This window comes from Pristiophorus japonicus, chromosome 6 (genome assembly GCF_044704955.1).
Source record: "Pristiophorus japonicus isolate sPriJap1 chromosome 6, sPriJap1.hap1, whole genome shotgun sequence".
NCBI classification, from domain to species: domain Eukaryota; kingdom Metazoa; phylum Chordata; class Chondrichthyes; family Pristiophoridae; genus Pristiophorus; species Pristiophorus japonicus.
The window spans coordinates 122,765,565-123,341,613 of record NC_091982.1 but is presented as its reverse complement, the minus strand read 5'-3'; the positions used below and the strand labels follow the sequence as shown (position 1 = coordinate 123,341,613).

The 576,049-nt window shown below is 47.4% G+C and overlaps 1 protein-coding gene and 2 pseudogenes across 1 annotated transcript; all 3 read right to left on the bottom strand.

Moving 5' to 3' along the window:
* Positions 1 to 7,568: 7,568 nt before the first annotated feature.
* LOC139265234 (interferon-inducible GTPase 5-like) lies at positions 7,569 to 40,493 on the bottom strand (annotated as a pseudogene).
* Positions 40,494 to 90,408: 49,915 nt separating this feature from the next.
* On the bottom strand, positions 90,409 to 378,306 carry LOC139266163 (sodium- and chloride-dependent neutral and basic amino acid transporter B(0+)-like). The gene is made up of 15 exons (XM_070884004.1): positions 378,028 to 378,306; positions 375,803 to 375,865; positions 339,607 to 339,760; positions 326,633 to 326,764; positions 324,715 to 324,882; positions 312,883 to 313,021; positions 303,314 to 303,446; positions 300,626 to 300,766; positions 297,831 to 298,059; positions 288,123 to 288,248; positions 96,763 to 96,881; positions 94,319 to 94,418; positions 94,052 to 94,161; positions 93,774 to 93,944; positions 90,409 to 90,558 (listed from the first exon to the last, which is right to left on the bottom strand). Exons 1-15 carry the CDS (start codon positions 378,304 to 378,306, stop codon positions 90,409 to 90,411), a joined length of 2,214 nt encoding a protein of 737 aa, XP_070740105.1.
* Positions 378,307 to 484,689: 106,383 nt separating this feature from the next.
* LOC139266162 (sodium- and chloride-dependent neutral and basic amino acid transporter B(0+)-like) lies at positions 484,690 to 514,647 on the bottom strand (annotated as a pseudogene).
* Positions 514,648 to 576,049: the final 61,402 nt, after the last annotated feature.

Genomic DNA, 576,049 nt, shown 5'->3' with positions numbered 1-576,049 from the left:
ACCTGCCCTCCTGTATGGCTCAGAGACATGGACCATGTAAAGTAGACACCTCATGTCACTAGAAAGATATCATCAACGATGTCTCCACAAGATCTTACAAATCCTCTGGGAGGACAGACGCACCAACATCAGTGTCCTCGTCCAGGCCAACATCCCCAGCATTGAAGCACTGACCACACTTGATCAGCTCCGCCGGGCAGGCCACAGAGTTTGCATGCCAGACACGAGACTCCCAAAACATGTGCTCTACTCGGAGCTCCTGCATGGCAAACAAGACAAAGGTGGTCAGCAGAAACGTAACAAGGACACCTTCAAAACCTCCCTGATATAGTGCGACATCCCCACTGACATCTGAGAGTCCCTGGCCAAAGACCACCAGAAGTGGAGGAAGTGCATCTGGGAGGGCGCTGAGCACATCCAGTCTCATCGCCGAGAGCATGCAGAAATCAAGCACAGGCAGCGGAAAGAGTGTGCGGCAAACCAGACCCACCCACCCCTTCCCTCAACGACTATCTGTCCCACCTGTGACAGAGTCTGTGGCTCTCGTATTGGACTGTTCAGCCACCAAAGAACTCACTTCCGGAGTGGAAGCCCTCGATTCCGAGGGACTGCCTATGATGATGATAATGATGATGATGGGGCTGTGATCCGCTGAGAACAAATAGGGAACCATCTGACCACCAGATTGGGGTCTGTCAGTGATATTGAGGCTTTAGAAGAATCCTAAATTAGTTGGACTGTGGACTGTCCCACAAACCCAGTCCAAAAGATATTAACCAATTTACCGGCTTCAAAGACTGAGTCAGATACAGAGGTGTATCAACTAACACTGCTTTATTTAACATCTATACTAATACAGTTATTACCATCACCGGGTTAAGTACTGATGATTGCAATAAAGTAGTTCATTATTTAATATCAATCCAACAATCTAAACCACCACAGATGGAACAGTAATCAAATGCATCACATTTAGGGAGTTAGGAGTTAAATTAAAAAGTAGGACCTCAAAAGTAGTAATCTCAGGATTGCTACCAGTGCCACGTGCTAGTCAGAGTAGGAATCGCAGAATAGCTCAGATGAATACGTGGCTTGAGCAGTGGTGCAGAGGGGAGGGATTCAAATTCCTGGGACATTGGAACCGGTTCTGGGGGAGGTGGGACCTGTACAAACTGGACGGTCTGCACCTGGGCAGGACCGGAACTAATGTCCGAGGGGAAGTGTTTGCGAGTGCTGTTTGGGAGGAGTTAAACTAACATGGCAGGGGGATGGGAACCTATGCAGGGAGACAGAGGGAAATAAAATGGAGACAGAAGCAAAAGATAGAAAGGAGAATAGTAAAAGTGGAGGGCAGAGAAACCCAAGGCAAAAAACAAAAAGAGCCACTTTACAGCAGAATTCTAAAGGGTCAAAGTGTGTTAAAAAGACAAGCCTGAAGGCTCTGTCCCTCAATGCGAGGAGTATTCGGAATAAGGTGGACGAATTAACTGCGCAGATAGCAGTTAACGGCTGTGATGTGATTGGCATCATGGAGACATGGCTCCAGGGTGACCAAGGCTGGGAACTTAACATCCAGGGGCATTCAGCATTTAGGAAGGAGAGACAGAAAGGAAAAGGAGGCGGGGTGGCGTTGCTGGTCAAAGAAGAAATTAATGCAATTATAAGGAAGGATATTAGCTTGGATGATGTGGAATTGGTATGGGTAGAGCTACGGAATACCAAAGAGCAGAAAACATTAGTGGGAGTTGTGTACAGGCCACCAAACAGTAGTAGTGAGGTTAGGGACAGCATCAAACAAGAAATAAGGGATGTGTGCAATAAAGGTACAGCAGTAATCATGGGCGACTTTAATCTACATATTGATTGGGCTAACCTAACTGGTATCAATGTGGTGGAGGAGGATTTCCTGGAGTGTATTAGGGATGGATTTCTGGACCAATATGTCAAGGAACCAACCAGAGAGTTGGCCATCCTAGACTGGGTGATGTGTAATGAGAAGGGACTAATTAGCAATCTTGTTGTGCAAGGCCCCTTGGGGAAGAGTGACCATAATATGGTAGAATTCTTGATAAAGATGGAGAGTGACAAAGTTAATTCAGAAACTAGGGTCCTAAAATTAAGGAAAGGTAACTTTGAGGTGCGAATTGGATAGATTAGACTGGCAAATGATACTTAAAGGGTTGACGGTAGATAGGCAATGGCAAACCTTTAAAGATCATATGGATGAACTTCAACAATTGTACATCCCTGTCTGGAGTAAAAATAAAATGGGGAAGGTGGTTCAACCGTGGCTAACAAGGGAAATTAAGGATAGTGTTAAATCCAAGGAAGAGGCATGCAAATTTGCCAGAAAAAGTAGCAAACCGGAGGACTGGGAGAAATTTAGAATACAGCAGAGGAGGACAAAGGGTTTAATTAAGAGGGGGGAAATAGAGTACGAGAGGAAGCTTGCCAGAAACATAAAAAATGACGGGAATAGCTTCTGTAGGTATGTGAAGAGAAAAAGATTAGTGAAGACAAGCGTTGGTCCCTTGCAGTCGGATTCAGGTGAATTTATAATGGGGAACAAAGAAATGGCAGACCAATTGAACAAATACTTTGGTTCTGTCTTCACAAAGGAAGACACAAATAACCTTCCCGATGTACTAGGAGTCCGAAGGACTAGTGAGAAGGAGGAAATGAAGGATATCCTGATTAGGTGGGAAATTGTGTTAGGGAAATTGAAGGGGTTGAAGGCCGATAAATCCCCAGGGCCTGAAAATCTATATCCCAGAGTACTTAAGGAAGTGGCCCTAGAAATAGTGGATGCATTGGTGATAATTTTACAACAGTCTATCGACCCTGGATCAGTTCCTCTGGACTGGAGGGTAACACCACTTTTTAAAAAAGGAGGGAGAGAGAAAATGGGTAATTATAGACCAGTTAGCCTGACATCAGTGGTGGGAAAAATGTTGGAATCGATCATTTAGGATGAAATAGCAGCGCATTTGGAGAGCATTGATAGGATCAGTCCAAGTCAGCATGGATTTATGAAAGGGAAATCATGCTTGACAAAACTTCTGGAATTTTTTGAGAATGTAACTAGCAGAGTGGACAAGGGAGAACCAGTGGATGTGGTGTATTTGGACTTTCAAAAGGTTTTTGACAAGGTCCCACACGAGAGATTGGAGTGCAAAATCAAAGCACATGGTATTGGGGGTAATGTACTGACGTGGATAGAGAACTGGTTGGCAGACAGGAAACAGAGAGTCTGGATAAACGGGTCCTTTTCAGAATGGCAGGCAGTGACTAGTGGAGTGCCGCAGGGCTCAGTGCTGGGACCCCAGCTCTTTACAATATATAATAATGATTTAGATGATGGAATTGAGTGTAATATCTCCAAGTTTGCAGATGACACTAAACTTGTTGGCGGTGTGATCTGTGAGGAGGACACTAAGAGGCTGCAGGGTGACTTTGGACAGGTGAGGTGAGTGGGCAAATACATGGCAGATGCAGTACAATATGGAAAAATGTGAGGTTATCCACTTTGGGGACAAAAACACGAAGGCAGAATATTATCTGAATGGCGGAAGATTAGGAAAAGGGGAGAAGCAGCGAGACCTGGGTGTCATGGTTCATCAGTCATTAAAAGTTGGCATGCAGGTACAGCAGGCAGTGAAGAAGGCAAATGGTATGTTGGCCTTCATAGCTAGGGGATTTGAGTACAGGAGCAGGTAAGTCTTGCTGCAGTTGTACAGGGCCTTGGTGAGGCCCCACCTGGAATATTGTGTTCAGTTTTGGTCTCCTAATCTGAGGAAGGACGTTCTGGTTATTGAGGGAGTGCAGCGAAAGTTCACCAGACTGATTCCAGGGATGGCTGGGCTGTCATATGAGGAGAGTTTAGAAGGATGAGAGGGGATCTCATCGAAACATATAAGATTCTGACTGGACTAGACAGGCTAGATGCAGGAAGAATGTTCCCGATGTTGGGGAAGTCCAGAACCAGGGGACACAGTCTTCGGATAAGGGGCAGGCCATTTAGGACTGAGATGAGGCGAAACTTCTTCACTCAGAGAGTTGTTAACCTGTGGAATTCCCTGCTGCAGAGAGTTGTTGATGCCAGTTCATTGGATATATTCAAGAGGGAGTTAGCTATGGCCCTTACGTTTAAGGGAATCAAGGGGTATGGAGAGAAAGCAGGAAAGGGGTACTGAAGTAATGATCAGACATGGTCTTATTGAATGGTAGTGCAGGCTCGAAGGGCCGAATGGCCTACTCCTGCACCTATTTTCCATGTTTCTATGTTTCTATGACCCTCGGTGTCGCTGGCTTTAACTCAGTAACAGTGAAACACAATTACGTTCAATGGCCAAGATTGCTCCACCGTTGTTTCTTTAACATTCGTTTATGGGATGTGGGCATCGCTGGCAAGGCTGGCTTTTATTGCCCATCCCTAGTTTCCCTTGAGAAGGTGGTGATGGGCCGCCTTGTTGAACCGTTGCAGTCCGTGAGGTGAAGTTACTCCCACTGTGCTGTTAGGGAGGGAGTGAATTATTTTTGACCCAGTGACCATGAAGGAACGGTGATATATTTCCAACTCAGGATGCTGTGTGACTTGGAGAGGAATTTGGAGGTGGTGGTGTTCCCATGTGCCTGCTGCCCTTGTCCTATTAGGTGGTGGGGATTGTGGGTTTAGGAAGTCCTATTGAAGAAGCCTTGGTGAGTTGCTGCAGTGCATCGTGTCGATGGTACACGTAGCGCCGGTGGTGGAGGGACAAGATGTTTAATGCGGTGGATGCCGGGCCATTCAAGCAGCATGGCCTGGATGGTGTTGAGCTGTTTGAGTGTTGGTGCAGCTGCACTTGGTAAACTCCAAGGACAGGACATCACGTAGGGGAGGGGCGAGGCCATGGAGAGATTTGAAAACAAGTAGGAGAATTTTTAAATAGAGGCATTGATCAACCGGGAGTCAATGTAGGTCAGTGAGCACAGCTGTGATGGGTGAACGGGGCTTGGTGTGAGTTAGTATACAAGCAGCAGAGTTTTGGATGACCTCAGGTTAATGGAGGGTGGAGGGTTGGAGGCCAGCCAGGTGTGCATTTGAATAGCCAGGTCTAGAGGTAACAAGGGCCTGGGTGAGGGTTTCAGCAGCAGATGAGCTGAGGCAGGGATGGAGTTGGGCGATGTTACCGAGATGGAAGTAGTTGGTCTGAGTAATGGTGTAGATTTGTGGTTAGAAGCTCCTCGGGGTAAAATACAACACCAAGGTTGTGAACAGTGTGGTTGAGACTCAGGCAGGTGCCAGGGAAAGGGATGGAGTCGATGGCTGGGGAACACAATTTGTGATGGGGACAGAAGGCAATGCCTTTGGTCTTCCCAATATTTATTTGTAGGAAATTTCTGTTCATCCAGTACTGGATGTCGGACAAGCAGTGTGACAATTTGGAGACCGTGGTGGGATGGAGAGTGACTTGGGATGTTTTACTACATTAAAGGCTCTGTATAAAGTGATAGTTGTTAAGGCTCAGGGCATCTTGCCCACCCGACAAATGTAACACAGTGCAGGAAGTGGTTTAATGGCCTCATGGGATTGGCTGCAGTACGTGAAGTCACATGTACCCATGCACACCCTGAGAGAATGCTGGAAGCCTGACTCATCTCCATATCATCCCTGCCCTCACTATCGAGAGATCGATGTGACCATAATATTCACAAAGGAACCTGATGCTTAACACACACGCACTCCTTTCCCACCATTCCAGTATGTGTTATCCCAGAGCCTGATACACGGCTGGTGGGATTTGATTCAATAGAGAACAGATTGCTGCATAGCCTGTACCTGAAAGCATCCTCCCTGTGCAATGTCTGCACACTCCTGGCTGTAATTCAATCTTGTGTTAATCAGGGGCCTTCCTCACTTTGCAGAGGGAAAGTTCCCACAATCAGTGGGTCAAACACATGTTGTCAGAGAGGAAGTGCACCCATCCCCCCACACGCACGAGGAGGAAGCTCCTCAATTCCTCGGGAACACACCGGGGAGGCGGTGGGAGATGGGCACGTTGGAGGTGAGCTGCTGAGAACACATGGTAATAGAAGGGATTGGTCTCAGTCCAGTGAGCTGGTATAGTCTCCCAACATTCACCTCCATTGTAAGCTTTTCTGTTGTTGCTCAATGACTTCCTCAAAGTCACGTAAGAGTGGCCACCCTCCTAAACCCTTCCCTTTGCAACCCTCGCAGGTGATGCAGAGCCTGATGTCTGGTCTGATGAGCAGGCTGGCAGCTCCAGAGTGAAGAGCCACTCACCTGACTCACCAACTCTGTCCTGGTACCTTCCTCATTGAAGCAGCAGCCCCGATTAATCACTCGGGTCACATGTTGTAAGAGCTGGTGAGGCACCGAGCACCAGTGAGCAGGAGGGGCTGGGAGGGGAGGAGGGGCAGACAGCACTGCCTCAGCGGGCGGAGAAATGACTGCCTTGGGCTGAGGAGCCTGATTGCAGGGTCCCAGTGCCTAAGGGATCAATGATCCTGGAGTATTGAACACATGTGCTGCTGGGTCTGTTTCGGTGAATGTGCGAGGGTCTCACGCTCCAGGCTTGCAGCTTGGTCGCACTCTGGTGCTTTTATCCATGAAGCCAGTGAAGATGTGAGTGAGCCAAAGACTTTCCATTGTAAGATCCAACTGTGATGTGTGTCCAATGGGTGAACAGGGTCAGCCATGAACGAGCTGTATCGTGTGCAGACTTCACATGGTTCAGCAGGCAATGAGTAACAGGTTGTTCAGCAACACATTGTGGGATGGATACCTGGGCCATTATCCTGGCAATTGGTCCCATTGGGTAATCACCATGGAAACTGCCTTAAGGACATCTCCCAGTCTGTTCCCACATCTTGCAGGAAGTGCAAGCTGCATTGATCATGGCCGCCTCCTCCAGCCCTGCCTGTGGCCCTGCTGGGCCCTGGGGAATGGGATCTGGGAACTGGGCCCTGGGGAACCGGGCCCTGGGGATCGGGCCCTGGGGAACTGGGGATCCGGCCCTGGGGAACGGGCCCCATTATTCCTCGTCATCTCCCCTTTAAGGGCTCCAACAAGTGGTTCCCTTTCTCCCTCTGGTGATCACCCAGTGCCAGGCCCTGGTTAGCTGGGACCTCACCACCCTGATTAACCAGAGACTGAGTCCGGAAGACCCAGTGAGACCAGCACTCCTCCAACTGGTCACATCCTATTCCAGCTTTAGCCACCACTCACAGGGCCTGTTAGTGGTTCTGAAATGGACACTGACAGTGAGACGCTGCTTTTCCAATGTAAAAACACACAGGATATTACAGAGTGTGGGAGAAATTGAATAGGATCTGGGTTTGTATCCGGGGCGTGTTGTGAAGCTTAATTTGGTTCTCAAGGTAATTATAGCAATAAATTTAATTTAACCTGCACAACCACAGCCTGAGCAGCAGGAGTCAGTCCAGCACGGGTAGGATTACCCCCCAACACTGAGCTACCAGACAGACATCATGAACTGGACAGGACACAATTCAGTGTGATGCTAACTTTATTTCATTGGTTCTCCCATTCAAGGAAACTCCAATGGTCAAAATATTCACTGAAAACAGCAAGAAATTAACATTCAGAATTACAGTCACACATATTACATTATACTGCAATTGTCTCTATACTGTTAGATTATACAGCAATTGTCTCGATACGATTAGATTATGCTGCAATTGTCTCTATACTATTAGATTATACTGCAATTGTCTCTATACTATTCGATTATGCTGCAATTGTCTCTGTACTATTAGATTACACTGCAATTGTCTCTATACTATTGCAGAGTGTGATGTACATGGGGTGAATTTCCGAGGCTTTCTCTCATTTGTTCACCATAACTTCAGCGGAGGTTCTGTGAAAACTCCGGAAAATATCAACCATGTTGATGTGTGTTTCTGGAGTTTCCACTGGTCTTCGGGATATCCTGAGGATGTGGAATATGCCACATCCACACTACTTTCTGTTTTATTCTTGAACTTTTAATGATGTACAGGAGCGCGATGTGCTGATGTTTTAGTGCACTCCATTTAATCAGTCCCAAATGCAGCCTTCACCACTCTCTGCGCATTCTCCACAAGATCATTCAGTGCATCACTGAGCAACTTGTAGGTCATGCCAAATGATGATATTGCTCCAAAGATGGAACCAACGACTGGTAGGAAGTCGAAGCCGATCTCAATGGCTGAAATGATAACAAAGGGCGCAACCCATCAACATTCTTATCACAAATTCCTTATTTATTTCATCCACCAGAGGAGTTTTCACCACTGCTTTCAAATCTCCCACAGGTTTCCCTGCCACCTTAGCCAGTCTTTGAAGAGAGGCATCATCCAGACCCAGATATTTACGGAACTGTATTATTGCTGTAACCAGTATCCCAGTGTCAGAAGCAAAGGACAGGCCAGGAATGGGCACTGCTTCCACTACTCCTGAAAGTGTTGCCAACATCCAGACTCGTTTCTTTAGCTGTTGTCTTTTATTCTCTACAATCTCCAACGTTGTGTTTGGAAGTGACAGCAAGAAAACATCCTTCTTTATATCATCAAGGTTATTTGCGAGGGTTTTGTTTACTGCTGGGAAATCAAACTCATTCACCCTACGGCTTGATATCAGGAAAACAGTGTGTGATGGAAACCCGAACTGATTCAACTTGTCAACACAATAAGTTCTGATCTTTTCCATTTCTGTAGATTTTCCACCATCCGTTTGAAAACGACGGAGATCATCATCCATTTTAGATCGAGCAAAGTAAACATTCTTCCCCAGCCGCTTAATCTCTTCGCCGAGTTTTGCATCATGCTCTTTGACTCGACAGCCTAAGATAATGATGAAGAAATCGTATCTTTCAAAGTTCATTTCCCTCACGTATGTAGCCGCAGGAAAATTAAAAGTTCCAATTCCTGGTAGATCCCAGAAGCAAACATTAGGCACGCTGGGATGTGGGTATGGTGCTGGCTCCATTGTGGCTTCAGTGTTACCAACTTCAGCTGCTCCCTCATCATCGTCCTGAAGCCCTCTCATAGCATTGATGAAGCTGGATTTCCCTGCGCCTGCCTCTCGCGTCACGGCAATGCCAAGCTTTGCATTGTTGAGGTTTTCTACCTTCTTCTGTATCAGAGACACAGCCCCCTCCAGCCCGCCTGTTTCATACTCAGACTTGAGTTGATTGAGCGCTTCCTGACTGAAGAATGTAGACTTCGAAGACTGAGCCATCTGATCTCTGCAGAAAAGAATGAATATTTTACACTTTGTATAATTTCTCTAATCTGTGTGTATCTTTAGTCAGACATTGAAGGAAAACTACAATGGGAACATGTTGATTTAAAGCAGAAATCAGTGAGGCTGGAGCAATTCACTCACAGCTGCTGAAAGATGCACTGAGCTGTAAAAAAAGGACCTTGTCACCCTGTAACATCACTGATCCCTCTATCCCCATCTTTCATTCCTACTCTCCGTGCTCCTGGGGCATGTGCTATACAGGTACTCCTGGCATTGAATACCTTGTGTTCACTTTGCAGTTTGTTGTTTTAAAATAGAATGTGGACTGAATGTTTGTTATTCAGAAGATTCGAGTCAAACAGGACAGTGCAGGTATATAGTGCTGACTGTCAATCAGGTGATTATTACTAGCACTCTCATGTAGGGGCAAAGAGCACTGACGCGTTGGCATGTTGAAGGATGTTGCAGCCCAAACACCAACTGACCTGAAGACAAGAAGTAGAAAGAACCAAAATCAAAGGGTGACGTCACAGGAAAGAAGGGAAGTGATTGTTTGGTGAGTTTTTCTCTCTTTTCTGGGGCATTGGTTTGAATTACAAGCTGGGATTAAAAACAAAACTTGAAAACTTAATTAACTAAATACATTAGAGATGCCAGGACAGGCGATGTGTTTCTGTTGTTGCATCTGGGAGCTGGTTGCCTCCATTGAGGTCCACGTCGACCACATCTGCAGCAAGTGTCTGCAGCTCGAGGAACTTCGGCTCCGCGTTGATGAGCTGGAGTCCGAGCTGCAAACACTGTGATACATCAGGTGGGGGAGAGTTACCTGGACACTGTGTTCCAGGAGGCAGTCACACCCCTTAGATTAATTAGTTCGAATTCGATCCGTGGTCAGGGACAGGAGGGTGTGACTATGAGTGAGGAAGGTATGGGGACTCAGGAGGTAGTGATGGAGGAGCCTCGGCCCTTGCTCTTGTCCAACAGGTACGAGATTCTTGCTCCCTGTGTGGACGAGAGCAGGGACTGCAGGGAGGATGAGCAAACTGACCACAGCACCGTGGTACAGGGGGCCAATCAAGTTGGGGAAGAAAGAAAAACGTTACAATAATAGAGGACAGTATAATGAGGGGGATAGATATTGTTTTCTACAGCCAAGCGCGTGAGTCCCGAAGGCTGTGTTGCCTGCCCGGTGTCAGGGTTAAGAACATCTCCTCTGGGAAGGAGAGGAACTTGGAGTGGGAGGGGGAAGATCCAGTTGTCGTGGTCCACGTGGGTACCAACAAGATTGGAGGACAAAGAAAGAAGTTCTGCTGAGCAGCTTGGGGCCAAATTAAAAAGCAGAGCCACAAAGGTAATAATCTCTGGATTATTACCTGAGCCACGAGCAAATTTGCATAGGGTAAATATGATCAGAGAGTTGAACACGTGGCTAAAGATGGGTGTGGGAGAAATGGGTTTTAGTTCCTGGGGCACTGGCACCAGTACTGGGGTAAGAGGGAGCTGTTCCATTGGGCCAGACTCCACTTAGCCCATGCTGGGACTAGGGTCCTGGCAAATCAAATCACTCGGGCTGTAGAGAGGGCTTTAAACTAATTAGTTGGGTGGGGGGGGGGTTCAGCTGAACGAGAATTTAAGAAGTCAAAGAATAAAGAGAAGGCAATAGAGCACTGGGGGAAATGAAAACCAGAGCGTGACAGGAAGGGACAGAATGTATAAACATAAAGGTGAATCATCTTCATAGGCAGACCCTTGGAATCGAGGAAGACTTGCTTCCACTCCCAAAGTGAGTTCTTTGATGGCTGAACAGTCCAATACGAGAGCCACAGACCGTGTCACAGGTGGGACTGACATTCGTCGAGGGAGGGGATCATTAGGGCTGGTTTGCCGTGCGTTCCTTCCGCTGCCTGCACTTGGCCTCTTCATGCACTCAGCTCAACGGCCCCCCGGATCGACTTTCTCCAACTCGGGCGGTCTGCGGACAGGGTCTCCCTGGTGTCAGTGGTGATGTCGCACTTTATCAGGGAGGCTTTGAGGGTGTCCTTATAATGTTTCCGCTGTCCTCCTTTGCCTCGTTTACCATGAAGGAGCTCCGCATAAAGCATTTGCTGAGGGAGTCTCGTATCTGGCATGCGTACTATGTGGCCTGCCCAGCGAAGCTGATCGAGTGTGGTCAGTGCTTCAATACTGGGGATGTTAGCCTGGTCGAGGACACTGATGTTGGTGTACCCATCCTCTCGGGGGATTTCCAGGATCTTGCGGAGACATCGTTGGTGATATATCTCCAGCGACTTGAGGTGCCTTCTATACATCGTCTATATCTCAGATCTACACAGGAGGGCGGGTATTACTACAGCCGTGTAAACCATGAGTTTGGTGGTAGTTTAGAGGGCCTGTTCTTCAAACACTCTTTTCCTCAGACGGCCGAAGGCTGCGCTGGTACACTGGAGACGATGCTGAATCTCCGCATCAATGTCTGCCTTTGTTGATTTGTTGATAAGAGACTCCTGAGATATGGGAAATGATCCACATTGTCCAGGGCCACGCCGTGGATCTTGATGACTGGAGGGCAGTGCTGTGCGGTGGTGACAGGCTGGTGGGGGACTTTTGTGTTACGGATGTTAAGCGTAAGGCCCATGCTTTCATATGCCTCAGTGACTACATCTGGCGTGCCTTGATGACCCTGAGATGCTGAATCCCCATAGCGCTTGGTCTGCCCTCCAGGCCTCTATAACCAGTGCCTGTGAAGAAATCTTGGTCACTCAACCAGGAAACTCCAGGACTGGTTTGAGGAAAATGATCGGGAGATCGACGAACTAATAGATCGCAAGCACAAAGCATTTCTGAGCTTCAAGCAACAGCCCAACTCGGGAGCTGCAAAACAACATTACAGATGGCTCAAGGTTCAGGTCCAACAAAAAACTAGGGACCTAAAGAACAGGTGCTGGATGGAGAAAACACAGGAGATACAACAACTGGTTAAAGCCAAGATATGCGAGGATTCTTTGCTGCAGTCAAGGCCACCTACGGTCCAGACTCCCAAGGCCTCACCTCACTCCTGGCCAAGAATGGAGAAACACTCATCAAGGACACTGAGGCTGTCAGGGCCCGACGGAAGAAGCACTTTGAAGATCTCCTCAATCGAGACTCTGCCTTTGACTCGAGTGTTCTCGATTCCATCCTGCAGCATGTGACCTGTCACCACCTCAGTGAAACTCTAACATCGCCCGAGTTAGGCAAAGCCATAAAAGGTGAATCAAAAAGTGGGGTCAAAGCAGGAAAAAAGGGTAAAAAAACAAATGTTAACGCTCTTTATCCGAATGCACGCAGCATTCATAACAAAATAGATGAATTGACGGCACAAATAGGTATGATTTGACAGCCATTGCAAAAATGTGGTTGCAAGGCGACCAAGGCTGGGAACTAAATATTCAGGGGTATTTTACAATTTAGACTCTGACAGAAAGGAAAAGGAGTGGGATAGCTCTGTTATTAAAGGATGAGATCAGTGCATTTGTGAGAAATGATAATGGCTTAGAAAATCAAAATGTTGAATCAGTTTGGTTGGAAATAAGGAATAATAAGGGGAAAAAGTCATTGGTGGGCGTAGTCTATAGGCCCCCGAACAGTAGCTACACTGTTGGATGGAGTATAAATCAAGAAATAATGGAGTCTTGTAAAAAAGGAACGGCAATAATTATGGGAGATTTTAGCCTTCACATTAATTGGATGAAACAAGTTGGCCAGGGTAGCCTTGAGGAAGAGTTCATACAGTGTATCCGGGATAGTTTCCTTCAAACAATATGTTGCAGAAACAACCAGGGTGCAGGCTAGCTTAGATCTGGTACTGTGTAATGAGACAAGATTAATAAATGATCTTGTCGTAAAGGATCCTCTCGGAATAAGTGACCATAACATGGTTGAATGTCAAATTCAGTTGGAGGGTGAGAAATTTGGATCTCAAACCAGTGTCCTCAGCTTAAATAAAGGAGCCTACAAAGGTATGAGAGCAGAGTTGGCTAAAATGGACTGGGGAAATAAACTTAAGAATGGGATGGTTGATGAGCAGTGGCAGACATTTAAGGAGATATTTCATAACTCGCAACAAAAATATATCCCAATGAGAAGGAAAGGCTGTAAGAGAAGGGATAACCATGACTAATTTAGGAAATAAGGGATGGTATCAAATTGAAAACAAAGGCATACAATGTGGCCAAGACTAGTGGGAGGCCAGAGGATTAGGAAACTTTTAAAAGCCAGCAAAGAATGACAAAAAAATAATAAAGAGAGGGAAGATAGAGTATAAAAGTAAACTAGCATGAAATATAAAAACAGATAGTAAGAGTTTCTACAGATACCTAAAAAGGAAAAGAGTGGCTAAAGTAAATGTTGGTCCTCTGGAGGATGAGACTTGGGAATTAATAATGGGAAACAGGGAAATGGCAGAGACATTGAACAAATATTTTGTATTGGTTTTCACAGTAGAAGACACTAAAAACATCTCAATAGTTGGGAGAATGTTGGAATCAATTATTAAAGATGAAATAGCAGCGCATTTGGAAAGCAGTGACAGGATCGGTCCAAGTCAGCATGGATTTATGAAAGGAAATCATGTTTGACAAATCTTGTTGAATTTTTTGAGGATGTCACTAGTAGTGTGGACAAGGGAGAACCAGTGGATGTGGTGTATTTGGACTTTCAAAAGGCTTTTGATAAGGTCCCACACAAGAGATTGGTGTGCAAAATTAAAGCACATGGTATTGGGGGTAATGGACTGACATGGATAGAGAACTGGCTGGTAAAGAATCGGGATGAACAGGTCCTTTTCAGAATGGCAGGCAGTGACTAGTGGGGTGCCGTAGGGCTCAGTGTTGGGACCCCAGCTATTTACAATATACATTAATGATTTAGATGAAGGAATTGAGTGTAATATCTCCAAGTTTGTGGATGACACTCAGCTGGGTGGCAGTGTGAGCTGTGAGGAGAACGCTAAGAGGCTGCAGGGTGTCTTGGACAGGTTAGGTGAGTGGACAAGTGCATGGCAAATACAGTATAATGTGGATAAATGTGAGGTTATCTACTTTGGGGCAAAAACATGAAGGCAGAATATTATCTGAATGGCGGCAGATTAGTAAAAGAGGAGGTGCAACGAGACCTGGGTGTCATGGTACATCAGTCATTGAAAGTTGGCATGCAGGTACAGCAGGCAGTAAAGAAGGCAAATGGTATGTTGGCCTTCATAACTAGGGAATTTGATATAGGAGCAGGGAGGTCTTACTGCGGTTTTACAGGGCCTTGGTGAGGCCTCACCTGGAATATTGTGTTCAGTTTTGGTCTCTTAATCTGAGGAAGGACGTTCTTGCTATTGAGGGAGTGCAGCGAAGGTCCACCAGACTGATTCCCGGGAAGGCAGTACATATGAGGAAAGACTGGATCGACTGGGCCTTTATTCACTGGAGCTTAGAAGGATGAGAGGGGATCTCATATAAACATATAAAGTTCTGATGGGACTGGACAGGTTAGATGCAGGAAGAATGTTCCCGATGTTGGGGAAGTCCAGAACCAGGGGACACAGTCAAAGGATAAGGGGTAAGCCATTTAGGACTGAGATGAGGAGAAACTTTTTCACTCAGAGTTGTGAAACTGTGGAATTCCCTACCGCAGAGAGTTGTTGATGCCAGTTCATTGGATATATTCAAGAGGGAGTTAGATATAGCCCTTACGGCTAAAGGGATCAAGTGGTATGGAGAGAAAGCAGGAAAGGGGTACTGAGGTGAATGATCAGCCATGATCTTATTGAATGGTGGTGCAGGCTCGAAGGGCCGAATGGCCTACTCCTGCACCTATTTTCGATGTGTCTATGTAATATCAAGGGGCTCTAAGGAGGGAGGAACTTAATACAATCACTAAAGAAGTAGTACTCGGTAAAATAAAGGGATTAAAATCAGACAAGTCCCCTGGATCTGATGGTTTTAATCCTAGGGTCCTTAAAGAAGTGGCTGCAGAGATAATGGATGTATTGGTTGTAATCTGCCAAAATTCCCTGGATTCTGAGGAGATCCCAGTGGATTGGAAAACTGCAAATGTAAGCCCCAGTTTAAAAAAGGAGACAGACAAAAAGCAGGAAACTATAGCCCGGTTAGTCTAACATCTGTCGTTTGGAAAATGCTGGAGTCCATTATTAAGGAAGCAATAGTAGGACATTTGGAAAAGCATAATTCAATCAAGCAGAGTCAGCCAGTTTTATGAAAGGGAAATCATGTTTGACAAATTTGCTGGAGTTCTTGGAGGATGTAACGAACAAGGTGGATAAGGGGCAACCAGTGGATGTGGTGTATTTGATTTCCAGAAGGCATTTGATAAGGTGCCGTAGATAACGTAAAAGTTTATTGCACAAGATAAAAGTTGGGGGTTGGTGTAATATATTAGCATGGATTGAGTATTGGCTAACTAACAGAAAACAGAGATTCGGGATAAATGGGTCATTTTCCGTTTGGCAAACAGTAACTAGTGGGGTGCCACAGGGATCGGTGCTGGGGCCTTAACTATTTACAATCTATATTAATGATTTGGATGAAGGGACCGAGTGTAATGTAACCAAGTTTGCTAATGATACAAAGATGGATGGGAAAGCAAATTGTGAGGAGGATACAAAAAAATCTGCAAAGGGATATAGACAGGCTAAGTGAATGGGCAAAAATTTATCAGCTGGAGTATAATGTAGGAAAATGTGAGATTATCCAATTTGGCAGAAAAAATAGAGAATCAGATTATAATTTAAATGGAGAAAAATTGCAAAAGTGTTGCAGTACAGAGGGACCTGGGGGTCCTTGTGCATGAAACACAAAAAGTTAGTATGCAGGTGCAGCAAATAAACAGGAAGGGAAGTGAAATGTTGGCCTTTATTTTAAGGATGATAGAGTATAAAAGCAGAGAAGTCCTGCTATACTGTACAGGGTATTAGTGAGGCCACACCTAGAGTACTGTGTATAGTTTTGGTCTCCGTATTTAAAAAAGGATATACTTGCATTGGAGGCTGTTCAGAGAAGGTCGGAGAGAAGGAGTTAAGGCAGTGGTGACAAAGGTGGACTGCAGGGGCAGGAATTGCTGAACGGTTAATAGGCCCCACCTGAAGTTTACAGTGACTTCCATTAGTGGCAGTGCTCTGATAGGAGTGGGACTGAAAGAAAAGTGAATTTTAATCTTGTTTCCTTTTGCAGTGAAGTATATTCTTTCAAGTTTAGATGGAAGGTGGTCAATATATGAATTGATTTTTACAAAAACTATAAATAACACGCAATTCATGAGCTTGTCTCAATAATCAATGAACACCTGACACCCACTGTGTGTGGATCTTTGATCTGAGTGTGAACAATGAGAGGTGAAGGAGGGAGATACAGAAACCAGCAGGGTGGCAGCACTTTGAAACCAGAAGTAGTGGAGCAGAGGCTGCTCAGTGTAATGGGTGCAATGCCGAACTGTTCTTCAAGCCAAGTAAGGTGACTCACGGAATATGGGAAAGCATAGCGTGTTCATTATTTTATATTATTGCATGGGTGAAGCTGTACGGATCGAAATAAAAATATAATTACATCGATTCTATAACTGTTGCTTTGTCGATTGAGAAATAAAACAGCTTAATAATTCATACCCAGCCTCATCTCACCAGGCGTTTGCTGGCACCAAAAATTAACTATTACAAGTGTGAAGTCTCATTCCTTCAGAGTTTTAATTTTTGGAGAGATTTAAAAAATGTCAAATCATAAATTAAAAAAATAAATCCTTACATTTCCGATCTGTCTCTCTCTTTTAATCCAATCTTTCTCTATTTCTCTTACTGTGACATTGAAATCATGGCATTTAATTCACCCTCATTCTTAGTCCTTTCTCTGCTTATTTCCCAATCCCAAATCTCATTGGTTATGGAGATACAGCAACAACAATAACTTGCGTTTATATATCGCCTTTAGCTACATGAGGAGCTATTAGAACAAGTGACCAAAAGCTTGGTCAAAGAGGTAGGTTTGAAGGAGCATCTTACAGGAGGAGGAAGAGGTAGAGAGGCGGAGATGTTTAGGGAGGCAATTCCAGAGCCTAGGGACAAAGCAGCTGAAGGCACGGCCACCGATGGTGGGTGATTAAAGTGGGAACTGCACAAGAGACCAGAATTGGAGGAGTGCAGAAATTTCGGAGGGATGCAGGGCTGGAGGCGGTTATAGAGGTAGGGAGGTATGAGGCGATGGAGGGATTTGAAAACAAGAACTGGAATTTTCCCGATGCCAAGTGTGTAGGTTTTGGGATGGATTGACTGTAAAAATCCTGGAAATAGCGAGTGCGCCGTGAACCATTCCGCCCCATTGCTCATTTACCTCCCGCGGCTGTGAGGGCGCGACACGGACCCGATCGACAGAGGCGGCAACTTCTTTAAAATCATGAACTTCTTGTTGAGAGACCCTGGAGAGTGACTTTAACGGCAGCTTTAAGTTTTACTGCAGGAGCACAGGATTCACGGAGGTGGGGGGTCTCGCCTGTGAAGGGGAGGTGGAAGCTCAGTGGTCATTGGTGAGTTCATTCATTGACCGCTGGGAGAAGCCCATTAATACCCCAACATGACACCTCATTACTTGTCTCATGGAAAGGCTCTTGCTCACTCCATCTGGGCCACAGATTTGGGTGTCTGCAGCTTGCAGACCTCGGAAGTCTCTCTCACCACATTGCTACTCACTATCACTTCACTGAGGGATTGGCCCTTTGATCTCCACTTTACCTGCCATCTACTACATCAGCATGGGTGCTGTTATACTGTCTCACCTTGGTCCTCAGAATCCGACCAATACGATCCCCACCAGCCACAACACCAGCAGCAGCCACAACACCAGCCTTCTGCACAAGGATCTGATGCTCCACAGGGGAGTGGGGGAGTGGGGTTGGGTGGGGGGCAGCGGGGGGGAAGGAACCACAGGATTGCACTGTGCCACAGGCGATACCCCCAACACAGGATATACAGGCAGAGGATAAGCTTCCTGGACATGACTGAGTAGCAGGAGGCTCAGGCTATCATGCCAGGATGTTGCAGACATTTGTAACTTGCTGGAACAAGACCTGCTGCCCAGAGGTGGACACTCATTGCCAGTAACTGTCAAAGTCACCAGCGCCCTCAACTTCTTCTCCTCAGGCTCCTTCCAGGGATCTGCAGCAGACATTTGCAGGATCTTGCTGTTGGCCGTCCACAGCTGCATCACCCAGGTCACTGATACCCTGTTTCACAAGGCAGCCAGTTATATACACTGTGCCACTGATGGAGCCAGTGTTACTGAGCGCGCGCTCGGCTTTACAGCTCTGGCTGGATTCCTGCAGGTGCAGGGAGTCATCGACTGCACACATGGCCATCAGGGCACCCCATCATCACCCAGGAATATCTGTGAACCGCAAAGGCTTCCACTCCCTCAATGTGCAGCTTGTCTGCAACCATAAAACGATGATTATGCATGTGTGGATCAGATTCCCTGGCAGCTGACATGACACTTGCATGCTGGGCCAGTCCATCTTCCATTAGCTCTTCATACCTCCAAACACACTTACCAGCTGGCTGCTTGGAGACGTGGCACATGACACCCCTGGGGAGCATTATAATGACAGCCACATGTCCACCAGATGTGCCATAGAGCAAGCAATAGCCACGCTGAAGATGCGCTTCAGATGCCTCGACAGATCTGGAGGAGTCCTTCAGTGCACACCAGCCCAGCCAGGATCTCCAGAATCATCATCATCTGCTGGGCACTGCACAACATAGCGCAGCAGCGAGGATTGGAACTGCAGGAGGAGCATGGCACACAGCACGCAGCCTCTTAGGTTCCTCCTCCACGTCTTCCTTCTCCTCGTCCTAAGGTGCTGATGGCACCAGCAGCGACGCATATTGGTGCTTGAGAGGCCGGGGTTGGCCTCATCATGGCCAGATTTACTGAACTTGGTCCAATGCAGTCATATCGCTGTACTAAGTACCCCACCCCCCCATCCCCCCCCCGCCCCGCCCCTCCCACAACACCATAAAGCATCCCGATAATGACCAAGACATTCCTCTCAACCAAAGCCCCAGTGTTCAAGGTTTAGGAATGTCTCACCATTCATTCTAAGTGACAAGGCCACTTCCACAGTTTGAGGCAGAAGTGGACAATACCTGAAAGTGGTACACTGAAAAACATTTACGTGTATCTTCAAAATAACTGAAACTTAACAAACATATTTTTATAGAGTCATTCACGTACCCTTGTGATCTACCTTTGCAATATTTTTCTTTTCTGAGTGCTTCTACATGGTGCAACCCCTGTGGCTTCAGAAGAGGTAGAGGCAGGCTGCTCACTTTCCTACTGTGACGGGTTAGACCTCTTGGCAGACGTCCTCTGTGTTTGGAGCCTGAGTCGAGCCCGCCAATTACTGCTCCTCTTGCAACTGTGCAGAGGCAGACTTGGCCATCCGGATCGGAGGAAGCATGTGGGGCTCGGACTGAGCGGGGAGAAGTGGGAATGCTTTGAGAGAAGCCCCAATTTCCATGTCCTCTTTCACCATCATCCCTCTCATGGACCACCCGCACTTCCCTGCTAGCAAGGAGCTGGAGAGCACCTTGCTGCACAGCAGTGGGGCGATGAGGACCTAAGTCTACGTTTACATCTCTCCTGGAGAAGAGGTGTATAAGCTCCTGCCATCTGTTGTCCACAGCTACCATGTGCTCATGTGAGTGGTGCATTTGCTGCTCCATGCAGGTGGCCATCCTTTCCATGGAACAGCACATGGTCACCATCGCCTGTGAGATGCTGGTGCTCACGTTGGAGATGGACTCCTCCATTCTCTGAACATTTGCAGACATCACGGCTGAAAAATACAGCAGAGCCTCATGCATTTGTTGCTGCCCCTCCAAGATCACCCTCTTTCTCCCTATTTTCCTGGGCTCTTTTCTCCTGCAAGGATGGAGACGAGAAGTTTGAGTGCGAGTGATGGAATGAGTGTAAGGACCTGACGGGTTACATCTTTAGAGGGTGACTATGAGGGAGTGGGGTGCCAATGGCCTCCTTCTGGTGTTACTTGGTATGATTAGGTTAGGATGAGGATGAGTGGTGGTGATTCAGATGGGGAAGTGAGTATATACATAGAGAGAGGGGGATGGGTGGACTTGGAAGGTATGTGGTGTGAGGACTGAGGTGCAGGTGTAGGCTTGGGAAGGCAGAGTGATGGAGATGTGGTCACAGGCACATCAGGATAAGTCATAGAATCATAGAAATTTACATTATGCAAGGAGGCCATTCGGCCCATCGTGTCTTCGCCGGCCGACAGAGCTATCCAGCCTAATCCCACTTTCCAGCCCTTGGTCCGTAGCCCTGTAGGTTACAGCACTTCAAGTGCACATCCAGATAGTTTTTAAATATGGTGAGGGTTCCTGCCTCTACCACCCTTTCAGGCAGTGAGTTCCAGACAATCAATATCCTCAGTGAAGAAGTTTTGCCTTACATCCCCGCTAAACCTTTTACAAATTACTTTAAATCTATGCTCTCTGGTTGTTGACCACTCTGCTTCGGGAAATAGTATGTCCTATCCACTCTACCTCGGCCCGTCATAATTTTCTACACCTCAATTATATCTCCCCTCAACCTCCTCTACTCCATTTAAAAAAAACAAACCCAGCCTATCCAATCTTTCCTCATAGTGAATATTCTCCAGTGCAGGCCACACTCTCGTAAATCTCCTTTGTACACTCTCTAATGTAATCACATCTTTCCTGTAATGTGGTGACCAAAACTGAATGCTGTGGCCTAACCAGTGTTTTATACAGTTCAAGCATAACCTCCCTGCTCTTGTATTCTATGCCTGGGGTAATAAAGGCAAGTATTCTGTATGACTTCCTAACCAACTTATCTACCTGGTCTGCTATCTTCAGGGATCTGTGGACATGCACTCCAAGGTCCCTTTGTTCCTCTATACTTCTCAGTGTCCTACCATTTAATGTGTATTCCCTTGCCTTGTTAGCCCTCCCCAAAAGCATTACCTCACACTTCTCCGGATTGAATTCCATTTGCCACTGTTCTGCCCACCTGACCAGTTCATTGCTGCTCCTGAAATTCTGATCGGAGGCTTCCTTCGGACGAACGCCTCCACCCCAAAATTTTTCTGCAAATGTACCTGGTTGTCCCTGAGGTGCCTTCGATTCCGGTCGGAAGCCTTCTTTCCACACGCATCACGATGCAGTATTCTCATTGATACTGGGTACTCCGTTTCTCCGAGTTCCCATTACTATCAATGAAAAAACCCTCGAAAACACCCAAACACAACAGAATAAATTTTTAAAAATCTCACATATTTAAAATTAATTGAAATTAAAGTAAATTAAATGTTTTAGAGAAATAAATGATTTAATGTGTTTTTTTTGTATAGGGTTTAAAATAAACTTAGCTTAATGGACAGGGTTTTTAACATATGATTAAATTTAATATTTATACGTTTTATAACTCTTACACTGGTAAAAGCTATGCGCCTGCTGGGCAAGAGACGGGCAAATCTCACTTGCTGCGGGGATGTGGAAGATCTGTCAAGAGATATCTTGACAAATCGGAAAAGCCGTTTTTCAGCACATGAGCGTTGCGCGCCATAAACCGGCTTTTGCGAGGCCTAGCTGGGTCCGTGCACATCCCTTACGGGATTTTACAGCCATTATCTTCCTGCAGTCTACAGCTTTCTTATGCATTACCAACCACACAGTCTATTTTAATATCATCTGCAAACTTCTCAATCATACCCCCTACATTCAAGGCTAAATCATTGATATATACCACAAAAGGCAAGTGGCCAGTACTGAGCCCTGCGGAACCCCACTGGAAACAGCCTTCCAGTCACAAAAATACTCATCAAAAATTACCCTTTGCTTCCTGCCTCTGAGCCAAATTTGGATCCAACTTGCCATTTTGCCCTGGATCCCATTGGCTTTTACTTTTGTGACTAGTCTGCCAGAAAGGACCTTATCAAAGCCTTGCTAAAATCCATATACACTACATCAAATGCACTACCCTCATTACCCCTCCGTGTCACCTCCTCACAAAATTCAATCAAGTTAGTCAGACACGACCTTCCCTTAACAAATCCATGCTGACTGTCCTTGATTAATCCGTGTCTTTCGAAATGAAGATTTATCCTGCCTCTCAGAACTTTCCCCAATAATTTTTCCACCATGAGGTTAGGCTGACTGACCTGTAGTTACTCGCTCTGTCCCTTTATCCCTTTTTAAACAAAGGTAACACGTTAGCAACCTTTGCACTCACCTTTCCTGACTTCGTCAGATCATTGAATCTCTCCCTGCACTGGATCTAGATCCTCCTCACCACCTCCCTCCTGCTGACCTGTATATTTACGGCCAGGCCCTTTTGATCTCTTGGGTACATCTTTGTTGGCCAACAGCTGGGAAGCGGACATCTCTGCATGCTCTTATTGCCTTGACCAGAATATGCATCCAGACATCTGTAAAGCAGGGTTCCTGCCTTTTGGTATTCATATTTTTCCCTTTGCACATTAACTCCGTCCTTTCCAATGCTCTTTCCGCGCTCCTTTCCCAACTTTACCATGAGTTGTGGGCAGGTTGTTTTAAATGTGGGCGCTGGAAATGAGTCACTGATGATGTCATCAAACCCGCAACTTTTCATAGGTCCAGGAAAAGTGTATGGCTGGTTTAATGGGACCATTATGTTCCAGTCGCTCTGCAGAGCGGGCTGATCAAGACATCATGTTCTCGACCTGCTACACGGCACACACGCACCCGAACCGATTCAGCTGTAAAATTTCCGGCCCTGGATGGGAATTTTTTAATTGAGGTGTTGCCGGACCGCAAACCAATGTAGTCAGAGAGCACATGGGGAGGAGTTAAAGGAACTCGGAGTGAGTTTGGATAAGGGCAGCAGAGTTTTGGGTGAGTTCAAATTTATGGAAAGTGGAAAGTGGGAGCCAGGTCAGCAGTGCATTTCAATAGTCCAGTCTAGAGGTAACAAAAGCATGGATGAGGGTTTCAGCAGCAGATGAGCTGAGGCAGTGGCAGAGGCGGGCGATGTTATGGAGGGGGAAGTGGGTGGTCTTGGTGATGGACTGGATATGGGATTGGAACCTTATCTCAGGGTCAAGTAAGATGCAAAAGATGCAAATGTTCAGCCTCAGACTGTGGCCAGGGGGAGGGATGGAGTCAATGGTGAGGGAATGGGGTTTGTGGTGGGGACTGAAGACAATGAAGGGGAACTTGGGCAGTGTAGCACCCGCTTTGTTGGCGCGATGCGGCCTCCTAACGATCAAAAATGGCATCCGAGATACGCGCGCACACTGCTAACGGGAATTGTGGCAGACAAAAGCTTGGTAACGGGCTTTGCGCATGTGCACAACTAACAACCACCGACAACATGCAGAGTGAGCAGTTCATGACGTCAATCAGTGTGCAATACTGATGTGATGGTATGGTATTTGGCCAGTGCCAACATCAGTGTGTGTATGGGCCAGAAGGATTTTTGGACTTTTAAAATGGATCTGTACCCTTTTAAAATGGAGATGCACTTGGGCTGCATTTCAAAATGATGTTTGAACATATGGACTTTAAAAAGGACCGATAGCAGGAGCAGCCTGTCTTTTGGGTTGCCATGGTACCAGTCTCAACGATGACGTCATGAAAGGCAAAGGCCTTTTCATTTGGAATTTTGTGTGATTTGACCTTTTGTCCATGGGTCCGAGATGTCTGGATGGCCAATGAGGTTTGCAGGCAACATGTAACACCTCTGGACTCTTTCAATGAAGGAGCAGTCAAGAACTCAACAAACAGTTAGCACTTTGAGATCAGCTCATCGACAGAAATGGCCAACCATTGTGTTCATCGAGATGACCAATCCAGGACAGAGGTGTCACCAGGAAGACCAACTAGCATCTCTGCGACCACGGTAACCAGGAATCGCCCAGCCAGTTTTGTGTATTATACAGGGTATAAAGATGCTGAACTTTGGGGGATTCAGTGGCTTACTTTCCTCCCCCATCTGGAACAGGATTCCCCGCATGGCTACGTGTCCGTCAACTCTCCAGAAATGCCCGACGTGAGTACCTCGCCCTTATCGCCTGAACGTAACTCACTAGGTCACATCACATTCCTCTGTTAGGCACGGTTTTGTTTTTAGAGTCGAACGGACCCAGGACCGCGTGAATCAATGACAAGGACTGGTAATTATATCCAGCATACATCTCCGGAAATCTCCAAGACCATCAGCATGTTCAGCTGCTGAGGAACTACAAGTGTCCAAGACACAGGTAACGTGTGTATGTGTGAGGAGGCTTCCAAGTGTGAGTTCTGACCAAACCGGGAGAGAGGTTTCGTTCGAAGGGTTACCATTATCTAGGCTTGGATTCTGCGAAGGATGTTGGTTCGGTGTCACCGACAGGGTGGGTATTTAGTCGAAGGTTTCAAGCTAGTGACCACAGTCACCTGCTCTTTAAGCCATAAGCAAGAGGAGTAGGGGTTGTCGTTTTGTGAGTGTAATAAAAGGAATCGATCTTTGATCAACCTGAACCACTTCGTTTTGTCTGAGACAATTATAATCTATCCATAGTAACTCCTTGTGTCCGAACTTGGGGGTTGTGGAGCTTGTGGTTCACGATATCATTTGGAAGACCAACAGGGTAGCATCCGCTCACAGCCGGGTTACACAGTAATCCCACTGGGGACGCTGCACATCGGGCATAGGAGAAGACCTATCTGACCTTGGTCTGTCTGTGTGGGATCACCCGCTAATCGATGGGCTAGGCAGGAACTATTGGCAAAAACTTCTGCCATCCAAAGGGAAACAACCCGAACCGGGGAGTTTTAATGCACGGGTCGACTCAAGGGAGAGTCATAGAGACACAGGGCACACAAAACACCTGACAGAAATGATGACCGCGGCAGGACGTTCAAGGTTTAGAACAATAAATATGGACAGGGTTAAGTGCAAGAAACCCACAATGGAGAATAGTATATCCTCATATATATTTGGAAAAGTAAACCTTTCTGAGCACTGGGTGCTATAACTGTTACACTCTGACTGTCCATATGAGAAAGCGGTAGAGTGGACGGGTAGTAGTGTACTTAAGAAATCGATGGAAAAGGCGATTTGGTTAATATGTATGCAAAAACAAATAATGGAAATGTGGAAATGGCTGAGACCTTAAACAATTATTTTGCTTCAATCTTCACAAAAACTATGCCAAAAATTGCTGGTCACGGGAATGTGGGAAGGGAGGACCTTGAGACAATCGCTATCACTAGCGGGGTAGTGCTGGACAGGCTAATGGGACTCAAGGTAGGCAAGTCCCCTGGTCCTGATGAAATGCATCCCAGGGTATTAAAAGAGATGGCGGACTTTATAGCAGATGCATTCGTTATAATCTACTGGACTCTGTGGAGGAACCAGCGGATTGGAAAGCAGCTAATGTAACGCCTCTGTTTAAAAAAGGGGGCAGACAAAAGGCAGGTAACTATAGGCCGGTTAGTTTAACATATGTAGTGGGAAAAATGCTTGAAACTATCATGAAGGAAGAAATAGCGGGACATCCAGATAGGAATAGTGCAGACGCAGCATGGATTCAAGAAGGGGAAATCATGTTTAACTAATTTACTAGAATTCTTTGAGGATATAACGAGCATGGTGGATAGAGATGTACCGATGGATGTGGTGTATTTAGATTTCCAAAAGGCATTCGATAAGGTGCCACACAAAAGGTTACTGCAGAAGATAGAGGTACGCGGAGTCAGAGGAAATGTATTAGCATGGATAGAGAATTGGCTGGCTAACAGAAAGCAGAGAGTCAGGATAAATGGGTCCCTTTCGGGTTGGAAATCGGTGGTTAGTGGTGTGCCACAGGGATCGGTGCTGGGACCACAACTGTTTACAATATACATAGATGACCCGGAAGAGGGGACAGAGTGTAGTGTAACAAAAACAGTAAAAGGGAATATTATTTGAATGGTGAGAAATTACAACATGCTGAGATGCAGAGGGACCTGGGGGTCCTTGTGCATGAATCCCAAAAAGTTAGTTTGCAGGTACAGCAGGTAATCAGGAAGGCGAATGGAATGTTGGCCTTCATTGCGAGAGGGATGGAGTACAAAAGCAGGGAGGTCCTGTTGCAACTGTATAGGGTATTGGTAAGGCCGCACCTGAAGTACTGCGTGCAGTTTTGGTCACCTTACTTAAGGAATGATATACTGGCTTTGGAGGGGGTACAGAGACGATTCACTAGGCTGATTCCGGAGATGAGGGGGTTACCTTATGATGATAGATTGAGTAGACTGGGTCTTTACTCGTTGGAGTTCAGAAGGATGAGGGTGATCTTATAGAAACATTTAAGATAATGAAAGGGATAGACAAGATAGAGGCAGAGAGGTTGTTTCCACTGGTCGGGGAAGCTAGAACTAGGGGGCACAGCCTCAAAATACGGGGGAGCCAATTTAAAACCAAGTCTTCCAGAGGGTTGAGAATCTGTGGAATTCTCTGCCCAAGGAAGCAGTTGAGGCTAGCTCATTGAATGTATTCAAGTCACAGATAGATAGATTTTTAACCAATAGGGGTTACGGGGAGAGGGTGGGTAAGTGGAGCTGAGTCCACGGCCAGATCAGCCATGATCTTATTGAATGGCGGAGTAGGCTCGAGGGGCTAGATGGCCTACTTGTTCCTAATTCTTATGTTCTTATGTTCTTATGTTCTTATGCTCACGGAGCAAGTTGAGTGTTCAGAAAAGGAGAAACAAGAATCAGAAAGTAGGGCAGGAGAGAGAGAGGCCGTAGTGAACCAGCTGACAGAAAGGCAGGAGAGAAATGCACAGGAAGAAACGGCTAGAAACACAATGGAGTACCTACAATTTCAGGCCACAGAAAGTAGAAGCCAGTATCACGCTCAGCGAGAGGAAGGAAATAGGAACTCAGAGAGAGCTGACAAGGCTGAGGGTCAGTTAAAAGATATAAAGGTGGCAGACAGGGTAGCTCAAAATCCGGTATATGAAGAGGCCGATCACAGGCCCTGAAATGAAAAAATCAGGAGTTGACCCGAGCATTATCCGGGGACAGGGGAATGGCTTGCCTTATGACACATGAGGAAGTTGGGGTAAACTGGGATGAAGAGAGAAAGGAGCCCGATGATGGGACCCAGTATAGTGAGGGTCGGCCAGCTCCTGAAGCACCGGGACAGATCAATAACAGTGATGAGGAAGAATTGTCAGCATTGAGTCGTGATCTAGGCCCCAGTAACTCCACGGATGGTCCGCTGGATGTTAATAGATGCTGGGCGGATTTTTGGAGGGTAACCCGGTGCTGGAGGATGTGAACTTGAAGCAGATCCTCTTCAGTAACTGCAAAAGCAGTTTCAGAAATTTGAAAGCTGACAGTAAGGTGGTGCAGGAATATGTGAAACAAGGTGGCCAGAAGGACCCTGTGGGATCCAAAAGGGAGTACAAAGCATGGAAGGGAAGCATTGTGTTTACGGCAGTAAAACGTTTGTTAAAGAGACGAAAAAAATAGAAAAGCATTTCTCTCAATCTGAGGTGGTCAATCCGACACTTAAGCTTCTAACTTTCATGCCGAGAGAAATAAAACATAGAATTTGCTGCTATGGATGTTTGGGAAGTCATGAAATGTGTTGTGTGTGAAAGCCTGTCTGTGCAAAAACCTTTGATGTTTTCAGGGAGAATGTTTAAAGTTGTTTTTAAAAAGGTATGTGGATATTTATTTGTCTTTAAGTATGTCTGTAGAGTTTTTCTCAACTGGCACTGGTTAGTTTGAGATTGGTTTGAATTAATTGGAGTTATTGAGGTTAATTAACCTGTTAAAATCAAACTTCTATTATGCCATGGTGAAATTCTGGGGGTTGGTTCAAATTGTGTGAAAAACCTCTAGTTCTGGACATGAGGCAATCACAGAAATTTGGTATTTTAAAATAAAAATATCTGACTAATTTCAAGAATGTGTGACCAGGGGAGTAAAAGGGAGGGACTGCTATAATGCATGGAGCACAGAATCATTGTAATGTGTAAGCTATTGGTATGTGTGGGGTATAGAATATAATGCAACTTTTAAAATGCGGAAAAAAGGACGGTAATTCTCTGTACAAGACTCCAGAAAGCAACACCTTATGCAGAGTTGAATAAATATTTTGAGCATTTTTAACATTTTAAAGAAAATTTTAAGTTTCGAATTTGAGTGGATGCTTCCCTCCGTAACAAAAAAGGAATCAGAATTGATGAATTAACCCATTGGGCTGGCAGGAAAGTCGCAATGGATGTTCTTTTTCTTTCCTTTTAAGCAGGAATGCTGATTCCCGAGAGAGGTCCTTTAATATGGAACTGACATCGAGGTGTTGCCGAACTTGAACTTTGATGGGACAGTACTGTGTGAACTCCAGGTTTTCTTAAGTGAAGGAAGAAAGATGAACGTGTTCTCAGCGACAGTACTTGTGGGAATCTTCAGGTTGTGCAGCATGGAGAGAGAGGAATCCTTCCGCTCCGGGTGCACAGGGGGGAAAGGACGCACCGTGCTACCAGGAGGTAGGACTGGGCACACCGACGGGGTGGCAGCCTACTTCCACGAGGGAAGATGGCTGGGGTAGCTGGGGTCCAATTCCACGCGGTACTCCAGCAGCAAGGGTTTCACGTATGGCGAAGCTTCCAGACTGTGCCCTGAGCTGCAAGTCATGGCCACGTGGGTTAGGGTGACCGAGGGGAGGTGCGTATGCTTGTGGTGCGAGGGACACATACCCCTGGGATGGTGGTGGCTCAGGAAATTGATCCAAGATAAGGGCAATCGATCCGCGGACTGGAAACGATGTGTACCATCAGATTACGGGGACAAAGTTGAGCTTTGAAGTGTGCTGGCACAAATGGTGGAAAGAAGAGGAAGGAATTTACGTGTGTATGTGGGGATCTGAACGGGTCTGCCCGACGGACATGTCGGTCGCGTTTTCGCGATGGTGGCAACACTCCGGGACCAGGATCGGTTGGGGATGGTGTATGGACTCCTGTGTGATCCCACACACTCCAGATACTGTGAATTCCATGCAGTTGCTAGCATGTGAGGCAGAGCCCCTTCCTACAGCCGACCAGAACAGGAGATGGAGGTTAGATGCCCCACCACAAATCCTAGGCCAAGGAATGGGTTGGTGCTAGTCCCCACACCGGTAAGGTCTTATACCATGATGTACACTACTCGGTCGCCTCAGTGATTTTAAACTTGACCCAGGTACAAATGCAATGGTGGTGTCAGACAGAAACAGTGTGCTTGTATGAAGTACTGCTCAAGGAAATGTTTCGAAAGTTTTATGAATTGAGTTACGGTGGCGTGGATCGGGATGGTTTATACAATGTACATCGCAGGGGTTTGAGGAGGTATAAGAGTGGGCTGGTAAATGATACGGCAACGGCCTTCAGCACTGGCATGTCCTTTATTAACAGTATGGACGATGCTCAGTTGCAAATGCAGGTAAATACCTGAAGGAATCGACTGTGAAAGATACTGGGAGAATGTAACACCATAGAGGGGTTGGAGTTGCAGGAAGACCAGGCCATGACCATTCACCTGAAGAAGGTCATAGCAGAGCTGGAGGCTCATGCTCAGACTGCCAACAGCCTGATTTGTGAAGATTGAAATACCTCAGCTCAGGCAGCACGAAATGATGTGTGTGTGTTGTACAGCGCTTGGTTGCTGAATGAAGGACACAGTCATTTGGAGGACCTTCAGCAAGGTCGCGTTCCTTCATGGGTCAGCAACAGGCACCTCACTGTGCTCAGTCTGTGCAAGGGGTCGATGAGCCCATGCCAACTCCGACTGGTCTCAGAGGTGTACCCGGTCCCGGTTGATTGTGGCCGGTCCAATTTTACTGTGATAGGGATTGTGCTTAGGATGCCGGTGATGAGCGGTTTACCACAGCCACCTCCGGTATACCAGGTACAAAATATTGGGGTGATAAGGGATGGAGTACACGTGTAGCACCATGAGGCTCCGCCATTCGTTGTTAAATGGGGGTCCACGATAGCAGGCACAGACCTGAACGGGTGCCAACACCGGGGAGCACATGTTGGCCTTGGCTCTATATCATTTAATAACCTTGGCCAGAAAATATCTGTCAATCTCAGAGTTAACATTATTCATTGAGGTGGCACCTACTGCTTTATGTGGGAGAGAGTTCCACACTTCTACCACCCTTTGTGTGAGGAAGTGTTCCCTAACTTCTCTCCTGAACGGCCTGACTCTGATTTCAAGGTTGTTTCCCCTCGTCCTCGACTCCCCTACCAGGGGAAGAAAGTTTCTACCTACCCTATCAAATCCTAAAAACATCAAACAAATCACCCCTTAACCTTCTGTATTCTCGGGAATACAAGCCGAGTTGGTGTAATCTCTCCTCACAATGTAACCCTTGGAACCCTGGTAACATTCTGGTGAATCCTCACTGCACTCCTTCCAAGGCCAGTCAATCCTTTCTAAGGTGTGGTGCCCAGAACTGTGCTCCAGATGTGGTCTAACCAGGGCCATGTACAGCTGCAGCAAAACTTCCTCCCCTTTATATTCCAGCCCTCTGGTTATAAAGGCTAACATTCCATCAGACCTTCAGATTATTTTTGTACCGTACTATTGCATTTTAATGGTCTGTGCACTTGGACCTCTAACACTCTTTGGACTGGCATTGTTCCTCGCTTTTCACCCGTTATAAAATGCTCGGATCAATCTTTTTTTCTTTTTTTAGTCCAAAATGAATGACTTTACACCTAGCAGTGTTGAAATCCACCTGCCAAAATTTTGCCCACTCACTGAATCTGTCACTATCTCTGTGTAATGTTATGCTCCCATCTACATGACTTACTAGACCACCAACCTGTGTGTCATCGGCAAACTTGGATATGTGGCTTTCTTTTGTGTTATCCAAGTCATTAATAAATATAGTGAATATTTGAGGCCCCAGCACAGATCCTTGTGGAACACCACTAGTTCATTCCTTCCAATCTGAGTACATACCCATTATCTCTATTCTGTCTTCAACCACCTAACCAATCTCCTAACCAGATCAATAATCTGCCTTCAGTTCCATGAGCTTTAATTTTAGCGAACATTGGGCAAGATTTTCGGTTCTGGTCATTTCGGGCGGTAATGGTGGTGGGGCGTTAAAGTTTGTGCCCAGGAACAGTTTGCGTCTCAGTTAGCAAAATTCATCAGCTGGGTCCCAGTGTGGGGCGGAGCTCTAAGGGAGGCGTTACAGACCTCTGAGCATGCGAAAATCCCCAACTAACCAGCTGGCCTCGGAGTGCTCTGAGAGAGGTCTGGAGGGAACAAAAACCTGAAACATCCCACCAAAACCTTTCCCAATAAATAACGCACATTAACACACATACATTGCAAATATAAAACAATCACACTTACCTGAGGTGGACATTATTTACCTCACTGCAGTTGCTACAGCTCGGAAAGCCCGCTTTCACAGGTGGTCCCACTAGGGGGTGCTACAGAGCACCACGGATCGGGCGGCAGCCAAACATCAAGCTGGTGTCGGAATCAGGGACATTGCACACCGGCTCGCCTCTCCCGGGCGGTACTGCTCCGCGCCCCGTCGAAACCGTCTCCGAAAACCCCAGCGGGGCGCTGGAAGCTGGCTGCCTGCCCGGAAGTGCTCACTGCCGCCATTGTCGCTCCTCCGGGCCGCTAACAGGGTCGGCACAACACCGAAAATCCAGCCCAATCTTTTTTAAGGAACCTTATCGAATACCTTCAGGAAATAGATATAAACAACACAGATATTCCCCTTTAATTCTCCGCTTCACTCCCACTCTGACCTCTCTGTCCTCAACCTCCTACACTGTTCCAATGAAGCTCAACATAAAGTCGATGAGCAGCATCTCATCTTTTAATTAGACACTTTACAGTCTTCCGGACTCAACATTGAGTTGAACAATTTCAGATCATTAGCTCTTCCCTCATTTTCAGATCCCAGCTGTTGATGATTCAGTTATTCCCATCTATTGCAGCTTTACTCCTCTCATTACCAGCTCCTTTGGTCTTGCATCATCATCTCACTGTGTCATTTAATCTTTCCTGCCTTTCACCCTATCACAGACCTTCCCTTTTGTTCTTTCCTCCCCTCCTCCCCTTCACTGCCCCTGCACTTGCTTCAAACCTGTAACATCTTGAACCTTTTCCAGTTCTGACGAAGGGTCATTGGCCTGAATCGTTAACTCTGTTTCTCTCTCCACAGATGCTGCCTGACCCGCTGAGTATTTCCAGCACTTTCTGCTTTTATTTCAGATTTCCAGTATCCGCAGTATTTTGCATTTGTGTAGACATTCCCCTGTCTACTACTTTAGTTACTGGCTCAAAAATATCAATTAAGTTTGTTGGACATGACCAACCCTTTACATATCCACACTGACTCCCCCTTTACATATCCACACTGACTCCCCCTTTACATATCCACACTGACTCTCCCCATTTACATATCCACACTGACTCCCCCTTTACATATCCACACTGACTCCCCCTTTACATATCCACACTGACTCTCCCCATTTACATATCCACACTGACTCCCCCTTTACATATCCACACTGACTCCCCCTTTACATATCCACACTGACTCCCCCTTTACATATCCACACTGACTCTCCCCATTTACATATCCACACTGACTCTCCCCCTTTACATATCCACACTGACTGTCCCCCTTTACATATTCACACTGACTCCCCCTTTACATATCCACACTGACTCTCCCCCTTTACATATTCACACTGACTCCCCCTTTACATATCCACACTGACTCTCCCCCTTTACATATTCACACTGACTCCCCCTTTACATATCCACACTGACTCTCCCTTTACATATCCACACAGACTCTCTCCCTTTACATATCCACACTGACACTCCCCCTTTACATATCCACACTGACTCTCTCCCTTTACATATCCACACTGACTCTCCCCCTTTACATATCCACACTGACTCTCTCCCTTTACATATCCACACTGACTCTCTCCCTTTACATAACCACACTGACTCTCCCTTTACAGATCCACATTGACTCTCCCCCTTTACATATCCACACTGACTCCCCCCCTTTATATATTCACACTGACTCTCCCTCTTTACATATCTACACTGACTCTCCCTCTTTACATATCCACACTGACTCTCCCTCTTTACATATCCACACTGACTCCCCCTTTACATATCCACACTGACTCTCCGTTTACATATCCATACTGACTTCCCTTTATATATCCACAGTGACTCTCTCCCTTTACATATCCACACTGACTCCCCCTTTACATATCCACACTGACTCTCCCCCTTTACATATCCACACTGACTTCCCTTTACATATCCACACTGACTCTCCCTGAATCAGCTCAAATTTCTCCAAGTGCTCAGTCACGCTGGCCTTAATTATCGATTCCAATAGCTGCCCCACAACAAATGTTAGACTAACGGTCTATAATTTCCTGGTTTCTCACTCACATCTTTCTAAATGATGGAGCTACATTTGCAATTTTCCAATCTAAAGGAATAATTCCTGAATCGAGAGAACTTTGAACGTTTATGACTAAAGCATCTGTAAATTGTTCACCTCCCTCTTTTAAAACTCTGGGCTGGAAACCACCACGTCCTGGGGATTGGTCAGTTTTCAGTGCCATTATTGTTTCTAATACTGTTTTCTTGCTTCTGTTAACTTTAGTGAGTTCCAGTCCGTGATTCATTATTAGTTTCCCTGGAATGTCAGGTATATTATCCTCTTCTTGTACTGTGAAGTCTGACACAAAGTCGTTGTTCAACAAGTCTGCCATTTCCTTATCTTCATTTGTAATATTACCCACATTGTCTCTAAAGGCCCACACTACCCCTGACTACCTTTTTCCATCTAATATAATTATTAAAACTATGTGTTAATCTTAATATCCCTGGCAAGTTTCTTTCTGCATTCCTTTTTGCAGCTCTGATTATCTTTTATAATCTTCCTTTGCTGTTCTTTATCTCTCTCCCACACCCCTGGATCGACCCTATTCTCTGCACTTGTTTATGCTCTTTCATTTAATTTTATATTATCTCTCACCACTTTGTTGAGCACGGCTGTTTTATTTGATCAGTAGAGCTCTTGCCCCTTCGGGATATTTACTGGTTCTGGATGAAGCTGAATTCTTTCCTGAACACCTCATCTGTAGTTTTACCTGATTACAGTTTGACCAGTTTGCTGTGGTCAGTCTCTGTCCCATCGTGTTAAAGTTAGCCGAACCAAAGTCGAGAGTCGTGTTATGTTTCCCCTTTCAATCTAACATTGAATGCGACCATATTACAATCACTGTTGGGTAACAATTTGGCGAAAACATCGACAGCATCAGCATAAACTTTTGGAGTTTAAGTTTTGGACATTGCTTTTCCATATTTTTGGTTACTGCAGAAGAGCAGACAGCATGACTTGAGACAGGCCCAAAAATGTTCCACAGGAATACACATCAGGTGGGCAGGGATGGGTCGATGGCTGAAAGCAGGAATGCGTTGCAGGAAGGAACCTAATGGGGCCTTTTGTCATGTACTGGGAACCCATCAGTGAGACATCAAGTAAACTGGCCGGTGTTCAAACCATCAAAATGACTGAGAGCCCCGGAGCGCGGGGACCTCAGGACAAAAGAAACTATTTGGTCACCCAGACGCGTTGGAGCCTTATCCTCAGGAAGTGCCCAGTAACAAAGGCACAGGCCGAAGATGTGATTCATTGCTTTTCGTTCGACTGCCTCAGGTAAAAGAATGGATTTTGGCGCGAGAATTCAGAAGCATTTTTGCAGGTATAAGAGACGGTCTCTCCTCTTATATGCTTGCTTGCTTCATTCAACGCAGTCAAACACTGAGTACTCCGTCTAGTACAGAGAGAAGAAACACCATCTACGAGCAAAGAGAGCCTCGCTCATCGGGAGAAGCACCGAGTAAGCCAGAGGGGTAACTGGTGAACATTTATCCCAACTCACACATCCTTAAGACCACCGCATAGTGTGAAGGGGTGTCGTGTGTCCCAACCAAGCATGAGGGATTTAGTGGGGAGGTTTCTGCATGGATCATAGACGTACATACAGTCTGTTGGACAGATTCAGTGGTGCCCTATTGAGCCAAGCAGGAGTGTTTAAGTCACGGGTACTTCGAGATAGGGGCCTGTTCAGACGGGCCCGTGTTGTGTGTTGTACTGAGTTTGTTTGTTTTATGCCACCAAGGTGTGTTTTACTGGGTGAAGGTGTGTGCTTTAACCTGAATAAAAGCATTGTGATGGTTGAGACCGAACGATCTGTCTATAACTGTGTATTTCTGTTCACTACTATAATTCCGGTGTCTAGAAATGTTGTAAGCGGGGTGATTCGAAATCACCAAGGGCAAAACCACTTACAGAATCTGGCGACCATGAAGGGACACCGGTATTTGAGTGAACAGACAATTATGGAAGATTTCAAGGTCAAGAGATCAGCAATGGGGGATAGGATTTCCTCGTATGTATTTGGAAAAGTTAATGTAACACAGCAATGGGAGTTAGACCTGTTGTGGGCTGAGAGTCCTGAGGACAAAGCTGCTGAGTGGACGGGGAGTAAGGAGCACAAAATGGTAAAAGAAAAGGCCATTTGTCTCCTGTGTTTACAGAAGCAAGTCCAGCCGCTCAGGGAGCAGGTTAGTAAGCTTAAGGCAGAGCTCCGAGAGTCAGAGGAGCAGTCAGCCGCAAGGGCCACACTGGGGAATAGATTGGAGTTACGCGAGGAGAGGCAGGAAAGGCATACTCAGGAGGAACCCTCCCGTAACACCGGAGAGTACCTGCAGTGCCAGGTCACCGAGGCGAAGCTCAACTAGCAGGCGGAACCCGTCGAGGCGAAGGGACCGACCGCGGAACAATTTGAGGCTCTGGTGGCCTCCCTTCGGACAGTTTTTGTGCCGGAGCAGGGAAGGGTAGACGCTGCTGTGAGCAGGGAAATCCCGACTGCTCCGGTAAAACTGTGACAGGATCGGTCCAAGTCAGCATGGATTTATGAAAGGGGAATCATGCTTGACAAATCTTCTACATTTGAATGTAATATCTCCAAGCTTGCAGATGACACTAAGATGGGTGGCAGTGCGAGGTGTGAGGAGGATGCTAGGAGGCTGCAGGGGGACTTGGACAGGTTAGGTGAGTGGGCAAATGCATGGCAGATGCATATAATGTGGTTAAATGTGAGGTTATCCACTTTGGTGGCAAAAACAGGAAGGCAGAATATTATCTGAATGGTGACAGATTAGTAAAAGGGGAGGTGCAACAAGACCTGGGTGTCATGGTACATCAGTCACTGAAGGTAGTCATGCAGGTACAGCAGGCAGTAAAGAAGGCAAATTTCATGCTGGCCTTCATAGCGAGAGGATTTGAGCAGGGAGGTCTTACTGCAGTTGTACAGGGCCTTGGTGAGACCACACCTTGAATACTGTGTGCAGTTTTGGTCTCCTAATCTGAGGAAGGACATTCTTGCTCTTGAGGAAATGCAGCGAAGGTTCACCAGACTGATTCCCGGGATGGCAGGACTGACACATGAGGAAAGACTGGATTGACTAGGCTTATATTCACTGGAATTTAGAAGAATGAGAGGGGATTTCATAGAAACATATAAAATTCTGACGGGATTGGACAGGTTAGATGCAGGAAGAATGTTCCTGATGTTGGGAAAGTCCAGAACCAGGGGTCACAGTCTAAGGATAAGGGGTAAGCCATTTAGGACCGAGATGAGGAGAAACGTCTTCACCCAGAGAATTATGAATTCTCTACCACAGAAAGTTGTTGAGGCCAGTTCGTTAGATATATTCAAAAGGGAGTTAGATGTGGCCCTTACGGGTAAAGGGATCAAGGGGTATGGAGAGAAAGCAGAATGGGGAACTAAAGTTGCACGATCAGCCATGATCATATTGAATGGTGGTGCAGGCTCGAGGGGCCGAATGGCCTACTCCTGCACCTATTTTTTATGTTTCTATGTTTGCTATCTGATCATTGACACCTTGCTGTGGGAGCTTGCTGTGCACAACTTGGCTGCTGTGTTTCCCAAGTTACATCAGTAACGACACTTCAAAAGTACTTCATTATCTGTAAATCACTTTGGGATGTCCTGAAGTGGTGAAAGGCTGTGTAGAAATGCAAGCGGGTTTGTTTGATTTTCTTTCCATGCTGAAAGCAGGAATGCTGCTGCTGGAGATGTGTATCATTGGGGCTGTGAATGAAGGAAATCACCAGCAGGGGGCAGGCAAAACACAAAACCCTCCCAATGCACAACGTTCAGTTAATCAACGCAACAACACCATCAGAATGTACGTCTCCTCATAGAATTCCTTGTGTGTCAGTGGTGGAGTTCATCAACAAACAGCTTGCAAGGCTTCAAGTGTTGGTTTTATTGCTGAACGGTTAATACCTGAAGTATACAGTCACTTCCATTGGTGGCAGTGCTCTGATAGGAATGGGACTGAAAGAAAAGTGAATTTTAATCTTGTTTCCTTTTACATTGAAGTATATTCTTTTCAGTTTAGATGGAAGGTGGTCAATATATGAATTGATTTTTACAAAAACTATGAACAACACACAATGCATTAGCTTGTCTCAATAATCAATGAACACCTGACACCCACTGTGTGTGGATCTTTGATCTGAGTGTGAACAATGAGAGGTGAAGGAGGGAGATACAGAAACCAGCAGGGTGGCAGCACTTTGAAACCAGAAGTAGTGGAGCAGAGGCTGCTCAGTGTGATGGGTGCAATGCCGAACTGTTCTTTAAGCCAAGCAAGGTGACTCACGGAATATGGGAAAGCATAGCATGTTCATTATTTTATATTATTGCATGGAAAGGAGCTGTACGGATCGAAATAAAAATATAATTACATCGATTCTATAGCTGTTGCTCTATAGATTGAGAAATAAAGCAGCTTAATAATTCATACCCAGCCTCATCTCACCAGGCGTTTGCTGGCACCAAATAGTAACTATTACGCTGCAGGGCCAAAGAAGGGAATAGAATTCTGGTAGTTAAACTTATCAATGGACAAATCTGCCGCCAACACGTGGATCAAACAAAAAGGAGGTTCGGCAATCCCACAGAAGAAGCAGAGGAAGAACACGATATAGAGTTCACTCCACCACAGGTGACCGAACACCGGAACCAAGCGGAGGAGAGCCCAGTCACTGTGGGCAGTCCGGACAGGCCTGAGGCACCACAAACAGCAGACACTCAGGCCAGCGCCCAACAACCGGAGCCCCAACTCAGGCGCTCTGCAAGGGAGCGTAAACCACCAGAGAGACCTTTGGTCCCAATAAGATTTTGGGGGGGCAGGTGATGTCATGTATTCAACTGTCATTGTAACCCATGTATAAACTGACCTAAGTTGTACACCGTGAGAACATTGACCACTAGGTGGTGAACTTGTGGGAGACACTTCTAACCTGGACTTTCAGGTATAAAAGGGGAAGCTCCACCCACCTTCATCACTTCAGTGCTGGCTAATAAAGGTTACTGGTCACAGAGTGACCTTCTCTCAAGTATGGGCCTCGTGTGCATTTATACTGTATAGTAAGGACATATCAGTTCCCATGGCAACATCCAGCTGTATTGTGAACAAACCACTGTTTTTGTCTGTGTTGCCCCATCAGGCACATTATTCCAAGTCCCTTACACTCTGGGATAGATCATGACTGTTCAACAGTGTAAAATGTGTGATAGTGAGTCTCTCGCTCTGGGGTAGATGGTGAATGTACAATAGTGTAAAACAGGAGATAGTGAGTCTCACACTCTGGGGTAGATCGTGACTCTGTACAATCATGTAAAACGGCAGATAGTGAGTCAACAGCCTGTTTTACATCTCTCCAGATTTTTATTTTCATTGAGGTCAATCGGAAAAGATGTAAAACGGGTGATAGACAATCGACAGCTTCCTGATTTCACTCCTGAACGGCCTGGCGCTAATTATAAGATTGTAAGCCCTTATTCTGTATTCCCCACCAGGGGAAATAGTTTCTCTGTATCTACCCTATCAAGCTCCTTTATCATATTAAACACAATGAGATCGCCTCTCAGCGTTCCAAACCCAAGGGAATACAAACCACACTGATGCAACCCGTCCTCACAATTTAAACCTTTAACTCTGATATGTTCAGGTGAATCTGTGTCCAAACTGAATGCAGTACTCGGGATATCTGTGTCCAAACTGAATGCAGTACTCTGGTTGGGGTCTGACTAAGGCTCTGCATGGCTCCCTCTCTTTAGACTTCCAACCCCCTTGAGACAAAGCCAAATATCCATCAGCCTTTTTGATGGTTTTTTGTACTTGTGCATTAACTTTTAGAGTCTGTGTATTTGAGCACCAGCACAGCTCCTAGTCTCTCACCATCATGGCACTATTCTAGAAACATAGAAACATAGAAAATAGATGCAGGAGTAGGCCATTCGGCCCTTCGAGCCTGCACCGCCATTCAATAAGTTCATGGCTGAACATGCCATTTTGTCTTTCTCACATAACAAGTGGATGGTCTCACACTTGCCCACTGCATCTGCCACAGTTTTGCCCACTCTCTGTCTGTCTATGCCATTTGCAGTTCCGTGCTCCCAGACAAGGAAAATGTTGAACTGGAGTCTCATGAGTTAATTCAAACCTAAATGTAACAAAATTACATGAATATATCTGTTGGTTGTTATATTTCTTGTCCTTACCTGCAGTGGTTCCCTGTGGAGAGTCTATCAGTGAAGTGAATGCTGCTACTGACACAACACCTCGATCCAGTGACGATGCTGCTTCAGTGTTGGACCTGCATTGGGGGAAACAGTCACACTATTTCATTGTCTGCTATCATTCCCCTTTTAATGGATCACATTTCTACAGCCTGTCTAATTGACTCAAGCATAGAGCTCGCTCACTTGCTGTCAGGAAGAGTCTCAACAGACAGGTGAGCATTCACCTAAAATCTAACTATCAGTAACGCACATTTATTTCCTCATTCCATTCTACCATGAGAATAGCTATCGTGGCTTATTGTGCTGGGAGTATCCAGTATATTTGCAGCTGCAATGCTTATCTATCATATGAGAAGGAGCACAATCACTTTAAGGAGCTTAATAATCCTTACTGTTATGTTTTGAATAAAGAGTCAGACGAGATACAGCAAGCTCAAAGTAAGGTGTGACCGTAGTCCTTTATTACAGATCTCAGAGTGCCTCTCCAGCCTGTGAGGCCTCCTTATAGACAGGTGCTCCCAAGGGATTGTGCTCCCTTGGGACTCCAGGGGATAAGCCCTCTGGTGGTTAGACATGGTATTTACAGGTTTACATACATAACACTTACATTACTAGAAAAGTATTGAAACTTATTCTTCAATATCTTCTCAGCTTCTGTATTAGGTGTGGCTGAGTGGCAGCACTCCCCTCTCTGTCAGAAGGTTGTGGGTCCAAGACCCTCTCCAGAGACTTGAGCACAGGGTCTAGACCGACACTCCAGTGCATTGCTGAGGGAGTGTTGCACAATTGGAGGTGCCATCTGTTGATGAGACGTTGAACCGATGCACTGTCTGCCCTCTCAGCGGGATGTCAAAGATCCCACGGCAGTGAGGTCGCGCACTATTGCAGCCAGTTAAAAGGAACTGAAATTGGGGCAGAATTCTACATCTGCTCCACTCGTACCACATGCAACGTGAGTTTATTTTGCAAAAGGCTGATTTATCCCTGGTGACCCCATGAACATTGGTGACCCCGTGAACCTTAGTGATCCCCTGTACCTTGGTACCCCATACACACTCTGTGTCCGATCCCAGACTATTACATCCTGTACCCCACACCCGCTCTGGGTCCCATCCCAGACTATTACATCCTGTACCCCATACACACTCTGTGTATCCCATCCCAGACTATTACATCCTGTACCCGACAATCTGTGTACCCCATCCCAGACTATTACATCCTGTACCCCACACTCACTCTGTGTATCCCATCCCAGACTATTACATCCTGTACCCGACACCCGCTCTGTATCCCATCCCAGACTACGATATCCTGTACCCCACACTTTGTGGTCCCATCCCAGACTATTACATCCTGCACCCCACACTCGCTCTGTATCCCATCTCAGTGCCCCTGGACTGCACTCACTGGGCCCTGGGCTTCAGGATGGTGAAGACACCAGTTATTAAAGGAATTGAACAGCACACAGACAATGAACACACCAGGACCTGTAGCTGCTACTACCAGCGAGACAGGGGTGAAGATTAGGGTAACCATACCTCACCATTTTCTGGGGACAGTCACCGGATGAGGTGCTCTTTCTCCGGGCAATCAATGTCCCCACAAGAGTTTCCGGTTCACGAAACTCGTTCCCAAATAGACTACAGCTATATTCCGTGGAATATATGCATATCATACTGTTAGCATAATCACAGTTTCAGGTCAATGGACTGAACAGTGTTATTGTATTATTGACAAACTGTCTGAACACGCTTCAATAGTGTGATGTTACATCTACAGAAATTAAATGCACATTTGATTTGCATTTGTAGTGTAATGGTCTTTGCTGCTGGAAAATATTGTGTTGCTATGCTGCACAACCTACATTTTCCATCCTGGTTACTTTGCTGTGGTCCCAGCCTGTGTGCCCCCGGATTCAGTTTAGAAAATATAGTCATCCTAGTGAAGGGAGAAGTATGTACAAGTGTGTTGTTCTTTCACTGCCTGCAATCTCTGTTTCTCTTCAGGTTCTGGGTGTGTTTCAAACACAAACTCCTGAAATTAGGGTGTTTTCGTGAGGGCTCGGCAGCGCCAAGTGGTTTCTGTGAAAATGAAACTCGCCGAACAGAAATGAGATTTCAGGAGATACCAAAGACTGAGCCTGTTATTGGAATGTGTGGGGGGTGGAACAAGCAAGGCAGTGGGTAGAAATTACTCTCACTGGAGGTGACATTAGAGTCAATACACAGACAGCAACAGAGTAGCTCACTGCAAACACTTCACACAACCTTCACCAGGGGCCCAGCTTCAGAAACTTTTACTGAGAACAGAACAGGTTCAGCAGTGACTGGAAATGGAGTTTCGTTTATATCTGTTGTTGTTTATCACCAAGGCAACAGGTTGTTCAGTGAAAATACTGCGGATGCTGGAAATCTGATATAAAACAGAAAATGCTGGAATTACTCAGCAGGTCAGCAGGTCAGGCAGTATCTGTGGAGACAACATACAGCGAGCCCTGAGCAGCCCCAGTGAGATAACACAGAGCGGGCCCTGAGCAGCCCCAGTGAGATAACACAGAGCGGGCCCTGAGCAGCCCCAGTGAGATAACACAGAGCGGGCCCTGAGCAGCCCCAGTGAGATAACACAGAGCGGGCCCTGAGCAGCCCAGTGGGACAACAAATAAATGTTGCCTTGCAGTTGCCGAAGGGACCCCGTGCCGGCCGCTTCTGTCCCGGGCCGAATGGCCGCCGACCGGAAGGACTCCAAACCGGACCCGGGCCATCCCAGCTGAAAGGACTCCACACCTGCCCACGCCTGTCCCTGTGGTCGCACACCAGGTGTTCATTGTGCTGGCAGATTGGGGGAACGTGGAACCGGCCGAGGGGACTCCAGGCCGGCGCCGTTCAACCCAACCTCTTAAACTCCTGACCAACTTTTAATTAATTTTTAAACTTTTAATCAACCTTTAAACTTTTTAAACAATTTGAGATAACTTTTAAAACTTACATTTTAGACTTTTAATCGAAATACTTTAAACATCTATTATTGATCTACATCTTAGACTTTTTAACAACCTTAAGAAACTTTTTAAACAAATTGGGAATTTTTATCAACGTTTAAGTTTTAAAATAACTGTGGAAGTGACCTTCCTAATGCCTGCCCCCCAACCTAGCCTTGGGCCAGCTACCATCACTGGTGCTACCCGGCGCCGAGCTTGTGGCCAACACTTCGCCGTAGGCAATTAAACTTATCGAGCTGTGCCTGATCTCCAGTTGTCTTGGACCCCCTTGTCACTGGACCAAGACCTTGCTCAGCTAAGCCCGTGTGGTTGCCGGTGTGTAGCAGCCATCCCACGTTAAAAGGACTCACGCACAGGCATCTTCCACTTCGTCAATATGATTTCAGGACCCGGAACCTCATGGACAATCCCAACAGTAACAGGCTGGAACGCCGCACCGCCATAGTTGCCCGGGAACTCAGACGTTTTGACATTGACATCACCGCCCTAAACGAGACCCGGCGGGCAGGGGAAGGCCAGTTGAAGGAACTTCTGGAAGGGAAACCAGAGGCAGAACGCCGCCTTCATGGAATCGACTTTGCTGTCAAGAATGAGCTGGTCGACCGCCTCAAAGACCCCCCCCTGTGGGGTTAACGGACACCTCATGACTCTCCGTATCACCCTATCTCGGAATTAATGTGCCACAGACATCAGTGCGTACACCCCTACATCGATCCAACGGATGAGGCTAAAGAGGGATTTTATTCCAACCTCGAGACATCCTTGTCCCGCGTCCCCATGGGCGACAAATTGATCCTCCTGGGTGATTTTAATGCCATGGTTGGCAAAGATACTCTGGGGAGGTGTGATTGGCAGAGAAGGGGTCGGGAAAGCCAACTCCAGCAGTACCCTACTCCTGGCAAAATGTCTAGAACATGAACTCTCATCACCAACACCCTGTTCTGCCAGAAGGACAAATACAAGGCATCGTGGCAACACCCTCGCTCCAAATACTGGCACCTGTTCGACTATGTCATCGTCCGAGCCAGGGATCGCAAGGATGTGCGCATCACCCACGCCATGACAGGAGCTGACGACTGCTGGACAGACCACCGCCTAATCCAATCCATCATCAATATTAACATAGCCCCAAAGCAGAGGGGACAACAGAAGCAGTGCCACAAAAAAGTCAATGCCGGGGCACTTAAAGACCCAACTAAGAGAGCCCTATACAGCCAGCGCCTCAGCCAATCTGGCTTGCCTTGATGACCTTGAGATGCTGAATGCCCATAGCGCTTGGTCTGCCCTCCAGGTCTCTATAACCAGTGCCTGTGATGAGACACTTGATCACTCAAGCACAAAACATCAGGACTGGTTTGATGAAAATGATCAGGAGATCGAAGAACTAATAGATCGCAAGCGCAAAGCATTTCTGAGCCTCAAGCAACAGCCCAACTCGGGAGCAGCAAAATAACATTCCAGACGGCTCAAGGCTCAGGTCCAACAAAAAACCCTGGACCTAAAGAACAGGCGGTGGATGGAGAAAGCACAGGAGATACAACAACTGGCCAACAGCCACGATATGCGAGGATTCTTCGCTGCACGCAAGGCCACCTACGGTCCAAACTCCCAAGGCCCCACCCCACTCCTGGCCAAGAATGGGGAAACACTCATTAAGGACACCGAGGCTGTCAGGGCCCAATGGAAGGATAACTTTGAAGATCTCCTCAATCGAGACTCTGCCTTTGACTCGAGTGTTCTCGACTCCTTCCCACAGCATGCGACCCACCACCCACTCAGTGAAACTCCAATGTTGCACGAGGTTGGCAAAGCCATAAAGCAGCTTAAAAACAACAAGACGACGGGTGCGGATGGAATCCCTGCTGAGGTGCTAAAATATGGCGGAGAGGCGCTGTTGGCGTGGATACATGACCTCATCTCTCATCTGGAGGGAGGAGATCTCAGAGATGCAGTGACTGTGACCATTTTTTAAAAGGGGACAAGTCCGACTGCAGCAACTACAGGGGAATCTCCCTGCTTTCAGCCACTGGGAAAGTTGTCGCTCGAGTTCTCCTCAATCGTCTGTTCACTGTGGCCGAGAAGCTCCTCCCAGAGTCACAGTGCGGATTTCGTCCCCTACAGGGCACAACAGACATGATCTTTGCAGCGCACCAGTTGCAGAAAAAATGCAGGGAGCAGCGCCAGCCCTTATACATGGCCTTTTTCGATCTTACAAAAGCCTTTGACACTGTCAACCGTGAGGGTCTATGGAGCGTCCTCCTCCGTTTCAGATGCCACCAAAAGTTTGTCAACATCCTTTGCCTGCTTCACGATGACATGCAGGCTGTCATCCTTACCAACAGATCCATTACAGACCCAATCCACATCCGGACTGGGGTCAAACAGGGCTGCGTTATCACTCCAACCCTGTTCTTAATCTTCCTCGCTGCCATGCTCCATCTCACAATCAACAAGCTCCTCGCTGGAGTGGAACTAAACTACAGAACCAGTGGGAAGCTGTTTAACCTACGCCACCTCCAGGCCAGGTCCAAGATCACCCCAACCTCTGTCGCGAGCTGCAGTACACAGACGACATCTGCGTCTGTGCACATTTAGAGGCTGAACTCCAGGATATAGTCAAGGTATTCACTGAGGCAAATGAAAGCCTGGGCCTTACGCTTAACATCCGTAAGACAAAGATCCTCCACCAGCCTGTCACCGCCGCACAGCACTGCCCTCCAATCATCAAGACCCACGGCGCGGCCCTGGACAACGTGGACCATTTCCCATATCTCGGGAGCCTCTTATCAACAAAGGCGGACATTGATGTGGAGATTCAGCATCGCCTCCAGTGCGCCAGTGCAGCCTTCAGCCATCTGAGAAAAAGAATGTTTGAAGACCAGGCCCTCAAATCTACCACCAAACTCATGGTCTACAGGGCTTTAGTAATACCCGCTCTCCTGTATGGATCTGAGGCATGGACGATGTATAGAAGGGACCTCAAGTCGCTGGAGATATATCACCAACGATGTCTCTGCAAGATCTTGCAAATTCCCTGGGAGGACAGGCACACCAACATCAGTGTCCTCGACCAGGCTAACATCCCCAGCATTGAAGCACTGACCACACGCGATCAGCTTCGCTGGGCAGGCCACATAGTACGCATGCCAGATACGAGACTCCCTAAGCAAATGCTTTATGCGAAGCTCCTTCATGGTAAACAAGCCAAAGGAGGACAGCGGAAACGTTATAAGGACACCCTCAAAGCCTCCCTGGTAAAGTGCGACATCACCACTGACACCTGGGAGACCCTGGCCGCAGACTGCCCGAGATGGAGAAAGTCCATCCGGGAGGGCGTTGAGCTCTTTGAGTCTCAACGCAAAGAGCATGAGGAGGCCAAGCGCAGGCAGCGGAAGGAGCACCCGGCAAACCAGCCCTACCGACCTCTTCTCTCGACAAATGTCTGTCCCACCTGTAACAGGGTCTGTGGCTCTCATATCGGACTGTTTAGTCATCAAAAAACTCACTTTGGGAGTGGAAGCAAGTCCTCCTCGATTCGGAGGGACTGCCTATGATGATGATCTGTGGAGAGAGAAGAAACAAGAGTTAATGCTTCAGGTCGATGTCCATTCGTCATAACAGGAAACAGTTAGAGACAGATACAGGTTTTAAGAAAGTACAGTTGCAGGGAAAGGGGGAGGGGAGGAAAGAACAAAAGGGACAATCTGGAATAGGGGGAAGGCAGGAGGGATTCAATGAAACAAGGGATGATGGTGCGAAGGAAAAGGGGATGGTCCTGGGACAATAAAAAGCTCAAGCGATGGGTCGTGTTGAGCTGAAAATGACAAAAGCATAATCATTACCAGCAATAGCTGTCTGAAACAATGGCAGCAGTGCGTATGATCTGAAATGGTTAAATTCACTGTCCGGAAGGCTGTGTAGTGGCGACTGGAAAGGTGAGGTGCTGTTTCTCGAGTTTAAGTTGAGCTTCATTGTAACGGTGTTGAAAGCTGAGGACAAGGAGACGAGAGTGGGAGTGGGCGGAGAATTAAAATGATAGCAGAACACAAGCTCAGGGTCACACGTGGTGTCATACCTCACAAAAAGCCCCAGGTCATCGCTGCAGGACTTCCTCAGGGCAGTGTCCTAGGACCAACCATCTTCAGCTGCTTCATCAATGCTCTTCCCTCCATCATATGGTCAGACATGGGGATTTCGCTTATGATTGCAGTGTTCAGTGCCATTCACAATTCCTCAGATAATGAAGCAGTCCATGACCGTATGCAGCGAGACGTGGACAGTATTCAATCTTGGGCTGATAAGTGGTTCAATGTGGACTGTAGAGGAGCATGCCAGCAGCAGCACCAGGTGTACCTAAAAATGAGGTGCCAACCTGGGGAAGCAGCGACACAAGATGCATGCTAAACAGCAGAAGCAGCATGCTATAGACAGGGCTAAGCGATCCCACAATCAACGGATCAGATCAAAGCTTTGCAGTCCTGCCACATCCAGTTGTGAATGGTGGTGGACCATTTAACAACTAACGGGAGGAAGAGGCTCCATGAATATCCCCTACCTCAATGATGGCGGAGCCCAGCGCGTGAGTGCAAAAGTCAAGGCTGAAGCGTTTACAACCATCTTCAGCCAGAAGTGCCGAGTGGATGATCCATATCGGTCTCTTCCTGAGGTCCCCACCATCACAGAAGCCAGTCTTCAGCCAATTCGATTTACTCCATGTGATATCAAGAAATGGGTGAGCGCACTGGATACAGCAAGGACTATGGGTCCCGACAACATCTCGGCTGTCACGCTGAAGACTTGTGCTCCAGAACTAGCCATACCTCTAGTCAAGCTGTTCCAGTACAGCTACAACACTAGCATCTACCCGACAATGTGGAAAATTGCCCAGGTATGTCCTGTCCACAAAAATCAGGACAAATCCAATCTGGCCAATTTCCACCCCATCAGTCTACTCTCAAACTTCAGCAAAGATATGAAAGATGTTGTCGATAGTGCGATCAAGCAGCACTTGCTCACCAATAACCTGCTCACCGATGCCCAGTTTGGGTTCCACCAAGACCACATGGTTCCAGACCTCATTACAACCTTGGTCCAAACATGGACAAAAGAGCTGAATTTCAGAGGTGAGGTGAGAGTGACTTTCCTTGACATCAAGACAGCATTTGACCGAGTGTGGCATCAAGGAGCCCTAGTAAAACTGAAGTCAGTGGGAATAAGGGGGGAAGCTCTCCACTGGCTGGAGCCATACTTAGCACGTAGAAAGATGGTTGTGGTGGTTGGAAGTCAATCATCACAGTCCCAGGACATCGCTGCAGCAGTTCCTCAGAACAGTGTCCTAGGCCCAACCATCTTCAGCTGCTTCATCAATGACCTTCCTTCCATCAGAAAGTCAGCAGTGGGGATGTTCGCTAATGATTGCACCGTGTTCAGTGCCATTCGCAACTCCTCAGATAATGAAACAGTCCATGCCCGCTTGCAGTGAGACCTGGACGACATTCAGGCTTGGGCTGATAAGACAGGTGTATTCCTGTCCAGAAAAGTGGGTGGCTCAGTCTTGGGCCCATTCTGACTTGGTGCCCTTTCAGTTGGGACTCGTCCTTCCCATATTCAACACATATTGCAGGGCGATATGATAGAAATGTTTAAAATGGTGAAAGATGGGTTGGGTAGATGGAAGCAGGCTGCTTCCAGGGGTTGAAGGGTCAAGGCGAGGAGCCAGAGATACAAGAATAAATGTAAGATATTTGGAACATTGACCAAGAGAAACATCTTTACACAGAGCATTGTGAGGCTGTGGAATCACTCCCAGGGTTAGTGGTTGAGGCACTAAGCGGTCGAAATTCGATTGTTACCGCCAGCTAAATTACCGCCGCACCTGGGAGAGGTGGCATCTGGGCACAAAGGGCTGAGCGTTGCTTGGAAATTTGGTTCTGGGTTTTCGAGGGCGCAAAGTTTTGCCACCCCGTCGACTATCACCATGGAAATCCTGACGTCAGTACGCGTGCAACGTCTCGATGGCGCCGGTCTCCCCAAATTCCCTTTTGGCGCCTCACTTACCGGCTGGCAGGGAACACACCACAAACAGTCGAGGTAACCATTCTGGGGCGGTATTTAAGGGGAGTTGCAGCCGGGGCACAGAGGTCACGGTCAGTCCTGCATTTTCCCCTCGCAGAGTGCGTAGGTGTTGGCGTGCTGCGACTACCCAGCTTCACAACTAGTATTTCGCAAACATTGGCAGGTTTTCAGATCTAATCCATTGGCGACTGAATGGGGGCAGTAATGGCACACCACCTCGTCCTGCATCGAAGACTTCAAAGGTGCTGGCTACAGAGATGGGTTATGACCAATGTGGGTCAATGCCAGAGGAGAGGACCCAGACATTGGGGCAGGAGGCCGTACATAAGCAGGGTTTACCGTGCACATTACTGTTACCTTGGTATGTCTGAGGAGCAGTGCATAAGCAGGCTACGGTTCCACAAGGGGATGATCACCGAACTCTGCCACCTCCTACAGACATACCTCGAAGCTGACATCGGCACCAGGACCTCGCCGTCAGTGCCAGTGAAAGTGACCGTAGCCCTCAAACAAGGTCAGTATCTCAGCCCACGATCACGCAATTCTTTCGTAAACAAGTACAATTATTTACATGAGTTCAGAATCAAACAAGGTTAGCACCTGTGGCCACTATCACACAATTCTTTCATGGGTCATCCAAGTGCAATTATTTACATGAGTTCATAATCGAACAAGATCAGCATCTGTGGCCACTATCACACAGTTCTTCAGTGGGTCTTTCTCAGTGATTTTCCACCCCTTCCCTTCTCCCCCTCCCATGCTTCTGCTCCTCCTCAATGGGGTCTCAGTGCCTGCAGCAAGGCTGGTAGAAGATTGCTCTTGTAGTGCCGCTGCCACACCTGATGGCCTAGCAAGACATAACTGACCAGCTCGAGCTCTGGCAGACTGCATCACCTCAGCATGGGCGGCAGTAGTCTGTGATGGATGGGTTGCAGAGAGTGGCAGGTACATGGGCGGAATGATGTTATCCAACAGGCCCGACAAGCTGCTACTTCCCCCGGGGCAGAGGTTCAGAACCTGGAGCAATCTGGGTGAACACAGATAGCTGCCTTGCTTCCGCAACGTTAGATCCCCGCTGGACTGATGGGGCCCCAGACATGATGGCAGCGGTCAGTGCGTGTGTGCCATCATGTTCATTCGACATCAGGGCAGACTGCGACTGCAGAACACCACAGAGCTGCTTGATGACACCATGTACTGACGACATGACAGTCTGCAGGCCTACCATAGCGTCAGCCTGGTGCATAATGGCTACTGCCACGTCAGCCATAGCCCCATGTCTGGGACCCCATGGTCACTTGTGGCATCCAACATCCATTGGTATCTACCAAGGAGGGGCTCCACGGGCTGCTGAGAGACATGTGCAATTGTTGAGGCGGATTCCTCCACCCTCACAGCTCGTGAATCGAAACTCTCGGGCACCCTTGCCAGTGCACCCAGCAGATCGTGGTGCATCCGCAATGATTGTCTTATGACAACCTCCAATTCAGGCTCCTGATCAGAGTGCTGCTGAGCATCATTCGGGCGCACACTCACCCTCCGGGGAGCTGTCCTTCGGGCTTCTCCTCCCTCATGTTGTTGCTGCAGGCCACTGTGTCCCGGAGCATCATCCACCTCCATCTCCCCGACCACACCTCCACCAAAAAGCTGCTGGCCCGCTCTGTGATGACGTTGGATCATCGGTCACGTCCAGAGAGGTGTCCTCTGCCTCCTCGTGCTCTCCACCACCACCCACAGTCGAAGGCTGACGTGCAGGCTCCTGGCCATCTGGGTCATCATCTGAAAGCACAAAGCCAGAGGTTACCTGCAGGGGAGGGGGCCAGCACTGGGAAAGCTGTTCGAAAATGTCAGTCGTGGAAAGTGGTGAAGGATTGTGGTGTCAGGCTGAGTGGCCTGCTGGATGCTGCAAAGAAACTCAACAATGCGTTACAGTCCCGAGGGGGCTCGGTCTCACTCACTGCCACCACACCCACTTGTGCACCCATCAGGGCCGAGACGTGTTCCTCCAACGCAGTTACTGGTTCATGATCAGGGTCCCCTCCTCTGGTCTGCAGCAAGTCCCGCCGCCTCTCCAGGGCATCAAGCAGTGCAGCGAGGGCAACGTTGGAGAAGCGGTGAGTGCGCTAGCGAGCTGCTACTGCATCTGCCATCGTCACCCTGTGAGTGAGTGCATAGGAAGCGAATAATCGCACAAGGCGTGCCGCGCCCAATCACCACCTGAGTTGAGTCCAGTATGTCTGTGCACAGTTACAAATGGTGATTGCTGCCTGGATGTTGCCGCCGCACTTGCTGCCACTCACTCCCACCCCCAGACCTCACCAGAGTAGCTTGCAACGCCTGATTTAGCGCTGCAATCCCCTCTTCAGGCGGAAAAACTGAATTTCGCAGTTGGTGGTGGGAACTACCACCTGCTGGAGCCAGGATAAAATCTCCTTTCAGACAGTGTCACTGCCTCCAAAATGGTGGGAACGAATTTTGATCCCTGAGCTCTGTTGTGACAATTGACCCTTGTGCTTTTATCCAAGGCAGGCCTCAGCCCAGTCATTTGTTTCAAATGTTGCTGCAATGATTTGAGTGGTGCAGGTATCAGGGATCAGCAACAACAACAATGTTTATTTATATAGCGCCTTAAATGTAGTGAAACGTCCCAAGGTGCTTCACGGAGTATTATGAGATAAAAATTTGATCATTGTCTATCTTGGACCGCACAAAGTAGAACTCCTTGCCCTGTTCTTGAATCCTTTTGGCAAGCTTTGCATCGTTCTCTCTGAATCGTGACTGGGACACAACGATGAAAAAGTCACAGGACTAGAACCTCCACTTTTTTTGCATGCTTAATGCCCACCTAACGCCCATTTTACTGCGGAACTGACGTATAACGCCCAGATATTGCCCATTTTGGTGCAAAATGGAAACTGATGGCCTGTTTGAGGAAACTCATCACCGAGTGTTACTTCCTCATGTGCTTAATGCCGGGAAAAAATATTACCGCCTGCTCACTTTTTTCGGGCGGAATCATTAGAATGGGTGAATTCACAGCGTTTCTTTCCGCATGGATTTAACGGCGAAATTCATTATTGACGCCCACCAACTTTTTTTTGTCGTAAAGAACACATTTGGCAAAACTAACGCACAGTAGATCGCCCACCGTCACTTTCCCCACCTCGCACACATATCGCCCATAATATCGCTTGCCCGAAAAAATGGCCACATAAAGTGGAACTGTTCTGAACGAACGCAGCAGTGAGGCTGACATTTTTTAAAATCCCATTCTTATGTGAGGAGCTGAAATCTAAACGATTTGTCTGAAAGAGCGTTGATGTGAGTGACAATGCTGACACACTGCTGTGTGTGTGCAGCTCAGTCATCAATGGTGCCCATCACTTTGCTCCAGTTAAAGTTTACGTTGATTGATGTTAAGTTGTATTTAACTCTTTTATGTTAAGGAATCAACAGCGTGTAACAGTGTAGCTATCTGAGACAATGCGCAACAAGGTTATGTTCAACAACAAAAATTTTATCCCAACATTGGTCTGAAATCATAAGTATCACAGGCAAAAACACCCAACCCCCGCCTACATCCCACTTTTTCCACCATTGACATAAATCACATGTTCAACATGTCCAGTAACACAGAATACAAAGGCAAAGCAGGAGCATGGTCCCCAGCCCCCATACATTGCAACAAATTGCATACACCAAGATGGAGATATAACACAGCCATCACCTGTGGACATGTGTAAAGTCCTGTCCCCTCAGTACAGATTCACACGAGGCATGTAGTGAAGTCAAGGTCACTCTGGACCTACACCTTTATTTCACAGCTCTGGAATGCTGCACTTGCCTGCGACCTGTCCTTATATACCTGTCTCTTGCAAGTGCACCCCTGGTGGTAAGGTATGCTGGTGGTTACAGGTCATATCTTATTACAGTCGTGTATAGCATGTGAGGATACAGTTATATATAATAATGTAAGATACATGACATCACCCTTCCCCAAGGTCTTATTGTCTTTATAGGTTCAGTCTCTCAGGTGGTCTACACTCTCGCGTGGAGCGTCTGAGTTGTGGTTCAGTTGTTTGCCTTGGTGCCTGTTTTTCTTTGGGTGTGGTTGCTGGTATCTCGCCTGGGCTGTCTGTTTCGATTGGTGTGATTGTTGTTGACTCGCCTGGGCTGTCTGTTGGGATTGCTCTTTCCTCAGGTTGTTCCCTCTTTCTGTCCACCAGGTGTGGTGCGAGTTCCACATTGTGGTCTGCCTCTGGTTCCGCAGTGTTGTTGGTAAATCTGCTTTTGACTTGGTCTACATGCCTCCAGCAGGTTTTGCCATTGTTCATTTGTACTACCAGTAGCCTGTTTCCTTCCTTGCCCGTTACTGTCCCTGCAAGCCATTTGGGACCCCTGCCATAGTTTAGTAAAAACACTTTGTCCCCTATCTCATTCCATCTCCCCCTCGAATTTCTATCATGATACTCAGTCAGCTTACGGCGCTTTGGCTCAATGATTTTGTGCATGTCTGGGAGGATTAATGAGAGCCTTATTTTTAAAGTCCTTTTCATCAACAGTTGCGCCGGGGGTGGCGGGGGGGGGGGGATCCCAGTCAGTGAGTGCGGACGATATCTGTATGCCAGCAGCAGTCGCGACAGGTGTCCCTGCAGCATGGGACCTTGGATTTTAAGCATGCCTTGTTTAATGATTTGCACTGCTCTCTCCGCCTGGCCGTTGGAGGCCAGCTTGAATGGTGCCGTCTTGACGTGATTTATGCCGTGGTCAATTATAAAGTCTTGGAATTCTGCGCTGGTGAAGCACGGACCATTGTCACTGACCAATATGTCAGGGATTCCGTGCGTTGTAAACATGGTTGCGAGGCTCTCCACAATGGTGGAGGTTGTGCTCGAGTTTAAAATGGTGCATTCGATCCACTTTGAAAATGCATCTAGAACTACGAGGAACATTTTGCCCATGAATGTGCCCACATAGTCTACGTGCACCCGCGACCAAGGTTTGGTAGGCCAGGGCCAGGGGCTGAGTGGAGCCTCCCTGGGGGCATTACTGAGTTGTGCACAAATGGTGCACCTTCGGACGCAGAGCTCCAAGTCCGCGTCAATACCAGGCCACCAGACGTGGGATCTGGCTATGGCCTTCATGAGAACGATCCCCGGGTGCTCGCGGTGGAACACCTGGACAAATGCCTCTCTGCCTCGCAGAGGCATGACTACTCGGCTGCCCCACATCAGGCAGTCTGCTTGTAGTGATAGCTCATGCATGCGCCTGTGAAAGGGTTTTAATTCCTCGGGGCAGGCATCGTGAGCCTCTGCCCAGTCACCGGTTAGGATACATCTTTTTACTAAGGATAACGTGGGGTCGCTGGCCGTCCCAGCTCTGATTTGGCGAGCCGTCATGGGCGAACCTGTGGACTCAAAGGCATTGATTGCCATGACTATCTCACAGTCCTGTTTGTCAGACCCTTCTGTGGTCGCCAGGGGCAGCCGCTGAGCGCGTCGGCACAGTTGTCTGTGCCTGGCCTGTGCTTTATGGTATCGTCATAGGGCTCCAGCATGAGTGCCCACCGTTGAATTTGCGCCGAGGTGTTGGCGTTTATTGCCTTGCTCTCGGATAGGAGGGACGTGAGGGGCTTGTGGTCGGTTTCTAACGCGAACTTGGCCCCGAAAAGGTATTGGTGCATCTTTTTGACACCGTACACGCACGCACTCCTTCTCTACCATTCTGTACCGCGATCCGCCCGCAAAAGTGAGTTGGAGGCATAAGCTATGGGTTGTAATTTGCTCGCTCTATTGACATGTTGCAAAACACACCCGACCCCATACGCTGATGCATCGCATGTGAGAAATAGCTTTTTACCTGGGTCAAAGAAAGTCAAAACACTGTTGGAACACAGAAGGTTGCGTGCCTTATTGAAGGCGCGTTCCTGGGCGTCCCCCAAAACCAATCGCACCCCTTCCTGACTAGCATGTGGAGAGGCTCCAGCAGCGTGCTTAAGTTTTGCATAAAGTTCCCAAAGTAATTGAGTAGCCCGAGAAAGGCACGCAGTTCTGAGACATTCCGGGGCCTGGGTGCCAGGCGAATTGCTTATGTTTTGGACTCTGTTGGTCGGATTCCATCAGCGGCAATCCTTCTGCCCAAAAATTCAACCTCGGGTGCGAGAAACAGGCACTTGGATTTCTTGACTCGTAGGCCTACCCGATCCAACCGCTTTAGTACTTCCTCCAAATTACGGAGATGGGAGTCGGTGTCCCTGCCCGTGATAAGTATGTCGTCTTGAAATACAATTGTCCCCGGGATGGACTTGAGCAGACTCTCCATGTTGCGCTGGAAAGGCCAGCTGCCGACCTGATGTCGAATGGGCATCTATTGTACATGAAAAGGCCTCGATGTGTGTTGATGGTGGTGAGTAGCTTGGATTCCTCGGTCAATTCTTGCGTCATATACGCAGATGTGAGGTCTAATTTTGAGAAAAGTTTACCTCCAGCCAATGTGGCAAATAAGTCCTCCGCTCTGGGCAGCGGGTACTGGTCCTGTAGGGAGACTCTGTTTATGGTAGATTTGTACTCCCCACAGATTCGTACGGATCCATCAGGCTTCATGACTGGAACGATGGGACTTGCCCAGTCGCTAAATTCCACAGGTGATATAATGCCTTCCCGCAGAAGCCTGTCTAGTTCGTGTTCAATCTTTTCCCTCATCACATAGGGTACAGCTCTGGCCTTGTGATAGACCGGTCTAGCATCCTGTGTGATGTAGATTTTGACTTTGGCCCCTTTGAAAGTGCCCACACCTGGCTGAAAGAGATGTTCAAATCACTTTATAACTGTTGAGCAGGAGGTCCGTTCCTCTGGCGACATGGCATGAATATCATCCCGTTTCCAGTTTAGTTTTGCCAGCCAGCTTCTCCCCAGCAGTGCTGGGGGTTCTCCGGGGACAATCCACAGGGGAAGTCGGTTCATTATCCCTTTGTGTGTGACAGAGAGCATGGCGCTGCCAAGGACTGGTACGATTTCTTTGGTATAGGTCCTTAGTGTGGTGAGTTTTGGTCTGTCTCTTTTATGCGGCCACAGTTGTTCAATTTGTTGAGCGCCCATGAGTGATTGACTCGCTTCCGTATCCAGCTCCATGTTGACAGATATCCCATTGAGTAGGACCCTCATCATTATAGGAGGCGTCCTGTTGTAGGAGCAGCGGCCATTGATCGTGTTAACCCGCTGTACACCGGTGTCCCGGGTACTGTCCCCACCATCTTCTGTTCCGCTTTCCGACCCATCCGATTCGCATACCAGCTGAGCTGCCGTTTTTTTGCACATGTGGGCCAAATGCCCTGTATATTCACAATTTCTGCAAACAGCCTGCTGAAATCGACATCCCCTTGACGAGTGCCCACCCCCACACCTCCAGCACAGACCTGTTCCATTGTTCAATGTGTTCCCAAAGAATGAGCTGCGTCTGGCTGATCTCTCTTGAGCTTCTCTCAGTTTGTAGTTGATTGCTCGCATTGTGGGTTGATGAGGTGTGAACGGCCGTTCCTGTGGCCCTTGATGTCTTCTGCCTGCTGTCGAGAGACTGTTCTCCCAGTTTTGTCTGTGTGTGGGGGTAGCAGCTTGATGGCTTCTGCCTGCTGTCGAGAGCCTGTTCTCCCGGTTTTGTCTGTGTGTGGGGGTAGCAGCTTGATTAGTGCTGTGAACTTCTTCCGATATTTCGTTAGTTGTCGTACCTGCATTGTAAATCAACCTCGTTTCTTCTTCCCCTACCAAGAATGTCTGTGCAACCAGTGCTGCTGCCTCTAAGGTCAGATTCTTGATCTCTATGAGCTTTCGGAATATGCCTGCATGGCCTATTCCTTCAATGAAAAAGTCTCTCAGCATTTCTCTCCTCAGTTCATCGGAGAACTCACATAAACTAGCCAACCTCCGAAGTTCTGCCACAAAGTCGGATATGCTCTGGCCCACACAGCATCTGTAGTTGTAGAACCTGTGTCTGGCCATGTGTAGGCTGCTCACTGGCTTCAGGTGGTCTCATTACCAGTGTGCTCAATTCTTCAAACGACTTGCTTGCTGGTTTCTCGGGTGCCAACAGATCCTTCATTAAAGCGTATGGTTTTGGAGCAACAGCTGGTCAAGAGATGGGCTCTTCTCTTATGTGCCTTATCATCGCCTAACCAGTCTTTGGTTACAAAGCTTTGCTGGAGCCTTTCTATGAAGTCCTCATTCTATAAAGTTCTATAAAATATTCAGCCATGAACTCATTGAATGGTAGTGCAGGCTCGAAGGGCCGAATGGCCTACTCCTGCACCTATTTTCTATGTTTCCTCCCAATTGTCTCCTGCATTGTACTTTTCATCTGATCCGTTGTTCGCCATTCTGTGGATTCCGTAACTTGTCGCCACTCTAAAGTCCTGTCCCCTCAGTACAGATTCAACGAGGCATGTAGTGAAGTCAAAGTCACTCTGGACCTGCATCTTTATTTCACAGCTCTGGACTGCTGCACTTGCCTGAGACCTGTCCTTATATACCTGTCTCTTGCAAGTGTACCCCTGGTGGTAAGGTATGCTGGTGGTTACAGGTCATATCTTATTACTGTCATGTATAGCATGTTAGGATACAGTTATATATAATAATGTAAGATACATGACAACATGCATCTCACTTTCCTTTACCCCTCCACTTCTTCTCCACACCTCTACCCCTTCCCCATCTCGCTCCATGGTGCCTGGCCAAGGAGCTCCTCAGACGGTACCTTATTGTGGCGGGGATGAAGGCAGATGCAATGGTGCACGGGTACAGGAGTGGGGGATGCCGAGGGGGCAACATTCTCTGATGCAGAAGCAGGATCTTGGTCCTTGCTCTCATCTGTCGTTTGCAGTGGTGATGCGGAACCTAGGGGAGGAGTGCCGTGCTCTGGGACTACTGGGAGGCCTCTGGCAGCAGTGTTCCTGGCTATCGCATCCAGGGCCTCTGCCATCCGCGGAATGTACTCGGTCATAGTGGCCAGCTGTCGAGATATGACCCCCAATGCTTCGATGAGCTGGTCACCAATGTCTACAGTCCTCATGGACAATTGTACCAACTCTCCACTCTCACGTGGCGCTCGTGGACCAGACCTGCCACGTCCACGAGACCTCCGCGGGGTCTGCGCTGTCCTGCAGACAAATGGGGTGTCCTGTGGCGAGATGCTTGGGGCAGATACCTCCAGAGTGGAGGCGGGAATGATCAGAGGACCACTAGATGGCCTTGGGGTGGAATGGCTTCTGGAGCGTGGCGATGCAGGTTCCTCAAAGTCCACGCTCTCATCCGTGGAGAACAGATCCAGCGGATTGACGGGCGAGAATCGGAGCTCCTCAGCACCAGATGTAGGATCGTCCGCTGACTCCTGTCCCACACCCCCACCTTCTGTGGTCTTGCCTGGGGCCATGCTGCTGGCTGAGCTGTAAAACACAAATGAGGTTATTAGAGGAGAAGGGGGAGCGAGGGTCACAAGGTGAGTCCAGCGTTACACACAGCATATGCACGACAAAAGCACCACCACTTTCAAAATCATCACAGGCACCACATTTCATGACCATCAACACATTTGCATTACAATGATTTTCATTAGGCCATTATTTCTATGACAATTTTAGAAATCATCTATCATATATGATTGTTCGGAGACGCGTGGGTGTGGCATCTATTGACTTTACATTACACAATGGTGTAAGCTTTACTCACGTGGCATCACTTCAGGGTCTGCAGATGTGTCCGTGGCTGTCCGGGGGTGCTTCCATACGAGTGCGAGCACACGCACCTCCATGTCAGTAATGTCGCTGGGGACTGGTGGCCCCCCACCCGTTCGCCTCTGCACAGACCTCATCGTCGATAGCTTCTTCTGTAAAAGGTGACAGGACGACATGGCATGAGATCATTGCGTGATATCATTGCTAGGTACTGTCACAGACACTGATACAACACATAACTGACAGATGTAATCAACATTATTATAAAAATTATCTTTCTTTACCTAAAGACGTACACCGTAACCGCAGGCTTTGAGTAAAACATTCCCGGTGAAAGTGAAAGACCTCACATCTGATGATAGTCACTCATGACTGTTACAAATCAAATTATCTAAATACATAAGGACATGTAAATCAATGTAATACTTACTCTTGTGGTTCCCACAAGGTCGTTCCATCGTTTGCGGCATTGGTTGCCCTCACGCACCTCATTGGTCGCCGATGAGACCACCTCTGCTATCTCGGTCCATATCCTCTGGTAGGCCTTTGGGGTGGGCTTGCCACGCCATCCCTCTGTCCAATCACCCCAGCGTAACTCGACTTCCTGCAGGAGGGAGGCATTTGCCTCGTCTGAGAACCTCCTGGCTCTTTTGCACCCTACAATGTGCTCCTCTCCCAGCTCACTGCTCTCTCCAGCGTCAGTCTCCACAGTATGCTGTGATGCCTCCTCCTGTCTCTCCATTATAGGCCAAATTCAGTCAAATATGTGGCTGGTTACAGCTACTATTTGTTTGCTTACTTGCTGTGAAGCTCTAAAGTCTCCCTCCTTCCTCCCAAAGCAGCCACACCACACCCAGACACGCCTTCAGTCCCTCTGAATTCCCTCTCTCTCTGTCTCCTGTTCTGCACATGTCATGATGATCCGTGACATCTAGAATTGCGGGAATCGAGCATGGCCATGCCATTGCTAAGGATGGCCACACTTTACGGCAGAAGGTCAAAAAATTTTAATGCTACCCGAAGGGTGCAAAATTCATGGGAGAACCCCCCAGTGTTTGGACTCATTGGAAAGAAAATTTAATTTGGAACTATCTACCAGAAAGTTTGAAATCCTAAAGTGCACATGTAAGAAACTACGAACTTTAATCAAATTTGGGATTTTACAAGACAAATTTAGTCTGTGTGGGTAGGGCTAAAGAACTAAAGGATAACTATCCTGCAAAGAAGCCAGTTTGAATATTGAAGCTGGTGTATTGAAACTAAAGTAAATTGTCTGGAGAATTGTGGATACTCGAAAACCCCTCTCCATAGGAGACATTAACATAGTAACAGTTGACCCAGATATAGCTAACCATCATCCTGACCTGGAAAACCATTCCAGCACATACATAATAACAATGGTACACCCAGCCCGCATGGACAAGCCAAGCACAGACAGACATTGCAAATACCAAGCTAATATTTCCATCAAAAAACAGATTTAAAAATATCGACAAATCTGAGACAGATTAACTTTTAATGGGCCCGCCAAAATATGACAAAGAAATATCGGGCCCACCAAAATTAAACAAAGCATTTTGGACTGATTTGGCACGAAGATTAGAACAGCTCCAAACATATAACTGGGCCCTGCTTTAACAAAGAGTATGCTATGCAGATGCTACTGCCTCAGAAGACACTGCTAGGGATGCTTAGCAGAAGGTATGCACAGAACAGCATAGCATCATAGAGGATCAAGAAGGGAGAGAGACCACCGCAGCAGTTGTAACTAACTTCACCAGCCTCGACGTCCTGAAATTGAAAAGGAAGGAAGAACATCACCAACGCAGCAGCAACCGACCATAGCCAAAACCACCGCGATCGACCAACTTCAAAACCAAACTCCACAAGGAAGAAACCGAAGAATCGAAAGTTTCCACTCTACAACCTCGGCCTGACTAGGTTGTAGAGTGGAAACATTACCTAAAGAGATTTTGAAGCTATTTCTAACGAAATAAAGTGGATACTTACCCCATATATCCAAACCGCGTCCGACCGCATCAGCGGACACCACCCAACTGAAGACTATGCAGTGCAAAGTCCTCTATGACGTTCGGGGTATGGCAAGCAGAACCTACAGAATCCAGCGAACCCCGAAATCATGAACCACCGCCAACTAACAGTAAAGGATTGGTAAGCACAGTCCCTATTTGCCCTGGAGTCTAATCTAGTCATGTTAGGTGTTGGGATGGGAGATGTATGATTCACTGTAACCCCTTTGAATGTGTGATGTACTGTTCTTTATTTGAGTGATTATAAGTTTGACATTGTATTTTCTTGCCTTTAATAAAATCAAAGTTCTTTTGCACCAAACCAGTTGTCCCTTGCACTTTTTCACATCCCCAAATAAATCCAGAGTCCAGAACCCAGAGATTGGGAGCGATTCGAACTGCTCAGAAGGTCAGAGTTGCACAAATGTTGCATGTGAGTTCAAGAATGTTTGAGAAGCTTCAGGTCTTTAGGAGGGTGCCATCTGGCCCCATGTTACTGTATGTGGCAAAGTTTAACAGAAAGGTACATTGAGTAAGTAGTTGGACAAGGCTGGTATGACACATGTTGGACCTTTCATTTTTACTGCTCTATCTTGCTCCCATGTTAAACTCTGCTGGTTAAAGTTAGTCCACCCAAAATAAAGAGCGTTCAGTACTTGTTAAAGGCCAGTGGTGGTAAAACCCAACTCTGCCTGGGATAAGCACACAGGCTGGAATCACTGCTCACAGGCATGTCTGAGAGGAGATTGTGTGAATGCAGCAAAAGATTCAGGTTGTAGCAGAACACTGACAGAAGCAGCAGTGATTTTAGGGGAGACTCTATGGACCGCCCTTCATCCATGGACACAACACACTGCCTGCTCACATGCACTGAAATGGAAGAATTAATTGTTCACAGACCCACAACTCTTAATACGGATAGAATGGGGAGTGAAGTTAAAAGTTGTATCAGATGAATGGAATGAAACATTGATGTACTGAACTGACAGGCGATGGAGATAAGCAGGACTATCCGCCTGTTACATGGGTCACATTCATTTCTTGCAGCAGTGCAGGCAACTTCTTTATTCTCAAATATTATTGAAACAATTTATAATATCAGTAAAAGTCAGCAGTTACAGTGCAGCTTTGTATAACAATGATAGAGTAAGAACCATACCAAGCTCTCCATTCAGAGAATCTCACAGCACAGCAGCAGGCCACTCGGCCCATCGTTCCTATGACGGATCTTTGAAAGAGCGATCCAATTAGACTCACTCTCCTCTCCCCATAGCCCGGCAATTTTCTTATTTCAAGTGTTTATCCAGTTCCCTTTTGAAAATGAATATTGAATCTGCTTCCACCGCCCTTTCAGGCAATGCATTCCAGATCATAACAACTCACTGCATTAAAACATTTCTTCTCATCTCCCCTCGGGTTCTTTTGTCGATTATCTTAAATCTGTGTCTTCTGGTTACTGACGCTCCTCCCTGTGGAAACTGTTGCTCCCGATCTATTCGATCAAAACCCTTCAGAATTTGAACACCTCTATTAAATTTCCCCTTAAGTATCTCTAAGGAGAATAATCCCAGTCTCTAGTCTTTCCACATAACCAAAGTCCCTCATTCCTGGTACCATTCTATTCAATCTCCTGAGCACCCTCTAAATTCCAAGTTACCATTCTGATAGCTGCTCTACGGTGCCCTCTATTGTGTCAGAGACTGCACTGCACTGCCTGGAGCTGCCAATGGCTGTGTTCGACAATGAGGCTACTGACTGTTTGGCCTCATTGCATCAGTGCTTTGCTTTTGTGCATGGCTGCTGCAAACATAACATGCATCATGGCTGGAGGACGTAGCCTTGGTCTCTGAAGAGCCACCATTCCAGGCTACCTTTACCTATCCGATGTCAGCCACGACTCAGTAGCGTACCCTCCTCCGTGTCATGGGGCAGAAATTTGGAGAAATTGTGTTGTTTGTGCCTCCCGCGGGTGCTAATGGGGCGAAAATGACTTTTTTCCCGGGTGCGGCACGACTAATAACTCCTGCTAAATCCTGCGGGGGTTTAGTGGCGGCAGTGATCTGTAGTGCCTCGCTCCTTCTTCATGACAACTTCATCACCGTGCACAGCGACCAATTTTTGCCTGGAGCAGAAATTCGGCTTTGCCCCCTGAAGCTGCGTGGGGCGATGCCAGCGACAGGTTCAGGGGATGTGAACGGGATGGCCGGCCGCTCGCGGGGCACTGGTTAAAGTGGAGGTGGCGTGCACGTAACTTAAAAAATAATCAGCCAACTTACCTGTCGCGACCCATTGCCTCCTTGATCGCGGGGCCTGTGCTGCAATCTGGCAGCCTGGCACTCCACTTGGGTCGCTGATGGCATGGTACCCCGCTCCCCGATGGTCCAGGTAGGGTCCCACAGAGTCTGCAGCTTGGGCCTCCCCTTTAAGAGCCCCTTCTACACGGCAGCAATACACGGCCCAGTGCATAGCGCTGTGCCCCGCCCCCTCTGCTTCCGTCCCCTTCGTGCCACAGAGAGGAAATGAAGCGTGATTTTTTGCGCTCCACTTCCTCTCGGGGGGGCGGTAAGCCCGATTTTATGAGGAGGCGGGACTTCCGCGACTGGCACAGGAAGTTCCGCCTCGTGGATATTACCGCCCCCCCCCCCCCCAGATGGGCGCTACGCAATTTCACGGCGATATTCTCTCTCTCACCCTGGCCGTTCCCCCTGTTACATCCCTCACCTTCACTCCCTTAAGTCCAAGGGACGCAGACTTGAATGGATATCGTGGACAACTGGTTTAGCCATTCACCGCCAGATCTGGCTGGACCACATAATGTACTCTCAGATCCTGCTCTCATCACTATTCATCAATCATTCTGGAATGAAAGGATAAACCCTGCTTCTATTCTCTATTGCTAACCAACTTCTTAAACTCCTCTCTTCCTCCCTCATCTCCAACAACAAGTGTGAGGACTTCAGTGTCTCTGAGATTGAGATCATCTGTTCAGCTGCTTCTGCCACTTCCGTTCCTTCCCCTAGCCCACCGGGCCAAACTTCCTCGAAGGATCCCCCCGCCCCGGCCAATGCCCTAGCCCTAACCTCACAACTTTCTCCAGTTTCTCTCCGATCTCTCCTCATGTCCTCTCTGAGCTCATCCTGTCCATGAGACCCACTTCCTGCTCCCTCGACCCTATTCCCACCAAACTGCTGAGCACCCAATTTCCTTTTCTGCCTCCCATGTTAGCTGAGATTGTGAATGGTTCTCCTTAGGTACTATCTCCTCTCCCTCAAATCTGCTGTCATTAACCCCTCTCCTCAAAAACACAATCTTTGACCCCTCCATTCTTGAAAACTACTACCCCATCCCCTACTTCCCTTTCCATCTAAAGTCCTTAAACATGTTGCCTCCCAAATCCATGCCCATCTTTCCCTCAATTCCATGCTTGAATCCTTCCAATCAGGTGTCGGCGCCTGCCACAGTACTGAATCGGCTCTCATCAAAGTCACAAATGACATCCTTTGTGACAGTGACAAAGGCAAACTATCCCTCCTTGCTCTTCTTGGCTAGGGCACAGGCGTGGATCCTGCAGGGTGACTTGGACAGGTTAGGTGAGTGGGCAAATGCATAGCAGATGCAGTATAATGTGGATAAATGTGAGGTTATCCAATTTGGTGGCAAAAACAGGAAGGCTGATTATTATCTGAATCGTGACAGATTAGTAAAAGGGGAGGTGCAACGAGACCTGGGTGTCATGGTACATCAGTCATTGAAAGTATTCATGTAGGTACAGCAGGCAGTAAAGAAAGCAAATGGCATGTTGGCCTTCATAGCGAGAGGATTTGAGTATAGGAGCAGGCAGGATTAACTGCAGTTGCACAGGGCCTTGGTGAGACCACACCTTGAGTATTGTGTGCAGTTTTGGTCTCCTAATCTGAGGAAGGGCATTCTTGCTATTGAGGGAGTGCAGCGAAGGTTCACCAGACTGATTCCCGGGATGGCAGGACTCATATATGAAGAAAGATTTTTCGACTAGGCTTATATTCACTGGAATTTAGAAGAATGACAGAGGATCTCATAGAAATGTATAAGATTCTAATGGGGTTGAACAGGTTAGATGCAGGAAGAATGCTCCCGATGTTAGGGAAGTCCAGAACCAGGGGTCACAGTCTAAGGATAAGGGGTAAGCCATCTAGGACCAAGATTGTTGTGTCCTTACACACTACTGTAAATCAACACGAGGCACATTCTGCAGACAAGGTCATTCTGTGACCCTACACTTTTATTCACAGGACCAAGAAGTGATGACCCGATGTGGGACCTCCCTTTATATACCTGAATGACCAGGTGAGGAGTGTCTTCCAAAAGTTCACCCCCTGTGGTCAGTGTGTGCATTTCTTAGGTGTATACAGTGTACAGTGTTGTTACATGAAGGTTACAGTTACATGAAGGTTACATACATGACATCACCTCCCCCCCCCCCCACCCCCAACATCTTTGGGTCAAAGATGAAGTCTTTCAGGCGGTCGACGCTCTCTCGTGGAGCGCCGCAGTTCGGGCTCTGGTTGTTGAGCCTTGGCATGCGTCTTTGTCACCTGTGGTGATTCCGGCTCGTCCGGGCTGGCCGCAGGGACTGTGCATGCTGCTGAAGGTTCTTGTTGCTCGTTCACTGGCAGTGGTGTGGGCAACATCTCATGATGTTCCTCAGGTTCCTCAGTGTCCATGCTGAACCTTTTTTTTTACTTGGTCCAGATGCCTGCGGCATATCTGTCCATTGTTAAGTCTCACCATTATGACCCTATTCCCCTCTTTACCAATTACAGTACCCTCAAGCCACTTGGGCCTCAAAGTGTGATTAAGAACAAATACAGGGTCATCGATTTCTATATATCTCCCCTTGGAGTTACGGTCATGGCACTCATTTTGGGACTGGTGCTTGCCCTCAACAATGTCTGACAGGACTGGATGAATGAGGGACAGCCGAGTTTTAAGTGTATGTTTCATGAGTAGTTCCGCTGGCGGGACCCGCGTGAGCGAATGCGGTCGGTACCTGTAGGCCAGCAGGAGGCGCGATAGGCGGCATTGAAGGAAGGGTCCTTGAATCCGGAGCATGCCTTGTTTTATGATTTGGACCGCACATTCTGCCTGGCCATTGGAAGCCGGCTTGAACGGTGCTGTCCTGACATGTTTGATGCCATTACCGACATGAACTCCCGAAATTCATAACTAGTGAAACACGGGCCGTTGTCGCTAACTAGGATGTCCGGCAAGCTGTGGGTCGCAAAGACTGCATGCAGACTCTCCACTGTGGTGGATGTCGTGCACGAATTCAATACGATGCACTTGATCCATTTCGAGTACGCATCAACAACAATGAGGAACATTTTCCCCATGAACGGGCCCGCGTAGTCTACGTGAATACGTGACCATGGCTTGATGGGCCAGGGCCATGGGCTGAGTGGGGCCTCCCTGGGGGCATTGCCCAGCTTGGCACACGTCGTGCACCTGCGAACATAGTGTTCCAGGTCTCATCAATTCCCGGCTACCATACATGTGACTGGACAATGGCCTTCATTAGCACGATGCCTGGGTGCTCGTTGTGGAGTTCCCTGATGAATGCTTCCCTTCCCTTCTGGGGCATGACTACCCGGCTGCCCCATAGTAGGCAGTCGGCTTGGATGGAGAGTTCATCCATCCATCTGTGAAACGGTCTGACCTGTTCAGGGCATGCTCCGTGTCCGGGCGCCCAATCCCCAGTCAGGACACATTTCTTAATCAAGGATAGGAGGGGATCTCTGTTGGTCCAAATTTTGCTCTGGCGGCTGTGATGGGGGAGCCTGCGCTGTCAAAGGCTTCAACGGCCATGACCATCTCAGCGCTTTGCTCCGCTGCCCTCTCACTGGTGGTCAGTGGAAGCCTGCTGAGCGCGTCAGCGTAATTTTCGGTGGCTGGCCAGTGCTATATGGTGTAGTCATACGCAGCCAGCGTGAGAGCCCATTGCTGTATGCGAGCTGACGCATTGGCATTGACAGCTTTGCTATCAGACAACAGGGATGTTAACGGCTTGTGGTCCGTTTCTAACTAGAACCTTCTGCCAAAAAGGTAGTGGTGCATCTTTTTCACCCCATAGACACACGCGAGTGCTTCCTTTTCAACCATCCATATCCCCTTTCTGCTTGGGAGAGCGACCTGGATGCATAAGCCACAGGTTGGAGTTGGTCCTCAACATTACTCTGCTGCAACACGCACCCAACTCCATAGGATGATGCATCACATGTCAAAACCAATTTCTTACAGGGGTTGTGCAGGGTCAACAGATTGTTAGAACAAAGCAGGTTCCACGCCCGATTGAAAGCCCGTTCCTGACAGTCCCCCCAAAACCAATCGCAACCCTTACGCAGGAGCACGTGTAGCGAACAATGTGCTTAAGTTCGGCAGAAAGTTCCCGAAATAGTTCAACAGTCCCAGAAATGAACGCAACTCTGATCCCGTCTGCGGCAACCTTCCTGCCCAAAAACTCAACCTCTGGGGCCAAAAACACACACTTGGACTTCTTTAGTCTCAGGCCTACCCAGTCCAGTCGGCGTAGCAACTACTCCAGGTTGTGGAGTGTTCCTCGGTGTCTCGACCGAGGATGTCGTCCTGAAATACGATTGTTCCAGGGATGGATTTGAGCAGGCTTGCCATGTTCCTTTGAAAGATAGCAGCTGCTGAACGAATGCCAAATGGACACCTGTTGTAGACAAACAGCCCCTTGTGCATGGTGATGGTGGTCAGTAGCTTGGATTCTTCGGCCAGTTCCTGGGTCATGTAGGCCGAAGTGAGGTCCAACTTGGTGAACAGCTTGCCGCCTGCCAGCGTGGCAAAAAGATCCTCCGTTCTCGGAAGCGGGTATTGTTCTTGTAGTGACACTTGGTTGACAGTGGCCTTGTAGTCGTCACTGATCCTGACCGAGCCATCCATTTTTAGAACAGGAACGATGGGGCTTGCCCAGTCGCTGAATTCAACGGGCGAAATTATGCCCTCTCTTAGCAACCTGTCCAACTCAGTCTCAATTTTCTCCTGCATCACATACGGTACAGCTCTGGCTTTATGGTGCACTGATGTGGCATCCGGGGTGATGCGTATCACTACTTTGGTACCTTTGAAAGTCCCGACACCAGGTTGAAATAGTGACTCAAACTTTTGTAGGACCTGTGAGCATGAACTTTGCTCCACAGATGAAATGGCGTGCACAGCCCCCCATTTCCAGTTCATCTCGGCTAGCCAGCTCGTCCCCAGAAGTGTGGGACCATTTCCCCGGACAATCCAGAGTGGCAGCTGGTTCTCTGATCCATTATGTGTGACCACCAACATTGCACTACCTAGCACTGGCTTGTCAGCCGCTGCCGTTCCCAGCCAATCCTTCATGACAAAGCTCAGCTGTAGCCTCTCAACGCAATCCTCACCAACACAGTACCGTTCCTCTCGTCGCCAAATGTTGTGTCCTTACACACTACTGTAAATCAACATGAGGCACATTCTGCAGACAAGATCACTCTGTGACCCTACACTTTTATTCACAGGACCAAGAAGTGATGACCCTGCGTGGGACCTCCCTTTATGTACCTGGATGACCAGGTGAGGAGTGTCTCCCACAAGTTCACCCCCTGTGGTCAAGGTGTGCATTTCTTAGGTGTATAGAGTGTACAGTGTTGTTACATGAAGGTTACAGTTACATGAAGGTTACATACAAGACAGAGATGAAGAGAAACTTTTTCACCCAGAGAACCTGTGGAATTCTCTACCACAGAAAGTTGCTGAGTCCAGTTCATTGCATATATTCAAAACGGAGTTAGATGTGGCCCTTACAGCTAAAGCGATCAGCGGGTATGGAGAGAAAGCAGGAATGGGGTACTGAAGTTGCATGATCAGCCATAATCTTATTGAATGGTGGTGCAGGCTCAAAGGGTTGAATGGCAACTCCTACGCCTATTTTCTATGTTTCAATGTTGACTTGTCTGCGGCCTATTACATGGTTGAACACTCCTTCCTCCTCCAATGCCTCTCCACCCTTGTCCAGCGGGTGGGACTGCACTCGCCTGGTTCCATTCTTATCTATCTAATTGTAGCCAAAGAATCACCTGCAATGGCTTCTCTTCCCTCCCCGCATCGTTACCTCTGGTGTCCCCCAAGGATGTATCCTTGGCCCTCTCCTATTTTGCACGATGCCTCCTGACAACATTATTCGAAAACACAGCATCAGTTTCCACAGATATGCTGACGACACCCAACACTACCTCACTACCACTTCACTCGACCCCACCATGGTTTCTAAATTGTCAGACTGCTTGTCCGACATCCAGTTCTGGATTAGCAAAAATTTTCTCCAATTATTGGGAAGACCGAAGCCATTGTTTTCAGTCCCCACCACAAACTCCGTCCCCTAGCCACTGACTCCATCCCTCTCCCTAACATTTGTCTGAGGCTGAACCAGACTGTTCGCAACCTTGGTGTCATATTTGACCCTGAAATGAATTTCCGACCACATATTCATGGCGTAACTAGGACCGCCTATTTCCACCTCCGTAATATCACCTGCCTCCATCCTTGCCTCAGCTCATCTAATGCTGAAGCTCTCAGCCATGCCTTTGTTACCTGTAGACTTGACTATTCCAATGCTCTCCTGGCTGGCCTTCCACATTCTACCCTAAGTAAACTTGAGTTCATCCAAAACTCGGCTGCCTGTGTCCTAACTCACACCAAGTCCCGTTCACCCATCACCTTTGTGCTCACTGGCCTACATTGACTTCCGGTTAAGCAAAGCCTTGATTTCAAAATTCTCATCTTATTTTCAAATCCCTCCATGGCCTCGCCCCTCCCTATCTCTGTAATCTCCTCCTGCTCCACAAACCACACCACCTCCCCGCCCCCCCCCAACCCCCGAGATGTCTGCGCTCCGCTAATTCTGTCATCTTGTGCATCCCTCATCATAATCGCTCAACCAATAGTGACTATGCCTTCTGTTGCCTAGGCCCAAGCTCTGGAACTCCCTCCCTAAATTTCTCTACTTCACTACCTCACTTTCCCCCTGTAAGATGCTCCTTAAAACCTCTTTGACCAAGCTTTTGGTCATCTGCCCTAATTTCTCCCTATGTGGCTCAATGTCGAATGTTTTGCCTTATAACACTCCTGTGAAGCACCTTGGAACGTTTTACAATGTTAAATGTGCTATATAAATGCAAGTTGTCGTTGTCAGTTGACGGCTGCTGAAAAATCTTCTGCCCATTGGCAACTGATTTTTTAAAGTGGTCCTCAGCAGGCTATCAGCTCCTCATTGACATCGTGAAGGGGCCCGATGCCTGTTTTAGGCTTCCGCCCAGGATCTGTAAAGAATAAGTCCAGAAGTGGTAACAACGCCTGCACACATTGGTACAGGTCATCCACTGGTAAGTTGGTGAGAATGCCCAACCGGGGAAAACTGACACTGAGACAGAACTTTGCCAAAGTGATCCACCCTGCACTGAAAGAATAGATTTCCAACAATATCCTGCTGATTGAAAATGGATACAATGTCAACCTGATACACCGGGTGCTAACAAAGCTGAGTTTAATTTCTTTAACCAGGCTCTGTATTAATAACATCAGATGGGGAAGGGACAGTCACTCCCACACCCTCACTGCACAATGCTAAACAAATGGAAAAATAACAGGACCAACACACAAGGGGGCCAATTTTCCACATTGCCGATTTTTGGCGCAGTTGTAGAGGTACATCTGATTTTTTAGTGGCCGACTTTCGCCAGTGTAACTTTTCATTTTGGAGTGGCGCAGATTGTCCTTAAGCTCTGTGGGCGTAGCTTAAGGTCTGCGGCGAAAAACTGAGTGTTGTGTTCATATCTATTTGTTTGTAACAGCTCACAGGATGGGCATTAGGACCCTGCAGGAGCTATTCACAGTTGCTGTACTCATGCTGGTTCATGCCAGTTTGAGGACTCCATTTTGGGTTGTATAAAAGCACAGTTAAGTTACATTTCTCCTGGTTCAGTTTGTCAGTTATTTACGTGTACACAACATAATTTGGCAACGAGGATGACTCAAACGAACCTCCCTACCCGCTCCACCGCCCCCCACTCCCCCCCCCTCCGCCTTTCCTCCCCACACCCGGGAATCCTTCAATCCCATGACCGAGATGGATTAAAAGCTTTTCTACGTACATCACGGCGAGTGGGTTAGATGGCGGCAACATAACACCAGCTCGCAATACTTATCCACTGCCTCGGCACTGAAGGCCAACGCATCTTTGGCCAAATCAAAGATACAGAGTCCTACGACAAAACAGTAAGCACCCTAGAGAACTATTTTGGGCCAAAGAAAAGTATTGTGATGGAGAGATAGCAATTTCATCAAAGGGGGCAAAGGAACAGTGAACCAATCAAACAGTACATCATTTCATTAACTAAATTGGCCGCTACGTGTAACTTTGGAACACTCACAGGGGAAATGATCAGGGATTAAATTATTGAGAAAACAACAATCCCCCGCATTCGGGAACGCTGGCTAATGGAGGATGATAATTTGATATTGGAAAAAGCAACTAATTTGGCCATCCAAGTCAAATCAGCGCTTTCTGATTCAAAAGCGATCAGATCCCCTGCTCCCCCCATGCAGAAGACTGCAGCTACAGCCCATGTGCAAGGTGTTCGTCCAAAGCGGAAATCACAGCAGGGACCCAGGGCTAGTAATAAGCCACCAACTACAGATCGCGGGCTTAACATCCACTGCTTTAACTATGGGGACAAATTGCACCCAGCAAAGAATCCTAACTACCCTGCAAGTGGGAAGAAATGCTCTGCATGTGGTAAAATGAACCATTTTGCTAGTGTCTGTCACTCATCGCAAAATATGCGATATGTGGACAACCCCGATAGTGATGAACCCAGTATGGTTTACACTGTTAGTGACATTTCGCACATCGGTTCGGGAAAATTCAATGACTGAGGTAAACATTGATGGCATGCCGTGCTGCATCCTCATTGATCTTGGAGCCAAAGTTTCCATATTGAGCGAGGCCGTGTACAAAACCCACTTCACACACTGTCAACTGCAGCCTGCAACTTCCATTCTACATGCGTACTCCAACTCCTAAATTGACGTACTTGGGGTCATATCGGTCCCGATATACTACAAGGACATAACATTGGAGAACTTTTCTTTTCATGTCATGAAGGGACGAAGCCTCATGGGTGCTGACCTTTTTGACAAGCTTGGGTTCAAAGTTTGTGACCCAATGGGCACACCTGTGTACACGGTGGACTTTGACAAATGGTATCTCTCAATCTTCACAGGATTTGGAGTGACAACAAAATTCTGTCATCGTCCCCGCGTTGATCCTTCCGTCAAACTGGTTACGCAGTGACTTCGCCGTCTCCCATTCGTGGTTTGTGACCAAGTATCCACAGAATTAATGTGACTCGAATCTCAGGGAATTATTGACAGCATCGACTCCTCACCCTGGATCTCGAACTTAGTCATTGCTTGGCCTAAAAATGGGGAGATCTGCCTATACATTGACCTGAAAGAGGTCAACAAGGCCATCATCCCCGACAAGTACCCCCTTCCTACCATCGACGAACTGTCTTCAGAATTCCACGGCTCAATAGTTATTACAAAAGTCGACAAGCGCCACAGTTACCTGCAAATACCCCTAGCTGAGGACAGCAAACCGCTCACAGCATTCACGATGCATGATAGTCCGTATCAGTATCGACGCATGCCCTACGGACTATCTTCTGCACCAAGTGCATTTTAGAAAATTGTCACTACTATGTTAGCAGGCATAGAGGGAGCCCTCAATCTGCTTGATGATATCGTCGTCCATGGTTGGACAATGGAAGAATATGACTAGCGACTTCAAGCAGTTATGGCTAGACTTGCTCCACATAACATTACACTTAATGTCGATAAGTGTACATTCACTGATGGAGAAATAAATTTTCTGGGCTACAGAGTCACAGACAACATTGACACGATCCAGAGAATGCAACAGGCTACCAGCATCAAAGCACTTTCATCATTCCTCGGCACATGCAACTTCTATCAGAAGTTTGTCCCGCACTACGCGCACATTGCCGAAACACTTTGCAAGTTGATGCGCAAGGATGTCCCTTCGGAATGGACAGATTCCAGGCTCAGGCATTGATAACACTTAAGGAGTAAATCACATCCCTTCCAATCCTCGCACACTTTGATCCGAATGCCACTATGAATGTCACCACGGATGCATCAGGCACCTCCATGGGTGCTGTACTTTCACAATAGATTGACGGCCTGGAACGCCCAGTCGCCTTCACCTCTCACATGCACTCGTTCGCAGAATGTAAATAATCTACAGGGGAACGCGAAGCACTCGCTTGCATCTATGCATGTGAGCGCTGGCACATCTACCTCTATGGCAGGAAATTTACCCTCCGTACGGATCACCAAGCGCTAACTACACTACTTGCTACAACGGGATTTGGGCACAGACCACTACGAATCAGCCGATGGTCAGATCACCATCAGTATAATTTTGATGTACAGTACATCGCTGGCAGTCGGAACCATGTAGCTGACATGCTCAGTCGCTCGACACCTGTTTCGGACTCTGGTGCTGACTTGTTCACAGATGATGACACATATGTCACTTCAATCATCATTCAGTCCATCAGAAACCTTGTCTCCTGCGACAAACTCAAAACCGAATCACAGAGTGATGCTACGCTCCAGCACATGTGCCACTTACTCCAGACTGAGTGGCCTAAGCAAATTCCAGAAAAGCTGTAAACCTTCCACAGACTTCACGATGAATTTTCCATTTGGAACAATGGCTATCCAGCTCATCGTGACAGAGCAGTAATTCCCAAATCACTTCAATAGTGCGTTCTCTCATTGGCACATGATGGACACCCTGGCATTGTCCGCATGAAGCAGAGATGTCACGATTCAGTATGGTGGTCTGGGATTGACACTCGCATCGAGGAGTTTGTCTCACACTGCGAAGCATGCAGTCTGATCGAAAAGGCCACAAACATCCGAGCAGTGCCAATGAAGCCCATTCCATGGCCACAAAGACCATGGCAACAACTTCAGTCAGATATCTTCGGTCCAGTTGAAGCAGCTCCACAGCACCAGTGTTTCCTTGTTGTAGTACATGACCTGCATTCCAAATGGCCAGAAATTGCGACAAGTTCAGTGACCTCATCAATGATCATCACTATTCTGCAGTGTATGTTCACAAAGTGGGGCCTCCCAGAGGCCATAATCACTGATAATGGACCACAGTTTGTGTCCGACCAGTTCACAGGTTTCCTCACTCGTCATGCTATCGAGCATCGCCTTACTGCTCGGTACAATCCAGATAGCAATGGAGGTGTTGAGCGATTTAACTGTGTCATCAAAGAAGGTTTGAAAACCAGCCTCACAGCAGGCCAAACATTTAATGAAGTGGTTCAAACCATTCTCCACATACACCGTTCGACAAAGCACTCACTAACGGGGAAGACACCCACTGAGCTTATGATTGGGTGGAATCTTTGCTGGTTACTGGACATTCTCTAACCCCCAGTCAAACCTAGAGTGAAGATAACCAGACTCGCATCCCAGATTTCGGAACGCCAACGAAAAACGAAGTCGTACACTGACACAAAATGACGTGTTCAAAAGCCCCAACTGAAGAACGGAGATTGGGTCAGAGTTAAGCGCCCAAACCGTAGGCATAAGCTCACGTCTTCACTATTACCTCCAAAGCAGATCGGGTGAAAGTTCAGCCCTCACATCTATGAGCTCAATGATGCAACTCGATCGAACGCTCATAGACTGATCCCAACTCACAGGCCAACAGACCAGCAGGATGGAACAGAGGCACCGTTCTGTTTCCCAACCAAACACCTCAATCAAATACCGTAACCTCCACGCCGGTCTCAGTGTATCAGAACAGGGCCTGGCTATCGCAAGGACCTTGACTGTTCACAGACTGTGTTTTTAGAACGGGCGGAAATATGTTGGCCTGGAAATTCCCCATGGGAAGTGCCCGACCGGAATTTCAGCCCCGTTGTGTTCATACTCTATTTGTTTGTTGCAGCTCACAGGACAGGCATTAGGACCCTGCGGGAGCTATTCATAGTTGCTGTACTCATGCTGGTTCACGCTGGTTTGGGGACACCATTTAGGGTTGTATAAAAGCACAGTTAAGTTAAGTTACTTTACTCCTGGCTCAGTTTGTCAGTTATTTGCGCGTACATTACGCTGAGGTTGCCAGGGTAATGAGGGACACACTGAAGGGCTGAGGCTGCAAAGTGAAACATACAAGCTGCAGCAAGACACGGAGATTGGGTCAGAGTTAAGCGCCCAAACCGTAGAATAAAAGTCATTCCACACACAATCGCACATTAGGTTACGCTTTTTTGTAGAGCCCCGGTGCCAGTGCTATCCCAGGCCGAATGGCCCCCCGTTCCCGGTGCCGGTGCCACCGCCATCCCGGGCTGAATGACCCCCCCACCCCGTGCCGTGTCTTCAGCTCTGCTAAAACAATGGCGTCTTCTCTGCGCCAATTTTATTAAGTGCAGGTAAGATTTTTCAGAAGGGTGCACTGCGCCGTTTTTGAAAAAATCCTTGTTGGCCAAACTCGCTTAATTGGCCAGAAATGGTGCTGCTGGGAACCGGCACCCCCAGTGACATCAAAAAATCAGGAACTAAATCCGCAAGTAGTTTAGGATGCTGCAGAAACTTTGGCGAAACTTGCAGATTTTAATCTGCCCCCAAAAAAACGGTGTAGGCCAAAAAAACTGCGCAGAATGGTGGCGAAAATTCAGCCCCTTGTCCTCCTTTATCACTTCATCCTGTGAAATTTCTGATTGCATAGAGTTATAACCAGCCCTACATGTGGAAACATAGCAAACCATTAAAAGACAACATGCCTGTGTTACACATACAAGGCCACGGAAATCAATTAATACACAAACACCTGTTGTCGGATAAAGGCACTTTGATTGTTTGAACTTAGGGAACAGATCCAGCAGGGTTGTTATAGTTGATTCTGATTAAATTAAATGTTAAAGGAGCCCACAAAGTAATTAATAATTTACATAGTCCCACAGAAACCCACCACTGGAGAGACCAAAGTTGTGCAGACCAGACGAGCAGATGAGGACAAAAATGATCAGAGAGAACCAACATGGATGTGTGAAAGGCAGGTCATACCTGACTGACCTCATTAAATTTTGGGGGGAGGTGACTAAAGTAGTCACAGGGAAATGGCTATGGATATTACTTATATGGGCTTTCAGACAGCATTTGATAAAGTCCCTCATTAGAGACTGTTAGCTAAAGGTGAAGCTCATGGAATTGAAGGCAAACTTGACCTGGTTGGGAAATTGGCTGAGCGGCAGGAGACAGAGAGTGGGGATAATGGGAAGGTACTCTAATTAGCAGGATGTGAGTAGTGGTGTCCCACAGGGATCTGTGTTTAGGCCTCGACTATTCACCATATTCATTCTGACTTAGATGACGGGATAGAAAGCCACACATCTATGTTTGCCACACAGATAGGTGGCATTGTAAGCTGTGTAGATGGAAGCATGAAATTACAAAGAGATATTACGGTATTAAATGAATGGGCAAAATTGTGGCAAATGGATTTCAATGTAGGCAAATGAGAGGTCAAAAGGACAGAGTAGCCACTAAATGGTGAAAAGCTAGAAACAGCAAGGTCCAAAGAGACTTGGGGATCCATGTACATATATCATTAAAACGTCAGGGACAGGTACAGAAAATAATGAAAAAGGCTAATGGAATGCTGGCCTTTATGTCTAGAGGACTAGAATACAAGGGGGTAGAAGTTATGCTGCAGTTATACAAAGCCCTGGTTAGACCACACCTGGAGCACTGTGAGCAGTTTTGGGCACCACACCTTAGGGAGGATATATTGGCCTTGGAGGAAGTGTAATGTAGAATTACCAGAATGATACCTGGACTCCAAGGGTTAAATTATGAGGGGAAATTACACAAACTAGGGTTGTATTCCCTGGAACTTAGAAGGGGCTAAATGGGCTACTCCTGTTTCTACGTTCCTATGGCCGGGTCCTTTGTTGATGGGTCAGTTCTCAGAAACTTTGGAGAAACATGGTCAGGCTGTCAGTCCTTTACAAGATTAGAAGCGGAACATCACCACAATGGTAGGATACTGAGAAGTATAGAGGAACAGAGAGATATTGGTGTGCACATGCACAGATCTCTAAAGGTAGCACGACAGGTAGATAAGATGGTTAAGAAGGCATACGGGATACTTTCCTTTATTAGCTGAGGTATAGAATATAAGAGCAGGGAGGTTATGCTTGAACTGTATAAAACACTAGCTAGGCCACAGCTGGAGTACTGTCTGCAGTTCTGGTCACCATATTACAGGAAATATGTGATTACACCAGAGAGTGTATAAAGGAGATTTACGTGGATGTTGCCTGGTCTGGAGAATTTTAGCTATGAGGACAGATTGGATAGGCTGGATTTTTTTCTTTGGAACAGAGGAGGCTGAGGGGAAACTTTATTGAGGTGTATAAACTTATGAGGGGCCTGGATAGAGTGGATAGGAAGGACCTATATCCCTTAGCAGAGGGGTCAATAACCAGGGGGCACAGATTTAAAGTAATTGGTAGAAGGTTTAGAGGGGATTTGAGGGGAAATTTCTTCACCCAGAGGGTGGTGGGGGTCTGGAACTCACTGCCTGAAAGGGTGGTAGAGGCAGAAGCCCTCACCACATTTAAAAAGTACTTGCATGTGCACCTGAAGTGCCGTAGCCTGCAGGGCTATGGACCAAGAGCTGGAAAGTGGGATAAGGCTGGATAGCTCACCTTTGGCTGGCACGGACACGATGGGCCAAAATGGCCTCCTTCTGTGCCATAAATTACTATAATTCTATGAAGCTTCTTTGGGTACTGGAGCCAGGTCATGGGGGCGACACTGCTGCCAGTGAGTGCCTCGGTGATCTGGTCTCACATCCTTCTTTCTGGAGGGCCTCCTGACCCCTGTGGGTAGAGGACCTAGTTTGCAGTGTTGACCCCCTGCACAAAGCTGGAGTGCTGCGTGCGAGATCCTGGGTGTCCCTTCCCTGGCTTGCTGAGCCACTTATGTTAAAGCACTTTTACCATGTTTTTTTACCCTTAGAAGCAAGTTCAGCTTTAAAAGCTCGAGACTGCCATTTTGGAATTATTTTTAACATTTTTTTTTCAGAAAGCAGTTGAGCTCTAAGGGCTTCCTATTTTTAAATGATTTTAATGTTTTTCATTTTAGAAAGTAGTTCCCCTTTAAGGGCTTGAGACTGCTTTCTAAAATGGCAGGCGAGCTTTAAGACAACGCTAATACAAAAGCAAAATACTGCAAATACTGGAATCTGAAATTATGGTCCTGGAGATAGGCAATTGATAAACATTCCCTATAAGCCCACTGACTCCCACAGCTACCTGTACTACACTTCCTTCCACCCCACTTCCTGTAAGGACTCCATTCTATTCTCCCAGTTTCTCTGTCTCCATCGCATCTGCTTTGACGACGCCACCTTCCACACGAGTGCTTATGACATGTCTTCCTTTCTCCTCAACCGTGGATTCCCTTCTAACGTGGTTAACATGGCCCTCGACCGTGTCCGTTCTATTTCCCACACCTCTGCTCTCACCCCGTCCCTTGCCCAGGTATCATGGCGTCATCGCAGAGCCTCGAACCCAAAATTGACTTCTGGTCCCCTGCAGCAGCGCAGAGCGAAAACATCGGCAGCTACAGGAGGCGTGGATCGGGAGGCCGGCCGTTACCGGGGCGATGATTAAAGGCGAGGTGGCCGAGTTAATAAAAAAAAAACCTAGCTTTCTTGTTCCAGTTCTTTTGGCGGGTAGCTGCCCGCAATCGATCAGCTGGCAATCTGTTTGAGTGCCGGCTGGGTTGACTGTGTAGGATCGCCGCTGCCTTGGTAATCCAGGTTGGTACTTTCTATATTGCTGAGCCTGCAGTGATGGCCCTTCCCTTTACGGGAGGGAAGAAGCCCTTGAATGTGGCAGCGATGTCCGCCCCACTTGCTGTCGATTGCGCTACATGTCCACTTCCTTCTTGGAGCGCAAACACCCGAATTTTATAAAAGTTTGAAATCGTTAGCTCCTGGCGCTAACTTTTCAAACTTTTAAAAATTAGCGCCCCAAACGGGGCGATAGTGAATTTCTCCCCAAGCTCTCAGGACATGATACTGAAATGTCAGGGGCTCTAATAGAGACTGTGCCTCAGTTTTCATAGAATCATAGAATCATAGAAATTTACAGCACAGAAGGAGGCCATTTCGGCCCATCGTGTCTGCGCCGGCCAACAAGAGGCTATCCAGCCTAAGCCCACTTTTCAGCTCTTGGTCTGTAGCCCTGCAGGTTACGGCACTTCAAGTGCACATGCAAATACTTTTTAAATGTGGTGAGGGTTTCTGCCTCTACCACCCTTTCAGGCAATGAGTTCCAGACCCCCACAACCCTCTGCATGAAGAAATTTCCCCTCAAATCACCTTTGACCAATTACTTTAAATTTATGCCCCCTGGTTGTTGACCCCGCTGCTAAGGGAAATAGGCCCTTTCTATCCACTAGATCTAGTCCCCTCATAATTTTATACAGCTCAGTGAGATCTCCCCTCAGCCTGCTCTGTTCCAAGGAAAACAACCCCAGCCTATCCAATCTGTCCTCATAGCTAAAATTCTCCACTCCCGGCAACATCCTCGCAATTTTCCTCTGTACCCTTTCCAATGCAACCACGTGACCAGAACTGCATGCAATACTCCAGCTGTGACCTAACCAGTGTTTTATACAGTTCAAGCATAACCCCTGTGCTCTTGGAATCTAAGCCTTGGCTAATAAATGCAAGCATTCCATTTGCCTTCTTAACCTTATCTACCTGGCCTGCTACCTTCAGGGATCTGTGGACATGCACTCCAAAGTCCCTTTGTTCCTCTACACTTCTCAATGTCCTACACTTTAATGTATATTCACTTTCCTTGTTAGGCCTCCCCAAATGCATTACCTCACACTTCTCTGGATTAAATTCCATTTGCCACTGTTCTGTCCACCTGACCAGTTGCTTGATATCTTCCTGCAGTCCACAGCTTTCTTCTTCATTATCAACCACACAGCTGATTTTAATATCATCTGCAAACATCTTAATCATACTCCCAACATTCAAGTCTAGTTCATTGATGTATATCACAAAAAGCAAGGGATCCAGTACTGAGCCCTGTGGAACCCCACTAGAAACATCCTTCCAGTCACAAAAACACCCATCAACTATTACCCTTTGCTTCCTGCCTCTGAGCCAATTTTGGATCCAACTTGCCACTTTGCCCTGGATCCCATGAGCTTTTACTTTCATGACCAGTCTGCCATGTGGGACCTTATCAAAAGCTTTGCTAAAATCTATATACACTACATCATACGCTTTGCCTTCATTGACTCTCCTGGTTATCTTCTTGAAAAATTCAATTAAGTTAGTCAGACTCGACTGTCCCTTAACAAATCCATGCTGACTGTCCTTGATTAATCCGTGTCTTTCCAAGTGAAGATTTGTCCTGTCCTTCAGCAATTTTTCCAATAATTTTCCCACCACTGAGGTTAGGCTGACTGGCCTGTAATTACTTGGTTTATCCCTTTCTCCCTTCCTAAACAAAGATACCACATTAGCAGTCCTCCAGTCCTCGGGCACCACACGTGAAGACAGAAAGGGTTTGAAAATGATGGTCAAAGCCTCTACTATTTCCTCTTTTGCTTCACTTAACAGTTTCATCCGGCCCTGGGTAATTAACCACTTTCAAAGCTGCTAAACCCCTTAATACCTCCTCTCTCACTATGTTTATTTTAGCTCATCTTTCACCCTACTCCTCAATAGCAGTATCTGTACGCCCCTCTCTTTTGTAAAAACAGATGCAAAGTATTCATTAAGTACCATACCCACATGTTCCGCCTCCAAGCACAGGTTACTCTCCTTGTCTCTAATAGGCCCTATCCTTTCTTTAGTTGTCCTCTTTCTCTGGTTCTCCTTGATTTTACTTGCCAAGAATGTTACATGCTCTCTCTTTGCTTTCCTAATATCATTTTTAATTTCACCTTAGACTTTCTATACTCCTCTGGAGATTCTGCGGTATTTAGCCATCAGTTTTCACGAACGAGGCCAACAAAGAGGAAGGCCTGAATTTTGTTTGCCTGGGTGGATCGGGTGCAGGTTGCAGAAGAGATCTCCCCAGGAGACCAAATGAGCCAGGAGTGTGTTCGGAGTGTGAGGAGAGTGTTCTTGGAGCACTCCAGGATGTTCTGGGCGTAAAGCAGGAGTGTTCTGGGAGCAAGCCAGATGTGTTCTGGGAGTGCGACAGGTGGATTATGGGAGTGTTTTGGAAGTGCACCGAGTGAGTTATATTTTATAAAAATAGGTTTAATCTGCAAGATTTGTCTTTTTCTTTCCACTAAACAGTCAAGACTTATCTTAATAAAACAGGTTTTATCCTGTAAGATATTGTCTTGACCCTACACTTTACAGGGTTCGAACTTGTGAGACAGAACAACACAGACACAGGGTGTTTCTTCACCACCCCAATCCAGGAGTTATCTTTAATTTGAATAATCAAAAGAAATACAAGCAATGTACAATAGCACAATCAGCCTGCACCAACCTATCACATCATGGTACCTTACAACAGTTAAAATTGCCTATTCCCTAAGTGATTAATACAAAGCAAAGACATAAAAACATAGAAACATAGAAAATAGGTGCAGGAGTAGGCCATTCGGCCCTTCGAGCCTGCACCACCATTCAATAAGATTATGGCTGATCATTCCCTCAGTACCCCTTTCCTGCTTTCTCTCCATACCCCTTGATCCCTTCAGCCATAAAGGCCATATCTAACTCCCATTTGAATATATCCAATGAACTGGCATCAACAACTCTCTGCGGCAGGGAATTCCACAGGTTAACAACTCTCTGAGTCAAAAAGTTTCTCCTCATCTCAGTCCTAAATGGCCTACCTCTTATCCTAAGACTGTGTCCCCTGGTTCTGGACTTCCCCAGCATCGGGAACATTCTCCCGCATCTAACCTGTCCAGTCCCGTCAGAATCTTATACGTTTCTATGAGATCCCCTCTCATCCTTCTAAACTCCAGTCTATAAAGGCCCAGTTGATCCAGTCTCTCCTCATATGTCAGTCCAGCCATCCCGGGAATCAGTCTGGTGAACCTTCGCTGCACTCCCTCAATAGCAAGTTCGTCCTTCCTCAGATTAGGAGAACAAAACTGAACACAATATTCCAGGTGAGGTCTCACCAAGCCCCTGTGCAACTGTAGTAAGACATCCCTGCTCCTATACACAAATCCCCTAGCTATGAAGGCCAACATACCATTTGCCTTCTTCACCGCCTGCTGTACCTGCATGCCAACTTTCAATGACTCATGAACAATGAGACCCAGATCTCGTTGCACCTCCCCTTTTCCCAATCTGCTGCCATTTAGATAATATTCTGCCTTCGTGTTTTTGCCCCCAAAGTGGATAACCTCACATTTATGCACATTATACAGCATCTGCCATGCATTTGCCCACTCACCTAACCTGTCCAAGTCACCCTGCAGCCTCTTAGCATCCTCCTCACAGCTCACACCGCCAGCCAGTTTAGTGTCATCTGCAAACTTGGAGATATTACACTCAATTCCTTCATCTAAATCATTAATGTATATTTTAAAGAGCTGGGGTCCCAGCACCGATCCCTGCAGCACCCCACTAGTCACTGCCTGCCATTCTGAAAAGGACTCATTTATCCTGACTCTCTGCTTTCTGAATGCCAACCAGTTCTCTATCCACATCAGTACATTACCCCCAATACCATGTGCTTTGATATTGCACACCAATCTCTTGTGTGGGACCTTGTCAAAAGCCTTTTGAATGTGCAAATATACCACATCCACTGGTTCTCCCATGTCCACTCTGCTAGTTACATCCTCAAAAAATTCCAGAAGATTCGTCAAGCATGATTTCCCTATCATAAATCCATGCTGACTTGGACAGATCCCGTCACTGCTTTCCAAATGCGCTGCTATTTTATCCTTAATGATTGATTCCAACATTTTCCGCACTACTGATGTCAGGCTGACTGGTCTATAATTACCCGTTTTCTCTCTCCCTCCTTTTTTAAAATGTGGTGTTACATTAGCTACCCTCAAGTCCATAGGAACTGATCCAGAGTCGATAGACTGTTGGAAAATGAACACCCTTGCATCCACTATTTCTACGGCCACTTCCTTAAGTACTCCAGGATGCAGACTATCTGGCCCTGGGGATTTAGCGGCCTTCAATTTCCCTAACACAATTTCCCGCCTAATAAGGATGTCCTTCAGTTCCTTCTTCTCAGGAGATCCTCTGTCCCCTAGCACATCCAGAAGATTATTTGTGTTTTCCTTCATGAAGACAGAACCAAAGTATTTGTTCAATTGGTCTGCCATTTCTTTATTCCCCATTATAAATTCACCTGAATCCGACTGCAAGAGACCTACCTTTGTCTTCACTAATCTTTTTCTCTTCACATATCTATAGAAGCTTTTGCAGTCAGTTTTTATGTTCCCGGCAAACTTCCTCTCATACTCTATTTTCCCCCTCCTAATTAAACCCTTAGTCCTCCTCTGCTGAATTCTAAATTTCTCCCAGTCCTCAGGTTTGCTGCTTTTTCTGGTCAATTTATTTGCCTCTTCCTTGGATTTAACACTATCCGTAATTTCCCTTGTTAGCCATGGTTGAGTCACCTTCCCCGTTTTACTTTTACTCCAGACAGGGATGTACAATTGTTGAAGTTCATCCATGTGATCTTTAAAGTTTTCCATTGCCTATCCACCGTCAACCCTTTAAGTATCACTCGCCAATCTATTCTAGCCACTTCACGTCTCATACCGTCGAAGTTACCTTTCCTTAAGTTCAGGACCCTAGTTTCTGAATTAACTGTGTCATTCTCCATCTTAATAAAGAATTCTATCATATTATGGTCACTCTTCCCCAAGGGGCCTCGCACAACAAGATTGCTAATTAGTCCCTTCTCATTACACATCACCCATTCTAGGATGGCCAGCTCTCTAGTTGGTTCCTCGACATATTGATCTAGAAAATCATCCCTAAAACACTCCAGGAAATCCTCCTCCACCGCTTTGCTACCAGTTTAGTTAGCCAAGTCGATATGTCGATTAAAGTTGCCCATGATAACTGCTTTACCTTTATTGCACACATTCCTTATTTCTTGTTTGATGCTGTCCCCAACCTCACTACTACTGTTTGGTGGTCTGTACACAACTCCCACTAGTGTTTTCTGCTCTTTGATATTCCGCTGCTCCACCCATACCGATTCCACATCATCCAGGCTCATGTCCCTCCTTACTATTGCATTAATTTCTTCTTTAACCAGCAACACCACCCCGCCTCCTTTCCTTTCTGTCTATCCTTCCTAAATGTTGAATACCCCTGGATGTTGAGTTCCCAGCCTTGGTCACCCTGGAGCCATGTCTCCGTGATGCCAATTACATCATATCTATTAACTGCTATCTGCGCAGTTAATTTGTCCACCTTATTCCAAACACTCGTCGCATTGAGGCACAGAGCCTTCAGGCTTGTCTTTTTAACACACTTTGCCCCTTTAGAATTTTGCTGTAAAGTGGCCCTTTTTGTTTTTTGCCTTGGGTTTCTCTGGCCTCCACTTTCTCCTTTCTATCTTTTGCTTCTGCCTCCATTTTATTTCCCTCTGTCTCACTGCATAGGTTCCCATCCCCCTGCCAAATTAGTTTAACTCCTCCCCAACAGCACTAGCAAACACTCCCCCTAGGACATTGGTTCCGGTCCTGCCCAGGTGCAGACCGTCCGGATTGTATTGGTCCCACCTCCCCCAGAACTGGTTCCAATGCCCCAGGAATTTGAATCCCTCCCTTCTGCACCACTGCTCAAGCCACGTATTCATCTGAGCTATCCTGCGATTCCTACTCTGACTAGCACGTGGCACTGGTAGTAATCCCGAGATTACTACTTTTGAGGTCCTACTTTTTAATTTAGCTCCTAGCTCCCTAAATTCATCTCGTTTTTTTACCTATATCGTTGGTACCTATATGCACCACGACAACTGGCTGTTCACTCTCCCTTTTCAGAATGTCCTGCACCCGCTCTGAGACATCCTTGGCCCTTGCACCAGGGAGGCAACATACCATCCTGGAGTCTCGGATGCGACCGCAGAAACGCCTATCTATTCCCCTTACAATCGAATCCCCAATAGCTCTCCCATTCTTTTTCCTACCCTCCTGTGCAGCAGAACCAGCCACAATGCCTTCACCTTGGCTGCTGATACCCTCCCCTGATGAGTCATTCCCCTCAACTGTACCCAAAGGTTTAATTACAGCCATGGTCAGCGATCAGAAATGAATTCTTGACTGCTGCAGCCTATCTCAGTGTTCCAGCCATTTTATACTGTTTTTCTGGATGCCTGACCACCATCTATGCAATATACTTCTAGCATGAAACAAAGGACACTCTCTGACAATGAATAGGTCTTTAATTCTCTTATCTTCTGGACAGTACATGAATCCTTCCCATGAATAGGTCTTCTCATTTCTTATCACCATTCAAGTACGTCTCTTACTGCCTGTAAACATGTATCTTCACAGCTGTGAGATGTTAAAACTCATGAGAAAGTCTTTTGACTTCGCATAGAATTAAAAAAATGGTCAAGCCATGGTTCAGCCATCTTGGAGCAGTTTACAAGCACAAGTATAAGATACAAAGGTTGAAGTAAGGGCAATGTGTGAGGAGGACATAACGAGGCTGCAGGAGGACATAGACAGGCCAAGTGAGTGGGCAAGAATTTGGCAGATGGAGTATAATATTGGAAAGTGTGAGGTCATGCACTTTGGCAGAAAAAAAATCAAAGAGCAAGTTATTATTCAAATGGATAAAGATTGCAAAGTGCTGCAGTACAGTGGGACCTGGGGATACATGTGCACGAAACACAAAAGGATGGTATGCAGGTACAGCAAGTGATCAGGAAGGCTAATGGAATCTTGACCTTTGTTTCAAAGGGGATGGAGTAAAAAGCAAGGAAGTCTTGTTACAGCTGTACAGTGTATTGGTGGGGCCACACCTGGAATACTGCGTGCAGTTTTGGTTTCCATATTTACGAAAGGATATACTTGCTGTGGAAGCAGTTCAGAGAAGATTCACTCGGTTGATCCCAGGAATGAGTGGTTTGACTTATGAGGAAAGGTTGAGTAGGTTGGGCCTCTACTCATTGGAATTCAGAAGATTGAGAGTTGATCTTATAGAAATGTATAAGATTATGAGGGGGCTTGACAAGATGGATGCAGAGAGGAAATGAGGAGAAATTTCTTCTCTCAGAGGGTTGTGAATCTGTGGAATTCACTGCCTCAGAGAGCTGTGGAAGCTGGAACATTAAATAAATTTAAGACAGAAATAGACAGTTTCTTAAACGATAATGGGATAATGGGTTATGGGGAGCAGGCGGGGAAGTGGAGCTGAGTCCATGTTCCGATCAGCCATGATATTATTGAATGGCGGAGCAGGCTCGAGGGTCCTTATGGCCTACTCCTGCTCCTATTTCTTATGTTCTTATGTTCTTATTAGCAGAAAAATGAGACAAAAGAAATGTTGTAGTCTTACAGATTCACCCTTAATTGACTGGACTCGAACTCATTGATTCTCAGTCACTTTTGTTCAGTTTGTAACCCTTACTTTCGTCGATATTTCCTGTATCATTTTGAGCCACTCCTGCTGTTGGTGGTTCCTGTGAGGGATAGTATTGTATTACCCAATCATGCCCATGAAAATAACCCCAAGTCTCTTGTTCCGAGTAGCAAACACAGGAGTACTTCAGGGAGATCATTTAGAAGGATACAATGAACACCTGAAGTATGTGACCTGGCTGGATGGGACACCATGGGTAGTCCCAGGCCTAACTGGGTGTGCTCAAGCTCAGGACACATTCATTTCCCCTACAATGTGCTAGAACATGCAGCCCCTGCATGAGGGTTTAATTCGGATGGGATAGCATGGAACTGCACCGTGAAGGTAATTGCGGGACAGCATTTTCCCGTATGATCTGCATATAGAGAGAAAGGTGAATATTGTGTCACCACCATACACCAGGAATAGCAGTACGGTACCAACCTGACTTGGCCCATCGTGACGGGAACTTTTTGCTTCACCCCAGTCCAAACTGTGAGACTTGAGGCGTGGGTTTTATTAAGCATTTATTCACACAGACCAGTAGATATTACTGTAGAAGATGACTTAAAGGAGCAAGTACGTGGTGCAATTTGGATATGACATCCCACCTCTACCAGAACACTAGGTAGAGTTAATAAAATGTGTTAAGTAGTCTCAAGACCATTATTATAACTTGGCCCAGAAGAACCATGAATTACGTAAAGAAGTATCTAAGATTGGGGACAATTCGGCTTGGTGGGACATTGATATGAATATTGAAATTCCTCCTTGGATACGATTGTCTCAGATGTGTTGGTCATTGTGAAGCTAGTGATTGTGGCGTCTCTTCTGATAACCTGCTGTGTTAACAGGAGATGCAGGCAGTGTGAGTAGCTCAAGCTGTCAGAGAAGACACTGAAGAAAGAAGATGACTGAAAGCTGTAAGTGTCTGTGGCCCAAAGATTCGAGTCCGGACACTTAAGGTTGGATTTGTAAGAATACACCATTTTCTGCTTTTAAGATGGCCGAACCTACAGATTGATTCAACCCTTATAATCTATATACTTTGCAGGCCAAGAGACCTTATTGTTGAACTTTAAGAAATGCAGACAAGTGAAGTAACTGCCCACAGATTGATAAGACTGTAAGAGAACAATGCCTGCCTCAGTTACTGTCCCACGGATTGATAAGAGAACCAACCTAGTTCACAGAAGTTTCTTTGGACTGGAACATAGTCTGGATAAATTGGAACACGCATGCAGTAGGCCGATAGCCAATTTTCTAAATATAATTACAGTGCGAAGTTTCTTGTCTGCTGCTACAGTCAAGGGATTGGTAACCTGGTCAGTTACTAAGGGAACCAGGGAGTTAATTTACGATCACTGACCACGGCTGTAATTAACTCTGTGTGAGTGTCTTTGCTTTGTATTAATCACTTAGGGAATAGGCAATTTTAACTGTTATAAGGTACCATAATGGGATAGGTTGGTGCAAGCTGATTGTGCATTTAATGCTATTGTAAATTGCTTGTATTTCTTTTGATTATTCTAAGTAAAGATAACCCCTGGATTGAGGTGATGAAGAAACATCCTGTGTCTGTGTTGTTCTCACAAGTTCGAACTTTATAATGTGTAGGGTCAATATAAGATCTTACAGGATAAAACCGGTTTTATTAAGATAAATCTTGACTCTGTTTAGTGGAAAGAAAAAGACAACATCTTACAGGATAAAACCTGTTCTTATAAAAGATAAGTCTTACAGAATACACCAGATGTGTTCTGAGAGTTTGCCTGGAGTGTGCCAGGTGTATTCTGGGAGTGCACCAAGTGTGTTCTGGGAGTGCACCAGGTGTGTTCTGGGAGTGCACCAGGTGTGTTCTGGGACTGCACCATGTGTATTCTGGGAGTGCACCAGGTGTGCAGTGTTAGCACTGTGACTATTCTGCGCATGCATCCTCTGGACTCCGCCCCCGATGCCTCTCGTACATAGGAAGATTCCTCGGACCCAAACCGAAACCAGAAGTGGAGCCCCCGACGAGTCCGCATGGAGTCCACTGATGAAACATTGCTTCCAGCCTTTGCATTATTGCAGCCTTCTGTGGGAGAGAAAACATCAGAGGTAGTGGGAGAAAGAGAGAAGCGGCGGGTTGCCGGTGGCCGGGCTAGGGGGTGGGGGGGGAGAGGGGGAGAGGCGGCGGGCAGGGGCTAGAGATGGCGGGCAGGGGGAGAGGCAGGGGGCAGAGGGAGAGCCAGTGAGCAGGGGGCGAGGCAGTGCGCAAGGGGAGAGAGGGAGAGGCGGCAGGCAGGGGGAGAGACGGTGGGCAGGGGGAGAAGCAGTGGGCAGGGGGAGAGAGAGAGAGGCGGCAGGCAGGGGGAGAGGCGGCAGGCAGGGGGAGAGACGGTGGGCAGGGGGAGAGGGAGAAGCAGCGGGCAGGGGGAGAGAGAGAGAGGCAACAGGCAGGGGGAAAGGCGGCAGCCGGCCAACCAGTGGGAGGGGGGAGAGAGAGAGACGGGGGAGGGGGAGGCGTTTGAGAGAGAGAAATGGGGGGAGAGAAAAAGAGAGATGGGGAAGTGGGAGAGGGGAATCGGAGGGGAGAGAGGGAACTCAGGGAAGAAGTATCATGTTCTTCCAAACTCCTTTGCACCCACACCCGATTTCTTGGAAAGCTTGGTTTGTGTTTTACAAGGGACATCATTGGAGTGGTTGAAATCTGTACGTCATGACATTATCACTATTCATTTCATACCCAATAAACCTGACATTGACCCACACACAATGCCCCATCTATGGCGGTGGGGTGCTAAGGATAAGGTCAGGGACTTTGACTGGAGGAGGCCTGCACTTGAGTTGGGGTCAGGGATTTGGGAGGCTTGTGCTGTGTTTGTGGAGCTCTATCCTCTCTGTAACTCTTTCTGTGACTGCTTGCAGGGGAGTTTCGATGTCAGACTGGCTCGAATTACACTTTGCAAAGTCACTCAGAACTTGATCTGGGCAGTTCCAATTACACATTCCAGAGACACTTCTGGGTGTGGCTTATCCTCCAAGTGGGACCAATCAGCAATTAGGTCATGTGATTATGGAGAGCCAATCAGCCAGAAACACAGTGCAATTAACTCGATCCTACTGTTAGTGCACCAGGCCTGCAATTGCAGGCCCAACTTCCTCATTCTGGAAAGATTTCTCTGAAATATCAATGGAACACCCAAGAATGAATATGCTAAACCAAGAATGATAGTTACTAAACAATATTGCAAGTCGGATAAAACATAATGGATAAATGCACCCTTTATTGCAAGAATTATATGTGTTCAACTTAAAAGTTTTATATTGTTTTTAGAAATGATGCAGTTTTATCAAAAAAACCTGCCCTTTCATGGCCATACAAGCTTGCCGGCAAGGCCACGGATCATTTTATTTGCTTTGTGTGAAAAGTTTAATGTGTAAAACGTCCATAGCTCAGCCTTTCACCAAGCAAAGAATAGTCAAAGTCCTGAATTAAGGCTCTCGAAGGGGTCATCTACAACAACAGTTTCCTCACTCGTTATTTGAGACTGAATGACAGAATGTCCATTGCTAATGAAGTCCTAACAATTCAAATCACTTCAACGACACTTTGATAGAGAGTGACTTTTGCCATTATTGTGTAAGATCACTGTTAACCTCCATAACGTGATCAACAATGTGATTATTTTCAGCAGAAAAAGATTGTCATCTTCACTTTGAACAATTCTACAGAATGAAGAATATTTGTAATCAGCATTTTGCCTTCATAAATTTCCAGCTTCCAAAATGATTATTTACAAATGAATTACAAGTTAAACAGAAACTTCTTGCTTAAAGCTTTGATATTATTTCATGAATATCAGGAAGTTGCACGTTGCTAAATCTCTGCTTAGAGTTGAGCTGGTTTTTGTATCTTTCCCCTCTGTGCTGCTTCAAGTATGGTCCCCAGTCTGGTGCTGATGTGCAAGCTGCAGTCATTCTCTGTGAAAAGAAAGGTGAGAGGTTTAATAGTTTGATTTGGTGTTTCTGGAGTAGATGGAATGACTATCTTTCATTTCGTGCCTCGAAGGATGGGGTCCACTGCCTCCTGGTTTGGGGCACTGAAAGGACTTGGCATTGTTGCTGTGATTGGGAATTCATAATAAATGGTAGATACCGAGATGTGTAGCGGGACAGAGGGACCTTGGAGTCCATGTCCACAGATCCCTGAAGGTAGCATGCCAGGAACAGCACCAGGTGTACCAAAAAATGAGGTGCCAACCTGGGGAAGCTGCAACACAAGACTACATGCATGCTAAACAGTGGACGCGGCATGGTGTAGACAGGGCTAAGTGATCCCAAAATCAACGGATCAGATCAAAGCTCTACAGTCTTGTCACATCCAGTCGTGAATGGTGGCGGACAATTAAACAACTAACAGGAGGAGGAGGCGCGATGAATATCCCCATTATCAATGATGGCGGAACCCAGCATGCAATTGCAAAAGACAAGGCTGAAACGTTTACAACCATCTTCAGCCAGAAGTGCCGAGTGGATGATCCATATCGGCCTTCTCCTGAGGTGCCCACCATCACAGAAGCCAGTCTTCAGCCAATTCGATTCACTCCAAATGATATCAAAAAGCAGCTGAGCGCACTGGATACAGCAAAGGCTATGGGCCCCGGCAACATCCTAGCTGTCGTGCTGAAGACGTGTGCTCCAGAACAAACTGCGTTCCAGTACAGCTACACCACTGGCATCTATCCGACGATGTGGAAAACTGCCCAGGTATGTCCTGTCCACAAAAAGCAGGATAAATCCAATCCGGCCAATTACCGCCCCATCAGTCTACTCTCAATCATCAGCAAAGTGATGGAAGGTGTCATCGACAGGGCTATCAAGCGGCACTTGCTCACCACTAACTTGCTTACTGATGCCCAGTTCGGGTTCCGCCAGGACCACTCGGCTCCAGAACTCATTACAGCCTTAGTCCCAACATGGACAAAAGAGCTGAGTTCCAGAGGTGAGGTGAGAGTGACTGCCCTCGACATCAAGGCAGCATTTGACCGAGTGTGGCATCAAGGAGCCCGAGTAAAACTGAAGTCAGTGGGAATCAGGGAAAACTCTCCACTGGCTGGAGTCATACCCTGCACAAAGGAAGATGGTTGTAGTGGTTGGAGGTCAATCATCACAGCCCCAGGACATTGCTGCAGGAGTTCCTCAGGGCAGTGTCCTAGGCCCAACCATCTTCATCTGCTTCATCGATGACCTTCCCTCCATCATAAGGTCAGAAGTGGGGATGTTCACTGATGATTGCACAGTGTTCAGTTCCATTCGAACTCCTCAGAAAACGAAGCAGTCCATGCCCGCATGCAGCAAGACCTGGACGAAATTCAGACTTGGGCTGATAAGTGGCAAGTGACATTCACGCCATACAAGTGCCAGGCAATGACCATGTCCAACGAGAGTCTAACCACCTCCCCTTGATATTCAATGTCATTACCATCACCGAATCCACCACCATCAACATCCTGGGGGTCATCATTTACCATTGCCGTCTCTCTGCAAGAGTACTTCAGCTAGTCCCACGCCCCCTCCCTTTCCCTGTAGCCCTTCAATTTATTTTCCCTTCGGTATTTTTTCCAATTCCCTTTCTGAAAGGCGTGATTGAATCTGCCTCCACCACCCTCTCAGGCAGTGAATTCCCGATCCTGGCCACTCGATGCTTAAAAAAGCTTTTTCCTCACGTCACCTTTGGTTCTTCTGCCAATCACCTTACATCTGTGTCCTCTGGTTCTCGGTCCTTCCACCAATGGGGACAGTTTCTCTCGATCTACTCTATCCAGACCCCTCATGATTTGGTGGCCGCACGCCTGTTTGAGGTCCCTTTGAGAAATTGATTAGCGACCAATCACAGCATGCGCCTTGTATCCAAACGAGGTGGGAGGACCCCATGGTCCTTCTGCCAGCCTCATTAGGCGCATGTAGTGTGCACTGCAATGGGATCACAACCTGATTTGGGCACAATCCTATTTCGCAATCATGGGCTGCATTTTCGGTTCTGTTCATTTCGGGGCGGTAATGGCGGCAGGGCGGTAAAGTTTGCGCCTGAGAACAGTTTGCGCCTCAGTCAGAAAAATTGGTCAGCTGGGCCTTGAATGTGGGGCGGAGCACTAAGGGAGGTGTTGCACACCTCTCTCAGGGCCCGAGGCCGGCTGAGCATGGGAAAATCCTGAGCTAAACAACCGGCCTTGGAGCGCCCTGAGAGAGGCCAGGGGACAAAAAAAACCTGAAAAAAACCCAGAAACATTCCCTATAAATAACTCACCGGATTTGCCTCTTCTGGGCGGTAATGCTCCCCCCACCTTCCCGCACCGCAAACCAGCACCGAATGTCCTGGCAAGACTCTGGAAGCAGTTCGCCTGCCTGGAAGAGCTTACTGCCGCCATTGCCGCCCCTCTGGGTCGAAAACAGAGGTGGCAATAAGCAGGAAATCGTGCCCATGCTCTATCTCTGTGGGGACTTCAGTGGGGACTCACAGCAAAAAACAATAATGACTGAACATAAGAACATAAGAATTAGGAACAGGAGTAGGCCATCTAGCCCCTCGAGCCTGCTCCGCCATTCAAAAAGATCATGGCTGATCTGGCCGTGGACTCAGCTCTACTTACATGAGACATACTCTAACATAAATGTAGTGTACGGTTGGATGCACTTTAAAGATGAGGTAAAAGCAGATTGTTAGAGCAGAAAACAGGACACAGAACAAATGTTCTCCAGCTCCCTTTAAGATATAGAATAGAATCATAGAAATTTACAGCACGGAACGAGGCCATTTCAGCCCATCGTGTCCGCACCGGCCGACCAAGAGCTATCCAGCCTAATCCCACTTTCCAGCTCTTGGTCCGCAGCTCTGTAGGTTACGGCACTTCAGGTGCACATCCAAGTACTTTTTAAATGTGGTGAGGCTTTTTGCCTCTAACTCTCTTTCAGGCAGTGAGTTCCAGACCCCCACCACTCTCTGGGCGAAGATATTTCTCCTCAAATCCCCTCTAAACCTCCTCCCAATGACTTTAAATATCTGAGCTATGAATGCCTGATATTGACACTGGTTCCAAAATTGGAAAGTTTTCTGCTACCCTGTACTGATATCACTTACCTTCAAGAGCTCAAAGTTCATTAAAATAAAATTAAAAGAAATGAAGTTGTTTCCTTACCTGCCACAAGGTGGTGCCCTCAGCTTGGGAAATTCTCACAATGGCGACAATGGGGATCCACATAATACAGAAGGTTATCATACACCAGCCAAGGGCTGTTGCCCAGACAGGGTACTCAACAGGTCCATATGTTGGTGGGACAAATGTTGCTAAGGACCAGATTAAGATCACCTGAATGAAATGATTGCACAAAACAAGAACAGGAACACAATGAGATAGATTATCCGCAGCTTGATTATTTTCAGTTTAAATCACTAAAAGATGTAACATCTCCTTACTGCCAGCAAGCACGGAGAGATAAAAAACCAACACGCTCTCCACCACAGCCAGAAGAGCCAATGCCTTTCCCCAATCATCATCTCGATGTCCTTGATAAATCGGTTTACACCTGTGAACAACAAGGCCGCAGGGAGACACAATCAGTTGGTTTGTCCTGCATTTAGGGCGGCTTGTTTGTTGCAGAAATTCATCTAGTTTCTTTTGAAGAAATATGGAGGTCAGTACTTCTTTCATTACACATTTCATTATGTTTATGTTGTGCTTACCATAGATGCAGCTGATTCCGATGAACTCCAGACTACCAGCTACGAGGAGACCCCAACCGGCACAGAAATGATCAATTAAATTCACCCAGTAAATCCCAGCCTGGGAAGGTAATGGAAGAGTAATCTAGACTATTTAAAATACTGTACATTACCATAACATCCAAAATGAATACATTTACTTCATTACAAATCAGTCAATAGTAATGTGACTGCACTGTCAAATCCGCTGCCATTATCTCCTGTCTCCATAACTTCATTACAGTTACTCCCTGGCCAAAGACCGCCCTAAGTGGAGGAAGAGCATTGAGGGCGCTGAGCACCTCGAGTCTCGTCGTCGAGAGCATGCAGAAATCAAACGCAGGCAGCAGAAGGAGCATGCGGCAAACCAGGCTCCCTGCCCACCCTTTCCCTCAACCACTGTCTGTCCCACCTGTAACAGAGACTGTAATTCGCATATTGGACTGTTCAGTCACCTGAGAACTCACTTTTAGAGTGGAAGCAAGTCTTCCTCAATTTCGAGGTACTGCCTATGATGATGAATTATAGCTCCAGAAAGCCACAAGCATTTTGCTGTGGTAATGTATTTACTTCATGAGTTCTTTGCTTAAGAATTCATAGCTATTGCTATTAAGAACTAGTTGGTTTATTTGCAAAAGGTTTAACAATCACACTACACATTACCGGTTCATCCACCAGGCTCACAACCACCTGCCCCATCGTGGATCCCCCGAACCCAACTGGCTGGGGTTTTATTGAGTCTTGTGAACATCATGTGACTGGCTAAGCCACTCCCAATTCAACAGCTCTACAATTATTTTAAGTTGAACCTATAAATCAAGTGCCCTCTTATTAAAAGGCACTAGAGCCCATAAATCCAAATTAACAGGAATTTTATCAAATTAAATTAAAATTTGGTTGCCGGGGGTAATGATGCACTCCAGTCCCTCCAGCGCCCACCTCTCGCGGAAGGCCGCGAGCATACCGGTGGACACCGTGTGCTCCATCTCCAGGGACATCCTGACTCAGATGTAACCACGGAAGAGAGTCAGGCAGTCAGGCTGAACGATCCCCTCGACCGCCCACTGCCTGGACCGGTTAATGGCCCCCTTGGCCATGAAAAACCTGAGAGTATACTCACAGGTGCATGCATTACATCTGTAAACCTCTCTTGAAATACAAGAATGTAGCAATGAGTAAAAGCCCTGCAGCATGTAGAACTCAACTTCATACTATAGGTTTATGGAAATGCCTTCACAGCACTGCTTGTGGGTCAGGAGCAGCAGGATTCCTTCCTCCCAGCCCCCCCAGCTCCCCCTACATCAGACCCCGCCCCCATGGGTTGGGGAACAGACCCCTGGGAGTGGACCATCCTCGGAATGGACACCCCCCCCTCCCCTTGGCCTGCTCTGGAGTGTTCCTCACCCGACTGGGAGCCAAGCCTGTTAATCAAGCTTACTTCTAGATGGGGAGCCTGCCAGGGCCAAAAGATGCACGCAGACTTCCTGGTATGCCGTCCAAAACTTCGCCATCCGCCCCTCGCCACCTTCGTAACCCTCCACTGATAATATCCAGGCCATTAACTCTGTTTCTCTCGCCACAGAAATTGCCTGACCTGCTGAATATTTCCTGCAATTTCTGTTTCTATTTCAGGTATCCAGCTTCCACAGTATTTTGCTTTTGGGGATGAAAGGAAGAGATTAGCAGAAGTTATTTTTTGTAGTCGGGTATTCGGAAACGGTGGAAGCAGAATCTAGAATAGATTTTGGGAGGAAAATAAAATTAAAAAGGTCTAGGGAAAAGGACGCGTGATGGGACTGAGTTTCTGGCTCTTCCAGAGAGCTGTACAGGCTTTGCCCAGTTGACTCCTTCTACTCTGTGAATTCCCTCATTCTGTCTCTAGTAATCGGGCGCTGAACTTCCAAATTACATCATCATCATAGGCAGTCCTTCAAAATCGAGGAAGACTTGCTTCCACTCTAAAAATGAGTTCTCAGGTGATTGAACAGTCCAATTCAGGAATTACAGTCCCTGTCACAGGTGGGACAGAGAGTGGTTGAAGGAAAGGGTGGCTGGTTTGCCGCACGCTCCTTCCGCTGCCTGCGTTTGCTTTCTGCATGCTCTCGGTGACGAATCCTTGGTGAGGCACTAAAGTATGGCGGAGTGGCACTATTGGCACGAATGCATGACCTCATCTCTTTCATCTGAATGGAGGAGAGAATGCTGGGAGATCTCAGAGATGCAGTAATCTTGACCATCTTTAAAAAAGGGGACAAGTCCGACTGCGGCAACCACAGAGGAATCTCCCTGTTATCGGCCATTGGGAAAGTCATTGCTAGAGTCCTCCCAAATTACAATCCATGTTTCAACTGCCCTGCAAACTTACCTGTCTCATTTTAACCGGTCATACATGTAGTAATCTAGCAATGGAGTAAAGGACTGCCTACCTGTGTTACACAAACCAGGCCGAAGAGATACAAGAGAAAACACATGACACCTGTCAGATAAAATCGTTTTGATCGCAGAAATGCAGGGAACTCGTCCTGCAGGCTTGTCATAATTGTTTCTGGTGGAAAAATAAATGTATTAAATGTCATCAGCATCTGACCAGTTTGGACAGAACCAGAGAAACCTCACCTCTTGCTCCAGGCAGACTAGGGGATTGGTTACGCTAACCAAGAGTCCACTCTCCCCAGAAAAACGTGAAAATAATTTGTATTTCTGTAGCACCTTTCACACAACCTCAGGATGCCCCAAAGTGCTTCAGAGCAAACGAAATGTAGTCACGGTTGCAATGTCGGAAACGTGGCAGCCAATATGCGCACAGCAAGGCCACACAAACAGCAGGATAGTGACCAGGTAATCTGTGATGTTAGTTGAGTGATAAATATTGGCAAGGACACTGGGGAGAACTCCCTCTTTGTGTCATGGGATCTCTTATGTCCACTGTTGTGTATGCAATAACTCAATAGACTGAGTACTGTAAACTCCGAACAGGTACAAACCTGGCTCTACTTTATTAGGGCCCAAAGTGATTACATTACAAGATGGCTGGCCTTTTATACACGTGCGCACAGCCCAATGACCTCCGACAGTGGCGCTACCTGGTGGCTAGTAAACCCAAGCATACATACATGACATCCACCCAAGAGGGCAGATAATGTCTCGGTTTAACATCTCATCAGAAAGACAGCACTACTAACAGTGCAGCACTCCCTCAATCCTGCACTGGGAGTGTCAGCCTAGATTTTTGAGCTCAAAACTCTGGAGTGGAACTTGAACCCACAATCTTCTGACTCAGAAGCCAGAGCTACCCACTGAGCCACAGCCAACGTCACAGCGTGCCTGGCCATGATCTGAGTGCTGTTTGTGGGACCTTGCTTTGGGAAGTCCTGAGTTTGTGAAATGTGCTGTATCAATGCAATTTCTTGTTTCTTTCTTTCTGTGGAGAGTGCACTCTTGGTTAGAGTAACAAATATTTATCCCTCAACTAACATCGCAGCAGTGGTGGGATGTGGCCAGGCTGTCAGTCTTTTACAGCATTATAATGAAAGCATCATTGGACAGCAATTTGTACTTAAACCAGATCCTAATGTGATTGGCACCTTGTCATGGTGGCAATTTGCAATGGTTAGGTCGTGGTGACACCTCTGCTGGTTCGGAAGCTCTTGCCCTTACAGAGTTTTCTCCTGGAACTCATCACTTTTCATGCGGAGCTTCACATTGAACCATCACATGCTGAAGCAGGTTACTGGAAGCTGCTTTAAACTACAGGAAATCTGTGATACTCCACAACAAATCTCCCCAGCTCTTTTAGTGTTCCCAGTATTTCCTGAGACAATGGCTGGAATTTTGCGGGGGTCAGCGAACGGGATTTGTGGCGGGTCACGAGGGAAGGTGTTTTTTTTCCACAGTGGGTCGTGACCCTGCTGAGAACCCGCCATCACGCGCCTTTCCCAATGTCGGGTCTGTCAGCGCTGAACAGACCAAACGGGCAGCGATCGGCGACCTAATTAAACTAATTAACATCTAGTTGACAGATGTTTAACAGCCTTTTTTCACTTACCTTTTGTCTTAACTTCAAGACCACAGGATCCCCACTGGGTGCAGACCACGGCTGTCAAGCTGAGGTGGGAGTTCAGTGGCCATTGCTCCAGCTGATTACTTGACAGCTTCAAATGTACTGTAAAAGCTCCCATCTGACTGATAGTCACTTTCCTCGGCCACACTCTGTTTCTCAGTCCATTTGCAGCACATATTCTGCAGGCTTTCCACTTTCCACTCGCTAGCCACTCTCCCCTCAATGGAAGAACTCTCTAACCATTGACAGATAGCTTCTCTCATCCCCACTTTACCTGCCATCTATTCCATCAACATAGGTGCCCTTTTTACTCTTTCATCTTGGTCCTCAGAATCCTACCACAATCATCCCCAACACCAGCAGCACCAGACACACCAGCAGCACCAACAACAACACCAACCTTCTCCGCCATCACCTGATGCTGCATAGTATACAGGGCATCAGCACCCGACCACATTGCTGCCCAGGACGCCCAGGGATGGCTTCACCATGGCTAGATTTACTTCACTTGATGCTGTACACCCAAATGGCTGCCACATGATGTGCCAGGTTGGCACCACCCCACGCCAACACCATAAAGCAACCCTACAATGCCCAAGCCATTCCTTTCACACTCATCACCATTGCGGGGGATACTTTTATGTCTCACCATTCACTGCAACTCACTAAGCCACTTCCAAAGGTGCACAAAAATCTGTCCAAGAATACAAAGTGTTGAAAATAAAGGTTTCAATGTTTGACATTATATTAACAGAAAGTTTACATGAATATTGGTGAAAACACCCAAGTACCTACCCTTGCGTGTGGTTAGCTGGCATAATTACACTCGGATGAAGGTGAGTGTGAAGGGTGGCTGGTGAGATGGGAAAGTGATAATGTAGATAGAGAGAGGGCTGGGTGGAGGTGCAAGGTAAGTTGGTGTGAGTAAGGATGTGCAGGAGTTGGGTAGGGAAGGCAGAGTGATGGGGATATGATGAGAGGCACAGCAGGATGAGGTTGAGTGTGGCTTTGTACTAACATTTCCTGATCTACTGAGATCATTGAAAGGTTTGCGGCACTGCAGCCAGGTCCTCCTGAACACTGCTTGTGACCTCTTCTGCAATGTGTAATCAGGCTGTGTTGGCATCCTGTGGAGGAGTCTTCCACCAATTGGAAGGGAAGAGGACCTTTCTGCGGGCTGTGACTCCCTCCATAAGCATCTGGAGGGATTCATGGGAGAGCCTGTGTGCAGCCCTCTGCCTCTGCGCAGTCATTGTCAGTAATTATAGCACCTCCATACTGCAGAACACCAACAGCACAAATGTCAAAATTAAAGTGATCATAGTCCCTTAAGAAAACCAGCTGATGACGTGTCATCAAATGACGTCACCAGATCCACTTCCTCTACTTGGCCGGGAAACACGCTGAGCAGGCTTAACAAGCCCAATCAACATAAATTCATTTTAGACAGCAGGATAGAACAGGAAGCGGGACCGCAACCTGCCACCGACATTGCCCGACATGGACCAGCTGAAGTGAGCCAAATCTGGGCCGACGGTTCCTGCTGTAGTTGTCTCCAGATGGACCCCATTGTTGCACATGTGACATGATTGTATCTTTTTCACAATAAAAATAGATTAGCATTGCTGGTTAAAGAGCAGATTAATGCAATAGTTAGGAAGGACATTAGCTTGGATGATGTGGAATCTATATGGGTAGAGCTGCAGAACAACAAAGGGCAAAAAACGTTAGTGGGAGTTGTGTACAGACCTTTAAACAATAGTAGTGATGTTGGGGAGGGCATCAAATAGGAAATTAAGGGTGCATGCAATAAAGGTGCAGCAGTTATCATGGATGACTTTAATATGCATATAGATTGGGCTAACCAAACTGGAAGCAATACGGTAGAGGAGGATTTCCTGGAGTACATAAGGGATGGTTTTCTAGACCAATATGTCGAGGAACCAACTAAGGGGGAGGCCATCTTGGACTGGGTGTTGTGTAATGAGAGAGGATTAATTAGCAATCTCGTTGTGCGAGGCCCCTTGGGAAACAGTGACCATAATATGGTGGAATTCTATATTAGGATGGAGAATGAAACAGTTAATTCAGAGACAATGGTCCAGAACTTAAAGAAGGGTAACTTTGAAGGTATGAGGCGTGAATTGGCTAGGATAGATTGGCGAATGATACTGAAGGGGTTGACTGTGGATGGGCAATGGCAGACATTTAGAGACCGCATGGATGAACAACAACAATTATACATTCCTGTCTGGCGTAAAAATAAAAAAGGGAAGGTGGCTCAACAGTAGCTATCAAGGGAAATCAGGGATAGTATTAAAGCCAAGGAAGTAGCATACAAATTGGCCAGAAATAGCAGCGAACCTGGGGACTGGGAGAAATTTAGAACTCAGCAGAGGAGGACAAAGAGTTTGATTAGGGCAGGGAAAATAGAGTACGAGAGGAAGCTTGCAGGGAACATTAAGACGGACTGCAAAAGTTTCTATAGATATGTAAAGAGAAAAAGGTTCGTGAAGACAAATGTAGGTCCACTGCAGTCAGAATCAGGGAAAGTCATATCGGGGAACAAAGAAATGGCTATTCACTAAGGAGGACACAAACAACCTTCCGGATATAACAGGGGTCCAGAGGGTCTCGTAAGTAGGAGGAACTAATGGAAATCCTTATTAGTCGGGAAATTGTGTTGGGGAAATTGATGGGATTGAAGGCCGATACATCCCCAGGGCCGAATGGACTGCATCCCAGAGTACGTAAGGAGGTGGCCTTGGAAATAGCGGATGCATTGACAGTCATTTTCCAACATTCCATAGACTCTGGATCAGTTCCTATGGAGTGGAGGGTAGCCAATGTAACACCACTTTTTAAAAAAGGAGGGAGAGAGAAAACAGGGAATTATAGACTGGTCAGCCTGACCCACCAGTAGTGGGTAAAATGATGGAATCAATTATTAAGGATGTCATAGCAGCGCATTTGGAAAGAGGTGACATGATAGGTCCAAGTCAGCATGGATTTGTGAAACGGAAATCATGCTTGACAAATCTCCTGGAATTTTTTGAGGATGTTTCCAATAGAGTGGACAAGGGAGAACCAGTTGATGTGGTGTATTTGGATTTTCAGAAGGCTTTGGACAAGGTTCCACACAAGAGATTAATGTGCAAAGTTAAAGCACATGGGATTGGGGGTAGTGTGCTGACATGGATTGAGAACTGGTTGGCAGACAGGAAGCAAAGAGTAGGAGTAAATGGATACTTTTCAGAATGGCAGGCTGTGACTAGTGGGGTACCGCAAGGTTCTGTGCTGGGGTCCCAGCTGTTTACATTGTACATTAATGATTTAGACGAGGGAATTAAATGTAGTATCTCCAAATTTGCGGATGACACTAAGTTGGGTGGCAGTGTGAGCTGCGAGGAGGATGTTATGAAACTGCAGAGTGACTTGGATAGGTTAGGTGAGTGGGCAAATGCATGGCAGATGAAGTATAATGTGGATAAATGTGAGGTTATCCACTTTGGTGGTAAAAACAGAGAGACAGACTATTATCTGAATGGTGACAGATTAGGAAAAGGGGAGGTGCAACGAGACCTGGGTGTCATGGTACATCAGTCATTGAAGGTTGGCATGCAGGTACAGCAGGCGGTTAAGAAAGCAAATGGCATGTTGGTCTTCATAGCGAGGGGATTTGAGTACAGGGGCAGGGAGGTGTTACTACAGTTGTACAGGGCCTTGGTGAGGCCACACCTGGAGTATTGTGTCCAGTTTTGGTCTCCTAACTTGAGGAAGGACATTCTTGCTATTGAGGGAGTGCAGCGAAGGTTCACCAGACTGATTCCCCGGATGGCAGGACTGACATATCAAGAAAGACTGGATCAACTGGGCTTGTATTCACTGGAGTTCAGAAGAATGAGAGGAGATCTCATAGAAATGTTTAAAATTCTGACGGGTTTACACAGGTTAGATGCAGGAAGAATGTTCCCAATGTTGTGGAAGTCCAGAACCAGGGGTCACAGTCTAAGGATAAGGGGTAAGCCATTTAGGACCGAGATGAGGAGAAACTTCTTCACCCAGAGAGTGGTGAACCTGTGGAATTCTCTACCACAGGAAGTTGTTGAGGCCAATTCACTAAACATATTCAAAAAGGAGTTAGATGTGGTCCTTACTGGGGGGATCAAGGGGTATGGCAAGAAGGCAGGAATGGGGTACTGAAGTTGCATGTTCAGCCATGAACTCATTGAATGGCGGTGGAGGCTCGAAGGGCTGAATGGCCTGCTCCTGCACCTATTGTCTATCTATGTCTATACAAATATCTCCAGTCTATTACTGTGGTTGATGTTAGTATACAGACAATTAACGAATTCCAAAGCTTAGGGCATTAGGAGGCCAGAATTAGAGGAGTGCAGACATCTTGGGGATTGTGGATTGGAGGAGATTAGAGACATAGGGAGGGACGAGGCCATGGAAGGATTTGAAAGCAAGGATGAAAATTTCAAAATTAAGTCATTACAATATCGGGAGTCACTGTAGGTCAGCAAAACACATGGGTGATGAATGAACGGGAATTGGTGCGAGTTAGGACACGGGCAGCAGAGTTTTGGATTCTCTCATGATACAGAGGGTAGAATGTGTGAGGCTGGCCAGGAGTGCATTGGAATAGTCAACTCTCGCGGTAACAAAAGCATGGATGAGGGTTTCAGCAGCGGATGTGTTGAGTTAAAAGATAGAGTGGGGTGATGTTCTGGAGGTGGAAATAGGCGGTCTAAGTGATGACGCAGATATGTGGTCAGAAACTTATCCTGGGATCAAACACAACACAAGTCTGGTTCAGCCTCATTCAGTTGCCAGAGAGAGGGAACGCAATTTGTGGCGGGGACCGAAGATACTGGCTTTGGGCTTCCAAATATCATAAAAAGCTTATGTCCAATTCGAACACCATCAAGCACTCAGAACCACCAACAACACCGTGATCATTAGAATCTGAGTGCCATTGATTGGGTCAGTACCAGTGATGTACCGTAACATTGAGACAGAAACACTTGCATTTATACAGTGCATTTTCCAACTACAGGACTAAGCGTTTACAGCTAATGAAGTACTTTTGAAGTGTAGTCACTGTTGTAATGCAGGAAACGCAGCAGCCGATTTGCACACCGCAAGCTCCCTCATTGAGGCACACTGCCATTGAGGCAATGTACCATTGGGGCAATGTACCATTGGGGCAATGTGCAATTGGGGCACAGTATCATTGGGGCACAATACTATTGGGGCACTGTCCCATTGGGGCATTGTACCATTGGGGCACTGTACCATTGGAACACTGTACCATTGGGACACTCTACCATTGGGGCACAATAACATTGGGGCACTGTATCATTGGGGCATCATATCATTGGAGCAATATACCATTGGGGCACTGTACCATTGGGGCACAATATCATTGGGGCAATATACCATTGGGGCACTGTACCAATGAAGCACTGTACCATTGGGACACTGTATCATTGGGGCACAATTACATTGGGGCACTGTATCATTGGGGCATCATACCATTGGGGCAATGTACCATTGGAGCACTGTATCATTGGGGTATCATACCACTGGGGCACTGTATCATTGGGGCACTGTACCATTGGGGTACTGTATCATTGGGGCAATGTACCATTTGGGCACTGTATCATTTGGGCACTGTATCATTGGGGCATAATAACATTGGGGCACTGTACCATTGAAGCACAATAACATTGGGGCACTGTATCATTGGGCCACAATAACATTGGGGCACTGGATCATTGGGGCATCATACGATTGAAGCAATGTACCATTGGAGCACTGTACCATTGGGGCATCATACCACTGGGACAATGTACCATTGGGGCACTGCACCATTGGGGCAGTATATCATTGGGACACTGTACCATTTGGCCACTGTACCATTTGGGCATGGTACCATTTGGTCATTATACCACTGGGGCATTGTACCATTGGGATACTGTACCATTGGGGCATTGTACCATTGGGATACTGTACCATTGGGGCATTGTACCATTTGGGCACTGTACCATTGGGTCATTATACCATTGAGGCACTGTACCATTGGGATACTGTACCATTGGGGCATTGTACCATTGGGATACTGTACCATTGGGACACTGTACTATTGGGGCCCTGTTCCTTTAGAGCACTGTACCATTGGGTCATAATACCATTGGGGCACTGTATCATTGGGGCATTGTACTATTGGAGCACTGTACCATTGGGGCATTGTACCATTGGGGCACTGTACTATTGGGACACTGTACCATTGGGGCACGGTACCATTAGGGCATTGTACCATTGGGGAATAATACCATTGGGGCATGGTATCATTGTGGCACTATAGCATTAGGACACTGTACCAGTGGGGCACTGTAACATTGCGGCACAATACCAGTGGGGCACTGTACCATTGTGGCACTGTAGCATTAGGACACTGTACCATTGGGGCACCGTACCATTGGGATGCTGTACCATTGGGGCACCGTACCATTGGGGTACTGTACCACTGGGGCATTGTACCATTGGGGCACTGTACCATTGGGATGCTGTACCATTGGAGCACTGCACCATTGGTAGACTATACCATTGGGGAATTGCACCATTGGGGCACTGTACCATTGGGATACTGTACTATTGTACCATTGGGGCATTGTACCATTGGGGCACTGTACTATTGGGACACTGTACCATTGGGGTTGGTACCATTAGGGCATTGTACCCTTGGGGAATAATACCATTGGGGCACTGTATCATTGGGGCATCATACCATTGGGGCACAATACCAGTGGGGCACTGTAACATTGTGGCACTATAGCATTAGGACACTGTACCATTGGGGCACTGTACCATTGCGGCACAATACCAGTGGGGCACTGTACCATTGTGGCACTGTAGCATTAGGACACTGTACCATTGGGGCACCGTACCATTGGGGTACTGTACGACTGGGGCATTGTACCATTGGGGCACTGTACCATTGGGGCACAGTACTATTGGGGCACTGTATCATTAGAGCACTAATCCATTGGGTCATAATACCATTGGGGCACTGTAGCATTGGGGAATAATACCATTGGGGCATGGTATCATTGTGGCACTATAGCATTAGGACACTGTACCAGTGGGGCACTGTAACATTGCGGCACAATACCAGTGGGGCACTGTACCATTGTGGCACTATAGCATTAGGACACTGTACCATTGGGGCACTGTACCATTGCGGCACAATACCAGTGGGGCACTGTACCATTGTGGCACTGTAGCATTAGGACACTGTAGCATTGGGGCACCGTACCATTGGGATACTGTACCATTGGGGCACTGTACCATTGTGGCACTGTACCATTGGGATACTGTACCATTGGGGCACTGTACCATTGTGGCACTGTACCATTGGGATGCTGTACCATTGGGGCACCGTACCAGTGGGGTACTGTACCACTGGGGCATTGTACCATTGGGGCACTGTACCATTGGGATGCTGTACCATTGGAGCACTGCACCATTGGTAGACTATACCATTGGGGAATTGCACCATTGGGGCACTGTACCATTGGGGCACTGTACCATTGGGATACTGTACTATTGTACCATTGGGGCATTGTACCATTGGGGCACTGTACCATTGGGGCATTGTACCATTGGGGCACTGTACCATTGGGGCATTGTTCCATTGGGGCATTGTACCATTGGGGCATTGTAACTTTGGGGCATTGTACCATTGGGGCATTGTATCATTGCAGCACAGTACCATTGCGGCATTGTACCATTGGGGCACTGTACCATTGGGACATTGCACCATTGGGGCACTGTACCATTGGGCACAGTACCATTGGGGCACTGCATCATTGGTGTACTGTACCATTGGGGCATAATATTATTGGGGCACTGTACCACTGGGGCACAATACCATTGGGGCACAATACCATTGGGGAACAATACCATTGGAGCAATATACCATTGGGGCACTGTACCATTGGGGCACAATATCATTGGGGCAATATACCATTGCGGCATTGTACCATTGGAGCAATATACCATTGGAGCACTGTACCATCGGGACACTGTACCATTGGGGCATAATACCATTGGGACACTCTAACATTGGGACAATGTACCATTGGAGCACTGTATCATTGTGGTATCATACCACTGAGGCACTGTCTCATTAGGGCACTGTACCATTTGGGCACTGTACCATTTGGGCACTGTATCATTCGGGCATAATACCATTGGGGCACTGTACCATTGGGGCACAATACCACTGGGCACAATACCATTGGGGCATAATACCATTGTAGCATTGTACCATTGGGGTATTGTACCATTGGGGAACAATATTATTGGGGCAATATACCATTGGGGCATTGTACCATTGGGGCATAATACCATTGGGGCATAATACCATTGGGGCATAATAACATTGGGGCACTGTATCATTGGGGCATCATACCATTGGGGCAATGTACCATTGGGACATAATAACATTGGGGCACTGTGCCATTGGACACAATAGCATTGGAGCATTATACCATTGGGGCACTGTACCATTACGGCACAATACCATTGGGAATAATACCATTGGCGTAATGTACTATTGGGGTACAATACCATTGGGGCACTGTACCATTGGGGCACAATACCATTGGGGTACTGTACCATTGGGGCACAATACCATTGGGGCACTGTACCATTGGGGCACAATACCATTGGGGCACAATGCCATTGGGGGACTGTACTATTGGGGCACTGTACCATTGGGGCACTGTACCATTGGGCACAGTACCATTGGTGCATTGTACCATTGGGGCACAATACCATTGGGGCACAATACCATTGGAGGACTGTATTATTGGGGCATTGTATTATTGGGGCACTGTACCATTTGGGCATAATACCATTGGGACATAATAACATTGGGGCACTGTATCATTGGGGCACTGTATCATTTGGGCACTGTATCATTGGGGCATAATAGCATTGGGGCACAGTGCCATTGGGGCACAATATCATTGGGCACAATACCATTGGGGCACTGTACCATTGGGGCACTGTACTATTGGGGCAGTATATCATTTGGGCACTGTACCACTTGGGCACTGTATCATTTGGGCACTGTATCATTGGGGCATAATAGCATTGGGGCACAGTACCATTGGGGCACCGTACCATTGGGGTACTGTACCACTGGGGCATTGTACCATTGGGGCAGTGTACCATTGGGATGCTGTACCATTGGAGCACTGCACCATTGGTAGACTATACCATTGGGGAATTGCACCATTGGGGCACTGTACCATTGGGATACTGTACTATTGTACCATTGGGGCATTGTACCATTGGGGCACTGTACTATTGGGACACTGTACCATTGGGGTTGGTACCATTAGGGCATTGTACCATTGGGGAATAATACCATTGGGGCACTGTATCATTGGGGCATCATACCATTGGGGCACAATACCAGTGGGGCACTGTAACATTGTGGCACTATAGCATTAGGACACTGTACCATTGGGGCACTGTACCATTGCGGCACAATACCAGTGGGGCACTGTACCATTGTGGCACTGTAGCATTAGGACACTGTACCATTGGGGCACCGTACCATTGGGATACTGTACCATTGGGGCACTGTACCATTGTGGCACTGTACCATTGGGATGCTGTACCATTGGGGCACCGTACCAGTGGGGTACTGTACCACTGGGGCATTGTACCATTGGGGCACTGTACCATTGGGATGCTGTACCATTGGAGCACTGCACCATTGGTAGACTATACCATTGGGGAATTGCACCATTGGGGCACTGTACCATTGGGGCACTGTACCATTGGGATACTGTACTATTGTACCATTGGGGCATTGTACCATTGGGGCACTGTACCATTGGGGCATTGTACCATTGGGGCACTGTACCATTGGGGCATTGTTCCATTGGGGCATTGTACCATTGGGGCATTGTAACTTTGGGGCATTGTACCATTGGGGCATTGTATCATTGCAGCACAGTACCATTGCGGCATTGTACCATTGGGGCACTGTACCATTGGGACATTGCACCATTGGGGCACTGTACCATTGGGCACAGTACCATTGGGGCACTGCATCATTGGTGTACCGTACCATTGGGGCATAATATTATTGGGGCACTGTACCACTGGGGCACAATACCATTGGGGCACAATACCATTGGGGAACAATACCATTGGAGCAATATACCATTGGGGCACTGTACCATTGGGGCACAATATCATTGGGGCAATATACCATTGCGGCATTGTACCATTGGAGCAATATACCATTGGAGCACTGTACCATCGGGACACTGTACCATTGGGGCATAATACCATTGGGACACTCTAACATTGGGACAATGTACCATTGGAGCACTGTATCATTGTGGTATCATACCACTGAGGCACTGTCTCATTAGGGCACTGTACCATTTGGGCACTGTACCATTTGGGCACTGTATCATTCGGGCATAATACCATTGGGGCACTGTACCATTGGGGCACAATACCACTGGGCACAATACCATTGGGGCATAATACCATTGTAGCATTGTACCATTGGGGTATTGTACCATTGGGGAACAATATTATTGGGGCAATATACCATTGGGGCATTGTACCATTGGGGCATAATACCATTGGGGCATAATACCATTGGGGCATAATAACATTGGGGCACTGTATCATTGGGGCATCATACCATTGGGGCAATGTACCATTGGGACATAATAACATTGGGGCACTGTGCCATTGGACACAATAGCATTGGAGCATTATACCATTGGGGCACTGTACCATTACGGCACAATACCATTGGGACATAATACCATTGGCGTAATGTACTATTGGGGTACAATACCATTGGGGCACTGTACCATTGGGGCACAATACCATTGGGGTACTGTACCATTGGGGCACAATACCATTGGGGCACAATGCCATTGGGGGACTGTACTATTGGGGCACTGTACCATTGGGGCACTGTACCATTGGGCACAGTACCATTGGTGCATTGTACCATTGGGGCACAATACCATTGGGGCACAATACCATTGGAGGACTGTATTATTGGGGCATTGTATTATTGGGGCACTGTACCATTTGGGCATAATACCATTGGGACATAATAACATTGGGGCACTGTATCATTGGGGCACTGTATCATTTGGGCACTGTATCATTGGGGCATAATAGCATTGGGGCACAGTGCCATTGGGGCACAATATCATTGGGCACAATACCATTGGGGCACTGTACCATTGGGGCACTGTACTATTGGGGCAGTATATCATTTGGGCACTGTACCACTTGGGCACTGTATCATTTGGGCACTGTATCATTGGGGCATAATAGCATTAGGGCACAGTACCATTGGGGCACAATATCGTTGGGCACAGTACCATTGGAGCACTGTACCATTGGGGCACTGTACTATCAGGGCATTGTACCATTGAGTCATATTATTATTGGCGCATCATACAATTGCGGCACTGTACTATTGGGGCACTGTACCATTGTGGCACGGTACCATTGGGGCACTGTACCATTGGGGCATAATACTTTTGGCGCATCATACCATTGGGGCACTGGACCATTGGGGCACTGGGCCATTGAGGCACTGTACTATTGGGGCACTGTACCATGGGGTCATAATACCATTGGTGCATCATACCAATGGGGCACTGTACCATTGGGCCACTGTACCATTGGGCCACTGTACTATTGGGGCACTGTGCTATCAGGGCATTGTACCATTGGGTCATAATACTATTGGCGCATCATACCATTGCGGCACTGTACTATTGGGGCACTGTACCATTATGGCACGGTACCATTGGGGCACTGTACCATTGGGGCACTGTATCATTGGATCATAATACCATTGTAGCACTGTACCATTGGGGCATAATACCATTAGGGCATAATAACATTGGGGCACTGTATCATTGGGGCATCATACCATTGGGGCAATGTACCATTGGGACATAATAACATTGGGGCACTGTGCCATTGGACACAATAGCATTGGAACATTATACCATTGGGGCACTGTACCATTAAGGCACAATACCATTGGGACATAATACCATTGGCGTAATGTACTATTGGGGTACAATACCATTGGGGTACTGTACCATTGGGGCACAATACCATTGGGGCACAATACCATTGGGGGACTGTACTATTGGGGCACTGTACCATTGGGGCACAATACCATTGGGGGACTGTACTATTGGGGCACTGTATTATTGGGGCACTGTACCATTTGGGCATAATGCCATTGGGGCATAATAACATTGGGGCACTGTATCATTGGGGCATCATACCATTGGGGCAATGTACCATTGGGGCACTGTATCATTGGGGCATCATACCATTGAGGCAATGTACCATTGGGGCACTGTATCATTGGGGCACTGTCCTATCAGGGCATTGTACCATTGATTCATATTACTATTGGCGCATCATACCATTGCGGCACTGTACTATTGGGGCACTGTAACATTGTGGCATGGTACCATTGGAGCACTGTACCATTGGGGCACTGAACCATTGCATCATAATACCATTGTAGCACTGTACCATTGGGGCATAATACTTTTGGCACATCATACCATTGGGGCACTGGACCATTGGGGCACTGGACCATTGAGGCACTGTACTATTGGGGCACTGTACCATGGGGTCATAATACCATTGGTGCATAATACCATTGGGGCACTGTACCATTGGGCCACTGTACCATTGGGCCACTGTACTATTGGGGCACTGTCCTATCAGGGCATTGTACCATTGATTCATATTACTATTGGCGCATCATACCATTGCGGCACTGTACTATTGGGGCACTGTAACATTGTGGCATGGTACCATTGGAGCACTGTACCATTGGGGCACTGTACCATTGCATCATACTACCATTGTAGCACTGTACCATTGGGGCATAATACTTTTGGCACATCATACCATTGGGGCACTGGACCATTGGGGCACTGGACCATTGAGGCACTGTACTATTGGTGCACTGTACCATGGGGTCATAATACCATTGGTGCATAATACCATTGGGGCACTGTACCATTGGGCCACTGTACCATTGGGCCACTGTACTATTGGGGCACTGTGCTATCAGGGCATTGTACCATTGGGTCATAATACTATTGGCGCATCATACCATTGTGGCACTGTACTAATGGGGCACTGTACCATTGTGGCATGGTACCATTGGGGCACTGTACCATTGGGGCACAATACCATTGGGGTATTGTACCATTGGGGCACAATACCATTGGGGCACAATACCATTGGGGGACTGTACTATTGGGGCACTGTATTATTGGGGCACTGTACCATTTGGGCATAATGCCATTGGGGCATAATAACATTGGGGCACTGTATCATTGGGGCATCATACCATTGGGGCAATGTACCATTGGGGCACTGTATCATTGGGGCACTGTATCATTGGGGCATCGTACCATTGGGGCAATGTACCATTGGGGCACTGTATCATTGGGGCACTGTACCATTTGGGCACTGTACCATTTGGGCACTGTATCATTGGGGCATAATAGCAATGGGGCACAGTACCATTGGGGCACAATATCATTGGGCACAATAACATTGGGGCACTGTACCATTGGGGCATTGTACCATTGGGGCACTGTACTATTGGGGCAATATATCATTTGGGCACTGTACTATTGGGGCACTGTATCATTGGGGCACTGTACCATTGGGTCACTGTATCATTTGGGCACTGTACCAATGGGTCATTATACCATTGGGCACTATACCATTGGGATACTGTACCATTTGGGCATTGTACCATTGGAGCACTCTACCTTTGGGATACTGTACCATTGGGGCACAGTACTATTGGGGCACTGTACCATTAGAGCACTGTATCATTGGGTCATAATACCATTGGGGCACTGTAGCATTGGGTCATAATACCATTGGGGCACTGTACCATTGGGGCATTGTACCATTGGGGCACTGTACTATTGGGGCACTGTACCATTGGGGCATTGTACCATTGGGGCACTGTGCTATTGGGGCACTGTACCATTGGGGCTCCGTACTATTGGGTCATAATACCATTGGGGCATCATACCATTGGGGTGCTGTACCATTGGGGTACTATACCATTGGGTCATAACACCATTGCGACACTGTACCATTGGGGCATTCTACTATCAGGGCATTGTACCATTGGGTCATAATAATTTTGGCGCATCATACCATTGGGGCACTGGACCATTGGGGCACTGGACCATTGAGGCACTGTACTATTGGGGCACTGTACCATGGGGTCATAATACCATTGGTGCATCATACCATTGGGGCATTGTACCATTGGGCCACTGTACCATTGGGGCACTGTGCTATCAGGGCATTGTACCATTGGGTCATAATACTATTGGCTCATCATACCATTGCAGCACTGTACTATTGGGGCACTGTACCATTGTGGCACGGTACCATTGGGGCACTGTACCATTGGATCATAATACCATTGTAGCACTGTACCATTGGGGCATAATACCATTAGGGCATAATAACATTGGGGCACTGTATCATTGGGGCATCATACCATTGGGGCAATGTACCATTGGGGCATAATACCATTGGGGCATCATACCATTGGGACAATGTACCATTGGGACATAATAACATTGGGGCACTGTGCCATTGGACACAATAGAATTGGAGCATTATACCATTGGGGCACTGTACCATTACGGCACAATACCATTGGGACATAATACCATTGGGGCACAATACCATTGGGGGACTGTACTATTGGGGCACTGTACCATTGGGGCACTGTACCATTGGGCACAGTACCATTGGGGCATTGTACCATTTGGGCACAATACCATTGGGGCACAATACCATTGGGGGACTGTACTATTTGGGCACTGTATTATTGGGGCACTGTACCATTTGGGCATAATACCATTGGGGCATAATAACATTGGGGCACTGTATCATTTGGGCACTGTACCATTTGGGCACTGTACCTTGTGGGCACTGTATCATTGGGGCATAATAGCATTGGGGCACAGTACCATTGGGGCACAATATCATTGGGCACAATAACATTGGGGCACTGTACCATTGGGGCACTGTACCATTGCGGCACTGTATCTTTGGGGCATTATACCATTGGGGCACTGTACCATTGGGGCATTATACCATTGGGGCATTATACCATTGGGGCACTGTATCATTTGGAAACTGTACCAATGGGTCATTATACAATTGGGGCACTATACCATTGGGATACTGTACTATTGGGGCATTGTACCATTGGGGCACTCTACCTTTGTGATACTGTACCATTGGGGCACAGTACTATTGGGGCACTGTACCATTAGAGCACTGTATTATTGGATCATAATACCATTGGGGCACTGTACCATTGGGTCATAATACCATTGGGGCACTGTATCATTGGGACATTGTACCATTGGGGCACTGTACCATTGGGGTATTGTACAATTGGGGATATGTACTATTGGGGCACTGTACCATTGGGGCACAGACCATTGGGGCATTGTACCATTGGGGCACTGTACCATTAGGACATAATACCATTGGGGAATCATACTATTGGGGTACTGTACCATTGGGGCACAATAACATTGGAGCACTGTATTATTGGGGCATCATACCATTGTGGCAATGTACCATTGGGGCATAATACCATTGTGGCACAGTACCATTGAGGCACAATATCATTGGGGCACTGTATCATTGGGGTACTGTAACATTTGGGTGCTGTACCATTGGGGCTTAATACCATTGGGTCACTGTACCATTGGGATACTGTACAATTGGGGCACTGTACTATTGGGGCACTGTACCATTGGGCACTGTGCTATTTGGGCACTGTACCAGTGGGGCTCCTTACTATTGGGTCATAATACCATTGGGGCATCATACCATTGGGGTGCTGTACCATTGGAGCACTGTACCATTGGGTCATAATACCATTGGGACACTGTACCATTGGGGCACTGTACTATCAGGGTATTGTACCATTGGGTCATAATACTATTGGCACATCATACCATTGGGGCACTGTACCATTGGGGCACTGGACCATTGAGGCACTGTACTATTGGGGCACTGTACCATTGGGTCGTAATACCATTGGCGCATCATACCATTGGGGCACTGTACCATTGGGCCACTGTACTATTGGGGCACTGTACTATCAGGGCATTGTATCATCGGGTCATAATACTATTGGCGCATCATACCATTGCGGCACTGTACTATTGGGGCACTGTACCATTGTGGCACGGTACCAATGGGGCACTGTACCATTGGGGCACTGTACCATTGGATCATAATACCATTGTAGCACTGTACCATTGGGGCATAATAACATTGGGGCACTGTATCATTGGGGCATCATACCATTGGGGCAATGTACCATTGGGACATAAAAACATTGGGGCACTGTGCCATTGGACACAATAGCATTGGAGAATTATACCATTGGGGCACTGTACCATTACGGCACAATACCATTGGGACATAATAGCATTGGCGTAATGTACTATTGGGGTACAATACCATTGGGGCACTGTACCATTGGGGCACAATACCATTGGGGTACTGTACCATTGGGGCACAATACCATTGGGGCACAATACCATTGGGGGACTGTACTATTGGGGCACTTTACCATTGGGGCACAATACCATTGTGGGACTGTACTATTGGGGCACTGTATTATTGGGGCACTGTACCATTTGGGCATAATGCCATTGGGGCATAATAACATTGGGGCACTGTATCATTGGGGCATCATACCATTGGGGCAATGTACCATTGGGGCAATGTATCATTGGGGCACTGTATCATTGGGGCACTGTACCATTTGGGCACTGTATCATTGGGGCATAATAGCATTGGGGCACAGTACCATTGGGGCACAATATCATTGGGCACAATAACATTGGGGCACTGTACCATTGGGGCACTGTACCATTGGGGTACTGTACTATTGGGGCAGTATATCATTTGGGCACTGTACTATTGGGGCACTGTATCATTGGGGCACTGTACTATTGGGGCATAATACCATTGTGGCACAGGAACATTGAGGCACAATACCATTGGGGCACTGTACCATTGGGGCACTGTATCATTGGGGCATTATACGATTGGGGCACTGTATCATTGGGGCACTGTACCATTGGGGCATTATACCATTGGGGCACTGTATAATTTGGGCACTGTACCAATGGGTCATGATACCATTGGGGCACTATACCATTAGGACACTGTACCATTGGGGCATTGTACCATTGGAGCACTCTACCTTTGGGATACTGTACCATTGGGGCACAGTACTATTGGGGCACTGTACCATTAGAGCACTGTATCATTGGGTCATAATACCATTGGGGCACTGTAGCATTGGGTCATAATACCATTGGGGCACTGTATCATTGGGGCACAAGACCATTGGGGGACTGTACTATTGGGGCACTGTATTATTAGGGCACTGTACCATTTGGGCATAATGCCATTGGGGCATAATAACATTGGGGCACTGTATCATTGGGGCATCATACCATTGGGGCAATGTACCATTGGGGCACTGTATCATTGGGGCACTGTACCATTTGGGCACTGTACCATTGGGGCACAGTACCATTGGGGCACAATATCATTGGGCACAATAACATTGGGGCACTGTACCATTGGGGCACTGTACCATTGGGGCACTGTACTATTGGGGCAGTATATCCTTTGGGCACTGTACTATTGGGGCACTGTATCACTGGGGCACTGTGCCATTGGGGCATAATACCATTGTGGCACAGTACCATTGAGGCACAATACCATTGGGGCACTGTACCATTGGGGCACTGTATCATTGGGGTACTGTACCATTGGGGCATTATACCATTGGGGCACTGTATCATTTGGGCACTGTACCAATGGGTCATTATACCATTGGGGCACTATACCATTGGGGCACTGTACCATTGGGGCATTGTACCATTGGAGCACTCTACCTTTGGGATACTGTACCATTGGGGCACAGTACTATTGGGGCACTGTACGATTAGAGCACTGTATCATTGGGTCATAATACCATTGGGGCACTGTAGCATTGGGTCATAATACCATTGGGGCACTGTATCATTGGGGCACTGTACCATTGGGGCACTGTACCATTGGGGCATTGTACCATTGGGGCACTGTAATATTGGGGCACTGTACCATTGGGGCATTTTACCATTTGGGGCACTGTGCTATTGGGGCACTGTACCATTGGGGCACTATACCATTGGGACACTGTACCATTGGGGCATTGTACCATTGGAGCACTCTACCTTTGGGATACTGTACCATTGGGGCACAGTACTATTGGGGCACTGTACCATTAGAGCACTGTATCATTGGGTCATAATACCATTGGGGCACTGTAGCATTGGGTCATAATACCATTGGGGCATTGTATCATTGGGGCACAATACCATTGGGGGACTGTACTATTGGGGCACTGTATTATTGGGGCACTGTACCATTTGGGCATAATGCCATTGGGGCATAATAACATTGGGGCACTGTATCATTGGGGCATCATACCATTGGGGCAATGTACCATTGGGGCACTGTATCATTGGGGCCCTGTACCATTTGGGCACTGTACCATTGGGGCATAATAGCATTGGGGCACAGTACCATTGGGGCACAATATCATTGGGCACAATAACATTGGGGCACTCTACCTTTGGGATACTGTACCATTGGGGCACAGTACTATTGGGGCACTGTACCATTAGAGCACTGTATCATTGGGTCATAATACCATTGGGGCACTGTAGCATTGGGTCATAATACCATTGGGGCACTGTATCATTGGGGCATTGTACCATTGGGGCACTGTACCATTGGGGCACTGTTCCATTGGGGCATTGTACCATTGGGGCACTGTACTATTGGGGCACTGTACCATTGGGGCATTTTACCATTGGGGCACTGTGCTATTGGGGCACTGTACCATTGGGGCTCCGTACTATTGGGTCATAATACCATTGGGGCATCATACCATTGGGGTGCTGTACCATTGGGGCACTATACCATTGGGTCATAATACCATTGGGACACTGTACCATTGGGGCACTGTACTATCAGGGCATTGTACCATTGGGTCATAATACTTTTGGCGCATCATACCATTGGGGCACTGGACCCTTGGGGCACTGGACCATTGAGGCACTGTACTATTGAGGCACTGTACCATGGGGTCATAATACCATTGGTGCATCATACCATTGGGGCACTGTACCATTGGGCCACTGTACCATTGGGCCACTGTACTATTGGGGCACTGTGCTATCAGGGCATTGTACCATTGGGTCATAATACTATTGGCGCATCATACAATTGCGGCACTGTACTATTGGGGAACTGTACCATTGTGGCACGGTACCATTGGGGCACTGTACCATTGGGGCACTGTACCATTGGATCATAATACCATTGAAGTACTGTACTATTGGGGCATTATACCATTGGGGAACAATATTATTGGGGCAATATACCATTGGGGCATTGTACCTTTGGGGCACAATACCATTGGGGCATAATACCATTGGGGCATAATAACATTGGGGCACTGTATGATTGGGGCATCATACCATTGGGGCAATGTACCATTGGGACATAATAACATTGGGGCACTGTGCCATTGGACACAATAGCATTGGAGCATTATACCATTGGGGCACTGTACCATTACGGCACAATACCATTGGGACATAATACCATTGGCGTAATGTACTATTGATGTACAATACCATTGGGGCACAGTACCATTGGGGCACAATACCATTGGGGCGGTGTACCATTGGGGCACTGTATCATTGGGGCGCTGTACCATTGGGGCATTATACCATTGGGGCACTGTATCATTAGGGCACTGTACCATTGGAGCACTGTATCATTTGGGCACTCTACCAATGGGTTATTTTACCATTGGGGCACTGTACCATTGGGATACTGTACCATTGGGGCACTCTACCTTTTGGATACTGTACCATTGGGGCACAGTACTATTGGGGCACTGTATCATTAGAGCACTAATCCATTGGGTCATAATACCATTGGGGCACTGTAGCATTGGGTCATAATACCATTGGGGCACTGTATCATTGGGGCATTGTACCATTGGGGCACTGTACCATTGGGGCATTGTACCATTGAGGCACAATACCATTGGGGCACTGTACCATTGGGGCACTGTATCATTGGGGCACTGTACCATTGGGACATTATACGATTGGGGCACTGAATCATTGGAGCACTGTGTATTGTGGCATTATACCATTGGGGCACTGTGTCATTTGGGCACTGTACCAATGGGTCATTGTACCATTGGGGCACTCTACCTTTGGGATACTGTACCATTGGGGCACAGTACTTTTTGGGCACTGTACCATTAGAGCACTGTATCATTGGGTCATAATATCATTGGGGCACTGTACCATTGGGTCATAATACCATTGGGGCACTGTATCATTGGGGCATTGTACTATTGGGGCACTGTACTATTGGGGCACTGTACCATTGGGGTATTGTACAATTGGGGAACTGTACTATTGGGGCACTGTACCATTGGGGCACAGACCATTGGGGCATTGTACCATTGGGGCACTGTACCATTGGCACATAATACCATTGGGCCATTGGGGTACTGTTCCATTGGGGCACAGTAACATTGGAGCACTATATCATTGCAGCATCATACCATTGTGGCATAGTACCATTGTGGCACAGTACCATTGAGGCACAATACCATTGGGGCACTGTACCATTGGGGCAATGTACCATTGGGGCACTGTATCATTGGGGCACTGTACCATTGGGGCATTATACCATTGGGGCACTGTATCATTAGGGCACTGTACCATTGGGGCACTGTATCATTTGGTCACTCTACCAATGGATCATTATACCATTGGTGCACTGTACCATTGGGATACTGTACCATTGGGGCATTCTACCATTGGGGCACTCTACCTTTGGGATACTGTACTATTGGGGCACAGTACTATTGGGGCACTGTACCATTAGAGCACTATACCATTGGGTCATAATACCATTGGGGCACTGTACCATTGGCACATAATACCATTGGGCCATTGGGGTACTGTTCCATTGGGGCACAGTAACATTGGAGCACTATATCATTGCAGCATCATACCATTGTGGCATAGTACCATTGTGGCACAGTACCATTGAGGCACAATACCATTGGGGCACTGTACCATTGGGGCAATGTACTATTGGGGCACTGTATCATTGGGGCACTGTACCATTGGGGCATTATACCATTGGGGCATTATACCATTGGGGCACTGTACCATTGGGGCACTGTACCATTGGGATACTGTACCATTGGGGCATTCTACCATTGGGGCACTCTACCTTTGGGATACTGTACTATTGGGGCACAGTACTATTGGGGCACTGTACCATTAGAGCACTATACCATTGGGTCATAATACCATTGGGGCACTGTACCATTGGCTCATAATACCATTATGGCACTGTATCATTGGGGCATTGTACCATTGGGGCACTGTACCATTGGGGTATTGTACAACTGGGGCACTGTACTATTGGGGCACTGTACCATTGGGGCACAGACCATTCGGGCATTGTACCATTGGGGCACTGTACCATTAGGACATAATACCATTGGGGCACTGTATCATTGGGGTACTGTATCATTGGGGCACAATAACATTGGAGCACTGTATCATTGGGGCATCATACCATTGGGGCAGTATATCATTTGGGTACTGTACCATTGGGGCACTGTAACATTTGGTAGCTGTAGAATTGGGGCATAATACCATTGGGTCACTGTACCATTGGGATACTGTACCATTGCGGCATTGTACCATTAGAGCACTGTCTCATTGGGTCATAATACCATTGGGGCACTGTAGCATTGGGTCATAATACCATTGGGGCACTGTATCATTGGGGCATTGTACCATTGGGGCACTGTACCATTGTGGCACTGTACCATTGGTGCTCCGTACTATTGGGTCATAATACCATTGGGGCATCATACCATTAGGGTGCTGTACCATTGGGGCACTGTACCATTGGGTCATAATACCATTGGAACACTGTACCATTGGGGCACTGTACTATCAGGGCATTGTACCATTGGGTCATAATACTATTGGCGCATCATACCATTGGAGCACTGTACCATTGGGGCACTGGACCATTGAGGCACTGTACTATTGGGGCACTGTACCATTAGAGCACTGTATCATTGGGTCATAATACCATTGGGGCACTGTAGCATTGGGTCATAATACCATTGGGGCACTGTATCATTGGGGCACAATACCATTGGGGGACTGTACTATTTGGGCACTGTGTTATTGGGGCACTGTACCATTTGGGCATAATGCCATTGGGGCATAATAACATTGGGGCACTGTATCATTGGGGCATCATACCATTGGGGCAATGTACCATTGGGGCACTGTATCATTGGGGCACTGTATCATTTGGGCACTGTACCATTGGGGCATAATAGCATTGGGGCACAGTACCATTGGGGCACAATATCATTGGGCACAATAACATTGGGGCACTGTACCATTGGGGCACTGTACCATTGGGGCACTGTACTATTGGGGCAGTATATCCTTTGGGCACTGTACTATTGGGGCACTGTATCATTGGGGCACTGTACCATTGGGGCATAATACCATTGTGGCACAGTACCATTGAGGCACAATACCATTGGGGCACTGTACCATTGGGACACTGTATCATTGGGGCACTGTACCATTGGGGCATAATACCATTGGGGCACTGTATCATTTGGGCACTGTACCAATGGGTCATTATACCATTGGGGCACTATACCATTGCGACACTGTACCATTGGGGCATTGTACCATTGGAGCACTCTACCTTTGGGATACTGTACCATTGGGGCACAGTACTATTGGGGCACTGTATCATTAGAGCACTGTATCATTGGGTCATAATACCATTGGGGCACTGTAGCATTGGATCATAATACCATTGGGGCACTGTATCATTGGGGCACTGTACCATTGGGGCACTGTACCATTGGGGCATTGTACCATTGGGGCACTGTACTATTGGGGCACTGTACCATTGGGGCATTTTACCATTGGGGCACTGTGCTATTGGGGCACTGTACCATTGGGGCTCCGTACTATTGGGTCATAATACCATTGGGGCATCATACCATTGGGGTGCTGTACCATTGGGGCACTATACCATTGGGTCATAATACCATTGGGACACTGTACCATTGGGGCACTGTACTATCAGGGCATTGTACCATTGGGTCATAATACTTTTGGCGCATCATACCATTGGGGCACTGGACCCTTGGGGCACTGGACCATTGAGGCACTGTACTATTGAGGCACTGTACCATGGGGTCATAATACCATTGGTGCATCATACCATTGGGGCACTGTACCATTGGGCCACTGTACCATTGGGCCACTGTACTATTGGGGCACTGTGCTATCAGGGCATTGTACCATTGGGTCATAATACTATTGGCGCATCATACCATTGCGGCACTGTACTATTGGGGCACTGTACCATTGTGGCACGGTACCATTGGGGCACTGTACCATTGGGGCACTGTACCATTGGATCATAATACCATTGAAGTACCGTACCATTGGGGCATTGTACCATTGGGGAACAATATTATTGGGGCAATATACCATTGGGGCATTGTACCATTGGGGCACAATACCATTGGGGCACAATAACATTGGGGCAGTGTGCCATTGGACACAATAGCATTTGAGCATTATACCATTGGGGCACTGTACCATTACGGCACAATACCATTGGGACATAATACCATTGGGATACTGTACCATTGAGGCACTCTACCTTTGGGATACTGTACCATTGGGGCACAGTACTATTCGGGCACTGTATCATTAGAGCACTAATCCATTGGGTCATAATACCATTGGGGCACTGTATCATTGAGGCATTGTACCATTGGGGCACTGTACCATTGGGGCATTGTACCATTGAGGCACAATACCATTGGGGCACTGTACCATTGGGGCACTGTATCATTGGGGCACTGTACCATTGGGACATTATACGATTGGGGCACTGAATCATTGGGGCACTGTGTATTGTGGCATTATACCATTGGGGCACTGTGTCATTTGGGCACTGTACCAATGGGTCATGATACCATTGGGGCACTATACCATTGGGATACTGTACCATTGGGGCATTGTACCATTGGGGCACTCTACCTTTGGGATACTGTACCATTGGGGCACAGTACTATTTGGGCACTGTACCATTAGAGCACTGTATCATTGGGTCATAATACCATTGGGGCACTGTACCATTGGGTCATAATACCATTGGGGCACTGTATCATTGGAGCATTGTACTATTGGGGCACTGTACCATTGGGGTATTGTACAATTGGGGAACTGTACTATTGGGTCACTGTACCATTGGGGCACAGACCATTGGGGCATTGTACCATTGGGGCACTGTACCATTAGGACATAATACCATTGGGCCATTGGGGTACTGCTCCATTGGGGCACAGTAACATTGGAGCACTATATCATTGCGGCATCATACCATTGTGGCATAATACCATTGTGGCACAGTACCATTGAGGCACAATACCATTGGGGCACTGTACCATTTGGTCACTCTACCAATGGGTCACTATACCATTGGGGCACTGTACCATTGGGATACTGTACCATTGGGGCATTGTACCATTGGGGCATTGTGCTATTGGGGCACTGTACCATTGGTGCTCCGTACTATTGGGTCATAATACCATTGGGGCATCATACCATTAGGGTGCTGTACCATTGGGGCACTGTACCATTGGGTCATAATACCATTGGAACACTGTACCATTGGGGCACTGTACTATCAGGGCATTGTACCATTGGGTCATAATACTATTGGCGCATCATACCATTGGAGCACTGTACCATTGGGGCACTGGACCATTGAGGCACTGTACTATTGGGGCACTGGACCATTGGGTCGTAATACCATTGGTGCATCATACCATTGGGGCACTGTACTATTGGGGCACTGTACCATTGTGGCACGGTATCATTGGGGCACTGTACCATTGGGGCACTGTACCATTGGGCCACTGTACTATCAGGGCATTTTACCATTGGGTCATAATACTATTGGTGCATCATACCATTGGGACACTGTACTATTGGGGCACTGTACCATTGTGGCACGGTACCATTGGGGCACTGTACCATTGGGGCACTGTACCATTGGATCATAATACCATTGTAGTACTGTACCATTGGGGCATTGTAACATTGGGGAACAATATTATTGGGGCAATATACCATTGGGGCATTGTACCATTGTGGCACAATACCATTGGGGCATAATACCATTGGGGCATCATACCATTGGGGCAATGTACCATTGGGACATAATAACATTGGGGCACTGTGCTATTGGACACAATAGAATTGGAGCATTATACCATTGGGGCACTGTACCATTACGGCACAATACCATTGGGACATAATACCATTGGCGTAATGTACTTTTGGGGTACAATACCATTGGGGCACTGTACCATTGGGGCACAATAACATTGGGGCACAATACCATTGGGGGACTGTACTATTAGGGCACTGTACCATTGGAGCACTGTACCATTGGGCACAGTACCATTGGGGCATTGTACCATTAGGGCACAATACCATTGGGGCACAATACCATTGGGGGACTGTACTATTGGGGCACTGTATTATTGGGGCACTGTACCATTTGGGCATAATACCATTGGGGCATAATACCATTGGGGCACTGTATCATTGGGGCACTGTACCATTTGGGCACTGTACCATGTGGGCACTATATCATTGGGGCATAATAGCATTGGGGCACAGTACCATTGGGGCACAATATCATTGGGCACAATAACATTGGGGCACTGTACCATTGGGGCACTGTACTATTGGGGCAGTATATCATTTGGGCACTGTACCATTGGGGCACTGTATCATTGGGGCACTGTACCATTTGGGCGCTGTACCATTTGGGCACTCTACCATTGGGGCATAATACCATTGTGGCACAGTACCATTGAGGCACAATACCATTGGGGCACTGTACCATTGGGGCACTGTACCATTGGGGCACTGTATCATTGGGGCACTGTACCATTGGGGCATTATACAATTGGGGCACTGTAGCATTGGGGCATTATACCATTGGGGCATTATACCATTGGGGCACTGTATCATTTGGACACTGTACCAATGGGTCATTATACAATTGGGGCACTATACCATTGGGATACTGTACTATTGGGGCATTGTACCATTGGGGCACTCTACCTTTGGGATACTGTACCATTGGGGCACAGTACTATTGGGGCACTGTACCATTAGAGCACTGTATCATTGGATCATAATACCATTGGGGCACTGTACCATTGGGTCATAATACCATTGGGGCACTGTACCATTGGGTCATAATACCATTGGGGCACTGTATCATTGGGACATTGTACCATTGGGGCACTGTACCATTGGGGTATTGTACAATTGGGGATATGTACTATTGGGGCACTGTACCATTGGGGCACAGACCATTGGGGCATTGTACCATTGGGGCACTGTACCATTAGGACATAATACCATTGGGGAAACATACTATTGGGGTACTGTACCATTGGGGCACAATAACATTGGAGCACTGTATCATTGGGGCATCATACCATTGTGGCAATGTACCATTGGGGCATAATACCATTGTGGCACAGTACCATTGAGGCACAATACCATTGGGGCACTGTACCATTGGGGCACTGTAACATTTGGGTGCTGTACCATTGGGGCTTAATACCATTGGGTCACTGTACCATTGGGATACTGTACCATTGGGGCATTGTACCATTGGGGCACTGTACCATTGGGATACTGTACCATTGGGGTATTGTACCATTAGAGCACTGTACCATTGGGTCATAATACCATTTGGGTACTGTATCATTGGGGCATTGTACCATTGGGGCACTGTACCATTGGGGCACTGTACCATTGGGGCACTGTACCATTGGGCACTGTGCTATTGGGGCACTGTACCATTGGGGCTCCGTACTATTGGGTCATAATACCATTGGGGCATCATACCATTGGGGTGCTGTACCATTGGGGCACTGAACCATTGGGTCATAATACCATTGGGACACTGTACCATTGGGGCACTGTACTATCAGGGTATTGTACCATTGGGTCATAATACTATTGGCACATCATACCATTGGGGCACTGTACCATTGGGGCACTGGACCATTGAGGCACTGTACTATTGGGGCACTGTACCATTGGGTCGTAATACCATTGGCGCATCATACCATTGGGGCACTGTACCATTGGGCCACTGTACTATCAGGGCATTGTATCATTGGGTCATAATACTATTGGTGCATCATACCATTGCAGCACTGTACTGTTGGGGCACTGTACCATTGTGGCACGGTACCATTGGGGCATTGTACCATTGGGGCACTGTACCATTGGATCATAATACCATTGTAGCACTGTACCATTGGGGCATTGTACCATTGGGGAACAATATTATTTGGGCAATATACCATTGCGGCATTGTACCATTGGGGCACAATACCATTGGGGCATAATACCATTGGGGCATAATAACATTGGGGCACTGTATCATTGGGGCATCATACCATTGGGGCAATGTACCATTGGGACATAATAACATTGGGGCACTGTGCCATTGGACACAATAGCATTGGAGCATTATACCATTGGGGCACTGTACCATTACGGCACAATACCATTGGGACATAATACCATTGGTGTAATGTACTATTGGGGTACAATACCATTGGGGCACTGTACCATTGGGGCAAATACCATTGGGGTCCTGTACCATTGGGGCACAATACCATTGGGGCACAATAACATTGGGGCACTGTACCATTGGGGCACAATACCATTGGGGGACTGTACTATTGGGGCACTGTATTATTGGGGCACTGTACCATTTGGGCATAATGCCATTGGGGCATAATAACATTGGGGCACTGTATCATTGGGGCATCATACCATTGGGGCAATGTACCATTGGGGCACTGTATCATTGGGGCACTGTACCATTTGGGCACTGTATCATTGGGGCATAATAGCATTGGGGCACAGTACAATTGGGGCACAATATCATTGGGCACAATAACATTGGGGCACTGTACCATTGGGGCACTGTACCATTGGGGCACTGTACTATTGGGGCAGTATATCATTTGGGCACTGTACTATTGGGGCACTGTATCATTGGGGCACGGTACCATTGGGGCATAATACCATTGTGGCACAGTACCATTGAGGCACAATACCATTGGGGCACTGTACCATTGGGGCACTGTATCATTGGGGCATTATACGATTGGGGCACTGTATCATTGGGGCACTGTACCATTGGGGCATTATACCATTGGGGCACTGTATCATTTGGGCACTGTACCAATGGGTCATGATACCATTGGGGCACTATACCATTGGGACACTGTACCATTGGGGCATTGTACCATTGGAGCACTCTACCTTTGGGATACTGTACCATTGGGGCATAGTACTATTGGGGCACTGTACCATTAGAGCACTGTATCATTGGGTCATAATACCATTGGGGCACTGTAGCATTGGGTCATAATACCATTGGGGCACTGTATCATTGGGGCACAATGCCATTGGGGGACTGTACTATTGGGGCACTGTATTACTGGGGCATTGTACCATTTGGGCATAATCCCATTGGGGCATAATAACATTGGGGCACTGTATCATTGGGGCATCATACCATTGGGGCAATGTACCATTGGGGCACTGTATCATTGGGGCACTGTACCATTTGGGCACTGTACCATTGGGGCATAATAGCATTGGGGCACAGTACCATTGGGGCACAATATCATTGGGCACAATAACATTGGGGCACTGTACCATTGGGGCACTGTACTATTGGGGCAGTATATCCTTTGGGCACTGTACTATTGGGGCACTGTATCATTGGGGCACTGTACCATTGGGGCATAATACCATTGTGGCACAGTACCATTGAGGCACAATACCATTGGGGCACTGTACCATTGGGGCACTGTATCATTGGGGTATTATACGATTGGGGCACTGTATCATTGGGGCACTGTACCATTGGGGCATTATACCATTGGGGCACTGTATCATTTGGGCACTGTACCAATGGGTCATGATACCATTGGGGCACTATACCATTGGGACACTATACCATTGGGGCATTGTACCATTGGAGCACTCTACCTTTGGGATACTGTACCATTGGGGCACAGTACTATTGGGGCACTGTACCATTAGAGCACTGTATCATTGGGTCATAATACCATTGGGGCACTGTAGCATTGGGTCATAATACCATTGGGGCACTGTATCATTGGGGCACAATGCCATTGGGGGACTGTACTATTGGGGCACTGTATTACTGGGGCATTGTACCATTTGGGCATAATCCCATTGGGACATAATAACATTGGGGCACTGTATCATTGGGGCATCATACCATTGGGGCAATGTACCATTGGGGCACTGTATCATTGGGGCACTGTACCATTTGGGCACTGTACCATTGGGGCATAATAGCATTGGGGCACAGTACCATTGGGGCACAATATCATTGGGCACAATAACATTGGGGCACTGTACCATTGGGGCACTGTACTATTGGGGCAGTATATCCTTTGGGCACTGTACTATTGGGGCACTGTATCATTGGGGCACTGTACCATTGGGGCATAATACCATTGTGGCACAGTACCATTGAGGCACAATACCATTGGGGCACTGTACCATTGGGGCACTGTATCATTGGGGTATTATACGATTGGGGCACTGTATCATTGGGGCACTGTACCATTGGGGCATTATACCATTGGGGCACTGTATCATTTGGGCACTGTACCAATGGGTCATGATACCATTGGGGCACTATACCATTGGGACACTATACCATTGGGGCATTGTACCATTGGAGCACTCTACCTTTGGGATACTGTACCATTGGGGTACAGTACTATTGGGGCACTGTACCATTAGAGCACTGTATCATTGGGTCATAATACCATTGGGGCACTGTAGCATTGGGTCATAATACCATTGGGGCACTGTATCATTGGGCCACTGTACCATTGGGGCACTGTACCATTGGGGCATTGTACCATTGGGGCACTGTACTATTGGCGCACTGTACCATTGGGGCATTTTACCATTAGGGCACTGTGCTATTGGGGCACTGTACCATTGGGGCTCCGTACTATTGGGTCATAATACCATTGGAGCATCATACCATTGGGGTGCTGTACCATTGGGGCACTATACCATTGGGTCATAATACCATTGGGACACTGTACCATTGGGGCACTTTACGATCAGGGAATTGTACCATTGGGTCATAATACTTTTGGCGCATCATACCATTGGGGCACTGTACCCTTGGGGCACTGGACCATTGAGGCACTGTACTATTGAGGCACTGTACCATGGGGTCATAATACCATTGGGGCATAATACCATTGTGGCACAGTACCATTGAGGCACAATACCATTGGGGCACTGTACCATTGGGGCACTGTATCATTGGGGCATTATACGATTGGGGCACTGTATCATTGGGGCACTGTACCATTGGGGCATTATACCATTGGGGCACTGTATCATTTGGGCACTGTACCAATGGGTCATGATACCATTGGGGCACTGTACCATTGGGACACTGTACCATTGGGGCACTGTGCTATCAGGGCATTGTACCATTGGGGAACAATATTATTGGGGCAATATACCATTGGGGCATTGTACCATTGGGGCACAATACCATTGGGGCATAATACCATTGGGGCATAATAACATTGGGGCACTGTATGATTGGTGCATCATACCATTGGGGCAATGTACCATTGGGACATAATAACATTGGGGCACTGTGCCATTGGACACAATAGCATTGGAGCATTATACCATTGTGGCACTGTACCATTACGGCACAATACCATTGGGACATAATACCATTGGCGTAATGTACTATTGGGGTACAATACCATTGGGGCACAGTACCATTGGGGCACAATACCATTGGGGCGCTGTACCATTGGGGCACTGTATCATTGGGGCACTGTACCATTGGGGCATTATACCATTGGGGCACTGTATCATTAGGGCACTGTACCATTGGAGCACTGTATCATTTGGGCACTCTACCAATGGGTTATTTTACCATTGGGGCACTGTACCATTGGGATACTGTACCATTGGGGCACTCTACTTTTGGGATACTGTACCATTGGGGCACAGTACTATTGGGGCACTGTATCATTAGAGCACTAATCCATTGGGTCATAATACCATTGGGGCACTGTAGCATTGGGTCATAATACCATTGGGGAACTGTATCATTGGGGCATTGTACCATTGGGGCACTGTACCATTGGGGCATTGTACCATTGAGGCACAATACCATTGGGGCACTGTACCATTGGGGCACTGTATCATTGGGGCACTGTACTATTGGGGCAGTATATCATATGGGCACTGTCCCATTTGGGCGCTGTACCATTTGGGCACTCTACCATTGGGGCATAATACCATTGTGGCACAGTACCATTGAGGCACAATACCATTGGGGCACTGTACCATTGGGGCACTGTACAATTGGGGCACTGTACCATTGGGGCATTATACCATTGGGGCACTGTACCATTGGGGCATTATACCATTGGGGCATTATACCATTGGGGCACTGTATCATTTGGACACTGTACAAATGGGTCATTATACAATTGGGTCACTGTACCATTGGGATACTGTACCATTGGGGCATTGTACCATTGGGGCACTGTACCATTGGGATACTGTACCATTGGGGTATTGTACCATTACAGCACTGTACCATTGGGTCATAATACCATTTGGGTACTGTATCATTGGGGCATTGTACCATTGGGGCACTGTACCATTGGGGCATTGTACAATTGGGGCACTGTACCATTGGGCACTGTGCTATTGGGGCACTGTACCACTGGGGCTCCGTACTATTGGGTCATAATACCATTGGGGCATCAAACCATTGGGGTGCTGTACCATTGGGGCACTGTACCATTGGATCATAATACCATTGGGACACTGTACCATTGGGGCACTGTACTATCAGGGTATTGTACCATTGGGTCATAATACTATTGGCACATCATACCATTGGGGCACTGTACCATTGGGGCACTGGACCATTGAGGCACTGTACTATTGGGGCACTGTACTATTGGGTCGTAATACCATTGGCGCATCATACCATTGGGGCACTGTACCATTGGGCCACTGTACTATTGGGGCACTGTACTATCAGGGCATTGTATCATTGGGTCATAATACTATTGGCGCATCATACCATTGCGGCACTGTACTATTGGGGCACTGTACCATTGTGGCACGGTACCATTGGGGCACTGTACCATTGGGGCACTGTACCATTGGATCATAATACCATTGTAGCACTGTACCATTGGGGCATTGTACCATTGTGGAACAATATTATTTGGGCAATATACCATTGCGGCATTGTACCATTGGGGCATAATACCATTGGGGCATTGTACCATTGTGGCACAATACCATTGGGGCATAATACCATTGGGGCATCATACCATTGGGGCAATGTACCATTGGGACATAATAACATTGGGGCACTGTATCATTGGGGCATCATACCATTGGGGCAATGTACCATTGGGGCACTGTATCATTGGGGCACTGTACCATTTGGGCACTGTATCATTGGGGCATAATAGCATTGGGGCACAGTACCATTGGGGCACAATATCATTGGGCACAATAACATTGGGGCACTGTACCATTGGGGCACTGTACCATTGGGGCACTGTACTATTGGGGCAGTATATCATTTGGGCACTGTACTATTGGGGCACTGTATCATTGGGGCACGGTACCATTGGGGCATAATACCATTGTGGCACAGTACCATTGAGGCACAATACCATTGGGGCACTGTACCATTGGGGCACTGTATCATTGGGGCATTATACGATTGGGGCACTGTATCATTGGGGCACTGTACCATTGGGGTATTATACCATTGGGGCACTGTTTCATTTGGGCACTGTACCAATGGGTCATGATACCATTGGGGCACTATACCATTGGGACACTGTACCATTGGGGCATTGTACCATTGGAGCACTCTACCTTTGGGATAATGTACCATTGGGGCACAGTACTATTGGGGCACTGTACCATTAGAGCACTGTATCATTGGGTCATAATACCATTGGGGCACTGTAGCATTGGGTCATAATACCATTGGGGCACTGTATCATTGGGGCACAATACCATTGGGGGACTGTACTATTGGGGCACTGTATTATTGGGGCACTGTACCATTGGGGCTCCGTACTATTGGGTCATAATACCATTGGGGCATCATACCATTGGGGTGCTGTACCATTGGGGCACTGTACCATTGGGTCATAATACCATTGGGACACTGTACCATTGGGGCACTGTACTATCAGGGTATTGTACCATTGGGTCATAATACTATTGGCACATCATACCATTGGGGCACTGTACCATTGGGGCACTGGACCATTGAGGCACTGTACTATTGGGGCACTGTACCATTGGGTCGTAATACCATTGGCGCATCATACCATTGGGGCACTGTACCATTGGGCCACTGTACTATCAGGGCATTGTATCATTGGGTCATAATACTATTGGTGCATCATACCATTGCGGCACTGTACTGTTGGGGCACTGTACCATTGTGGCACGGTACCATTGGGGCATTGTACCATTGGGGCACTGTACCATTGGATCATAATACCATTGTAGCACTGTACCATTGGGGCATTGTACCATTGGGGAACAATATTATTTGGGCAATATACCATTGCGGCATTGTACCATTGGGGCACAATACCATTGGGGCATAATACCATTGGGGCATAATAACATTGGGGCACTGTATCATTGGGGCATCATACCATTGGGGCAATGTACCATTGGGACATAATAACATTGGGGCACTGTGCCATTGGACACAATAGCATTGGAGCATTATACCATTGGGGCACTGTACCATTACGGCACAATACCATTGGGACATAATACCATTGGTGTAATGTACTATTGGGGTACAATACCATTGGGGCACTGTACCATTGGGGCAAATACCATTGGGGTACTGTACCATTGGGGCACAATACCATTGGGGCACAATAACATTGGGGGACTGTACTATTGGGGCACTGTACCATTGGGGCACAATACCATTGGGGGACTGTACTATTGGGGCACTGTATTATTGGGGCACTGTACCATTTGGGCATAATGCCATTGGGGCATAATAACATTGGGGCACTGTATCATTGGGGCATCATACCATTGGGGCAATGTACCATTGGGGCACTGTATCATTGGGGCACTGTACCATTTGGGCACTGTATCATTGGGGCATAATAGCATTGGGGCACAGTACAATTGGGGCACAATATCATTGGGCACAATAACATTGGGGCACTGTACCATTGGGGCACTGTACCATTGGGGCACTGTACTATTGGGGCAGTATATCATTTGGGCACTGTACTATTGGGGCACTGTATCATTGGGGCACGGTACCATTGGGGCATAATACCATTGTGGCACAGTACCATTGAGGCACAATACCATTGGGGCACTGTACCATTGGGGCACTGTATCATTGGGGCATTATACGATTGGGGCACTGTATCATTGGGGCACTGTACCATTGGGGCATTATACCATTGGGGCACTGTATCATTTGGGCACTGTACCAATAGGTCATGATACCATTGGGGCACTATACCATTGGGACACTGTACCATTGGGGCATTGTACCATTGGAGCACTCTACCTTTGGGATACTGTACCATAGGGGCATAGTACTATTGGGGCACTGTACCATTAGAGCACTGTATCATTGGGTCATAATACCATTGGGGCACTGTAGCATTGGGTCATAATAACATTGGGGCACTGTATCATTGGGGCACAATGCCATTGGGGGACTGTACTATTGGGGCACTGTATTACTGGGGCATTGTACCATTTGGGCATAATCCCATTGGGGCATAATAACATTGGGGCACTGTATCATTGGGGCATCATACCATTGGGGCAATGTACCATTGGGGCACTGTATCATTGGGGCACTGTACCATTTGGGCACTGTACCATTGGGGCATAATAGCATTGGGGCACATTACCATTGGGGCACAATATCATTGGGCACAATAACATTGGGGCACTGTACCATTGGGGCACTGTACTATTGGGGCAGTATATCCTTTGGGCACTGTACTATTGGGGCACTGTATCATTGGGGCACTGTACCATTGGGGCATAATACCATTGTGGCACAGTACCATTGAGGCACAATACCATTGGGGCACTGTACCATTGGGGCACTGTATCATTGGGGTATTATACGATTGGGGCACTGTATCATTGGGGCACTGTACCATTGGGGCATTATACCATTGGGGCACTGTATCATTTGGGCACTGTACCAATGGGTCATGATACCATTGGGGCACTATACCATTGGGACACTATACCATTGGGGCATTGTACCATTGGAGCACTCTACCTTTGGGATACTGTACTATTGGGGCACTGTACCATTAGAGCACTGTATCATTGGGTCATAATACCATTGGGGCACTGTAGCATTGGGTCATAATACCATTGGGGCACTGTATCATTGGGCCACTGTACCATTGGGGCACTGTACCATTGGGGCATTGTACCATTGGGGCACTGTACTATTGGCGCACTGTACCATTGGGGCATTTTACCATTGGGGCACTGTGCTATTGGGGCACTGTACCATTGGGGCTCCGTACTATTGGGTCATAATACCATTGGGGCATCATACCATTGGGGTGCTGTACCATTGGGGCACTATACCATTGGGTCATCATACCATTGGGACACTGTACCATTGGGGCACTTTACTATCAGGGAATTGTACCATTGGGTCATAATACTTTTGGCTCATCATACCATTGGGGCACTGTACCCTTGGGGCACTGGACCATTGAGGCACTGTACTATTGAGGCACTGTACCATGGGGTCATAATACCATTGGGGCATAATACCATTGTGGCACAGTACCATTGAGGCACAATACCATTGGGGCACTGTACCATTGGGGCACTGTATCATTGGGGCATTATACGATTGGGGCACTGTATCATTGGGGCACTGTACCATTGGGGCATTATACCATTGGGGCACTGTATCATTTGGGCACTGTACCAATGGGTCATGATACCATTGGGGCACTATACCATTGGGACACTTTACCTTTGGGGCACTGTGCTATCAGGGCATTGTACCATTGGGGAACAATATTATTGGGGCAATATACCATTGGGGCATTGTACCATTGGGGCACAATACCATTGGGGCATAATACCATTGGGGCATAATAACATTGGGGCACTGTATGATTGGGGCATCATACCATTGGGGCAATGTACCATTGGGACATAATAACATTGGGGCACTGTGCCATTGGACACAATAGCATTGGAGCATTATACCATTGTGGCACTGTACCATTACGGCACAATACCATTGGGACATAATACCATTGGCGTAATGTACTATTGGGGTACAATACCATTGGGGCACAGTACCATTGGGGCACAATACCATTGGGGCGCTGTACCATTGGGGCACTGTATCATTGGGGCACTGTACCATTGGGGCATTATACCATTGGGGCACTGTATCATTAGGGCACTGTACCATTGGAGCACTGTATCATTTGGGCACTCTACCAATGGGTTATTTTACCATTGGGGCACTGTACCATTGGGATACTGTACCATTGGGGCACTCTACTTTTGGGATACTGTACCATTGGGGCACAGTACTATTGGGGCACTGTATCATTAGAGCACTAATCCATTGGGTCATAATACCATTGGGGCACTGTAGCATTGGGTCATAATACCATTGGGGCACTGTACCATTGGGGCATTGTACCATTGAGGCACAATACCATTGGGGCACTGTACCATTGGGGCACTGTATCATTGGGGCACTGTACTATTGGGGCAGTATATCATATGGGCACTGTCCCATTTGGGCGCTGTACCATTTGGGCACTCTACCATTGGGGCATAATACCATTGTGGCACAGTACCATTGAGGCACAATACCATTAGGGCACTGTACCATTGGGGCACTGTACAATTGGGGCACTGTACCATTGGGGCATTATACCATTGGGGCACTGTACCATTGGGGCATTATACCATTGGGGCATTATACCATTGGGGCACTGTATCATTTGGACACTGTACAAATGGGTCATTATACAATTGGGTCACTGTACCATTGGGATACTGTACCATTGGGGCATTGTACCATTGGGGCACTGTACCATTGGGATACTGTACCATTGGGGTATTGTACCATTACAGCACTGTACCATTGGGTCATAATACCATTTGGGTACTGTATCATTGGGGCATTGTACCATTGGGGCACTGTACCATTGGGGCATTGTACAATTGGGGCACTGTACCATTGGGCACTGTGCTATTGGGGCACTGTACCATTGGGGCTCCGTACTATTGGGTCATAATACCATTGGGGCATCAAACCATTGGGGTGCTGTACCATTGGGGCACTGTACCATTGGATCATAATACCATTGGGACACTGTACCATTGGGGCACTGTACTATCAGGGTATTGTACCATTGGGTCATAATACTATTGGCACATCATACCATTGTGGCACTGTACCATTGGGGCACTGGACCATTGAGGCACTGTACTATTGGGGCACTGTACCATTGGGTCGTAATACCATTGGCGCATCATACCATTGGGGCACTGTACCATTGGGCCACTGTACTATTGGGGCACTGTACTATCAGGGCATTGTATCATTGGGTCATAATACTATTGGCGCATCATACCATTGCGGCACTGTACTATTGGGGCACTGTACCATTGTGGCACGGTACCATTGGGGCACTGTACCATTGGGGCACTGTACCATTGGATCATAATACCATTGTAGCACTGTACCATTGGGGCATTGTACCATTGGGGAACAATATTATTTGGGCAATATACCATTGCGGCATTGTACCATTGGGGCATAATACCATTGGGGCATTGTACCATTGTGGCACAATACCATTGGGGCATAATACCATTGGGGCATCATACCATTGGGGCAATGTACCATTGGGACATAATAACATTGGGGCACTGTGCCATTGGACACAATAGCATTGGAGCATTATACCATTGGGGCACTGTACCATTACGGCACAATACCATTGGGACAGAATACCATTGGTGTAATGTACTATTGGGGTACAATACCATTGGGGCACTGTACCATTGGGGCACAATACCATTGGGGTACTGTACCATTGGGGCACAATACCATTGGGGCACAATACCATTGGGGGACTGTACTATTGGGGCACTGTATCATTGGGGCACAATACCATTGGGGGACTGTACTATTGGGGCACTGTATTATTGGGGCACTGTACCATTGGGTCATAATACCATTGGAACACTGTACCATTGGGGCACTGTACTATCAGGGCATTGTACCATTGGGTCATAATACTATTGGCGCATCATACCATTGGAGCACTGTACCATTGGGGCACTGGACCATTGAGGCACTGTACTATTGGGGCACTGTACCATTGGGGCACTGTATCATTGGGGCACAATACCATTGGGGGACTGTACTATTGGGGCACTGTGTTATTGGGGCACTGTACCATTTGGGCATAATGCTATTGGGGCATAATAACATTGGGGCACTGTATCATTGGGGCATCATACCATTGGGGCAATGTACCATTGGGGCACTGTATCATTGGGGCACTGTACCATTTGGGCACTGTACCATTGGGGCACTGTACTATTGGGGCACTGTACTATTGGGGCAGTATATCCTTTGGGCACTGTACTATTGGGGCACTATATCATTGGGGCACTGTACCATTGGGGCATAATACCATTGTGGCACAGTACCATTGAGGCACAATACCATTGGGGCACTGTACCATTGGGGCACTGTATCATTGGGGTATTATACGATTGGGGCACTGTATCATTGGGACACTGTACCATTGGGGCATTATACCATTGGGGCACTGTATCATTTGGGCACTGTACCAATGGGTCATTATACCATTGGGGCACTATACCATTGGGACACTGTACCATTGGGGCATTGTACCATTGGAGCACTCTACCTTTGGGATACTGTACCATTGGGGCACAGTACTATTGGGGCACTGTACCATTAGAGCACTGTATCATTGGGTCATAATACCATTGGGGCACTGTAGCATTGGGTCATAATACCATTGGGGCACTGTATCATTGGGGCACTGTATCATTGGGGCACTGTACCATTGGGGCATTGTACCATTGGGGCACTGTACTATTGGGGCACTGTACAATTGGGGCATTTTACCATTGGGGCACTGTGCTATTGGGGCACTGTACCATTGGGGCTCCATACTACTGGGTCATAATACCATTGGGGCATCATACCATTGGGGTGCTGTACCATTGGGGCACTATACGATTGTGTGATAATAGCATTGGGACACTGTACCATTGGGGCACTGTACTATCAGGGCATTGTACCATTGGGTCATAATACTTTTGGCGCATCATACCATTGGGGCACTGGACCCTTGGGGCACTGGACCATTGAGGCACTGTACTATTGAGGCACTGTACCATGGGGTCATAATACCATTGGTGCATCATACCATTGGGGCACTGTACCATTGGGCCACTGTACCATTGGGCCACTGTATTATTGGGGCACTGTGCTATCAGGGCATTGTACCATTGGGTCATAATACTATTGGCGCATCATACCATTGCGGCACTGTACCATTGGGGCACTGTACCATTGGGGCACTGTACCATTGGGGCACTGTACCATTGGATCATAATACCATTGAAGTACTGTACCATTGGGGCATTGTACCATTGGGGAACAATATTATTGGGGCAATATACCATTGGGGCATTGTACCATTGGGGCACAATACCATTGGGGCATAATACCATTGGGGCATAATATCATTGGGGCACTGTATGATTGGGGCATCATACCATTGGGGCAATGTACCATTGGGACATAATAACATTGGGGCACTGTGCCATTGGACACAATAGCATTGGAGCATTATACCATTGGGGCACTGTACCATTACGGCACAATACCATTGGGACATAATACCATTGGCGTAATGTACTATTGGGGTACAATACCATTGGGGCACAGTACCATTGGGGCACAATACCATTGGGGCGCTGTACCATTGGGGCATTATACCATTGGGGCACTGTATCATTAGGGCACTGTACCATTGGGATACTGTACCATTGGGGCACAGTACTATTGGGGCACTGTATCATTAAAGCACTAATCCATTGGGTCATAATACCATTGGGGCACTGTAGCATTGGGTCATAATACCATTGGGGCACTGTATCATTGGGGCATTGTACCATTGGGGCACTGTACCATTGGGGCATTGTACCATTGAGGCACAATACCATTGGGGCACTGTACCATTGGGGCACTGTATCATTGGGGCACTGTACCATTGGGACATTATACGATTGGGGCACTGAATCATTGGGGCACTGTGTATTGTGGCATTATACCATTGGGGCACTGTGTCATTTGGGCACTGTACCAATGGGTCATTATACCATTGGGGCACTATACCATTGGGATACTGTATCATTGGGGCATTGTACCATTGGGGCACTCTACCTTTGGGATACTGTACCATTGGGGCACAGTACTATTTGGGCACTGTACCATTAGAGCACTGTATCATTGGGTCATAATACCATTGGGGCACTGTAGCATTGGGTCATAATACCATTGGGGCACTGTATCATTGGGGCATTGTACTATTGGGGCACTGTACCATTGGGGTATTGTACAATTGGGGAACTGTACTATTGGGGCACTGTAGCATTGGGGAACAGACCATTGGGGCATTGTACCATTGGGGCACTGTACCATTAGGACATAATACCATTGGGCCATTGGGGTACTGTTCCATTGGGGCACAGTAACATTGGAGCACTATATCATTGCGGCATCATACCATTGTGGCATAATACCATTGTGGCACAGTACCATTGGGGCATTATACCATTGGGGCACTGTATCATTAGGGCAATGTACCATTGGGGCACTGTATCATTTGGTCACTCTACCAATGGGTCATTATACCATTGGGGCACTGTACCATTGGGATACTGTACCATTGGGGCATTCTACCATTGGGGCACTCTACCTTTGGGATACTGTACTATTGGGGCGCAGTACTATTGGGGCACTGTACCATTAGAGCACTATACCATTGGGTCATAATACCATTGGGGCACTGTACCATTGGCTCATAATACCATTATGGCACTGTATCATTGGGGCATTGTACCATTGGGGCACTGTACCATTGGGGTATTGAACAATTGGGGCACTGTACTATTGGGGCACTGTACCATTGGGGCACAGACCATTCGGGCATTGTACCATTGGGGCACTGTACCATTAGGACATAATACCATTGGGGCACTGTATCATTGGGGTACTGTATCATTGGGGCACAATAACATTGGAGCACTGTATCATTGGGGCATCATACCATTGGGGCAGTATATCATTTGGGTACTGTACCATTGGGGCACTGTAACATTTGGTAGCTGTAGAATTGGGGCATAATACCATTGGGTCACTGTACCATTGGGATACTGTACCATTGGGGCATTGTACCATTGGGGCACTGTACCATTGGGATACTGTACAATTGGGTTATTGTACCATTAGAGCACTGTAGCATTGGGTCATAATACAATTGGGGCACTGTATCATTGGGGCATTGTACCATTGGGGCACTGTACCATGGGGGCATTGTACCATTGGGGCACTGTGCTATTGGGGCACTGTACCATTGGTGCTCCGTACTATTGGGTCATAATACCATTGGGGCATCATACCATTAGGGTGCTGTACCATTGGGGCACTGTACCATTGGGTCATAATACCATTGGAACACTGTACCATTGGGGCACTGTAATATCAGGGCATTGTACCATTGGGTCATAATACTATTGGCGCATCATACCATTGGAGCACTGTACCATTGGGGCACTGGACCATTGAGGCACTGTACTATTGGGGCACTGGACCATTGGGTCGTAATACCATTGGTGCATCATCCCATTGGTGCACTGTACTATTGGGGCACTGTACCATTGTGGCACGGTATCATTGGGGCACTGTACCATTGGGGCACTGTACCATTGGGCCACTGTACTATCAGGGCATTGTACCATTGGGTCATAATACTATTGGTGCATCATACCATTTGGGCACTGTACTATTGGGGCACTGTACCATTGTGGCACGGTACCATTGGGGCACTGTACCATTGGGGCACTGTACCACTGGATCATAATACCATTGTAGCACTGTACCATTGGGGCATTGTAACATTGGGGAACAATATTATTGGGGCAATATACCATTGGGGCATTGTACCATTGTGGCACAATACCATTGGGGCATAATACCATTGGGGCATCATACCATTGGGGCAATGTACCATTGGGACATAATAACATTGGGGCACTGTGCCATTGGACACAATAGCATTGGAGCATTATACCATTGGGGCACTGTACCATTATGGCACAATACCATTGGGACATAATACCATTGGCGTAATGTACTTTTGGGGTACAATACCATTGGGGCACTGTACCATTGGGGCACAATACAATTGGGGTACTGTACCATTGGGGCACAATAACATTGGGGCACAATACCATTGGGGGACTGTACTATTGGGGCACTGTACCATTGGGGCACTGTACCATTGGGCACAGTACCATTGGGGCATTGTACCATTGGGGCACAATACCATTGGGACACAATACCATTGGGGGACTGTACTATTGGGGCACTGTATTATTGGGGCACTGTACCATTTGGGCATAATACCATTGGGGCATAATAACATTGGGGCACTGTATCATTGGGGCAATGTACCATTTGGGCACTGTACCATGTGGGCACTGTATCATTGGGGCATAATAGCATTGGGGCACAGTACCATTGGGGCACAATATCATTGGGCACAATAACATTGGGGCACTGTACCATTGGGGCACTGTAACTTTGGGGCACTGTACTATTGGGGCAGTATATTATTTGGGCACTGTACCATTGGGGCACTGTATCATTGGGGCACTGTACCATTTGGGCGCTGTACCATTTGGGCACTCTACCATTGGGGCATAATACCATTGTGGCACAGTACCATTGAGGCACAATACCATTGGGGCACTGTACCATTGGGGCACTGTACCATTGGGGCACTGTACCATTGGGGCATTATATCATTGGGGCACTGTACCATTGGGGCATTATACCATTGGGGTATTATACCATTGGGGCACTGTATCATTTGGGCACTGTACCAATGGGTCATTATACAATTGGGGCACTATACCATTGGGATACTGTACTATTGGGGCATTGTACCATTGGGGCACTGTACCATTAGAGCACTGTATCATTGGATCATAATACCATTGGGGCACTGTACCATTGGGTCATAATACCATTGGGGCACTGTATCATTGGGACATTGTACCATTGGGGCACTGTACCATTGGGGTATTGTACAATTGGGAAACTGTACTATTGGGGCACTGTAGCATTGGGGCACAGACCATTGGGGCATTGTACCATTGGGGCACTGTACCATGAGGACATAATACCATTGGGCCATTGGGGTACTGTTCCATTGGGGCACAGTAACATTGGAGCACTATATCATTGCGGCATCATACCATTGTGGCATAATACCATTGTGGCACAGTACCATTGAGGCACAATACCATTGGGGCACTGTACCATTGGGGCAATGTACCATTGGGGCACTGTATCATTGGGGCACTGTACCATTGGGGCATTATACCATTGGGGCACTGTATCATTAGGGCAATGTACCATTGGGGCACTGTATCATTTGGTCACTCTACCAATGGGTCATTATACCATTAGGGCACTGTACCATTGGGATACTGTACCATTGGGGCATTCTACCATTGGGGCACTCTACCTTTGGGATACTGTACTATTGGGGCACAGTACTATTGGGGCACTGTACCATTAGAGCACTATACCATTGGGTCATAATACCATTGGGGCACTGTACCATTGGCTCATAATACCATTATGGCACTGTATCATTGGGGCATTGTACCATTGGGGCACTCTACCTTTGGGATACTGTACTATTGGGGCACAGTACTATTGGGGCACTGTACCATTAGAGCACTATACCATTGGATCATAATACCATTGGGGCACTGTACCATTGGCTCATAATACCATTATGGCACTGTATCATTGGGGCATTGTACCATTGGGGCACTGTACCATTGGGGTATTGTACAATTGGGACACTGTACTATTGGGGCACTGTACCATTGGGGCACAGACCATTCGGGCATTGTACCATTGGGGCACTGTACCATTAGGACATAATACCATTGGGGCACTGTATCATTGGGGTACTGTATCATTGGGGCACAATAACATTGGAGCACTGTATCATTGGGACATCATACCATTGGGGCAGTATATCATTTGGGTACTGTACCATTGGGGCACTGTAACATTTGGTAGCTGTAGAATTGGGGCATAATACCATTGGGTCACTGTACCATTGGGATACTGTACCATTGGGGCATTGTACCATTGGGGCACTGTACCATTGGGATACTGTACAATTGGGGTATTGTACCATTGGAGCACTGTCTCATTGGGTGATAATACCATTGGGGCACTGTAGCATTGGGTCATAATACCATTGGGGCACTGTATCATTGGGGCATTGTACCATTGGGGCACTGTACCATGGGGGCATTGTACCATTGGGGCACTGTGCTATTGGGGCACTGTACCATTGGTGCTCCGTACTATTGGGTCATAATACCATTGGGGCATCATACCATTAGGGTGCTGTACCATTGGGGCACTGTACCATTGGGTCATAATACCATTGGAACACTGTACCATTGGGGCACTGTAATATCAGGGCATTGTACCATTGGGTCATAATACTATTGGCGCATCATACCATTGGAGCACTGTACCATTGGGGCACTGGACCATTGAGGCACTGTACTATTGGGGCACTGGACCATTGGGTCGTAATACCATTGGTGCATCATACCATTGGTGCACTGTACTATTGGGGCACTGTACCATTGTGGCACGGTATCATTGGGGCACTGTACCATTGGGGCACTGTACCATTGGGCCACTGTACTATCAGGGCATTGTACCATTGGGTCATAATACTATTGGTGCATCATACCATTTGGGCACTGTACTATTGGGGCACTGTACCATTGTGGCACGGTACCATTGGGGCACTGTACCATTGGGGCACTGTACCATTGGATCATAATACCATTGTAGCACTGTACCATTGGGGCATTGTAACATTGGGGAACAATATTATTGGGGCAATATACCATTGGGGCATTGTACCATTGTGGCACAATACCATTGGGGCATAATACCATTGGGGCATCATACCATTGGGGCAATGTACCATTGGGACATAATAACATTGGGGCACTGTGCCATTGGACACAATAGCATTGGAGCATTATACCATTGGGGCACTGTACCATTACGGCACAATATCATTGGGACATAATACCATTGGCGTAATGTACTTTTGGGGTACAATACCATTGGGGCACTGTACCATTGGGGCACAATACAATTGGGGTACTGTACCATTGGGGCACAATAACATTGGGGCACAATACCATTGGGGGACTGTACTATTGGGGCACTGTACCATTGGGGCACTGTACCATTGGGCACAGTACCATTGGGGCATTGTACCATTGGGGCACAATACCATTGGGGCATAATAACATTGGGGCACTGTATCATTGGGGCACTGTACCATTTGGGCACTGTACCATGTGGGCACTGTATCATTGGGGCATAATAGCATTGGGGCACAGTACCATTGGGGCACAATATCATTGGGCACAATAACATTGGGGCACTGTACCATTGGGGCACTGTACCATTGGGGCACTGTACCATTGGGGCACTGTACTATTGGGGCAGTATATTATTTGGGCACTGTACCATTGGGGCACTGTATCATTGGGGCACTGTACCATTTGGGCGCTGTACCATTTGGGCACTCTACCATTGGGGCATAATACCATTGTGGCACAGTACCATTGAGGCACAATACCATTGGGGCACTGTACCATTGGGGCACTGTACCATTGGGGCACTGTATCATTGGGGCACTGTACCATTAGGGCATTATATCATTGGGGCACTGTACCATTGGGGCATTATACCATTGGGGTATTATACCATTGGGGCACTGTATCATTTGGGCACTGTACCAATGGGTCATTATACAATTGGGGCACTATACCATTGGGATACTGTACTATTGGGGCATTGTACCATTGGGGCACTGTACCATTAGAGCACTGTATCATTGGATCATAATACCATTGGGGCACTGTACCATTGGGTCATAATACCATTGGGGCACTGTATCATTGGGACATTGTACCATTGGGGCACTGTACCATTGGGGCATTGTACAATTGGGGTATTGTACAATTGGGGATATGTACTATTGGGGCACTGTACCATTGGGGCACAGACCATTGGGGCATTGTACCATTGGGGCACTGTACCATTAGGACATAATACCATTGGGGAAACATACTATTGGGGTACTGTACCATTGGGGCACAATAACATTGGAGCACTGTATCATTGGGGCATCATACCATTGTGGCAATGTACCATTGGGGCATAATACCATTGTGGCACAGTACCATTGAGGCACAATACCATTGGGGCACTGTACCATTGGGGCACTGTAACATTTGGGTGCTGTACCATTGGGGCTTAATACCATTGGGTCACTGTACCATTGGGATACTGTACCATTGGGGCATTGTACCATTGGGGCACTGTACCATTGGGATACTGTACCATTGGGGTATTGTACCATTAGAGCACTGTAACATTGGGTCATAATACCATTTGGGTACTGTATCATTGGGGCATTGTACCATTGGGGCACTGTACCATTGGGGCATTGTACAATTGGGGCACTGTAGTATTGGGGCACTGTAGTATTGGGGCACTGTACCATTGGGGCACTGTACCATTGGGCACTGTGCTATTGGGGCACTGTACCATTGGGGCTCCGTACTATTGGGTCATAATACCATTGGGGCATCATACCATTGGGGTGCTGTACCATTGGGGCACTGTACCATTGGGTCATAATACCATTGGGACACTGTACCATTGGGGCACTGTACTATCAGGGCATTGTATCATTGGGTCATAATACTATTGGCGCATCATACCATTGCGGCACTGTACTATTGGGGCACTGTACCATTGTGGCACGGTACCATTGGGGCACTGTACCATTGGGGCACTGTACCATTGGATCATAATACCATTGTAGCACTGTACCATTGGGGCATTGTACCATTGGGGAACAATATTATTTGGGCAATATACCATTGCGGCATTGTACCATTGGGGCACAATACCATTGGGGCATAATACCATTGGGGCACTGTACCATTACGGCACACTACCATTGGGACAGAATACCATTGGCGTAATGTACTATTGGGGTACAATACCATTGGGGCACAGTACCATTGGGGCACAATACCATTGGGGTACTGTACCATTGGGGCACAATACCATTGGGCCACTGTACTTTTGGGGCACTGTACTATCAGGGCATTGTACCATTGGGTCATAATACTGTTGGCGCATCATACCATTGCGGCACTGTACATTTGGGGCACTGTACCATTGTGGCATGGTACAATTGGGGCACTGTACCATTGGGGCAGTGTACCATTGGATCATAATACCATTGGGGCACAGTACCATTGGGTCATAATACCATTGGGACACAGTACCATTGGGGCACTGTCCCATTGGGGCACTGTACTATTGGGGCACTGTACCATTGGGTCATAATACCATTGGGGCACTGTACCATTGGGCCACTGTACTATTGGGGCACTGCACGATTAGGGCACAATACCATTAGGGCACTGTACTATTGGGGCACTGTACCATTGGGTCATAATGCCATTAGGGCACTGTACTATGGGGGCACTGTAACTTTGGGGCACTGTACCATTGGGGCACAATAATATTGGGGCATAATACCATTGGGCGACTGTACCATTGGGGCACTGTACCATTGGGGCATAATAATATTGGGGCACTGTAACATTGGGGCACAATACCATTGGGACACTGTACCATTGGAGCATAATACCATTGGGGCACAATAACATTGGGGCACTGTATCATTGGGGCATCATACCATTGGGGCACAATACCATTGGGGCACTGTACCATTGGGGCACAATACCATTGGGGAACAATATTATTGGGGCACGGTCCCATGGGGCATTGTACCATTGGGGCACTGTACTATTAGGGCACTGTACCATTGGGACACTGTACTATTGGGGCGCTGTACCATTGGGGCACTGTACCATTGAGGCACTGTACCATTGGGGCTCTGTAATATTGGGGCACTGCACCATTGGAACACTGTACCATTGGGGCACTGTACTATTGGGGCACTGTACCACTGGGGCTCTGTACCATTGGGCCATAATACCATTGGGGCACTGTACCATTGGAGCACAATACCATTGGGACATCATATCATTGGGGCACTGTAGCATTGGGGCACAATACCATTGGGACATCATACCATTGGGGCACTGCATCATTGGGGCATTGTACCATCTGGGCATTGTACCATTGGGGCACTGTACTATTGGGCACTGTACCATTGGGGCACTGTACCATTAGGTCATAATACCATTGAGGCATCATACCATTGGGGCACTGTACTATTCAGGCACTGTACCATTGGGGCTCTGTACTATTGTGGCACTGCACCATTGGAACACTGTGCCATTGGGGCACTGTACTATTGGGGCACTGTACCACTGGGGCTCTGTATCAATGGGTCATAATACCATTGGGGCATTGTACCATTGGGGCTCTGTACTATTGGGGCACTGTACCATTGGGGCTTTGTACTATTTGGGCACTGCACCATTGGAACACTGTGCCATTGGGGCACTGTACTATTGGGGCACTGTACAACTGGGGCTCTGTACCATTGGGTCATAATACCATTGGGGCACTGTACCATTGGGGCATTGTACCATTGGGGCACAATACCATTGGGACATCATAACATTGGGGCACTGTACCATTGGATCATAATACCATTGGGGCACAGTACCATTAGGTCATAATACCATTGAGGCATCATACCATTGGGGCACTGTATTATTGGGGCACTGTACCATTGGGGCTCTGTACCATCTGGGCACTGTACCATTGGGGCACTATACTATTGGGCACTGTACCATTGGTGCAATGTACCATTGGGGCACTGTACCATTAGGTCATAATACCATTGAGGCATCATACCATTGGGGCACTGTACCATTGGGGCTCTGTACTATTGGGGCACTGCACCATTGGAACACTGTACCATTGGGGCACTGTACTATTGGGGCACTGTACCACTGGGGCTCTATACCATTGGGCCATAATACCATTGGGGCACTGTACCATTGGGGCTCTGTACTATTGGGGCACTGCACCATTGGAACACTGTACTATTGGGGCACTGTACCACTGGGGCTCTATACCATTGGGCCATAATACCATTGGGGCACTGTACCATTGGGGCACAATACCATTGGGACATCATATCATTGGTGCACTGTACCATTGTCGCACAATACCATTGGGACATCATACCATTGGGGCACTGCATCATTGGGGCATTGTACCATCTGGGCACAGTACCATTGGGGCACTGTACTATTGGGCACTGTACCATTGGGGCACAGTACCATTGGGGCACTGTACCATTAGGTCATAATACCATTGAGGCATTATACCATTGGGGCACTGTACTATTGGGGCACTGTACCATTGGGTCATAATACCATTGGGGCATTGTACCATTGGGGCACTGTACCATTGGGTCATAATAGCTTTGGGGCACTGTACCATTAGGGCACTGTACCATTGTGGCACTGTACTATTGGGGCACTGCACCATTGGAGCATAATACCATTGGGGCACTGTATCATTGGGGCACAATACTATTAGGGCACTGCACCATTGGGACATAATACCATTGGGGCACTGTACCATTGGGACACTGTACTATTGGGGCGCTGTACCATTGGGGCATTGTACCATTGGGGCACAATACCATTGGGACACAATACCATTGGGGGACTGTACTATTGGGGCACTGTATTATTGGGGCACTGTACCATTTGTGCATAATACCATTGGGGCATAATAACATTGGGGCACTGTATCATTGGGGCACTGTACCATTTGGGCACTGTACCGTGTGGGCACTGTATCATTGGGGCATAATAGCATTGGGGCACAGTACCATTGGGGCACAATATCATTGGGCACAATAACATTGGGGCACTGTACCATTGGGGCACTGTACCATTGGGGCACTGTACTATTGGGGCAGTATATTATTTGGGCACTGTACCATTGGGGCACTGTATCATTGGGGCACTGTACCATTTGGGCGCTGTACCATTTGGGCACTCTACCATTGGGGCATAATACCATTGTGGCACAGTACCATTGAGGCACAATACCATTGGGGCACTGTACCATTGGGGCACTGTACCATTGGGGCACTGTATCATTGGGGCACTGTACCATTGGGGCATTATATCATTGGGGCACTGTACCATTGGGGCATTATACCATTGGGGTATTATACAATTGGGGCACTGTATCATTTGGGCACTGTACCAATGGGTCATTATACAATTGGGGCACTATACCATTGGGATACTGTACTATTGGGGCATTGTACCATTGGGGCACTGTACCATTAGAGCACTGTATCATTGGATCATAATACCATTGGGGCACTGTACCATTGGGTCATAATACCATTGGGGCACTGTATCATTGGGACATTGTACCATTGGGGCACTGTACCATTGGGGTATTGTACAATTGGGGATATGTACTATTGGGGCACTGTACCATTAGGTCATAATACCATTGGGGCATTGTACCATTGGGGCATTGTACCATTGGGGCACTGTACCATTAGGACATAATACCATTGGGGAAACATACTATTGGGGTACTGTACCATTGGGGCACAATAACATTGGAGCACTGTATCATTGGGGCATCATACCATTGTGGCAATGTACCATTGGGGCATAATACCATTGTGGCACAGTACCATTGAGGCACAATACCATTGGGGCACTGTACCATTGGGGCACTGTAACATTTGGGTGCTGTACCATTGGGGCTTAATACCATTGGGTCACTGTACCATTGGGATACTGTACCATTGGGGCATTGTACCATTGGGGCACTGTACCATTGGGATACTGTACCATTGGGGTATTGTACCATTAGAGCACTGTACCATTGGGTCATAATACCATTTGGGTACTGTATCATTGGGGCATTGTACCATTGGGGCACTGTACCATTGGGGCATTGTACAATTGGGGCACTGTACTATTGGGGCACTGTACCATTGGGGCACTGTACCATTGGGCACTGTGCTATTGGGGCACTGTACCATTGGGGCTCCGTACTATTGGGTCATAATACCATTGGGGCATCATACCATTGGGGTGCTGTACCATTGGGGCACTGTACCATTGGGTCATAATACCATTGGGACACTGTACCATTGGGGCACTGTACTATCAGGGTATTGTACCATTGGGTCATAATACTATTGGCACATCATACCATTGGGGCACTGTACCATTGGGGCACTGTACTATTGGGGCACTGTACTATCAGGGCATTGTATCATTGGGTCATAATACTATTGGCGCATCATACCATTGCGGCACTGTACTATTGGGGCACTGTACCATTGTGGCACGGTACCATTGGGGCACTGTACCATTGGGGCACTGTACCATTGGATCATAATACCATTGTAGCACTGTACCATTGGGGCATTGTACCATTGGGGAACAATATTATTTGGGCAATATACCATCGCGGCATTGTACCATTGGGGCACAATACCATTGGGGCATAACACCATTGGGGCATAATAACATTGGGGCACTGTATGATTGGGGCATCATACCATTGGGGCAATGTACCATTGGGACATAATAACATTGGGGTACTGTGCCATTGGACACAATAGCATTGGAGCATTATACCATTGGGGCACTGTACCATTACGGCACAATACCATTGGGACAGAATACCATTGGCGTAATGTACTATTGGGGTACAATACCATTGGGGCACAGTACCATTGGGGCACAATACCATTGGGGTACTGTACCATTGGGGCACAATACCATTGGGCCACTGTACTATTGGGGCACTGTACTATCAGGGCATTGTACCATTGGGTCATAATACTGTTGGCGCATCATACCATTGCGGCACTGTACATTTGGGGCACTGTACCATTGTGGCATGGTACAATTGGGGCACTGTACCATTGGGGCACTGTACCATTGGATCATAATACCATTGGGGCACAGTACCATTGGGTCATAATACCATTGGGACACAGTACCATTGGGGCACTGTCCCATTGGGGCACTGTACACTTGGGGCACTGTACCATTGGGTCATAATACCATTGGGGCACTGTACCATTGGGCCACTGTACTATTGGGGCACTGCACGATTAGGGCACAATACCATTAGGGCACTGTACTATTGGGGCACTGTACCATTGGGTCATAATGCCATTAGGGCACTGTACTATGGGGGCACTGTAACTTTGGGGCACAATAATATTGGGGCATAATACCATTGGGCGACTGTACCATTGGGGCACTGTACCATAGGAGCATAATAATATTGGGGCACTGTAACATTGGGGCACAATACCATTGGGACACTGTACCATTGGAGCATAATACCATTGGGGCAAAATAACATTGGGGCACTGTATCATTGGGGCATCATACCATTGGGGCACAATACCATTGGGGCACTGTACCATGAGGGAAAAATACCACTGGGGCACAATACCATTGGGGCACTGTATCATTGGGGCATCATACCATTGGGGCATAATACCATTGGGGCACTGTACCATTGGGGCACAATACCATTGGGGAACAATATTATTGGGGCACGGTCCCATGGGGCATTGTACCATTGGGGCACTGTACTATTAGGGCACTGTACCATTGGGACACTGTACTATTGGGGCGCTGTACCATTGGGGCACTGTACCATTGAGGCACTGTACCATTGGGGCTCTGTAATATTGGGGCACTGCACCATTGGAACACTGTACCATTGGGGCACTGTACTATTGGGGCACTGTACCACTGGGGCTCTGTACCATTGGGCCATAATACCATTGGGGCACTGTACCATTGGGGCACAATACCATTGGGACATCATATCATTGGGGCACTGTAGCATTGGGGCACAATACCATTGGGACATCATACCATTGGGGCACTGCATCATTGGGGCATTGTACCATCTGGGCATTGTACCATTGGGGCACTGTACTATTGGGCACTGTACCATTGGGGCACTGTACCATTAGGTCATAATACCATTGAGGCATCATAACATTGGGGCACTGTACTATTCAGGCACTGTACCATTGGGGCTCTGTACTATTGTGGCACTGCACCATTGGAACACTGTGCCATTGGGGCACTGTACTATTGGGGCACTGTACCACTGGGGCTCTGTATCAATGGGTCATAATACCATTGGGGCATTGTACCATTGGGGCTCTGTACTATTGGGGCACTGTACCATTGGGGCTCTGTACTATTTGGGCACTGCACCATTGGAACACTGTGCCATTGGGGCACTGTACTATTGGGGCACTGTACCACTGGGGCTCTGTACCATTGGGTCATAATACCATTGGGGCACTGTACCATTGGGGCATTGTACCATTGGGGCACAATACCATTGGGACATCATAACATTGGGGCACTGTACCATTGGATCATAATACCATTGGGGCACAGTACCATTGGGTCATAATACCATTGGGACACAGTACCATTGGGGCACTGTCCCATTGGGGCACTGTACTATTGGGGCACTGTACCATTGGGTCATAATACCATTGGGGCACTGTACCATTGGGCCACTGTACTATTGGGGCACTGCACGATTACGGCACAATACCATTAGGGCACTGTACTATTGGGGCACTGTACCATTGGGTCACAATGCCATTAGGGCACTGTACTATGGGGGCACTGTAACTTTGGGGCACTGTACCATTGGGGCACAATAATATTGGGGCATAATACCATTGGGCGACTGTACCATTGGGGCACTGTACCATTGGGGCATAATAATATTGGGGCACTGTAACATTGGGGCACAATACCATTGGGACACTGTACCATTGGAGCATAATACCATTGGGGCACAATAACATTGGGGCACTGTATCATTGGGGCATCATACCATTGGGGCACAATACCATTGGGGCACTGTACCATTGGAGCATAATACCATTGGGGCACAATAACATTGGGGCACTGTATCATTGGGGCATCATACCATTGGGGCACAATACCATTGGGGCACTGTACCATTAGGGAAAAATACCACTGGGGCACAATACCATTGGGGCACTGTATCATTGGGGCATCATACCAATGGGGCATAATACAATTGGGGCACTGTACCATTGGGGCACAATAACATTGGGGAACAATATTATTGGGGCACGGTCCCATGGGGCATTGTACCATTGGGGCACTGTACTATTAGGGCACTGTACCATTGGGACACTGTACTATTGGGGCGCTGTACCATTGGGGCACTGTACCATTGAGGCACTGTACCATTGGGGCTCTGTAATATTGGGGCACTGCACCATTGGAACACTGTACCATTGGGGCACTGTACTATTGGGGCACTGTACCACTGGGGCACAATACCATTGGGACATCATACCATTGGGGCACTGTACCATTGGGGCACAATACCATTGGGACATCATACCATTGGGGCACTGCATCATTGGGGCATTGTACCATCTGGGCATTGTACCATTGGGGCACTGTACTATTGGGCACTGTACCATTGGGGCACTGTACCATTAGGTCATAATACCATTGAGGCATCATACCATTGGGGCACTGTACTATTCAGGCACTGTACCATTGGGGCTCTGTACTATTGTGGCACTGCACCATTGGAACACTGTGCCATTGGGGCACTGTACTATTGGGGCACTGTACCACTGTGGCTCTGTATCAATGGGTCATAATACCATTGGGGCATTGTACCATTGGGGCTCTGTACTATTGGGGCACTGTACCATTGGGGCTCTGTACTATTTGGGCACTGCACCATTGGAACACTGTGCCATTGGGGCACTGTACTATTGGGGCACTGTACCACTGGGGCTCTGTCCCATTGGGTCATAATACCATTGGGGCACTGTACCATTGGGGCATTGTACCATTGGGGCACAATACCATTGGGACATCATAACATTGGGGCACTGTACCATTGGATCATAATACCATTGGGGCACAGTACCATGAGGTCATAATACCATTGAGGCATCATACCATTGGGGCACTGTACTATTGGGGCACTGTACCATTGGGGCTCTGTACCATCTGGGCACTGTACCATTGGGGCACTATACTATTGGGCACTGTACCATTGGTGCAATGTACCATTGGGGCACTGTACCATTAGGTCATAATACCATTGAGGCATCATACCATTGGGGCACTGTACCATTGGGGCTCTGTACTATTGGGGCACTGCACCATTGGAACACTGTACCATTGGGGCACTGTATTATTGGGGCACTGTACCACTGGGGCTCTGTACCATTGGGCCATAATACCATTGGGGCACTGTACCATTGGGGCACAGTACCATTGGGACATCATATCATTGGTGCACTGTGCCATTGTCGCACAATACCATTGGGACATCATACCATTGGGGCACTGCATCATTGGGGCATTGTACCATCTGGGCACAGTACCATTGGGGCACTGTACTATTGGGCACTGTACCATTGGGGCACAGTACCATTGGGTCATAATACCATTGGGGCATTGTACCATTGGGGCACTGTACCATTGGGTCATAATACCTTTGGGGCACTGTACCATTAGGGCACTGTACCATTGTGGCACTGTACTATTGGGGCACTGCACCATTGGAGCATAATACCATTGGGGCACTGTATCATTGGGGCACAATACTATTAGGGCACTGCACCATTGGGACATAGTACCATTGGGGCACTGTACCATTGGGACACTGTACTATTGGGGCGCTGTACCATTGGGGCACTGTACCATTGGGGCACTGTACCATTGGGGCTCTGTACCATTGGGGGACTGTACTATTGGGGCACTGTATTATTGGGGCACTGTACCATTTGGGCATAATACCATTGGGGCATAATAACATTGGGGCACTGTATTATTGGGGCACTGTACCATTTGGGCACTGTACCATGTGGGCACTGTATCATTGGGGCATAATAGCATTGGGGCACAGTACCATTGGGGCACAATATCATTGGGCACAATAACATTGGGGCACTGTACCATTGGGGCACTGTACCTTTGGGGCACTGTACTATTGGGGCAGTATATTATTTGGGCACTGTACCATTGGGGCACTGTATCATTTGGGCGCTGTACCATTTGGGCACTCTACCATTGGGGCATAATACAATTGTGGCACAGTACCATTGAGGCACAATACCATTGGGGCACTGTACCATTGAGGCACTGTACCATTGGGGCACTGTATCATTGGGGCACTGTACCATTGGGGCATTATATCATTGGGGCACTGTACCATTGGGGCATTATACCATTGGGGTATTATACCATTGGGGCACTGTATCATTTGGGCACTGTACCAATGGGTCATTATACAATTGGGGCACTATACCATTGGGATACTGTACTATTGGGGCATTGTACCATTGGGGCACTGTACCATTAGAGCACTGTATCATTGGATCATAATACCATTGGGGCACTGTACCATTGGGTCATAATGCCATTGGGGCACTGTATCATTGGGACATTGTACCATTGGGGCACTGTACCATTGGGGTATTGTACAATTGGGGATATGTACTATTGGGGCACTGTACCATTGGGGCACAGACCATTGGGGCATTGTACCATTGGGGCACTGTACCATTAGGACATAATACCATTGGGGAAACATACTATTGGGGTACTGTACCATTGGGGCACAATAACATTGGAGCACTGTATCATTGGGGCATCATACCATTGTGGCAATGTACCATTGGGGCATAATACCATTGTGGCACAGTACCATTGAGGCACAATACCATTGGGGCACTGTACCATTGGGGCACTGTAACATTTGGGTGCTGTACCATTGGGGCTTAATACCATTGGGTCACTGTACCATTGGGATACTGTACCATTGGGGCATTGTACCATTGGGGCACTGTACCATTGGGATACTGTACCATTGGGGTATTGTACCATTAGAGCACTGTACCATTGGGTCATAATACCATTTGGGTACTGTATCATTGGGGCATTGTACCATTGGGGCACTGTACCATTGGGGCATTGTACAATTGGGGCACTGTACTATTGGGGCACTGTACCATTGGGGCACTGTACCATTGGGCACTGTGCTATTGGGGCACTGTACCATTGGGGCTCCGTACTATTGGGTCATAATACCATTGGGGCATCATACCATTGGGGTGCTGTACCATTGGGGCACTGTACCATTGGGTCATAATACCATTGGGACACTGTACCATTGGGGCACTGTACTATCAGGGTATTGTACCATTGGGTCATAATACTATTGGCACATCATACCATTGGGGCACTGTACCATTGGGGCACTGTACTATTGGGGCACTGTACTATCAGGGCATTGTATCATTGGGTCATAATACTATTGGCGCATCATACCATTGCGGCACTGTACTATTGGGGCACTGTACCATTGTGGCACGGTACCATTTGGGCACTGTACCATTGGGGCACTGTACCATTGGATCATAATACCATTGTAGCACTGTACCATTGGGGCATTGTACCATTGGGGAACAATATTATTTGGGCAATATACCATTGCGGCATTGTACCATTGGGGCACAATACCATTGGGGCATAATACCATTGGGGCATAATAACATTGGGGCACTGTATGATTGGGGCATCATACCATTGGGGCAATATACCATTGGGACATAATAACATTGGGGCACTGTGCCATTGGACACAATAGCATTGGAGCATTATACCATTGGGGCACTGTACCATTACGGCACAATACCATTGGGACATAATACCATTGGCGTAATGTACTATTGGGGTACAATACCATTGGGGCACAGTACCATTGGGGCACAATACCATTGGGGCACTGTACTATCAGGGCATTGTACCATTGGGTCATAATACTTTTGGCGCATCATACCATTGGGGCACTGGACCCTTGGGGCACTGGACCATTGAGGCACTGTACTATTGAGGCACTGTACCATGGGGTCATAATACCATTGGTGCATCATACCATTGGGGCACTGTACCATTGGGCCACTGTACCATTGGGCCACTGTACTATTGGGGCACTGTGCTATCAGGGCATTGTACCATTGGGTCATAATACTATTGGCGCATCATACCATTGCGGCACTGTACTATTGGGGCACTGTACCATTGTGGCACGGTACCATTGGGGCACTGTACCATTGGGGCACTGTACCATTGGATCATAATACCATTGAAGTACCGTACCATTGGGGCATTGTACCATTGGGGAACAATATTATTGGGGCAATATACCATTGGGGCATTGTACCATTGGGGCACAATACCATTGGGGCACAATAACATTGGGGCAGTGTGCCATTGGACACAATAGCATTTGAGCATTATACCATTGGGGCACTGTACCATTACGGCACAATACCATTGGGACATAATACCATTGGGATACTGTACCATTGAGGCACTCTACCTTTGGGATACTGTACCATTGGGGCACAGTACTATTCGGGCACTGTATCATTAGAGCACTAATCCATTGGGTCATAATACCATTGGGGCACTGTATCATTGAGGCATTGTACCATTGGGGCACTGTACCATTGGGGCATTGTACCATTGAGGCACAATACCATTGGGGCACTGTACCATTGGGGCACTGTATCATTGGGGCACTGTACCATTGGGACATTATACGATTGGGGCACTGAATCATTGGGGCACTGTGTATTGTGGCATTATACCATTGGGGCACTGTGTCATTTGGGCACTGTACCAATGGGTCATGATACCATTGGGGCACTATACCATTGGGATACTGTACCATTGGGGCATTGTACCATTGGGGCACTCTACCTTTGGGATACTGTACCATTGGGGCACAGTACTATTTGGGCACTGTACCATTAGAGCACTGTATCATTGGGTCATAATACCATTGGGGCACTGTACCATTGGGTCATAATACCATTGGGGCACTGTATCATTGGAGCATTGTACTATTGGGGCACTGTACCATTGGGGTATTGTACAATTGGGGAACTGTACTATTGGGTCACTGTACCATTGGGGCACAGACCATTGGGGCATTGTACCATTGGGGCACTGTACCATTAGGACATAATACCATTGGGCCATTGGGGTACTGCTCCATTGGGGCACAGTAACATTGGAGCACTATATCATTGCGGCATCATACCATTGTGGCATAATACCATTGTGGCACAGTACCATTGAGGCACAATACCATTGGGGCACTGTACCATTTGGTCACTCTACCAATGGGTCACTATACCATTGGGGCACTGTACCATTGGGATACTGTACCATTGGGGCATTGTACCATTGGGGCATTGTGCTATTGGGGCACTGTACCATTGGTGCTCCGTACTATTGGGTCATAATACCATTGGGGCATCATACCATTAGGGTGCTGTACCATTGGGGCACTGTACCATTGGGTCATAATACCATTGGAACACTGTACCATTGGGGCACTGTACTATCAGGGCATTGTACCATTGGGTCATAATACTATTGGCGCATCATACCATTGGAGCACTGTACCATTGGGGCACTGGACCATTGAGGCACTGTACTATTGGGGCACTGGACCATTGGGTCGTAATACCATTGGTGCATCATACCATTGGGGCACTGTACTATTGGGGCACTGTACCATTGTGGCACGGTATCATTGGGGCACTGTACCATTGGGGCACTGTACCATTGGGCCACTGTACTATCAGGGCATTTTACCATTGGGTCATAATACTATTGGTGCATCATACCATTGGGACACTGTACTATTGGGGCACTGTACCATTGTGGCACGGTACCATTGGGGCACTGTACCATTGGGGCACTGTACCATTGGATCATAATACCATTGTAGTACTGTACCATTGGGGCATTGTAACATTGGGGAACAATATTATTGGGGCAATATACCATTGGGGCATTGTACCATTGTGGCACAATACCATTGGGGCATAATACCATTGGGGCATCATACCATTGGGGCAATGTACCATTGGGACATAATAACATTGGGGCACTGTGCTATTGGACACAATAGAATTGGAGCATTATACCATTGGGGCACTGTACCATTACGGCACAATACCATTGGGACATAATACCATTGGCGTAATGTACTTTTGGGGTACAATACCATTGGGGCACTGTACCATTGGGGCACAATAACATTGGGGCACAATACCATTGGGGGACTGTACTATTAGGGCACTGTACCATTGGAGCACTGTACCATTGGGCACAGTACCATTGGGGCATTGTACCATTAGGGCACAATACCATTGGGGCACAATACCATTGGGGGACTGTACTATTGGGGCACTGTATTATTGGGGCACTGTACCATTTGGGCATAATACCATTGGGGCATAATACCATTGGGGCACTGTATCATTGGGGCACTGTACCATTTGGGCACTGTACCATGTGGGCACTATATCATTGGGGCATAATAGCATTGGGGCACAGTACCATTGGGGCACAATATCATTGGGCACAATAACATTGGGGCACTGTACCATTGGGGCACTGTACTATTGGGGCAGTATATCATTTGGGCACTGTACCATTGGGGCACTGTATCATTGGGGCACTGTACCATTTGGGCGCTGTACCATTTGGGCACTCTACCATTGGGGCATAATACCATTGTGGCACAGTACCATTGAGGCACAATACCATTGGGGCACTGTACCATTGGGGCACTGTACCATTGGGGCACTGTATCATTGGGGCACTGTACCATTGGGGCATTATACAATTGGGGCACTGTAGCATTGGGGCATTATACCATTGGGGCATTATACCATTGGGGCACTGTATCATTTGGACACTGTACCAATGGGTCATTATACAATTGGGGCACTATACCATTGGGATACTGTACTATTGGGGCATTGTACCATTGGGGCACTCTACCTTTGGGATACTGTACCATTGGGGCACAGTACTATTGGGGCACTGTACCATTAGAGCACTGTATCATTGGATCATAATACCATTGGGGCACTGTACCATTGGGTCATAATACCATTGGGGCACTGTACCATTGGGTCATAATACCATTGGGGCACTGTATCATTGGGACATTGTACCATTGGGGCACTGTACCATTGGGGTATTGTACAATTGGGGATATGTACTATTGGGGCACTGTACCATTGGGGCACAGACCATTGGGGCATTGTACCATTGGGGCACTGTACCATTAGGACATAATACCATTGGGGAAACATACTATTGGGGTACTGTACCATTGGGGCACAATAACATTGGAGCACTGTATCATTGGGGCATCATACCATTGTGGCAATGTACCATTGGGGCATAATACCATTGTGGCACAGTACCATTGAGGCACAATACCATTGGGGCACTGTACCATTGGGGCACTGTAACATTTGGGTGCTGTACCATTGGGGCTTAATACCATTGGGTCACTGTACCATTGGGATACTGTACCATTGGGGCATTGTACCATTGGGGCACTGTACCATTGGGATACTGTACCATTGGGGTATTGTACCATTAGAGCACTGTACCATTGGGTCATAATACCATTTGGGTACTGTATCATTGGGGCATTGTACCATTGGGGCACTGTACCATTGGGGCACTGTACCATTGGGGCACTGTACCATTGGGCACTGTGCTATTGGGGCACTGTACCATTGGGGCTCCGTACTATTGGGTCATAATACCATTGGGGCATCATACCATTGGGGTGCTGTACCATTGGGGCACTGAACCATTGGGTCATAATACCATTGGGACACTGTACCATTGGGGCACTGTACTATCAGGGTATTGTACCATTGGGTCATAATACTATTGGCACATCATACCATTGGGGCACTGTACCATTGGGGCACTGGACCATTGAGGCACTGTACTATTGGGGCACTGTACCATTGGGTCGTAATACCATTGGCGCATCATACCATTGGGGCACTGTACCATTGGGCCACTGTACTATCAGGGCATTGTATCATTGGGTCATAATACTATTGGTGCATCATACCATTGCAGCACTGTACTGTTGGGGCACTGTACCATTGTGGCACGGTACCATTGGGGCATTGTACCATTGGGGCACTGTACCATTGGATCATAATACCATTGTAGCACTGTACCATTGGGGCATTGTACCATTGGGGAACAATATTATTTGGGCAATATACCATTGCGGCATTGTACCATTGGGGCAATGTACCATTGGGACATAATAACATTGGGGCACTGTGCCATTGGACACAATAGCATTGGAGCATTATACCATTGGGGCACTGTACCATTACGGCACAATACCATTGGGACATAATACCATTGGTGTAATGTACTATTGGGGTACAATACCATTGGGGCACTGTACCATTGGGGCAAATACCATTGGGGTCCTGTACCATTGGGGCACAATACCATTGGGGCACAATAACATTGGGGCACTGTACCATTGGGGCACAATACCATTGGGGGACTGTACTATTGGGGCACTGTATTATTGGGGCACTGTACCATTTGGGCATAATGCCATTGGGGCATAATAACATTGGGGCACTGTATCATTGGGGCATCATACCATTGGGGCAATGTACCATTGGGGCACTGTATCATTGGGGCACTGTACCATTTGGGCACTGTATCATTGGGGCATAATAGCATTGGGGCACAGTACAATTGGGGCACAATATCATTGGGCACAATAACATTGGGGCACTGTACCATTGGGGCACTGTACCATTGGGGCACTGTACTATTGGGGCAGTATATCATTTGGGCACTGTACTATTGGGGCACTGTATCATTGGGGCACGGTACCATTGGGGCATAATACCATTGTGGCACAGTACCATTGAGGCACAATACCATTGGGGCACTGTACCATTGGGGCACTGTATCATTGGGGCATTATACGATTGGGGCACTGTATCATTGGGGCACTGTACCATTGGGGCATTATACCATTGGGGCACTGTATCATTTGGGCACTGTACCAATGGGTCATGATACCATTGGGGCACTATACCATTGGGACACTGTACCATTGGGGCATTGTACCATTGGAGCACTCTACCTTTGGGATACTGTACCATTGGGGCATAGTACTATTGGGGCACTGTACCATTAGAGCACTGTATCATTGGGTCATAATACCATTGGGGCACTGTAGCATTGGGTCATAATACCATTGGGGCACTGTATCATTGGGGCACAATGCCATTGGGGGACTGTACTATTGGGGCACTGTATTACTGGGGCATTGTACCATTTGGGCATAATCCCATTGGGGCATAATAACATTGGGGCACTGTATCATTGGGGCATCATACCATTGGGGCAATGTACCATTGGGGCACTGTATCATTGGGGCACTGTACCATTTGGGCACTGTACCATTGGGGCATAATAGCATTGGGGCACAGTACCATTGGGGCACAATATCATTGGGCACAATAACATTGGGGCACTGTACCATTGGGGCACTGTACTATTGGGGCAGTATATCCTTTGGGCACTGTACTATTGGGGCACTGTATCATTGGGGCACTGTACCATTGGGGCATAATACCATTGTGGCACAGTACCATTGAGGCACAATACCATTGGGGCACTGTACCATTGGGGCACTGTATCATTGGGGTATTATACGATTGGGGCACTGTATCATTGGGGCACTGTACCATTGGGGCATTATACCATTGGGGCACTGTATCATTTGGGCACTGTACCAATGGGTCATGATACCATTGGGGCACTATACCATTGGGACACTATACCATTGGGGCATTGTACCATTGGAGCACTCTACCTTTGGGATACTGTACCATTGGGGCACAGTACTATTGGGGCACTGTACCATTAGAGCACTGTATCATTGGGTCATAATACCATTGGGGCACTGTAGCATTGGGTCATAATACCATTGGGGCACTGTATCATTGGGGCACAATGCCATTGGGGGACTGTACTATTGGGGCACTGTATTACTGGGGCATTGTACCATTTGGGCATAATCCCATTGGGACATAATAACATTGGGGCACTGTATCATTGGGGCATCATACCATTGGGGCAATGTACCATTGGGGCACTGTATCATTGGGGCACTGTACCATTTGGGCACTGTACCATTGGGGCATAATAGCATTGGGGCACAGTACCATTGGGGCACAATATCATTGGGCACAATAACATTGGGGCACTGTACCATTGGGGCACTGTACTATTGGGGCAGTATATCCTTTGGGCACTGTACTATTGGGGCACTGTATCATTGGGGCACTGTACCATTGGGGCATAATACCATTGTGGCACAGTACCATTGAGGCACAATACCATTGGGGCACTGTACCATTGGGGCACTGTATCATTGGGGTATTATACGATTGGGGCACTGTATCATTGGGGCACTGTACCATTGGGGCATTATACCATTGGGGCACTGTATCATTTGGGCACTGTACCAATGGGTCATGATACCATTGGGGCACTATACCATTGGGACACTATACCATTGGGGCATTGTACCATTGGAGCACTCTACCTTTGGGATACTGTACCATTGGGGTACAGTACTATTGGGGCACTGTACCATTAGAGCACTGTATCATTGGGTCATAATACCATTGGGGCACTGTAGCATTGGGTCATAATACCATTGGGGCACTGTATCATTGGGCCACTGTACCATTGGGGCACTGTACCATTGGGGCATTGTACCATTGGGGCACTGTACTATTGGCGCACTGTACCATTGGGGCATTTTACCATTAGGGCACTGTGCTATTGGGGCACTGTACCATTGGGGCTCCGTACTATTGGGTCATAATACCATTGGAGCATCATACCATTGGGGTGCTGTACCATTGGGGCACTATACCATTGGGTCATAATACCATTGGGACACTGTACCATTGGGGCACTTTACGATCAGGGAATTGTACCATTGGGTCATAATACTTTTGGCGCATCATACCATTGGGGCACTGTACCCTTGGGGCACTGGACCATTGAGGCACTGTACTATTGAGGCACTGTACCATGGGGACATAATACCATTGGGGCATAATACCATTGTGGCACAGTACCATTGAGGCACAATACCATTGGGGCACTGTACCATTGGGGCACTGTATCATTGGGGCATTATACGATTGGGGCACTGTATCATTGGGGCACTGTACCATTGGGGCATTATACCATTGGGGCACTGTATCATTTGGGCACTGTACCAATGGGTCATGATACCATTGGGGCACTGTACCATTGGGACACTGTACCATTGGGGCACTGTGCTATCAGGGCATTGTACCATTGGGGAACAATATTATTGGGGCAATATACCATTGGGGCATTGTACCATTGGGGCACAATACCATTGGGGCATAATACCATTGGGGCATAATAACATTGGGGCACTGTATGATTGGTGCATCATACCATTGGGGCAATGTACCATTGGGACATAATAACATTGGGGCACTGTGCCATTGGACACAATAGCATTGGAGCATTATACCATTGTGGCACTGTACCATTACGGCACAATACCATTGGGACATAATACCATTGGCGTAATGTACTATTGGGGTACAATACCATTGGGGCACAGTACCATTGGGGCACAATACCATTGGGGCGCTGTACCATTGGGGCACTGTATCATTGGGGCACTGTACCATTGGGGCATTATACCATTGGGGCACTGTATCATTAGGGCACTGTACCATTGGAGCACTGTATCATTTGGGCACTCTACCAATGGGTTATTTTACCATTGGGGCACTGTACCATTGGGATACTGTACCATTGGGGCACTCTACTTTTGGGATACTGTACCATTGGGGCACAGTACTATTGGGGCACTGTATCATTAGAGCACTAATCCATTGGGTCATAATACCATTGGGGCACTGTAGCATTGGGTCATAATACCATTGGGGAACTGTATCATTGGGGCATTGTACCATTGGGGCACTGTACCATTGGGGCATTGTACCATTGAGGCACAATACCATTGGGGCACTGTACCATTGGGGCACTGTATCATTGGGGCACTGTACTATTGGGGCAGTATATCATATGGGCACTGTCCCATTTGGGCGCTGTACCATTTGGGCACTCTACCATTGGGGCATAATACCATTGTGGCACAGTACCATTGAGGCACAATACCATTGGGGCACTGTACCATTGGGGCACTGTACAATTGGGGCACTGTACCATTGGGGCATTATACCATTGGGGCACTGTACCATTGGGGCATTATACCATTGGGGCATTATACCATTGGGGCACTGTATCATTTGGACACTGTACAAATGGGTCATTATACAATTGGGTCACTGTACCATTGGGATACTGTACCATTGGGGCATTGTACCATTGGGGCACTGTACCATTGGGATACTGTACCATTGGGGTATTGTACCATTACAGCACTGTACCATTGGGTCATAATACCATTTGGGTACTGTATCATTGGGGCATTGTACCATTGGGGCACTGTACCATTGGGGCATTGTACAATTGGGGCACTGTACCATTGGGCACTGTGCTATTGGGGCACTGTACCATTGGGGCTCCGTACTATTGGGTCATAATACCATTGGGGCATCAAACCATTGGGGTGCTGTACCATTGGGGCACTGTACCATTGGATCATAATACCATTGGGACACTGTACCATTGGGGCACTGTACTATCAGGGTATTGTACCATTGGGTCATAATACTATTGGCACATCATACCATTGGGGCACTGTACCATTGGGGCACTGGACCATTGAGGCACTGTACTATTGGGGCACTGTACTATTGGGTCGTAATACCATTGGCGCATCATACCATTGGGGCACTGTACCATTGGGCCACTGTACTATTGGGGCACTGTACTATCAGGGCATTGTATCATTGGGTCATAATACTATTGGCGCATCATACCATTGCGGCACTGTACTATTGGGGCACTGTACCATTGTGGCACGGTACCATTGGGGCACTGTACCATTGGGGCACTGTACCATTGGATCATAATACCATTGTAGCACTGTACCATTGGGGCATTGTACCATTGTGGAACAATATTATTTGGGCAATATACCATTGCGGCATTGTACCATTGGGGCATAATACCATTGGGGCATTGTACCATTGTGGCACAATACCATTGGGGCATAATACCATTGGGGCATCATACCATTGGGGCAATGTACCATTGGGACATAATAACATTGGGGCACTGTATCATTGGGGCATCATACCATTGGGGCAATGTACCATTGGGGCACTGTATCATTGGGGCACTGTACCATTTGGGCACTGTATCATTGGGGCATAATAGCATTGGGGCACAGTACCATTGGGGCACAATATCATTGGGCACAATAACATTGGGGCACTGTACCATTGGGGCACTGTACCATTGGGGCACTGTACTATTGGGGCAGTATATCATTTGGGCACTGTACTATTGGGGCACTGTATCATTGGGGCACGGTACCATTGGGGCATAATACCATTGTGGCACAGTACCATTGAGGCACAATACCATTGGGGCACTGTACCATTGGGGCACTGTATCATTGGGGCATTATACGATTGGGGCACTGTATCATTGGGGCACTGTACCATTGGGGTATTATACCATTGGGGCACTGTTTCATTTGGGCACTGTACCAATGGGTCATGATACCATTGGGGCACTATACCATTGGGACACTGTACCATTGGGGCATTGTACCATTGGAGCACTCTACCTTTGGGATAATGTACCATTGGGGCACAGTACTATTGGGGCACTGTACCATTAGAGCACTGTATCATTGGGTCATAATACCATTGGGGCACTGTAGCATTGGGTCATAATACCATTGGGGCACTGTATCATTGGGGCACAATACCATTGGGGGACTGTACTATTGGGGCACTGTATTATTGGGGCACTGTACCATTGGGGCTCCGTACTATTGGGTCATAATACCATTGGGGCATCATACCATTGGGGTGCTGTACCATTGGGGCACTGTACCATTGGGTCATAATACCATTGGGACACTGTACCATTGGGGCACTGTACTATCAGGGTATTGTACCATTGGGTCATAATACTATTGGCACATCATACCATTGGGGCACTGTACCATTGGGGCACTGGACCATTGAGGCACTGTACTATTGGGGCACTGTACCATTGGGTCGTAATACCATTGGCGCATCATACCATTGGGGCACTGTACCATTGGGCCACTGTACTATCAGGGCATTGTATCATTGGGTCATAATACTATTGGTGCATCATACCATTGCGGCACTGTACTGTTGGGGCACTGTACCATTGTGGCACGGTACCATTGGGGCATTGTACCATTGGGGCACTGTACCATTGGATCATAATACCATTGTAGCACTGTACCATTGGGGCATTGTACCATTGGGGAACAATATTATTTGGGCAATATACCATTGCGGCATTGTACCATTGGGGCACAATACCATTGGGGCATAATACCATTGGGGCATAATAACATTGGGGCACTGTATCATTGGGGCATCATACCATTGGGGCAATGTACCATTGGGACATAATAACATTGGGGCACTGTGCCATTGGACACAATAGCATTGGAGCATTATACCATTGGGGCACTGTACCATTACGGCACAATACCATTGGGACATAATACCATTGGTGTAATGTACTATTGGGGTACAATACCATTGGGGCACTGTACCATTGGGGCAAATACCATTGGGGTACTGTACCATTGGGGCACAATACCATTGGGGCACAATAACATTGGGGGACTGTACTATTGGGGCACTGTACCATTGGGGCACAATACCATTGGGGGACTGTACTATTGGGGCACTGTATTATTGGGGCACTGTACCATTTGGGCATAATGCCATTGGGGCATAATAACATTGGGGCACTGTATCATTGGGGCATCATACCATTGGGGCAATGTACCATTGGGGCACTGTATCATTGGGGCACTGTACCATTTGGGCACTGTATCATTGGGGCATAATAGCATTGGGGCACAGTACAATTGGGGCACAATATCATTGGGCACAATAACATTGGGGCACTGTACCATTGGGGCACTGTACCATTGGGGCACTGTACTATTGGGGCAGTATATCATTTGGGCACTGTACTATTGGGGCACTGTATCATTGGGGCACGGTACCATTGGGGCATAATACCATTGTGGCACAGTACCATTGAGGCACAATACCATTGGGGCACTGTACCATTGGGGCACTGTATCATTGGGGCATTATACGATTGGGGCACTGTATCATTAGGGCACTGTACCATTGGGGCATTATACCATTGGGGCACTGTATCATTTGGGCACTGTACCAATAGGTCATGATACCATTGGGGCACTATACCATTGGGACACTGTACCATTGGGGCATTGTACCATTGGAGCACTCTACCTTTGGGATACTGTACCATAGGGGCATAGTACTATTGGGGCACTGTACCATTAGAGCACTGTATCATTGGGTCATAATACCATTGGGGCACTGTAGCATTGGGTCATAATAACATTGGGGCACTGTATCATTGGGGCACAATGCCATTGGGGGACTGTACTATTGGGGCACTGTATTACTGGGGCATTGTACCATTTGGGCATAATCCCATTGGGGCATAATAACATTGGGGCACTGTATCATTGGGGCATCATACCATTGGGGCAATGTACCATTGGGGCACTGTATCATTGGGGCACTGTACCATTTGGGCACTGTACCATTGGGGCATAATAGCATTGGGGCACAGTACCATTGGGGCACAATATCATTGGGCACAATAACATTGGGGCACTGTACCATTGGGGCACTGTACTATTGGGGCAGTATATCCTTTGGGCACTGTACTATTGGGGCACTGTATCATTGGGGCACTGTACCATTGGGGCATAATACCATTGTGGCACAGTACCATTGAGGCACAATACCATTGGGGCACTGTACCATTGGGGCACTGTATCATTGGGGTATTATACGATTGGGGCACTGTATCATTGGGGCACTGTACCATTGGGGCATTATACCATTGGGGCACTGTATCATTTGGGCACTGTACCAATGGGTCATGATACCATTGGGGCACTATACCATTGGGACACTATACCATTGGGGCATTGTACCATTGGAGCACTCTACCTTTGGGATACTGTACTATTGGGGCACTGTACCATTAGAGCACTGTATCATTGGGTCATAATACCATTGGGGCACTGTAGCATTGGGTCATAATACCATTGGGGCACTGTATCATTGGGCCACTGTACCATTGGGGCACTGTACCATTGGGGCATTGTACCATTGGGGCACTGTACTATTGGCGCACTGTACCATTGGGGCATTTTACCATTGGGGCACTGTGCTATTGGGGCACTGTACCATTGGGGCTCCGTACTATTGGGTCATAATACCATTGGGGCATCATACCATTGGGGTGCTGTACCATTGGGGCACTATACCATTGGGTCATCATACCATTGGGACACTGTACCATTGGGGCACTTTACTATCAGGGAATTGTACCATTGGGTCATAATACTTTTGGCTCATCATACCATTGGGGCACTGTACCCTTGGGGCACTGGACCATTGAGGCACTGTACTATTGAGGCACTGTACCATGGGGTCATAATACCATTGGGGCATAATACCATTGTGGCACAGTACCATTGAGGCACAATACCATTGGGGCACTGTACCATTGGGGCACTGTATCATTGGGGCATTATACGATTGGGGCACTGTATCATTGGGGCACTGTACCATTGGGGCATTATACCATTGGGGCACTGTATCATTTGGGCACTGTACCAATGGGTCATGATACCATTGGGGCACTATACCATTGGGACACTTTACCTTTGGGGCACTGTGCTATCAGGGCATTGTACCATTGGGGAACAATATTATTGGGGCAATATACCATTGGGGCATTGTACCATTGGGGCACAATACCATTGGGGCATAATACCATTGGGGCATAATAACATTGGGGCACTGTATGATTGGGGCATCATACCATTGGGGCAATGTACCATTGGGACATAATAACATTGGGGCACTGTGCCATTGGACACAATAGCATTGGAGCATTATACCATTGTGGCACTGTACCATTACGGCACAATACCATTGGGACATAATACCATTGGCGTAATGTACTATTGGGGTACAATACCATTGGGGCACAGTACCATTGGGGCACAATACCATTGGGGCGCTGTACCATTGGGGCACTGTATCATTGGGGCACTGTACCATTGGGGCATTATACCATTGGGGCACTGTATCATTAGGGCACTGTACCATTGGAGCACTGTATCATTTGGGCACTCTACCAATGGGTTATTTTACCATTGGGGCACTGTACCATTGGGATACTGTACCATTGGGGCACTCTACTTTTGGGATACTGTACCATTGGGGCACAGTACTATTGGGGCACTGTATCATTAGAGCACTAATCCATTGGGTCATAATACCATTGGGGCACTGTAGCATTGGGTCATAATACCATTGGGGCACTGTACCATTGGGGCATTGTACCATTGAGGCACAATACCATTGGGGCACTGTACCATTGGGGCACTGTATCATTGGGGCACTGTACTATTGGGGCAGTATATCATATGGGCACTGTCCCATTTGGGCGCTGTACCATTTGGGCACTCTACCATTGGGGCATAATACCATTGTGGCACAGTACCATTGAGGCACAATACCATTAGGGCACTGTACCATTGGGGCACTGTACAATTGGGGCACTGTACCATTGGGGCATTATACCATTGGGGCACTGTACCATTGGGGCATTATACCATTGGGGCATTATACCATTGGGGCACTGTATCATTTGGACACTGTACAAATGGGTCATTATACAATTGGGTCACTGTACCATTGGGATACTGTACCATTGGGGCATTGTACCATTGGGGCACTGTACCATTGGGATACTGTACCATTGGGGTATTGTACCATTACAGCACTGTACCATTGGGTCATAATACCATTTGGGTACTGTATCATTGGGGCATTGTACCATTGGGGCACTGTACCATTGGGGCATTGTACAATTGGGGCACTGTACCATTGGGCACTGTGCTATTGGGGCACTGTACCATTGGGGCTCCGTACTATTGGGTCATAATACCATTGGGGCATCAAACCATTGGGGTGCTGTACCATTGGGGCACTGTACCATTGGATCATAATACCATTGGGACACTGTACCATTGGGGCACTGTACTATCAGGGTATTGTACCATTGGGTCATAATACTATTGGCACATCATACCATTGTGGCACTGTACCATTGGGGCACTGGACCATTGAGGCACTGTACTATTGGGGCACTGTACCATTGGGTCGTAATACCATTGGCGCATCATACCATTGGGGCACTGTACCATTGGGCCACTGTACTATTGGGGCACTGTACTATCAGGGCATTGTATCATTGGGTCATAATACGATTGGCGCATCATACCATTGCGGCACTGTACTATTGGGGCACTGTACCATTGTGGCACGGTACCATTGGGGCACTGTACCATTGGGGCACTGTACCATTGGATCATAATACCATTGTAGCACTGTACCATTGGGGCATTGTACCATTGGGGAACAATATTATTTGGGCAATATACCATTGCGGCATTGTACCATTGGGGCATAATACCATTGGGGCATTGTACCATTGTGGCACAATACCATTGGGGCATAATACCATTGGGGCATCATACCATTGGGGCAATGTACCATTGGGACATAATAACATTGGGGCACTGTGCCATTGGACACAATAGCATTGGAGCATTATACCATTGGGGCACTGTACCATTACGGCACAATACCATTGGGACAGAATACCATTGGTGTAATGTACTATTGGGGTACAATACCATTGGGGCACTGTACCATTGGGGCACAATACCATTGGGGTACTGTACCATTGGGGCACAATACCATTGGGGCACAATACCATTGGGGGACTGTACTATTGGGGCACTGTATCATTGGGGCACAATACCATTGGGGGACTGTACTATTGGGGCACTGTATTATTGGGGCACTGTACCATTGGGTCATAATACCATTGGAACACTGTACCATTGGGGCACTGTACTATCAGGGCATTGTACCATTGGGTCATAATACTATTGGCGCATCATACCATTGGAGCACTGTACCATTGGGGCACTGGACCATTGAGGCACTGTACTATTGGGGCACTGTACCATTGGGGCACTGTATCATTGGGGCACAATACCATTGGGGGACTGTACTATTGGGGCACTGTGTTATTGGGGCACTGTACCATTTGGGCATAATGCTATTGGGGCATAATAACATTGGGGCACTGTATCATTGGGGCATCATACCATTGGGGCAATGTACCATTGGGGCACTGTATCATTGGGGCACTGTACCATTTGGGCACTGTACCATTGGGGCACTGTACTATTGGGGCACTGTACTATTGGGGCAGTATATCCTTTGGGCACTGTACTATTGGGGCACTATATCATTGGGGCACTGTACCATTGGGGCATAATACCATTGTGGCACAGTACCATTGAGGCACAATACCATTGGGGCACTGTACCATTGGGGCACTGTATCATTGGGGTATTATACGATTGGGGCACTGTATCATTGGGACACTGTACCATTGGGGCATTATACCATTGGGGCACTGTATCATTTGGGCACTGTACCAATGGGTCATTATACCATTGGGGCACTATACCATTGGGACACTGTACCATTGGGGCATTGTACCATTGGAGCACTCTACCTTTGGGATACTGTACCATTGGGGCACAGTACTATTGGGGCACTGTACCATTAGAGCACTGTATCATTGGGTCATAATACCATTGGGGCACTGTAGCATTGGGTCATAATACCATTGGGGCACTGTATCATTGGGGCACTGTATCATTGGGGCACTGTACCATTGGGGCATTGTACCATTGGGGCACTGTACTATTGGGGCACTGTACAATTGGGGCATTTTACCATTGGGGCACTGTGCTATTGGGGCACTGTACCATTGGGGCTCCATACTACTGGGTCATAATACCATTGGGGCATCATACCATTGGGGTGCTGTACCATTGGGGCACTATACGATTGTGTGATAATAGCATTGGGACACTGTACCATTGGGGCACTGTACTATCAGGGCATTGTACCATTGGGTCATAATACTTTTGGCGCATCATACCATTGGGGCACTGGACCCTTGGGGCACTGGACCATTGAGGCACTGTACTATTGAGGCACTGTACCATGGGGTCATAATACCATTGGTGCATCATACCATTGGGGCACTGTACCATTGGGCCACTGTACCATTGGGCCACTGTATTATTGGGGCACTGTGCTATCAGGGCATTGTACCATTGGGTCATAATACTATTGGCGCATCATACCATTGCGGCACTGTACCATTGGGGCACTGTACCATTGGGGCACTGTACCATTGGGGCACTGTACCATTGGATCATGATACCATTGAAGTACTGTACCATTGGGGCATTGTACCATTGGGGAACAATATTATTGGGGCAATATACCATTGGGGCATTGTACCATTGGGGCACAATACCATTGGGGCATAATACCATTGGGGCATAATATCATTGGGGCACTGTATGATTGGGGCATCATACCATTGGGGCAATGTACCATTGGGACATAATAACATTGGGGCACTGTGCCATTGGACACAATAGCATTGGAGCATTATACCATTGGGGCACTGTACCATTACGGCACAATACCATTGGGACATAATACCATTGGCGTAATGTACTATTGGGGTACAATACCATTGGGGCACAGTACCATTGGGGCACAATACCATTGGGGCGCTGTACCATTGGGGCATTATACCATTGGGGCACTGTATCATTAGGGCACTGTACCATTGGGATACTGTACCATTGGGGCACAGTACTATTGGGGCACTGTATCATTAAAGCACTAATCCATTGGGTCATAATACCATTGGGGCACTGTAGCATTGGGTCATAATACCATTGGGGCACTGTATCATTGGGGCATTGTACCATTGGGGCACTGTACCATTGGGGCATTGTACCATTGAGGCACAATACCATTGGGGCACTGTACCATTGGGGCACTGTATCATTGGGGCACTGTACCATTGGGACATTATACGATTGGGGCACTGAATCATTGGGGCACTGTGTATTGTGGCATTATACCATTGGGGCACTGTGTCATTTGGGCACTGTACCAATGGGTCATTATACCATTGGGGCACTATACCATTGGGATACTGTATCATTGGGGCATTGTACCATTGGGGCACTCTACCTTTGGGATACTGTACCATTGGGGCACAGTACTATTTGGGCACTGTACCATTAGAGCACTGTATCATTGGGTCATAATACCATTGGGGCACTGTAGCATTGGGTCATAATACCATTGGGGCACTGTATCATTGGGGCATTGTACTATTGGGGCACTGTACCATTGGGGTATTGTACAATTGGGGAACTGTACTATTGGGGCACTGTAGCATTGGGGAACAGACCATTGGGGCATTGTACCATTGGGGCACTGTACCATTAGGACATAATACCATTGGGCCATTGGGGTACTGTTCCATTGGGGCACAGTAACATTGGAGCACTATATCATTGCGGCATCATACCATTGTGGCATAATACCATTGTGGCACAGTACCATTGGGGCATTATACCATTGGGGCACTGTATCATTAGGGCAATGTACCATTGGGGCACTGTATCATTTGGTCACTCTACCAATGGGTCATTATACCATTGGGGCACTGTACCATTGGGATACTGTACCATTGGGGCATTCTACCATTGGGGCACTCTACCTTTGGGATACTGTACTATTGGGGCGCAGTACTATTGGGGCACTGTACCATTAGAGCACTATACCATTGGGTCATAATACCATTGGGGCACTGTACCATTGGCTCATAATACCATTATGGCACTGTATCATTGGGGCATTGTACCATTGGGGCACTGTACCATTGGGGTATTGAACAATTGGGGCACTGTACTATTGGGGCACTGTACCATTGGGGCACAGACCATTCGGGCATTGTACCATTGGGGCACTGTACCATTAGGACATAATACCATTGGGGCACTGTATCATTGGGGTACTGTATCATTGGGGCACAATAACATTGGAGCACTGTATCATTGGGGCATCATACCATTGGGGCAGTATATCATTTGGGTACTGTACCATTGGGGCACTGTAACATTTGGTAGCTGTAGAATTGGGGCATAATACCATTGGGTCACTGTACCATTGGGATACTGTACCATTGGGGCATTGTACCATTGGGGCACTGTACCATTGGGATACTGTACAATTGGGTTATTGTACCATTAGAGCACTGTAGCATTGGGTCATAATACAATTGGGGCACTGTATCATTGGGGCATTGTACCATTGGGGCACTGTACCATTGGGGCATTGTACCATTGGGGCACTGTGCTATTGGGGCACTGTACCATTGGTGCTCCGTACTATTGGGTCATAATACCATTGGGGCATCATACCATTAGGGTGCTGTACCATTGGGGCACTGTACCATTGGGTCATAATACCATTGGAACACTGTACCATTGGGGCACTGTAATATCAGGGCATTGTACCATTGGGTCATAATACTATTGGCGCATCATACCATTGGAGCACTGTACCATTGGGGCACTGGACCATTGAGGCACTGTACTATTGGGGCACTGGACCATTGGGTCGTAATACCATTGGTGCATCATCCCATTGGTGCACTGTACTATTGGGGCACTGTACCATTGTGGCACGGTATCATTGGGGCACTGTACCATTGGGGCACTGTACCATTGGGCCACTGTACTATCAGGGCATTGTACCATTGGGTCATAATACTATTGGTGCATCATACCATTTGGGCACTGTACTATTGGGGCACTGTACCATTGTGGCACGGTACCATTGGGGCACTGTACCATTGGGGCACTGTACCACTGGATCATAATACCATTGTAGCACTGTACCATTGGGGCATTGTAACATTGGGGAACAATATTATTGGGGCAATATACCATTGGGGCATTGTACCATTGTGGCACAATACCATTGGGGCATAATACCATTGGGGCATCATACCATTGGGGCAATGTACCATTGGGACATAATAACATTGGGGCACTGTGCCATTGGACACAATAGCATTGGAGCATTATACCATTGGGGCACTGTACCATTATGGCACAATACCATTGGGACATAATACCATTGGCGTAATGTACTTTTGGGGTACAATACCATTGGGGCACTGTACCATTGGGGCACAATACAATTGGGGTACTGTACCATTGGGGCACAATAACATTGGGGCACAATACCATTGGGGGACTGTACTATTGGGGCACTGTACCATTGGGGCACTGTACCATTGGGCACAGTACCATTGGGGCATTGTACCATTGGGGCACAATACCATTGGGACACAATACCATTGGGGGACTGTACTATTGGGGCACTGTATTATTGGGGCACTGTACCATTTGGGCATAATACCATTGGGGCATAATAACATTGGGGCACTGTATCATTGGGGCAATGTACCATTTGGGCACTGTACCATGTGGGCACTGTATCATTGGGGCATAATAGCATTGGGGCACAGTACCATTGGGGCACAATATCATTGGGCACAATAACATTGGGGCACTGTACCATTGGGGCACTGTAACTTTGGGGCACTGTACTATTGGGGCAGTATATTATTTGGGCACTGTACCATTGGGGCACTGTATCATTGGGGCACTGTACCATTTGGGCGCTGTACCATTTGGGCACTCTACCATTGGGGCATAATACCATTGTGGCACAGTACCATTGAGGCACAATACCATTGGGGCACTGTACCATTGGGGCACTGTACCATTGGGGCACTGTACCATTGGGGCATTATATCATTGGGGCACTGTACCATTGGGGCATTATACCATTGGGGTATTATACCATTGGGGCACTGTATCATTTGGGCACTGTACCAATGGGTCATTATACAATTGGGGCACTATACCATTGGGATACTGTACTATTGGGGCATTGTACCATTGGGGCACTGTACCATTAGAGCACTGTATCATTGGATCATAATACCATTGGGGCACTGTACCATTGGGTCATAATACCATTGGGGCACTGTATCATTGGGACATTGTACCATTGGGGCACTGTACCATTGGGGTATTGTACAATTGGGGAACTGTACTATTGGGGCACTGTAGCATTGGGGCACAGACCATTGGGGCATTGTACCATTGGGGCACTGTACCATGAGGACATAATACCATTGGGCCATTGGGGTACTGTTCCATTGGGGCACAGTAACATTGGAGCACTATATCATTGCGGCATCATACCATTGTGGCATAATACCATTGTGGCACAGTACCATTGAGGCACAATACCATTGGGGCACTGTACCATTGGGGCAATGTACCATTGGGGCACTGTATCATTGGGGCACTGTACCATTGGGGCATTATACCATTGGGGCACTGTATCATTAGGGCAATGTACCATTGGGGCACTGTATCATTTGGTCACTCTACCAATGGGTCATTATACCATTAGGGCACTGTACCATTGGGATACTGTACCATTGGGGCATTCTACCATTGGGGCACTCTACCTTTGGGATACTGTACTATTGGGGCACAGTACTATTGGGGCACTGTACCATTAGAGCACTATACCATTGGGTCATAATACCATTGGGGCACTGTACCATTGGCTCATAATACCATTATGGCACTGTATCATTGGGGCATTGTACCATTGGGGCACTCTACCTTTGGGATACTGTACTATTGGGGCACAGTACTATTGGGGCACTGTACCATTAGAGCACTATACCATTGGATCATAATACCATTGGGGCACTGTACCATTGGCTCATAATACCATTATGGCACTGTATCATTGGGGCATTGTACCATTGGGGCACTGTACCATTGGGGTATTGTACAATTGGGACACTGTACTATTGGGGCACTGTACCATTGGGGCACAGACCATTCGGGCATTGTACCATTGGGGCACTGTACCATTAGGACATAATACCATTGGGGCACTGTATCATTGGGGTACTGTATCATTGGGGCACAATAACATTGGAGCACTGTATCATTGGGACATCATACCATTGGGGCAGTATATCATTTGGGTACTGTACCATTGGGGCACTGTAACATTTGGTAGCTGTAGAATTGGGGCATAATACCATTGGGTCACTGTACCATTGGGATACTGTACCATTGGGGCATTGTACCATTGGGGCACTGTACCATTGGGATACTGTACAATTGGGGTATTGTACCATTGGAGCACTGTCTCATTGGGTGATAATACCATTGGGGCACTGTAGCATTGGGTCATAATACCATTGGGGCACTGTATCATTGGGGCATTGTACCATTGGGGCACTGTACCATGGGGGCATTGTACCATTGGGGCACTGTGCTATTGGGGCACTGTACCATTGGTGCTCCGTACTATTGGGTCATAATACCATTGGGGCATCATACCATTAGGGTGCTGTACCATTGGGGCACTGTACCATTGGGTCATAATACCATTGGAACACTGTACCATTGGGGCACTGTAATATCAGGGCATTGTACCATTGGGTCATAATACTATTGGCGCATCATACCATTGGAGCACTGTACCATTGGGGCACTGGACCATTGAGGCACTGTACTATTGGGGCACTGGACCATTGGGTCGTAATACCATTGGTGCATCATACCATTGGTGCACTGTACTATTGGGGCACTGTACCATTGTGGCACGGTATCATTGGGGCACTGTACCATTGGGGCACTGTACCATTGGGCCACTGTACTATCAGGGCATTGTACCATTGGGTCATAATACTATTGGTGCATCATACCATTTGGGCACTGTACTATTGGGGCACTGTACCATTGTGGCACGGTACCATTGGGGCACTGTACCATTGGGGCACTGTACCATTGGATCATAATACCATTGTAGCACTGTACCATTGGGGCATTGTAACATTGGGGAACAATATTATTGGGGCAATATACCATTGGGGCATTGTACCATTGTGGCACAATACCATTGGGGCATAATACCATTGGGGCATCATACCATTGGGGCAATGTACCATTGGGACATAATAACATTGGGGCACTGTGCCATTGGACACAATAGCATTGGAGCATTATACCATTGGGGCACTGTACCATTACGGCACAATATCATTGGGACATAATACCATTGGCGTAATGTACTTTTGGGGTACAATACCATTGGGGCACTGTACCATTGGGGCACAATACAATTGGGGTACTGTACCATTGGGGCACAATAACATTGGGGCACAATACCATTGGGGGACTGTACTATTGGGGCACTGTACCATTGGGGCACTGTACCATTGGGCACAGTACCATTGGGGCATTGTACCATTGGGGCACAATACCATTGGGGCATAATAACATTGGGGCACTGTATCATTGGGGCACTGTACCATTTGGGCACTGTACCATGTGGGCACTGTATCATTGGGGCATAATAGCATTGGGGCACAGTACCATTGGGGCACAATATCATTGGGCACAATAACATTGGGGCACTGTACCATTGGGGCACTGTACCATTGGGGCACTGTACCATTGGGGCACTGTACTATTGGGGCAGTATATTATTTGGGCACTGTACCATTGGGGCACTGTATCATTGGGGCACTGTACCATTTGGGCGCTGTACCATTTGGGCACTCTACCATTGGGGCATAATACCATTGTGGCACAGTACCATTGAGGCACAATACCATTGGGGCACTGTACCATTGGGGCACTGTACCATTGGGGCACTGTATCATTGGGGCACTGTACCATTAGGGCATTATATCATTGGGGCACTGTACCATTGGGGCATTATACCATTGGGGTATTATACCATTGGGGCACTGTATCATTTGGGCACTGTACCAATGGGTCATTATACAATTGGGGCACTATACCATTGGGATACTGTACTATTGGGGCATTGTACCATTGGGGCACTGTACCATTAGAGCACTGTATCATTGGATCATAATACCATTGGGGCACTGTACCATTGGGTCATAATACCATTGGGGCACTGTATCATTGGGACATTGTACCATTGGGGCACTGTACCATTGGGGCATTGTACAATTGGGGTATTGTACAATTGGGGATATGTACTATTGGGGCACTGTACCATTGGGGCACAGACCATTGGGGCATTGTACCATTGGGGCACTGTACCATTAGGACATAATACCATTGGGGAAACATACTATTGGGGTACTGTACCATTGGGGCACAATAACATTGGAGCACTGTATCATTGGGGCATCATACCATTGTGGCAATGTACCATTGGGGCATAATACCATTGTGGCACAGTACCATTGAGGCACAATACCATTGGGGCACTGTACCATTGGGGCACTGTAACATTTGGGTGCTGTACCATTGGGGCTTAATACCATTGGGTCACTGTACCATTGGGATACTGTACCATTGGGGCATTGTACCATTGGGGCACTGTACCATTGGGATACTGTACCATTGGGGTATTGTACCATTAGAGCACTGTACCATTGGGTCATAATACCATTTGGGTACTGTATCATTGGGGCATTGTACCATTGGGGCACTGTACCATTGGGGCATTGTACAATTGGGGCACTGTAGTATTGGGGCACTGTAGTATTGGGGCACTGTACCATTGGGGCACTGTACCATTGGGCACTGTGCTATTGGGGCACTGTACCATTGGGGCTCCGTACTATTGGGTCATAATACCATTGGGGCATCATACCATTGGGGTGCTGTACCATTGGGGCACTGTACCATTGGGTCATAATACCATTGGGACACTGTACCATTGGGGCACTGTACTATCAGGGCATTGTATCATTGGGTCATAATACTATTGGCGCATCATACCATTGCGGCACTGTACTATTGGGGCACTGTACCATTGTGGCACGGTACCATTGGGGCACTGTACCATTGGGGCACTGTACCATTGGATCATAATACCATTGTAGCACTGTACCATTGGGGCATTGTACCATTGGGGAACAATATTATTTGGGCAATATACCATTGCGGCATTGTACCATTGGGGCACAATACCATTGGGGCATAATACCATTGGGGCACTGTACCATTACGGCACACTACCATTGGGACAGAATACCATTGGCGTAATGTACTATTGGGGTACAATACCATTGGGGCACAGTACCATTGGGGCACAATACCATTGGGGTACTGTACCATTGGGGCACAATACCATTGGGCCACTGTACTTTTGGGGCACTGTACTATCAGGGCATTGTACCATTGGGTCATAATACTGTTGGCGCATCATACCATTGCGGCACTGTACATTTGGGGCACTGTACCATTGTGGCATGGTACAATTGGGGCACTGTACCATTGGGGCAGTGTACCATTGGATCATAATACCATTGGGGCACAGTACCATTGGGTCATAATACCATTGGGACACAGTACCATTGGGGCACTGTCCCATTGGGGCACTGTACTATTGGGGCACTGTACCATTGGGTCATAATACCATTGGGGCACTGTACCATTGGGCCACTGTACTATTGGGGCACTGCACGATTAGGGCACAATACCATTAGGGCACTGTACTATTGGGGCACTGTACCATTGGGTCATAATGCCATTAGGGCACTGTACTATGGGGGCACTGTAACTTTGGGGCACTGTACCATTGGGGCACAATAATATTGGGGCATAATACCATTGGGCGACTGTACCATTGGGGCACTGTACCATTGGGGCATAATAATATTGGGGCACTGTAACATTGGGGCACAATACCATTGGGACACTGTACCATTGGAGCATAATACCATTGGGGCACAATAACATTGGGGCACTGTATCATTGGGGCATCATACCATTGGGGCACAATACCATTGGGGCACTGTACCATTGGGGCACAATACCATTGGGGAACAATATTATTGGGGCACGGTCCCATGGGGCATTGTACCATTGGGGCACTGTACTATTAGGGCACTGTACCATTGGGACACTGTACTATTGGGGCGCTGTACCATTGGGGCACTGTACCATTGAGGCACTGTACCATTGGGGCTCTGTAATATTGGGGCACTGCACCATTGGAACACTGTACCATTGGGGCACTGTACTATTGGGGCACTGTACCACTGGGGCTCTGTACCATTGGGCCATAATACCATTGGGGCACTGTACCATTGGAGCACAATACCATTGGGACATCATATCATTGGGGCACTGTAGCATTGGGGCACAATACCATTGGGACATCATACCATTGGGGCACTGCATCATTGGGGCATTGTACCATCTGGGCATTGTACCATTGGGGCACTGTACTATTGGGCACTGTACCATTGGGGCACTGTACCATTAGGTCATAATACCATTGAGGCATCATACCATTGGGGCACTGTACTATTCAGGCACTGTACCATTGGGGCTCTGTACTATTGTGGCACTGCACCATTGGAACACTGTGCCATTGGGGCACTGTACTATTGGGGCACTGTACCACTGGGGCTCTGTATCAATGGGTCATAATACCATTGGGGCATTGTACCATTGGGGCTCTGTACTATTGGGGCACTGTACCATTGGGGCTTTGTACTATTTGGGCACTGCACCATTGGAACACTGTGCCATTGGGGCACTGTACTATTGGGGCACTGTACAACTGGGGCTCTGTACCATTGGGTCATAATACCATTGGGGCACTGTACCATTGGGGCATTGTACCATTGGGGCACAATACCATTGGGACATCATAACATTGGGGCACTGTACCATTGGATCATAATACCATTGGGGCACAGTACCATTAGGTCATAATACCATTGAGGCATCATACCATTGGGGCACTGTATTATTGGGGCACTGTACCATTGGGGCTCTGTACCATCTGGGCACTGTACCATTGGGGCACTATACTATTGGGCACTGTACCATTGGTGCAATGTACCATTGGGGCACTGTACCATTAGGTCATAATACCATTGAGGCATCATACCATTGGGGCACTGTACCATTGGGGCTCTGTACTATTGGGGCACTGCACCATTGGAACACTGTACCATTGGGGCACTGTACTATTTGGGCACTGTACCACTGGGGCTCTATACCATTGGGCCATAATACCATTGGGGCACTGTACCATTGGGGCTCTGTACTATTGGGGCACTGCACCATTGGAACACTGTACTATTGGGGCACTGTACCACTGGGGCTCTATACCATTGGGCCATAATACCATTGGGGCACTGTACCATTGGGGCACAATACCATTGGGACATCATATCATTGGTGCACTGTACCATTGTCGCACAATACCATTGGGACATCATACCATTGGGGCACTGCATCATTGGGGCATTGTACCATCTGGGCACAGTACCATTGGGGCACTGTACTATTGGGCACTGTACCATTGGGGCACAGTACCATTGGGGCACTGTACCATTAGGTCATAATACCATTGAGGCATTATACCATTGGGGCACTGTACTATTGGGGCACTGTACCATTGGGTCATAATACCATTGGGGCATTGTACCATTGGGGCACTGTACCATTGGGTCATAATAGCTTTGGGGCACTGTACCATTAGGGCACTGTACCATTGTGGCACTGTACTATTGGGGCACTGCACCATTGGAGCATAATACCATTGGGGCACTGTATCATTGGGGCACAATACTATTAGGGCACTGCACCATTGGGACATAATACCATTGGGGCACTGTACCATTGGGACACTGTACTATTGGGGCGCTGTACCATTGGGGCATTGTACCATTGGGGCACAATACCATTGGGACACAATACCATTGGGGGACTGTACTATTGGGGCACTGTATTATTGGGGCACTGTACCATTTGTGCATAATACCATTGGGGCATAATAACATTGGGGCACTGTATCATTGGGGCACTGTACCATTTGGGCACTGTACCGTGTGGGCACTGTATCATTGGGGCATAATAGCATTGGGGCACAGTACCATTGGGGCACAATATCATTGGGCACAATAACATTGGGGCACTGTACCATTGGGGCACTGTACCATTGGGGCACTGTACTATTGGGGCAGTATATTATTTGGGCACTGTACCATTGGGGCACTGTATCATTGGGGCACTGTACCATTTGGGCGCTGTACCATTTGGGCACTCTACCATTGGGGCATAATACCATTGTGGCACAGTACCATTGAGGCACAATACCATTGGGGCACTGTACCATTGGGGCACTGTACCATTGGGGCACTGTATCATTGGGGCACTGTACCATTGGGGCATTATATCATTGGGGCACTGTACCATTGGGGCATTATACCATTGGGGTATTATACAATTGGGGCACTGTATCATTTGGGCACTGTACCAATGGGTCATTATACAATTGGGGCACTATACCATTGGGATACTGTACTATTGGGGCATTGTACCATTGGGGCACTGTACCATTAGAGCACTGTATCATTGGATCATAATACCATTGGGGCACTGTACCATTGGGTCATAATACCATTGGGGCACTGTATCATTGGGACATTGTACCATTGGGGCACTGTACCATTGGGGTATTGTACAATTGGGGATATGTACTATTGGGGCACTGTACCATTAGGTCATAATACCATTGGGGCATTGTACCATTGGGGCATTGTACCATTGGGGCACTGTACCATTAGGACATAATACCATTGGGGAAACATACTATTGGGGTACTGTACCATTGGGGCACAATAACATTGGAGCACTGTATCATTGGGGCATCATACCATTGTGGCAATGTACCATTGGGGCATAATACCATTGTGGCACAGTACCATTGAGGCACAATACCATTGGGGCACTGTACCATTGGGGCACTGTAACATTTGGGTGCTGTACCATTGGGGCTTAATACCATTGGGTCACTGTACCATTGGGATACTGTACCATTGGGGCATTGTACCATTGGGGCACTGTACCATTGGGATACTGTACCATTGGGGTATTGTACCATTAGAGCACTGTACCATTGGGTCATAATACCATTTGGGTACTGTATCATTGGGGCATTGTACCATTGGGGCACTGTACCATTGGGGCATTGTACAATTGGGGCACTGTACTATTGGGGCACTGTACCATTGGGGCACTGTACCATTGGGCACTGTGCTATTGGGGCACTGTACCATTGGGGCTCCGTACTATTGGGTCATAATACCATTGGGGCATCATACCATTGGGGTGCTGTACCATTGGGGCACTGTACCATTGGGTCATAATACCATTGGGACACTGTACCATTGGGGCACTGTACTATCAGGGTATTGTACCATTGGGTCATAATACTATTGGCACATCATACCATTGGGGCACTGTACCATTGGGGCACTGTACTATTGGGGCACTGTACTATCAGGGCATTGTATCATTGGGTCATAATACTATTGGCGCATCATACCATTGCGGCACTGTACTATTGGGGCACTGTACCATTGTGGCACGGTACCATTGGGGCACTGTACCATTGGGGCACTGTACCATTGGATCATAATACCATTGTAGCACTGTACCATTGGGGCATTGTACCATTGGGGAACAATATTATTTGGGCAATATACCATCGCGGCATTGTACCATTGGGGCACAATACCATTGGGGCATAACACCATTGGGGCATAATAACATTGGGGCACTGTATGATTGGGGCATCATACCATTGGGGCAATGTACCATTGGGACATAATAACATTGGGGTACTGTGCCATTGGACACAATAGCATTGGAGCATTATACCATTGGGGCACTGTACCATTACGGCACAATACCATTGGGACAGAATACCATTGGCGTAATGTACTATTGGGGTACAATACCATTGGGGCACAGTACCATTGGGGCACAATACCATTGGGGTACTGTACCATTGGGGCACAATACCATTGGGCCACTGTACTATTGGGGCACTGTACTATCAGGGCATTGTACCATTGGGTCATAATACTGTTGGCGCATCATACCATTGCGGCACTGTACATTTGGGGCACTGTACCATTGTGGCATGGTACAATTGGGGCACTGTACCATTGGGGCACTGTACCATTGGATCATAATACCATTGGGGCACAGTACCATTGGGTCATAATACCATTGGGACACAGTACCATTGGGGCACTGTCCCATTGGGGCACTGTACACTTGGGGCACTGTACCATTGGGTCATAATACCATTGGGGCACTGTACCATTGGGCCACTGTACTATTGGGGCACTGCACGATTAGGGCACAATACCATTAGGGCACTGTACTATTGGGGCACTGTACCATTGGGTCATAATGCCATTAGGGCACTGTACTATGGGGGCACTGTAACTTTGGGGCACAATAATATTGGGGCATAATACCATTGGGCGACTGTACCATTGGGGCACTGTACCATAGGAGCATAATAATATTGGGGCACTGTAACATTGGGGCACAATACCATTGGGACACTGTACCATTGGAGCATAATACCATTGGGGCAAAATAACATTGGGGCACTGTATCATTGGGGCATCATACCATTGGGGCACAATACCATTGGGGCACTGTACCATTAGGGAAAAATACCACTGGGGCACAATACCATTGGGGCACTGTATCATTGGGGCATCATACCATTGGGGCATAATACCATTGGGGCACTGTACCATTGGGGCACAATACCATTGGGGAACAATATTATTGGGGCACGGTCCCATGGGGCATTGTACCATTGGGGCACTGTACTATTAGGGCACTGTACCATTGGGACACTGTACTATTGGGGCGCTGTACCATTGGGGCACTGTACCATTGAGGCACTGTACCATTGGGGCTCTGTAATATTGGGGCACTGCACCATTGGAACACTGTACCATTGGGGCACTGTACTATTGGGGCACTGTACCACTGGGGCTCTGTACCATTGGGCCATAATACCATTGGGGCACTGTACCATTGGGGCACAATACCATTGGGACATCATATCATTGGGGCACTGTAGCATTGGGGCACAATACCATTGGGACATCATACCATTGGGGCACTGCATCATTGGGGCATTGTACCATCTGGGCATTGTACCATTGGGGCACTGTACTATTGGGCACTGTACCATTGGGGCACTGTACCATTAGGTCATAATACCATTGAGGCATCATAACATTGGGGCTCTGTACTATTGTGGCACTGCACCATTGGAACACTGTGCCATTGGGGCACTGTACTATTGGGGCACTGTACCACTGGGGCTCTGTATCAATGGGTCATAATACCATTGGGGCATTGTACCATTGGGGCTCTGTACTATTGGGGCACTGTACCATTGGGGCTCTGTACTATTTGGGCACTGCACCATTGGAACACTGTGCCATTGGGGCACTGTACTATTGGGGCACTGTACCACTGGGGCTCTGTACCATTGGGTCATAATACCATTGGGGCACTGTACCATTGGGGCATTGTACCATTGGGGCACAATACCATTGGGACATCATAACATTGGGGCACTGTACCATTGGATCATAATACCATTGGGGCACAGTACCATTGGGTCATAATACCATTGGGACACAGTACCATTGGGGCACTGTCCCATTGGGGCACTGTACTATTGGGGCACTGTACCATTGGGTCATAATACCATTGGGGCACTGTACCATTGGGCCACTGTACTATTGGGGCACTGCACGATTACGGCACAATACCATTAGGGCACTGTACTATTGGGGCACTGTACCATTGGGTCACAATGCCATTAGGGCACTGTACTATGGGGGCACTGTAACTTTGGGGCACTGTACCATTGGGGCACAATAATATTGGGGCATAATACCATTGGGCGACTGTACCATTGGGGCACTGTACCATTGGGGCATAATAATATTGGGGCACTGTAACATTGGGGCACAATACCATTGGGACACTGTACCATTGGAGCATAATACCATTGGGGCACAATAACATTGGGGCACTGTATCATTGGGGCATCATACCATTGGGGCACAATACCATTGGGGCACTGTACCATTGGAGCATAATACCATTGGGGCACAATAACATTGGGGCACTGTATCATTGGGGCATCATACCATTGGGGCACAATACCATTGGGGCACTGTACCATTAGGGAAAAATAACACTGGGGCACAATACCATTGGGGCACTGTATCATTGGGGCATCATACCAATGGGGCATAATACCATTGGGGCACTGTACCATTGGGGCACAATAACATTGGGGAACAATATTATTGGGGCACGGTCCCATGGGGCATTGTACCATTGGGGCACTGTACTATTAGGGCACTGTACCATTGGGACACTGTACTATTGGGGCGCTGTACCATTGGGGCACTGTACCATTGAGGCACTGTACCATTGGGGCTCTGTAATATTGGGGCACTGCACCATTGGAACACTGTACCATTGGGGCACTGTACTATTGGGGCACTGTACCACTGGGGCACAATACCATTGGGACATCATACCATTGGGGCACTGTACCATTGGGGCACAATACCATTGGGACATCATACCATTGGGGCACTGCATCATTGGGGCATTGTACCATCTGGGCATTGTACCATTGGGGCACTGTACTATTGGGCACTGTACCATTGGGGCACTGTACCATTAGGTCATAATACCATTGAGGCATTATACCATTGGGGCACTGTACTATTCAGGCACTGTACCATTGGGGCTCTGTACTATTGTGGCACTGCACCATTGGAACACTGTGCCATTGGGGCACTGTACTATTGGGGCACTGTACCACTGTGGCTCTGTATCAATGGGTCATAATACCATTGGGGCATTGTACCATTGGGGCTCTGTACTATTGGGGCACTGTACCATTGGGGCTCTGTACTATTTGGGCACTGCACCATTGGAACACTGTGCCATTGGGGCACTGTACTATTGGGGCACTGTACCACTGGGGCTCTGTCCCATTGGGTCATAATACCATTGGGGCACTGTACCATTGGGGCATTGTACCATTGGGGCACAATACCATTGGGACATCATAACATTGGGGCACTGTACCATTGGATCATAATACCATTGGGGCACAGTACCATGAGGTCATAATACCATTGAGGCATCATACCATTGGGGCACTGTACTATTGGGGCACTGTATCATTGGGGCTCTGTACCATCTGGGCACTGTACCATTGGGGCACTATACTATTGGGCACTGTACCATTGGTGCAATGTACCATTGGGGCACTGTACCATTAGGTCATAATACCATTGAGGCATCATACCATTGGGGCACTGTACCATTGGGGCTCTGTACTATTGGGGCACTGCACCATTGGAACACTGTACCATTGGGGCACTGTATTATTGGGGCACTGTACCACTGGGGCTCTGTACCATTGGGCCATAATACCATTGGGGCACTGTACCATTGGGGCACAGTACCATTGGGACATCATATCATTGGTGCACTGTGCCATTGTCGCACAATACCATTGGGACATCATACCATTGGGGCACTGCATCATTGGGGCATTGTACCATCTGGGCACAGTACCATTGGGGCACTGTACTATTGGGCACTGTACCATTGGGGCACAGTACCATTGGGTCATAATACCATTGGGGCATTGTACCATTGGGGCACTGTACCATTGGGTCATAATACCTTTGGGGCACTGTACCATTAGGGCACTGTACCATTGTGGCACTGTACTATTGGGGCACTGCACCATTGGAGCATAATACCATTGGGGCACTGTATCATTGGGGCACAATACTATTAGGGCACTGCACCATTGGGACATAGTACCATTGGGGCACTGTACCATTGGGACACTGTACTATTGGGGCGCTGTACCATTGGGGCACTGTACCATTGGGGCACTGTACCATTGGGGCTCTGTACCATTGGGGGACTGTACTATTGGGGCACTGTATTATTGGGGCACTGTACCATTTGGGCATAATACCATTGGGGCATAATAACATTGGGGCACTGTATTATTGGGGCACTGTACCATTTGGGCACTGTACCATGTGGGCACTGTATCATTGGGGCATAATAGCATTGGGGCACAGTACCATTGGGGCACAATATCATTGGGCACAATAACATTGGGGCACTGTACCATTGGGGCACTGTACCTTTGGGGCACTGTACTATTGGGGCAGTATATTATTTGGGCACTGTACCATTGGGGCACTGTATCATTTGGGCGCTGTACCATTTGGGCACTCTACCATTGGGGCATAATACAATTGTGGCACAGTACCATTGAGGCACAATACCATTGGGGCACTGTACCATTGAGGCACTGTACCATTGGGGCACTGTATCATTGGGGCACTGTACCATTGGGGCATTATATCATTGGGGCACTGTACCATTGGGGCATTATACCATTGGGGTATTATACCATTGGGGCACTGTATCATTTGGGCACTGTACCAATGGGTCATTATACAATTGGGGCACTATACCATTGGGATACTGTACTATTGGGGCATTGTACCATTGGGGCACTGTACCATTAGAGCACTGTATCATTGGATCATAATACCATTGGGGCACTGTACCATTGGGTCATAATGCCATTGGGGCACTGTATCATTGGGACATTGTACCATTGGGGCACTGTACCATTGGGGTATTGTACAATTGGGGATATGTACTATTGGGGCACTGTACCATTGGGGCACAGACCATTGGGGCATTGTACCATTGGGGCACTGTACCATTAGGACATAATACCATTGGGGAAACATACTATTGGGGTACTGTACCATTGGGGCACAATAACATTGGAGCACTGTATCATTGGGGCATCATACCATTGTGGCAATGTACCATTGGGGCATAATACCATTGTGGCACAGTACCATTGAGGCACAATACCATTGGGGCACTGTACCATTGGGGCACTGTAACATTTGGGTGCTGTACCATTGGGGCTTAATACCATTGGGTCACTGTACCATTGGGATACTGTACCATTGGGGCATTGTACCATTGGGGCACTGTACCATTGGGATACTGTACCATTGGGGTATTGTACCATTAGAGCACTGTACCATTGGGTCATAATACCATTTGGGTACTGTATCATTGGGGCATTGTACCATTGGGGCACTGTACCATTGGGGCATTGTACAATTGGGGCACTGTACTATTGGGGCACTGTACCATTGGGGCACTGTACCATTGGGCACTGTGCTATTGGGGCACTGTACCATTGGGGCTCCGTACTATTGGGTCATAATACCATTGGGGCATCATACCATTGGGGTGCTGTACCATTGGGGCACTGTACCATTGGGTCATAATACCATTGGGACACTGTACCATTGGGGCACTGTACTATCAGGGTATTGTACCATTGGGTCATAATACTATTGGCACATCATACCATTGGGGCACTGTACCATTGGGGCACTGTACTATTGGGGCACTGTACTATCAGGGCATTGTATCATTGGGTCATAATACTATTGGCGCATCATACCATTGCGGCACTGTACTATTGGGGCACTGTACCATTGTGGCACGGTACCATTTGGGCACTGTACCATTGGGGCACTGTACCATTGGATCATAATACCATTGTAGCACTGTACCATTGGGGCATTGTACCATTGGGGAACAATATTATTTGGGCAATATACCATTGCGGCATTGTACCATTGGGGCACAATACCATTGGGGCATAATACCATTGGGGCATAATAACATTGGGGCACTGTATGATTGGGGCATCATACCATTGGGGCAATATACCATTGGGACATAATAACATTGGGGCACTGTGCCATTGGACACAATAGCATTGGAGCATTATACCATTGGGGCACTGTACCATTACGGCACAATACCATTGGGACATAATACCATTGGCGTAATGTACTATTGGGGTACAATACCATTGGGGCACAGTACCATTGGGGCACAATACCATTGGGGTACTGTACCATTGGGGCACAATACCATTGGGCCACTGTACTATTGGGGCACTGTACTATCAGGGCATTGTACCATTGGGTCATAATACTGTTGGCGCATCATACCATTGCGGCACTGTACATTTGGGGCACTGTACCATTGTGGCATGGTACAATTGGGGCACTGTACCATTGGGGCACTGTACCATTGGATCATAATACCATTGGGGCACAGTACCATTGGGTCATAATACCATTGGGACACAGTACCATTGGGGCACTGTCCCATTGGGGCACTGTACTATTGGGGCACTGTACCATTGGGTCATAATACCATTGGGGCACTGTACCATTGGGCCACTGTACTATTGGGGCACTGCACGATTAGGGCACAATACCATTAGGGCACTGTACTATTGGGGCACTGTACCATTGGGTCATAATGCCATTAGGGCACTGTACTATGGGGGCACTGTAACTTTGGGGCACTGTACCATTGGGGCACAATAATATTGGGGCATAATACCATTGGGCGACTGTACCATTGGGGCACTGTACCATTGGGGCATAATAATATTGGGGCACTGTAACATTGGGGCACAATACCATTGGGACACTGTACCATTGGAGCATAATACCTTTGGGGCACAATAACATTGGGGCACTGTATCATTGGGGCATCATATCATTGGGGCACAATACCATTGGGGCACTGTACCATTAGGGAAAAATACCACTGGGGCACAATACCATTGGGGCATCATACCATTGGGGCATAATACCATTGGGGCACTGTACCATTGGGGCACAATACCATTGGGGAACAATATTATTGGGGCACGGTCCCATGGGGCATTGTACCATTGGGGCACTGTACTATTAGGGCACTGTACCATTGGGACACTGTACTATTGGGGCGCTGTACCATTGGGGCACTGTACCATTGAGGCACTGTACCATTGGGGCTCTGTAATATTGGGGCACTGCACCATTGGAACACTGTACCATTGGGGCACTGTACTATTGGGGCACTGTACCACTGGGGCTCTGTACCATTGGGCCATAATACCATTGGGGCACTGTACCATTGGGGCACAATACCATTGGGACATCATATCATTGGGGCACTGTAGCATTGGGGCACAATACCATTGGGACATCATACCATTGGGGCACTGCATCATTGGGGCATTGTACCATCTGGGCATTGTACCATTGGGGCACTGTACTATTGGGCACTGTACCATTGGGGCACTGTACCATTAGGTCATAATACCATTGAGGCATCATACCATTGGGGCACTGTACTATTCAGGCACTGTACCATTGGGGCTCTGTACTATTGTGGCACTGCACCATTGGAACACTGTGCCATTGGGGCACTGTACTATTGGGGCACTGTACCACTGGGGCTCTGTATCAATGGGTCATAATACCATTGGGGCATTGTACCATTGGGGCTCTGTACTATTGGGGCACTGTACCATTGGGGCTCTGTACTATTTGGGCACTGCACCATTGGAACACTGTGCCATTGGGGCACTGTACTATTGGGGCACTGTACAACTGGGGCTCTGTACCATTGGGTCATAATACCATTGGGGCACTGTACCATTGGGGCATTGTACCATTGGGGCACAATACCATTGGGACATCATAACATTGGGGCACTGTACCATTGGATCATAATACCATTGGGGCACAGTACCATTAGGTCATAATACCATTGAGGCATCATACCATTGGGGCACTGTATTATTGGGGCACTGTACCATTGGGGCTCTGTACCATCTGGGCACTGTACCATTGGGGCACTATACTATTGGGCACTGTACCATTGGTGCAATGTACCATTGGGGCACTGTACCATTAGGTCATAATACCATTGAGGCATCATACCATTGGGGCACTGTACCATTGGGGCTCTGTACTATTGGGGCACTGCACCATTGGAACACTGTACCATTGGGGCACTGTACTATTGGGGCACTGTACCACTGGGGCTCTATACCATTGGGCCATAATACCATTGGGGCACTGTACCATTGGGGCACAATACCATTGGGACATCATATCATTGGTGCACTGTACCATTGTCGCACAATACCATTGGGACATCATACCATTGGGGCACTGCATCATTGGGGCATTGTACCATCTGGGCACAGTACCATTGGGGCACTGTACTATTGGGCACTGTACCATTGGGGCACAGTACCATTGGGGCACTGTACCATTAGGTCATAATACCATTGAGGCATTATACCATTGGGGCACTGTACTATTGGGGCACTGTACCATTGGGTCATAATACCATTGGGGCATTGTACCATTGGGGCACTGTACCATTGGGTCATAATACCTTTGGGGCACTGTACCATTAGGGCACTGTATCATTGTGGCACTGTACTATTGGGGCACTGCACCATTGGAGCATAATACCATTGGGGCACTGTATCATTGGGGCACAATACGATTAGGGCACTGCACCATTGGGACATAATACCATTGGGGCACTGTACCATTGGGACACTGTACTATTGGGGCGCTGTACCATTGGGGCATTGTACCATTGGGGCACAATACCATTGGGACACAATACCATTGGGGGACTGTACTATTGGGGCACTGTATTATTGGGGCACTGTACCATTTGGGCATAATACCATTGGGGCATAATAACATTGGGGCACTGTATCATTGGCACTGTACCATTTGGGCACTGTACCGTGTGGGCACTGTATCATTGGGGCATAATAGCATTGGGGCACAGTACCATTGGGGCACAATATCATTGGGCACAATAACATTGGGGCACTGTACCATTGGGGCACTGTACCATTGGGGCACTGTACTATTGGGGCAGTATATTATTTGGGCACTGTACCATTGGGGCACTGTGTCATTGGGGCACTGTACCATTTGGGCGCTGTACCATTTGGGCACTCTACCATTGGGGCATAATACCATTGTGGCACAGTACCATTGAGGCACAATACCATTGGGGCACTGTACCATTGGGGCACTGTACCATTGGGGCACTGTATCATTGGGGCACTGTACCATTGGGGCATTATATCATTGGGGCACTGTACCATTGGGGCATTATACCATTGGGGTATTATACCATTGGGGCACTGTATCATTTGGGCACTGTACCAATGGGTCATTATACAATCGGGGCACTATACCATTGGGATACTGTACTATTGGGGCATTGTACCATTGGGGCACTGTACCATTAGAGCACTGTATCATTGGATCATAATACCATTGGGGCACTGTACCATTGGGTCATAATACCATTGGGGCACTGTATCATTGGGACATTGTACCATTGGGGCACTGTACCATTGGGGTATTGTACAATTGGGGATATGTACTATTGGGGCACTGTACCATTAGGTCATAATACCATTGGGGCATTGTACCATTGGGGCACTGTACCATTAGTACATAATACCATTGGGGAAACATACTATTGGGGTACTGTACCATTGGGGCACAATAACATTGGAGCACTGTATCATTGGGGCATCATACCATTGTGGCAATGTACCATTGGGGCATAATACCATTGTGGCACAGTACCATTGAGGCACAATACCATTGGGGCACTGTACCATTGGGGCACTGTAACATTTGGGTGCTGTACCATTGGGGCTTAATACCATTGGGTCACTGTACCATTGGGATACTGTACCATTGGGGCATTGTACCATTGGGGCACTGTACCATTGGGATACTGTACCATTGGGGTATTGTACCATTAGAGCACTGTACCATTGGGTCATAATACCATTTGGGTACTGTATCATTGGGGCATTGTACCATTGGGGCACTGTACCATTGGGGCATTGTACAATTGGGGCACTGTACTATTGGGGCACTGTACCATTGGGGCACTGTACCATTGGGCACTGTGCTATTGGGGCACTGTACCATTGGGGCTCCGTACTATTGGGTCATAATACCATTGGGGCATCATACCATTGGGGTGCTGTACCATTGGGGCACTGTACCATTGGGTCATAATACCATTGGGACACTGTACCATTGGGGCACTGTACTATCAGGGTATTGTACCATTGGGTCATAATACTATTGGCACATCATACCATTGGGTCACTGTACCATTGGGGCACTGTACTATTGGGGCACTGTACTATCAGGGCATTGTATCATTGGGTCATAATACTATTGGCGCATCATACCATTGCGGCACTGTACTATTGGGGCACTGTACCATTGTGGCACGGTACCATTGGGGCACTGTACCATTGGGGCACTGTACCATTGGATCATAATACCATTGTAGCACTGTACCATTGGGGCATTGTACCATTGGGGAACAATATTATTTGGGCAATATACCATTGCGGCATTGTACCATTGGGAACAATACCATTGGGGCATAATACCATTGGGGCATAATAACATTGGGGCACTGTATGATTGGGGCATCATACCATTGGGGCAATGTACCATTGGGACATAATAACATTGGGGCACTGTGCCATTGGACACAATAGCATTGGAGCATTATACCATTGGGGCACTGTACCATTACGGCACACTACCATTGGGACAGAATACCATTGGCGTAATGTACTATTGGGGTACAATACCATTGGGGCACAGTACCATTGGGGCACAATACCATTGGGGTACTGTACCATTGGGGCACAATACCATTGGGCCACTGTACTTTTGGGGCACTGTACTATCAGGGCATTGTACCATTGGGTCATAATACTGTTGGCGCATCATACCATTGCGGCACTGTACATTTGGGGCACTGTACCATTGTGGCATGGTACAATTGGGGCACTGTACCATTGGGGCACTGTACCATTGGATCATAATACCATTGGGGCACAGTACCATTGGGTCATAATACCATTGGGACACAGAACCTTTAAGGCACTGTCCCATTGGGGCACTGTACTATTGGGGCACTGTACCATTGGGTCATAATACCATTGGGGCACTGTACCATTGGGCCACTGTACTATTGGGGCACTGCACGATTAGGGCACAATACCATTAGGGCACTGTACTATTGGGGCACTGTACCATTGGGTCATAATGCCATTAGGGCACTGTACTATGGGGGCACTGTAGCTTTGGGGCACTGTACCATTGGGGCACAATAATATTGGGGCATAATACCATTGGGCGACTGTACCATTGGGGCACTGTACCATTGGGGCATAATAATATTGGGGCACTGTAACATTGGGGCACAATACCATTGGGACACTGTACCATTGGAGCATAATACCATTGGGGCACAATAACATTGGGGCACTGTATCATTGGGGCATCATACCATTGGGGCACAATACCATTGGGGCACTGTACCATTAGGGAAAAATACCACTGGGGCACAATACCATTGGGGCACTGTATCATTGGGGCATCATACCATTGGGGCATAATACCATTGGGGCACTGTACCATTGGGGCACAATACCATTGGGGAACAATATTATTGGGGCACGGTCCCATGGGGCATTGTACCATTGGGGCACTGTACTATTAGGGCACTGTACCATTGGGACACTGTACTATTGGGGCGCTGTACCATTGGGGCACTGTACCATTGAGGCACTGTACCATTGGGGCTCTGTAATATTGGGGCACTGCACCATTGGAACACTGTACCATTGGGGCACTGTACTATTGGGGCACTGTACCACTGGGGCTCTGTACCATTGGGCCATAATACCATTGGGGCACTGTACCATTGGGGCACAATACCATTGGGACATCATATCATTGGGGCACTGTAGCATTGGGGCACAATACCATTGGGACATCATACCATTGGGGCACTGCATCATTGGGGCATTGTACCATCTGGGCATTGTACCATTGGGGCACTGTACTATTGGGCACTGTACCATTGGGGCACTGTACCATTAGGTCATAATACCATTGAGGCATCATACCATTGGGGCACTGTACTATTCAGGCACTGTACCATTGGGGCTCTGTACTATTGTGGCACTGCACCATTGGAACACTGTGCCATTGGGGCACTGTACTATTGGGGCACTGTGCCACTGGGGCTCTGTATCAATGGGTCATAATACCATTGGGGCATTGTACCATTGGGGCTCTGTACTATTGGGGCACTGTACCATTGGGGCTCTGTACTATTTGGGCACTGCACCATTGGAACACTGTGCCATTGGGGCACTGTACTATTGGGGCACTGTACCACTGGGGCTCTGTACCATTGGGTCATATTACCATTGGGGCACTGTACCATTGGGGCATTGTACCATTGGGGCGCAATACCATTGGGACATCATAACATTGGGGCACTGTACCATTGGATCATAATACCATTGGTGCACAGTACCATTAGGTCATAATACCATTGAGGCATCATACCATTGGGGCACTGTACTATTGGGGCACTGTACCATTGGGGCTCTGTACCATCTGGGCACTGTACCATTGGGGCACTATACTATTGGGCACTGTACCATTGGTGCAATGTACCATTGGGGCACTGTACCATTAGGTCATAATACCATTGAGGCATCATACCATTGGGGCACTGTACCATTGGGGCTCTATACTATTGGGGTACTGCACCATTGGAACACTGTACCATTGGGGCACTGTACTATTGGGGCACTGTACCACTGGGGCTCTGTACCATTGGGCCATAATACCATTGTGGCACTGTACCATTGGGGCACAATACCATTGGGACATCATATCATTGGTGCACTGTACCATTGTCGCACAATACCATTGGGACATCATACCATTGGGGCACTGCATCATTGGGGCATTGTACCATCTGGGCACAGTACCATTGGGGCACTGTACTATTGGGCACTGTACCATTGGGGCACAGTACCATTGGGGCACTGTACCATTAGGTCATAATACCATTGAGGCATTATACCATTGGGGCACTGTACTATTGGGGCACTGTACCATTGGGTCATAATACCATTGGGGCATTGTACCATTGGGGCACTGTACCATTGGGTCATAATACCTTTGGGGCACGGTACCATTAGGGCACTGTACCATTGTGGCACTGTACTATTGGGGCACTGCACCATTGGAGCATAATACCATTGGGGCACTGTATCATTGGGGCACAATACTATTAGGGCACTGCACCATTGGGACATAATACCATTGGGGCACTGTACCATTGGGACACTGTACCATTGGGGCACTGTACCATTGGGGCTCTGTACTATTGGGGCACTGCACCATTGGGGCTCTGTACTATTGGGGCACTGCACCATTGAAACACTGTGCCATTGGGGCACTGTACTATTGGGGCACTGTACCACTGGGGCTCTGTACCAATGGGTCATAATACCATTGGGGCACTGTACCATAGGGGCATTGTACCATTGGGGCTCTGTACTATTGGGGCACTGTACCATTGGGGCTCTGTACTATTTGGGCACTGCACCATTGGAACACTGTGCCATTGGGGCACTGTACTCTTGGGGCACTGTACCACTGGGGCTCTGTACCATTGGGTCATAATACCATTGGAGCACTGTACCATTGGGGCATTGTACCATTGGGGCACAATACCATTGGGACATCATATCATTGGGGCACTGTACCATTGGGGCACAATACCATTGTGACATCATACCATTGGGGCACTGCATCATTGGGGCAATTTACCATCTGGGTACTGTACCATTGGGGCACTGTACTATTGGGGCGCTGTACCATTGGGGCACTGTACCATTGGGGCACTGGACCATTGAGACACTGTACTATTGGGGCACTGTACCATTGGGTCGTAATACCATTGGCGCATCATACCATTGGGGCACTCTACCATTGGGCCACTGTACTATTGGGGCACTGTACTATCAGGGCATTGTATCATTGGGTCATAATACTATTGGCGCATCATACCATTGCGGCACTGTACTATTGGGGCACTGTACCATTGTGGCACGGTACCATTGGGGCACTGTACCATTGGATCATAATACCATTGTAGCACTGTACCATTGGGGCATTGTACCATTGGGCAACAATATTATTTGGGCAATATACCATTGGGGCATTGTACCATTGGGGCACAATACCATTGGGGCATAATACCATTGGGGCATAATAACATTGGGGCACTGTATGATCGGGGCATCATAACATTGGGGCAATCTACCATTGGGACATAATAACATTGGGGCACTGTGCCATTGGACACAATAGCATTAGAGCATTATACCATTGGGGCACTGTACCATTACGGCACAATACCATTGGGACATAATACCATTGGCGTAATGTACTATTGAGGTACAATACCATTGGGGCACAGTACCATTGGGGCACTGTACCATTGGGGTACTGTACCATTGGGGCACAATACCATTGGGCCACTGTACTATTGGGGCACTGTACTATCAGGGCATTGTACCATTGGGTCATAATACAGTTGGCACATCATACCATTGCGGCACTGTACTTTTGGGGCACTGTACCATTGTGGCACGGTACAATTGGGGAACTGTACCATTGGGGCACTGTACCATTGGATCATAATACCATTGGGGCACAGTACCATTGGGTCATAATACCATTGGGACACAGTACCATTGGGGCACTGTCCCATTGGGGCACTGTACTATTGGGGCACTGTACCATTGGGTCATAATACCATTGGGGCACTGTACCATTGGGCCACTGTACTATTGGGGCAGTGTACCATTGGGTCATAATACCATTAGGGCACTGTACTATGGGGGCACTGTAACTTTGGGGCACTGTACCATTGGGGCACAATAATATTGGGGCATAATACCATTGGGCGACTGTACCATTGGGGCACTGTACCATTGGGGCACTGTACCATTGGATCATAATACCATTGTAGCACTGTACCATTGGGGCATTGTACCATTGGGGAACAATATTATTTGGGCAATATACCATTGCGGCATTGTACCATTGGGGCACAATACCATTGGGGCATAATACCATTGGGGCATAATAACATTGGGGCACTGTATGATTGGGGCATCATACCATTGGGGCAATGTACCATTGGGACATAATAACATTGGGGCACTGTGCCATTGGACACAATAGCATTGGAGCATTATACCATTGGGGCACTGTACCATTACGGCACAATACCATTGGGACAGAATACCATTGGCGTAATGTACTATTGGGGTACAATACCATTGGGGCACAGTACCATTGGGGCACAATACCATTGGGGTACTGTACCATTGGGGCACAATACCATTGGGCCACTGTACTATTGGGGCACTGTACTATCAGGGCATTGTACCATTGGGTCATAATACTGTTGGCGCATCATACCATTGCGGCACTGTACATTTGGGGCACTTTACCATTGTGGCATGGTACAATTGGGGCACTGTACCATTGGGGCACTGTACCATTGGATCATAATACCATTGGGGCACAGTACCATTGGGTCATAATACCATTGGGACACAGTACCATTGGGGCACTGTCCCATTGGGGCACTGTACTATTGGGGCACTGTACCATTGGGTCATAATACCATTGGGGCACTGTACCATTGGGCCACTGTACTATTGGGGCACTGCACGATTAGGGCACAATACCATTAGGGCACTGTACTATTGGGGCACTGTACCATTGGGTCATAATGCCATTAGGGCACTGTACTATGGGGGCACTGTAACTTTGGGGCACTGTACCATTGGGGCACAATAATATTGGGGCATAATACCATTGGGCGACTGTACCATTGGGGCATAATAATATTGGGGCACTGTAACATTGGGGCACAATACCATTGGGACACTGTACCATTGGAGCATAATACCATTGGGGCACAATAACATTGGGGCACTGTATCATTGGGGCATCATACCATTGGGGCACAATACCATTGGGGCACTGTATCATTGGGGCATCATACCATTGGGGCATAATACCATTGGGGCACTGTACCATTGGGGCACAATACCATTGGGGAACAATATTATTGGGGCACGGTCCCATGGGGCATTGTACCATTGGGGCACTGTACTATTAGGGCACTGTACCATTGGGACACTGTACTATTGGGGCGCTGTACCATTGGGGCACTGTACCATTGAGGCACTGTACCATTGGGGCTCTGTAATATTGAGGCACTGCACCATTGGAACACTGTACCATTGGGGCACTGTACTATTGGGGCACTGTACAACTGGGGCTCTGTACCATTGGGCCATAGTACCATTGGGGCACTGTACCATTGGGGCACAATACCATTGGGACATCATATCATTGGGGCACTGTAGCATTGGGGCACAATACCATTGGGACATCATACCATTGGGGCACTGCATCATTGGGGCATTGTACCATCTGGGCATTGTACCATTGGGGCACTGTACTATTGGGCACTGTACCATTGGGGCACTGTACCATTAGGTCATAATACCATTGAGGCATCATACCATTGGGGCACTGTACTATTCAGGCACTGTACCATTGGGGCTCTGTACTATTGTGGCACTGCACCATTGGAACACTGTGCCATTGGGGCACTGTACTATTGGGGCACTGTACCACTGGGGCTCTGTATCAATGGGTCATAATACCATTGGGGCATTGTACCATTGGGGCTCTGTACTATTGGGGCACTGTACCATTGGGGCTCTGTAATATTTGGGCACTGCACCATTGGAACACTGTGCCATTGGGGCACTGTACTATTGGGGCACTGTACCACTGGGGCTCTGTACCATTGGGTCATAATACCATTGGGGCACTGTACCATTGGGGCATTGTACCATTGGGGCACAATACAATTGGGAAATCATAACATTGGGGCACTGTACCATTGGATCATAATACCATTGGGGCACAGTACCATTAGGTCATAATACCATTGAGGCATCATACCATTGGGGCACTGTACTATTGGGGCACTGTACCATTGGGGCTCTGTACCATCTGGGCACTGTACCATTGGGGCACTATACTATTGGGCACTGTACCATTGGTGCAATGTACCATTGGGGCACTGTACCATTAGGTCATAATACCATTGAGGCATCATACCATTGGGGCACTGTACTATTGGGGCACTGTACCATTGGGGCTCTGTACTATTGGGGCACTGCACCATTGGAACACTGTACCATTGGGGCACTGTACTATTGGGGCACTGTACCACTGGGGCTCTGTACCATTGGGGCATAATACCATTGGGGCACTGTACCATTGGGGCACAATACCATTGGGACATCATATCATTGGTGCACTGTACCATTGTCGCACAATACCATTGGGACATCATACCATTGGGGCACTGCATCATTGGGGCATTGTACCATCTGGGCACAGTACCATTGGGGCACTGTACTATTGGGCACTGTACCATTGGGGCACAGTACCATTGGGGCACTGTACCATTAGGTCATAATACCATTGAGGCATTATACCATTGGGGCACTGTACTATTGGGGCACTGTACGATTGGGTCATAATACCATTGGGGCATTGTACCATTGGGGCACTGTACCATTGGGTCATAATACCTTTGGGGCACTGTACCATTAGGGCACTGTACCATTGTGGCACTGTACTATTGGGGCACTGCACCATTGGAGCATAATACCATTGGGGCACTGTATCATTGGGGCACAATACTAATAGGGCACTGCACCATTGGGACATAATACCATTGGGGCACTGTACCATTGGGACACTGTACTATTGGGGCGCTGTACCATTGGGGCACTGTACCATTGGGGCACTGTACCATTGGGGCTCTGTACTATTGGGGCACTGCACCATTGGGGCTCTGTACTATTGGGGCACTGCACCATTGAAACACTGTGCCATTGGGGCACTGTACTATTGGGGCACTGTACCACTGGGGCTCTGTACCAATGGGTCATAATACCATTGGGGCACTGTACCATAGGGGCATTGTACCATTGGGGCTCTGTACTATTGGGGCACTGTACCATTGGGGCTCTGTACTATTTGGGCACTGCACCATTGGAACACTGTGCCATTGGGGCACTTTACTCTTGGGGCACTGTACCACTGGGGCTCTGTACCATTGGGTCATAATACCATTGGAGCACTGTACCATTGGGGCATTGTACCATTGGGGCACAATACCATTGGGACATCATATCATTGGGGCACTGTACCATTGGGGCACAATACCATTGTGACATCATACCATTGGGGCACTGCATCATTGGGGCAATTTACCATCTGGGTACTGTACCATTGGGGCACTGTACTATTGGGGCGCTGTACCATTGGGGCACTGTAGCATTGGGGCACTGGACCATTGAGACACTGTACTATTGGGGCACTGTACCATTGGGTCGTAATACCATTGGCGCATCATACCATTGGGGCACTGTACCATTGGGCCACTGTACTATTGGGGCACTGTACTATCAGGGCATTGTATCATTGGGTCATAATACTATTGGCGCATCATACCATTGCAGCACTGTACTATTGGGGCACTGTACCATTGTGGCACGGTACCATTGGGGCACTGTACCATTGGATCATAATACCATTGTAGCACTGTACCATTGGGGCATTGTACCATTGGGGAACAATATTATTTGGGCAATATACCATTGGGGCATTGTACCATTGGGGCACAATATCATTGGGGCATAATACCATTGGGGCATAATAACATTGGGGCACTGTATGATCGGGGCATCATACCATTGGGGCAATCTACCATTGGGACATAATAACATTGGGGCACTGTGCCATTGGACACAATAGCATTAGAGCATTATACCATTGGGGCACTGTACCATTACGACACAATACCATTGGGACATAATACCATTGGCGTAATGTAGTATTGAGGTACAATACCATTGGGGCACAGTACCATTGGGGCACAATACCATTGGGGTACTGTACCATTGGGGCACAATACCATTGGGCCACTGTACTATTGGGGCACTGTACTATCAGGGCATTGTACCATTGGGTCATAATACAGTTGGCACATCATACCATTGCGGCACTGTACTTTTGGGGCACTGGACCATTGTGGCACGGTACAATTGGGGAACTGTACCATTGGGGCACTGTACCATTGGATCATAATACCATTGGGGCACAGTACCATTGGGTCATAATACCATTGGGACACAGTACCATTGGGGCACTGTCCCATTGGGGCACTGTACTATTGGGGCACTGTACCATTGGGTCATAATACCATTGGGGCACTGTACCATTGGGCCACTGTACTATTGGGGCAGTGTACCATTGGGTCATAATACCATTAGGGCACTGTACTATGGGGGCACTGTAACTTTGGGGCACTGTACCATTGGGGCACAATAATATTGGGGCATAATACCATTGGGCGACTGTACCATTGGGGCACTGTACCATTGGGGCCAAATACTATTGGGGCACTGTAACATTGGGGCATAATACCATTGGGACACTGTACCATTGGAGCATAATACCATTGGGGCACAATAACATTGGGGCACTGTATCATTGGGGCATCATACCATTGGGGCACAATACCATTGGGGCACTGTATCATTAGGGCAAAATACCATTGGGGCACAATACCATTGGGGCACAGTATAATTGGGGCATCATACCATTGGGGCATAATACCATTGGCGCACTGTACCATTGGGGCACAATACCATTGGGGAACAATATTATTGGGGCACGGTACCATTGGGGCATTGTACCATTGGGACACTGTACTATTGGGGCGCTGAACCATTGGGGCACTGTACCATTGGGGCACTGTACCATTGGGGCTCTGTACTATTGGGGCACTGCACCATTGGAACACTGTACCATTGGGGCACTGTACCATTGGGGCACTGTACCACTGGGGCTCTGTACCATTGGGCCATAATATCATTGGGGCACTGTACCATTGGGGCACAATACCATTGGGACATCATATCATTGGGGCACTGTACCATTGGGGCACAATACCATTGGGACATCATACCATTGGGGCACTGCATTTGGGGCATTGTACTATTGGGCACTGTACCATTGGGGCACTGTACCATTGGGACACTGTACTATTGGGCACTGTACCATTGGGGCACTGTACCATTGGGGCACTGTACCATTAGGTCATAATACCATTGAGGCATCATACCATTGGGGCACTGTACTATTGGGGCACTATACCATTGGGCCATAATACCATTGGGGCATTGTACCATTGGGGCACTGTACCATTGGGTCATAATACCATTGGGGCACTGTACCATTAGGGCACTGTACCATTGTGGCACTGTACTATTGGGGCACTGCACCATTGGAGCATAATACCATTGGGGCACTGTATCATTGGGGCACAATACTATTAGGGCACTGTACCATTGGGACACTGTACCATTGGAGCATAATACCATTGGGGCACAATAACATTGGGGCACTGTATCATTGGGGCATCATACCATTGGGGCACAATACCATTGGGGCACTGTATCATTAGGGCAAAATACCATTGGGGCACAATACCATTGGGGCACAGTATAATTGGGGCATCATACCATTGGGGCATAATACCATTGGCGCACTGTACCATTGGGGCACAATACCATTGGGGAACAATATTATTGGGGCACGGTACCATTGGGGCATTGTACCATTGGGGCACTGTACTATTAGGGCACTGTACCATTGGGACACTGTACTATTGGGGCGCTGAACCATTGGGGCACTGTACCATTGGGGCACTGTACCATTGGGGCTCTGTACTATTGGGGCACTGCACCATTGGAACACTGTACCATTGGGGCACTGTACTATTGGGGCACTGTACCACTGGGGCTCTGTACCATTGGGCCATAATACCATTGGGGCACTGTACCATTGGGGCACAATACCATTGGGACATCATATCATTGGGGCACTGTACCATTGGGGCACAATACCATTGGGACATCATACCATTGGGGCACTGCATTTGGGGCATTGTACTATTGGGCACTGTACCATTGGGGCACTGTACCATTGGGACACTGTACTATTGGGCACTGTACCATTGGGGCACTGTACCATTGGGGCACTGTACCATTTGGTCATAATACCATTGAGGCATCATACCATTGGGGCACTGTACTATTGGGGCACTATACCATTGGGCCATAATACCATTGGGGCATTGTACCATTGGGGCACTGTACCATTGGGTCATAATACCATTGGGGCACTGTACTATTGGGGCACTGCACCATTGGAGCATAATACCATTGGGGCACTGTATCATTGGGGCACAATACTATTAGGGCACTGTACCATTGGGACATAATACCATTGGGGCACTGTACCATTGGGACATAATAACATTGGGGCACTGTACCATTGGGACACTGTACTATTGGGGCGCTGTACCATTGGGGCACTGTACCATTGGGGCACTGTACCATTGGGGCTCTGTACTATTGGGGCACTACACCATTGGGGCTCTGTACTATTGGGGCACTGCACCATTGGAACACTGTGCCATTGGGGCACTGTACTATTGGGGCACTGTACCACTGGCGCTCTGTACCAATGGGTCATAATACCATTGGGGCACTGTACCATTGGGGCATTGTACCATTGGGGCTCTGTACTATTGGGGCACTGCACCATTGGAGCATAATACCATTGGGGCACTGTATCATTGGGGCACAATACTATTAGGGCACTGTACCATTGGGACATAATACCATTGGGGCACTGTACCATTGGGACATAATAACATTGGGGCACTGTACCATTGGGACACTGTACTATTGGGGCGCTGTACCATTGGGGCACTGTACCATTGGGGCACTGTACCATTGGGGCTCTGTACTATTGGGGCACTACACCATTGGGGCTCTGTACTATTGGGGCACTGCACCATTGGAACACTGTGCCATTGGGGCACTGTACTATTGGGGCACTGTACCACTGGCGCTCTGTACCAATGGGTCATAATGCCATTGGGGCACTGTACCATTGGGGCATTGTACCATTGGGGCTCTGTACTATTGGGGCACTGTACCATTGGGGCTCTGTACTATTTGGGCACTGCACCATTGGAACACTGTGCCATTGGGGCACTGTACTATTGGGGCACTGTACCACTGGGGCTCTGTACCAATGGGTCATAATACCATTGGGGCACTGTACCATAGGGGCATTGTACCATTGGGGCTCTGTACTATTGGGGCACTGTACCATTGGGGCTCTGTACTATTTGGGCACTGCACCATTGGAACACTGTGCCATTGGGGCACTGTACTCTTGGGGCACTGTACCACTGGGGCTCTGTACCATTGGGTCATAATACCATTGGAGCACTGTACCATTGGGGCATTGTACCATTGGGGCACAATACCATTGGGACATCATATCATTGGGGCACTGTACCATTGGGGCACAATACCATTGTGACATCATACCATTGGGGCACTGCATCATTGGGGCAATTTACCATCTGGGTACTGTACCATTGGGGCACTGTACTATTGGGGCGCTGTACCATTGGGGCACTGTAGCATTGGGGCACTGGACCATTGAGACACTGTACTATTGGGGCACTGTACCATTGGGTCGTAATACCATTGGCGCATCATACCATTGGGGCACTGTACCATTGGGCCACTGTACTATTGGGGCACTGTACTATCAGGGCATTGTATCATTGGGTCATAATACTATTGGCGCATCATACCATTGCGGCACTGTACTATTGGGGCACTGTACCATTGTGGCACGGTACCATTGGGGCACTGTACCATTGGATCATAATACCATTGTAGCACTGTACCATTGGGGCATTGTACCATTGGGGAACAATATTATTTGGGCAATATACCATTGGGGCATTGTACCATTGGGGCACAATATCATTGGGGCATAATACCATTGGGGCATAATAACATTGGGGCACTGTATGATCGGGGCATCATACCATTGGGGCAATCTACCATTGGGACATAATAACATTGGGGCACTGTGCCATTGGACACAATAGCATTAGAGCATTATACCATTGGGGCACTGTACCATTACGACACAATACCATTGGGACATAATACCATTGGCGTAATGTAGTATTGAGGTACAATACCATTGGGGCACAGTACCATTGGGGCACAATACCATTGGGGTACTGTACCATTGGGGCACAATACCATTGGGCCACTGTACTATTGGGGCACTGTACTATCAGGGCATTGTACCATTGGGTCATAATACAGTTGGCACATCATACCATTGCGGCACTGTACTTTTGGGGCACTGTACCATTGTGGCACGGTACAATTGGGGAACTGTACCATTGGGGCACTGTACCATTGGATCATAATACCATTGGGGCACAGTACCATTGGGTCATAATACCATTGGGACACAGTACCATTGGGGCACTGTCCCATTGGGGCACTGTACTATTGGGGCACTGTACCATTGGGTCATAATACCATTGGGGCACTGTACCATTGGGCCACTGTACTATTGGGGCAGTGTACCATTGGGTCATAATACCATTAGGGCACTGTACTATGGGGGCACTGTAACTTTGGGGCACTGTACCATTGGGGCACAATAATATTGGGGCATAATACCATTGGGCGACTGTACCATTGGGGCACTGTACCATTGGGGCCAAATACTATTGGGGCACTGTAACATTGGGGCATAATACCATTGGGACACTGTACCATTGGAGCATAATACCATTGGGGCACAATAACATTGGGGCACTGTATCATTGGGGCATCATACCATTGGGGCACAATACCATTGGGGCACTGTATCATTAGGGCAAAATACCATTGGGGCACAATACCATTGGGGCACAGTATAATTGGGGCATCATACCATTGGGGCATAATACCATTGGCGCACTGTACCATTGGGGCACAATACCATTGGGGAACAATATTATTGGGGCACGGTACCATTGGGGCATTGTACCATTGGGACACTGTACTATTGGGGCGCTGAACCATTGGGGCACTGTACCATTGGGGCACTGTACCATTGGGGCTCTGTACTATTGGGGCACTGCACCATTGGAACACTGTACCATTGGGGCACTGTACCATTGGGGCACTGTACCACTGGGGCTCTGTACCATTGGGCCATAATATCATTGGGGCACTGTACCATTGGGGCACAATACCATTGGGACATCATATCATTGGGGCACTGTACCATTGGGGCACAATACCATTGGGACATCATACCATTGGGGCACTGCATTTGGGGCATTGTACTATTGGGCACTGTACCATTGGGGCACTGTACCATTGGGACACTGTACTATTGGGCACTGTACCATTGGGGCACTGTACCATTGGGGCACTGTACCATTAGGTCATAATACCATTGAGGCATCATACCATTGGGGCACTGTACTATTGGGGCACTATACCATTGGGCCATAATACCATTGGGGCATTGTACCATTGGGGCACTGTACCATTGGGTCATAATACCATTGGGGCACTGTACCATTAGGGCACTGTACCATTGTGGCACTGTACTATTGGGGCACTGCACCATTGGAGCATAATACCATTGGGGCACTGTATCATTGGGGCACAATACTATTAGGGCACTGTACCATTGGGACACTGTACCATTGGAGCATAATACCATTGGGGCACAATAACATTGGGGCACTGTATCATTGGGGCATCATACCATTGGGGCACAATACCATTGGGGCACTGTATCATTAGGGCAAAATACCATTGGGGCACAATACCATTGGGGCACAGTATAATTGGGGCATCATACCATTGGGGCATAATACCATTGGCGCACTGTACCATTGGGGCACAATACCATTGGGGAACAATATTATTGGGGCACGGTACCATTGGGGCATTGTACCATTGGGGCACTGTACTATTAGGGCACTGTACCATTGGGACACTGTACTATTGGGGCGCTGAACCATTGGGGCACTGTACCATTGGGGCACTGTACCATTGGGGCTCTGTACTATTGGGGCACTGCACCATTGGAACACTGTACCATTGGGGCACTGTACTATTGGGGCACTGTACCACTGGGGCTCTGTACCATTGGGCCATAATACCATTGGGGCACTGTACCATTGGGGCACAATACCATTGGGACATCATATCATTGGGGCACTGTACCATTGGGGCACAATACCATTGGGACATCATACCATTGGGGCACTGCATTTGGGGCATTGTACTATTGGGCACTGTACCATTGGGGCACTGTACCATTGGGACACTGTACTATTGGGCACTGTACCATTGGGGCACTGTACCATTGGGGCACTGTACCATTTGGTCATAATACCATTGAGGCATCATACCATTGGGGCACTGTACTATTGGGGCACTATACCATTGGGCCATAATACCATTGGGGCATTGTACCATTGGGGCACTGTACCATTGGGTCATAATACCATTGGGGCACTGTACTATTGGGGCACTGCACCATTGGAGCATAATACCATTGGGGCACTGTATCATTGGGGCACAATACTATTAGGGCACTGTACCATTGGGACATAATACCATTGGGGCACTGTACCATTGGGACATAATAACATTGGGGCACTGTACCATTGGGACACTGTACTATTGGGGCGCTGTACCATTGGGGCACTGTACCATTGGGGCACTGTACCATTGGGGCTCTGTACTATTGGGGCACTACACCATTGGGGCTCTGTACTATTGGGGCACTGCACCATTGGAACACTGTGCCATTGGGGCACTGTACTATTGGGGCACTGTACCACTGGCGCTCTGTACCAATGGGTCATAATACCATTGGGGCACTGTACCATTGGGGCATTGTACCATTGGGGCTCTGTACTATTGGGGCACTGCACCATTGGAGCATAATACCATTGGGGCACTGTATCATTGGGGCACAATACTATTAGGGCACTGTACCATTGGGACATAATACCATTGGGGCACTGTACCATTGGGACATAATAACATTGGGGCACTGTACCATTGGGACACTGTACTATTGGGGCGCTGTACCATTGGGGCACTGTACCATTGGGGCACTGTACCATTGGGGCTCTGTACTATTGGGGCACTACACCATTGGGGCTCTGTACTATTGGGGCACTGCACCATTGGAACACTGTGCCATTGGGGCACTGTACTATTGGGGCACTGTACCACTGGCGCTCTGTACCAATGGGTCATAATACCATTGGGGCACTGTACCATTGGGGCATTGTACCATTGGGGCTCTGTACTATTGGGGCACTGTACCATTGGGGCTCTGTACTATTTGGGCACTGCACCATTGGAACACTGTGCCATTGGGGCACTGTACTATTGGGGCACTGTACCACTGGGGCTCTGTACCATTGGATCACAATACCATTGGGGCACTGTACCATTGGGGCACAATACCATTGGGACATCATATCATTGGGGCACTGTACCATTGGGGCACAATACCATTGGGACATCATACCATTGGGGCACTGCATTTGGGGCATTGTACTATTGGGCACTGTACCATTGGGGCACTGTACCATTGGGACACTATACTATTGGGCACTGTACCATTGGGGCACTGTACCATTGGGGCACTGTACCATTAGGTCATAATACCATTGAGGCATCATACCATTGGGGCACTGTACTATTGGGGCACTGTACCATTGGGGCACTATACCATTGGGGCATTGTACCATTGGGGCACTGTACCATTGGGTCATAATACCATTGGGGCACTGTACCATTAGGGCACTGTACCATTGTGGCACTGTACTATTGGGGCACTGCACCATTGGAGCATAATACCATTGGGGCACTGTATCATTGGGGCACAATACTATTAGGGCACTGTACCATTGGGACATAATACCATTGGGGCACTGTACCATTGGGACATAATAACATTGGGGCACTGTACCATTGGGACACTGTACTATTGGGGCGCTGTACCATTGGGGCACTGTACCATTGGGGCACTGTACCATTGGGGCTCTGTACTATTGGGGCACTACACCATTGGGGCTCTGTACTATTGGGGCACTGCACCATTGGAACACTGTGCCATTGGGGCACTGTACTATTGGGGCACTGTACCACTGGGGCTCTGTACCAATGGGTCATAATACCATTGGGGCACTGTACCATTGGGGCATTGTACCATTGGGGCTCTGTACTATTGGGGCACTGTACCATTGGGGCTCTGTACTATTTGGGCACTGCACCATTGGAACACTGTGCCATTGGGGCACTGCACCATTGGAACACTGTGCCATTGGGGCACTGTACTATTGGGGCACTGTACCACTGGGGCTCTGTACCATTGGGTCACAATACCATTGGGGCACTGTACCATTGGGATATCATATCATTGGGGCACTGTACCATTGGATCATAATACCATTGGGGCACAGTACCATTGGGTCATAATACCATTGGGACACAGTACCATTGGGGCACTGTGCCATTGGGGCACTGTACTATTGGGGCACTGTACCATTGGGTCATAATACCATTGGGGCACTGTACCATTGGGCCACTGTACTATTGGGGCACTGCACCTTTAGGGCACAATACCATTAGGGCACTGTACTATTGGGGCAATGTACCATTGGGTCATAATACCATTAGGGCACTGTACTATGGGGGCACTGTAACTTTGGGGCACTGTACCATTGGGGCACAATAATATTGGGACATAATACCATTGGGCGACTGTACCATTGGGGCACTGTACCATTGGGGCATAATACTATTCGGGCAGTGTAACATTGGGGCATAATACCATTGGGACACTGTACCATTGGAGCATAATACCATTGGGGCACAATACCATTGGGGCACTGTACCATTAGGGCAAAATACCATTGGGGCACTGTAGCATTGGGGCACAATACCATTGGGGAACAATATTATTGGGGCACGGTACCATTGGGGCATTGTATCATTGGGGCACTGTACTATTAGGGCACTGTACCATTGGGACACTGTACTATTGAAGCGCTGTACCATTGGGGCACTGTACCATTGGGTCATAATACCATTAGGGCACTGTACTATGGGGGCACTCTACCTTTGGGATACTGTACCATTGGGGCACAGTACGATTGGGGCACTGTACCATGAGAGCACTGTATCATTGGATCATAATACCATTGGGGCACTGTACCATTGGGTCATAATACCATTGGGGCACTGTATCATTGGGACATTTTACCATTGGGGCACTGTACCATTGGGGTATTGTACAATTGGGGATATGTACTATTGGGGCACTGTACCATTGGGGCACAGACCATTGGGGCATTGTACCATTGGGGCACTGTACCATTAGGACATAATACCATTGGGGAATCATACTATTGGGGTGCTGTACCATTGGGGCACAATAACATTGGAGCACTGTATCATTGGGGCATCATACCATTGTGGCAATGTACCATTGGGGCATAATACCATTGTGGCACAGTACCATTGAGGCACAATACCATTGGGGCACTGTACCATTGGGGCACTGTAACATTTGGGTGCTGTACCATTGGGGCTTAATACTATTGGGTCACTGTACCATTGGCATACTGTACCATTGGGGCATTGTACCATTGGGGCACTGTACCATTGGGATACTGTACCATTGGGGTATTGTACCATTAGAGCACTGTACCATTGGGTCATAATACCATTTGGGCACTGTATCATTAGGGCATTGTACCATTGGGGCACTGTACCATTGGGGCACTGTACCATTGGGGCACTGTACCATTGGGGCACTGTGCTATTGGGGCACTGTACTATTGGGGCTCCGTACTATTGGGTCATAATACCATTGGGGCATCATACCATTGGGGTGCTGTACCATTGGGGCACTGTACCATTGCGTCATAATACCATTGGGACACTGTACCATTGGGGCACTGTACTATCAGGGTATTGTACCATTGGGTCATAATACTATTGGCACATCATACCATTGGGGCACTGTACCATTGGGGCACTGGACCATTGAGGCACTGTACTATTGGGGCACTGTACCATTGGGTCGTAATACCATTGGCGCATCATACCATTGCGGCACTGTACCATTGGGCCACTGTACTATTGGGGCACTGTACTATCAGGGCATTGTCTCATTGGGTCATAATACTATTGGCGCATCATACCATTGTGGCACTGTACTATTGGGGCACTGTACCATTGTGGCACGGTACCATTGTAGCACTGTACCATTGGGGCACTGTACCATTGGGGAACAATATTATTTGGGCAATATACCATTGGGGCATTGTACCATTGGGGCACAATACAATTGGGGCATAATACCATTGGGGTATAATAACATTGGGGCACTGTATGATCGGGGCATCATACCATTGGGGCAATGTACCATTGGGACATAATAACATTGGGGCACTGTGCCATTGGACACAATAGCATTGGAGCATTATACCATTGGGGCACTGTACCATTACGGCACAATACCATTGGGACATCATACCATTGGTGTAATGTAATATTGGGGTACAATTCCATTGGGGCACAGTACCATTGGGGCACAATACTATTGGGGTACTGTACCATTGGGGCACAATACCATTGGGCCACTGTACTATTGGGGCACTGTACTATCAGGGCATTGTACCATTGGGTCATAATACTGTTGGCGCATCATACCATTGCGGCACTGTACTTTTGGGGCACTGTACCATTGTGGCACGGTACAATTGGGGCACTGTAACATTGGGGCACTGTACCATTGGATCATAATACCATTGGGGCACAGTACCATTGGGTCATAATACCATTGGGACACAGTACCATTGGGGCACTGTCCCATTGGGGCACTGTACTATTGGGGCACTGTACCATTGGGTCATAATACATTGGGGCACTGTACCATTGGGCCACTGTACTATTGGGGCACTGCACCATTAGGGCACAATACCATTAGGGCACTGTACTATTGGGGCACTGTACCATTGGGTCATAATACCATTAGGGCACTGTACTATGGGGGCACTGTAACTTTGGGGAACTGTACCATTGGGGCACAATAATATTGCGGCATAATACCATTGGGCGACTGTACAATTGGGGCATTGTACCATTGGGGCATAATACTATTGGGGCACTGTAATATTGGGGCATAATACCATTGGGACACTGTACCATTGGAGCATAATACCATTGGGGCACAATAATATTGGGGCACTGTATCATTGGGGCATCATACCATTGGGGCACAATACCATTGGGGTACTGTACCATTAGGGCAAAATACCATTGGGGCACAATACCATTGGGGCACTGTATCATTGGGGCATCATACCATTGGGGCATAATACCATTGGGGCACTGTACCATTGGGGCACAATACCATTGGGGAACAATATTATTGGGGCACGGTACCATTGGGGCATTGTACAATTGGGGCACTATACTATTAGGGCACTGTACCATTGGGACACTGTACTATTGGGGCGCTGTACCATTGGGGCACTGTACCATTGGGGTACTGTACCATTGGGGCTCTGTACTATTGGGGCAATGCACCATTGGAACACTGTACCATTGGGGCACTGTACTATTGGGGCACTGTACCACTGGGGCTCTGTACCATTGGGGCACAATATCTTTGGGACATCATATCATTGGGGCACTATACCATTGGGGCACAATACCATTGGGACATCATACCATTGGGGCATTGCATCATTGGGGCATTGTACCATCTGGGTACTGTACCATTGGGGCACTGTACTATTGGGGTGCTGTACCATTGGGGCACTGTACCATTGTGGCACGGTACCATTGGGGCACTGTACCATTGGGGCACTGTACCATTGGGGCACTGTATCATTGGATCATAATACCATTGTAGCACTGTACCATTGGTGCATTGCACCATTGGGGAACAATATTACTTGGGCAATATACCATTGGGGCATTATACCATTGGGGCACAATACCATTGGGGCATAATACCATTGAGGCATAATAACATTGGGGCACTGTATGATTGGGGCATCATACCATTGGGGCAATGTACCATTGGGACATAATAACATTGGGGCACTGTGCCATTGGACACAATAGCATTGGAGAATTATACCATTGGGGCACTGGACCATTACGGCACAATACCAGTGGGACATAATACCATTGGCGTAATGTACTATTGGGGTACAATACCATTGGGGCACAGTACCATTGGGGCATAATACCATTGGGGTACTGTACCATTGGGGCACAATACCATTGGGCCACTGTACTACTGGGGCACTGTACTATCAGGGCATTGTACCATTGGGTCATAATGCTATTGGCGCATCATACCATTGGAGCACTGTACCATTGTGGCACTGGACCATTGAGGCACTGTACTATTGGGGCACTGTACCATTGGGTCGTAATACCATTGGCGCATCATACCATTGGGGCACTGTACTATTGGGGCACTGTACCATTGTGGCACGGTATCATTGGGGCACTGTACTATTGGGACACTGTACCATTGGGGCACTGTACCATTGGGCCACTGTACTATCAGGGCATTGTCCCATTGGGTCATAATACTACTGGCGCATCATACCATTGCGGCACTGTACTATTGGGGCACTGTACCATTGTGGCATGGTACCATTGGGGCACTGTACCATTGGGGCACTGTACCATTGGATCATAATACCATTGTAGCACTGTACCATTGGGGCATTGTAACATTGGGGAACAATATTATTGGGGCAATATACCAGAGGGGCATTGTACCATTGTGGCACAATACCATTGGGGCATAATACCATTGAGGCATAATAACATTGGGGCACTGTATGATTGGGGCATCATACCATTGGGGCAATGTACCATTGGGACATAATAACATTGGGCACTGTGCCATTGGACACAATAGCATTGGAGAATTATACCATTGGGGCACTGTACCATTACGGCACAACACCAGTGGGACATAATACCATTGGCGTAATGTACTTTTGGGGTACAATACCATTGGGGCACTGTACCATTGGGGCACAATACAATTGGGGTACTGTACCATTGGGGCACAATAACATTGGGGCACAATACCATTGGGGGACTGTACTATTGGGGCACTGTACCATTGGGGCACTGTAACATTGGGCACAGTACCATTGGGGCATTGTACCATTGGGGCACAAGACCATTGGGGCACAATATCATTGGGGGATTGTATTATTGGGGCACTGTATTATTGGGGCACTGTACCATTTGGGCCTAATACCATTGGGGCATAATAACATTGGGGCACTGTATCATTGGGGCACTGTACCATTTGGGCACTGTACCATGTGGGCACTGTATCATTGGGGCATAATAGCATTGGGGCACAGTACCATTGGGGCACAATATCATTGGGCACAATAACATTGGGGCACTGTACCATTGGGGCACTGTACTATTGGGGCAGTATATCATTTGGGCACTGTACCATTGGGGCACTGTATCATTGGGGCACTGTACCATTTGGGCGCTGTACCATTTGGGCACTGTACCATTGGGGCATAATACCATTGTGGCACAGTACCATTGAGGCACAATACCATTGGGGCACTGTACCATTGGGGCACTGTACCATTGGGGCACTGTACCATTGGGGCATTATACCATTGGGGCACTGTACCATTGGGGCATTATACCATTGGGGCACTGTATCATTTGGACACTGTACCAATGGGTCATTATACCATTGGGGCACTATACCATTGGGATACTGTACCATTGGGGCATTGTACCATTGGGGCACTGTACCATTGGGATACTGTACCATTGGGGTATTGTACCATTAGAGCACTGTACCATTGGGTCATAATACCATTTGGGTACTGTATCATTGGGGCATTGTACCATTGGGGCACTGTACCATTGGGGCACTGTACCATTGGGGCACTGTACCATTGGGCCACTGTACTATCAGGGCATTGTCCCATTGGGTCATAATACTACTGGCGCATCATACCATTGCGGCACTGTACTATTGGGGCACTGTACCATTGTGGCATGGTACCATTGGGGCACTGTACCATTGGGGCACTGTACCATTGGATCATAATACCATTGTAGCACTGTACCATTGGGGCATTGTAACATTGGGGAACAATATTATTGGGGCAATATACCAGAGGGGCATTGTACCATTGTGGCACAATACCATTGGGGCATAATACCATTGAGGCATAATAACATTGGGGCACTGTATGATTGGGGCATCATACCATTGGGGCAATGTACCATTGGGACATAATAACATTGGGCACTGTGCCATTGGACACAATAGCATTGGAGAATTATACCATTGGGGCACTGTACCATTACGGCACAACACCAGTGGGACATAATACCATTGGCGTAATGTACTTTTGGGGTACAATACCATTGGGGCACTGTACCATTGGGGCACAATACAATTGGGGTACTGTACCATTGGGGCACAATAACATTGGGGCACAATACCATTGGGGGACTGTACTATTGGGGCACTGTACCATTGGGGCACTGTAACATTGGGCACAGTACCATTGGGGCATTGTACCATTGGGGCACAAGACCATTGGGGCACAATATCATTGGGGGATTGTATTATTGGGGCACTGTATTATTGGGGCACTGTACCATTTGGGCCTAATACCATTGGGGCATAATAACATTGGGGCACTGTATCATTGGGGCACTGTACCATTTGGGCACTGTACCATGTGGGCACTGTATCATTGGGGCATAATAGCATTGGGGCACAGTACCATTGGGGCACAATATCATTGGGCACAATAACATTGGGGCACTGTACCATTGGGGCACTGTACTATTGGGGCAGTATATCATTTGGGCACTGTACCATTGGGGCACTGTATCATTGGGGCACTGTACCATTTGGGCGCTGTACCATTGGGGCATAATACCATTGTGGCACAGTACCATTGAGGCACAATACCATTGGGGCACTGTACCATTGGGGCACTGTACCATTGGGGCACTGTACCATTGGGGCATTATACCATTGGGGCACTGTACCATTGGGGCATTATACCATTGGGGCACTGTATCATTTGGACACTGTACCAATGGGTCATTATACCATTGGGGCACTATACCATTGGGATACTGTACCATTGGGGCATTGTACCATTGGGGCACTCTACCTTTGGGATACTGTACCATTGGGGCACAGTACTATTGCGGCAATGTACCATTAGAGCACTGTATCATTGGATCATAATACCATTGGGGCACTGCACCATTGGGTCATAATACCATTGGGGCACTGTATCATTGGGACATTTTACCATTGGGGCACTGTACCATTGGGGTATTGTACAATTGGGGATATGTACTATTGGGGCACTGTACCATTGGGGCACAGACCATTGGGGCATTGTACCATTGGGGCACTGTACCATTAGGACATAATACCATTGGGGAATCATACTATTGGGGTGCTGTACTATTGGGGCACAATAACATTGGAGCACTGTATCATTGGGGCATCATACCATTGTGGCAATGTACCATTGGGGCATAATACCATTGTGGCACAGTACCATTGAGGCACAATACCATTGGGGCACTGTACCATTGGGGCACTGTAACATTTGGGTGCTGTACCATTGGGGCTTAATACCATTGGGTCACTGTACCATTGGCATACTGTACCATTGGGGCATTGTACCATTGGGGCACTGTACCATTGGGATACTGTACCATTGGGGTATTGTACCATTAGAGCACTGTACCATTGGGGCATTGTACCATTGGATCATAATACCATTGTAGCACTGTACCATTGGGGCATTGTACCATTGGGGAACAATATTATTTGGGCAATATACCATTGGGGCATTGTACCATTGGGGCACAATACCATTGGGGCATAATACCATTGGGGCATAATAACATTGCGGCACTGTATGATCGGGGCATCATACCATTGGGGCAATGTACCATTGGGACATAATAACATTGGGGCACTGTGCCATTGGACACAATAGCATTGGAGCATTATACCATTGGGGCACTGTACCATTGGGGCACTGTACCATTGGGGAACAATATTATTTGGGCAATATACCATTGGGGCATTGTACCATTGGGGCACAATACCATTGGGGCATAATACCATTGGGGTATAATAACATTGGGGCACTGTATGATCGGGGCATCATACCATTGGGGCAATGTACCATTGGGACATAATAACATTGGGGCACTGTGCCATTGGACACAATAGCATTGGAGCATTATACCATTGGGGCACTGTACCATTACGGCACAATACCATTGGGACATCATACCATTGGTGTAATGTAATATTGGGGTACAATTCCATTGGGGCACAGTACCATTGGGGCACAATACTATTGGGGTACTGTACCATTGGGGCACAATACCATTGGGCCACTGTACTATTGGGGCACTGTACTATCAGGGCATTGTACCATTGGGTCATAATACTGTTGGCGCATCATACCATTGCGGCACTGTACTTTTGGGGCACTGTACCATTGTGGCACGGTACAATTGGGGCACTGTAACATTGGGGCACTGTACCATTGGATCATAATACCATTGGGGCACAGTACCATTGAGTCATAATACCATTGGGACACAGTACCATTGGGGCACTGTCCCATTGGGGCACTGTACTATTGTGGCACTGTACCATTGGGTCATAATACATTGGGGCACTGTACCATTGGGCCACTGTACCATTGGGGCACTGCACCATTAGGGCACAATACCATTAGGGCACTGTACTATTGGGGCACTGTACCATTGGGTCATAATACCATTAGGGCACTGTACTATGGGGGCACTGTAACTTTGGGGAACTGTACCATTGGGGCACAATAATATTGGGGCATAATACCATTGGGCGACTGTACCATTGGGGCATTGTACCATTGGGGCATAATACTATTGGGGCACTGTAATATTGGGGCATAATACCATTGGGACACTGTACCATTGGAGCATAATACCATTGGGGCACAATAATATTGGGGCACTGTATCATTGGGGCATCATACCATTGGGGCACAATACCATTGGGGCACTGTACCATTAGGGCAAAATACCATTGGGGCACAATACCATTGGGGCACTGTATCATTGGGGCATCATACCATTGGGGCATAATACCATTGGGGCACTGTACCATTGGGGCACAATACCATTGGGGAACAATATTATTGGGGCACGGTACCATTGGGGCATTGTACAATTGGGGCACTATACTATTAGGGCACTGTACCATTGGGACACTGTACTATTGGGGCGCTGTACCATTGGGGCACTGTACCATTGGGGTACTGTACCATTGGGGCTCTGTACTATTGGGGCAATGCACCATTGGAACACTGTACCATTGGGGCACTGTACTATTGGGGCACTGTACCACTGGGGCTCTGTACCATTGGGGCACAATATCTTTGGGACATCATATCATTGGGGCACTATAACATTGGGGCACAATACCATTGGGACATCATACCATTGGGGCATTGCATCATTGGGGCATTGTACCACCTGGGTACTGTACCATTGGGGCACTGTACTATTGGGGTGCTGTACCATTGGGGCACTGTACCATTGGGGCACTGGACCATTGAGGCACGGTACCATTGGGGCACTGTACCATTGGGGCACTGTATCATTGGATCATAATACCATTGTAGCACTGTACCATTGGTGCATTGCACCATTGGGGAACAATATTATTTGGGCAATATACCATTGGGGCATTATACCATTGGGGCACAATACCATTGGGGCATAATACCATTGAGGCATAATAACATTGGGGAACTGTATGATTGGGGCATCATACCATTGGGGCAATGTACCATTGGGACATAATAACATTGGGGCACTGTGCCATTGGACACAATAGCATTGGAGAATTATACCATTGGGGCACTGTACCATTACGGCACAATACCAGTGGGACATAATACCATTGGCGTAATGTACTATTGGGGTACAATACCATTGAGGCACAGTACCATTGGGGCACAATACCATTGGGGTACTGTACCATTGGGGCACAATACCATTGGGCCGCTGTACTACTGGGGCACTGTAGTATCAGGGCATTGTACCATTGGGTCATAATGCTATTGGCGTATCATACCATTGGAGCACTGTACCATTGTGGCACTGGACCATTGAGGCACTGTACTATTGGGGCACTGTACCATTGGGTCGTAATACCATTGGCGCATCATACCATTGGGGCACTGTACTATTGGGGCACTGTACCATTGTGGCACGGTATCATTGGGGCACTGTACCATTGGGGCACTGTACCATTGGGGCACTGTACCATTGGGCCACTGTACTATCAGGGCATTGTCCCATTTGGTCATAATACTACTGGCGCATCATACCATTGTGGCACTGTACTATTGGGGCACTGTACCATTGTGGCATGGTACCATTGGGGCACTGTACCATTGGGGCACTGTACCATTGGATCATAATACCATTGTAGCACTGTACCATTGGGGCATTGTAACATTGGGGAACAATATTATTGGGGCAATATACCAGAGGGGCATTGTACCATTGTGGCACAATACCATTGGGGCATAATACCATTGAGGCATAATAACATTGGGGCACTGTATGATTGGGGCATCATACCATTGGGGCAATGTACCATTGGGACATAATAACATTGGGGCACTGTGCCATTGGACACAATAGCATTGGAGAATTATACCATTGGGGCACTGTACCATTACGGCACAATACCAGTGGGACATAATACCATTGGCGTAATGTACTTTTGGGGTACAATACCATTGGGGCACTGTACCATTGGGGCACAATACAATTGGGGTACTGTACCATTGGGGCACAATAACATTGGGGCACAATACCATTGGGGGACTGTACCATTGGGGCACTGTAACATTGGGCACAGTACCATTGGGGCATTGTACCATTGGGGCACAAGACCATTGGGGCACAATATCATTGGGGGATTGTATTATTGGGGCACTGTATTATTGGGGCACTGTACCATTTGGGCCTAATACCATTGGGGCATAATAACATTGGGGCACTGTATCATTGGGGCACTGTACCATTTGGGCACTGTACCATGTGGGCACTGTATCATTGGGGCATAATAGCATTGGGGCACAGTACCAATGGGGCACAATATCATTGGGCACAATAACATTGGGGCACTGTACCATTGGGGCACTGTACTATTGTGGCAGTATATCATTTGGGCACTGTACCATTGGGGCACAATACCATTGGGGGACTGTACTATTGGGGCACAGTACCATTGGGGCATTGTACCATTGGGGCAACAATACCATTGGGGCACAATACCATTGGGGGACTGTACTATTGGGGCACTATATTATTGGGGCACTGTACAATTTGGGCATAATACCATTGGGGCATAATAACATTGGGGCACTGTATCATTGGGGCACTGTACCATTTGTGCATAATACCATTGGGGCACTGTACCATTGGGGCACTGTACCATTGGGGCACTGTACCATTGGGGCATTATACCATTGGGGCACTGAATCATTTGGGCACTGTACCAATGGGTCATTATACCATTGGGGCACTATACCATTGGGATACTGTACCATTGGGGCATTGTACCATTGGGGCACTCTACCTTTGGGATACTGTACCATTGGGGCACAGTACTATTGGGGCAATGTACCATTAGAGCACTGTATCATTGGATCATAATACCATTGGGGCACTGTACCATTGGGTCATAATACCATTGGGGCACTGTATCATTGGGACATTTTACCATTGGGGCACTGTACCATTGGGGTATTGTACAATTGGGGATATGTACTATTGGGGCACTGTACCATTGGGGCACAGACCATTGGGGCATTGTACCATTGGGGCACTGTACCATTAGGACATAATACCATTGGGGAATCATACTATTGGGGTGCTGTACTATTGGGGCACAATAACATTGGAGCACTGTATCATTGGGGCATCATACCATTGTGGCAATGTACCATTGGGGCATAATACCATTGTGGCACAGTACCATTGAGGCACAATACCATTGGGGCACTGTACCATTGGGGCACTGTAACATTTGGGTGCTGTACCATTGGGGCTTAATACCATTGGGTCACTGTACCATTGGCATACTGTACCATTGGGGCATTGTACCATTGGGGCACTGTACCATTGGGATACTGTACCATTGGGGTATTGTACCATTAGAGCACTGTACCATTGGGTCATAATACCATTTGGGCACTGTATCATTGGGGCATTGTACCATTGGGGCACTGTACCATTGGGGCATTGTACCATTGGGGCACTGTTCTATTGGGGCACTGTACCATTGGGGCACTGTACCATTGGGGCACTGTGCTATTGGGGCACTGTACTATTGGGGCTCCGTACTATTGGGTCATAATACCATTGGGGCATCATACCATTGGGGTGCTGTACCATTGGGGCACTGTACCATTGTGTCATAATACCATTGGGACACTGTACCATTGGGGCACTGTACTATCAGGGTATTGTACCATTGGGTCATAATACCATTGGGGCACTGTACCATTGGGGCACTGGACCATTGAGGCACTGTACTATTGGGGCACTGTACCATTGGGTCGTAATAACATTGGCGCATCATACCATTGGGGCACTGTACCATTGGGCCACTGTACTATTGGGGCACTGTACTATCAGGGCATTGTCTCATTGGGTCATAATACTATTGGCGCATCATACCATTGTGGCACTGTACTATTGGGGCACTGTACCATTGTGGCACGGTACCATTGGGGCACTGTACCATTGGGGCACTGTACCATTGGATCATAATACCATTGTAGCACTGTACCATTGGGGCATTGTACCATTGGGGAACAATATTATTTGGGCAATATACCATTGGGGCATTGTACCATTGGGGCACAATACCATTGGGGCATAATACCATTGGGGCATAATAACATTGGGGCACTGTATGATCGGGGCATCATACCATTGGGGCAATGTACCATTGGGACATAATAACATTGGGGCACTGTGCCATTGGACACAATAGCATTGGAGCATTATACCATTGGGGCACTGTACCATTACGGCACAATACCATTGGGACATAATACCATTGGTGTAATGTACTATTGGGGTACAATACCATTGGGGCACAGTACCATTGGGGCACAATACCATTGGGCCACTGTACTATTGGGGCACTGTACTATCAGGGCATTGTACCATTGGGTCATAATACTGTTGGCGCACCATACCATTGCGGCACTGTACTTTTGGGGCACTGTACCATTGTGGCACAGTACAATTGTGGCACTGTACCATTGGGGCACTGTACCATTGGATCATAATACCATTGGGGCACAGTACCATTGGGTCATAATACCATTGGGACACAGTACCATTGGGACACAGTCCCATTGGGGCACTGTCCCATTGGGCCACTCTACTATTGGGGCACTGCACCATTAGAGCATAATACCATTAGGGCACTGTACTATTGGGGCACTGTACCATTGGGTCATAATACCATTAGGGCACTGTACTATGGGGGCACTGTAACTTTGGGGCACTGTACCATTGGGGCACAATAATATTGGGGCATAATACCATTGGGCGACTGTACCATTGGGGCATTGTACCATTGGGGCATAATACTATTGGGGCACTGTAATATTAGGGCATAATACCATTGGGACACTGTACCATTGGGGCATCATACCATTGGGGCACAATACCATTGGGGCACTGTACCATTCGGGCAAAATACCATTGGGGCACAATACCATTGGGGCACTGTATCATTGGGGCATCATACCATTGGGGCATAATACCATTGGGGCACTGTACCATTGGGGCACAATACCATTGGGGAACAATATTATTGGGGCACGGTACCATTGGGGCATTGTACAATTGGGGCACTATACTATTAGGGCACTGTACCATTGGGACACTGTACTATTGGGGCGCTGTACCATTGGGGCACTGTACCATTGGGGTACTGTACCATTGGGGCTCTGTACTATTGGGGCACTGCACCATTGGAACACTGTACCATTGGGGCACTGTACTATTGGGGCACTGTACCACTGGGGCTCTGTACCATTGGGCCATAATACCATTGGGGCATTGTACCATTGGGGCACAATACCATTGGCACATCATATCATTGGGGCACTGTAGCATTGGGGCACAATACCATTGGGACATCATACCATTGGGGCACTGCATCATTGGGGCATTGCACCACCTGGGCACTGTATCATTGGGGCACTGCACTATTGGGCACTGTACCATTGGGGCACTGTACCATTAGGTCATAATAGCATTGAGGCATCATACCATTGGGGCACTGTACTATTGGGGCACTGTACCATTGGGTCAGAATACCATTAGGGCACTGTACTATGGGGGCACTGTAACTTTGGGGCACTGTACCATTGGGGCACAATAATATTGGGGCATAATACCATTGGGCGACTGTACCATTGGGGCATTGTACCATTGGGGCATAATACTATTGGGGCACTGGAACATTGGGGCATAATACCATTGGGACAATGTACCATTGGAACATAATACCATTGGGGCACAATAATATTGGGGCACTGTATCATTGGGGCATCATACCATTGGGGCACAATACCATTGGGGCACTGTACCATGAGGGCAAAATACCATTGGGGCACAATACCATTGGGGCACTGTATCATTTGGGCATCATACCATTGGGGAATAATACCATTGGGGCACTGTACCATTGGGGCACAATACCATTGGGGAACAATATTATTGGGGCACGGTACCATTGGGGCATTGTACAATTGGGGCACTGTACCATTGGGGTACTGTACCATTGGGGCTCTGTACTATTGGGGCACTGCACCATTGGAACACTGTATCATTGGGGCACTGTACTATTGGGGCACTGTACCACTGGGGCTCTGTACCATTGGGCGATAATACCATTGGGGCATTGTACCATTGGGGCACAATACCATTGGGACATCATATCATTGGGGCACTGTAGCATTGGGGCACAATACCATTGGGACATCATACCATTGGGGCACTGCATCATTGGGGCATTGCACCATCTGGGCACTGTACCATTGGGGCACTGTACTATTGGGCACTGTACCATTGGGGCACTGTACCATTGGGGCACTATACCATTAGGTCATAATACCATTGAGGCATCATACCATTGGGGCACTGTACCATTGGGTCATAATATCATTGGGGCACAGTACCATTAGGGCACTGTACCATTGTGGCACTGTACTATTGGGGCACTGCACCATTGGAGCATAATACCATTGGGGCACTGTATCATTGGGGCACAATACTATTAGGGCACTGTACCATTTGGACATAATACCATTGGGGCACTGTACCATTGGGACACTGTAGTATTGGGGTGCTGTACCATTGGGGCACTGTACAATTGGGGCACTGTATCATTGGGGCTCTGTACTATTGGGGCACTGCACCATTGGGGCTCTGTACTATTGGGGCACTGCACCATTGGAACACTGTGCCATTGGGGCACTGTACTATTGGGGCACTGTACCACTGGGGCTCTGTACCAATGGGTCATAATACCATTGGGGCACTGTACCATTGGGGCATTGTACCATTGGGGCTCTGTACTATTGGGGCACTGTACCATTGGGTCTCTGTACTATTTGGGCAGTGCACCATTGGAACACTGTGCCATTGGGGCACTGTACTATTGAAGCACTGTACAACTGGGGCTCTGTACCATTGGGTCATAATAACATTGGGGCACTGTACCATTGGGGCATTGTACCATTGGGGCACAATACCATTGGGACATCATATCATTGGGGCACTGTACCATTGGGGCAAAATACCATTGGGACATCATACCATTGAGGCACTGCATCATTGGGGCATTGTACCATCTGGGTACTGTACCATTGGGGCACTGTACTATTGGGGCGCTGTACCATTGGGGCACTGTACCATTGGGGCACTGGACCATTGAGGCACTGTACTATTGGGGCACTGTACCATTGGGTCGTAATACCATTGGCGCATCATACCATTGGGCCACTGTACTATTGGGGCACTGTACTATCAGCGCATTGCATCATTGGGTCATAATACTATTGGCGCATCATACCATTGCGGCACTGTACTATTGGGGCACTGTACCATTGTGGCACGGTACCATTGGGGCACTGTACCATTGGGGCACTGTACCATTGGATCATAATACCATTGTAGCACTGTACCATTGGGGCATTGTACCATTGGGGTACAATATTATTTGGGCAGTATACCATTGGGGCATTGTACCATTGGGGCACAGTACCATTGGGGCATAATACCATTGGGGCACTGTACCATTGGGGCACAATACCATTGGGGCACAATACCATTGGGGCACTGTATCATTGGGGCATCATACCATTGGGGCATAATACCATTGGGGCACTGTACCATTGGGGCACAATACCATTGGGGAACAATATTATTGGGGCACGGTACCATTGGGGCATTGTACAATTGGGGCACTGTACTATTAGGGCACTGTACCATTGGGACACTGTACTAATGGGGCGCTGTACCATTGGGGCACTGTACCATTGGGGTACTGTACCATTGGGGCTCTGTACTATTGGGGCACTGCACCATTGGAACACTGTACCATTGGGGCACTGTACTATTGGGGCACTGTACCACTGGGGCTCTGTACCATTGGGCCATAATACCATTGGGGCATTGTACCATTGGGGCACAATACCATTGGCACATCATATCATTGGGGCACTGTAGCATTGGGGCACAATACCATTGGGACATCATACCATTGGGGCACTGCATCATTGGGGCATTGCACCACCTGGGCACTGTATCATTGGGGCACTGCACTATTGGGCACTGTACCATTGGGGCACTGTACCATTAGGTCATAATAGCATTGAGGCATCATACCATTGGGGCACTGTACTATTGGGGCACTGTACCATTGGGTCAGAATACCATTAGGGCACTGTACTATGGGGGCACTGTAACTTTGGGGCACTGTACCATTGGGGCACAATAATATTGGGGCATAATACCATTGGGCGACTGTACCATTGGGGCATTGTACCATTGGGGCATAATACTATTGGGGCACTGGAACATTGGGGCATAATACCATTGGGACAATGTACCATTGGAACATAATACCATTGGGGCACAATAATATTGGGGCACTGTATCATTGGGGCATCATACCATTGGGGCACAATACCATTGGGGCACTGTACCATGAGGGCAAAATACCATTGGGGCACAATACCATTGGGGCACTGTATCATTTGGGCATCATACCATTGGGGAATAATACCATTGGGGCACTGTACCATTGGGGCACAATACCATTGGGGAACAATATTATTGGGGCACGGTACCATTGGGGCATTGTACAATTGGGGCACTGTACCATTGGGGTACTGTACCATTGGGGCTCTGTACTATTGGGGCACTGCACCATTGGAACACTGTATCATTGGGGCACTGTACTATTGGGGCACTGTACCACTGGGGCTCTGTACCATTGGGCGATAATACCATTGGGGCATTGTACCATTGGGGCACAATACCATTGGGACATCATATCATTGGGGCACTGTAGCATTGGGGCACAATACCATTGGGACATCATACCATTGGGGCACTGCATCATTGGGGCATTGCACCATCTGGGCACTGTACCATTGGGGCACTGTACTATTGGGCACTGTACCATTGGGGCACTGTACCATTGGGGCACTATACCATTAGGTCATAATACCATTGAGGCATCATACCATTGGGGCACTGTACCATTGGGTCATAATACCATTGGGGCACAGTACCATTAGGGCACTGTACCATTGTGGCACTGTACTATTGGGGCACTGCACCATTGGAGCATAATACCATTGGGGCACTGTATCATTGGGGCACAATACTATTAGGGCACTGTACCATTTGGACATAATACCATTGGGGCACTGTACCATTGGGACACTGTAGTATTGGGGTGCTGTACCATTGGGGCACTGTACAATTGGGGCACTGTATCATTGGGGCTCTGTACTATTGGGGCACTGCACCATTGGGGCTCTGTACTATTGGGGCACTGCACCATTGGAACACTGTGCCATTGGGGCACTGTACTATTGGGGCACTGTACCACTGGGGCTCTGTACCAATGGGTCATAATACCATTGGGGCACTGTACCATTGGGGCATTGTACCATTGGGGCTCTGTACTATTGGGGCACTGTACCATTGGGTCTCTGTACTATTTGGGCAGTGCACCATTGGAACACTGTGCCATTGGGGCACTGTACTATTGAAGCACTGTACAACTGGGGCTCTGTACCATTGGGTCATAATAACATTGGGGCACTGTACCATTGGGGCATTGTACCATTGGGGCACAATACCATTGGGACATCATATCATTGGGGCATTGTACCATTGGGGCAAAATACCATTGGGACATCATACCATTGAGGCACTGCATCATTGGGGCATTGTACCATCTGGGTACTGTACCATTGGGGCACTGTACTATTGGGGCGCTGTACCATTGGGGCACTGTACCATTGGGGCACTGGACCATTGAGGCACTGTACTATTGGGGCACTGTACCATTGGGTCGTAATACCATTGGCGCATCATACCATTGGGCCACTGTACTATTGGGGCACTGTACTATCAGCGCATTGCATCATTGCGTCATAATACTATTGGCGCATCATACCATTGCGGCACTGTACTATTGGGGCACTGTACCATTGTGGCACGGTACCATTGGGGCACTGTACCATTGGGGCACTGTACCATTGGATCATAATACCATTGTAGCACTGTACCATTGGGGCATTGTACCATTGGGGTACAATATTATTTGGGCAGTATACCATTGGGGCATTGTACCATTGGGGCACAGTACCATTGGGGCATAATACCATTGGGGCACTGTACCATTGGGGCACAATACCATTGGGGCACAATACCATTGGGGCACTGTATCATTGGGGCATCATACCATTGGGGCATAATACCATTGGGGCACTGTACCATTGGGGCACAATACCATTGGGGAACAATATTATTGGGGCACGGTACCATTGGGGCATTGTACAATTGGGGCACTGTACTATTAGGGCACTGTACCATTGGGACACTGTACTAATGGGGCGCTGTACCATTGGGGCACTGTACCATTGGGGTACTGTACCATTGGGGCTCTGTACTATTGGGGCACTGCACCATTGGAACACTGTACCATTGGGGCACTGTACTATTGGGGCACTGTACCACTGGGGCTCTGTACCATTGGGCCATAATACCATTGGGGCATTGTACCATTGGGGCACAATACCATTGGGGTATAATAACATTGGGGCACTGTATGATCGGGGCATCATACCATTGGGGCAATGTACCATTGGGACATAATAACATTGGGGCACTGTGCCATTGGACACAATAGCATTGGAGCATTATATCATTGGGGCACTGTACCATTACGGCACAATACCATTGGGACATCATACCATTGGTGTAATGTAATATTGGGGTACAATTCCATTGGGGCACAGTACCATTGGGGCACAATACTATTGGGGTACTGTACCATTGGGGCACAATACCATTGGGCCACTGTACTATTGGGGCACTGTACTATCAGGGCATTGTACCATTGGGTCATAATACTGTTGGCGCATCATACCATTGCGGCACTGTACTTTTGGGGCACTGTACCATTGTGGCACGGTACAATTGGGGCACTGTAACATTGGGGCACTGTACCATTGGATCATAATACCATTGGGGCACAGTACCATTGGGTCATAATACCATTGGGACACAGTACCATTGGGGCACTGTCCCATTGGGGCACTGTACTATTGGGGCACTGTACCATTGGGTCATAATACATTGGGGCACTGTACCATTGGGCCACTGTACTATTGGGGCACTGCACCATTAGGGCACAATACCATTAGGGCACTGTACTATTGGGGCACTGTACCATTGGGTCATAATACCATTAGGGCACTGTACTATGGGGGCACTGTAACTTTGGGGAACTGTACCATTGGGGCACAATAATATTGCGGCATAATACCATTGGGCGACTGTACAATTGGGGCATTGTACCATTGGGGCATAATACTATTGGGGCACTGTAATATTGGGGCATAATACCATTGGGACACTGTACCATTGGAGCATAATAACATTGGGGCACAATAATATTGGGGCACTGTATCATTGGGGCATCATACCATTGGGGCACAATACCATTGGGGCACTGTACCATTAGGGCAAAATACCATTGGGGCACAATACCATTGGGGCACTGTATCATTGGGGCATCATACCATTGGGGCATAATACCATTGGGGCACTGTACCATTGGGGCACAATACCATTGGGGAACAATATTATTGGGGCACGGTACCATTGGGGCATTGTACAATTGGGGCACTATACTATTAGGGCACTGTACCATTGGGACACTGTACTATTGGGGCGCTGTACCATTGGGGCACTGTACCATTGGGGTACTGTACCATTGGGGCTCTGTACTATTGGGGCAATGCACCATTGGAACACTGTACCATTGGGGCACTGTACTATTGGGGCACTGTACCACTGGGGCTCTGTACCATTGGGGCACAATATCTTTGGGACATCATATCATTGGGGCACTATACCATTGGGGCACAATACCATTGGGACATCATACCATTGGGGCATTGCATCATTGGGGCATTGTACCATCTGGGTACTGTACCATTGGGGCACTGTACTATTGGGGTGCTGTACCATTGGGGCACTGTACCATTGGGGCACTGGACCATTGAGGCACTGTACTATTGGGGCACTGTACCATTGGGTCATAATACCATTGGCGCATCATACCATTGTAGCACTGTACCATTGTGGCACGGTACCATTGGGGCACTGTACCATTGGGGCACTGTATCATTGGATCATAATACCATTGTAGCACTGTACCATTGGTGCATTGCACCATTGGGGAACAATATTATTTGGGCAATATACCATTGGGGCATTATACCATTGGGGCACAATACCATTGGGGCATAATACCATTGAGGCATAATAACATTGGGGCACTGTATGATTGGGGCATCATACCATTGGGGCAATGTACCATTGGGACATAATAACATTGGGGCACTGTGCCATTGGACACAATAGCATTGGAGAATTATACCATTGGGGCACTGGACCATTACGGCACAATACCAGTGGGACATAATACCATTGGCGTAATGTACTATTGGGGTACAATACCATTGGGGCACAGTACCATTGGGGCACAATACCATTGGGGTACTGTACCATTGGGGCACAATACCATTGGGCCACTGTACTACTGGGGCACTGTACTATCAGGGCATTGTACCATTGGGTCATAATGCTATTGGCGCATCATACCATTGGAGCACTGTACCATTGTGGCACTGGACCATTGAGGCACTGTACTATTGGGGCACTGTACCATTGGGTCGTAATACCATTGGTGCATCATACCATTGGGGCACTGTACTATTGGGGCACTGTACCATTGTGGCACGGTATCATTGGGGCACTGTACCATTGGGGCACTGTACCATTGGGGCACTGTACCATTGGGCCACTGTACTATCAGGGCATTGTCCCATTGGGTCATAATACTACTGGCGCATCATACCATTGCGGCACTGTACTATTGGGGCACTGTACCATTGTGGCATGGTACCATTGGGGCACTGTACCATTGGGGCACTGTACCATTGGATCATAATACCATTGTAGCACTGTACCATTGGGGCATTGTAACATTGGGGAACAATATTATTGGGGCAATATACCAGAGGGGCATTGTACCATTGTGGCACAATACCATTGGGGCATAATACCATTGAGGTATAATAACATTGGGGCACTGTATGATTGGGGCATCATACCATTGGGGCAATGTACCATTGGGACATAATAACATTGGGCAATGTGCCATTGGACACAATAGCATTGGAGAATTATACCATTGGGGCACTGTACCATTACGGCACAATACCAGTGGGACATAATACCATTGGCGTAATGTACTTTTGGGGTACAATACCATTGGGGCACTGTACCATTGGGGCACAATACAATTGGGGTACTGTACCATTGGGGCACAATAACATTGGGGCACAATACCATTGGGGGACTGTACTATTGGGGCACTGTACCATTGGGGCACTGTAACATTGGGCACAGTACCATTGGGGCATTGTACCATTGGGGCACAAGACCATTGGGGCACAATATCATTGGGGGATTGTATTATTGGGGCACTGTATTATTGGGGCACTGTACCATTTGGGCCTAATACCATTGGGGCATAATAACATTGGGGCACTGTATCATTGGGGCACTGTACCATTTGGGCACTGTACCATGTGGGCACTGTATCATTGGGGCATAATAGCATTGGGGCACAGTACCATTGGGGCACAATATCATTGGGCACAATAACATTGGGGCACTGTACCATTGGGGCACTGTACTATTGGGGCAGTATATCATTTGGGCACTGTACCATTGGGGCACTGTATCATTGGGGCACTGTACCATTTGGGCGCTGTACCATTTGGGCACTGTACCATTGGGGCATAATACCATTGTGGCACAGTACCATTGAGGCACAATACCATTGGGGCACTGTACCATTGGGGCACTGTACCATTGGGGCACTGTACCATTGGGGCATTATACCATTGGGGCACTGTACCATTGGGGCATTATACCATTGGGGCACTGTATCATTTGGACACTGTACCAATGGGTCATTATACCATTGGGGCACTATACCATTGGGATACTGTACCATTGGGGCATTGTACCATTGGGGCACTCTACCTTTGGGATACTGTACCATTGGGGCACAGTACTATTGCGGAAATGTACCATTAGAGCACTGTATCATTGGATCATAATACCATTGGGGCACTGCACCATTGGGTCATAATACCATTGGGGCACTGTATCATTGGGACATTTTACCATTGGGGCACTGTACCATTGGGGTATTGTACAATTGGGGATATGTACTATTGGGGCACTGTACCATTGGGGCACAGACCATTGGGGCATTGTACCATTGGGGCACTGTACCATTAGGACATAATACCATTGGGGAATCATACTATTGGGGTGCTGTACTATTGGGGCACAATAACATTGGAGCACTGTATCATTGGGGCATCATACCATTGTGGCAATGTACCATTGGGGCATAATACCATTGTGGCACAGTACCATTGAGGCACAATACCATTGGGGCACTGTACCATTGGGGCACTGTAACATTTGGGTGCTGTACCATTGGGGCTTAATACCATTGGGTCACTGTACCATTGGCATACTGTACCATTGGGGCATTGTACCATTGGGGCACTGTATCATTGGGATACTGTACCATTGGGGTATTGTACCATTAGAGCACTGTACCATTGGGTCATAATACCATTTGGGCACTGTATCATTGGGGCATTGTACCATTGAGGCACTGTACCATTGGGGCATTGTACCATTGGATCATAATACCATTGTAGCACTGTACCATTGGGGCATTGTACCATTGGGGAACAATATTATTTGGGCAATATACCATTGGGGCATTGTACCATTGGGGCACAATACCATTGGGGCATAATACCATTGGGGCATAATAACATTGCGGCACTGTATGATCGGGGCATCATACCATTGGGGCAATGTACCATTGGGACATAATAACATTGGGGCACTGTGCCATTGGACACAATAGCATTGGAGCATTATACCATTGGGGCACTGTACCATTGGGGCACTGTACCATTGGGGAACAATATTATTTGGGCAATATACCATTGGGGCATTGTACCATTGGGGCACAATACCATTGGGGCATAATACCATTGGGGTATAATAACATTGGGGCACTGTATGATCGGGGCATCATACCATTGGGGCAATGTACCATTGGGACATAATAACATTGGGGCACTGTGCCATTGGACACAATAGCATTGGAGCATTATACCATTGGGGCACTGTACCATTACGGCACAATACCATTGGGACATCATACCATTGGTGTAATGTAATATTGGGGTACAATTCCATTGGGGCACAGTACCATTGGGGCACAATACTATTGGGGTACTGTACCATTGGGGCACAATACCATTGGGCCACTGTACTATTGGGGCACTGTACTATCAGGGCATTGTACCATTGGGTCATAATACTGTTGGCGCATCATACCATTGCGGCACTGTACTTTTGGGGCACTGTACCATTGTGGCACGGTACAATTGGGGCACTGTAACATTGGGGCACTGTACCATTGGATCATAATACCATTGGGGCACAGTACCATTGGGTCATAATACCATTGGGACACAGTACCATTGGGGCACTGTCCCATTGGGGCACTGTACTATTGTGGCACTGTACCATTGGGTCATAATACATTGGGGCACTGTACCATTGGGCCACTGTACCATTGGGGCACTGCACCATTAGGGCACAATACCATTAGGGCACTGTACTATTGGGGCACTGTACCATTGGGTCATAATACCATTAGGGCACTGTACTATGGGGGCACTGTAACTTTGGGGAACTGTACCATTGGGGCACAATAATATTGCGGCATAATGCCATTGGGCGACTGTACCATTGGGGCATTGTACCATTGGGGCATAATACTATTGGGGCACTGTAATATTGGGGCATAATACCATTGGGACACTGTACCATTGGAGCATAATACCATTGGGGCACAATAATATTGGGGCACTGTATCATTGGGGCATCATACCATTGGGGCACAATACCATTGGGGCACTGTACCATTAGGGCAAAATACCATTGGGGCACAATACCATTGGGGCACGGTACCATTGGGGCATTGTACAATTGGGGCACTATACTATTAGGGCACTGTACCATTGGGACACTGTACTATTGGGGCGCTGTACCATTGGGGCACTGTACCATTGGGTTACTGTACCATTGGGGCTCTGTACTATTGGGGCAATGCACCATTGGAACACTGTACCATTGGGGCACTGTACTATTGGGGCACTGTACCACTGGGGCTCTGTACCATTGGGGCACAATATCTTTGGGACATCATATCATTGGGGCACTATACCATTGGGGCACAATACCATTGGGACATCATACCATTGGGGCATTGCATCATTGGGGCATTGTACCACCTGGGTACTGTACCATTGGGGCACTGTACTATTGGGGTGCTGTACCATTGGGGCACTGTACCATTGGGGCACTGGACCATTGAGGCACGGTACCATTGGGGCACTGTACCATTGGGGCACTGTATCATTGGATCATAATACCATTGTAGCACTGTACCATTGGTGCATTGCACCATTGGGGAACAATATTATTTGGGCAATATACCATTGGGGCATTATACCATTGGGGCACAATACCATTGGGGCATAATACCATTGAGGCATAATAACATTGGGGAACTGTATGATTGGGGCATCATACCATTGGGGCAATGTACCATTGGGACATAATAACATTGGGGCACTGTGCCATTGGACACAATAGCATTGGAGAATTATACCATTGGGGCACTGGACCATTACGGCACAATACCAGTGGGACATAATACCATTGGCGTAATGTACTATTGGGGTACAATACCATTGAGGCACAGTACCATTGGGGCACAATACCATTGGGGTACTGTACCATTGGGGCACGATACCATTGGGCCGCTGTACTACTGGGGCACTGTAGTATCAGGGCATTGTACCATTGGGTCATAATGCTATTGGCGTATCATACCATTGGAGCACTGTACCATTGTGGCACTGGACCATTGAGGCACTGTACTATTGGGGCACTGTACCATTGGGTCGTAATACCATTGGCGCATCATACCATTGGGGCACTGTACTATTGGGGCACTGTACCATTGTGGCACGGTATCATTGGGGCACTGTACCATTGGGGCACTGTACCATTGGGGCACTGTACCATTGGGCCACTGTACTATCAGGGCATTGTCCCATTTGGTCATAATACTACTGGCGCATCATACCATTGTGGCACTGTACTATTGGGGCACTGTACCATTGTGGCATGGTACCATTGGGGCACTGTACCATTGGGGCACTGTACCATTGGATCATAATACCATTGTAGCACTGTACCATTGGGGCATTGTAACATTGGGGAACAATATTATTGGGGCAATATACCAGAGGGGCATTGTACCATTGTGGCACAATACCATTGGGGCATAATACCATTGAGGCATAATAACATTGGGGCACTGTATGATTGGGGCATCATACCATTGGGGCAATGTACCATTGGGACATAATAACATTGGGGCACTGTGCCATTGGACACAATAGCATTGGAGAATTATACCATTGGGGCACTGTACCATTACGGCACAATACCAGTGGGACATAATACCATTGGCGTAATGTACTTTTGGGGTACAATACCATTGGGGCACTGTACCATTGGGGCACAATACAATTGGGGTACTGTACCATTGGGGCACAATAACATTGGGGCACAATACCATTGGGGGACTGTACCATTGGGGCACTGTAACATTGGGCACAGTACCATTGGGGCATTGTACCATTGGGGCACAAGACCATTGGGGCACAATATCATTGGGGGATTGTATTATTGGGGCAATGTATTATTGGGGCACTGTACCATTTGGGCCTAATACCATTGGGGCATAATAACATTGGGGCACTGTATCATTGGGGCACTGTACCATTTGGGCACTGTACCATGTGGGCACTGTATCTTTGGGGCATAATAGCATTGGGGCACAGTACCAATGGGGCACAATATCATTGGGCACAATAACATTGGGGCACTGTACCATTGGGGCACTGTACTATTGTGGCAGTATATCATTTGGGCACTGTACCATTGGGGCACTGTATCATTGGAGCACTGTACCATTTGGGCGCTGTACCATTTGGGCAGTGTACCATTGGGGCATAATACCATTGTGGCACAGTACCATTGAGGCACAATACCATTGGGGCACTGTACCATTGGGGCACTGTACCATTGGGGCATTATACCATTGGGGCACTGAATCATTTGGGCACTGTACCAATGGGTCATTATACCATTGGGGCACTATTCCATTGGGATACTGTACCATTGGGGCATTGTACCATTGGGGCACTCTACCTTTGGGATACTGTACCATTGGGGCACAGTACTATTGGGGCAATGTACCATGAGAGCACTGTATCATTGGATCATAATACCATTGGGGCACTGTACCATTGGGTCATAATACCATTGGGGCACTGTATCATTGGGACATTTTACCATTGGGGCACTGTACCATTGGGGTATTGTACAATTGGGGATATGTACTATTGGGGCACTGTACCATTGGGGCACAGACCATTGGGGCATTGTACCATTGGGGCACTGTACCATTAGGACATAATACCATTGGGGAATCATACTATTGGGGTGCTGTACTATTGGGGCACAATAACATTGGAGCACTGTATCATTGGGGCATCATACCATTGTGGCAATGTACCATTGGGGCATAATACCATTGTGGCACAGTACCATTGAGGCACAATACCATTGGGGCACTGTACCATTGGGGCACTGTAACATTTGGGTGCTGTACCATTGGGGCTTAATACCATTGGGTCACTGTACCATTGGCATACTGTACCATTGGGGCATTGTACCATTGGGGCACTGTACCATTGGGATACTGTACCATTGGGGTATTGTACCATTAGAGCACTGTACCATTGGGTCATAATACCATTTGGGCACTGTATCATTGGGGCATTGTACCATTGGGGCACTGTACCATTGGGGCATTGTACCATTGGGGCACTGTTCTATTGGGGCACTGTACCATTGGGGCACTGTACCATTGGGGCACTGTGCTATTGGGGCACTGTACTATTGGGGCTCCGTACTATTGGGTCATAATACCATTGGGGCATCATACCATTGGGGTGCTGTACCATTGGGGCACTGTACCATTGTGTCATAATACCATTGGGACACTGTACCATTGGGGCACTGTACTATCAGGGTATTGTACCATTGGGTCATAATACCATTGGGGCACTGTACCATTGGGGCACTGGACCATTGAGGCACTGTACTATTGGGGCACTGTACCATTGGGTCGTAATAACATTGGCGCATCATACCATTGGGGCACTGTACCATTGGGCCACTGTACTATTGGGGCACTGTACTATCAGGGCATTGTCTCATTGGGTCATAATACTATTGGCGCATCATACCATTGTGGCACTGTACTATTGGTGCACTGTACCATTGTGGCACGGTACCATTGGGGCACTGTACCATTGGGGCACTGTACCATTGGATCATAATACCATTGTAGCACTGTACCATTGGGGCATTGTACCATTGGGGAACAATATTATTTGGGCAATATACCATTGGGGCATTGTACCATTGGGGCACAATACCATTGGGGCATAATACCATTGGGGCATAATAACATTGGGGCACTGTATGATCGGGGCATCATACCATTGGGGCAATGTACCATTGGGACATAATAACATTGGGGCACTGTGCCATTGGACACAATAGCATTGGAGCATTATACCATTGGGGCACTGTACCATTACGGCACAATACCATTGGGACATAATACCATTGGTGTAATGTACTATTGGGGTACAATACCATTGGGGCACAGTACCATTGGGGCACAATACCATTGGGCCACTGTACTATTGGGGCACTGTACTATCAGGGCATTGTACCATTGGGTCATAATACTGTTGGCGCACCATACCATTGCGGCACTGTACTTTTGGGGCACTGTACCATTGTGGCACGGTACAATTGTGGCACTGTACCATTGGGGCACTGTACCATTGGATCATAATACCATTGGGGCACAGTACCATTGGGTCATAATACCATTGGGACACAGTACCATTGGGACACAGTACCATTGGGGCACTGTCCCATTGGGCCACTCTACTATTGGGGCACTGCACCATTGGGGCATAATACCATTAGGGCACTGTACTATTGGGGCACTGTACCATTGGGTCATAATACCATTAGGGCACTGTACTATGGGGGCACTGTAACTTTGGGGCACTGTACCATTGGGGCACAATAATATTGGGGCATAATACCATTGGGCGACTGTACCATTGGGGCATTGTACCATTGGGGCATAATACTATTGGGGCACTGTAATATTAGGGCATAATACCATTGGGACACTGTACCATTGGAGCATAATACCATTGGGGCACAATAATATTGGGGCACTCTATCATTGGGGCATCATACCATTGGGGCACAATACCATTGGGGCACTGTACCATTCGGGCAAAATACCATTGGGGCACAATACCATTGGGGCACTGTATCATTGGGGCATCATACCATTGGGGCATAATACCATTGGGGCACTGTACCATTGGGGCACAATACCATTGGGGAACAATATTATTGGGGCACGGTACCATTGGGGCATTGTACAATTGGGGCACTATACTATTAGGGCACTGTACCATTGGGACACTGTACTATTGGGGCGCTGTACCATTGGGGCACTGTACCATTGGGGTACTGTACCATTGGGGCTCTGTACTATTGGGGCACTGCACCATTGGAACACTGTACCATTGGGGCACTGTACTATTGGGCCACTGTACCACTGGGGCTCTGTACCATTGGGCCATAATACCATTGGGGCATTGTACCATTGGGGCACAATACCATTGGCACATCATATCATTGGGGCACTGTAGCATTGGGGCACAATACCATTGGGACATCATACCATTGGGGCACTGCATCATTGGGGCATTGCACCACCTGGGTACTGTATCATTGGGGCACTGCACTATTGGGCACTGTACCATTGGGGCACTGTACCATTAGGTCATAATAGCATTGAGGCATCATACCATTGGGGCACTGTACTATTGGGGCACTGTACCATTGGGTCAGAATACCATTAGGGCACTGTACTATGGGGGCACTGTAACTTTGGGGCACTGTACCATTGGGGCACAATAATATTGGGGCATAATACCATTGGGCGACTGTACCATTGGGGCATTGTACAATTGGGGCATAATACTATTGGGGCACTGGAACATTGGGGCATAATACCATTGGGGCACAATACCATTGGGGCACTGTACCATGAGGGCAAAATACCATTGGGGCACAATACCATTGGGGCACTGTATCATTTGGGCATCATACCATTGGGGAATAATACCATTGGGGCACTGTACCATTGGGGCACAATAATATTGGGGCACTGTATCATTGGGGCATCATACCATTGGGGCACAATACCATTGGGGCACTGTACCATGAGGGCAAAATACCATTGGGGCACAATACCATTGGGGCACTGTATCATTTGGGCATCATACCATTGGGGAATAATACCATTGGGGCACTGTACCATTGGGGCACAATACCATTGGGGAACAATATTATTGGGGCACGGTACCATTGGGGCATTGTACAATTGGGGCACTGTACCATTGGGGTACTGTACCATTGGGGCTCTGTACTATTGGGGCACTGCACCATTGGAACACTGTATCATTGGGGCACTGTACTATTGGGGCACTGTACCACTGGGGCTCTGTACCATTGGGCGATAATACCATTGGGGCATTGTACCATTGGGGCACAATACCATTGGGACATCATATCATTGGGGCACTGTAGCATTGGGGCACAATACCATTGGGACATCATACCATTGGGGCACTGCATCATTGGGGCATTGCACCATCTGGGCACTGTACCATTGGGGCACTGTACTATTGGGCACTGTACCATTGGGGCACTGTACCATTGGGGCACTATACCATTAGGTCATAATACCATTGAGGCATCATACCATTGGGGCACTGTACCATTGGGTCATAATACCATTGGGGCACAGTACCATTAGGGCACTGTACCATTGTGGCACTGTACTATTGGGGCACTGCACCATTGGAGCATAATACCATTGGGGCACTGTATCATTGGGGCACAATACTATTAGGGCACTGTACCATTTGGACATAATACCATTGGGGCACTGTACCATTGGGACACTGTAGTATTGGGGTGCTGTACCATTGGGGCACTGTACAATTGGGGCACTGTATCATTGGGGCTCTGTACTATTGGGGCACTGCACCATTGGGGCTCTGTACTATTGGGGCACTGCACCATTGGAACACTGTGCCATTGGGGCACTGTACTATTGGGGCACTGTACCACTGGGGCTCTGTACCAATGGGTCATAATACCATTGGGGCACTGTACCATTGGGGCATTGTACCATTGGGGCTCTGTACTATTGGGGCACTGTACCATTGGGTCTCTGTACTATTTGGGCAGTGCACCATTGGAACACTGTGCCATTGGGGCACTGTACTATTGAAGCACTGTACCACTGGGGCTCTGTACCATTGGGTCATAATAACATTGGGGCACTGTACCATTGGGGCATTGTACCATTGGGGCACAATACCATTGGGACATCATATCATTGGGGCACTGTACCATTGGGGCAAAATACCATTGGGACATCATACCATTGAGGCACTGCATCATTGGGGCATTGTACCATCTGGGTACTGTACCATTGGGGCACTGTACTATTGGGGCGCTGTACCATTGGGGCACTGTACCATTGGGGCACTGGACCATTGAGGCACTGTACTATTGGGGCACTGTACCATTGGGTCGTAATACCATTGGCGCATCATACCATTGGGCCACTGTACTATTGGGGCACTGTACTATCAGCGCATTGCATCATTGGGTCATAATACTATTGGCGCATCATACCATTGCGGCACTGTACTATTGGGGCACTGTACCATTGTGGCACGGTACCATTGGGGCACTGTACCATTGGGGCACTGTACCATTGGATCATAATACCATTGTAGCACTGTACCATTGGGGCATTGTACCATTGGGGTACAATATTATTTGGGCAGTATACCATTGGGGCATTGTACCATTGGGGCACAGTTCCATTGGGGCATAATACCATTGGGGCACTGTACCATTGGGGCACAATACCATTGGGGCACAATACCATTGGGGCACTGTATCATTGGGGCATCATACCATTGGGGCATAATACCATTGGGGCACTGTACCATTGGGGCACAATACCATTGGGGAACAATATTATTGGGGCACGGTACCATTGGGGCATTGTACAATTGGGGCACTGTACTATTAGGGCACTGTACCATTGGGACACTGTACTAATGGGGCGCTGTACCATTGGGGCTCTGTACTATTGGGGCACTGCACCATTGGAACACTGTACCATTGGGGCACTGTACTATTGGGGCACTGTACCACTGGGGCTCTGTACCATTGGGCCATAATACCATTGGGGCATTGTACCATTGGGGCACAATACCATTGGGACATCATATCATTGGGGCACTGTAGCATTGGGGCACAATACCATTGGGACATCATACCATTGGGGCACTGCATCATTGGGGCGTTGCACCATCTGGGCACTGTACCATTGGGGCACTGTACTATTGGGCACTGTACCATTGGGGCACTGTACCATTGGGGCACTGTACCATTAGGTCATAATACCATTGAGGCATCATACCATTGGGGCACTGTACTATTGGGGCACTGTACCATTGGGTCATAATACCATTGGGGCATTGTACCATTGGGGCACTGTACCATTGGGTCATAATACCATTGGGGCACAGTACCATTAGGGCACTGTACCATTGTGGCACTGTACTATTGGGGCACTGCACCATTGGAGCATAATACCATTGGGGCACTGTATCATTGGGGCACAATACTATTAGGGCACTGTAACATTGGGACATAATACCATTGGGGCACTGTACCATTGGGACACTGTACTATTGGGGCGCTGTACCATTGGGGCACTGTACAATTGGGGCACTGTATCATTGGGGCTCTGTACTATTGGGGCACTGCACCATTAGGGCTCTGTACTATTGGGGCACTGCACCATTGGAACACTGTGCCATTGGGGCACTGTACTATTGGGGCACTGTACCACTGGGGCTCTGTACCAATGGGTCATAATACCATTGGGGCACTGTACCATTGGGGCATTGTACCATTGGGGCACAATACCATTGGGACATCATATCATTGGGGCACTGTACCATTGGGGCACAATACCATTGGGACATCATACCATTGACGCACTGCATCATTGGGGCATTGTACCATCTGGGTACTGTACCATTGGGGCACTGTACTATTGGGGCGCTGTACCATTGGGGCACTGTACCATTGGGGCACTGGACCATTGAGGCACTGTACCATTGGTTCGTAATACCATTGGCGCATCATACCATTGGGGCACTGTACCATTGGGCCACTGTACTATTGGGGCACTGTACTATCAGGGCACTGTACTATTGGGTCATAATACTATTGGCGCATCATACCATTGAGGCACTGTACTATTGGGGCACTGTACCATTGTGGCACGGTACCATTGGGGCACTGTACCATTGGGGCACAGTACCATTGGATCATAATACCATTGTAGCACTGTACCATTGGGGCATTGTACCATTGGGGTACAATATTATTTGGGCAATATACCATTGGGGCATTGTACCATTGGGGCACAGTACCATTGGGGCATAATACCATTGGGGCATAATAATATTGGGGCACTGTATGATTGGGGCATCATACCATTGGGGCAATGTACCATTGGGACATAATAACATTGGGGCACTGTGCCATTGGACACAATAGCATTGGAGAATTATACCATTGGGGCACTGGACCATTACGGCACAATACCAGTGGGACATAATACCATTGGCGTAATGTACTATTGGGGTACAATACCATTGAGGCACAGTACCATTGGGGACAATACCATTGGGGTACTGTACCATTGGGGCACAATACCATTGGGCCGCTGTACTACTGGGGCACTGTACTATCAGGGCATTGTACCATTGGGTCATAATGCTATTGGCGTATCATACCATTGGAGCACTGTACCATTGTGGCACTGGACCATTGAGGCACTGTACTATTGGGGCACTGTACCATTGGGTCGTAATGCCATTGGCGCATCATACCATTGGGGCACTGTACTATTGGGGCACTGTACCATTGTGGCACGGTATCATTGGGGCACTGTACCATTGGGGCACTGTACCATTGGGGCACTGTACCATTGGGCCACTGTACTATCAGGGCATTGTCCCATTGGGTCATAATACTACTGGCGCATCATACCATTGTGGCACTGTACTATTGGGGCACTGTACCATTGTGGCATGGTACCATTGGGGCACTGTACCATTGGGGCACTGTACCATTGGATCATAATACCATTGTAGCACTGTACCATTGGGGCATTGTAACATTGGGGAACAATATTATTGGGGCAATATACCAGAGGGGCATTGTACCATTGTGGCACAATACCATTGGGGCATAATACCATTGAGGCATAATAACATTGGGGCACTGTATGATTGGGGCATCATACCATTGGGGCAATGTACCATTGGGACATAATAACATTGGGGCACTGTGCCATTGGACACAATAGCATTGGAGAATTATACCATTGGGGCACTGTACCATTACGGCACAATACCAGTGGGACATAATACCATTGGCGTAATGTACTTTTGGGGTACAATACCATTGGGGCACTGTACCATTGGGGCACAATACAATTGGGGTACTGTACCATTGGGGCACAATAACATTGGGGCACAATACCATTGGGGGACTGTACCATTGGGGCACTGTAACATTGGGCACAGTACCATTGGGGCATTGTACCATTGGGGCACAAGACCATTGGGGCACAATATCATTGGGGGATTGTATTATTGGGGCACTGTATTATTGGGGCACTGTACCATTTGGGCCTAATACCATTGGGGCATAATAACATTGGGGCACTGTATCATTGGGGCACTGTACCATTTGGGCACTGTACCATGTGGGCACTGTATCATTGGGGCATAATAGCATTGGGGCACAGTACCAATGGGGCACAATATCATTGGGCACAATAACATTGGGGCACTGTACCATTGGGGCACTGTACTATTGTGGCAGTATATCATTTGGGCACTGTACCATTGGGGCACTGTATCATTGGAGCACTGTACCATTTGGGCGCTGTACCATTTGGGCACTGTACCATTGGGGCATAATACCATTGTGGCACAGTACCATTGAGGCACAATACCATTGGGGCACTGTACCATTGGGGCACTGTACCATTGGGGCACTGTACCATTGGGGCATTATACCATTGGGGCACTGAATCATTTGGGCACTGTACCAATGGGTCATTATACCATTGGGGCACTATTCCATTGGGATACTGTACCATTGGGGCATTGTACCATTGGGGCACTCTACCTTTGGGATACTGTACCATTGGGGCACAGTACTATTGGGGCAATGTACCATTAGAGCACTGTATCATTGGATCATAATACCATTGGGGCACTGTACCATTGGGTCATAATACCATTGGGGCACTGTATCATTGGGACATTTTACCATTGGGGCACTGTACCATTGGGGTATTGTACAATTGGGGATATGTACTATTGGGGCACTGTACCATTGGGGCACAGACCATTGGGGCATTGTACCATTGGGGCACTGTACCATTAGGACATAATACCATTGGGGAATCATACTATTGGGGTGCTGTACTATTGGGGCACAATAACATTGGAGCACTGTATCATTGGGGCATCATACCATTGTGGCAATGTACCATTGGGGCATAATACCATTGTGGCACAGTACCATTGAGGCACAATACCATTGGGGCACTGTACCATTGGGGCACTGTAACATTTGGGTGCTGTACCATTGGGGCTTAATACCATTGGGTCACTGTACCATTGGCATACTGTACCATTGGGGCATTGTACCATTGGGGCACTGTACCATTGGGATACTGTACCATTGGGGTATTGTACCATTAGAGCACTGTACCATTGGGTCATAATACCATTTGGGCACTGTATCATTGGGGCATTGTACCATTGGGGCACTGTACCATTGGGGCATTGTACCATTGGGGCACTGTTCTATTGGGGCACTGTACTATTGGGTCATAATACCATTGGGGCATCATACCATTGGGGTGCTGTACCATTGGGGCACTGTACCATTGTGTCATAATACCATTGGGACACTGTACCATTGGGGCACTGTACTATCAGGGTATTGTACCATTGGGTCATAATACCATTGGGGCACTGTACCATTGGGGCACTGGACCATTGAGGCACTGTACTATTGGGGCACTGTACCATTGGGTCGTAATAACATTGGCGCATCATACCATTGGGGCACTGTACCATTGGGCCACTGTACTATTGGGGCACTGTACTATCAGGGCATTGTCTCATTGGGTCATAATACTATTGGCGCATCATACCATTGTGGCACTGTACTATTGGTGCACTGTACCATTGTGGCACGGTACCATTGGGGCACTGTACCATTGGGGCACTGTACCATTGGATCATAATACCATTGTAGCACTGTACCATTGGGGCATTGTACCATTGGGGAACAATATTATTTGGGCAATATACCATTGGGGCATTGTACCATTGGGGCACAATACCATTGGGGCATAATACCATTGGGGCATAATAACATTGGGGCACTGTATGATCGGGGCATCATACCATTGGGGCAATGTACCATTGGGACATAATAACATTGGGGCACTGTGCCATTGGACACAATAGCATTGGAGCATTATACCATTGGGGCACTGTACCATTACGGCACAATACCATTGGGACATAATACCATTGGTGTAATGTACTATTGGGGTACAATACCATTGGGGCACAGTACCATTGGGGCACAATACCATTGGGCCACTGTACTATTGGGGCACTGTACTATCAGGGCATTGTACCATTGGGTCATAATACTGTTGGCGCACCATACCATTGCGGCACTGTACTTTTGGGGCACTGTACCATTGTGGCACGGTACAATTGTGGCACTGTACCATTGGGGCACTGTACCATTGGATCATAATACCATTGGGGCACAGTACCATTGGGTCATAATACCATTGGGACACAGTACCATTGGGACACAGTACCATTGGGGCACTGTCCCATTGGGCCACTCTACTATTGGGGCACTGCACCATTAGGGCATAATACCATTAGGGCACTGTACTATTGGGGCACTGTACCATTGGGTCATAATACCATTAGGGCACTGTACTATGGGGGCACTGTAACTTTGGGGCACTGTACCATTGGGGCACAATAATATTGGGGCATAATACCATTGGGCGACTGTACCATTGGGGCATTGTACCATTGGGGCATAATACTATTGGGGCACTGTAATATTAGGGCATAATACCATTGGGACACTGTACCATTGGAGCATAATACCATTGGGGCACAATAATATTGGGGCACTCTATCATTGGGGCATCATACCATTGGGGCACAATACCATTGGGGCACTGTACCATTCGGGCAAAATACCATTGGGGCACAATACCATTGGGGCACTGTATCATTGGGGCATCATACCATTGGGGCATAATACCATTGGGGCACTGTACCATTGGGGCACAATACCATTGGGGAACAATATTATTGGGGCACGGTACCATTGGGGCATTGTACAATTGGGGCACTATACTATTAGGGCACTGTACCATTGGGACACTGTACTATTGGGGCGCTGTACCATTGGGGCACTGTACCATTGGGGTACTGTACCATTGGGGCTCTGTACTATTGGGGCACTGCACCATTGGAACACTGTACCATTGGGGCACTGTACTATTGGGGCACTGTACCACTGGGGCTCTGTACCATTGGGCCATAATACCATTGGGGCATTGTACCATTGGGGCACAATACCATTGGCACATCATATCATTGGGGCACTGTAGCATTGGGGCACAATACCATTGGGACATCATACCATTGGGGCACTGCATCATTGGGGCATTGCACCACCTGGGCACTGTATCATTGGGGCACTGCACTATTGGGCACTGTACCATTGGGGCACTGTACCATTAGGTCATAATAGCATTGAGGCATCATACCATTGGGGCACTGTACTATTGGGGCACTGTACCATTGGGTCAGAATACCATTAGGGCACTGTACTATGGGGGCACTGTAACTTTGGGGCACTGTACCATTGGGACACAATAATATTGGGGCATAATACCATTGGGCGACTGTACCATTGGGGCATTGTACCATTGGGGCATAATACTATTGGGGCACTGGAACATTGGGGCATAATACCATTGGGACAATGTACCATTGGAACATAATACCATTGGGGCACAATAATATTGGGGCACTGTATCATTGGGGCATCATACCATTGGGGCACAATACCATTGGGGCACTGTACCATGAGGGCAAAATACCATTGGGGCACAATACCATTGGGGTACTGTATCATTTGGGCATCATACCATTGGGGAATAATACCATTGGGGCACTGTACCATTGGGGCACAATACCATTGGGGAACAATATTATTGGGGCACGGTACCATTGGGGCATTGTACAATTGGGGCACTGTACCATTGGGGTACTGTACCATTGGGGCTCTGTACTATTGGGGCACTGCACCATTGGAACACTGTATCATTGGGGCACTGTACTATTGGGGCACTGTACCACTGGGGCTCTGTACCATTGGGCCATAATACCATTGGGGCATTGTACCATTGGGGCACAATACCATTGGGACATCATATCATTGGGGCACTGTAGCATTGGGGCACAATACCATTGGGACATCATACCATTGGGGCACTGCATCATTGGGGCATTGCACCATCTGGGCACTGTACCATTGGGGCACTGTACTATTGGGCACTGTACCATTGGGGCACTGTACCATTGGGGCACTATACCATTAGGTCATAATACCATTGAGGCATCATACCATTGGGGCACTGTACCATTGGGTCATAATACCATTGGGGCACAGTACCATTAGGGCACTGTACCATTGTGGCACTGTACTATTGGGGCACTGCACCATTGGAGCATAATACCATTGGGGCACTGTATCATTGGGGCACAATACTATTAGGGCACTGTACCATTTGGACATAATACCATTGGGGCACTGTACCATTGGGACACTGTAGTATTGGGGTGCTGTACCATTGGGGCACTGTACAATTGGGGCACTGTATCATTGGGGCTCTGTACTATTGGGGCACTGCACCATTGGGGCTCTGTACTATTGGGGCACTGCACCATTGGAACACTGTGCCATTGGGGCACTGTACTATTGGGGCACTGTACCACTGGGGCTCTGTACCAATGGGTCATAATACCATTGGGGCACTGTACCATTGGGGCATTGTACCATTGGGGCTCTGTACTATTGGGGCACTGTACCATTGGGTCTCTGTACTATTTGGGCAGTGCACCATTGGAACACTGTGCCATTGGGGCACTGTACTATTGAAGCACTGTACCACTGGGGCTCTGTACCATTGGGTCATAATAACATTGGGGCACTGTACCATTGGGGCATTGTACCATTGGGGCACAATACCATTGGGACATCATATCATTGGGGCACTGTACCATTGGGGCAAAATACCATTGGGACATCATACCATTGAGGCACTGCATCATTGGGGCATTGTACCATCTGGGTACTGTACCATTGGGGCACTGTACTATTGGGGCGCTGTACCATTGGGGCACTGTACCATTGGGGCACTGGACCATTGAGGCACTGTACTATTGGGGCACTGTACCATTGGGTCGTAATACCATTGGCGCATCATACCATTGGGCCACTGTACTATTGGGGCACTGTACTATCAGCGCATTGCATCATTGGGTCATAATACTATTGGCGCATCATACCATTGCGGCACTGTACTATTGGGGCACTGTACCATTGTGGCACGGTACCATTGGGGCACTGTACCATTGGGGCACTGTACCATTGGATCATAATACCATTGTAGCACTGTACCATTGGGGCATTGTACCATTGGGGTACAATATTATTTGGGCAGTATACCATTGGGGCATTGTACCATTGGGGCACAGTACCATTGGGGCATAATACCATTGGGGCACTGTACCATTGGGGCACAATACCATTGGGGCACAATACCATTGGGGCACTGTATCATTGGGGCATCATACCATTGGTGCATAATACCATTGGGGCACTGTACCATTGGGGCACAATACCATTGGGGAACAATATTATTGGGGCACGGTACCATTGGGGCATTGTACAATTGGGGCACTGTACTATTAGGGCACTGTACCATTGGGACACTGTACTAATGGGGCGCTGTACCATTGGGGCACTGTACCATTGGGGTACTGTACCATTGGGGCTCTGTACTATTGGGGCACTGCACCATTGGAACACTGTACCATTGGGGCACTGTACTATTGGGGCACTGTACCACTGGGGCTCTGTACCATTGGGCCATAATACCATTGGGGCATTGTACCATTGGGGCACAATACCATTGGGACATCATATCATTGGGGCACTGTAGCATTGGGGCACAATACCATTGGGACATCATACCATTGGGGCACTGCATCATTGGGGCATTGCACCATCTGGGCACTGTACCATTGGGGCACTGTACTATTGGGCACTGTACCATTGGGGCACTGTACCATTGGGGCACTGTACCATTAGGTCATAATACCATTGAGGCATCATACCATTGGGGCACTGTACTATTGGGGCACTGTACCATTGGGTCATAATACCATTGGGGCATTGTACCATTGGGGCACTGTACCATTGGGTCATAATACCATTGGGGCACAGTACCATTAGGGCACTGTACCATTGTGGCACTGTACTATTGGGGCACTGCACCATTGGAGCATAATACCATTGGGGCACTGTATCATTGGGGCACAATACTATTAGGGCACTGTAACATTGGGACATAATACCATTGGGGCACTGTACCATTGGGACACTGTACTATTGGGGCGCTGTACCATTGGGGCACTGTACAATTGGGGCACTGTATCATTGGGGCTCTGTACTATTGGGGCACTGCACCATTAGGGCTCTGTACTATTGGGGCACTGCACCATTGGAACACTGTGCCATTGGGGCACTGTACTATTGGGGCACTGTACCACTGGGGCTCTGTACCAATGGGTCATAATACCATTGGGGCACTGTACCATTGGGGCATTGTACCATTGGGGCACAATACCATTGGGACATCATATCATTGGGGCACTGTACCATTGGGGCACAATACCATTGGGACATCATACCATTGAGGCACTGCATCATTGGGGCATTGTACCATCTGGGTACTGTACCATTGGGGCACTGTACTATTGGGGCGCTGTACCATTGGGGCACTGTACCATTGGGGCACTGGACCATTGAGGCACTGTACCATTGGTTCGTAATACCATTGGCGCATCATACCATTGGGGCACTGTACCATTGGGCCACTGTACTATTGGGGCACTGTACTATCAGGGCACTGTACTATTGGGTCATAATACTATTGGCGCATCATACCATTGAGGCACTGTACTATTGGGGCACTGTACCATTGTGGCACGGTACCATTGGGGCACTGTACCATTGGGGCACAGTACCATTGGATCATAATACCATTGTAGCACTGTACCATTGGGGCATTGTACCATTGGGGTACAATATTATTTGGGCAATATACCATTGGGGCATTGTACCATTGGGGCACAGTACCATTGGGGCATAATACCATTGGGGCATAATAATATTGGGGCACTGTATGATTGGGGCATCATACCATTGGGGCAATGTACCATTGGGACATAATAACATTGGGGCACTGTGCCATTGGACACAATAGCATTGGAGAATTATACCATTGGGGCACTGGACCATTACGGCACAATACCAGTGGGACATAATACCATTGGCGTAATGTACTATTGGGGTACAATACCATTGAGGCACAGTACCATTGGGGACAATACCATTGGGGTACTGTACCATTGGGGCACAATACCATTGGGCCGCTGTACTACTGGGGCACTGTACTATCAGGGCATTGTACCATTGGGTCATAATGCTATTGGCGTATCATACCATTGGAGCACTGTACCATTGTGGCACTGGACCATTGAGGCACTGTACTATTGGGGCACTGTACCATTGGGTCGTAATACCATTGGCGCATCATACCATTGGGGCACTGTACTATTGGGGCACTGTACCATTGTGGCACGGTATCATTGGGGCACTGTACCATTGGGGCACTGTACCATTGGGGCACTGTACCATTGGGCCACTGTACTATCAGGGCATTGTCCCATTGGGTCATAATACTACTGGCGCATCATACCATTGTGGCACTGTACTATTGGGGCACTGTACCATTGTGGCATGGTACCATTGGGGCACTGTACCATTGGGGCACTGTACCATTGGATCATAATACCATTGTAGCACTGTACCATTGGGGCATTGTAACATTGGGGAACAATATTATTGGGGCAATATACCAGAGGGGCATTGTACCATTGTGGCACAATACCATTGGGGCATAATACCATTGAGGCATAATAACATTGGGGCACTGTATGATTGGGGCATCATACCATTGGGGCAATGTACCATTGGGACATAATAACATTGGGGCACTGTGCCATTGGACACAATAGCATTGGAGAATTATACCATTGGGGCACTGTACCATTACGGCACAATACCAGTGGGACATAATACCATTGGCGTAATGTACTTTTGGGGTACAATACCATTGGGGCACTGTACCATTGGGGCACAATACAATTGGGGTACTGTACCATTGGGGCACAATAACATTGGGGCACAATACCATTGGGGGACTGTACCATTGGGGCACTGTAACATTGGGCACAGTACCATTGGGGCATTGTACCATTGGGGCACAAGACCATTGGGGCACAATATCATTGGGGGATTGTATTATTGGGGCACTGTATTATTGGGGCACTGTACCATTTGGGCCTAATACCATTGGGGCATAATAACATTGGGGCACTGTATCATTGGGGCACTGTACCATTTGGGCACTGTACCATGTGGGCACTGTATCATTGGGGCATAATAGCATTGGGGCACAGTACCAATGGGGCACAATATCATTGGGCACAATAACATTGGGGCACTGTACCATTGGGGCACTGTACTATTGTGGCAGTATATCATTTGGGCACTGTACCATTGGGGCACTGTATCATTGGAGCACTGTACCATTTGGGCGCTGTACCATTTGGGCACTGTACCATTGGGGCATAATACCATTGTGGCACAGTACCATTGAGACACAATACCATTGGGGCACTGTACCATTGGGGCACTGTACCATTGGGGCACTGTACCATTGGGGCATTATACCATTGGGGCACTGAATCATTTGGGCACTGTACCAATGGGTCATTATACCATTGGGGCACTATTCCATTGGGATACTGTACCATTGGGGCATTGTACCATTGGGGCACTCTACCTTTGGGATACTGTACCATTGGGGCACAGTACTATTGGGGCAATGTACCATTAGAGCACTGTATCATTGGATCATAATACCATTGGGGCACTGTACCATTGGGTCATAATACCATTGGGGCACTGTATCATTGGGACATTTTACCATTGGGGCACTGTACCATTGGGGTATTGTACAATTGGGGATATGTACTATTGGGGCACTGTACCATTGGGGCACAGACCATTGGGGCATTGTACCATTGGGGCACTGTACCATTAGGACATAATACCATTGGGGAATCATACTATTGGGGTGCTGTACTATTGGGGCACAATAACATTGGAGCACTGTATCATTGGGGCATCATACCATTGTGGCAATGTACCATTGGGGCATAATACCATTGTGGCACAGTACCATTGAGGCACAATACCATTGGGGCACTGTACCATTGGGGCACTGTAACATTTGGGTGCTGTACCATTGGGGCTTAATACCATTGGGTCACTGTACCATTGGCATACTGTACCATTGGGGCATTGTACCATTGGGGCACTGTACCATTGGGATACTGTACCATTGGGGTATTGTACCATTAGAGCACTGTACCATTGGGTCATAATACCATTTGGGCACTGTATCATTGGGGCATTGTACCATTGGGGCACTGTACCATTGGGGCATTGTACCATTGGGGCACTGTTCTATTGGGGCACTGTACTATTGGGTCATAATACCATTGGGGCATCATACCATTGGGGTGCTGTACCATTGGGGCACTGTACCATTGTGTCATAATACCATTGGGACACTGTACCATTGGGGCACTGTACTATCAGGGTATTGTACCATTGGGTCATAATACCATTGGGGCACTGTACCATTGGGGCACTGGACCATTGAGGCACTGTACTATTGGGGCACTGTACCATTGGGTCGTAATAACATTGGCGCATCATACCATTGGGGCACTGTACCATTGGGCCACTGTACTATTGGGGCACTGTACTATCAGGGCATTGTCTCATTGGGTCATAATACTATTGGCGCATCATACCATTGTGGCACTGTACTATTGGTGCACTGTACCATTGTGGCACGGTACCATTGGGGCACTGTACCATTGGGGCACTGTACCATTGGATCATAATACCATTGTAGCACTGTACCATTGGGGCATTGTACCATTGGGGAACAATATTATTTGGGCAATATACCATTGGGGCATTGTACCATTGGGGCACAATACCATTGGGGCATAATACCATTGGGGCATAATAACATTGGGGCACTGTATGATCGGGGCATCATACCATTGGGGCAATGTACCATTGGGACATAATAACATTGGGGCACTGTGCCATTGGACACAATAGCATTGGAGCATTATACCATTGGGGCACTGTACCATTACGGCACAATACCATTGGGACATAATACCATTGGTGTAATGTACTATTGGGGTACAATACCATTGGGGCACAGTACCATTGGGGCACAATACCATTGGGCCACTGTACTATTGGGGCACTGTACTATCAGGGCATTGTACCATTGGGTCATAATACTGTTGGCGCACCATACCATTGCGGCACTGTACTTTTGGGGCACTGTACCATTGTGGCACGGTACAATTGTGGCACTGTACCATTGGGGCACTGTACCATTGGATCATAATACCATTGGGGCACAGTACCATTGGGTCATAATACCATTGGGACACAGTACCATTGGGACACAGTACCATTGGGGCACTGTCCCATTGGGCCACTCTACTATTGGGGCACTGCACCATTAGGGCATAATACCATTAGGGCACTGTACTATTGGGGCACTGTACCATTGGGTCATAATACCATTAGGGCACTGTACTATGGGGGCACTGTAACTTTGGGGCACTGTACCATTGGGGCACAATAATATTGGGGCATAATACCATTGGGCGACTGTACCATTGGGGCATTGTACCATTGGGGCATAATACTATTGGGGCACTGTAATATTAGGGCATAATACCATTGGGACACTGTACCATTGGAGCATAATACCATTGGGGCACAATAATATTGGGGCACTCTATCATTGGGGCATCATACCATTGGGGCACAATACCATTGGGGCACTGTACCATTCGGGCAAAATACCATTGGGGCACAATACCATTGGGGCACTGTATCATTGGGGCATCATACCATTGGGGCATAATACCATTGGGGCACTGTACCATTGGGGCACAATACCATTGGGGAACAATATTATTGGGGCACGGTACCATTGGGGCATTGTACAATTGGGGCACTATACTATTAGGGCACTGTACCATTGGGACACTGTACTATTGGGGCGCTGTACCATTGGGGCACTGTACCATTGGGGTACTGTACCATTGGGGCTCTGTACTATTGGGGCACTGCACCATTGGAACACTGTACCATTGGGGCACTGTACTATTGGGGCACTGTACCACTGGGGCTCTGTACCATTGGGCCATAATACCATTGGGGCATTGTACCATTGGGGCACAATACCATTGGCACATCATATCATTGGGGCACTGTAGCATTGGGGCACAATACCATTGGGACATCATACCATTGGGGCACTGCATCATTGGGGCATTGCACCACCTGGGCACTGTATCATTGGGGCACTGCACTATTGGGCACTGTACCATTGGGGCACTGTACCATTAGGTCATAATAGCATTGAGGCATCATACCATTGGGGCACTGTACTATTGGGGCACTGTACCATTGGGTCAGAATACCATTAGGGCACTGTACTATGGGGGCACTGTAACTTTGGGGCACTGTACCATTGGGACACAATAATATTGGGGCATAATACCATTGGGCGACTGTACCATTGGGGCATTGTACCATTGGGGCATAATACTATTGGGGCACTGGAACATTGGGGCATAATACCATTGGGACAATGTACCATTGGAACATAATACCATTGGGGCACAATAATATTGGGGCACTGTATCATTGGGGCATCATACCATTGGGGCACAATACCATTGGGGCACTGTACCATGAGGGCAAAATACCATTGGGGCACAATACCATTGGGGTACTGTATCATTTGGGCATCATACCATTGGGGAATAATACCATTGGGGCACTGTACCATTGGGGCACAATACCATTGGGGAACAATATTATTGGGGCACGGTACCATTGGGGCATTGTACAATTGGGGCACTGTACCATTGGGGTACTGTACCATTGGGGCTCTGTACTATTGGGGCACTGCACCATTGGAACACTGTATCATTGGGGCACTGTACTATTGGGGCACTGTACCACTGGGGCTCTGTACCATTGGGCCATAATACCATTGGGGCATTGTACCATTGGGGCACAATACCATTGGGACATCATATCATTGGGGCACTGTAGCATTGGGGCACAATACCATTGGGACATCATACCATTGGGGCACTGCATCATTGGGGCATTGCACCATCTGGGCACTGTACCATTGGGGCACTGTACTATTGGGCACTGTACCATTGGGGCACTGTACCATTGGGGCACTATACCATTAGGTCATAATACCATTGAGGCATCATACCATTGGGGCACTGTACCATTGGGTCATAATACCATTGGGGCACAGTACCATTAGGGCACTGTACCATTGTGGCACTGTACTATTGGGGCACTGCACCATTGGAGCATAATACCATTGGGGCACTGTATCATTGGGGCACAATACTATTAGGGCACTGTACCATTTGGACATAATACCATTGGGGCACTGTACCATTGGGACACTGTAGTATTGGGGTGCTGTACCATTGGGGCACTGTACAATTGGGGCACTGTATCATTGGGGCTCTGTACTATTGGGGCACTGCACCATTGGGGCTCTGTACTATTGGGGCACTGCACCATTGGAACACTGTGCCATTGGGGCACTGTACTATTGGGGCACTGTACCACTGGGGCTCTGTACCAATGGGTCATAATACCATTGGGGCACTGTACCATTGGGGCATTGTACCATTGGGGCTCTGTACTATTGGGGCACTGTACCATTGGGTCTCTGTACTATTTGGGCAGTGCACCATTGGAACACTGTGCCATTGGGGCACTGTACTATTGAAGCACTGTACCACTGGGGCTCTGTACCATTGGGTCATAATAACATTGGGGCACTGTACCATTGGGGCATTGTACCATTGGGGCACAATACCATTGGGACATCATATCATTGGGGCACTGTACCATTGGGGCAAAATACCATTGGGACATCATACCATTGAGGCACTGCATCATTGGGGCATTGTACCATCTGGGTACTGTACCATTGGGGCACTGTACTATTGGGGCGCTGTACCATTGGGGCACTGTACCATTGGGGCACTGGACCATTGAGGCACTGTACTATTGGGGCACTGTACCATTGGGTCGTAATACCATTGGCGCATCATACCATTGGGCCACTGTACTATTGGGGCACTGTACTATCAGCGCATTGCATCATTGGGTCATAATACTATTGGCGCATCATACCATTGCGGCACTGTACTATTGGGGCACTGTACCATTGTGGCACGGTACCATTGGGGCACTGTACCATTGGGGCACTGTACCATTGGATCATAATACCATTGTAGCACTGTACCATTGGGGCATTGTACCATTGGGGTACAATATTATTTGGGCAGTATACCATTGGGGCATTGTACCATTGGGGCACAGTACCATTGGGGCATAATACCATTGGGGCACTGTACCATTGGGGCACAATACCATTGGGGCACAATACCATTGGGGCACTGTATCATTGGGGCATCATACCATTGGTGCATAATACCATTGGGGCACTGTACCATTGGGGCACAATACCATTGGGGAACAATATTATTGGGGCACGGTACCATTGGGGCATTGTACAATTGGGGCACTGTACTATTAGGGCACTGTACCATTGGGACACTGTACTAATGGGGCGCTGTACCATTGGGGCACTGTACCATTGGGGTACTGTACCATTGGGGCTCTGTACTATTGGGGCACTGCACCATTGGAACACTGTACCATTGGGGCACTGTACTATTGGGGCACTGTACCACTGGGGCTCTGTACCATTGGGCCATAATACCATTGGGGCATTGTACCATTGGGGTACAATACCATTGGGACATCATATCATTGGGGCACTGTAGCATTGGGGCACAATACCATTGGGACATCATACCATTGGGGCACTGCATCATTGGGGCATTGCACCATCTGGGCACTGTACCATTGGGGCACTGTACTATTGGGCACTGTACCATTGGGGCACTGTACCATTGGGGCACTGTACCATTAGGTCATAATACCATTGAGGCATCATACCATTGGGGCACTGTACTATTGGGGCACTGTACCATTGGGTCATAATACCATTGGGGCATTGTACCATTGGGGCACTGTACCATTGGGTCATAATACCATTGGGGCACAGTACCATTAGGGCACTGTACCATTGTGGCACTGTACTATTGGGGCACTGCACCATTGGAGCATAATACCATTGGGGCACTGTATCATTGGGGCACAATACTATTAGGGCACTGTAACATTGGGACATAATACCATTGGGGCACTGTACCATTGGGACACTGTACTATTGGGGCGCTGTACCATTGGGGCACTGTACAATTGGGGCACTGTATCATTGGGGCTCTGTACTATTGGGGCACTGCACCATTAGGGCTCTGTACTATTGGGGCACTGCACCATTGGAACACTGTGCCATTGGGGCACTGTACTATTGGGGCACTGTACCACTGGGGCTCTGTACCAATGGGTCATAATACCATTGGCGCACTGTACCATTGGGGCATTGTACCATTGGGGCACAATACCATTGGGACATCATATCATTGGGGCACTGTACCATTGGGGCACAATACCATTGGGACAATGTACCATTGGAACATAATACCATTGGGGCACAATAATATTGGGGCACTGTATCATTGGGGCATCATACCATTGGGGCACAATACCATTGGGGCACTGTACCATGAGGGCAAAATACCATTGGGGCACAATACCATTGGGGTACTGTATCATTTGGGCATCATACCATTGGGGAATAATACCATTGGGGCACTGTACCATTGGGGCACAATACCATTGGGGAACAATATTATTGGGGCACGGTACCATTGGGGCATTGTACAATTGGGGCACTGTACCATTGGGGTACTGTACCATTGGGGCTCTGTACTATTGGGGCACTGCACCATTGGAACACTGTATCATTGGGGCACTGTACTATTGGGGCACTGTACCACTGGGGCTCTGTACCATTGGGCCATAATACCATTGGGGCATTGTACCATTGGGGCACAATACCATTGGGACATCATATCATTGGGGCACTGTAGCATTGGGGCACAATACCATTGGGACATCATACCATTGGGGCACTGCATCATTGGGGCATTGCACCATCTGGGCACTGTACCATTGGGGCACTGTACTATTGGGCACTGTACCATTGGGGCACTGTACCATTGGGGCACTATACCATTAGGTCATAATACCATTGAGGCATCATACCATTGGGGCACTGTACCATTGGGTCATAATACCATTGGGGCACAGTACCATTAGGGCACTGTACCATTGTGGCACTGTACTATTGGGGCACTGCACCATTGGAGCATAATACCATTGGGGCACTGTATCATTGGGGCACAATACTATTAGGGCACTGTACCATTTGGACATAATACCATTGGGGCACTGTACCATTGGGACACTGTAGTATTGGGGTGCTGTACCATTGGGGCACTGTACAATTGGGGCACTGTATCATTGGGGCTCTGTACTATTGGGGCACTGCACCATTGGGGCTCTGTACTATTGGGGCACTGCACCATTGGAACACTGTGCCATTGGGGCACTGTACTATTGGGGCACTGTACCACTGGGGCTCTGTACCAATGGGTCATAATACCATTGGGGCACTGTACCATTGGGGCATTGTACCATTGGGGCTCTGTACTATTGGGGCACTGTACCATTGGGTCTCTGTACTATTTGGGCAGTGCACCATTGGAACACTGTGCCATTGGGGCACTGTACTATTGAAGCACTGTACCACTGGGGCTCTGTACCATTGGGTCATAATAACATTGGGGCACTGTACCATTGGGGCATTGTACCATTGGGGCACAATACCATTGGGACATCATATCATTGGGGCACTGTACCATTGGGGCAAAATACCATTGGGACATCATACCATTGAGGCACTGCATCATTGGGGCATTGTACCATCTGGGTACTGTACCATTGGGGCACTGTACTATTGGGGCGCTGTACCATTGGGGCACTGTACCATTGGGGCACTGGACCATTGAGGCACTGTACTATTGGGGCACTGTACCATTGGGTCGTAATACCATTGGCGCATCATACCATTGGGCCACTGTACTATTGGGGCACTGTACTATCAGCGCATTGCATCATTGGGTCATAATACTATTGGCGCATCATACCATTGCGGCACTGTACTATTGGGGCACTGTACCATTGTGGCACGGTACCATTGGGGCACTGTACCATTGGGGCACTGTACCATTGGATCATAATACCATTGTAGCACTGTACCATTGGGGCATTGTACCATTGGGGTACAATATTATTTGGGCAGTATACCATTGGGGCATTGTACCATTGGGGCACAGTACCATTGGGGCATAATACCATTGGGGCACTGTACCATTGGGGCACAATACCATTGGGGCACAATACCATTGGGGCACTGTATCATTGGGGCATCATACCATTGGTGCATAATACCATTGGGGCACTGTACCATTGGGGCACAATACCATTGGGGAACAATATTATTGGGGCACGGTACCATTGGGGCATTGTACAATTGGGGCACTGTACTATTAGGGCACTGTACCATTGGGACACTGTACTAATGGGGCGCTGTACCATTGGGGCACTGTACCATTGGGGTACTGTACCATTGGGGCTCTGTACTATTGGGGCACTGCACCATTGGAACACTGTACCATTGGGGCACTGTACTATTGGGGCACTGTACCACTGGGGCTCTGTACCATTGGGCCATAATACCATTGGGGCATTGTACCATTGGGGTACAATACCATTGGGACATCATATCATTGGGGCACTGTAGCATTGGGGCACAATACCATTGGGACATCATACCATTGGGGCACTGCATCATTGGGGCATTGCACCATCTGGGCACTGTACCATTGGGGCACTGTACTATTGGGCACTGTACCATTGGGGCACTGTACCATTGGGGCACTGTACCATTAGGTCATAATACCATTGAGGCATCATACCATTGGGGCACTGTACTATTGGGGCACTGTACCATTGGGTCATAATACCATTGGGGCATTGTACCATTGGGGCACTGTACCATTGGGTCATAATACCATTGGGGCACAGTACCATTAGGGCACTGTACCATTGTGGCACTGTACTATTGGGGCACTGCACCATTGGAGCATAATACCATTGGGGCACTGTATCATTGGGGCACAATACTATTAGGGCACTGTAACATTGGGACATAATACCATTGGGGCACTGTACCATTGGGACACTGTACTATTGGGGCGCTGTACCATTGGGGCACTGTACAATTGGGGCACTGTATCATTGGGGCTCTGTACTATTGGGGCACTGCACCATTAGGGCTCTGTACTATTGGGGCACTGCACCATTGGAACACTGTGCCATTGGGGCACTGTACTATTGGGGCACTGTACCACTGGGGCTCTGTACCAATGGGTCATAATACCATTGGCGCACTGTACCATTGGGGCATTGTACCATTGGGGCACAATACCATTGGGACATCATATCATTGGGGCACTGTACCATTGGGGCACAATACCATTGGGACATCATACCATTGAGGCACTGCATCATTGGGGCATTGTACCATCTGGGTACTGTACCATTGGGGCACTGTACTATTGGGGCGCTGTACCATTGGGGCACTGTACCATTGGGGCACTGGACCATTGAGGCACTGTACCATTGGTTCGTAATACCATTGGCGCATCATACCATTGGGGCACTGTACCATTGGGCCACTGTACTATTGGGGCACTGTACTATCAGGGCACTGTACTATTGGGTCATAATACTATTGGCGCATCATACCATTGAGGCACTGTACTATTGGGGCACTGTACCATTGTGGCACGGTACCATTGGGGCACTGTACCATTGGGGCACAGTACCATTGGATCATAATACCATTGTAGCACTGTACCATTGGGGCATTGTACCATTGGGGTACAATATTATTTGGGCAATATACCATTGGGGCATTGTACCATTGGGGCACAGTACCATTGGGGCATAATACCATTGGGGCATAATAATATTGGGGCACTGTATGATTGGGGCATCATACCATTGGGGCAATGTACCATTGGGACATAATAACATTGGGGCACTGTGCCATTGGACACAATAGCATTGGAGCATTATACCATTGGGGCACTGTACCATTACGGCACAATACCATTGGGACATAATACCATTGGCGTAATGTACTATTGGGGTACAATACCATTGAGGCACAGTACCATTAGGGCACTGTACCATTGTGGCACTGTACTATTGGGGCACTGCACCATTGGAGCATAATACCATTGGGGCACTGTATCATTGGGGCACAATACTATTAGGGCACTGTACCATTTGGACATAATACCATTGGGGCACTGTACCATTGGGACACTGTAGTATTGGGGTGCTGTACCATTGGGGCACTGTACAATTGGGGCACTGTATCATTGGGGCTCTGTACTATTGGGGCACTGCACCATTGGGGCTCTGTACTATTGGGGCACTGCACCATTGGAACACTGTGCCATTGGGGCACTGTACTATTGGGGCACTGTACCACTGGGGCTCTGTACCAATGGGTCATAATACCATTGGGGCACTGTACCATTGGGGCATTGTACCATTGGGGCTCTGTACTATTGGGGCACTGTACCATTGGGTCTCTGTACTATTTGGGCAGTGCACCATTGGAACACTGTGCCATTGGGGCACTGTACTATTGAAGCACTGTACCACTGGGGCTCTGTACCATTGGGTCATAATAACATTGGGGCACTGTACCATTGGGGCATTGTACCATTGGGGCACAATACCATTGGGACATCATATCATTGGGGCACTGTACCATTGGGGCAAAATACCATTGGGACATCATACCATTGAGGCACTGCATCATTGGGGCATTGTACCATCTGGGTACTGTACCATTGGGGCACTGTACTATTGGGGCGCTGTACCATTGGGGCACTGTACCATTGGGGCACTGGACCATTGAGGCACTGTACTATTGGGGCACTGTACCATTGGGTCGTAATACCATTGGCGCATCATACCATTGGGCCACTGTACTATTGGTGCACTGTACTATCAGCGCATTGCATCATTGGGTCATAATACTATTGGCGCATCATACCATTGCGGCACTGTACTATTGGGGCACTGTACCATTGTGGCACGGTACCATTGGGGCACTGTACCATTGGGGCACTGTACCATTGGATCATAATACCATTGTAGCACTGTACCATTGGGGCATTGTACCATTGGGGTACAATATTATTTGGGCAGTATACCATTGGGGCATTGTACCATTGGGGCACAGTACCATTGGGGCATAATACCATTGGGGCACTGTACCATTGGGGCACAATACCATTGGGGCACAATACCATTGGGGCACTGTATCATTGGGGCATCATACCATTGGTGCATAATACCATTGGGGCACTGTACCATTGGGGCACAATACCATTGGGGAACAATATTATTGGGGCACGGTACCATTGGGGCATTGTACAATTGGGGCACTGTACTATTAGGGCACTGTACCATTGGGACACTGTACTAATGGGGCGCTGTACCATTGGGGCACTGTACCATTGGGGTACTGTACCATTGGGGCTCTGTACTATTGGGGCACTGCACCATTGGAACACTGTACCATTGGGGCACTGTACTATTGGGGCACTGTACCACTGGGGCTCTGTACCATTGGGCCATAATACCATTGGGGCATTGTACCATTGGGGTACAATACCATTGGGACATCATATCATTGGGGCACTGTAGCATTGGGGCACAATACCATTGGGACATCATACCATTGGGGCACTGCATCATTGGGGCATTGCACCATCTGGGCACTGTACCATTGGGGCACTGTACTATTGGGCACTGTACCATTGGGGCACTGTACCATTGGGGCACTGTACCATTAGGTCATAATACCATTGAGGCATCATACCATTGGGGCACTGTACTATTGGGGCACTGTACCATTGGGTCATAATACCATTGGGGCATTGTACCATTGGGGCACTGTACCATTGGGTCATAATACCATTGGGGCACAGTACCATTAGGGCACTGTACCATTGTGGCACTGTACTATTGGGGCACTGCACCATTGGAGCATAATACCATTGGGGCACTGTATCATTGGGGCACAATACTATTAGGGCACTGTAACATTGGGACATAATACCATTGGGGCACTGTACCATTGGGACACTGTACTATTGGGGCGCTGTACCATTGGGGCACTGTACAATTGGGGCACTGTATCATTGGGGCTCTGTACTATTGGGGCACTGCACCATTAGGGCTCTGTACTATTGGGGCACTGCACCATTGGAACACTGTGCCATTGGGGCACTGTACTATTGGGGCACTGTACCACTGGGGCTCTGTACCAATGGGTCATAATACCATTGGGGCACTGTACCATTGGGGCATTGTACCATTGGGGCACAATACCATTGGGACATCATATCATTGGGGCACTGTACCATTGGGGCACAATACCATTGGGACATCATACCATTGAGGCACTGCATCATTGGGGCATTGTACCATCTGGGTACTGTACCATTGGGGCACTGTACTATTGGGGCGCTGTACCATTGGGGCACTGTACCATTGGGGCACTGGACCATTGAGGCACTGTACCATTGGTTCGTAATACCATTGGCGCATCATACCATTGGGGCACTGTACCATTGGGCCACTGTACTATTGGGGCACTGTACTATCAGGGCACTGTACTATTGGGTCATAATACTATTGGCGCATCATACCATTGAGGCACTGTACTATTGGGGCACTGTACCATTGTGGCACGGTACCATTGGGGCACTGTACCATTGGGGCACAGTACCATTGGATCATAATACCATTGTAGCACTGTACCATTGGGGCATTGTACCATTGGGGTACAATATTATTTGGGCAATATACCATTGGGGCATTGTACCATTGGGGCACAGTACCATTGGGGCATAATACCATTGGGGCATAATAATATTGGGGCACTGTATGATTGGGGCATCATACCATTGGGGCAATGTACCATTGGGACATAATAACATTGGGGCACTGTGCCATTGGACACAATAGCATTGGAGCATTATACCATTGGGGCACTGTACCATTACGGCACAATACCATTGGGACATAATACCATTGGCGTAATGTACTATTGGGGTACAATACCATTGGGGCACAGTACCATTGGGGCACAATACCATTGGGGTACTGTACCATTGGGGCACAATACCATTGGGCCACTGTACTATTGGGGCACTGTACTATCAGGGCATTGTACCATTGGGTCATAATACTGTTGGCGCATCATACCATTGCGGCACTGTACTTTTGGGGCACTGTACCATTGTGGCACGGTACAATTGGGGCACTGTACCATTGGGGCACTGTACCATTGGATCATAATACCATTGGGGCACAGTACCATTGGGTCATAATACCATTGGGACACAGTACCATTGGGGCACTGTCCCATTGGGGCACTGTACTATTGGGGCACTGCACCATTAGGGCACAATATCATTAGGGCACTGTACTATTGGGGCACTGTACCATTGGGTCATAATACCATTAGGGCACTGTACTATGGGAGCACTGTAACTTTGGGGCACTGTACCATTGGGGCACAATAATATTGGGGCACTGTATCATTGGGGCATCATACCATTGGGGCACAATACCATTGGGGCACTGTACCATTCGGGCAAAATACCATTGGGGCACAGTACCATTGGGGCACTGTATCATTGGGGCATCATACCATTGGGGCATAATACCATTGGGGCACTGTACCATTGGGACACAATACCATTGGGGAACAATATTATTGGGGCACGGTACCATTGGGGCATTGTACAATTGGGGCACTGTACTAATAGGGCACTGTACCATTGGGACACTGTACTATTGTGGCGCTGTACCATTGGGGCATTGTACCATTGAGGCACATTACCATTGGGACATCATATCATTGGGGCACTGTAGCATTGGGGCACAATACCATTGGGACATCATACCATTGGGGCACTGCATCATAGGGGCATTGCACCATATGGGCACTGTACCATTGGGGCACTGTACTATTGGGCACTGTACCATTGGGGCACTGTACTATTGGGGCACTGTACCATTGGGTCATAATACCATTGGGGCATTGTACCATTGGGGCACTGTACCATTGGGTCATAATACCATTGGGGCACAGTACCATTAGGGCACTGTACCATTGTGGCACTGTACTATTGGGGCACTGCACCATTGGAGCATAATACCATTGGGGCACTGTATCAGTGGGGCACAATACTATTCGGGCACTGTACCATTGGGACATAATACCATTGGGGCACTGTACCATTGGGACACTGTACTATTGGGGCGCTGTACCATTGGGGCACTGTACAATTGGGGCACTGTATCATTGGGGCTCTGTACTATTGGGGCACTGCACCATTGGGGCTCTGTACTATTGGGGCACTGCACCATTGGAACACTGTGCCATTGGGGCACTGTACTATTAGGGCACTGTACCACTGGGGCTCTGTACCAATGGGTCATAATAGCATTGGGGCACTGTACCATTGGGGCATTGTACCATTGGGGCTCTGTACTATTGGGGCACTGTACCATTGGGGCTCTGTACTATTTGGGCACTGCACCATTGGAACACTGTGCCATTGGGGCACTGTACGACTGAAGCACTGTACCACTGGGGCTCTGTACCATTGGGTCATAATACCATTGGGGCACTGTACCATTGGGGCATTGTACCATTGGGGCACAATACCATTGGGACATCATATCATTGGGGCACTGTACCATTGGGGCACAATACCATTGGGACATCATACCATTGAGGCACTGCATCATTGGGGCATTGTACCATCTGGGTACTGTACCATTGGGGCACTGTACTATTGGGGCGCTGTACCATTGGGGCACTGTACCATTGGGGCACTGGACCATTGAGGCACTGTACTATTGGGGCACTGTACCATTGGGTCGTAATACCATTGGCGCATCATACCATTGGGGCACTGTACCATTGGGCCACTGTACTCTTGGGGCAATGTACTATCAGGGCATTGTATCATTGGGTCATAATACTATTGGCGCATCATACCATTGTGGCACTGTACTATTGGGGCACTGTAACATTGTGGCACGGTACCATTGGGGCACTGTACCATTGGGGCACTGTACCATTGGATCATAATACCATTGCAGCACTGTACCATTTGGGCATTGTAACATTGGGGTACAATATTATTTGGGCAATATACCATTGGGGCATTGTACCATTGGGGCACAGTACCATTGGGGCATAATAATATTGTGGCACTGTATGATTGGGGCATCATACCATTGGGGCAATGTACCATTGGGACATAATAACATTGGGGCACTGTGCCATTGGACACAATAGCATTGGAGCATTATACCATTGGGGCACTGTACCATTACGGCACAATACCATTGGGATATAATACCATTGGCGTAATGTACTATTGGGGTACAATACCATTGGGGCACAGTACCATTGGGGCACAATACCATTGGGGTACTGTACCATTGGGGCACAATACCATTGGGCCACTGTACTATTGGGGCACTGTACTATCAGGGCATTGTACCATTGGGTCATAATACTGTTGGCGCATCATACCATTGCGGCACTGTACTTTTGGGGCACTGTACCATTGTGGCACGGTACAATTGGGGCACTGTACCATTGGGGCACTGTACCATTGGATCATAATATCATTGGGGCACAGTACCATTGGGTCATAATACCATTGGGACACAGTACCATTGGGGCACTGTCCCATTGGGGCACTGTACTATTGGGGCACTGTACCATTGGGTCATAATACCATTGGGGCACTGTACCATTGGGCCACTGTACTATTGGGGCACTGCACCATTAGGGCACAATACCATTAGGGCACTGTACTATTGGGGCACTGTACCATTGGGTCATAATACCATTAGGGCACTGTACTATGGGGGCACTGTAACTTTGGGGCACTGTACCATTGGGGCACAATAATATTGGGGCATAATACCATTGGGCGACTGTACCATTGGGGCATTGTACCATTGGGGCATAATACTATTGGGGCACTGTAACATTGGGGCATAATACCATTGGGACACTGTACCATTGGAGCATAATACCATTGGGGCACAATAATATTGGGGCACTGTATCATTGGGGCATCATACCATTGGGGCACAATACTATTGGGGCACTGTACCATTGGGGCACAATACCATTGGGGAACAATATTATTGTGGCACGGTACCATTGGGGCATTGTACAATTGGGGCACTGTACTATTAGGGCACTGTACCATTGGGACACTGTACTATTGGGGCGCTGTACCATTGGGGCACTGTACCATTGGGGTACTGTACCATTGGGGCTCTGTACTATTGGGGCACTGCACCATTGGAACACTGTACCATTGGGGCACTGTACTATTGGGGCACTGTACCACTGGGGCTCTGTACCATTGGGCCATAATACCATTGGGGCATTGTACCATTGGGGCACAATACCATTGGGACATCATATCATTGGGGCACTGTAGCATTGGGGCACAATACAATTGGGACATCATACCATTGGGGCACTGCATCATTGGGGCATTGCACCATCTGGGCACTGTACCATTGGCACTGTACTATTGGGCACTGTACCATTGGGGCACTGTACCATTGGGGCACTGTACCATTAGGTCATAATACCATTGAGGCATCATACCATTGGGGCACTGTACTATTGGGGCACTGTACCATTGGGTCATAATACCATTGGGGCATTGTACCATTGGGGCACTGTACCATTGGGTCATAATACCATTGGGGCACAGTACCATTAGGGCACTGTACCATTGTGGCACTGTACTATTGGGGCACTGCACCATTGGAGCATATTACCATTGGGGCACTGTATCATTGGGGCACAATACTATTAGGGCGCTGTACCATTGGGACATAATACCATTGGGGCACTGTACCATTGGGACACTGTACTATTGGGGCGCTGTACAGTTGGGGCACTGTACAATTGGGGCACTGTATCATTGGGGCTCTGTACTATTGGGGCACTGTACCATTGGGACACTGTACTATTGGGGCGCTGTACCATTGGGGCACTGTACCATTGGGGCATTGTACCATTGGGGCTCTGTACTATTGGGGCACTGTACCGTTGGGGCTCTGTACTATTTGGGCAGTGCACCATTGGAACACTGTGCCATTGGGGCACTGTACTATTGAAGCACTGTACCACTGGGGCTCTGTACCATTGGGTCATAATACCATTGGGGCACTGTACCATTGGGGCATTGTACCATTGGGGCACAATACCATTGGGACATCATATCATTGGGGCACTGTACCATTGGGGTACAATACCATTGGGACATCATACCATTGAGGCACTGCATCATTGGGGCATTGTACCATCTGGGTACTGTACCATTGGGGCACTGTACTATTGGGGCGCTGTACCATTGGGGCACTGTACCATTGGGGCACTGGACCATTGAGGCACTGTACTATTGGGGCACTGTACCATTGGGTCGTAATACAATTGGCGCATCATACCATTGGGGCACTGTACCATTGGGCCACTGTACTATTGGGGCACTGTACTATCAGGGCATTGTATCATTGGGTCATAATAATATTGGCGCATCATACCATTGCGGCACTGTACTATTGGGGCACTATACCATTGTGGCACGGTACCATTGGGGCACTGTACCATTGGGGCACTGTACCATTGGATCATAATACCATTGTAGCACTGTACCATTGGGGCATTGTACCATTGGGGTACAATATTATTTGGGCAATATACCATTGGGGCATTGTACCATTGGGGCACAGTACCATTGGGGCATAATACCATTGGGGGATAATAATATTGGGGCACTGTATGATTGGGGCATCATACCATTGGGGCAATGTACCATTGGGACATAATAACATTGGGGCACTGTGCCATTGGATCATAATACCATTGCAGCACTGTACCATTTGGGCATTGTAACATTGGGGTACAATATTATTTGGGCAATATACCATTGGGGCATTGTACCATTGGGGCACAGTACCATTGGGGCATAATAATATTGTGGCACTGTATGATTGGGGCATCATACCATTGGGGCAATGTACCATTGGGACATAATAACATTGGGGCACTGTGCCATTGGACACAATAGCATTGGAGCATTATACCATTGGGGCACTGTACCATTACGGCACAATACCATTGGGATATAATACCATTGGCGTAATGTACTATTGGGGTACAATACCATTGGGGCACAGTACCATTGGGGCACAATACCATTGGGGTACTGTACCATTGGGGCACAATACCATTGGGCCACTGTACTATTGGGGCACTGTACTATCAGGGCATTGTACCATTGGGTCATAATACTGTTGGCGCATCATACCATTGCGGCACTGTACTTTTGGGGCACTGTACCATTGTGGCACGGTACAATTGGGGCACTGTACCATTGGGGCACTGTACCATTGGATCATAATATCATTGGGGCACAGTACCATTGGGTCATAATACCATTGGGACACAGTACCATTGGGGCACTGTCCCATTGGGGCACTGTACTATTGGGGCACTGTACCATTGGGTCATAATACCATTGGGGCACTGTACCATTGGGCCACTGTACTATTGGGGCACTGCACCATTAGGGCACAATACCATTAGGGCACTGTACTATTGGGGCACTGTACCATTGGGTCATAATACCATTAGGGCACTGTACTATGGGGGCACTGTAACTTTGGGGCACTGTACCATTGGGGCACAATAATATTGGGGCATAATACCATTGGGCGACTGTACCATTGGGGCATTGTACCATTGGGGCATAATACTATTGGGGCACTGTAACATTGGGGCATAATACCATTGGGACACTGTACCATTGGAGCATAATACCATTGGGGCACAATAATATTGGGGCACTGTATCATTGGGGCATCATACCATTGGGGCACAATACTATTGGGGCACTGTACCATTGGGGCACAATACCATTGGGGAACAATATTATTGTGGCACGGTACCATTGGGGCATTGTACAATTGGGGCACTGTACTATTAGGGCACTGTACCATTGGGACACTGTACTATTGGGGCGCTGTACCATTGGGGCACTGTACCATTGGGGTACTGTACCATTGGGGCTCTGTACTATTGGGTCACTGCACCATTGGAACACTGTACCATTAGGGCACTGTACTATTGGGGCACTGTACCACTGGGGCTCTGTACCATTGGGCCATAATACCATTGGGGCATTGTACCATTGGGGCACAATACCATTGGGACATCATATCATTGGGGCACTGTAGCATTGGGGCACAATACCATTGGGACATCATACCATTGGGGCACTGCATCATTGGGGCATTGCACCATCTGGGCACTGTACCATTGGCACTGTACTATTGGGCACTGTACCATTGGGGCACTGTACCATTGGGGCACTGTACCATTAGGTCATAATACCATTGAGGCATCATACCATTGGGGCACTGTACTATTGGGGCACTGTACCATTGGGTCATAATACCATTGGGGCATTGTACCATTGGGGCACTGTACCATTGGGTCATAATACCATTGGGGCACAGTACCATTAGGGCACTGTACCATTGTGGCACTGTACTATTGGGGCACTGCACCATTGGAGCATATTACCATTGGGGCACTGTATCATTGGGGCACAATACTATTAGGGCGCTGTACCATTGGGACATAATACCATTGGGGCACTGTACCATTGGGACACTGTACTATTGGGGCGCTGTACCATTGGGGCACTGTACAATTGGGGCACTGTATCATTGGGGCTCTGTACTATTGGGGCACTGTACCATTGGGACACTGTACTATTGGGGCGCTGTACCATTGGGGCACTGTACCATTGGGGCATTGTACCATTGGGGCTCTGTACTATTGGGGCACTGTACCGTTGGGGCTCTGTACTATTTGGGCAGTGCACCATTGGAACACTGTGCCATTGGGGCACTGTACTATTGAAGCACTGTACCACTGGGGCTCTGTACCATTGGGTCATAATACCATTGGGGCACTGTACCATTGGGGCATTGTACCATTGGGGCACAATACCATTGGGACATCATATCATTGGAGCACTGTACCATTGGGGCACAATACCATTGGGACATCATACCATTGAGGCACTGCATCATTGGGGCATTATACCATCTGGGTACTGTACCATTGGGGCACTGTACTATTGGGGCGCTGTACCATTGGGGCACTGTACCATTGGGGCACTGGACCATTGAGGCACTGTACTATTGGGGCACTGTACCATTGGGTCGTAATACAATTGGCGCATCATACCATTGGGGCACTGTACCATTGGGCCACTGTACTATTGGGGCACTGTACTATCAGGGCATTGTATCATTGGGTCATAATACTATTGGCGCATCATACCATTGCGGCACTGTACTATTGGGGCACTATACCATTGTGGCATGGTACCATTGGGGCACTGTACCATTGGGGCACTGTACCATTGGATCATAATACCATTGTAGCACTGTACCATTGGGGCATTGTACCATTGGGGTACAATATTATTTGGGCAATATACCATTGGGGCATTGTACCATTGGGGCACAGTACCATTGGTGCATAATACCATTGGGGCATAATAATATTGGGGCACTGTATGATTCGGGCATCATACCATTGGGGCAATGTACCATTGGGACATAATAACATTGGGGCACTGTGCCATTGGACACAATAGCATTGGAGCATTATACCATTGGGGCACTGTACCATTACGGCACAATACCATTGGGATATAATACCATTGGCGTAATGTACTATTGGGGTACAATACCATTGGGGCACAGTACCATTGGGGCACAATACCATTGGGGTACTGTACCATTGGGGCACAATACCATTGGGCCACTGTACTATTGGGGCACTGTACTATCAGGGCATTGTACCATTGTGTCATAATACTGTTGGCGCATCATACCATTGCGGCACTGTACTTTTGGGGCACTGTACCATTGTGGCGCGGTACAATTGGGGCACTCTACCATTGGGGCACTGTACCATTGGATCATAATATCATTGGGGCACAGTACCATTGGGTCATAATACCATTGGGACACAGTACCATTGGGGCACTGTCCCATTGGGGCACTGTACTATTGGGGCACTGTACCATTGGGTCATAATACCATTGGGGCACTGTACTATGGGGGCACTGTAACTTTGGGGCACTGTACCATTGGGGCACAATAATATTGGGGCATAATACCATTGGGCGACTGTACCATTGGGGCATTGTACAATTGGGGCATAATACTATTGGGGCACTGTAACATTGGGGCATAATACCATTGGGACACTGTACCATTGGAGCATAATACCATTGGGGCACAATAATATTGGGGCACTGTATCATTGGGGCATCATACCATTGGGGCACAATACCATTGGGGCACTGTACCATTGGGGCATTGTACAATTGGGGCATAATACTATTGGGGCACTGTAACATTGGGGCATAATACCATTGGGACACTGTACCATTGGAGCATAATACCATTGGGGCACAATAATATTGGGGCACTGTATCATTGGGGCATCATACCATTGGGGCACAATACCATTGGGGCACTGTACCATTAGGGCAAAATACCATTGGGGCACAATACCATTGGGGCACTGTATCATTGGGGCATCATACCATTGGGGCATAATACCATTGGGGCACAATACCATTGGGGAACAATATTATTGGGGCACGGTACCATTGGGGCATTGTACAATTGGGGCACTGTACTATTAGGGCACTGTACCATTGGGCCACTGTACTATTGGGGCACTGAACCATTAGGGTACAATACCATTAGGGCACTGTACTATTGGGGCACTGTACCATTGGGTCATAATACCATTAGGGCACTGTACTATGGGAGCACTATAACTTTGGGGCACTGTACCATTGGGGCACAATAATATTGGGTCATAATACCATTGGGCCCAGTACCATTAGGGCACTGTACCATTGTGGCACTGTACTATTGGGGCACTGCACCATTGGAGCATAATACCATTGGGGCAATGTACCATTGGGACACTGTACTATTGGGGCGCTGTACCATTGGGGCACTGTACAATTGGGGCACTGTATCATTGGGGCTCTGTACTATTGGGGCACTGCACCATTGGGGCTCTGTACTATTGGGGCACTGCACCATTGGAACACTGTGCCATTGGGGCACTGTACTATTGGGGCAGTGTACCACTGGGGCTCTGTACCAATGGGTCATAATACCATTGGGGCACTGTACCATTGGGTCACTGTACCATTGGGGCTCTGTACTATTTGGGCAGTGCACCATTGGAACACTGTGCCATTGGGGCACTGTACTATTGAAGCACTGTACCACTGGGGCTCTGTACCATTGGGTCATAATACCATTGGGGCACTGTACCATTGGGGCATTGTACCATTGGGGCACAATACCATTGGGACATCATATCTTTGGGGCACTGTACCATTGGGGCACAATACCATTGGGACATGATACCATTGAGGCACTGCATCATTGGGGCATTGTACCATCTGGGTACTGTACCATTGGGGCACTGTACTATTGGGGCGCTGTACCATTGGGGCACTGTACCATTGGGGCACTGGACCATTGAGGCACTGTACTATTGGGGCACTGTACCATTGGGACACTGTACTATTGGGGCGCTGTACCTTTGGGGCACTGTACCATTGGGGCATTGTACCATTGGGGCTCTGTACTATTGGGGCACTGTACCGTTGGGGCTCTGTACTATTTGGGCAGTGCACCATTGGAACACTGTGCCATTGGGGCACTGTACTATTGAAGCACTGTACCACTGGGGCTCTGTACCATTGGGTCATAATACCATTGGGGCACTGTACCATTGGGGCATTGTACCATTGGGGCACAATACCATTGGGACATCATATCATTGGGGCACTGTACCATTGGGGCACCATACCATTGGGACATCATACCATTGAGGCACTGCATCATTGGGGCATTGTACCATCTGGGTACTGTACCATTGGGGCACTGTACTATTGGGGCGCTGTACCATTGGGGCACTGTACCATTGGGGCACTGGACCATTGAGGCACTGTACTATTGGGGCACTGTACCATTGGGTCGTAATACAATTGGCGCATCATACCATTGGGGCACTGTACCATTGGGCCACTGTACTATTGGGGCACTGTACTATCAGGGCATTGTATCATTGGGTCATAATACTATTGGCGCATCATACCATTGCGGCACTGTACTATTGGGGCACTATACCATTGTGGCACGGTACCATTGGGGCACTGTACCATTGGATCATAATACCATTGTAGCACTGTACCATTGGGGCATTGTACCATTGGGGTACAATATTATTTGGGCAATATACCATTGGGGCATTGTACCATTGGGGCACAGTACCTTTGGGGCATAATAACATTGGGGCATAATAATATTGGGGCACTGTATGATTGGGGCATCATACCATTGGGGCAATGTACCATTGGGACATAATAACATTGGGGCACTGTGCCATTGGACACAATAGCATTGGAGCATTATACCATTGGGGCACTGTACCATTACGGCACAATACCATTGGGACATAATACCATTGGCGTAATGTACTATTGGGGTACAATACCATTGGGGCACAGTACCATTGGGGCACAATACCATTGGGGTACTGTACCATTGGGGCACAATACCATTGGGCCACTGTACTATTGGGGCACTGTACTATCAGGGCATTGTACCATTGGGTCATACTACTGTTGGCGCATCATACCATTGCGGCACTGTACTTTTGGGGCACTGTCCATTGTGGCATGGTACAATTGGGGCACTGTACCATTGGGGCACTGTACCATTGGATCATAATATCATTGGGGCACAGTACCATTGGGTCATAATACCATTGGGACACAGTACCATTGGGGCACTGTCCCATTGGGGCACTGTACTATTGGGGCACTGTACCATTGGGTCATAATACCATTGGGGCACTGTACCATTGGGCCACTGTACTATTGGGGCACTGCACCATTAGGGCACAATACCATTAGGGCACTGTACTATTGGGGCACTGTACCATTGGGTCATAATACCATTAGGGCACTGTACTATGGGGGCACTGTAACTTTGGGGCACTGTACCATTGGGGCACAATAATATTGGGGCATAATACCATTGGGCGACTGTACCATTGGGGCATTGTACCATTGGGGCATAATACTATTGGGGCACTGTAACATTGGGGCATAATACCATTGGGACACTGTACCATTGGAGCATAATACCATTGGGGCACAATAATATTGGGGCACTGTATCATTGGGGCATCATACCATTGGGGCACAATACCATTGGGGCACTGTACAATTAGGGCAAAATACCATTGGGGCACAATACCATTGGGGCACTGTATCATTGGGGCATTGTACCATTGGGGCACTGTACTATTAGGGCACTGTACCATTGTGACACTGTACTATTGGGGCGCTGTACCATTGGGGCACTGTACCATTGGAACACTGTACCATTGGGGCACTGTACTATTGGGGCACTGTACCACTGGGGCTCTGTACCATTGGGCCATAATACCATTGGGGCACTGTACTATTGGGGCACAATACCATTGGGACATCATACCATTGGGGCACTGTACTATTGGGCCACTGTACCATTGGGCCATAATACCATTGCGGCATTGTACCATTGGGGCACTGTACCATTGGGTCATAATACCATTGGGGCACTGTACCATTAGGGCACTGTACCATTGTGGCACTGTACTATTGGGGCACTGCACCATTGGAGCATAATACCATTGGGGGACTGTATCATTGGGGCACAATACTATTAGGGCACTGTACCATTGGGACATAATACCATTGGGGCACTGTACCATTGGGACATAATACCATTGGGGCACTGTACCATTGGGACACTGTACTATTGGGGCGCTGTACCATTGGGGCACTGTACCATTGGGGCACTGTACCATTGGGGCTCTGTACTATTGGGGCTGCACCATTGGGGCTCTGTACTATTGGGGCACTGCACCATTGGAACACTGTGCCATTGGGGCACTGTACTATTGGGGCACTGTACCACTGGGGCTCTGTACCAATGGGTCATAATACCATTGGGGCACTGTACCATTAGGGCACTGTACCATTGTGGCACTGTACTATTGGGGCACTGCACCATTGGAGCATAATACCATTGGGGCACTGTATCATTGGGGCACAATACTATTAGGGCACTGTACCATTGGGACATAATACCATTGGGGCACTGTACAATTGGGACATAATACCATTGGGGCACTGTACCATTGGGACACTATAATATTGGGGCGCTGTACCATTGGGGCACTGTACCATTGGGGCACTGTACCATTGGGGCTCTGTACCATTGGGGCTGCACCATTGGGGCTCTGTACTATTGGGGCACTGCACCATTGTAGCACTGTACCATTGGGGCATTGTACCATTGGGGTACAATAATATTTGGGCAATATACCATTGGGGCATTGTACCATTGGGGCACAGTACCATTGGGGCATAATACCATTGGGGCATAATAATATTGGGGCACTGTATGATTGGGGCATCATACCATTGGGGCAATGTACCATTGGGACATAATAACATTGGGGCACTGTGCCATTGGACACAATAGCATTGGAGCATTATACCATTGGGGCACTGTACCATTACGGCACAATACCATTGGGACATAATACCATTGGCGTAATGTACTATTGGGGTACAATACCATTGGGGCACAGTACCATTGGGGCACAATACCATTGGGGTACTGTACCATTGGGGCACAATACCATTGGGCCACTGTACTATTGGGGCACTGTACTATCAGGGCATTGTACCATTGGGTCATAATACTGTTGGCGCATCATACCATTGCGGCACTGTACTTTTGGGGCACTGTACCATTGTGGCACGGTACAATTGGGGCACTGTACCATTGGGGCACTGTACCATTGGATCATAATATCATTGGGGCACAGTACCATTGGGTCATAATACCATTGAGACACAGTACCATTGGGGCACTGTCCCATTGGGGCACTGTCCCATTGGGGCACTGTGTCATTGGGTCATAATACCATTGGGGCACTGTACCATTGGGCCACTGTACTATTGGGGCACTGCACCATTAGGGCAAAATACCATTAGGGCACTGTACTATTGGGGCACTGTACCATTGGGTCATAATACCATAAGGGCACTGTACTATGGGGGCACTGTAACTTTGGGGCACTGTACCATTGGGGCACAATAATATTGGGGCATAATACCATTGGGCGACTGTACCATTGGGGCATTGTACCATTGGGGCATAATACTATTGGGGCACTGTAACATTGGGGCATAATACCATTGGGACACTGTACCATTGGAGCATAATACCATTGGGGCACAATAATATTGGGGCACTGTATCATTGGGGCATCATACCATTGGGACACAATACCATTGGGGCACTGTACCATTAGGGCAAAATACCATTGGGGCACAATACCATTGGGGCACTGTATCATTGGGGCATCATACCATTGGGGCATAATACCATTGGGGCACTGTACCATTGGGGCACAATACCATTGGGGAACAATATTATTGGGGCACGGTACCATTGGGGCATTGTACAATTGGGGCACTGTACTATTAGGGCACTGTACCATTGGGCCACTGTACTATTTGGGCACTGCACCATTAGGGCACAATACCATTAGGGCACTGTACTATTGGGGCACTGTACCATTGGGTCATAATACCATTAGGGCACTGTACTATGGGGGCACTGTAACTTTGGGGCACTGTACCATTGGGGCACAATAATATTGGGGCATAATACCATTGGGCGACTGTACCATTGGGGCACTGTACCATTGGGGCAAAATACTATTGGTGCACTGTAACATTGGGGCATAATACCATTGGTACACTGTACCATTGGAGCATAATACCATTGGGGCACAATAACATTGGGGAACAATATTATTGGGGCACTGGATCATTGGGGCATCATACCATTGGGGCATAATACCATTGGGGCACTGTACCATTGGGGCACAATACCATTGGGGAACAATATTATTGGGGCACGGTACCATTGGGACATTGTACGATTGGGGCACTGTACTATTAGGGCACTGTACCATTGGGACACTGTACCATTGGAACACTGTACCATTGGGGCACTGTACTATTGGGGCACTGTACCACTGGGGCTCTGTAGCATTGGGCCATAATACCATTGGGGCACTGTACCATTGTGGCACAATACCATTGGGACATCATATCATTGGGGCACTGTACCATTAGGTCATAATACCATTGAGGCATCATACCATTGGGGCACTGTACTATTGGGGCACTGTACCATTGGGCCTTAATACCATTGCGGCATTGCACCATTGGGGCACTGTACCATTGGGTCATAATGTCATTGGGGCACTGTACCATTAGGGCACTGTACCATTGTGGCACTGTACTATTGGGGCACTGCACCATTGGAGCATAATACCATTGGGGGACTGTATCATTGGGGCACAATACTATTAGGGCACTGTACCATTGGGACATAATACCATTGGGGCACTGTACCATTGGGACATAATACCATTGGGGCACTGTACCATTGGGACACTGTACTATTGGGGCGCTGTACCATTGGGGCACTGTACCATTGGGGCACTGTACCATTGGGGCTCTGTACTATTGGGGCTGCACCATTGGGGCTCTGTACTATTGGGGCACTGCACCATTGGAACACTGTGCCATTGGGGCACTGTACTATTGGGGCACTGTTCCACTGGGGCTCTGCACCAATGGGTCATAATACCATTGGGGCACTGTACCATTAGGGCACTGTACCATTGTGGCACTGTACTATTGGGGCACTGCACCATTGGAGCATAATACCATTGGGGCACTGTATCATTGGGGCACAATACTATTAGGGCACTGTACCATTGGGACATAATACCATTGGGGCACTGTACCATTGGGACATAATACCATTGGGGCACTGTACCATTGGGGCACTGTACCATTGGGGCTCTGTACTATTGGGGCTGCACCATTGGGGCTCTGTACTATTGGGGCACTGCACCATTGGAACACTGTGCCATTGGGGCACTGTACTATTGGGGCACTGTACCACTGGGGCTCTGTACCAATGGGTCATAATACCATTGGGGCACTGTACCATTGGGGCATTGTACCATTGGGGCTCTGTACTATTGGGGCACTGTACCATTGGGGCTCTGTACTATTTGGGCACTGCACCATTGGAACACTGTGCCATTGGGGCACTGTACTATTGGGGCACTGTACCACTGGGGCTCTGTACCATTGGGGCACAGTACCATTGGGTCATAATACCATTGGGGCACTGTACTATTGGGGCACTGTACCATTGGGTCATAATACCATTGGGGCACTGTACCATTGGGCCACTGTACTATTGGGGCACTGCACCATTAGGGCACAATACCATAAGGGCACTGTACTATTGGGGCACTGTACCATTGGGTCATAATACCATTAGGGCACTGTACTATGGGGGCACTGTAACTTTGGGGCACTGTACCATTGGGGCACAATAATATTGGGGCATAATACCATTGGGCGACTGTACCATTGGGGCACTGTACCATTGGGGCATAATACTATTGGGGCACTGTAACATTGGGGCATAATACCATTGGGACACTGTACCATTGGAGCACAATACCATTGGGACATCATACCATTGGGGCATTGCATCATTGGGGCATTGTACCATCTGGGTACTGTACCATTGGGGCACTGTACTATTGGGCACTGTACCATTGGGGCACTGTACCATTGGGGCACTGTACCATTAGGTCATAATAACATTGAGGCATCATACCATTGGGGCACTGTACTATTGGGGCACCGTACCATTGTGTCATAATACCATTGGGGCATTGTACCATTGGGGCACTGTACCATTGGGTCATAATACCATTGGGGCACTGTACCATTAGGGCACTGTACCATTGTGGCACTGTACTATTGGGGCACTGCACCATTGGAGCATAATACCATTGGGGCACTGTATCATTGGGGCACAATACTATTAGGGCACTGTACCATTGGGACATAATATCATTGGGGCACTGTACTATTGGGACATAATACCATTGGGGCACTGTACTATTGGGGCATAATATCATTGGGGCACTGTACCATTAGGACATAATACCATTGGGGCACTGTACTATTGGGACATAATACCATTGGGGCCCTGTACCATTGGGACATAATACCATTGGGGCACTTTACCATTGAGGCACAATACCATTGGGGCATAATACCATTGGGGCACTGTACCATTGGGGCACAATACCATTGGAGCATAATACCATTGGGGCATAATACCATTGGGGCACTGCACCATTGGGGCACAATACCATTGGGGCATAATACCATTGGAGCGTAATACCATTGGGGCACTGTACCATTGGGGCATAATACCATTGGGGCACAATACCATTGGGGCATAATACCATTGGAGTATAATACCATTGGAGTACTGCACCATTGGGGCACAATACCATTGGGGCATAATACCATTGGAGCATAATACCATTGGGGCACTGTACCATTGGGGCATAATACCATTGGGGCACTGTACCATTGGGGCATAATACCATTGGGGCACAATACCATTGGGGTACTGTACCATTGGGGCACTGTATCATTGGGGCACAATTCTATTGGGGCACTGTAACATTGGGGCACTGTATCATTGGGGCACAATACCATTGTGGCAATGTACCATTGAGATACTGTACCATTGGGGCATTGTACCATTGGGATACTGACCATTGGGGCACTGTACCATTGGGACATAATACCATTGGGGCACTTTACCATTGAGGCACAATACCATTGGGGCATAATACCATTGGGGCATAATACCATTGGAGCATAATACCATTGGGGCACTGTACCATTGGGGCATAATACCATTGGGGCACTGCACCATTGGGGCACAATACCATTGGGGCATAATACCATTGGAGCATAATACCATTGGGGCACTGTACCATTGGGGCATAATACCATTGGGGCACAATACCATTGGGGCATAATACCATTGGAGCATAATACCATTGGGGCACTGTACCATTGGGGCATAATACCATTGGGGCACAATACCATTGGGGTACTGTGCCATTGGGGCACTGTATCATTGGGGCACAATTCTATTGGGGCACTGTACCCATTGGGACATAATACCATTGGGGCACTTTACCATTGAGGCACAATACCATTGGGGCATAATACCATTGGGGCACTGTACCATTGGGGCACAATACCATTGGAGCATAATACCATTGGGGCATAATACCATTGGGGCACTGCACCATTGGGGCACAATACCATTGGGGCATAATACCATTGGAGCATAATACCATTGGGCTACTGCACCATTGGGGCTCAATACCATTGGGGCATAATACCATTGGAGCATAATACCATTGGGGCACTGTACCATTGGGGCATAATACCATTGGGGCACAATACCATTGGGGTACTGTACCATTGGGGCACTGTATCATTGGGGCACAATTCTATTGGGGCACTGTAACATTGGGGCACTGTATCATTGGGGCACAATACCATTGAAGCAATGTACCATTGGGATACTGTACCATTGGGGCATTGTACCATTGGGGCATTGTACCATTGGGATACTGTACCATTGGGGCATTGTACCATTGGGGCATTGTACCATTGGGATACTGTACCTTTGGGGAATTGTACCACTGGGGCACTGTACCATTGGGGCATTGCACCATTGGGATACTGTACCATTGGGGCACTATACCATTGAGGGACAATTATACTGAGGCATAATACCAGTTTGACACAATACCTAATCTTAAAATTAGAGCCAGGCCATTCAGGTGTGAAATCAGGAAGCACTTTATCACACATCGAGTAGGAGAAATCCGAAATTCTCTCCCTCAAAAGGCTGAGGATACGTTGGGACAATTGGAGCTTTCAAGATTGAGGATGGTCGATTTTTGATGGGTAAGGGTATTAAGGGATACGGAGCAAAGGCAGGTAAATGGAGTTGATGTACAGATCAACAATGGTCTAATTGAATGGCTAAAGGGGCTGATGGCCTCCTCTTCTCTGTATGTTTCTAATCAAAATTATATTACAAAACACAACAGATTGACATCCTTTTATAAGTGTAAAACAATTTGTTAAATTAAGTGATGTTGTTCTTACCTACAGCTGCAAACTGACTGTCGAGTCCCAGGGTGACCAGCATAAAGAAAAATAAAATGGACCATACCGGTGCCCATGGCAACTGTGCAAGTGCCTCTGGGTAGGCAATGAAAACCAAACCGAAACCTAAACAGTGGATACAATTGAAATGGTGCAATTAATGGTGCTTAAAAGGAAAATACTGCAAACTGCTGCTATTTATTTAAATATGATATATAAATCTCGCAAATCTTGGATAGTGTTGTTAATCATTGTAACGTTCAGAGACCTGGAGCTAGTTTTCCTGTCCCCCGCATCCCCCCACCTGTTCCCTGGGGCTTGACTGAAGCATGGCACCCAAAGCTTGCTGGGATTTCCTGTTCCGAGCAATTAACGTGACTTGGGGGTACCTCGGCGTGCAGACCTACCCCTCCTTTGTCCAGGGACCAACGTTAACACGAGGGGGAGGGTCAGATAAACCTCCAGGCTTCTTGGACTGCTGCCGTGGCCCTGCCCACATTATAACAATGTCAATGCTTTTATTTATTCAGATCGGAAGGGTGGCCACAGTGCAGTGAGTCCGCCTGATTGTTTTATCAGGTGTGATCACTCGTATTCCTCAATGGGCAGGTAGTTAAGTGCCGCAGCAAATCACAAAATACACAAACACCTTATATACTCACAGCACAAGGCAGTTGGCTCAGGAATGTGACACCGAATTTCTTACACTTATAATAAATGGTCAGACTGAGTACTGTGTGTAATGAGCAAGTGTGACCTTAGCTCCTTTATTAAGGTTCCAGAATGCAGGTACTTCGTGGGTGGCCTGCTTATACACTGTGCTCTTAAGAGATGCTGGGATCCCTTGGGACTCCAACAGGTCGGCCCTCTGGTGGTCAGGTGTGATGCAGGTTACAAGGGGTTAAATACATAACATCACTCCCCTGTGAAGTCAACAGTACACTTATTACAAGGTGAGATGATCTGGGGCTTTGCGCTCCCTTGTCGATCGTCTCGGTACAAATGCGAGTGTGGGTGGGTTGGTCAGTTCTTCACTGGGCTGTTGGGCAGCTGGCCTTGCTGGGCTGCTGGTGATGATGAGTTCGGTTTCGTGGTCAATTGTGATGTCAGTTGCCACTTGTGTGTGTGTTGGAAGGTCAAAGTTGGTGGTGTCCTCTTCAGGTTGTTCATAGCTGTTGGTGAACCGCAATTTGATTTGGTCCAAATGTTTTCTGTGCGTTTGTCCATTGGTCAGTTTGACCTGAAATACCCTACTCCCCTCTTTGGCTGTGACCGTGCCAGTGAGCCATTTGGGACCAAGTCCATAATTGAGCACAAACACAGGAACATTGATCTCAAAATCGCATGACAACTTTGCGCGGTCATGGTACAGTAGTGGAAAAAATGTTGGAATCAATCGTTAAGGATGAAATAGCAGCGCATTTGGAAAGCAATGACAGGATCGGTCCAAGTCAGCATGAATTTATGAAAGGGAAATCATGCTTGAGGAATCTTCTGGAATTTTTTGAGGATGTAACTAGCAGAGTGGACAAGGGAAAACTAGTGGATGTGGTTTATTTGGACATTCAAAAGGCTTTTTACAAGGTCCCACACAAGAGATTGGTGTGCAAAATCAAAGTGCATGGTATAGGGGTTAATGTACTGACGTGGATAGAGAACTGGTTGGCAGATAGGAAGCGGAGAGTCGGGATAAATGGGTCCTTTTCAGAATGGCAAGCAGTGACAGGGCTCAGTGCTGGGACCCCAGCTCTTTACAATATACATTCACGATTTGGATGAGGGAATTGAGCGTAATATCTCCAGGTTTGCAGATGACACTAAACTGGGTGGCGGTGTGAGCTATGAGGAGGACGCTAAGAGGCTGCAGGGTGACTTGGACAGGTTAGGTGAGTGGGCAAATGCATGGCAGATGCAGTATAATGTGGATAAATGTGAGGTTATCCATTTTGGGGGCAAAAACACGATGGCAGAATATTATCTGAATGGTGGAAGATTAGGAAAAGGGGAGGTGCAATGAGACCTGGGTGTCATTGTTCATCAGTCATTGAAAGTTGGCATGCAGGTACAGCAGGCGGTGAAGAAGGCAAATGGTATGTGGCCTTCATAGCTAGGGGATTTGAGTATAGGAGCAGGGAGATCTTACTGCAGTTGTACAGGACCTGGAATATTGTGTTCAGTTTTGGTCTCCTAATCTGAGGAAGGACGTTCTTACTATTGAGGGAGTGCAACGAAGATTCACCAGACTGATTCCAGGGATGGCTGGACTGTCATATGAGGAGAGATTGGATCAACTGTGCCATTATTCACTGGAGTTTAGGAGGATGAAGGGGATCTCATAGAAATGTATAAGATTCTGACGGGACTGGACAGGTTAGATGCGGGAAGAATGTTCCCGATTTTGGGGAAGTCCAGAACCAGGGGACATAGTCTTTGGGTAAGAGTTAGGCCATTTAGGACTGAGATGAGGAGAAATTTCTTCACTCAGAGAGTTGTTAACCTGTGGAATTCCCTGCCGCAGAGAGTTGTTGATGCCAGTTCATTGGATATATTCAAGAGGGAATTAGATATGGCCCTTACCGCTAAGGGGATCAAGGGGTATGGAGAAAAAGCAGGAAAGGGGTACTGAGGGAATTTTTAGCCATGATCTTGTTGAATGGCAATGCAGGCTCGAAGGGCCGAATGGCCTACTCCTGCACCTATTTTCTATGTTTCTATGTTACACACTTTGTTGATGCCGCTTGTCCTCCATGTGATCAGTAGATCAGGGTGGACCAGAGAGAGCCTTGTTTTGACCGCCCTTTTCATGACCAGCTCAGCTGGTGGAATCCCGATGAGTGAGTGGGGTCTGGTGTGGTAGCTGAGCAGTACTCGGGACAACCGGGTCAGCAGGGAGCCTTCTGACACGTGTTTCAAGCTTTGCTTGATGGTCTGAACTGCCCGTTCTGCCTGGCCGTTGGATGCGGGTTTGAACGGGGCAGATGTGACATGTTTGATCCCGTTGCGGGTCATGAATTCTTTGAATTCATCACTGGTGAAGCACGGCCCATTGTCGCTGACTAGGACATCGGGCAAACATAGCTCGTAGACTTTCAATGGTGGCCGTGGATGTGCCTACAGACATTATTGCACATTCAATCCACATTGAGGAAGCGTCCACGACAATCAAAAACATTTTGCCTAGGAATGGGTCCACATTGTCTACATGGACTTAGGGGTGCCTCTCTGGGTGCATTGCTCAACTGAGAGCAAGTGTTGCACTGGCGCACACATGACTCTAAATCTGAGTCGATGCCAGGCCACCACACGTAGGATCTGGCTATGGCTGTCATCATTACGATGCCTGGGTGGGTGTTGTGCAGTTCGCAAATAAATGTGTCTCTGTCTTTCTTGGGCAAGACTCTGCGATTATCCCACAAAAGATAGTCTGCCTGCTGGGACAGCTCATCTTTGCGTCTGTGGAACGGCTTAATCGCTTCCTGCATCTCCACTGGGACACTGGATCAGCTCCCATGAGGAAACAGTTTGTTACCAAGGACAGTAAAGGATCCTGGTTGGTCGAGGTCCTGATCTGGCGAGCCGTAACGGGGGATTTCTCATTCTCAAATGCCTCCATGACCATGAGCAAGTCCGCTGGCTGTGCCATTTCCACCCCGGTGGTGGGCAATGGTAGCCGACTGAGAGCATCTGCGCAGTTCTCTGTGCCCGGTCTGTGGCGGATTACATAGTTGCCGACAGCGTGAGTGTCCATCTTTGGATGCGGGCAGAGGCATTGGTATTAATCCATTTGCTCTCCGAGAATAGCGATATGAGCAGCTTGTGGTCAGTTTCAAGCTCGAACTTGAGGCCAAATAAGTACTGATGCATTTTTTTTACCCGATAAACACACGCCAGAGACTCTTTTTTGAACCATGCTGTAGGCCCTTTTGGCTTTGGACAACTCCTGGATGCATACGGAACTGGTTGCAAAATTCCTGATTCATTAGCCTGTTGTAATGACCCCGTATGATGACGCATCGCAAGCTAACACCAAACGTTTACATGGGTTATACAGGACAAGCAGTTTGTTAGAACACAATAAGTTTCTGTCTTTCTTAAAAGTAGCCTCTTGTGAATTCCCCCATATCCCTTGCGTAGTAGCGCATGTAGGGGTTCTAGCAGGGTGCTTAACCCAGGTAGAAAATTACCGAAGTAGTTAAGGAGTCGCAGGAATGACCGCAGCTCCAGCACGTTCTGTGGTCGCGGCGCGTTCTTGATGGCCTCCGTCTTGGCATAGAAACATAGAATAGAAACATAGAAAATAGGTGCAGGAGTAGGCCATTCAGCCCTTCGAGCCTGCACCGCCATTCAATGAGTTCATGGCTGAACATGCAACTTCAGTACCCCATTCCTGCTTTCTCGCCATACCCCTTGAACCCCCTAGTAGTAAGGACTACATCTAACTCCTTTTTGAATATATTTAGTGAATTGGCCTCAACAACTTTCTGTGGTAGAGAATTCCACAAAGGTTCACCACTCTCTGGGTGAAGAAGTTTCTCCTCATCTCGGTCCTAAATGGCTTACCCCTTATCCTTAGACTGTGACCCCTGGTTCTGGACTTCCCAACATTGGGAACATTCTTCCTGCATCTAACCTGTCTAAACCCATCAAAATTTTAAACGTTTCTATGAGGTCTCCTCTCATTCTTCTGAACTCCAGTAAATACAAGCCCAGTTGATCCAGTCTTTCTTGATAGGTCAGTCCCGCCATCCTGGGAATCAGTCTGGTGAACCTTCGCAGCACTCCCTCAATAGCAAGAATGTCCTTCCTCAGGTTAGGAGACCAAAACTGTACACAATACTCCAGGTGTGGCCTCACCAAGGCCCTGTACAACTGTAGCAACACCTCCCTGCCCCTGTACTCAAATCCCCTCGCTATGAAGGCCAACATGTCATTTGCTTTCTTAACCGCCTGCTGTACCTGCATGCCAACCTTCAATGACTGATGTACCATGACACCCAGGTCTCGTTGCACCTCCCCTTTTCCTAATCTGTCACCATTCAGATAATAGTCTGTCTCTCTGTTTTTACCACCAAAGTGAATAACCTCACATTTATCCACATTATACTTCATCTGCCATGTATTTGCCCACTCACCTAACCTACCCAAGTCGCTCTGCAGCCTCATAGCATCCTCCTCACAGCTCACACTGCCACCCGACTTAGTGTCATCCGCAAATTTGGAGATACTACATTTAATCCCCTCGTCCAAATCATTAATGTACAATGTAAACAGCTGGGGCCCCAGCACAGAACCTTGCGGTACCCCACTAGTCACAGCCTGCCATTCTGAAAAGTACCCATTTACTTGTCCTCTTTGCTTCCTGTCTGACAACCAGTTCTCAATCCATGTCAGCACACTACCCCCAATCCCATGTGCTTTAACTTTGCACATTAATCTCTTGTGTGGGACCTTGTCCAAAGCCTTCTGAAAGTCCAAATATACCACATCAACTGGTTCTCCCTTGTCCACTCTCCTGGAAACATCCTCAAAAAATTCCAGAAGATTTGTCAAGCATGATTTCCCTTTCACAAATCCATGCTGACTTGGACCTATCATGTCACCTCTTTCCAAATGCGCTGCTATGACATCTTTAATAATTGATTCCATCATTTTACCCACTACCGATGTCAGGCTGACCGGTCTATAATTCCCTGTTTTTTCTCTCCCTCCTTTTTTAAAAAGTGGGGTTACATTGGCTACCCGCCACTCGATAGGAACTGATCCAGAGTCAATGGAATGTTGGAAAATGATTGTCAATGCATCCGCTATTTCCAAGGCCAACTCCTTAAGTACTCTGGGATGCAGTCCATCAGGACCTGGGGATGTATCGGCCTTCAATCCCATCAATTTCCCCAACACAATTTCCCGACTAATAACGATTTCCCTCAGTTCCTCCCTCTTACTAGACCATCTGACCCCTTTTATATCCGAAAGGTTGTTAGTGTCCTCCTTAGTGAATACCGAACCAAAGTACTTATTCAATTGGTCCGCCATTTCTTTGTTCCCCGTTATGACTTCCCCTGATTCTGACTGTAGGGGACCTATGTTTGTCTTTACTAACCTTTTTCTTTTTACATATCTATAGAAACTTTTGCAATCCGTCTTAATGTTCCCTGCAAGCTTCTTCTCGTACTCCATTTTCCCTGCCCTAATCAAACCCTTTGTCCTCCTCTGCTGAGTTCTAAATTTCTCCCAGTCTCCGGGTTCGCTGCTATTTCTGGCCAATTTGTATGCCACTTCCTTGGCTTTAATATTATCCCTGATTTCCCTTGATAGCCACGGTTGAGCCACCTTCCCTTTTTTATTTTTACGCCAGACAGGAATGTACAATTGTTGTAGTTCATCCATGAGGTCTCTAAATGTCTGCCATTGCCCATCCACAGTCAACCCCTTAAGTATCATTCGCCAATCTATCCTAGCCAATTCATGCCTCATACCTTCAAAGTTACCCTTCTTTAAGTTCTGGACCATGGTCTCTGAATTAACTGTTTCATTCTCCATTCTAATGCAGAATTTCACCATATTATGGTCACTCTTCCCCAAGGGGCCTCGCAAATGAGATTGTTAATTAATCCTCTCTCGTTACACAACACCCAGTCTAAAATGGCCTCCTCCCTAGTTGGTTCCTCAACATATTGGTCTCGAAAACCATCCCTTATGCACTTCAGGAAATCCTCCTCCACCGTATTGCTTCCAGTTTGGTTAGCCCAATCTATGTGCATATTAAAGTCACCCATTATAACTGCTGCATCCTGATTGCATGCACCCCTAATTTCCTGTTTGATGCCCTCCCCAACATCACTACTACTGTTTGGAGGTCTGTACACAACTCCCACTAATATTTTTTGCCCTTTGGTGTTCTGCAGCTCTACCCATATAGATTCTACATCACCCAAGCTAATGTCCTTCCTAACTATTGCATTAATCTCCTCTTTAACCAGCAATGCTACCCCACCTCCTTTTCCTTTTATTCTATCCTTCCTGAATGGTGGGTCTGATGCCATCTGCTACGATTTTCCTTCCTAAGAATTCGACGTCCTGTGGCAGGAAAACACACTTCGAGCGTTTCAACCTGAGTTCCATGCGATCCAACTGACTAAGAACCTCCTCCAGATTCTTCAATGCTCCATGGTGTCCTGACCTGTAACCAATATGTTTTCCTGGAAGACCACTGTGCAAGGAACTGACTTTAGCAGGCTCTCCATGTTCCGCTAGAAGATCGCTGCGGCCGACTGAATCCCGAACGGGCACCGGTTGTAGATAAACAGACCTTTGTGCATGTTGATACAGGTGAGGCCTTTCGAAGATTCCTCCAGCTCCTGCGTCATATAGACCGAGGTCAGGTCCAGCTTGGTGAATGTCTTCCCTCCAGCCAGGGTCGCGAATAGGTCATCTTTCTTGGGTAGCGAGTACTGGTCCTGCAGCGAAAAATGGTTAATCGTTACTTTATAGTCCCCGCAAATTCTAACTGTACTGTCCTCCTTGAGTACCGGAACAATCGGACTGGCCCGTTGAATTCCACCGGCACGATGCTGCCTTCATGTTGCAGCCTGTCCAGCTCGATCTCCACTTTTTCACCCATTATGTACGGCACTGCCCGAGCCTTGTGGTGGATGGGTCGCGTACCGGGAACCAAATGGATCTGCACTTTCGCCCCCCAAAAGCTTCCAATGCCTGGCTCGATTAGCAAAGGGAACTTGCTTAGAACCTGGGCACATGAAGTGTCGTCGACAGACGAAAGCACTCGGATGTCGTCCCAGTTCCAGTGGATTTCCCCCAGCCAGCTTCTGCAAACAACGTGGGGCCATCCCCTGGTACAATCCACAGCGGGAGTTCGTGTACTGCTCCATCATAGGAGACTTTGATTTCAGCACTGCCAATTACCAGGATTAGTTCCTTTGTGTAAGTCCTCAGTTTGGTGTGAATGGGGCTGAGCTTGGGCCTGTATGCCTTCTTTCCCCACAGCCTGTCGAAGGCCGTTTTACTCATTATGGACTGACTTGCACCCGTGTCCAGCTCCATAGACACTGGAATACCATTCAGTTCAACTTTCAACATTATTGGTGGGCATTTCGTCGTGAATGTGTACACCTCTGCCTCCTCTGTATGAGTTTCCAATTCCGTCTGATCCACTGTGGACCGATCTTCCTCTGCAACGTGGTGGTTTGCAGGGTTTGCAGCTCGCCTGCACATTCGTTGGAGGCGTCCCATTGTTCTGCAGCCATTGCAAGCATAGTGTTTAAAGCGGCATTGACGGGGCCAATGATCACCTCCGCAGCGCCAACAGGGTGTTAACTGCCTCGCATTAACAGATGATGGCGGACTCTGGGTCAATTGAGGTCGGGCCACAGCAGCCAACGTGTACATTCTGCCCTGTACATTTCTGCTCAAAACCGATGTTACTTTATGCACAGTACTGGCCGAAACTTCTTTGTTCTGCGAAATCTGCTTGGTGTTGTTGCTGGTGGACATAAATGCCTGGGCTATCGTTATGGCTTTACTCAGATTCGGAGTTTCTACATTCAACAGTTTGCGAAGGATTGTCTCATGCCTAATCCCAGTAGAAAAAAGTCTCTGAGCATTTTTACTAGGAATCCCTCAATATCACAATGTCCTGCAAGGTGCCTTAGTTTGGCGACGTAGTTCGCCACTTCCTGGCCCTCCGATCATTGACACGTGTAGAACCGATATCTCGCGATCAAATCGCTTTCCTTAGGATTTAGGTGCTCCAAGACCAGCGTACACAATTCTTCATAGGATTTCTCTGTTGGCTTTGCTGGGGCCAGGAGATTCTTCATGAGCCACAGGTCTTTGCCCCAAAGATAGTTAGGAGGATTGGCCTTCGTTTGGTCGCGTTCTTGTCTCCTTCCAACTCGTTGGCCACAAAGTCTCTCCATGAAGACCTCCCAATCGTCCCCCTCTGAGAACTTCTCCAGGATGCCGACTGTTCTTTGCATTTTCGCGCAGTTGTTCGTTACCTCGTCGCCAATTGTTGCACTTATAATAAATGGTCAGACTGAGTACTGTGTGTAATGAGCAAGTATGACTTTAGCTCCTTTATTAAAGTTCCAGAGTGCAGGTACCTTGTGGGTGGCCAGCTTATATACTGTGCTCCCAAGAGATGCTGGGATCCTTTGGGACTCCAACAGGTAGGCCCTCTGGTGGTCAGGTGTGATGCAGGTTACAAGGGCTTAAATACATAACAAAATTGATGAACGCTATGTCATAACCAGGGCCACTGGTTTATGGTGACCGAATACGTCAATGCCGTGCGTTCTGTTCCCTCGACCCAAAGCTCTGGAACTCCGTGCCTAAACCTCTCCGCCTCTCTACCTCTCTTTTCTCCTTCAAGACGCTTCTTAAAACCTACCTTTTTGACAAAACTTTTGGTCACCTGCCCTAATTTCTCCTTTTGTGTCTCGGTGTCAATTTTTTTGTCTCATAACACTCCTGTGAAGCGCCTTGGGATGTTTCACTGTGTTAAGGACGCTATATAAATACAGGTTGTTGCTGTTGTTAATTGCATGGGATTCTGGGATTATTACTGGAGTTTCAGGGATTACAATTATGTGATTTCATCCAATTTTCCATGAAGACTGCAAACATTGGCCAGAACAGTCACAGCACTATAGTTTGGAAACAGTTGACCAGAATTTGACCTGCAGTTACCTGACTGTGCGACCTCTGAAACTGGCTTGTCTTGTATATGTGCCATGTGTCCGAGGATGGAGAAGATGGCAAATCCAGCAAACACACTCGTTGCACAATTAACAACGCAGACAATGATGGTATCTGTGTAGCAGTTGTTGTGGAATTTGTTGTAGGATGACAGTGTTATTAAGCCTCCAAAAGACACTGCAACAGAATAGAGAACTTGTGTTGCAGCATCTTTCCAGACCTGGTAAATAGAAGGTAGAATTAGTCAACACCGGGAGATTTTACTTGAAATCATTCAACAGATAAAATAACATTAACCAGTAGGAACAAGGGGTGGGTTCGTCCCACAGTTCAATGGTGAGCTGACTGAATGAAGCTCCCTCTGGTCAATAATGTCGCCCTTAAATAGTCGGGCCATTGTTCTGCCTCCCTGTCTATTACTTGCTGCCCAATTACCTCCAGGAGCTTCAATGCTTTCCACCATCAGCCATGATTTCTAAAGTTCACCGTCACTCAATGGGCTCCATTCTTTTATTGAAAGCAGCAACAATTAAAGAGGGACATTGTTTTAGGTCATTGGTCAGGTATTAAGTTTAATTGCACACGTTGAAATCAACAGTATGGAAGTTAGCCTGTTGCTACAACCGATGGGTAATCCATTCCGGCCAGGCATCAACGTTGAAACTCCCGCCAAAAGCTTTGCAACAAATGATAAAGGGTCATATCTGAAGGGCAGTAGAAAGCCACTAACAAAAGGCCAGATCGCAATGGCAATAGCTACCTCTCCACATTCTGATAGCCAACGTACGTACCATCATGCTGAAACCAACTGACCTCCACGTACGTTGAGTGGACACACATCTGACTATTGATTGACAGATTACGACAAAGATGAAACTTAGGGGTTGAAATTTGTTTTTTTACGCTGTCCATTACTGCCGGCGGGAGACGGCAAACGGGCGGAAAAGGCCCACCGTCGGTGGTAAGCGCCATCCACACCCCCGGAGACATTCAGTTGGGTCTTTGGTCGAGGCGCCAAGTGTAAGGCCATGCTCTCATATGCCTCGGTGAAGGTGTTGATGATGGCTTGGGGGTCGGCCTCCAAGTGTGCGCAGATGCAAGCGTCGTCTGAGACTGTAGTTCAATGACAGAGGATGGGACGACCTTGGACTTGGTCTGGAGGCGGTGGAGGTTGAACAGATTCCCGTTTGTCTGTAATTTAACTACACTCCAGCGGGGAGCTTGCTGAGGGTGAGATCGACTATTGCAGCAATGAAAATCGAGAAGATGGTTGGTGCGATGGCACAGCCCTGCTTGACCCCAGTCCGGACGTGGATTGGGTCTGTGATGGATCCGTTGGTCAGGATCACGGCTTGCATATCATCGTGGGCTCTACCAACCTGTCCCCGCCACACAGCACTGCCCTCCCCCAACCGGTCTTGGACAACGTGGACCATTTTCCATACCTTGGGAGCCTACTATCAGCAAGAGTAGACATCGACGACAAGGTCTAACACCACCTCAGTGTGCCAGTGCAGCCTTCAGTCGCTTGAGGAAGCGAGTTTTTGAAGACCAGGACCTCAAATCCGACACCAAGCTCATGGTCTACAGAGCAGTGGTGATACCCGGCCTCTTATATGGCTCAGAGACACGGTCTATATACAGCAGGCACCTCAAAATGCTGGAGAAGTGCCACCAGCGCTAACTCCGCAAAATCCTGCAAATCCATTGGCAGGATAGGTGCACCAACGTCAGTGTACTCGCTCAGGCCAACATCCCCAGCATTGAAGCACTGACCAGGCTCGATCCGTTAAGCAGGCCACATTGTCCGTATGCCTGACACGAGACCCCCAAAACAAACGCTCTACTCGGAGATTCGACACGGCAAGCGAGCCTCAGGTGGGCAGAGGAAATGCTTCAAGGCCACCCTCAAAGCCTCTTTGACAAAGTACAACATCCCCACCGACACCCGGGAATTCCTGGTCCAAGACCGCCCAAAGTAGAGGATGAGCATCCGGGAAGGCGCCAAGCACCTCGAGTCTCATCGCCGGGAGCACGTGGAAACCAAGCATAGAACGCACAACAACCCAGGCTCCCCACTCACCCGTCCCTCCAACCACCATCTGCCCCACCTGTGACAGAGACAAAGTCCCGCATTGGGCTCCTCAGTCACCTGAGAATTTATTTTTAGTGTGGAAGCAAGTCATCCTCGACCCCGAGGGACTGCCTATGATGATGATGAGAGGCGCCAAGAGACAATGTGCGCCCTCTAACGCCATCCAGCATGCAACGCCCCCTTCTGGCCGTTCCCGTGATATTTGGTCTCTAGGGCAGCCTTCCTGTCAGGCGTTCGTACAGCCAGCAAACAGTGGTGCGTACATTGCGGGTGGCATCGCCCAGAGAGCAAGATAAGTTTTTTCCTTTATTTATTTCTGCAATTATTCCTTTAGTTGCAACAGTGGGGAAGTGTGTGTGTGTGGGTCAGAGAAGTTTTGTCTTTTTTCTCTTTCTGTTTTCCCAGGTCGCATGCCGGCAGCCTCCCGCCGTGAGATTGAGTGGGCCCCCTGAGCTCCCGGCCCTGTTGGTGCTTGAGGATGAGTGTGCAATGCCACCTTTTGGCGCTGCTCTCTCACCATGGGCATTAAAACTGAACTTGGCAGTTTGAGGCTGCACCGAACGCCTGGAGCTAAAACTAGACCTCAGGCCGGGACACCGCCTCAAAAACAGCCCGACCCGATTGCAACCCCTTCAAGTAAAACAATTCAACTGAGAAATGTAGTTGAAATTGATTATCCGGCTGTGTTTACCTCAGCATCAGCCAGTTTTGAGAAGTCTGACTGGCTTCCGATGTAGAATGCAATTCCTTTATAGGCTCCGTCCAGGGTAACTCCTCGGATCAGAAGTATAGTGAGAACCACATAGGGGAACGTCGCAGTGAAATAAACCACCTGACCATGGAGAGTAGATTGTTAGATCTTCCTGTATTGCTGGTATAACATTTACAGTATTGAATCCAATTGATTAGAAAATGGATAGGATTGTAATCAAAGCAGCAGACTATAGGGGAATGATAGCTACACACAGGGTGTATTTAATACAAAGCAGCATATTGTAATTGAATCTAAATATTATTCAAACTGATTTGCAGCTCATATTCAGGGAACATGGGAATGTAGAGGCCTGAAGAAGACCATGGTAGCCCATTTGACCAGTGTCAAGGTCTAAGATATCTTGCGATTCCCTCTCATACTCCCCTCTTAAGGTACTTGTCCAACTCTCTCTTGAATTTGCTGATACATTCAGCCCTCGCTGCTCCCCTCAGCATTTTCACTCCATACACTCACCACCCTCTTTGTAAAGTAGTTACAATGAAAATATCTTTTCACCCGTCCACTTCTCAGGTTAAGGCTTACGGTTAACCCTCTTACTGTAGACCATAGGAGTATATAAAACATAAGGGGAGGGGGTGAAGTACAACCTTGCACGGGCAGAAAGAATGGTCGTGGATCAGCCACCCCTCGCTCTATGTCCTTTCCCTGGTGTGAATGAAGAGCAAGGTGGGGTGTATAATGTGTAGCCAAGCCTTTTCTGCCTGCTGTGTGCCAGTGCTAAAGCTGAATTTCACTCCCATTGACATTTATCTCGTCTACGCCATTGAGGACCTTGCTTCAAGATCATACCGAGCTTTCTGTTCTCCATTGTAAATATCCCCAGCTTCTGGAGCCTTCCTCGTCGGTCAGGCGCCTAATCCCAGCTCATAATTTAATTGCCTTTGCTGCATCCTGGCTTTACAAACCCCAGTGCTCCAAATGGGGCGGTGTCAATGCTCTATATAAGCACAGAATCATGACCTGAGACTTGTGCTCTATACAGCCCAAGAATCTGTGTGTGCTTTCTCCTGCTGTCACCCACTGTGCTGATGGCTTCAGTCATCTATCCACCTGTACTCCCAGATCCTCCCCTGGGCCGCGCCTTGTGCAATGATACCGTCATCATCATCATCATCGGCAGTCCCCCGCATCGAGGATGACGTGTTTCCACGCCGAAAAGGGATGAGTTCACATGTGTTTCAATGAAGGATCTAATATTCCTGATCCCGAGCTACATCTTGAAGGGTGGAAGATACCTGTGCGTGGATTTTTTTACACCAGCCACCACACGGGCTTGACAGAGCTAGGTCTTGGTCCAGTGGCAAGGCTTAACCAGGACGACTGGAGACCTGCTCTGTTGCACGGACCTAGCGCGCACACATATCGCAGTGTGGGCTGGCCCGTGATGCCCCTGGGCCCTCACCTCTTCTGGGCCCCAAACTCGCGCCTCTCCTGGGCCCCAATCACATCCCTCTACGAACTCTTGCTGCTCCTTCGCCCCGACCTTGCCACTCCTGCTGCACCTGCCTGCACTGCAGTCAGCCGTTGCTCTCCTGTAGCAGTTGATGGTCTTGCAGGCCGGACCATGCCGATTTCAGGACCGGGCCTCTCCAACAGGTAACATTTAGCTTACGTTGTCACTGCTTATTGTCCTTTTGCAATCTCATGATTTTAGATATGTTCATATTAATTGACTTCTGTCCAGCTCCAATCTGTCAGGTACTTGTGTATCTGATCAGATTGTTCTGTGATCTTTGTGGCTGCTCCCAGTTAGGCATCATTTGCAAATGTGGAGGTTTCGCTCCTGACCCGATTACGCACATTATGAACAGCAACAGCCCCAGTACTAACCCTCGAGAACCCCACTCCTTGCCAATCCAGCTTCTTCTCTTTTTTCTACATTTGTCTCAATACCGCCCCTTGTTGCTTTGCACCATCATCCCTTTTGTCAGTTAATCGCTCCTGCCTTCCACCTGATCACAGAGCTCCCCCTTTCGTTCTTCCCTTGCCCACCCCTTTCCCTGGCTCTGTACTTGCTTAAAAGCAGTTCATCTCCAACATCTGCCAGTTGTGATGAAAGGTCATCGAGCTGCAAGATCAACCGTTTCCACAGTTGCTGCCTGACCTGCTGAGCATTGTCGCAATGTTCTGTTTTTATTTCAGATTTCCAGCGCCTGCATATTTTGCTTTTGTTCAATTCTTTCTTGTTGTTGAACTAAGAGACGTGAGCAAAACCTGGCAAACAGCAAGTTCCGGGCTGATTTCAGGAGCATTTCTTTGTGCAGGTTAGCAGCAGGCATGGTCTCCTGGGTCAGGTGGTGGAGGCTTATGATATCAGATAGATGCTGTGACTGTGGATGGCTGGATGGGCTGAATGGCCTCAATCACCTTGACATTAGGGTATCTATGATCCGTTTGGGTGAACTGCAGCTGTTCTTTCCCTTATGAGCGAGATCGTTAACTATCACCCGGGCCCGTGGTCCTCATGGATTATGGATCTCCAACATTCCTGAGCAAACACTATTAACATCACTTGTACGATAAACTAACTCACTTAAAAACTAGTTTTAAATTATAGGTAGGAATCTGCATTTTCTTACCAGTGTTCAGAACCAATCATGTTACCTTTCCTGAAGATTTGATTCCTTTAGATAGCGCTGTCCCAATGATCAGCCAGGCCAGAAGCAGACAGAGGGCTAAATACCAGACTATCTCCCCAGTCTCATCCATTGAACTTGTACGGCGCAAAGCCACTTTACTAAATCAAATGACAACAGGAAACATCTTAAGTAAGGACAATAATCATTAACCACTGTTACTGGTACATGAAATACATATAGACATGGTGGGTGATACAGTGATCTTAGGGTGATACAGGGACCTTGGTGGGCGATACAGGGACCTTTGCGGGTGATGCAGTGACCTTTGCGGGTGATGCAGTGACCTTTGCGGGTGATGCAGTGACCTTTGCAGGTGATACAGTGAGCTTGGAAGTATTTAGTCCTGATGCTCCAGCATCATGGTGTGAGGCAGGCTTGACGTTCCCTGCTCATCATTTTTGTATGTTTGCACAAAATCTACACTGTCAGATGTGCTGTCTTTCAGATGAGACGTTAAACCGAGGCCCCGTCTGCCTTCTCAAGTGGACGTAAAAGATCCCATGGCACTATTTCGAAGAAGAGCAGGGGAGCTATCCCCGGTTGTCCTGGCCAATATTTATCCCTCAATCAACACAACAAAAAAACAGATTAACTGGGCATTATCACATTGCTGTTTGTGGGAGCTTGCTGTATGCAATTGGCTGTCGTGTTTCCTACATTACAACAGTGACTACACTCCAAAAGTACTTCGTTGGTGTTATATATGTAACCTGTAAATACCTTGTTTAACCACCAGAGGGCTCATCCCCTGGAGTCCCAATGGATCCCATAATCCCTTGGGAGCACCTGTATTTAAGGAGACCTCACAGGCTCAAGAGGCACTCTGGAGATCTGTAATAAAAGACTATGGTCACACTTTACTTTGAGCTCACAGTATCTGGTCAGACTCTTTATTCATACACTATAATTGGCTGTAAAGTGCTTTGAGATGTCCGGTTGTCGTGAAAGGCGCTATTATGAGGCTCGGTGCCAAAATTTGTTTGATTACGCTCCTGTGAAGTGCCTTGGGACATTTTACTATGTTAAAGGCGCTATATAAATAGAAGTTATTGTACAACTCCTCATATAATGAAGCAGTCCATGCCTGCATGCAGCAAGATGTGGACGACATTCAGGCTGGGGCTTATAAGTGGCAAGCAACATTTGCGCCACACAAGTGCCAGGCAATGATTACCTTCAACAACGAGAGTCTAACCACCGCCCCTTGACATTCAACGACATTACTGTTATGTATGTAAACATTACTAATGTGTAAGACTTGTCACCAGGGAGCGCACCTGTGGGAGACCCAAGGGTCACCTGCACACCCTGGGCAAGCAGGTATAAAAGGCAGTCTACCACGCTGCCTCCTCACTCTGGAGTTACAATAAAGAGACCAAGGTCACAACAGTTTGAGATTAAGATATACAGCCTTGTAGAGTTATTCTAAACATAACAATTGGTGACGAGTAACAGATCACGAACTTTCACGCAGCTGTGGCTGCCGTTGGTATTCTTGGGAGATTTGTTGAGGGTGATGATTGGGAAGCCTTCGTTGAGCGTCTTGACCAATACTTTGTGGCCAACGAGCTGGAAAAGGAAGAAACCGCAATCAAGCGCAGGGCAATTCTTCTCACCGATGGCAGATCCACGATATGTGACCTCATCATATGTGGCTAGCACCGAAGAAACCAACAGACAAAACATATGAAGAGTTGTGCAGGCTGGTTCGGGAACACCTCAAGCCGAAGGAGAGGATCTTGATGGCCAGGTATCACTTTTATATGCACCATCGCTCCGAGGGCCAGGATGTGGCGAGCTATGTCGCCGACCGAAGACGCCTTGTGGGACCGTGCGTATTTGCTGGATTTTTGGGGAAAGTGTTGTGGGACTTTTTCGTGCTTGGAATTGGCCATGAGGTCATTCTTCGCAAACTGCTGTCTGCCGAATCCTTAGATCTGAGTAAGGCCATCCCGATAGTCCAGGCTTTTATGTCCACGAACGATAACACTAAACAGATATCATTGGAGCATCGGAACTCACCGGTAAGTACTGTGCATAAAATAATGCCTTCAGCAGCCAGAACTGTACATGGCAGGGCCTACACGCCCGCAGAGATCAGAACTAGGATGACTCAGAGTCCACCGTGGGGCGTGAATGCGAATCCATTAGCACCATGTTGGCACTGCGGGGATAATCATTGAGCCAATCAGAGTCGATTCAAGCACTACGTGTGCAAGGGCTGTGGAACAATTGGGCAACTCCAGCGAATGTGCAGGCGTGTTGCGACTCACCCATGGCAGAGTCGGCAGAAGATGACCGATCCAGCGTGGATCATGCTGAACGAGTAAGAGAGGCAACTCAACCCAAGGCTGAAGAGGAAGTGTCTGGGGTACACACCTTCACCACCAAAAGCCCTCCGATAACGTTAAATGTCAAATTAAATGGCATTCCAGTTTCCATGGAATTGGACACGAGGGTGAGTCACTCAATTATGAGCCAGAAGGCTTTTGAGAAACTGTGGGGCAAAAAGGCACAAAGGCCAAAACTAAGTCCGATCCACACAAAGCTGCGCACTTACTGCTCATACCAGTCATTGGCAGTGCGGCAGTGAAGATATCGTACGATGGAGCTGTACATGATTTACCACTATGGATTGTACCAGGCGATGGCCTAATGCTGTTTGGCAGAAGCTGGCTAGGAAAGATCCGATGGAACTGGGATGACATCAAAGCATTGTCTTCGGAGGATGACACCTCGTGCGCCCAAGGGCTAAACAAATTCCCGTCGTTATTCGAGTCAGGCATCGGCAACTTCACAGGTACCAAAGTGCAGATCCATTTAGACCCTGATGCATGACCCGTTCATCACAAGGCCCGAGCAGTTCCATACATAATGAGAGCGAAAGTCGAGATCGAACTGGACAGACTTCAACGAGAGGGGATCATATCGCCAGTTGAGTTCAACGAGTGGGCCAGTCCATTTGTTCCGGTGTTGAAGAGCGATAGGACGGTCAGAATCTGCAGGGACTGCAAGGTAACGATCAACCGAGTCTCGTTACAGGACCAGCACCTACTACCCAAAGCAGATTACCTGTTTGCAACGCTAGCAGGGGGGAAGTCATTCACCAAGCTGGATCTAACCTCTGCTTACATGACAAAGGAGCTGGCTGAACCTTCGAAAAAATTGATATGCATCAACACGCACAGAGGACTGTTCATCTATCACAGATACCCCTTTGGGATTTGTTTGGCGGTGGCCATCTTCCAGAGGATCATGGAGAATCTGCTGAAATCGGTTCCACGCACCATGGTGTTCCAAGACGACACCTTGATCACTAGCTGCAACACCACCGAACCTGGAAGAGGTTCTCAAGCGACTGGACAGAGTGGGACTCAGGTTGAAATGCTCCAAGTGTGTTTTCCTGGTGCCAGAGGTCGAATTTCTGGGGTGAAAGATTGCGGCGGACGGCATCTGACCCACGGACTTCAAGCCGGAGGACATCAAGAATGCACCCAGATCACAGAATGTGACGGAGCTGCGTTCATTCCTGGGACTCCTCAACTACTTTGGTAGCTTTCTACCATGGTTGAGCACTTTTCTGGAACCATTGCATTTATTGCTACGCAAGGGTGACGACTGGGATTGGGGTAAAGCTCAAGAGACAGCCTTTAACAAGGCCAGAAACCTGCTATGTTCCAACAAGTTACTTGTATTTTTGACCCGTGTGTGTTACAGCAAGCCAATGGGTCAGGCAAACTGCAATCGGTTGCATATGCGTCCAGAAGCTTATCTAAGGTTGAAAGAATCTACAGTATGTTTGAAAAAGCATTAGCATGTGTATACGGGGTTAAGAAAATGCACCAATAACTATTTGGGCTCCGGTTCGAGCTCGAAACCAACCACAAGCCACTCATTTTGTTGTTCTCAGAAAGCAAAGGTATTAACACCAATGCTTCATCCCGTATCCAAAGATGGGCACTAATGCTATCTGGGTATGATTATGTAATCCGCCACAGACCAGGCACGGAGAACTATGCGGATACCCCCAGTTGGCTACCATTGCCCACTACCGGGGTGGAAATGGCTCAACCCACAGACTTGCTCCTTGTAATGGATGCTTTTGAGAGCAAGTGGTCACCCGTCACGGCTTGCTAGATCAGGACCTGGACTAGCCAGGACCAGGTGCTATCATTAGCAAAAAGCTGTGTCCTCAATGAGAGTTGCTTGGCGGTCCCAGGGGAAATACAAGACGAAATTAAGCCGTTCCACCGATGCAAGGACAAAATGTCCATCCACTCAGACTGCCTCCTATGGGGGAATCATGTAATTTTGCCAAAAAAGGCAGGGAAACATTTATACGCGACCTTCACAGTACCCACTCAGGCATAATCACAATGAAGGCTATCGCCAGGTTGCATGTTTGGTGTCCCGGCATGGACTCGGAATTGGAGTCATGCGTACACCAATGCAACACTTGCTCACAGTTGAGCAATGCACCAAGGGAGTCTGTGATCATGGCCCTCCAAAGCGTGGTCAAGGGTCCATGTAGATTTTGCTGGCCCCTTTCTAAGAAAGATGTTCCTAGTAGCAGTGAACGCTTATCCTAAATGGATTGAATGTACAATAATGTCATCATGTAAGTCCACTGCCACCATTGAAAACCTCCGGGCCATGTTCACCACCCATGGTTTGCCCGACATCCTTGTTAGTGACAATGGACCATGCTTCACCAGCTCGGAATTCAACGAGTTCGTGACCCGCAATGGCATCAAGCATGTCAGATCTGCGCCGTTTAAGCCCGCATCCAATGGTCAAGTGGAATGGGCAGTCCAAACCATCAAGCATAGCCTAAAACTCGTGACGGATGGTTCCCTGCAGACCTGGCTATCTTGGATTCTGCTCAGCTACCGCACGCGACCCCACTCACTTACTGGGGTTCCCCCTGCAGAATTGTTAATGAAGAGAGCACTCAAAACCAGGCTCTCCTAAGTCCACCCGGATCTCAATGATCATATAGAAACCCGGCGTCACCGGCATAACATGTACCACGATCACACGGCTGTATCATGCGACATTGAAGTTAATGACCCTGTGTTTGTTCTTAATTATGGTCATGGTCCCAAATGGGTTGCTGGCACTGCGTTAGCCAAGGGGGGGAATAGAGTGTTTGTTGTCAAACTTTTGAACGGACAAACATGCGGAAAGCACTTGGATCAGACCAAACTGCGGTTCACTGACAACCAAGAACAGTTTGAAGAGGACATTACCATCATTGATCCACCCAAACACACCCAACCAGCAATCAACCTCGCGGTCAACCATGAGGATGTACCCACCATGCCTGCAGTCCGATCAGACCAGCCACACCGCAGTGCAGCAATGATCCGACCGACTCACCCATGCCAGGACTTCAACTCAGGCAATCAACCCGGGAACGCAGAGCCCCGGATCGCCTCAACTTGTAAATAACTTGTACATAAGACTTTGGGAGGGAATGATGTTATGTATGTAAACATTACCAATGTGTAAGACTTGCCACCAGGAGGCGCACCTGTGGAAGGCCCAAGGGTCACCTGCACACCCCGGGCAAGCAGATATAAAAGGCAGTCTACCATGCTGCCTCCTCACTCTGGAGTTACAATAAAGAGACCAAGGTCACAACAGTTTGAGCTTAAGTCTTGTGAGTTATTTTAAACATAACAATTGCTATTATCGAATCCCCCACCATCAACATCCTAGGGGTCACCATTGACCAGAAACTTAACTGGACCAGCCACATAAATATTGTGGCAACAAGAGCAAGTCAGAGGCTGGGTATTCTGTGGTGAGTGTCTCACCTCCTGACTCCCCAAAGCCTTTCCACCATCTACAGGGCTCAAGTCAGGAGTCTGATGGAACACTCTCCACTTGCCTGGATGAGTGCAGCTCCCACAATACTCAAGAAGCTCAACATCATCCAGGACAAAGCAGCCCGCTTGATTGGCACCCCATCCACCACCTTAAACATTCACTTCCTCCACCACCGGCGCACCGTGGCTGCAGTGTGTACCATCTACAAGATGCACTGCAGCAACTCGCCAAGGCTTCTTTGGCAGCACCTTCCAAACCCCCGACCTCTACCACCTAGAAGGACAAGGGCAGCAGGCGCATGGGAAAACCACCACCTCCACGTTCCCCTCCAAGTCACACACAATCCTGACTTGGAAATATATCGGCCGTTCCTTCATCGTCACTAGGTCAACATCCTGGAACTCCCTCCCTAACAGCACTGTGGGAGCACCTTCACCACACGGACTGCAGCGGTTCAAGAAGGCAGCTCACCACCATCTTCTCAAAGGCAATTAAGGATAGGCAATAAATGCTGGCCTTGTCATCGATGTCCACATTGCGAGAATACATTTTTAAAAAGGGATCGCCGGCAGTTATAGCAGGCGTGTCTGTGTGAATATGATTTGACCACTATACGCGATGGTCAGTATAACGCTATAGATTTTATTTCAGGTTTTTGCAGATTTTAATATACAATATATATGGAATAGCAGCCTAAATTAAATGAATTAGTTAAAATCTGAGGGGTAATATTCTGTTTAGATGGTGAACGGCAGATTCAGGTCACCCTCGCAGCCTGAAGCAGCAGAGAGCACCTCCCCTTCAGAATATGTTTCTTTGAAACCAAGATTTAAAGATGCAACTGAGAATTCAGCTTAATCGTGACCTCCCCTCCCACAACACCCCACATCCCAAGTGATTGTGTATTTCTAAGATCTCACTTAATATCAAAGTGTAAAATATGAGCATCAATGCAGAAAACTGACTCCTCTGATGCGCCCCTTTTCAAATTGGGATCTCCTATGACATCAAGTTTCTGTGTTGGTTCCTTTGTTGTTGCTTGACAAATGGGAAAGAGTAGTGTGATATCTTTACAGAGATCAGGAACAGCGCACTCGATAAGATGGCTCCTCAACACAAACTGTCATCATGTGACCTTGCCACATGACCTTTTATTGTTCATATATCAGTAGTTGCATTATATCAATAGTCCACTAGGTAGTCAGTCATAGGCAGTCCCTCGAAACGAGGATGACTTGCTTCCATGCCAAAAAAGGATGAATTCACAGGTGTTTAAATGAAGGACCTACATGCTCTAGGGTGGAAGATGCCTGTGCGTGGATTTTTTTAACATGTGGTGACCATTACACATCAGCCACCACATGGGCTTGACAGAGCGAGGTCTTGGTCCAGTGGCAAGGGTTAACCAAGACGACTGGAGACCTGCTCTGCTGCACGGACCTAGGGCGCACACGTATCGCAGTGTGGGCTGGCCCGTGCTGCCCCTGGCCCCTGGCCCCGAACTCACCCCTCTCCTGGGCCCCGATCACATCCAACCACAATCTCTCACCGCTCCTGCTGTATCAGCCCACGCTCCAATCACCGACCTAGACCTTGCTGACGTCACTCTTCGCTGCCGTCGCTGTGCATGCTGCTCCCTGTAGTATGCCTCCACGTTGCTCCCTGAGGCCTCCTCCCCTGCTCCCCGAGGCCTCCCCCCTGCTCCCCGAGGCCTCCCCCCTGCTCCCTGAGGCCTCCCCGTTGCTCCCCGAGGCCTCCCCCCTGCTCCCCGAGGCCTCCCCCCTGCTCCCCGAGGCCTCCCCCCTGCTCCCTGAGGCCTCTACATTGCTCCCTGAGGCCCTGCTCCCTGAGGCCTCCCCCTTGCCCCTCCCCCGAGGCCTCCCCCCTGCCCCCCAAGGCCCCCACACTGCTCCCCGAGGCCTTACCCCAGCTCCCCGAAGCCTCCCCCCTGCTCCCCGAGGCCTCCCCCCTGCTCCCCGGGGCCTCCACGCTGCTCGCCAAGGCCTCCCCCCTGCTCCCCAAACCTCCCCCCTGCTCCCCGAGGCCTCTCCCCTGCTCCCCGAAGCCTCCCCCTGCTCCCCGAAGCCTCCCCCTGCTCCCCGAGGCCTCCCCCCTGCTCCCCGGGGCCTCCACGCTGCTTCCGAGCCAGCCGCTTGCCGCTCCTTTTATGGCCCCGGCCTGCCGCTGGTGTTCTCACGCCGGTTGGGGCCACTAGGTGGAGCTCTATAACAGGTAGCATGGTGGTTATGTTACTGAACTAGTAATCCAGAGGCCTGGACTAACGCGTTCAAACGCCCAGCACGGCAGCTGGGGAATTTAAATTACATTTAATAAATCTGGAATAAAAAACTAGTGCCAGAAACTACCAGATTGTCGTAAAAACCCATTTGATTCACTAATATCCTTTAGGGAAGGAAATATGCCGTCCTTACCCGGTCTGTCCTACATGTGACTCCAGACCCACAGCAATGCGGTTGACTCTTAACTGCCCCTGAAATGGTTCAGCGAGACACTCGGTTGTATTCAAGGTGAGTCACCACTACCTTGGGCAATAAATGCTGGCCTTGCCGTGAATTAATAAAAAAGAATGAAAAAGCACATTACTTCAGTTGCCGTACACTATTGAAATGAGAGCAGTGACACTGTCTTTCTGAATGAAAGAAAGAAAGACTTGCATTTATATAGCATCTTTCACAACCACCCATGTCTCAAAGCGCTTTACAGCCAATAAAGTACTTTTGGAGTGTAGTCACTGTTGTAATGTGAGAAATGCAGCCAATTTGCACACAGCAAGCTCCCACAAACAGCAATGTGATAATGACCAGATAATCTGCTTTTGTTATGTTGATTGAGGGATAAATATTGGTCAGGACACCAGGGATAACCCCCCTGTTCTTCTTCAAAATAGAGCCATGGGATCTTTTCCACCCACCTGAGAGAGCAGACAGGTCCTCGGTTTAATGTCTCATCCAAAAGATGGCACTTCTGGCAGTGCGGCACTCCCTCAGCACTGCACTGGAGTGTCAGCCTGGATTTATGTGCTCAAGTCCCTGGAGTGGGACTTGAACCCACAACCTTCTGACTCAGAGGTTAGGAGAGCACGTCCCTGGGATTGCACTTTGTAATGTGTACTCCACTCATACAATATCACAGTAAGCACAGCTGTTTTTGCGCAAAATAAACAGAACCCTTAAGAAGCTACAAACAAGGAAATTTCTGGCTGACAATGTTTCCGAAAGAATTTTTCATGATTTGGTGTGGATAGATGTTACAGCACCACCTGGTGGCTAAATTGTGTGTTTACAGGTCATGAGTTTATGCAGCTAGCTCAGATATCATTCTCTGATGGTGAATTTAGCAAGCATGCCTATACATATATGTATATATGTTTATGCCAAGTAATCAAAATGTTACCCATTTTTCAAAATTAGACAAGAATGTGACACACAAAAATAAAATGTTTTATAAACCTTTATTAAAGCGAACCTGCAGTGTTAGAAACCAGGGCGCTGTTAACCAATGGAAGGGCCCCTGTTGTGATGTTACTTTGTCTCAGACGTATGATATGAATAATCCCTCTATCTAAATCAAACAGCTTTTCACTCATTAAACAGGACATTCACTCAACGGACCTTCCCAACAGGAAGCTACTGGTACAGCTGTGCAGGGTATAGGTGCAGCTATCTGTAGCAATTTACTTACTCCCAGTATTGCTCACTTGGACCCTGGTAAGGAACGTAGATTTCTGATCCATTCGTGCAAGTTTCATTGTTTGCCTGCAGCCATGTTGTGTTAACTATTTCAAAATATCCACCATCCAGAGTGAGATTGCAGAGTGGATCTGGAAAATGTGGAAAATGTTTTAGAAGCAAGTTTCATTGGTCACGTCGAGTTACAATAAAAACCAGGATACGAGTATAACTTTCAGCTGAGGAATATTTAGTGAATGAATGTGATGAGAATGGTGAAGCTGAGCACCATAGGGACTGTACTGTGCCTCTCCCCAGTTACCAGTAATTGGACCCATTTCCACAGGGACTGTACACTGTGCCTCTCCCCAGTTACCAGTAATTGGAGCCATTTCCACAGGGACTGTACACTCTGCCTCTCCCCAGTTACCAGTAATTGGAGCCATTTCCACAGGGACTGCACACTCTGCCTCTCCCCAGTTACCAGTAATCGGACCCATTTCCACAGGGACTGTACACTCTGCCTCTCCCCAGTTACCAGTAATCGGACCCATTTCCACAGAGACTGTACACTCTGCCTCTCCCCAGTTACCAGTAATCGGACCCATTTCCACAGGGACTGTACACTCTGCCTCTCCCCAGTTACCAGTAATCGGACCCATTTCCACAGGGACTGTACACTCTGCCTCTCCCCAGTTACCAGTAATCGGACCCATTTCCACAGGGACTGTACACTCTGCCTCTCCCCAGTTACCAGTAATCGGAGCCATTTCCACAGGGACTGTACACTCTGCATCTCCCCAGTTACCAGCAATCGGAGCCGGTGTGCAACGCCCCTGGTTCCGACAGCAGCTTGATGTTTAGTAGCGCCCCCCGGTGGGACCGTCTGTGAAAGCGGGCTTTCCAAGCTGTAGCGACTGCAGTAAGGTAAATAATGTCCACCTCAGGTAAGTGTGATTGTTTTATAGTTGCGATTTATGTTGTGCTGGCGTAGGCCATGCATTGTTTTTTCTTCCTCCAGGCCTGTGTGAAGGTGTTCCGAGGTCGACTGTTTAGCTCGGGATTGTCTCTTGCTCAGCCGGCCTAGCACCCAAACAGAACGTGCCTCGCCTCCCTTAGCGCCCCGCTCCAAACTCTGGGTCCAGCTGATTAATTTGGCTGCGGCAAACGCAAACCATTTGCCAGTGCAAAATGTACTGCTCGGCCCGGGACACCGTCCCAACTGAGGCGCGACCAAATTTCGCCGGCGCCCCGCGCCCCACATCCCTTACCCAGAAAGTAAACCTAACCTCGAAGATCAAACAGCTTCCATCCACCTGCCAGTGAACAGAAATATCAAACAACATCGAGTTATCCACACCGCCCCCCCAAACCCCACACCTTACCAAATAGGATAGCAACAAATACCCTGCCCTCCCCCTCCCAGTAGGGCAAAAAGTCCAGCACTGGAACACCAGCACAATCCTGTCTCAAACCCTCACTGAGTGCCAGCTCATGAGCAGGAAGTCCTTTAGAATAACGCAAACCCACAGGCAACGCTCCCAAACCCAAGGAGCACCATCACCATCTGCCAAACACCACTCTCCGCCCCAACACCTCCCCCGCCCAACACCCTCATCACCCTCCGTCCCAATACCCTCCGCCCAACACCCTCCACCCAACACCCTCAACACCCTCTGCCCAACACCCTCTGCCCAACACCCTCCCCGCCCAACACCCTCCGCCCAACACCCTCCACCCAACACCATCCGCCCAACACCCTCACCACCCTCCGTCCCAACACCCTCCACCCAACACCCTCACCACACTCCACCCCAACACCCTCCGCCCAACACCCTCTGCCCAACACCCTCCACCCAACACCCTCACCACACTCCACCCCAACACCCTCCACCCAACACCCTCACCACACTCCACCCCAACACCCTCCGCCCAACACCCTCTGCCCAACACCCTCCACCCAACACCCTCACCACACTCCACCCCAACACCCTCTGCCCAACACCCTCCCCGCCCAACACCCTCCACCCAACACCCTCCACCCAACACCCTCTGCCCAACACCCTCCACCCAACACCCTCACCACACTCCACCCCAACACCCTCTGCCCAACACCCTCCCCGCCCAACACCCTCCACCCAACACCCTCCGCCCAACACCCTCACCACACTCCACCCCAACACCCTCCACCCAACACCCTCAACACCCTCTGCCCAACACCCTCCCCGCCCAACACACTCCACCCAACACCATCCGCCCAACACCCTCACCACACACCACCCCAACACCCTCCGCCTAACACCCTCCACCCAACACCCTCAACACCCTCTGCCCAACACCCTCCCCGCCCAACACCCTCCACCCAACACCATCCGCCCAACACCCTCACCACCCTCTGCCCAACACCCTCTGCCCACCACCCTCCCCTCTGCCCAACACCCTCCCCGCCCACCACCCTCTACATACCACCCTCTGCCCCAACACCCTCCGCCCAACGCCCTCCGCACCAACGCCCTCCGCACCAACGCCCTCTGCCCAACGACCTCCACCCTAAACTCTCACCACCCTCCGCCCAACACCCTCCGCCCAACACCCTCCGCCCCAACACCCTCCACCCCAACACCCTCCACCCCAACACCCTCCGCCCCAACACCCTCCGCCTCAACACCATCCGCCTCAACACCATCCGCCCCAGCACCCTCTGTCCAAACTCCCCCCGCAAAACACTCTCACCAACCTCCGCCCAACACCCTCCGCCCAACACCCTCCGCCACAACACCCTCCGCCCAACACCCTCCGCCACAACACACTCCGCCCCAACGCACTCCGCCCCAACGCCCTCCGCCCCAACACCATCCGCCTCAACACCATCCGCCCCAGCACCCTCCGCCCCAGCATCCTCCGCCCAACACCCTCTGTCCAACACTCCCCCCGCAAACACTCTCACCACTCTCCGCCCAACACCCACCGCCCAGCACCCCCACCACCCCTCTACCCCAATACCCTCCGCCCTAACACCTCCACCACACTCCACCCTAACACCCCCACCACCCTCCGCCCAACACCCTCCGCCCAACACCCCCACCACCCATCTACCCCAATACCCTCCGCCCTAACACCTCCACCACACTCCGCCCTAACACCCCCAACACCCCCACCACCCTCCGCCTCAACACCGTCAACACCCTCCGCCCAACACCCACCGCCCAACACCCACCGCCCAACATCCTCCGCCCCAACACTCTCCGCCCAACAACCCCCCGCCCAAACACCCCCACCACCCTCCGCCTCAACACCGTCAACACCCTCCGCCCAACACCCTCCGCCCAAACACCCCCACCACCCTCCGCCTCAACACTGTCAACACCCTCCGCCCAACACCCTCCGCCCAACATCCTCCGCCCCAACACTCTCCGCCCAACAACCCCCCGCCCAAACACCCCCACCACCCTCCGCCTCAACACCGTCAACACCCTCCGCCCAACACCCTCCGCCCAACATCCTCCGCCCCAACACTCTCCGCCCAACACCCTCCGCACACCACCCTCCGCCCAACTCCCTCCACCACAACACCCTCCAACCAACACTTTCCGCCCACTACCCTCCGCCCCAGCACCCTCCGCCTCCCAACACTCTCCGCCCCAACACTCTCCGTCCTACACCCTCCGTCCAACTCCCTCCACCACAACACTCTCCGCCCACCACCCTCCGCCCCAGCACCCTCCGCCTCCCAACACCCTCCGCCCCAACACCCTCCGCCCCAACACCCTCCGCCCCAACACCCTCCGCCCCAACACCCTCCGCCCAACACCCTCCTCCCAACACCCTCCTCCCAACACCCTCCGCCCCAACACCCTCCGCCCCAACACCCTCCGCCCCAACACCCTCCGCCCCAACACCCTCCGCCCCAACACTCTCCGTCCAACACCCCCATCAGTCACCACCAGAAGTCCCATGTAATGAAGTGTCGGGGTAATTCGTATAACAGAACAGGTGAAAAGACTGCTGGAGAAGGACAGTAACCCGTCAAAAGTCATGGTCATGATAAGAACCAAGGACACAGGAAGAGTCGGGTGAAAGTCTTGCAGACAGAGCCAGAAGAGTTCAACTCCAGGTTAAAATGCGACACCTCCCAGCGAGTGATGTCAGGATTACTCCCCGTGCCATGGGTTGGGGAGGAACTGATCAGATAAACCAATGTCTGGCTGTTCTAGAGCAGGGCTTGAAGTTGTTCAGATGGCCAGGACTTCATCTAAACCAGACTGGCAACAATGTCTACATGGACAGGGTGGTGTTATAATTGCCTGTATGACCTTTCAGTAATTAGCTTTATTAGACTAAAGTTAATATTGAGTTGTTGTAACCTATAGTTTTATTCTCCTCTTAGAAATTAAGCTTACAAAGCACAATGGGCATAACTGTAGCGTGTCAGTTCCCAGTGGGTAAGGATGTTTAAGGGAAAATGGACAGTTCCAAATAAGGGAGTTGTGCATTTGAGAAAGGCATGGAATTGTGGGAAGCCAGCCTAAAGACCTGGAGCACTGTGCATGGCAGGACCAGGCCCCCACAATGCTCCAGAAACTCACTGCTGCAGAAACTAAATTAACCGTGCTGCCTGGAGGCTTACATGGGGAGAGGTTTGTTGAGTTTGGATGTGGAGAATGATTACTGAAGGAGAAGCGAAGAACAGCAGATTGTCCGGACTAGCCACTCCACCCAGAGGGAAAACGGGAAACTTAATTCTGCTTCTGTGAATTATTGCTTAAACACTGTAATGTATTAAATCTCGCTGGTGCTTAGAACAAAGGAATGCTGCTAACCAAGTTTTGTGTCACCTCTGAAATTCTTACAGTGGGTTTAGAAGCTATGGAAGGGAAGGGTAGAGCAGCTATAGAAAAGCAGATGTAGCAGCTTTAGGAACAGGAGGGTACAGTGGCTATAGAAAGGCAGTTGCAGCCATTTTAGATATTTCCACTCATAGGGGAAACTAAAACTAGGTGGCGTAGTCTTAGAATAAGGGGCCGCCCATTTAAAATTGAGGAGGAATTTCTTCCCTGAGGGTTGTAAATCTGTGGAACTCTCTGCCCCAGAAAGCTGTGGAGGCTGGGTCATTGAATATATTTAAGGCGGCGATAGACAGATTTTTGAGTGATAAGGGAATAAAGAGTTATGGGGAGTGGGCAGAGAAGTGGAGCTGAGCCCATGATCAGATCAGCCATGATTTTATTAAATGGTGGAGCAGACTCGAGGGGCCAAATGGCCTACTCCTATTTCTTATGTTCTCAGGAACAGGAGGGTACAGCGGCTATTACAAAGGCTTTAGGATGGGCTGTTGAAGTTTCAGAATGGGGATCATGCTGAACAACATGGATAGAAATGTGTAATGATAAGGAGGTAAATTATGAATTGGTAACTGCTCGACACAAGGTGAGCAGGTGGATGAGGGGTTGCCGGGGCAGACCAGGGCTGGAGTTCACCACGATGTGCAGATTAGGGGGCATTTCAACATCTCACAGGTTGAGGGGACAGATCAACAACAACCTGAAGGGAAGAGTGAGAAAACAAATGTTTATCACAGAACACTCTGGGTAATTCCTGCCGAGCGTTCCCGAGTCTCACGTGGAATTCAGCTCCAGGGGTTGGTGCTGATCTTTACTCACAAAATGGACCTGTGCTAGTTTGTTTGATATTAATGGCCCAGATTTTCCTGGGGTCTTGTGGCATTGGAAAAATGAATCTTTAGCATCGAAAAACTTCAACGGCGCGTAGGATTGAGGAAATCATGGAGTGAGCGATTTACACGATGAATTATGTTTCCCCATATATATGAATCACCAATGTGTTCTCGGGTCAGGATGTGAAGCGCTAATGGGATTTCTGATCGAGCACAGAGACGAAAGGTAAAGTGCCCATGGGCTACACTGCTTCTGACTGCAGGTCACCGATCTCGCTTTTGCAGGAAAGTCTGGGCCATTATCCGGCCATAAACTGATGTTCTGGATGTCTGCACTCTTCCCCTGGCACCTCTCACAGTCTTGTTTAGTTATCAGCGCCAAATTCAGAACCGGTTTTCCTTGCCTTATGTTTGCCTGCAGCCAGATCACTTTTAACACCAGGCAGAAAAGCAGTAAATTTATTTCCACCTAACGTAAAACACTGTCACTCACCTCTGCCATATCTCTGGCTGTCTCTTGCAGAGAAATTCCTCATGTTCATTTTAGCAAAACAGTTGGCTTAGATGTAACGGTCAAAATGCTGTTTTATACACACATGAGCTTTTTTGCTGAAGGTAGATTTATTTTAGGGAATAGCCTTGGGATCCAGTCTATGAGTAATTTGAGTCCTGATGTGGTGAGTGTAACAGGCTTGGGAGGAACAGGGGGCTTTGGACCCATGGTTCCCAAAGCTTTCCCCCACTGAGGTTTCCTTACCTCATGTCTGGGTCTGTTGTCGACTCATTGATAGAGACTGATTGATCGACATTCCTTTATCGTTGTATCATCTGGCTCCCAGGATGGTAGCAGGTGAACTACATGATATTATCCTCGAGCAATTTCTAAGTGCCTATGTTATTGACAGGAGCAATTTCAGCTAAAACCCTTGAATGTTGGTAAGGTGTTATAACGTTATTACTGCTGCATTGTTCGCATGACAGACACGAGACTCCCAAAGCTAGCGCTCTACTCGGAACTCCTTCACGGCAAGCGAGCCAAAGGTGGGCAGAGGAAACATTACAAGGACACCTTCAAAGCCTCCTTGATAAAGTGCAACATCCCCACCTGGAAGTCCCTGGCCAAAGACTGCCCTAAGTGGAGGAAGTGCATCCGGGAGGGCGCTGAGCACCTCGAGTCTCGTCGCCGAGCGCATGCAGAAATCAAGCGCAGGCAGCGGAAGGAGCCACCGATGTCTCAGAGGCTACTGCCTTTGTAGCCAACCTTTAAGCAGCCTGAGCTGGAGGATTTATTTGGGTGTGTAGGACTGGGCACGACCCACGCACTCTCTCGCTGCATGAGGAATGTTCCCATTGTGTTGAGTGATGTATATATGGTTGACAGGGAGCTTACTGTGTGACACAGTAAGCGACCAGGACCTCCAGTGCTGTCTCCAGGACTGAAATTGGAAAAAGAAAGACTTGTATTTATATAGTGCCTTTCACAACCATGGGACGTCTCAAAGCACTTTACAGCCAATGAAGTACTTTTGGAGTGTAGTCACTGTTGTAATGTGGGAAACACAGCAGCCAATTTGTGCACAGCAAGCTCCCACACACAGCAAGGTGATCATGACCAGATAATTTGTTTTTATTATGTTGACTGAGGGATAAATATTGGCCAGTATACTGCGGATAACTCCCCTGCTCTTCTCCAAAATATGCCATGGGATCTTTTATGCCCACCTGAGAGAGCAGACGGGGCCTCAGTTTAACGTATCATCCAAAAGACGGCACCTCCAACAGTGCAGCACTCCCTCAGCACTGCACTGGAGTGTCAGCCTAGATTTTTGTGCTCAAGTCCCTGGAGTGGGAATTGAACCCACAACCTTCTGACCCAGAGGCAAGAGTGCTACCCACCCTCAATCAACATAACAAAAAATAGATTATCCGATTCCTTCTTCTCGATGAAACTGAGATTTACTTGTACGTCTTTCAAGTTATTATACTGTATTCACTGCTCACGATGTGGTCTCCTCTGCATTGGGGAGACCAAGCGTAGATTGGGTGAGCGCTTTGCGAAACACCTCCATTCAGTCCATAAGTGTGGCCCTGAGCTTCCGGTCGCCTGTCACTTTAATTCTCCGCTCCATTCCCACTCTGACCTCTCTGTCCTCGGTCTCCTACACTGTTCCAATGAAGCTCATCGCAAGCTCGAGGTACAGCACCTCATCTTTCCTTTAGGCACTTTACAGCCATCTGAACTCAACATTGAGTTAAACAATTTCAGAGAATAACCTCTGTCCAAATTATATTTCCTTTCCTCCTTTTTTTCTAAAATTCCCTCTTTTTTTTCTCTTTCCCAGGGCAGCCGGTGATGATTTTGCCATTCACACCCCATCTAGACTCATCTTTTGTTTCTTAACTTGTGCCGTTACCACCTTATTTTTGCCCATCATCCCTTTTGTCCTGTAAACTTTCCCTTTTGTTCCTTCCTCCCCTCCCCCTTCCCCTGCCCCAGCACTTGCTTAAGAATTTCTTACATCTCAGTTCTGACGAAGGGTCATTGACCCGAAACATTAACTCTGTTTCTCTCTCCACAGATGTTGCCTGACCCGCTGAGTATTTCCAGCAATCTCTGTTTTTATTTCAGATTCCAGCATCCGCAGTATTTTGCTTTTGTGTTATCACATTGCTGTTTGTGGGAGCTTGCTGTGCGCAAGTTGCCTGCCGTGTTTCCCACATTACAACAGTGACTTTGAGACACCCGGTGATGGCGAAGGCGCGATATAAATCTGATTCTTTCTTTCTTTGTTAAAAAAAAGATTTGCTGTGGCCTGTCTAATTAGCACTTCCGTCCCATTCCCCTCCTCCGGTTTTTATTATTGAAACTTTTGCTTTCATTTATGTTAATATTTTTCTTTCTATAAGCTAACATTGTAAGGCTTTACCACATGTCATGCTGCTGTTGCGTTGGGTTAAGTGCCATGCCGATATCACCGGCACCCAATGTCCGTATTACAGACAGATGGCAATGGGTGCATAATACCTGTCCTAGATTCCCCAAGGCTTGGGAGAGCCATTTTATTTTAACAGGTTTGCTTGCCGACTGCGCTGAGAAAATTTGACAGGTTTATTTTGGTGCTGTCAGCGTTAAATCAGATCAGTCAGGGTTAGTGACTCCAGCAAGGGTCTCGGGCGATACTGTGCTCGAGCAGCTCAAGGGAAGCTGCCTGCTCATACTATTGTCAGTGTTCTCTCATTTATTGAGAAATCCTCGACTGCCTATAGTTATCACAGCACAGAAGGAGGCCATTTGGCCCATTGTGTCTGTGCCGGCTCTTTGAAAAAGCTCTCCAATTAGTCCCACTCCCCTGTTCTTTTTCCATCACCCTGCAAAATGTTCCTTTTCAAGTATAGATCCAATTTCCTTTTAGTTCTGCTTCAACCACCCTTTCAAATAGTGCATTCCTGATCATAGCAACTCTCTGCCTAAAAACATTTCTCCTCATCTTCCCTCTGGTTCATTGCCTATTTCCACCTCCGTAACATCGACCGTCTCCGCCCCTACCTCAGCTCAGCCGCCGCTGAAACCCTCATCCATGCCTTTGTTACCACTAGACTTGACTATTCCAACGCACTCCTGCTGGCCTCCCACATTCCACCCTATGTAAACCTGAGGTAATCCAAAACTCGGCTGCCAGTGTCCTAACTCGCACCAAGTCCCAATCACCCATCACCACTGTGCTCGCTGACCGACATTGGCTTCTGGTTAAGCAACGCCTCAATTTCAAAATTCTCCTCCTTGTTTACAAATCCCTCCATGGCCTCACCCCTCCCTATCTCTATAATCTCCTCCAGCCTCACAACCTCCAGAGATATCTACGCTCCTCTAATTCTGCCTCCTTGAGCATTCCTGATTATAATCGCACCACCATTGGTGGCCGTGCCTTCTGTTGCCTGGGTCCCAAGCTCTGGAACTCCCTGCCTAAACATCTCCACCTCTCTTTCCTGCTTCAAGATGCTCCTTAAAACCTACCTCTTTGACCAAGCTTTAGAAACATAGAAACATAGAAAATAGGTGCAGGAGTAAGCCATTCGGCCCTTCGAGCCTGCACCGCCATTCAATGAGTTCATGGCTGAACATGCAACTTCAGAACCCCATTCCTGCTTTCTCACCATACCCCGAGTAGTAAGGACTACATCTTACTCTTTTTGAATATATTTAGTGAATTGGCCTCAACATCTTTCTGCGGTAGAGAATTTCACAGGTTCACCACTTTCTGGGTGAAGAAGATTTGTCTAGCATGATTTCCCTTTCACAAATACATGCTGACTTGGACCTATCATATCACCTCTTTCCAAATGCACTGCTATGACATCCTTAATAATTGATTCCATCATTTTACCCACTACTGATGCCAGGCTGACCGATCTATAATTCCCTGTTTTCGCTCTCCCTCCTTTTTTTAAAAAGTGGGGTTACATTGGCTACCTTCCACTCCATAGGAACTGATCCAGAGTCTATGGAATGTTGGAAAATGACTGTCAATGCATCCGCTATTTCCAAGGCCACCTCCTTAAGTACTCTGGGATGCAGACCATCAGGCCCTGGGGATTTATCGGCCTTCAATCCCATCAATTTCCTCAACACAATTTCCCGCCTAATAAGGATTTCCCTCAGTTCCTTCTTACTCGACCCTTTGACCCCTTTTATATCCGGAACGTTGTTTGTGTCCTCCTTAGTGAATACCAAACCAAAGTACTTGTTCAATTAGTCTGCTGTTTCTTTGTTCCCAGTTATAACTTCCCTTGATTCTGACTGCAGGGGACCTACATTTGTCTTTACTAATCTTTTTCTTTTTACATATCTATAGAAGCTTTCTCAATCCATTTTAATGTTCCCTGCAAGCTTCCTCTCGTACTCTATTTTCCCTGCCCTAATCAAACCCTTTGTCCTCCTCTGCTGAGTTCTAAATTTCTCCCAGTCCCCAGGTTCGCTGCTATTTCTGACCAATTTGTATGCCACTTCCTTGGCTTTAATACTATCCCTGATTTCCCTTGATAGCCATGGTTTCTTCTTATGTGGCTGGGTGTCAAATGTATTTGTTTTGTGTTATAATGCTCCTTTGAAGCACCTTGGGACATTTTACTACATTAAAGGTGCTATATAAATACTAAGTGGAGAAAGAGCATCCGGGAGGGTGCTGAGCACCTCGAGTCTCGTTGCCAAGAGCATGCAGAAATCAAGCGCAGGCAGCAGAAGGAGCATCCGACAAACCAGACTCCCCACCCACCCTTTCCTCCAACCACTGTCTGTCCCACCTGTGACACAGACTGTAATTCCTGTATTGGCCACCTGAGAACTCACTTTTAGAGTGGAAGCAAGTCTTTCTCGATTTCGAGGGACTGCTAATGATAATACAAGTTGTTGTTGTGTCTTCTGGTTAGCGACCCTCTGTCCGTGGAAACTTTTGTTACTCAAACAAAACCCTTCATAATTTTGAACATCTCTGTAAAATTTCCCCTTTACCTTCTCTATTTGAAGGAAAACAATCTCAGCTTCTCCAGTCTCTCCACATAACCTAAGTCCCTCATCCCTGCTACCATTCTAGTAAATCTCCTCTGGCCCCGCTCCAAGGCCTTGACATCCTTCCTACTGTGTGAAGCCCAGAATTGGCCACACTACTCCAGCTGAGGTCTAATCAGTGATTTATAATGGTTTATTATACCTTCCTTGCTTTGGTACTCCATACCGCTTTTATAAAGCCCAAGATTCCGTAAGCTTTTTTAAAATCAGCTTTATCAATTTATCCTGCCACCTTCAAAGCACTGTGCATGTGAATTTTTAAAAAAAATTTAAAAATTCATTAAGGGATGTGGGCGTCGCTGACAAGACCAGCATTTATTGCCCATCCCTAATTGCCCTTGAGAAGGTGGTGGTGAGCCGCCTTCTTGAACCGCTGCAGTCCGTGTGGTGAAGGTACTCCCACGGTGCTGTTAAGTAGGGAATTCCAGGACTGACTCAGCAATGATGAAGGTACAGCCGATATATTTAATGGTCCTAATACCGACCTCCCTGGGATACACCACTGTATACCTCTCTCCATTCTGATAGACAATCGTTCACCACTACTCTCTGCTTTCTGTCTCGAAGTCAGAAAAGAGAAGTTCACAACAGAAAAGGCACACTACCTCTGAGAGTCCTGCTGCATGTTTCATCTGCTCCCCACCAACTGAAGCAGTCTGCCCAAGGCAGGGGGGATTGGAAGGAGGCAAAGAAATAGAACAGGCTGTAGCCGATGATGCAGTTGTAGTAAATAGTTACGAACGTTGCCACAAGGACCATGGTGATCCCCACACCTTCAAATGGATCAAGAAAGAGAAGCTTAAGTTAGAATATTCCAGCTATTTAATGCACCAGAGGGATGAGCTTCAATGGGCCTAGTCGCACTTTCTTACCTCTGGCTTTTATTATCTTCTTAACTGCTTCGCGGGATCACACCTATGGGTGCCGGCAGCCTCTTTACCCTCACCCAAGTGGGTATTGCTTAAGCGTGAGGCCAAATAGCAAGTGCCAGCCAGATAATCAGCCGTGAGCAGGCAGGCAGCTTCTCCTGCTCCAGCTGACATTGTGGTTCGGAGCTTCCTGGTCACATGATCAGAAGATAGGCTGGAATTGGGAAAGCCCATCAACCATTGGATCTCATTCTTCCAACTCCCACCATCTTTCCATTGCCACCTCTAACGTCCAGATTCTCCGGGACCCACAGAAATAAACACTCAAAATCTCTCCTGGGCCATTTTTTGACCAACCTCCAGCGGTAGCAGTCCCGTTAAGGACTGCTGATTAGGCCGCCCTGCGGCCTGGTAAAACTGTGTGGGGTGTGCTGGTTACATTCTCTGTCTAGTTGTACTTGAATTTTACAATCAAGATCACAACTTGCCTATTTAAGCCTCCGTCTGCCCACCTGAATATGGCATCAGGTAGGCCTTGGGCAGCAAAGGGGCAGTTGACGTGCCCTCTGCTTTTCAATTGTTGCCTACCTGCTTTTCAGCCACAAACTGGATGCCTGTGAGTTGATTTTTTCCCCCCATAATATTAATTAAACAAATGATCTCGTTTTGGAACCAAACAATCATTAATAACTGAAAGACAGATAGAGTTCTCCAGGTATTGGGTCTAATCCCTGATTAAATTTGGAATGAGGAAATAAAACAGATCACACACTGTGTCTGTCTCCTCACTGTCTCAGCCTGTCTTTGTAAAGTGTACAACAGATCAGATTGCAAACAGTAAATCAGCAAGGCTGGCTGAAACCTCCATTAACCAGTACATTCATGACCCAGAATTTGCTGGAGTGGGGCACCTGGTGCCATACGACGTTAGTTAGACATTCTCCTGCACCTTTCAGCTTGAAAAATTTTGGGCTGAAATTGCTGGAAGTGCAAGCTGATAACAGGACAGCTGGAACCTTAGTGAACAACGGGACCAACAGTGTATCTCCTTAACCAATGAGAATGAAGGACAGAGAAAGAAACAGAAAACGACGGAGGAGGTAATGTGGTGAAATAGAGCCAAATTATGTACAGAAAGAGAAATAGAGAGTGAAAGAAAGATTGGATTAGATAGAGAAAAAAAAGCGACAGAAAAAAAATTATAATTTAAAATTGTAAAAATCTCTAAGAACAATTTACTATCTGCAGGAATGAGACTCCACACTTTAAATTGTTCCCTTTCTGGGCCAGAGAGGTTGAGAGGCATGGCAGGAATGGAAATCTCCTCATTAAAAAAAGTACTTACCATCCTTAACTTTCTGCGGCGAGTTTAATGGGCAATTAATGTGCAAATGAAGCAATTTCATGAAACAGGCGGGGAGGTTGAAGGCGAGCTGTCCTTTTCGCACAGTTAATGGTGGAGCGGCACAAATCGTCCAGGCAATTCATAATTCACGGGCGTCTCTCCCTCGCCACAAGTTGCTGAACGATTTCCACATTAAAAGCAGGGTGCACATCAAACTCGCCGTTATTTTGCCAGCAACTTCTGGGCCGAAATGAATTAAACACGATTACTCATTTAAACTGTTGCGGAGCTTGCTGAATAATCACTAACCTTGTAGCATTGGCACGGCTTTCCACACTGCAACAGGTCCGAGGCTGGCAAACTGCCCAAAGGAGCATTCCAGGAAAAACAGGGGCATCCCGGCAAATATCAACATGACCAGGTAGGGAATAAGAAATGCACCTGGAAAATATAGGGAAGGAAATGAAAAGAGATTGTGTGGATGTTCGAGCGACCAGCATTTTTGTGTACATTTGGCGTGGAAACTATAAAGTCTATTTCTATACTAACAGTCTGTCGTTGCGTTTTGGATCCCATGATGTGGTCTATTGCTCTCTCGTGTCCCCTGCACCCCGCAGCATCCAAGATAGACAGCCCCTTACAATTCAGGTGTTCTTGATTTTGAACGAAAAGAGTTGCTATAAATTTTGCGGCACTGATCCAATTGCATTATAATCACACCCCGATACCATGTACTGGCAAGTCAAAGTGCACAAAGAACAATAGCCATGGCCAAGTGATTGAAGAGCGAGTAGTTACACAGTTGTTTGGAAGGGGAGTGGAGTGAGCGCTGCCAAGCAGGAGCCCTTCACATAGATTTCACACTAAGGTCGTGCCCACTCCGTGACCTCGTGTCGAATGATATGTTGCAGCGTCAAAAGGGAACCAAGCAGTACAAGTTTAAAAGAAAAAAAATTGAATGCAGGGAGACCTGAAAGGAAAACAGAAAATGTAAACAGAAGTTCCCAAACGTTAACTGAAAATTAAAACCGTTGCTAGATCGGGTCCTTTCTTCCTCTGGATCTAACAGAGAAAAGATTGATTTACTGCAGGGTCAAACCTCCCTGGGTTTAAGTCATTCGTACCTTGACAAAGCCTCCATTATTACACTTGGAATTGCTTCACTTGGGATTTGGTGCAATGCCCACAGCGAACAAAGGCTTTTGGTTTGACACAAAATGTAATGTGCACTTGAAGTACCTTGAACTGCAAGGCTACAGACTAAGAGCTGGCAAATGGGATTAGGCTGGATAGCTCTTTGTCAACCGACGCAGACACAATGGGCCAAATGGCCTCCTTCTGTGCCGAAAACTTCTATGATTCTATGAAAGGGGATGACTTGGAAGTGTCATGACAGCATTGATGGAAATGAGTTTTGTGACCTGCATCATAGGTTCACAGGCCACTAGCAGACATAACAGTGAAGTAAGAGCGGGGGGCAAAATAGGTGTGCAGAGGATATAAGAAGCACATGGTTGGTTTTACCAAAACAGAGTCAGCTAACTGATCACGGTGGAGGGTCAATGCATGAGAAATCTCAGGCTCACAACGGAGATTGTGACTGAGGTGTTCTCCCTGGCCCACACAGCCCCACATGGCAGTCAACCAGCTGGAACATGCAATGGATAGCAAAGAAAGTCATCATTGACCTCAATGTTTATGCTTTCAGGGATTATTTCAAATTCAAGTCTGCCGTAGATACCTTCTCAGGTTCAGTGATGTCAGTCTCTCCCGAATATAGTCTGGACATCTTACTTTTGTGGGAATTGACTCACTGCAGCCAATATCTACAGCTATGATGTTGGCGTGCAACAATATTGTCTTCTTGTTGACTTAACGTGAAGGGTGCAAAATTCATGGGAACCCCCCCCGCAGTGTTTGACTTATTGGAAAGGAAATTTAATTTGGAACTATCTACCAGAAAGTTTGAAATTCTAAAGTATACATGGAAGAAACTACAAACTTTAATCAAATTTGGGATTTTACGAGACAAATTCAGTCTGTGTGAGCAGGGCTAGAGAACTAAAGGATGGCTATCCTATAAAGAAACCAGTTTGAGTATTAGAAGATTGACATACCCGAGACAAGTTAACATTTTAATGAGCCCGCCTAAATATGACAAAGAAATACCAAGCCCGCCAAAAATTAAACAAAGAATCCGGGCTGATTTGGTGTGAAGATTAGGACAGCTCAAACAGTATAACTGAGCTCTGCTTTAACAGAGCTCAGTTATACTGCTATGCAGTTGCTACTGCCTCAGAAGACACTGCTAGGGGCGCTTAGCATCAAGAAGGGAGAGAGACCACCATAGCAGTTGTAACTAACTTCTCCAGCCTTGACGTCCTGAAATCGGAAAAGGAAGGAAGAACATCACCATCGCGGCAGCAACCGACCACAGCTAACGTAGTATCATCAAAACCACTGCGATCGACCAACTTCGAAACAAAACTCCACAAGGAAGAAACCAAAGAATCGAAAGTTTCCATTCTGCAATCTAAGTCCTGACTACCAACAGGTGAAAACATTACCTAAAGAGACTTTAAAACTATTAGCGGACACCACCCAACTGAAGATTGCACAGTAAGAAGTCTTCTCCGACATTCGGGGTATGGCAAGCAGAACCTACAGAATCTAGCAAACCCTGAAATCGTGAACCACTGCTAGCTAACCGCAAAGGATTGGTGAGCATAGTCCCTGTTTGTCCTGGACTTTAACCTAGTCAGTGTTAGGTATTAGGAGGTGGGAGGTGTATTATTCACTGTAACCCCTTTGAATGTGTGATGTACTGTTCTTTATTTGAGTGATTATAAGTGTGACATTGTATTTTCTTGTCTTTAATAAAATCAAAGTTCTTTTGCACCAAACCAGTTGTCTCTTGCACTTTATCACATCCCCCAAATAAATCCAGAGTCTAGAACCCAGGGAGTGGGAGCGATTCGAACCGCTCCGAAGGTCAGTGGTAAACCTGACCCCGGAGACCACCTCTTACAAAATGGTGACCGCGGCAGGACTCTGGTATAAGGGATGTGGTGCAGAGAGTGCTGGTTTGGGAGAAAGAACCAAGATGGAAGAAAGGATTTCCTCCTATGTGTATAAGAAAGTGAATGTCACTATAGAGTGGGTGCTTGGTCTATTGCGTGCTGAGTGTCCGGGAGATGCTGCAGCCCAGTGGACATCAAGCAAGGACCATAAAGACTCAGTAGAAAAGGCAATTTGGCTGGTCTGTCGACAGTGACAGGTCCGACTCCTAGACAAAACCGTTGAGTCACTACAGGCAGAATTATGGGAATGTGCAGAGACATCACAGGAAAGGGCTATGGCAGAAGAAAGGCTATGGGGAGAACAGGGAATGGCCCAACTAATGGAAAGGTTTAAGAACAGTCAGGACTATATATTTGTCAGGTTACCGAGGCAAAAAATAATGAAAAGATACTGCGGGAGGAAAGCACTCGCCTCACCCGACAAGTAAAAGAGCTGGAGGAGAAATTAAGAGACGTACAGGCAGCTTATAAAGTAGCTAGCACTAACGGGTTTGAGTCAGGAGACCACGGTCCCTGCCAGCAACAAATCAAGAGTTTAACCCTCGCTCTGTCCAAGGCAAAAGGCATGGTATGCCTAATAAGCCCGGGTACGGCCCAGGTAAACCTGGAAGAGAAGGAGGAAACTGTTCAACCACCACCTGTGGCGCCGGTGACTATACCGGTTCAGCAACAGGAGGGGCGAACGAGTTGCAGGGCAGACAGGGGTAGCAGACCACCACTACCGGTGGCGCCGAGGTTCAGCTCGGCTTGGCAGCAGGGAGGAGGGTTAGGCAAGCCAGAACAAGAAGGGCCAGAGCCGGGGCCGATGTGCCTGGTCCGACAACAGAAGTTCGGCCCGCTCACCGATGCTGGGGATCAGGGGCCCCTGGAAAGTCAGTTTGTGGTTCCCCACACTACCCAACAGCTTAGGGCTATGATAAGTCACCTGGGAAAGCTCACTTCAAAGGGAGACCCCTGGGTTCACTTTATGGAAGTGGAACAAGCAGGGGATATTAACGGGTGTGATGATGCCGAGATAGCAAAGATGCTCCTCCTCTCACTGGACGGCAAGCTGTACCAGTCCCTCACTGCCGAGAGCAAAAGGGGGCAGAGAACATGTGCCGCCGTCCCGGAAGACATTCTAGAAGCCATGGGCTGTAATGACGGGAGTCCCTTCTCCAGAGTGGAGAAGACAGTGCAGCTCACAGGGGAAACCCCACAGGCTTTCGCAGACAGACTGTGGCCTGTGCACCAGGGCGCCGATGGTGGGGACTCAACCGGGGTTACCTAACCCGGGACGAGAGAGCCCATTGGCTCCGAAGCCTGGTGGCAAACAGTTTGCCACAAATAAGAACAAAGGCTGAGGCCTGGTTTGACCTGAGAGATCCCCAGCCACCAAACAGTGGGTGGTTAGGCAACTGACACTAGCCTACTGGAACAGCAGGGGTATGGAAGAGAACCCACCCAAGGAGAGGGCACATGAATTAAGGCCCCACCAAGCCAAGAGGGAATGACGCCACGAGGGGGGCAACCCCTCCAATACAAAACGTACCTGCTTCGGGTGCAGAAAGAGTGGGCACTGGAGAAAGGATTGCAGGAACTCTTGGAGGGATAACATAGCTAAGAAACCCCCAGCACCTGCCCAAAAGGCCGGACCCAGACCCGGAGCACAGAGTTCTCCCTCTTCCTTTGAGGAGTTATTGGCCGCGCACCGGTCCAAATTGGGTGGCCCAGGGAAGGTAGCTACGGCCATCGGGAGGGAAACCCCATCCACCCCGCCAAATCCCGACCCATGACTAGAACCGGTACTGCCTGTGTACCTGTGTCCCCTAGAATACGATGCACATAAGGGACCGTGTGTTAAGATGGAGGTGGAGAATGTGACAGGGACCTATCTGCTAAATACTGGAGCTTCAAGCACCATGGTATACACAGATAACCCAGTCGCCTCACCTCTATCTAACGGGGTCCAGTACAGTCTCTAGTGGGTTTCACAGGGAACGAACAGGCTGGGTTATTCTCCAAGCCGCCACCATTGGAAACAGGGAACCGTGGTAAAGGCAGGGATCACCAGCCAGCAGTCCCCGACTGTGGAAGTCCCACAGGGGACGTGGCAGACCCACAGACTGCACCTAGAGGGGCGGTGGACTGTGTTACTTGAGGATCTATCCCCCCAGTCATTTGGGACTCGGATGTACCCCCAGTAGCCAGAGCCCTAAGAAGGACTCCCCGCACGCCACGGTCTAAGATACCATGGTCACCAGCGCCACAATTTAAGTGGTTCAGCCCAGGGGAGGGACCAGCCGCGAAAGGCTACCTAAAATCAGGGACCAACCTGCGAGCAGGGACCCCCAGCCGGTAGCCTCTGGCGACGAGGGACCCCCAGAAGAGATCGTGGTGGACCAGTCACCAATTGGGAGACCCCAGCCCGCAGCCCTCGACCAGGTAGAACCCCCAGGGGATGAAATGAACCAGGCAGCCACCCCCAAAGGAGCGGTGCGCTGCAGCAAGGAGGGAACGTTCTCCCAATAGTGTGGGACTCAGACCCACCTCCGGTCCGGACACTCCAGGTCCGGCGGTACAGGCCGACCTACTACCGGCCCCGCTGGAAACCCAGAGGCCAAAGAAGAAAGGAGAAGGACAGGAATTAACCTGGCCACCCGGAGACCGGTGGCAGATATACATATATAGCACGATATGAATTTAAGTATGTTTAGTAAGGATCTAGCGTAGTGTAGGATTATCTGTGTAATGATAGTGACATAATTAGTGGGGTAAGAGAGGCACAGGCCGGGTAACATCTGGGAGTCGGAAAAATCTACCGGTATAGCTGTCAAAGGAAGCACCAGTACGATAAGAGTAAAACGGCTGTGAGATAAAAGTTAAAGGCAGACATCAGTTCCATAAGGAACGGAATAAGACAGCTGGCCGAGTAAAGACTGTATTGTGTGTCTGAGAAGAAATGAGCCCAAATTGGAACTCGGTCATCTTTGTCAAGCCAGAGAGCTTTTCTCAGGGCTGGACAATCTGTTTTATGTGCCTCTACAGGAAGGACAACAACATGAGAAGGGTCCTGTTGTTGCTCGCCCTGATAAGGATGAGCAGTGGTGGCCGAGGAGACGTGGAAGAATCCCTCATTTATTGGTGCTCAGGAGATGGAACACCGATCGTAACCGCCGAGGCTGGCACACCGGGTGTGGAAGAGCTCGCCGTTTACGCCCACGAGGGAAGGTGGCTAGGGTGGCTGGGGTCTAACCCCACCCGCCACTCCAGCCAGGAAGAGTTTACCTATGGGAATGCTTCCGTTCCATGCCCCAGGATACGGGTCGTTGCTGCGTTTGTCAGTGTTACGGAGGGAAAACGGGTATTTTTGACTTGTAATGGAAAGATTCCCCTGGGTAGATGGTAGTGGTTCAGGAAGCTGAGCAAGGACGCGGGAGACCAGGAATCTGACTGGGAAAGACTCGGTAATGACACGTACCATACCATCACGGAGACACTGTGAGGAGTGAAGGTGTGTTGGAACAATGGTGGGAGTCTGAACAGGGAATTTACGTATGCATGTGGGGGTCAGAGGAGATCTATCCCGCAGGCATATCAATCGCCTTCGCCAGGCAATGGCAAGATGAAGGGGACGGGATGGGGTGGGATTCTAGCCTACATGGGTGCACGGTCCCACACTCCCCCCTCCCAATTAACACCATTGAACTTAAAGCACACATTAAGAAATCCCTGCCCACGACCCCGCCAATACGCACAGTAATAGAAAGGTGTCCTACCACCACCAAGGGACCTAGGAACGGATTAGTATTGGTACTGACCAAAAAGGTGTTATACCAGGGGGTACACTATGCGGTAGCTTCAGTTATTTTAAACCTTACCGAGGTGCACTTACCTGCATGGTGCCCGAAGGAAACAGAGCAGCTATACCAGGCCCTACTCAGGGAAATGTTTAAGAAATTTTAGGAGTTAGACTTTGGTAATGTAGACAAAATAGATTTATACACCCTAAATGCTAGGGATACCATGGGCACGGGGAGCCCTAGAAGGGGAACCTTGAACGACATTTTTACTGCATATAATACAGGGTCCTCTCTAATAAATAGGCTAGATAATATAGAACTGCAAACACAGATAAATGGTTTAAAGAACCAACTGACAAAGATCCTGAAACAGGAAAACACAGCAGTAGGCTCAGAGCTACACGAGGACCAGGCTATGACGGTCCATTTAAAAGAGATAGGGGCTGAACTGGAAAAACATGCACAGACGGGAGGATCGAAATGCTTCCGACCAGGCGGCACAGAACGAGGTGAGCGTGCTGTATGGGGCCTGGTTGTTAGGCGAGGGCCGCAACAACCTGGAGGATTAAAACAAGGTTTAGTCCCCTCCTGGGTCAGTAACAGGCACCGCGCAGCTCTCCACCCATATAGTAATTCACTAAGCCCATGCCAGCTCTGCCTAGCCTCTGAAGCCTACCCTGTTCCAGTAGACTGTGGGAAATCTAACCACACCATCATGGGGATAGTACGAAGGATGCTGGTCATGGGTGGGACAGCCCGACCCGCACCGGTATACAGGGTGGAGAACATTGGAGTCATTCAAGGAGGTGCACACGTTCGTTTCGCAGCGGTCCCACCCTATGTCATAAAGTGGGAGCACGCTATGACGGGTACTGACCTCTCCGGGTGCCGGAGCCGGGGTGCACACATAATACTGTGTCCCCAGCACTTGAATGCCTATTCTAAATCACAGCCTGGGTTTAAAGCTGCTGGTGCACAGCATATCAACTGTACCATGGAGGTAATGGCACAAGACCATGTTCCTCCACAGGTAGCACACATCGAGGGTGGGACATATTGTGTCACCACCAGTGTGCCCCACTACCAACATGGACACTTCTGGTGTCCTGTGAGTGACAGCAGTTTTTGCTTTAAACCTGAGGCATCAGTTCAAGTGGCCCAGGAACAGATTGTCCTCATCCCTGAACCCTCCACTGTTCACCTCACTGCGAAAGAAAACATCACAAACCTGCAGAACTATGTTACACATTTTGGCTATGCAATTCCCCCTCTACCCAAACATCTTACTGCTCTGCTAGCAGCTGTAGTAATCTCACAAAAACATTTCGATACTCTAGAACAGAAAACCATTTAGATAGGGAGAAAGATTCTAGAGATCGCAATTCCGCCTTGGTGGGACATTTTCAGAAAAATAGAAGTTCCAGCCGGGATCAAAATAGCTTCCCATATTTTGGTTGTCTGTCAACTCGCGATTATTCTTTATTTGTTGTGTCTCACTTGCTGAGTGAAATGCAGAGGCTGTCAGGTCAGGCACAAAAGGGTGCTGCGAGCTCCCTGGCCAAACTTGGGAATCGCGCAGGGAGGGGTGACACCATGTTACCATGTTTGATTTGTTTTAAGTTTACCTGCTGTAAAACGCCAAAATTGGGTGTTGTAAGAATGTTACTTAAAAATGCGTTTGACTATGTACCTTTTATTTTACTCAAAAATGACTGCATTTGCCTGTAAACTGCATTGCTTTTCAAAGGGGAATGCACGTTAAAGTTTTAGCTAGGTAAATACAGGGAAGGTTGACTCTCGGGAAATCAGTAATTTTGCTCGCCTAGCATGACACTCAAGTATGTAGAGTGTCACAGGGAGGACTGAAGGGTGCAACACTTTTGGGAACCCCCCCACTCCCACTCCTCCCGCCCAAGTGTTTGGACTCATTGGAAAGGAAATTTAATTTGGAACTATCTATCAGAAAGTTTGAAATCCTGAAGTACACATGCAAGAAACTACGAACTTTAATCGAATTTGGGATTTTACAAGACAAATTCCATCTGTGTGGGCAGGGCTAGAGAACTAAAGGATGGCTATCTTACAAAGAAACCAGTTTTGAGTATTGAAGCTGTCTGGGTATTGAAAATAAAGTAAATTTCTGGAGACTTATGGATACTCGAAAGCCCTTCTCAACAGAAGACATTAACATAGCAACAATTAATCCAGAGATAGCTAACCATCAGCCTGAATCTGGAAAGCCATTTCAGCATATGCATAACAAAGAAAGGCCCATCCAGCCCGCATGAAAAAACCCCAAGCACAAACAGACATTGCAAATACCAAGCTAATATTTTCATCAAGAAACAGATTTAGAAGATCAACATACCCGAGACAAGTTAACATTTTAATCAGCCCGCCTAAATATGACAAAGAATTATCGGGCCCACGAAAACGAAACAAAGAATTCTGGGCTGATTTGACAGCTCCAACAGTACAACTGGGCCCTGCTTTAACAAAGGGTATGTTATGCAGTTGCTACTGCCTCAGAAGACACTGCTAGGGATGCTTAGCATCAAGAAGGGAGAGAGACCACCGCAGCAGTTGTAACTAACTTCTCCAGCCTCGATGTCCTAATATCAGAAAAGGAAGGAAGAACATCACCATCGCGGCGGCAACTGACCACAGCCAACGTGATACCACCAAAACCACCGCGATCGACCAACTTCGAAACAAAACTCCACAAGGAAGAAACTGAAGAATCGAAAGTTTCCACTCTACAACCTCGGCCTGACTACCAACAGGTGAAAACATTACCTAAAGAGACTTTAAAACTATTTCTAACAAAAGAAAACGGGCACTTACCCATAAGTCCAAAACGCGCCCGACCGCATCGGCGGACACCACCCAGCTGAAGATTGCGCAGTAAGAAGTCTTCTCCGACGTTCGGGATATGGCAAGCAGAACCTACAGAATCTAGCGAACCCCGAAATCGCAAACTACCGCTAACTGACCATAAAGGATTGGTAAGCATCGACCCTGTTTGCCCTGGAGTCTAATCTAGTCAGTGTTAGATATTGGGAGGTGGGAGGTGTATTATTCACTGTAACCCCTTTAAATGTGTGATGTACTGTTCTTTATTAGAGTAATTATAAGTTTGACATTGCATTTTCTTGTCTGTAATAAAATCAAAGTTCTTTTGCACCAAACCAGTTGTCTCTTGCACTTTATCACATCCCCCAAATAAATCCAGAGTCTAGAACCCAAGGGAGTGGGAGCGATTCGAACTGCTCAGAAGGTCAGAGGTGAACCTGACCCCCGAGACCACAACTTACAACGATAAGTTCATATCTTTTAGCTATGTACTTCCATTTTTCTAAAGATAGACTGCAAACACTTGGTGAGGTGAGGCTTGATACAAACTGTTATTTTACTTTATTGCACAGTGAGTGAACATACAGAGCAATAGTTATGATTAGATTCACATAGGTCATTCAGGACAACTTGCCTTTGCATAATTATACAAAATGGAGAGCATGGCTCACTTCCCCACATCAGTGGGTAAACCTATTTGATTTAAATGAGATGCCTTCTAGTTGTTCCTCCAGTATTTCTGGCTTGACGAATCTCCCGAAAACTCTGTTTAAAGCCCTGATTGCCCTTGAACCCTTCCTGTTTCAAAAAGCCTCTCTCTTTTTAAGTTTACTCAGTTCAAAGGACTTTGCAGCACAATGGGTGTGAGCATTCTTCAATTATCTATACAAGTGAATTATTTGCGTACAGTTTGCTCTCTGGGCTAGAAATTCACCAACCTTGCACCTGTTTTCTCGGCGATATTGCGCCGTTTTTGGCAGAAAAAGGTGATGTGATAGTTTCGGCGAAGTCTTGTGCTGGTGGATTGGAAATATCTCTGGAAAGCAGACCGCTGGCGGGCAAGATTGGAAATACCACTATTGCTGCAGTTTAGACTTTTGGTGCACTCGTATTCTGGGCGAAAAGACCGCCCGGGAAAAACCTGTGTTGCAGCCCCAAAACAGCAGTACATATGAAGACTTGGAAAAAAGGTAAGTTAAAGTTTTTATTTTTAAATTTTTTTGCAGCGATTATTTAGTTAAGTTTTAGTAAATGTTTTGTGATTTTTTTTTTACTTTTTTTTTGATTTTTGCAATTATTTTTGTGTTTGCCGCCCTCCCTAGGCCTAACTCGCAGCGGTACTCGGCCTCGGACTAAAGTTGGTGAGGATCACGATTTCCGCCGCGATTCCTCATGCAATGCCGATTTTAACCGCTGGGCACATTCTTTCATGAAACTTAGCCCTTTAAAAAATGGCAGTATGATGAGCGGTATTTTTGGTGATAAATGCCAGTACAAATACCGCTGTGACCAAAAATCTAATTTCTAGCTCTCTGGATGGGTTTTCTGGACCTTTGCGCTCCATTTTTCACCCTGGAGTGGCGACAATGGCGGCGGTGAGGTCTTCTGGGCAACCTCCAGCACCCTGCGGGGGTTTTCGGGACCGGTTTTGCGGCAGCGTGGTGCAGCACCGCCCAGGAGAACTGCGCCGGTGTGCAACGCCCCTGACTCCCACCCGACCCTTACGCCCCGCAGCGCACCCAGCAGCGACTGCCTGGGAAATCGGGCGGTCCAACCTATACTGACTGCAGAAAGGTAAGTAATGCCAGTCCTAAGCTAAGTGTGATTGTTTAGTCTTTAAAATGTTTTTGTGATTTATGTTGTGGTGGCGTGGGCAGTGTATTGGGAATGATTTTGTGAGAGTTTTTTCAAGGCTATTTCCCCCCCGCTCCCCCAGGCATCTCTGGGAGCGCTCCCGGCCCAACTCTTTAGCTCAGGAGTTTCCCACGTTAACACTCCACAAGAGGTGTACAACGCCTCCTTTAGCGCTGTGCCCCACACTCAGAGCACAGCTGCTCAATGTTACTGATTGAAGCGCAAACTGTTCCCGGGCGTCAACATTATGGCCCCACCGCCATTACCTCCCCGAAATCAGCAAAGCCGAAAATCCGGCCCTTGAGCACACAATCTCGGCTGACACTCCAATGCAGTACTGAGGGAGTGCACTGGAGTGTCAGAGGTCAGAGTGCCGTCTTTCAGATGAGATGTTAAACTGAAGCCCTGTCTAACCCCTCAGGTGAATGTAAAAGATTCCATGGCACCACTCGAAGAAGAGCAGAGGAAATCTTCTGCATTCCTTGCCAATATTTATCCCTCAGCCAACGCCACTAAAAGGGATTATCTTGGTTTTTATCCCATTGCTGTTTTGGGGAACTTGCTGTGCACAAATTGAATGCTGCATTTCCCTACAACAGTAACTACACGTCAAAAAATGGTGATTGGCTGCGTAGTGCTCGGAGATGTCTTGCGGTCGTGAAAGGCACTGTTTACATTCAAGTTCATTCTTTAAATTGAGATGGTTTTAAGTTAAGAAGGGAACGTGACTTTCAACACCAACTTGCATTTATATAGCACCTTTAACATAGTAAAATGTCCCAAGGTGCTTCACAGGAGAGTTAACAAACAAAATTTGACAATAAGTATGAGAATTGTACATAAAATGTTCTATTCAGTGAACATTTCTTTGAATACAATTGAAAGTTCTATAGTAAACTTACATGTGGCCAATCTGATTATGAAGGGATGGGACAGAACAGGAGCTAAAGGGAGAAGGTTTCCAGCAATTCTCCTCATTCTACAGAATGTGGAAATTTTAAAATGTAGAATGAGTAGGAATTCACGCTCACTGGTGCCAAGCAGCTTAGTTTCACAGTGAAGCTGTGGTTACAATGTAAAGACAACCTGAATCGAGCATTCAAACTGACATCAGAAGCTTTGTGAGAATCCCAGGAGGTGGCATTTCACTCCATTTCACTCTGGAGTCAGTTTTAATCTTGATTTACATTCCAAAGTTAGTGTCGCTATGAAGCACTTTCTGCGAACTCCTGCAATGTAAATCCAAGCTTGCGTGTAACCACAAACATCAAAAGGTTGGTCAAGACTACACCAAAGATATTTCCAACTTGTGAAATGTATGTCTAATTGATATTAAATGCTGTCTGCCTCTTCAGCTTCACACATTATTCAATAATGTTTGTAATGCTTAATCTTTCAAAGAATAAATAATAAATCAGCAAATACCACATCAATTCAACGGGATGGGTGCATTGATTTTTTTAAATCAGTGAAATTCTTTTTGCTTCCCAGATAATCAGTCTCATCCACTGTTACTCTGCTAAAGTCAGGAATAGAATCCATGAGCTCCGAGCACTTTACTGCTGCACAATTAATCATTGCTTACATGAACATTTTTTAACACTGTGTAGCTACTCCAGGGTCCCCTTACATTCTGGCGCCTCTATACTCATCATTCAATTGTTCCCGATATTTCTGCTTTCTCTGCCCTGTATTTTGGATTTGATGACAGTACCTCCACCATTTCTGTAAGCCAGGTAAGGGAATCGCCAAACATTGCCCAGACCCACAGCATAACCGATCAATGAGAGCAAGTAGTCAATCTTCGAGGGCCAGTTGCCTCGCTCCACATTCTCGTCACTTTCACCCACATGTTCATTGGTGGCAGCCTGGGGGAAAGACAGGAAAGACAGCAGAGTCAGCATGGTTTTATGAAGGGGAAATCATGTTTGCCAAATTTGCTGGAGTTCTTTGAGGATGTAACAAGCAGGGTGGATAAGGGGGAACCAGTGGATGTGGTGTATTTGGATTTCCAGAAGGCATTCGATAAGGTGCCACATAAAAGGTTACTGCACAAGTTAAAAGTTCACGGGGTTGGGGGTAATATATTATCATGGATAGAGGATTAGCTAACTAACAGATAACAGAGGGCTGGAATTTCCAATGGCTTACCACCCAGTTTCTGGGCAATACTGGCCATTGTGCATGGTAACCAGGTGAGCAAAAATGTCCTTACCTGAGTTACGCCAATGGTTTTGAGGTACCGCTGGGGTGCGGACCGCCGGCGTGCACCATCCTGAGATCGCCCTGATGCAATATTCGGCTGAGCGGGGACCCTTAGGTGAGTATAACAAAAACGCCCTCGAGGATCAGCGGAGTTAGGCGGTAGGTGAGTAGCTCTTGTGGAAATGTATTTTTATCGAAGCTGATACCATACGGTATTTGTGTGCCTTTTGATTAAAATGGAGTCCTGGCCCTTCCAGAACTTTCTGCATTTTAGCAGCCAGCTTATTATGAACAGCTAAACCTGCTGTTAGATGGCTGATGGTTATCAGACAGCTAGGAGTCAAGTCATGCTGAGACAAGTAACCCCCCATGGTGCTCTCCTATTGTCTACACTACAGGAGTTCCATGTCACCCCACCCTTATCTTCTAGCCATTATCTCTTTCCTTTACCTCATCCATTTGAAGCAAACAGGTAAACTGACCAGGAAATTGGATAATCCTGATACAATACAAGACAGGTGATAGCCCATTACCTATGACTCATGGAGTAATGGCCGTTTGGCTTTCTGATAACCCTGACAAAAGGAAATATCTTGACACCATTGCAGGACCAGGATATAGTAATTAACTCTTTATCTGTATTCACTGACTGTGAGACAGAGCAATACACAGGGAGAGGCCAGAACTTGGGTTTTACTGTATAAATATCTTGTGAAGCTGTACCATTGCGGAGGTTTCATTTAGCCCTTGACTGAGTGAAACCTACCCCTTGCGAGCAAGTAAATTAAAAGGGAAACTTCCATCGGAGCTGTAAGTGTCGGAGTCATTCTTTTCTGAGGTCGAGATTTCGACAGTTATTGGAGGTTCCACCGAGATGCATACTCTCTGTTCTGTGAGTAAAACGGATACAGGCATAGTGCCTCTCCAGTGAAAGGCTTCGGTGGCCAAACAAGGTGAGCCTTTGCTCACAAGAGGTTTCTTCACTGTTGAATCGCAGATGTAATCTGTTGTCCACAGCTGAGGTACTGCATCTACAAGACTCGGCATTTAAAAGTTAAAGGTATTTTTTTTATAACCATTTCTTTCTCAGCTCGCCAGCAGAAGAGAACAGGTTCTGGAAAAAAATCTCGAGACAGCCCGGGGAAGGTTTCAGTAGGTAAGGAAGCGCTAGTCGATCGAAAAGGGTTCCAGGTTCTTATATGATAAGATTTTTATTGTTTTTAATTCGGAAGGGGTTCTTATGTGATAAGACTATTAAAAGAAAAGAAAAAAAAGAAAGCGCTAATAATCGATCGAAGGTTCTTATGTGATAAGATTTTTATTGTTTTTAATTCGGAAGGGGTTCTTATGTGATAAGACTATTAAAAAAAAAAGAGCGCAATCGATCAAAGAGTTTGGGTACGGAACCTTAAGTTTTATCAGCTGTTATTAGGATAAGTTAAGGACTCGGTCTGTAGTGGCGTACAACGCAGACTGAGAATTTGTTTAGAGGTTATGATTTGTGTACTCACGGGAATATTGTTTGTTGTCCTTGTATTACTGTTGTGTGCAATACCTTTGTGAGTCATTGCCATTAGAGAAACGGGAAGAGTCACTAGGGAAAATTATGATTCAGGAAAAAAAAACACAAGGATTGATTAAGAAAAGAAACAGTAACTGATTGATCAACTACGATTGGTTCGTGCCAACATATCTCACACACCCAGACTGAGCCCGAATTAAGAGCCTTTTCAGGCCACGTAACGGCCAGGAGAAGTGGGCGTAGAGAACTCGGTTGGCCGAAAGGATTGTGAGATCAGAAACTGTGGTAAAATCTTAAATCATCCAGAATGGGGGCTGGAGCAAGTAAACCACCACCAAAAGGGACCCCAGCCCATTTTATGCTCCAGAATTGTGGTCAGTCTTCAATTGACCACCTAAGAGAATGGGTAAAATGGACTAAGGGTGAAAACAGGCCATTTCCACCCGATGGTTCATTCAATTTAGAGAGAATAACCTGTCTAGAAGAATGCCTTATAGACAGAGACCCAGGTAGAAGAGGGAAAAAAAAAGTGAATTGGTCAGTGTTTGGAGATTGGAAAAGGGAAGCTGAGGAACGACACGAGAAGAGCCTAAGAGTTAGCAAGCAGTGTACTAGAGGGAGAAAGCAGGGGGATGAACGGGTAGAGCAGGTGAATCGCCCTCGACATAACAAACACCCATCCGTTATGGTTGCTAAAGAGACAAAGGCACACTCACCTAGGGCTCCGGAGGGTTGGGATAAGGATGAGGATGAGGACTGGGATGAGGATTGGACTCCCTACAGCCATCGACCACCGCCGTATGTTCCATCCCCGGGGGGTGCTCCAGGCCAAGGAGGAGATGATCCTCGGGCCGGAGTACAGGGAAACGGGGTAACACCCGCTCCCAACAATACAGGTGAGGCTGCAGGAAATATAAGTCAGTCACAAGGGAATCAATACCGTGACGGCCCTGCAGGGGGCACACGAAGTCATACCCGTGGACCAGAGCCCAGTGCCCTGGAGCCATCATCATCAGTATACCCAGTAAGACTTTTTCCCAGTCCACTCTCGGGGGGGGGGGGGGGGGCTCCGGTCCCTATTTATCGACCATGGTCACCAAGTGAATTAAGAATAATTGTGGAAGGATTGGCAGACCCCAAAACCAATATTGAAAAGGCCATAGACCAGTTAAAAGTAATCATCTTGTGCCACGAACCCAGTATATTAGATGGTCAAATCTTACTGAAAGCATGGTTAAAGGACACAAAATTTGCCGAACTTGAGATAAAATTCAAAGATTTTAAAACCCATCGAGAGGCTCCGGATGCAGATCCCAGCACGAAGCCAGGAGAGGGGTTCTGGGGAAGATGTTGGGAAGCCTTACATTCGGTGTTCCCGAGGAAAACGAATTGGTCCAAAATTATGGAAACTACACAAAGAAAGGAGGAGGATGTTGAGGATTATGTAGAAAGAGTGCGAGAGATCATGAACCAATGTTCAGGCATGAAAATGGAGGAGGTAGAGGCTCCTATGATCAGCGCCGTGGTAAACGGGCTACGGCCCGAACTCAGAGATCCCTTTAAACTAGTTTGTCTCGGATGGCGACAGGAATCGCTATCCAAGGTTGTATCTATGTTAAAGGACATACAAGAGCGAAATAGAGAATCTAAAAGCAAGGTCACCATGTTTGTAGGACAAGCAGCTCCAATGACACCCACCCCGGTGACACCGTCCTACGCCCCACCCCAGGGTAGAGGAAGAGGGCGAGCCAGAGGAGGATATTACAGGGGAAGAGGGAGAGGAGGTGCAGGGCAGGAACAATATTATACCTGTCACAATTGTGGACAGATTGGACACTGGGCTAGAACTTGCCGGGCAAAACAGCAACAACCAAATCATGATTGGACTCAACAGGCAGGTAATAGAGCACACCCTCCCCCTTCATAACCCAACCAGTATGCGACCCAAGTCCAGGTACATGCTAGACCTCAGACTAATTTCTCTGTGCAAGATCCATTTGGATCACAGAATCAAAAGCAATTCGGCCAACCACCAAATTGCTCGTATAATGATCAATGACGCCCAATCCCAGACCCGAGTGCTGCGAACAAACAGCTTCCTGTCGTTTCGTTAAATGCCATAGGAGAACCTGAAGTAAAAATACGAATACAAGGAAAGGATGTCCCATTCCTAGTGGATACTGGTGCCACCTATTCGGTCCTTTCAAGGGAGGATACGAGGGGAATTCCCACTTCCACTAATCAAACCTCAGTGATTGGACTATCTGGACACGCACAGCAAATGTTTTTCTCCAACCCTATCAATGTACAAATAGAGGATTACGAAGATAGTCATTCATTCCTACTGTCTAAAGAGGTTCCAGTGAATCTGTGTGGACGTGACCTGTTATGTAAAATGTGGCGCATATCCACTACTTCAACCCACAACTCCCATATTGTATGCCTGGGAAAATTTGGACCCCACACTAAGCAAAACCCTATCCTATTTGGTTGGTTCATATTGGTGTGTAACAAGGTTAATCACAGACTACCTCAAATCTCAAACCTTGGGCAAGTGGTACGAAACATTACACTGCACAGCATATTGTGACAAAACGGGATCAGACGCGACAGCACAAATCTTTTATCAACCATTCCTGCACCAGAAACATCAATTGATGATCGGAAAAATCTTTATCGGACCCGAAGGGATAGCGGCAGGGGTTGAATTATCCTCCCACAGTCAGAGCTTGTTTAGGGTTAAAGGGAGCGTTCCACACTGCACCCTTGCGGTTGCAGGCACACATAAACCCCAGGATTTAGGACAGATGGTTAAAAGAATGCAAGGATCCCCAGTACAAGAGGAATGGCACACACGTAATGGAACGTTGGGGCAACATGAAAAGGGGGGAGGCTATTCTGTCAAGTTGAATGGGAAAGTATACTTCGATGCTGTCTTAGAAGAAAGGATGCTCTCAGCCACTAGCTTCCCAGTACGACAAAGCACAGCAGAGCTTCTTGCTAAAGTTCCAGAACAACTATGGTCTACACACGCTAATGAAGTAGGGAGGATGCTTACCGCACAACCCTATAAGGTAGCAATCAATTCAACCGCCCCGCTCCCCAAGAAGCCCCAATACCCCTTGTCCCCAGCCGCAGAACAAGGTATTGAGCCAGTCATTAAGTCCCTGCTGGCCCAGGGAGTAATCGTTCCAACTAGAAGTCCATGTAACACACCGATCTTTCCGGTGCAGAAGCCCAATAGTGACAAATGGAGATTTGTCCAAGACCTACGAGCCGTGAATCATTCGGTATTCCCAACTTATCCAGTGGTACCCAACCCGGCAATTATACTTGCCAGTATTCCGGCATCATCAACGTATTACACAGTAGTTGATCTGTGTTCAGCATTTTTCTCAATACCTATTCACCCAGAGTCTCAATTCCTGTTTGCCTTCACGTATAAAGGACGCCAATATACGTGGACAAGACTCCCGCAGGGATTTACCGAGAGCCCTACCATATTCTCACAGTGCCTAAAGAGGGATCTGGAAGATGTAATTTTACCAGCAGGTTCTACACTTGTGCAGTATGTTGACGACTTATTGCTCGCCTCACCCTCCAAATTGGCCTGCGAAACGGACTCCCTTGTGTTATTAAAAGCTCTGGCCTCGAAAGGACACAAGGTGTCAAAGGCAAAGTTACAATTTGTCTCAGAAAAGGTTCGGTATCTAGGGCACGAATTGGTCAGGGATACGAGACAATTGACACAAGACCGAGTAAAAGCAATCTGCTCTGCCCCACTACCAGTAACCAAGAGAGAAGTGAAACACCTCCTCAGCATGACAGGATACTGCCGGCAATGGGTTATGAGTTATTCCGAGATTGTTAGACCACTGTTAGACATGTCCATGCCCGCACTACCAGAGAAGTTGATTTGGAATGAGGTATCCCGGAATGCTTTTCAGAACCTTAAACAGTCCCTCACTTCAGCACCCGCCTTGGGATTACCAGATTACACTAAGCTATTCAACTTATTTGTGCATCACAAGTCGGGTTTTGCACAATCTGTTTTGACTCAGTTACATGGGGACAGGCAGCGACCGGTAGCGTATTTCAGTACCCAACTAGACCCAGTGGCACGCGGACTACCAGGATGTCTTCCTTCGTTGGCAGCAGCTTATTATGCTATGCAACAGGCTCAGACAATAACTCTAAATCATCAGACCATTTTATATATCCCACACTCTGTCGAGATTTTACTTACTAAATGTGCCACCCAACACCTAACCTCCGCAAGAACCACCAAATACGAGGTCGAACTGTTATCAAATCCGAACCTTGTCATCAAAAGATGTACTACCTTAAATCCAGCCACTCTACTCCCCACGGAAGACGACGGCGAACCCCATTCATGTGAAATGGTAACCGAATTAGTGACTAAACCACGTATCAATCTAACAGATGTACCAATGTGTAACCCTGATCGAGTGTACTATGTTGACGGATCAGACTTACGAAATGATAAGGGCCAACTGAGAGCAGCTTATGCAATTGTAACTCAGTTTAATTTTGTCGAAACAGCCTCTCTTCCAGACTCCGTTTCAGCCCAACAAGCCGAATTGTTTGCGTTAACTTGAGCCTGTATTCTGGCTGAAGGACACACAGTTAATATCTACACTGACTCCAGGTATGCTTTTGGGGTATCACATGACTATGGACAAATTTGGAAGATTCGCGGGTACCTGACTTCTTCAGGAACCCCTATCAAAAATGCAGAACAAGTGGAAAATCTCCTGCGAGCCATTCAATGCCCCTTAAAACTTGCCATTATCAAATGCCAAGCACATACAGGCCAGTCGAATGAGGTGGCACTTGGGAATGCCAGAGCTGATAATGCAGCTAAGTCAGCAGCTCTGTCGAAAGGGGGGATGCAGGTGTCATTGTTCCCACTAAGGAAAAATAATTGCTCAGACCCGCCACCCACTATTAATGACGTGCTGGCCTTTCAGACACAGGCCAGTACGGAGGAGGTGGTGACCTGGACGAAGGATCAATGTTATAAAAATCCAGAAGGAATATGGGTTCACCATGACGGCCGCGTGGTGGCCCCTAGATCCTTACTTCCATGGATTGCCCGATGTGTTCATACATTCACACATGCAGGCAAAGGGGGATTGGCAGATTATATTTTGGCAACTTGGTATGCACCAGGTATTTCGGCAATTGCAAAACAAATCTGTGAAAATTGTGTTACCTGTCAGACAATGAATCCGGGTAAGACGGAAAAAGTAGAATCTGCCTCCCACCCAAATCCAGTCGGGCCTTTTGTACATTTACAAATGGATTTTATTGAATTACCTATGTGTATGGGATTCAAGTATGTATTAGTTATTGTAGATGTGTTCTCTAGATGGATTGAAGCCTTTCCATGTAAAAAGGCCGATGCCACTACTGTTGCTAAATGTTTGTTAAAAGAAATTGTACCGCGCTTCGGAATTCCTGCTAAGCTTTCTAGTGATAACGGGTCACATTTCACGGGAACTGTTATAAGAGAAATGTGTAAAGCTTTACAGATTAATCAACGTTTTCATTGCAGTTATCATCCACAATCAGCTGGACTTGTTGAAAGATATAATGGAATGCTTAAAAATAAGCTGGCAAAACTATGCAATGACACTGGACTGAAATGGACAGAACTGCTGCCCTTAGCTTTGATGGTAATGCGATCTGCAACCAACAGAACAACAGGCTTGTCACCACATGAGCTAATTATGGGACGTCCCCAACGACTACCTTTTACAGCACCATTTACTGCAAAACAGATGGACATCCACAAAATGGAGGAAAACATGTTGAATTATTGTATTGCACTAACCAAATGTATTTCCAGCTTTCATTCACAGGTAAAGGAAGCCCAAGTCAAGCCAGCGGAAGGGAAGTGTCATAACCTGGAGCCAGGGGAATTCGTTTACATCAAGATTTTTAAAAGGAAAAGCAGTCTACAGCCAAGATTCGAAGGACCATACCAGGTCCTGCTGGCGACCAATACTGCAATCAAGGTAAAGGAAAGACCAACATGGATCCACGCATCCCATTGCAAACGGGCACCCGACCAGGAGGAAGGGACGAAGGAATCAGAGGAACAGAAAAAGGAAGACTGAATAAAGAACTGTATGGACTATGGGGACTGATGGTGCTGGGCTTGACAGGGTTTTACTTCGCATTATTGATTACACCAGGGGTACAGACCCACCACCGAAGGGAATTGCACGTAAACATATTTATGGCACTGAGTCATAGGTATGCTCAAGAAAGAAACTTGTCGAGTTGCTGGATATGTTCCCATGTACCTGTCCACTCCAGGGGGGGTATTCCCCTGAGATCTGTCCCCTTTAACGAATCAGAAATGGTAGAATGGTTGACAGTGCAAAACAGGACAAAACTAACTAAGGGGCCAGAAACAAAGGAGCAAACAGAATGGAGGTCGGCAGGGTATAATCTTACAGCCTTCCAGGGATGGTACCAGCCCAATTATGATAATAACCATCAGCCTCCCTTCCTAAGCATTACTCCCAGAATAGGAAATCCTGAGGGTATAATATGCCTAGTGAGTAATGAAACTAAAAGAAATGGAAATGGAGAGACTGTACAAGATCAGAATGGATTGAGTTGTCCTTGTGAAGGACAAAATGGGGGAATGTGGAAATGTATTTTTATCTAAGCTGATACCATACGGTATTTGTGTGCCTTTTGATTAAAATGGAGTCCTGGCCCTTCCAGAACTTTCTGCATTTTAGCAGCCAGCTTATTATGAACAGCTAAACCTGCTGTTAGATGGCTGATGGTTATCAGACAGCTAGGAGACAAGTCATGCTGAGACAAGTAACCCCCCATGGTGCTCTCCTATTGTCTACACTACAGGAGTTCCATGTCACACCACCCTTATCTTCTAGCCATTATCTCTTTCCTTTACCTCATCCATTTGAAGCAAACAGGTAAACTGACCAGGAAATTGGATAATCCTGATACAATACAAGACAGGTGATAGCCCATTACCTATGACTCATGGAGTAATGGCCGTTTGGCTTTCTGATAACCCTGACAAAAGGAAATATCTTGCCACCATTTCAGGACCAGGATATAGTAATTAACTCTTTATCTGTATTCACTGACTGTGAGACAGAGCAATACACAGGGAGAGGCCAGAACTTGGGTTTTACTGTATAAATATCTTGTGAAGCTGTACCATTGCGGAGGTTTCATTTTGCCCTTGACTGAGTGAAACCTACCCCTTGCGAGCAAGTAAATTAAAAGGGAAACTTCCATCGGAGCTGTAAGTGTCGGAGTCATTCTTTTCTGAGGTCGAGATTTCGACACTCTTCAAGAAAAAGGTTGGTGATTGTTTGTTTATTAATTATTTTCAAAATCTGTTGTGATGATTTAGTGTTAGTGTCCTGGGAATGTTTTTTTGATTTGTTAATTGATGTTTTTTGAAAACTTGTTTTCATTGTTTTTATGGTGTTAGGCGCAACCCACAGCCTCGGGGTAAATTTTTATTGATTTTTAAATTTTTCGCCCATTTTGTTTAGGAACCGCCCAATCGACCCTAAATTGCACTTTTTTGCCCAGAATTGGGGTGGGGGACAAGGCCCATGTTTTTCGCTCGGTGGATTTTTTTATTTTTTGGGGGTAAGTTTTCACAAGCGATAATCTCCCCAGTCTTAGCGGTCTTTGGGGCGGCGATCGGGCGCTGGTGGGCTGATAGGAAATTCTAGCCCAGAGAGTCAGGATAAATGGGTCATTTTCCAGTTGACAAACAGTGTCTCGTGGGGTGCCGCAGGGATCGATGCTGGGTCCTCAACTATTTACAATCTATATTAATGACTTGAATGAACGGACCGAATGTAATGTTGTCAAGTTTGCTGATGATCCAAAGATGGGTGGGAAAGCAAATTGTGAGGAGGACACAAAAAATCTGCAAAGGGATATAGGCAGGCTAAGTGAGTGGGGAAAAATTTGGCAGACGGAGTATAATGTGGAAAAATGTGAGATTATCCACTTTGGCTGAAAAAATAGAAAAACTAATTAAAATTTAAATGGAGAAAAATTGCAAGGTGTTGCAGTACAGAGCGACCTGGGGGTCCTTGTGCATGAAACACAAAATGCTAGTATGCAGGTACAGCAAATAATCAGGAAGGCAAATGGGATGTTGGCCTTTATTACAAGGGGGATAGAGTATAAAAGCAGAGAAGTCCTGCTACAAATGCATAGGGTATTGGTAAGGCCACACCTAGAGTATTGCACACAGTTTTGGTTTCCGTATTTAACAAAGGATATACTTGCATTGGAGGCTGTTCAGAGAAGGTTCACTAGGTTGATTCCGGAGATCAGGGGGTTGACTTATGAAGATAGGTTGAGTAGCTTGGGCCTATACACATTGGAGTTCAGAAGAATGAGAGGTGAACTTATCGAAACATAAAAGATAATGAGGGGGCTCGACAAGGTGGATGCAGAGAGGATATTTCCACTGATGGGGGAAACTAAAACTAGGCGACATAGTTTCAGAATAAGGGGCCGCCCATTTAAAACTGAGATGAGGAGGAATTTCTTCTCTCAGAGGGTTGTAAATCTGTGGAATTCTCTGCCCCAGAGAGCTGTGGAAGCTGGGTCATTGAATATATTTACGGCGGAGATAGACAGATTTTTGAGTGATCAGGGAATAAAGGGTTATGGGGAGCGGACAGGGAAGTGGAGCTGAGTCAATGATCAGATCATCCATGATCTTATTGAATGGCGGAGCAAGCTCGAGGGGCCAAATGGCCGACTCCTGCTCCTATTTCTTATTTTTTATGAAATAGCCGACTGAGAAGTTCGACTTTGTCAGACCAGAACTCAAGAAACAAGTGCACTTTCCACCACCTATAGAAACACTGGGCCCAAGTTTCCACAAGAAAAAAAACGGGCGCCCCTCCGAGCTGGGCGCCCGTTTTTCGCACCTAAAACAGCGCCTAAATAAATCTTCGGTATTCTCCACCGACTTACAGGTCCTGTGGCACTCGGCACAGTCAGCACGAGCTGTGGGGGGGCGGAGCCAGGTCCCTGCGCTGAAAACAGTGCCGGGACCTCTGCACATGCGCGCTACAGTCGGCACGCAAGTGCAGTAGCTCCAGGTGCCGAACTGTGTGGGAGGGGCCCGAAGCACGCAGCCCCTAGCCCTATGGCCTCACTGGGGCTGCGTGAATGAGGCTCCTCCCACGGCCAGCTCCTGCTCCCTGCCCGACCAGACCCGACACCCGCTCCCCGCCCGCCGACCAGACCCGACCCGACACCCGCTCCCCCCCCCCCCCGACACCCAAGACCCGCCCCGACACCCGCTCTCCCCACCCCGCCCCGACACCCGAGACCCGCTGCACCCTGCCCCGACCGAGACCCGCTCCCCCCCGCCCCGACCGAGACCCGAGGCCCGCTCCCCCCCACCCCCGACACCCGCTCCTGTTTCTCTCTCTCTCTCTCTCTCTCTCTCCCTCCCTCCCTCCCTCCCTCCCTCCCTCCCTCCCTCCCTCCCTCCCTCCCTCTCCCTCCCTCTCTCGCTCAGCGGCACGAACAGCTGCAGAATTCTCCCTGGCTGAAGCACTTTCACACAGGTAGGAAGATGGTTTATTTTCTTGGCTTATAAATGTTTATTCAGGTTGGATTTATTTGTATAATATTTGTAGAAGTATAAATAAGGATTTATTGTTGAATTTAATGAGTTCCCTTCCCCCCACCTCGTTCTGGGCGCCTAATTTGTAACCTGCGCCTGATTTTTTTAATGTGTCGAACAGGTTTTTTCAGTTCTACAAAAATCTTCACTGGCGCCATTCTACTTTAGTTTGGAGTACATTTTCACTGTGGAAACTTTCAAATCAGGTGTCAGTGGCCGGACACGCCCCCTTTTGAAGAAAAAATTCTGTTCTAAACTAGAACTGTTCTACCTGACTAGAACTGCAGAAAAAAAAATGTGGAGAATTGCGATTTCTAAAATAGTCCGTTCTCCACCAGTTGCTCCTAAAAATCAGGCGCGAATCATGTGGAAACTTGGGCCCACTGTGTTGTTCTCCATTTAGCAGCAATTGGTCATTAGTTTGGAAACACCCCGAGCCCCACCAAGAGCCTCTGCAGTTCACAACAACCAATATCCACAAATCATCAGCATCAGCACCTCTCAGAGTTTTACATGGGACTACTGTCAGATTTTGATCAAATACTCACTGTGTCCACTGGACGCTGTGTTTGGTGATCATTCTGTGAGACCACCAAAGCTAATTTTCTCTTGTCCATTTTCGAACAATGATGAACGATTCTTCCACTTTATGTCCTAAAGTCTTTGAAGTTTGTACTGCTCCGGGACTCTGGTTAAGGATGTTGCAGCTCCACACCAGGCAATGACTCTTCCACAGTCAGAAGCTGAGTTCTTTATGTCATTTCAAGTGGGTGTAACTCTGTTTAGTCAGGTCATAATGACATCCAAGCTCCCAGCGTATTTCTGCTGCTAATAGATTGATTGATCTGCCAGACTGAAGGTAGTTATTGCAGATTATATGTATTACTTTCACTTGTTAATGATACTGTAATCATTGCAGCTACAGGTTCTACAATGGGGGCATGTCACAGTGGGGCAATGGCAAAGCTCTGCACCTGTTCACTTAGAAGGAACAGCCAGTTCTTTATCACATTTGCGACTTAAAGGCAGCTGATTAATGTACCTGAGCTATTGTTCAAACTTAATCAATCTCAAATGCAACTCAATCAAAGGTGCTTTTTCACCAGTTACAGTTAGGTTCAACATTTGCTCCTCCAAATATTCTCTCAGCAAGCCAATTGATGCCAGGTCAGCTGCACCTATATTGCAAAGTGTAAACGCACTACTAACTGGTCCTGGGGCTGTCTATTAGAGCCTGATAATTACTGTCAATTGTGTTATCAGTACATACATTTAACATACAGTATCAAACGCCTCCCATTTTAACAGAAGCACTAACCCATGTAAAATAAACAGCTTCCTTTAAAATAGTACATAAGATCATAAGAACATCAGAAATAGGAGCAGGAGTAGGCCATACAGCCCCTCGAGCCTCCTACACAATTCAAAAAGATCTTAGATGAACATCCACCTCAACTCCACCTTCCCATCTGATCTCCATATCCCTTGATTCCCCCAGACTCCAAAAATCTACCTAACTCAGCCTTGAATACATTCAGAGACTCAGCATCCAAAGCCCTTTGGGGCAGAGAATTCCAAAGATTCACCACCCTCTGAGTGAAGAAATTCTTCCTTATCTCTGTCTTAAATGGCTTACCCCTTATCCTGTGACTGCCAAAGTGGATAACCTCACATTTTCCCACGTTCTAGATACTCCAGCCTGGGGAAACAACCTCTCAGGACCCACCCTGTCAATCCCCTTCAGAATCTTTTATGTTTCAATGAGATAGAAACATAGAAAATAGGTGCAGGAGTAGGCCATTCGGCCCTTCTAGCCTGCACCGCCATTCAATGAGTTCATGGCTGAACATTCAACTTCAGTACCCCATTCCTGCTTTCTCGCCATACCCCTTGATCCCCCTAGTAGTAAGGACCTCATCTAACTCCTTTTTGAATATATTTAGTGAATTGGCCTCAACAACTTTCTGTGGTACAGAATTCCACAGGTTCACCACTCTCTGGGTGAAGAAGTTCCTCCGCATCTCGGTCCTAAATGGCTTACCCCTTATCCTTAGACTGTGACCTCTGGTTCTGGACTTCCCCAACATTGGGAACATTCTTCCTGCATCTAACCTGTCTAACCCCGTCAGAATTTTAAATGTTTCTATGAGGTCCCCTCTCATTCTTCTGAACTCCAGTGAATACAAGCCCAGTTGATCCAGTCTTTCTTGATAGGTCAGTCCCGCCATCCCGGGAATCAGTCTGGTGAACCTTCGCTGCACTCCCTCAATAGCAAGAATGTCCTTCCTCAGGTTAGGAGACCAAAACTGTACACAATACTCCAGGTGTGGCCTCACCAATGCCCTGTACAACTGTAGCAACACCTCCCTGCCCCTGTACTCAAATCCCCTTGCTATGAAGGCCAACATGCCATTTGCTTTCTTAACCGCCTGCTGCACCTGCATGCCAACCTTCAATGATTGATGTACCATGACACCCAGGTCTCTTTGCACCTCCCCTTTTCCTAATCTGTCACCATTCAGATAATAGTCTGTCTCTCTGTTTTTACCACCAAAGTGGATAACCTCACATTTATCCACATTATACTTCATCTGCCATGCATTTGCCCACTCACCTAACCTATCCAAGTCGCTCTGCAGCCTCACAGCATCCTCCTCGCAGCTCACACTGCCACCCAACTTAGTGTCATCCGCAAATTTGGAGATACTACATTTAATCCCCTCATCTAAATCATTAATGTACAGTGTAAACAGCTGGGGCCCCAGCACAGAACCTTGCGGTACCCCACTAGTCACTGCCTGCCATTCTGAAAAGTATCCATTTACTCCTACTCTTTGCTTCCTGTCTGACAACCAGTTCTCAATCCATGTCAGTACACTACCCCCAATCCCATGTGCTCTAACTTTGCACATCAATCTCTTGTGTGGGACCTTGTCGAACGCCTTCTGAAAGTCCAAATATACCACATCAACTGGTTCTCCCTTATCCACTCTACTGGAAACATCCTCAAAAAATTCCAGAAGATTTGTCAAGCATGATTTCCCTTTCACAAATCCATGCTGACTTGGACCTATCATGTCACCTCTTTCCAAATGCACTGCTATGACATCCTTAATAATTGATCCCATCATTTTACCCACTACCGATGTCAGGCTGACCGGTCTATAATTCCCTGTTTTCTCTCTCCCTCCTTTTTTAAAAAGTGGGGTTACATTGGCTACCCTCCACTCCATAGGAACTGATCCAGAGTCAAAGGAATGTTGGAAAATGACTGTCAACGCATCCACTATTTCCAAGGCCACCTCCTTAAGTACTCTGGGATGCAGTCCATCAGGCCCTGGGCATTTATCGGCCTTCAATCCCATCAATTTCCCCAACACAATTTCCCGGCTAATAAGGATTTCCCTCAGTTCCTCCTCCTTACTAGACCCACCGACCCCTTTTATAACCGGAAGGTTGTTCGTGTCCTCCTTCGTGAATACCGAACCAAAGTACTTGTTCAATTGGTTCGCCATTTCTTTGTTCCCCGTTATGACTTCCCCTGATTCTGACTGCAGAGGACCTACGTTTGTCTTTACTAACCTTTTTCTCTTTACATATCTATAGAAACTTTTGCAATCCGTCTTAATGTTCCCTGCAAGCTTCTTGTCGTACTCCATTTTCCCTGCCCTAATCAAACCCTTTGTCCTCCTCTGCTGAGTTCTAAATTTCTCCCAGTCCCCAGGTTCGCTGCTATTTCTGGCCAATTTGTATGCCACTTCCTTGGCTTTAATACTATCCCTGATTTCCCTTGATAGCCACGGTTGAGCCACCTTCCCTTTTTTATTTTTATGCCAGACAGGAATGTACAATTGTTGTAGTTCATCCATGCGGTCTCTAAATGTCTGCCATTGCCCATCCACAGTCAACCCCTTAAGTATCATTCGCCAATCCATCCCAGCCAATTCACGCCTCATACCTTCAAAGTTAGCCTTCTTTAAGTTCTGGACCATGGTCTCTGAATTAACTGTTTCATTCTCCATCCCAATGCAGAATTCCACCATGTTATGGTCACTCTTCCCCAAGGGGCCTCGCACAACGAGATTGCTAATTAATCCTCTCTCATTACATAACACCCAGTCTAAGATGGCCTCCCCACTAGTTGGTTCCTCGACATATTGGTCTAAAAAACCATCCCTTATGCACTCCAGAAAATCCTCCTCCACCGTATTGCTTCCAGTTTGGTTAGCCCAATCTATGTGCATATTAAAGTCACCCATTATAACTGCTGCACCTTTATTGCACGCACCCCTAATTTCCTGTTTGATGCCCTCCCCAACATCACTACTACTGTTTGGAGGTCTGTACACAACTCCCACTAACGTTTTTTGCCCTTTGGTGTTCTGCAGCTCTACCCATATAGATTCCACATCATCCAAGCTAATGTCCTTCCTAACTATTGCCTTAATCTCCTCCTTAACCAGCAATGCTACCCCACCTCCTTTTCCTTTTATTCTATCCTTCCTGAATGTTGAATACCCCTGGATGTTGAGTTCCCAGCCCTGATCATCCTGGAGCCACGTCTCCGTAATCCCAATCACCTCCTTCTAAACTCCAGAGACTATAGGCCCATTCTACACAATCTCTCATCATAGACAGCTCTCTCATCCCAGGAATCAATCTAGTGAACCTCCGTAGTACCACCTCCAAGGCAAGTATATCTTTCCTTAGATAAGGAGACCAAAACTGTGCACAGTACTCCAGGTGTGGTCTCACTGTACAATTGTAGCAAAACTTCCTTACTCTTATACTCCAACCCCCTTTCAATAAAGGCCAACATGCCATTTACCTCCCTTATTGCTTGCTGTACCTACATGCTAGCTTTCTGTTTCCTGTACAAGGGCACCCAAATCTCTCTCAACACCAACATTTAAACGTTTCTCACCATTTAGACAATATTCTGTTTTTCTATTCTTCTGACCAAAGTGAATAATCTCACATTTCCCTACAATATACTCCAAATGCCTCATTACTGCCCACTTACTCAGTCTATCAATATCCCTTTGCGGACATTTTGGGCTCAATTCTCCCCGGTCATTAGCGCCGTTTTTTTTGGTGTATTTACTTTTTTAAAGTTTCCCTCTATGATCTGCGCCAGCGTATCTAACATAGTTGCGATTTTTCTAGGCAAGTTTTTTTTTTACGGCATTTTTTTTGAACATCACGCGACCTTCCCTCAATTCTGTGCCAGTTTTTATAATGTTTCGCAGTTTGGCCAAAATTTTTTCCTTCTAGGTCAGCCATTGCCGAAAAACCTTCTGGGCACTTAAGAAAACCAGCGCACATTGAGAAATCGGCGCTGCATGACGCCATTGTTTTTAATCGAAGATTTTGGAGGGAGTCAACTTTTTTACCTGTCGATATAGTAAATGGAAGTTTGTTGGACTTCAGAATTTTCTCTTTTTTATTACTCACTTTCCACCACCGAATGTCTAGAAGCAGCGCCGGAGGGTCACAGCTTTGGCTGGCAGAATCAGCCTCATGCCCGGACACACGGGTTCGGTGCTCAGCTGGAGAACAAGCCTGGGGGCGGTGGGGGGGTGGGGGGAGGAGAGAGACAGTGAGGTACCGATCGGAAGGTTTATGCACTGAGCCCAGGGAGGGAGATGCTGATCGGAAGGCTTCTGAAGACTGCAATGAATAGAGGGGTGGGGGGGAGAGAGAGAAGGGAGAAGTCACAAGAATCCCACCCTATCCCTTCCCCGTTATCTTGCCATTGCCTGGCAAAGGCGATTGATATGCCTGCAGGACAGATCTTCTCTGAACCCCACATGCATACGTAAATTCCCTGTTCAGATATCCACCACTTATTCCAACATACCTTTACTCCTCCCCATGTCCCCGTGATGGTCCGGTACGTATCGTTACCGAGTCTTTCCCAATCAGATTCCTGGTCCCCCGCATCCTTGCTCAGCTTCCTGAGCCACCACCATCTACCCAGGCGAATCTTTCCTTTACAAGTCAAACACACACATTTTCCCTCCTTAACACTGACCCATGCAGCAACGACCCGTATCCTGGGGCATGAAACTGAGGCCTCCTCATAGGTAAACCCTTCCTGGCTGGAGTAGCGGGTGGAGTTAGACCCCAGCCACCCAGGCCACCTTCTCTCCTGGGCATAAACAGCGAGCTCTTCCACACCCGGTGTGCCACCCCCGGTGGTTACGATCGGTTCACTCTCTCCCGAGCACCCATAAATGAGGGATTCTTCCACGTCGCCTTGGTCGCTGCTGCTCATCCTTATCAGGGCGAACAGGAACAGGACCCTTTTCATATCGTTCTCCTTCCTGTAGGGGCACATAAAACAGATAGTCCAGCCCTGAGAAAGCTCTCTGGCTTGACAAAAGGAGATCGATTTCCAATTTGGGCTCATTTCTTCTCAGAAACATCATAAAGTCTTTAATCGACTGGCTGTCTTTTCAAGTTCCTTAGGGAACTGATGTCTGTTTTTAACTTTTGTATCATAGCCATTTTACTCTTTCCATTCTTGTAGTGCCTCTTTTACTGCCTACAAGGTGGGGTCTTTTCCTTTCCCCAATAACTATTTCCGGTGCTTCCTTTAATAGCTGTACTGGTGGATTCTTCCTACTCCTGGATGTTACCCGGTCTGTGCCTCTTCTAATAGCTGCACCGGTGGATTCTTCTCTTACCCCTGGATGGGCTCTTACATGTCTCCCCCAAATACTACCAGGCATATGTCACTAGTTGGTCACCGGCTGTTGACCGAAACTTCTTACATTTCTTATTCGTCTAGACATTCTTATTTCTATTTTACTCATTTCACTACTTCCATAGGTGTGGTTTCTTTACGGTCATAGTGACCTGAAATCATTACATACAAAACCTACACTACGCTAGATTCTTACTAAACATACTTAAACTCATATTGTGCTATTTATGTACATCTGCCACCCGTCTCCGGGTGGCCAGGTTAATTCCTGTCCTTCTCCTTTCTTCTTGGGTCTCTGGGTTTCCAGCGGGCCCGGTAGTAGGTCGGCCTGTACCGCAGGATCCGGAGTTTCCTAACCGGAGGTGGTTCTGAGTCCCAAACTATTGGGGGAACGTCCCCTCCGGTGCTGCAGCACACGGCCCCTTTGTGGGTGGCTGCACGGTTCATTTCGTCACCTGGGAGTTCTGCTTGGTCAAGGGCTGCAGACTGGGGAGTCCCAATTGGTGGCTGGTCCACCACTATCTCTTCCGGGTGTCCCTCATCGCCCAAGGCTACCAGCTGGGGGTCCCTGCTCGCAAGCTGGTCCCTGCTCCTAGTTACCCCTTCGCGGCTGGTCCTTCTCCCGGGGCTGAACCACTTAAATTGGGGCGCTGGTGACCACGGTGTCTTAGGCCGTGGCGTGCAGAGAGTCCTTCTCAAGGCTCTGACTACTGGGGGTGTGTCCAAGTCCCAAATGATTGGGGGAATCGCCCTTCCAGTAACACAGTCCACCGCCTGTCTAAGTGCAGTCTGTGGGTCTGCCACATCCCCGGTAGGATTTCCACTGTCGGGCGCTGTTGGCTGAGGATCCCTGTTTTTAGCATGGTTCACTGTTCCTGGCTGTCGCTTATGTTTAGCTGCTATCCCGGGGTTGAAAAGTTTGTACTGGTTTATGTGGAGCCACTTTGTACGGCGGGGCACTTTCACGGCATAAACCATGGGGCTTGCCTTGTCGACAATGTGGTATGGCCCCATGTACAGTGCCTCAAAAACCCCTACTCGAGTGTAGTTCTGTACCATGACCTGGTCCCCCACCTCCCACTCGTGATGTTTGCGGGGTTCTAGCAGCAGTCGGTTGCTCCGATGCAGGTTTCCCATGTTGTTAGCAGCCTGCCAGTGAGTCTCTTTAAGGTGTTCAAACAGATCCCTGACAAAGCTGTCCCGGCTCGCTTCCCTAAGCTGACCTTCCGTGAGTACCGGGGCTAACACATGGGTAGGGGTTCGCATGGCTCTGCCAGTCATTAGCTCGTATGGGGAGTGCCTCGTGCTCTTTGATTGGCTGGCCCGGATCCCCATGGGGACCAGTGGTAGGACCTCTACCCACCCTTTGGGTGAGTCACCTGTCCCTTTGTGCAGCCTTTCTTTGATAATGCGGTTTAAACGCTCCACAGGCCCGGATGACTGCGGGTTGTGGGTGACATGCCATTTCCTCTCAATGCCGAGCACCTTAAGAGTCTCCTGCATCACCTGCCCGGTGAATTGACTCCCTTGGTCTGACTCCACGTACTGGGGAAGTCCCCATCGGGAGAACACCTCCCTGACCAGAATCCTAGCTGTTCCCAGGGCAGTGGCTGTTTGACATGGGAAGGCTTCCACCCATTTGGCGAATACATCCTCTAATACTAGGCAGTACTTGTAGCATCCCTGGACAGTGGGTAGGGGTCTGATGTAATCGACATGGATCGACTGCCAGGGTCCTTCTACCCTCCTGATATGTCCCATAGACACCTTCCTTTTCTGGGGGTCAGGATAGTTGGCTGCGCATACCAGACAGCCGGCGTAGAACTCGCAGAAGTCTTCTTTGAGTCCCGGCCACTACCCTGCCTGTTCCACTCGTTGCCAAGTGGTCTCAGGTCCGGGGTGTCCTGCTCCTGGACCCTCGTGGGCCAGCTGGAGGAATTCTCTCCGGTGTTGTTGCGGTACCACCCATTGCTCCCCCCTGAACAACATGCCTTCTTTAATGGCAATCGCTGTGATGCTGTATGGGCCGTCTACCCTTTTCCCCTTTAGCTAGCGTGATCAGGATAGTTTTGAGGATGGGGTCTTGGGTCTGAACCGTTTTTCGGTGTGGGGGCAATGCTACCCCTGCCCTCCCTGTTGTCCCAATCCTGCCCCTAACTGCTGCGATGGAGCCTGGGTTGTACGGATCCCAGAGCTTGCCTGTGCGGGCACCTTGTTTGGCCAACATGTCAGCCTGCTGGTTTCCCTCGCTACGGGGTTCAGTGGTGGAGTGTGCCTTCACTTTATGTATCGTTCTCCTTCCTGTAGGGGCACATAAAACAGATAGTGTCATTACAGCCCATAACTTCTGGAATGTCTTCCTGGATGGCGGTACATGTTCTCTGCCCCATTTTGCTCTCAGCAGAGAGGGACTGGTACAGCTTGCCGTCCAGTGAGAGGAGGAGCATTTTTCCAATCTCAGCATCATCGCACCTGTTAATATCCCCTGCCTGTTCCACTTCCATAAAGTGAACCGAGGGGTCTCCCTTCTGAGTGAGCTTTCCCACGTGACTTATCATAGCCCTAAGCTGTTGGGTAGTGTGGGGAACCGCAAATTAACTTTCCAGGGGCCCCTGACCTCCAACAGCGGTGGGCGGGCCAAACATCTGCTGCCCCATTCTGGCCCTTCCTGCTCTGGCTCGCCCACCTCTCTGCTGCCAAACCGAGCTGAACTTCGATGCCACAAGTGGTGGTGGTCCGTTATCCCTGTCTGCCCCGCAACTGGTTTGCCCCTCCTGCTGCCAACTGGTATACAGGTGGTGGTTGAACAGTTTCCTCCTTCTCGTCCAGGTTTACCTGGGCCGTACCCGGGCTTATTAGGACTATCATGCCTTTTGCCTTGGATAGAACAAGAGTTAAACTTTTGATTCGTTGCTGGCAGGGACCGTGGCCTCCTGACTTAAACCCATTAGTTCTGGTTATTTATAAGCTGCCTGTACGTCCCTTAACTTCTCCTCCAGCTCTTTTACTTGAAGGGTGAGATAAATATTTTCCTCCCGCGGTACCTTTTCATTATTCTTATCTTCGGTAACCTGACACTGAAAATAGTCCTGACTGTTCTTGAACCTTTCCATTAGCTGTGCCTTTCCATTTTTCAGCTTACGGAGTTCTCCCCATAACCTTTCACCTGCCATAGCCCTTTCATGTGATGTCTCTGCACATTCCCAGAGTTCTGCCTGTTCGATACTCTTATCTAAGAGTTGGACCTGTCGCTGTAAGCAGGCCAACCAAAATGCCTTTTCTACTGATTTCTTATGATCCTTGCTTGCTGTCCACTGGGCTGCAACATCTCCCGGAAGCTCAGCGCGCGATAGACCAAGCTCCCATTATTTAGTGACACTCACTTTCTTATACACATATGAGGAAATCCTCTCTTCCATCTTGGTTCTTTCTTCCAAAACAGCACTCTCTGCATCACATCCCTTATAGCAAAGTCCTGCCGTGGTCGCCATTCTGTAGGGGTGGTCTCTGGGGTCAGCTTCACCTCTGACCTTCTGAGCAGTTTGAATCACTCCCACTCATGAGTTCTAAACTTTGGATTTAGTTCCGGGATGTGACAAAGTGCAAGAGACAACTGGTTTGGTGCAAAGAACATCGATTTTATTAAGGACAAGAAAATACAATGTCAAACTTATAATCACTCAAATAAAGAACACTATATATATATATATATATATATATAAGAACATAAGAACATAAGAATTAGGAACAGGAGTAGGCCATCTAGCCCCTCGAGCCTGCTCCGCCATTCAACAAGATCATGGCTGATCTGGCCGTGGACTCAGCTCCACTTACCCGCCCGCTCCCATAACCCTTAATTCCCTTATTGGTTAAAAATCTATCGATCTGTGATTTGAATATATTTAATGAGCTAGCCTCAACTGCTTCCCTGGGCAGAGAAGTCCACAGATTCACAACCCTCTGGAAGAAGAAATTCCTTCTCAACTCAGTTTTAAATTGGCTCCCCCATATTTTGAGGCTGTGCACCCTAGTTTTAGTCTCCCCGACCAGTGGAAACAACCTCTCTGCCTCGATCCTGTCTATACCCTTCATTATTTTAAATGTTTCGATAAGATCATCCCTCATCCTTCTGAACTCCAATGAGTAAAGGCCCAGTCTACTCAATCTATCATCATAAGGTAACCCCCTCATCTCCGGAATCAGCCTAGTGAATCATCTCTGTACCCCTTCCAAAGTTAGTGTATCCTTCCTTAAGTAAGGGTGACCAAAACTGCACGCAGTACTCCAGGTACGGCCTCAACAATACCCTGTACAGTTGCAGCAGGATCTCTCTGCTTTTGTACTCCGTCCCTCTCGCAATGAAGGCCAACATTCCATTCGCCTTCCTGATTACCTGCTGCACCTGCAAACTAACTTAGAGTTTCATGCACAAGGAACGCTCGTGGCCTTCCGCGAGAGGTGGGCACCGGAGGGACTGGAGTGCATCATCACGCCCGGCAACCAAATTTTAATTTGATTTTATGTTTTTAAGTTAATTTGTTTTAATTGCTGGTGCTTTTAGTGTCCCCCTCCCCTTTTATAGGGGGCACTTGGAGAAAAAATTTGATTCTGTGCCCAAAAAAAACCCCCAAAAAATAAAAAAATAAAAAAAAGGGCCTTGTAAATGTTGGTGTTTCCCCCAGATCGGGGGGCACGCTTTAATGTTTTTTGTTTGCTCCTAAAAGAGTTTCATGCACAAGGACCCCCAGGTCCCTCTACACTGCAGCATGTTGCAATTTCTCCCCATTCAAATAATATTCCCTTTTACTGTTTTTTTTTCCAAGGTGGATGACCTCACATTTTCCAACATTGTATTCTATCTGCCAAACATTAGCCCATTCGCTTAACCTATCTAAATCTCTTTGCAGCCTCTCTGTGTCCTCTACACAACCCGCTTTCCCACTAATCTTTGTGTCATCTGCAAATTTTGTTACAATACACTCTGTCCCCTCTTCCAGGTCATCTATGTAGATTGTAAACAGTTGTGGTCCCAGCACCAATCCCTGTGGCACACCACTAACCACCGATTTCCAACCCGAAAAGGACCCATTTATACCGACTCTCTGCTTTCTGTTAGCCAGCCAATTCTTGATCCATGCTAATACATTTCCTCTGACTCCGCGTACCTTTATCTTCTGCAGTAACCTTTTGTGTGGCACCTTATCGAATGCCTTTTGGAAATCTAAATACACCACATCCATCGGTACACCTCTATCCACCATGCTCGTTAGATCCTCAAAGAATTCCAGCAAATTAGTTAAACATGATTTCCCCTTCATGAATCCATGTTGCGTCTGCTTGATTGCACTATTCCTATCGAGATGTCCCGCTATTTCTTCCTTAATGATAGCTTCAAACATTTTCCCCACTACAGATGTTAAACTAACCAGCCTATAGTTACCTGCCTTTTGTCTGCCCCCTTTTTTAAACAGAGGCGTTACATTAGCTGCTTTCCAATCCGATGGCACCTCCCCAGAGTCCAGAGAATTTTGGTAGGTTATAACGAATGCATCTGCTATAACTTCCTCCATCTCTTTTAATACCCTGGGATGCATTTCATCAGGACCAGGGGATTTTTCGACCTTGAGTCCCATTAGTCTGTCCAGCATTACCCCCCTAGTGATAGTGATTGTCTCAAGGTCCTCACTTCCCACATTCCTGTGACCAGCAATTTTTGGCATGGTTTTTGTGTCTTCCACTGTGAAGACCGAAGCAAAATAATTGTTTAAGGCCTCAGCCATTTCCACATTTCCCATTATTAAATCCCCTTCTCATCTTCTAAGGGACCAACATTTACTTTTGTCACTCTTTTCCGTTTTATATATATATATATATATATATCACACATTCAAAGGGTTTACAATGAATAATACACCTCCCACCTCCCAATACCTAACTCTGACTAGGTTAGACTCCAGGGCAAATAGGGACCATGCTCACCAATCCTTAACTGGCGATGGTTCACGATTCCGGGTTCATTGGATTCTGTAGGTTCTGCTTGCCGTACCCCGAACGTCGTAGAGGACTTCTTACTGCGCAATCTTCCATTGGGTGGTGTCTGCTGATGCGGTAGGGTGCATATTGGACTTATGTGGTGAGTACCCACTTTTTTTTGTGAGAAATAGGTTTCAAAGTCTCTTTCGGTAATTTTTCACCTGTTGGTAGTCAGGCCTAGGTTGTCGAGTGGAAACTTTCGAATCTTTGGTTTCTTCTTTGCGGAGTTTTGTTTCGAAGTTGGTCGATCGCGGTGTTTTCGGTAGTACCATGTTGGCTGTGGTCGGTTGCTGCCGCGATGGCGATGTTCTTCCTTCCCTTTTGATAGCAGGGAAATGTGGCCCCGGGGGTGTCATCGAGGCTGGAGAGGCTTGTTAAAACTGCGGCGGTGGTCTCTCTCTTTTCTCCCTCTGATGCTCTATGATGCTGCTCGATGCTAATTCTCTGTCTTCTGAAGCATACCTTTGTTAAAATAGGGCCCCAGTTATACTTTTGGAGCTGTTCTAATCTTCACGCCAAATGAGCCCTGATTCCTTGATTAATTTTTGGCGGGCTTGATATCTCTTTGTCATATTTTGGTGGGCCCATTAAATGTTAAGCTGTCTCGGATGTGTCGATCTTTTAAATCTGTTTCTTGATGGAAAAATTAGGGTTGGTATTTGCAGTGTCTGCTTAGGCCTGGGATTTCCATGTGGGCTGGATGTGCCATTGTCATTATATATATATATATATGCTGGATTGGTTTCTTGATCAGGGTGATGGCTGACTATCTCTGGGTTGATTGTTGCTATGTTAATGTCTCCCGGGGAGAAGGGTTTTTGAGTTTACACAATTCCCCAGACAATTTGTTTAGCTTCAATACCCCAGGCAGTTTCAAGACTCAAACCTGGTTTCTTTTGAAGGATAGTTATCCTTTAATTCTTAATCCTTCCCACACGGACCCAATCTGCCTTGTAAAACCCCAAATTCGATTAAAACTCGTAGTTTTTTCCATGTACACTTCAAGATCTCAAACTTTCTGGTAGATAGTTCCAAATTAAATTTGCTTTCCAATGAGTCCAAACACTGTGGTAGGAGGCGGGGGGGGAGTTTCCCACGAATTTTGCAACATTACACCCCTGACTCAGGGCCGAGCTGCCCAATGTTACTGACTGAGGTGCAAACTGTTCGCGGGTGCTAACGTTATCGCCCCGCCACCATTACCGGCACAAAAATGTCAAAGTTGAAAATCCAGCCCATTGAGAAGGCAATAACTTGGTGCTGCAAAGAAACTATCAACAATCCTTTTTAACCATGTTTTTCCAATTTTAAATGTGCTTACCTTTAGACTTCAGCATTCTTGGTCGCTCACTCCATCTCAAGTTTGAAATATTGTTACTTGATTGCCCAAAGAAATGGGTCCAAAAGCATTTGATGTTGCAAAATATTTCACAGGCATTGTGCCAATTTATTGATGTGGTGGATGCAGCTCTCAGGCATTGAGTTATTGTTTGTGAAGCTTCCCTTTTTTGAAGTAGGATTTTACAGGACTTTTTTGGCACCAAATATTGCCGACTCTCAGATTGGTTTTGTTAATTTCTGCTCAATTTCATTCCCAGATTCTCTCCGTGCATAGTCTGTTCAGATGTCATAGGGCTAATGTGTAACGCAAGATATTAGTTAACTGTAAGTAAACTGTTATTTTGTGATATTGCCACACTCACACCCATATATTTCACGTGTCATCAAAACATAGAAAGCACTGGTAACATTATATATATTATAGTCAGTTCATTTTCCCAGTGCACAGCTGTCATCAAAGGGAGAAGGCATTGGTATGACAGTATTTTAGTTCTGTATCCACCTCATGATCGCTTTGGGAGCATTGGATTGGTCAATTCACTCAATTGTTTTCTTAAGACTCCCAAACCTCTCTTTCTTTCCACTTCCCTCCCTTCCTTTAGGACTCTCCTTGAAGCCCACCCTCCTGACCAAGCCTTTGCTCAATCCCCAACCCCAAATATCACCTTCATTGGCTTCGTGTCCATTTTTGTCTGATTCTGCTTGTTAAAGGCAATATGTAAATGAAAGTTGTTGTAGATACAACAAGTGCCTACTGCCATGTGATGGCGTGAAATCATGAATAATTCGTAGGACAACATCCTGCCTTTCTGTTTTCTAACTTGCCTGTGATATATTCAAAAAGGAGTTGGATGTAGTCCTTAATACTAGGGGGATCAAGGGGTATGGCTAGAAAGCAGGAATGGGGTACTGAAGTTGCATGTTCAGCCATGACCTCATTGAATGGTGGTGCAGGCTCGAAGGGCCAAATGGCCTACTCTTGTACCTATTTTCTATGTTTCTATAACTTGCACATTCAACAGTATATAGTGGAGTGTGTTGCGTACGCAATTAAACAGCCTAACCGAAACAGGAGTAGTGTAACTAACTGTGTCCTTTTATAGCAACTCTCAAAATGGCGTCCAAAACCAGCATGTTTACAGCAGGCGTGAATAGCCCACGCATGGTCCTAATGCCTGTCTAGTGAAGGTTTGTGTAACCAACAAATAGAGTATGATCACAACATATTTACCCACACTGAAAACCACAGTCTATGAACAGTCAAGATCCTTGAGATAGCCAGGTCGTGTTCTGATACACTGAGACCGACATGGAGCTTGTGGTGTTTGATCGAGATTTTCGGTTGGGAAACAGAATGGTGCCTCTGTTCCATCCTGCTGGTCTGTTGGCCTGTGAGTTGGGATCAGTCTACGAGCATTCCATTGAGTTCCATCATCGAGCTCGTAGGTGTGAGGGCTGAACTTTCGCCCAATCTGTTTTGATGGTGAAAGTGAAGATGCGAGCTTATGACTATGGTTTGGGCGCTTAACTCTGACCCAATCTCCATTCTTCTGTTGGGGCTTTTGAGTGCGTCGTTTTGTGTCGGTGTATGACTTCGCTTTTCTTTGGCGTTCTGAAATCTGGGATGCGAGTCTGGTTATCTTCACGCTAAGTTTGGCTGGGGGTTTGAGAATGTCCAGTAACCAGCGAAGATTCCGCCCAGTCATGAGCTCAGTGGGTGTCTTCCCCGTTAGTGAGTGCTTTGTCGAACGGTGTATGTGGAGAATGGTTTGAACCGCTCCGTTGAATGTTTGGCCTGCTGCGAGGCTGGCTTTCAAATCCTCTTTGATGACGCGGTTAAATCGCTCAACACCTCCGTTGCTTTGAGGATTGTACCGAGCAGTCATCATCAAAGGCAGTCTCTCGGAATCGAGGAAGACTTGCTTTGACTCTTAACATGAGTTCTTAGGTGGTGTCGAAATCTCGACTCCCGATAAACGACTCAGACACTTTCAGCTCCGGCAGAAGTTTCTTTAATTTACTTGCTGGTAAGGGAAAGGTCTCACCCAGTCAATGGCTAAGTGAACACCTTCCCAATGGTACAATTTCACAAGCTATTTATACAGTAAAACACAAGTTATTGGCTCTGTCTCGCAGTCAGTGAATACAGATAAAGAGTTAATTACTACATCCTTGTCCTGACATGGTTTCCAGATATTTCCTTTTGTCAGGGTTATTAGTTGGCCAGCCGGCCATCACTCGATGAGAGTGTGGTGATGAGCTATTACCTGCCTTGCATTGTGTCAGGATTGTCCAGTTTCCTGGTCAGTTATCTTTTTGCATCAAATGGATGAGGTCTCTACAAGAGATAATGGCTGATGGTTTGAGTACTTCGAAAAGGATGGGGTGGAGTGGAACTGGTGTCATGTAGACAATAGGAGAGCACCATGGGAGGTACTTGTCTCAGCAGGACTTGTCTCCTAGCTGTCTGGTGGCTATCAGCCGTTTCAAGCCAAGTTTAGCTGTTTATGCAAGCCGACTGCTTGTTGCAGAAATTTCTGGAAGGACCAGGACTCCATTTTGTTTTCTATTAAAAAGGGCACAAAAATATAGTGTGGTACAGCTTAGATAAAAATACATTTCCACATTCCCCCATTTTGTCCTTCACAAGGACAACTTAATCCATTCTGATCTTGTACAGTCTCTCTATTTCCATTTCCACACAAGAGCCTTCAGTAGTTGTTGTCACCATAACTCTAGCCGTGGTCTCGGTAGGCACAGCAACACTTAACCAAGACAAATAAAAGATATAGGGCGAAGACTATCAGCAGAAATCTGATCAAACCCTGTGCCACAGATCTCCCTAGGGATCCCAACCATCCCGATGCCCAACCCCACAAGGTGATACCGTCCTGGCAACTGTCTGTTTATACTCTATTACCTTTTTCCTAATGTACTCAGCTAGACTGCCGATTTCTTCTGATTTATCTGGGATATACGTACAGCATTCTCCACCTATTAATGCGCATGTCCCTCCTTCCTTGGCTAGGAGATAATCTAAGGCCATACGATTTTGGAGAGCCATTGTTCGAATAGCTACCATTTCATCATTCACCCCTTCAAAGGCTTGGGAAGTTATGTTGGCTACTGATTCGACTAAGTTAGCCAGTTCCCGTAACTGCCATTTGGTTGATGCTATTCCATAGGAAGGCACCATTACCTTGAATATTCCATTTAGCCATGTCAAATCCCGTTTAAATCTATGACTTCCATAGGCCTCCTTAGAGTCTTTATTGATCTGATAAAGGGTACCACATATCCGAAGTAACAGGACCCTGTCCAGTTGGCTGGTAACCATGGGTAGGCTTTATGGCCATAAATAAAGTAGGTGCAATTATAGGACATCAGCTCCTGGTCCTTTCTCGCCATCCATACTCGAGTGGTCTCACCTTCCCACCCTTCACCTGGGGCTTTGTTATGGACCATTGTCTAGCCAACGGTTGCTATCTTTCTCCCATCAGTGGGATTAGTTGTGGCTTGCCATTTAATCATTTGGGAACACTTGCTGCGTCCCATTTCTGGTCCTTTAGTCTCATTACTTACTAGGCATATTATACCCTCAGGATTTCCTATTCTGGGAGTAATGCTTCGGAAGGGAGGCTGATGGTTATTATTATAATTGGGCTGGTACCATCCCTGGAAGGTTGTAAGTTTATACCCAGCTGACCTCCATTCTGTTTGCTCCTTCGTTTCTGACACCTCGGTTAGGTTTATCCTATTTTGCACTGTCAACCATTCTACCATTTCTAATTCGTTAAAGGGGACAGGTCTTAGGGGAATACCCCCTTCGGAGTGGACAGGTCCATGGGAACAAATCCAACAACTTGACAAGTTTCTTTCTTGAGCATACTTATGACTCAGTGCCATAAATACGTTTACCTGCAGTTCCCTTCGGTGGCGTGTCTATACTCCTGGTATAATCAATAATGCAAAGTAAAACCCTGTCAAGCCCAGCACCATCAGTCCCCATAAGTCCATACAGTTCCTTACTCCGTCTTCCTTTTTATGTTCCTCTGGTTCCTTCTTCCCTTCCTCCTGGTCGGGTGCCCTTTTGCAATGGCACGCATTGATCCATGTTGGTCTTTTCTTTACCTTGATTGCAAGACCTGGTATGGGCCTTCAAATCTTGGCTGTAGACTGCTTTTTCTTTTAAAGATTTTGATGTAAACGAATTCCCCTGGCTCCAGGTTATGACACTTCCCTTCCGCTGGCTTAACTTGAGTTTCCTTTACCTGTGAATGAAAGCTGGAAATACATTTGGTTAATGCAATCCAATAATTCAACATATTTTCCTCCATTTTGTGGATGCCCATTTGTTTTGCAGTAAATGGTGCTGTAAAAGGTAGTCGTTGGGGGCGTCCATAACTATCTCATGTGGTGACAGGCCTGTTGTTCTGTTGGTTGCAGATCGCATTACCATCAAAGCTAAAGGCACCAGTTCTGTCCATTTCAGTCCAGTGTCATTGCATAATTTTGCCAGTTTATTTTTAAGCATTCCATTATATCTTTCAACAAGTCCAGCTGATTGTGGATGATAACTGCAATGAAAACGTTGATTAATCTGCAAAGGTAATTCAATAAAATCCATTTGTAAATGTACAAAAGGCCCCACTGGATTTGGGTGGGAGGCAGATTCTACTTTTTCCGTCTTACCCGGATTCATTGTCTGACAGGTAACACAATTTTCACAGATTTGTTTTGCAATTGCCAAAATACCTGGTGCTTACCAAGTTGCCAAAATATAATCTGCCATCCCCCTTTGCCCGCATGTGTGAATGTATGAACACATCGGGCAATCCATGGAAGTAAGGATCTGGGCGCCACCATGCAGCCATCATGGTGAACCTATATTCCTTCTGGATTTTTATAACATTGATCCTTTGTCCAGGTCACCACCTCCTCCGTACTGGCCTGTGTCTGAAAGGCCAGCACATCATTAATAGTGGATGGCGGGTCTGAGCAATTATTTTTCCTCAGTGGGAACAATGACACCTGCATCCCCTCTTTTGACAGAGCTGCTGACTTAGCTGCATTATCAACTCTGGCGTTCCCAAATGCCACCTCATTCAACTGGCCTGTATGTGCTTGGCATTTGAAGCAGGCAAGTTTCAAGGGGCATAATGGCTCGTGGAGATTTTCCACTTGTTCTGCATTTTTGATAGTGGTTCCTGAAGAAGTCAGGTACCCGTGAATCTTCCAAATTTGTCCATTGTCATGTGATACCCCAAAAGCATATCTGGAGTCAGTGTAGATATTAACTGTTTGTTTGTCCTTCAGCCAGAATACAGGCTCGAGTTAACGCAAACAATTCGGCTTGTTGTGCTGAAAAGGGGTCTGGAAGAGAAGCTTTTTCGACAAACTGGGTTACAATTGCATAAGCTGCTCTAGGTTGGTCCCTATCATTTCGTAAGGCTGATCCGTCAACGTAGTACTAGATCAGGGTTACACATTGGTACATCTGTTAAATTGATACGTGGTTTCGTCACTAATTCGGTTACCATTTCACATGAATGGGGTTCACCATTTTCTTCCGTGGGGAGTAGAGTGGCTGGATTTAAGGTAGTGCATCTTTTGTTGATAAGGTTCGGATTTGATAACAGTTCAACTTCATATTTAGTGGTTCTTGCGGAGGTTAGGTGTTGGGTGGCATATTTAGTAAGTAAAATCTCGACAGAGTGTGGGATGTATAGAATAGTCTGATGATTTAGAGTTATTGTCTGAGCCTGTTCATAGCATAATAAGCTGCTGCCAACGAAGGGAGACATCCTGGTAGTTCGCATGCCACTGGGTCTAGTTGGATGCTGAAATATGCTATCGGTCGCTGCCTGTCCCCATGTAACTGAGTCAAAACCGATTGTGCAAAAACCGAATTGTGACGAAAAAATAAGTTGAATGGCTTAGTGTAATCTGGTAATCCCAAGGCTGGTGCTGAAGTGAGGGACTGTTTAAGATTCTGGAAAGCATTCCGGGACACCTCATTCCAAATCAACTTTTCTGGTAGTGAGGGCATGGACATGTCTAACAGTGGTCAAACGATCTCGGAATAACTCTTAACCCATTACCGGCAGTATCCTGACATGCCGAGGAGATATTTCATTTCTCTCTTGGTTATTGGTAGTGGGGCAGAGTAGATTGCTTTTACTCGGTCTTGTGTCAATTGTCTCGTATCTCTGACCAATTCGTGTCCTAGATACCGAACCTTTTCTGAGACAAATTGTAACTTTGCCTTTGACACTTTGTGTCCTTTCGAGGCCAGGGCTTTTAATAACACAAGAGAGTCCGTTTCGCAGGCCAATTTGGAGGGTGAGGCGAGCAATAAGTCATCAACATACTGCACAAGTGTAGAACCTGCTGGTAAAATTACATCTTCCAGATCCCTCTTTAGGCATTGTGAGAATATAGTAGGGCTTTCGGTAAATCCCTGCGGGAGTCTTGTCCACGTATATTGGCATCCTTTATACGTGAAGGCAAACAGGAATTGAGACTCTGGGTGAATGGGTAGTGAGAAAAATGCTGAACACAGATCAATCAATGTGTAATACATTGAGGTTGCCGGAATACTGGCAAGTATAATTGCCGGGTTAGGTACCACCGGATAAGTTGGGAATACAGAATGATTCACAGCTCGTAGGTCTTGGACAAATCTCCATTTGTCACGATTGGGCTTCTGCACCGGAAAGATCAGTGTGTTACACGGACTTCTAGTTGGAACGATTATTCCCTGGGCCAGCAGAGACGTAATGACTGGCTCGATACCTTGTTCTGCGGCTGGAGACAAGAGGTATTGGGGCTTCTTAGGGAGTGGGGGGGTTGGATTGATCACTACCTTATAGGGTTGTGCGGTGAGCATCTTTCCTACTTCATTAGTGTATGTATACCATAGTTGTTCTGGAACCTTAGCAAGAAGTTCAGTTGTGCTTTGTTGTAATGGGAAACTAGTGACTGAAAGCATCCTTTCTTCTAAGACAGCATCGAAATATATTTTCTCATTCAACTTGACAGAATAGTCCCCCTCCCTTTCATGTTGCCCCAAAGTTCCATTAAGTGTGTGCCATTTTTCTTGTACTGGAGATCCTTGCATTCTTTTAACCATTCGTCCCAAATCCTGGGGTTTATGTGTGTCTGCAACCGCAAGGGTGCAGTGTGGAACGCTCCCTTTAACCCTAAACAAGCTCTGACTGTGGGAGGATAATTCATCCCCTGCCGCTATCCCTTCAGGTCCAATAAAAATTTGTTCAATCATCAATTGATGTTTCTGGTGCAGGAATGGTTGATAAAAGATTTGTGCTGTAGCGTCTGATCCCGTGTTGTCACAATACGCTGTGCAGTGTAATGTTTCGTGCCAATTTCCCAAGGTTTGAGATTTGAGGTAGGCTGTGATTAACCTTGTCACACACCAATATGAACCAACCAAATAGGATAGGGTTTTGCTTAATGTGGGGTCCAAATTTTTCCAGGCATACAATATGGGTGTTGTGGGTTGAAGTCGTGGATATGCACCACATTTATCTATGGGGACTCGAACTTCCAAACCGGCTGGAGATCAGAGGATCGTGGCACTCATTTTACATAATAGGTCACGTCCACACAGATTTACTGGAACTTCATTGGACAGTAGGAATGAATGACTATCTTCATAATCTTCTAATTGTACATTGATAGGGTCGGAGAAAAACATTTGCTGTGTGTGTTCAGATAGTCCAATCACTGAGGTTTGGTTAGTGGAAGTGGGAATTCCCTTCATATCCTCCCTTGAAAGGACCGAATAGGTGGCACCAGTATCCACCAGGAATGGAATATCCTTTCCTTGTATTCATATTTTTACTTCAGGTTCTCCGATGGCATTTAACGAAACGACGGGTAGCTGTTTGTTCGCAGCACTTGGGTCTGGGATTGGGAGTCATTGATCATTATACGAGCATTTTGGTCATTGGCCGAATTGCTTTTGATTCTGTGGTCCAAATGGATTTTGAACAGAGAAATTAGTCTGAGGTCTAGCATGTACCTGGACTTGGGTCGCATACGGGTTGGGTTCTAGAGGCGGAGGAGGTGGTCTATTACCTGCCTGTTGAGGTCAATCACAATTTGGTTTTGGCTGGTTTGACGGGCAATTTCTAGCCCAGTGTCCAGTCTGACCACAGTTGTAACAGATATCTTATTGTTCCCGCCCTGAACCTCCTCTCCCTCTTCCCCTAAAATTCCTCCTCTGCCTCACCCTCTTCCTCTACCTAGCGGGGGGGGGGGGCAGCAGTAGGAAGGTGTCACTGGGGTGAGTGTTGTTGGAGCTGCTTGTTCCACAAACACGGTGACCTTGCTTTTAGATTGTCTATTTCGTTCTTGTATGTCCTTTAACATAGATACAACCTTGGATAGCGATTCCTGTCGCCATCCGAGACAAACTAGTTTAAAGGGATCTCTGAGTTCAGGTCGTAGCCCGTTTACCATGGCGCTGATCATGGGAGATTCTACCTCCTCTATTTTCATGCCTGAACATTGGTTCACGATCTCTCGCACTCTTTCTACATAATCCTCAACATCCTCCTCCTTTCTTTGTGTAGTTTCCATAATTTTGGACCAATTCATTTTCCTTGGGAATACCTGGTGTAAGGCTTCCCAACATCTTTCCCAGAACCCCCCTCCTGGCTTCGTGCTGGGATTTGCTTTGGGAGTTTCTCGATGGGTTTTAAAATTTGTGAATTTTATCTCAAGTTCAGCAAATTTAGTGTCCTTTAACCATGCTTTCAGTAAGATTTGACCATCTAATATACTGGGGTCGTGGCACAAGATGATCACTTTTAACTGGTCTATGGCCTTTTTCAATACTGGTTTTAGGGTCTGCCAATCCTTCCACAATTATTCTTAACTCACTTAGTGACCATGGTCGATAAATAGGAATCAGAGCCCCCTCAGGGACTATGACTGATCGAATTCAAAGCACCATTTCTGCCAGATTCAGGATCAAACTCCCGCCTTGTTAGTAAAATGGCTCTTGGAACCGCAGAAAGCGTCTGTATCTGAATTTGATTTGCCTGTTATGTTAAAATGCTACTGGTCTTACTGGGAATGTGGATGATGATGGCTCCAGGGCACTGGGCCTTTGTCCACGGGTAAGACTTCGCGTGCCGCCTGCAGGGTCGTCACGGTATTGATTTCCTTGTGACAGATCAACTTCTCTTGCAGCCACACCTGCATTGTTGGGAGCGGGTATTACCCCGTTTCTCTGTGCTCCGGCCCGAGGATCGTCTCCTCCCTGTTGGCCTGGAGCGCCCGCCGGGGGGGTGGAACATATGGCGGTGGTCGATGGCTGTAGGGAGTCCAATCCTCGTCCCAGTCCTCATCCTCATCTTTTTCCCAACCCTTAGGGGCACTTGGTGAGTGTGCCTTTGTCTCTTTAGCAGCCATAACAGATGGATGTTTACCATGTCTCGGGCGATTTACCTGTTCTATTCGTTCATCCACCTGCTTTCTCCCTCTAGTACACTGCTTGCTAACCCTTAGGCTCTTCTCATGTCGTTCCTCAGCTTCCCTTTTCCAATCTCCAAACGCCAACCAATTCACTTTCTTTTTACCTCTTCTACCTGGGTCTCTGTCTATGAGGCATTCTTCAAGACATGGTATTCTCTCTAAATTAAATGAACCATCAGGTGGAAATGGCCTGTTTTCACCCTTAGTCCACTTTACCCATTCTCTTAGGTGGTCAATTGAAGACTGACCACAATTCTGGAGCATGAAATGGGCTGGTGTGCCTTTTGGTGGTCCAGCACCCATTTTGGATGATTAAGATTTTCCACAGTTTCTGATCTCACAATCCTTTCGGTCAACTGAGTTCCCTACGCCCACTTCTGGCTGTTACATGGCCTGAAAAGGCTCTTAATTCGGGCTAAGTCTGGTTTGTGAGATATTGACATGAATCAACCATCGTTGATCAATCAGTTACTGTTTCTTTTCTTAATCAATCCTTGTTTTTCCAAATCACAATTTTCCCTCGTGACTCTTCCCGTTTCTCTAATTGCAATGTCACACAAAGGTATTGCACACAACAGTATAACAAAGACAACCAGGACAAACAATATTCACGCGAGTATACAAATCATAGCCTTAAACTCTATCTAAACAAATCAATTCTCAGCCTGCGTTGTACGCCACTACAGACCGAGTCCTTAACTTATCCTAATAAAACTTATAAAACTTATGGTCCCATTACCTTAACTCTTATCACATAAGAACCTTAAATCGATTAGCGCTTTTTCCCCCCTAATCTTATCACCTAAGAACCGTTTTCCTAATTAACTCTTATCACATAAGAACCTTCGATCAATTAGCACTTTTATCCCCTAATCTTATCACATAAGAACCTTTGATAGCGTTCTTTTTACCTTTTCCAACTGAAACCTTCCCCGGGCTGTTTCAAGATATTTCCAGAACCAGATCTCTTCTGCCTGCAAGCTGAGAAAGAAATGATCATAAAAAAATAACTTTCACTTTTAAATATCGCGTCTCGTAGATTGCAGTACCTCCCCTGTGGACAACAGATTACATATGCGATTCAACAGTGAAGAAACCTCTTGTGAGCAAAAGGCTCACCTTGTTTTGGCCACTGAAGCCTTTCACTGGAGAGGCACTATGGCTGTATCCGTTTTACTCACAGGGCAGAGAGTATGCATCTCGGTGGGACCTCCAAAAAGTAACTGTCGAAATCTCGACCTCCGATAAAAAACTCAGACACTTTCAGCTCCGGCAGAAGTTTCTTTAATTTACTTGCTAGCAAGGGAAAGGTCTCACCTAGTCAATGGCTAAGTGAACACCTTCCCAATGGTACAATTTCACGAGATATTTATACAGTAAAACACAAGTTATGGCCTCTCCCTGTGTATTGGCTCTGTCTCGCAGTCAGTGAATACAGATAAAGAGTTAATTACTACATCCTTGTCCTGACATGGTTTCCAGATATTTCCTTTTGTCAGGGTTATTAGTTGGCCAGCCGGCCATCACTCGATGAGAGTGTGGTGATGAGCTATTACCTGCCATGTATTGTGTCAGGATTGTCCAGTTTCCTGGTCAGTTATCTTTTTGCATCAAATGGATGAGGTCTCTACAAGAGATAATGGCTGATGGTTTGAGTACTTTGAAAAGGATGGGGTGGAGTGAAACTGGTGTCCTATAGACAATAGGAGAGCACCATGGGGGGTACTTGTCTCAGCAGGACTTTTCTCCTAGCTGTCTGGTGGCTATCAGCCATTTCAAGCCAGGTTTAGCTGTATATGCAAACCGACTGCTGGTTGCAGAAAGTTCTGGAAGGACCAGGACTCCATTTTGTTTTCTATTAAAAAGGGCACAAAAATACAGTGTGGTACAGCTTAGATAAAAATACATTTCCACAGTGGCTGTACAGTCCAATACGAGAACCACAGTCTCTGTCACAGATGGGACAGATAGTTGTTGAGGGAAGGGTGGGTGGGTCTGGTTTGCCGCACGCTCTTTCCACTGCCTGTGCTTGGTTTTTGCATGCTATCGGCGACAAGACTCGTGCTGCTCAGCGCCCTCCCAGATGCACTTCCTCCACTTAGAGCAGTCTTTGGCCAGGGATTCCCAGGTTTTGGTGGGGATGTTGCACTTTATCAGGGAGGCTTTGAAGGTATCCTTGTAACGTTTCCTCTGCCCACGTTTGGCTCATTTGCCGTAAAAGAGTTCCGAGTAGAGCGCTTGCTTTGGGAATCTCGTGTCTGTCCTGCGAACTACGTGGCCTGCCCTGCGGAGCTGATCAAGTGTGGTCAGTGCTTCGCTGCTGGGGATATTGGCCTGGTCGAGGATGCTAATGTTGGTGCGTCTGTCCTCCCAGGGGATTTGTAGGATCTTGCGGAGACATCGGTGGTATTTCTCCAGTGACTTGAGGTGTCTACTGTACATGGTCTATGTTTCTGAGTTATACGGGAGGGTGGGTATTACTACACCCACCCCAACCTCTGTCGTAAAGCTACAGTGCGTGTGGACGACACCAGCGTCTGCGCGCATACAGAGGCTGAACTCCAGGATATAGTCGACATATTTACTGATGCGTACTAAAGCATGGGCCTTGCGCTAAACATCAGCAAGACAAAGGTCCTCCACCGAGCAGTAAGGCGATGCTCGATAGCATGATGAGTGAGGAAATCCGCGAACTGGTCGGACACAAACTGTGGTCCATTGTCAGTGACTATGACCTCTGGGAGGCCCCACTTTGTGAACATACACTGCAGAATAGTGATGATCGTTGATGAGGTCACTGAACTTGTAGCGATTTCTGGCCATTTGGAATGCAGGTCATGACTACAACAAGGAAACGCTGGTGCTGTGGAGCTGCTTCAACTGGACTGAAGATATCTAACTGAAGTAGTTGCCATGGTCTTTGTGGCCACGGAATGGGCTTCATTGGTGCTGGTTGTATTTTTGTGGCCTTTTTGCTCAGACTGCATGCTTCACAGTGTGAGACAAACTCCTTGATGCGATTGTCAATCCCAGGGCATCATACTGAATCGCGACATCTCTGCTTCAAGCGGACAATGCCAGGGTGTCCATCATGCGTCAATGAGAGAACACACTGTTGAAGCAATTTGGGAATTACTGTTCTATCACCATGAGCTAGACAGCCATCGTTCGAATCGGAAATTTCATCGCGAAGTCTGAGGAAGGTTTTTAACTCTTCTGGAATTTGCTTAGGCCACTCAGTTTGGAGTAAGTGGCACATGTGCTGGAGCGTAGCATCACTCTGTGATTCGGTTTTGAGTTCATTGGAGGAGACAAGGTTTCTGATGGACTGAATGATGATTGAAGTGACATATGTGTCGTCATCTGTGAACAATTCAGCACCAGAGTCCGAAGCAGGTATCGAGCGGCTGAGCATGTCAGCTACATGGTTGCGACTGCCAGCAATGTACTGTACATCAAAATTATACTGATGAAGGTGATCTGACCATCTGATTCGTAGTGGTCTATGCCCATTGTAACGAGTAGCATAGTTAACGCTTAGTGATCCATATAGAGGGTAAATTTCCTGCCATAGAGGTAGATGTGCCAGTGTTCACATGCATATATGCAAGCGAGTGCTTCACGTTCCCCTGTAGAATATGTACATTCTGCAGACAAGAGCATGCAAGAGGCGAAGATGACTGGACGTTCCAGGCCGTTAATCCGTTGCGAGAGCACAGCACCCATGGCAGTGTCTGATGCATCCGTGGTGACGTACGTAGTGGCATTCAGATCAAAGTGCGTGAGGATAGGAGGGAATGTGATTTTCCCATTAAGCCTGAGACTGGGAATCTGTCCATTCCCAAGGAACGTCCTTGCGCAGCAACTTGCGAAGTGGTTTGGCAATGTGCGCGTAATGCGGGACGAACTTCAGATAGAAGTTGCATGTGCTGAGGAATGATGAAAGTTCTTTGATGTTGGTAGCCTCCTGCATTCGCTGGATTGCGTCAATGTTGTCAAGCGTCGACTTGACACCTCGTGCTGTGACTCTGTAGCCCAGAAAGTTTATTTCTCCAGTAGCAAATGTGCACTTATCGGCATTAAGTGTAATGTTATATGTAGCAAGTCTAGCCATAACTGCGTGAAGTCGCTGTTCATGTTCTTCCATTGTCCGTCCATGGACGACGATATCGTCAAGCAGATTGAGGGCTCCCTCTATCCCTGCTAGCATAGTAGTGATAATCTTCTGAAATGCACTTGGTGCAGAAGATAGTCCGTAGAGCATGTGTCGATACTGACACAGACCCTCATGCATAATGAATGCTGTGAGCGGTTTACTGTCCTCCGCTAATGGTATTTGCAGATAACTGTGTGCATGTCGGGTTTTGTAAAAACTATTGAGCCGTGGAATTCTGAAGACAGTTCGGCAATGGTAGGAAGGGGGTACTTGTCGGGGATGATGGTCTTGTTGACCTTTTTCAGGTCGATGCATAGGCAGATCTCCCCATTATTACACCAAGCAATGAAGGTAAGTTCGAGATCCAGGGTGAGGAGTCGATGCTCTCAAAGATTCCCTAAGATTCAAGTCGCATTAATTCTGCGGATACTTGGTCACGAATCTTGAATGGGAGACAACGTAACCGGTTTGATGGAAGGGTCAAGGTGGGGCTGATGGCAGAATTTTGTTGTCACTCCAAACCCTGTGAAGATTGAGGGATACTGCTGGTCAAAGTCCATCATGTACACGGGTGTACCCGTTGGGTCGTAAACTTTGAACCCAAGCTTGCCAAAAAGGTCAACACCCATGAGGCTTTGTCCCTTCGTGACATAAAAGGAAAAGTTCACCAATGATATGTCCTTGTAGTATATTGGGACAGATATGAAGCCAAGTACCTCAACTTTGGAATCGGAGTACGCATGTAGAGTGGAAGTTGAGGGCTTCAGTTGACAGTGCATGAAGTGGGTTTCGTACACAGCCTCGCTCAATATGGAGACTTTGTCAAAAAGACTGTTGGAAAATGATTACCAATGCATCCACTATTTCGAGGGCTACTTCCTTAACTACTCTGGGATGCAGACGATCAGGCCTGGGGATTTATCGGCCTTCAATCCCATCAATTTCCCTATCACAATTTCCCACCTAATAAGGATTTCCTTCAGTTCCTCTTTCTCACTAGACCCTCGGTCCCCGAGTGTTAGATCTCTTAACTTTCAATGAAATGCGAACTCCGGTTGTAGGTTTAACGTAATTTTATTTTGGCAGCTGCAACAAGCTCTTGGCTTTAAGCCAGGCCTTTGCCCTTCTGAGAACACATGGCAAAACATGGCTGTTCTTATACCTGATCAATTTACAGAAAAGAACTCGCCTTCTTTGACCTTATTGGCTCAATTGATATTCTGTTAATCTTTAATTGGCTCACTGCCAAAGGTCCTGAAATGTCAAGTTGATAGATGATTTAATGTAACATACTCCCACTCACGTAGCAGCTCTGACTGGGGGGGTCTGTGCTTTCTGACAGACTGCTTGTTTGACTTCTCTATCAATCCCCCCTTTGATTCTTTCACAAACTGAATCATAAAACATCAGGTATCACTGGTTAAACAGTCTACAAAATAATTTCATAGTTTCCTTCTAAAATTTGTTGATGTGTTTCGCCACATGTCCGGACTAGTAGCTTCCACACAAATTTACGCCAACCCGAATTCTATCGTGGCCACAATGGAAGTCTGGTTTTAGTAGGTTAATTAACCTTATTCCAATTTAATCCAAATCCATATCTTAATTCAACCAGTAAACAACCTTCCCTTAAGCATAACATACCCCTGTGCCACGTACAGACGGTTTGCTGGGACCTGCAAGGTGTCTCACCTGCGGGATAGCAGCTCCAGCCGCCTGGTTGCAACAACATTTAATCAACATAAACAAACAATATAAAAGTAAAATAATTACAACGAATAGAATTAAACCTTCCACCAATGAAGTTCCTATTGAACCTAGCCATTCAGTGGCTCCACTTCACAAAGTGAATGATGGGGGTTGCTTAAGTTTTTCTACCTCCTTTTGGATATGCTCCGCTAAGTGGGTAATTTCTTCGGAGCTATCTGGGATATATGTGCAACACTCGGTTCCGAGTAGGGCGCCCTTTTCAGCCAGGATACAGTCAAGGGCCAGTCTATTCTGTAGGGTTAAAAATGGCATAAGCGCTTGTGGCACGACTGGCTTGTCAGTAACTCTTTGTCTCCAGACACCACCTTCGCATAGCTTAATTCCTGCCTCAATCCATGTCCATTTTTCCTCTCGGGAGCACTCGCCTTGCATTGTTTGAAGGTCTCGTTTCAGAGTCCTGAGTGCTTTCAATCTGCACATCTGTGTTGGTTCTTCTGGGGAAGTGCTTTGTGAGGCGGCATCTTTAGCTGCCTGGTCGGCTAGGGCATTTCCCTGAGCTTCTGTGGTATTTTCCTTGGTATGGGCCTTACACTTCAGGATGGACACTTCCTGAGGTAATTGTATGGCCTCGAGTAAGTCTCGGACTTCTTTTCCATTTCGGATAGGTGTACCAGCAGCAGTGAGGAATCCTCTTTTCCGCCATAACAGACCAAAGTTGTGAGCGACTCCAAAAGCATAACGCGAATCTGTGTAGACATTAGCTGTCTGTCCTTCTGCTATTCGACATGCTTCTGACAGGGCCCGTAACTCTGCCTGTTGTGCTGACGTTCCTGAGGGTAAACATCCTTTTGCCACTACCTCATATAAGGTTGTAACTGCCCATCCTGCTTTTCTGGCACCCTTGTCAACAAAGGAGGAACCATCTGTAAACAGGGTGAGGTCTGGGTTGTGCAGAGGCTCCTCTGCTGCTAAGGCTGCTTCTTCTGTTTTTTTTTAAATCTCCACGCAGTCATGCTCTTCACATTCTTCCCCCCTCTTGCTCCCTCGATTCTGACATCAGGAGCATAGTTGCGGGATTAACCGGGCTGGCCCGGACGATATGGAGATTAGGAGCTTCCAAAACTGCTGTCCAGCGGGCCCATCCAGCTGCTGTCACCTGAGACATTCTATTCATAGACAGCAAAGCGTGTACGGTGTGGGGACACTTGACAATCAGCTTTTGGTCGAGGACTAGACCCGCAGTGATCATTACCGCTCGACATGTAGCTTCCATGGCCCTTAGGCAACTTCCCCATCCGAGGGCTACCGCATCCAGTTTTGCCGAATAATAGCCAATAGGTCTTTGCCAATCCCCATGTTCTTGTGTCAGTATAGCTGTCATATATCCTTCTTTCTCATGGACAAACAGGGTAAATGGCTTACCACTGTCGGGGATTCCCAGAGCCAGTGCCGAACACACAGCCTTTTTCAAACTCAGGAAGGCCTATTGCTGAACTTTAGTGAGGGTGATGGCTTCTTTAGAGGCACGTTTCCCCTTTAAAATATCATTCAATGGCTGAGCAAGCTGTGTGAAGGAGTCAATCTAATTTCTGTTAAAGTTACACAATCCCAAAAAAGACCTTAGTTCCTGAATAGTGGTGGGTTTTTTAGCAGCCCGAAAGGCTGCAGTTCTATCCTAAGTAAGTTCTCTCTTTCCTTGTAAAATCTTTTGTCCCAGATATATAACCTCTTCTTGGGATATTTGTGCTTTGTCGATGCTGGCTTTGTCCTTTCAGCCAAAGGTGGTCCAGCAAAGCTCGTAAATCTTGTTCATGCTGTTCTTCCGTGTTTGAAGCTAGCAGGATATCGTCTACATATTGGATGACTGTGGATGACAGGGGAGTTAATTCTCGCAAATGGCTTTGTAAAGCCATGTGGAATACCGTAGGGCTGTTGCAGAAACCCTGCGGTAACTGGGTCCAAGTATACTGTTGTCTTTGGACAGTGAAAGCAAACCACTGTCGAACCTCCGGTGCTAGAGGCATCGACCAAAATCCGTTGGCCATATCGATAACCGAGAAATATTTATGTTCTGGTTTGAGGGCATGAAAAATGGTGGAGGGATCTGCGACCAAAGGAGCTTTTTGATCAATACACTGGTTAGCTTTCCTATAATCGACAGTCAAATGCCAAGTCTCATTAGATTTCTGTACCGGCCACGCGGGGCTATTGGAGGAGCTATGCGTTTTAATAAGCACCCCTTGTTTCTCCAATTGCTGAATAACTGGTAAGATTCCCACGATGGCAGTTGGACTGATGGGATACTGTTTAGTGCATGGAGGCTTGGTCCCAGTAAATGACGCAGGCTCCATCTGGAGTAGGCCACAATTGTTCTTATCTTTAGCCCATATCGGGTGTTCCTTCAATTCTTCTTTCTTCAAAGTTCTAATTGACCATGTCACCCCACCATCCTCAAAATGCAACGATGAATCTACTTGGATTAGAACGTCCATTCCCAAAAGGGGTTGATTTACTGGGCCTATCCAGACCGGCGTGGTTAGTTCATGTGGACCCAGCCCTATAAGTACCGGTGTTGTCCTTTTAATTTCCATTTTATGGCCCCCAACTCCATAGGCTGTACGTGCCCTACCATCTAACGGCAAAAAGTCTCCATATTGTAGGGGTAAGCATGTTAATTCCGCCCCTGTGTCTAAAAGACAGTCCACATCCTTATCGCCCACCCTCAGTTATATATAGCCCATCTCCCCTTTGTTGTATTAGTACGAGGAGCGGGGCCAGGGTGGGCTCTAATCGTTTTTTGCTATCCCAAGTAACTCCTTCTGTTGTTGTATTGTCAGTCGCTTAAATGTTTCGAGAAGGTTGTTATCTTGTGACAAGCCTGGTTTGTTGGCTGAATTGTATCCCTGGCTGCGTCCTCTTCCCCAGCCGCGACCTTGCTGTTTTGCCCTGCACGTCTTGGCCCAGTGACCTTCTTTCCCACAATAATGACATTTTCTGGGTAATTTTCCTAATAACTGTTTATCGTAATCCTGGGATTTCCATCCCACAGCCTGCAGGGCTCGGACTTTAGCTCCCATATCCCGATCTAATGGGTTACATCGATCCATCAATTCTGCAAAGGTAGTTCCTCTACCTTCCCAGTCCGGTAACACTACCTTAAGCATTTTGGACAGTTCTGGCTTTAGACCTGCCACGAAAGCTGCTTTCAGGGGTCCAAACACTTGTTCATCCATTTCCTCATCCGTATTATTCATACCCGAATGTTCGAGCCACGTGCATCTAAACCGCTCGTCATACTCCAGGACCTCCTCTGTTCTTTTCTGTTGGCAGGCTGCAATTTTTCCCCAGTCTATCTTGGCTGGACTGAAGGCTTGCAGCCAGTGTTTAATAGTCTCCCACCCTGCGTTTAATTCTTGCTCGTCCTGCCCCAAAGCTTCTTCTACCTTTTTGGGCAATTTTCTTCCTTGTGTTTTTGGCACCATTCTGGTCAAAATTTGCACTCCGTCCCAGGGATGAAGTTGATATATATTTCTTAAGCGGTCCAATTGGTCCCACGTTTTCACTCCCCCTTTCTTTGGATTGGGCAACTCCTTGGACCATTTATCAATTTTCTCTGGGTCTGCCGGATCATGAACTCAATATTTTGCATCCAGCTTTTTCTTCGTTGTTTTGGTTCCGCCCTCATCCGCAGTCTCTTCTGATTTGACTACAACTTATCTTTTTTTAAATGGGGCAAAGCGCACACCTAATTCTTCATCCTCCGACCCTGTTTTGTCGGAGGACTCAGAATCCGTATCTATTCCTCAGTCGTGTCTTCGGGTTTGTACTTTTAATTTATCCAAACATGGGTACCCTGGGAATTGACCGATACATTTTCCTTTTCCTATTACTGTCTCTTGACCAAATGATTTTTTCCATTCTTTAATTTCACCTTTAAGATCTTTAACTTCCGCTTCCAACTTTTCATTTTCAAGCTTTTTCTGTCGCAGCTGTTCACAAACCGCTTGCAATTGGTCCTTTGTATTGGTCAGTTCTCGATCATGTTGGGAACGCATTATAATTTCATTCCGCTGTCGGATCTGTCCCATAACGGTTAGGGACCATCGGATTCGCTCTTTATTTTTCATACTGGTCGTTTTTCCCCAGACCCTTTTGATCTCATCCAAGGACCATTGTCCTTTGGAGGTTCCGTACTTTTGTTCGATCTTAATACAGGTTTTAGATAAGTTGAATTGTTGCTCTATGTATTCTTTCAACTGTTCGAGGATTTCATCTGCCGAAACCTCAGGTGTTGCCTGCCCACCTTTAACAGTTGTAGGCAATTCTTTGCTCTTATCTTCTGCTGCCATATTACTGATTTCTTTACTTGGGTCTCGAGTTGTAGGCTTTCCAGCCGATCAGTGGGTCGGTGATTAATTAACTAACACACCGCCGAAGTTAGACGTCTATGTGAACTCGAGCCGACTAGCAACCGGAGGGTTCGCAAATCGGTGGCTTTCGGAATCGCGTAGAAGGAGAGGCGAATTTAGATTTTTTGACCGAGGACTTTTATAAAGAGGAGTCCTTACCTCAGTATGTAGGTCCGATGTCAAAAATTCAGTTTCTTCCCTCAGCGATCCTATTCGCGACGCCAGAATTGTTAGATCTCTTAATTTTCAATGAAATGCGAACTCCGGTTGTATGTTTAACATAATTTTATTCTGGCAGCTGTAACAAGCTCTTGGCTTTAAGCCAGGCCTTTGTCCTTCTGAGAACACATGGCAAAACATGGCTGCTCTTATACCTGATCAATTTATAGAAAAGAACTCGCCTTTTTTGACCTTATTAGCTCAATTGATATTCTGTTAACCTTTAATTGGCCCACTGCCAAAGGTCCTGAAATGTCAAGTTGATTGATGACTTAATGCAACATGCTCCCACTCACGTAGCAGCTCTGACTGGGGAGGTCTGTGCTTTCTCACAGACTGCTTGTTTGAATTCTCTATCACCTAGTATTTCCGGAAGGTTATTTGTGTCTTCCTTCGTGAAGACCGAACCAAAGTATTTGTTTAACTGGTCCGCCATTTCTTTGCTCCCCATTATAAATTCACCTGAATCTGACTGCAAGGTACCTACATTTGTTTTCACTAATCTTTTTCTCTTCACATATCTATGGAAGCTTTTGCAGTCAGTTTTTATGTTCCCAGCAAACTTCCTATCATACTTTATTTTCCCCTCCTAATTAAACCCTTGGTCCTCCTCTGCTGTATTACAAAATTTTCCCAGTCCTCAGGTTTGCTGTTTTTCTGGCCAATTTCTATGCCTCTTCCTTGGATTTAACACTATCCTGAATTTCCCTTGTTAGCCACGATTGAGCTACCTTGCCCGTTTTATTTTTACTCCAGACAGGGATGTACAATTGTTGAAGTTCATCCATGTGATCTTTAAATGTTTGCAATTGCCTATCCACCGTCAACTCTTTAAGTATCGCTTGCCAGTCTATTCTAGCCAATTCACGTCTCATACCGTCGAGTTCAGGACCCTAGTCTCTGAATTAACTGTGTCACTCTCCAGCTTAATAAAGAATTCTACCATATTATGGTCACTCTTCCCCAAGGGGCCTCGCACAACAATTAGTCCTTTCTCATTACACGTCACCCAGTCTAGGATGGCCAGCCCTCTCGTTGGTTCCTCGACATATTGGTCTGGAAAACCATCCCTAATACACTCCAGGAAATCCTCCTCCACATCATTGCCATCAGTTTGGTTAGCCCAACCAATATGTAGATTAAAGTCGCCCATGATAACTGCTGTACCTTTATTGTACGCATCCCTAATTTCTTCTTTGATGCTGTCCCCAACCTCACCACTACTGTTTGGTGGTCTGTACACAAATCCCACTAGTGTTTTCTGCTCTTTGGTATTCCGCAGCTCCACGCATGCAGATTCCACATCATCCAAGCTAATGTCCTTCCTTTCTATTGCATTAATTTCCTCTTTAACCCGCAACGCCACTCCACCCCCTTTTCCTTTCTGTCTATCCTTCCTAAATGTTGAATACCTCTGGATGTTGAGTTCCCAGCCTTGCTCACTCTGGAGCCATGTCTCCGTTATGCCAATTACATCATGTTCGTTAACTGCTATCTGCGCAGTTAATTCATCCAGCTTATTCCGAATACTCCTGGCATTGAGGCACAGAGCCTTCAGGCTTGTCCCTTCAACACCCCTTGCCCTTTTAGAATTCTGCTGCAATGCGGCCCTTTTTGCTTTCTGCCCTGGGTTTCTCTGCCCTCCACTTTTACTTTTCTTCCTTCTATCTCTTGCTTCCGCCCCCATTCTACTTCCCTCTCTCTCTCTGCATAGGTTCCCATCCACCTGCCATATTAGTTTAACCCCCTCTCCAACAGCACTAGCAAACACTTCCCCGAGGACATTGGTTCCGGTCCTGCCCAGGTGCAGACGGTCCGGTTTGTACTGGTCCCACCTCCCCCAGAACTGGTTCCAATGTCCCAGGAATTTGAATTCCTCCCTTCTGCACCAGTCCTCAAGTCATTTATTCATCTGAAATATCCTGTGATTCCTACTCTGACTCGCACGTGGCACTGGTAGCAATCCTGAGATTACTACTTTTGAGGTCCTACTTTTTAATTTAGGAGTAGTTGATGATGGATAAGCAATGGCAAACATTTAAAGATCACATGGATGAACTTCAACAATTGTACATCCCTGTCTGAAGTAAAAATAAAATGGGGAAGGTGGCTCAACCGTAGCTAACAAGGGAAATTAAGGATAGTGTTAAATCCAAGGAAGAGGCATATAAATTGGCCAGAAAAAGCAGCAAACCCGAGGACTGGGACAATTTTGTAATACAGCAGAGGAGGACAAAGGGTTTAATTAGGAGGGGGAAAATAGAGTATGAGAGGAAGCTTGCTGGGAACATAAAAACTGACTGCAAAAGCTTCTATAGATATGTGAAGAGAAGAAGATTAGTGAAAACAAATATTGGTCCCTTGCAGTCAGATTCAGTGAATTTATAATGGGGAGCAAATAAATGGCGGACCAGTTAAACAAATACTTTGGTTCTGTCTTCACGATAGAAGACACAAATAACCTTCTGGAAATACTAGGGGACCGAGAGTTTAGTGAGAAGGAGGAACTGAAGGAAATCCTTATTAGGTGGGAAATTGTGTTGGGGAAATTGATGTGATTAAAGGCCAATAATTCCATGGGGCCTGATAGTCTGCATCCCAGAGTATTAAGGAACTAGCCCGAGAAATAATGGATGCATTGGTGATCATTTTCCAACAGTCTATCGACTCTGGATCAGTTTCTATGGACTGGAGGGTAGCTAATGTAACACCACTTTTTAAGAAAGGAGAATGAGAGAAAATGGATAATTATAGACCGGTTAGCCTGACATCAGTCGTGGGGAAAATGTTGGAATCAATTATTAAAGATGAAATAGCAGCACATTTGGAAAGCAGTGACAGGATCGGTCCAAGTCTGTATGGATTTATGAAAGGGAAATCCTGCTTGACAAATCTTCTAGAATTTTTTGAGGATGTAACTGGTCGAGTGGACAAGGGAGAACCAGTGGATGTGGTGTATTTAACTTTCAAAAGGCTTTTGACAAGGTCCCACACAAGAGATTGGTGTGCAAAATTAAAGCCCATGGCATTGGGGGTAATGTACTGACGTGGATAGAGAATTCATTGGCAGACAGGAAGCCGAGAGTCGGGATAAATGGGTCCTTTTCAGAATGGCAGGCAGGGACTAGTGGGGTGCCGCAGGGCTCGGTGTTGGGACACCAGCTATTTACAATATATATTAATGATTTGAATGATGGAATTGAGTGTAATATCTCCAAGTTTGCAGATGACACTAAGCTGGGTGGCGGTGTGGGCTGTGAGGAGGACGCAAAAAGGCTGCAGATTGACTTGGACAGGTTAGGTGAGTGGGAAAACGCGTGGCAGATGCAGTATAATGTGGATAAATGTGAGGTTATCCACTTTGGTGGCAAAACCACAAAGGCAGAATATTATCTGAATGATGGCAGATTTGGAAAAGGGGAGGTGTAACGAGACCTAGGTGTCATTGAAATTTGGCATGCAGGTACAACAGGCGGTGAAGAAGGCAAATGGTATGTTGGCCTTCATAGCTAGGGGATTTGAGTATAGGAGCAGGGAGATCTTACTGCAGTTGTACAGGGCCTTAGTGAGGCCTCACCTGGAATATTGTGTTCAGTTTTGGTCTCCTAATCTGAGGAAGGACGTTCTTGCTATTGAGGGAGTGCAGCAAAGGTTCACCAGACTGAGTCCTGGGATGGCAGGACTGACATATGAGGAGAGACTGGATCAACTGGGCCTGTATTCACTGGAGTTTAGAAGGATGAGAGGGAATCTCATAGAAACATACAAAATTCTGACGGGCTGGACAGGTTAGATGCAGGAAGAAAGTTCCCGATGTTGGGGAAGTCCAGAACCAGGTGACATAGTCTAAGGATAAGGGGTAAGCCATTTAGGACTGAGATGTGGAAACATAGAAACATAGGGCCCAAGTTTCCACATGATTTGCACCTGATTTTTAGGAGCAACTGGTGGAGAACGGACTATCTTAGAAATCGCAATTCTCCACATTTTTTTTTTCTGCAGTTCTGGTGAGGAAGAACAGTTCGACTTTAGAACAGAATTTTTTCTTCAAAAGGGGGCGTGTCCGGCCACTGATGCCTGAGTTCAAAGTTTCCACAGTGAAAACGTACTCCAAACTAAAGTAGAATGGAGCAAGTGAAGATTTTTGTAGAACTGAAAAAACCTGTTCTACACATTAAAAAATCAGGCGCAGGTTACAAATTAGGCGTCCAGAATGAGGGGGGGGGAAGGGAAGTCATTAAATTCGACAATCAATTCTTATTTATACTTCTCAAATATTATACAAATAAATCCAACCTGAATAAACATTTATAAGCAAAGAAAAGATTAAATAAACCATCTTCCTACCTGTGTGAAAGTGCTTCAGCCATCGTTCGTTCCCGCAGGGGGTGGGGAAGGAAACCGCCGTTTGTTGCCGCGGAGGGGAGGGAGGGGAAGGAGGCAGCGGTTTGTTGCCGCGCAGGGGAGGGAGGGGAAGGATACAGCGGCTTGTTGCCGCGCAGGGGAGGGAGGGGAAGGAGACAACGGCTTGTTGCCGCGCAGGGGAGGGAGGGGAAGGAGACAGCGGCTTGTTGCCGCGCAGGGGAGGGAGGGGAAGGAGACAGCGGCTTGTTGCCACGGAGGGGAGGGAGGGGAAGGAGACAGCGGCTTGTTGCCACGGAGGGGAGGGAGGGGAAGGAGACAGCGGCTTGTTGCCGCGCAGGGGAGGGAGGGGAAGGAGACAGCGGCTTGTTGCCGCGGAGGGGAGGGAGGGGAAGGAGACAGCGGCTTGTTGCCACGGAGGGGAGGGAGGGGAAGGAGACAGCGGCTTGTTGCCACGGAGGGGAGGGAGGGGAAGGAGACAGTGCTGATGTGCTGATGGCAATGTGGTTTTATTAAAAAATGTTCAAAAATTAAACAGCTACAAAGAACTACAAAAATGGCCGAGTGCCAATGTTTTTTTTCACACTGAGCATGCGCGAACGCTTCAACGCGCACGCGCAGCGTTGCCGGCAGGAAATAAACTAATTTGAATAGTACCCGCCCCCTCCCACTTACAAAATCGGCGCGAGTGTAGGCTCCGCCCCCCTGGGCGCCGCGCCAAACAGACAAGGAGCTGCAAAGCGCTCGAGAATAGCGCGTTTTTTTTCTGCCGCCGTTTTAGGCGTGAAAAACGGGCGCCCAGCTCGGAGGAGCGCCCGTTTTTTATCCTGTGGAAACTTGGGCCCATAGAAACATAGAAAATAGGTGCATGCGTAGGCTGTTCGACTCTTCGAGCCTGCACCGCCATTCAATGAGTTCATGGCTGAACATGCAACTTCAGTACCCCATTCCTGCTTTCTCGCCATACCCCTTGATCCCCCTAGTAGTAAGGACTACATCTAACTCCTTTTTGAATATATTTAGTGAATTGGCCTCAACAACTTCCTGTGGTAGAGATTTTCACAGGTTCACCACTCTCTGGGTGAAGAAGTTTCACCTCATCTCGGTCCTAAATGGCTTACCCCTTATCCTTAGACTGTGACCCCTGGTTCTGGACCTCCCCAACATTGGGAACATTCTTCCTGCATCCAACCTGTCTAAACCCGTCAGAATTTTAATTGTTTCTATGAGATCCCCTCTCATTCTTCTGAACTCCAGTGAATACAAGCCCAGTTGATCCAGTCTTTCTTGATATGTCAGTCCCGCCATCCCGGGAATCAGTCTGGTGAACCTTCGCTGCACTCCCTCAATAGCAAGAATGTCCTTCCTCAAGTTAGGAGACCAAAACTGTGCACAATACTCCAGGTGTGGCTTCACCAAGGCCCTGTACAACTGTAGTAACACCTCCCTGCCCCTGTACTCAAATCCCCTCGCTATGAAGGCCAACATGCCATTTGCTTTTTTAACTGCCTGCTGTACCTGCATGCCAACCTTCAATGACTGATGTACCATGACACACAGGTCTCGTTGCACCCCCTCTTTTCCTAATCTGTCACCATTCAGATAATAGTCTGTTTCTCTGTTTTTGCCACCAAAATGGATAAACTCACATTTATCCACATTATACTTTATCTGCCATGCATTTGCCCACTCACCTAACCTATCTGCAGCCTCATTGCATCCTCCTCGCAGCTCACACTACCACGCAACTTAGTGTCATCCGCAAATTTGGAGATACTACATTTAATCCCCTCGTCTAAATCATTAATGTACAATGTAAACAGCTGGGGCCCCAGCACAGAACCTTGTGGTACCCCACTAGTCACTGCCTGGCGTTCTGAAAAGTACCATTTACTCCTACTCTTTGCTTCCTGTCTTCTTCACTCAGAGAGTTGGTAACCTGTGGAATTCCCTGCCGCAGAGAGTTGTTGATGCCAGATTATTGGATATATTCAAGAGGGTGTTAGATATGGCCCTTTCAGCTAAAGGGATCAAGGGTATGGAGAGAAAGCTGGAAAGTGGTACTGAGGGAATGATCAGCCATGATCTTATTGAATGGTGGTGCAGGCTCGAAGGGCCGAATGACCTATTCCTGCACTTATTTTCTATGTTTCTATATTTCTATGTTTGGCTCCAAGGTCAATGAGGAGGCAGCTTGGCGTGCCTTCTGTTTACCTCACAGTCCTTGAATTTGCCCAAACCGACATGCGAAATGACACTAACGGTTACTATCGGGGTTGTCCACATGTCGAATATGCTGCGATGAGCGACAGACACGAGCAAAATGGTTCATTTTACCACATGCAGAGCACTTCTTCCCACGTTGCTGAATGTGATTTGTCCTCACAGTTAAATCAGTGGAAGTTAGGCCCGCGATCCGTAGTGGGTGGCTTATTACTGGCCCTGGGTCTCTGCTGTGATTTCCGCTTTGGATGAACGCCTTGTGCATGGGCTGTAGCTGCAGTCTACTGCACAGAGGGAGCAGGGGATCTGATCGCTTTTGAATCAGAAAGCGCTGATTCGATTTGGATGGCCAAATTAGTTGCTTTGTCCAATGTCAATTTTCATCCTGCATTAGCAAGCATTCCCGAATGTGTGGGATTGTTGTTTTCTCAATAATTTAATCCCTGATCATTTCCCCTGTGACTACTCCAAAGTTACACGTAGCGGCCAGTTCAGTTAATGAAATGATGTGCTGTTTGATTGGTTCACCATTCCCTTGCCCCCTTTTACGAAATTTGTATCTCTCCATCGTGATACTTTTCTTTGGCCCAAAATATTTCTCGAGGGTGCTTACCACTTTGTCATAGGACTCTGTATCTTTGATTTATCAAAAATACATTGGCCTTCGGTGCCGAGGCAGTGGATAAGTATTGCACGATTGCGAGCTGGTGTTATGTTGTCGCCGTCTAACCCACTCGCCATGATGTATGTAGAAAAACTTTTCATCCATCTCGGTCACGGGTTTGGAGGGTTCCCGGGTGTGGAGGGCAAAGACAGAGGGGTAGGGAGGTTAATGTGATTCATCCTCGTCGCCAAATTATGTTGTGTACGTGAATAAACAGACTAACTGAAACAGGAGTAGTGTAACTAACTGTGTCCTTTATAGCAACTCTCAAAATGGCAACCAAAACCAGCATGTTGACAGCAGGCGTGAATAGCCTCTGCAGGGTTCTAATGCCTGTCTAGTGAGAGTTCCTGTAACAAACAAATAGAGTATGAACACAACAGAATGAAGACGTGGTGTTGAAGCAAGAGGGAAATGAAGCTATTTCTGTCTGGAACTTTAACCTGATGAGGAGACAATCTGAGTAATGGGCCAGAGATCACAGTGGCAGTGACGGAAAATGCAGCCGCTGCAATAATATGACTGTGGCAGGGTTACCATACAATCACTGCTTACAGTGGGTGGGATGTTTTAACAGAGGGATTATTTGCACTAGTTATTTGTGTGTCCATCTGCGCATGCGCGCATTTGACTCCGCCCACTTTTTGAGCATGGGCCCTCGATTCGGTTGCACAGTGCGATGTACGAGGAAGTTGGAAGTGGGGCCAAATCACGAGCAGTGTGGAGCTGGAGTTGCTTCTAGCTTTTGGATCATTTGGAACATTTTCGTGGCCTTCTATGGGAGAGAAAACATCGGAGGCAGTGGGAGAGAAAGAAACTGGGGAGAGAGAGAGAGAGAGAGAGAGAGAGAGACTGGGGAGAGAGAGAGAGACTGGGGAGGGGAGAGAGAGAGACTGGGGGAGAGGGAGAGAGACTGGGGGAGAGGGAGAGAGACTGGGGAGGGGGGAGAGGGAGACTGGGGAGGGGGGAGAGGGAGACTGGGGAGAGAGAGAGAGAGAGAGAGAGAGTCTGGGGGGGGGAGAGAGAGAGAGAGAGAGAGACTGGGGGGAGAGAGAGAGAGACTGTGGAGGGAGAGAGAGAGAGAGTCTGGGGAGGGAGGGAGAGAGAGAGAGACTGAGGGAGGGGAAGTGAGAGAGACTGCGGAGAGAGAGAGTGGGAAGAGAGAGAGAGACAGAGAGACTGGGAGGAAGGGAGATAGACTGGGGAGGGGAGAGAGAGAGAGAGATTGGGGGAGAGGGAGATAGACTGAGGGCGAGGGAGACTGGGGAGGGGAGAGAGAGAGAGACTGGGGGAGAGGGAGACTGGGGAGGGGAGAGAGAGAGAGAGACTGGGGGCTGGGGCAGAGAGAGAGAGAGAGACTGGGAAGGGAGAAAGAGAGAGACTGGGGAGGGAAAGAGATAGAGACTGGGGGTGGGGCGGAGAGAGATATAGAGACTGGGGAGGGAGAGAGAGAGAGGCCGGGGGAGAGAGAGAGAGAGATAGAGACTGGGGAGGGAAAGAGAGAGAGAGAGAGACTGGAATGGGAAGGAGAGAGAGAAAGAGAGAGAGATTGGGAAGAGAGCGAGAGAGAGTGAGAGACTGGAGAGGGAGCGAGAGTGAGAGACTGGGGAGGGAGTGAGAGACTGGGGAGGGAGCGAGCGAGAGAGACTGGAGGGGGGAGGAGAGAGAGAGAGACTGGGGAGAGAGCGAGAGAGATAGAGAGACTGGGGAGGAGAGAGAAACTGGGGAGGGAGAGAGAGAGACTGGGGGGTGAGGGAGACTGTGGGGATGGAGAGAGAGAGAGAGAGAGAGAGAGACTGGGGAAGAGGAGAGAGAGAGACTGGGAAAGGGGGGGGAGAGAGAGAGAGAGACTGGGGGGAGGGGGAGAGAGAGATAGAGACTGGGGAGGGAAAGAGAGAGAGAGAGAGACTGGAATGGGAAGGAGAGAGAGAAAGAGAGAGAGATTGGGAAGAGAGCGAGAGAGAGTGAGAGACTGGAGAGGGAGCGAGAGTGAGAGACTGGGGAGGGAGTGAGAGACTGGGGAGGGAGCGAGCGAGAGAGACTGGAGGGGGGAGGAGAGAGAGAGAGACTGGGGAGAGAGCGAGAGAGATAGAGAGACTGGGGAGGAGAGAGAAACTGGGGAGGGAGAGAGAGAGACTGGGGGGTGAGGGAGACTGTGGGGATGGAGAGAGAGAGAGAGAGAGAGAGAGACTGGGGAAGAGGAGAGAGAGAGACTGGGAAAGGGGGGGGAGAGAGAGAGAGAGACTGGGGGGAGGGGGAGAGAGAGACTGGGGGTAGGGAGAGAGAGAGACTGGGGGGAGGGAGAGAGAGAGACTGGGGGGAGGGAGAGAGACTGGGGGGAGGGAGAGAGAGAGACTGGGGGGAGAGAGAGAGAGAGAGACTGGGGGGAGAGAGAGAGAGAGAGAGAGACTGGGGAGGGAGAGAGAGAGACTGGGGGAGGGGAAGTGAGAGAGACTGCGGAGAGAGAGAGTGGGGAGAGAGAGAGACTGGGAGGAAGGGAGATAGACTGGGGAGGGGAGAGAGAGAGAGAGATTGGGGGAGAGGGAGATAGACTGAGGGAGAGGGAGACTGGGGAGGGGAGCGAGAGAGAGACTGGGGGAGAGGGAGACTGGGGAGGGGAGAGAGAGAGACTGGGGGCTGGGGCAGAGAGAGACTGGGAAGGGAGAGGGAGAGAGAGACTGGGGAGGGAAAGAGATAGAGACTGGGGGTGGGGCGGAGAGAGATATAGAGACTGGGGAGGGAGAGAGAGAGAGATAGAGACTGGGGAGGGAAAGAGAGAGAGAGAGAGACTGGAATGGGAAGGAGAGAGAGAAAGAGAGATTGGGAAGAGAGCGAGAGAGAGTGAGAGACTGGGGAGGAGAGAGAAACTGGGGAGGGAGAGAGAGCGAGACTGGGGGGTGAGGGAGACTGGGGGGATGGAGAGAGAGAGAGAGAGACTGGGGAAGAGGAGAGAGAGAGACTGGGAAAAGGGGAAAAGAGAGAGAGACTGGGGCGACGGAGAGAGAGAGACTGGTGGTGGGGGAGAGAGAGAGACAGAGACCTCAGAGGGGAGAGCTGGGGAAGTGAGAGAGGGAGACTGGAGGGGGGAGAGAAAGACTGGGGATGAGGGGAGAGAGAGCTAGAGTGGGGAAGGAGAGAGAGACCGAGAGACTTGGGAAGGGAGGGAGAGACTGGAGGGGGAGAAAGATAGAGGAGGGAGGGAGAAACGGCGAAGTGGAGGGAGTGAGACTTGGGGGCGGGGGGGAGAGAGAGAGAGAGAGAGACTGGGAGGTAGGAGAGAGAGACCGGGGCGGGGTGATGGGGGAGAGAGAATTGGAGGGAGAGAGGGAGAGAGGGATGGGGAGAGAGAGAGAGAGCGGGAAGCAAAGAGAGAGACTGGGGGAGAGAGAGGAGAAGCCAGAGAAGGGATCAGAGGGGCAAGGAGGAACACAGGGAAGACAGATCACATTCTTCCAACACCCTTTCCACCCAATTTTTTGGAAAGTTCAGTACCTGTGTTACAAGGGACATCATTGGAGTGGATGAAATCCAGAAGTCACGACACTGTCATGTCACTTCATACCCAATAAACCTGTCAACAATCTGAACCCACACACAATGCCCCATCTGTAGCGGGGCAGGGGATTAAGGTCAGCAACTTGAGCTGGGGTGGGGGTAAGGAACTTGGGCTGGGTGGGGGTAAGGAACTTGTGTTGGGATGGGGGAGCTCTATCCTGTCTGGAGTTTGAAATCAGAATGGCTCGACTCACACGTTGCAAAGTCACTCGGAACTTAGGCTGAGTGGTTCTAATTACTCTTTCCAGAGAAACTGATCCCCTAAGGGGACCAATCAGCAATCAGGTCATCTGAACATGTAAGCCTATCCGAGACAATCAGAGCTTTTTGCTAGTGCACATAGTCCATGTTTATTAAGAGCTGTCATTTCAACAACAACAGCAACAGTAAATTATAAACTAAATGGAGAAAAAGTGCAAAATGCTGCAGTACAGAGGGACCTGGGGGTTGTCATGTATTCCACCAGCATTGTAACCCATGTATAATCTGACCTAAGTTGCACACTAGTGACCAATGACCACTAGGTGGTGAACTTGTGGGAGACACTCCTAACCTGGACCTTCAGGTATAAAAGGGGAAGCTCCACCCACTTCCATTACTTGAGTGCGAAGGAATAAAGGACAGGTCACAGCCTGACCTTCTCTCAAGCATAGGCCTCATGTGCATTTATACTGTATAGTAAGGACGTATCCATGGCGACAAGAAACTAGGATTTAAACCACGCAAGCATGGCCACTAGCAGAACAGACGAGAGGTACAGTGTTAAGGAATGGTTGGGACAGAGATTCAACATTGTTAAAGCAGCACACAGTTCACCAGGCAGACAAAGGCAATCGGGCATGCCCCAACATGTAGTCAAACCAAGAGGGGGAGTTCGACAGAGACAATGGCAAGCTGAACAGCGATTCACGCCATTGCAAGGGACAATGCGGCCAGTAATGGGGCCATCAATACCTGTTAATGGCACACTCAAGGACAGTCACGGGGCAGTCAGGGACGATTGACTGGCAAGGGACATTTTGTTTCCAACAACAACTCATGTTGGAGGTGTGGAGGCACACACTCAGCCGGAGTTGGCAGAGATGAGCAAAATACCTGCAGAAATGAATGCTGGGGGAAATCGCTGGAAGCTAAAGTTCAAGCGAGTTCATGTGGAGCACGTATACGGTTCATACACCAGGACATCACCGATAATGATGAAAGTGCTCCTCAACGACATCCCAGTATCAATGGAGCTAGACACAGGGGCCAGCCAGGCCCTGATGGGTATCAAACAGTTCGAAAAGTTGTGGCCGTCCAAGGCCAGGAGGCAAAAATTATCGCCGATTGACGCACCGCTACGGACTTATACAAAGCAGATCATTCCGGTGCTAGGCAGCACCACGGTAGTCGTGACCCGCAAAGATTTGGAGAACAGATTGCCACTCTGGAATGTCCCGGGGGATAGTCCCACACTATTGGGGAGGAGTTGGCTTGCTGTCATGAACTGGAAATGGGGTGATGTCAATGCAATTTCCTCTGTGGAGCGAGTATCATGCTCACAGATCCTGGACAAATTTAACTCATTATTTCAACCCGGCATTGGCACTTTCATGGGGGCCAAGGTAGTGATTCACATAAACCCGGACGCCAGGCCAGTACACCACAAGGCCAGAGCAGTGCCGTACGTGATGCAGGAAAAGATAGAAGGCGAATTGGACCGCCTGCTGAGGGAAAGCATCATCTCGCCAGTCGAATTCAGTGACTGGGCGAGCCCGATTGTGCCAGTGCTCAAGGTGGGTGGGTCAGTTAGGATATGTGGTGATTACAAGGACGCCATCAATCGGGTGTCACTCCAAGACCAGTACCCGCTACCGAGAGCGGAGGACTTCTTTGCGACGCTATCCGGTGGCAAACTTTGTTTAAAATTAGATCTGACCTCAGCTTACATGACCCAGGAGCTGGCGAGTGAGTAGAAGAAGCTGACCACCATCACGACACACAAGGGGTTGTTTGAGTACAACAGATGTCCGTTCGGGATTCGCTCGGCCGCCGCGATCTTCCAACGAAATATGGAAAGCCTCCAAGTCGATTCCAGGGATGGTGGTTTTTCAGGACGACATCCTCATCACGGGTCACGATACTGAAGAACATCTCCGCAACCTGGAGGAGGTGCTACGCAGACTGGACCGGGTAGGGCTGCGACTGAAAAAAGCGAAGTAAGTTTTCCAAGCACCAGAGGTAGAATTCCTGGGGATGAGGGTAGCAGCAGACGGGATCAGCCCTACTGCGTCCAAGACACAAGCGATCCAGAGAGCAGCCAGACCCCATAACATGACGGAGTTGCGTTCGTTCCTGGGGCTCCTGAACTATTTTGGTAACTTTCTTCCCAAATTGAGCACGCTGCTAGAGCCGCTACATGTGCTCCTACGCAAAGGTCATGAATGGGTCTGGGGGGACAGCCAGGAAAGGGCTTTTAATAGAGCACGCAATTTGTTATGTTCCAACAATCTGTTAACGGTATATGACCCATGTAAGAAACTTGTGTTAACGTGCGATGCGTCATCCTATGGTGTCGGGTGTGTGTTGCAGCATGTTAATGGTAGAAAAGGAGGCGCTCGCATGTGTATATGCGGTAAAGAAAATGCTCCAGTACCTGTTTGGCAGTAAATTTGAGCTGGAGACAGATCACAAACCCCTAACATCCCTTTTGGCCGACAACAAGGCCATAAATACAAACGCATTGGCCCGCATAGAGATGGGCACTCACGTTAGCCGCCTATGACTATACAATTTGGCACATACCGGGCACTGAAAACTGCGCCGATGCACTCAGCAGGCTCCCACTTGCCACCACTGAGGGGGCTACCAAGCATGCTGCTGAGATTGTCATGGCTGTTGAAGCTTTCGTAAGCGAAGGTTCACCCGTGACAGCCCGTCAGATTAAAGTCTGGACAAATAGAGACCCGCTATTGTCTACAGTCAAGAAATGTGTCCTGAATGGGGACTGGGCAGCCATGTACAGGGCATGCCCTTAGGAATTTAAACCATTTCACAGGCCCAGGAATGAACTCTCGATTCAGACCGATTACCTACTGTGGGGAAACCGTGTAGTCATGCCCCAGATGGGCAGAGAGGTGTTCATCAGAGAACTCTACAATGAGCACCCAGACATTGTCATGATGAAGGCAATTGCCAGGTCACACATTTGATGGCCAGGGATAGCCGCAGATCTGGAACTTTGTGTTCGCAGGTGCAACACGTGTGCCCAGCTGGGCATGGCGCCCAGGGAAGCCCCCCTTAGCCCCTGGCCCTGGGCCGCCAAGCCTTGGTCATGCATTCATTTGGACTATGCAGGTCCTTTCATGGGAAAAATGTTTTTGCTTGTAGTAGACGCCTACTCCAAATGGATCGAGTGTGACATTTTAAATTCAAGCACATTCTCTGCCACGGTAGAAAGTCTACGGGCAATGTTCGCCGCCCATGGTCTACCGGACATCTTGGTCAGCGACAATGGCCCGTGCTTCACAAGCACTGAATTCAAGAACTTCATGGCAGGCAATGGAATTAACCTGGTCAGAATGGCATCGTTCAAGCCGGCCTCAAACGGCTAGGCAGAACTAGCAGTACAGATAATCAAACAGGGGATGCTCAGAATCCAAGGGGGTTCCCTACAAAGCCGCTTATCACGCTTCCTGTTGGCCTACAGATCCCGACCACACTCGCTCACAGGGGTTCCACCCACAGAGCTGCTAATGAAAAGGACACTCAAAACCAGGTTATCCCTTATTTATACACCCCACCATGAAAGAAATTGTTGAGAGCAGGCGTCAGTCACAATGTGACTACCATGACAGGAATGCGAAGGCACGATGTATTGATGTCAATGACCCTGTTTTTGTCCTCAACTACACTGCAGGGCCCAAATGGCTCGCAGGCACTGTGATTGCCAAAGAGGGAAATAGGATTCTGGTAGTTAAACTTACCAATGAACAAATCTGCCGCAAACACGTGGATCAAACAAAAAGGAGGTTCAGCCATGCCATAAAATAAGCAGAGGAAGAACACGATGTCGAGTTCACTCCACCACAGGTGACCGAACACCGGAACCAACTGAAGGAGAGCCCAGTCACTGTGGGCAGTCCGGAAAGGCCTGAGGCACCACAAACAGCAGACACTCAGGCCAGCACCCAACAACCGGAGCCCCAACTCAGGCGCTCTACAAGAGAGTGTAAACCACCAGAGAGACTCAACCTGTGATCCCAATCAGACTTTGGGGGGAGGTGATGTCATGTATTCAACCAGCATTGTAACCTATGTAAAATCTGATCTAAGTTGTACAATGTGAGAACAATGACCACTAGGTGGTGAACTTGTGGGAGACACTCCTAACCTGGACCTTCAGGTATAAAAGGGGAAGCTCCACCCACTTCCATCAATTGAGTGCTAAGCAATAAAGGACAGGTCACAAACTGACCTCTCAAGCATGGGCCTCGTGTGCATTTATACTGCATAGTAAGGACATATCAGGGGGTCTTTGTGCATGAAAAACAAAAGTTAGTATGCAGGTACAGCAAGTGATCAGGAAGGCAAATGGAATGTTGGCCTTTATTGCAAGGGGGGATAGAGTATAAAAGCAGAAAAGTCCTGCTGCAACTGTACAGGATATTGGTGAGGCCTCACCGAGAGTACTGCGTGCAGTTTTGGTCTCCTTATTTAAGGAAGGATATACTTACATTGGTGGCTGATCAGAGAAGGTTCACTAGGTTGAATCGGAGATGAGGGGTTGACTTATGTCGATCGGCTCAGTAGGTTGGGCCTCTACTCATTGGAATTCAGAAGAATGAGAGGTGATCTTATTGAAACATATTAGATAATGAGGGGGCTCGACAAGATGGATGCAGAGAGGAGATTTCCACTCATGGGGGAAACTAAGACAGGGGACATAGTCTCAGAATAAGAGATCGCCCATTTAAAAGTGAGATGAGGAGAAATTTCTTCTCAGAGAGTTGTAAATCTGTGGAATTGTCTGCACCAGAGAGCTGTGGAGGCTGGGGCATTGAATATATTTAAGGTGGTGATAGACAGATTTTTGAGCGATAAGGGAATAAAGGGTTATGGAGAGCGGGCAGGGAAGTGGAGCTGAGTCCATGATCGGATCAGTCATGATCTTATTGTATGGCGGAGCAGGCTCGAGGGGGCAAAATGACCTACTCCTCCTATTTCTTATGTTCTTAGGTTTTTATGTTCTTCTGTACACCAACTTATATTTATATAGTGCCTTTTAAAGTAGCAAAACATCCTAAGGTGCTTCACAGGAGCATTATAAAGAAAATTTGGCAATGAGCCTCATAAGGAGAAATCAGGACAGGTGAGCAAAAGCTTTGTGCAAGAGGTAGGTTTAAGGAGCATCTTAAAGGAGGACCGCGAGGTAGAGAGGCAGAGAGGTTTAGAGAGGGAATCCCAGAGCTTGGGGCCTCGGCAGTTGAAGACACGGCCACCGATGGTTGAGCAGTTATAATCAGGGATGCTTAAGAGGCCAGAATTAAAGGAGCGTGGATATCTTTGGGGGTTGTGGGGCTGCAGCAGATTACAGAGATGCAGAGAGACCATGGAGGGATTTGAAAACATGGATGAGAATTTCAAAATTGAGGCATTGCTTAATCGGGAGCCTATGTAGGTCAGTGAGCACAGGAGTGATGGGTGAGCAGGACTACGAGCGAGTTAGGACACGGGCAACTGAGTTTTGGATGACCTCAAGTTTATGTAGAGAAGAACGTAGGAGCCCAGCCATGAATGCATTCAAATAGTCACGTCTCGAGGTAACAAAGGCATGGATGAGGATTGCAGCAGCAGATGAGCTGAGGCAGAGATGCATACAGACGATGTTACGGAGGTGGAAATAGGCGGTCTTCGTTATGCTGCAGATATGTGGTCGGAAGCTCATTTCCGGGTCAAGTATGACATCTAGGTTGAGAACAGCATGGTGCAGCCTCAAACAGATATTAAGGAAAGGGATGGAGTCAGTAGAGAGGGAATGGAGTTTGTGGCAGGGACTGAAGATAATGGCTTTGGTCACCCAATATTTAATTGGGGAAAATTTCTGCTCATCCAGTGCTGGATGTCGGTCAAAAAGTGTGATAATTTAGAGACCGTGGAAGGGTCGAGCGAAGTGATAGTGAGGTAGAGCTGGGTGTCGTCTGCATGTGGAAAATGATGCTGTGTTTTTGGATGATGTCATCAAGGGGCAACTCGTAGATGAGAAATAGAAGCGGGCGAAGAATAGATCCTTGGGGGACACCAGAGGTATCGATGCGGGAGTGGGAAGAGAAGCCGTTCCCGGTGATTTTCTAACTACGATGCGATAGATAAGAATGGAACCAGGCGAGTGCAGTCCCACCCACCTGGACAATGGTGGGGAGGCGTTGGAGGAGGATGGAATGGTCAACCGTGTCAAAGGCTGCAGACAGGTAGAGAACGATGAGGAGGAATAGTTTGCCTTTGTCACACAAGATGTAATTTGTGACTTCGATGAGAGCCGTTTTAGTACTGTGGCAAGGGCGAAAAACTGATGGTGGGATTCAAACATGGAGTTCTGGATTTTGGAATGATTGCTCTGAACTCATATTTAACACCTTGAATCAAATTTAATCACATCCTTGTTTTCAAATCCCTCCATAGCCTCGCCCCTCCCTATCCATAATCTCCTCTATTGGGCAGACCACATTGTCTGCATGCCGGACACAAGACTCCCAAAGCAAGCGATCCACTCGGAACTCCTACACGGCAAGCAAGCCCCAGGTGGGAAGAGGAAACGTTACAAGGACACCCTCAAAGCCTCCTTGATAAAGTGCAACATCCCTACCGACACCTGGGAGTCCCTGGCCAAAGACCGCCCTAAGTGGAGGAAGAGCATCCGGGAGGGCGCTGAGCAACTCGAGTCTCGTCACCGAGAGCATGCAGAAACCAAGCGCAGGCAACAGAAGGAGCGTGCAGCAAACCTGTCCCACCCACACTTTCCTTCAACCACTGTCCGTTCCACCTATGACAGAGACTGTAATTCCCGTATTAGACTGTATAGTCAACTGAGAACTTTTTTGGAGTGGAAACAAGTCTTCCTCGATTTCAAGGGACTGTCTATGATGATGATGATGAATCTCCTCTAGTCCCACAAATCTTCGAGATATCTGCGCTCCTCCAATTCTGGCCTCTTGTGCATCCCCGATTTTAATAATTCAATCATCGGTGGCTGTGCCTTCAGCTGCCTGGGCCCCAAGTTCTGGAACTCCCTCCCAAACCTCTCCGCCTCTCTACCTCCCTTTCCTCCTTTAACGATGCTCCTTAAAACCGACCTCTGACCAAGATCTTGATCATCTGCCCTAACAGCTCCTTATAGAAACAGGAGGAGGTGCAGGAGTTGGCCATTCGGCCCTTCGAGCCTGCACCACCACTCAATAAGATCATGGCTGATCATTCCCTCTGTACCCCTTTCCTGCTTTCTCTCCATACCCCTTGATCCCTTTAGCCGTAAGGGCCATATCTAACTCCTCTTGAATATATCCAATGAACTGGCATCAACAACTCTCTGCGGCAGGGAATTCCACAGGTTAACAACTCTCTGAGTGAAGAAGTTTCTCCTCATCTCGGTCCTAAATGACCTACCCCTTAATCTAAGACTGTGTGCCCTGGTTCTGGATTTCCCCAACATCGGGAATATTCTACCCGCAGCTAACCTGTCCCGTCCCGTCAGAATCGTATATGTTTCTATGAGATCCCCTCTCATCCTTCTAAACTCCAATGTATAAAGGCCCAGTTGGTCCATTCTCTCCTCATATGTCAGTCCAGCCATCCGGGAATCAGTCTGATGAACCTTCGCTGCACTCGCTCAATAGCAAGAACGTCCTTCCTCAGATTAGGAGACCAAAACTGAACACAATATTCAAGGTGAGGCCTCACAAGGCCCGGTAAAACTGCAGTAAGACCTCCCTGCTTCTATACTCAAATCCCCTAGCTATGGAGGCCAACATACCATTTGCCTTCTTCACCGCCTGTTGTACCTGCATGCCAACTTTCAATGACACCCAGGTCTCGTTGCACAGCGCAAAGTAATATGGAGTCAGAAACAGATGGTAGAAAGGTAAAAAGCAATAGTGGAAGGCCGAGTAAACAAAGGCAAAAAACAAAAAGGGCCAAACTACATCATAATTCTAAAAGGACAAAGGGTGTTAAAAAAACAAGCCTGAAGGCTCTGTGTCTTAATGCAAGGAGTATCCGTAAAAAGGTGGATGAATTAACTGTGCAAATAGGTGTTAACAGATATGATGTGATTGGGATTACAGAGACGTGGCTCCAGGATGATCAGGGCTGGGAACTCAACATCCAAGGGTATTCAACATTCAGGAAGGATGGAATAAAAGGAAAAGGAGGTGGGGTAGCATTGCTGGTTAAAGAGGAGATTAATGCAATAGTTAGGAAGGATATTAGCTTGGATGATGTGGAATCTATATGGGTAGAGCTACAGAACACCAAAGGGCAAAAAACATTAGTGGGAGTTGTGTACAGACCTCCAAACAGCAATAGTGATGTTGGGGAGGGCATCAAACAGGAAATTAGGAGTGCATGCAATAAAGGTGCAGCATTTATCATGGGTGACTTTAATATGCATATAGATTGGTCCAACCAAACTGGAAGCAATACGGTGGAGGAGGATTTCCTGGAGTGCATAAGGGATGGATTTCTAGACCAATATGTCGAGGAACCAACTAGTGGGGAGGCCATCTTAGACTAGGTGTTGTGCAATGAGAGAGCATTAATTAGCAATCTCATTGTGCGAGGCCCCTTGGGGAAGAGTGACCATAATATGGTGGAACTCTGCATTAGGATGGAGAATGAAACAGTTAATTCAGAGACCATGGTCCAGAACTTAAAGAAGGGTAACTTTGAAGGTATGAGGCGTGAATTGGCTAGGATAGATTGGCGAATGATACTTAAGGGGTTGACTGTGGATGGGCAATGGCAGACATTTAGAGACTGCATGGATGAACTACAACAATTGGACATTCCTGTCTGACATAAAAATAAAAAAGGGAAGGTGGCTCAACCGTGGCTATCAAGGGAAATCAGGGATAGTATTAAAGCCAAGGAAGTGGAATACAAATTGGCCAGAAATAGCAGCAAACCTAGGGACTGGGAGAAATTTAGAACTTAGCAGAGGAGGACAAAGGGTTTGATTAGAGCAGGGAAAATAGATTACGAGAGGAAGCTTGCAGGGAACGTTAAAATGGACTGCAAAAGCTTCTATAGATATGTAAAGAGAAAAAGGTTAGTAAAGACAAACGTAGGTTGCCTGCAGTCAGAATCAGGAGAAGTCATAACGGGGAACAAAGAATGACAGACCAATTAAACAAGTACTTTGGTTCAGTATTCACTAAGGAGGACACAAACAACCTTCCGGATATAAAAGGGGTCAGAGGGTCTAGTAAGAAGGAGGAACTGAGGGAAATCCTTATTAGTCGGGAAATTGTGTTGGGGAAATTGATGGGATTGAAGGCCGATAAATCCCCAGGGCCTGATGGACTGCATCCCAGAGTACTTAAGGAGGTGGCCTTGGAAATAGCGGATGCATTGACAATCATTTTCCAACATAGACTCTGGATCAGTTCCTATGGAGTGGAGGGTAGCCAATGTAACCCCACTTTTTAAAAAAAGGAGGGAGAGAGAAAACGGAATTATCGACCGGTCAGCTTGACATCGGTAGTGGGTAAAATGATGGAATCAATTTATTAAGGATGTCATAGCAGTGCATTTGGAAAGAGGTGACATGATAGGTCCAAGTCAGCATGGATTTGTGAAAGGGAAATCATGTTTGACAAATCTTCTGGAATTTTTTGAGGATGTTTCCAGTAGAGTGGACAAGGGAGAACCAGTTGATGTGGTGTATTTGGACTTTCAGAAGGCTTTCGACCAGGTCCCACACAAGAGATTAATGTGCAAAGTTAAAGCACATGGGATTGGGGGTAGTGTGCTGTCGTGGATTGAGAACTGGTTGGCAGACAGGAAGCAAAGAGTAGGAGTAAATGGGTACTTTTCAGAACGCCAGGCAGTGACTAGTGGGGTACCGCAAGGTTCTGTGCTGGGGCCCCAGCTGTTTTCTTGTACATTAATGATTTAGACGAGGGGATTAAATGCAGTATCTCCAAATTTGCAGATGACACTAAGTTGGGTGGCAGTGTGAGCTGCGAGGAGGATGCTATGAGGCTGCAGAGTGGCTTGGATAGGTTAGGTGAGTGGGCAAATGCATGGCAGATGAAGTATAATGTGGATAAATGTGAGGTTATCCACTTTGGTGGTAAAAACAGAGAGACAGACTATTATCTGAATGGTGACAGATTAGGAAAAGGGGAGGTGCAACGAGACCTGTGTGTCATGGTACATCAGTCATTGAAGGTTGGTATGCAAGTACAGCAGGTGGTTAAGAAAGCAAATGGCATGTTGGCCTTCATAGCGAAGGGATTTGAGTACAGGGGCAGGGAGGTGTTACTACAGTTGTACAGGGCCTTGGTGAGGCCACACCTAGAGTATTGTGTACAGTTTTGGTCTCCTAACTTGAGGAAGGACATTCTTGCTATTGAGGAAATGCAGCGAAGGTTCACCAGATTGATTCCCGGGATGGCGGGACTGAGATATCAAGAAAGACTGGATCAACTGGGCTTGTATTCACTGGAGTTCAGAAGAATGAGAGGGGATCTCATAGAAACGTTTAAAATTCTGATGGGTGTAGACAGGTTAGATGCAGGAAGAACGTTCCCGATTTTGGGGAAGTGCAGAACCAGGGGTCACAGTCTAACGATAAGGGGTAAGCCATTTAGGACCGAGATGAGGAGAAACGTCTTCACCCAGAGTATGGCGAACCTGCAGAATTCTCTACCACAGAAAGTTGTTGAGGCCATTTCACTAATTATATTCAAAAAGGAATTAGATGTAGTCCTTACTACTAGGGGGATCAAGGGGTATGGCGAGAAAGCAGGAATGGGGTACTGAAGTTGCATGTTCAGCCATGAACTCATTGAATGGCGGTGCAGATTCGAAGGGCCGAATGGGCTACTCCTGCACCTATTTTCTATGTTTCTATGTTTCCCCTTTTCCTAATCTGCCGCCATTCAGATAATATTCTGTCTTCGCGCTTTTGCCCCCAAAGTGGATAACCTCACCTTTATCCACATTATACTGCATCTGCCATGCATTTGCCCACTCAACTAACCTCTCCAAGTCACCCTGCAGCCTCTTCGCGTCCCTCTCACAACTCACACCGCCACCCAGTTTAGTGTCATCTGCAAACTTGGAGATATTACACTCAATTCCTTCATCTAAATCATTGATGTATATTGTAAAGAGCTGGGGTCCCAGCACTGAGCCCTGCGGCACTCGACTGGTCACTGTATGCCATTCTGAAAAGGACCCGTTTATCCCGACTCTCTGCTTCCTGTCTGCCAACCAGTTCTTGATCCACGTTATGTGGCTCTGTCTCAGATTTTGTTTTTAACCCTTCGTGAAGGGCCTTGAGACGTTTTACTATATTAAACGTGCTATATAAATACAATTGTTGTTAATCAATCAGCAGGCAACAACTGCAACATACAGCCACCAGGTAAAGGGCTCTCCCAAACTAGGAATTTAATAGCTTCACTTACCATTGGAAGGAAATAGTGAAAAAGTGGGATATAATAGTCATGAATGACTGTATAGTTACCATATAATTAGCATCACAACAGGGCTAAAACATCTGTCGACCAAATAATTCCAGCTGTGACTGTTAGCCTCATAACTGCAAGAACAATGTACACACCCTCCCAATACTGAATTTAAGGCATCAAGGCAGCTTCAAAGCTGTGCCACACATCATTCTATGAAGCATTGGTAAAATTGGAATCCTGGGGGATAAAAGTAAGATTGGACTCTGGACTCTGGGAAGGTACCATCGGATTGGAAAGCAGCTAATGTAACGCCTCTGTTTAAAAAAGGGGGCAGACAAAAGGCAGGTAACTATAGGCCGGTTAGTTTAACATCTGTAGTGGGGAAAATGCATGAAGCTATCATTAAGGAAGAAATAGCGGGACATCGAGATAGGAATAGTGCAATCAAGCAGACGCAACATGGATTCATGAAGGGGAAATCATGTTTAACTAATTTACTGGAATTCCTTGAGGATATAACGAGCATGGTGGATAGAGGTGTACCGATGGATATGGTGTATTTAGATTTCCGAAAGGTATTCAATAAGGTGCCACACAAAAGGTTACTGCAGAAGATAAAGGTACGCGGAGTCAGAGGAAATGTATTAGCATGTATAGAGAATTGGCTAACTAACAGAAAGCAGAGAGTCGGGATAAATGGGTCCTTTTCGAGGTGGAAATCTATGCTGGGACCACAACTGTTTACAATATACATAGATGACCTGGAAGGGGGGACAGAGTGTGGTGTAACAAAATTTGCAGATGACACAAAGATTAGTGGGAAAGCGGGTTGTGTAGAGGACACAGAGAGGCTGCAAAGAGATTTAGATAGGTTAAGCGAATGGGCTAAGGTTTGGCAGATGGAATACAATGTCGGAAAATGTGAGGTAATCCACCTTGGGAAAAAAAAACAGTAAAAGGGAATATTATTTGAATGTGGAGAAATTACAACATGCTGCGGTGCAGAGGGACCTGGGGGTCCTTGTGCATGAATCCCAAAAGGTTAGTTTGCAGGTGCAGCAGGTAATCAGGAAGGTGAATGGAATGTTGGCCTTCATTGCGAGAGGGATGGAGTACAAAAGCAGGGAGGTCCTGCTGCAACTGTACAGGGTATTGGTGAGGCCGCACCTGGAGTACTGCGTGCAGTTTTGGTCACCTTACTTCAGGAAGGATATACTAGCCTTGGAGGGGTACAGAGACGATTCACTAGGCTGATTCCGGAGATGAGGGGGTTACCTTGTGATGATAGATTGAGTAGACTGGGTCTTTACTCGTTGGAGTTCAGAAGGATGAGGGGTGATCTTATAGAAACATTTAAAATAATGAAAGGGATAGACAAGATAGAGGCAGAGAGGTTATTTACACTGGTCAGGGAGACTAGAACTAGGGGGCACAGCCTCAAAATACGGGGGAGCTAATTTAAAACCGAGTTGAGAAGGAATTTCTTCTCCCAGAGGGTTGTGAATCTGTGGAATTCTCTGCCCAAGGAAGCAGTTGAGGCTAGCTCATTGAATGTATTCAAATCACAGATCAATAGATTTTTAACCAATAATGGAATTAAGGGTTATGGGGAGCGGGCGGGTAAGTGGAGCTGAGTCCACGGCCAGATCAGCCATGATCTTATTGAATGGCGGAGCAGGCTCGAGGGGCTAGATGGCCTACTCCTGTTCCTAATTCTTATGTTCTTATGTTCTTATGATTAATTCAGCCACTATAATCAAACGGGCGCAATTCTAAATAAGTGTAATCATGAAAGCTTTTTTCCTAAACACTGGTAAAATCTCAGGATGCCCTGGAAAGTAGGATGGGACTTGACTTATTTAGTCACCATGAGCCCGTGGCCCTAGGGAGGATTCGATGTCACACTTTGAGCAGCTTCCAGTTATCTTTTAAGAAAAGTTATTGTAAAAAAAAGCTAAACTAGAAAATAGCAAATTCGGGTTAAGATGGTGGCAGAGTTTGAACATATTCCTTCCATTTGGTCCTACTCAATATTCACACAATGATTACTATACAGAGAGCTGTTGATGCTAAGTGTTGGTAGCTTTCCCGCATTAAACTTAAAAACTAACGTTTGGTCCTGTTTCTTTCAATAATCCCCTTCCAACACCTCCCAAAACAGCAGTAATGTTTTTTGTTATTATTACGGGAGGTATCACCGACTTTGGTGTTGCAATCACTCAGCACTGAATCAGTAACACACACGTTAAGGCCATGAATTTCCTTCGACATTTTTCTGCCTTTGGGTTCATGCCTTTGTTAAAATGTCCGAGAGAATCATTTCCTTATTGATCAGTGACGCATACTGCAAGGGCCCGACTTGAACCCATTTATCTTCACGAATATTCCAACAGCAGCACCTCTGCCTTGGCCCTGGACAGCCAGACCCTTTATATTATTTCTGATTCCGTGTTATTTCAAAGTGCCTGCTTCAGTTTGGTTCTCATAGTACGCAGCTAGACAATAAAACAGCAGCCATTCCCAACTCATTGTTTGCCGTGGACCGTATTCTTGTTTATTTAAAACCATTTATTTATAAGAATGTTGTATAAATACATCAGTAGCAAATACAGGAGTCAACAAAAAAACAATAATCACAGGCCATCAATTGCAAATCTAAAGAGGCGAATGAACAATCAACAAGAAATAGCCAGACTAGTTGACGTAACTTATGATAGTATCCCTGGGGTGGTCTGGAGTAACTCGAGGAGAAAAAAAGGTTACATCACTGGAAGAAAAAAGGGTCCTGGGTAGGCGGTGGGGCTGGTGGAAATCAACTTGTGCCCGAAATAGACACCAAGTCAGCGGAGCAAACACGTCGGTGTCAGGAGGTCTGAACTGTTTTGGGGCGCGAGCTTCCTTTGAGTGGCAGGCACTAGACAGGACATCCCCGTTGCCCCTCGCCAGTTGTGGGAGGCCGAGACAATCGACTGGCACCGACAGCAGTCAGCAGTTTGTTTTATGGAGCCAGGGAGAGTATTCCTGTTCATCCCGGCCCCACAAAAATTCTCTTCCTCCTGCCCCCCCTCCCCCCACCATCCCGCCAAAGAAAAATAAAATTCCGGGCCTTTCCTCGAGCGTCCGTCAAGGACCCCTGGTTGGGCCACTCATTGCCTGGTACAACAGAAAAGGTGGGTGCTTTGGGATTACTCGGCCCACTTGTACCTGAAAATCGCAAACAGCTATACTCCATAATCCCTAAATCCTCAATACCTTTCGAGCCTGGATAAAAGAAAAGATGAAATGTGCAAACTGGAAGCACGTAGAACAGATTCCACTTGGTTTTTGTATCTTTCCCCCCTGTCTTGGAGCAGCAATGGACCCCAGTAAGGAGCTGGTTTCAAAGTCGCTAAAAATTTCTGTGGAAACAAAATTGAAATGGTCAGCAGTTTGTGTCGTCACTCATCTGAATGCACTGCAGTAATTGCGACATCTTCATTACCTGGCATGCCTGTTACTATGCCCACACCTTCTTCAGGTCATTGTTTTTCCTTCCCCAGAAAGCAATAATCACCCTCATCAAGTCAGCTATACTGCTTCTTTTCCAACACATAAGTATCCTTTTCCATCCCAATACTGCAGATTCCTTCTCAGTTCCAAGGCAGCAGCATCCTACTCCATCCCAACGCAGCAGCAGCAACTTATATTTATACAACGCATTTAACATAGTGAAGCATCCCAAGGCACTTCACAGGAGAATTATAAAACAATATTTGACACCAAGCCATATAAGGAGATATTAGGGCAGATAACCAAAGGCCTCATCAAAGAGGTAGGTTTTAAGGAACATCTTAAAGGAGAAGAAAGAGAGGTAGAGAGGTGGAGAGGTTTAGGCAGGGAGTTCCGGAGCTTGGGGCCTCGGCAACAGAAGGCACGGCCACCGATGGTTGAACGATTGAAATCAGGGATGCCCAAGAGGCCAGAATTAGAGAAGTGCAGATATCTCGGGGGTGGGTTTGTGGGGCTGGAGGAGATTATAGAGATAGGGAGGGGCGAGGCCATGGAGGCTTTGAAAATAAGGATGGGAATTTTAAAAGTGAGGCGTTGCTTGACTGGGAGCCAGTGTAGGTCGGCGAGCACATGGGGTGATGGATGAGCGGGACTTGGTGCGAGTTCGGACACAAGTTTTGGATGACCTCAAGTTTACAGAAGGTAGAACGTGGGAGCCCAGCCAGGGGTGCATTGGGATCATCAAGTCTGGAGGTAACAAAAGCATGGATGAGAGTTTCAGTAGCATCACACTCCATCATAACACAGCAGCTTCCTTCTCCATCCCAACACTGTAGAATTATTCACCAGCCTAAAAATTGAAGCCTCCTTCTCAATCTCAACTTTGCAGTATCTTTCCCCATACAAACACTGCAATATAATTCTACATTCAAACACCACAGCAACTGATCTATCCTTGGCCCACTCCTATTTCCCATCTATATACTGCCCCTCATCCAACAACACAACACCAGGTTCCACATGTACCCTGATAACACCCAGCTCTACCTCACAACTGCATCTCTCACCCCCTGTACTGTCTTTGATTTGTCAGATTGCTTAACTGGCATTCAGTACTGAAGAAGTAGAAATTTCTTCCAACTAAATATTGGGAAGACCGAAATCATTATTCAGTTGTTTATAGCACCACCATTAGCACCAGAGAGGGGGCACCAAGGGGCCACTCAACACCTCCCACCCGAGCGCCGCGCTGTCAGCGTCTGCCGTGAACTTCCTGTTGGTTTAGCGACGGTGCTGACAGTCTGTGCTGCGCTCGCTAGCCCCGCCCACTCGATGACATCACCAAGTGAGCAACGCCCCCGTAGCCCCTTGTTTGATAAATTTACGAGTATGTCTGCAGTGGCGCTTGGCGACGAGACCGAGGGGGGAAAGCAGTCGGCCCAGCGATGATCCCGGGGCGATATTGTGGTGTACATAAATAAATAGACAAACTGAAACAGGAGTAATGTAACTAACTGTGTCCTTTATAGCAACTCCCAAAATGGTGTCCCAAAACCTGCATGAACCAGCATGTTTACAGCAGCGTGCGAATAGCTCCTGCTGGGTCCTAATGCCTGTCTAGTGAGAGTTCGTGCAACAAACAAATAGAGTATCAACACAACAGATATCATCCGAGTACACGGTGAATGATGACATTTCAGTTTTATAACTTGTATTTATTTACCGCAGTCGTGGGGAAGTGTGGGTGAAGTTTATTGAAATTTTCACAAGGATTTTTTGTTTTTCGTCTTCTGGCGCTTGGTTGCTGGTATCCGAACACCAAAAAAGAGGAGTGTGGGATGCTTCTCTTAGTGCTCCACTCTTCCCTTGGGGCGAAACAACTGAATATCGCATTATGAGGGGCAGACATTGCCTGGCACTAAAGGTAGTGACCAGGCAGCGTCTACCGAACTCCGAGCCCAATATTGTCTTTGGTCCGTGCCACAAATTCTGTCCCCTAGACACTTACTCCAGCCCTCTCCCTGTCAACTATCTGAGGCTGAACCCGATCGTTCGCAAACTTGGTGTCATATTTTGAGCCCGAGATGAGGTTATGAACACTTATCCACGCCATCACTAAGACCACCTATTTCCACCTCTATCATTGCCCCTGACTCAGCTCATCTGCTGCTGAAACCCTCGTCCATGTACTTATTACCTTGAGATTTCCTCGATTCCAAGGGACTGCCTATGATGACCTTGAAATGTAACTATTCCAATGCTCCCCTGACCAGCCGACAATTAACATAAATGTAAGAACTTGCTGTGCTGTATCATTCACCATTCAGCAATGCAACTTCCTTTCCATCACAATGTTACAACATCATCTTCCTCAAATACAACAGCAGACATCTGCATCCAAACACTGCTTCCGCCTGTTCCATTCCAGGACTGCAGCACTCCAATCCATCCCAACACTCAAGCATCTTATTCATTCCATTCTGCAGTTTCATTCTCCCTCCCAACACTCTATCACTTTCTCATCCCAGCAATGCAGATTCATCCTCAACCACAACAATGCAGAATCTCTCTCCAGCTCAGTAATGCAGCATCCTTCTCCATCCCAACACTTCCTGCTCCATCCCACCACTGCACTTTCCTTCTTTATCCCAACATCTTCTCCATCTCAACACTGATGAATCTGCTCCATCTCAGCACTGTACCACTTTCTCCATCCCTACACTGGAGCATTCTTCTCCACCCAACATATTTCTCATCTACATGTTGCCCCTTGGAAAAATCATCCGGAAACACAGCTTCAGTTTCCACATGTACGCTGATGACACCCAGCTCTACCTCACCACCACTTCTCTCAACCCCTCCACGGTCTCTAAATTGTCAGACTGCTTGTCCGACATCCTGGATGAACAGAAATTTTCTCCAGTTGAATAGTGGGAAGACCGAAGCCATTATTTTCAGTCCCGGCCACAAACTCCGTTTGCTAGCCACTGACTCCATCCCTCTCCCAGCTTCTGTCCAAAGCTGAACCAGAGTGTTCGCAACTTTGGTGTCTTTTTTTGACCTTGAAATAAGCTTTTGACCACATATCCACAGCATAAATAAGACCGCCTATTTCCACCTCCGTAACATCGCCCGTCTCCACCCTTGCCTCAGCTCATTCATTGCTGAAGCCCTCATCCATGCCTTTGTTACCTCTACACTTGATTATTCCACCGCAGTCCTGGCTGGCCTCCCACATTCTAACCTACATAAACTAGAGGTGATCCAATACTTTGCTGCCTCGTGTCCTAACTCGCACCAAGTCCCACTCACCCATCACCCCCTGTGCTCGCTGACCTACATTGGCAACACCTCGATTTCAAAATTCTCATCCTTGTTTTCAAATCCCTCCGTAGCCTCGCCCCTACTTATCTCTGTAATCTTCCCCAGCTGGCCGTGCGTTCTGTTGCGTAGACCCCACACTCTGGAAATCGCTGCCGAGGCAACAGAAGGCAAGACACTGTTATAGAGCTCCACCTAGTGGACTATTGATGTAATGCAACTGCTGATGTAATAACAATAAAAGGTCATGTGTCAAAGTCATATGATCACAGTTTCTGTTAAGGAGTTATCTTGTAAGGCGTGTGCTTTAGTAGCTGTATAAAAATATCACATGTTGGCTATGAGGAAAGGATTTTTGGATTCCCTAGCTGAAATTTTTGTTGAGGATAATTCTGCCAACCGACAGAGAGCATTTGAGAGATTAGCACTATAAGCCCGAGCCGCTGAAAATTGCTGAAAAGTGACTAGGGTATCAGTGAGTACATTATATCCATTCACTCTCATTTCGGAAACTTTCAGGACCGAGCATTGTGTGACCGCTTTGTATGTGGGTTGAACAATGAACCAATCAGAAGGAAATTGTTGGCAACCACTAAGTTGACTTTTGATTTAGATTGTCAGACAGCTATGTCGATGGACATTACCGACCATTACTCCAGAGAATTTCACAACATTTCCAGTCATCAGACAACCGAGGTGAATTGCCTGCAGGTTAAAAGTAAAAGGCAATTGGGCCCCAAGGTCTTAGCAACTGGCCTAGGTAACAGTGAATTGAAGTCGCGCTATCGGTGCCTAGGACAACACATTGCCATATGTAATGGCAGAGTGTTTCTGCTGCAAGAAAACTGGGCATCTTGCGAAGGTTTATCGACTGAAGAGTAAACCAACTTTCAGGGTTAGAATTAGAAATTGCCAGACACTACATAGCATTGAAGAGAAGCAACAGACTGATATGTCAATGGATATGGAGGACTACTAATGTGGTACCTTTGTTTAAAAAGGGAGAAAGGGATAGCCCAAGTAATTACAGGCCAGTCAGCCGAACTTCGGTGGTGGAAATATTTTCAGAAAAAAATCCTGAGGGCCAGATAAATCTTCATTTGGAAAGATATGGATCTACCAAGGACAGTCAGCATGGATTTGTTAAGGGAAGGTCTTGTCTGACTAACTTGATTGAAGTTTTCGAGGAGGTAACCAGGAGGGTCGATGAGGGCAGTGCATGTGATGTAGTGAATATGGATTCAAGCAAAGCTTTTGATAAGGTCCCACATGGCAGACTGGTCACGAAAGTAAAAGCTCATGGGATCCAGGACAAAGTGGTAAGTTGGATCCAAAATTAGCTCAGAGGCAGGAAGCAAAGGGTAATGGTTGTTGGGTGTTTTTGTGACTGTAAGGTTGTATCCAGTGGGATTCAGCAGGCTCATTGTTGGGTCCCTTGGTTTTTGTGGAATGTATTAATGATTTGGACTTAAATGTTGGGGGTATGATTAAGAAATTTGCAGATGACACTAAAATTGGCTGTGGTTGATAATGAAGAAGAAAGCTGCAGACTGCAGGAAGATATCAATATGCTGGTCAGACGGGCAGAACAGTGGCAAATGGAATTCAATCCAGATAAGTATGAGGTAATGCATTTGAGGAGGGCTAACAAGTGAAGGGAATACAAATTAAATGGTAGGACACTGAGAAGTGTAGAGGAACAAAGGGACCTTGGAGTTCAAGTCCACAGAACTCTTTTTGTGAGAAAATTAAAACATTAAATCATTAAATCGTGTCCCCCCGATCTGGGGGGCACACCAAACATTTCCAAGGCCCTTTTTTTGTGGTTTTTTTTGGGCACTAAAATCATATATTTTTTTTCTCCAAGTGCCCCCTATAAAAGGGGAGGGGGACACTAAAAACACTGGCAATTAAAACAAATTAAACTTTAAAACATAAAATCAAGTTAAAATTTGGTTGCCGGGCGTGACGATGCACTCCAGTCCCTTCGGTGCCCACCTCTCGCAGAAGGCCGCGAGCATACCGGTGGACACCGCGTGCTCCATCTCCAAGGACACCCTGGCGCGGATGTACGCGTGGAAGAGAGGCAGGCAGTCAGGCTGAACGACCCCCTCGACCGCCCGCTGCCTGGACCGGCTGATGGCACCCTTGGCTGTGCACAGGCGCAGTCCTACGAGGAGGCCCTCGGACCTACCCACTCCCCTCCGCACAGGATGCCCAAAGATCAGGAGTGTGGGACTGAAGTGCAGCCAGAATTTCAGGAGCAGCCCCTTTAAATAATAGAACAGGGGCTGCAACCTCGTGCATTGGGTTAAAAACATTGAACATGGACTCTTCCAGACCACAGAAATTGCAGGCGGCCTGGGAGCCCGTGAACCGGCTTAAAAATTTATTGCACGGGACTGCTCCATGCACCACCCTCCAGACCAAGTCCCCGATAAATACTGGGAGGACTCCCGCGTAGAGTACCCTCCATCGGGGACCCCCGCCTCCTCCGGACGGGAAGATGGTACGCCATGGCGTTTCCGGACGGCAGGCGAGGATGGCAAAGTTGAGAGTGTGCAGGAGCAGCCCGTACAGGAAACCCCCCGCGCGGAACTGAAAGGCACAGAGGGGATTTCCCCGAGGCGACTCAAGTTGTGAGGCGCCGGCTCCCAAGGGAGTTTCCGGGGTTTGGCGCCGATGAGGAATTCCGTCCGGACGGGGGTCAGTTCGGACGGGATCTCCCCACGTGCTTGAGCCTCCTTGATGCACCAAATGGAGTCAAGGCCCAGAGCTGTTTTTAGCGACTCGATGGCATCGGCCGCGCGGCGGACGTTGGTGGAATTTAGGCGCCGCGCCAGCGTGTCTGGCGCCATCCAGCCCGCTCCTCCACCATCGAGCATGTCCCTGACCCTGGTCACCTCACCAGCCACAGACCTCTCGTCCGACCGCCACCTAAAACCTCGGTCGTGGAGGTACAGATTCCCGAGCAGCGGCTCCTGCAGGACAGCCACCACTCCAGCCGGTGGAGAGCTGCGCTTGGTGGAGACTTTGTTCCAGACCCTGGTGAGTTCCTTGTAAAAGACAGGCAGCTCCTGGAAGGCAGTCCTGACGCCCCCCCCAAGCTCACAAACAGGAGCTGCGTGTCATAGTTGAGGCCATGCTGCTAGCGGAATAAATACGTCGCCAGAGCACGCCACCTAGGAGGGGGCTCGACGTAAAGGTACCTCTGCAGGGTCTGAAGACGGAAAGTCGCGAGCTGGGCGCTGACGCACACCAACGACTGACCGCCCTCCCCAAGCGGGAGACTCAAGACCGCGGCAGAGACCCAGTGCTTCTTGTTGTTCCAGAAGAAGTCCACCAGCTTTTCTGTATCTTGGTGACAAACGCAGGGGGAGGGGTCAAAGTGACCAGCCGGTACCACAACATGGCGGCTACCAGCTGGTTTATGACTAGCGCTCGACCCCTGTAGGATAGCACTCGGAGCAGTCCTGTCCAGCGCCCTAGGCGAGCGGCGACCTTGGCCTCCAGCTCCTGCCAGTTTGCCGGCCAGGCTTACTCGTCGGGGCTAAGGTAGACTCCCAGATAGAGGAGATGGGTCGTGCTCCAGGCAAAAGGCCTGAGCTCCTCCGGCAGGGAGTCCACCCGCCACTGACCCACCAGGAGTCCGGAACATTTCTCCCAGTTGATCCTGGCAGAGGATGCGGCCGAGTAAATCTCCTGGCACTTACCCATCCTCCGCAGGTCAGCGGGATCCGCTACCGCGAGGAGCACGTCATCGGCGTAAGCCGAGAGGACGACCTCCACGCCCGGCCCTTGCAGAGCCAGTCCCGTCAACCTCGTCCGCAGGAGGCGCAGGAAAGGCTCCACGCAGATGGCATATAACTGGCCAGACATGGGGCATCCCTGGCGCACCCCTCTCCCAAAGCGAAGGGGCGCCGTCAAGGACCCGTTAACCTTAATCAGACACTCCACGGCGGCATACAAAAGTCGGATCCGGGCAACGGAATGCGTCCCGAACCCGAAAGCGCGCAGAGTTCCGAACAGATAGTCGTGATCCACCCTGTCGAACGCCTTCTCTTGGTCGAGAGATAGGAAGGCGACCGACAGACCACCCTCCTGGGAATGATGGATGAGGTCCCGGACCAGATGGATGTTATCGTGGATTGTCCGGCCCGGGACCGTGTAGGACTGGTCGGGGTGGATCATGTGGTCCAGCACGGCGCCAAGGCGAGCAGACATTGCCCTGGCGAAGATTTTGTAGTCCGTGCTGAGGGGGGAGACCGGGCGCCAGTTCTTAAGGAGGCGGAGATCGCCCTTCTTAGGCAGCAGGACGATGACTGCCCTGCGCCAAGAGAGGGGCATCTCCCCGGTCGCCAGACTTTCCCCCAGGACCCGCGCGTAGTCGCCCCCCAGAACATCCTGTGGAACTCCATGGTCAGCCCGTCCAGCCCCAGGGCTTTTCCCCTCGAGAGCCAGGCGAGGGCGCCGGTCAGCTCCACCAGGCTTAGCGGAGCTTCCAGATTTTCGGCGCCCTCCCGGCCGACCTTCGACAGGTCCTCCCACAAAACTCTACGCGCTTCCTCGCTGGACGGCTCCGGAGAGAACAGAGCCCCGTAATATTCACGGGCCCTGTTGTTGACGCCCTCCGGATCCGAGACGAGAGAACCGTCGTCGGCCAGCAGCGTCAAGAGCTGCTTACGGACACTCTGTCTTTTTTCCAGCGAGTGGAAGAAGGGGGAGCCGCGGTCCAGATCCCACAGGAACCGGATCCGCGACCTCATGAACGCGCCTCGGGACCCAACGAGCTGCAGGGCCTTCAGCGTGGCCTTCTTCGCTTCGTACACCATCCGTAGGGCCGGGTCCTCGATGACTTGACCGAGATGGGACTCCAGTTCGAGCACCTCTTTTTCTAGACGCCCGACCCTGGCCGTCCGCCTCTTGGTCGACCCCCTCGCGTACTCTTGACAGAAGACGCGGATGTGAGCCTTGCCCACGTCCCACCATAGCCTCAAGGAGGAGAAGCCCCCCTGCTTCCTTCTCCAGTCGGCCCAGAAACGACGGAACGAGTCCTGGAACCGCACGTCCTCCAGCAGCCGGTTGTTAAAATGCCAGTACGCGGACCCCGACCTCGCGCGGAGCGAAGCGAGCTCCGCCCACACCAGGTGATGCTCCGAACACGGCACCGGTTACATGGAGGCCGCCGGGACGCAGGAAACGTATGCCCGAGACACGTAAAGGCGGTCGATTCTGGACCATCCTACTCCAGGCCTCACCCAAGTAAAGGCGCTGGAGTCGTGATGAAGATTTCGTCAGACATCCACCAAGTCGAAGGACCCGACCAGGTCCCTCAACTTCTCCATCGCCGTCATGCTCTGCGGGGTACCGGAGCGGTCCCTCGCCTCGAGGGTGCAACTAAAATCCCCCCCGAGGACAATGCAGTCGCCGACGTCGACGGAGCCAAGAAGAGCGGACACCTCTTCGAAGAAGCGCGTCTGCTGCGGTCCGGGCTGAAGGGCGTACACGTTCACGAGATGGAGCGGCACGTCCCCCAGGCGAACCATAACGTGCAGCAAGCGGCCTGGCACGGGCTCCTCGACCCCCAAGATCTCCGGCTGAAAATGCGGGGCCAACAAGATGGCCACCCCACAAGAAGTGGTAGTGAGGTGGCTCATGCGGACCTCTCCTTGCCATTCCAGGAGCCACGTGGCTTTGTCTCCCGGAACAGTGTGGGTTTCTTGCAGGAAGCATACCGCATATTTCCCCTCCCGCAGGAGCGAAAAATTGTTAAATCTACGGTGTGCCTCTCTGCCGCCGTTGATGTTGAGGCTGGCTATGGTTATCTTCATGACAAAAGCATAGTGCAACCTCTACCTAACCTATTGTGGGGGGGGGGAGTGGAGTCGTTTGTTGACCTCCACTCCTTCAGCAGCCCAGAGAGGAATCTTTTGAGCCGGCGCAGCTCAAGGCCTTGCGCCTTTGATAAGGGCCCGCCCGCGGCCATGGTTTTAGCGGCGGCGAGGATAGACGCGATGAGCAGCCCCGGCTCGGACCATCTTTCCAGGGCCAGATGGGCTCGATTGCTGCGACCCTGGCTCTGGACCAAAACGTCCCGGAGTTCCTTTGCAGGAATGAGGGGGGATTCAGCGGCGGGCACGAGGAGATCCACCGCCTCACTGGCGATGGACTCGAAATCTTCTCCCTCGTCCCCCACCGAGTCCCCGTCCCCCTCCGGGAGGTCGCTGCCAGCAGCCGGCCCGTCAACCGCACGAGGTACGGCAAACGGCCCGGCCGCTCCATCCGACCCTGGCTCTACCCCGATCCCACCCCCAGGATCGTCGGCAGAGCACTCCCCACTGGGCTCTTTTAAAAGTGGTGCTGGGTCAGGAAGCGACAGCGGAAGGGGTTCCTCCTCCGCTCCAGGAGCCTGGGAAGGCGGAGAGACCTGGTCAAAGAAATGTACCAGGTCCTCCAAGTACCCCAGCTCCAAAGTAGGGGGCGAGGGTTGTTGTTCTTCCCCCTCCCCGCCGCCACCCCCCGGCCCAGCTTGTGGATGTTCTGTGAAATTATTGTCATTTTCAGTTTCTGCGGAGTCGAGCAAATCCCGGGGGAAGTTGGATATTGGCTGGGCTGGCTCAGGTTCGGTCTTTTTAGCCCCACCCGCCTCAGTCCCCGGGACGCTCGACCCGGTGGCTACGCATTCCTCCGCTGGCCCGACGCCCCCCACAACAGGCAGATCTTCCACGCCATCCCCGGGAGGCAGAGGCTGGGCAGCCTCGACTGTCTCACCCTCCCCGGGGACAGACTCCTCTCGCCTACAGCGCAGCTTGGGGACGCTGGTGGGGGACGCGGGGCACCGACTCCTCCACGGAGGGATGTTGTTCCCCCTCCGCCTCATTGAAGCGGCGCCTCCTTTTGTTCCTGGGGGACGCGGAGGCAGGGAGACCTCCATGTCTGCCGAGGCCTCCCGCTCCACTCCCCCCTTTTTCTTATCTTGCCCGCGCCCGAGCCCCTCTGTGATATTGGTCAAGGGCTCGGGCACGGGCTCAGGGCACCCCGCGCTCGCCGGTGACAGGGTTGGGCTGAGCGCGGTGATCAGACTGTCTGGCGCAGTGAGGGGACCCGCCTCAAGATGTTTCGCTTTTCTCTGCGCCTTCTTTACGATCGGACGTTCTCCCTCCCCCCCCGCTGGAGGCCGTGAAAATAAAGGCCCCCGACGATGCCCGCGCACCGACAGCTCCCGGCACGCAGACGCAAATAGGGGGAGGGGTGGTGGCGGCGCCAGCTTTGGCCGCCTTCGGTGGTTTGGCGACCTTGGAGGCGGGGCAGTTCTTGCGAATATGCCCCACCTCCCTGCAGGCATGGCACCGCACGCCATCCGACGTCCAAAAGACGCGGTAGGCAGTCCCCTCGTGCACCACATTAAAATTGCCCTCCGTCGTCTCCTCCCGCACCAGCCGGCGGAAGGAGAACACGTGGCGCAGGCTGCTCTCCCTGAGGCCGAGCGGTATGGGGTTGATCCCCGACCTTACCTCCCCCAGTTGGTGTAGGTGAGGGAGGAGGAGCTCAGCGGGAACAAAGGGCGGGACATTTGAAATGATGACCCTCTGCGCGGTGGCCTCGAGAGGGTCCACCGGCAGGAATGTACCACCCACCGTGAGTCCCTTTTCAAGGGCCAGGGACACCGCACGCTCCGACCCCAGGAAGAATACAGCCTTCCCAGACATCTTGGAGGCTGCGACAATGGCCGAGGGACCGATTACCCCAGCCATCGCCCGCACGCACTCCTCAATGCTCATTGTGGGATGAGTATAGCTCTTGACCCCGTGTTTTTTTGTTATCAGTCTGAATGGTGGCAGGGCAGCAGGAGGCGCAGGAGGCGTAGTGGATGTGGATGCCACCTGCGCATATGTCCTAGCTGGCCCTGCCACCGGCGTGGATGGGGTCGCCATCACGGGGTCCCTTTAAGGGCTACACCCACCCCAAAGTCACAGGCCTTAATGGTCTTTAATTGGCCTCGTTGGTTTTTTGAGCAGAGGGAGCTCTTAATGAGGCACATCTCTCCCCTAGTTGACAATTGGGGAGGGGCCTTCCTCCCTCTGCTCAGTTGTCTTAATTGTTTTTACAATTAGGAGGAAAGGCCTCTCAGAGAGAGAGGGGAGAGACAGAGAGAGAGAGAAAGAGGGAGGGGGTGGGAAAGAGGGAAGCTGCGAGGGCAAGTCTCCCCTCACAGCGATGTGTGGGTGTTTCTTGGGGTGCACTCCCCAGATGGCAAAAAACACAGTCTTTGCAGAATGGCCTTCGGGTGGGGGGAGAAGATGTCTTCACCTAGGGTAGCTGGAGCCACCCAGGCACACACTCCCAATGATGTTTAATAGGGTAATTAAAGATTCTTCAGCCAGGTAGCTCCAGCTATCCCAGGCTAAGCAATGGTGGAGGGGTGCTTCAGTGGTGTATGGGGCCTAGCTGTAAGCAAGACCCCCACACACACTTCCACACACACACCCCCCGCGATGTTCCGGCCCTCGAGATGGTCTTCTTTCCTCCCCCCACCGATACAACAAAGTCTTTCGGGGAATGCACCAAAACACACCCACCTGTCAAAGATTGTAGAAATGGCTCTCCCTCCTTCCACACTGGATGGTGTTTTCTCAGGATGTTCTTTTCCCCCTCTCTCCAACTCTGTAGTTGTAATCAGTGATACATATTCTGCTCTCCTCCTCTCCCTCTGGACGTTGAATGTGTAGTAAGCCAGCCCTCTCCTCCTCTTCCTGGGCTGGTCTCAGGGTTCACTCTCGGCCTTCCAGACAGGAGCTTCAGCAGGGAGTTCCTTCTCTCACAGCAGCACAGCTCCAACTGAATAGGCCACGCCTCCAAAGCTCCACCATTGGTCCACAGATCCATGAAGGTAGCAGGCCAGGTAGATAAGATGGTTAAGAAGGCATATGGAATACTTGCCTTTATTAGCCGAGGCATAGAATACAAGAGCAAGGAGGTTATGCTTGAACTGTATAAAACATTGGTTAGGCCACAGCTGGAGTACTGTGTGCAGTTCTGGTCACCACATTACAGGAAAGATGTGACTGCACTGGAAAGAGGAGATTTACAAGAATGTTGCCTGGACTGGAGAATTTTGGCTATGAGGAAAAATTAGAGATGCTGGGAATGTTTTCTTTGGAACAGAGGAGGCTTAGGGGAAACCTGATTGAGGTGTATAAAATTATGAGGGGTCTGGATAAAGTGGATAGGAAGAACTTGTTTCCCTTGGCAGTGTGGTCAACAACTAGGGGGCAAAGATTTAAAATAATTTATGGGGGGTTTAAAAGAGATATTAGGGGAAATTTCTTCACCCAGAGGGTGGTGGGGGTCTGGAACTCACTGCCTGAAAGGGTGGTAGAGGCAGAAACCCTCACCATATTTAAAAAGTGCTTGGATGTTCACTTGAAATGCCATAACCTACAAGGCTAAGGACCAAGAGCTGGAAAGTGGGATTAGGCTGGATAGCTCTTGGTCAGCGGACACGCTGGGCTGAAATGGCCTCCTTCTGTGCTGTAAATGTCTGTGATTTGTATGAACAGGACGAGGAGGGTCTACAGATACATGTTATCAGGAGCACGAGGGTATCTAACAATGATTCACAAAGTATCACCATCCATGTAGATGTTGCAGGAACCAGGATACCCATGGAAATTGACACTGGTGCATCCATGAGCGTCGTACCGGAATCGTTATATCTCGACAAGTTGAATGATTTTCGACTGGAGAAGTCGAAGATAGAGCCGAAGGTTACTGAGGAGAGCAAATCCCTGTGGTAGGATGTATCACTGTCCCGGTGAAATACAAGGATCAGTTTCAGAACTTGCCTCTCTGAGTAGTGGTAGGAGACAAGCCTGCCTTGTTAGGTAGAAATTTGGGATCACTGAAGCTGGATTGAAATTAGATTTTTTCATATGGAAACGAAATTTGCATCAAAGGATGATGTTATCAAGCAGTATCTGAAGGTGTTCCGTGAAACAGGCAGTCCGATCCAAGGCTTCATGGCGAGTGTCAGAGTGCAGAAGGACACAACACCAGTTTACTGCAAGCCACGTCCTGTACCATATGCACTTGAGGAGAACGTTGAACAAGAACTCAAAAGACTAGAAACTGAGAACATTCTCTTTGAGGTAGAAGAAGTGTTCTATTTTTCATACATTGATGAACTGCCAGTCACAGCTGAAGAGATTGTTAGAGCAACCAAACGTGACCCAGTTATGTCAAAGGTGTATGATTACATAGCAAATGGCTGGCCAAACCATGTATCAGAGGAAGATATTCATCCATACTGCATTCATAGGAATGAATTGTCAGTGGATAAAAATTGTATAATGTGGGGTGCAAGAGTGGTTATCCCAAATAAGTTCAGGTCCAAATTGGTAAAAGATCTTCATGACCAGTACCTGGGAATGTGCTTGACCAAGAGTTTTGCACACAGTTATTTATGGTGGCCAGGTTTAGATAAAGATATAGAGTACATCGTGAGTGAGTCAGTGTACAACATGTCAATCAGTGAGCAAGCAACCACCACCAGTACTATTACAGCCATGGAAATGGCCTCCCAGGGTGTGGCAAAGGTAACATGTAGATCTTTTTGAGCTAGAAGGACAACAATTGTTCATTGTGATTGATAGCCATTCAAAGTGGGTCGAGGTGTTTCCGATGCGGAAAATAACAAGACACTAGAACATTTGCGAAGATTGTTTTCTTTATATGGTTTCCCAGAAGAAATTGTGTCTGATAATGGTAGGACATTGAGAAGTGTAGAGGAACAAAGGGACCATATATCCAGGTAACAGGCCAGGTAGATAAGGTGGTTGAGAAGGCATATGGAATGCTTGCTTTTATTAGCTGAGGTTATGCTTGAACTGTATAAAACACTAGTTAGGCCATAGCTAGAGAACTGCGTGCAGTTCTGTTCACCACATTACAGGAAGGATGTGATTGCACTGGAGAGGGTACAGAGGAGATTTACGAGGATGTTGCTGGGAGTGGAGAATCTTAGCTATGAGGACAGATTGGATAGGCTGGATTTGTTTTCCTTGGAACAGAGGAGGCTGAGAGGATACCCCATTGAGGCGATTAAAATTATGAGGAGCCTAGATATCGTGGATAGAAAGGGCCTATTTCCCTTAGCAGAGGGGTCAACAACCATGGGGCATATATTTAAAATAATTGGTAGAAGGATTAGAGGAGATTTGAGGGGAACATTTTTCACCCAGAGGGTGGTGGGGGTCTGTAACTCACTGCCTGAAAGGGTGGTAGAGGCAGAAACCCTCACCACATTTAACAGAAAGGAAAAGGAGGTGGGGTAACTATATTAATAAAGAATGAGATCAGTGCAGTAGTGAGAAATTATATTGGCTCAGAAAATCAAGATGTAGAATCAGTTTGGGTGGAGATAGAAATAATAAGGGGAAAATGTTACTGATGGGCGTAGTCTACAGGCCCCCTAACAGTAGCTACACTGTCGGATGGAGTATTTATCAATAAATAATGGTGGCATGTAAGAAAGGCATGGCAATAATAATGGCTGATTTTACTCTTCATATTGATTGGACAAATCAAATTGGCCAAGGTAGCCTTGAGGAAGAGTTCATAGAGTGTATCCGAGATAGTTTCCTTAAACAGTACGTTTCGGAACAAACCAGGGAACAGGTTATCTTGGATCTGGTACGGTGTAATGAGACAGGATGAATAAATAATCTCCTAGAAAAGGATCCTCTAGGAAAGAGTGACCATAGCATGGTTGAATTTCAAATTCAGTTGGAGCATGAGAAAGTTGGATCTCAAACCAGTGTCTTGGTCTTAATTAAAAACGAATTACAAAGGTCTGAAGACAGAGTTGGCGAAAGTGGACTGGGAAAATAGATTAAAGTGTAAGATGGTTGATAAACAGTGACAGGCATTTAAGGAGATATTTCACAAATCTCAACAAAAATATATTCCTGTGAGAAGGAACAACTTTAAGAGAAGGGACAACTATCCATGGCTAACGAAGGAAGTAAAGGATAGTTTCAAATTGAAAAAAATGGCATACAAATTGGCCAAGATTAGTGGGAGGCAGAGGATTGGGAATTTTTTTTAAATCAGCAAAGAACGTCAAAAGTAAACTAGCAAGAAATATATAAACGGATAGTAAGAGCTTCTACAAGTATATAAAAAGGAAGCGAGTAGTTAAAGTAAACGTTGGTCCCTTAGAGGATGAGACTGGGGAATTAATAATGAGGAACATGGAAATGGCAGAGACTTTGAATAAATATTTTGTATCGGTCTTCACAGTAGAAGATACTAAAAACATCCCAATAATAGATAATCAAGGGGCAATAGGGAGGGAGGAACTTAAAACAATCACTATCACTAATGAAAAAGTACTCGGTAAAATAATGGGACTAAAGGTGGACAAGTCCCCTGGACCAGATTCTAGGGTGTGCATCCTAGGGTCTTAAAAGAAGTGGCTGCAGCGATAGTGGATGCATTGGTTATAATCTACCAAAATTCCCTGGATTCTGGAGAGCTCCCAGCGGATTGGAAAACCACAAATGTAACGCCCCTATTTAAAAAAGGAGGCAGACAGATAGCAGAAACTATAGACCAGTTAGCCTAATATCTGTCATTGGGAAAATGCTGGCATCCATTATTAAGGAAGCAGTAGCAGGACATTGGGAAAAGTATAATTTAGTCAAGAAGTGTCAGCATGGTTTTATGAAAGGGAAATCATGTTTGACAAATTTTCTGGAGTTCTTTGAGGATGTAACAAGCAGGGTGGATAAAGGGGAACCAGTGGATGTGGTGTATTTGGATTCTAGAAGGCATTCGATAAGGTGCCACATAAAAGGTTACTGCACAAGATAAAAGTTCACAGGGTTTGAGGCAATATATTAGCATGGATAGCGGATTGGCCAACTAACAGAAAACATAGAGTCAGGATAAATGGGTCATTTTTTGATTGACAAACTGTAACTAGTGAGATGCCACAGGGATCTCGGTGCTGGGGCCCCAACTATTTACAATCTATATTAAAGACTAGGATGAATGGACCGAGTGTAATGTAGTCAAGTTTGCTGATGATACATAGCTGGGTGTGAAAGCAAGTTGTGAGGAGGACACAAAAAATCTGCAAAGGGATATAGACAGGCTAAGTGAGTGAGCAAACATTTGGCAGATGGAGTAAACGTGGGAAAGTGTGAGGTCATACATTTTGGCAGGAAAAATATAAATGCAAAGTATTATTTAAATGGAGAGAAACTACAAAATGCTGCAGTATAGAGCGACCTGGGGGTTCTTGTGTATGAAACACAAAAAGTTAGTATGCAGATACAGCAAGTAATCAGGAAGGCAAATAGAATGTTGACCTTTATTGCAAGGGAGATAGCGTATAAAAGCAGAGAAGTCCTGCTACAACTGTACAGGGTATTGGTGAAGGCCACACCTGGAGTACTGGTCTCCTTATTTAAGGAAGGATATATTTGCATTGGAGACTGTTCAGAGAATGTTCACTAGGTTGATTTCGGAAATGAAGGGGTTGACTTATGAAAAAAGAATGATCAGGTTGGACCTATACGCTTTGGTGTTCAGAAGAATGAGAGGTGATCGTATTGAAACATATAAGATACTGAGGGGACTCGACAAGGTAGATGCAGAGAGGATGTTTCTCCTCGTGGTGAAATCTAGAACTAGGGGGCATAGTTTAAGAATAAGGGGTCACCCATTTAGAACTGACTTGAGGAGGAATTTCTTCTCTCAGAGAGTCCTAAATCTGTGGAATTCTCCAGAGAACTGTGGCGGCTGGGTCATTGATCATATTTTAAGGTGGAGATAGACAGATTTTTGAGTGATAAGGGTGTAAAAGATTATGGGGAGCAGGCAGGGAAGTGGAGCTGAGTCCATGATCACATCAGCCATGATCTTATTAAATGGTGGAGCAGGCTCGAGGAGCCTAAACCTACTCTTGCTCCAAATTCTTAAGTTCTTATGTTATGTTCTTATGTTAAAAAGTACTTGGATGTGCACTTGAAGTGCTGTAACCTACAGGGCTACCGACCCAGAGCTGGAAAGTGGGATTAGCTGGATAGCCTCTTGTTGTTCGGCACGGACACGATGGGCCGAAATGGCCTCCTTCCATGCTGTAAGTATCTATGATTCCATGATTCTATGATAGTAATAGACTTCAAGAGGACATAAACAGGCTAGTGGAATGGATCAACACATGGCAGATGAAATTCAACGCAGAGAAGTGTGCAGTGATACATTTTGGCAGGACGAATGAGGAGGGACAATACAAGCTAAATGGGACAATTTGAAGGGGGTGCAAGAAGAGAGAGACCAGGGGTGCTTGTGCACAAATCTTGGAAGGTGGCAGGACAGGTTAACAAAGCAGTAAGCAAAGCATGTGGGATCCTGGTCTTTAGAACTAGAGGCATAGAGTACAAAAGCCAGGAAGTTATGCTAAACCTATATAATACACTCATTTGGCCCCCGCTGGAGTATTCTGGGCATCGCACTTTAGGAAGGAGGTGAAGGCTTCGGAGAGGGTACAGAAGAGATTTACTGCAATGGTTCCAGGGATGAGGGAATACAGTTACGTTATGTGGATAAACTGGAGAAGCTGGGGTTGTTTTCCTTAGAGCAAAGAAGGCTAAGAGGAGATTTGATAAAGGTGTTTAAAATCATGAATGGTTTAGATGGAGTAAATAAAGAGAAACTGTTTCCAATAACTGAAGGGTCAAGAACCAGAGGGCACAGATTTAAAGTGATTGGCAGAAGAACCAGAGGCAACATGAGCAAAAACTTTTTTACGCAGCGAGTGGTTAGGATCTGCCTGAGAGGGTGGTGGGGGCAGACTCAATCTTGGCTTTCAAAAGGGAGTTGGATAGATATTTAAAGAAGAAAAAAATGAAGGGATATGGGGAAAGAGCGGGGGAGTGGGATTGAATGGATTGCTCTGAAATAACTTGCACAGTGGCCTCCTTTTGTGCTATTCTATTGTATGATTCTACGATTCTATACCCTCCATTTTTCTATAGTCCTATTTACCCTTTCCACTAGTACATTGGTCCCAGTCCGGTTCGGGAGTAGCCTGTCCCAGGGATACAGCTCCTTCTTGCCCTAGTATTGGTCCCAGACTCCCTCTCATGTTTCAAGTTCCTTTCTAACTCGTTCGAGACATCCTGTAACCTGGTATCAGGTAGGGAACACATCCTTCGGGACTTTCCATCTGGATTGGAGACCTCCCCCCCGCCCCCAAATTATTGTATTTCCTATAAATACAAACTTTCTGTTCTGCTGTTCTCCCCACGCCGCCACCCCGCTCGCAACCCCGCCTTGAACGGCCTCCTGCTTCAACCATAGTTAGCATTCCTCCCCTCATCCTCCCCACAGCCTTTCTTCTGATCCCCACAGGTAGCAAGTACATTGTACCTGTTGGACAGGACCAGATTCTGTTGTTCCTCTTTCCATGCATCCCTTTATCCTGCTGACTCTCAGACACACACTCCTCCTCCTGAACCTGTATCTTTCTATGCAGTGTGATTCAGTTCGGGAGTAAACTATCCAGACATTCCTCCCCCTCCCTTATGAATCGGAGTGTCTCTCGCACTCACTTCACCTCAATGAGTCTGAGCCAAAGTGACATTTGTCAAAGATCGTCTGGGAAAACTGTCCGCAAATTCCCATATTCTGCAATCCCAATACACTACCTGTGCTGCCATTTCCTATTCTATATTTATTTATTATTTAAATAACAGGTTTTTTTTGCTGCAAACTGAATCGTCTTTAATATTAAATTACTTTCTTCTATTGCTCAGTTTAGGACATTTATTCCTGAGGTCTATTTAATTAAAATTGGCAGTTTGTTTATAACACTTGTCTCATATGTTTTTTTAAAGTTGCATAGAAATTTAATCAACTAAATAGATAGATTAGAGTGTGGATAATAAATGAAATACTTAGCTTAAATTCCTCAGGCTTCACTAGTCCTCCCTCTGCGTTGATTATGATGACACTTTCTCAAATGATTACCTCGGTTTGTTTATCTCTGTCGACACTCGGATTTGCCACTGTTTTCTATCAGGTTCAGGTCACTCTCACAACAATTTGCCATTGCTCGGGTTCCAGTTCTATCCCGCAATGTCCTCAACATTCGTCTCTATTCAAACACTGCAGTATACTTCAATATCCAAGCACAGTAGCATCTGTCTCCATCTCATCACAGCAACATCCTTCTCCATCCCAACACAGCATCCTTCTCCATCCCAACAGAGCAACCTTCTCCATCCCAACACAGCAACCTTCTCCATACCAACACAGCAACCTTCTCCATCCCAACACAGCAACATCCTTGTCCATCCCAACACAGCAACATCCTTCTCCATCCCAACACAGCAACATCCTTCTCCATCCCAACACAACAACATCCTTCTCCATCCCAACACAGCAGCCTTCTCCATCACAACACAGCAACCTTCTCCATCCCAACACAGCAACCTTCTCCATCCCAACACAGCAACATCCTTCTCCATCCCAACAGAGCAACCTGCTCCATCCCAACACAGCAACATCCTTCTCCATCCCAACACAACAACATCCTTCTCCATCCCAACACAGCAACCTTCTCCATCCCAACACAGCAACCTTCTCCATCCCAACAGAGCAACCTTCTCCATCCCAACACAGCAACATCCTTCTCCATCCCAACACAGCATCCTTCTCCATCCCAACACAGCAACATCCTTCTCCATCCCAACACAGCAACCTTCTCCATCCCAACACAGCAACATCCTTCTCCATCTCAACACAGCATCCTTCTCCATCCCAACACAGCAACCTTCTCCATCCCAACACAGCATCCTTCTCCATCCCAACACAACAACATCCTTCTCCATCCCAACACAGCAACCTTCTCCATCCCAACACAGCAACCTTCTCCATCCCAACACAGCAACCTTCTCCATCCCAACACAGCAACATCCTTCTCCATTCCAACACCGCAACGTTCTCCATCCCAACACAGCAACCTTCTCCATCCCAACACAGCAACATCCTTCTCCATCCCAACACTGCAACGTTCTCCATCCCAACACAGCACCTTCTCCATCCCAACACACCAACATCCTTCTCCATTCCAACACTGCAACCTTCTCCATCCCAACACAGCAACCTTCTCCATCCCAACACAGCAACCTTCTCCATCCCAACACAGCAACATCCTTCTGCACAGACGGTCTGCTCAGAGCGGGATTAAACAGAATGTTTTGTTTGGGAATTGGGAAAGAGTGGGAATTTCTGGTAAGTATTGGTAATTAGTAGCTTTAAATAATGAAATTTAGTTTAACATTTTGATTTGAACCTAAAACTTTAAAGGCTGCAGTTAACAGAAGCTGCCTTACATCTGAGCCAGGGTGTCCTAGAGATGGAGCACGCGGTGTCCACCGGTACGCTCGCGGACTTCTGTGAAGGGGGCACTTGTTTTAATGATTATGTTTCACAGGTTACAACAAAATAGTTGTAGACCTGTTGATTGTGCCCTTAAAAAAAGGGGCACTTGATTTTATAGTTTTACTTGATTTACAGGTGCAAAATATCCAGAAGCTGCCTGCCAGTGGCAGTTACTATCAATCAGCTGTAAATGCTTGTCCTGAATAGATGCTAATCACTGGGAGTAGGGGAGCTGAGTCATCACTTGTGACTTGGGTGAGGCTGCTAGAGTAAACAGGTCTGCAGAGCACGGAGCAGGATTAAAGCGAGTGCACTTAAACAGAGGGTTTTATTTGGAAATTTGCAAAGAGTGGGAATTCAGAGAATATGGGGAAGGAATTGCTGTTTTTTGCTTACACTACTTTTATTGCTTTGTGTTACAGGTTGATATTTAATTTCGATCAAGTAAGTAGTCAAGAAACTAAACTACATTACATAAATACAAATTGAATTAAATAGAACAAGGTCATATAGGGGTGGCAATGCAGGTGGTGTGCCACAACTGCAGCATGTGGGAGCTTGTGGAGAGCATTGTGATCCCGGACAACCACGTTTGCAGTAAGTGCCTGCAGCTTGAGGAACTTTAGCTCAGAGTTGTTGAACTGAAGTCTGAGGTGCAGACATTGCAGGGCATCAGGGAGGGGGAGAGTTCCCTGGACACTTTGATCCAGGAGGCAGTCACACCCCTTAGATTCGGTAGTGTGAAGGTCTGGTTAATGGTGAGGGACAGGAGGGTGCGACTGCAACTCAGGCAGGTAAGGGGACCCCAGGTGCAGCGCTGGAAGAGTCTGCATTTTAAAATTTTTTATTCGTTCATAGAATGTGGACAGTGCTGACAAGACCAGCATTTATTGCCCATCCCTTATTGCCCTTGAGAAGGTGGTGGTCAGCTGCTACCTTGAACTGCTGAAGTCCGTGTGGTGAAGATGCTCCCACAGTGCTGTTGGGGAGTGTGTTCCAGGATATTGACCCAATGATGATGAAGGAACAGCGACATAATTCAAGGTCAGGATGCTGTGTGACTTGGATGGGAACGTGGAGGTGGCGGTGTTCCCATGCACCTGCTGCCCTTGTTCTTCTAGGTGGTAGAGGTCATGGGTTTGGGAGAAGCTGCCGAAGAAGCCTTGGTGAGTTGCTGCAGTGCATCTTGTAGATGGTACACACTGCAACCACAGTTTGTTGGTGATGGAGGGAGTGAATGTTGAAGGTGTAGGCCATCTAGCCCCTCGAGCCTGCTCCGCCATTCAACAAGATCATGGCTGATCTGGCCGTGGACTCGGCTCCACTTACCCGCCCACTCCCCGTAACCCTTAATTCCATTATTGGTTAAAAATCTATCTATCTGCGATTTGAATATATTCAATGAGCTAGCCTCAACTGCTTCCTTGGGCAGAGAATTCCACAGATTCAAAACTCTCTGGGAGAAGAAATTCCTTCTCAACTCGGTTTTAAATTGGCTCCCCCGTATTTTGAGGTTGTGCCCCCTAGTTCTAGTCTCCTCAACCAGTGGAAACAACCTCTCTGCCTCTATCTTGTCTATCCCTTTCATTATTTTAAATGTTTCTATAAGATCACCCCTCATCCTTCTGAACTCCAACGAGTAAAGACCCAGTCTACTCAATCTATCATCATAAGGTAACCCCTAATCTCCGGAATCAGCCTAATGAATCGTCTCTGTACCCCCTCCAAAGCTATTATATCCTTCCTTAAGAGAGGTGCCCAAAACTGCACACAGTACTCCAGGTGCGGCCTCACCAATACCCTATACAGTTGCAGCAGGACCTCCCTGCTTTTGTACGCCATCCCTCTCGCAATGAAGACCAACATTCCATTCGCCTTCCTGATTACCTGCTGCACCTGCAAACTAGCTTTTTGGGATTCATGCACAAGGACCCCCAGGTCCCTCTGCACCGCAGCATATTGTAATTTCTCCCCATACAAATAATATTCCCTTTTACTGTTTTTTTTTCCAAGGTGGGTGACCTCACATTTTCCGACATTGTATTCCATCTGCCAAACCTTAGCACATTCGCTTAACCTATCTAAATCTCTTTGCAGCCTCTCTGTGTCCTCTACACAACCCGCTTTCCCACTAATCTTTGTGTCATCTGCAAATTTTGTTGCACTACACTCTGTCCCCTCTTCCAGGTCATCTATGTAGATTGTAAACAGTTGTGGTCCCAGCACCGATCCCTGTGGCACACCTTAACCATCGATTTCCAACCCAAAAAGGACCCATTTATCCCAACTCTCTGCTTTCTGTTAGCTAGCCAATCTCTATCCATGTTAACACATTTCCTCTGACTCCGTGTACCTTTATCTTCTGCAGTAACCTTTTGTGTGGCACCTTATCGAATGCCTTTTGGAAATCTAAATACACCACATCCATCGGTACACCTCTATCCACCTCATTATATCCTCAAAGAATTCCAGTAAATTAGTTAAACATGATTTCTCCTTCATGAATCCATGTTGTGTCTGCTTGATTGCACAATTCCTATCGAGATGTCCCGCTATTTCTTCCTTAATGATAGCTTCAAGCATTTTCCCCACTACAGATGTTAAACTAACCGGCCTAAAGTTACCTGCCTTTTGTCTGCCCCCTTTTTTAAACAGAGGCGTTACATTAGCTGCTTTCCAATCCGCTGGTACCTCCCCAGAATCCAGAGACTTTTGGTAGATTATAACGAATGCATCTGCTATAACTTCCGCCATCTCTTTTAATACCCTAGGATGCCTTTCATCAGGACCAGGGGACTTGTTTACCTTGAGTCCCATTAGCCTGTCCAGCACTACCCCCCTAGTGACAGTGATTATCTCAAGGTGCTCCTTTCCCATATGTCCGTGACCAGCAATTTGTGGCATGGTTTTTGTGTCTTCCACTGTGAAGACCGAAGCAAAATAATTGTTTAAGGTCTCAGCCATTTCCACATTTCCCATTATTAAATCCCCCTTCTCATCTTCTAAGGGACCAACATTTACTTTAGTCACTCTTTTCCGTTTTATAAATCGGTAAAAGCTTTTACAATCTGTTTTTATGTTTTGCGCAAGTTTACTTTCGTAATCTATCTTTCCTTTCTTTATTTCTTTCTTAGTCATTCTTTGCTGTCGTTTAAAATTTTCCCGATCTGCTAGTTTCCCACTAGCCTTGCCTACCTTATACGCTTTGTTTTTTAATTTGATACTCTCCTTTATTTCCTTGGTTATCCATGGCTGGTTATCCCTTCTCTTACCGCCCTTCTTTTTCACTGGAATATATTTTTGTTGAGCACTATGAAAGAGCTCCTTAAAAGTCCTCCACTGTTCCTCAATTGTGCCACCGTTTAGTCTGTGTTTCCAATCTACTTTAGCCAACTCTGCCCTCATCCCACTGTAGTCCCCTTTGTTTAAGCATAGTACGCTCGTTTGAGACACTATTTCCTCACCCTCAATCTGCATTACAAATTCAACCATACTGTGATCACTCATTCCTAGAGGATCTTTTACTAGGAGATCGTTTATTATTCCTGTCTCATTACACAGGACCAGATCTAAGATAGCTTGCTCCCTTGTAGGTTCTGTAACATACTGTTCTAAGAAACAATCCCGTATGCATTCTATGAATTCCTCTTCAATTTGGTTTGACCAATCGATATGTCGGTTAAAATCCCTACATGGTAAATGAAATATAATGTGGGGAATTGTGAAGTTATCCACTTTGTAGGAAAATAGAAAACCAGTATTTTTTAAACGATGAGAGATTGGGAAATGTTGGTGTTCAGAGGGACCTGGGTGTCTTTGTACACGACTCACTGAAAATTAACATGCAGGTACAGTAAACAATTAAGAAAGCAAATGGTATGTTGGCCTTTATTACAAGAGGATTTGCGTATAACAGTAAAGATGTCTTACTGCAATTATATAGGGCCCTGGTATGACCACACCTGGTGTATTGTGAACAGTTTTGGTCTCCTTACCTAAGGAAGGATATACTTGCCACAGATAGAGTGCGACAAAGGTTCACCAGACTGATTCCTGGGATGGGGGGATTGTCCTATGAGGAGAGATTGAGCAGACTAGGTCTATATTCTCTAGAGTTTAGAAAAGTGAGAGGTGATCTCATTGAAACATACACAATTCTTACAGGGCTTGACAGGGTAGATGCAGGGAGAATGTTTCCCCTGGCTGGGGAGTCTAGAACCAGGGGTCACAGTCTCAGAATAAGGGGTCGGCCATTTAGGATTGAGATGAGAAGAAATGTCTTCACTCAGAGGGTGGTGAATCTCTGGATCTTTGCAAGCTCAGTCTTTGAGAGGATTCAAGACCGAGATCGATAGATTTTTGGATATTAAGGCAATCAAGGGATAGTACAGGAAAGTGGAGTTGAGGAAGAAGATCAGCCATGAACTCACTGAATGGCGGAGCAGGCTCGAGGGACCGAATGGCTGACTCCTGCTCCCAATTCTTATGATGTTCTCCATCCTAACACTGCATGATCCTTCTCCATCCCAACACAGAAGCACCTTTCTTAATCCTAACACTACTCCATCATTATCCAAAACGGAACATTCTTCTCAATTGCAAACACAGCAGCATCCTTCTCCATTCAAACACTGCAGCAGCATTCTCAATGGAAACAGCACTAAAGAATCTCTCACTATCCAAACAATGCTGTATCCTTCAACAGCCAGCACTGCAGCATTGTTTTCCATTGATAGACTCCAGCCTCGTTCTCCATCCAACACTGCGAGATGCTATTCCATCCCAACACGACAGTGTCCTACAATATCACAGCACTGCAGGCTCTTTCTCTTTCACACTGCACAACATCCTTCTCCATCCGTGATATGCTCCTCCTGTACCATGTGGGAACTCGGGGACACTTCCGGTGTCCCTGACGACTACGTGTGCGGGAAATGTATCCGCCTACAGCTCCTGATGGACAGTGTTGTGGAATTGGAACTGAGGGTGGATTCACTCTGGAGCATCCACGATGCTGAGAATGACATGATTAGCACGTGTAGCGAGTTGGTCTTACCGCAGGTAAAGGGTCCACAGCCAGATATGGAATGGAAGACCAACAGGAAGAGCAGTGCAAGGAAGTTAGTGCAGGGATCCCCTGCGGTCATCCCCCTGCAAAACAGATACACCGCTTTGAGTACTGTTGGGCGGGATGACTCAACAGGGGAGGGCAAGAGCAGCCAAGTTCAAGGCACCGTGGCTGGCTCTGCTGCACAGGAGGGCAGGAAAAAGAGTGGGAGAGCGATAATGATATGGGATTCAATTGTAAGGGGAATAGATAGGCGTTTCTGCGGCCGCAACCGAGACTCCAAGATGGTATGTTGCCTCCCTGGTGCAAGGGTCAAGGATGTCTCGGAGCGGGTGCAGGACATTCTGAAAAGGGAGGGTGAACAGCCAGTTGTCGTGGTGCACATTGGTACCAACGATATAGGTAAAAAACGGGATGAGGTCCTAAGAGACGAATTTAAGGAGCAAGGAGCTAAATTAAAAAGTAGGGCCTCAAAAGTAGTAATCTCGGGATTGCTACCAGTGCCACGTGCTAGTCAGAGTAGGAATCGCAGGATAGTTCAGATGAATACGTGGCTTGAGCAGTGGTGCAGCAGGGAGGGATTCAAATTCCTGGGGCATTAGAACAGGTTCTGGGGGAGGTGGGACCAGTACAAACCAGACGGTCTGCACCCAGGCAGGACTGGAACCAATGTCCAAGGGGGAGTGTTTGCTAATGCTGTTGGGGAGGAGTTAAACTAATATGGCAGGGGGATGGGAGCCAATGCAGGGAGACAGAGGGAAGCAAAATGGAGACAGAAGCCAAAAACAGAAAGGAGATGAGTAAAAGGGGAGGGCAGAGAAACCCAAGGCAAAAAACAAAAAAGGGCCACTTTACAGCAAAATTCTAAAGGATCAAAATGTGTTAAAAATGCAAGCCTCTAGGCTCTGTGCCTCAATGCGAGGAGTCTTCGGAATAAGGTGGACGAATTAACTGTGCAGATAGCAGTTAACGGATACAATGTGGTTGGCATTAGGGAGACATGGCTCCAGAGTGACCAAGGCTGGGAACTTAACATCCAAGAGTATTCAACATTTAGTAAAGCTAGACAGAAAGGAAAAGGAGGCGGGGTGGCATTGCTGTTTAATGAGGAATTTAATGCAATTGTGAGGAAAGACATTAGCTTGGATGATGTGGAATCGGTATGGGTGGAGCTACGGAATACCAAAGGGCAGAAAATGCTAGTGGAAGTTGTGTACAGACCTCCAAACAGTAGCAGTGATGTTGGGGAGGGCACTAAACAGGAAATGAGGGGTGCATGCAATAAAGGTGCAGCAGTTATCATGGGTGACTTTAATATGCATATAGATTGGGCTAACCAAACTGGAAACAATGCAGTTGAGGAGGATTTCCTGGCGTGCATAAGGGATGGTTTTCTATACCAATATGTTGAGGAACCAACTCGGGGGAAGGCCATCTTAGACTGGGTGTTGTGTAATGAGAGAGGATTAATTAGCAATCTCGTTGTGCGAGGCCCCTTGGGGAAGAGTGACCATAATATGGTGGAATTCTACATTAGGATGGAGAATGAAACAGTTAATTCAGAGACCATGGTCCAGAACTTAAAGAAGGGTAACTTTGAAGGTATGAGGCGTGAATTGGCTAGGATAGATTGGCGAATGATACTTAAGGGGTTGACAGTGGATGGGCAATGGCAGACATTTAGATGAACTACAACAATTGTACATCCCTGTCTGACGTAAAAATAAAAAAGGGAAGGTGACTCAACCGTGGCTATCAAGGGAAATCAGGGATAGTATTAAAGCCAAGGAAGTGGCGTACAAATTGGCCAGAAATAGCAGCGAACCCGGGGACTGGGAGAAATTTAGAACTCAGCAGAGGAGGACAAAGTGGTGATTCGGGCAGGGAAAATAGAGTACGAGAGGAAGCTTGCAGGGAACATAAAAATCGACTGCAAAACCTTCTATAGATATGTGAAGAGAAAAAGTAGTAAAGACAAATGTAGGTCCCCTGCAGTCAGAATCAGGAGAAGTCATAACGGGGAACAAAGAAATGGCAGACCAATTGAACAAGTACTTTGGTTCGGTATTCACGAAGGAGGACACAAACAACCTTCCGGATATAAAAGGGGTCAGAGGGTCTAGTAAGAAGGAGGAACTGAGGGAAATCCTTATTAGTCGGGAAATTGTGTTGGGGAAATTGATGGGATTGAAGGCCGATAAATCCCCAGGGCCTGATGGACTGCATCCCAGAGTACTTAAGGAGGTGGCCTTGGAAATAGAGGATGCATTGACAATCATTTTCCAACATTCCATAGACTCTGGATCAGTTCCTATGGAGTGGAGGGTAGCCAATGTAACCCCACTTTTAAAAAAAGGAGGGAGAGAGAAAACAGGGAATTATAGACCGGTCAGCCTGACATCGGTAGTGGGTAAAATGATGGAATCAATTATTAAGGATGTCATAGCAGCGCATTTGGAAAGAGATGACATGATAGGTCCAAGTCAGCATGGATTTGTGAAAGGGAAATCATGCTTGACAAATCTTCTGGAATTTTTTGAGGATGTTTCCAGTAGAGTGGACAAGGGAGAACCAGTTGATGTGGTGTATTTGGACTTTCAGAAGGCTTTCGACAAGGTCCCACACAAGAGATTAATGTGCAAAGTTAAAGCACATGGGATTGGGGGTAGTGTGCTGACATGGATTGAGAACTGGTTGACAGACAGGAAGCAAAGAGTAGGAGTAAATGGGTACTTTTCAGAATGGCAGGCAGTGACTAGTGAGGTACCGCAAGGTTCTGTGCTGGGGTCTCAGCTGTTTACATTGTACATTCATGATTTAGACGAGGGGATTAAATGTTGTATCTCCAAATTTGCGGAAGACACTAAGTTGGGTGGCAGTGTGAGCTGCGAGGAGGATGCTATGAGGCTGCAGAGTGACTTAGGTAGGTTAGGTAAGTGAGCAAATGCATGGCAGATGAAGTATAATGTGGATAAATGTGAGGTTATCCACTTTGGTGGTAAAAACAGAGAGACAGACTATTATCTGAATGGTGACAGATTAGGAAAAGGGGAGGTGCAACGAGACCTGGATGTCATGGTACATCAGTCATTGAAGGTTGGCATGCAAGTACAGCAGGCGATTAAGAAAGCAAATGGCATGTTGGCCTTCATAGCGAGGGGATTTGAGTGCAGGGACAGGGAGGTGTTACTACAGTTGTACAGGGCCTTGGTGAGGCCACACCTGGAGTATTGTGTACAGTTTTGGTCTCCTAACTTGAGGGAGGACATTCTTGCTTTTGAGGGAGTGCAGCGAAGGTTCACCAGACTGATTCCCGGGATGGCGGGACTGACATATGAAGAAAGACTGGATCAACTGGGCTTGTATTCACTGGAGTTCAGAAGAATGAGAGGGGATCTCATAGAAACGTTTAAAATTCTGATGGGGTTAGGCAGGTTAGATGCAGGAAGAATGTTCCCAATGTTGGGGAAGTCCAAAACCAGGGGTCACAGTCGAAGGATAAGGTGTAAGCCATTTAGGACCGAGATGAGGAGAAACTTCTTCACCCAGAGAGTGATGAACCTGTGGAATTCTCTACCACAGGAAGTTGTTGAGGCCAATTCACTAAATTATTCAAAAAGCAGTTAGATGTAGTCCTTACTATTAGGGGGATCAAGGGGTATGGCGAGAAAGCAGGAATGGGCTACTGAAGTTGCATGTTCAGCCATGAACTCATTGAATGGCGGTGCAGGCTGGAAGGACCGAATGGCCTTCTCCTGCACCTATTTTCTATATTTCTTTATTTCTATCCCAACACTGAGGCACCCTTCTCAATTCCTAACACAGCAATAACCTTCAACATCCAAACAATGCAGCATCCTTCGCCATTGAAACACTGCTCCAAACTTCTTCTTTCCAACACAGTAGCATCCTTCAATATCCAAACACTACTGCTAACATTTCCATTCCAGTACAGCAGCACCACCCTCCATTGCACCACCCTCCATTGCATCACCCTCCATTGCAACACCCTCCATTGCACCACCCTCCATTGCAACACTGTAGCATCTTTCCTCATTGCAACACTGCAGCACCCTTCTCTATCCCACCATAGTAACATCCTTCTCCTCTATCGAATCACCTCAACAATCTTCTCCATCCAAGTACAGCAGCATAATTCTCCACGCTGGAGTCTTTTAATTGAGAATGATTGTGACTGTGATGGATGCTCGCGTTGTTGGTGTAAAAGGATGCTGCAGTGTTGAAGAACAGAAGAAGTAGGAGCAGAAGTGGGCTAATTGGGCCATCGAATCCGTTCCTCCATTTAATAATGGCTGATCTACCTCAAATCCACCTTCCCATACTGTCACCATATCCCTTGATTCCCTTAGTATCCAAAAAGTTGAGTGAAGAAATGTCTCCTCATCTCAGTCCTAAATGTCCGCTCCCTTATTCTGAGACTGTGACCCCTAGTTCAAGATTCTCTAGCCAGGGGAAACATCCTCCCTGCATCTACCCTGTCAAGCTCCTTAAGAATTTTATGAGATGGCCACTCATTCTTTCAAACTCTCTAGTGAATATATGCCTAGTTTTTTTTTTTATTGGTTCCTGGGATGTGGGCATCGCTGGCAAGGCCAGCTTTTATTGCCTATTCCTAATTGCCCTTGAGAAGGTGGTGGTGAGCCGCCTTCTTGAACTGCTGCAGTTCATGTGGTGAAGGTGCTCCCACAGTGCTGTTAAGGAGGGAATTCCAGGATTCTGACCCAGCGACGATGAAGGAGCAGTGATATATTTCCAAGTCAGGATGGTGTGTAAATTGGAGAGGAACGTGGAGGTGGCGGTGTTCCCATGCGCCTGCTGCCTTTTTCCTTCTAGGTGGTAGAGGTCACGGGTTTGGGAGGTGCTGCCGAAGAAGCCTTGGCGAGTTGCTGCAGTGCATCTTGTAGGTGGTACACACTGCAGCCACGGTGCACCGGTGGTGGAGGGAGTGAATGCTGAAGGTGGTGGATGGGGTGCCAATCAAGTGGGCTACTTTGTCCTGGATGATGTCATGCTTCTTGAGTGTTGTTGGAGCTGCCAGCGAAGTGGAGAGTATTCCATCACACTCCAGATTTGTGCCTTGTAGATGGTGGAAAGGCTTTGGGAAGTCAGGAGGTGAGACACTCGCCGCAGAATACCCAGCCTCTGACCTGCTCTTGTTGACACAGTATTTATGTGGCTGGTCCAGTTAAGTTTCTGGTCAATGGTGATCCCCAGGATGTTGATGGTGGGGGATTCGGCGATGGTAATGCCATTGATTGTCAAGGCAAGGTTAGACTCTTGTTTGTTGGCGGTAGTCACTTGTGTGGCGCGAATGTTATTTGCCACTTGTCAGCCCAAGATTAAATGTTGTCAGGTTTTGTTGCATGCGGGCATGAACTGCTTCATTATCGGAGGAGCTGTGAATGTAACTGAACACTGCAATCATCAGCGAACATCCCCACTTCTGACCTTATGATGGAGGGAAGGTCATTGATGAAGCAGCTGAAGATGATTGGGCCTAGGACACTGCCCTGAGGAACTCCTGCAGTGATGTCTACTCAATATTACGGGAATCAAGGGATATGGGGATAGTGCAGGAAAGATGAGTTGAGGTAGAAGATCAGCCATGGTCCAAAGCCCCCTCTTCCTCCAAAGCTTGTTACACTCACCACATCAGGACTCAAATTACTCACTGACTGCATCCCCAAATATTATATTCTGAAATAAATATCTAATTGGCTGGAGGTAAACTTTTCTCAAAATTAGACCTCACATCTCATTCTCCGCACTATATCTCTCTCTCTCGCTATCCAGAGTAAAATATCTCGCTCTCTGTTTCTCTCTCTCCACACTACAATATATTTCTCTCTCTCTCCACACTATCTCTCTCTCTCTCTCTTTTTCGCTATCCGCAGTAAAATATCTCTCTCTCTCTCCGCACTACAAACTCTCTCTCTCTCTGCACTACAATATCTCTCTGTCTCTCTCTCTCTCTCTCTCCCTCTCCGCACTACAATCTCTCTCTCACTCTCTCTCCGCATTAAAATATCACTCACTCTCTCTCTCTCTCTCCCTCCGCACTACAATCTCTCTTTCCCTCTCTCTCTCTCTCCGCACTAACATCTCTCTCTCTCTCTCTCCGCACTACAATCTCTCTCTCTCTCTCTCCGCACTACAAAATCTCTCTCTCTCCGCACTACAATCTCTCTCTCTCTCCGCACAACAATCTCTCTCTCTCTCTCTCTCCCTCTGTCCGCATTACAATATTTCTCTTTCTATCTCTCCGTTCTTCAATATATATCTCTCTTTCACTTCGCTCTGCAATCTCTCTATCTCTCTCTCTCCCTCCTCACTACAATCTCTCTCTCTCTCTCTCCGCATTAAAATATCACTCTCTCTCTCTCCCTCCGCACTACAATCTCTCTCTCTCTCTCTTTCTCTCCGCACTAAAATATCTCTCTCTCTCTCTCCGCACTACAATTTCTCTCTCTCTCACTCACTCTCTCTCTCTGCACTACAATCTCTCTCTCTCTCTCTCTCTCTCTCTCCGCACTACAATCTCTCTCTCTCTCCGCACTACAATCTCTCTCTCTCTCTCTCTCTCCGCACTACAAAATCTCTCTCTCTCTCCGCACTACAATCTCTCTCTCTCTCCGCACTACAATCTCTCTCTCTCTCTCTCTCTCCGCATTGCAATATATCTCTCTCTATCCGCATTACAATCTCTCTCTCTCTCTCTCTCCGTTCCTCAATATATCTCTCTCACTTTCTCTTCACTTTGCAACCTCTCTCTCTCTCTGCACTACAATCTCTCTCTCTCTCTCTCTCTTTCCGCACTACAATATCTCTCTCTCTCTATCTCTCTCCACACTACAACCTCTCTCTCTTCGCATTACATACTTCTCTCTCTCTCTCTCTCTCTCTCTCTCGCTCTCTCTCTACGCATTACAATCGCTCTCTCTCTCCGCACTACAATATCGCTCCCTCTCTCTCTCTGCACGACAATATCGCCCTTTCTCTCTCTCCGTTCCTCAATATATCTCTCTCATTTTCTCTTCGCTCTGCAATCTCTCTCTCTCTCTCTCTCTCTCCCTCCTCACTATAATCTCTCTCTCTCTTTCCGCACTACAATATCTCGCTCACTCTCTCTCTGCATGACAACATCTCTCTTTCTCTCTGCTCTAGAAGCTCGTTCTCACTCTCGCTCTCACTCTCGCTCTCCGCTCTGCAATCTATCTCTCTCTGCACTACAATATCTCTCTCTTTCCGCTCTACAATATCTCTCTCTCTCTCTCTCTTTCTCCCTCTTGCACACTACAATATCTCTCTCTCTCTCACTCCCTCTCTCTCCACATTATTGTGCTATCTTCAGAGTGCACACATACACAACTTCTTAAGATGTCTCTCTGTCCGGAAGCTGCCTGTCTGTTTATTATAACTCTGCAGCTGCAGTACACAATACGTCCACATCCACAGTATGGAGCTACAAGCATTACAAGCTTACAGCACTTACAGACATCACATTTCTCCCTCCTTAATGAAAAAACCATCATAACAAACATCATAAATAACTTCAATTTTATACATATTTACAAATTTAACTTTACCACTTGTTTTCTGTTTCGAACAGGATACATTCGCTCTCGAACAGAACCTTCCAAACATGGTGTTGATTTCACACTCATTTGAGGCTCGTCCTGAGGAACATTTTCCTCCATGGAATTTCCTTGATTTTCATTTGTACTCCCTCAAACTTCAGGCTCTTTGTTTCCCTGACTCGGACTCAGACTTTCATTCTGATTCTCTCCTGAATTTGTTTCCAGTACATTGGATTTAGGATTTGCTATTGGTATATCAAAACTATCTGATGAGTCAGAAATAATTGAATCATTCCCACCTTCAACTCCTTCCATGTCTGTAGGTAAAATATGATCAATATGGACAAACCTAACCTGTCCATTATCAAACATCTTTACCAAATATGTGCGAGGACCACATATCTTCACCACTCTTCCGGGTAACCATTTTAACCACTCTCACCTTCTGGTTTAATTTCACTCCTCTCTCTTTTACTCTCCCTTTATCAAGATTCTCTTTTTGTCTAATTTATATCTCTTCTACAGACTGTGCCAAATTTGGTTTTAACAATGAGAATCTGGTTTGTGGCTGTCGTTTGAGAAACAACTCTGCTGGCATTCTACCAGGAGTTGTATGAGGAGTATTTCGATATGTAATTAAAAATTAGCCAATTTGTGATCCAATGACAACTGTCGTTTTCTTGGATTTGGATCGAACATTTGTTTTATGAGGGCATGTTTGACAATTTGTACAGTGCACTCTGCTGCACCATTCGAAGCAGGGTGATATGGTGGAACCTTGGTATGTTTCACACCATTTTAGCTTATAAATTGTGTAAATTCTTCTGAACGAAATTGTGGCCCATTATCCGAAACAATTTCTTCAGGGAGGCCAATGAAGAAAATAATTTTTGTAAAATGTCCAATGTTTGGATGAAGGATTGCTGTTAGGGGCTTATCGTCCATAATGATGGTAAACTTATGACCATACAAGTATTTATGAAACTTGTTGACCCCAAAAATTAATGCCAAAGCTTCCCTTTCAATTTGCACATAATTACACTCACTGGCACTGAGAGTGCATGAAGCAAAAGCAATTGGTTTCTCCTCCCCACTACGTAATACATGAGAGATTACTGCCCCAACTCCGTACGGAGAGGCATCACATGCTAGCTTAATCTCCTTAGATATGTCATAGTGAACTAACATGGTGCTCTCTACCATTTTGCTTTTACACTCCTTGAAAGCTGTATCGCATTCTTTTGACCACTTCCACTGGACCTGTTTTTTCATACGTTCATTCAGTGGATGTAATACTGTAGCCAAATTTGGTAGGAACTTCCCATAACAGTTTAAAAGACCCGAGAATGAACGAAGTTCAGTGACATTCCTGGGAGTGGGTGCATTTCTAATTGCATCCAATTTTTTCTTGGTTGGATGTAAACCATCTTTGTCTTCTCTGTACCCTAAGTACTCCACTGAGTTTTTAAATAACTCACACTTACGAGCAGACACTCGTACTCTGTGCTTCTCTAGACGTTTGAGGACTTAATTCAATATGTTATTATGAATTTGCTTATTTGGTGCTGAAATTAGCATGTCATCCAAATAACATACTATCCCTTCAATACCTTGCAAAATCTGGTTCATCACTCCTTGGAATATGGCAGGGGCAGAAGACACTCCAAATGGTAGCCTATTAAATTGATATAGGCCTCGATGAGTATTTATAGTCAAACATGACTTGGACTCCTCATCTAGTTCAAGCTGTAAGTAGGCATTCGTAAGATCCACTTTTGAGAAGATCTGACCACCTGTTAGTGTTGTGAACAAATCATCTATATTCGGCAATGTATTGGGGACATTACCCTCTAGAACCTGGTTTACGTTACCTTATAATCACCACACAAACTTACTTTACCATCAGACTTAGGTACAACAACAATAGGTGTAGCCCAATTACATCGATCTACCTTACAAATAATGTTCTCAGTCTCTAGTCTTTTGAGTTCTTGCTCAACTTTCTCTTTGAGTGCATATGGTACGGAATGTGGCTTGTAGTAGACCGATCTAGTGTCCTTCTGTATCCTGACATTCGCCTTGAAGCCTTGGATCGGACTGCCCGTTTCACAGAACACCTTCGGATACTGTTTGATAACCTCATCCGTTGATGAAAATCTCGCTTCCACTCAGAAACTCTTACTCCAATCCAGCTTCAGTGAGCTTAACCAATTTCTTCCTAGTCTCCTTTATCACTATTATTAGAGGCAAGTTCTGAAATTGATCTTTATATTTCACCGGTATGGTGATACGGCCTACTACAGGAATTTTCTCTCCCGAGTAGCCTCGCAGCTCTACCTTGGATTTCTCCAGTTCGAAATCACGCAATTTGTCGCTGTACAGTGACTCCGGTATTACACTAACGGAGGCACCCGTGTCAATTTCCATTGGTATCTTGAATCCCGCAACATCTATGTGGATTTTGATGCTTTCTGAATCGCTGTCCGTTAACCTCGTGCTCCTGATGATGTGTAATTCTAACATCTCCTCGTCCTGCTGTTGTTCTTCCAAGCCATGTAGTCTCTTTGGATTACTACTCATAGCTTTTGAACACTGGACTCATAGCTTTAAAATTTGGTTTACCCTTTAGTTAGCATGCCTTCGCAAGATGCCCAGTCTTTCTGCAGAAGAAACACTCTGCCGTCATGTGTGGACAACTTTTAGCAATGTGTTGTCCCAGGCACCTATAGCATGACTTCGATGTTCTGTTAGAATTTCCAGTTTCTGAGACTTTCAGCCCTGGCCGTCTTTTACTTTGAACCTGCAGGTGATTTACCTCGGTTGACTGATGACCGTAATCATTATTTAATTCTCGGGAATATTGTTCGGCCATATTCATCGACCTCGCTGTTTGACAAGCAATCTCAAAAGTCATGTCATCCGTTGTCAATAACTTCCTTCTGATCGTATCATTTTTCACCCCACAAACAAAATGCTCCCGTAATGCTCGGTTTTGAAAGTTTCCAAAATTACAGTGCATCGATAGTTTTTTTTAATGCTATGATATAATCATTGATACTTTCATCGGCCTTTTGATTCCGAATCCCGAAACGATAGCTTTCAGCAATTTCTAACGGTTTGGGGTTATAGTGCTGCTCCAGCTTCGTTAAAATTTCTTTAAGCATTGTGTCCTTTGGCTCGTCAGGCACAAGCAGATTTACAAGGGTTTTGTATAATGCCGGACCCGTCACTGATAAGAAAATTGGTTTCTTACGTTCCAACACAGCCTGGTTCTGAACTGCATTGTCTGGAACTTCGATTATGTTATTTGCAGTGAAATACATTGCTAGCCGATCCACATACACTTTAAAACATTTCTGGTCGTATCTATATTCACTCAAATATCCGATTACATCTGCCATGTTTAAACTCTAGCTGTTCTCACCGTGTGCTGTAGTTTACCTCGGGTTTTGTAGCTTTTTTTTCAAAGACAGAAACTTCCAAAGTCTCTCTGTCGGCTGGCTGAATCCTCCACCAACAAAATTTAAGCTTTAAACATTCGAAAAATCTCCATCCTCAGTCGCCAACTGCGCTATCTTCTTAAGATGGCAGGCACTCTGTCCGGAAGCTACCGGAAGCTGCCTGTCTGTTTATTATAACTCTGCAGCTGCAGTACACAATACGTCCACATCCACAGTATGGAGCTACAAACATTACAAGCTTACAGCACTTACAGACATCACAATTATAATATCACACTCTCTCTCTCCATACTACAATATCTTTCTCTCTCACTCTCCACACTACAATATATCTCTCTCTCTCTCCCTCTTTCCGTATTACAATATCACTTTCTCTCTCTCGCCGCACTACAATTTCTCTCTCTCTCTCTCTCTCCGCACTACAACCTCTCTCTCTTCGCATTACATACTTCTCTCTCTCTCTCTCTCTCGCTCTCTCTCTACGCATTACAATCACTCTCTCTCCGCACTACAATATCGCTCCCTCTCTCTCTCCGCACGACAATATCTCTCTTTCTCTCTCTCCGTTCCTCAATATATCTCTCACTTTCTCTTCGCTCTGCAATCTCTCTCTCTCTCTCTCTCTCTCTCCCTCCTCACTATAATCTCTCTCTCTCTTTCCGCACTACAATATCTCGCTCACTCTCTCTCTGCATGACAACATCTCTCTTTCTCTCTGCTCTAGAAGCTCGTTCTCACTCTCGCTCTCGCTCTCCATTCTGCAATCTATCTCTCTCTGCACTACAATATCTCTCTCTTTCCGCTCTACAATATCTCTCTCTCTCTCTCTCTTTCTCCCTCTTGCACACTACAATATCTCTCTCTCTCTCACTCCCTCTCTCTTCACATTATTGTGCTCTCTTCAGAGTGCACACATACACAACTTCTTAAGATGTCTCTCTGTCCGGAAACTGCCTGTCTGTTTATTATAACTCTGCAGCTGCAGTACACAATATGTCCACATCCACAGTATGGAGCTACAAGCATTACAAGCTTACAGCACTTACAGACATCACATTTCTCCCTCCTTAATGAAAAAACCATCATAACAAACATCATAAATAACTTCAATTTTATACATATTTACAAATTTAACTTTACCACTTGTTTTCTGTTTCGAACAGGATACATTCGCTCTCGAACAGAACCTTCCAAACATGGTGTTGATTTCACACTCATTTGAGGCTCGTCCTGAGGAACATTTTCCTCCATGGAATTTCCTTGATTTTCATTTGTACTCCCTCAAACTTCAGGCTCTTTGTTTCCCTGACTCGGACTCAGACTTTCATTCTGATTCTCTCCTGAATTTGTTTCCAGTACATTGGATTTAGGATTTGCTATTGGTATATCAAAACTATCTGATGAGTCAGAAATAATTGAATCATTCCCACCTTCAACTCCTTCCATGTCTGTAGGTAAAATATGATCAATATGGACAAACCTAACCTGTCCATTATCAAACATCTTTACCAAATATGTGCGAGGACCACATATCTTCACCACTCTTCCGGGTAACCATTTTAACCACTCTCACCTTCTGGTTTAATTTCACTCCTCTCTCTTTTACTCTCCCTTTATCAAGATTCTCTTTTTGTCTAATTTATATCTCTTCTACAGACTGTGCCAAATTTGGTTTTAACAATGAGAATCTGGTTTGTGGCTGTCGTTTGAGAAACAACTCTGCTGGCATTCTACCAGGAGTTGTATGAGGAGTATTTCGATATGTAATTAAAAATTAGCCAATTTGTGATCCAATGACAACTGTCGTTTTCTTGGATTTGGATCGAACATTTGTTTTATGAGGGCATGTTTGACAATTTGTACAGTGCACTCTGCTGCACCATTCGAAGCAGGGTGATATGGTGGAACCTTGGTATGTTTCACACCATTTTAGCTTATAAATTGTGTAAATTCTTCTGAACGAAATTGTGGCCCATTATCCGAAACAATTTCTTCAGGGAGGCCAATGAAGAAAATAATTTTTGTAAAATGTCCAATGTTTGGATGAAGGATTGCTGTTAGGGGCTTATCGTCCATAATGATGGTAAACTTATGACCATACAAGTATTTATGAAACTTGTTGACCCCAAAAATTAATGCCAAAGCTTCCCTTTCAATTTGCACGTAATTACACTCACTGGCACTGAGAGTGCATGAAGCAAAAGCAATTGGTTTCTCCTCCCCACTACGTAATACATGAGAGATTACTGCCCCAACTCCGTACGGAGAGGCATCACATGCTAGCTTAATCTCCTTAGATATGTCATAGTGAACTAACATGGTGCTCTCTACCATTTTGCTTTTACACTCCTTGAAAGCTGTATCGCATTCTTTTGACCACTTCCACTGGACCTGTTTTTTCATACGTTCATTCAGTGGATGTAATACTGTAGCCAAATTTGGTAGGAACTTCCCATAACAGTTTAAAAGACCCGAGAATGAACGAAGTTCAGTGACATTCCTGGGAGTGGGTGCATTTCTAATTGCATCCAATTTTTTCTTGGTTGGATGTAAACCATCTTTGTCTTCTCTGTACCCTAAGTACTCCACTGAGTTTTTAAATAACTCACACTTACGAGCAGACACTCGTACTCTGTGCTTCTCTAGACGTTTGAGGACTTAATTCAATATGTTATTATGAATTTGCTTATTTGGTGCTGAAATTAGCATGTCATCCAAATAACATACTATCCCTTCAATACCTTGCAAAATCTGGTTCATCACTCCTTGGAATATGGCAGGGGCAGAAGACACTCCAAATGGTAGCCTATTAAATTGATATAGGCCTCGATGAGTATTTATAGTCAAACATGACTTGGACTCCTCATCTAGTTCAAGCTGTAAGTAGGCATTCGTAAGATCCACTTTTGAGAAGATCTGACCACCTGTTAATGTTGTGAACAAATCATCTATATTCGGCAATGTATTGGGGACATTACCCTCTAGAACCTGGTTTACGTTACCTTATAATCACCACACAAACTTACTTTACCATCAGACTTAGGTACAACAACAATAGATGTAGCCCAATTACATCGATCTACCTTACAAATAATGTTCTCAGTCTCTAGTCTTTTGAGTTCTTGCTCAACTTTCTCTTTGAGTGCATATGGTACGGAATGTGGCTTGTAGTAGACCGATCTAGTGTCCTTCTGTATCCTGACATTCGCCTTGAAGCCTTGGATCGGACTGCCCGTTTCACAGAACACCTTCGGATACTGTTTGATAACCTCATCCGTTGATGAAAATCTCGCTTCCACTCAGAAACTCTTACTCCAATCCAGCTTCAGTGAGCTTAACCAATTTCTTCCTAGTCTCCTTTATCACTATTATTAGAGGCAAGTTCTGAAATTGATCTTTATATTTCACCGGTATGGTGATACGGCCTACTACAGGAATTTTCTCTCCCGAGTAGCCTCGCAGCTCTACCTTGGATTTCTCCAGTTCGAAATCACGCAATTTGTCGCTGTACAGTGACTCCGGTATTACACTAACGGAGGCACCCGTGTCAATTTCCATTGGTATCTTGAATCCCGCAACATCTATGTGGATTTTGATGCTTTCCGAATCGCTGTCCGTTAACCTCGTGCTCCTGATGATGTGTAATTCTAACATCTCCTCGTCCTGCTGTTGTTCTTCCAAGCCATGTAGTCTCTTTGGATTACTACTCATAGCTTTTGAACACTGGACTCATAGCTTTAAAATTTGGTTTACCCTTTAGTTAGCATGCCTTCGCAAGATGCCCAGTCTTTCTGCAGAAGAAACACTCTGCCGTCATGTATGGACAACTTTTAGCAATGTGTTGTCCCAGGCACCTATAGCATGACTTCGATGTTCTGTTAGAATTTCCAGTTTCTGAGACTTTCAGCCCTGGCCGTCTTTTACTTTGAACCTGCAGGTGATTTACCTCGGTTGACTGATGACCGTAATCATTATTTAATTCTCGGGAATATTGTTCGGCCATATTCATCGACCTCGCTGTTTGACAAGCAATCTCAAAAGTCATGTCATCCATTGTCAATAACTTCCTTCTGATCGTATCATTTTTCACCCCACAAACAAAATGCTCCCGTAATGCTCGGTTTTGAAAGTTTCCAAAATTACAGTGCATCGATAGTTTTTTTTAATGCTATGATATAATCATTGATACTTTCATCGGCCTTTTGATTCCGAATCCCGAAACGATAGCTTTCAGCAATTTCTAACGGTTTGGGGTTATAGTGCTGCTCCAGCTTCGTTAAAATTTCTTTAAGCATTGTGTCCTTTGGCTCGTCAGGCACAAGCAGATTTACAAGGGTTTTGTATAATGCCGGACCCGTCACTGATAAGAAAATTGGTTTCTTACGTTCCAACACAGCCTGGTTCTGAACTGCATTGTCTGGAACTTCGATTATGTTATTTGCAGTGAAATACATTGCTAGCCGATCCACATACACTTTAAAACATTTCTGGTCGTATCTATATTCACTCAAATATCCGATTACATCTGCCATGTTTAAACTCTAGCTGTTCTCACCGTGTGCTGTAGTTTACCTCGGGTTTTGTAGCTTTTTTTTCAAAGACAGAAACTTCCAAAGTCTCTCTGTCGGCTGGCTGAATCCTCCACCAACAAAATTTAAGCTTTAAACATTCGAAAAATCTCCATCCTCAGTCGCCAACTGCGCTATCTTCTTAAGATGGCAGGCACTCTGTCCGGAAGCTACCGGAAGCTGCCTGTCTGTTTATTATAACTCTGCAGCTGCAGTACACAATACGTCCACATCCACAGTATGGAGCTACAAACATTACAAGCTTACAGCACTTACAGACATCACAATTATAATATCACACTCTCTCTCTCCATACTACAATATCTTTCTCTCTCACTCTCCACACTACAATATATCTCTCTCTCTCTCCCTCTTTCCGTATTACAATATCACTTTCTCTCTCTCGCCGCACTACAATTTCTCTCTCTCTCTCTCTCTCCGCACTACAACCTCTCTCTCTTCGCATTACATACTTCTCTCTCTCTCTCTCTCTCGCTCTCTCTCTACGCATTACAATCACTCTCTCTCCGCACTACAATATCGCTCCCTCTCTCTCTCCGCACGACAATATCTCTCTTTCTCTCTCTCCGTTCCTCAATATATCTCTCACTTTCTCTTCGCTCTGCAATCTCTCTCTCTCTCTCTCTCTCTCTCCCTCCTCACTATAATCTCTCTCTCTCTTTCCGCACTACAATATCTCGCTCACTCTCTCTCTGCATGACAACATCTCTCTTTCTCTCTGCTCTAGAAGCTCGTTCTCACTCTCGCTCTCGCTCTCCGTTCTGCAATCTATCTCTCTCTGCACTACAATATCTCTCTCTTTCCGCTCTACAATATCTCTCTCTCTCTCTCTCTTTCTCCCTCTTGCACACTACAATATCTCTCTCTCTCTCACTCCCTCTCTCTTCACATTATTGTGCTCTCTTCAAAGTGCACACATACACAACTTCTTAAGATGTCTCTCTGTCCGGAAACTGCCTGTCTGTTTATTATAACTCTGCAGCTGCAGTACACAATATGTCCACATCCACAGTATGGAGCTACAAGCATTACAAGCTTACAGCACTTACAGACGTCACAATTATAATATCACACTCTCTCTCCATACTACAATATCTTTCTCTCTCACTCTCCACACTACAATATATATCTCTCTCTCTCCCTCTTTCCGTATTACAATATCACTTTCTCTCTCTCGCCGCACTACAATTTCTCTTTCTCTCTCTCTCTCCACTCTACAATATATCTCTCTCATTCGCTCAGCAAAACAATATTTCTCTCTGTCTCCGCATTACATTACCTCTTTCTCTCTCTCTCTCCACATTACAATATTACTCTCTCTCTTCCTCCGCACTACAATATCTCTCTCTCTCTGCACTATAATCTCTCTCTCTCCGCACTATAATATCTCTCTCTCGCGCTCTCTCTCTCTTTCCGTATTAAAATATCACTTTCTCTCTCTCCACACTACAATCTCTTTCTCTCTCTCTCTGCACTACAATCTCTCTCTCTCTCTCTCTCTCTCTCTCTCTGCTCTACAATCTCTCTCTCTCTCTCTGTCTCTTCCGTAGTACAATATCTCTCTCTCTCTCTTTCCGCACTAAAATCTCTCTCTCTCACTCTCTACACTACAATCTCTCTCTCTATCTCTCTCCGCACTACAATATCTCTCTCTCTCCGCACAACAATATATCTCTCTCTCTCACTCCCTCTCTCACTCCATACTACAATCTCTCTCTCTCTCTCTCTCTCTCTCTCTCCGCACAACAATCTCTCTCCCTCTCTCTCTCCGCACAACAATCTCTCTCTCTCTCCGCACAACAATCTCTCTCTCTCTCTCTCTCTCTGCACAACAATCTCTCTCTCTCTCTCTCCGCACTACGATCTCTCTCTCTCTCTCTACACAATGATCTCTCTCTCTCCGCACTACGATCTCTCTCTCTCTCTCCGCACAACAATCTCTCTCTCCGCACAACAATCTCTCTCTCTCTCTCCGCACAACAATCTCTCTTTCTCTCTCTCTCCGCACAACAATCTCTCTCTCTCTCTGCACAACAGTCTCTCTCTCTCTCTCTCTCTCCGCATTACGATTTCTCTCTCTCTCCGCACTACGATTTCTCTCTCTCTCTCCGCACAACGATCTCTCTCTCTCTCTCTCTCTCCGCACAACAATCTCTCTCTTTGCACAACGATTTCTCTCTCTCTCTCTCCGCACTACGATCTCTCTCTCTCTCCCCGCACTACGATCTCTCTCTCTCTCTTTCCGTATTACAATATCACTTTCTCTCTCTCTCTCTCTCAGCACTACAATCTCTCTCTCTCTCTCTCTCAGTCTCTCTCTCTCCGCACTACAATATCTCCCTCTCTCTCCGCACTACAATCTCTCTCTCTCGCCGCACTACAATCTCTCTCTCTCTCTTTCCGTATTACAATATCACTTTCTCTCTCTCTCTCTCCGCACTACGATCTCTCTCTCTCTCTACACTACAATATCTCTCTCTCCGCACGACAATCTCTCTCTCTCTCTCTCTCTCTCGACTACAATCTCTCTCTCTCTCTTTCCGTATTACAATATCACTTTCTCTCTCTCTCTCTCTCCCTCTCTCTCTCTCTCTCTTCCGCAGTACAATCTCTCTCTCTCTCTCTCTCTCTCTCCACACGACAATCTCTCTCTCTCTCTCTCGCTCTCTCGCTCTCTGCACTACAATCTCTCTCTCTCTCTCCGCACTACAAGCTCTCGCTCTCTCCCTCTCTCTCTCTCCGCACTACAATCTCTTTCTCTCTCTCTCCGCACTACAATCTCTCTCCCTCTCGCTCTCTCCCTTTCTCTCTCTCTCTCTCTCTCTCTCTCCGCACTACAATATCTCTCTCTCTCTCCCGCAGTACAATTTCTCTCTCTCTTTCCGCAGTAAAATCTCTCTCTCTCTCTCGCTCGCTCTCTGCACTACAATATATCTCTCACTCTCTCTATCTCTCTCTCTCTCTCCGCACTACAATCTCTCTCTCTCTCCGCACTATATCTTTCTGCCTCTCTGCAGTACAATATCTCTCTCTCTCTCTCTCTCCACACTACAATATCTCTCTCTCATCTCTGCTCTACAATATCTCTCTCTCGCCACACTACAATATCTCTCTCTCACTCTTTCTCTCTCCGCACTATGATCTCTCTCTCTCTTTCTCTCCGCACTGCAATCTCATTCTCGCTCTCTCCACATTATAATATCACTCTCTCTCTCTCCATACTACAATATCTCTTTCTATCTCTCCGCACTACAATCGCTCTCTTGCTCCCCGCACTACAATATCTTTCTCTGTCGCTCTCTCTCCGCACTATATCTTTCTCTCTCTCTCACTCCACACCACATTATCTCTCTCTCACTCCACACAACCATATCTCTCTCTCTGCACTACAATATCTATCTTTCTCTCTCTCTCTCTATCCGGACTACATGATATATTCACAGAGCACAGCACACACAGCTCCTAACATTGCAGGCAGCTCTCTCGGAAGCCTCTGGAAATCTGCCTGGTTCTGTTTATTATGAACCCTGCAATTGCAGTACACAATACGTCCACATCCACAGTGTGGCGCTACAAACATTACAAACTTACAGACATTATTCTTGTCCCTCCTGAATGAAGAAGTTATTATAACAAACATCATACATAACTTTCATGTTTATACATAACACAGGAAAGAAACTTAATTTTTTTCCATATTTACAAATTTAACTTTACCACTTGTTTTCTGTTTCGAAGAGATACCTTCGCTCTCGAACAGAACCTTCCAAACATGGTGTCGAATCTAAACTCATTCGAGGCTCATCCTGAGGAACATTTTCCTCCATGGAATTTCCTTGATTTTCATTTGAACTCACACTAACTTCAGGCTCTTTGTTTTCCGAACTCGGACTCAGACTTTCATTCTGATTCTCTCCTGGATTTGTTTCCAGTACATTGGATTTAGGATTTGCTGCTGGTGTATCAAAACTATCTGATGAGTCAGAAATAATTGAATCATTCCCACCTTCAACTCCTCCAATGTCTGTAGGTAAAATATGATCAATATGAACAAACCTAACCTGTCCATTATCAAACATCTTTACCAAATATGTGCGAGGACCACATACCTTCACTACTCTTCCTGTTAACCACTTTAACCATTTATGGTGATGGTTCTTCACTCTCACCTTCTGGTTTAATTTCACACTTCTCTCTTTTACTCTACCTCTATCATGATTCTCTTTCTGTCTTAATTGTGTCTCTTCTACGGACTATGCCAAATTTGGCTTTAACAACAAGAATCTGGTTTGTGGCTGTCGTTTGAGAAACAACTCTGCTGGTGTCCTACCAGTAGTTGCATGAGGAGTATTTCGATATTTAATCAAAAAATTAGCTAATTTGTGATCCAATGACAACTGTCGTTTCCTTGGATTTGGAGCTAACATTTGTTTTATGAGGGCACGTTTTACAATTTGTACAGTGCGCTCTGCTGCACCATTCGAAGTATTTGTGAAAATTCTTGACCCCAAAAATTAATGTCAAAGCTTCCCTTTCAATTTGCACACTGAGAGTGCGTGAAGCAAAAACAATTGGTCTCTCCTCCCCACTACGTAATACATGAGAGATTACTGCCCCAACTCCATACGAGAGGCATCACATGCTAGCTTAATCTCCTTAAATATGTCATAGTGAACTAACATGGTGCTCTCTACCATTTTGCTTTTACACTCCTTGAAAGCTGAATCGCATTCTTTTGACCACTTCCACTGGACATGTTTTTTCAAACGTTCATTCAGTGGATGTAATACTGTAGCCAAATTTGTAGGAACTTCCCATAATAGTTCAAAAGACCCAAGAATGAACGAAGTTCAGTGACATTCCTGGGAGTGGGTGCATTTCTAATTGCATCCAATTTTTCCTTGGTTGGATGTAAACCATCTTTGTCGACTCTGTACCCTAAGTACTCCACTGAGTTTTTAAATAACTCACACTTACGAGCTGGCACTTGTACTCTGTGCTTCTCTAGCCGTGTGAGGACTTCATTCCTACGAATGAATATGTTATTACGAATTTGCCTATTTGGTGCTGAAATTAGTATGTCATCCAAATAACATATTACCCCTTCAATACCTTGCAAAATCTGGTTCATTACCCCTTGGAATATGGCAAGGGCAGAAGACACTCCAAACGGTAGCCTTATTAAATTGATATAGGCTTAGATGAGCATTTATAGTCAAACATGACTTGGACTCCTCATCTAGTTCAAGCTGTAAGTAGGCATTCGTAAGATCCAGTTTTGAGAAGATCTGACCACCTGTCAGTGTTGTGAACAAATCTTCTATATTCGGCAATGTATTGGGGACATTACCCTCTGGAACCTGGTTTACGGTTACTTTATGATCACCACACAATCTTACCTGACCATCAGACTTAGGTACAACAGCAATGGGTGTAGCCCAATTACATCGATCTATCTTACAAATATTGTTCTCAGTCTCTAGTCTTTTGAGTTCTTGCTCAACTTTCTCCTTGAGTGCGTATGGTACGGAACGTGGCTTGTAGTAAACTGATCTAGCGTTCTTCTGTACCCCGACATTTGCCTTGAAGCCTTGGACCGGACTGCCCGTTTCACAGAACACCTTCGGATACTGCTTGGTAACCTCATCCGTTGGTGAAAATCTCGTTTCCACTCAGAAACTCTTACTCCAATCCAGCTTCAGTGAGCTCAACCAGTTTCTTCCTAGTAAGGCAGGCTTGTCTCCTTTCACTATTATTAGAGGCAAGTTCTGAAATTGATCTTTATATTTCACTGGTACGGTGATATATAAACATAGCCTCGCAGCTCTATCTTGGATTTCTCCAGTTGGAAATCACGCAATTTGTCGCGGTATAGTGACTCCGGTACTACATTTACGGATGCACCCATGTCCATTTCCGTTGCTACCTTGAATCCCGCAACATCTATGTGGATTTTGATGCTTTCCAAATCGCTGTCCGTTAACCTCGTGCTCCTGATGACGTGTAACTCTAACATCTCCTTGTCCTGTTGTTGTTCTTCCGTGCTATATAGTCTCTTGGGATTTCTACTCATAGCTTTGAACGCTGGACTCATAACTTTAAAAGCTGGTTTACCCTTAGAGAAGATATACAGTTCATATACCAGGACGCCACCGATAATGATGAAAGTGCTCCTCAATGGCATCCCAGTATTAACGGAGCTAGACACGGGGGTTAGCCAGTCTCTGATGAGTATCGAATAGTTCGAAAGGTTGTGGGTGTCCAAGGCCAGGAAGACAAAATTATCGCCGATTGACGCACAGCTACGGACATATACAAAGGACATCATTCCGGTGCGAGGCAGCGCCACGGTATCGTGACCCACAAAGATTCGGAGAACAGGTTGCCAACCTGGATTGTCCCGGGGGACGGTCCCACACTACTGGGGAGGAGTTGGCTTGCTGTCATGAACTGGAAAAGGAGCGATAGAAACATAGAAACATAGAAAATAGGTGCAGGAGTAGGCCATTCGGCCCTTCGAGCCTGCACCATCATTCAATGAGTTCATGGCTGACCATGCAACTTCAGTACCCCATTCCTGCTTTCTCGCCACACCTCTTGATCCCCTCAGTAGCAAGGACTACATCTAACTCATTTTGAATACATCCAGCGAACTGGCCCCAACAGCCCCCCATGGCAGAGAACTCCACAGGCCCACCACCCTCCGGGTGAAGAAGCCTCTCCCCATCTCTGGTCCCAAATGTCCCACCCCCCGATCCCCAGACTGTGACCCCTGGTTCTGGACCGCCCCAAAATTAATAAGAACATAAGAACATAAGAATTAGGAACAGGAATAGGCCATCTAGCCCCTCGAGCCTGCTCCGCCACCCAACAAGATCACGGCTGATCTGGCCGTGGACTCAGCTCCACTTACCCGCCCGCTCCCCATAACCCTTAATTCCCTTATTGGTTAAAAATCTATCTATCTGTGATTTGAATATATTCAATGAGCTAGCCTTAACTGCTTCCTTGGGCAGAGAATTCCACAGATTCACAACCCTCTGGGAGAAGAAATTCCTTCTCAACTCAGTTTTAAATTGGCTCCCCCGTATTTTGAGGCTGTGCCCCCTAGTTCTAGTCTCCCCGACCAGTGGAAACAACCTCTCTGCCTCTATCCTGTCTATCCCCGTCATTATTTTAAATGTTTCTATAAGATCACCCCTCATCCTTCTGAACTCCAACGAGTAAAGACCCAGTCTACTCAATCTATTATCATTAGGTAACCCCCTCATCTCCGGAATCAGCCTAGTAAATCGTCTCTGTACCCTTTCCAAAGCTAGTATATCCTTCCTTAAGTGAGGTGACCAAAACTGCACGCAGTACTCTAGGTGCGGCCTCACCAATACCCTATACTCTTGCAGCAGGACCTCCCTGCTTTTGTACTCCATCCCTCTCGCAATGAAGCCAACATTCCATTCGCCTTCCTGATTACCTGCTGCACCTGTAAACTAACTTTTTGGGATTCATGCACAAGGACCCCCAGGTCCCTCTGCACTGCAGCATGTTGTAATTTCTCCACATTCAAATAATATTCCCTTTTACTGTTTTTTTTTCCCAAGGTGGATGACCTCACATTTTCCGACATTGTATTCCATCTGCCAAACCATAGCCCATTCGCTTAACCTATCTAAATCTCTTTGCAGCCTCTCTGTGTCCTCTACACAACCCGCTTTCCCACTAATCTTTGTGTCATCTGCAAATTTTGTTACACTACACTCTGTCCCTTCTTCCAGGTCATCTATGTATATTGTAAACAGTTGTGGTCCCAGCACCAATCCCTGTGGCACACCACTAACCACCGATTTCCAACCTGAAAAGGACCCATTTATCCCAACTCTCTGCTTTCTGTTTGCCAGCCAATTCTCTATCCATGCTAATACATTTCCATTGACTCCGCGTACCTTTATCTTCTGCAGTAACCTTTTGTGTGGCACCTTATCGAATGCCTTTTGGAAATCTAAATACACCACATCCATCGGTACACCTCTATCCACCATGCTCGTTATATCCTCAAGGAATTCCAGTAAATTAGTTAACCATGATTTCCCCTTCATGAATCCATGTTGCGTCTGCTTGATTGTACTATTCCTATCTAGATGTCCTGCTATTTCTTCCTTAAGGATAGCTTCAAGTATTTTCCCCACTACAGATGTTAAACGAACCAGCCTTTTGTCTGCCCCCTTTTTTAAACAGAGGCGTTACATTAGCTGCTTTCCAATCCGATGGCACCTCCCCAGAGTCCAGAGAATTTTGGTAGATTATAATTGCGATGTCAATGCAATTTCTTCTGTGGAGCAAGTATCATGCTCAAAGGTCCTGGGCAAATTTGACTCATTATTTCAACCCGGAATTGGCACTTTCATGGGGGCTAAGGTACTGATTCACGTAAACCCAGACGCCAGGCCCGTACACCACAAGGCCAGAGCGGTGCCGTACGTGATGCGGGAAAAGATAGAATGCGAATTGGACCACCTGCTGAGGGAAGGCATCATCTCGCCAGTCGAATTCAGTGACTGGGCGAGCCCGATTGTGCCGGTGGTCAAGGCGGATGGGTCGATCAGGATATGTGGCGATTACATGGCCACCGTCAATCGGGTGTCACTCCAAGACCAGTACCCGCTACCGAGAGTGGAGCACCACTTTGCGACGCTATCCGGTGGCAAAACATTTTCAAAATTGGACTTGACCTCAGCTTACATGACCCAGGAGCTGGCGAGTGAGTTGAAGAAGCTGACCACCATCACGACACACAAGGGGTTGTTTGAGTATAACAGATGTCCGTTCTGGATTCGTTCAGCCACCGCGATCTTTCAGTGAAATATGGAAAGCCTTCTCAAGTCGATTCCAAGGACAGTGGTTTTTCAAGAGGACATACTCATCACGGGTCGCGATACTGAAGAACACCTCCACAACCTGGAGGAGGTACTACGCAGACTGGACCAGGTAGGGCTGCGACTGAAAAAGGCGAAGTGCATCTTCTTAGCTCCAGAGGTTGAATTCCTGGGGGGAGGGTAGCAGCAGACGGGATCAGACCTACTGCGTCCAAAATGGAAGTGATCCAGAGAGCACCCAGACCCCATAACACAACGAAGCTGTGTTCATTCCTGGGGCTCCTGAACTATTTTGGTAACTTTCTTCCCAAATTGAGCACGCTGTTAGAGCCACAACACATGCTCCTACGCAAAGGTCGCGAATGGGTCTGGGGGGACAGCCAGGAGAGGGCTTTTGATAAAGCATGCAATTTGTTCTGTTCCAACAATCTGTTAACGTTATATGACCCATGTAAGAAACTTGTGTTAACGTGCAATGCGTCGTCCTATGGGGTCGGGTGTGTGTTGCAGCATGTCAATGTCAAGGGTCAGTTACAGCCGGTAGCTTATGCCTCCAGAAGTCTGTCCCAGGCAGAAAGGGGCTACGGGATGGTAGAAAAGGAAGTGCTACCATGTGTATATGCAGTAAAAAAAATGCACCGGTACCTGTTTGGCAGGAAATTTGAGCTGGAGACAGATCACAAACCCCTAACGTCCCTTTTGGCTGACAACAAGGCCATAAATACGAATGCATTGGCCCACATACAGAGGTGGGCACTCACGTTAGCCGCCCGGGCACTGAAAACTGCGCCAATGCACTCAGCAGGCTCCCACTGGCCACCACTGAGGGGGCAACTGAGCATGATGCTGAGATGGTCATGGCTGTTGAAGCTTTCGAAAGCGAAGGCTCACCTGTGACAGCCCGTCAGATTAAAATCTGGACAAATAAAGACCCGCTACTGTCTTTAGTTAAGAAATGTGTCCTGAATAGGGACTGGGCAGCCACGTACGGGGCATCCCTTGAGGAATTTAAACCGTTTCATAGGCGCAAGGCTGAACTCTCGATTCAGGCCGATTGTCTACTGTGGGGAAACCGAGTAGTCGTGCCCCAGATGGGCAGAGAGGTGTTTTTCAGAGAACGTCACAATGAGCACCCGGGCATTGTCATGATGAAGGCAATTGCCAGGTTACACGTTTGGTGGCCAGGGATAGATGCAGACCTGGAACTTTGTGTTCGCAGGTGCAACACGTGTGATCAGCTGGGCAACGCACCAAGGGAAGCCCCCCTTAGCCCCTGGTCCTTGCCCGCTTAGCCATGGTCACGCATCCATGTGGACCACGCAGGTCGTTTCATGGGAAAAATGTTTTTGGTTGTACTAGACGCCTGCTCCAAATGGATTGAGTGTGCCATTTTAAATTCAAGCACATCCTCTGCCACGGTAGAAAGTCTACGGGCAATGTTCACCGCCCATGGTCTACCGGACAATGGCCCTTGCTTGTCAAGCACTGAGTTCCACCCACAGTGCTGCTAATGAAAAGGACGTTCATAACCAGGTTATCCCTTTTACACCCCACTATGAAAGAAATTGTTGAGAGCAGGCGTCAGTCACAATGTGACTACCATGACAGGAATGCGAGGGCGAGATGTATTGTTTTTGTACTTAATTACGCTGCAGGGCCCAAATGGCTTGCAGGCACTGCAATTGCCAAAGAGGAGAATAGGGTTTTGGTAGCTAAACTTACCAATGGACAAATCTGCTGCAAACACATGGATGAAACTAAAAGGAGGTTCAGCAACCCCAGAGAAGAAGCAGAGGAAGAACACGACGTAGAGTTTACTCCACCACAGGTGACTGAACACCGGAACCAAGTGGAGGAGAGTCCAGTCACTGTGGGCAGTCCGCTCAGGCCTGAGGCACCGCAAACAGCAAACACTCAGGCCAGCATCCAACAACCGGAGCCCCAACTCAGGCTCTCTACAAGGGAGCGTCAACCACCAGAGAGACTTAACCTGTGATCCCAATAAGACTTTAGCGGGGAGGGTAATGTCATGTATTCAACTGACATTGTAATCATGTATGAGCTGACCTAAGTTGTACACCTTGAGAACATTGACCACAAGTGGGTGAACTTGTGGGAGACACTCCTAACCTGGACCTTCAGATATAAAAGGGGAAGCTCCACTCACCTTCATCACTTGAGGTCTTGGTAATAAAGGTAACTGGTCACAGAGTGACCTCCTCTCAAGTACGGGCCCCGTGTGCATTTATACTGTGTAGTAAGGACATATCAACAGTATCTCTCTCTCTCTCTCTCCGCACTACAGTATCTCTCGCGCTCTCTCTCTCCGCACTACCATCTCTCTCTCTCTCCGCACTACAATATCGCTCTCTTTCCCCCCGCACTACAGTATCTCTTGCTCTCTCTATCTCTCCGCACTACAATATCTCTCTCTCTCTGAACTACAATATCTCTCTCTCTCTCCACAGTACAGCATCTATCTCTGTCTCTCTCTGAGCACTACAATGTCTCTCTCTCTCTCTCTCCGCTCTTCAGTATCTCTTTTTCTCTCTCTCTGCACCATAGTATCTTTCTATGTATGCAGTACCGTGTATCATGTTTTTGTTTGTTTGCACTACAATATCTTTCTGTCTATGCAATACTGAATCCTTTTGTATCTAGCATGCTGTTTGCGTCTCTCGACCATAAAAAAGAAAATGTATGGGGAAAGGGGAGCAGCGGTGACTAACCCTCCGGAAAGTCCACACACTTTCAACTTCCAAGTTAATGCCCTTCTTTTATGCGATGAATTGTTTGCGTTTGTCCCGTGTCTCAGAGGTGGAACAAGTGTAGCAACGCTCTGCAACCAGCTCCCTTTGTTTTGGAGAACACACGTAACACTAACGCACTTTAGGAGATATAAAGTTGTTTCCTCACCTGGCATATGTTGTCACCTTCAGCATGAACAAGTTGTATCACGGCTATAATGGGGATCCATATTATACAGAAGGTTATCATACACCAGCCAAGGGCTGTTGCCCAGACAGGATACTCAATAGGTCCATATTTTAGTGGGTGAAATGTTGCTAAGGACCAGATTAAGATCGCCTGAATGAAATGATTGCACAAAACAAGAGCAGGAACACAATGAGATAGATTATCTACAGTTTGATTATTGTCAGTTTAAATCACTAAAAGATGTAACATCTCCTTACTGCTAGCAAGATTGGTGTGACAAAAAACCAACACGCTTTCCACCACAGCCAGAAAAGCCAATGCCTTTCCCCAATCATCATCTCGATGTCTTTGATGAATCGGTTTACCCCTGTGAACAAGAAGAAAGCAGGGAGACACAATAACTTGGTTTGTCCTGTCTGTGGGGCACCTTGTTTGCTGTAGAAGTTCATTGACTACCCCTTAACCTCCGCTCTTTAAGTGTAACAGCTGGGATAAGTAAATTGCAATCTGTCAATTTCCCTTCCCCTGCCAATCTTAGCTGCCACATTCATCTGAAGAGGCATGGAGACTGAATGAGTAGTTTTATTATTTGATGTTTCAACTAGTTTCTGCAATTGTAATTACTTTATGTTGTACTTACCATAGATCCAGCTTATGCCAGTGAGTTGCAGTAGAGCAACCAAAAGTAGGCCCCATCCTGCACAGAAATGATCTACTAAACGTATCCAGAAAATCCCAGCCTAAAAAATATTAGAAAAAGTGATGAAGAAAATGATGCTTTGCCGAATACTGTACGTTGATGGAACTTTCTTCTTTACTTAACTAGAAGGCAGCCAATCCTCCCTGTGATGCTTTCTTGCACAGTAACACTGGAGAACAGAGAAAATATACACGTTGGGGGAACGTTGAACCTAATCCAACGGACGGACACTGACAGAATTGGATCGGCAAAACTGATATGCAAAATGGGGCGGGATATATGACCAGAACCCGCCCGCCCCCTTGCGTTACATTAAAATTACTCCCATTCTATCTCAGCCAGTTCTGCCTTTACTATAGCTCCATGGAAAACAGCCTCTTCAGCAAGGTTAAATTGTAGTCCATTTTTACTTAACAATGCTGAGGAACTATTTGTCTGTCTCTGTATAGAAAGCACCTCGCCCTTCACTCCTTCACAAATCCAGTTGGCATGATATAATCTCACAAACCAGTGGCAAATATAATGCAGCTGTTCGTTCTTCAGACATCTGCACTTCCGATAAACCATTGATTCCATTTTTGGATCTTAGCTAAACATTTTTAATGAGAAGCCAACAAGGAAAATGTAATCTTCATCTAATGTCGTTTGGTAGGTGGCTATGACTATATCCATTCTGCCTAACAGACCACTTCCATTTCAGACCCATCTTAAAAGTACTCGAATTACAACAGGGATAAGATCACTATTATGAAAGTATTAACAATTGCTTGTAATTTTGGTATTATCTTGCTGCCACTTGCTGAAATTAAGTACAAACCCTGATTGCCCTTCAATCTCATGCCCGAGTCAGATACATAATTTTGGTTCTCAACCAGACCACTCAATGGACATTATAATAATAATAATAACTTTTATTTATATTGTGCCTTGAATGTGGTAAAACGTCCCAAGGCATTTCACAGCAGTGTTACGAAACAAAACAGATAAATTTGACACTGAGCCACAAAAGAAGAAATTAAGGCAGATGACCAAAAGCTTGGTTAATGAGGTAGGTTTTTAAGGAACGTCTTAAAGGAGAAAAGAGAGGTGGAGAGGTTTAGGGAGGGAGTTCCAGAGCTTGGGGCCCAGGCAACAAAAGGCACGGCCACCAATGGTGGAGTGATTATAATGAGGGATGTTCAAGAGGGCAGAATTTGAGGAGCACAGACATCTTGTGGGGTTGTGAGGCTGAAAAAGATTAGAGAGATAGGAAGCGGCAAGGCCATGGAGGGATTTGTAAACAAGGATGAGAATTTTGAAATTGAGGCGTTGTTTAATCGAGAGCCAATGTAGATCAGAAAGCACAGGAGTGATGGGTAATCGTGACTTGGTGCGAGTTAGGAAATGGGCTCCTGAGTTTTGGGTGACTTCAAGTTTACATAGAATATGGGAGGCCAGCTAGGAGTCAAGTCTAGAGCTAACAGTCATGAATGAGAGTTTCAGCAGCAGAAGAGCTGAGGTAGGGGTGGAGGCGGGCGATGTTATGGAGATGGAAAAAGACGGTTTTAGTTATGCCGCGGATATGTGGCTGGAAACTCATTTTAGGGTCAAATATGACACCTAGGTTGCAAACAGTACACAGTAGTTTCAAAGAGGAAGGGAAGCTCTTAGGTCAAACTTCATCCCAAAGATATGTATCACATATTGGCTGGTCAAGAAGTGGGATTAATAGGAACAATGGGGAAGTGTGCTGAAAATCTCATCCTCCCAGGGGCGTTTCGGAGGGGATGTAAACAGATAGGCGTTTGGGTTTAGGAAAACTTTATATTAACAGTGAACAGCTCTTGAAAAAAAAATCCCCTTTAACAGGGATTAATTATCGTTCAACATGTTTCCTTCAGTGAAAGAATTCCCATGCTGCACATCGCTAAACAGAAAAACCATGTTTGTGTGGCTTGCAGTCCGTAATGGGGAGGTGCAACGAGACCTGGGTGTCATGGTACATCAGTCATTGAAGGTTGGCATGCAGGTACAGCAGACGGTTAAGAAAGCAAATGGCATGTTGGCCTTCATAGCGAGAGGATTTGAGTATCGGAGCAGGGAGGTCTTACCTCACTTGTACAGGACCTAGGTGAGACCACACCTTGAGTATTGTGTGCAGTTTTGGTCTCCTAATATGAGGAAGGAGATTCTTGCTATTGAGGGAGCACAGCAAAGGTTCACCAGACTGATTCCCGGGATGGCAGGACTGACATATGAAGAAAGATTGGATTGACTAGGATTATATTTACTGGAATTTAGAAGAATGAGAGGGGATCTCATAGAAGCATATAAAATTCTGACAGGATTGGACAGGTGAGATGCAGAAAGAATGTTCCCGATGTTGGGGAAGTCCAGAACCAGGGGTCACAGTCAAAGGATAAGGGGTAAGCCATATAGGACCGAGATGAGGAGAAACTTTTTCACCCAGAGAATTGTGAACCTATGGAATTCTCTACCACAGAAAGTTGTTGAGTCCAGTCGTTGGATATATTTAAAAGGGAGCTAGATTTGGCCTTTGCAGCTAAAGGGATCATGGGGTATGAAGAGAAAGCAGGAATGGGGTACTAGAGTTGCATGATCAGCCATGATCATATTGAATGGTGGTGCAGGTTCGAAGGGCCGAATGGCCTGCTCCTGCACCTATTTTCTATGTTTCTATGTTTGCGGCACCCTGCTAATTACAGCCTGCCAGCCCGAAAAAATCCTGTTTATTCCTCCTCTCTATTTTCTGTCCAATCCTCAATCAATACCAATATATTACCCCAAATCCAATGAGTCCTAATTTTGTGTAATAACCTCTTGTGTGGCAACTTTTTGAATGCTTTCTGAAAATCCAAGTACACTACATCCACTGGTTCCCCCTTATCCATCCTACTAGTTACATCTTCAAAAAGCTCTTAACAGATTTGTCAAAGATGATTTCCCTTTCATGAACCCATGTTGACTCTGCCTAATCATATTACAATTTTTTAAGTGCCCTGTTACCACGTCCCTTATAATAGATTCTAGCATTTCCCTACTACTGATGTCAGGATAACTGGCCTTTAGTTCCCCATTTTTCATCCTCCTCCTTTCTTAAATAGCGGGGTTATGTTTGCTACCTTCCAATCCTTGGGGGCTGTTCTAGAATCTAGGGAATTCTGAAAGATTAATACCAATGCGTCCACTCTCTCTGCAGCTACTTCTTTTAACATCCAAGGTGCAGAATGAAAGTGGGCTTCATTGCACAGGGGAACTCTGGTGAACTGTGCTCATACAGAGCTTTCCCTCCACCTGCATTGCCCAGAACCAGTGGTGTGGCAGAACACAGACACCAATAGCGTAGCTTCCTCTCAAGAAGGCTGCACATCCTCCTGTTGCAGCCCAGCCTCATCAACTCCAGGGCAAGTGACGCACAGCAGGAAGATGCACGGAGCATTTTCAGGTGCAGGGACATCGGGGAGCTTGTATCTAGAGGATTATGTCCACAGCCATTCCAAGGAGTTCATGGTACCTCACCCACTCCAGCCATCGCAGTTGCTTCTTCCACTCAAGGAGCACTTTGTTACGATTTAATGTTATGCAGTTGATTTAGCTCAGGGTTGCAATGCACTGCTTGTGCCAGCATTGACTGGTCAAGTTATCAGGTGAACAGGCCTCAGACCTCTTGTCTTGCCTTAAAACGCACATGCTTAAGCCAAAGCTTTAGTGCGCAAGGGAGTGTAAGTCGTGGCTCAGTGGGTAGTGTTACTTTAACCTCACTGTGTGCAGCCTCATCGGTGTTAGGAACGCAATAATTGGTAACGAATCCAACGCAAAGATGCAGCAAACTGGGCATCCTGGAGAAGTTCTCAGAGGGTGAGGACTGGGAAACCTATGTCGAACGGCTAGACCAGTACTTTGTAGCCAACGAGCTGGACAGAGAAGGAAGCGCTGCAAAAAGAAGAGCAGTCCTCCTTACAGTCTGCGGGGCACCGACCTACAGCCTCATGAAGAATCTTCTGGCTCCGGTGAAACCCACAGATAAGTCGTATGAGGAGCTGTGTACACTGGTTCGGGAGCATCTTAACCCGAGGGAGAGCATGCTGATGGCGAGGTATCGGTTCTACACGTGCCAGCGATCTGAAGGTCAGGGAGTGGCGATCCAGTCTTTCTACATATGTCAGTCCTGCCATCCCAGGAATCAGTCTGGTGAACCTTCACTGCACTCCCTCAATAGCAAGAATGCCCTTTCTCAGATTAGGAGACCAAAACTGTACACAATATTCAAGGTGTGGCCTCGCTAAGGCCCTGTACAACTGCAGAAAGACCTCCCTGCTCCTATACTCAAATCCTCTCGCTATGAAGGCCAACATGCCATTTGCCTTCTTCACCACCTGATGTACCTGCATGCCAACTTTCAATGACTGATGTAACATGACACCCAGGTCTTGTTGTACCTCCCCTTTTCCTAATCTGTCACCATTCAGATAATATTCTGCCTTCCTGTTTTTGCCACTATAGTGGATAATCTCACCTTTATCGACATTATATTGCATCTGCCATGCATTTGCCCACTCACCTAACCTGTCCAAGTCACCCTGCAGCCTCTTAGCATCCTCCTCACAGCTCACACTGCCACCCAGCTTAGTGTCATCTGCAAACTTGGAGATATTGCATTCAATTCCTTCATCTAAATCATTAATGTATATTATAAATAGCTGGGGTCCCAGCACTGAACCTTGCGACATTCCACTGTCATTGCCAGCCATTCTGAAAAGAACCCGTTTATTCCTACTCTTTGCTTCCTGTCTGCCAATCCGTTCTCTATCCATGTCAATACATTACCCCCAGTACCATGTGCTTTAATTTTGCACACTAAGCTCTTGTAGGACCTGGTCAAAAGCCTTTTGAAAGTCCAAATACACACATCCACTGCTTCTCCCTTGTCCACTCTACTAGTTACATCCTCAAAAAATTCTAGAAGATTTGTCAAGCAATTTGTCAAGATTTCCCTTTCATAAATCCATGCTGACTTGGACTGATCCTTTCCAAATGCGCTGCTATTACATCTTTAATAATTGATTCCAACATTTTCCCAACTACCGATATCAGGCTAACCAGTCTATAATTCCCTGTTTTCTCTTTCTCTCCTTTTTTAAAAAGTGGGGTTACATTAGTTACCCTCCAATCCATAGGAACTGATCCAGAGTCGATAGACTGTTCGAAAATGATCACCAATACATCCATAATTTCAAGGGCCACTTCCTTAAGTACTCTGGGATGCAGACTATCAGGCCCTGGGAATGTATCAAACTTCAATTCCATCCATTTCCCTAACACAATTTCCTGACTAATTTACTTAAGTTCCTCCTTCTGGCTAGACCCTCGGTCCCCTAGTACTTCCGGAAAGTTATTTGTCTCTTCCTTATTGAAGGCAAGACTAAAGTATTAGTTCAATTAATCTGCCATTTCTTTGTTCCCCATTATAAATTCACTTGATTCTGACTACAAGGGACCTTCGTTTGTCTTCACTAATCTTTTTCTCTTCACATATCTATAGAAGCTTTTGCAGTCAGTTTTTATATTCCCTGCAAGCTTACTCTCATACTCTATTTTCCCCCTCCTAATTAAATCCTTTGTCCTCCTCTGCTGAATTCTAAATTTCTCCCAGTCGTCAGGTTTGCTGCTTTTTCTGGCCAATTTGTATGCCTCTTCCTTATATCCCTAATTTCCCTTGTTCACCACGGTTGAGCCACCTCCCTCGTTTTATTTTTATGCCAGACAGGGGTGTACAATTGTTGAAGTTCATCCATGTGATCTTTAAATATCTGCCATTGCCTATCCACCGTTAACCCTTTTAGTATAATTCGCCAGTCTATTCTAGCCAATTCACGTCTCATATCATCGAAGTTACCTTTCCTTAAGTTCAGGACCCTAGTCTCTGAATTAACTGTATCACTCTCCATCTTAATGAAGAATTCTATCATATTATGGTCACTCTTCCCCAATGGGCCTCGCACAACAAGATTGCTAATTAATCCTCTCTCATTACACAACACGCAGTCTAGGATGGCCAGCTCCTGAGTGGGTTCCTCGACATATTGGTCTATACACTCCAGGAAATCCTCATCCACCGTATTGCTACCAGTTTGGTTAGCCGAATCTATATGTAAATTAAAGTCACCCATGATAACTGCTGTACCTTTATTGCACGCATCCCTAATTTCCTGTTTGATGCCATCCCCAACCTCACTACGACTGTGTGGTGGTCTGTACACAACTCCCACTAGAATTTTCTGCCCTTTGGTGTTCCGCAGCTCTACCCATGCAGATTCCACATCATCCAAGCTAATGTCCTTCCTTACTATTGCATTAATCTCCTCTTTAACCAGTAACGATACCCCACCTTCTTTTCCTTTCTGTCTATCTTTCCTGAATATTGAATACACCTGGATGTTGAGTTCCTAGCCTTGGTCACCCTGGAGCCATGTCTCCATAATCCCAATTACATCATATCCGTCATCAGTTATCTGCGCAGTTAATTCATCCACTTTATTACGAATGCTCCTCACATTGCAACACAGAGCCTTCAGGTTTTTTTTTAACACTCTTTGTCCTTTTAGAATTATGTTGTAAAGTGGCCCTTTTTGATTTTTGCCCTTGCTTTCTCTGCCCTCCACTTTTCCTTATCTCCTTTCTACCTTTTGCTTCTGTCCCCATTTTACTTCCCTCTGTCTCCCTGCATAGATTCCCGTCCCCCTGCCATATTAGTTTAAACTCTCCCCAAAAGCACTAGCAAGCACTCCCCCTAGGGCATAAGTTCTCGTCTGCCCAGTTGCTGGTCCCACCTCCCCCAGAACCAGTTCCAATGTCCCAGGAATTTGAATCCCTCCCTCTTGCACCATTCCTCAAGCCACGTATTCATCTTAACTATCCTGCTATTTCTATTCTGACTAGCGCGTGGCACTGGTTGCAATCCTGAGATTACTACCTTTGAGGTCCTACTTTTTAATTTAACTCCACGTTCCCTAAATTCAGCTAGAAGGACCTCATCCCATTTTCTACCTATATCGTTGGTACCTGTATGCACCACGACAACTTCCTGTTCACCCTCCCCCTCCAGAATGCCCTGCAGCCACTCCGATACATCCTTGACCCTTGCACCAGGAAGCCAACATGCCATCTTGGTGTCTCGATTGTGGCCACAGAAATGCCTATCTATTCCCTTTACAATCGAATTCCCTACCACTATAGCTCTCCCATTCTTTTTCCTCCCCTCCCGTGCAGCAGAGCCACCCCTGGTGCCATGGACTTGGCTGCTGCTGTCTTCCCCTGATGAGCCATCTCCCTCAACAGCATCCAAGGTGGTGTATCTGTTTTGGAAGGAGATGACCACAGGGAACCCCTGCACTACCTTCCTTCCACTGCTCTGCCTGATGGTCGCCCATTCCCTATCTGCCTTTGTAACCTTTACCTGCGGTGTGACCAACTCATTAAACAAAAGCATGGATGAGATTGTCAGCAGAAGCCGGGCTGAGGCAGGGCGGAGGTGGGTGATATTACAGAGGTGGTAATAGGTGGTCTTGGTGATGGAGAGTAATGGGGTCAGAAGATCAGCTCAGGGCCAAATTGGATGCCGAGGCATCAAGCTGTCTGGTTCCGTGGCCGGGGAGGGGGATAGAGTTGGTGGCTAGGGAACGGAGTTTTTGTTGGGGGATGAAGACAATGGCTGAGGCATGTATAACGATTTTCGCAGAAGGCTAGAGTTAGGGGTGGTGGCAAGCAATGCTGCAGAGGTAGAAATAAGTGGCTTTGGTGGCGGAAAGGATTTGAGATTTAAAGCTCAGAGTCGAGCAGGATGCCAAGATTTAAATAATGAGAAGTTATTGACAAACCAAAGTAAGAAATCTATCTTAGCTTGACAATGTAAATAGAATGAGAGGACACAGGTACACAATTAACAAGCTTTGAATAGATTAGAGAGCAGGAGTAACATTGGGCTAAAAACTTTGAAATCTCAGAAAAGTATCGCCACAAGTTAATCCTTTATTGATTCCGGGAACTTCAGCTTTCATGCTCCAAGAGGGAAGTGGAGCGTTAAAATCAAGCGCTACCACTTCTCTTAGAGCCTAAAGCGTGTGAGAGGGGCAGTAGTGGCCTGGAAATCGGCACGGTCCCGGCCTGCAAGACCATCAGCGGGCCAGGGTCATTAGAGGGAGCAGCGTGCGGCAGTATACCACGGCAGGGAGCAGCGTGTGCTGCTGCAGGAGGGCGACGGCCGATTGCAGTGCGGGCAGGGACAGCAGGAGCGGCGAGGTCGGGACTAAGAAGCAGCAAGAGTTCATAGAGGGATGTGATCGGGGCCCAGGAGAGACGAGAGTTCGGGGCCCAGAGAGTCGAGGGCCCAGGGGCAGCACGGGCCAGCCCACACTGCAATATGTGTGCTAACTAGGTCCGTGCAACAGAGTTGGTCTCCAGTCGTCTTGGTTAACTCTTGCCACTGGATAAAGGCCTAGCTCTGTCAAGCCCATGTGGTGGCTGGTGTGCAATGGCCACCACACGTTAAAAAAATCCACGCACAGGCATCTTCCACCCTTCAAGATAAAGTTCTGGATCCAAAATATTAGGTCCTTCATTGAAACACCTGGGAACTCAGCCCTTTTCGGCGCGGAAGCAAGTCATCTTCGTTTCGAGGGATTGCCTATGATGATAATGAGTGGCAGAGCGCTGAAGCATGCTCAGTGCAGTATTGCCAGTTTCACAGGCTGCGTCCCTCATTTAAAGAAAAGGCCCAATGGTGGTTGCAACATTCTGCTGCTTATTTCCGTGTGGCCCAGGGACCTGTATGACTGCCATTACAGCCCCAATCACTCTTCGAGAGCAGAGGGCTGAGGCATCGCGCAGCAGTGAGGCTTCAAAAACTTTCAGCAGGGACCCGACTGGTGCCAAGAATAAAGCTTGGCCTCGCTGAACACCACTGCCTTTAATTATCGCTCCCCAAGCGGCCGGCCGAGGTGACAAGGCCTGCTGTTGCTGCCGTTATTGATGCCCGCCGATGCTGCAGGAGGCAGGGAGCGAATTTCACATCCGGGGCGGTAACGGGGTGCTGTATATTTGATGACATCATGAAAGACCGAGGCGGTAAGTGTTAGTGCCAGCGCAAACCCGACAGAGGTTCGGTCCGTGTGCGTAACGGAATTCGCCACGCCGCGTCGGTAACCCCTTAGCACCCCCTTAACGCTCTCCAGAGGCACTAACGCGAGGCGCAAAGTGGCTGGATTTCTCCTGCATTATTCCCGCTGGGTTAGTGGGAACTTACAACAAATTCCCAGAAAGGGTATTGGATCTAGAATCTGTTAAACACCTTTAAAGTGGAGCTGCGTCAATAACTGTTGAGAAAGGGGATTGAGGATTACAGAGTTAGTAATAGCAGCGCTTGATTTATTGTCAGAGTATATGTGGGAATGAATTTCCTGTTCCTCAAAGGAAAAGATCAGCAGGTGATTATGGGGACAGGGGATGAGCATGGGGCAATGATAAGACACTGACTTTAGATAAAGTGGGATTGATGGGCCGAATAGCTCATTCTGTTGCTTTAGACTTTGTACAGTTGTTCCATGGGGGTGTCTCCACATTGTCCACCTTAACCTCTGCAGAAGATCGGTGTGGAAAGGCCTTGAACAACATTTACGACACTTCTCGGGTTTCTGCTGACCTTCTGACAAAGTTATGGTGCTCGATCAGGAGAAATTCAAACCCTGTGTTTTGAGTTCCAATTGACTGGATTCATTTGACAAGTGGCAGTCACAATGTCATTTCTTGTGGACAAATGTTTAGTGCCCATAAGTGCTTAACCAACAGTGTCTCCATTAAAGACCTGACCGGATGACACAGGCTTAGAATTTCCTGCGTATTTGTGCCCAGAGACTGGATCGACTCGGCTTATATTCACTGGAATTTAGAAGAATGAGAGGGGATCTCATAGAAACATATAAAATTCTGACGGGATTGAACAGGTTAGATGCAGGAAGAATGTTCCCGATGTTGGGAATGTCCAGAACCGGGGTCACAGTCTAAGGATAAGGAGTAAGCCATTTAGGATCGAGTGAGGAGAAACGTCTTCACTCAAGAGAGTTGTGAACCTGTGGAATTCTCGACCACAGAAAGTTGTTGAGGACAGTTCGTTCGATATATTCAAAAGGGAGTTGGATGTGTCCCTGACGGCTAAAGGGATCACGGGGTATGGAGAGAAAGCATGAATGGAGTACTGAAGTTGCATGATCAGCCATGATCATATTGAATGGCGGTGCAGGCTCGAAGTGCCCAATGGCCTACTCCTGCACCTATTTTCTATGTTTCTGTTTCGATGAGACAGGCGCAATCAGGGTGCAGAGCAAATACGCAGTTTAAAAGTTCACAGAATTTTGGGGCCAAAATAGCCCCAGTGTTGATGTATAACGTAGATAAGTGCTTTCTTATGCATGTGGGCTGGGCAAATGCTCAACATTCATACACCCTCCAGGGAAAGGCATTAAAGATGGTGGAGATGGAAAGAGATTTGGGCATTCTAGTGTGTACATTCTTAAAGGTACATGAGCAATGCCGTGCAGCGATAGCTGGAGCAAATAAGGTGTTGGGGTGTATCCATCGGGCAATTGAGTATAAGACGAGGCGTACTGTTTTGTCCTTGTACAAGACCTTAGTAATGCTGCATTTGGAATACTGTGTTCAGTTTTGATCTCCTCACATGGTGGGTGATATTGAGGCTCTGGAAAGGGTGCAGAAGAGGGTCACTAGACTAATTCCAAGTCTAAAGAATGTTAGTTATCAAGATAGGTTAAAAAGGTTGGGACTTTTTACCTTAGAGTAACGCAGGCTTAGGGGGGATAAGATAATGAAGGGGACAGTTTCCCAGTAGACTGTTTATTTCAACTAAATAGTTTAGGCAGGACCAGGGGGCACAAATTAAAGTTGTAGAAGGCTAGATCTAGGTTATACATCAGGAGGTGGTTCTTTTCCCAGAGAACAGTAGACCTCTGGAACAAGCTTCCCTCTCATGTGGTGGATACAGACTCACTGAACCCCTTCAAGCGAGAGCTGGATTTGTTTCCGGCTGCGGCAGAGATGAACTCTTACAGAAGGTAGGTACTGCAGGGAATTCAGGGCCAGAGGGATCTCCTGGACTAGTTTCGATCGCCTAGATTGGTTCGGAGAGGAATTTCCCAGATTTACTTTCCCAAATTGGCCTGGGTTTTTATCTGTTTTTTTGCCTCTCCCAGGAGATCACATGGTTTCGGGTGGAGTACGTATGCTGTGCTACACAAGGTCATCATCATCATAGGCAGTCCCTCGAAATTGAGAAAGACTTGCTTCCAGTCTAAAAATGAGTTCTTTGGTGGCTGAACAGTCCAATACAAGAGCCACAGACTCTGTCACAGGTGGGGCAGATAGTCGTTGAGGGAAGGGGTGGATGGGACAGTTTGCCGCATGCTCCTTCCGCTGCATGCTCTTGGCGACGAGACTCGAGGAGTTCAGCAACCTCCTGGATGCACTTCCTCCACTTAGGGCGGTCTTGGGCCAGAGACTCCCAAGTGTCATTGGGGATGTCGCACTTTATCAGGGAGGCTTTGAGGGTGTCCTTCTAGCATTTCTGCTGCCCACCTTTGGCTCGTTTGCCATGAAGGAGTTCCGAGTAGAGCGCTTGCTTTGGGAGTCTCGTGTCTGGCATGCGAACTAAGTGGCCTGCCCAGCGGAGCTGATGAGTGTGGTCAGTGCTTCAATGCTGGGGGTGTTAGCCTGGACGAGGACCCTGATGTTGGTGTGCCTGTCCTCCCAGGGGATTTATAGGATCTAGCGGAGACATTGTTGGTGATATTTCTCCAGCAACTTGAGGTGTCTACTGTACATGGTGCATGTCTCTGAGCCATACAGGAGGGCGGGTATTGCTACAGCCCTGTAGACCATGAGCTTGGTGGCAGTTTTGAGGGCCTGGTCTTCAAACACTCTTTTCCTCAGGCGGCTGAGTGCTGCACTGGTGCACTGGAGGTGGTGTTGGATCTCGTCGATGCCTGCTTGACGTTGATACAAGGTATCGCAATGGTGTGGGACAGGATCGATGGACCAGATGGTCTTTACCTGTCCGTCATCGTTCGTATGTTCATAGCGCCTCCGGAGGAGGGGGCTAACATGGCACAATGGCATTTTCGCCGCCAGGAAAATTGCGCTGGAGATTTGGGGGGGGGCACCATCCCATAAGAACATAAGAAATAGGAGCAGGAGTAGGCCATTCAGCCCCTCGAGCCTGCTCCACCATTCAATGAGATCATGGCTGAAATTGACCTCAACTCCACTCTCCCGCTCGATCTCCATATCCTTTGATTCCCCTAGACTACAAAAAAAATCTCTCTATCCCAGCCTTGAATATATTCAGAGGCTCTGCATCCACAACCTTCTGCAGCAGAGAATTCCAAAGATTGACGACCCTCTGAGTGAAGAAATGGCCGACCCCTTATCCTGAGACCATGCAGTGCTGTACCCCATGATTAGCATCCTGGGCCGGCACTCACCGACTCGTTTGTGCCCCGCGAGGCTGGCGAGGGCGGATGTCAACGCCAGGTTATCGGGTCACGAAGCTGGTGGAGATCTGCCACCAGGGCGCCCCTTAAAGGGGAGGGCTCTAGCGCCCTGGGCCGCCATCTTTATTTGTCGGCCGACTCTTGCGTCAGCCCGACAACGGCAGCCCTCGCATTGGCCAGGCCGCCATCATCCAGACTGGCCCACCATTTTGATTGCCGGGCTGAGGGCCCAGTCGATCTCCCTGGTGTCCCAGTGGTGACCACCAAAGGGCCTGCAGAGTGCGCAAGGGAGCTCCCCTTTAATTGAAGCAGAAGGGCATTGTATCGCGCCAGCACTACACGGAGCATTCCCAGCGCCACGCTGCCACCCCGGGAGCGCTCCACTTCCTGTGAGGTGCGTGTGTCCCAATTCCGGATCGGGGACACGACTTCTGGGCCAGGTGCAGGATGTCCCGACCCCGAGAGGTTACCTCCCCCAAGCGGGGCGCAGGGCAATGTTGGGGCCTTTGAGTTTAAGTGTGTTACACATGCAAGTATAGTATGCCTGAATCTCCTCAATCTTTTACGGTCCCTCCGCTCAAGCGCACCTCTGCCCATAATAATGGCCCCTCCCCTAGGCTACAGAGCCTGATATACACGGGTTTCCTGCAACTGTGCCTACTCAGAAGGTTTATTCAAATTATACCCAAATGTTCAGGTGCTGCAGGGTACTGAGTCATTGCTCCGGTGATTTACTGAAAATATAAATCAAGAAATAATGGAGGCTTGTAAAAAAGGAACAACAATAATCATGGGCGATTTTAACCTTCATATTAAATGGACAAAGCAAATTGCCAGGGTAACCTGGAGGAGAAGTTCATAGAAGTGTCCATAATAGTTTCCTTGAACAGTACATTGCGGACCAACCAGGGAGCAGGCTATCTTAGATCTGGTACTGTGTAATGAAACAGGATTAATAAATGATCTCCTCGTAAAGGATCCCCCAGGAATGAGTGACCATAACATGGTTGAATTTAAATCCAGGTGGAGGATGAGAAAGTTGGATCTCAAACCAGTGTCTTAAGCTTAAATAAAGGAGACTACAAAGGTATGAGGGCAGAGTTGTCGAAAGTGCACCGGGAAAATAGGCTGAAGAGTGGGACGGTTGATGAGCAGTGGCAGACATTTAAGGAGATATTTCATAACTCTCAACAAAAATATATCCCAAGGAGAAGGAAAGGCTGAGACTTTGAACACATATTTTGTACTGGTCTTCATAGTAGAATATACTAAAACCATCCCAATAGTGGATAATCAAGGGGCTATAGGATGGCAGCCTAGCCCAGCAGTTTGAGCTGCCCCCAGCCTGCGACCACCATCAGAGCAGGCCAGGAGCGGAAGGAGCAGCGTGGCAGCATACCACTCCAGGGAGCAGCAGGAGGGCAACGGCAGTGAAAAGGGACGTCATCAAGGTCCAGGTCGGTGATTGGTGTGTGGGCAGGTACAGCAGAAGCGGCGAGATCACGGCGAAGGAACAGCGAGAGATTGTAGAGGGATGTGATCGGGGTCCAGGAGAGACGCAAGTTCGGGGCCCAGAAGAGGTGAGGGCCCAGGGCCAGCCCACACTGCGATATGTGTGCGCACTAGGTCCGTGCGGCAGAGCAGGTCTCCAGTCGTCTTGGTTAATCCTCGCCACTGGACCAAGACCTAGCTCTGTCAAGCCCGTGTGGTGGCTGGTGTGCAATGGTCACCACACATTAAAAAAATCCAAGCATAGGCATCTTCCACCCTTCAAGATTTAGTTCGGACCTGGAATTTTTGGTCCATCATTGAAACACCTGTGAACTTTTTGACGTGGAAGTAAGTCATCCTCAGTTCGAGGGATTGCCTATGATGATGATAGGGAGAGAGGAACTTAACACAATCACTATCACTAATGAAGTAGTACTCGGTAAAATAATGGGACGAAAGACAGACAAGTCCCCTGGACCTGATAGCTTGCATCCTATGGTCTTAAATGAAGTGGCTGCAGAGATAATGGATGCATTTATTGTAACCTACCAACATTTCTTCGATTCTGGGGAGGACCCAGCTGATTGGAAAACCGCAAATGTAATGCCCCTATTTAAAAAAGGAGGCAGCCAAAAAGCAGGAAACGATAGACCAGTTAGACTAACGTCGTTGGGAAAATGTTTGAGACCTTATTAAAGAAGCAGTAGCAGGACATTTTGAAAAGCAAAATTCGGTCAGGCAGAGTCAGCATGGATTTATGAAGGGGAAGTCGTGTTTGACAAATTTTCTGGGGTTCTTTGAGGATGTAATGAGCAGGGTGGATAAAGGGGAACCAGTGGATGTGATGTATTTGGATTTCCAGAAAGCATTCGATAAGGTGCCACATAAAATGTTTCTGCACAAGATAAAGCTTCACGGGGTTGGGGGTAATATATTAGCATGGATAGAGGATTGGCTAACTAACAGAAAACAGAGAGTCGGGATGAATGGGTCATTTTCCGGTTGGCAACTGGTAACAAGTGGGGTGCCGCAGGGATCGATGCTGGGGCCTCAACTATTTACAATCTACATTAATGACTTGGATGAATGGATTGAGTGTAATGTAGCCATATTTGCCAATGATACAAAGATGGGTGGTAAAGCAAATTGTGAGGAGGACACAACAAATCTGCAAAGGGATATAGACAGGCTAAGTGAGTGGGCAAAAATTTGGCAGATGGAGTACAATGTGTGAAAATGTGAGGTTATCCACTTCGGCAGAAAAAATAGAAAAACAACGTATAAATTAATTGGAGAAAAATTACAAAGTGCTGCATGAAACACAAAAAGTTAGTATGCAGGTACAGCAAGTAATCAGGAAGGTAAATGTAATGTTGGCCTTTATTGCAAGGGGGATGGAGTATAAAAACAGAGAAGTCCTGCTGCAACTGGTGAGGCCACACCTGGAGTACTGCATACAGTTTTGGTCTCTGTATTTAAGGAAGAATATACTTGCATTGGAGGCTGTTCAGAGAAGATTCACTAGATTGATTCCGGAGATGAGGGGGTTGACTGATGAAGATAGGTTGAGTAGGTTGGGCCTATGCTCATTGGAGTTCAGAAGAATGAGAGGTGATCTTATCGAACCTTATAAGATAATGAGGAGGCTGGATGCAGAGAGGATATTTCCACTCATAGGAGAAACTAAAACTGGAGGACATAATCTCAGAATAAGGTGCCGCCCATTTAAAACTGAGATGAGGAGGAATTTCTTCTCTCAGAGGGTTGTGAATCGGTGGAATTCTCTGCCCCAGAGAGCTGTGGAGGCTGGGTCATTGAATATATTTAAGGCAGAGATAGACAGATTTTTGAGTGATAAGGGAATAAAGGGTTATGGAGAGCAGGCAGGGAAGTGAAGCTGAGTCCAAGATCAGATCAGCCATGATCGTATTGAATGGTGGAGCAGGCTCGAGGGGCCAGGTGGCCTACTCCTGTTCCTATTTCTCACTTGAGTGTTTTGTGTAAATTCACTGAAAACTGCTCTGGATTTTCTCTTTCTTTTAATGGCATTATATTCAAAGGCATCAATATAAACTGTTCTTACACATATTCTGCCTGATATGCATAAATGATGATTAAATGAGTTTCAATTTTTATGCTTACAGACAAAATTGCTGCTCTGATTCTGATGCACGCCCTTTCCCCCCAATTGATTACATTGGGGAGGCGGTGGGGGCAGGGGGTGGGGGGGGGGAGCCGGGGGGCAGGGGGAGGGGGGGCCGGGGAGTGGCGGGCTCAGGTACAGGTACAGTTTCTGCCTGATTATCTGAAAGCATAATGGTACAAGACCCGTATTAAGGTGAGGGCAGTGGGGCAGGAATGGAGCAAGGAATGCAGAATAAAGCCTTCTGTTGTCGGGGGGTGAGGGAAGTGGTATTAGAGAAGGAGAGGGGATAAAGATACTGCTGTTGCCCCCAGCAGGCTCGACCTCGCCACGGCGCCCACCCCCTACGGCCAATGAGCTGCAGCACTCATTCCTCAATGTCGGAGAGGGGTCACAGGTCAGGTTTCCCTCCTCCGGTCCTCTGCTGCTCCTGTTTGTTTTGTGCCACCTTGGCCTGCAAAAGAAAGGAACTGGTGTGAATAAGAACCCAGCTTTATGTGGAATATATGCCTGCCATGGTTGAATAGCTGTGAATGAGATGAGAGTGTGAGTGTGGGTATCTGCAGATGCTTGGTTTGGTGTGGGGAAGTGCTGGTTTACACAGTGTGCACGGACAGAGGTTGACAGGCTGGTGTGGAGGAGGTGAGGAAGCTTGTACTCACTTTGACACCCGACATAAGTCGTTGAATTCCTTGCGGCACTGGATGAGTGCAGGCCAAGATGTCACATAACAAACGGGAGCAGCAGAGGACCGGAGGAGGGGAACCTGACCTGTGACCCCTCTCCGACATTGAGGAGTGAGTGCTGCAGCTCATTGGCCGTAGGGGGTGGGCGCCGTGGAGAGGCCGAGCTTGCTGGGGACAACATCGGTATCTTTATCCCCTCTCCTTCTCTAATACTACTACCCCCCGCCCCCCCCCCCCCCCCCGACAACAGAAGGCTTTATTCTGCATTCCTTGCTCCATTCCTGCCCACTGCCCTCACCTTAATGCGAGTCTTGTACCATTATGCTTTCTCTGCACCTCAGAATGCTGGCCGACATCCCCCTGGGACTCCTCTGGCCGACACCCCCCTGGGACTCCTCTGGCCGACACCCCCCTGGGACTCCTCTGACCGACACCCCCCTGGGACTCCTCTGGCTGACACCCCCCTGGGACACCTCTGGCCGACACTCCCCGGGACTCCTCTGGCCGACACCCCCCTGGGACTCCTCTGGCCGACACCCCCCCTGGGACACCTCAGTGCTGGCCGACCTCCCCCGGGCCATCTGTCACCACATGGCCCGGAACATTTGCTGTGATGTCCTCCTTCTCGAGGCAGGGAAGAGGAAGGCCCTCCTGGTCTCTAGTGCCCCCACCAATGCCTCCAAAGCCTCATCACTGAATCTTGGCCCTCTCCCGTGAACGCTGAAAATGAGCATCAGCAGGTTCAAGTGACCAGCCCATTACGAGTGGATGGAGCTGGAGTTAAGGGTTCAAGGCGGATTGCTGAATGGAATTCAGCTGAAATTAGGCAAGTGGCTGTGAATCACGCCCCTGAGGCCAATAGCACCTCATTTAGCCCCCCCCACCCCCTTCACTCCTGGGGCGAAAACATCAACATTGCCACAATTTGGCAACCCATCTCAATGGACGCTAAATTTTCTCTGAGAACCAAATTAACGCCCCAAGCGGGGTGCTGGCCAATTTCGTCCCCTTAGACTCTTAAGTGAGGCTCCACCCTGGCACAGATGCAAATAGGTTGGGACTGTCAAAGAGATTTTCTGTGATACTGGGCCTTAAAGGGTTACATTATGAGGACAAGTTGCATAAACTTGGCTTGTATTCGTCTTGCGTGTAGAAGCTTGATCTAATTGAGGTGCCTCAGTTAGTGGTTACAAGGATTTGATAGGGTAGATACAGAGAATCTATTTCGTCTCGTGGGGGAATCAAGAATGAGGGGACATCATTTTAGAAATTGAGCCAGGCGATTTAGCAGGGAAATCAAGAAACACATTTTTCCACAAAGGGAAATTAAAGTCTGGAATCCAAAGGGCTGTGGATGCTGGGGGACAGTTGGAGCTTTCAAGACTGAGATCGATCGATTTTAGTTGGGTAAGGGTATCAAGGGCTATGGAACAAAGGTGGGTAAATTATGATGAGGCGCAGATCAATTATGATCTAACTGAATGATAGAGCAGGCATGAGGGGTTGGGTGGCCTCCTCCTGTTCTTCAGGAGTAAGACAAATTGTAGTTTGTGGGTACCTCAAAATCCTTCGGCGGCTCTGAAAATGCAAGATCAGACTTTGGTGATAATGTACAGAGGGGCAGTAGTCGCTAGGTGCAGCAATATGGCCAGGTTAGAAGCAATTGTTTTCCTGGGATATACGTTTGATGCTTGTCGCCCGTAGTGACTCGGGACAGGGGTTGTTCGAGGCTGGAGTAGAATCCCTCTTTGGTCTCATCTGGTGCGTCGAGTGTTGGGGTGTACGCACTGATGACTGTGCTCTGATTCCGGGCTAGGGTGAGTGGAGAATCATGAAACGTTCACTTATCCCGCAGGAGTCTTTGAGGCGGCTCACCAGCTCATTCTTGATGGTGAAGCCAACTCCATGAAGGCGGCGTTCTTCTTCTGGTTTACCTTTCCAGAAGACGGTGTAACCATCACCTTATTCTTTGAGATGGCCTTCCCTTGCCCGCCTGGTCTCGCTTAGGGCGGTGATGTCGACGCCGAAGCGTCTGAGTTCCCAGGCAACGATAGCTGTGCAGCATTCCGGTCTGTCGCTGTTAGAGTTTTCCATGAGGGTCCTGACGTTCCAGGTCCCGAACTTCACTTTGAACGAGTGGAAGATGCCTGTGCGTGTTCTTTTAATGTCGAGTGGCCGTTGCACACCGGCTATTGCACGGGCTTAGCTGAGTAAGGTCTTGGTCCAGTGGCAAGGGGGTCCAAGACGACTGGAGACCAGGCACTGCTGTATGGGCCTAGTTGCCTATGGTAGGGTGTAAGCCGTAAGCTCGGCACTGAGCAGCGCCTTCAGGAGAGGTAGTGGGAAATCTGAGGTGTGATGAGGGACGCTGGGGCCCTGCTCCATTTTAGCTTCTCGAAGTGTCGTGAGGGAAGCCAAAGTGGCCACTGCCATTACCCGCGCCATGTGACTGACAGGGACTCCGTCACTGTTCCTCCAGCTGCTTTCGCCTCCGCAGGTTGGGCCGCTGGGCGAAGGGACTCTGGAATCGCCGCCAAGGCCGGCTCACAGAGTCACAGTGCAGATTCCGTCCGCTACATGGTACAACGGACGTGATCTTCACTGCGCGACAAATACAAGAGAAATGCAGGGAACGGCACCAACCTTTATACATGGCCTTCTTTGACCTTACAAAGACCTTTGACATTGTCAACCACGAGGGATAATGGAATGTCCTCCTCGATTTCGGCTGACTCCAAATGTTTGTCACCATCCTCCGCCTGCTCTGTGATGACATGCAAGCCGTGACCCTGACCAATGGATCCACCACAGACCCAATCCACATGGACTGGGGTCAAGCAGGGCTGTGGAATCGCACAAAACCTCTTCTCGATTTTCCTTGCTGCAATGCTCCACCTCACACTCAACAAGCTCTCTGCTGGAGTGGAACTACACTATAAAAGCAGTTGAGTCTGTTCAATCTTTGTCCCCTCCAGGCCAGATTCAAGGTCATCCCATCCTCTATCGTCGAACTACAGTACGCGGACGACAGAGGCCGAACTTCAAGCTATCGTCAACTTCTTCACCGAGGCGTCTGATAAGCATGGACCTTACACTAAACATCCGTAAGACAAAGGTCCTCCACCAACCTGACCCCGCCTCACAGCACTGTCCTGGACAATGTGGACCGTTGTCCATACCTCGGGAGCTTACTATCAGCAAGGGCAGACATCGATGACGCGGTCAACATCGCCTCCAGTACACCAGCACAGCCTTCATTCTCCTGAGGAAGAGAGTGTTTGAAGACTAGGACCTCAAATCTGGCACCAAGCTTATGGTCTACTGGGCAGTAGTGATACCCGCCCTCCTATATGACTCAGAGACATAGACCATATACAGCAGACATCTCAAAGTGTTGGAGAAGTACCACCAACGCTGCCTCTGCAAAATCCTTCAAATCCACTGGGTGGACAGATGCACCAATGTTAGTGTTCTCGCTCAGACCAACATCCTCAGCATCGAAGCACTGACCACACTCGATCAGCTCCACATCAGGAGGGCCACATTGTTCACATGCCCGACACAAGACTCCCTCAGCAAACGCTCTGCTTGGAACTCCTACACGGCAAGTGAGCCCCAGGTGGGCAGAGGAAAAGTTTCAAGGACACCCTCAAAGCCTCCCTGAAAAAGTGCAACATCCCCACTGACACCTGGGAATCCCCTGCCAAAGACTGTCCTAAGTGGAGGAAGAGCATCTGGGAGGACGCTGAGCACCTTGAGTCTCGTCACCGAGAGCATGCAGAAACCAAGAGCAGGCAGCGGAAGGAGCGTGCAGCAAACCAGACCCACCCACCCACCTCTTCCCTCAATGCCTATCTGTCCCACCTGTGACAGAGACTATAATTCCCCCATTGGACTGTACAGCCACCTGAGAACTCACTTTTAGAGTGGAAGCAAGTTTTCCTCGATTTCGAGGGACTGCCTATGATGATGATACATGTTTGATGACCAATATAATAAAAGCAAATGCTTAATATACAAATAATCAGATCATTCAGGGTCTCAGCTGAGGAGATCTGTCTGCATAGAATGACTGCTACAAGTGGATGGAAGCTGTCATGTATTGGCCTGGAAGTTGCGGTGGGTAAGAACAACGGATGAGCAGTATTCACTGCTGTTATCCCTCTGACACTGACACAAACTGAGGATTTAACGCATGCGCATCCTAATGTGGAAATCCTGAAGTTGTGGTCGGTCATTCACTGCTCTCACACTGGCTGCACTGTGCCCGCCCGACACCCCCCATAGCCGGCAATCAGTGCAGTCAGGGAAATCAGTGAAACTGATGAAAACTTGGCTTTTCCACAGTAATATCACTGTTAAATACCCCATTAAAAGTCAGACCTTGTTGGATTAGGTGTAACTGGCGTTTTAACAGTTTATTGACTGCCAAACAAACGTTATGGCCCTGCAAAACTCATTTAAATATTGTGGAGTGTCAAATTTCTCCATAATGATAAAAAAATTACAATTATTAAGAAACTTTAAAAAAAAATGTTTTAAGTTTGTTTATCTTTATTTCAGGTTTACCTTTCCCCCATGCATGAGCCACAATCTTTGTTTTGCTCTCTCCAACATTTTTAAAAAGTCAGAATAAATGAAGCCTCTTTACATCCTGGTTCCTGGTCTGTGAGAATCCTGCACTGTGATTGGCTGCTTAGACTGCTTGTTGACATCACAGCAGCTCGTGCTATGAAATTCCCACTAAACTGCACTAATCTCAACTGCACGTCGGAAAAGCCCAAGTTCTCGCCCAGAGATGGCGAGGGCTTTGTGGGCAGCTTACCGCAAGCCCACCGGCGATCACTTTCACTTCACCGCTCACCCCACATTACATAGAAACATAGAAAATAGGTGCAGGAGTAGGCCATTGGGCCCTGGGAGCCTGCACCACCATTCAATATGATCATGGCTGATCATGCAACTACGGGCCAATGGTCTTATTGCTAGCATTTATAATGGTGGGTACAGTTTCACAAACAAGTTAGGAAGAAATTATTGAAAAATTGAATTAAACAATCACTTAACAAAATAATTCCTTTTGGTAAAATGGGATAAAGCTGAAATGAGGAAAGGTTACACTTACCTACAATTGTGAACTGACTGGTGAGCCCAATTGTGATAAGCATGGAGAAGAAAATAATGGACCATAAAGGGGAAACTGGAAGGAAGAGAATGGCATCTGGGATGGCAAAGAACACCAAACCTATACCTAGAGAGTGGACAAAATTGATGCAATGTCATTAATGAGGCTCAAATTAATAGGTCTGACTTGAACTTTACCCAACCCAGCGGTAACGGGATGGTAATTAGAACATAAGAACATAAGAAATAGGAGCAGGAATAGGCCATACGGCCCCTTGAGCCTGCTCTGCCATTTAATAAGATCATGGCTGATCCGATCATAGACTTAGCTCTACTTCCCTGCCCGCTCCCCATAACCCTTTACTCACTTATCGTTCAAAAATCTGTCTATCTCCCCTTAAATATATAGCAGAGAATTCCATAGATTTACAACCTTCTGAGAGAAGAAAGTCCTCCTCATCTCAGTTTTTAATGGGAGACCCCTTATTCTGAAACTATGCCCCCTAGTTCTAGATTCCCCCACAAGTGGAAAAATCTTCTCTGCATCTACCCTGGCAAGCCCCCTCAGTATCTTATATGACCGATGCGCATCAGTGACTGGCCTGTTCCCTCTCTGCATCATGTTTGCTGGGGCCTTCTGCTACTCAGCTGAAGTAGGTAGGACTGTCTGCCTTGCACACACTTCGGCCTCCTCAACTTGGAGAGGCAAGTAGGTGGAGCTCCTCGCCCCATGCAAGCTCCATCCAAGTAAACCGGCCGGTGAGGAGGAAGAAGCCCCAGAAACATAGACACTGTGGTGGGGCCCAGCAGAAGCAGGAGCACTCCCTGGCAGTGCCAGAATGAGGTTCAGGCCCTTGATAAGGTTCTGCAACCTCCCCGCTGATGCCAAGGGCAAGGTGCCCTGCATCTCTCTGCACCCATCTTGTCCAGCGCCCTCATTACCTTACATCACACCAGGAGCAGGAGCAAGTGAAGGTCTGACCTTGGCAGAGCCCGACTACCCTCAGGAAGGCACATACCTGACTAGCAGGGCTAGCTGTGACTGGGTGGTCCCATCTGATGCTAAAAGACCGACAGGCAGAGTCAAGTACCCCCTGCAAACAGAGGTTGCAATGCCCTCAACTCCTAGAATACACAGCACAGAAGGGGGCCATTCGGCCCATCGTGTGCTCGCTGGCTGTTTGAAATAGCGATCCAATTAGTTCCACTCCCTGCTCTTTCCTCCTACCCTGAAAATTTTTCCTTTTCCGGTATTTATCCAGTTCCCTTTTGCAAGTTACTATTGAATCTGCTCCCACCGCCCTTTCAGGGAGTGCATTCCACATCACGACAACTTGCTGTGTAAAACATTTCTTTCAGCAACTCCCCTCTGGTTCTTTTGCCAATTATCTTAAACCCGTGTGCTCTGGTTCCCGACCCACCTGCCCAGGTAAAGATTCCCCCTATTAACTCTCAAAATCTTTCATAATTTTGAACACCTCTATCAAACCTGCTCTTAACCTTCTCAGCTCTAAAGGAGAATAACCTCAGCTTCTCCAGTCTCTCCATATAACTGAAGTCCCTCTTCCCTGGTACCGTTCTAGTAAATCTCCTCTGCACCCTCTCCAAGGCCTTGACATAGAAACATAGAAAATGGGTGAAGGAGTAGGCCATTCGGCCCTTCGAGCCTGCACCACCAGTCAAGAAGATCATGGCTGATCATTCACCTCAGTACCCCTTTTCCTGCTTTCTCTCCATACCCCTTGATCCCCTTAGCCATAAGGGCCATATCTAACTCCCTCTTGAATACATCCAATGAACTGGCATCAACAACTCTCTGCGGCAGGGAATTCCACAGGTTAACAACTCTCTGAGTGAAGAAGTTTCTCCTCATCTCAGTCCTAAATGGCCTACCACTTATCCTAAGACTGTGTCCCCTGGTTCTGGACTTCCCCAACATTGGGAACATTCTTCCCACATCTAACCTGTCCAGTCCCGTCAGAAACTTATACGTTTCTTTGAGATCCCCTCTGATCCTTCCTGTAGTGCTCAGAATTGTACACAATATGCAAGCTGAGGCCTAACTAGTGTTTTACCAAGATTTAGGATAACATCCTTGCTTTTCAACTTTATGCCTCTATTTATAAAGCCAGGATCTCTTTTCAGCCACAGAAGGTGGTTTCAGAGATCCGTGAAGTGCATGGCACCATCTAGAATAACTTGTATGAGCAATTCCAGTACACAGGTCCCTGAAGGCTATTATGCTGTGCACTCCCCTATGCAAACGGTACCAGTACAAGCAGAGGCAGCCACATCCGGTCCCGATTGAGATCCAGTTCTCATTTATTTTTTATTTATTTGTTCACAGTCTGTGGGCGTTGGCAGCAACGGCAGCCTTTATTACCCATCCCTAATTATCCTCGAGAAGGTGTTGAGCTGCCATTTCAAGGTAATTAAGAGTCAAGCACACTGCTGTGGGTCTGGAATCACATATAGCGGCAGATTTCCTTCCCTATGGGACAATAGTCAATCAGATGGATTTTTACAGCATTCCAGTAGTTTCATGTTCACAATTACTGATACTAGTATTTTATTTTTAATTCCAGATGTATTTAATTAACTGAACTTAATTCCCCAGCTGCTGTGGTGGGATTTGAGCTCTTGTCTCCAGATTATTAGTCCACGCCTCTGGATTGATCCAGTACCATAACCACCATGCTATTGCTCCCAGTCCACATCCAATCCAAACTGGAGAAATGTGAAGTAATGCATTTGAGGAGGGCAAGAAAATACACATTAACTGGTAGGACATGAGAAGTGTAGAGGAACAGAGGGACCTTGGAGGGGCATGTCCACAGATCCCTGAAAGTAGCAGGCCAGGTAGATAAGGTGGTTAAGAAGGCATACGGGATACTTGCCTTTATTAGCCAAAGCATAGAATATACGAGCAGATGGATTATGCTTGAACTGCATGAAACACTGGTTAGGCTACAGCTGGAGTACTGCGTGCAGTTCTAGTCACCACATTACAGGAAAGATGTGATTGCATGAGAGGGTACAAAGGAGATTTACAAGGATGATGCCTGGACTGGAGAATTTTAGCTTTGAGCAAAGATTGGATAGGCTGGGTTTGTTTTCTTCGGAACAGAGGAGCCTGAGGGGAGACCTTATTGAGGTGTATAAAATTATGAGGAGCCTAGATAGAGTGGATAGGATGGACCTATTTCCCTTAGCAGAGGGGTCAACAACCAGGTGGCATAGATTTAAAGTAATTGGTAGAAGGTCTAGAGGGTCTTTAATGGTAAATGTCTTCACCCAAGGGCAGTGGGGGTCTGGAACTCACTGCCTGAAAGGATGGTAGAGGCAGAATCCCTCACCACATTTAAAAAGTACTTGGTCGTGCACCTGAAGTGCCGTAACCTACAGAGCTATGGATCGAGAGCTGGAAAGTGGGATTAGGCTGGATAGCTCTTTGTCGGCCGGCAAGGACACGAAATGGCCTCCTTTAGTGCTGTAAATTTCTATGATTCTATGACATACGATTGATGGTGGTATCCAGTTCTCCTCACGCTTCTCTGAAGTGCCTTGGGACATTTTTCTAAGTTAAAAGTGGTGTGTACATGTGAGTTAATGTTATTGTTGTTATTGTATATTAGTAGTAATAAGAACATAAGAACATAAGAAATAGGAGCAGGAGTAGGCCATATGGCCCCTCGAGCCTGCTCCGCCATTTAATAAGATCATGGCTGATCCGATCATGGACTCAGCTCCACTTTCCTGCCCGCTCCCCATAACCCCTTATTCCCTTATCATTTAAGAAACTGTCTATTTCTGCCTTAAATTTATTCAATGACCCAGCTTCCACGCTCTCTGAGGCAGCGAACTCCACAGATCCACAACCCTCTGAGAGAAGAAATTTCTCCTCACCTCAGTTTTAAATGGATGGCCCCTTATTCTAAGATTATTCCCTCTAGTTCTAGTCTCCCCTATCAGTGGAAACATCCTCTCTGCATCCACCATGTCAAGTCCCCTCATAATCTTATATGTTTCGATAAGATCACCTCTCATTCTTCTGAATTCCAATGAGTAGAGGCCCAACCTACTCAACCTTTCCACATAAGTCAACCACCTTATCTCTGGAATCAACCTAATGAACCTTCACTGAACTGCCTCCAAAGCAAGTATATCCGTTCGTAAATATGGAAACCAAAACAGCACACAGTATTCCAGGTGTGGCCTCGCCAATATCTTGTATAGCTGTGGCAAGACTTTCCTGCTTTTAAAGTCCATCCCTTTGCAATAAAGGCCAAGATTCCATTGGCCTTCCTGATCACTTGCTGTACCTGCATACTAACCTTTTGTGTTTCATGCACAAAGTACCCCCAGGTCCCGCTGTACTGCAGCACTTTGCAATCTTTCTCCATTTAAATAATAACTTGCTCTTTGATTTTTTTCTGCCAAAGTGAATGAGCTCACACTTTCCAACATTATACTCCATCTGCCAAATTTTTGCCCACTCACTTAGCCTGTCTATGTCCTTTTGCAGAATTTTTGTATCCTCCTCACAGATTGCTTTTCCTCCCACCTTTGTATCGTCAGCAAACTTGCTACTTAAAACTCAGTCCCTTCTTCCAAGTCCTTAATATAGATTGTAAAAAGTGGGTGTCCCAACACTGATCCCTTCGGCACTAATATACCTGGTTCCTTGGAGCTATGAGCAATGCATTGTAAGCGTGGCTGATAACTCGTTGGTACAATCCCATTACTCAACAGCGAACAGATATGAAGGTGCACATGTGCAAACCAGCACATGTATTGAATTTAGGACGTTACAACAATTGTTGTTGATTTAACCAGGTTGTTCTAGTGGACAGGAGGGAAGAAGAGTGTTACAACAGGTCCCAGAGAAAGTCACCATAGATTAGATGGAGCCCAGATCAAGGCATGGAAGGCAGCATCTGACCAGCCATAGTCGTTTGGCATTCTCGCCTTTGCCCAGTTCTTTCATTGGTGTAATGTATGAACCCACGAGGATGCTCACAGGTTGGCTGAGCTGTTGAGTTGTGAGTGGCTTAGCCCCCACACCAACTCTCCCCAACCCACACCCGCTCCCCCCACACTCCTTCCCGACGCCCCCACATCCCCTCCCCCCACACCCCTCCCCGACACTCCCACACCCACTCCCCCCACCCCCACAGCCCCTTCCCGACATCCCCACACCCACTCCCCGACACCCCCACACACTCTCTCCCCACCTCCACACCCCTCCCTGACACACCCCCTCCCCGACACCCCCTCCCCAACACCCCCACATCCACTCCCCCCACACTCCACACCCTCTCCCCCCACATCCACTCCCTGACACCCCCACACCCCTCCCCGGCACCCCAATGCCCCCTCCCCACACACCACACAACCCCTCCCCAACACCCCCACACGCGCTCCCCCCACACCTCTTCCCGACACCCCCACATCCCCTGCCCCCACATCCCTCCCCGACACCCCAATGCCCCCTCCCCCCACCGCCACACCCACTCCCCAAAACCCCACACCCTCTCCCCTGCACCCCCTCCCCAACACTCCCACACCCACTCCCCCCACAGCCGCTCCCCAACACTCCCACACCCACTCCCACCACACCTCCTCCCCAACACCCCCACACCCCCTCCCCGACACCCCCATACCCCCTCCCCGACACTCCCACACCCACTCCCCCCACACCCTCTCCCTGACACTCCCACACCCACTCCCCCCACAGCCCCTCCCCGATACTCCCACACCCACTCCCAACACCCACACACCCCCTCCCCCCACACTCCCTCCCCAACACCCTCACACCCCCTTCCTCCACATCCCCTCCCTGACATTCCCACACCCGCTCCCCCCACAGCCCCTCCCCAACACTCCCACACCCACTCCCCCCCAAACACCCTCCCCAACACTCCCACACCCACTCCCCCCCAAACACCCTCCCCAACATCCCCACAACCCCTCCCCGACACTCCCACACCCACTCCCACCATACCCTCTCCCCGACACTCCCACACCCCTCCCCCCACACACACTCCCCCCAAACACCCTCCCCAACACCTCCACACGCCCTCCCCGACACTCCCACACCCACTCCTCCCACACACCTCCTCCCGACACCCCCACATCCCCTCCCCCACACCCTCTCCCCGACACCCCCACACCCACTCCTCACACCGCCTCTCCCCCACACCTACTCCCCCCACCCCCACACCCCTCTCCCCCACACCCTCTCCCCCCACCCCCATACACTCTCCCCCAACCTCCACACCCCCTCCCCCCACATCCCCTCCCCGCTACCCCCACACCCCCTCCCCCCACACCCCCTCCCCAACATCCTCACACCCCCTTCCTCCACACCCCCTCCCTGACATTCCCACACCCACTCCCCCAACACCCCCTCCCCAACACTCCCACACCCACTCCAAACACCCACACACCCCCTCCCCCCACACCCACTCCCCCCAAACACCCTCCCCAACACCCCCACACCCCCTCCCCCCACAGCCCCTCCCCAATACTCCCACACCCACTCCAAACACCCACACACCCCCTCCCCCCACACCCACTCCCCCCAAACACCCTCCCCAACACCCCCACACCCCCTCCCCGACACTCCCACACCCACTCCCCCCACACCCTCTCCCCGACACTCCCACACCCACTCCCCCCACACCCCCTCCCCGATACTCCCACACCCACTCCCAACACCCACACACCCCCTCCCCCCAAACACCCTCCCGAACACCCCCACTCCCCCATCCGACAATCCCACACTCACTCATCCCACCCCCACACCCTCTCCCCAACACCATCTCCCCCACCCACATACCCTCTCCCCCACACCCTTTCCCCCAAAAAACATACCCTCTCCCCAACACTCTCTTCCCGATGCCCCCACACCCACTCCCCACACCGCCTCTCCCCCCACACCTACTCCCCCCATCCCCACACACTCTCCCCCCACCTCCACACCCCCTCCCCCCACATCCCCTCCCTGACACCCCCACAACCCCTCCCACCCACCCCCAATTTTCATTCCACTGGAGAGGTAGCCCATCCAAGCCTAAGCGATTGAGAAAAGTGGTGTTACACATTGTAACATTGAAAAAAATACCTATAAAGGGCTAGAACAGTCTCTAAATTTACAAACAATATAAAAATAGGAGACATATTAAATAATTCTGTGGACCAAAGGAAGCTGTAATGATATGATAATGTGGTAAAATGGGCAAAACATTGCAGAGGGAATTCAATATCAGTAAAGTGAGTTGGTATAATTTGATTTTTGATATTGCATGGATAAGATATGTTTAATATTACAGATATCTGACTCTGTAAGCTGTGAAACAGTCGCGTTTTGCATATAAGCCATGTGTCCAAGGATGGAGAAGATGACAAATCCAGCAAGCACACTTGTAACAAAATCAATAACACTGATAATGATGCTGTCTGTGTAACAGTTGTTGTGGAATTTGTTGTAGGATGACAGTGTTGTTAAACTTCCCATGGACACGGACAGAGAGTAGAAAGTTTGTGTTGCAGCATCTTTCCAAACCTGATAAATGTAAGGTGGAATTAATTAGCAGTGAAAGAAATTTCTTGGACTTTTTCCCGATATCTCAAACATTTGCCAATGTTTTGCTTCCCGCTCCCTGCCCTGCTCTCATGAAGGCATTAACTCACCTGGGTTCACTGTCAGCATCCAGTGTCATGGTCACGTGGCCATTGTCCATTTGAGAGCCCGATTTGAATGAACCAATGGTGCAGGAGATCACAACAAATCCCAATCCTGCCATCACATGCATCACACGGGCAGCATGAGTTGCTGGATAATCACCAGGGGCGTGGATTTGTCTCATTCTCTTCCTTTCTTGGTGCAGAAGCACTGTGGGCAACGGTAACACTGCTGCCACAATCCTGGGCCAGGTCACTCAGTGCAGGCCAGGAATTGATACTTGGACCTTCCTGGTCAGTGTGATATCTTCCTCAAAATCTATCTCGAGTTTAACAGCGGGCAGATTATTTTACAGGTGACTGGCAAGGTGAGTGAAAACTTAGCCACTATGGCAGAAATCAGGCCCGAACTATTTTACTCCCATAGGGGGAGACTTCCACCTTTATTTTTGGCCGTTTTCTCGACGGTACAACTGTTTTTGGGAGAGAAACTGCCCGGTGAAGGTTCCCCCTTACTTTTTGAATGGAACCGCCCAAATCTCGAAGCGCCCGCCGGGAGCACACCGCTGACGTGCACCGCCGAGAGAATCGCCGGAGCGTAAGTTTGGCCTCCAGAACGTCCAGATCGCCGAGGGAACCGCCATGTGAAAGCTGCTTAAACCGGGCGGTAGGTGAGCATTCTGCAAAGAAAGGTAAGTTAAAGGTTCTTTATTTGTTTTTTAAATTGTAAAACAGCGATTAGGTGTAAAACTAACTTGGGAATGTTTTTTAACTTTTTATTTTTTTTTGGCGAAAATGTTTTTTGAAGTTTTCTCCCTCCCTGGGCCCAACCGCAGCCTCGGAGTCAATTTTTAAAAACATTTTAAGAACTGCCTGTTTCACTTAGTTTCCCCTTAAACCCCGAGAAACCACCAAGAATACTGGTGCAAGATCCATTTTCTCGGCAGGCGGTATTTCTTACCTTCATTATGGAGATTTTCCCCAGCGTTATTTGCAGAACATTAGCGGTGTTTCTGGGCGGTGGGGGGCTTTAGGGAAAGTCTCTGGGAAAATGTTCTGTTCTCGAGTGCTAACTTGGGATTTGTTATTTGAGTACAAAATTCACAAAGTCATAAAAATGTTAACATGAACAAAGCCCAGAAATTACTGTTGCCGATTGTGGTAGATGACTATTGACATTACTTTGTCTGTTACTTTAGCGGCGGCCTGGGAACAGCGTGGAGGCCCCGACCTGCGAGAGACCATCAGCAGCAGGTCGGGGCCATAAACGGAGCGGCGAGCAGCGGCCTGGGAGCAGTGTGGAGGCATGTCACTACAAGGTACAACGCGAGCTGGTGCAGGAGGGCGACGGCAACAAAGAGTGACATCAGCAAGGTCCAGGTCAGTGATTGGAGCGTGGGCAGATACAGCAGGAGCGGCAAAACTGGGGCGAAGGAGTAGCGAGAGACTGTGGAGGGACGTGATTGGAGCCCAGGAGAGGCGTGAGTTCGAGGCCAGGGGCCCAGGGGAAGCTCGGGCCAGCCCACACTGCAATATTTGTACACACTAGGTCCGTGCAGCAGAGCAGGTCTCCAGTCATTCTGGTCAACCCTTGCCACTGGACCGAGACCTAGCTCTGTCAAGCCCGTGTGGTGACCACCACATGTTAAATAACCTATCTTCCAACCTTGAGGATGTAGTTTGGGTTCTTCTTTCGAAACACCTGTGAACTCATCCTTTCTTTGGCGTGGATGCGGGTCATCCTCATTTCGATGATGACTTTAGCGAAGGTGTTAACTTATTTAAAATATGCAGGTTAACACCTACATTAAAAAAAGCAGACAGCGGAATATTGTACAAACACATTAAGCATTCTTTTGCTTATACCCCAACTGTAAATTGATAAAAATAGCTCCACGTATATGTATATGTAATAACACATCTTGCAAGATGCTCACTGCAACATGGAGCATTCAAGGGAATAATCCAGGCATCAGCTCCCATTCCACCTGCTAACTTTACCTCGAGATGCAGCACTAAATTTATAACTTGAGGGGCCAACTTGCCCCTTTTCAAAAGGAGTCTTTTCGCCCAGAGGAGGGAGGCACGGGAGTTGCTCAGGAGTTTGCGGAGGCGTTACCATGGCAGTGCCGCGCCCCGTGGTTAGCGCCCCAGTCTGCCGGGCAACCGGCAATGACGTCATTTGCGTGCTGCCGATCCCTCACCGCCTCGGCCGACCCCTCACCATTCCGCGCCGACCCCTCACCGCCCCGTACTGACCCCTCACCGCCCCTCCCCGACCCCTCACCGCCCCTCCCCGACCCCTCACCGCCCCGCACCGACCCCTCACCGCCCCACGCAAACTCCTCACCGCCCCTCCCCGACCCCTCACCGCCCCTCCCCGACCCCTCCGCCCCTCCTTGACCCCCTCACCGCCCCTCCCCGACCCCTCACCGCCCCACGCAAACTCCTCACCGCCCCTCCCCGACCCCTCCGCCCCTCCCCGACCCCTCACCGCCCCGCGCCGACCCCTCACAGCCCCTCCCTGACCCCTCACCGCCCCACACCGAACCCTCACCGTCCCTCCCCGACCTCTCCGCCCCTCCCCGACCCCTCACCGCCCCTCCCCGACCCCTCACCGCCCCGCGCCGACCCCTCACAGCCCCTCCCTGACCCCTCACCGCCCCACACCGAACCCTCACCGTCCCTCCCCGACCTCTCCGCCCCTCCCCGACCCCTCCGCCCCTCCCCGACCCCTCTCCGCCCCGCGCCGACCCCCCCGCAGCCCCTCCCTGACCTCTCACCGCCCCACACCGAACCCTCACTGCCCCGTACCGACTCCTCACCGTGGGGGAAATTGACCCACGGGCCAAGAAGCTGGCCATTATCTGTTCTCGGGGCGCTCCTTAAAGAGGAGAGCACCAGCCCCGGGCCGCCATCTTTTTTGCCTGCCGACTCTTGGGTTGGCTCTACGATTGCGCCATAGTGTGGTCTGGGCCGCCATCGTGCAGCCCGGCACTCCGTGTTGGGTGGCGGGCTGCTGGCCCGTCACATGCTTCTCTGGTGGCCCAGTGGAGCCCATCAGAGGCTGTGCATAGTGCGTAGCGGCCCGGCCCTTTAAGTGAAGGGGAGGGGCGTTGAACCGTGTCAACACCCCAATAACGCTCTGGTACCCCCCCCGCCAATGGAAGTGGAGCACGCGAGATTGCGCTTCGCTTCCTTTGAGGGTCTGGAAGCCGAATTCAACGGCAGGGGTGCCCGGCGCAGAAAGTCCTAGTCCCAGATGTTTACCGCCCCTTGAATATGTGGTTAAATACACAGAAAAATAGAGAGAAATATACAATTTGCTGACTAAGATATCTGCATGCTGTGTTTACCTCAGCATCAGCCAGTTTTGAGAAGTCTGACTGGCTCCTGATGTAGAATGCAATTCCTTTATAGGCTCCGTCCAGGGTAACTCCTCAGATTAGAATTAAAATAAGGATCAGATAAGGGAATGTCACAATGAAATACATCACCTGAAAATGGAGAGTAGCTTGTTAGAGTTGCCTGTATTCCTGGTGTAACATTTACAACATTGAATCCAATTGAACACAAAACTAATCGTATTGTAATCAATACAGGGAATGCAGCAGGAGACAATAACTACATGAAGGGTCTAGTTAAGCTGCATAGTGACTCTAAATAGCAAAATATTATTCTAACGTATTTGTATTGATGATCAAAGTGGCAAAACATTCCAATAAGTGCAATGGGACAAATGGAGTGAGCTTTATCCATAGATTGCATCACTACATTTGTTGCTTACTTCACTCAAATAAAAACATGAAAATCAAACCTAGCAAACCAACTGCCATGACAATTAAAATCCTTCGGATGACCCAAAGCACTTCACCACCAATCAAGAGCTTTTGAAATATCGTCACTGTTGCAATGTCTGCACACACAGGAGATGTTTGTGCTCAGCAACATCACACAAATAAGATAAGTGGTGCCCGCAGGGAGAACAACTTATGAGCAGGGACCTTGAAAGGGTCCACAGTGGTTCAGACGGGCCATTTCTGAGATGTTAATGCTTTTGCTTTATTTCATGCCAGTCATTAATGCATTTGTTTTTTTTGCCCCTACCTCCTGTTCCAGGCACCTGTGAGTGTCAATGGGAATAATCGAAGACATGTTTGAGAGCAGTGCAGAGGACTGAGCACGTATGACTGCTCAAACATCTTGCGTGTATGGCTGCCAAATCTTGCTACAATTGTACAGGGCCTTGGTGAGACCATACCTGGAGTACTGTGCACAGTTTCGGTCTCCTTATCTAACGAAGGATATACTTGCCTTGGAGGCAGTACAACGGAGGTTCACTAGATTGATTCCTGGGAGGAGAGGGCTGTCTTATGATGAGAGATTGTGCAGAATGGGTCTATAGTCTCTGGAGTTTAGAAGAATGAGAGGTGATCTCATTGAATACAAGATTCTGAAGGGGATTGACAGGGTAGGTGCTGAGAGATTGTTTCCCCAGGCTGGAGTGTCTTGAACCAGGGGACACAGTCCCAGGATAAGGGGTAGGCCATTTAAGTCAGAGGTGAGTAATTTCTTCACTCAGAGAGTTGTGAATCTTTGGAATTCTCTACCCCAGAGGGCTGTGGATGCTGAGTCTGTGAATATTTTCAAGGCCGAGATAGATAGATTTTTGGAGGCTAGGGCAATCAAGGGATATGCAGATTGGGCGGGAAAGTGGAGTTGAGGTCAATGATCAGCCGTGATCTTATTGAATGGCGGAGCAGGCTCGAGGGCCTGTAGGGCTTACTCCTGCTCCTATTTCTTATGTTCTTATGTACCTAAAAGATCGGCATCTGCATCTGCAAAGAAAGGTGAAATGGCCGTGCTTTATCCGACACAGTGCAGGTGGGGGCTCCTCAGCCAGAGGAGCTTTACTACAATATTTGATTGCCTGACCAACCTTTATGCCAGCTGATTCTTCAGAATAATCCTGACCACATCATGCTTTATGCAGTACTACATGAAAGAAGGGATGGCAGCGTGATCAGGAGCTAGGCTTCTCCGATTGGCTGCAGCTGACAAGGTGTCACCAACCATTTCTGCAGCCCTCGTCATATCTATCTGAGAATGACTGGCAGGCGGGAGAGGGGAGCGTATCTCAGCATCTGGGTCAGAAATACCATACAGAAGAAGGCTGGCACAAGCAAGGGACAGTAATGACCAACCTGTGGCCTGAAGCTTGGCAGCACCACCTTGCAGAGTATGCCGCAACACCGATCATGGGGATGCACACAGGGCAACGTTCCCCACCAGCTAACACCTCATGCACCAATATCTGAACCTCAGGAGCTATCACATAGTGCATTGGGTCACCAATCCGCAGATTCAGGCCTGTCACTAGGGCACACTTTGTCTTAATTTTCTTATTCAATTTCTTAATACCCTTTCCCTACAGTCTGGGCCGACATACAACTGCTGTTTAAGGGGATTGTCCTATGAGGAGAGATTGAACAGGCTCAGCCTATATTCTCTAGAGTTTAGAAGAATGAGAGGTGATCTCATTGAAACATACAAAATCCTTATAGGCCTTGACAGGGTAGATGCAGGGAGGATGTTTCCTCTGGCTGGGGAGTCTAGAACCAGGGATCACAGTCTTAGAATAAGGGGTCGGCCATTTAGGACTGGGATGAGGAGAAATTTCTTCACTCAGAGGGTGGTGAATCTTTGAAATTCTCTGTCCCAGATGCTCAGTCATTGAGTATATTCAAGACAGAGATAAATTTGAGGATATTAAGGGAATCAAGGAATATGGGGATAGTGCAGGCAAGTGGAGTTGAGGTCGAAGATCAGCCATGATCTGATTGAATGGCAGAGCAGGCTCGAGGGGCCGAATAGCTTACTGCTGCTCCTGATTCTTATGTTCTTATGTTCTTTTCCAAAGTTAGTTTTTACCTTTCCTGAACACTTGATTCCTCTTCACAGCACTATGCAAACTACCAGCCAGCCAAGAAGCAGGCAGAGTGCGAGGTGCCAGACTATCGTCCCAGTCTCATTAATTGAACTTGTATGTTGTAAAACTGCATTTCTAAAGGAACAAAGACAGAAAATTAAATAACAGTGTGGATTATATACGAGCATATTACCTCCTTTTTTTAATTTAAGAGTTAATTCCCGAGGGAGGTCCGGAGGCTGTTTCGTTACTTGAATAAGAGCGGCACAGTAAGACAAGAACAAATTCAGCAAAGAAACAAAATTGGAGATGAATTTAATTCATCATTGCCTCTTGCTCATGGAGCCAATCAGATCTGAACCAGGATCATGGGTGAATGGCCTGGGTGGAGGTAATGATTGCGGGGGGGAGGGGAGAGCTGGCAGCGTGGGACGGGCAGATGGTAGAAATACGTTCGAGGTGCTTCTTGTTTCCACCAACCACGTGCAAACGAGATGGGACTCCCACTGTAATGTATGCATCTGTGAGTATGCTCACAGGTTTGTAGAGCTGTTGAGGCTGCTCCTCAATTTCTGGTTGCACTTCAGTCCCACACTCCTGATCTTTGAGCACCCAGTGCGGAGGGGAGCGGCTAGGTCCGAGGGCCTCCTCTTAGGACTGCTCCTGGGCACAGCCAAGGGGGCCATCAGCCGGTCCAGGCAGCGGGCGGTCGAGGGGGTCGTGCAACCTGACTGCCTGCCTCTCTTCCGCACGTACATCCGCACCAGGGTGCCCTTGGAGATGGAGCACGCGGTGTCCACCGGTACGCTCGCGGCCTTCCGCGAGAGGTGGGCACCGGAGGGACTGGAGTGCATCGTTACCCCCGGCAACCAAATTTTAATTTGATTTTATATGTTTTAAAGTTTAATTTGTTTTAATTGCCGGTTTTAGTGTCCCCCTCCCCTTTTATAGGGGGCACTTGTAAAATGAATGGTTTTACTGCCCAAAAAAACCATAAAAAACTCCCACAAAAATCACCCAAAAAAACCCCCAAAAAAACACCAAAAAAAGGGCATTGATAAGTTGATGGAGTGTCCCCCAGATCAGGGGGCACTTGATTTAACTGTTTTGTTCTCCAACCAGAGGGACTGGAGCACATTATCAACCCCGGCAACCAAATTTTAATTTTGAACCATGTAATGTCTAAAGAGTCATTTGTTTATTTGTCGGTTTAGTGCTCTTTAATCAGGGGCACTTGATTTACAACTCAAAAGAGTTGTAGAGCTGTTGAGGCTGCTCCTCAAATTCTGGTTGCACTTCAGTCCCACACTCCTGATCTTTGGGCACCCTGTGCGGAGGGGAGCGGGTAGGTCGGAAGGTCTCCTCGTAGGACTGCTCCTGGGCATGGCCAAGGTGGCCATTAACCGGTCCAGGCAGCGGGCGGTTGAGAGGGCCATTCAGCCCGACTGCCTGCCTCTCTTCCGCGGTTACATCCGAGCCAGGGTGTCCCTGGAGATGGAGCACGCGGTGGGCACCGGAGGGACTGGAGTGCATTATCACCCCTGGCAACCAAATTTTAATTTGAACCACGTTATGTCTAAAGATTAATTTGTTTATTTGTCGGTTTATTGCCCTTTAATCAGGAGACACTTGATTTACAGGTACAACTCAAAATAGTTGTAGAGCTGTTGAGTTGGGAGTGGCTTAGCCAGTCACGTGTTATTCACAAGACTCAATAAAACCTCAGCCAGTTGGGTTTGGGGGACCCACGATGAGGCAGGTGGTTGTGAGCCTGGTGGATGAACGGGTAATGTGTAGTGTGATTGTTAAACCTTTTGCTAATAAACCAACGAGTTCTTAATAGCAATGTGTGGCTATGAATTTTTAAGCAAAGAACCCCTGAGGCAAATACATTACACCCACTTACCTCGCAAATTCCAGTGGGGGAGGTCAATATTGGAGGGCACCATCGGGCATTGCCACCTGGATTGCCACCCACGCTCGGCAAAACATTTTTTTAAATGCACTCCGTGGCTGTGGTCTCCTCCTTCACTAGAAGCTAAGGATAGACACTGCAGTCATGTTGTGGGGCTGAAACCCTCGGCTACATTTCATTCTCCATCAACTTTACAATGATACTTCAACACCTTGCCCCTTGTGCAGTTAACTAACTCCAGCTCTGAGCTTGCGCTCAGGAATCATTTATATCTCCTCCTGTGTAATTCTGCATGAGTTCCTCCTGACAGACCATAACCAAGGCCTTAACAGTCCTTAGAATTGTTCAATCATAGAATATTACAGCAAGCAAAAGGGACATTCACCCATCCAGTCTGCAATGGAACATCTCTTCACATGAGCCACCAAATCTAATCCTACTCACTGATTGATTCCCAATTCTCCTCCATTTTCTGTTTCAAACAGCTATCATTTCAAGGAATTAATGGTCTCTGCTTCAACAATGGTTTGTGGCACAGAATTTCACCTTCTAACCAAATGCTGTGTAAAGCATCATTTCTAACCTCCCCTTTACCTCTTCTGTGATTAATTTAATTTCTCCTTACCAACTTGCCACCAGTGTGAACAATATCATTGTTTACTCTATCATTACCCTTTATAATCGTAACAGTTTCCATCAGGTCACCCCTCAATCTTCTCAGCTCTCCTATCAAAGCGTAACTTCACAAGTATTCCTCCACTATTTAAGAAGGGTAAGAGAGATAAACTGGGAAATTATTGGCCTATTGGTCTAACGTATGTTGTGGAGAAGTTACTAGAATCTATTGTAAGGCGCAGAGTGACTGAACATTTGGATAAACATGAATTAACCAGAGAGAATCAGCATGAACGTGTAAAGGGTCAGTCATGTCTAACAAACCAAGTTGAATTTTTGGAGGAGGCAACTAAACATGGGAGATAAGGGAGTGTCTATGGATGTTATTTAGATGGACTTCCAGAAACATTCGACAAGGTTCCACATAAGAGACTGCAAGCAGAAATGTGAGTGGATGGGATTGGAGGCAACCTATTGGATTGGATATGGAATTGGTTAGGAGGAAGGAGACGTGGGCACGATTTTTGGCCACGCGTTCAGGTGCTAAAGATCAACCGAGGTGGCCAAGATGGAGTCTTGAGCTGAAACGCTGCTTTAGCCCGCAAGACGCCATCTTGGTAAAGGAGTTGAAGACTGTGCTATGAACAGCCATCCGGAGCCTCATCAAGGGGCTGATTGTCGCTTAAAAAGCCTGCTAGCGCTCATTAAAGGGGCTGCACGACATTTTGATGGCTAATGCTTGTCCTAATGACCTCTCCTAACAGCGACGAGCTGTTTGGGAGTAAACACAGCGTTGATGTGGATTTCAAGTGCTACTTAAAGGGATACTCACCATTTCATGGTCATTGCTGCTGGAGCTATGAGGAGGATCTCTGAAAAAAAATGGAAGACTTTCCGGGACACTTTATCAAGACTTCACCAACGTCGAGCAACATTTATTCTGGAAATTCTCTGAGGACTTCACCTAAAAAGAGTAAGTGTTGCGCTACTCCAACCTTATTGGACACCTTGTAGGAGTCACCAGGAGAAAGGGAATGGTTCATCATAGGCATCTTGCTAGGGGATCCCCTTGGCCCGGACGAGGTATGGGAGGAGGACATTAGGAGAGGCAGAATAGCTGCTGCAGGAGAGAGGAAGAGGAAGGTGAGGTGGTGTCCTCCCTTCCCCCCCACCCACTGCCATGGGTACAGGACATCCCTCTCCTTCCGGACCTCCTCCAACAGGACATTCAGTGCCGCACCATTTCCATCAGTCCCTGAATCTTGTTGCGATGTGCCATTGTGTGCCGGCCAGAGCACTCCACGTCTTCATTAGAAGTGAGTGCGAGGAGCCCACATATACTGCTCCATCAATATTGGTTCTAAACTACATTGTAGTGCTAAAACTGAAGCTATCTCCAGGCAAGTTTATTTATAGTAATCAGCAATTAGGACCAAAATTGTGCGCTAAACTTTCAAACAGGGGTTTCTTATTAGCACAGCACCCATTTAGTGCCTGTTTCCACGTTTTGGCCAAAATAACCCCAGGAGGGTTGGGATCATTGGTATGTACTCAAATTGGCAGGATGTGACACATGTTGTCTCCCAGGGATCTGTAGCTTCAGCTTTTCACTATATTGCTACATGACTTAGCTGAAGGAATAGAGAGCCGTGTATCCAAGTTTGCTGACATGAACAAGTTAGGTGGCACAGTAAATAGTGTCGATGGGAGCAGAATGTGGCGAAGGGAAATTGATAGATTAAGTAAGTGGGGTCATAAACTTTGGACTTAAGAAAGATCAGAGTATATGGAAAGAAGCTAGGAACTGTGGAGCAGCAGCGATATAGGGGTCCAACTAAATGCTAGTGCACAGGTACAGCAAATAATTTTTTAAAAGACTAATAGAATGTCGTCCCTTATATCAAGAGGGCTGAAATACAAAGCATTCCAGCCAATATTCCCTCTAATTATTTTTGGCGCTGCATGGCCCCTTTAAGGGACACTGCGGGCCATACAAAATAGCTTACATGCACGGTCTTTGCATTGAAAAGCTGGCAAGTCGGCTGCATGGGTTCCCTGGAGCGCTGCGTGGCCGCACTACTTCGTTCCAGTTATATCAAGCTCTGGTTAGATCCCATCTGGAGTACTGCATTCAGTTGTGGGCATCACATCTGAGGAAGGATACATTGGCTTTGGAGAGGCACTAGCGCAGATTCATCATAATGATTCTGGGGCGGAAGGGATTACATTTTGAGGACAGATTGCTTAATCTAGGCTTGTATTCCCTTGAGTATAGAAGATTGATGTTTGATCTAATTGAGGTGTTTAAGCTGATTTATAGAGTTGGAGGGTATAATATTTGGAAAAGATAGAGAGGGAAAAAGGGGAGGAGGGTATAGCTGTACTTAGTGCAGATAATATAATGGCAGTACTAAAAAGTGACGCAGCTATCAGTAAGACAGAAATAGAATCCATGTAGATAAAAAAAAATAAAGGATCAATCACACTAATAGGTGTAGTCGACAGACCACCTAATAGTGGAAGGGAGGTGGAGGAAGAAACATGAGGGAAATTAATAAAAAAACATAGAATAATCATGGGGAATTTCAACTACCCTGATATTAATTGGACAGAAGAGGCAGGTAAAGGGGATAAGGGAATAGAGTTCCTACAATGTGTACAGGACTCCTTTCTAACACAATATGTAAAAAGCCCAACAAGGGAGGATTCGCCATTGTAGCTAGTAATGGGGAATGAACCAGAGTAAGTAAGAGAAACATAGAAACATAGAAAATAGGTGCAGGAATAGGCCATTCGACCCTTCGAGCCTGCACCACCATTCCATAAGATCATGGCTGAAGAGAAGTAAAAGCAGGGGAACATCTAGGCAATAGTGACCATAATATAATATGGCTTATGATAATAATTGAGAAGGATATAAGTATGACGAAGACCAGGGTAATAGATTGGAGAAAAGTTGATTTTGAGGAGCTGAGAATGGAATTTGGGAAAATAAAAAAGACAGTAAGATTGGCAAACAATGATGTAGAACAGCAATGGGAAACATTTAAAACGGTGTTCAACAGAGTGCAGGAACAATATATTCTGCTAAAAATCTAAACCAAACGAAACACTAATGAGACTCCATGGATGCATAAAGACATAAGGGAAAAGTTAAGGGTAAGGAAAGAGGCATAAATTAAGTACATGGACAGCAAGAGAGAGGTTGACGAGGAAGAATACAAAGAGATTAGGAGAGAAGTAAAACCAAAACAATTAGGAAGGCAAAGAGAAACGATGAAATTAAATTATCAAGGAGCAGCAAACAAACTAGTAAAATATTCTACAGGCACATCAATAAAAAAAGGAAGGTTGGGATGGGAATAGGGCCACTAAGGGATGGATGGGATAATACCACAGGCAGCAATAGAGAGATGGCAGAAATATTAAATAATTACTTTGCTTCAGTATTTATCAGGGATACACCTCAGGTAGCCATGGTATCGGAAGATGAGATTAGAAATTATATATATGCATATAAAATAATAAGAGGAGATATATTAAATAAACTAATCAAACTCAAACAGGATAAAACCCCTGGACTGGATGGATTGCATCCACACATTTCAAAAGAATCTAGCAGAGGCATTACTACACATATGTAATCATTCATTAGAAAAAGGTGTAGTGCCAGAGGACTGGTGGAGAAATAATATAATACCTGTATTTAGAAGGGAAATAAAACATGTCCAGGGAACTATTGACCAGTCAGCTTAACATTGGTGGTGGGAAAGATAATGGAATCTCTACTAAAGGAGAGAATAGAAGAACATCTAGAAACCAAAAATATAACAATGAATAATCAACATGGATTTCAAAAGGGAAAGTCTTGCTTGGCCATCTTCATTGAATTTTTTGAAGAGGTAATAGAGAGTCGACAAGGGTAATGCAGTAGATGTAATGTATCTAGATTTTCAAAAGGCCTTCGATAAGGTACCCCATTACAGACTGATGAACAAGGTCAGAGAATGCAGAGTCAGGGGACAAGTTGCAGAATGGATCGCTAGCTGGCTTCAAGGCAGAAAACAAGAGAGTAGGGGTAAAGGGTATCTATTCACAGTGGCAGAAGGTGGCCAGTGGTGTTCCACAAGGATCAGTGCTAGGACCACTGTTGTTCACAATTTAAAATAACGATTTAGACTTTAGAATCAAAAACACTGGTGCCGTAATTGGCCTCTTGTGTGTGCCTGTCGTTACCGCCTCTGGGAGGCACTAACAGGGCACAAAAGGTTTTTCGCCCAGGCACGTCGAGAACAGCGCCCCCTGCAGAATTGGCCAGGATTTTGCAGAGGAAGCTTGGCTGCGCACGGTGATGATAATGTCATCATTGTGCGCAGTGCCTCATTACTGCCCTGGAAGTGAAGTTTAGCCGTGCCCCCTCACTTACCGCTTGGCGGTGGCAACGGCAGCTTCAGCTGTTGAGTTGGAGTCGGGAGTCGGATGGAGGGATGCTAATTAAAGGCGCCATCTTGAAAAGCAATTTTTGTCGGCCATTACTGTTTGCAGCTTGTGAATACATAGTCAGAGTGGCTGGTGGAGAGATTTCAGTGATTGTCACTTCAAGGATTGTTCTGCCTCCTAACTATTCCCTTGTATTGTTCAGAGCAGATTTTAAACCATAATATTTATCTCATTTCATGAGGGCTGTGTTGGCACTCAATCTCCTGCTCCTATGTCACCGTCAGAGGCTTCAAAGGCAGAGAAAAAGACAGGGAGAAGGACATAGAGCAAGGCGGAGAGGAATAGGGAGAGGGAGAGGGAGAGAGAGAGAGAGAGAGAGAGAGAGAAAAAGAAAGAGAGAGAGAGAGGGGGAAAGAGAGAAAGGCCCAACAGGGCTGACAAGAGGAGACCTTACCCTCCCAGGGTATTCTGGCAGCAATTCTTCTACATCAATTTTATTGAGGAGCAGTGTGTTCGAAGGCTGCATTTCAGCAAGGATGTGGACGCAGAGCTCTGTCATTTGCAGTAACCCGACTTCGAGCCTCAGACCAGGGTGAGGACGGTTTTCTCAGTGGCAGTCAAGGTCACCATCGCGCTCAATTTCTATGCCAATGGATCGTTCCAGGGAGCGACAGGAAACATCTCCCAGTTTGCTGTCCATTGCTCCATCCGCGAGGTCACAGATGCTCTGTTCCCCCTGAGCAGAGAGAAGCAGCTCGAGCGGCATGTGGCTTCGGCAGGATAGCGGGCTTCCCCACGGTGCAGGGCGCCATTGACTGCACCCATGCCACTTTGTGGGCACCGCATCACAATCCTGAGGTCTTCCGTAACAGCAAAGGTTTCCACTTACTGAATGCGCAGCTGGTCTGTGAACACATACACCCAGAATTCTCACCATCAATGCCCGCTATGCTGGCAGCAGCCACGATGTTTTCATCCTGTGCCAGACCAGTGTGCCAGCTCTGTTCCAGCCCCCAAATGAAGCTCGCGGCTGGCTGCTCAGCGACACGGGCTATCCGCTCTCCACCTGGCTCATGACTCCCCTCCATAACCTCATCACTCCTGTCCAGCACTTGTACAATGAGTGCCATGCCACCACCAGGAACATCATCGAGCAGACCATCAGAGTGCAACGGTTCCGCTGCCTTGACTGCTCGGGAGGAGCTCTCCAGTACTCGGCTGAGTGGGTGTCCCTGTTCATCATCGTCTGCTGCATGCTGCACAACCTGGCCATCAGGGGAGCACAGCCATTACCACCAGGCATTACCGCACCACCTCAGGAGGAGGAGGAGGAGGAGTGGGAGGACAAGGAGAAGGAGCAACAGCAATGGAAGAGGCAGCGAGTCAATCGCGATCTTGCAAGGGAGGTCCACGACCATCTCATCAGAGCTTGTTTCCACAGATTTCCATCCCACTTCCCGGTCCCTCTGGATGTTCCCATCACCACATCCATTTTCCCTTCTATATTAAAGCCCCAAAACTGAAATGAGAGACAACAGCAAAGGTTAAACATTCCATTCCAAATTTATATCACACTAATAAACGCTTTCATAGTGTATTTAATAATCACCCTTGTACATTTCCTTATATCCCCTCTTTGCTTTAACTATTCCCCTGTGGCTGCAGCAGGGCAGGTGGAAGGCTGCTGTGTATCAAGGCCAGAGACTACAGATGGTTTTGCAGGTTGCCCTCGACCAGCTCTGGGCCTGGAAGGCCCAGCTGTAGACTGCACCACCTCAGGCTGGGCGGCGGCAGTCTGTGCTGGCTGAGTGATAGGCAGGGACAAGTGCAATGGTGGAGTGGCAGTGGTGGGCTCAGGAATGCTGTCATCCTGAGAGAGAACAGCAGGTTCCTGCTCCACTGACCAAGTACCACTCCCCTGGAGCAGCACTTCACCATCCCCACCAATCTGCTGGCACCAAGCTGCGACTGCATGAGAGCAGTCTGACACTCGATTCCACCAACCATTGTCTGCATTACAGCACTAAGATGTTGAGTTGCTTCTGCCTGTGCTGCAATGGAAGCTGCCACATGGCCCATGACATGTGTCATGAGGTCTGGGTCCCCATGGTCTCTCTTGGAGTCCACCATCGAAGGCAGACGGCAATAATGGGCTCCATGGTGTGCGCAGAGCTCTGTGCATTGCTGGAGGTGGACTCCTCCACCCTCCTTACCGTGCCGAGAGGCTCCTTGCCATTGCACCTCTCATGTCAGAGTTCATGGCCATCACGCTTTGTATGAACGCCTCCCCATCGAGGTCCTCATCTGTGTCCTGTGCAGCAGAACCCACGTGTGAACTCGCCCTCCGGGGCTCCCGAGGCTCTTCCTCCTCTTCCTCTGCCTCCAGAATCTCTTGGGAGGGCTCAAGTGCAGGCTGCACAGCTTCTGCCTGGTTATCTGAAATAATAAATGGCACAAGACTCACATTAAGATGAGAGCAGTGTTGCAGGAATGGAGCAAGGAATACAGACAGTATCAGGAGCTGGAAAATGATAAACGCCTTCTGCTGTGCGGGGAGGGGGGGTGGGGGGTGGGGGATGTGGAGGGGGAAATGGTATCAGAGAAAGAGAGAGGATAAAGATACCGTTGTTGCCCCCAACGGGGTTGACGTCTCGGCCGGCCACGGCGCCCTCTACCTGCGGGTTAGTGAACCCCAGCACATCTTGGCCTGCAAAAGAAAGGAACTTATGTGAGTAAGAGTCCAGCTCTGTATGCGGAAGATGTGCCTGCTGTGGTTGAGTAGCGGTGAATGTAGACAAGGTGTGAGATGAGGATGTGAGTGTGAGGAGCTACAGATGCTGGGTTGTTGAGTGGTTTGCTCAGTGTGCATGGACAGTGGTTGAGAGGCTGGTATGGAGGAGGTGTGGAAGATTGTACTCACTATGACCGCCCGACATAGCTCGTAGAATTATTTCCTGCACTGGGTGAGACCTCTCTGCACCTCAGTGCTGGCTGACACCTCCCGGGCCACCGCTTGCCACATGGCATGCAAAACCTGTGGACGTGGCCTCCTTTCTGAGGCAGGGAATAGCGATTCCCTCCTTGCCTCGAGTGCCCCCACCAATGCCTCCAGAGCCACATTGTTAAATTGTGTGGCCCTCTCCTTTGAAGGGCGATTACCAGCAGCTATTTTGGAATGTTGCTCAGGTCCACAGATTAAAGATTACGTTGAGCAATGCTGAAAATGAGCAGCAGCAGGTTGAAATGTCCTCCCCTTTAAGAGCTAGATGGAGCTGAAGTCAAGAATTGAAGGCTGATTGCTGAATGGAACTCAGCTTAAATTGGGTAAGCGGCAGTGAATAGTGCTGCTGCAGTGCCCAGCTCATTAGTGCCTCATTTACCGCCCTCCCACGCCACCCCCCCCCACCACCCTCACTCCTGGGGCAAAAACGCCGAATTTCACACAATTTGGCAAGGCATCTCGACGGGCGCTAAATTTTCTATTAGTGAAAAGTTACAGCCCCTTATGGGGCGCTACCGAACTTTCCCTCCACAATTTCTAAATGTGTGGATGACACTAAATTGGGAGGGAGGGACAGGGAATACTGAGGAGGACTGCAAATAGTTACAAGAAGACATCAATAAACTTGTAGAATGGGAATATAATTACCAAACAAATTTTTACACCGCTAAGTATGAGGTATTACATTTTGGTAAGAAAAATAAGGAGGTCACATATAGCTTGGAAAATAGGGTTAGAAACATAGAATGGTTGCAGCACTAAAGAAGGCCATTCGGCCCATCGAGCCCGTGCCGACTCTCAGCTAGTCCCACTCCCCCGCCCTTTCCCCGCAGCCCTGCAATTTTTCTCCTTCATGTACTATCCAACTCCTTTTTGAAAGTTAAAATTGAGTCTTCCTCCATCACCCTTTCAGGCAGTGCATTCCAGATTTTAACCACTCGCTCCGTAAAAAGTTTTTTCTTACATCGCCTTTGCTTCCTTTGCCAATCACCTGATCGGACGTTTAATGGTAACTCTTAAATTGTACAAACATGTTAATAAAAACATGAGTGAAGACTGCATAAGAACATAAGAAATCGGAGTAGGAGAAGGCCATACAGCCCCTCGAGCCTGCTCCGCCAATCACTAAGATCATGGCTGATCTTCGACTTCAACTCCTCTTTCCCTCCATTCCCATATTCCTTGATTCCCTTCGTGTCCAAAAATCTATCGCTCTCTGCCTTGAATATACTCAAAGACTGAGCGTCCACAGCCCTCAGGTGTAGAGAATTCCAAAGATTCACCGCCCTCTGAGTGAAGTAATTTCTCCTCATCTCAGTCCTAAATGGCCGACCCCTTATTCTGAGACTGTGACCCCTGGTTCTAGACTCCCCAGCCCGGGGAAACATCCTGCCTGCATCTACCCTGTCAAGCCCTGTAAAAATTTTACATGTATCACTGAGGTCACCTCCCATTCTTCTAAACTCAAGAGTATAGACCCATTCTACTCCATCTCTCCTCTGAGGACAACACTCTCACCCCATAAATCAATCCTGTGATCCTTCATTGCACCCCTTCGAAGGCAAGTAGGTAAGGTACACAATACTCCAGGTGCGGTCTCACCAAAGCCCTCGATCATTGCAGCAGGACGTCCTTACTCTTATACTGCAAACTCCTTGCAATAAAGGATAACCTACCTTTTGCCTTCCTAATTGCTTGCTGGACCTGCATGTGAACTTTCTGTGATTCATGTTCAATGACAAGCAAACCCCTCTGAATACCAATAATTACTAGTCTATCACTATTTTAAAAATATTCTGCTTTTCCATGTTACCTACCAAAGTGGATCATTTTGCATTTCCCCATATTATACACCAGCAGCCACCTTTTTACCCAATCATTTACCCAATCTAGCCTCTGACCATCCTCCTCACAGCTTACTTTCCCAATTAGCTTTGTATTGTCAGCAAACCTGGATACGTTACACTCGGTCCCTCATATAAGTCATTGATATAGATTGTAAATCACACCATGGACTTGCCCCTCCCTATCTCAAATCTTTTTCAGCCTCACAATCCCACAAGATGTCTGCGCTCCTCAAATTCTGGCCTCTTGAAAATCCCTCATTATAACTGCTCAACCATCAGTGGCAGTGCCTTCAGCTGCCTGGGCCCTAAACTTTGGAACTCCCTCCCCAAACCTCTCAACCTCTCTGCCTCTCTTTCCTCCTTTAATATGCTCATTAAAACCCATCTCTTTAAACAAGCTTTTGATCATCTGCCTTAACTTCTTCTGTGACTCGGTGTCAAATTTATCTGTTTGTCTGTAACACTGTTGTGAAGCACTTTGGGACATTTTACTACGTTAAAGGCACTATATAAATAAAAGTTATTATTATTAATATTGAATAGCTGAATCCTTGCGGCACCCCAGTAGTAACAACCTGCCCACCCGAAAATAACCCATCTATCCTTACCCTCTGTTTCCTGTCTGTTAACCAATCCTCAATCCATATTAATATATTATCCCCAATCCCATGAACCCTAACCTTGTGTAACAACCTCTTGAGTGGCACCTTATCAAATGCCTTTTGAAAATCCTTTGATAATACATTCACTGAATCTCTCTTATAGACTAGTTACATCCACAAACACGAATTCCCTTTCATAAAACATGCTGACTTTTTTAAATTAGTTCATGGGATGTGGGCGTCGCTGGCATGGCCAGCATTTATTGCCCGTCCCTAACTGCCCCTTGAGAAAGTGCTGGTGAGCTGCTGCCTTGAATCGCTGCATCCGTGTGGTGAAGGTGCTCCCACAGTGCTGTTAGGGAGGGAGTTCCAGGATTTTGACCCAGCGACGATGAAGGAACGGCCGATATATTTCCAAGTCAGGATGGTGTGTGACTTGAAGGGGAACTTCCAGGTGGTGGTGTTCCCATGCGCCTGTTGCCCTTGTCCTTCTAGGTGGTAGTGGTCACAGGTTTGGGAGGTGCTGCTGAAGAAGCCTTGGCGAGTTGCTGCAGTGCATCTTGTAGATGGTACACACTGCAGCCACGGTGCGCCGATGGTGGAGGGAGGGAATGTTGAAGGTGGTGGATTGGGTGCCAATCAAGCGGGCTGCTTTGTCCTGGATGGTGTCGAGCTTCTTCAGTGTTGTTGGAGCTGCGCTCATCCTGGCAAGTGGAGAGTATTCCATCACACTCCTGACTTGTGCCTTGTAGATGGTGGAAAGGCTTTGGGGAGTCAGGAGGTGAGACACTCACCGCAGAATACCCAGCCTCTGACCTGCTCTTGTTGCCACAGTATTTATGTGGCTGGTCCAGTTAAATTTCTGGTCAATTGTGACCCCCAGGATGTTGATGGTGGGGGATTCGGTGATGGTAATGCTGTTGAATATCAAGGGAAGGTGGTTAGACTCTCGTTTGTTGGAGATGGTCATTGCCTGGCACTTGTGTGGCACGAATGTTACTTGCCACTTATCAGCCCAAGCCTGAATGTTGTCCAGGTCTTGCTGCATGCGGGCATGGACTGCTTTATTATCTGAGGAGTTGTGAATGGAACTGAACACTGCAATCATCAGTGAACATTCCCACTTCTGACCTTATGATGGAGGGCAGGTCATTGATGAAGCAGCTGAAGATGGTTGGACCCAGGACACTGCCCTGACTCTGACCAATCATATTTTTATATTCTAAGTGCCCTTTTACCAAGTTTCTCAATAGATTCTAGCATTTTCTCTACTACTGATGTCAGGCAAACTGGCCTATAGTTCACCATTTTCTCTCTCTCTCTTTTCTTGACCAGCTGGGTTACATTTGCTACATTCCAATCTACGGGGGCCTGCCGCAGTCAGGGCAAGCAGGATGGAGATCATTCTTATGGCAGCTACTTGTGGGTTTTGAACCTTAAAAAGCTTCCAAATTGAATGTACGAGTTGCTACAGGGTCTATCACAAGATGCCCACTGCTCTAACGTGCTGTCCTTGAAGGTGCCGCTGCAGGTCTTGCCCAATTCACCATCACCGATTTCCGATTTGCCTATCCGGCATCGTGCCTCGCGCCAGCAGTTCACCGAATGCATTGTGAGGTGGAGCCCGGGCCAAAAATCAGATCGTGTCCCACACTGACTCCGTGATCACCCAGCAACCTACTCACACCCCACCCCCAGCCAGAACAGCTCTCAACATACAAATCCAACTCCTTCCTTCCAGATCGCTATCTAAATAATACAGTTTCATTAACCAACACACAGCACATTCAATCCACTAACTTCACCAACAGGTAATACTTATAGTTGCTGTTACCTGCAGAATTTATACTTACTCCCAGTACAGCTCAGTTTGGTTCGGTACAAATGCCCTATTTGAGCAGAAATTACATTCGGCTTCTGAAAAATGAGGAAAAAGCGCGTCATGGAAATCTCATCACAGTAAAATACCATTTTGCACATTTTTCCTGTGCTCCATACCAGAACGTTCTATTCTAATCCCATTTCCCTGTTCATTCTCGATACACTTTAATATTAGGAGGAGAAATTCGATAGCACCCCGGGACGTTAACATTTTAAATTTTGAAAAGTTAGCACTAAGCGCAAAGGAATCTTAACTTCTTCGAAGTTGGGCTTTAGCATCCCAGGAAGGAAGTGGGGGGGTGGTAGATCATGCACTAATGACCTCAGAGAGGTGTTACAGGGTGCCAACACCAGAGTGCTAGCCACTTTCAGGTGACTTGCATTCAGCAATCATCCTTCAATCCTTCACACTGGCTCATTCCAGCTCTTAAAGGGGAGGTTCTATCAAGCTGTAGCTGCACATTTTCACCAGTGCTGCATCTGAAGGAGAACTGAGAGGAACTCTAAGAACCTTTTACTGTGGCTGCTCCTAATCCAGCTGTAAAGAACAGAGCTCATTGTTTTAGTGACGTAGCATTGGAGGCATTGTTGGGGGCAGTGGAACAAAGGAGGAAAGAGCTGGTTCTGGGTAGTGGAATGAGGCCATTGCCCCAGGGCTTCAGGACCATGTGGAGGAAAGTGGCAGAGGAGGTGTCGGCCAGCACTGTCGTACAACAGCCTCACACAGTGCCGGAAGAAATTCAATGACCTCAGTCAGATGGTCAAGGTGAGTAAATGCTTCAACAGGTCCCACATACCAACCTCTGAACCTCTGTCTGTGCACACTACGCAAACCACCATTCTCCCATTACTCAACCACCAAATATGTGCAGCTACTCAAACTCACATCCTCATCTCACACCTTGCTTGCATTCACAGCTATTCAAAGACCGCACGCTTATCTCCCGGACACGGAGCTGGTTTCTGACTCACACAAATTCTTTTGTATGCCAGGATGGCACACAATGGGAAGGAGCAGCGGAGGTCAGGCCGGGATGAACTTCAGCTTTAGCAGCTCTCAGACCTGGAGGAGCGAGTGCTGCGACTGATTGGGCAGCAGGTGGTGGGCGCCGTGGCCGTTGGTGACATTAACCCCGCCGGGGGCAACAACGGTGTCTTCATCCCCTCTCCTTTTCTCATCCCACTCCCCCCTCACACCAGAAGGCTTTATCACTTTCCAGTTCCTGATACTGTCTGCCTTCCTTGCTCCATTCCTTCCCCCTCTGCCCTCACTTTAACACGAGTCTTGTACCTTTTATGCTTTCAGATAATCAGCCAGCGGATGATCAGCCGATCCCTGAGCCCCCCAGTGATAGTGACGGAGGAGAAGATGAGGAGGATCCAAGCACCACGTCACTGCATCTCTCACCCGCAGGCACCAGCTCAGAGTCAGGCACTACGTGTTTATTAGAGCTTAGGTTAGCAGAGGGGGTTTGCACTGGGTGATGCACTGAGGCCTAGCGGCTGCAGCAAGGCCAAGGGGAAAGGGTAGCTCGACAGCCAGCTCCCCGGGGGGAGAGTTCATGTGTCAGGACTGCTGCACAGGACTCAGATGAGGATCTCGATGGGGAAGCATTCACAATGGCAAGGATACCTATCTTTGCTGTGGTACAGAGTGTGGAGGAGTCTGCCTCCAACATTGTACACAGCTCTGCGCGCACCATGGAGCCCATCATTTCCAGTCTGCAGATGATGATGATGGACTCCCAGAGAGTCTGCGGATCCAGAGCTCGTGGGCAATGTGGCAGCTTCCATTGCAGCACAGGTGGAAGCAACTCAATGTCTCAGAGCTGTAATGCAGACAATGATTGCTGGCATGGAAACTCAGACTGCTCTCAGGCGTGCTCTGACTGCTGCCATCGTCGCTGGGTCCACTGCAGTGCACCGGGGATCTCATGGTGGCACAGCAACCCACCAATCTGTGCTCCAGCAGATTGCCAGGGATGCTGAGGGAGTACCTGGGGGTGTCAGGTGGTCACTGGAGCAGGAACCTGCTGTCCTCTCTCAGGATATCCTCTCACCTCCAGGTTCATCCTAGTGAATCAACATTGCATCTTTTCCATACGCCAGTATCCTTTCTACAACCGGATCCTGCACAGTATTCGAACCAAGGCCAAACCAGTATCTTGTACCAACACACCATTATCGTTTTGCTTTTTTTGTTCATTGCTTCATTGTATAAAACTCACAATCCCATTTGCCCTTTTATCTCTCTTTTTCTCACAGTGCACATTCCTTTTAAAACCTGAATATGGGTAATAAATACATTTTATTTGGGATAAAGTTGTGACTTTAGTCGTGAGCAAAAATGAGCATGAACGCTATGGGCTAGAAATTGGGTATCGCCCATTTTGAGGCATTAATCCTGTCGGGGTGGTAACTGTAGCGCCCATGGAAAGTTTGCACCGCCTACCGGGAAATTCGGTTTCAGCGCACGAAGAGGGAAAGGGAGCGCTAAATCAGTCGTTCCACAGTTCTTTCAGGGCAGTACAACCAAAAATCTCAGCGATAAATTTCCAGAACAAATGCACTTGGTGCGAAGGCCGCTGTACATCCCGTGGGCAGCCGATTCTTCAAGGCGCGGTAAGCTAAGTATGTGCATGCGCAGTTCCAACTTCTCCGTCTGCTCTGAATGGGAAAATGGAGGAGCAAGAAGGTCGCCAACGTGCACGCCACTTCTCACCTGTGGCCGTCGAAACATTACTCGAGGCATGGAGAGGCGGTGGGATGTGATGCAACCTGCCAGTGGAAGGAGGCCTGCTCCGAGAGTCCTCAGGAGGCTATGGAGGGAGGTGGCCCAGCATGTCTCCGCCAGGAACATGGTGCCCAGAACTATGGCACATTGTCGCAAGAACTTCAACAACCTCACTAGGGTCATCAGGGTGAGTACCCTTTCTCTTAACGTTGCAATGCCATAATGTGAACTTCACTGTCTCACGCAATGTAAAGTCTTTCCAGTATCTGCTCCTTCTGTGTGTAGCAGGCCAGGATGGCGAACACACCATAAAATCTCAGGTTCAGTTCACCAGCCATGCCCTGGCCATCCAAACATCACTCACCATCTTGTTCCCTACTCAGCCTCACCCCTCCTCGCACTCCCATTTCACTACCATAATACTTCAGCCTCATCACTAGTCTCAGGTGCTTATCACCTAATCCCACCGTTCACACAGCCCCTCTGCACAGCCTCGCAGGTTAAAATGGAGAGCTGCATACTTCCATATAGTAGCAGCTATTCAACTATGGAAGGTGCATGTGGCACACACTGAGCTGCACACTCACTCACACCTTGTTTCTTATTGCAGTCGAAACTGGCTCACAACAGGACAGAGCGCTGGAGGAGGAGAGCCTGACATTCAGGACCTCTGAGGTGGAGCAGCAAGTGTCTGCCCTCATGGGCACACCAGTTGGTGTGGTGGCGGCTGGCGAAACAGAGCCCCCTGTGGACAGTGACGGTATGTGAATGCACTTTGGGGTTTCTGTGATATCCTTGACCCTTATAGCAAGTGCCGTACCCCTTTTACATATAAATGTCCAGTGCCACCTCCTTCTTCCCTTCTTGCCCCCTCCCCTGCTGCTAACCACAGTTCTGTTGCTTTGTGCTTACAGACGAGGAGCCAGAAGCAGCCTGCCCATGAGCTGTCACCTTCGACCGACGGCAGAGATGATGAGGGAGGTGAGGAAAGTGTGGTGACAGAGCGGACCCTCCATCAGCAGCACTGAGCAGGGACACCACCTCGGTGGAAGAGCCAACATTCCTGGGTTTGGAAGAGCCTGAGGCTCCTGGCCCCAGTGGCCTGCAACAATGCCCAGCGTGAGGGGTAGCTCGGGGATCATCTCCCCGGAGGGTGAGTCGGCCCATGAATCCCTCAGAGACAGTCAGGTGTGGACCTGGACTTGGAGGCTATGTCCAGAGAGTCCATGGAAATGCACCGCGAGCTCATGGGGTATCAGAGAAGGTCCCGCAGAGCATGGGTGCACTTGCTCTGAGGCTGGGGGAGGCCTTCTCAAGCATTGTCCGTGCCTCTCAGCAACCCATCGAGCCCATCCTTGCCCGGTTCCAGAGGGAGTTGGCTCAATCAGCGACATTAGAGTGGCAGAGGTGATGGCGCGTGCCATGGTTGACGTGGCAGCAGCTATCACAACACAGGCCCAAGCCACACAAGGACTTTGTGATGTGATGCTGTCAGTGATTGCTGGCATCAACTCTCAGACTGCTGCATTTCAGGCTCAGGCTGCTCTGAGTGAGTCACAGGGTAATGCCATGCAAACACTGACTGCTGCCATCCTCTCCATGTTCCCCACTGCCCAACGGGGAAGTGACGATGCCGAAGCAGGCCAGCAATCTGTGCTCCCACACATTGCTCCAGGTGCTGAGGCTCTGCCCCAGGTGTCAGCGGGCCGCTGGAAATGTAAGGTGCTGTCCTTGCTCAAGATGACAGCATTCTGCTCCCACCACTGCCACTCCACCTTTGCACCTGCGGCGGTCAACATCCCAGCCACCCGAGACTGCAGCCGCCGATGCTGAGGTGGTGCAGTCTGCAGCTGGGCATTCCAGACCCAGAGCTGGTCCAGGGCATCCCGCTAGGCTGTCTGTAATGTCTGCCTTACACACACAGCAGCCCTCAAGCAGCCTTGCTGCAAGCATTGAGCCCACATTAAGGAGCAGCAGTCGGTGTGGGAGGGCGGGTAAGGAACGGGGTGCCAAAATCGCTGAGCAAGTCTGAATAAAGACTTTGCCCACCATGGACAGATGTCCTCATCAAGTATCATTGTAAATATCTCGTTGCTGTTGTTTGACGCCTACTATTGGTGTGTGGGTCTGGGCCTAATGTGGCACATGGAAGCTAGTGTGGAATTACAAATGGCAGTGGCGTTTGTACACATATTGATGAAGTAGACTGTGTGTTATGCTGTTTCAAGGGGCATATGTTAAATGTTTTATTCATTGCTGGTGAGGGGTTGTTGGTGTGAAAGTTGAGGCGAGACTTTTGATGCCGTTAATAAAATGTTCATTTGACCGGTTGCATTTCCGTCTTGTGTATTAATGTGTCATTTCACGGAGATGTGCCATTCTCATAGCACAAAGCACAATCATTATTAGCTTCATCCCTCAGCTTCCTCCATTCAAGAGAGCCAGTGCATTATCAGCTGCTGACGTTTGGCCCTTGTACTGGCAGCATTGCCACACTGCCTCCACCGTGGCTGCTCCTCCTCCGCGTCTGGCTGCCCATTCGGGGCCCCGGCAGGCTCCTCTTCCTCTTCCTCCTGCAATCCCCACTGGCAATGCCTGGGCCCTCATTATGGCCAAGTTGTGCAGCAAGCAGCACACCATAATGAATAGTGACGCCTGTTGTGGGGAGCATTGAAGGCTGCCTCCAGAGCGGTCCAGGCATCGGAAACGCTGCTTCAGCATCCCTATTGTCTGCTCGATGATGTTGCGGATAGCCGCATGGCTGTCATTGTAGCGAAGCTCTGCTTGGGTGGTGGGATTGCAGAGTGGGGTAATTATCCAGGTGGCTAGGCCATATCCTTTATCCCCGAGCAGCCAGCCGCGCTCTTCCCATGGAGGCTGAAACATTTGTGGCACAGTGTTCTCATGCAGGATGAACGCATCACATGCGCTGCCAATATCGTGGGCATTCACTGCGAGGATGCGCTGCATGTGGTCAAACACCAGCTGCACATTCAGGGAGTGGTATCCCTTTCAATTTTGGAAGACCTCGGCATTCTTGAATGGTGCTCCCAAGGCCATGTATGTGACCTGCTTCATCCTGCGTGAGAGCACTATGCCACAAACGTTTTAGCCACCACGGGAAGGGCGTGGCTGGCTGCTCAGGGATAAAGGATACGGCCTAGCCACCTGGCTAATTACCCCCCTCTGCAATCCCACCACCCAAGCGGAGCTTCGCTACAATGACAGCCCTGCGGCCACTCGCAACATCATCGAGCAAACAATAGGGGTGCTGAAGCAGCGTTTCTGATCACAGATGCAGCGATGTGCAGTGAATTGAGAGACACTGCATATTTCCCCTGATACAGCCTGGAAGGAGCCGGAAGCAAAGAAGGATAGAGCCACAATGAGCTTCACTGTGCTGGACAGCGCAGTCCTGGTGCCGATGTGAGGCTGCACATCTGCCTGTAGGAGATGGCATATCTCTGTCAGCACCTCCTTTCAGCAGCGCAGCCTTCTGACACATTGCTCCTCCGACAGGTCGAGGTATGGGTGTTGTTCCCTGTTATGCAGGGAGAAAGAGTCAGACTGAACACTGTGAGCTCAAGGTAATGTGTGACCTTAGTCTTTTATTGCAGGTCTCCAGAGTGCCTCTCCAACCTGTGAGGCCTCCTTAAATACTTGTGCTCTCAAGGAATTATGGGATCCATTGGGACTCCAGGGGATGAGCCCTCTGGTGGCAGTACAGAGTAAATACAAGTTTACATGTATAGCACCAGTCCCCCCCGCAAAGTCAATAGTGTAACTATTTACAATGTGAGTCGATCTGGGGCCCTTCTTTCCCTGGTTGATCATCTCGGTGTGAAAGCTGGTATTGTTGAATCATTTGTTGTGCCCTCGCTGGGCTGCTGTGCAGCTGGCCTTGCTGGGCTGCCTGGTGTGTCGGGTCCTGCTGGGCTGCTGTGGATGATGGGTTCTGCTTCGTGGTCAACCGTGGTGCCAGTTGCCACTGGTGTGTATGACGAGCGATCAAAAAAGGTAGGGTCCAAGGTGGGTTGGTCAGGATAGTCCGTAAATCAGAGTTTGATTTGGTCCAAGTGTTTCCAGTGAATGAGTCCATTTGAAAGTTTGACCCGAAACATGCTGCTCCCCTCTTTGGCCACGACAGTGCCGGGAAGCCACTTGGGACCTTGTCCATAACTCAATACAAATACAGGATCATTGATTTCAATCTCACGTGACACATTTGCGCTATCATGGTATGTACTTTGTTGAAGCCGCCTGCTCGCTACCTATTCATGTAGATCAGGGTGAACTAACTAGAGACTTGTCTTAAGTGCTCTTTTCACAAACAGTTCAGCAGGTGGGATCCCAGTGACCGAGTGGGGTCTCGCGGTAGCTAAGCAGGACTCGGGATAAGCGAGTCTGCAGTGAGCCTTCAGTTACCCTCTTCAAGCCTTGCTTGATCGTTTGCACTGCTCTCTCTGCCTGACCATTGCACGCTGGTTAAAACGGGGCAGATGTGCCATGTTTGATCCCGCTACGGGTCATGAATTCTTTGAACTCAGCACTGGTAAAACATGTCGCTCACGAGGACATCGGGTAGGCCGTGTGTGGCAAACATGGCCCGCAGGCTTTCAGTAGTGGCAGCGGACGTGCTAGCCGACATTATCTCACATTCAATCCATTTGGAGTACGCGTCTACAACCACAAGGAACATTTTACCCAAGAACGGGCCTACATAGTCGACGTGTAGCCGAGACCACGGTTTGGAGGGCCAAGACCATAAACTTAGCGGCGCCTCCCTGGGTACATTGCTTAACTGCGAGCATGTATTACATCTGTGAACGCAGGACTCTAAGTCTGCATCGATACCGGGCCACCACACATGGGATCTGGCTATCGCTTTCATCATTAAGATGCCTGGGTGGGTACTGTGGAGGTCATTGATGAAGGTGCCTCTGCCCTTCTTGGGAACCACTACTCGATTGCCCCACAGAAGACAGTCTGCTTGTATAGACATTTCATCTTTGCGCCACTGGAACGGCTTTATCTCTTCCTGCATTTCAATGGGACACTGGACCAGCTCCCGTGAAGCACACAGCTTTTGACTGGGGATAATAAGGGGTCCTGGCTCATCAAGGTTTTGATCTGCCGGGCAATGACGGATGATTGCTCACTCTCAAATGCTTCCATAACCATGGCTAAATCTGCGGGCTGCACCTATTCCCTGTGGGCAATGGCAGCCTACTGAAAGCATCGGCGCTGTTTTCTGTGCCTGGCCTGTGGTGGATGGCATAATTGTATGCGGACAACGTGATCTCGGGATGCGGGTCTATGCGTTGGTATTTATCCCTTTACTCTCGGAAAACAGGGATATTAGTGGCTTATGGCCAGTTTCCAATTCGAATTTTATCCCAAACAGGTATTGATGCATTTTCTTTACCCCATAGACACACATTAACGCTTCTTTCTCAATCATGCTGTAGGCTCTTTCAGCCTTAAGACAGACTCCTGAATGCATAAGCAACTGGTTGCAGTTTCCCGAAATCATTAGCTTGTTGCAATACACACCCGACGCCATATGACGACGCATCACATGCTAGTACCAAACGCTTACATGGATCATACAACACAAGCAATTTGTTTGAGCATAACAATTTTCTTGCTTTTACAAAGGCATTTTCTTGACTTTTGCCCCGAACCCATTTGTCCCGTTTCGTAGTAAGACATGCAGTGCTTCTAACAGTGTGCTGAACCCGGTAAGACGTTACCAAAGTAGTTCAGGAGTCCCAGAAACGACCTCAGCTCCATCACGTTCTGTGGCCTCGGTGCGTTCTCGATTACCTCCGTCTTCGAATTGGTGGGCCTGATGCCATCTGCCGCAATCCTCCTTCCCAAGAACTCCACTTCAGGCACCAGGAAAATGCATTTTAAGCATTTTAACCTGAGCCCCATGTGGTTGAGTCGACTAAAAACCTCCTCCAGGTTCTGCAGATGCTCGACTGTGTTCCGATCTGTGACCAAGATGTCGCCCTGGAAGACCATAGTGTGGGGGACCGACTTCAATAAGCTTTCCATGTTTCTCTGGAATATCGCCACCGCTGATCGAATTCCAAATGGGCATCTGTTATAAATAAAAAGACCTTTGTGCATGTTGATGCAGGTGAGGGCCTTCGATGATTCCTCCAGTTCCTGCGTCATGTCGGCTGAAGTCAGATCCAGCTTCGTGAACGTCTTTCCTCCCACCAGCGTTGCAAAGAGGTCGTCTGTCTTTGGTAGTAGATATTGGTCCTTCAGGGAGAAAGAATTGATAGTTACTTTGTAATCGCCACAGATTCTGATGGTGCCATCTCCCTTGAGGACTGGGACAATGGGGCTGGCCCACTCATTGAACTCGTTCGGTGAAATGATGCCCTTTCTTTGCAGCCGGTCTAGCTCAATCTCTATCCTTTCTCTCATCATGTGCGGCACTGCTCTCGCCTTGTGATGGATGGGTCGCGCCCACAGAATTAGTTGGATCTGCTTGGAATTTCCCGATGCCTGGTTCAAACAGCGAAGGGAACTTGTTTAAGACCTGGGCACACGAAGTGTCGTCAGCGGGCGACAGCGCTCGGACGTCGTCCCAGTTCCAGTGTATCTTTCCCAGCCAGCTCCTGCCGAGCAGCGTGGGACCCTTGCCCGGTACCACCCTGAGTGGTAGCTTGTGCACCACTCCATCGTAGGAGACCTTTACGGTAGCACTGCCGATTACAGGAATCAGTTCTTTTGTATAAGTTCTTAGTTTCATGCGAACTGGCGTTAAGACTGGCCTTGAGGCCTTGTTGCAGCACAACCTTTCGAAAGTCTTTTTGCCCATGATGGACTAGCTCGCACCCGTGTCCAGCTCCATTGACACTGGGAGTCCATTTAGTTCAACATTCAGCATTATCGGGGGACAATTCGTGGTGAATGTGTGCACCCCATGTACCTCTGTCTCCTCAGTCTGAGGCTCTGGTTCGTCGTGATCCTCCGCGGATCTGTCCTCCTCTGCAACATGGTGGTTTGCAAGTTTAGCAGGGTTTGCAGCTCGCCTGTACATACGTTGGAGGTGTCCCATTGTTCCACAGCCCTTGCAAACTTACCCTTTGAATCGGCATGAATGGAAACGATGATCACCCCCGCAGGGCCAACAAGGTGTTAATGGCCTATCATTCATTACCCTTGATGGTGGACTCTGAGACATCTGCGGGCATGCAGCTGCAGGCATGTGAGGTTTGCCCTGTACGCTACGATTCGAAAACAACATTACTTTGTTCACAGTACTTGTAGCAGCACTTGTGTGCTGAGAGATTTGCTTTGTATTGTCACTGGCGGCAATGAATGCCTGAGCTATCGCTAGGGCTTTACTCAAGGTTGGGATCTCTACAGTCAAAGTTTGCGAAGTTTGGTTTCGTGGCCAATGCCAAGTACGAAAAAGTCTCTGAGCATGTACTCCAAATGTCCTTCAAATTCACAATGTCCCGCAAGGCGTCTTAGCTCGGTGACATAACTCGCCACTTCCTGGCTTTTGTAGGTGTAGAACCGGTACCTCACCATCAGAACGCTTTTCTTCGGGTTCAAATGCTCTTGGACCAGTGTGCACAAATCGTTGTACGATTTCTCCGTGGGTTTCACTGGAATGAGCAGATTCTTCATGTGGCCATACGTTGGTGAGGAGGATCACCCTTCATTTGGCAGCGCTCTCTTCCCCATCTAGCTCGTTGGTCACGAAGTATTGGTCGAGTTGCTCCGCAAAAGTTTCCCAATCACCTCCCTCCGAGAATTTCTCCAGGATGCCCACTGTTCTCTACATCTTTGGGTTTGCTATCTGTATCTCGTCGCCAGTTGTTATGTATGGAGAAAGAGTCAGACTGAACACTGTGAGCTCTAAGTAACGTGTGACCTTAGTCTTTTATTGCAGGTCTCCAGAGGGCCTCTCCAATCTGTGAGGCCTCCTTAAATACTTGTGCTCCCAAGGGGTTATGGGATCTCTTGGGACTCCAGGGGATGAGTCCTCTAGTGGCTGTACAGAGTAAATACAAGTTTACATATATAACACTCCCAGTAAACCTGTGGGGGGTAAGGCTTCCTGCCCTTACGTCTACGAGCTCTCCTCATTTGTGGCCCGACATGGCCAACAGCCCTTCGATCTTGACACCGCCTAACAGGAGCATGTCGAAGGTGATGCTGGTGAGCTAGTAATCCACCCATTGAACTCTCAATCACCAGTTGCTGGAATCGGCAAGGTCAGATAAATCTGCCGCCGCCAAGTAAGAGGCTGACGCACCATGCTGTGCTGAAATGTTGCACTCACTGTGACCTCTGCTTAACCTGGTTGCTCCTCTAGTCAGGTATCGCCCTGAGAAATTGTGACCGCCTGGTTTCTCCGGCGTGTTCAGCGGCAGACGCTAAATGAGGCGGAGACACCTAATTTTGCTAGCGGGGTGCTCGCGGGTCGTTGCACGCGTACTGACGTCAGGATCTGACTGAAAGTTAGACGGTGCAGTGATAGCGCCACCAGTAAACCTGAACCAAATTTCCCAGTGGGGCCCTGCAACCTGTGCGGACAGGCACTAAGCCCTTCGAGACGCAGTAACACCCCTCTGGGGCACAAATTGAACTGAGGCTACACAACCAAGCTTCTCCTCCATAACCTTTAGTAAAGACATATTTAATAAATCCAAATTTTGTCACACACAAAAATCAGGATGATAAAATGAACTTTCCTCTGTTCAAAGTTCTGACCACGCCACTCTCTTTCCCTCCTTCTCCTCAAGGGCTTGTGTGCAGGAGGAAGTGGCAGTTGGTGAGCATTGGGCAAACCAGTAACTCATGGCAAAGATCATTCATGGCCCTGTCCTTCACCCTGGGCCAACATGTATGGAGCGCTGCTTATTTCTCTCTTGCTGGTGGCAAGTGTGGCCTTCAGGCCCTTATCGTTATGCTAACTGCAATCTCTTGCCCTCCCTTACTGGGTCTCAGGCAATCGAGGAGCCTGGAGGCGAAATGTTTACACTGCCTTTATGTGTGTACACCATTTGTACCACTCGACCACGCTGTTGTACCGTGTAATGAAAAATTAATGAAAGCTTTTACAGATATATAAAACGGAAAAAAGTGACGAAAGTAAATGTTGGTCCCTTAGAAGATGAGAAGGGGGATTTAATAATGGGAAATGTGGAAATGGCTGAGACCTTAAACAATTATTTTGCTTCCGTCTTCACAGTGGAAGACACAAAAACCATGCCAAAAATTTCTGTTCGTAGGAATATGGGAAGGGAGGACCTTGAGATGATCACTATCACTAGGGAGGTAGTGCTGGACAGACTAATGGGATTGAAGGTAAACAAGTCCCCTGGTCCTGATGAAATGCATCACAGGGTATTAAAAGAGATGGCGGAAGTTATAGCAGATGCATTTGTTATAATCTACCAAAATTCTCTGGACTCTGGAGAGGTACCAGCGGATTGGAGAGCAGCTAATGTAACGCCTCTGTTTAAAAAAGGGGGCAGGCAAAAGGCAGGTAACTATAGGCCAGTTAGTTTAACATCTGTAGTGGGGAAAATGCTTGAAACTATCATTAAGGAAGAAATAGCGGGACGTCTGGATAGGAATTGTGCAATCAAGCAGACGCAGCATGGATTCATGAAAGGGAAATCATGTTTAATTAACTTACTGGAATTCTTTGAGGATATAACGAGCATGGTGGATAGAGGTGTACCGATGGATGTGGTGTATTTAGATTTCCAAAAGGCATTCGATAAGGTGCCACACAAAAGGTTACTGCAGAAGTTAAAGATACGCGGAGTCAGAGGAAATGTATTAGCATGGATAGAGAATTGGCTGGCGAACAGAAAGCAGAGAGTCGGGATAAATGGGTCCTTTTCCGGTTGGAAATCAGTGGTTAGTGGTGTGCCACAGGGATCAGTGCTGGGACCACAATTGTTTACAATATACATAGATGACCTAGAGGAGGGGACAGAGTGTAGTGCAACAAAATTTGCAGATGACACAAAGATTAGTGGGAAAGCGGGTTGTGTAGAGGACTCAGAGAGGCTACAAAGAGATTTGGATAGGTTAAGCGAATGGGCTAAGGTTTGGCAGATGGAATACAATGTCGGAAAGTGTGAGGTCATCCACCTTGGGAAAAAAAACAGTAAAAGGGAATATTATTTGAATGGGGAGAAATTACAACATGCTGTGGTGCAGAGAGACCTGGGGGTCCTTGTGCATGAATCCCAAAAGGTTAGTTTGCAGGTGCAGCAGGTAATCAGGAAGGCAAATGGAATGTTGGCCTTCATTGCGAAAGGGATGGAGTACAAAAGCAGGGAGGTCCTGCTGCAACTGTATAAGGTATTGGTAAGGCCGCACCTGGAGTACTGCGTGCAGTTTTGGTCACCTTACTTAAGGAAGGATATACTAGCTTTGGAAGGGGTACAGAGACGATTCACTAGGCTGATTCGAGAAATGAGGGGGTTACCTTATGATGATAGATTGAGTAGACTGGGTCTTTACTCCTTGGAGTTCAGAAGGATGAGGGGTGATCTTATAGAAACATTTAAAATCATGAAAGGGATAGACAAGATAGATTGGTGGGGGAGACTAGAACTAGGGGGCACAGCCTCAAAATACGGAGGAGCCAATTTAAAACCGAGTTGAGAAAGAATTTCTTCTCCCAGAGGGTTGTGAATCTGTGGAATTCTCTGCTCAAGGAAGCAGTTGAGGCTGGCTCATTGAATGTTTTCAATTCAAAGATGGATAGATTTTTAAACAATAAGGGAATTAAGGGTTACGGGGAGAGGGCGGGTGTTATTGAATGGCGGAGTAGGCTCGAGGGGCTAGATGGCCTACTCCTGTTCCTAATTCTTATGTTCTTATGAGAAAAATGCTCTATAGTGTAGATTGGCACATATTCTAACTGGGCGGTGGAGGGAGGTGGGGTTCTGTGTGGTGCTAGCTAGGGAATTCCAGGAATCTAACCCAGCGACAATGAAGGAACAGTGATCTATATCCAACTCCGAATGTTGTGTGACTTGGAGGTGATGGTGTTCCAATGATAGTGTCCCAGCAGTACAGGTCATGGGCTGGGAGGTGAGGTCAGGCCCATAGATGGATTCAGCCTTTAGATTACTGCCATTTCTGACCAACTTCAATCACCCTGGGCTGAGATTTGTGTCAAATTTTGACCTCACATACTGTCATGGTGACGCAATTTATGATATAGTAGAATGTCGGTTATTCAAAAATGATAAGTAACTATATTAGTGTAATATTAATATTCACAATTCTTTCAAATATTTTTTATAAAGCACTGCTCTCCTTGCCCAATTTCTCCCCCTCAATTTCATTATTTTCTCTTTATTTTCACTTCTATTTGAATATTTTGCCTTCATGTTCTATGAGTCTCCCAGCATTGGTATTTGGTTTGAAGGTTGAAAAATAACTGGTCACTGGTTGCCTAGAATCCAACTCTTTTGTCCAACCTCTCGAGGCCTAAACATTGAAACATTGATGCATCAGTGCCAACTCTCAAGTAGCAATGAAGAACAATTGGCAGGTGATTCTATGCTCTAGCACTCCCAGCAGGAAGTGGGACCTTCTGCTTATTTGGCCCTGGAAAGTGGGCAATGCTTTAAGGCCGCATTAATTGCCTGTTCGTAGCTGACTTGAGAAGGTGGAGGTGGGCCTTTGACTTGAAGTGCAGCAGGCCTCGCGACGACGGCGCTCGAACACTGGTGTTGGGGAGGGATATCGATCAGCAATGCTGACGGAATGGCAATGTTTGTCCGAGTGAGAATGGTGTGTGATTTGCAGGGTGCTTGACGGTGTCGCCAAGACATTGTTGTTCTTGTCCCTCTCAATAGTGGCAGTTACAGAGAAGGTGGTACGCCCACAGTAACCTTGGTGAGTTGCTGCAGTACATTGTATACATGGTGCACTGGTGGTGGAGGGATTGGATATCGAGCCCAGTGGCACGGGTATCGATCGGCAGAAAGCACATCCCAAGAGGTTGCCTCCACAAGGACCACTGGGAATACGGGCTCATAGAAATGGGCCATTATCACATTAGCGATGTAAGCAGCCCCCTCATATTCTCATCAGCCCACACCTTTTTATTGTGTCGATGTAGAAGCAGGAATATTCAAATACTATTTGATTCATTAACATCTCACAATCATGAGAGCATTTATTTTCTATTGGTTGGCCAGCGATACCAGTTTTTTTTCAATACAAACAGAATGAGAAATCTTCAGCTGAACAAGTCGAAGTTTATACTTTACCCTGTAGAAGTTAGCATAGTACCTCTGAGAATCCCCTCACATGAGTCATTGACATTCCACTAACTGAGGCAGTCTGCCCACGGCAGGGGGAATTGGAAGGAAGCAAAGAAATAGTAGTAGCTGTAGGCAATGATGCAGTTGTAGTACATGCTTTGAAATGTGGCCAACATGACTGTGAACACACCCAAACCTTCATACCGAATGAGAACAAAGTAGTTTAGAATAGAATATCACAGGCAAACTCTTGAATATTCACATGCATGCAAGCTGGTCGGACAAAACAATTGTGTTTCGAAGCAAACAGTCAATCAATTATAAGAAATAAAGAGAGTTTGCATTTATATAGTACCTTTCACAACCACAGGATGCCCCAAATTGCTTTTCGACCAATAGCCACTGTTTTAATGTAGGAAACACAGCAGCCAATTTGTGCACAGCAAGGTTCCACAAATGAGATAAATGACCAAATAATCTGTTTTGCTGCTGTTAGTTGAGGGATAAATATTGGCTTGGACACCAGGGATAGCTCCCCTGCTCATCTTCCAAATAGTGCCATGCAATTTTTTACCTGAGAGGATAGACAGGGTCTTGGTTTAACGTCTCATCTGAAAGTTGCCAGCTCTGACAGCACTCCCTCAGTGCTGCACAGTTGTGTCAGCTTAGGTTGTGTGCTCAAATCTCCGGAGTGGGACTTGAACACACTCAGAGGTGAGAGAGAGTGCAACCACTGAGCCACAGCTGACACCAACAGTACAAGTGTGCACTCAGATTGCCAGAGAAGGAAATGAAGACTGCAGGGGTGAGCAAGTGTACTGCAAATCCGGCCAGCCGCCCGACTTAAGGGCTGAGGGCATCTGCACTAACAATGGAAGATGGCAATGCAGACCCTCCACTCACCTGAACATGATGTAAACAGAAGTGTTTCTATAAATTAAAGATATTTAATACTCAACTAAACAGAGAACCTGAAAATAGATAGAGCAGCCAGGCTGGATGATAGCCAGCCGAGGGTCCTCAGGGAGCTGGACATGCACGATGCAACTCCTAGCTTGTACTTTTATTAGCTCACTGGAACTCTGGAATGGTTCCTATGACTGGAAGGAGGCTAATAAGAATATAAGAACATAAGAATTACGAACAGGAGTAGGCCATCTAGCCCCTCGAGCCTGCTCCGCCATTCAAAAAGATCATGGCTGATCTGGCCGTGGACTCAGCTCCACTTACCCGCCCGCTCCCCATAACCCTTAATTCCCTCATTGGTTAAAAATCTATCTACCTGTGATTTGAATACATTCAATGAGCTAGACTCATCTGCTTCCCTGGGCAGAAATTCCACAGATTCACAACCCTCTGGGAGAAGAAATTCCTTCTCAACTCGGTTTTAAATTGGCTCCCCCTTATTTTGAGGCTGTGCCCCCTAGTTCTAGTCTCCCCGACCAGTGGAAACAACATCTCAGCCTCGATCTTGTCTATCCCTTTCATTATTTTAAATGTTTCTATAAGATCACCCCTCATCCTTCTGAACTTCAACGAGTAAAGACCCAGTCTACTCAATCTATCATCATAAGGTAAACCCCTCATCTCTGAAATCAGCCGAGTGAATCGTCTCTGTACCCCCTCTAAAGCTAGTATATCCTTCCTTAAGTAAGGTGACCGAAACTGCACGCAGTACTCCAGGTGCGGCCTCACCAATACCCTGTACAGTTGCAGCAGGACCTCCCTGTTTTTGTACTCCATCCCTCGCGCAATGAAGGCCAACATTCCATTCGCCTTCCTGATTACCTGCTGCACCTGCAAACTAACTTTTTGGGATTCATGCACAAGGACCCCCAGGTCCCTCTGCACCTCAGCATGTTGTAATTTCTCCCCATTCAAATAATATTCCCTTTTACTGTTTTCTTTTCCAAGGTGGATGACCTCACATTTTCCAACATTGTATTCCATCTGCCAAACCTTAACCCATTCGCTTAACCTATATAAATCTCTTAACAGCCTCTCTGTGTCCACTACACAACCCGCTTTCCCACTAATCTTTGTGTCATCTGCAAATTTTGTTACACTACACTCTGTCCCCTCTTCCAGGTCATCTGTGTATATTGTAAACAGTTTTGGTCCCAGCACCGATCCCTGTGGCACACCACTAACCACCGATTTCCAACCCGAAAAGGACCCATTTATCCCGACTCTCTGCTTTCTGTTAGCCAGCCAATTCTCTATCCATGCTAATACGTTTCCTCTGACTCCGCGAACCTTTAACTTCTGCAGTAACCTTTTGTGTGGCACCTTATCGAATGCCTTTTGGAAATCTAAATACACAACATCCATCGGTACACCTCTATCCACCATGCTCGTTATATCCTCAAAGAATTCCAGTAAATTAGTTACACATGATTTCCCCTTCATGAATCCATGTTGCTTCTGTTTGATTGCACTATTCCTGTCTAGATGTCCCGCTATTTCTTCCTTAATGATAGCTTCAAGCATTTTCCCACTACAGATGTTAAACTAACCGGCCTATAGTTACATGCCTTTTGTCTGCCCCCCTTTTTTTAACAGAGGCGTTACATTAGCTGCTTTCCAATCCGATGGTACCTCCCCAGAGTCCAGAGAATTTTGGTAGATTATAACGAATGCATCTGCTATAACTTCCGCCATCTCTTTTAATACCCTGGGATGCATTTCATCAGGACCAGGGGACTTGTCTACCTTGAGATCCATTAGCCTGTCCAGCACTACCCCCCTAGTGATAGTGATTGTCTCAAGGTCCTCCCTTCCCACATTCCCGTGACCAGCAATTTTTGGCATGGTTTTTGTGTCTTCCACTGTGAAGACCGAAGCAAAATAATTGTTTAAGGTCTCAGCCATTTCCACATTTCCCTTTATTAAATCCCCCTTCTCATCTTCTAAGGGACCAACATTTACTTTAGTCACTCTTTTCCGTTTTATATATCGGTAAAAGCTTTTACTATCTGTTTTTATGTTTTGCGCAAGTTTACTTTCGTAATCTATCTTTCCTTTCTTTATTGCTTTCTTAGTAATCCCCATCTTTAAAAAAGATGACAAGTCAGGCCAGGCTAACTATAAGCCTGTTAGTTTAAAATCAGTAATCGGTAAGATGCTTGAGGGATTCATTAGGGATGCAATGTATAATTCCTTGGATAGAGAGAGACATGTTAGGGACACCCTAACATTCATTCATAAAAATGTCATGTCTCACAAATCTAATTGTATTTTTAGAAGAAGTTATAAAGTTGGTGGACGAGGGAAGCACAGTAGACATTGTCTACTTAGACTTTCAAAAAGCTTTTGACAATCTACCGCATAAGAGGTTTCTCTATAAAATCGAAGCCTCTGGTATTAGTGGTAATATATTGGGCTGGATTCAGAACTGGCTGGCAGGGCACAGGCAAAGAGTAGTTATAGATGGATTTGGGTCTGTTTGGAGACCAGTCACCAGTGGTGTCCCACAGGGATCATTGTTGGGACCGTTGCTTTTTACTATTTTTTAATGATCTGGATATTGGTGATGGGGCACTAAGTGTAAATTTGCCGATTATACCAAGATCTGTCCGAGTGTTGGAACTATAGGTGATGCTCGTCTGATTCAGGCAGATCCTAATGTGTGGGAGATTGGGCTCAAGACTGGCAAATAATGTTTCATTTGGATAAGTTCAGTGTTATGCATGTGGTCAGGGTGAATGCTCAACATTCATACACCCTCCAGAGAAAAGAAAGCGATCTAGCCATTCTAGTGCATACATCTCTAAAGTTACATGAGCAATGCTGCAAAGTGATAGCTGGAGCAAATAGAGTGTTGGGCTCTATCCATGGGAAAATTCAGAATAAGGTAAAGCAAAATATTGCAGTTGCTGGATAGATGAAATAGAAAGAGAAAATGCTGGAACGACTCAGCGGGCAGGCAGCCTCTGTAGAGAGAGAAACAGAGTTAATGTTTCAGGTCAATGACCTTTTGTCAGAACTGGAAAAAGTTAGAGATGTTACACATTTTGAGCAAGTGCAGGGGCAGTGACAGGGTGAGGGGAGGAAAGAGCGGAAGAGAAGGTCTGTGATAGGTGTGATATCTTCTGTACGAGCTTACAAACACACAGGCTCTAAGATGGCTGATAACTTCAGGAACCTGTCAGGTGACCTGCTCCCTCTTTAGTGTTGTAAGCAGCAATGGTTGCGTTACTACAGTAGCCCACTGGGTGGGGTTATATGTATTACAGTAGGGTGGAAGGCAGGAGCAATTAAATGACAAAGGGTATGATTATACAAAGTAAAGGAGATGGTAATGGAACAAATAAAGAAAGATGGATCTCGAAGAGGTGTAAATGGAAACGGCAGAAACATCAACAGCTGCCATGTGAACAAATATGGGTAGAGGTTATGGTCTGAAATTGCTGAACTCGACGTTGCCCAATCGAAAGATGAGCTGCTGTTCCTCGAGCTTACGTTGAGCTTCATTGGAACAGTGTCGAAGTCCGAGGACGGAGATATCAGAGTGGAAGTGGAGCGGAGAATTAGGGTCACACTTGCGGACTGAACGGAGTTGCTCCGTAAAGCAGTCTCCCAATCTACGCTTGGTCCCCCAATGTAAGGAGACCACATCGTGAGCAGTTAATACAGTATACTAAATTGAAAGAAGCACAAGTAAATCGCTGTTTCACCTGGAAGGAGGGCAGTAAGAGGAGGGTGGAACCGATTATGGACCAAAAAGAAGACCTACACATGGAGGCGAGGGTATAGCTGAGATACTAAGTGAGTACTTTGCATCTGTCTTCACCAAGGAAGTAGATGCTGCCAAAGTCATAGTGAAAGAGGAGGCAGTGGAGATACTGATGGGATAAGAATTGCTAAAGATGAGGTAATAGAAAGGCTGTCTGTACTTAAAGTCGATAAGTCACCAGCACTAGATGGGTGCATCGGAAGATGTTGAGGGAGGTTAAGGAGGAAATCGCGGAGGTACTGACCATAATCTTCCAATCCTCCTTAGATACGGGGACGGTGCCAGAGGGCTGGAGAATTGCAAATGTTACACCCTTGTTCAAAAAAGGTGTAAGGATAAACCCAGCAACTACAGGCCAATCAGTTTAACTCGGCAGTGGGTAAGTTTTCAGAATCGATAATCCGGGGCAAAATTAATAATCATTTGGACAAGTGTGGATTGATTAAGGAAAGCCAGCACGGATTTGTTAAGGGCAAATCGTATTTAACTAACTTGATTTGAGTTTTTTGATGAGGTAGCAGAGGGTTGATGAGGGCAATGCGGTTAATGTGGCGTAAATGGACTTCCAAAAGGCAGAGTTAAAACCACCGCCTTTTTTCTCAGTTTTCCCATGGTTGCTGAATTCCCTGTGGGAGTCTCTATTCCCAGCCATGCTTTAAGTGTGTAACCCAATTTCCTAATTGACTGCGCTCACTATAAGTCATTGGCTCCATTCCAAGGCTGGGGCTTGGGCACTTTCTGGTGACAAAAGGTGTTCGATAAAGTGCCACATAATAGGCTTGCCAGCAAAGTTGAAACTCATAGAATAAAAGGGACAGTGGCAGCATGGATAGGAAATTGGCTCAGTGACAGGAAACAGAGAGTGGTGGTGAACGGTTGTTTCTCGGACTGGAGGAAAGTATACGGTGGTGTTCCCCAAGGGTCGGTACTCGGACCACGGCTTTTCTTGATATATATTAATGACTTGGATGTGGGTGTACAGGGCTCAATTTCAAAATTTGCAGATGACACAAAACTTGGAAGTAGAGTGAACAGTGAGGAGGATAGTGATAGGCTTCAAGAGGACATAGATAGGCTGGTGGTATGGGCGGACACATGGCAGATGAAATTTAATACAGAAAAATGAAAATTGATACATGTTGGTAGGAAGACTGAGGAGAGGCAATATAAACTAAAAGGTACAATTCTAAAGGGGGTGCATCAGCAGAGAGACCTGGGGGTATTTGGGCAGCTATCGTTAAAGACAGGGCAGGTTGAGAAAGCAGTGAAAAAAACATACAGGATGCTGAGCTTCATAAATAGAGGCATAGAGTACAGAAGCAAGGAAGTTATGATGAACCTTTGTGAAACACTGGTTCGGCCTCTGCTGGAGTATTGGGTCCAATTCTGGGCATTGCATTTTAGGAAGGATGTGAAGGCCTTAGAGAGGGTGCAGAAAAGGATTACAAGAATGGTTCCAGGGATGAAAGACTTCAGTTATGTGGATAGACTGGAGAAGCTGGGGTTGTTCTCCATGGAGCAGAAAAGGTTGAGAGGAGATTTGATAGAGGTGTTCAAAATCACGAGGGGTCTGGACAAAGTAGATAGAGAGAAACTGTTCCCATTGGTGGAAGGGTCGAGAACCAGAGGACACAGATTTAAGGTGATTGGCAAAAGAACCAAAGGCGACATGAGCAAAAACTTTTTTACTCAGCGAGCGGTTAGGATCTGGAATGCACGGCCTGACAGGGTGGTGGAGGTAGACTCAATTGCGGCTTTCAAAAGGGAATTGGATAAGTACCTGAAGGAAAAAATTTGCAGGGCTACGGGGAAAAGGCGGGGGAGTGGGACTGGGTGAGGTGCTCTTGCAGAGAGCCGCATGGGCTTGACGGGCCGAATGGCCTCCTTCTGTGCTATAACCTTTCTCTGATTCTATATATATTATATAGATATATAATTTTAGATAGATTGGATAGATGTGATTTAAAGTGGTTAAAGCAAGCTACATCTGGTCTCTATGACAATATGCAAAACTGACCACATGTAATCATATTTGTACAGAATTGGTGAGTCTCCTCTGCAATCAGAGACTAATTGGTGAATGAGCAGTCTCGATTTAAAATGTTAATATATGTGAGTCTGCAGACTGGGAAAAAGACAAGTTCATTACTTCCAATGGCCGATCCATCAACGGAAATGCTTACAGGGAAGCTAGTTAATGTCTCAAAACACCTGTGATATGAACAGCATAAAACATTGCCAAAACTGCTCTACTTTAGTTGTGAATTTGAACTCTGTGTGGTCAACACTTCTGTCTGACATTACAAGGGGAGTCTACGACAGGCTGGTTTATCCAAGCCCAGCAGATTATCACACTCTAAGAAATACATTCTAAGTTGGGTATTTTAACCTTTTGTGGGTTCATTTTTAACTTTACTATTACTTGTAGTATTTGTAGAATCTGTATCTCCCGGCACCTACTGTTTCTGTATAATTACTTTACTTGTAAATAAATCAGTTTTAGCCTGAATTTAATGATTTCACAGGCCTGAATAACCCCCCAAAAAACGGGTCACGTTTGAGTGTGGGGGCAGTTAAACTAAAAAATGGGATTCCCGACCTGATCTCGCCTCCAACCCGCCCACTTCCGGTTTTAACAGAGGGGGACGGGGGATGATGCCCCGGCATGACCCCCACCCTGTCGACCGCCCCGCAATCCCCAAACCCCACTCTCCCCCTCCCTCCCCCCTACCCACACCGATCCCCGATCCCTCCGACCCCCCTCCCAATCCCCAATCCCCAGCCGACTCCCCCCCGCCGCCGATCACCCCCAATCCTGACCATGCCGTTCACCGAGCCCCCCACCGATCCCCATGAATGTTTAAAAAAAAGCATTTTAGGTTTAGGAAGACTGCATTTGCTGGGCTTGAGCACCAAGGAAGGGAATGTAAATGTTTTTTTGAAAGGATCATTTCCACTCTTCAACTTTCTGTATCCCAATGTCTTGACTAATATTGTTGGTGTCTATCACTATCCTCCCCCGGACAAACCCCTCTCAATCTGGCTGGCTGGGCACGGAAAACCGAACGCCTCACTTTCAAAACCGGCCGTGCCGTTAAAGTCGGCAGGACCTGCGGGAAACCTCGCCTCCGTTTTTCCCGCCTACCTCGGAGGCCCCCCGGCTCCAACCCACCTCCCTATTTAGAATTCCCACCGCAGTGTAGGGTTTTAGCACCGGTCGGACAAGTATATGGTGGGCATTCCACGCAGCCGCTGGTGCACTGTGCCATAAGTTAGAGGCATTTGTTTGCCGCTCGGCACACTGCCCACTAACAGCCAGAGAGTGTGGGTCATGAGATCCCAGGACCGAAAGCACCTGCTCTGGCATGACTGCAAGGTAACAGTGTTAGGAGAAACACAGACCCATAACCAAGTGTTTCAAGTGTACTTCAGGTGGGCTGCAGAGTGAGCATTTGTTACCGCAGGTTCTGGTCCTGGACACAACTGGGACGAATGAATGCCACCACGAGATAAAACTAATACACAGTCTCAATTAACCATCTTATCTCTTGTCAAACCAATTAATCATCTAAAGAGTTCCCCAGGTATTGGGTCTAATATCTGACTAAATTTGGAACAAGGAAAGAACACATTACACCCACTGTGTCTGTCTTCTCACTGTCTCTGCCTGACTTTGTAAAGTGTACAACAGATCAGATTGAAAACAGGCATCAGCAAGGCTGGCTTAAACCTTTGATAAAGAGAATATAACTAATATACACACAATATTGTTAGTGTCAATTGTCCACCACCGTTAATTTAAACCAAAGGTTTTCAAACTATTATCTGACATGGGGACCCAAGAGCTCCAATGTCAGCTGATGTGTATTCGTTAACTTACTGGTATGCTATTTCTGTAGCTGGATACTAATAAAACATATTGACGTAGAAAATGGGCCTTGTTCCCTTTTTCGCCTGGAAAACGGAGGCAAAAATGATCACTTTTGCAGGACTATGCTGTACGCTCCAAGGAGGCCTGAAATACGTTTGGCACCATCCTAGCCTTGGATGATTAAGCCAGTATTAGAGCACTTACAGATGTTAATGAGGGGCCCAGCATCTGTTTAAGGCCCTCAACAACATTCAATAGCGCTGAGTAGAGTAGGTGCTGGGCCTGCTTGCTCAGGCTACGGTGACCCCCGCCCAAGAGTTAAGTGTGTCTTTTTACCCACTGTCCTGTGGCATCGGGAAGAGCAGGCGTGCTCCGTCCGGCTCCATGGCACTCCTGAAAGGTGCTGCTGGTCTGAAAATAGGCCATTCAAATTTCAGCACCATTTTCTGCAATAACTGCGCTCCTTTTCTTTGGAAAGATAATGTCTTATGGAAGTCCATTGGCGGCTGGTCCATATATGTCGGGAGTCATTGGCAGTGTACAAATACATCCAGGGGGTTCCTGGAATAGGTCATTGTTACCAAGGGGGGTCCAGACGCATGGTATTTGCAGGGAGCCCCCAGTGTGCCGATACTCCCAGGGTGACTGGGCACAGAAAGTTTGATAACCTCTGTTTTAAACTGCGTCAGAAATTCCATTGCTTGCGAGAAAGATTAACCTTGTAGGATGGGCACGGATTTCCACACTTGAATAGGTCCGGTGCTGGCAAACTTCCCCAAGGAAGTTTCCATAAAAAACATCGGCAACCCAACGACTGCCATCATTATTAAGTAGGGAATAAAAAACGCACCTAGAAAAAAAATGGTAAAGGAAAGCTAAAAAAGATGGTATCGACGTTAAAGTGACCAAGTTTGTACATGCACTATTGGAGTGGAAATTAATAAGTCCATTTATATGTTAATGCGCCTGACAAGACAATAGCAGGTGCTTGCTGCCATGAATTCCCTATCTTACATAAAGCCTGAGGGCTACAATATGCCCAAGGCACCCAATGCAGGCAGAGAGTTCAAGGAGGCTGTATACAGGCTAAGATCCCCTGAACTCCATCTAAATTAGGCAAACTCTCCATAATGGAGCTGGAGCACCTGTGCAGCGCATATATGGGTGTGTGTCTGAGGTGGGAGTGTCCCCCTCTCCTTTTATAGGGGGCACTTGAAAAAAATATGATTTTAGTGCCCAAAAAAACCAAAAAAAAATACAAAAAACCCCCCCAAGAAAACACAAAAAAGGGCCTTGAAAAATGTTTGGTGTGTCCCCCAGATCGGGGGGGCACGATTTAATGTTACTTTTTCCTCCCAAAAGAGTTGTGTTTGAGGTGGGTGCCAAAGAGAACCCACGTTGCCAATTTAAAAATAGCTCTTGTCTGCTACCCTCAGGCAGCTGCCCACCAGTAATCTCCATTCCAATGCCGTTCCGCCGTTCCTCCCTTCCACAGACGCACCAACGTTAGCGTCCTCGACCAGGCCAACATCCCCAGCATCGAAGCACTGACCACACTTGATCAGCTCTGCTGTGCAGGCCATATAGTCCGCATGCCAGACACGAGACTCCCAAAGCAAGCGCTCTACTCGAAACTCCTTCACAGCAAACGAGCCAAAGGTAGGCAAAGGAAACATTATAGGGAGACCCTAAAAGCCTCCCTGATAAAGTGCAACATCCCCACCGACACCTGGGAGTCCCTGGCCAAAGACCAGTCTGCCCTAAGTGGAGGAAGGTCATCTGGGAGGGCGCTGAGCACCTCGAGTCTCATCGCGAGAGCATGCAGAAATCAAGCACAGGCAGCAGAAAGAGCGTGCGGCAAACATGTCCCACCCACCCCTTTCCCTCAACGACTATCTGTCCCACCTGTGACAGGGACTGTAATTCCCGTATTGGACTGTTCAGTCACCTAAGGACTCATTTTAAGAGTGGAAGCAAGTCTTCCTCAATTCCAAGGAACTGCCTATGATGATGATGATAATATAGGAAAATGTGAGGTTATCCACTTTGGTAGGAAGAATAAAAAAGCAAATTATTATTTAAATGGAGAGAGACTACAGAATGCTGTGGTACAGGGTGACCTGGGAGTCCTTATAGATGAAACACAAAAAGTTAGCATTCAGAGCCTGCTGGATCTGGAGTTAAGGAGGCAGTTCAGAGAAGGTGCACGAGGTTGATTCCTGAGATGAAGGGGTTGTCTTATGAAGAAAGGTTGAATAGGTTGGGCCTATACTCATTGGAGTTTAGAAGAATGAGAGGTGATCTGATTGAAACATATAAGATACTGAGGGAGCTGGACAGGGTAGGTGCAGAGAGGATATTTCACCTCGTGGGGGAATCTAGAACTAGGGAGCATAGTTTCAGAATAAGGGGCCGCCCATTTAAATCTGAGATGAGGAGGAATTTCTTTTCTCGGAGGGTCGTGAATCTTTGGAACTCTCTGCCTCAGAGAGCTGTGGAGGCTGGGTCGTTGAATATATTTAAGGTGGAGATAGACAGATTTTTGAGCAATAAGGGAGTGAAGGGTTATGGGGAGCGGGCAGGGAAGTGGAGCTGAGTCCATGATCAGATCAGTCATGATCTTATTGAATGGCGGAGCAGGCTCGCGGGGCCAAATAGCCTACTCCGGCTCCTATTTCTTATGTTCCCCAACCCCATGCCAGGAACTTGTCATGTGCACAAAGGCCTGACAGGAGCTCTTTGCTGTCTGCTGGCACCCAATATTATGGCTTTGGCCCTCCTGGTTGGCGTGACATGAACGACAGATGGGTACGACAATGAACGGCCCGGCAAGGCCAGGATGTTTGCACGTAGGGTCATCATGAGGTCACATTTCTCACCTAAACCACCACCCCCACCCCCACCCCCGCCCCCCCACTCCCCTCACTGGTCACGGGGGGCAAGCCCATACCATTCCATGATTTCACAACTTAATACAAAACACAGAAAAATAAACCCGACACTTTTAACATTCAGGCTTGTATCCTATCGCATCACATGCAGCACCTCAGCTCCTTGTAAAAAGAAAGACTTGCATTTATATAGCTCCTTTCATGGCCTCGGGACGTCCCAACCTCCCTTACAGTCAATGAAGTACTTTTGGAGTGTAGTCACTGTTATAATGTAGGAAATGCGGCAGATAATTTGTGCACACAGTAAGCTCCAACAAACATCAATGTGATAAAGACCAGATAATCTCTTTTTAGTCATGTTGCTTGAAGGACAAATAATGGTCAGGTCACTGAGGAGAACTCCTCTCCTCTTTTTTCAAATTGCCGTGGGATCTTTTACATCCACCTGAGAGAGCAGACGGGGTCTCGGTTTAACGTCTCATCCGAAAGACGGTACTTCAGACAGTACAGCACTCCCTCTGCACTGTGCTGGAGTGACAGCCTGGATTTTGTGCTCAAGTCTCAGGAGTGGGACTTGAACCCACAACCTTCTGACTCAGAGGTGAGCGTGCTCAAGGAGTCTCATAATGCAGCCAGCACAAAGCAAATGCGCTTCAAATAGAATTACTTTGTGTAGCTGATACTGAAGGTGAAACAGAATGCCCGCTTTCGAGCATGCTCTGCTTCTATGGGACAGGTGTTAAATCTAGCACGAGGATGGAAGATTTCTCGGTAGTGCTGAACCACTGCCAATTCAGATTCGCACTGATGTTATTGGTGGGCTATCAAAAAGAGCTATTACTTCAACAATAACAACTTGTATTTACATAGCATCTTTAACATAGTAAAACGTCTCAAGGTGCTTCACAGGAGTGTTATAAATTCATAATAAGGTAGACGAATTAACAGCGTAAATAGATGCAAATGGATACAGTATGGTTGCAATTACGGAGACATGGTTGCATGGTGATCAGGGTTGGGAACTGAATATCCAAGGATATTCGATATTTAGGAAGGACAGGGAAAAAGGAAGAGGGGGTGGCGTGGCATTTTTAGTAAAAGATGAATTCAGAGCAATAGTGAGAAAGAATATTGGCTCATTAAATCAAGATGTAGAATCAGTCTGGGTGGAGCTAAGGAGCACCAAGGGGCAGAAAACATGGGTGGGAGTTGTCTATAGGCCTCCAAACAGTAGTGGTAGTGTAGGGGACGGCATCAAACAGGAAATTATATATGCATGTAACAAGAGTACTATAGTAATCATAGGTGACTTTAATCTACATATAGACTGGCCAAACCAAATTAGTAATAATACTGTGGAAGATTAATTCCTGGAGTGTGTACGAGATGGTTTTTTTAGACCAGTATGTTGAGGAGCCTACTGGGGAACAGGCTATCCTAGATTGGGTATTGTGCAATGAGAAGGGGTTAATTAATAGTTTTGTTGTGCGGGGTCCTTTAGGGAAGAGTGACCATAACATGATTGGATTCTTTATTAAGGTGGAAAGTGAATTAGTCCAATCCAAAACTAGGGTCCTAAATCTAAAAGAAGGAAACTACGAAGGTATGAGGAATGAATTGGCTATGACAGATTGAGAAGATTCATTAAAAGGCATGATGGTAGATAGGCAATGGCTAATATGTAAGGAACAAATGCATGATTTGCAGCAGTTATACATTCTTTTCTCGCATAAAAATACAAAAGGAAAAGTGGCCCAACCATGGCTAACAAAAGAAATTAAGGATAGTATTAGATCCAAAGAGGAGTTATACAAAGTTGCCAGAAAAAAATAGCTAGCCTGAGGATTGGGAGCAGTTTAGAATTCAGCAAAAAAGAACCAAGAGATTGATTAAGAGGGGAAAAATAGAGTATGAGAGTAAACTTGCAAGGAACATAAAAACCAACTGCAAAAGTTTCTACAAGTATGTAAAAAGAAAAAGATTGGTGCAGACAAATGTAGGTCCTTTACAGACAGAAATGGGAGAATTTATAATAGGGAACAAGGAAATGGCAGAACAATTAAATAAATACTTCAGTTCTGTTTTCACAGAAGACGACACAAATAACGTCCCAGAAATGCTAGGGAACCAAGAGTCTAGTGAGCAAGAGGAATTAAAGGAAATGCTTATTAGTAAGAAAATAGTGCTTGAGATACTAATGGGACTAAAAGCCGATAAATCTCCAGGGCCTGATAATCTGTATCCCAGAGTACTAAAAGAGGTAGCATGGAAATAGTGGATGCATTGGTTGTCATCTTCCAAAATTCTATAGATTATGGAACAGTTCCTGCAGATTGGAGGGTGGCAAATGTAACCCTATTATTTAAAAAAGGAGGGAGAGAGAAAACAGGGAACTACAGACCGGTTAGACTAACATCAGTAGTAGGGAAAATGCTAGATTCTATTATAAAGAATGTGATAACGGCACACTTGGATAATATCAACGCGATTAGACAAAGTCAACATGGATTTATGAAAGGGAAATCATGTTTGACAAACCTACTAGAGTTTTTTGAGGGGGGCAGGGAGATTTAGGCAGGGAATTCCAGAGCTTAGGACCTTAGTAGTTGAAGGCACGGCCACCGATGGTGAGCCGATTATAATCGGGGACGCTCAAGAGGCCAGAATTAGAGGAGTGCAGATATCTGTGAGGGCTGTAGGGCTGGAGTTGATTACGGAGATCGGGAGGATTGAGGCCATGGAGGGGTTTGGAAACATCAGGTAAACAACAGCATAATGAAGCTGTACAACCCTGAACGTCCCAGGAATTGCTCTATTCCTGCTGCTTCTTAAGCCCCACTCATAGAATTTATCACTTCAACCATCTTAATCCTCCCTCTACTAACGTTGTTCAACCTTGTATTGTCTGATTAGTTCAGAACAGGTCTTGTTCATGTGCATCTTTCATAAATCAATGAATTATTCTCCTTCATTTTCTGCCTTTCTCTCCCCCGTATTTTAGATTTCAGTGCAGTACCTCCTCCATTTTTGTAGACCAGGAAAGGGAATCGCCAGATATTGCCCAGACCCACGACATCGCCGATCACTGACAGCAAGTAGTCAGCTTTCATGGCCCAGTAGACTCGTTCCAAGCCCACTCCGTGTCTTTCCATGGTGTCAAGGTCCTGTTGAGGGAAGGCAAATAAATGGGCCACTCGGGAAGTTAGACGCTGGAAGATGCAAGTCTGAAAATTTAATATCACCAACTTAGGAAACTAGCAAAAACACTGAGAAATTAAAATATACACAGGCCAAACCCCTTCACCCCATCCCGCTGCTCTTGAACAGTTAACAACTCAAAAAGGGCTCCGAAGTGGAATCAAGCAGATAGATAGCAAAGTGAAATGGAGACACAGGCTTGTTGTAATACCAGCTTCAACTTATCCAAAATTCCAAACTAAAACCAAAGTATGGAAAAGTCCATTCCGCAGCAGTGGCACATTTCAAAGGTCTGACAGAGAACGTGCGTGTTGAAACCACAAAGGGGGTGGTGGGGGAGGACACCTCAGATAAACCTTTGAATCTTGTTTAGTGCATGATCTGACCCAGCATTTTGGAGTCAAAAGCTGGATTTTTGGCTCATTTGCACCTCAGTTAGTGCCCCGGTGGTGCGTTAAATGCTGATTTGGGGCATTATGCCGGGCGCCTAGGATTTACCGCCCGGGTGGAAGATTCAGCTATTGGTTTGCACCGGCGCAAAAACTCACCGCCACATCGTCCATTTTTAGCGTGATGATGGCGTCAATCATCATGCAACGCTGTGCTAGCGCCCCGGATGGAACTTTCAGCCTTAAAGCCTCATTTAACGCCAGCCCCAGGAAATGCCTGAAAAAACCAGGCGGTCCCAGAGTATAGCAGGCGGTATTTGCAGCATCTTTAAATGGAGGATGCAGATCCTAGATTACAGGTCACATTTACTACAATTGTTGCCCACATAATGTTGTGCGAGGCTCCGACTTGCAAACTTCCCTTTTTCTGCCATTACAGTGCTCTTCCAATCTCCGTGAGCAAATTTAATGGGGACATTATTAGTTTGCCAGTGTATCATGCTCCGCACTATTGCCAGGCGGCGTCAAGCCCACGGATGATGAGAGCCCAAAGACGTCCAGAGAGGAGGGCTTACCCCCCCATGGGTTTACAGGCACCATGCTCATATCTCCAGCTCTCTGAGGACTGTGCATCTGAAAGAAAATGCTGACAGAGATATGCCATCTACAAGCAGACCGATGTCTGGACCGCTCTGGAGGCAGCCTTCAATACTCCCCTTAACAGGTCTCCGAATTCATTGTGGTGTGCTGCATGCTTCACAACTTGGCCATCATAAGGGGCCAGGCATTGCCAGTGGGGATTGCAGGCCCACCTCAGGAGGAGGAGGACAATGAAGAGAAGCCGAGTGAGGCCCCCACTGGATAGCCACCCAAAATCCACGGGGGAGGCAGCGTGTAGATACTTCCGGACCAAGTGTCGCACATCGCCAGCTCATAATGGACCGGCTCTCCTAAATTGAGGAAACTGAGGAATGGAGTTAATACTGGACACGCTATGTGCCCCCATAAAGGCACATCTCTGGTGAATGTTGTAAGGATACACAAGACACCAATGGCAAATGATGAATCATAAATGTTACCGCAACAAAGCAACAAAAACTCTCCCCATTGAAATAAAACCATACTATAGACAATGTTATGTTACAGGGCACTAAACAACGGGCCCAAACTTGGTGACAGCTAAGGACCGCCCAAGTGCCGCCCAAAGGACTGCCGAGTGACCTGGCGTACTTTGACCGGGAGATTCCTCCAATAGATCTGCAAAGCCCTCCCAGTGCTAAAACAACAACTTACGCCGTGAATCTGGGCGGCAGCAGGCAGGAGCTCCCAATCTCGGCGGCAAATGCAATCTTCGCCAAAGTGCCGCTGAGGATTGAGTCTGGCCCAGGGAGGGGGAAGCACGTAAAAATATAAATTTTCACAAAAGAAAAATCACTGGAAGATCTTCAGGGGACCCCATCCCCTGATTCGCTGGGAAAAAAAATAAAAGAAGTTCACCAACCTTTTTTTGCAGGTCTTCTTAATTACTGTCGGGGTTCGACCTATCTCCATGCAGCGGTCCTTCCCTCTGCTGCCGCCGACTCCCGCCCGGAGGAATCTGGCAGCTCGGCAGGCAGGAGGTCACTTACGCGTCTTGCACGCTAGCGGACATCAGCAGGCAGTTCCCAGCGGTCCTCCCCTCCCGCCGGCGGAAGGCCGAGAGGAAACTGGCACCAAGGGGAGACCACCCAAAAAACTCGGCAGCAGACGGTGGCAGCAGGCGGTGAGTCCACCAAGTTCGGGGCCAATGAATCTTCTTTACCACCGCAAGTTTCGGCTCGGGTGCACAAAGTCCATTGTGTAATGCCTGACTTAATGCCAACGCTCCTCCCGCTTACATTTTCACCGAAACTTGCAGTTGGAGGTGCAAACTATTTTCAGGCGCCAATTTTAATGCCCTGAAATCCAAAAAGACCAAAGTATTCAAGAGACCAAGTCATGTGCGAGAGAGAAACCTGAGTGAAAAATCGTTGAAGCCAATTGTTGTGTGGAGATTAAGGAGGGAATTGTACAGGTGGGAGATTAAACCACAATCACTGCCCATGTTAAAGTGTAAGATAAAAAATCACCTATAATTCATTTATTGTTCTTGTCCAATTGAATAAAGCTGTTGGGGTCATCAATTAAACAGTTGACTAGGGGAACATAGTAGCCACACAAAATGCTCATCACTACACCACACGACCAGGCCAACATCCCCAGCATTGAAGCACTGACCACACTTGATCAGCTCCACTGGGCAGGTCACATTGATCACATGTCAGACACGAGACTCCCAAAGCAAGCCCTCTACTCGGAACTCCTTCATGGCAAAGGAACCAAAGGAGGGCAGAGGAAACGTTACAAGGACACCCTCAAAGCCTCCCTGATAAAGTGCGCGATCCCCACCGACACCTGGAAGTCTCTGGCCAAAGACTTCCCTAATTGGAGGAAGAGCGCTCAGCACCTCAAGTCTCATCGCCAAGAGCATGCAGAAAACAAGCGCAGGCAGCGGAAAGAGCATGCGGCAAAACAGATTCCCCACCCACCCTTTCCCTCAACGACTATCTGTCCCACCTGTGACAGAGACTGTGGTTCTCGTATTGGAGCCACCTAAGGACTAATTTTAAGAGTGGAAGCAAGTCTTCCTCAATTCCGAGGGACTGCCTATGAATGAATTAATTAATTCTGTTTTGGTCATACTCAATCTACTAATTAAAATGTAATTTAAAATATCAAAAAAATAGATCATTACCCCAGTCCGCTACCTCCTTGTGATAGGAACAGCATGCCCGATTCTTGGCATTTAACTCTTGGTCCTCCCATTTTATTCAGTGCTACAAGGCTTCCCATCTTAACAAAGTGTCTCCACCCAAAATGTTGAAGTTTGCTGACGGATGTGATATGTCCTTCCTATACAGTATAAATGCACATGAGGCCCATACTTGAGAGAAGGTCACTCAAGACCTCAAGTGATGAAGGTGGGTGGAGCTTCCTCTTTTATACCAGAAAGTCCAGGTTAGGAGTGTCTCCCACAAGTTCAATGTTCGTTGTGTTCAATGTTCTACACGGTGTACAACTTAGGTCAGCTTATACATGGGTTACAATGATAGTTGAATACATGACATCACCTCCCCCCAAAGGCTTATTGGGATCACAGGTGAAGTCTCTCTGGTAGTTTACGCTCCCTTGTAGAGCGCCTGAGTTGGGCTCCGGTTGTTGGGCGCTGGTCTGAGTGTCTGCTGTTTGCGGTGTCTCAGGCCTGTCTGGACTGCTCACAGTGATTGGGCTCTCCTCCACTTGGTTCTGGTGTTCGGTCACCTGTGGTGGAGTAAACTCTACGTTGCGTTCTTCTTCTGCTTCTTCTATGGGGTTGCTGAACCTCCTTTTAGTTTGATCCATGTGTTTGCGGCAGATTTGTCCATTGGTAAGTTTAACTACCAAAACCTTATTCCCCTCTTTGAAAATCACAGTGCCTGCAAGCCATTTGGGCCCTGCAGTGTAATTAAGGGCAAAAACAGGGTCATTGACATCAATACATCGCGCCCTCGCATTCCTGTCATGGTAGTCACATTGTGACTGACACCTGCTCTCAACGATTTCTTTCATATTAGGGTGTATAAGGGATAACCTGGTTTTGAGTGTCCTTTTCATTAGCAGCTCTGCGGGTGGAACCCCTGGGAGCGAGTGTGATCGGGATCTATTGGCCAACAGGAGGCGTGATAAGCGGCTTTGTAGGGAACCCCCTTGGATTCTGAGCATCCCCTGTTTGATTATCTGCACTGCTCGTTCTGCCTGGCCATTTGAGGCTGGCTTGAACAGTGCCGTTCTGACATGGTTGATTCCATTGCCTGCCATGAAGTCCTGGATTTCAGTGCTAGTGAAGCACGGGCCATTGTCGCTGACCAAGACATCTGGTAGACCATGGGCGGCGAACATTGCCCGTAGACTTTCTACCGTGGCAGAGGATGTGCTTGAATTTAAAATGGCACACTCAATCCATTTGGAGTAGGCGTCTACGACAACCAAAAATATTTTTCCCATGAAAGGATCTGCGAAGTCCACATGGATATGTGACCATGGCTTGGCGGGCCAGGACCAGGGGGTAAGCGGGGGGCTTCCCTGGTCCTGGCGTTGACCAGCTGAACACACGTGTTGCACCTGCGAACACAAAGTTCCAGGTCTGCATCTATCCCTGGCCACCAAACGTGTGATCTGGCAATTGCCTTCATCATGACAATGCCCGGGTGCTCATTATGAAGTTCTCGGATAAACACCTCTCTGCCCATCTGGGGCATGACTACTTGGTTTCCCCACAGTAGACAATCGGCCTGAATCGAGAATTCATCCTTGCTCCCATGAAACGGTTTAAATTCCTCAGGGCCGTACGTGGCTGCCCAGTCCCCATTCAGCACACATTTCTTAACGAAAGACAGCAGCGGGTCTTTATTTGTCCAGACTTTAATCTGATGGGCTGTCACAGGTGAGCCTTCGCTTTTGAAAGCTTCAACAGCCATGACCATCTCAGCATCATGCTCAGTTGCCCCCTCAGTGGTAGCTAGTGGGAGCCTGCTGAGTGCATCGGCGCAGTTTTCAGTGCCGAATTGTGTAGTCATAGGCAGCTAACCTAAGGGTCCACCTCTGTATGCGGGCCGATGCATTCGCATTTATGGCCTTGTTGTCGGCCTAAAGGGACGTTAGGGGTTTGTGATCTGTCTCCAGCTCAAATTTTCTGTCAAACAGGTACTAGTGCACTTTTTTTACTGCATATACATATGCTAGCGCTTCCTTTTATACCATCCCGTTGCCCCTTTCTGCATGGGATAGACTTCTGGAGGCATAAGCTACCGGCTGGAACTGACCATTGGCATTCACATGCTGCAACACACACCCGATCCCATAGGATGACGCATCGCATGTTAACACAAGTTTCTTACATGGGTCATATAACGGTAAGAGTTTATTGGAGCATAACAAATTGCGTGCTCTATCAAAAGCCCTTTTCTGGCTGTCCCCCCCATACCCAATTGTGACCTTTGCGTAGGAGCACATGTAGCGGCTCTAACAGCGTGCTCAATTTGGGAAGAAAGTTAACAAAATAGTTCAGGAGCCCCAGGAACAAACACAGCTCCATCGTGTTGCGGGGTCTGGGTGCTCTCTGGATTGCTTCCGTTTTGGACGCAGTAGGTCTGATCCCGTCTGCTGCTACCCTCCTCCCCAGGAATTCTACCTCTGGAGCTAAGAAGACGCACTTCGCTTTTTTCAGTCGCAGCCCTACCCGGTCCAGTCTGCGTAGCACCTCCTCCAGGTTGTGGAGTTGTTCTTCAGTATCACGACCCGTGATGAGAATGTCGACTTGAAAAACCACCATTCTTGGAATTGACTTGAGGAGGCTTTCCATATTTCGCTGAAAGATCTCGGCAGCCGAATGAATCCCGAACGGACATCTGTTATACTCAAACAACCCCTTGTGTGTCGTGATGGTGGTCAGCTTCTTCGACTCACTCGCCAGCTCCTGGGTCATGTAAGCTGAGGTCAGGTCCAATTTTGAAAAAAGTTTGCCACCGGACAGCGTCGCAAAGAGGTCCTCCGCTCTCGGTAGCGGGTACTGGTCTTGGAGTGACACCCGATTGATGGTGGCCTTGTTATTGCCACATATCCTGACCGACCCATCCGCCTTGAGCACCGGGCTTGCCCAGTCACTGAATTCGACTGGCGAGATGATGCCTTCCCTCAGCAGGCGGTCCAATTCGCATTCTATCTTTTCCCGGATCATGTACGGCACCCCTCTAGCCTTGTGGTGTACTGGCCTGGCATCTGGGTTTATGTGAATCACTACCTTGGCCTCCATGAAAGTGCCGATGCCGGGTTGAAATAATGAGTCAAATTTGTCCAGAACCTGTGTGCATGATACTCGCTCCACAGAAGAAATTGCATTGGCATAGCCCCATTTCCAGTTCGTGACAGCAAGCCAACTCCTCTCCAGTAGTGCGGTACCGTCCACCGGGACAATTCAGAGTGGCAACCTGTTCTCCGAATCTTTGTGGGTCACGACTGCCTAGCACTGGAGTGATCTCCTTTTATATGTCCATAGCTGTGCGTCAATCGACAATAATTTTGGCCTCAGCTTATCTGCGGCTGAAAACCTCATCCATGCTTTTGTTATCTCTAAAATCAACTATTTCAATGCTTTCCTAGCCAACCTCCCACCATTCGACCTCCATAAGCTCTGCTGGTCGTGTCCTAACCTGCTCCTCCATCACTGCTGTTGTCGCTGACCGACACTGGCTCCCGTTTACCAACGCCTCGATTCTAAAATTCTCATTCTCGTGCACATAATCCTCCATGGCCTTCCCCCCCTCCACCACCTATCTCTGTAATCTTCTGTGAGATCTCTGTATTCCTCGAATTCTTGCCTCTTGTGCATCCCCCTCTTAAATGATAAGGGAGTCGAGGGTTTTGGGGAGCGGGCCAGGAAGTGATGTTGAAGCCAAGATCAGATCAGCCATGATCTTATCCATGATCTTATTGAATGGCGGAGCAGGCTCGAGGGTCAATATGGCCTACGCCTGCTCCTATTTCTTATGTTCTCTTCCTTTGTCCCACTACAGTATTGGCCTACAGCTGCCAAGGCCTTAATTCTGGAATTCCCTCCCTAATCCTTGCTAACTCTCTCAACTCTAAGACCCTCATTAAAACACATCTTCTTTACCAAACTTTTAGTTTCCCGCCCCAACATCTCCTTCCTTAGCTTGGTGTCACTTTTCGTCATTTTTTGTCTGATACTTCTTAGGCAATCCCTCGAATCGAGGAGGACTTGCTTCCACGCCAACAAGGGATGAGTTCAATGAGTTCACAGGTGTTACAATGAGGGACCTGATATTCCAGGTCCTGAACTAAATGTTGAAGGGTGGAAGATGCTTGTGCATGGAATTTTTTTAATGTGTGGTGGCTGTTACACACCAGTCACCACACGGGCTTGACAGAGCTAGGTCTTGGTCCAGTGGCAAGGATTAACTAAGATGACTGGAAACCAGCTCTGCTGCATGGACCTAGTGCACACACATATCGCAGTGTGGGCTGGCCTGTGCTGCCCCTGGGCCCATGCCTCTTCATTGCCCTGAACTCACGCCTCTCCTGGGCCCCAATCACATCCCTCTACAATCTCTCGCCGCCCCTTTGCCCCAACTTCGCCACTCCTGCTGTACCTGCCCACGCTCCAATCACCGACCTGGGTTATGGTGACATCCAATCCAGTCGCCCTCTTCACTGCCGTCGCCCTCCTGCATCAGCTCGCGCTGTTCCCTGGAGTGGACTGTCGCCACGCTGCACAGGGCCGCCGCTCCTGTGAAGTGCCTATGTTAAAGGCGTTATATAAATGCAAGTTGTTATTGTCACCATTATATTGTTTCCTGGTCGAGTTTATATTGTTTCCTGATCACTCGATCTCCAAGGAAACACCAAGACTGGTTCGATGAGAACGACCAGGAGATCCAGGAGCTAATAAGCCGCAAGCGGAAGGCATTCTTGAACTGGAAACAGCAACACAACTTCAGAGCAAGAAAGCAGCTCCACAGACAGTTGAAGGCCGAGGTCCAACAAAAAACTTGCGACCTAAAGAACGGGTGGTGGGTGGAGAAAGCATAGGATAGCCAGCAACTAGCCGACAACCACAACGTGCGTGGATTCTTTAGCGCAGTCAAGGCCATTTACGACCCAAGCACCCAAGATCCTACCCCACTGAGGGCCAAGAACTGAGAAGTACTCATCAAGGTCAGAGAGGCAGTCAGTGCCCGTTGGAAGGAGCACTTCAAAGATCTCCTTAAACGAGAGTGTCCTCGACTCCATACTACCTGCCACCACCTCAGCACAATCCCAGGCCGGCATGAGGTAGAAAAGGCCAACCAACAACTGAAGAACAACAAGGCCTCAGGAGCAGATGGAATCCCCGCTGAAGCATTAAAACATGGCGGAGAAGCACTATTGGCGCGAATACATGAATTAATTTCTCTTATTTGGAAGGAGCATGCCAGGAGATCTCAGAGTTGTCGTAATTGTGATCATCTTCAAAAAAGTGGACAAGTCCGATTGCAGTAATTACAGAGGAGTTTCCCCGTGTCTGCCACAGGGAAAGTCATCACAAGAATCCTCCTCAATCGTCTCCTCCCAGTGGCTGAAGAGCTCCTTCCAGAGTCGCAATGCGAATTCCGCCCATGGTGGGGCACAATGGATACGATCTTCACCGTGCGTCAAATACAAGAGAAATGCAGGGAACAGCACCAACCGCTGTATGCCTTCCTTGACCTCACAAAGGCCTTCGACACTGTCAACTCTGAGGGATTATGGAATGTCCTCTTCAAATTCAGCTGCCCTCAAAAGTTTGTCAGCATCCTCCGCCTGCTTCACGATGACATGCAAGCCGTGATCCTGACCAATGGATCCATCACATACCCAATTCATGTACGGACCAAGGTCAAACAGGGCTGTGTCATCGCACCAACGCTCTTCTCGATCTTCCTTGCCGCAATGCTCAGTTTCACCCTCAGTAAGTTCCCCGCTGGAGTGGAACTAATCTACAGAACAAATGGGAAACTGTTCATCCAGCCCAGATCCAAGGTTGTTCCATCCTCTGTCATTGAATTACAGTATGCAGACAATGTTTGCATCTGTGCACACTTGGAGGCTGAACTCCAAACCATCGTCAACACCTTCACCGAAGCGTATGAGAGCATGGGCCTTACACTAAACATCCGTAAGTCAAATATCCTCCACCAACCTGCCCCCACCACTCAGCACTGACCCCGGTTATCAAAATCTACGACGAGGCCTTGGACAATGTGGACCATTTTCCATTGCTTGGGAGCCTACTGTCAACAAGGGCAGACATTGATGACGAAGTCCAAAACTGTCTTCAGTGTGCCAGCGCAACATTCGGTCGCCTGAGGAAAAGAGTGTTTGAAAACCAGGACCTCAAACCCAGCACCAAGCTCATGGTCCACAGAGCAATGGTGATAGCCGCCCTCCTATATGGCTCAGAGACATGGACCAAGTACAGCAGACACCTCAAAGCACTGGAGAAGTACCACCAATACTGCCTCCGCAAAATCCTGCAAATCCATTGGCAGGATAGGCGCACCAACATCAGTGTTCTTGCTCAGCAACATCCCCAGCATCAAAGCATTGACCATGCTCGATCAGCTCCAATGGACGGGCCACATCGTCCGCATGTCCGATACGAGACTCCCAAAACAAGCGCTTTACTCAGAGTTCCGCCCCGGCAAGCAAATCCCAGGTGGACAGAGGAAATGCTTCAAGGACACCCTCTAAGCCTCCTTGATAAAGTGCAACATCCATCTGACATTTAGGAATCCCTGGCCCAAGACCACTCAAAGTGGAGGAGATGCATCCGGGAAGGCGCCGAACATCTCGAGTCTCTTTGCCGGGAGCACGCAGAGACCAAGCGCAAACAGCGGAAGGAGCTCACGAAAACCCAAGCCTCCCACCCACCCGTCCCTCCAACCACCGCCTTCACCCCCTGTGGCAGAGACTGTAGATCCCACATTGGACTCATCAGTCTCCTGAGAACTCATTTTTAGTGTGGAAGTAAGTCATCCTCGACTCTGAGGGACTGCCTAAGAGAGAATTTATATTGTGTCTCATCATTTCCCTCGGGCATCCCAAGGCAGTTTACAGCAAATGGAATAATGCATTAACACAGTTTGACACTTAATAGGAAATAGTTTGATCTAGTAATAGGCAAGAACTAATTCTAAACTGATCTCTGCACATGTCCCAGCAACAATGCTACAATATTTCCCCTATCCTATGTAAGCTGTGTTTCTTATTCAGACCTCTCTACCTGACCCTTTCATGTCCCACAGACCAGGGTGGTAAACTTAAGGAAGCCACAATGAAGAGAGCTGGGTGGGAAGTTTGAATTGGCCGATTCAGCATGGGGACAGATGTCCAAATGTTGATTGAGCGCGGAAAATGCAAAGGATTGGTTATACACGTGAAAATTACTGTGTGCAATATTTTAAGAACACTTGACATGTCCATGTCAAATTCCTCTAACTGCTATTAAGACCATAACAATAGGAGCAGGAGTAGGCTATACGGCACCTCGAGCCTGCTCCCCCATTCAATAAGATCATGGCTGAACTTCTGTTCCACTTTCCCGCCCTATCCCCATATTCCTTGATTCCCTTAGTGCCCAAAAATCTATCGATCTCTGTCTTGAATATACTCAACGACTGATCCTCCACAACCCGCTGAGGTAGAGAATTCCAAAGATTCACCATCCTCTGAATTAAGATATTTCTCTTTATCTCAGTTCTAAATGGCCAACCCCTTATCCTGTGACTGTGCCTCCTGGTTCTAGACTCCCCAGCCAGGGGAAACAGCCTCTCAGCATCTACTCTGTCAAGCCCTATAAGAATTATGTATGTTTTAATGAGATCACCTCTGATTCTTCTGAACTCTAGGGAATATAGGCCTGGTCTACTCAATCTCTCCTGACAGGACACTCTCTCATCCCAGGAAACAATCTAGTAATGAAACAGAGACACAATTCTTTCCATTTTAAATGGCCGAAGCATTCGTACAATATCACACAGAACAATTTACAATCCATCAAGTATTCTACCGTAGAAATGCCACATTACTCTAATTTAGACACGTGAGTCGTTAGTAATCACCTGGTATTTTGGAAAAACATTATTGAACCCCAAGAGAGCTTCCCCAATTCACAACCGTGCATATACAGAACAAATTCCTCACCTCACCAACCAGTTCTGTAGGTTTTATATTCATTCACTTTTGTGCTATGTTCAAATTACTCACCAAAATTATTTCTGGAGATACTTTATTGAAAAATGATACGAACGGAAAAGACGTAAAAGTCTTCATCATTTTGCTGGTCATTGAAGAATGCTACTCAGAAATGAAATGGATTGGTGCCCTAAAGTTTTAGAGCCTTAAGCCTGTCTCAGCAATTGCCTGCCTACCCACTAAGCCCTTCCTTCAGCCTAATAACTGGAGCACGTAGGAGAATACAAATCCAGAAAAATTAAACTTTGTCTAACATGCCGATTATTGTCAAAGGGCTGGCTCCTTTGGGTCTCAAGCAATATTTAGCAGTAAATGGAGACTGAAAACAAAACGCAGGGCAGACTCAATCAAGTTCAACAGATATCTTCACGGTAAAATAATTACTTAAATTTTTAACTAACAAATACATCAAGGGCTTAAAGACAAAAGCAAGTCCCAAAATAAATGTCAGAGAAATGGTTAGAGTGTTACACACTCAGTGCCTGGGACTCATGTGTAGAGGAGTCTATCGATAAACAGTTGTTAGAAAGCCAGGGCAATGCCGTTGGGGATTGGAAGTTTGCCGTTCGAAATTGGAACGTTGGCGTTCAAATTAGGCATGTTCCAGAATGTGGGTAGAACAGTATGAAAGGGGGAGTTCGGGGCATCCTGACACCAGTGAACTGATCAAAGAGCAGAAGATAGCAGAACAACTGAGGTACAAAAGTGAAACCTTTGGTCAAGGAGGAAACAGGAACAGCACACAGAATAAAGCTGATAGCAAGCAGATCCTGCAAGTGCAAAAGATAATAGATAAAAAAGAAAGAGAGAAAAAGAGAGAGGGAAAAAAAGAGAAAGAAAAAGAAAAAGAAAGAAAGAGAGAAAGAGAGAAAGAAAGCAAGAAAGAAAGAAAGACTTGGATTTATATAGCAACTTTCACGACCAACGGACGTCACAAAGCGCTTTACAACCAATAAAGGATAAAAGAATTATGAAGCTGCAAGATAGAAGCAAAATAAACTAGAGATAAAAGGAAATGACACTGCGAGGTTAGGTGGAACGAATAATGCTGTTCTGGCCGGAATTACTGTTCCTGGGACCGCTCGTATGCCTCTAGTCAGCTGGCACTTCAGCCCTCTGGTTTATTTAAGGGTTTTGGAGTTTAGGATTCGGGTTAGAGTTAGAGTCAAAGGACTCGATATTAACCCCACACACAATGGGTGGGGGAAGGGGGTTAAATCATCAAATATGCGAAACGTGACCCTAACCCACTGCACACACTCCTGTTTCCGCCGTGGAGAGGCGGGTCCGCATTAACAAATTAAATCAGGCTCCTATCGTGCGAATTTGAGCCTGATTTGGCATTATCGGTAGTGAAACCGAGGCAGGATGAGCGACACTTTATCGAGGTGGTGAAAGGTTAGGCTAGCCAATCTGAATAAAAGTTCAGTGCTCACAGCTGCTTTCCCAATTTGGTTAGAGAACTTGTTGTGAGACTCTGTTGTGACTGTTGTGAGAGGTAGCACTCCCGCCTCTGATTCAGAAGGTTGTGGGTTCAAGTCCCACTCCAGGGACTTGAGCACATAAATCTAGGCTGAGACTCCAGTGCAGTGCTGAGGGAGTGCTGCACTGTCAGAGGTGTCGTCTTTCGGATGAGGTCCAGTCTGCTCTCTCAAATGGATGTAAAAGATCCTATGGCACTATTTCGAAGAGGAGCAGGACAGTTCTCCCCGGTGTCTTGGCCAATATTTATCCCTCAATCAACATAAGAAAAGGGAGATTATCTAGTCATTATCACATTGCTGTGTGTGGGAGCTGCAAATGGACAACAGAGAGGTGAACAACAGAGAGGACGATGTTGCAGGGGGCACTAGCCACCTAACAGGATACACAGACACAGGCTCAGCATCCTTGACCTCTCTGAGAATAGTGCTTCCGGAGTCTAAGATTGTCACATCAGGGGGTTGTATCTTCACTTCCTACATGCAAAGATGTTGGCTGAGAATTTTGAGGTTGCCTTTGGGGAGCATTTAAACCAGTTGAGCTAAGAGTTAAAGAAAAAAAGAAAGGCTTTACATAATAACATTTTATATAGCGCCTTTAACGTCACAAGGTGCTTCACAGGAGCGTTATCAAATAAAATTTAACACCGAGCCACATAAGGAGAAATTAGGGCAGGTGACCAACACCTGAATCAAAAACTTGGTCAAAGAGGTAAGTTTCAAGGAGCGTCTTATAGGAGGAAGAGAGGTACAGAGGCGGAGAGGTTGAGGGAGTGAGTTCCAGAACTTGGGGCCCAGGTAACAGAAGGCACGGCCACCGATGGTTGAACGATTAAGAGCGGGCATGCTCAAGAGGCCAGAATTAGAGGAGTGCAGACATCTCGGAGGGGTTGTGGGCTGGAGAAGATTACAGAGATAGGGAGGGAAGATATTGCGCCATCAGCAACCTCAGGACATCCCAAAGCGCTTTATAGCCAATGAAGTACTTTTGGAGTGTAGTCACTGTTGTAATGTAGGAAACGTGGCAGCCAATTTGCGCACAGCAAGCTCCCACAAACAGCAGTGTAATAATGACCAGGTAATCTGTTTTTGTGATGTTGATTGAGGAATAAATATTGGCCAGGACACCGGGGATACCTCCCCTGCTCTGCTTCAAAATACTGCCTGGGATATTTTACGCCCACCTTAGAGAGCAGACATCTTGGTTTAACATCTCATCCGCAAGATAATGCAGCACTCCCTCAGTACTGCAGAGGAGTATCAGCCTTGATTTTTGTGCTCAAACTTCTGACTCAGAGATGAGTGTACTACCACTTTAAAAATATATTTACTGAACGTTAAAAACATTTACAACATCATAATCATTCCACTGTATCATAGAATCATAAAAGTTTACAGCACGGAAGGAGGCCATTTGGCCCATCGTGTCCGCGCCGACCGACCAAGAGCTATCCAGCCCAATCCCACTTTCCAGCTCTCGGTCCGTAGCCCTGTAGGTTACGGCACTTCAGGTGCACATCCAAGTACTTTTTAAATGTGGTGAGGGTTTCTGCCTCTACCACCCTTTCAGGCAGTGAGTTCCAGACCCCCACCAACCTCTGGGTGAAGACGTTTACCCTCAAATTCCCTCTAAACCTTCTACAAATTACTTTAAATCGATGCCCCTTGGTGGTTGATCTCTCTGCTAGGGAAAATAGGTACTTCCTATCCACTCTATCTCGGCCATTCATAATTTTATACACCTCAGCCTCCTCTGTTCCAAAGATAACAAACCCAGCCTATCCAATCTTTCCTCATAGCTACTATTTTCCAGTCCAGACAACATCCTCGTAAATCTCCTCTGTCCCCTCTCTAGTGCAATCACATCTTTCCTGTGGTGTGGTGACCAGAACTGCACGCAGTGCTCCAACTGCAGCCTAACTAGTGTTTTATCTAGTTCAAGCATAAGCTCCCTGCTCTTGTATTCTATGCTTCGGCTAATAACATATTCCATATGCCTTCCTAACTATCTTGTCTACCTGGCCTGCTACCGTCAGGGATCTATAGAAATGCACTCTCAGGTCCCTTTGTTCCGCTACACTTGTCAGTATCGTACCATTTAATGTGTATTCCCTTGCCTTGTTCCCCAAATGCATTACCTCACACTTCTCAGGAATGAATTCCATTTGCCACTGTTCTGCCCACCTGACCAGTTCATTGATACCTTCCTGCCGTCTACAGCTTTCTTCTTCATTATCAACCACACAGCTGATTTTAGTGTTGTAAATGTAGATTCTTTTCTCTCAACCTGGTTCAGCAAAATTACTGAAACGAATACCGTTTGTGCTTTAAACAAAGCAAGCTTTTATTTAAAAAGCAAATCCCGATCGGGGATCTTATCTGACAGAAGGAATGCAACTCTGATAGATCGCACCCACTTCCTACGGACAAAGTGACGTTACATTGTAAAGGGACGACGGTTATATCTTTTCGGCAAAAGATAACAAGATAGGGCTAGAGTGACATCCAAGTTCAGCCTATCTCTTTTGAACCCTCTTTCCCTTTGTCCACTCATAAGCCGACCTAAGTATGGCCTGATTTTAAACAAAAACCTTCTGTTAATGTTTCAGGTTAATAACATGATTTAATAAGACCTTGAGGTTTTTCTGCAAGCTGTGGGTTTTGTTTCAATATGTGTTAGTGTTGTAACATTTCGCAGTCTCGAGTCTGAGATGTCATGGCTATTCCTCCATGAATTCTTTGTTAGCTTATACTGTCCCTATACAATTCCCACGTTCTCAACTTCAATGTCTCTATACATTTTTAAAGATTCACATTCCCCCCTTTTATCATTCCATGATAACACTTAGGATCATTCTAGGAGTATCGCATTCATCCGTTCACACTCTATTTCCTGAATCATATTGTTGTTAGTGTCGAGTAGTTCTTTAGTTCGTTGGATCATAACTCGGGAGCCCTTGACCACAAGAGGGTTTGCTAACCTTGCCATCATTACTTTACAACAAAGGTTAAGGCAACCAACAATTAGATAGGATCTCCAAGATCCATCTGATAGCCAATCAAATCAGCTAGATCCTTCTGCTGGTGTGGATAACTTCTTCACCTCCCTTCTTATGTGATCAGCGAGATTGGTTATGTTTTCTGAACTATCAGGAATGTAAGTGCAACATTCAGATCCTATCAGGGCACACGTTCCCCCTTTCTCAGCTAACAGGTAATTGAGGGCCATTCAGTTTTGTAATGCTACGGTCCTTATTTCAGCTGTGATGCCCTCCAGAGCTTCAGCAGTATTGTTAGCTATCTGTTCCAATATCGTCTCTAGGTTCTGTACTTCATCCATGAGACGTCCTATCCTGATTGAGAACATCATGACCCCAAAGAACTTGTCGGTGGGGGTGATGGCTCGCTTGTATCGGCTGGAGGCATGTGCTTCCGCCAGGGTACGTACTTGCCGCACAAATGGCACCACATATCGCAGATAACAGGACCCTGTCCATCGCCTAGGCAACCAAGGATTCGGATCGTGAGAGTGGATGGTGACTCGTGCACCTGTGGTGAGGTTGAGAACTTGTGGGCAATTGCTGTACCCTATGATATGTCCCTTGTTACTGGTGTCATTTCGGGTTAGACATATGTCCCCCATTGGCCTCCCAATCCCCGAAGTATTGGCCAGGGCTAAGAATGGGGGTTCCTTTCCACGGTCGTCGGTTGGTTGGTACCATCCCTGGAATGTCTGACTACTGGGATCTCCAGCACTCTCCCACTTGGTGACCTCCCCGTGGTCGTTCATGTGGTAACAGTATGATACTCTTCCTGATCTCTGTGATCCCTCTTTTGACCCGCCTTTCCTCTCTCGTATTTGTATTGGCCCCCCCTCCTCTCGTGATAGTTTGGCTCTGAATCCATCTGACAGTCTCAATTTGGGTCAGTGGAACAGGGCGCAAAGGAATTCCACCTTTGGAATGTATAGGAAAATGTATAGGGAATGTGAACACACCCAGCATCTAGAAAAGTTCCTATTTTGCGCATAAACATAAGACATGTACAAAAAGGTGTTTACATGGAGCTCTCGTCTCTGTCTCCCCTCCCATGTGCCGAAACTGTCATATATCAACACTATTATACAGACTGTGGCATACAGACACAGTTTCATCTTATGGCTCAGGATTCAGATAAATAGTCCAATTATTTTGCTGATTAAAAGAGTTCAGTTTTCCCGTCTCTCTTCTCAGGTCACCGTCGGTGTAGCTGGCTGTCTATCACTATGGGTAAAAGTTCAAACTGGTCCACGTTCCAATTAGGATGCCAACGGCCTTGTTCAGCTATGGAGAAGAGGAAGTCTGGAACAGAAACCGGAGTTAGAATAACCAGTAAAATAGGTTCGTTAGAGGGTGGTGAGCTTGCAGTGGTGCAGGTGAACCCAGGCACTTTTCCCCTCAACCCTGGCTGCAGTGGGGGTAGTGAGTAACACCTGAAAAGGCCCCTCCCATTGTGGCTCTAATCCCTTCCGAATCCATACTTCCCTGGTGCCACAAGGGACAATTCGGGTAAAACTGGGAGATCGAGGTGAGCATCTTGAACCTGGTTGTGAGCTAGTCGCAGAGCCTGAGTCATAGAAAGAACATAGGTGGTCATCAGTCGAGCTGAGATACCATATCTAGGAACAATTTCCCTCATTAACACCTTAACAACAGTTTGAGCCTTATTGTCCAGGGTAGGGTAGGCTTCAATCCATCTGCTAAACACATCTACTATTACTAATACATATTTGTAACACTGAACTTTTTGCAACTCAATGTAGTCCAACTGAAATATCTCAAAGGGACCTTCGGGTAGGGGCGTTTTACCCCAATCACAGGGGACTCCCTTCCCTGGATTATGTTGCTGGCAAACCAGGCAACGACTACTGATGTTCTGGGCGAGCGCCTGGAGTCTAGGGTGCCACCAAGTAGCCAAAAGTGTATCACTCGTGGTCCTTGCTCCACAATGAGTAGCAAAATGCATACATTCAATAACCCATAGAGCCAACTCGTCAGACATGCAAGTCTGTTCCGCGGGAGTGGTCCAGAGTTTAGAAACATTGTCATAAGTACATGCATAATATTTCCACAACAGTTTATCTTTTTCAGGAGCGTCCTCCTGTGCTTTTATAACATCTTGGATGGTTGGCATTGGTTTTTCCGAGGCTAACTTATCCTTCGCAGGATTTTTTTAGTCTGACTCATCATTTTGGGCACTACCATCTGTTGGTCACGAGAGGCCTGTTTAGCCTCTTTGTCAGCACAGTGGTTCCCTATATCAACCGGGGATTTTCCGGTGGTGTGGGCGGTACATTTAACAACGGCAATGTGCTTGGGGAGCATGAAGGCTTGCAACAAATCAGATACTAGTTGCTTATGGGATATCTCATTCCCATGTGAGATTAGGAATCCCCTATTTTTCCATAATTGTCCGAAATCATGGGCCAACCCAAAGGCATACCTAGAGTCGGTATAGATATTGACTTTGAGATCTTTGACCAAGATACAGGCTCGGGTGAGGGCGAATAGTTCAGCTTGTTGGGCAGAATAGGCAGTTTCAAAAGCGGCAGATTCCAAGACCTGATTCTCCTGGTTTACTATAGCGTAATCTTCCCTGACTGATGTGGATCTTCCATTGGTACATAAACTCAAACAATCATGACTGGATTCTTCCTCATCTTGGGGCGGCTCAGTAAGAAAACAGGCCGGATTAATTGCAGTACAGTGCCGAAAGGTCAGCTTAGGATTGTTTAGTAAGTAGATCTCTGGCCATGCCTGGCCATGGTAAGGTGTTGAGTCTGCAGTTGGCCCAGGAGGGCAGCTACGGAGTGAGAGGTGTACACAACAATATCCTGCTGGAGGGTAAGGTTGGCAGCAGATTGAAGGCTATTGTAAATGGCGGTTAATATTTGAGTGCATACAGGGTGCCCCAAGGCAACGGGGTCTATGCTTATCCCCGTGTTTCTGAGTTAAGACAGCAGTAGCACAGTCTTTCAGGATTGTACAGTACAGTTGAAAGGGCCGGTCATAGAGGGGCCGGCCCAAAGCCAGAGCTTGCAGCAGGGCTGTCTTTAGTTCCTTAAAGGCTTGGACGTCTGCGGTTTATTGACTTCCGTATATTTCAATAAATCTTTCCATGAATTCATCGGCAGTTTCTTCTCGTTTGGGTTTAGTTTTTAATACTGCGGCCATACTGATGGGCTTCTGAAGGGTCGTGGTGAGAGCATTAAAGATAGCGTTTAGGCGATCCTGGACATCGTTAGGGTGAGCAACCAACAATGCATCATGAGTAGCACGTCCTAGGTGAGTTAGAAATCGGGCATGCTCAGTTGGGCTCAGGGTTTGCTTTACCAGGGCCCACAGGTCCCTTGATTCTGCATTATATCCATGCATGTCGAGGTCACTCCGTGAAATCGGAGGTCAGGGTTAAGTTGGGTTTGTGGATCCCTTTCAGCTTATTTGTTTTGTTTGAGTATCTATTTCTTTATTGTATCAGGCAAGTATTATTACATAAGCTAGTTCTGTTTTTATTTTTATTCTGACTATCGCACCATTCCTCTGTTAGGTGAGTCTTTTTCTATTAAGAAATCCAAATTGATAATGTTCAGTATGAAACGGCTGTCAATGGAAAGGGTTAACTCCTTTACAGGTTTGTAAGAAGACCTGATGTCATTACGTGACTTCACGTAACCATCTGAAAAAAAAATCTTTTCATCAGGAAAGGCAGCATTTGATTAAACTCCAATATTTTTTTAACTTCTTATTCAAGTACTTGCCAAAGATATATTTTTTAATTGATTTAAAACGAGACCACAAATTTTTAATAGCTATTTGTTTACTGAAGTTCAATTTCGTCATCAGCCTCGGTCAATGCAAAGCCAACCATCTATCGATACCTTTCTCAGAGTTCCCAGTGGAACTCTGAGTACGTTTCTCGTGTGTGCACTCTTTCTTTAAGACGTCTACGGTTTTTAATATGTCCTCCTTCTGTCAATGAAAGCCCTAATTTAATGGAGTTTTTCTGCCAACTGGACAGGAGTGATTTTTTTTAGGCTGCAGTGGAATTTTTCTCATAATTTAAAATCTCAGAACATTTTTTTTTCAGCACCTATTTAGTACGTTACTTTTTTTTTTGTCTTTTCCATAACTAGAGAGAAGTCTGGCACGTAGGCTGTGGACTGCTTTTCGTTATCTCAATTGTTCCAGCCTCAAGGTTGTGTTATTTAATATAATATTTTTTTTTGAATCCTTTTGAATCCATCTCAGTTGTTTTGCTGTGCCTTCTCTGAATGTTTTCTTTCGACAAGTAAGTGAGCATGTTAAATCCTTTTTTTTAACCACCGGGACCATGTATTTTTTTCTTTTTTTTTTACTCAACAAACCTATCCTTTGTGCATTTCCTGGCTCCGTAACTTATCATCCGAATATACGTAATTCAATAAGGTTCACACTCTTAAACTTCCCACATACAGGACAACACTACGAAGGGTTAAAAAAACTTTCATTCTGTTTGAAAAAGTAGGTGGAGCTAAAACAAACCACAACTCCCCGGCTTTTTTTTTGACAGTAAAAATCACACAAGCATTTCTCATTTAAACAGACGTTCACAAGAGTCTCTTTTCTTTCCTATTAATTTTTGGATCCATGATTGATCATCTATCCCTATCTAGCTCTAACTATCCCTACTTTCCGTGTCGCCGCACGGATCTACTTGGGCCTCGAACCCACACAGACACTGGGCCTCGAACCCAGGCAGGCTCTGGGCCTCGAACCCAGGCAGACTTACCTATCCCTACTTTCCGTGTCGCCGCACGGATCTACTTGGGCCTCGAACCCACACAGACACTGGGCCTCGAACCCAGGCAGGCTCTGGGCCTCGAACCCAGGCAGACTTACCTATCTTTCCAAGTCGCCGCTTGGTTTGCATCACCGCGCAAGACTTACCTATTCTAACCTATCTTTCCAAGTCGCCGCTTGGTTTGCGTCACCACGTAATTTCCCTATCTCTATCCCTATTCTAAGTTTGAAAGGTATTCACCAGATTGTCCTGGATCTCGTTCAGACATTACCTGAGAACCAGCGAGTGGCTAAACTTTCCTCAGACTTTTGAAACCGGGGGAAACTGGAGCAGTATTGAAATCATACTCACTCCAGTGGCCACTTTCCCCTCGTCTCGTCCAAGGCTAGTCTGGCTCTTAATTCGCAAGTTTTCGGCAGTCGTCCGTTGAGATCCCACTTCTGACACCAAATGTAAATGTAGATTCTTTTCTCTCAATCTGGTTCAGCAAAATTACTGAAACGAATACCGTTTGTGCTTTAAACAAAGCAAGCTTTTATTTAAAAAGCAAATCCCGATCGGGGACCTTATCAGACAGAAGGAATGCAACTCTGATAGATCGCACCCACTTCCTACGGACAAAGTGACGTTACATTGTAAAGGGACGACGGTTATACATTTTCGGCAAAAGATAACAAGATAGGGCTAGACTGACATCCTAGTTCAGCCTATCTCTTTTGATCCCTCTTTCCCTTTGTCCACTCATAAGCCGACCTAATTATGGCCTGCTTTTAAACAAAGACCTTCTGTTAATGTTTCAGGTTAATAACATGATTGAATAAGACCTTGAGGTTTTTCTGCAAGCTGTGGGTTTTGTTTCAATATGTGTTAGTGTTGTAACATTTCACAGTCTCGAGTCTGAGATGTCATGGCTATTCCTCCATGAATTCTTTGTTAGCTTATACTGTCCCTATACAATTCCCACGTTCTCAACTTCAATGTCTCTATACATTTTTAAACATTCACAGTGTCATCTGCAAACTTCTTAATCATACCCCTTATATTCAAGTCCACGTCATTGACAAATACCACAAAAAGCAAGGGATCCAGTACTGAGCCCTGCGGAACCCCACTAGAAACATCCTTCCAGTCACTAAAACATCCATCAACTATTATCCTTTGCTTCCTGCCTCTGAGCCAATTTTGGATCCAACTTGCCACTTTGCCCTGGATCATATGGGCTTTTATTTTTGTGGCCAGTCTGCCAAGTGGGACCTTATCAAAAGCCTTGCTGCAATCCATATAGACTACATCAAATGCACTGCCCTCATCAACCCTCCTTGTTACCTCCTCAAAAAATTCAAACAAGTTAGTCAGACAACCTTACCTCGCAAATCCATGCTGACTGTCCTTGATTAATTTGTGTCTTTCTAAATGAAGATTTATCCTGTCCCTCAGAATTATTTCCAATACTTTTCCTACCACTGAGGTTAGGCTGACTGGCCTGTAATTACTCGGTCTATCCCTTGCTCCCTTTTTAAACAAGGGTACAACATTAGTAGTCCTCCAGTCCTCTGGCACCACACCTGTAGCCAGAGAGGGCTGGAGAATGATGCTCAGAGCCTCTGCTATTTCCTCTTCTATTTGCTTCTCTTAGCAGCCTGGGATACATTTCATCCAGGCCTGAGGATTAATCAACTTTCAAAGCTGCTAAACCCATTAATACTTACACTCTCATTATGTTTATTTCATCTAATATTTCACACTCCTCCTCCCTGATTCCAATGTCTGCATCGCCCCTCTCTTTTGTGAAAATAGACGCAAAGTATTCATTAAGAACCATACCCACGTCTTCCGCCTCCATACACAAAGTATCTCCATGATCTCTAATAGAACCTAATCTTTCTTTAGTTATCCTCTTGCTCTTAATGTATTTATAAAACATCTTTGGGGTTTCCTTGATTTTGCTTGCCAACATTTTGTATTACAAATCCAATGTGCCAGTATGCACAGCTGTTCCTCCAACACATATTCACATCAAAACCAAAAGTTTAATTTGTCTCCCGTAACATGTATTAATTTATTGCACTTTAAAATTTGAGCATAAAATACTATCTTTAAATTAGTTTTGTATCAGTCTTTACAGTAGAGGACACTAACAATATCACAACAGTGGATAGTCAAGGGACTAAATGGGGGGGCGGAACTTAACACAGTCACAATCACGAAGGATGTGGTACTCAGTAAGATAATGGGACTAAAGGCAGAAAAATCTCCTGGACCTGATGGCTTGCATCCTAGGGTCTTAAGAGAAGGAGCAGCAGGGATTGTGGATGCATTGGTTGTAATTTATCAAAATTCCATGGATTCTGGGGAGGTCCCAGCAGATTGGAAAACTGAAAATGTAACACCCCTATTTAAAAAAAGGAGGCAGACAAAAAGCAGGAAACTATAGACCAGTTAGCCTAAAATTTGTGGTTGGGAAAATGTTGGAGTCCATTATTAAAGAAGCAGTAGCGGGACACTTGGAAAAGCAAAATTCGGTCAGGCAGAGTCAGCATGGATTTATGAAGGGGAAGTCATGTTTGACAAATTTGCTGAAATTCTTTTAGGATGTAACAAACAGGGTGGATAAAGGGGAACCAGTGGATGTGGTGTATTTGGACTTGCAGAAGACATTTGATAAGGTGCCACATAAAAGGTTACTGCACAAGATAAAAGGTCACGGGTTGGGGGTAATATATTAGCATGGCTAGAGGATTGGCTAACTAGCAGAAAACAGAGAGTTGGGATAAATGTTCATTCTTAGGTTGGCAATCAGTAACTCGTGGGGTGCCGCAGGGATCAGTGTTGGGACCCCAACTATTACAATCTATATTAAGGACTTGGAAGAAGGGACTGAGTGTAACGTAGCCAAGTTTGCTGACGATATAAAGATGGGAGGAAAAGCAATATGTGAGGAGGATACAAAAAATCTGCAAAAGGACCTAGACAGGCGAAGTGAGTGGGCAAAAATTTGGTAGATGGAGTATAATGTTGGAAAGTGTGAGGTCATGCACTTTGGCAGAAAAAAAATCAAAGAGCAAGTGGAGTTGAGGCCAAGATCAGATCAGCCATGATCTTATTAAATGGCAGAGCAGGCTCGAGGGGCCGTATGGCCTACTCCTGCTCCTATTTCTTATGTTCTTATGTTCTTATGTTCTTATGTTCTTATGGGCCAAAAAGGCTCTAAACCTGAAACAACCCAAAAACACACCACCAACTTTTTACAAACTCACTCCAACTCCCTGCAGTAATCAGCAGCACCTGCTCACTCCTAGCCCTTCCCACTGAGAGAGTGCCACCCACTGAGCCACAGTGAGAATAGATAAACCAGCCAGTTGTTTTACTAGGGTAGGTCGCACTAATAGACTACCCAGATTTTCTAAAGTTAAGGCACGGAAAAGGAATGGTACCCAGAGTCAGCTGACTGTCCGACCATTGATCTGCTTCTATGCTCATGCAAGAAGTCTTAGAAATAACTTGCTGGATCTACAACCTTATGCACCATTAGAAAACCCAGCTGTTATCAGTGTTACTGAGACATGGCTAGATTTAAATGATGGTGCCGAATGCCATATCGCAGGATACAACTGTTTCAGAAGAGGTGGATTAGGGCAGAAGGGAGGAGGTGCAGGCTGATTTATCAGAGACAAGCTCCCTGCTGCGAAAAAGATATTGGCTCATCAGCTAAAGCTGTTTGGATTCAATTAGTGTAAGTCAATGGCCCTAAGTTTATTATTGGTCTGTTTAGGTTTGATTAGGGCAGGGAAAATAGAATACGAGAGGAAGCTTGCGGGGAATATTAAAATGCACTGCAAAAGCTTCTATAGATATGTAAAGAGAAGAAGGTTAGTAAAGACAAACGTAGGTCCCCTGCAGTCAGAATCAGGGGAAGTCATAACGGGGAACAAAGAAATGGCAGACCAATTGAACAAGTACTTTGGTTCGGTATTCACTAAGGAGGACACAAACAACCTTCCAGATATAAAAGGGGTCAGAGGGTCTAGTAAGAAGGAAGAACTGAGGGAAATCCTTATTAGTCGGGAAATTGTGTTGGGGAAATTGATGGGATTGAAGGCCGATAAATCCCCAAGGCCTGATGGAGGTGGCCTTGGAAATAGCGGATGCATTGACAGTCATTTTCCAACATTCCATAGTCTATGGAGCGGAGCGGAGCCAATGTAACCCCACTTTTTAAAAAAGGAGGGAGAGAGAAAACAGGAAATTATAGACCGGTCAGCCTGACATCGGTAGTGGGTAAAATGATGGAATCAATTATTAAGGATGTCATAGCAGCGCATTTGGAAAGAGGTGACATGATAGGTCCAAGTCAGCATGGATTTTTGAAAGGGAAATCATGCTTGACAAATCTTCTGGAATTTTTTGAGGATGTTTCCAGTAGAGTGGACAAGGGAGAACCAGTTGATGTGGTGTATTTGAACTTTCAGAAGGCTTTCGACAAGGTCCCACACAAGAGATTAATGTGCAAAGTTAAAGCACATGGGATTGGGGGTCGTGTGCTGACGTGGATTGAGAACTGGTCGGCAGACAGGAAGCAAAGATTAGGAGTAAATGGGTACTTTTCAGAATGGCAGGTAGTGACTAGTGGGGTACCGCAAGGTTCTGTGCTGGGGGCCCCAGCTGTTTACATTGTACATTAACGATTTAGACGAAGGGATTAAATGTAGTATCTCCAAATTTGCGGATGACACTAAGTTGGGTGGCAGTGTGAGCTGCGAGGAGGATGCTATGAGGCTGCAGAGTGACTTGGATAGGTTAGGTCAGTGGGCAAATGCATGGCAGATGAAGTATAATGTGGATAAATGTGAGGTTATCCACTTTGGTGGTAAAAACAGAGAGACAGACTATTATCTGAATGGTGACAGATTAGGAAAAGGGGAGGTGGAACGAGACCTGGGTGTCATGGTACATCAGTCATTGAAGGTTGGCATGCAGGTACAGCAGGCGGTTAAGAAAGCAAATAGCACGTTGCCCTTCATAGCGAGAGAATTTGAGTACAAGGGCAGGGAGGTCTTACTATAGTTGTACAGGGCCTTGGTGAGGCCACACCTAGAGTATTGTGTACAGTTTTGGTCTCCTAACCTGAGGAAGGACATTCTTGCTATTGAGGGAGTGCAGCGAACGTTCACCAGACTGATTCCCGGGATGGCGGGACTGACATATCAAGAAAGATTGGGTCAACTGTGCTTGTATTCACTGGAGTTCAGAAGAATGAGAGGGGATCTCATAGAATCGTTTAAAATTCTGACGGGTTTAGACAGGTTAAATGCAGGAAGAATGTTCCCAATGTTGGGGAAATCCAGAACCAGGGGTCACAGTCTGAGGATAAGGGGTAAGCCATTTAAGACCGAGATGAGGAGAAACGTCTTCACCCAGAGAGTGGTGAACCTGTGGAATTCTCTACCACACAAAGTTGTTGAGGCCAATTCATTAATATATTCAAAAAGGAGTTAGATGTAGTCCTTACTACTAGGGGGATCAAGGGGTATGGCGAGAAAGCAGGAATGGGGTACTGAAGTTGCATGTTCAGCCATGCTCTCCACTCTCTCCCCTGCGACAGTTTTGAACTAGTGCTCTCCACTCTCTCTCCTGTGACAGTGGGAACTGGTGCTCTCCACTCTCCCATCCTGTGACAGTTGGAACTAGTACGCCTGTCCTGTCCTGTGACTCCTGTCCTGTGACAGTTGGAACTGGTGCTCTCCACTCTCCCGTCCTGTGACAGTTGGAACTGGTGCTCTCCGCTCTCCCGTCCTGTGACAGTTGGAACTGGTGCTCTCCATTCTCTCTCCTGTGACAGTTGGAACTGTGCTCTCCACTCTCTCTCTCCTGCGACAGTTGGAACTAGTGCTCTCCACTCTCTCTCCTGCGACAGTTGGAACTGGTGCTCTCCATTCTCTGTCCTGTGACAGTTGGAACTGGTGCTCTCCACTCTCTGTCCTGCGACAGTTGGAACTGGTGCTCTCCATTCTCTGTCCTGTGACAGTTGGAACTGGTGCTCTCCACTCTCTGTCCTGTGACAGTTGGAACTGGTGCTCTCCACTCTCTGTCCTGTGACAGTTGGAACTGGTGCTCTCCACTCTCCCGTCCTGCGACAGTTGGAACTGGTGCTCTCCACTCTCCCGTTGGTGTCGGAGGGAGGGCTTTAGTTTCCTGAACAACTGGGACCGCTTCTGGGGTAGGTGGGATCTGTACAAGTTACACCTCAACAGAGACGGAAGCAGTGTTCTTGCTGGTGTTTTTGATCGTACGGTTGGGAGGGCTTTCAACTAGCTTGGCAGGGGGATGGGAACCCAGGAGAGGGCTCTGAGCTATTTAGGGTGGGTGAGAGCTCAGATGAACAGAACCCCAAGAAAGAATGCAAAAGGCAGGAGGCAACAGAACAGAGTAGTACTGGGGTAAGTGTAAACCACAAGGTGATAGGAAGGGACAATATGTATGAATATAAAGGGGCTGCAGGAGGGGTCAAAACTAAAAATCATGGTTTAAAAACTAGTATTAAAACACTTTACCTAAACGCACGCAGCATTCGAAACAAAGTAAATGAGTTGACGGCATAAATCATGACAAATGGGCATGATTTGGTGGCCATTACTGAAGCATGGTTGCCGGGTGGCCAAGACTGGGAATTAAACATACAGGGGTATCTGACAATTCGGAAAGATAGACAAGAGGGGAAGGGAGGTGGGGTAGCTCTGTTAATGAAAGATGATATCAGGGCAGTTGTGAGAGACGATATTGGCTCTAATGAACAAAATGTTGAATCATTGTGGGTGGAGATTAGAGATAGTAAGGGGAAAAAGTCACTGGTGGGCGTAGTTTATAGGCCCCCAAATAATAATTTCACTGTGGGACGGACAATTATCAGGGGAATAATGGAGGCATGTGAAAAAGGAACGGCAGTAATCATGGGGGATTTTAAGCTACATATTGATTGGTCAAATCAAATCGCACGGGGTAGCCTTGAGGAGGAATTCATAGAATGCATACGGGATTGTTTCTTAGAACAGTATGTTACAGAACCTACAAGAGAGCAAGCTATCTTAGATCTGGTCCTGTGTAATGAGACAGGAATAATAAACGATCTCCTAGTAAAAGATCCTCTCGGAATGAGTGATCACAGTATGGTTGAATTTGTAATACAGATTGAGGGTGAGGAAGTAGTGTCTCAAACGAGCATACTATGCTTAAACAAAGGGGACTACAGTGGGATGAGGGCAGAATTGGCGAAAGTAGACTGGGAACACAGATTAAACAGTGGCACAATTGAGGAACAGTGGAGGACTTTTAAGGAGCTTTTCATAGTGCTCAACAAAAATATATTCCAGTGAAAAAGAAGGGCGGTAAGAGAAGGGATAACCAGCTGTGGATAACCAAGGAAATAAACCAAGGAAATAAAGGAGAGTATCAAATTAAAAACCAATGCGTATAAGGTGGCCAAGGTTAGTGGGAAACTAGAAGATTGGGAACATTTTAAACGACAGCAAAGAATGAGTAAGAAAGCAATAAAGAAAGGAAAGATAGATTACGACAGTAAACTTGCGCAAAACATAAAAACAGATAGTAAAAGCTTTTACAGATATATAAAACGGAAAAGAGTGACTAAAGTAAATGTTGGTCCCTTAGAAGATGAGAAGGGGGATTTAATAAAGGGAAATGTGGAAATGGCTGAGACCTTAAACAATTATTTTGCTTCAGTCTTTACAGTGGAAGACACAAAAACCATGCCAAAAATTGCTGGTCACGGGAATGTGGGAAGGGAGGACCTTGCGACAATCACTATCACTAGGGGGGTAGTGCTGGACAGGCTAATGGGACTCAAGGTAGACAAGTCCCCTGGTCCTGATGAAATGCATCCCAGGGTATTAAAAGAGATGGCGGAAGTTATAGCAGATGCATTCGTTATAATCTACCAAAATTCTCTGGACTCTGGGGAAGTACCATCGGATTGGAAAGCAGCTAATGTAACGCCTCTGTTTAAAAAAGGGGACAGACAAAAGGCAGGTAACTATAGACCGGTTAGTTTAACATCTGTAGTGGGGAAAATGCTTGAAACTATCATTAAGGAAGAAATAGCAGGAGATCTAGATAGGAATAGTGCAATCAAGCAGATGCAACATGGATTCATGAAGGGGAAATCATGTGTAACTAATTTACTGGAATTCTTTGAGGATATAACGAGCATGGTGGATAGAGGTGTACCGATGGATGTGGTGTATTTAGATTTCCAAAAGGCATTCGATAAGGTGCCACACAAAAGGTTGCTGCAGAAGATAAAGGTACGCGGAGTCAGAGGAAATGTATTAGCATGGACAGATAATTGGCTGGCTGGCAGAAAGCAGAGAGTCGGGATAAATGGGTGCTTTCGGGTTGGAAATCAGTGGTTAGTGGTGTGCCGCAGGGATCGGTGTTGGGACCACAACTGTTTACAATATACATAGGTGACCTGGAAGAGGGGACAGAATGTAATGTAACAAAATTTGCAGATGACACAAAGACTAGTGGGAAAGCGGGTTGTGTAGAGGACACAGAGAGGCTGCAGAGAGATTTAAATAGGTTAAGCGAATGGGCTAAGGTTTGGCAGACGGAATACAATGTCGGAAAATGTGAGGTCATCCACCTTGGAAAAAAAAACAGTAAAAGGGGTAATATTATTTGAATGGGGAGAAATTACAACATGCTGTGGTGCAGAGGGACCTGGCATGAATCCCAAAAAGTTAGTTTGCAGGTGCAGCAGTTAATCAGGAAGGCAAATGGAATGTTGCCTTCATTGCGAGAGGGATGGAGTACAAAAGCAGGGAGGTCCTGCTGCAACTGTACAGGGTATTGGTGAGGCCGCACTTGGAGTGCTGCGTGCAGTTTTGGTCACCTTACTAAGGAAGGATATACTAGCTTTGGAAGGAGTACAGAGACGATTCACTAGGCTGATTCCGGAGATGAGGGGGTTACCTTATAATGATAGATTGAGTAGACTGGGTCTTTACTCGTTGGAGTTCAGAAGGATGAGGGGTGATCTTATAGAAACATTTAAAATAATAAAAGGGATAGACATGATAGAGGCAGAGAGGTTGTTTCCACTGGTTGGGGAGACTAGTACTAGGGGGCACAGCCTCAAAATACGGGGGAGCCAATTTAAAACCGAGTTGAGAAGGAATTTCTTCTCCCAGAGGGTTATGAATCTGTGGAATTCTCTGCCCAAGGATGCAGTTGAGGCTAGCTCATTGAATATATTCAAATCACAGATAGATAGATTTTTAACCAATAAGGGAATTAAGGGTTATGGGAGCGGGCGGGTAAGTGGAGCTGAGTCCACGGCCAGATCAGCCATGATCTTGTTGAATAGCGGAGCAGGCTCGAGGGGCTAGATGGCCTACTCCTGTTCCTAATTCTTATGTTCTTATGTTCTTATGTTCTTATTAATGTTGGGGAATTCCAGAACCAGGGTCACAGTCCAAGGATAAGGGATAAGCCATTTAGGACCGAGATGAGGAGAGACTTCTTCACCCAGAGAGTGGTGAACCTGTGGATTCTCTGCCACAGAAAGTTGTTGAGGCCAATTCACTAAATATATTCAAAAAGGAGTTAGATGTAGTTCCTACTACTAGGGGGATCAAGGGGTATGGTGAGAAAGCAGGAATGGGGTACTGAATTTGCATGTTCAGCCATGAACTCATTGAATGGCGGTGCAGGCTCGAAGGGCCAAATGGCCTACTCCTGCACCTATTTTCTATGTTTCTATGTTTCTATGAATGGTGGTGCAGGCTCGAAGGGCCGAATGGCCTACTCCTGCACCTGTTTTTTATATTTCTATGTTTTCTATATTACTCTGCCATTCACACCCTATCTAGACTAACCTTTATCTAACTTCTGTCATTACCATTTGAATTTGGCCCATCATCCCTTTTGTCTCTCTAATCTCTCCTGCCTTCCACCCTATCAGAGACCTTCCTTTCGTCCTTTCCTCCCCTCCCCCTTTCAGTGTTCCTTAAGAATCTGTTCTTTTTGAACATTCGCCAGTTCTGACAAAGGGCCATCGACCTGAAATCTCTCTCGACAGATGTTGCCTGACCAGCTGAGATTTGCAGCATGTTCTGTTTTTGTTTCAGATTCCAGCATCCGCAGTATTTCGCTTTTGTGTAAGGGTGACACTGGGTTGTCCCAAAGTCACAAACCAAGAATCATCACAATTCCGCCTTTTGGGGCACCACTAATATAGGAACAAAAAACATGGTCCAGTCAACTGAAAGAAGCCAAAATAAGCAACAAAGTCCCAACAAAAGCAAAGGGAACCTTCCCAACTAAACCACAATGTTGCGAAACAGTGCCTGCAAGACACTCAGTACCCCGCGCTGCTCACCAATCGCAGAAGACATCAAATGAACCCGAGAACATCACTTGTTCACCAGACTGATCCCTGGGATGGGGGGATTGTCCTATGAGGAGAGATTGAGTAGACTAGGCCTATATTCACAAGAGTTTAGAAGAATGAGAGATGATCTCATTGA

Excerpts from the sequence above, each read along its gene's own strand:
- LOC139266163 (XM_070884004.1), bottom strand. The coding sequence starts at position 378,306 with ATGCTCAGCCGCTCGATACCTGCTTCGGACTCTGGTGCTGAATTGTTC. Across the intron at positions 298,060-300,625 it reads CAAAACTGGCTGATGCTGAG|GTCTGGAAAGATGCTGCAAC; the intron begins GTAAACACAGCC and ends TCTATTTACCAG. Across the intron at positions 94,419-96,762 it reads GCCTGGTTTGTGTAACACAG|GCTGGGATTTACTGGGTGAA; the intron begins GTAGGCAGTCCT and ends TTACCTTCCCAG.